The sequence below is a fragment of the Lithobates pipiens genome, unplaced genomic scaffold (assembly GCF_037356315.1).
Source record: "Lithobates pipiens isolate NorthernLeopardFrog02 unplaced genomic scaffold, aLitPip1_a1.2 Scaffold_8, whole genome shotgun sequence".
Classification (NCBI taxonomy): Eukaryota; Metazoa; Chordata; class Amphibia; order Anura; family Ranidae; genus Lithobates; species Lithobates pipiens.
Window position 1 is genome coordinate 364,363,551 of NW_027507903.1, and position 451,081 is coordinate 364,814,631.

Sequence of the window (451,081 nt, forward strand, 5' to 3'; positions counted from 1 at the left end):
CGCATGACTTGACTCATCGCATGACCAGGTAAGACTTGATGTTTGTTTTGACTTTTGTCTCCCCAGTAGGCCGAAGGTACTCGCGAAGAACTGAGGGGCTGAAGGGAGATTGAGGCTTAAATCTGTTATGGAAGGTGGTGTTTCCTAGAAGGGGAGGGGCCAGGATCTCTCTATGGTGACTGTCCTGAAAGACTCCTGGAAAAGGATGTTACCGGTAAGTAACTCAGTTTTTCCCAAGGCCGACATTCAGGACAGCCACCATAGAGAGGATAAGCGAGTACCTTACCTCAGGGTGGGACAATTTTTCTCACACCTGAGGCATTGGCCCTCCTTCATTTGCTGCAATTTAGCAGCTACATAGCAGCCATAGGCCTCTTCAGCATTGGGGGGGGGGGGGGGGGCTTTTCAGGGCCGCATTAGCATCCTTAATGAGGCCCAGTACTGCCTCCTCCCCGTTACTCCCTTTCTTGTCCCTTTTTGTTGGAATGCAGAGGGGAGGCACTTGGTGTTGGAATTGAACAAGAATTAATGTTATATTTCTAAAGTTTCTACACATCTGTTTGTACAGCCAAGCTCAGCCACATTGACACTTGCAGTCCCACACGTTCAAAGGGTATGGAGGAATGTGACACCAAACAGAATCTGCATAGCAAAAGGTGTTATCTTCAGCCCACCTGGTGTGCACGAAGCTTCAAATAGATTGATGATGAAGATGGCCCAGGGCACATAGACTGCAATACTGTCCCCAGAAGCCAAGTATGGCAGGACACTCAGTAATATAAAGAGGGCTGCCATGTGAAAACTGATTGGTCCAAAGCAAATGGGACTGGCAGTAGGATGCGGTTTGGATGGTGTGTGATTGTAAAAAGGGCTGTTACAGGGAGCTCTGTCTCTCTCTCTCTCTCTCTCTGTTCGCTGCACACAGCCTCTCATGAGGCTGTGGTTCTGCTAACCTGATGATTTGGCCATCTTGAGGCCTACTCTGGGTATTGGCTCCGACCTAAACCTCATGGTGAAGGCCCTCTCCTGGTCTGAGCCTAGCTGTTGCAGCAAAGCCTCACGGAGGACCGTATGATAAGTATCTTTCATATTCTTGTATTATATGTTCTGATTGTATGCTTTGTGATAGTGTAATGTCTTTTTAATACTTTATGTTAGCTTTCCTAATTTCTTGGGAAATAAATAAGATAGAGTTTTACTGGCAGCAGTGTGTGTTTTCATAAGTAACTTTATATCAGTGTGCCTAGTAGAGTTTTATAAACTAGATAACTATGGGAAGAGACAAGTATAGAGTACGCAATGTCCTTCAAATGGCACCCCAGATAGCATGTGGCAATCCTAAAAGCCGCATAGAACCTACAGGACATAAGTGCTCAGATACAAGGCAGCTGATAATGCCACAATAAGTGTGGTGAGTCTTTTCTATGGATAGGCAAAAGTTTAATTGTTTTGAATAATATCAGGTAAAAGTGGTAACGAATTAAGAATATTGAATGCTAGAAGAGCGATTTGTTTTATGTTGTAAGAGCTAACAATAATTGAGTTTGGTTTAGTACTCAGTGCAGTGTTGGAACGTTAGTACAAATAGAATTGTGTATTGTGTGGATTGTATGGTTGTGAAATGGAACTTGTGTATAAATATGTTAAAAAGTATGCCTCTGCCAGTTATCATTCATGTGCAGATGAAACTCTTGAAAGTCAGTGTAAGGTGTTATTGTCTCAGTGTCAGCAACATAATAGCAGATTATCGGGCAAACAGCTAAAAAAGTTAAGAAAGAAAAGTTGGCTAATGAAATTGAAGTTTTGCTCAGAATTAAATTTATATCTGAGCAAATGGGGGGGAAGTGGGAAGCAGAGAGGAGACGTCTCGGGGAGGACATAGCAAAAGTCAGTGAAAACCTTCTAAAGATTGCAACAGCCTCCAGTAATGAGATGGATGAATTGCGGGCAAAAGCAGGAGATTTGTCAAAGAGAAACAGTAAGCTACAAGAACAGCTCCACAGGTACATCATGGACTGCGAAATGAAGAGCAAACTTTTAGAGTCATTGCGAATAAAGTTGTCAGAGATGGAAGAGTTGGTTATGTCTTTAGAAAGAGAATTAACAAATGTACGCTCCCAGCTTCTTACTACAGAGAAAGTTATGGTATCGCTCAATGAACACAAAGGAACATGCCAATTGACCGATATCTGCACAATCAATGAGGAGAAGGGGCGTGATGAAACACAGTCTGCTATTGCACCTATAGCTTCAAAGTGGAATGAGAGTTTGATTACAATCCAAGAGAGACTTACTTTGTGTGAGATTTTGGGTGAATTTAATGCCCTGGAATCACCAATGAGTATGGCCAATAAATTTGATGCTCTAGTAGTTAAATTCCATTTGAGTAATGAGGATGTATGCTCTCTTCTGAAAGCATGGCTACCATTGGTAGGCCAGTTATCGGCACAAGTTAATGATGATAACTTAGCAGATGCAGAGGTGCAGGGTATTGTGGACAGTCGTGATAAAGGTATGAGTGATTTACAACAAATTAAATTTAGGAGAGGAGATGATCCAATATTGTTCTGTAGTGAGTATCTTGCATTGTATACGAAAGTGTTCAACTGTCCTGACTTATTGGAGGACGATGCAAGTTTCGTATACTCAATGGCCAATAAGTGTTATGTAAGCTATCCCACTAGAATGGCTCTGAGGAATGCTAGATCCTACCAAAATGTTGTCAATATCCTCTGAGACTTCTGTCAAGACTCCAGGGAAAGGGAGTATGGGTCAAAGGCAGATGTATCCATAATAAGCAGAGGTACAGGAAGGCAGAGAAAGTTCAGACATTGTAAATGGAATAGGCATAGACATAGATTTCATAAAACCTTTAAAATTGCTAGCATGGAACAGGAAACCCCAGAAGTACAGGTATCTACAATGAAAACCCCCACCCAGGACAGGGACAGCATAACTCAAAGGCCTGATATGAAAGATAGCAGCCAGGACAGATTACACAGTTCTGAAGGAGAGATAAGAAATGACAGTCCACACCCTAAGCACAGCCAGCAACAAGACAGGATGAACATTCCAATATTTGCCCCCTGGGCTAATCTACCATTCTGGCTTGTATGTAGTTGGACGCAAATTGCATTGCCATTGTTCCTGAGTAATATGGCAAAGTTTACCAATACTGCTGCTTAGTATAGAAATGTATGGCAACTGCATTGCAATTAATGGGAAAGGCTTGGGGTACTTAAAAAATCAATTGTCATGATAATTGTGTGTAATCACTGTCTTTGTGTTCCTTTTCCAGAGACCAGGGAAGAAGTAAACAGCGTTGGATACTAACATTTGTGTTTTGTTTGTAGGTCCATCAATGTGAGAACAACAGTGGGCAAATATAGCAGAACAGGGATTAGATTATTGTAAATGTATAATCGATTATCACATGGTACCATGAGCTCATTAATTAGTAATTGTTTGCAAACAATGAAAAAAATTTAACAATAGTCAGACATTAATGAAGTTTCAAATGTTGTGATGAGGTACAGATGTTTTGTTTTTGTTTTTCCCGTTAACTAATTGTCTTTTAGATTAAAAGGAGCACTTACTCTTGTCAGGAGGAAAATCCATGGATGTCTTTAATTAAAAGTTGAGTGTTTGTCATAGTTTTATGGTGGTTGTCTTGTCATGTTGTTCTTGGGTGATAATGGGCAGATTTTTTATTTTTATTTTTTTTTTATTTTTTTGGGGTATTTGCTTAGTCATCTATTTTATTTTTATTTTGTTCAGGTGGAAAAATTTGTATGTTTAGTCCACCTGAAAGGAGGGTAATTGATGATGCCCTCAGTTAGCAGCTGGAAACCATTCTAAGCTGCTGGAGTTTGGTGTTTTTTCTTGTTTTTATTTTTACATTCAGGTGGAAAACAGTTCCAAAAGGCTTAGGCTTTGTCCACCTGAAAGGGGGTAGTGCATACAGCGTAATGATACAGAAATGGATTGTCTTTTTAGCATGTTAAATTGAAAAAATTTTGAGAAGCAACATTGATGTTCAGTTTTACAATTTTTTGATCATACCATGGGGATCCATTTTAGAGTGGGTTCAGCCTAAAGAGGTCATGGTTGTTTGGATAGTTTGGTCAGAGTTGCAGAAGCCAGGAATGCTAAGGTCCTGGGTTCCAAGGAGGGAACTATAAGTAAACATGATAAGCGAGCAGATATTGTGGATAAGAATTTGATGCTGCTCTTGTTTTTCACTTCCAGAATCCTGGTGGAGCGAGATTGCAGAGGTTTATGGAACATGGATGACAGATGATCATCTGGTTGGCAGTTTGTCTGTGCCACACCACACCACAAATTTGTTCTGATAAACATCAGGAGAGAAAAAAAAACTGAAAGATTCAGATTAATACTTGTTTTTTCTTATGGACAATTTGGTGCTAATGCTGAATCTGAAAGACTGTGCCTAGCAAGAGAACTTGTGAAATATTTTTGCCGGAGTCTCTCCTGATGAATGCAAACATGTTATTAATACATGTGCAATGGGTTGGAGGTTGTGGGAAGGAATAGGACACATCCAATCCGTCAGAAACTGAAAATGTAAAATATGTGTTTTTTGTTGAAGGGAGGAGTTAAAAGAAGAAAGTTTTTTTTAATGTATGACATGTAGTGACATAACGGAGTTAATATGGTGCAGGTACCCAGGAGGCTGGCACTTATGCATAATAAAGGTATCTGTTGGCCAGACTAAAGGGTGCCATGTGACACATCAATGGGGTGAAAACTTCCTCGTAGGGGTGGTGTCTCAATCCTAGCGGTCCTATAGAGAAGCTTTCGGTTACTGGACATGTGGGACACCAGAACTGGACATGGGGAAGATACGCCTGGTTGGTGTCTCACCTGAGAGGTCGAAACCCTGCACAGATAATGCCAGTGAATACACACAGGAGCATGCTCCGTTAAAATAAAGGGAACAAACGCTGGCTACCAGGGTACCATATGCCTTCACCACATGGCGCTGCAACAGCTCACGGTGGTTGATAAAAAACCTATCACCCTATATGTGCTGAGTATACACTGAATCAAGTGCAGTCATTGTACCAGTGACTTACTCCCAGAGATGTGCGAATACAGAATTAGGTCCATGCAGGAAGCTTATTTCTGAGGAGTAACCCGAAAGAGGAGGGGTGTATTCACCACTATATTGGGGGGGAATAATAGCTGGGATGGGTGTTGTTAATGGAGTGGACATCGGCCTCCTGAGGAACAAACTCACAGCCATAGCTTCAGAGAAGGAGCATGATTTTGTTACCCAGAGAGATTGGTGGCATCCTTGATAACATTCAACAAAGTCACAGAAACACCCAGGTTAGAGTGGCTCCGGATTTTGTCAACCATGTTGAGAGGTTGGTAGAGAGTATGATTGTACAGGACAGAAATCTGTCATTGGCTCTGGTGTGCACGCAGTGGCAGGTGGAAATATCAGCCAACATCAAGCTGATTGGACCGTCTCTGTATGAGGGGCAGTGGCCTGATGAGTTTGCATCACTGCTCAGTAAGATTTTGCCAAAACACGTCGCTTACACTAATCCAAAGTAGTGGTCGAATGCCTGGATGGGCTGTACTAATTTGGATTGTGAAAGGTGTTATGCTGTATGTTCCCATATACAGAAGTGCAGACTCGGTCTGTATATTTGGTGGCATCAATTGGCTTACTGACTGGGGATTCTATCTTGTTGCATTTGAGGCTAAAGCCCCCACATGTGGTCAGAGAAGATGGAAGCTGGAGGCAGGTTGATATTTCCCTCGGTTGGAAGCATGGCCGTGGTGTCCTTTGTATGCCAGGTCAATACATGGGGATGAACGAATAATGTTGGGAGGTTATTTCTCTCTGTGTTCTGGATGGAGAGATCATTGCTGGGAAGGAGGCACCCAGGTATTATTTAGGGCATAGGCGAGTTTGTTTCTTTGTCCTAAAGAATACCAGTGTAGTGTTAGTCATGGAACTAGAGGGTTCCTTGAACCTAACCATAGGTAGAGGTGCATGGTATACCGTGGGCATGATCTCCGAAATCCAGGCACAGGGGTGGAATTGTGTGGGTTTGGTCATTGTTGTAAATGTATATGTGTAGTTAAACTCGATATTTATCTAGAAGGGTCTCCCATTTCTCTATGCAAGTTGAGGGACGATTTGACGGTAAGGTCTCTGTGTACAAGTTAAAGACTTTGCGGCCAAGTCAGAGCCCTGCAATACCGTTGTGAGCAAGCCTGACGAATCCCGACCCATATTTACAGTAAAGGGTTATAGGAGGTTGGGAGCAGGGTGCGTAATACATATATATGTATATATTGTGGTAATAAGTTGATGTATTTTTGTGGTATAGTGTGACCTATGGGTATTGAAGGCTAGTAATATGGGCAAGAAAGGCCCTCCTCAAGACTCTGTATTTGAAAGCTGGTTGATATGTTACTCTGAATGTGTGCTGGTGAATGGTGAATGAATGGACACCACTTGCCTGTACTGCCGTCCTGAAGATACCGAAGGTACAGAAGGGTGACATGGAAGCTGTCGCTGAAGAATGATGGTGGTGTGTCACTCAGTGGCAAAGCGGCACGTGTTGGGAAGCACCATACGGTAAAACAATTATGGACTGCTCCATAGGACCTGTTTCTGCACATGTTAAAAAACACAACACGGCAAGACCATTATGGACTGTTCCATGGGAGCTGTTTCTGAAGCACATGTTGAAAACCACAACACGTTACACAGCTAAGGACTGTTCCATAGGTACTGGTTCCGGAACACATGTTGGGGAGCCACACACGTTAAGACAGTTATGGACTGTTCAATTGGAGCCGTGTCTGAAGAAGGGTGGTATGCGCCTTTTAGGGCACATAGACTGCAATACTGTCCCCAGAAGCCAAGTATGGCAGGACACTCCGTAATATAAGGAGGGCTGTCATGTGAATACTGATTGGTCCAAAGCAAATGGGACTGGCAGTAGGATGCGGTTTGGATGGTGTGTGATTGTAAAAAGGGTTGTTACAGGGAGCTCTGTCTCTCTCTCTCTCTGTTCACGGCACACAGCCTCTCATGAGGCTGTGGTTCTGCTAACCTGATGATTCGGCCATCTTGAGGCCTACTCTGGGTAATGGCTCCGGCGTATAAACCTCATGGTGAAGGCCCTCTCCTGGTCTGAGCCTAGCTGTTGCAGCAAAGTCTCACGGAGGACCGTATGATAAGTATCTTTCATATTCTTGTATTATATGTTCTGATTGTATGCTTTGTGATATTGTAATGTCTTTTTAATACTTTAGGTTAGCTTTCCTAATTTCTTGGAAAATAAATAAGATAGTGTTTTACTAGCAGCAGTGTGTGTTTTCATAAGTAACTTTATATCAGTGTGCCTAGTAGGGTTTTATAAACTAGATAACTATGGGAAGAGACAAGTATAGAGTATGCAATGTCCTTCACCTGGGATTGAGTGAGGCTACAGGGCACTTTTTATTAAATCATTAATTTGTTAGCAAGAATATCATCTAGTTAACAACAATCATTTTCAGACAATAAATATGTTAAAAAAAAACTATACCTGGCTCCAGCTGAGCTCCTCAACTTCTTCCAGGATGGAAGACCCAGGTTGGTTCTCGGAAGCCACAGCTAGGGTTGAGGGAAGGGTGGATGGAAGTGTAGAAAGTGATTCCCTGGCTTCCATCTGATCTTCCAGAAACCGCATCCTGCTGTAGTACCACAGACTGGGTACATACATATCCTCTGCTGCAGCTCCTGATCTCATGAAAGCCTGGACCTTATTAAGCTCCTTCCTATACGTGCTTCTCAAGCTACCAATTTTCTTATCCACAAACACGATGTCTGCGTCGGGGACCTGCGTCTTCACATATTCCAGCAGTTTCTCCAGCGATGCCTTCCTAGCTGGTTTATTTCGATATAAGGGGTTTTTAACCTCCCACAAAATTCACATATCCCTGTATTTGTCTATGAAGTGGCCCATGAATTCAGGGTCCTTGAATTGTTTCATATTTGCTGCAAAACAAAACACAAGACAAAAACACTAAATATCAGGCTAAACTCTACTAATCTAACTCCACCCGCGTCACCCGTCCCTGGCATTCTTTATCGAAGATTCCCCGTCCCATCGCTTTCATTGCAGTGGGAGAGGAACATGGCGGAGACACAGCAGGCGGTCAGTACTATTAGTAGCGAGGAGGAGGAAAGCCCGGAGGCCAAAACGTCCCAATCCAGGAGGAGGTTTAAGGCCTCCAATATGTCCTTTGATGAGATGGTGGAGATGGTCCACGTATTAAAGTGGGCTGACTTTGATGGGAAGAATGGACCATACCCAAACCCCAATCTATGAAAGGCCAAAATCATGACAAAAGTTGTAAAGATTCTGTAAAGATTTTGAACAAGGTTGCTGACGCGTTTCACGCTACAAACAGCGCTTACTCATAGCTATGAGTAAGCGCTGTTTGTAGCGTGAAACGCGTCAGCACCTTGTTCAAAAATTATTTTTGCTTCCCTTTGCTGTGATGTGTTGTTCAATGGAGTTTTGCACTTGCATTTGAAGAAATAAAGGCACCTTATTTTTACTCAACCCGGAGTGCGGCTATCCAGAGTCTTGTTCTTCTTCTATACATTCAAGTTTAGGACATTGTTGTCTAGATGTCTTTGAAACTAGAATAAATTGCAAACTTGATTCAGTGTAATGTAAGGAGAGGACATTCAGCAGCTGTTTACACATCTGGATTCAGGAGCACTAGTATGGGACACCAGACCACATTTTTTAGGGTGACCCACACAGGTGCTCCAATGGATACTTGAGGTGTCTCCATGTGTAAAACTTGTCCAAATAAGTTAAGTATTCCAGCTTGGTTAAGGGAATTAATCATGTCTTCAACTTGAAACTCTGCCCAAACAGACAATTGTATCCCACTTCCAAGCAATGTTTCACATTCATATTTCTGGCCACAAATATCTGTGCTATGTATTTCTTTTGTTTCATTCTCATAGGGGAGAAAAGACTTGGTCTGTCTGAGGACACCAGTAACACCACACCTCAGGAAGATGGGGAGCAGAGGATTGTGGTGCCTCAGGATGTGGAGGAAGGAGAGGTAGAATAAGTGCTTGAAATTGGCACCACAACAGGTCAGTGTCTGACACTACAGATTCAGGTAATAGATGTATGCCTGCATATTTATAATACAAGGTGTGTATTTTTATTTTAGGTGCTGTGCAGGTTGTGGAACCAAAATCGAGTCATTTCACCAGTGACAGTGCACAACGGCTTATCCAGGAAATAATGTCTTGTAGTTGTGATTTGGACCTTATCAAAGAAAAAAACATGGAGATTGAACAAAGACTGAAGAACATGATTGACAGGGGCGGACTGACACTCATGGGGCCCCCGGGCAATAGGAGATCATGGGGCCCCTGGGCAATAGATTATGGGGCCACACAGTATATACGCACACACACACACACACAGGTACTGGAGAGGTGGGGCAGCTATAATCTTGGGATTTAAAAAAAAAAAACCACAGATTTTTTGGTTTTATTGAGGCTGGCAACCCTGGTGGGGCCCCTTAGTAGCATGGGGCCCTCGGGCAGTGCCCGAATGGTCAGTCCGCCCCTGATGATTGATGTACTAGGGAGAATCGAAATCCTAAATAGATTCCATTTTTTTTTTTGTTAATAATTTTATGTAAAGTTTTAATACAGTTTAAAAGCTAAATTTGGAAGATGCACACAGTGTGTCAACATGTGCTATCTGCCATCAGGAGATTTCAATGTACACGTTTTGTAGGTGCAACCCCTTCCTCCCAACTCTAGTAGGTGAGAGGAAGTGGTTGCACCCCCAAAACATGTCCTTTGATCCCCCGTGATGGGAGATAGCACATGTTGACATTAGGTATGGGATCAGAAAGGAAATCCCCATTTCGACTCACAATTTGTGTGCATCTTCTAAATTTGGCTGTTACAGGGGTGATTTCACCCCATCTGATGAAGGCAAGATCAAGACCTTTTTCACACTATAATGCCTGATATTGCCTTCATTTTTGCAATGTTGAACTTTGTAAGTTCCAGAGTTGTGTATGTGTTTTTTTACCCACCAAATGTTTTATAATGCACATGTGAATGTGCACGGAGTAAAAGGCTTTCTACTCAACAATGTGTGGCTTCTTCTTTCAATGCTCAATAACACTTTTTGTATTAAGTTGGTGTTTACAGTGACAATGGGTGTTATTTAAATAATGTTAAAACCACTTGGCACTACAAGTGCACTAGGAGAACCTAGGAGACAGATAAAATAAACACAAACAGTAAATCCAAATCAAGATTTTATCATATCAATTTTTTTTTTTTCGAAAATATTTATAAATTATCTGGCATAGCAATGGCCCCACTACCCGTAAAATATTCCACATATTTTTCACGCACTTCAGAGCGCTTTGGGGGGGAGGGGGCAAGCCAGGACAGACAGCCATCAGTGTTAGTTCACAAAGTGCGGCTTCAGGCACAACTGAGGCTATATAATTTGGAGCATTTCTTTTTAAGAAGTTGTGCAGGATGCAGCAGCATAAAACAATGTGGTTCAGTTGGTACTCCGCCAGGTTTATTGCCATTAGAAATAGACGGAACCAGCTGGCCATTATGCCAAAGGTATTCTCCACAACTCTTCAGGCTCTGGCCAGTCGGTAATTAAAAACCCTCTTCTCCGGGGTGAGGGTCCTCTGGGGGATTGGCCTCATCATGTGATAGGCCAGATCAAATGCTTCATCAGCATTAAAAACAAACGGAAGTCCTTCGACGTTCTCTTCCACAGGTGGCAATCCCAAGCCACCGCTCTGATAACATCCGTAGAACTCGGTCTGGGCAAAGACTCCATCATCTGACATTCGGCCATTTTTCCCCATGTCCACATAGAGAAACTCATATGACCACTGCCATCAACACGATACTATAAAACTCATTATAGTTAAAATAGTATGACCCAGAATGGGGTGGTGGGACGATGTGGACATGCTTCCCATCTATTGCCCCTCCACAGTTGGGAAAGTCCCAATGATGGGCAAAGTGGGATACCACAGCCATTTCTTTGGCATTGAAGGAAACTGTGGAGTCAAAACAGAATTTTTTTTTTAATTTTGCACATAAAAATTGCAAGCAGATTGGATACAAACATTCTTGGCCAACATCAGTATAACATTGATTTTAACCACTTAACGACCATCGCACGCCGATGTACGTCCTATTTTTGAAGAGGGATATCTCGGTAACGGCAGCAGCTGCTGCCACAACCGAGATATCATCTCTTCAGGCGCCGGTCATCTGTACGATAACAGTCTCCGCGGCGGGTTTGCAGTGAGATCACCGCTATTGGCGGCAGGAGAGGTGCCACCCCCCCACCACTTACCGGAGATATTGGTAGCATATCGGGTCCTCTTCCTAGCTGGGTATAGAGACGAGTGAGGCTAAGATGACCCCCACTCGTCTCTATACCATAGGAGGGCGGAAGCGATGTCAAAACGTAATTTCCTCCCATACCTCTTAACCACTTAAGGACCGCCGCATACCAATGTACGTCATCACAATGGCATGTACAGGCACAAGCACGTACATGTACGTGCTTGCCTTCCAACGGGTGGGGGGTCCGATCGGACCCCCTCCCGCTGGATGCGGCGGTCCGGTTCGCTTGAGGAACGATCCGGGATGAGGGGACGGCCGTTGATTTCTGGCCATCCCCTCTCGATCGCTCCTGGCGAATGAGAAGCTTCCTCCCGCTGTGTATAGTAAACACAGGCAGGGAGGAAGTGATGTCATTCTCCTCGGGCGGTCTTTTTGACCGGACTACGAGGAGAAGACTGAAAGTAAGTGTGCACCAACACTACACTGACATGTAGGCACACATAGGCACACAACCCCCCCCCCCCCGATCACCCCCCCTCTCCCTCCCAGTCACAGTGTCACTGATTGCAGTGATCATTTATTTACTGATCACTGCATTCAGTGTCAGTTGTAAAAGAAAAAAGTGTCAGCGCAGTTAGTGTTAGGTCCAGGGTAGCCCCCTACCACCCCCCAATAAAGGTTTAACCCCCTGATTGCCCCTAGAGTTAAACCTTTCACTCCCTTTTGCCAGTGTCACTAAGCGATCGTTTTTCTGATCGCTGCATTAGTGTCACTGGTGCCGCTAAGTAGCTAGTTATTTTTTTAGGTTCACCGCCAGGTTTTTATAGCGCTAGGTACCCCGATATACTACCCAATAATGTTTTTAACCCCTTGATTGCCCCTAATTAACCCTTTCACCCCCTTTTGCCAGTGTCACTAAGCGATCATTTTTCTGATCGCTGCATTAGTGTCGCTTGTGTCGCTAGGTAGCTAGTTATTTTTTTAGGTTCACCGCCAGGTTTTTATAGTGCTAGGTACCCCGATATACTACCCAATAATGGTTTTAACCCCCTGATTGCCCCTAGTTAACACTTTCACCCCCTTTTGCCAGTGTCACTAAGCGATAATTTTTCTGATCGCTGCATTAGTGTCGCTAGTGTCGCTAGGTAGCTAGTTATTTTTGTAGGTTCACCGCCAGGTTTTTATATCGCTAGGTACCCCGATATACTACCCAATAATGGTTTTAACCCTCTGATTGCCCCTAGTTAACCCTTTCACCCCCTTTTGCCAGTATCACTAAGCGATCGTTTTTCTGATCGCTGCATTAGTGTCACTGATGCCGCTAGGTAGCTAGTTATTTTTTTAGGTTAACAGCCAGGTTTTTATAGCGCTAGGTACCCCGATATACTACCCAATAATTGTTTTAACCCCCTGATTGCCCCTAGTTAACCCTTTCACCACCTTTTGCCAGTGTCACTAAGCGATAATTTTTCTGATCGCTGCATTAGTGTCACTAGTGTCGCTAGGTAGCTAGTTATTTTTTTAGGTTCACCTCCAGGTTTTTATAGCGCTAGGTACCCCCATATACTACCCAATAATGGTTTTAACCCCCTGATTGCCCCTAGTTAACCCTTTCACCAGCGATGACCATATAAGTGTCACTGGTGACGCTGGTTAGCCAGTTAATTATTTAGGTTCCCCGTCAGGTTTTTATATAGCGCCAGGGACCCCCATATACTACCTAATAAAAATTTGAACCCCCTGATTGCCCCTAGTTAACCCTTTCACCAGTGATCACCATATAAGTGTTACGGGTGACTCTGGTTAGTTAGTTTGCTTTTTATAGCATCAGGGCACCCACCATTTATTACCCAATAAAGGTTTAACCCCCTGATCACCCGGCGGGTGATATCAATTAGGTTTTAGGTTCAGGGTCTGCGTCGCCCCAGGCAGCGCTAGGTTAGTGCCAGTACCGCTAAAACCCACGCGCAAAGCATAAACCTCCCGTAGTGGTAAAGAATCTGAACAGATCAATATCTGATCTGATCAGATCTATACTAGCGTCCCCAGCAGTTTAGGGTTCCAAAAAAATGCATTGTTAGCGGGATCAGTCCAGATACCTGCTAGCACCTGCGTTTTGCCCCTCCGCCCAGCCCAGCCCAGCCCACCCAAGTGAAGTATCGATCGATCACTGTCACTTACAAAACACTAAACACATAACTGCAGCGATCGCAGAGTCAGGCCTGATCCCTGCGATCGCTAACAGTTTATTTGGTAGCGTTTTATATTTAAATCCGGAAGGCAGTGCTTGGTTTTCGGGGTCTCGTACGTGGCTAGGCTCCCAAAAAGTCCCCCACATGTGGTATCTCCGTACTCGGGAGAAGCAGCAGAATTTATTTTGGGGTGTAATTTGACTTATGCCCATAGCATGTGTGAGCAAAATATCATTTAGTGACAACTTTGTGCAAAAAAAAAAAAAATTGTAATATTCCTGCAACTTGTGGCAAAATATAAAATATTTCATGGACTACTTTCCAAAATGGGGTCATGTGGGGGGGTTTTGTGGTATTTTGGCATTTTATGGCCTTCGAAACTGTGATAGGTATTGAGGAGTGAAATCAAAAATTTGCACCCTAATGCCGCATACACACGATCAAACAATCTGGTGGAAAAGTCCGGCAAACTCAAGTCCGCCAAACAATCCCCCCGTGTGAAGCCTCCGGCATACTTTTTTGACCCGAAAGTACGGCGGACTTAGAATGCCGTGTTGCACTCCAATCTTCCCGCCGGACTCGCATTTCGGCGGACAATCCGGCCGTGTGTATGCCAGTCCGCCGTACTTTTGAAATGAGCGGACTTTTCCCGCCCGGAGAAAAGTCCGCTCATTTTGAGCGGGTCTCCAGGTAGGCGGGGCCCGCGAAGGAGACGTCGCTGGCTCCGCCGCCTGGTATGGACTTAAAAAATCGGCGTGGGGGTCCCCCCAAGTCCACAACAGACCCTTGTCCGAGCACGCTACCCGGCCAGCCAGGAAAGGGGGGGCGAGCGAGCGCCCCCCCTCCTGAGCCGTACCAGGCCGCGTGCCCTCATCATGGGGGGGTGCCTTTTAATAAGGGGGCCCCTGGATACCGGCCCCCCACCCTATGTGAATGAGTATGGGGTACAATGTACCCCTACCCATTCACCTGTGAAATAAAAGTACAAAAAAAACACAACACACGAGATAAAATACTTTATTGCACAGCTCCGGGGGTCTTCCGTCTTCGGGGGTCTTCTCGCCGGACTCCTCCGCTATCTTCTTGTAGCTCTTTTGCTAGCGGAGGAGCCCGGCTTTCTTCCTTGCCGCCAGCCTCTTCTTCCGACTTCGGGGGTCTTGTCCCCCTCTTCGGTTCTTCTGCCGGGCCACCGCGCCTTCTTATAGCTCTTTTATAGGCGGTGGCCCGGTCTTCTGTCGCCGCCGCCGCCGCCTTCCGTTCTTCTTCTTCTTCTTCTTCTCCAGGAGATGTTGACTCGACGATCTCTCCGGCCGCAATGCCAGGGACGCGCTGCGCTGCCGCTTTTATAGGGACAAGGGGCGGTGTCACATGGGTTTATGTCACATGGGTTGATGTCACATGGCGACAGTCCCAGCATCCTCCGGGACTGTGACATCGTAAGGGGGCGGGGTCACCATGACACCAACCCATGTGACATAAACCCATGTGACACCGCCCCTTGTCCCTATATAAGTGGCAGCGCAGCGCGTCCCTGGCATTGCGGCAGGAGAGATCGTCCAGTCAACATCTCCTGGAGAAGAAAAAGAAGAAGAAGAACGGAAGGCGGCGGCGGCGGCGACAGAAGACCGGGCCACCGCCTGTAAAAGAGCTATAAGAAGGAGCGGTGGCCCGGCAGAAGAACCGAAGAGGGGGACAAGACCCCCGAAGTCGGAAGAAGAGGCCGGCGGCAAGGAAGAAAGCCGGACTCCTCCGCTAGCAAAAGAGCTACAAGAAGATAGCGGGGGAGTCCGGCGAGAAGACCCCCGAAGACGGAAAACCCCTGGAGCTGTGCAATAAAGTATTTTATCTCGTGTGTTGTGTTTTTTTTGTACTTTTATTTTACAGGTGAATGGGTAGGGGTACATTGTACCCCATACTCATTCACATAGGGTGGGGGGCCGGTATCCGGGGGCCCCCTTATTAAAGGGGGCTCCCGGATTCCGATAAGCCCCCCGCCTGCAGACCCCGACAACCAACGGCCAGGGTTGTCGGGAAGAGGCCCTTGTCCTCATCAACATGGGGACAAGGTGCTTTGGGGTGGGGGGGCCGCGCGGCCCCCCCTTCCCCAAGGCACCCCCCATGTTGAGGGCACGTGGCCTGGTACGGCTCAGGAGGGGGGGGCGCTCGCTCGCCCCCCTTTCCTGGCCGGCCGGGTAGCGTGCTCGGACAAGGGTCTGTTGTGGACTTGGTGGGGGGACCCCCACGCCGATTTTTTTCGGCGTTGGGGTTCCCCTTTAAGTCCATACCAGGCGGCGGGGCCAGTGACGTCTCCTTCGCGGGCCCCGCCTACCTGGAGACCCACTCGAAATGAGCGGACTTTCCTCTGCGTGTGTGGGCGAGTTCGTTCATTTCAAAAGTAGGGCGGATAGTACGGCGGACTTAGTACGCCGTATTAGTCCGCTCAAAAAGTGCCGTGTGTGGGCAAGTAGCCCGTTCGGAAAGTCCGACGGACAGTCTGGCGGGAAGTCCGCCAGACTAAGTACGTCGGACATACCGCTACGTGTGTACGCGGCTTTAGAAATCCTGAAGGCAGTGATTGGTTTTCGGGGGGCGTACGCGGCTAGACTCCCAAAAAGTCCCACATATGTGGTATCCCCGTACTCAGGAGAAGCAGCAGAATATATTTTGGGGTGCAATTCCACAAATAACTATGGCATGTGTGAGCAATATATCATTTAGTGACAACTTTTTGTAAACTTTTTTTTTTGTGTCATTATTCAATCACTTGGGACAAAAAAAATATTCAGTGGGCTCAACATGCCCCTCAGCAATTTCCTTGGGGTGTCTACTTTCCAAAATGTGGTCATTTTGGGGGGGGGGGGTTGTACTGCCCTGCCATTTTAGCACCTCAAGAAATGAGATAGGCAGTCATAAATTAAAAGCTGTGTAAATTCCAGAAAATGTACTCTAGTTTGTAGACGCTATAACTTTTGCGCAAACCAATAAATATACGCTTATTGACATTTTTTTTACTAAAGACATGTGGCTGAATAAATTTTGCCCTAAATGTATGACTAAAATTGAGTTTATTCGATTTTTCTTATAACAAAAAGTAGAAAATATATTTTTTTCTCGAAAGTTTCAGTCTTTTTCCATTTATATCGCAAAAAATAAAATTGCAGAGGCAATCAAATACCATCAAAAGAAAGCTCTATTTGTGGGAAGAAAAGGACGCAAATTTTGTTTGGGTACAACACTGCATGACCGTGCAATTACCAGTTAAAGCAGTGCAGTGCGAAATTGTAAAAAGACCTCTGGTCCTTAGGTTGAAAATTGTTCCGGGGCTAAAGTGGTTAAAGGTATATTTTTTTTAATGTAATTTTTTCAAATGACTTTTTTTTTATTTTATTTTTTTATTGCATTGTCCAAATATGAGATCTGAGGACTTTTTGACCCCTGATCTCATATTTAAGAGGACCTGTCATGCTTTTTTCTATTACAAGGGATGTTTACATTCAATATGCAATAATTCTAGTCATAGACCTCCTCTGTAACGCAAAAAATGCAACCTGTAGAATTTTTTAAATGTCGCTTATGGAGATTTTTGAGTCTAAAAGTTTGACGCCATTCCACGAGCGGGCACAATTTTGAAGCGTGACATGTTGGGTATCAATTTACTCGACGTAACATTATCTTTCAAAATATAAAAAAAATGGGCTAATTTTACTGTTGTCTTATTTTTGTATTCAAAAAAGTGAATTTTTTCAAAAAAAGTGCGCTTGTAAGACCGCTGCGCAAATACGGTGTGAAAAAAAATTATTGCAATGACCGTCATTTTATTCTCTAGGGTGTTAGAAAAAAAACAATATAAAATGTTTGGGGGTTCTAAGTAATTTTCTAGCAAAAAAAACTGTTTTAAACATGTAAACACCGAGTCTGAAAAAGAGGCCTGGTCCTTAAGTGGTTAATGCGTATTTAAAGACAAAAAATGTAAGGTCCACTTATTAGATTCCTCACCCCCTTTGATGGCCCATTGTCAAAATTTTTGGGACAACAATAACAATTGTACACATTATAGGGAGTGTTTAGGGTAAAGCACAACAATGGAGTTGACAAAATACATTGTTAAGTGACTAGGCTAGGCCCAGGATAGCATGATGGGGAGGTTGTGAAGGCAAATATGCATGTAGGCCAACAAAGGAGCATTGATAAAAGATTCCAGCATGCATGAGGACAAAGGGGACATTCAGAGCATATTAGAATCAGGGTAATTATTGAATGATGAAAGAAATACAAAACATTAGCATACATTAAATACATATAATGTGATGTTAAAGGATAAAACTTACCCTAATATAGTCCTTCTGCAGCACCTGAATAATAGCAGAACTGGTCTCTGGAATAATGATCCCCAGAGCCTGGGGAGAGATGCCTGTAGAGAACTTGAGGTCCTGTAGACTTCTCCCAGTCGCCAAGCAACGCAAGGTGGCGACTAGCCTCTGCTTGGGAGTGATGGCTTGCCACATGCAGGTGTCCTGCCTGCTAATATAATAGGTGAGCAAAGCCAACAAACAGGGGGAAAAATGGGGTCTGTCATTTGGAGAAAATTCCTGAAATCATCCCGTAGCAAAGGCATATGAGAGAATTGGTCCCATTGGAGTAATCAATTCTTGGTCCATGAACTCCTCCCCACCCTGTTCATGGACTAGACTTGGGTCAAAGTAAGAACCCCAACACCAAGCCCCCACAAACAAACTGACTATACGCACTGAAAACCAGATAGAAACCCAGAAGCACAAAATGAACAGCAGTAAAACGATCATAATAAGTACGAGTCTGAAAAGTGCAAATTGTCTGTAACCAAACTTCTACTAACACGAGATAAACACGAGATAAACACGAGATTACGAGATTAGCAGAAGTAGCTGAAAGGGTGGCGCACTGGGTATTGAACTTACGTTTTCTAGTCCTGTCGTATGTGTTGTGCGTCACCACGTTCTTGACGATCAGAATTTGGTGTGACCGTGTGTATGCAAGACAGCTTGAGTGGAATCCCATCGGAAAAACCATCAGAGCTTTTTCCGACCAAAATTCCGATCGTGTGTATGCGGCATATGAAGTGCAAACATGCTATCAGGGCTCAGAAACCCATTGCTGAGGACAGCAAGAAAAACCTAAAAAAAAATGTCACATATAATAATAATAGTAAAAAGGCTAGGTCAAAACATATTGGCCCCATAAAAGATGGTCAGAGGAAGTTGATCACAAGCAAAAAGGAGAAGGCAACTGTATTAAATACATTCCTCTCCTCAGTTTATATGAGTAAAAAGGAGGAGTATAATAAACAACATAGTAATGTTAATAACAGTATATTGAATGTACCCTTGTAGCTGAAAGAGACTAGTGTTCAAAAAAGACTAGTAAAATCTAATGTGAACAAACCACCAGGAACGGATGGCTTAAACCCAAGATTTCTAAAGGAACTGAGCCATGTGATAGCCAGACCATAATTCCTAATTTTTTAGGATAGTTTTCTAATTGGAATGGTACCAGCTGATTGGCGACAAGCAAACGTGGTACCAATATGCAAAAAGGGTCCAAGATATATTCCTGGAAACCAAAAACCAGTCAGCCTAACATATCCATATATATATCCAAGAATTTGCTGATGAAAATAGTATCATTAGTAGTAACCAACATGGAAGAGCCATTCTTGACAGACAAATCTCATATTCTATGAGAAGATGAGCTATATTTTGGATAGAAGGAGGGCAGAAGTTCTGTGGATATTGTGTATCTAGAATTTGCTAAAGCATTTGATACAGTACCCAATACATTCTTAACTACTTGGCGATCGCCGACCGTCAAATGACGGCCAGGCAGCGCAGCTCTTGTGTCGGGAGGGCGTCATATGACGTCCTCCCATTTAAACAGGGAATGCGCGCGATTGTGCACATGCATCCCTGTTCCTTCAGTGGCGGCGTGTCACGGAGACACCGCCACCGAAGGGGGTGAACAGCCATTGGGTATGGCTGTTCACCATGTGATTGACCGTGATGAAGTCACGGCCGCTCACAGATGGTTACACCCCCACTGTGCACGGCGTGTGCATGCGATTGTGAGCGCGCTGCGTGTGCACGTCAGTGGCAGCGTGTTCCTGGGAACACTGCTCGTCACCGACACTGGTAAACAGCCATTGGCTGGCTGTTTACCCATGTGATCGGCTGTGATCGTTTCACATTGTCTTTTTCATTTCTCTTCATTTTTTCACAACTCTTTTATACATACATTCTTTGTTCCCTATATATATATATATATATATATATATAACTCTTCTCTAAAACTTTTCACCTTTTTTAAGTTCACCTTCGTTACCATATATTTTATTCACTTGCCATAGTATTATCATTAGTATAACTCTCTCAACCTGCTTGCATCGATTATAGGGTTAATTGCTATCTTGTCTGTCATTATCTATTCACTCTCCTATTTAAGAGCAGCCCACTGCAAGCTCAGAAACGCGTTGTGCTCTCAGGTACCCCCGGCTGACATCACACGCTGTCTACGAGCCAGTCTGTGTGTCTGTGCATCACAGAACACAGCGGAGCTTCCCCTAGCACGCTGTGGAGGAGGATTCATCGAGTAACAGCACCAGCGAAAGGGAACAGTGATTTGACTATGAAACAGATGATAATAATAATTATGGATGTAAGTGAGACTTTTATTGATTGTATAAAATAAATGCACTTTTTACTGATTTGGCGCTCTTCTATATATTCTTTTATTGGTATCCTATTCATGAGATGACTTCACTCTAAAGAAGCTGCTGCCGCAGGTGATTGTGCACATGCATCCCCTATCCTCTAAGGACAGCAAGCAACCTTTCTGGATTTTCAGCAAATTTCAAGTACTGTTTTCTCAGATAACTTTAAAAAAAAAACATCTTGCTTTGATAAAAACTGTTTGAATTTATTTTAATGAACACTACAGACTGAACTGAAAAGGACACACCAGTATCTTTTAAAGCGCTAGTATCTTGTGTTGTTTTTTAATCACTAAATGTAAACAAACCACAGTAACGAGATGTTACCGGGTTCTCCTCCTCATACACCAATCGTGTGTGAGGAGGAGATTGTGGTAACATCTCGTTACCGCTTACAGTGTACACGCCAATCACACTGATTGCCCCCCCAATAAAGAGGACCTGTCACCACCCATCATAGTAGCTGTCACTCACAGTCCATCAGAGTACCTGTCGCCTAGAGGCGATTCAGTTCGCATTGTGCGCTATACAAGTATTTCATTCATTCATTCACAGTCCATCAGAGTACCCGAGTACCTATCACAGTCCATCCGAGTACCCGAGTACTGGTCACAGCCCATCAGAGAACCCGAGTACCTGTCACAGTCCATCAGAGCAACCGAGTACCTGTCACAGTCCATCTGAGTACCCAAGTACCTGTCACAGCCCATCAGAGTACCCGAGTAGCTGTCACAGCCCATCAGAGTACCCGAGTACCTGTCCCAGTCCATCTGAGTACCGGAGTACCTGTCACAGTTCATCTGAGTACCTGTCCCAGTTCATCTGAGTACTTGAATATCTGTCACAGTTCATCTGAGTACCTGAGTACCTGTCACAGTTCATCTGAGTACCCGAGTACCTGTCACAGTCCATGTGAGTATCTGTTTTCCTATCACCGCCCTTCAGAGTACCCAAATACCAGTCACCAGGCCATCAGAGAACCTGTCATCAGGCCATCAGAGTACCCGAGTACCTGTCACCAGGCCATCAGAGTACCCGAGTACCTGTCACCAGGCCATCAGAGTACCTGAGTACCTGTCACCAGGCCATCAGAGTACTCAAGTACTTGTCACCAGGCCATCAGAGTACTCAAGTACCTGTCACCAGCCCATCAGAGTACCAGAGTACCTATCTGCAGCCCATCAGAGTACCCGAGTACCTATTTGCAGCCCATGCCTCATAGAATATACATTGGGGTGTTTGCTTTCCAAAATGGGGTCATTTTAAGGGTAATTTTCATTGTCCTGGTGCTCCAGGACCTTCAAAAGTGTGATAGGTAGGAATGAAATGAGATGTGTCATTTATGCTCCTAGAACGCCTGAAGTTACTACTTCAATGTTCGGCCTCTCTATGTGACCAGGCTGTGTAAAAGTCCTACACATGTGGTATCGCCATACTCGGGAGGAGTAGCAGAATGTGTTTTGGGGTGTAATTTTTGCTATATACATGCTATGTGTTAGAAATATCTTATAAATTGATAACTTTGTGTAAAAAATTATTTTTTCCACATTTTACAAAAACTTCTGGAAAAAAATGAACCGTTCAAAAGACTCATTATGCCTCACAGATTATACATTGGGGTGTTTGCTTTCCAAAATGGGGTCATTTTATGGGCAATTCCATTGTCCTGGTACTCCAGGGCCTTCAAAAGTGTAATAGGTGGCTGTGAAATGAGATGTGTCATTTTTGCTCGTAGAACGCCTGAAGGTACTACTTCAATGTTGGTGCTCTGTATGTGGCCAGGCTGTGTAAAAGCCTCACACATGTGGTATCGCCATACTCGGGAAAGGTAGCAGAATGTATTTTGGGGTGTAATTTGTTGTGTGCATATGCTGTGTGTGAGAAATAACCTGATAATATGACAATTTTGTAAAAAAAAAAAAATAATTAAAAAAAATCTTCATTTTGCAAAGAATTGTGGGGAAAAATGACAACTTAAAAAAACTCACCGTGCTACTTACTTAATACCTTTGAATGTCTACTTTCTAAAAAGGGGTCATTTAGCAGGTATTTGTACTTTCCTGACTTGTTAGTGTCTCAAGAAATTAGATACACCTGATGTACTGAATTCCTGATCAAATGTGATCAATTTTTAGTGATTGGCACCATAGTTTGTAGACTCTATAACTTTCACAAAGACCAAATAATATACACTAATTTGGGTTATTTTTACTAAAGACATGTAGAAGTATAAATTTTGGCCAAAATTTATGAAGAAAAATTAATAATTAGCAAAATTTTATGACAGAAACAAAGAAAAAGGATTTTTTTTCACAAAATGTAAGTTTTTTTTTTAATTATAGCACAAAAAAATGAAAAAACACACTAGTGATTAAATACCACTAAAAGAAAGCTCTATTTGTGTGGAAAAAGGGACGCAAATTTCATATGAGTACAGTGTTGCATGACTGAGTAATTGTCATTCAAACTGTGAGAGTGCTGAAAGCTGAAAATTGGTCTGGTCAGGAAGGGGGTATAAGTGCACTGTATTGAGGTGGTTAATTTGCAAATTATTGTTGTTTTGGCATTGATGAGATTGTATGTGACTGTATCAAAAACTGGATGCAGGATCGCATCTAGAGAGTGCAGTTAAATGGCGTACTTTCATATTGATTAGATATTATATGTGTTTGATATAGTAGATAGGTTGTTACACCATCTGGGATTGTATGTAGATCTGTTGAATTTATCATTTTAACCACTTTCAGACCGAACCATTTTGCTGGTCAATGACCAGAGGTCTTTTTACAACTTGGCACTGCGCTGCTTTAACTGGTAATTGCGCGGTCATGCAATGTTGTACCCAAACAAAATTTGCGTACTTTTTTTCCCACAAATAGAGCTTTCTTTTAAAGGTATTTGACTGACTCTGCGATTTTTTTTTTTTTGCGATATAAACGTAAAAAGACCGAAGATTTTGAAAAAAAATGATATTTTCTAATTTTTGTTATTAGAAAAATCCAATAAACTCAATTTTAGTCATACATTTAAGGCAAAATGTATTCAGCCTCATGTCTTTGGTAAAAAAAAAAAGTCAATAAGTGTATATTTATTGGTTTGCACAAAAGTTGTCATGTCTACAAACTAAGGTACATTTTCTGGAATTTACGCAGCTTTTAGTTTATGACTGCCTATCTCATTTCTTGAGGTGCTAAAATGGCAGGGCAGTACAAACCCCCCCCCCCTCAAATGACCCCATTTTGGAAAGTAGACACCCTAAGGAAATTGATAAGAGGCATGTTGAGCCCATTGAATATTTTATTTTTTTGCCTCAAGCGATTGAATAATGACAAAAAAAATAATTATTTTTTTTTTTACAAAAAGTTGTCACTAAATGATATATTGCTCACACATGCCATGGTTATATGTGGAATTGTACCCCAAAATACATTCTGCTGCTTCTTCTGAGTACGCCCCAAATTACCCCATTTTAGAAAGTAGACACCCCAAGCTATTTGCTGAGAGGCATTTTGAGTCCATGGAATATTTTATATTTTGCCACAAGTTGCGGGAAAATTACAAACTTTATTTATTTTTATATTTTTTGCACAAAGTTGTCACTAAATGATATATTGCTCACACATGCCATGGGCATATGTAAAATGACACCCCAAAATAAATTCTGCTGCTTCTCCTGAGTACGGGGATACCACATGTGGTCGACTTTTTGGAAGCCTAGCTGCGTACGGGGCCCCGAAAGCCAAGCACCACCTTCAGGATTTCTAAGGGCATACATTTGTAATTTCACTCCTCACTACCTATTACAGTTTTGAAGGCCATAAAATGCCAAGATGACACAAAACCCCCACAAATGACCCCATTTTAGAAACTAGACACCCCAATCTATTTGCTGAGAGGCATTTTGAGTCCATGGAATATTTTATATTTTGCCACAAGTTGCGGGAATATTACAAACTTTATTTATTTTTATATTTTTTCACAAAGTTGTCACTAAATGATATATTGCTCACACATGCCATGGGCATATGTAAAATGACACCCCAAAATAAATTCTGCTGCTTCTCCTGAGTACTGGGATACCACATGTGGTCGACTTTTTGGAAGCCTAGCTGCGTACGGGGCCCCGAAAGCCAAGCACCACCTTCAGGATTTCTAAGCGCATACATTTGTAATTTCACTCCTCACTACCTATCACAGTTTTGAAGGCCATAAAATGCCAAGATGACACAAAACCCCCACAAATGACCCCATTTTAGAAACTAGACACCCCAATCTATTTGCTGAGAGGCATTTTGAGTCCATGGAATATTTTATATTTTGCCACAAGTTGCGGGAAAATTACAAACTTTATTTATTTTTATATTGTTTCACAAAGTTGTCACTAAATGATATATTGCTCACACATGCCATGGGCATATGTAAAATGACACCCCAAAATAAATTCTGCTGCTTCTCCTGAGTACGGGGATACCACATGTGGTCGACTTTTTGGAAGCCTAGCTGCGTACGGGGCCCCGAAAGCCAAGCACCACCTTCAGGATTTCTAAGGGCATACATTTGTAATTTCACTCCTCACTACCTATTACAGTTTTGAAGGCCATAAAATGCCAAGATGACACAAAACCCCCACAAATGACCCCATTTTAGAAACTAGACACCCCAATCTATTTGCTGAGAGGCATTTTGAGTCCATGGAATATTTTATATTTTGCCACAAGTTGCGGGAAAATTACAAACTTTATTTATTTTTATATTTTTTCACAAAGTTGTCACTAAATGATATATTGCTCACACATGCCATGGGCATATGTAAAATGACACCCCAAAATAAATTATGCTGCTTCTCCTGAGTACGGGGATACCACATGTGGTCGACTTTTTGGAAGCCTAGCTGCGTACGGGGCCCCGAAAGCCAAGCACCACCTTCAGGATTTCTAAGGGCATACATTTGTAATTTCACTCCTCACTACCTATCACAGTTTTGAAGGCCATAAAATGCCAAGATGACACAAAACCCCCACAAATGACCCCATTTTAGAAACTAGACACCCCAATCTATTTGCTGAGAGGCATTTTGAGTCCATGGAATATTTTATATTTTGCCACAAGTTGCGGGAAAATTACAAACTTTATTTATTTTTATATTGTTTCACAAAGTTGTCACTAAATGATATATTGCTCACACATGCCATGGGCATATGTAAAATGACACCCCAAAATAAATTCTGCTGCTTCTCCTGAGTATGGGGATACCACATGTGTGGGATTTTTTGGGAGCTTAGCTGCGTACAGGGCCCCCGAAAGCCAAGCACCGCCTTCAGGCTTTCTAAGGGCGTAAATTTTTGATTTCACTCCTCACCACCTATTACAGTTTTGAAGCCCATAAAATACCAAGATGGCACAAAACCCCCACAAATGACCCCATTTTAGAAAGTAGACACCCCAAGCTATTTGCTGAGAGGCATGTTGAGTCCATGGAATATTTTATATTTTGCCACAAGTTGCGGGAATATGACAAACTTTTTTTTTTGCCCAAAATGGTCACTATATGATATATTGCTCACACATTCCATGGGCATATGTGGAATTACACCCCAAAATAAATTCTGATGCTTCTCCTGAGTACGGGGATACCACATGTGTGGGACTTTTTGGGAGCCTAGCCACGTACGGGGCCCCGAAAACCAAGCACCACCTTTAGGATTTCTAAGGGTGTAAATTTTTGATTTCACTCCTCACTACCTATCGCAGTTTTGAAGGCCATAAAATGCCAAGATGGCACAAACCCTCCCAAAATGACCCCATTTTGGAAAGTAGACACCCTAAGCTATTTTCTGAGAGGCAGGTTGAGTCCATGGAATATTTTATATTTTGCCACAAGTTGCGGGAATATGACAAACTTTTTTTTATTTTTTATTTTTTTCCCAAAGTTGTCACTAAAGGATAGATTGCTCAAACATGCCATGGGCATATATGGAATCACACCCCAAAATAAATTCTGCTGCTTCTCCCGAGTACGGAGTTATTTGCCGAGAGGCATGGTGAGTATTTTGCAGCTCTCATTTGTTTTTGAAAATGAAGAAAAAAAAGAAAATTGTATATTTTTTTTCTTTTTTTCAATTTTCAAAACTTTGTGACAAAAATCAAGGTCTGCAAAATACTCACCATACCTCTCGGCAAATAGCTTGGGGTGTCTCCTTTCCAAAATGGGGTCACTTGGGGGGATTTTGTGCTATCTGGGCATTCCATGGCCTCCGAAACTGTAATAGGCAGTGAGGAATTAAATAAAAAATTTACACCCTTAGAAAGCCTGAAGGTGGTGCTTGGATTTTGGGGTACCGTACACGATTAGGCTCCCAAAAGGTCTCACACTTGTGGTATCCCCGTACTCAGGAGAAGCAACAGAATGTATTTTGGGGTGTAATTTCACATATAACCATGGCATGTTTGAGCAATATATCCTTTAATGACAACTTTGTGCAAAAAAAAAAAAAATAATAATAATAATAATGTATTTTTTCCGCAACTTTTGTCAAAATATAAAATATTCCATGGACTCGACATGCCTCTCAGAAAATAGCGTGGGGTGTCTACTTTCTAAAATGGGGTCATTTGGGGGGGTTTTGAACTGTCCTGGCATTTTATGCACAAAATTATAAGCTTATGTCACACATCACCCACTCTTCTAACCATTTGAAGACAAAGACCTTTCTGACACTTTTTGTTTATATGAAAAACATTTTTTTTTTTGCAGGAAAATTACTTTGAACCTCCAAACATTAAGTATTTTTTTTTTTAAAGCAAAGGCCCTACAGATTAAAATGGTGGGTGTTTCATTTTTTTTTTCACACGGTATTTGCACAGCGATTTTTCGAACGTATTTTTTGGGGAAAAAACACACTTTTTTTAATTTTAATGCAATAAAAATCACTATATTGCCCAAATGTTTGATGAAATAAAAAGTATGATCTTAGGCCAAATAAGTGGATACCAAACACGACATGCTTTAAAACGTGCAGCGGCGACAAATTACATACATTTTTAAAAACCTTTAAATGCCTTTACAGTTGACCACTTTAGATTTACGGAGGAGGTGTACTGCTAAAATTAGTACCCTCGATCTGACCTTCGCGGTGATACCTCACATGCATGGTGCAATTGCTGTTTACATATGACGTCAGACCAACGCTTGCGTTCGACGTTGCACCTTAGCAGGGGGGGACAGGGGTGTTTTTGTTTTGTTTTTTGTTTTTGTTTTTATTATTTATTTAGCTTTTTTGCTTTTTTATTTTATTTTTAAACTGTTCCTTTCATTTATATATTTTTTTTATCATTTTTATTGTTATCTCAGGGAATGTAAATAACCCCTATGATTGCAATAGGTAGTGACAGGTACTCTTTTTTGAAAAAATGAGGGTCTATCAGACCCTAGATCAGACCCTACGAGCATTTCTAAGTCATGAAATGCTCGTGGCTTCCGGTTTCTTAGGCCATAGAGATGATTGGAGCCATTCTGGTCTCTGATCAGCTCTATGGTCAGCTGGCGGAACCACCGGCTGCATTCTCAGGTTCCCTGTTGGGACCGGAGAGCCTGAGAAAACCATGGAAGATGGTGGGGGGGGGACATTCCCTCCCACTGCTTGTAAAAGCAGTCTAGAGGCTAATTAGCCGCTAGGATTGCTTTTACATAAAATCCGACCGCTGGCTGAAAAGAATGATACCAAGATGATACCTAAACCTGCAGGCATCATTCTGGTATAAGCACTCAAAGTCCAGCAACATACCAGTACGTTGCTGGAACTGGTTGGGCATATATTGTAATTTTTTTTTCATGCAGCCTGTGGGCTGAATGAAAAAAATATATTGATCGGTGGGTATGCCCACCATTAGAATACCTCCCTTCATCCACCCACTTCTAATGGTGGGCATACATGCACCATTTATATATGCCGAAAGCATGGGGGCATCCTCCCGCAAAAGTTAGGAGCAAATTGCTCCTCCACCCCTTCTGCCCCCATGCTTTGGCATATATGCTCTTTTTTTAACTGTGGTGGTGAAATCACCTCCGACAGTGCTGGAGTCGCGGCTTTATGTATCGTGGGAGCAAACGCTGTTGCTGTCAAGATAAATAAATCCGCGATGCAGCTGAATGGCGTACCTGCTAAGCAAATGATGGTTAACAATAAAACAAAGTAACATTACAGTATAACAGTAGGACTTACCATACCTGCAAAGCAAATACAAAAAAAAATATAGCAAAAAAAAAAAACATTTAACGCAACCTGTGCCTAAAATATATATATGCCGAAGCATGGGGGCATCCACCCGCAAAAGGTAGGAGCAAATCGCTCCTCCACCCCTGCTGCCCCCATGCTTCGGCATATATGCTCTTTTTTTTAACTGTGGTGGTGAAATCACCTCCAACAGCGCTGGAGTCAAGGCTTTATGTATCGTGGGAGCAAACGCTGTTGCTGTCAAGATAAATAAATCCACGCTACAGCTGAATGGCGTACCTGAAAACAAAAAATGGTTATCAATAAAACATTGCAGAATAGAATACATTACAAAGGAGCAGAACAATAGAGAGAGAATAGAGAGAGAGATAACAATAAAACGACAACTTTTATTTATTTATTTATTTATTTTACACTTTTTTATGTAACTTTAACAGTTCTGTTGTAACGGTTCCAGCGGTTTGGGTCTCTCAAAATGCGATGGCATCTTGGGAGACCCTGTGAACATGTGCCTAGCCTGTGCAATGCTGTACCCTACTCTAAAACTCAACTAGTTTATGGTAGCATTCAAAACATTCACCAATGCAAAGACCAGGATTGTCAGGACAGAGGGGACAATAATGACGGGTGTCACGCCTATATCTGCGCTTTCTGCAGACACAACATTTTCTTTGGGGGGCTCGTTGGGTAGGGGTACGCGGGAGGACATAAGGATAATGCCTCTCATGCAGCCGGCTTACTGCATTTGGTTGGGGAAGGTGAGGTAGAGCACCGTCTGGATACAGAAGGGCTCTGACGATATCCTCCTAGAATTTAAGGAAGGATCCAGTCCGTCCTGAAGCTTTGTGTAGCACATAAGCATTCAGCATAGCCAATTGGAATAAATAAACAGACACTTTTTTGCACCAGCGTCTGGCCTTACGGGCAACTAGGTATGGCTCCAACAACTGGTCATTGAGGTCCACCCCTCCCATATTTTGGTTATATTTGTGGACACAGAGGGGTTTCTCCACAACACCAGTCGCCGTATGAATTTGGACCGTCGTGTCTGCATGAAGGGAGGTAAGAACGAAAACATTCTTATTATCCCTCCACTTCATAGCGAGCAAATTATTACACCGCAAGCAGGCTCTCTCCCCCAGCCTAAGACGAGAATCTACAAGCCGCTGGGGAAAGCCCCGGTGATTAGGTCGCACTGTGCCACATGCTCCAATCTGCTGATCAAACAAGTGACTAAACAGTGGCATGCTTGTGTAATAATTGTCCACATATAAATGGTACCCCTTTCCGAATAAGGGTGACACCATGTCCCACACTATCTTGCCAGCGCTTCCTATGTAGTCAGGGCAGTTCTCCGGCTCTACGTGACTATCTTTACCCTCATAAACCATAAAACTATGTGTATAGCCTGTGGCCCTGTCACAGAGCTTATACACCTTGACCCTGTATCTGGAACGCTTGTTGGGAATGTATTGTTTGAATGACAAGCGACCAGAAAACTTAATCAGTGACTCATCAACTTGATGGGGAGTAAACAAGTCTGCAAAACGTTGGTTGAAGTGGTTTATGAGGGGCCAAATTTTGTAGAGCCGATCGTATGCAGGGTCCCCATGAGGACGACAGAGTTCATTGTCGCTGAAGTGCATGAACCGCAAAATCTGTTCGGATCGTGCCATGGACATGGAAGCAGAGAACACGTGCATATGGTGAATTGGGTCAGTGGACCAACATGACCGCAACTCACTCTTTTTGGTTATGCCCATGTTGAGGGAGGCCCAGAAAGATCTTAAATTCGTAAACCGTAATTGGTTTCCAATGTCTGGCAAGGGCGGACCGGGGAATAGTGGCGATGTGTTGACCAGCGTACAAATTGCTTTGGTCCACAATAGATCTATAGAGATCTTCGGTGAAAAACAGTGAGTAAAAATCAAGTGGCGTAAAATCAACTGTTTCCACGTTAATGCCAGGTTGGCCAGTGAATGGGGGAAGTACGGGTTCTGCAGAAGTGGTGGGCACCCAATCAGGATTGGCGAATTCTGCAGGAAGGGCACTATGGGTACGACGGGCCTGTCTTTGTCTTCGTCTTGGTGGCAGCGGGACACTACTTGTGCTTGCCACCTCGCCAGCTTGAACTGCACTTATGGGACTCGCCACGTCACCACGTGCTACTGCAGTGCTGGATGTACGTCCAGGGTGTACTAGGCCGCTGGTGCTTGCCAGTTCACCAGAAGGATGAGCGGCTCTAGTACGTCTCTGCTCCATACGAGGGACCTGCGGTTCCTGCACCTCAACAACAGAAGAAGTTCGGGATCGGGTATGCCTGCCCTTAACAGGGACCTCATCTCCGTCGTCAGAGCTATCTTTCATGGAGCTGCTGTCCTCTACAGGATCGTATTCTGAGCCTGACTCTGACAGATGAGTGACATCCTCTTCACTATCTGTCATGCTCAGAAACGTGTAGGCCTTTTCACTAGTGTACCTTCGCTTTGCCATTTTGGGCTCTAAATTTTGTGGTACACTAGTGAGACTCACAGGTAAAAAAGCACCTAGGCTGTCAGCGACTGTATTAAAACGCTACAAAAAAAACTGTTAGCGATTGCAGGGATCAAGCCTGACTCTGTGTACGCTGCAGTTATGTGTGTTGTGTTTTGTAAGTGACAGTGATCTATCGATCGATACTGCACTTGGGTGGGCTGGGCTGGGCTGGGCTGGGCTTGGCGGAGGGGCTAAATGCAGGTGCTAGCAGGTATCTGGGCTGATCCCGCTAACAATGTGTTTTTGGGAAACCTAAACTGCTAGCAACACTAATATAGATCTGATCAGATCAGATATTGATCTGTTCAGATACTATATTACTAAGGGAGGTGTATGCTTTGCGTGTTAGCGGTATTGGCACTAACCTGACGCTGCCTGGGGCGACGCAGACCCTATCTGACCCTCAAACTTATATCACCCGCCGGGTGATCAGGGGGTTAAACCTTTATTAGGTAATAAATGGCGGGTGCCCTGAAACTATAAATAAAAATAACTAACCAACCAGCGTCACCCGTAACAGTTATATGGTGATCACTGGTGAAAGGGTTAACTAGGGGGCAATCAGGGGGTTAAAACCTTTATGCGGTAGTATATGTTGGTCCCTGACGCTATAAAAAGCTGCGGCGAACTTAAATACCTACCTGCCTAACTAGCGTCACCTGTGACACTAATACAGCGATCGGAAAAATTATCGCTTATTAGTGACACTGGCGACGGGGGTTGATAAGCCTTTATTGGGGGGTTAGGGGGGTACCCTAGACCTAAAGGGGGCTAACCCTAACTGCCCTAACAGTTATTGCAGTCACAAATGACACCAATGCAATAATAAAAAAAGAAAAAATGCAATTGGTGTCACTGTGACTGGGGGGTGCAGGGGTGATTGGGGAGTGATCGGGGGTGAAGAGGGGGTGAAAGTGTGCCTGGCGTGTTCTACTGTGTAGTGTAGTGTTAGGTGCAACTCACTGATCCTCTCTCCTCGGCGCTGGAACGAAAAAGACGACACGAGGAGAGATTACATCACCTCCTCTGCCTGTGTTTACATTACAGGAGAGGAAGTGATGTAGTGCTAGCATTTCATTCGTCAGGAGCGATCGCGAGGGGGTGGCCATGAATGAATGGCCCCCCCCTCATCCCGGATCGCTCCTGCATGGAATCTGACCGCCGCTGGCACTGATCGGGCCCCCCACCCGCGGGAAGGCATGGACATACCTGTACGCCAATATGCCTGCCCGTGCCATTCTGCCGACGTACATCGTGTTAAGAGACAACGCAACACATTTTTTGCAGTTATCTGTTTATTATTTTTATATTCATAAAAATTCATAGAAATTCAAGGTTCAAACCTGCTGAGACTTTAGTTTGCTAAATAAAAATAAAATACATCTCCTTTGCAAAGTGACCAAAAAACATCTCCATCCTTCTTTAACCACTTCAATACAGGGCATTTTCACTCCCTTCCTGCTCAGGCCAATTTTCAGCTTTCAGCGCTGTCAACTTTGAATGACAATTGGGTGGGCATGCAACACTGTACCCTTATGACATTTTGATAATTTTTTCCCCACAAATAGAGCTTTCTTTTGGTGGTATTGTATAACATCTGTGGTTTTTATTTTTTGCGCTATAATCAAAAAAAGAGTGACAATTTTGAAAAAAAAACACAATATTTTTTACTTTTTGCTATAATAAATAGAAGAAGAGAAGAAGGCGGCGGTGACAGAAGACCGGGCCACCGCTAGTAAAAGAGCTATAAGAAGATAGTGGAGGCCCGGCAGAAGAACCGAAGAGCGTGACAAGACCCCAGAAGAGCGGGACAAGACCCAGAAGTTGGAAGAAGACCCCCGGACGGCGGTGGCAACGACGAAGAAGAAAGCCGGGCTCCTCCGCTAGTAAAAGAGCTAGTAAAAGAGCAGAAGATAGCGGAGGAGTCCGGCAAGAAGACCCCCCCAAGACAGAAGAAGAGAAGATCACCGGAGCTGTCTAATAAATTATTTTTAAAACTTGTGTTGTTTTTTTATTTACACTTTTTTACCCCAGGTGAATGGGTAGGGGTACATCGTACATGTAGTGAATATAAACAAAAAATACATTGAAATAGCGCAAGAAAGTCTAATATGAGACCTACTGTAAATGTGTTGCTACCTAAGAAACTGTGTGTTCTCTTCAACCACCCCACATATAATGGCGAGTGGGTAAGAAAATTTGTCCCCCATTGCTGCCTCACATTTCTGGAGCTAGCAGTTACCATCAAAAGAAATTAAATTGTTGGTTGATAAATAACATTTTAATGATAAATATCCTATGTGTCACTGATTAATCATTATAGTGTTGCAAATAAAAAATATATTGCTTCTAAACCCAAATTGTAAGGATCAACCACTATAGCCTTGAAACATCACTGAGTAATCAATGAGTATTTCTCCCATACTAAATTTCTCTAAATAAAATGGATGCTTCATTGTTATACTAGTCAATCCCACACAGCTTGGGTTTGGAAGTGGTGTTTTTTTTAAATTGAAACACTATAGTGATTATTCAGTGACACATAGCATGTATATCTTTGTTTTCCATTATTTATAAACCCACAATTTACTTTCTTTCTGGTATCTGCTACCTCCAGAAATGTGGGGCGGTGAAGCAGTTCAAATTTTGTCCCTCAGTCGCCAATTTATACAGTGGGTGGTGGCAGAAAACTCACTTTTTTTGGTAGCAACATGTTCAAGTCTTACATTAGACTTTTTTGTGCTTTATTGATGACCTTTTGTTTATATGCACCATGGAGAAGGAATATGGACATATTTTTGTTGAATTTGAATTAATAATGAATTGAATTTGTATTTACTGGTCAGCTGAATATGAAAAATATAGTATTTTTGGACTTATGGATGAAATGTGTGTTGGGAGAGGCCTGAGCATATTTGTCTGTTTACCCACATGCTTTGCTGAACTGAACAGTCTATTTGACAGCTTTGTCTTCATAGAGTGGGGAGTTGGTGAGAGTTATTGTTGTTTGGAGTAGCAAGCAGGTGAGAAAAGTTGCTGTATGCCCCATGCCCTCAGTTATTACCACTAAAGTGGACCTGTCTACTTTAAGGAGCTCTATGATTAATTAGGAAAAAATGATAAATTAATTAATTGATTAGGAGCTTTGTGGATTAATGTATAAGATGCTCTGGGCACAATGTCTTTCTATTTTTCATGCTGGTTGAATACTTTTTATTTAGCACTTGGTTTTGTGAGTGTTGTTTTAATGATTTTAATTAAAGTGTTTTACTTACAGTATCAGGCCTCATGCACACGGACGTTTTTACAGCCGCTTTTTTGAGCGTTTTTTTCAGCTTAAAAAGGCCTGTCCATGTTAGTCTATGGCTTCATGCCCACCTAGGCGTTTTTGAGCTGCAAATGGCATAGGCGTTTTTAAGCTGTAAAAAAAACCCAGGACCAGTGCGTTCCCTGGCGCGGAGCTAGAGCTGTAAAAACGCGAATCGCGGAAAAACGCGCACAAACGCGCGCTAACGTGCAACATATTTTCTTTGTTTTCTGAGTGCTATAGCCAAGAGATGTGTTTCTTTAAAAACGCTACTTAACGCTAACGCTAAAAAACGCTAAAAAATGTCAACATTGCTGAAGATTTATGAGCAGAAGAATGACCATGACATCAATTTTCTGAGATCATAATTAATTTAATCAAAAGCTTCTTTCAACCTTTCATACTGAAGGTTAAATATTCCTGGTGGGTGTTGTGTACACACATTGGTGTGGGATCACGGATTGAAGTGGTTGTGTTCATTCACAGTGGTGATAGAATCGGGCCGTGGCAGAGAAAAAAATAAATGCTGATGGACAGTTGTTATATTATTTAATTTAAATCAAAGTGGTTTATGTGTGTTAATACACTTTTGCAAGGATCCCTTTATTTTATATGAACAATACTGAGGACTGATTAGAAAAGGAAGATGATAAAGACAGTTTTCCAGGGAACAAATTTATATTCATTTGAAGTGTCTTAGATCTTTTAGATCGAAGGTCAAATATTCCTAGCGAGTGTTCTGTACAGTGTTCTGTATGGTGCGGTTCATTTACACAATGGTGTTTATATCACAGTGTGGTGCACATAGAATCTGATGCAGTGGTACATAGTAATCTATAAATAATAGGCAGCACTCTAAACAGCTAACATTTATGAAAGAAAGCATCATATAGAGAAATTACCGTACAACAGAGTACATGCACAAGATATCCCTACAGTTCCTCTATCTAGACAAAGACAAACTCTAGGCTACAAGCATCATATACATTTATATTAGAACAAGGAGAAGATCCAGGCTAATAGAACAGCAATTAAAAAACATCGATACACATGGATAGATACTGAAAAAAAATCTTCAGCTGACTCAGGATCAGGAAAATGTGGATCTCACTTGAAAAAGGTTTTTTTACTCTGAAACGTGATTCCTACCTCTGCCTGATCCTGAGTGTCTGCATGTCAGCTGAAGGTTACCGTATATACTCGAGTATAGGCCGACCCGAATATAAGCCGAGGCCCCCAATTTACCCCCAAAAAAACTGGCAAACTTATTGACTCGTGTATAAGCCGAGGGTAAGACATGCCTGTCCATCCCTGTGTGTGTGTCCGTCCATCCCTGTGTGTCCGTCCATCCCTGTGTGTCCGTCCATCCCTGTGTGTCCGTCCATCCATCCCTGTGTGTGTGTGTGTCCATCCATCCATCCATCCCTGTGTGTGTGTGTCTCCATCCATCCATCCATCCCTGTGTGTGTGTGTCTCCATCCATCCATCCATCCCTGTGTGTGTGTGTATCCATCCGTGTGTGTGTGTGTGTGTGTGTGTGTGTGTGTGTGTGTGTGTGTGTGTGTGTGTGTGTGTGTGTGTGTGTGTGTGTGTCCAGCCTACCTGTGTCCCGAGCCTTTGTCCCGAGCCTCCGTCCCGTGCCTTGCCTCCTTGCCTCCGTGCCTTGCCGCCGTGCCTTGCCTCCGTCCCGTCCCGTCCCGTCCCGTGCCGTGCCTTGCCTTGCCTCCGTCCCGTGCCCTCTTCGTCGGCGCCTCGGCGGCCATTGTAAAATTCAAAAGCTGCGCCGCCGCCTTCGCCTGTGATAGGCGGAACACTGAATTTCCCAGCAGCCTGTGTTCCGCCTATCACGTACATCGTATCATCCTCGTCCGTAGTACGAGGATGATACGATGTCCGTGATAGGCGGAACACAGGCTGCTGGGAAATTCAGTGTTCCGCCTATCACAGGCGAAGGCGAAGGCGGAGCCGGAGGCGCGGCTTTTGAATTATAGAATGGCCGCTGTCTGTCTGCTCGACACGCTGATCGAGCGGGCAGACAGCGATGACTCGAGTATAAGCCGAGGGGGGCACTTTCAGCCTCAAAAAAGAGGCTGAAAATCTCGGCTTATACTCGAGTATATACGGTATATATAAAAATCAAAACTTTAGCTGTTTGGAGTGTTGCTTATTATTTATTTATAGAGTATTATTCCTGGGTCTTCCTTGAACAAAACCAATCTATGGTTCCAGCGCCCATATTGCTGCAATTAACCCTTTATGCACCAATGTTGTGATTTGTGTTTGCATTAGTTCATCTTTTGTTTTAATTATTTTTTTGCAGCTGTGCATAGTAAAGCTTCCAAAAAAATGGGTAGTGGCACTGCTAAATAGTATGAGATTTAATGCATTAGTTCACCAGTAAGTCCTTGAAGTGGAATACTCAGTATATGTTGAAGGGGAGAGATGAAGAGGGGGGGCCTGTATAGATTACTTTAGCAGTCCAAAGAACCTTGACAGCCTTTGAGGGGGGGAGTTGAAAGCAGACTCCAGATATGCAAAGAAAAGAGAAACACAGGTGCCTCTAGGTTAGAACTGTAAACATTTTAATGAGATACAGGTGCATATCCACTTACATGGATGTCAGGGAAGCAAGGCACAAGTCCATCCACACTTGAATTGCCTTCACTGCTTCCAAACAGCTGATTTCCGCCTGAAGGGGAGAAATCCTGGCTGGCAGGATCTCTGGGACCATGGCGGTGAAACCGAGGCTTGGATTAGGCCGATGGTGAGGGCTGGAATACGGCGCTGGGCGTGATGACGTCACTAGTGGGTTTTGGTGCATGCGCACTGGCAGATTGTACTCAGAGCGCTCTCCTTCTTCAAGCTAATGGCCACGTCACCTGCCACACATTGCTGATTGTCACTTGCCACGTAGCCTGCCACACATTGCGGATTGTCACTTGCCACGTCGCCTGCCACACATTGTGGATTGTCACTCGCCACATCGCCTGCCACACATTGCGGATTGCCACTTGCACCGTCACCTGCGACACATTGTGGATTGTCACTTGCCATGTCACCTGCCACACATTGCTGATTGTCACTTGCCACGTAGCCTGCCACACATTGCGGATTGTCACTTGCCACGTCGCCTGCCACACATTGCGGATTGCCACGTAGCCTGCCACACATTGCGGATTGCCACTTGCCACGTAGCCTGCCACACATTGCGGATTGTCACCTACTGTGTCACTTTTCTGCTAAGGTGTTCTTTTGTTGAGTCCAAAGTGAAGATAGGCAGCAGTGGGATGATGTAATCTCTCTGCTGCACACAGCTTCCCGCACAGTGAGGGCGGAACTGGAGGGATGCAGGGCAGTGAGAGATGATGTCATCTCCATGCTCCCCTGCCCACTGGCTTCCTGATTGGCCAGCAGCCCTCCTAAGCCGCCCAGCTGCCCCCCCCCCCTCACCCGTCCACTCAGTGCAGTCACCCGCGGAACCGGCCATGCTGGCACCCGCGGAACTGGCCGCGGGTACCCGCGGCCGGTTCCACGGGTGCCAGTGCGCCCGGTTCCGCGGGTGCCAGTGCGCCCGGTTCTGCGGGTGCCAGCACGGCCGGTTCCGCGGGTGACTGCGCTGGTACCCGCGGAACCGGCCGCGCTGGCACCCGCGGAACCGGCCCCGCTGGCCATATTCTCGGAGGGGCAATTGCCCCGTTGCCCCCCCTGGATCCGCCGCTGGTCTGAGCATGTAAAACCATGGACAGAGAATGAGCATCGTTGGAGATAGAAGAAAAAATCACTCACCAATCAAACGGATATTGCACTTTTGGACTGCCAATATTTTTGTGTGTTTATGTGTGTATATATATATATATATATATATATATATATATATATATATATATATATATAATATACACTGATATGTGATACCTATGTATGTGGGTCGGTGGTAGAAGAGCCCACTTAGATACCTAGAGCAGCCAGACCAAAGAGCTTTGTGGGTATGATGTTTGGGTCTGTGAGAAATCCTGGCAAACTGTATCAGAATATCAATGAGTCAAAATTGACGATCAGCTGATGGTGGCCCAGTGTCCTGGAATCAGGACTGTTGGAAAGCTCAAAAGTTCTAAAATAATGAAAACTATATATGCACACATATCAAAAAGCCTTCAATTTAATCTAGCACACCAATTATATTAGAGAAAACTGCAATAACTGTTAGGGCAATGAGTATCTGTCATTAGGGGCAATCCCAATTTATTTATATTATTGGTATATGTGCTAAAGGAAAGCATAGAAGACGGTATGTACATATACCTATAGAGAGTACCACCATGTCAAGTCCAAACATCTGTGCAGGCCAGCCACATACATATGCATCTCCAAGGAAAAAGGAGTCCATTGCATGCACTATATACTAAATTCTCCTGCTGTTATATCAAAAAGGTATGTTCAAAAGTGATGCTTAAGTTTGAACCTCCCAAGATATCTCAGGTTATCAGTTAGATTGTTGAGTATATATTATGGTTAAATGTACTAACTAGTTGCTTCACATGATGACAAAAAGGGGCAAGATAAAAACCAGGCAGAGCAGGGGCGTGGCTTGGAGCCGGTCGAAGATGGATGCCTAATTCTGAGCTCCCATTCCCTGAGGTCAAGCTCTCTGCCTAAAGACACCCTCAACAACGCTCGTTATGGGGAGTACACAGCAGAACACCACCACGACCCGCTCCCGATCACCCAGGAGCCAAGAGACCTAGCTGAGCCAACAGATCCCTGACATATTCAGGGCACAATTGAGAGGCTCCACGCTGGAGCCACAGGCCGCAGCACGCGAGCCCCGTGAGCCCCGCTCCTCGAGTAGGCACACTCCCCGCTCCAGAAGTCGCAGTCCGCAAACTCCTCCTGACACGCAGGCAACACTCGCACTGTGTCTAGTTGACCTTCATGCGGTGGCAGCAGACATCAAGAGCACGCTGTTGGCGGCCATATCGGACCTCCGCTCAGACCTCCAAGCCATCATACTGCGGGTGGAGGAGGTAGAGGAAACACAAGCCTGCCATGACGCTTCCCTCTGTCAAGTGCAACAAATCTCAGAGTCCCACGCCATCCACCTCAAGGAAATCAACAGACACATGGAGGACCTCGACAATCGTGGGAGACGTCGCAAATTGCGGGTAAGAGGCCTCCCTGAGACTATAGAATCTTCCCAGTTTACCCGCTCTGTCACAGCGCTTTTTAATGAGCTACTACAAAGACACCCTGATGCACAGATTGCAATGGAATGCATCCATAGGGCACTACCCCGAGAGGGAGAGATACAGACCCTCCGAGGGATGTAATTTGCTGCCTCAATGATTTTGTACTGAAAGAAGATATACTTCGTAAAGCTATAGGGAGGGGGAGGCTGACATACCAGGGCACAGAAGTTAAGATATTTCAGAATTTGTCCACTATTACCCTGCAAAGAAGAAGAGAATTGAGACCACTACTTGATGTGCTTAGAGCCAGAGCAATAGTATACCGATGGAAATTTCCGTTCTGCTTATCGGCTTCTGCAAATGGCCACATGGCAAACCTGAGAGTGCCTGAGGATTTTGAACACTTCTGCACTGCCCTCAATATCCCACTTGTGGATGTACCAGATTGGTACAGTGACTTTCGCTTGCCCCCTCTACGCAGAGCCCTCTCTATGGAAGGCATCATTGAAGCAGGGAATTTCAGCATGGGATGCCGCCTTAGAGCTCATCCCCCGCCCTCATCCCCACAAGCAACAGGAAACCTGAGAAATGGAAGCCCTACAACCTCTCCAGACCATCGCAGACCGCGGCGATCATGACAAGACCATCTCACCGAAAGCTGCTTAATATGACGGAGCTCCTCTTACCCTGCCTCACTATCCCCCTCTACCTAACCGGAAAGTTTCCTCCACCAAACTTGGACATCATCACCCTTCAAGACTGTTACACTCAGCTTTACAATGATTTGTCGACTCATTCCACCAGAACCAGTGCAAAGTGAGTATGTTCCACACCGGGACATTCTCTAACCAAAACTAGTGTCACTAGCCCGAGCCATTTCAACTACAATCTAAGCCCAGGGAATCAATCCCCATAACACCACTAGCATGTTGATACAGGGACTCAGAGACCATGGACTGGGTTGTCGTTCTAAACTCAGACCAGGTCACGAAACAGGGGTGACAAGAATACTTACCTCCACAATGGCTACTTATTACAGTAGGACCTTTGCCCTCCAAAAAGAGCCATAAGAGACCGAATATGATCCCGAGTAAAGATGGGATACAATACCACACTCCCACATGTATTATAGAGTAGTAGAATGAGAATACATTGTTGACTCATGACTGTTCACTGCTCTACCAAATACTATACCTTGATATCATATCATAATGATTTCATCTGACAACCCTTAAGCTTACAGATCACACGTGAAAGCTCCTCAGGCTATGATTTCTATCACAAACTGAGCGACTGTGCTTCTGAGGAGGGCACTCTTAACACGCACCTTTGAAATAATATGGGGCCATTGGATATAGGATGACTCCCTATAACAACGGCGGTGACACAAGCAAGATACCTCCATAGCTGGGGTAATCCTACGATAAAGGTGTGCTTGCTGTCGCACATGTCAAAATGCATCTGATGTCACGCTATCACATTGTAGCCCTCTTCAGAACAGCACTGACACTCACCCTCTAACATATATAGTCAGCAAGAATTAATGGTGAGGTTTATGTTAATGTTAATGTTCTGGTTCTACCTAAGAGTAATATACTGGTTTAAATATGTTGAACTTGTTGTTTTTCTTGTAAGAGATTACACCACCCCATAACCCAGCTCCCTGTATTGACCACCTCTAGAATAGGGCAATACCATTGCTCCCTTAATTACAAACCCAGTTTAGAAATATATCTAAATCATTACGGATGTCCCACCTCACTGCCCTACTTACTATGTCAACCCCAGAGGCAACCTCGCAACGCAAACCCTGCCTTCTCTCACCCCTATCTTCCTAGAACAGCTCTCCTATATTAATATACAAATCGACAGTAATGCACACATCCCCCTTACCATCCAATGCTCCCGCACTTTCATCAACCTTTTAATCACTTCCAATGTAAGCTACAATGACCTCTTACGAACACGGGACTGCACCCATCTTCGAACCGCAACCAATCACCCTCACACACAGGGATCTCCGTGAGACCCTACAGGACCCTATTTTGTTGGGTGGGATTTGAAGCCAACACCCAAATCCAGTCAATACACACATTCCCTTGCACTCCCCCCTCTTTTTTTTTCTTTTCTTCTTCTCATCCCCCCCCCCAGGGGGCCCTATCTCTCCCAACACCCTTCTTTTCTGACCTCTCCTTCTGACTCAACCCTCCTTCCTCCACCCTCTCCTCGGATCACAGTGTTAGCACCCCCTCCGCTGCCTCTCCCCCGACGACCTCCTCCTCAAAATACCACCAAACCTTCACCATGCCCCCACCGTTGACCAAGACCACGAATCCTATCCTTAAGATTGTATAATTAAATGTTAAAGGATTGAACATTCCAGAGAAGCACTCACTTCTACTTTCCAGTATGAAAAGTATGAGAGCTGATGTGATCTTCCTACAGGAGACCCACTTCAGCGCCCTAGCAACACCAAAGCTATCTAACTACTACTACCCACACGGTTACCACGCCACGACCCCAAACTCCAAAACCAAAGGGGTCTCGATCATCTTCTCCAAACACACTCCCTTCCAGGTAAACGATACACTTGTTGATGAACAAGGAAGATATATCTTCCTCAAAGGCACCTGGTACAATAGAACTATCACATTAGCCAACGTATACAGCCCCAACACATCTCAGGTTCCGTTCTTCCGAGAAGTCACAACGCAACTAGACACGTTCCAATTGGGGATACTACTTCAGGGTGAGGATTTTAACATCCCCTTGGACCCACTTCTCGATACATCTGTGGGTACCTCTCAACCACCATATAGGGCCCTCCGCCAAATAAAAATTACTCTACAAAAACTCCTCCTTCACGACACCTGGCGTACACTCCATCCCAAAGAAAAAGACTTCACTTTCTTTTCAATACCGCACGACAGATATTCGTGACTCGACTATCTATTCCTGACACAACCAGACCCTGTCCATCTAACGAAGGCGACAATTGAACCAATGACCTTATCAGACCACCACCCAGTCACGGTCACATTGACTCTTCCCGACAAATTGGAACGTACCCAGAAATGGAGAATGGACCCGTCCATCTTGACTGACGTAACACATACGACGGAAATACGTAAATGCCTCGAAAACTGCTTTAATGAAAAGAACACACCAGTCACATCAAGCATGACTCAGTGGGCTGAAATGCGTGATCAGAGGAAAAATTATCTTGATTACGGCCAAAATTTAAAAAGAGAAACAAGCTTGGCTTAAAGCACTATTTGACAAACTCCCGAGTCCCTACACAAACGCACCTTAGCCTCCCATGCCCATCAAGAGCTCATGGAAGTACGCACCCTAATACACGAGAAAATAGTAGGCAAAAATATTAGGAAAAGATTTATGCTCTCCCAGAGATACTTCTATAAATTCGGAAACAAGAGCGGCCGCCTACTAGCCCAGGCTCTACAATCCAAGAAGGCCAAAAGCACTGTACATAGTTTACACTCTCCCACAGAAATATATTCAAAGAACATAGACATTGCACAGGAGTTTGAACACTTTTACACCAGGCTCTATAATATAGACAATGCAAACTCTCCTGCCCAATCCACATCGACCAGAACCCAGAAGATCAAAACATTCCTAGACAGATTTTGCCGCAAAATCCCATCTCCGGACACCTCCAAAGCACTTGACAACCCCATCACTCAACTAGAATGGGACACGGCGCTCAAACAGACAAAATCCGGCAAAAGTCCAGGACCTGACGGCCTGTCCGCAGTGTACTAAAAGACTTTTGCGGAAACCCTAAGCACCCTCTTCCGGACTGCATTCAACTCCTTGCCCCACTCTAGCCCCTTTAAACCCGAGATGCTGGAAGCGCATATACTAGTGATACCCAAAGATGATAAAGACACAACGCAAGCCGCAAACTATAGGCCCATATCCCTCCTTAACGCGGATATTAAAATGTTCTCCAAAATCTTGGCTAACAGGCTCTACCACTTATCCCCTCGATTGTCTCCAACGATCAAGTCCGGTTTGTCCCGGGCCGTGAGACAATACCATAAAGGCAATTAATCTACACTATCACACAACAAGATCTAACCAAAAAGGCTTCTTTCTTTCCCTGGAAGCTGAGAAGGCATTTGACAGGGTGGCATGGGACTATATGGAAGCAGTATTACAAACCATGGGCATTGGTCCTCAGCCACTCACCTTCATCCAGTCCCTTTACCAGAACCCTTCTGCGAAAAATCAGAGGGAACAGCACCCTGTCAGATGCCTTCTCCATACGAAATGGGACAAGACAGGGGTGCCCCCTATCCCCTATTCTCTTTATCCTCACCCTCGAACCCTTTTTGTGCTGTTTAAGATAGAACCCTGATATCCAAGGCATTAAAACTACGGGAAAAGAATACAAACTTGCTGCATTCGCAGACAACAATTTATTGTTCCTTACAAACCCACATACCACATTATCTGTATTGTTAAAAGAATTCCATCACTTTAATCAGATTTCCAACCTTAAAATAAATTTTTCTAAATCATACGCCCTGAACGTCTCTTTCCCCCCAAGCACAGTAGAACAATGCACAGCAAATTTTCCATTTCAATGGAAAACGGATGCGATAACATACTTGGGAATACAGCTCACTTCCAAACTGAAAGATTTATACTCTAAAAACTATCCAACCATTCTGAATAAATTGACCACAGATCTAAACAATTGGAAAAAACCATCGTTCTCTTGGTTTGGCAGAGCTGTGATCCTGAAAATGAATGCCCTCCCAAGAGTTCTCTACATTTTACAAACTGTACTGATACATCTTCCTTCGGCTTTCTTTAGATCATACAGGAGCCTGTGCACTAAATTTCTTTAGGGGGCACAACGACCTAGAATCAGCTACACCCAGCTTTCCTTACCCAAACACCTAGGGGGTATAGGTCTCCCAGACCTCCACAACTACTACAAAGTGACCCATTTGACCAGGATTATAGATTGGAATATACACGCCCCCAACAAAGACTGGGTGAGCTTAGAAGCATCCTTTTCGAGCATACTGCTCAAATCTCTACCATGGACACAGATCTCCCACTCCCAACAGGAGGTTAAAACACACCCACTAATTGCACCCACGCTACAATGTTTACGTAGGATCTGTACACAATCCTCTTTATCCTCCAGCCCAGCCTCTTTATCCTCCAGCCCAATGACACCGATAAGACTGAACCCAGACTTTCCGCCAAGAATGCACAAGAACTTTCTTTGGCAATTCTGGTCACAAGAACAAGTCCTCATGCATCACTTCTATGAGCAAAGCAAACTCCAAACAGCTTCCCAACTGACCAAGACAACAAAAAAACCTTCTATTCCGGCCTGGACATATCTACTGATATCGCAATACATAAAATCAATAGGGAAAAAGCACGACTGCGCACGACAACTAACACCCTTTGAAAAACGTTGCAAAGCAACAACACCACAAACCCACCTCATATCTACCACCCACTCTCTTTTATTTCAAGACCTCAAGCCTAACTTATCAAACGCTTGTAAAGCCTGGGAAAAGGACCTAGGTATGACCTTATCCCCAGAAGAATGGGATAGATCTTTCTTAATATACACAAGGTTCCACTAATGTCTTGACCCAAGAGAATGGATATAAAATACAGTCCCGCTGGTACTGCACACCAGCTCTACTCCACAAATTAAAATCCACAATACCAGACACCTGCTGGAGATGCCAAGGGGATCGGGGAACTCTGGTTCACATTTGGTGGTCGTGCCCACATATCCAAACATTCTGGAAAGAAGTGCATCGGTTAACCTCGCACATCACGACACAAGAATTAGCCTTTACCCGAGCCCAGCTCCTTTTACACTATGCACCCACCATGCGAAGTTCATACCATAAATCCCTAACGATACATTTAATTAATGCAGCAAAACAATGTATCCCAATCCATTGGAAGTCCAACATTACCCCCTCTATTAAGGAATGGTTTCACAGGATTAACAGAATAGCTGAAATGGAAGAGCTGATCCACATCACCAGAGATACACCGCACAAATTTGGAACTAAATGGGCATGTTGGAAACACTTCCAGACCAACACAGAGTTCAAATGATTGAATACGTAGCTCAGTGGACCCCAACACACTACCAACCATACTGACCTAGGACCTGACCGAGAAATGTAACCTAACATTCACATAAGAGCTCTTGGCTCGCTCAACCAAGTTACAGTCCATCGGTTTGAAGAGGGTCACCTTCCCTAGACTAATGTGGCCCTCCACCCAGAGATCGCCTGTGAAGGGGGGGGGGGGGGGGGGCGGTGGACGGATACACCCAACACTCCCCCACACCCCCACACCTCTCTCCACTTCTGCCTGCCCCACTCCCCCTACACCCATTTTTACAGGGATACCCTATACCCTGTAAAGGGAGAGATTACCCTCCCTTTCCTTTTTTTTGTATATTATGATTGTCGTAGCCATTCTGTACCTATCCCAGGAGAAAGCCAATGTCACGTCTAGAATGTTGGAGTGTACAGCACACCCTCTAAGAGCGGTGTTAACATATCACCTAATATATGCTCAGAAGGTAACCACAACATCGCCCATACTGTGACGTTCCCACACGGTGATCCGTGCCAAGTTACTGACACTCCTCGTTAGATAGTTAGAAACAAAGGTACAGTAACTTTAGCATATCCATTCGCAAGTGATAGTTTCCGAGGCACAATAACTCTAAGCCCACGTACACACAGTCGGAGATTTTGCCAACCAAATCCGTCGGATTTTGCCCGTCGGATTTAGTCCGACGGATTGTGTCCGAAACTGTTGCATACACACGGTCGGGCCAAGTTGGCCAAAAATCCGATCTTTCAGAACGTGATGACGTCATTTCGTTACGATGGGACTACATTCAGGCTAGTAGCCAATAGCTTTGATGTAGGAATTTGATCTGAGCATGCGTGGCACTTGGTCTGATGAAAATGCTCTACACATGATCGGATTAGGTCCGTCCGGCCCAGTTGGTCGGGAAATATTTCCAACATGTTGGAAAATTGGGTCGGACGGAATCAGTCCGATGCATACCACACACAGTCGGATTATCTGACGACACGGTCCGATAAGACTCATTCCGACAGATTCTCCGACCGTGTGTACAAGGGCTAACACACTCTATCTGCCAATATATCCTTTAGTGGTGGGCTACTCCTGCTTTCAGTCAGAGCCCATATGAGGTGGCAAGGAGGGAATAGACATCGCCACCCGCATTAGGTTGGTGAAAGCAGAATAGAATTGATCTGACAAAGTCTAATATGTTCAGATTATGTGTGCCACTTGTAATGTGTTGTTGTTTGACAATTGTGTCAGTGTCATTTGGGAAAAACAGTTCACATCTCGACTTATTACGGGCTCTCCTGAAAGCCCTTTTGAGACAACAGTGGGAGTATTCCCGATTTAGTAGTCTCTCTCTAAGGAAATCATCCATCAGGCAGTTCCTCCTCAGCCTCAGGTACTAACCATATGGGATGGATTACAATAAGTATTTAGGTACTACTGGTCTCTATTTGATATACATACAGAGTGTAAACATTCTCTTATTATAATTTACAATTTATTTACATATATACACGGTAGTAATAATCCCATGCATCTGCCCATATAAACATTCCCCCCCAACCATTTGGAATCTACACAAACTAAATTAATTACTTAATTATCAATTAATTTAATCTAAAGAAATTGAATGCAATAGTGTTTTCAGACTGATTTTATGTTTTAATGTTTTTTATTGCCTATTCTTATATGGAACTACCCTAAGAACTGAATCCGATATGTGTGATATATGTTATGTAATTTCTGTTGAACTATAGGCAGTTAACAGTCTGTAGATATCTATATTATTGGCTTATTTTTGGCTTATTTTTATGCATGAAAAATACCACCCCTTGAAGCAACTGGCAAACACCTTGATAGTGAATGATTCCCCTTTGTTTTCAGTTCCAGTTTAACCACTTCAGCCCAGAAGGATTTGGCTGCTCAATGACCAGAGCACTTTTTACAATTTGGCACTGCGCTGCTTTAACTGGTAATTGTGCGGTCATCATGCAATGATGTACCCAAACAAGATTTGCTTCCTTTTTTTCTCACAAATAGAGCTTTCTTTTGATGGTATTTGATTGCCTCTGTGATTTTTATTTTTTGCAATATAAATGAAAAAATACCAAAAATTTTAGAATTTTTTTTTTATTTTCTACTTTTTCTTATAAAAAAAATCCAATAAACTCAAATTTAGTCATACATTTAGGCCAAAATGTATTCATCCACATGTCTTTGGTAAAAAAATGTCAATAAACGTATATTTATTGGTTTACACAAAATTTATAGCGTCTACAAACTAGGGTACATTTTCTGGAATTAAAGGAGCTTTTAGTTTATGACTGCCTATCTCATTTCTTTAGGTGCTAAAATGGCAGGGCAGTACAACCCATGACCCCATTTTGCAAAGTAGACACCCCAAGGAAAGTGCTGAGAGGCATGTTGAGCCCACTGAATATTTTATTTTTTTGTCACAAGTGATTGAAAAATTACTAAAAAAAATTACACAAAGTTGTCATTAATGATATATTGCTCACACGTGCCATGTTTATATGTGGAATTACACCCCAAAATGCATTCTGCTGCTACTTCTGAGTATGGAGATACCACATGTGTGGAAAATTTTTGGAAGCCTAGCTGCGTACAGGTCCCCGAAAACCAAACACCACCTTCAGGATTTCTAAGGGTGTAAATTTTGATTTCACTCCTCACTACCTATCACAGTTTCGAAGGCCATAAAATGCCAAGATAGCACAAATCCCCCCCCCCCCCCAAATGACCCCATTTGGAAAGTAGATACCCCAAGCTATTTGATGAGAGGCATGTTGAGTCCATGGAATATTTTTATATTTTGCCACAAGTTGCGGAAAATTAAAAAAAATGTTTTCCCACAAAGTTGCCACTAAATGATATATTGCTCAAACATGCTATGGTCATATGTGAAATGACACCCGAAATTACATTCTTCTGCTTCTCCTGAGTACAAGGATACCACATGTGTGAGACTTTTTGGAGCCTAGCCGTGTACAGGACCACGAAAACGAATCACCGCCTTCAGGCTTTCTAAGGGCGTAAAATGGTGATTTCCCTTCCTCACTACCCAGCACAGTTTTCGGAGGCCCTGAAATCAAATGACAAGATAGCACAACCCCCCCAAATTACCCCATTTTGGAAAGATGACACTTCAAGCTATTTGCTAAAAGAGGCATGTTGAGTCCATGGAATATTTTATATTTTGTCACAAGTTTTCGAGAAAATGTAATATTTTTTTTTTTTTAACAAAGTTGTCACTAAATGATATCTTGTTCAAACATGGCATTGGTGTTTGTGGAATTACACCACAAAATACATTATGTTGCTTCCCCTGAGTATGGGGATCTTCAGGCTTTCTAAGAGCGTACATTTTTGATTTCACTTCTCACTGCCTATCACAGTTTTGGAGGTCATGAAATGCCCAGATAGCACACCCCCCCCCCACACACACACACACACACACACACACACACACACACACACACACACACACACACACACACACACACACACACACACACACACCAGCAAATTACCCATTTTGGAAAGTAGACACCACAAGCTATTTGTTGAGAGGCATGTTGAGTATTTTGTAGATCTCGTTTTTTGTCACAAAGTTTTGAAAATTGAAAAAAGAAAAAGAGAATAAATTTTTCTTTTCTTTCTTCATTTTCAAAAATATATGAGAGCTGCAAAATACTTAGCATGCCTCTTAGCAAATACCTGGGAGTGTCTACTTTCCAAAATGGGGTCTTTTGGGGGGGGGGTTGAGCTATCTTGACACTTCAGGGCCTCCAAAACTGTGCTAGGTAGTGAGGAAGAGAAATCATAATTTTACGCCCTTAGAAAGCCTGAAGGCGGTGATTGGGTTTCAGGGTCCTGTGCACGGCTAGGCTCCCAAAAAGTCTGACACATGTGGGATCCCCGTACTTAGGAGAAGCAGCAGAATGTATTTTAGGGTATAATTCCACATATAACCAAGCCATGTTCGAACAATATATAATTTAGTGACAACGTTGTGCAAAATAAATAAATAATTTTCCCGAAACTTGTGGCAAAATATAAAATATTCCATGGACTCAACATGCCTATCAGCAAATAGCTTGGGGTGTCTACTTTCATAAAATTGGTAATTTGGGGGGGGGGGAGGTTTGAACTGTGCTGGAATTTTATTCACAAAATGTAGACGCGTATATCACACATCACCCACTCTTCTAACCACTTGAAGACAATTTCTGCCAATTTTTGTTTACATGAAAATGTATTTATTTTTTGCAAGAAAACTACTTTGAACCCCCAAAAATTATATATTTTTTTAAAGCAAAGGCCCTACGGATCAAAATGGTGGGTGTTGAATTTTTTTTTTCACACAATATTTGCGCAGCAATTTTTCAAACACAATTTTTTTGGAAAAAACACACTTTTTGTTAATTTTAATGCACTAAAGCACACTATATTGCCCAAATGTTTGATGAAATAAAAAAGATGATCTTATGCCAAGTACATGGATACCAAACACAACATGCTTTAACATTGCGCACAAACGTGCAGCGACAACAAACTACATCCATTTTTAAAAGCTTTTAAAAGCCTTTACAAGTTACCGCTTTAGATTTACAGAGGAGGTCTACTGCTAAAATTACTGCCCCCAATTGACCTTCACAGTGATACCTCACATACATGGTGCAATTGCTGTTAACATTAGACACTAGACACTGACACTAGACTGACACTTGCGTTTGCCTTTGCGCGTGAGCACGGTGGGACAGGGGTGCTTTTCTTCTTTTTTTTTTTTATTCTTTTTTCTTTTTTTTTTTTAAACTGTTCCTTTCATTTTTTTATTTTAATCATTTTTATTGTTATCTCAGGGAATGTAAATAGCCCCTATGATGGCAATAGGTAGTGACAGGCACTCTTTTTTTGAAAAAATTGGAGTCTATTGGACCCTAGATCTTTCCTATGCCCTCAAAGCATCTGACCACACCAAGATCGGCGTAATAAAATGCTTTTCCAATTTCCCAATGGTGCTGTTTCTAAGTCACCTAAGTAACCTAAGTCATGAAACACTCTTAGCTTCCAGTTTCTTAGGCCATAGATTTGATTGGAGCAATTCTGGTCTCTGATCAGCTCTATGGTCAGATGGTGGAACCACCGGCTGCATTCTTGGGTTCCCTGTTGGGACAGCAGAGCCCAAGAAAACCATGGAAGGGTTTTCAAAGCAGTCTAGAGGCTAATTAGCCATTAGGATTGCTTTTTCATGAAAGCTTACTGCTGGCTGAAAATAATGATACCAAGATGATACCTAAACCTGCAGGCATCATTCTGGTATAACCACTCAAACTCCAGCAACATACCAGTACGTTTCTGGTCCTTGTTGGGCATACATTGTAATGTTCTTTTCTTCATGCAGCCTGTGGGCTAAACAAAAAAAAGAGATTGATCGGTGGGTATACCCACCATTAGAATACCACCCTTCATCCACCCACTTCTAATGATGGGCATACATGCAATATTTTTTTTTAACTGGTGGTAACAGGTTTATGTATCGTGGGAGCAAACAATGTTGCTGTCAAGATAAATAAATCAGTGCTGCAGCTGAATGGTGTACCTGCTAAGCAAATGATGGTTAACAATAAAACAAAGTAACATCACAGTATAACAGTAAGGCATACCATACCTGCAAAGCAAATACAATAAAACATAGTAAAAATAAAACTTTTTAAACGGTTCCTGACTGGCGCACGCCGATGTACGTCGGCAGAATGGCACGGCTGGGCAAAAGGTGCGTACCTGTACGTCCCTTTAAATTTGCTGCGGTGCACACGCATGCAGGCCAGGACCTCTGTGAGTGGGGTTGCGGGTCCTTCGGACTTGATCGCCCCGGGGATACCCGCAATCGCCTCACGGAGAGGAAGAACAGGGAGATGCTAATGTAAACAAGCATCTCCCTGTTCTGCCTAGTGACAGTGTCACTGATCTCTGCTCCTTGTGATCGGAAACAGAGATCAGTGACGTGTCACACAGAGCCACACCCCCCACTGTTAGAAACACTCCCCAAGACACACTTAACTCTTACACTGCCCCTAGTGGTCATCCCATTCACTGCCAGTGTAATTTACACAGGAATCAGTGCATTTGTATAGCACTGATTGCTGTATAAATGAAAATGGTCCCAAAAATGGGTCAAAAATGTCCCATGTGTCCGCCATAATGTCGCAATCACAATAAAAATCGCTGATCACCGCCATTACTAGTAAAAAAAAAAAATTATAAAAATGCCATAAAACTATCCCCTATTTTGTAAACGCTATAACTTTTGCGCCAACCAATCTATCGCTTATTGTGTTTTTTTTACCAAAAATATGTAGAAGAATACGTATCAGCCTAAACTGAGGAAAAAAATGTTTTTTATATATTTTTTTGGGGATATTTATTATAGCAAAATGTAAAAAAAATGTGTTTTTTTTCCAAAATTGTTGCTCTTTTTTTGTTTATAGCGCAAAAAAATAAAAACCGCAGAGGTGATCAAATACCACCAAAAGAAAGCTCTATTTGTGGGAAAAAAAGGACGTCAATTTTGTTTTGAGCCATGTTGCACGACCGCGCAATTGTCCGTTAAAGCTTCGCAGTGCCAAATTCCAAAAAGTGCTCAGGTCTTAAGCCAGCAAAATGGTCGGGGCTTAAGTGGATAAATGACTTTTATTCCTTTAGAAATGTCATTTTGTGCAGGGAGTGTTCTAAACATGGGAAACACGTGCCGCTTTACAGGCATACTATAGACACCCCCAGGTACGATATTTAAAGGAATATTTCACTTTTATTTTTTCACTTTAAGCATCATTAAAATCACTGCTCCGTTTTTAAAACTTTCTTTTGCATTGATACATCTCCGCTGGGACAGGACCCAGGTCCCCAAACCCTTTTTAGGACAATAAATTGCACATTAGCCTTTAAAATTTGCACTTTTGATTTCTCATGTTCGAATCCAATAGACTTTAACAGTGTTCGAATGTTTGCACAAACTTTCAGACCGTTCGCATGTTCTGGATGCGAACCGAACCGGGGCCTGTTTAGCTCAACCCTACTGATGGGCACTGATAAGCACTCAGTGGTGACACTGATGGCATTGATAAGCACTCACTGATGGGCACGGTAGGGGCACTGTTGTGGCACTGATGGCACTGATGGCACTGAAGGGCACTGAAGGCACTGATGGCCACTGTAGTTGCACTGTAGGGCACTAATGGCACTGTAATGGCACTGAATGGCACTGTAGTGGCACTGATGTGGCACTTATGTGGCACTGTGATGGCACTGTGGGGACTGATGTGGACCTGTGTTGGCACTGTGGGGACTGATGTGGCACTGTGGGGACTGATGTGGCACTGTGATGTTACTGATGTAACCCTGTGATGGCACTGTGAGGACTCATGTGGCACTGTGATGTCACTGATGTGGCCCTGTGGGCACTGATGTAGCATTGTGATGGCACTGACGCTGTTTCGTGTGAGAAGAGGAGGTGAACCGAACGTAATGCCGGTTTGTTGACAGTGATCACTCCTTCATTGAACAGAGCAATCACGTGATAAAGGAGCACTGTCATTGGCCCTTTCCCCTGATTTGTTATACGCAGGGTCCCAAGGACCCAGTGGTCACTGACACTTTCATGAGCACCCCATGGGGTGAGTGAGAAGCACGTTCACGGGAGGATGTCAATAGGCACTCTCCCAGAACTAGCCGGCCATGCTGTAGCCATCATTCGGCTATGGTGGGGTTGGGAAGTGCCCCCCCTTCTGAACCATAACAGGCCACATGCCCTTAACATGAGGGGGTGCTTTGGGGCATGTTGATGGGGACAATTGCAATCATGAGACTAAGGGGACTCCCCAGGCACTATATTTAAAAGAATTTTTCATTTTTATTGTTGCACTTTAAGCATCAATTAAAATCCCTGCTCCTGAAAAACTGCAAAATACTTACAATGCCTCTTATCAAATACCTTGGAGTGTCTACTTTCCAAAAAGGGTTCATTTGGGGGTTGTTTCTACTATCTTGGCATTGTAGGGCCTCCGAAACTGTGATACTGTAGGTATGCACAAGTTATGCCCTTTGAAAGCCTGAAGGTGATCATTGCTTTTTGCGCCCCTGTACATGACTAAGCTCCCTAAAAATCTCACATGTGGTATCCCCACACTCAGAAGTAGTAGCAGAATGTGTTTTAGGGTGTAATGCTTTATACACCCATGATGTGTGTGAGAAATATCTCACTAAAGTAACAACTGTCTAAAAAAAAATTTGCCATTTTTCAAAAACCTGTGACAAAAATCTGAAGGCATCAGTGCTAGCCAATTTCTGCCATACATATACCTGATGTATTATTAGGTTTTATATGTGCAACTGGAAGGAAAAAAAATATTTTGATCCAAGCCAAAGGCATGGATAACCTCCCATAGATAAGGCCAGTCAACACTATTAAATACTTTAGCAGCATTCATTGACAATATGGCCCTTACCTTCTTTTGTCCACTGAGAATTTGCATACTCAAAAACAGGCATCTAATATCAATAGCTGTAGATCAAGTGGGAATGAAGCCTGTTTGATCTGGGTGAAACAATTTATGTATAACCTTAGTGAAATGATTGCAACAGTCTTTGCTAAACTTTATAAATCACAAGTGAGAAGGGAATAGAGACGGTAGGACGCTGGGAGAAGCTCTTCCTTTCCTGGTTTGGGAATCACTGCAATCACAGGGTATTTCATAGTAGATGGCAAGGTACCCGCTGAACAAAGTAATGTGTAAGTTACCTCTGCGCCAATCAACTAAGTAAAAAGAGTGAAAAATGCTGCATGCACTGAAGGGGGTTACTCCTACCCAATAAAATTATTATCTGTATGTAATAGTGCCGCGCAGTGTATAGATAGAGAAAGTAAGGAGGAGAGATGAAAGTAAAAAGCAGAAGAGGAAGGAGTGAAAGAAAGGGTAGTTCACCAGTAGGATGAAAGAAAGAAAAAATAAATAAATGGAGATATATAAATGAACATATATTGCAAATATGCCAAATTATTGATCACCTCTTCAAACAAGCATTCACTTTAGGTATCACTATATAGCATGCGTCCTCAAACAAAATCGTGCCAAACAATAATCCAAGTAAAGTGGGAGCTAGGTACATGTGTACCATAAAATTATCTTTCCTATATGATATAGGGTTTTTATGATGCTCCAACACTGCAAAGAAAGTGCCAAGTGCCAAAACTTATTAGTGCAAATATTGCAAGGAAACATAAATATAAAATAACCAATGACAGAAAAGTGCCAAGTGCCAAACTTCTCTGTGAAAGTAAAAAATGTATAAATATATATAGCAGCCAATGAACATAAATTAATTAACTGTGCAATTCATATGATACAATAGGGCAAACTCTCCACACAAAAAATATCAAAGAATAAAGTGCCAGTGATCTATATAATCATGAGATTGAGCAGTCCATACAAAGTGGATGTGCAAATGCTGCCAGTGCAACCTTCAGAAAGAAATCATTCCGGGATTTAGTGTTGGTGCTTTATGGATCATGCAAGCAAAGCGGTGCAGCAATCCTTTCTTTCCCTCCGTTCGGTGGGTGGGTGGTTGTCCCCTTACCTTACAGCTGTAAGGTTACAGCATAATCCCAGTAATGATAAGGGTCTCCTCACATCCCCAAACTGAATATCTCACGGCGGGTGTACCTCACAGAGCATAAAAAACGGTACTTGATAGTGTAGTAATTTTGTACTTGAATTAATTTATTTAATAATAACAGGGTACTCACACTTTGGAGCACAAATCAAGCAGCAATGTATACATGAGACGAGCGGTGAGCTCAGGCGTCACTTCCGGTGTCTCTCTCTCTTTCTTACGCGTGTTCGTCACCGTCACATGACTTTATCAGGGGATGAGGTAATTTTGTACTTGAATTAATTTATTTAATAATAACAGGGTACTCACACTTTGATGCACAAATCAAACAGCAATGTATACATGAGACGAGCGGTGAGCTCAGACGTCACTTCCGGTGCCTCTCTCTCTCTCTTTTCGATGCGTGTTCGTCACCATCACGTGACTTCATCCCCTGATGAAGTCATGTGACCCCTTACTTTCTCTATCTATACCCGCTGAACAAAGCTCTGGGAGAAGAAATTGATTGTATTTTTAAAATATATTTCAGATGAAAGGCTGTGTAGCCCTGGTGATTTGCTATTGGGGGTTTCCACTATGGCCGAAGTGAGTTCTGTCCACTTGCAAAGGACACAAAGGGATTGATTTACTAAAGGTAAAATGACTGAAAACTTTGCAAAGGTCAGTTGCACTCTGCAAGTGTAGTTGCTCCAGAGCTTAGTAAATAAGCAGAAGGTCTGCTGACTTCCATCATCCAATCATATGCAAGCAAAAATTCAGTTTGTTTTTTTTTTCCTTGCATGCGATTCAGTAATCTTTACAGAGTGAAGCCTTACCTCAATTACTAAGCTCTGGAGCAACTGCACTTGCAGAAGGCAACTGCACTTTGTAAAGAGGGTCTAAATATGCCAAAAATGCTAGACAATTTCTACCATACACATACCTGATGTCTTTATTTTTAATATTTTGGAGTTGATTATAAGGAAATGAGTGGGAAGTGTCTTGGTGTACTCTGTTTTCACATTTTATTAAGCAGTTATATATATAGTCACAGCATGTACTTTCATTTTAAAACATCAATATTGTGATAGCAATACAAACACTAGTCATATTTGACAATCAAAATGCTTACTTGGAAAATCTGATTTCATTTTGTGAGTGCTCCCTCGATGCTGGTATGGTTTCCAGCTTCTCCTCTGCTGTTTAGTTTTTACATTTTAAGGGCTACATATCCCATGATACCTTGATGTCTGCAAGCAATAATTCCTGTACTGACTCAAGAAACTCCTTCTCTCGGCACCACTGTAGTTCAGAAGGCAGGCTCTGTGAAATGTGTGACATAGCAGTGCCTACTCACAGGACATTGTAAACATGTTACAGAACAAAAAATAGTAAGTGTGTGGGGATCTTTACAAAGGTAAATGTACAAAGATTTAAGATTATTTAAATTAATAGTAGTAGTCCGTCTGTCACCCTGCTCCAGCCAGGCACACACTTTTCACTCGCTCAGAGACATGAAAGCAATCCTTGTGTTACCGGCCTCAAAATGTGAATTAAGAGAGCCGATGATTGTAGACGCGATGAGATAAGGTGATCAGCTTGGCGTGGACTGCAAAGAATCACACAAACAGCATGAGATATGACCACTGACTTTATGGCTGGAAGTAGTTTTATTTTTACATAACAATACATCTTTTACATTTTTATAGTCACGTGTTTATAACCATTAACAATATATATAATACCGATTTTAACTAAAGTATTTTAAAACGTAGTTATAACAATGAACATTACTATATTTTAATAATATATATATCCCTGTTATTCAGTGTTATAGATAATTATCTTTATCTCTCTGGTACACTTTAAAAGTGCAATAATCATACTGGCAATGCATTGCTTTAATACAAACATTATCATGGTAGTACTCTTTTTTAACCACTAGATGGTGCACATTGCATGTCTGTATGATGCAATACATAAGCTTTACATACAATAGGTTTTTTTCTATATTAAATAACAGAAAACATGTGCTTCTATAAATCTATGCAATTTCCAATAAATCAGGTTTAAATATACCTATTTAGAAAGGTTTAGTGTTTATCATAGACATTTGTTCTGACTAATGCAGTATTTTCATGTTCTTATGCACTTTTCACTTGTTTCTGACACATGCTGTTCTAAACTTCTAATTACAGCAAAACTATAGCATAAAATCTGCTGAGGCTTTTTCTGCATCTGCTCAAGATGTTTAGGAATCTTTCTATCACAGGTTAATACAGATTAGGAACAATTTAGAGTACATACCTGCAAAGAATCACACAAACAGCATGAGATATGACCACTGACTTCATGGCTGGAAGTAGTTTAATTTCCAGTCACATGGTGTGTGGCCTTATATAGACTCTGTTTGTGTACCTTCTCTGCCATCTACTGGTTATTAATAGAATAGAAGGGATATGTTTAGAAATATAAAAAAAATGAATATGTACTTTGCTTTGGGGTGTCTGTTTTGTGACCATATAAACCCCAGTCCGTCACACTTGCACTTGTTTTTATGTTTTATTGAAGGGAATTAAACTTGGATGTGGTTAGGGAACTTATGAGATGCCCAGGTGATCAAAAGTTAAAGTTGGGACTACTATATACATCCACCGTATATACAATCTCCTTTCTTTTTCTCCTGCACTACCTTGCTCGCAGATTATCACTCCTCACTCCTCCAGGACATCACTTGCTGCATTTCCTGGACTAGTTAGGACTGTAGGCCTGACAGTGGCTCAGCTAGGCCTAAAGCAGATGCCCTTTACAGGCAGGGACCGTGGGCCCCTATGGTGTAGCAAAATAGGAAGTTCCAGTGCTCGCTGTCCCTGTGGCTACTGCTCCCAGCACCACTTCTTCAGGCAGTGCCAGCCCTCCTGGCTGGAGCTGCCCCTTTCTACTGCCCATGCCACCACAATCCTCCAGACTGGCTCTGCACCCATCTCAGACTGGTGCATCTCAGTCCTTTCAGGTGTACCTCCCAGTCCTCCCAACCGTGTGAACATTCACCAGCCCTCTTGGCTGCCTCTGTGGAACTTCTGGAGACTTGCCTGGCAGTGTCATCCTGCTGTCCTCTCTTGCTCCTTTCGTGCCTCCTGGTCAGGACACTTCTGAGGGTTGTAAGCCCACGTACACACGGTCAGAGATTTTGCCAACCAAATCCATCGGATTTTGCCCGTCGGATTTAGTCCGACGGATTGTGTCCGAAACTGTTGCATACACACGGTCGGGCCAAGTTAGCGAAAAATCAGATCTTTCAGAAAGTGATGACGTAATTTCATTACGATGGGACTACATTCAGGCTAGTAGCCAATAGCTTTGATGTAGGAATTTGATCTGAGCATGCGTGGCACTTGGTCCGGTGAAAATGCTCTACACATGATCGGATTAGGTCCGTCCGGCCCAGTTGGTCGGGAAATATTTCCAACATGTTGGAAAATTGGGTCGGACGGAATCAGTCCGATGCATACCACACACAGTCGGATTATCTGACGACACGGTCCGATAAGACTCATTCCGACAGATTCTCTGACCGTGTGTACAAGGGCTTAGAGGGTCCCGTCTGCACCCAAGCCCAGGCCCAAGGTCACCCCCTCAGACTGGGGAGCTCCTCAAAGGCCCCAACAGCCTAACACTCCATCTCCATCTTCCATCAACTCCTCCCCAGCTGGGCTGACACAGGGTACCCTACTCTCTCAAAAAAAAAAATCTGTTCTATTCCTCTAGCACACTAGAGGCTGCTACACTCACACACATGGGATGGGGAAAAGGGAAAAAATTGGGACAGGACTATTCACAAATAAATACATACAAAAATAGAAGATATTTGTTAAGTAATTACATCATATACAACACAATACACCTGACTACAGTTCCCTGTAGCTATCATTAATACAACATAAAATTACAATTGGAGCCACAGCATCTCTCCCTCAAGAGAGATACTCTGTACACAGAGATCTTGACTCCAGCCGGAGAGGGATGGACAGCCGACCCATTCTAAAGGATCCTGAAAAGACAAAACACAACATTCTGCACTAACAACTATCTACAAGATTTACATAGTTTTCTGTCAGTAGAGAAGTTATGACCTGCTGACAGAAACATCAATAATAAAACCATTTGCATCACTTTAGCATACATTTTTCTCTCTTGTTCTGTCAGGAGGGGTTATGCCCTGCTGACAGAAATAAGTGGGGAAGAAAAATAACATATAGTAATAGCAGTGAACAGTTCTCTTCAGAGTTCCTGGTGGGAGAGGCACCTCCCCAGACTGACAGGCTCCTTAAAGAGTTAATTTAAGAATCAGACCTTAGTGTCCTTCAACAGGAAAGGTCCATCAATTGGGCACAACAAAGGGTGGCAGGCCGGTCTGATCCTGCAAAACTCAGGGAAAAAAAGGAACCCACACACTCTGCAATCTTCACAGCAGTCTATGTGGACATTTCACAGGTGAGCTGTACATGCCAACAGTCCTTCATGTCTAGAAATGTGGGTCAGGCAGTCTCTTCCTACCACCCCCTTCCTCCCTGATGGAGACTGAGGGACTTCTTGCAGGCTGTCCTACCTTCACAATCATCACCCGGTCATTGTGGATTGCTCTCCCCAGCCGCCATTCCCTCTCAATGTCCTCAAAGCTGGCCCTGGTCTCCTCACACTCTGGCACCCACAAAGGCTTGGGGATGTGCAAGCAATGATAGGCTCACCAATGGCATGCAATGCCAAGCTGCTGCTAGCAAAGCAAACAGAATATTAACATGCATTAACCACTTGCTGACCAGATGCCATCATTTTACTGTGGCAGGTCGCACGATCCCACAAAACATCTCAACAATGCGTCGGCTCGCGAGATCTGGGTAGCAGGCATGCGCACGTGCCCACTGCACAGCAGGGGTGGGGATGCTAGTGACCGACGGTCGCTAAGCCCACTGGCCATGAGTGATCACGAGCACGAGAGGCAGAACAGGGAAGTGTGTGTGTAAACACACAAATCCCTGTTATGTTCTGAGAGGAGTGACAGATTGTGTTTTCCTATTAGCTAGGAACCGCGATCCGTCACTTCCTCTAGTCAGTACCCTTCCCCTTCAGTTAGAAACACTTAGCAGGAAACACAGTTAACCCCTTGATTGCCCCTAGTGTTAACCCCTACCCTGCCAGTCACATTTTTGCAGTATCCCCTATTTTGTAGATGCTATAACGTTTGCGCAAACCAATCAATATACGCTTAAAAAAAAAAAATGGGGATATTTATTATAGCAAAAAGTACAAAATATACATTTTTTTTCAAAATCGTCACACTTTTTTTTATAGCGCAAAAAAATACATACCGCAGAGGCGATCAAATACAACCAAAAGAAGGCTCTATTTGTGAGAAAAAAGAAAGTCAATTTTGTTTGGGTGCAGCGTCGCATGACCGCACAATTGTCAGTTAAAGCGACGCAGTTTCGAGTCACAAAAAATGGCCCAGTCATTCAGCAGCCAAATCTTCTGGAGCAGAAAATTTCAAGAAAAGAGGTTTAACCGTAAACGATGTAGAGAGTTCTTTACTGTAATGCCACGTACACACGGTCGGAGAATCCGTCGGAATGCGTCTTATCAGACCGTGTCGTCAGATAATCCGACTGTGTGTGGTATGCATCGGACTGATTCCGTCCGAATCTCCGTCTGACCCAATTTTCCAACATGTTGGAAATATTTCCCGACCAACTGGGCCGGTCGTGTGTAGAGAATTTTGATCGGACCAAGTGCCACGCATGCTCAGATCAAATTCCTACATCAAAGCTATTGGCTACTAGCCTGAATCTAGTCCCATCGTAACGAAATTACGTCATCACGTTCTGAAAGATCGGATTTTTCGACAACTTAGTCCGACCGTGTGTATGCAACAGTTTCGGACACAATCCGTCAGACTAAATCTGACGGACAAAATCCAACGGATTTGGTTGTGGAAATCTCCGACCGTGTGTACAGGGGCTTAGAGTGGCCAGGATGTGGAATTTCCTTCCACAGGCGGTGGTCTCCGTGGGGGGCATCGATAGTTTCCAAAAACGATTAGATAAGCACCTGAATGACCACAACATACAGGGATATACAATGTAATGCTAACTTATAATCACACACATAGGTTGGACTTGATGGACTTCTGTCTTTTTTCAACCTCACCTACTATGTAACTATGTACTCCCGGACCAAGTCATCCTCCCACTATCCCCCGGAGTTCTCCAAGATTTCCATGGTCTCAGGAGGGACATAAGGATAGTCCAGACTCCACTCCAGAGCAACTGTGCGTTAAACCTCCCTCTGGAACTGGCAAAACCTGGGCAGTTCTCTGGACTTTTATATTCCAGGCAGGACACAAGCATCCGGGGACCTCTTGATCCACTGTCTACTCAGCTGCTCTGGTCTGGGTGGTGGCAGGTCTGTTGTGGAAACATTGTCTGCTACTGGTGGGGGCTCCTGCAGCTTCCTCAGTTTGCCCAGCAAAGTCTGGTTCTTCTCCTTCCCCGGAGTGGACCTCCAGGACCTGGGAACCTCCTGTCTCCCATTCCTCTTCTGAGCTGCTGCTAGGAGATGACCACTCTGCTAATCTCTCCAGGGACCTGAACTCCACTAGCCGTCTGGGGGATCCCCAATCTATGGCCCTGCCCTCACATTCCCCTTCTGGCTCACCTGAGAGTGCACTCTCCTCCAGCACTGGCTACTTCCAGATAGGTATAGCAAGGGGCATAGCAGCGACCAGCATTTCGGGGACATTATCTGGCTCCTGCAGGGCAGTACTCCCATTATGTCACTTGTTTTAGGAGGGGAGTAACCATGCTCAGACCCCACACCGTGTTTCAGTGATGATTCCAGGCCCGCTCCAGCCTTCCGTGATATCCGCGGCTGCACGCGACACAGTCCTGAGTGCAGGTCCACATTGTACTATTGTGGCAACTGCTGTCTAGATGCAAGCCGAATGAGCGGTTCGCCACAATGACCGCATCGGATTGAGGCACTGAGCACCGCAGTCGGTAACTAGCATTCTGGACACAGCAGGCACAGTCACTCCATCCCCTCAATCCCCCCGAGGACGAATCCTCCACGATGCTCCAACCAGACACCAGTGTCCACCAGTGTCTGCTCCTGAAGATCAGGCAACCAGGTCAGCGCTGGGAATACACGACCACCCTCTGCCATCTTGCTCCTCTGCCTCTGGTGCCTGATAGCAGTGAACGCTGGGTCTCCTCTAGGGCCCCACAGCTTCCAGACAGGCTGGCATCTGTGAAACTGATAGGCAGGCCCCTCCCCTGGTGTGCATGCTGAAACTAGCAGGACTTGTCCAGGCATGTGACTCGGTTCCGACTGTGCCCGAGCAACTGAGAGCAGATTACCGCTGACTTTTCCAGTGGTTGTCGGTAGCAACAACTAAGTTTGTAGCCCATGCCTCACTGAAAGGGACACGTCTAGCAAAGTCCTGCCCACAGAAACCCGCAGGTTGACCCCAATCACCCTGGGTAACAGTAGACACTTCCAGGCACACTTTACTGTTTAAAGCAGGAGTTTGAAACATAAGTTCAGGATGCATTAGCAACTTGCTGAACATATTTGTAATCCATCCGGAGATGTCCAGCATTAGCAGATCGCTGGGCATATTTTTAATCCATAGGCGCAGTCACCCGCCGTGATTGCCATGGGTGACAGCATATGGTAGAAAGTCGCCGAATTGCTAAGAGGAGCACAAGTGTGCATCCCATCCGTGGTTGGGGCAACTGGGTAATCAGGCAGTAATAATTTAAACTTGAAGGCAGCTCCTGCTGGTTGCTATGGACAACGGCACCAGATGCTGTAGTACAGAATGCAAGCAGAGCACACAAATCATTCCCCTAAGTTCAATTCCTTAGTTGGTGGAACAAAGTGCAGTTCCCCGGCTCGTTCAACTTCGGTTGCTAGCGGCAGTGGCTGGCAGGCTACCTGTGAGCAGATGTCCTGGATTGAGCCCCCAAATGTAGGGGTACCCCCATAGGAGCTGCTGAATGTAGTAGTCTGTCTGTCACCCTGCTCCAGCCAGGCACACACTTTGCACTCGCTCAGAGCGTTGAAAGCACTCCTTGCACTTTTTTTATGTTTTATTGAGGCAAATTAAACTTGGATGGGGTTAGGGATCTTATGAGATGCCCAGGTGATCAAAAGTTAAAGTTAGGACTACTATATACATCCACAGTATATACAATCTCCTCTCGTCTCCTCCTGCACTTCCTCGCTCACAGATTATCACTCCTCACTTGCATATCACTTCACATCACATAACATCACACATCAAGTATTGGGGATACAAATGCACACCACACTTTTCACATATTCATTTGTAAATAATTTGGAAACCATTTATCATTTTCCTTCCATTTCACAATTATGTGCTTTATCTGCATTGTGTTGGTGTATCACATAAAATCCTGATAAAATACATTTATGTTTTTGGTTGTAACATGACAAAATGTGGAAAGTTTCAAAGGGTATGAATATTTTTTCAAGGCATTGTAATTGAACCCAGGCCAGTTTTCTGATTCTTAGCGGTAATGTGCAATTGAACACATCATTGCAACTCACAGCAATGCACTTTACAGTATATGACAGCCAAAACCAGCTTGCTGAAAAGTGTGTGCCCCCCAAATAAGGACTAAGTAATCTCTACTAATTCTGACTACATTATTCGATAGCTTTTAAGCTATTAAAGGGAAAAGTCTTAGTCCCCAAAACACATTGGTTTGAACACTTTTCATATAACTTTATGTTGGAATATATTTGTACATGGACTACAACATATGCACAACACAGTGTGGAGCTTCAGTTTTGGATTCAATCAATTTAGTGTGGCAACATAAGTGTGAGCAGCCTTTTGCATTACAAGCACCCCAAAGCGCAAGCACACATATCTTTCTCTGCAGCCTCAGCTGCATAAGACAGTGAATGAATGAGAAGTGCTCTGTGCTGAGCGGCTTCCTGTTCATTCACAAACTAAAGCATAGTAAACACAGTTATGACTGAACACAGTGAGTGAGTGTGTTCACTGTGTTCATTTAGAAAAGAAAAGTGCTGGTAAATGACATATTTACTGGCCCCTTCCCTCACTCTCCATCCTGAAACATCCCCCCCCGCAACAGCTGAGGGGGAGAGGAGAGGAGGGAAGTCGGAATCATTGCAGGGCTGGGGGGGCAACACAGGGTGAAAACCGGGCAGTAGGGGGAATCAGCATGGCACAAAGTGACTAGGGTGTGCCCAGGCACACCTGGCACATCCCCTGCACACGCTTATGTGTGCCAACCATCAGTTGGGTAGCCCATAGTGCAACATGTGCAAATGTATCAGGCAGCAGTATGCTTGGGAAATCAACATGCAAACACCATTAAAGTAGCAGCAGTTTAACCAGTCAGAGCTAACTTTCTTAGGAAAGAATGTAAATTCTCCTTATTACCCCCACAACTTCACTGCAACATAAATGCAACAGTGAACTTTAAAACAAGATTGAAAATGTTGAGTACTAGTTGGTGTGTAAAAAAATAAAAAAATAAAAAAATAAATAAAAGTACAGTTTTCAAATTCCAATAAACAAAGTTTATGCTGACTGATTGAAGAAAACAAATATTGAATATAACTGAGTGAAAGATTGTTCCTTTTTAGAGCCGATATATTACGCATAGTTATTTGTGAAGTTGTATTGTTAAAAGAAATGTGAGTGTTAGTAGTCTAGAAATATCATTAAAGATGAAAAGTCCACATGATCTCCCCTAACTTGAATCAGTTAAAAAAAAATTATACATTTTTAGAATATATTTTGGCTTCTGGAGCACTACTCCAAAAATTCCACATGATGGCAGGCATGTACAGTAATTTTAGCACTACTATTCTCTATTTGATCAATTAATGGGAATGTATGGTGATTTTTTGTTTTCATATTAGCTTTATTACCTTTGTTTATTGTGGTCAGTACTATAAAATAAAATGTTTCTTTTTTGTCAGGTAAACATGAAATATTTCATATTAATATATTCATATAGTAGAACTATAGGCAACATTTTCTTCATTTTGGATTGAATAATGGAGGGTTATAAGCCCCCTGTTTTCTGTTCTGGGGAGATTTACCTTCACTTTCTGTTCCATATCCGAAACAAGAAATTAAAGGAAATCCCTGCAAATTAAGGGAATCCATGGGGCCCCCCAGGTCACCAGAACTAGTGTCCTCATTGGAAGATTTCCCCTCTATTACTTTTCTGGTGACAAACCAAAATTTGTGATTTTTCCTTTACTTTCACTTTCAATGATATTGGTAAATGGGGCAATTGAATCTCCCTAACGGGGGCACGGAGAACAATAAACACCTAAAAAGATGTTATAATCTTTTTCCACTCCATTTAAGACAAAAAAAAAAGTTTGCCTTAAGTTATAGTTTAATGTAAGTATTGGGAAGTATTGATATCATTCATAATATTATTATTATTATTATTATTATATAATCCTCTATCCAGTCATGCTTTAGTGTCCTTTAGTATTTTTAGCATGATAACTTAGTTAACTGTGCTGAAATAAGCCCAGAAAACAGGTAAATGCATAAGCTGAAATACAGATTACCACAGCGCTGTAAGACAGCTGAGCCAGGCTGGCGACCTGAGAATTCTTGTGCTTGCTGCTAAGCCAAGTCACATCAGATTAGTGGGATCAAACTGACATCCGTTTTCAACCGAAGTGACCAGAAAATTGAAAAGAGCAGGATAGACATTTTTTTCCTGAACAAACAAATTTCTAATAGTAAATGTGGTTTCCTCATTCAGAAAAGACCATTCACTCCAAATTAACTGTAAAAAGTAAACTTTTTAAAGGAATTTTAAATGACATTCATCATGTGATCGAATGTACTGATGAGAATTTTCATAGGACTGTTCATACGAATGATCGTTGGAATAGCTACTAGTTTATGGCCGGATTAAGTGCATTTTTGGCGCTTTCTTTATATCTGCCTGGAGTAATCAGAGCCATGACATATCTCTTATTAGATGGCTGAGTCCCAACAAATCTGTAAAGCAAGCTGCTATGCTGAACAGTCCCTTCCCTCATACTGAGGTGTATCATGCCTAAGCCCTGGTTCACATTACGAATCACCTATGAATCGCACAGTAATCGCAATTCACATATGATTCAATGCATTTTGGGCTCAAATCCCACTACATCGCACTAAAGTCATGCATTTAGGCAGACTAATTTCTGCACTGCAGGTGGCCCTCTTCTGCAGCTGTACCGCAGCTGGAGAGGTAGTCAATAGAAACCCAGTTCCTCTGTAATTTCTTGGGTCACAGGGGGAAGCACCCAATTGGATATTGCCACCCCATGTGACACCAGCATCCATTTTGGCAGAGCCTATTTAAGTAATTACAAAACACAAACAAAAGAGGGTGCACCAGCCTAGTGAATTATCCCACAGCAGTTATTGGAAAGCAAACATATAAAATAATACTCGTAAATAAGTGAATTAAAATCACTCATTAAACTACTAATTTGTAGCCCTGTAGTTAACGTTCACTCCAGTCCAGGGGGACCCCATCACCACCTGATGCGTTTCGAAGGATATACCTTCTTCCTCAGAGCCAAAATAAATAAGTTCCTTCAGCTAAAAATATAATATACTACACACATCATGAGAATAACGAGCACCACCCCCAGGGTTGAAGGAGACCAATCAGTGGCCAAGGGGCAGGGGGAAAAGAAAAAAAAAAATCTACAAGATCTAGAAAGGTCCTATGATAAATAAAAAACAACAAAAGATAAAGTACAGATTATTCACAACTCGATTGCAAAAACACCAGCAATTTACAGTACCTGCAATAGTGCTGATGATTCCATAGTAAGTATAATGCCGCATACACACGACCAAACTAGGTCCGACGGAGTTCCGATGGACTTTCCGAATGAACAGACTTGGCCACACACAAGCACATCAAAGTCTGACGGATTCAAACGTGATGACGTATGACCGGATTTGAATAAGGAAGTTCATAGCCAGTAGCCAATAGCTGCCCTAGAGTCAGTTTTCGCCCGGACTAGTATACAGACGAATGGATTTTTTGACCAAACTGGAGTCCGTCGAAAATATTTGAAACGTTTATTTCTAGGTCTGACTGACTTTTGGGAAAAAAATTGTCTGCTGGAGCCCATACACGATCGTAATATCCGACAGATTCATTCCATCGGACCTAGTCCGTCGAAAAGTCCGGTCGTGTGTACGCGGCATAAGTGGCAGCAATACAGTCTATGTTTAAATGTTTAAAAACCAGTACACGCATACCCTTTTCATATTTTAGGTCCACTAAGGCTCAGTGTGTTACAGTCAGTGGATGGGCTGGAATACCAGTGCTCTGCAAATGAATTGTATTTAATCTGTATGTTGTCTTTTGTTGTTTTTATCCACCATAGGGCCTTTCTGGATCTTGTGGATATTTTCATAAATTTTTTCCCCTACCTCCACCCCCTGACTACTGATTGGTCTCCTCCAACCCCAGGAGTGGTGCTCGTGGTTCTCATGATGGGTGTAGTAGATTATATACAGTATTTATAAAGTCAAAAAACAGAACTATCAGAGAACTATCACATCTAAGATTATAAAGTTATGTGATTTGATAGCGCTTGTTTGACTTTATTTTTCATATCAGGTGTGGTGATAGCACTGTTAGGTGGTAGCTGCTTTCATGATTATATGTTTTATATGTTTTTCATGGTTTGTTGTGTATTAAAGTAGCGCGGGGACATATATCTGTTCAATCAGATTATATATTTAGCTCAATAAACTTGTTTAGTTTGGCTCTGAGGAAGAAGGTGTATCCTTAGAAATACATCAGCCAGTAAGGACCCTGCTGAGGTCCCCCTGGACTTTGGCGTGCGCCCCCTTTTGTTCATCTATTGTAGTGGCTTTTGGACATCCGCCAAACCGAGAGGGCAGCAAGGCTTGTGGCTACAGCCCCCTAACATGGAGCTATTGTGGATCTATTCTTAATAACCTTAATACCCTCAATCCACTACATTTTTGTGCAGGAGGTGTACTTTTGTTGTTAGAGCCTATTTAATGCCCTGGCTCCCAGGCTTGGCGTGCATTTTACAAGTGGGCAAAGTAGGTAACGGTACCCCATCTGTTAAGGACAATACTAGTATTAGGGAAAGATTCCTAATGAGGAAGGAAAGCATAGGGTTGCATCTCTTCTGGACACCTTCCAGTTTGGGCACTAGACATCCAGGCCGCATTCTGTTCCATCTCAACAGACACTGTCAGTCTGGCTGCAATCTTCTTCTTTCACCTTGCTGTAAACTGAGAGTACACCTGGCTGGTTAGCCTTTCAGCCAGGTTTGTTGTAAGCAGTTACTGCATTACTTCAATACCTCAGGTTGTCTATTGTACCAGCCTGTAAGAATTATTGCCTATGCACCATGCTGCACCACACCTACATGTATGCACTACTTTTGGAAACACACTGCAACCGGATTGCATGATAGTTTTGTATCATGTGATCCAGTGCAAGCAAACGCACTGCACCTGTGACCTGCATTTAGGATGTCGTTAACATTGCAATGATACCCACTATGGATCACAAAGGCAGTGCATTTTGAATGTTTTCCTGTGAACCGGGGCTTAGGGCTGGTTCACACCAGGAATCACAGAGGAATGCACATGCAGTTCAGTGCGGTGTGATTTTCACTCATTAAATTTCCATGGGCTAAAATCACACTGCATTACACCAAAAGTAGTGCATGTGTGGAAACACACAGCAATCAGATTGCATGGTACTTCCTTACCACGTGGTCTGGTTCAGGCAAATGCACTGTGTTTGCAACCTGCATTTGAAGTGTCATTAACAATAAAGTGGTAGTGAGCTCTGTACTACCATTAGTACCTACAGGTAAACCTATAATAAGGCTTACTTGCAGGTACTGTGAAAATCTCCTAAACTTGCACAGGATAGGAGATATTCAGAGTGCATGGAGCCAATGACATCATACACAGCTTACAGTGCCGGAACTTCAGAGCCGTGCCAGAAACGGCAGCTCCTGCGCACATGCGTTGACTTTACAGCACTGGAGGGCTTTGTTCCAAGGTGAGTACTTCAGACTGCAATGGGTGGGACCTGTTTTAAAGTGGTTCTAAACCTAGAAAGTGGAGATTTGATATGTTATATGTAGCATTTACAAATATTCGTGCCTAAGCAGTTACCTCATGCAGGGCCGCTGTTAAAAATCATGGGGCCCCGTACAGTCGACCTGGCGGGGCCCCCCACACAGCAGGGAAAAGACTTTCACTCTGGGCACGGTGAATACCCACAATATTTTAGATATGTGGGAGAGCAGTATGCAGTATGGCCAACTTTATGCTCAGAGCCCGGGCCCAGTCTCTACCTCCACCTAACATCCCCCGACTTCACAAGTACCTGGTCCTGCTGGCTTCTTTTATCTGGGGTCCTCGTGCAGTGCTTCTCCTGGGGTGGGGGGATTGGATCCTCTGGATCTGGGAGCGTGGGGACCGGCCAGAAGCTGAGCTCCTCTAAAACCTCTGCTCCTTCCACCTGGGCACGAAGTTGGACAGCCGGAAGCAGAAAGCAAAGTATTTAAACACTTTCGGGAGTAATCTGCAGCCGTATGTCCAGACAATTACATTACACAAGTCCCGGCCGGCGTATTGATATAGAAGAGACTGGGACTTGTGTAATGTACTGTATGTAATAGCCTGGACATACGGCTGCAGATTACTCCCAAAAGTGTTTAAATAATTTGCTTTCTGCTTCCTCCCACGCAAACTACATGGGACCCTAGCTCAGGATTAGTATAGTCCCTATAATGTGGGAGTCCCCCCCTCTGCCTCTGGGCCCCCCTACAGGGCAGGGCCCAGTACAGGAGGGCTGGTGGTCCCCCCCTATCAGCGGCCCTGACCTCATGCATGTACTTTTTGTCTTAAAATCTTCCTGACAAATAGAAATATATTTCCCTGTATGTGACAGTGCACCCCTTTGCCTACAGCCTTATACCTGTATATTGGCTATGTAAAATTGAAGACACTGCTGTATTTGAATGCTAGTCTCAAAAGAACTGAAGTAAAATTTGCTGACATCACTAATGTGCTGCTCACTGTTCTCCTTGAGGCTCTGACATGAGGAAGCAACACTTTTCCTCCAAGATGGATGCCTCCACAAAGAACAACATTATAGAACGAGGGATAGTAAGTCATTATTTGGAAAAGATCAGGAACAGGGGAACCTGTTACAGTTCAGCTCCTTATTAACCACCTCAATACAGAACACTCCCCACCCCCTTCCTGCCCAGGTCCTTGTTCATCTTTCAGCGCTGTCACGCTTTGAAAAACAATTACAGAGTCATGCAACACTGTACCCAAATTAAATTTTTATACATTTTTGAGACAGACAGAACTTTCTTTTGGTGGTATTTAATCACCACTGGGCTTTTTGATTTTTTGCTAAATAAACTAAAAAAAGATTGATGCATTCATATATTTTGGCCAAAATGTATTCTTCTACATTTCTTTGGTAGAAATAATCCATACCAGTGTATATTATTTAGTCTGTAGAAAGTTAGAGAGTCTACAAACTATGCTATACAGTATATATTTGATAATTGATAAAACCAGATGTACTGACTGCCTATCTCATTTCTTGAGGTAGTACAAATACCCAGAGGCGTAACTAGAACCTTCAGGGCCCCGGTGCAAGAAACAATGAAGGGCCCCCCAACTCCTGGATGGGGTCCCATCTCATGAGCCTGGGACCCTTCTCCCGAAGCCCAGTGGCGGAACGCCGGGGCTCGGTCGCAAGTGTAACCTTTGTGACTCTGGTAGTCAGTAGTTTTTTTATTATTATTTTTATTATTATTATTTTTTTACTGTTTATTTTATTTTTTTACAATTTTTTCTTATTTTTTTTACATTTTGTTTAGGAGCCCCATTGAGGGGCTTTGGTAAGATATCAAGGGTCTAAACAGACCTCTGATGTTCCACTGGTGAGCTCCCAATCTCCTTCTCTGCAACCTCAGCTGCACAGAATCTTCCCTTTCATTTACAAACTAAAGCATAGTTAAGATAGTTATGAATGAACAGAGTCAGTGATTGGTACAGATCCCTGCCTCTGTCCATTCAGACAAGGAAGGGGCCGGTAAATGACATATTTACCAAACCTTTCCCTGCTCTCCATCCTGACAAATCCCCCCGGCAATACTGCAGGGCGGCCAGGACAGAGGACAGGGGCACAGGAGCAGCAGAAAGAAGCTGGATAGGAGGAATGGAGGGGGGAGGCATATAGAGGAATCAATCTCTATATCAGTTCCTCTATATATGCCACTCCTCCTATCGAGGTGTACATTGGAGCATGGGCCCCCGTAGAGCATGAGGCCATATCACTGTGACCCCTGTAGTTACGCCCCTGGTGGCAGTGCTGTGTGGGGGATTGGACACAGTGCTGCTAGGGTGGATGGGATCAGTGGCAATGCTGGAGGGAAGGGGAATTGATCAGGGGCAGTGCTAGGAGGGAGGGGGTGGACTAATCACTGGCAGATGCTGGGGGGGGGGAGGGATTGAATCACTGGCAGAGGGTGGGGGGAGGTTGGGATCACTGTCAGATGCTGAAGGGGGGGGGGTGGTTGGGATCACTGTCAGATGCTAGGGGGTGTTGGGATGACAGGCAGATGCTGGGGGGGGGGGGTGTTTGGATCACTGGCTGATGCTGGGGGGGTGGGATCACTGGCAGATGTTCGGGGTGTTGGGATCACTGGCAGATGCTGGGGGGGTGGGATCACTGGCAGATGCTGGGGGGGGGGTGGGATCACTTGCAGATGCTGGGGAGGGGGGGTATTGGGGTCACTGGCAGACGCTGGGGAGGGGGGGTGTTGGGATCACTGGCAGATGCTGGGGAGGGGGGTGGTGGGGTCACTGGCAGATGCTGGGGAGGGGGGTGTTGGGGTCACTGGCAGATTCTGGGGAGGGTGGGTGGGATCAGTGTGACAGTGGTGGTAGGGTAGGATGGGAGTAGTGCCAGTGCTGTATGGGGGAAGTGGTAGTGCTGGAGGGTGATTGGATCAGTAGCAGCATTGGTGTGGGTTGGGATCTGTTACTCACTTTCACTTGCTCTTTCAGTGTCAGCTTAGGACTCTATACTCCATGCTCTGGATCCCTTTTCATGTCTCTAGGACACTGTCCGAAGATGGGGTTTCCTCATTTGTCTGAGACGTCCCCTGGCTCCTCCCCCTTCACTCTACCTGACTGGTCGGCTGACAAAAGTATACAGCTTCTGCCTCCTGATGGCTCCGGGTGAGCGATCCACTGTGCAGTTACTGTGGCTGTGATAATACTGTAAACGGTGCAGCTGCAAACTCCGTGGGCGGAGAGGCTGGGTGAGCGATCAGCTTTGTAGTGATAGTACACTCATCCATCATTGCCTCTGGGTAACTAGCAGAAGAACCTTCTGGCGGTGGGCCCCCTCCATAGTGGTGTGATGACAGGGCCCAGTCGCAAGTGCGACTGGTGCGACCCTGGTAATTCCGCCACTGCAAATACCCCCAAAAGACCCCTTTTGGAAAGTAGACAGTCCAGGATATTTAGCAAGAGGCATGGTGACTTTTTTTTAAACTAATATTTTTCCTTTTTTTTTTAAATTCAGAAATTAAATAAAATGTTTTTTTTTTTTTTTTTTTTTTACATTCTCGGGGTTATTTATGAAAGGCAAATCCACATTGCACTGCAAGTGCAATTGAAAGTGTACTGAAAGTGCACTTAGAAGTGCAGTCACTCTAAATCTAAAGCCCCGTACACACGAGCGGACTTTTCGACATCCAAACTCCGACGGACTGAGTCCGTCAGACTATCCGATCGTGTGTGGGCTGCAACGGACTTTAGCTCCGCTAAAGTCTGACGGACTTTAGAAATGAAGCATGCTTCAAATTTTCCCGACGGAACTCCGCCGGACCCGGTCCCCTTCGAAAAATTCGCTCGTGTGTGTGCTACTCCGACGGACTAAAACCGACGCTAGGGCAGCTATTGGCTACTGTCTATGAACTTCCTACGTCGAATCCAGTCGTACGTCATCACGTTCGACTCCGTCGGAGTTTGGTGTGATGGTGTGTGGTCAAGTCCGTTCGGTCGAAAAGTCCGCCAGAACTCCGTCGGAACTCCGTCTGAACTCCGGCGGAACTCCTTTGGAGGTCTGTCAGACTTAATCCCTCTCGTGTGTACGGGGCTTAAGGGATAGATCTGAAATGAGGGGAAGCTCTGCTGATTTTATCATCCTATCATGTGCAAGCTAAAATGCTGTTTTTTATTTTCCTTGCATGTCCCCCTCGGGTCTACAGCGACTTTACATCCAAGTGCACTTCCAGTGCAAAGTGGATTTTCCTTTAGTAAATAACCCCCCTGTTTCCATAGTGGAACATAATCACCATATAACTGATGTGGCGGTGATCAGGGACTCTGACTGGTGAGAGTATGTAAAACAACAAAAAAAAAAATTATTTTTTTTGTAATTTTTTTTTAAACATTTTTTTGTTTCTTTTTTATGACTTTTTTTTACATACTGGGGGAGATTTACTAAAACTAATGTACCCAGACTTTGATGCAGCTGTGCATAGTAACTGATCAGCTTTAACTTTAGCTTGTTCAACTTGTTGAACTTTGACAATACAACCTGGAAGCTGGTTAATATGCACAGCTGCACCAGATTCTTTGAGGACCAGTTTTAGTAAATCTCCCCCACTGTGTCCAGAGCAATGCAGCGTTACTATATTAACATTGTACAGGCATACCCCATTTTTAAGTACACAACGGGGTTTATTTACTAAAGCCGGAAAGTGTAAAATCAGTCTCACTTCTACATAGAAACCAATGAGCTTCCAGATTTTATTACCAAAGCTTAATTGAACAAGCTGAGGTTAGAAGCTCATTGGTTTCTATGCAGAAGTGAGCCTGATTTTGCACTTTCCAGCTTTAGTAAATAAACCCCATTGTGTACTTAAAAGTGGGGTATGCCTGTACTATGGGGAATTGATCGGAACTGTGATTGGCCATGTCTGTACCGTGTGATCACTGTAACCAATCACATAGATTCTCAGAGCAAGACGGAAAGAGACCTGAGGACTAACTTTACCTAACAATGTACCTTTGATGAGCTAGATATATTTATATATCATTTGATTGCATTTTTTTAAAATGTTTTATCTGTGGCCACTTGTCTCCCACTAACAGTACATATACTGCTAGTGGGCAGAACAGCCAGGCCAGAAGATGTATTGGTACATTGTCCAGGACATGCGCACTGGCGTGCCACTTGAGGAGCTCAGCGGCGCAATCCCCTGACCACTGAGTCTGCTGGACACAGCAGATCATGGTGCTCCGTACTAGGCTGCTCAGGTATCATGAGGTCACTATGATTGTAATCGTGTGATTGCTATGACCAATGTAAACAAACAGTCATAAAAGGTTTCCATTCATGACTGCTTGTTTAGTGTTCTGAACCTGTGATTGGCACATGGTAACTGAGACCCTGTACCATGTGAGTAAACAATTAAAGCATGTCTACAGAAGGCAAGCTGTCATAAATGAAAAGCCATTCCTGACATTTACCTATTAGTTATAACAGTGAACATCAATGTTATAAGCAAAAACAGCGTAATAAAATCCCTGATCATCCCCCAGAGGTGTACAGTGTCACTATGGTAACACTGACCTACTCTGATGAAAATATGTACAAAAACAAATAGTAGAAAAAAAAGTTTAAAAAAAAAAAGTTATATGGTGTACTGTACTGATGACAATTGTGAAAAACAAACAATTTTTATTTAATTTCTTAATTTTCCAAAAAATTGTGACAAAAATTACAACTTCAAAAAACTTTCCATGCCTCTTACTAAATTGAAATCAATAGCAAATAAAATATTGATTAGTGACTACATATACATATAAAGAATAATAAGTACAAAAAAGTATTAATTGAAACGTGAAAGGACCCGCCACATAAAGCGCTCAGCCTCCAGATGGATGACCTCAGCAGTTGTATGGACTTCTTTAGTTTAATAACATCAAAAGAATGGTATAGGTGGATACTCTTACCAGAGTCGGTGGATCTGCGTGTGGTCAACACCAGATCATATAGGCTCATGTAAGGCTCTCAATGAAGAGAAGAAGGTGAACTGGATCCTGGATAGTCCTCCAACTTTTCAGGCCGCACAGTGATGTCCTCAGATGACCTCTGGATGGTGAAACCCAAGGCAGAACGGTGGTATCAACAGGGAATATACCACCCAAAGGTGGTTATCAGTCGCTGGGAGCAGATGCTATGCAAGACAAAAAAAACACACAAGCTCCCAATGGTATAGATCAAATGGAAAAAATGGCTATTTATTTCCATAAAAAGCGATCCAAACCGATACAATAAAAGTGATCACAAATTTGTATAAAAGCAATATGGAGAGCAAAGAGACCAGGCCCTACGTGTTTCGTCCAAATGGACTTCTACCGGGGCATCAAACTGCTCCCCCATATTGCTCATGTATAAATAGATAAATTCTAAAAGAAACACCAATCATCATACATCGTCAATTGACAGTAATACAACGATCTGATAGGAGGATACAAACCACATGTATCCAGTAATGTCCAACCCCCTACTATCAACAACCAATAATGTGTTCCAATATAAACAGATCCTAAAAGTAAACCCACACATTGGCGGCAAAAACCCATGAAAAAATGGGTTATCCCCTGTATAGGGTAAAGAAAATACCCAATAGTAAGTAGCCTTGTAAAGGGCACCAATCACTAGATCACTGTCACGTACCTGGTGGAAGGAGCCCGGAATGCAGGGAGCAGCCTCTCGTAAGCCTCTGGCTCGAGATTCCCTGGAAATGGGGACAGGGATTCTAGAGTTCAGAGGGCACAAGTGCCGAGCAGGTGAAGTAGGACTGGCCCTGGAGCTGACGGCAGACAACGGCAGACACAGGTGGTTAGTCTGGAACAGCTGGCAGAACAAGTGAGGTCAAGTACAAGCCGGGTCGATAACAGGCGGGCAGCAGCGGTACACAGGAGAAGGCAGAAGCGTGGTCAAACAGTCAGAGGGTCAAGGCTGGCAGCAGGCAGGGATAGTCAGCAGCGGGCCGGGTAGAACAGAACAGGAACAATCAGGTAAGCAGGAGGCAGAGTAACCGGAACGCTGTAGACTGGACAGCACCGAGGCACTGAAACGGATTCCTTAAGAAGCCCTCTGGGCGCCAAGAACGGTCGCACGGAGTGCCTGCGCACGCCCGCGTGAAACCGTGCAGCCGTTCGTGACCCCGCGCACCCGCATGCGTCTGTTCGTATCATCGCGCACCCGCGTGCGCTCGTTCGCAACATCGTGCACCCGCGTGCGCCCGTTCGTACCCACTCGCACCCGCGTGCGTCCGTTCGCGCCAACGCGCGCCCATGGAAACCTATTAACACTCAACGAGGGGATTCCGTGGGTAGGCCTTCCAAGAGCCGCTGGATTCCGGAGACGACCATGACATTGCCCCCCCCAAGGGGCAGCCTCCGGATGCCCAACTGTGCCATCTTACCCGGATGGGCCCTCTCAAAGGCAAGTATCAGTCTTCTGGCGTGAATATTGGACTCAGGTTCCCAAGAATTTTCTTCAGGCCCGTACCCCTTCCATTTCACCAGAAATTGGATTTGATTGCGCCTTCGCCTACAGTCCAGGATAGATTCCACCTCATATTCGACTTCACCGTCGATGATCACAGGTTCAGGTGGGGCAACCTTCTGGCTGACAAAGGGATCTGGAACGGCTGGCTTGAGCAAAGCTACATGGAAGACAGGGTGAATCCGGAATGATTCTGGCAATTTTAGCTCATACGCCACATCATTCACCTTTTTCACGACTGGGAAGGGACCCACGAATCTTGGACCCAACTTTTTAGTTGGACAGGCCATCTTCAGGTTCAAAGTAGAGAGCCAAACTTGATCCCCGACCTTGAGATTAAGCTCTCCCCTTCTCTTCTTGTCAAACACCTCTTTATTATACCTCTGGGTTCTTGTCATGGTCTCCTGCAGAAGCCTGTTGTTGGAACTGAAGAAGTCAATACTCTCCTGAACCGCTGGTACCGGGCTTTCTGGAAGATCGTTGGACAGAAATAAGGGATGGAAGCCGTAGTTTGCGAAGAACGGGGACTGTTTTGTGGCAGAATGAATGGAGTTATTGTATGCAAACTCGGCTAGTGGAAGCAAGGGAGCCCAGTCATCCTGAGAGAATGACGAGAAACAGCGCAGGTACTGTTCCAACGTCTGATTCGTTCGTTCAGTTTGCCCATTGGTTTAAGGGTGGTAAGCAGAAGAGAAGCAGAGATCGATTTTCAGGACCCCACAAAGTGCCCTCCAGAACTTGGACGTGAATTGTACTCCCCGATCCGATGTGATATTCGCAGGAATGCCATGCAGTCTCACGATTTCTTTAATGAATATCTTGGCTGTTTCCGCGGCGGAGGGAGTACCCTTCATTGGTAAGAAGTGGGCCATCTTAGATAACCTATCCATTACCATAAAGATCGTGGAGCAGCCTTCTGAAGGTGGGAGCTCGACAATGAAGTCCATTGAGATCATCCGCCAGGGCCTTTCTGGGACAGGTAGTGGTTTCAACAGACCCCAGGCCCTGGACTTGCTGCCTTTGTTCCGGATACAGGTGACACATGCCTCCACATACTTTTTACAGTCCGACTTTAACTGCGGCCACCAGAATGTTCGCTGAACCAGTTCGGAGGTCTTAAGGGCTCCAAAATGGCCAGCCAGCAAATGGTCATGACACGAACTGAGGACTGGAACTCGAATTTCCTGAGGAACAAAAATGTTGTCTTTATACCAGAAGAGTTCGTCCTTGGCCAGAAGAGTGACGTCAGGTGGAAGAACAGCACTAGCGGAAGCCTGCTTGATCTGAGACAGCAGATTTTCTTGGAGCAGGAGGAAATTCCCTGAGGTCAGAATGGTGTCCGGATGAGGGGAGGTTTCGGGTTCATTAAACATTCGGGACAGAGCGTCCGGCTTAGTATTCTTTGACCCAGGACGATAAGTTATGTGGAAGGAGAATCTGGAGAAGAAAAGGGCCCATCTGGCCTGACGTGGTCTCAATCTCTTGGCAGACTTCAAGTACTCCAGATTCTTATGGTCCGTGTAAATGAGGATTGGATGCGCTGCTCCTTCCAGCAGATAGCGCCATTCTTCGAGAGCCACTTTGATGGCTAATAGCTCCCGGTCTCCGACGTCATAATTGCCTTCTGCCTCAGATAGCTTGCGGGAGAAGAACGCAACTGGGTGCAGAAGAGATCTAGGTCCATGTCTTTGCGAAAGTACTGCCCCAACCGCTATCTCGGAGGCATCGACCTCCAAAATATATGGCCGAGTTGGATCAGGGTGCTTAAGGATAGAAGCCGACACGAACAAATCCTTCAGAGTGGTGAAGGCCTTCTGAGCCTCGGGGGACCATTGGAACCTCAGGCCCTGTTTAGTTAATCTCGTGATGGGAGCAATGATGGTAGAAAATCCTCTAATAAATTTTCTATAAAAATTTGCGAATCCGATGAACCGCTGGACCCCTTTCCTGTCCGTGGGAGCGGGCCAATCACGAATGGCAGAAATCTTCTGAGGGTCCATTTCGATGCCATCTACGGAAATAATCAGCCCCAGAAACTGAATACTTCATTGTTCGAAATTACATTTTTCCGGTTTGGCGTATAGTCCGTGAAGTCGGAGTCGGGATAACACGTTCCTGACGTGTTCCCGATGTTCAGCCAGGGAAGAGGAGAAGATCAGGATGTCGTCCAGATAGGTGATAACGAATAGATCTAGATAGTCTCTGAAAATGTCATTGATGAAATGCTGAAACGTGGCAGGGGCGTTACATAAACCAAAGGGCATGACCAAGTACTCAAAATGGCCAAAGCGAGTACGGAAGGCAGTCTTCCATTCGTCACCATTTCGGATGCGAACAAGATTATAGGCACCCCGAAGGTCCAGTTTCGAAAACACTGCTGCGGACCCCAGTCTTTGAAATAGTTCCGGCACAAGTGGCAAAGGATAACGGTTCTTAATAGTTATCTTGTTGAGTGCCCGATAGTCAACGCAGGGGCACAAGGTTTGGTCCTTCTTCTCCACGAAGAAGATTCCCGCGCCTGCCGGTGAAGTAGAGGGACGTATGAATCCCTTTCTTAAATTGTCATCCAGATAGGTTTTCAAGGCTACCAACTCAGTTTCTGATAGTGGGAAGATTCTCCCAAAGGGAATTTCTGCACCTGGAAGCAGTTCTATTGGACAATCGTACGGCCTGTGAGGGGGTAAAGTCTCTGCGCCCTTCTTGCTAAAAACATCCAGGAAGTCGTGGTAGACAGGAGGTACAGCCTGACGGGTTTCTGCGTCAACTTCCAGGCAGAGCAAGGAGGAGGAGGCTTGGTCGGTTCCCGACAAGCAGTGTTGGAGGCAGTAAGGGGAAAGGAATTTCAATCTTCCAGTGGACCAGTCAATCTGGGGGTTGTGTGCCCTCAGCCAGGGCATGCCTAGTATGATAGGGAAAAGAGGGGATGTGATGACATCCAAACACAGCAACTCTTGGTGGATCCCGGCAATGGAAGTCAACAAGGGCTGAGTCTCCTGGGTTACAGGACCAGACTTGAGAGTTGAACCGTCGGCCAGATGTACAGAAAGTCCCTTTGCCCTGGGCCGAAGGGGAATGTTATGTTTTGAGGCGAAAGATAAGTCTATAAAGCCACTGCAAGCTCCTGAGTCAATAATGGCGTTGGTCCGGACGTTCCCTCCTGGGAGCTGAAAGAAAATGGGTACAGTCAGATGGGAAGTAATACTTGGTAAGTCAGAAGTAAGGGCAGGAGACACGGAGAGGCACTTACGGAGCTTGGCAGGGCAAGTGCGCACGAAATGTCCTGGTTCTCCACAGTATAAACAGAGGTTTCCTACCCGACGGCGCTGGCGTTCTTCAGGCGTCAAGGAAGGTCTAAGTATGCCCAGCTGCATGGGTTCGGGAGGATCCTGATTCACCGTGGTGGGAGCAGAAGAGGCTGGATGAGGGGAGTTAGATACCCGAGGTAGCATCCACACTGGACGAGGGGTTGTCGTGGACCGCTCCAAACGACGTTCTCTTAAGCGTCTGTCTATTTGGATAGAGAGATCCACTAGGGCTTCTAAAGTCTCTGGAATGCCTACTCGGGCTAGCTCGTCTTTCAGGGGTTCCGAAAGACCTACAGAACTGGTAACGTAGTGCTGCATTGTTCCAGTCTGTTTCAGAACTCCAGCGTCGGAACTCCGACACATAGTCTTCTACGGGTCGACGGCCTTGCTGTAGTGTGTGCAAAGCCGCTTCAGCGGTGGCAGTCAATTGTGGATCTTCATATAACCGTGACATGGCCTTAAAGAAGATGTCCAGAGTTTCGAGAGAAGGATCCTTCTTTTCCAGTAAGCGATGAGCCCAGGACTGGGGTTCGCCGGTCAATAGGGAGATGACATATCCCACTTTGGTGGCTTCAAGGGAGAAGGTCCTGGGTTGGAGAGCAAAGAAAAGCTCACAGGAGTTGCGAAAAGCCCGGAATCTTCCCCGGTGGCCAGAGAATCTTTCGGGTGTGGGCACCCTAGGTTCAGGGGGCAACATCACCACGGAAGGTGTAACAGAAGTCCCGGAAACAGCTGGAGTGGAAGTAGACAGGGCCTGGACCCGTTCCTCCAACTGGCTATAGCCCTCCTGTAGATTCTTCACCGCTTGAGTGAGTCCTGCAAGATGGCGGCAGAGCTCATCCATAGGAGAGGCTCCCTGCGTGGGCTCGGACATGGCTGTCCAGTACTGTCACGTACCTGGTGGAAAGAGCCCGGAATGCAGGGAGCGGCCTCTCGTAAGCCTCTGGCTCGAGATTCCCTGGAAATGGGGACAGGGATTCTAGAGTTCAGAGGGCACAAGTGCCGAGCAGGTGAAGAGTAGGACTGGCCCTGGAGCTGACGGCAGACAACGGCAGACACAGGTGGTTAGTCTGGAACAGCTGGCAGAACAAGCGAGGTCAAGTACAAGCCGGGTCGATAACAGGCGGGCAGCAGCGGTACACAGGAGAAGGCAGAAGCGTGGTCAAACAGTCCGAGGGTCAAGGCTGGCAGCAGGCAGGGATAGTCAGCAGCGGGCCGGGTAGAACAGAACAGGAACAATCAGGTAAGCAGGAGGCAGAGTAACCGGAACGCTGTAGACTGGACAGCACCGAGGCACTGAAACGGATTCCTTAAGAAGCCCTCTGGGCGCCAAGAACGGTCGCACGGCGTGCCTGCGCGCGCCCGCGTGAAACCGTGCAGCCGTTCGTGACCCCGCGCACCCGCGTGCGTCTGTTCGTATCATCGCGCACCCGCGTGCGCTCGTTCGCAACATCGCGCACCCGCGTGCGCCAGTTCGTACCCACTCGCACCCGCGTGCGTCCGTTCGCGCCAACGCGCGCCCATGGAAACCTATTAACACTCAACGAGGGGATTCCGTGGGTAGGCCTTCCAAGAGCCGCTGGATTCCGGAGACGACCATGACAATCACATACAACCATGAGGGAAACCGTCAACCAATAATAATGGGCCAATCAGTGTCCCGCAATGGAAGGTGGTGACAAAAACTGTCAGCAATGGCGTACATCTCAAAATGAGGCTTGTACCGCAAGCTGATCTGAATGTAAACAATGTCACTTCCGGATGCCGTGGCCATATTCGGTATACATCGGAAGCTGCATCAGAAACCGGAAGTGATATCAAAGCGGAAGCTTGGAAGCTGCTCCGCACACATCACAAAGCGCTTCTTAGCCACAGACAAACGGCCCACCCCGGGATGACATCTGGCCAGACCGCATAACCAGAAATGGGAGGACAGCACGAATGGACATGCGCACAACAACACTCCATTGAAGAGCCAGAAGTGTGGCATCAAACGTCCATCGTAACAATCCTCCATTGGGCTATTCATCAAAGGGGCATCCAGTGTATAAAGAGCTCCCTATCGAGACACATATGGATATGATAGTAGGGAGGACGACATGTTTGCTCGTTCTCCTTATCGATATAATCAAGACCAACCAGGACACTCCTACCAATCGGGTTTTCCCGGGTCTACACAAGATTACCTGGGAAGCCCTCCAAGAAGAGAGGCACCCGAGGTGGGTGGAGGGTCCAAGGCAAAAAGAAAAAGGACTTAACATGCCAAGGTGTTTTTAATTTAAGTTCTATTGTCCTGACCGAAGAAGAAAAATCGGTGTTAGACAAAGGATTAAAATATGTTCCCCCCTAAGACGTTTAATACATTTTCTACATTTATTGGCATCCAGAAGTTCAATAGAAAATGAAGTATTCAGAGACATGAATAGAGACTGGGGGCGTGGCCGGATGGTGATGGCGGCGGTGGTGTTGTGTGAGGAGTGAGAGAGGTGTGTGCTCTCACTGCATGCCGATGTGGAGCTAAACTGAAGGTGGTGTGACCCGTGGCACCCCCCCATTTCCCCGGCGGTGAAGCAGCAGCTGTGGCGGAGTACCTGCGGAACATCTGTAGAGCCCAGCGGAGTCCGGTGCCTGGTGAGAGAGGTGATGTGTACCGGCAGAGCGGAGCGGTGAGGTCCCTGGAAGCCCCTGCTGACAGCGTGTGGAGGGCGAATGAGAAGATTCTCAGCTTGTGGCGGTGAAGTCTCGCGAGATCTGTGCAGAGGGGAGCTACAGTGCTAGAGACTGGAAAGTGTCATAGCCACAGTCAGATACGACATACAGGAAATTAAAGACACAGTTACAGCACTAAGCGAAGGCTGTGGAGAGATATTTTTTTTCCTATGTTAAGCTACCCACCACTGCTCTCTGAATTTTTTTAAAAAAAGAGGAGATATTGAAGATGATGTGGTGAGGTGATGTGGACGCTGCACTATTTGTGTGTAATGTGATATAACAGAAAAACACATACATATTTGGAAATCCTGCTGCTGCTCCCCCTCATAGTTGTTGAAAGAGGGGGTGAAGAGGAGGGAAGGAAGGAACGGGTTCATTATTGAACAGCGGAGTAGCTGGAAATTGTAGAGTTTTGAATGAAAGCCCCGTATTAGTCCCCCCCTATCGCTGAGCCTTGGCCCAGGATAAATTACCCCCCTTCTTTATTTTGTTCTCTCCTCTCACTTCTCCTTTTTTTTTTTGGAAGGGAGTGAGGAGAGAGTGGAATAAAGGGGGAAAGGGAGCTCCTGTGGGATACCTGTGGATTTGAATCATGTCTACAAGGAGGAGAGGGGAGGAACATGTTGGACAGGAAAATGTTGGGATACAATCACTGAGATCAGCCAATGACAAAGATAAGGAAAAGGGTCCCCCGCCCATTGCAACAACTGGAATATTAGCAGCAGCCAAGCTGGAAAAATATGCTCACACTCCCGATAATACGCCAACTAAGGGGGAGCAGGGGAGTCAAGTAAAATCTTCAATGGACAGAAAGAGTCAAGGGCAGTAAACGCAGGCGGGTGCAAAACACATATATATAATAAAAGTATGGGTGCTGCTGCAGGTCCCCATGCAGGTGTCCTTAATAGATAGAGAAGGAGAACCAACGCTGAAGGAGGTCTTGGGGGGAGTTAATATTTGTAAACAGTCACTGATAGAGCTATGCGATCAAACAAGAAGTATTAAAGAAGAGCTGGCTCTGATGCGACAGGAACTTCAGATAACGGTTGATAGAATAACAGCAGCAGAAGGTAGAATCTGTCAGATTGAAGATGAGGTGTACCCACTGAACCAGGAGGTTAAAGATTTAAAAATACAGATGGGTAAATTTGAAGGGAAACTGGACGAAATGGAAAACAGGCTCCGAAGGGACAATATAAGACTGGTAGGCCTCCCGGAGAAGTGTGAAGGCCCTGATCCAATTGAGTTTTTGGAAAGATGGTTTATCGAAGTGTTTGGTAGAGAGACTTTTTCCCAACAATTTGCAATAGAAAGGGCACATAGAGTCCCGCTTAGAATTCTGCATGGGGGGGTCAGCCTAGATCTGTGTTACTGAAATTTTTATATGAATTATTGAGATAAAGTTGTTCTACTTCGCAAGGCCAGGGAACTGGGGAGTATTACTTATAAGGGTGCAAAAATTTCGTTTTATTCTGACTTTTCCCCAGATCTGCAGAAGCACAGAGCGGAATTTATTGAGACCAAGCGCAGACTTCAGAAACTGGACGTTACATACGCTTTGCTCTATCCGTCTCGGCTAGGAGAGACTTTATTTTTTGATACCCCTTTCCTTCCCTTTTTTTTTTTTTTTTTTTTTTTTTTTTTGGGGGGGGGGGGGGTACTTGCATGATATGCCTGAGTTAGGGTGTAGTGAGAGGCACACAGTATAATAGGAATTTATGAATGAGAAGAAGGGAGGGTCAAAATGGGATGCTGTTGAGTATGGGGGGTGAGTGGGGGGGTGAAAGTACGAGAGAAAGAGGGGAGGGGGGGAGCAAGAAGGTCTGGGTGGGAGTGTAGTGGTCACGGAAAAAGCCCCTAGGGGTAACCTAGATTGGTATAAAGGGGGGAGGGTTTAGGGAACACTGAAGTATACAAAGCACAGGAAAAGGATGAAGCCTGCACAGTAATAGATGATAAATTAAAATTAATGAGTAAACAAGGGTCGAGAGTATGTATAGATGTAAAGTTTATATTTTGTATTCACAAGGGAAGATTAGGAAGGGATGACATTATGAAGTATAAAGGGATGTACAAACTTATTAGGTTGTTTATTCAGTGGGGTCTCTTCTTTCTTCCTACGCCCCCTTCCTACGCCCCCTTTTCCGCCATGGTTTGCTGGTGGAGATGTAGGGATCATTTCTACTCAGCCAAGGAACTCTAATTACAACCTTCAATGTTTGGTTTCTTTTTTTTTTTCTCTCTTCCTTTCTTGAATTATGCAGTCTAGAGTGTTGAATATTGGCTCTTGGGGCCCCTGTTAAAAGAGCAGCGGTGTTTGACACCCTTGAAAAATGTGATGCAGGGCTGATCTGCCTACAGGAGACGCATCTAACTGAAGATACCAAATTAAAAAGTCAGAGCAGGAAATTTCAAGCTCAGTTCCACTCAGTTCACACCTCCTATTCAAGGGGGGTGGCTGTGTTGGTAAGGAGAGAGGTGGTGTTTTCCTGTCGGCAGATCAGCATAGATAAAGAGGGGCGATTTGTTTTTTTACACTGTGTAATTGAGAACCAGGAGTATGTTTTTGCAAATATTTATATTCCTCCGCCATTTAAATTGGAAGTTCTATATTGTTTAATGGAATTCATAGCGGATAAATCCAGGATGCCAGTTATAGTAATGGGAGATTTTAATGAGGTCATTAATAAAAGCCAGGATTGGTTTCCATCAGGAATATATATGCAGATGGAGGTTGAGACCCGGTTGTCCCGGTTTCTGCAGAAGGGGGGACTGTTTGATATGTGGAGAATGCGAAATCCGGATCTGTTACAATATTCATGCTTTTCAAGCTCTTACTCCTTACTCTCAAGAATAGACCTAGTTCTTGGGAATGAGGAGGCAAGCCGTATAGTAAGGGAAATAGTCTATCAACCTAGGGGGGTGTCAGATCACTCACTAGTGACAGTATCGGTAAATTTAGGGGGGATAAGACCCCCAAGAGTATGGAAAATGAATCCAGTATAGGTCGAGTTAATTGGAGATTCTGATAAGGTGCTATTTAAATTAGCAGAGTTTATAAAGTTTAATAATGAGTCTGCAGAAAGAGGAGTGATATGGGATGCATTAAAGGCCTACCTCAGGGTTATTCTTATCCAACAAGTAGCGAAAGTTAAGAAGACATCCAGTGAATGGGAGAACAAAGTTAAAAGGGAGTTAGTGGTAGCAGAAAGAGCGTACATAGAAAACCCAACTCCAGAGAAACAAAAAATATGGTTAGAGAAACAACAGTAACATAAGGCAGTGATCATTAGGAAAATAGAGAATAAAAGATTGTTCCAGAAGCAAGTGGAGTATGGGGAAAGGGAAAAAGTAGGAAGGATGCTGGCACAGATAGTAAGAACTAACTCCTCGCCATCCACCGTCCCAGTGATCAGGACAGAGAAGGGAGAAATTTCAGCACAGGGTTCACCGATTACATATACCTTCAGGGCATTTTATGCAAAACTGTACAGATCACAAGGGGTGGTGGGCGATGAGGACATGGATATGTTTTTCGCGAACATCAAAATACCATCCCTCACCGAGGAGGAGAGGGAGACAATGGAAGCCCCATTAACATTAGAGGAAATTCAATTAGCAGTGTCGGAAAGGGCTAATCAGAAATCTCCAGGACCAGATGGTCTCCCTGTGGAAACCTACAAATATTATGGCAAAATATTGCTACCAGAGCTTCTCAAAGCATTGAACTGGGCAAAGGAGGAAGGGAGATTGCCCACCTCAATGACCGAAGCAACGATAATAGTCTTGCACAAAGAAGGGAAGGATCCGTTGAAAACCCAATTTTAACCCATTTCCCTTCTTTGTGCGGATGCTAAAATATTAGCTAAAGTACAAGCAATCAGGTTGAATAAAATTATCTCCAGATTGATACATCCCGATCAAACAGGATTTATACTGGGTAGGTCTACAAGTATGAACATAAGAAGATTATATCTTAATCTGCAGGTACCAACAGAAAATGAAGGCAAAAAGGCAATTATGGCTTTGGATGTGATCAAAGACTTCGATAGTTTAGATGGGAGATATATCTGGCGTGTACTGGGCGAATTTGGATTTGGTCCCACGCTCATTGCGTGGGTAAAAACTCTGTATAATGGCCCTAGTGCCAGAATCAGGGTTAATAATGAGTATTCAGATAAGATCTTTTTAGAGAGGGGGACAAAACAGGGGTGTCCTTTGTCGTCCCTGATCTTCGCCCTGGCGATAGAACCGCTAGCCATTGCAATTAGATCCAATATGAATATGGTTGGCTTCCAAAGGAGGATGAGGGAAGAGAGGATCGCGTTGTATGCGGACGATATTCTCCTCTTCTTGGGGGACACAGAGCAGTCCCTCAGGCAGGGGATGAAAGTCATTATAGATATTGGGAGGTTCTCGGGATTGGTTATAAACTGGGAAAAAATCAGCCCTTATGCCAGTGGATAAATTGAGGAGCCAAAGTCCACCGGCAGTTCCGCAGATGGAAGTGGTGGAACGAATGAAATACCTGGGGATACATATACAAAGAGATCCCAATAAATACATAAGTGATAATGTTGCCCCATTAATAGCTAAATTTAAAAATAAAATTGAAATTTGGAAGAGACTACCATTATCGACTGCAGGGAGATGTAATTTGATTAAAATGTTATGGATGCCGCAGTTCTTGTATGTGCTACATAACTCCCCGATATGGGTAGATATAAAATGGTTTAGGAAAATAGAGGTACTATTTCGAGAACTCATATGGAGAGGGGGCATATCAAGGATTGCCTTACAAACTCTGCAATCACCAACAAGAAAAGGAGGAATGGCAGTACCGCACCCAAGGAGCTACTTCCTAGCTGCCCAATTGCAGCATCTGGAAATGAGTAAGGAGACAGGTGGTGGAACGAACAAGACCCTAATGTTAATGGGGACACCCCATAAGACCATGGTAGAAGCCCTTGAGGCAAACTCATTCCCCCAAAAAACACCTACAATAAAATTAGCAGTAAAAGTGTGGAAGGCAGTCAAGGCGATTAAAGGTCTGGGAGGCTTAACCAAATACGCCTCCTTGTGGAATAATCGGAACCTGCAGGAAATGGAAAAGATAGGAGGATATAAAGATTGGGAAATAAAGGGGATAGACAAGCTGGCCCAGTTATATACAGGAAACATATTAAGAACATTTAGCACATTAAGATCGGAGTTCGATATATCAAAACAATCATTTTATAAATACCTTCAAATTAGACACGTGTTAGGGAAACAATTCAATAAGCAGGGACCAGTTTGGAACAATTCCCCTATTTATAGTAGATTAAACTCCCAAGAAAGGGCAAAAGGATTTATAGCAGATGTTTACCCATTTATATGTGAAGGAAGTATAGGAAGCCCTGAAAGGTTTAAATGTAGAAGGAAATGGGAGGAGGAACTTGGAACATTTACGGATGAACAGTGGATGAAGATATTGGAGGGTGGACATTCAATTTCAATCTCGCCTGCACAGAAGATGTCACATTTAGGCCCCTTTCACACGGGCGGCTGTTCTGCCGCAGTTTATCATGTTTATTTTTTTCTACAAAATTCAAGGCTCCAGGCACAGCGATCAGCTGCGTTTGCACAGTGCGCTTACCAGCGTTTACATGCGTTTACATGCGTTTTTATGCGGTTGCGTTTAACTGCAGTTTTTATTCCCATAGCAACCCTTTTATTTATTTATGTTTTTGTTCCCTGGAATGTACCCATGATGCATTGCGGTCCTCTATATTTAAACCTGTTTCTTTGTTCTCTGGCTGAGTGTGTGTTGGAGTTTTGCAGGAGTGGAGAGGAGTGCTCAGTTTTGTGCCAGAGTTTTTTGAAAAATGAATGCAAATATGGGTAGTTTGCTTGCAATGCTCATTTTGCTGATGATGAGGATGAAGACAAGAAGAGCGATCCAGAGTAGGCGACGTCCTCGTCGTTACTGGGTCCATCCCTTAACGTCTCAGCGCCTATCGATCGGCTACTTTGCCCTCATGTTCGGTGAGCTGAGGACTCATGGGGACAAGTTCCATAATTACACAAGGATGTCGGTGGCGTGCTTCGATGAGCTGTTGGTACTTGTTAGAGGACACCTGACCAGAACCACGACCAATATGCGAAGAAGCATTAGTCCAGAAGAACGGCTGTTACTTACATTAAGGTAGGTTTTCCATATGTTGAACAAATGCTTAAATTCATGTACATGCAGGCTTAGGCAATATTGGCAATAGTGTGTATGTGTGTATGTATGTATGTATATATATATATATATATATATATATATATATAGATGAATCTATGACCTAATCTATATCACAACAGCGATTTTTCGCACATTACTACCATTACCATTATTTTTTATCCTTGAAAACTATCTATCGTGCCTTGCACAGTCAGTTTTATTTTTTGCAAATAGGAAACGTCATCAAATTTCAGTAGTTTCTCATTATGTAGGTGAGCTTTGAACACAAAGGCAGAATTTTGCATTAACAAGCAAGGTACCACCAAATAATATTTTGTACTAGACCAACCCACCACCAGGCTTCCTGTTTGGATGCCAGCACCTACTACCAGAGCCGAGGGATGTTTTATCTTTGGGCTGCAATGTGTTAAAAGTCATCAGCTTATATAGATGCTGATGTTTATTTGTTACCATGTAGAACTCCATATGTATATTGATTTTTTTTTTTGATTTTATTTATTTTACTATATTTTATATTTTCTGAATTGTTATCAATTTTGTATTGCAGATACCTTGCCACTGGTGCCAGTTTCACCTCCCTCCATCATCAATTTCTGATGGGAATTTCCACCGTATCCACCATTGTGCACGATACCTGTCATGTTATCTGGGAAGAACTGAGAACATCAGTCATGCCGGAGCCAACATCCAGTCTGTGGGAGGAAATAGCGGAGGAATTTTGGGAGAAGACCAACTTCCCAAACTGCATTGGGGCATTAGATGGGAAACACATCCGGCTCATCAAGCCTCCAAAATCCGGTTCCCGCTTTTTCAACTATAAGAAATACTTTTCTATTGTGCTTCTGGGACTCAGCGATGCAAATATGAAGTTCATCGCTGTGGATGTTGGAGCGTATGGGAGTTCTGGAGATTCTAGAATTTTCAGAAATTCCCTAATGGGGCGGCGGTTTCAATATGGCGAATTTCAGGTGCCACAGTCAAGGCCTCTCCCTGGTACTACTGGACCAGATCTTCCATTTGTAGTGCTGGGAGATGAGGCATTTGCCTTATCTACTCACCTGCTAAGGCCCTATACCAGGCATGGTCTCACTGCCAGGAGGCGAATTTTTAACTATCGACTCAGCAGAGCTAGAAGAATGGTTGAGTGCGCATTTGGCATTTGCACTGCCAAATGGCGTGTTTTGATGACAGCCATGCATCTAGAAGTTGATCATGCCGTCAATGTGGTTCTAGTATGTTGTGTTCTCCACAATTTTTTGAGGGGTAAGGAGATCGTGGCCACCGAAACCCCTGTTTCTGAGGAACCCATAGGTCATGTTACTGGCACTCGTCCAAGTAATCAGGCCCTACAAGTCCGTGAACATTTCACTGATTACTTTTTGAGTGAAGATGGACAGCTGCCATGGCAATTGGACTATGTGTAAATTTTTAACCGGTGTTGCATGGACCTTACATGTCAAAGTTTTTTCATCACAGTTTTCAAGTTTTTGTGTCAGTTTTCACGTTTGCCTTAAATAAAGTAGTCAACAATTTTCAACAATTTAAATTGTTTTTATTTCTATCTTTTGCAATGCACAGGGTGTATAAAAAATAGAAAAACCTTACAAAAACATTGAATGCTTGCAAGTATAGAAAAATGTTTTTTAATTCCTTTGGAATATATATATATATATATATATATATATATATATAAAATCTCCTTTTAGTTTCAAGTATTGAATTTCAAGTGCAACAGATAACGAGTCCACAAAATATCCCCCACTACCCCCCTAAAAAAAAAAAAAAAAGGTTACAGTATTCCTGCAATGCACAGGGTGTATAAAAAATAGAAAAACCTTACAAAAACATTGAATGCTTGCAAGTATAGAAAAATGTTTTTTAATTCCTTTGGAATATATATATATATATATAAAATCTCCTTTTAGTTTCAAGTATTGAATTTCAAGTGCAACAGATAACGAGTCCACAAAATATCCCCCACTACCCCCCTAAAAAAAAAAAAAAAAAAGGTTACAGTATTCCTGAAGTGCTGTAAGGCCCCTTTCACACAGGGCAGATCAGTAATGATCCGTCCCGTGATGATCCGCTCGGTCGGCAGGGATTGTTCCATTGTCCATTGTCCCCACTGAGCCGGTGGCAGACAGGGCTGTCCCGGCACACTGTGCCCTGTGAGCTCTCTGTTCTCTTCTATGGGGATCGGAAGAGCACGGACCATCTGTCTGTGTTCATCCAATCCGCTCTGCAGACGGCTAGAAAAATTGGATTTCCCTCCGTCTACAGAATCGGACAATTGCGGTGGCACCCGATATCGTCCGTCTCCGCAACAGTCCGATTCTGCAGACGGAGTAAAATCCTATTCTATCCGTCTGCAGAGCGGATCGGATGGACACGGACAGACGGTCCGTGCTCGTCCGATCACCATAGAGGAGAGTGGAGAGCTGACAGGGCGGTCCCTGCACAGTGTGCGGAGACCGCCCTGTCCGCAGCCGGCTCAGCGGGGACAACGGAGCAATCCCGCTGAGCGAGCGGATCATCACGGGGCAGATCATTACTGATCCGCCCCGTGTGAAAGGGGCCAAAGATGGGCACTGAGTGCGGTAAACAGTTCTGAAATATTTGGCTAGATGGAGAAAGTGCAAAAGATGTCTCCATGTACACTCCACTGTGTAGATGGGGTAATCTCCCACTGGGCCAAGTCTCTCAACCTAAACAATGCTAGCACCCAATCAGAAAGTTCAGGTATTGTGAGAGCAAGTGGGGCCAAGTAGCAACATGTATAAGCTTGGGACAGTGGGAGATTCTTCTGTGCGTACAGTTCAGTGTACATGGAGGAATCTGGGGTTGGTTGTAAACATTAGTTCGTGTAGGTAAAACATTAAGTAGTGTAGGTAAAACATTAAGTAGTGTAGGTAAAACATTAAGTAACATTACACAACAAGAAAAATACAACCGTCATATCACTGCCATAGGAATACTATAAGTTTTCATATATTGGATAATTAGGGTTACGCAGGGAAGAATGGCTTGGTTCACTGCCAACATCTACGGGTGATCCTGAATGGGAAGATGAGGGTGAAGACACTGGGTGTGGCTGCACATGCATCCTTTGGTAACCAGGATTAGACGGGTAAGATGTATACAGTGGTGGGGGTCCTGCATAAGGGTTAATGGCAGATGTTGTGTCATGGCACTGCTGACTGGGCATTGGTCTACTGAAAGAGCCACTAGGGGAATTAAAACCCATAGCCCATGGCTGAAATTTAGGATATGGGCGTTGCTCTTTGCAAGCGGACACAATATACGTTAAATAGGCATGTATATCACCCCTGACCTCAGTGCGCTTATCTGCAGGAATCTCCCTGATTACACAAAGCAACATTCTCAAGAACATAACATCTGGGTCTGAGATGTTGAGGAATTCATCATCTTTTGCCTGGTTTTGTGATTGTTTTCTCATTTCTTCAATGATACGGTTGAAATTTTCTTCAAAAGGTGTCTCTTGTTGAGTACGTGTTCGACGGGTGGTAGAAGTAGACCGGACTCTCCTATCTGGATTTGCCTGCAATAGTTATAATATATAGATTATGCATCTGATACTGAGGTCACACTTTAGTGAACAGCATATGATGGCTTGTACAAATATTGCAGCACCTGTTTAGAATAGATCACACATAGGTACTTGTTTTGCTGCAAAAACCTGATCTCACTGAAGACCTCCAAAGCCAGAAGAACAAGTCACACCTTGCCCAAAAATAAGCTGTTGTTGTTTCTCCAACATTTGTGCCAACACCAGCTGCCTTTTCAAAATGTAAGTAATACGTTTTTTGTGGACAGAAATTGTGACATTTTTAAAATACATACCGCAGGTTCTTGAGTGGATGGATGATATTCTTGGGATGACACTGTCTCTGTGGTTTCTTGACTGGTGTCAGCGTCTCCTGATGGTGATGGCGACGAACTTTCGCGCCTTGCGCTTGCTCTCACAGGGACACTTGACACAGTTCTAGGTAACAATAAAGATTATACGTTTAAAAAAAAAGTGAACATGAATATGCCTTTACTGGTCACAAATCGCTAAGTAAAATAAATGGATATACTTACGTGCGCATCTCAGTGGTGCGCCTCAAAAAAGACAAAGCCTCTGCATGGGGGTTAGGCCTGCGACGAGTTGAGGGTGCTCCGCTTCTCTCCGCAGCCTTCTCTTCGTTGACTTCTTTTTTGTAACGGTCGCGCAGGGACCTCCAATGTGTGTAAACCTCCTTTCCTGCAATATATAAAAAACATAGAATGCACTTTTTGGTTAAGTTCTATTGGCAGATAGCATGTCTAATTTTGTGGAATTTGCAGCATTGTCAGTGCTGTATTGCTATAAAATGGCCTGGTCATTAGGGGGTAAAATCTTTACTAGGATGCATGTGTACCCTGCTGCATAGACACAACAAACCTTGCACTCACCTCGGTTATCCTGTTCAGTTGCAGACATCTCGTCCCAGTTCGGTGTGACATATTTGTAGACTTCCTCCCACTTTGCTCTCTTCAGCACTCGGTCTGCATATCCTGGGCCTTCTGAGTCCCATAACTCTGGTCGGGCATGCACCAGTGCGATGATGGCCTCGTGTGAGATGTCTCTTGCCGCCATGCTGTCTTCTCCCCTTTCATCCCTCTCAACTTCCTGTGTCATTTCCCAGGTACACCTGCTGTATAGGATGTGCTTCCGGGTGTTTTTTTTCTTCTTTCACGCTGCTGGCCGCAATTGACACAAAAGACTGCGATTACCTGCGGTTATGTGCTTATAGCTGCGCTACATCGCACCTGGACGCATACAATTCTATTTTTTCTATTCGCACCGAACCGCACGTAACGAAATCGCAGTTAAACGCTGTGTGTGAACAGGGCCATAGGAAAGCATTGTGTGCCTTTGGCTGCGGTGGAAAACTAGAAAATCCGCAGCTAAAAGCACCATTCTATCCGCCCGTGTGAAAGGGGCCTTAATGCTGCTACATAGATCGTATTACACACCAAAGAGACTGTTTAGCTTTGGGCGTAGAGCAGATGATCAATGCCCTAGATGCCAGGAGTCTGGAGACCTGGCACACATGTTCTGGTGATGCCCAAAACAGTTTCGCTACTGGTCAGAGATTGTTACCACTTTGAATGAAATATTCAGAGTGGCGATCAAGGGGGACCCCAGGGTATGTGTGTTGGGCATGGACGAAGGAATAGGAGGATTAGCATGTATAAATAAAGCAATATTGAGGTGTATGTTTCAAGCAAGAAAATTGATAGCGCAGAGATGGCAAGCAAAAAAACCCCCTTCAGTAGCAGACTGGCAGCTGGTAATCACGGAAACAATATGGAAGGAAAGGGTAATATATCTAAGGAGAGGAAACTTTAAAGAATTTAAAAAGATGTGGAAACCCTGGTTGGATAGACTGAGATACCCAGTATGAGAGATTAGGAATATAGGTGAGGGGGAGAAGGGAGGGTGGAAGAAGGGAATGGTAAGGAATGGGAGGGGAGGATAGAGAAAAGGAAGGAAAAAAAAGGAAAAAAAAAGAGGGAAGGAAGAACATCTGAGTAGTGAGAGGAAAAGGGGATCGATAGTAGAAGAATTAACAATACTTAATACAATATGGATAAGAATGTTTTTTAAAGGCCTACCCTGTTATATAGAAATGTTGATAGGGTGAAATAAGTGGATGTATTTTTCATAAAGAATGTTTCTTTTTTTTTTATATTATGTAAAATATTGAAGAAAATAAATAAAGATTATGAAATAAATAAAAAAAAAAAAAAAAAAAATCGCAAAAACAGGTTAAGAGCATCTATAGAAGCCACAGCAAAGGAGCAGGATGACCTGCTAGGGCTTGCTCATAGCAGCCAAGTGGCCATGTGTAGTGCAAAATAGTGGGTCATCTCACTCCTCTGCTGCTTTTTTTTCTGGGTGTTTTTACCCTGTTTGTGATTTTTTTTTAATAAAGATGATTTTTTTTAGTAGTGCGGCCTTCCTTGTGCTTAATATCATCCATTTGGCACATCCACTGCACACTCACAACTGTTGTTCTCAAATAGCACTTGAGCCCTGCCGACCTCTGAGCAGGTAGCTTGAGCGTTGATTGCGGCACAGTAGTTGTGACTTGTAGGGATGTGTCAAACCAAGGGAGATAGACTGCCGCCCTACATCAGACCAAGGGAGAGGCCCTAACATGCCGAGGCCCTGCCAGAACTCATGTTAAAACATGGGTCACCTGCTGGTGGTACTGTTGATCTCAGAGCCGGACGGCGCACTTTCAGCGGCCACCAGCGGGTGTCTCCCAGAAGCCAACTTATCCTAGTAATTAGACTGCACCAGATACTGCCTGCTGGGAAGGTATTTAATCCCTTTCTTGATGAAGGTCAGTGCTTTAGTGCTCTACCTGTGAGCTGTATCCCTGCCTGATCCTGTGTATCCTATGACCTGCTTCCAGTACCCTGTTCCCTGCATCCAGGACCCGGTATCCTGCTCTGCTACCTTTTTTCCTTCCCAGTTCTGATTTTACCCTGTTTATGTGAGCTCCCTCCATCTTGTACATAAGGGGTTGTTTGCGGGAGGCGGATCCACTTTGCGCTGAGGGTGCACTTGGAGGTGCGCTGAAGGTGCAGTCACTCTTGATCTAAGGGGTGGATCTGAAATGAGTGGAGGCTCTGCTGAGTTTATGATCCAATCATGTGCAAGCTAAAATGCTGTTTTTTATTTTCCTTGCATGTCCCCCTCGGATCTACAGCGACTTTACTTCCAAGTGCACTTTCGGTGCGCTTTCGGGTGCACTTGCAGTGCAGAGTGGATTTTCCTTTAGTAGATAACCACCATAGTGTTTGTAGTTAGGTTGTTGTTGGGTTTGTTGAACTATCACATTTATTTTTCACTTTTACATTGTTTATGGTTTGTTGGTGTTGGAAAGGTGTTATTTATAATAATAAACTTTACTTAGAGCCCATTCACACAGGGGAAACACGACTTGTAGGCGACTTGAGTCAGGCAACTTGGACACGACTTGAGTTAAGATCACAGCGCGACTTGGGACGACTTCAAAACGACTTGTGATGACTTCAAGCGCGACTTGGGACGACTTACAAGTCGCTCGAGGCCAGGCGACTTTTGCCGAGGCCAAGCAGAGAATGAGCTCAAGGGGGAACTCCACGGCAAATTTCTGAAAAAAATTTGGCGTGGGTTCCCCCTCCGAGAGCATACCAGGCCCTTAGGTCTGGTATGGATTCCAAGGGGAACCCCCTACGCCGAAAAAACGGCGTGGGGGTCCCCCCCAGATCCACACCAGACCCTTATCCGAGCACGCTACCCGGCCGGCCAGGAAAGGGGGTGGGGACGAGCGGGCGCCCCCCCCTCCTGAGCTGTACCAGGCCGCGTGCCCTCAACATGGGGGGGTGCCTTGGGGGAGGGGGGGCGTGCGGCCCCCCCACCCCAAAGCACCTTGTCCCCATGTCGATGAGGACAAGGGCCTCTTCCCGACAACCCTGGCCGTTGGTTGTCGGGGTCTGCGGGCGGGGGGCTTATCGGAATCCGGGAGCCCCCTTTAATAAGGGGGCCCCCGGATACCGGCCCCCCACCCTATGTGAATGAGTATGGGGTACAATGTACCCCTACCCATTCACCTGTGGAAAAAAAGTACAAAAAAAAAACACAACACAGGGAAAAAATATTTTATTGCACAGCTCCGGGGGTCTTCCGTCTTCGGGGGTCTTCTCGCCGGACTCCTCTGCTATCTTCTTGTAGCTCTTTTGCTAGCGGAGGAGTCCGGCTTTCTTCCTCCCCGCCGCCGGCCTCTTCTCCCGACTTCGGGGGTCTTGTCCCCCTCTTCGGTTCTTCTGCCGGGCCACCGCGCCTTCTTATAGCTCTTTTGCAGGCGGTGGCCCGGTCTTCTGTCGCCGCCGCCGCCGCCGCCGCCGCCTTCCGTTCTTCTTCTTCTTCTTCTTCTTCTTCTTCTTCTCCAGGAGATGTTGACACGACGCTCTCTCCGGCCACAATGCCAGGGACGCGCTCCGCTGCCACTTATATAGGGACAATGGGGCGGTGTCACATGGGTTGATGTCACATGGGTTGGTCACATGGGTTGATGTCACATGGTGACCCCGCCCCCTTACCATGTGACATCAACCCATGTGACCAACCCATGTGACATCAACCCATGTGGCACCGCCCCATTGTCCCTATATAAGTGGCAGCGGAGCGCGTCCCTGGCATTGTGGCCGGAGAGAGTGTCGTGTCAACATCTCCTGGAGAAGAAGAAGAAGAAGAAGAAGAAGAAGAACGGAAGGCGGCGGCGGCGGCGGCGACAGAAGACCGGGCCACCGCCTGCAAAAGAGCTATAGAAGGCGCGGTGGCCCGGCAGAAGAACCGAAGAGGGGGACAAGACCCCCGAAGTCGGGAGAAGAGGCCGGCGGCGGGGAGGAAGAAAGCCGGACTCCTCCGCTAGCAAAAGAGCTACAAGAAGATAGCGGAGGAGTCCGGCGAGAAGACCCCCGAAGACGGAAGACCCCCGGAGCTGTGCAATAAAATATTTTTTCCCTGTGTTGTGTTTTTTTTTTTGTACTTTTTTTCCACAGGTGAATGGGTAGGGGTACATTGTACCCCATACTCATTCACATAGGGTGGGGGGCCGGTATCCGGGGGCCCCCTTATTAAAGGGGGCTCCCGGATTCCGATAAGCCCCCCGCCCGCAGACCCCGACAACCAACGGCCAGGGTTGTCGGGAAGAGGCCCTTGTCCTCATCGACATGGGGACAAGGTGCTTTGGGGTGGGGGGGCCGCACGCCCCCCCTCCCCAAAGGCACCCCCCCATGTTGAGGGCACGCGGCCTGGTACGGCTCAGGAGGGGGGGGCCGCCCGCTCGTCCCCACCCCCTTTCCTGGCCGGCCGGGTAGCGTGCTCGGATAAGGGTCTGGTGTGGATCTGGGGGGGACCCCCACGCCGTTTTTTCGGCGTAGGGGGTTCCCCTTGGAATCCATACCAGACCTAAGGGCCTGGTATGCTCTCGGAGGGGGAACCCACGCCAAATTTTTTTCAGAAATTTGCCGTGGAGTTCCCTCTTGAGAGCTGATAATTCTGTCAAAGTCGCCTCCGTATAGACGGAGATCCGACTTGGAGGCGATCTCCATTGAAATCAATGGGTACCGGTCGCCTACAAGTCGGATAGAAGTAGTACAGGAACCTTTTCTGAAGTCGGAGCGACTTCAGTAGTGTGCATTAAGACGGCTCTCATTCACTTACATTGCTTTTTAAATGTTGTCCGACCTGAGGCGACCTGAGGCGACTAGGGGCGACCTGAAGTCGGATCAGGAGTTGCCCCTGTGTGAATGGGCTCTTATTCATAAAAAAAAGAAAGGAAAAAAAAAGTATTCAGAGACATTTTCTTTCTCTCCCTTCCAATCCTACTCCTAATGTTGATGATGGTTATACACATACGGGACTTTCAAACCCGTCTCTGTTTAACTCCCCGGGAACTATGGCACCGGCCATTAGTGTTTTCCGTAGCCTTGTACTAAAAGACCTAGATGAATTACCTCGGAAAAAAACGTATCTAGACCCCAAGATTGAAAAGGGATTGAAGTCACTGTGTGAACAGAAGAACTTGATTATACGCCCCACTGACAAGGGTGGCGCAATAGTTGTTCTGGATAAGGAGAAGTATATTACTAAGATGGATGAGATTCTGGGGGATTCTAGTACCTATAGTCCCATCCCCTCTGATCCTACTAATAAGTTTAAACGTTCCCTTGTTGAACTTGTAAATGAGGGTCATGCTCTTGGGGTTCTGGACAAGAAGGAACGAAGTTATTTAGTTCTTCTTGTGCCTCGTATCCCGACTATATACTACCTTCCAAAAGGTACATAAGGACCCTATTGATCCCCCTGGGCGTCCCATAGTCAGTGGGATCGACTCGGTGATGTCCAGGATTGGGAAATATGTAGACTTCCATCTTCAGCCGTTGGTTCGCCGCATGCCTTCTTATTTGAAGGATACGGATGATACCATTAGGCTATTACAGTCTATTAAATATGAGGAGGGTATGCTGTTAGTCACTGGAGATGTGGCTGCCTTGTATACCTGTATCCCCCACCATTTGGGGTTTGGGGCTGTTGAGCACTATTTACATAGGGATTCCACCCTTCCTTTACTCCAACGGAATTTTATCCTGGAACTTTTAAGGTTTGCCACACAGCATAATTACTTTTGGTTTCAGGGTAAATTATTTTTACAAAATAGAGGTTTGGCCATGGGGGCTAAATTTGCCCCCAGTTTGGCCAATTTATTCATGGCCCAATGGGAGGAGGATGTCGTCTACGCTCTAGAGAGACTGGAGTTGGTCCTTTGGGCCAGGTATATAGACGACATCCTCCTCCTATGGCATGATCATCGAGTATCACTAGACACATTCATGTCCTCTTTGAATGTGAATGATAGAGGCATTGACCTCAGTTATGAGGCTAGTTACTCGTCTGTCCATTTTCTGGATTTGGAAATTCAATTATTTAGACGTCTTACTTTGTGTGGGCCCAGCATCATCCAAGATCTGCGTGGTGCTCTAGTCTACGCTAGAGCACATCGCGGATCGGTTTGGCATTCCCTTGGCACCGGAGATGACTGAGGCACCAAGCAAGGTCATCACATTTCTGGCCATTGTCCTGGACTCCGATGCCATGGAGTGCCAGTTGCCCGAAGACAAGCTTGAGGCTCTCAAGGCAGAGGTTAAGAATATGTTAGGTTTGCGGAAAGTTCAGCTGCGGGCATTGCAGTCGCTGTTAGGAAAGCTTAACTTTGCGTGTCGCATACTGCCAATGGGGAGGGTATTATACCGGTGGCTGTTGGCAAGTACAGCTGGGATTAGGTCACCCAGGCACTTTGTGCACCTGGTAAAAGCACACAGGGAGGATCTGAAGGTGTGGCACTCCTTTTTGGAGTCATTTAATAGTAGGGCATTGTGGATAGCTGGCCCTGTAAGCAATTTCGATTTGGCGTTATACACTGATGTGGCTGGATCCTCGGGTTTTGGGGCATTCAGGCAAGTGGAGTGCCGGTCCCTGGCCGCAGTTGTGGATTGACGCAAGCTTTACAAGAAACCTGGTGCTGCTGTAACTGTTTCCGGTGGTATTGGCGGTGGAGTTGTGGGGCACATTTTTCAGGAATCTGAAAGTGCGGTTTCATGGGGACAACCTGGGTGTGGTACTTCCCCCCCCCCCCCCCCAGTAGTTCGGCTGCTTCAACACTTGTTGTTAAGATGCTTGCAACATGTCTTTGTTTATGCGGTGCATCTCCCAGGAGTAGAAAACATTATAGCTGGTGAGTTGTCTAGCTTTCAGTGGGACAGGTTCCGGGAGTTGGAGTTGGTAACGGAGCAACAGGGGGTTCCATGTCCCGAATGGCTGTGGAAGATTCCATTTGAGTAGTCTCCGGATTTATCAGGAAGTTGGTGAGTGTGGCTACGTGGGCTGCATATTCAAAAGGTATGGCAGGAGTTGGTGCAGGTGGCCAGAGCTGGTCCAGAGGGCCCGGACGTTAGGTTGCTAGTAATATATTTTCTGTTCAGGAACATGGAAAATGTGGTATCCAGGTCCGCCTTTGGAAAAAAAGCTAGCGGGGTTGGCCTTCCTGTTTAAATGGCAGGGTGTTCCGGATTTTACAAAAGACTTTGGGTATGGCAGGAGTGAAAAAGGATATCAGAGGTCTAGTCAGCCCCGGGACCACAGTCGCCCCGTTTCGTTTGCGAAACTGGAAGGGGTGTTGGCACAGTTGAAGGGTTTGTGTTCCTCAGCCTGTGAGGTTTCATTGTTTAAGGTTGCATTCTCCGCATTTTTTGGGGCCTTTAGGATTAGTGAGCCTGTCAGCCTTTCCAAAAAAGTACACAGGGGGATTTTGGGACAAAAGGTGACATGGACGCAGGAGGGGTTGTCCTTGGTACTGAGGAGATCAAAAACAGATCAGGTGGGTAGGGGCATGATGGTGCAGGTCTTCGCTTTACATGGCTCGTCTCTATGTCCAGTGGGGGCTGTTAAGAGTTTTTTAGAGGTGCGCCCAGCAGCTGTAGGGTCTTTTTTAATGCCTGTGGATGGGTCTTCGTTATCTAGATTTCAATTTGTTTCGGTTTTTAGGAAAGCCTTGAGTCTGGAAGAAAAATAATTTTCTTCACATTCCTCCAGGATGGAGTGGTGACGGAGGCAGCTAGGAGAGGTATGGATGCCGAGGCAGTTAAGCGTATCGGTAGGTGGGAATCTTGCCGGTTCAGGCTATACATTCGTCCCCATTTGCTAGTGGGGTTTGCACTAGCAGATGGTTGGGGGGGTGTGTATGGCTGTGTTGGTTGTTGGGATTGCTGTGGTCATGGTGGTTGTTTGTTTTTCTTTTCTTTCAGGAATGATACAAGGCCTGGTATGGATACTGCGCCTTTGTATTTTGGGGTGCTAAGAGGGCAGATGTTAGGCCGGAAGGTCTGCAACTGGGGTTTCCAAGACAGGAGGCCTGCATTCGCTGGTTGGGAGTTTTGCACGTGGGTGGCAAAGATTTGGAGGTTAGGTCAATGTTGGACATTACGCGGGACATCAAGTTTGATTTCCTTAGTCTACGGATGGCATTCCCGGATACCATAATTGTGTGGTCAGACATGGTAGCACCAATCGCACAGAGAATGGCGAGGTCAGCGGAGAGTGTTAACAGGGCCCGCAGGAAAATTAATCAGAATGTGAGTAGATTTGTGGTGAGGAATGGGGGGTTGGCAGTAAGGCATTTGGAGTTGGAGTTGGATACCTGGAGATAACTGTGGGGTGATGGAGTGCACTTAAATGCTGTCGAGATAGATATGTGGGCATTGGGGTTGCAAGATAGAATAGAGAGAGCCCTGAGGGTATGGAGGTGGGCCCAAGGGTAAGGGGTTTCCCTTGAGTGCTGTGGCGGGTGTTGGTCTTTGCGGGTGAAGGAAGATACCTCGGAAGGAAGAGTTCAGGACCTATCGGTGGTATGGGTCCTAAGGGTGGTATTTCAGCTAACAGAGGTTTAGCTGAAATGTTATGGTAACGGGTGCAATGCGGTCAGTGGTTATCTCTGAGTCAGCCTGTCGGCTTGAGGCCTATGATCAGTTGAGAGGTACCGCAGTGCAGTATTTACAAAATGGTAATCGAGGTTCCTGCAAAGACCAACGCTGGGTGGACTGATGGGTTTTGATAACAGATTTTTATGTTTTGAGTAAATTTTGAAAAGATATGTTTTTTAATAAATAAGGCTGCTACGGGTATGTTTAACCTCCCTGGCGGTATGATTCAGTCTGGAATTAGGTGCTGAAAGCGGTACAATTATTTTGCATGGAAATCTGGCGTTTTATTTTGTAGTCCTGTAATTCTTAGGAATAACTCTCTTAAATCTCTTCAAACCAGAGTCTAGCAGACATCCCGGGTATGATAAAGTTTATAATATAATAAAGAATAATAAAAATTATTCAATAATGTTATCAAATCCTAAAACACTGAAAAAGGGACACTTTTTTGTTCCTATGGACAATCTCCAAATTCCAGGCAGAAAAAACAGTATTTATAATATAAAAGTGCATGCAGGGCACTGCACAGACCACTAGGGACAAAGGGGGTGTGTATTTTTTTAATACAGTACTGTAATCTGTAAGATTACAGTGCTGTGTGTGTTTTGTGTCTTTTTACTTTTTTGAATTTGGCACCGCTCCTGTGCACCGTAACGTCGCAGGGAATGGAGATCGGCGGCATTCAGCACTGTGAATCGAGCGGAGGACAGCTCGATCAGACAGCGTGGGGGACATCGCTGGATCCAGGGGACAAGGTAAGTAACTCTCACTGTGTCCTCCCCTGCATCCAGGGATGCGATCCTGAGTCTGGTTCGGGGTTACCGCTCCTGCTAGTAAATTCCTAACCCGAGCCAGACTCGGGATTAACGCTAGGGAGGTTAACTCCAATTTCAGGGTCTTCTCCGTAATCAAGTATGGTAAGAGGTTGGAGGTAAAAGGCTATAGTTCAAGCAGTAAGGTACATCTGTCATACAATAGTCAAGAAAGGCCCGGAGCAAAAGAAAAAGAAAGAAAGAAGCGGAGGGCAGACATGACAGTGGAAACAGGGACAGAATACAGGATAGTAGAAGGTCTGGAATTGGTGGAGAAGAGGAGTGGGAGGGGGCAGAAGTGGGTAAAAAGAGCTGGCTCCTCCCCCAGGGCAACACAGCATGAGGGAATGTTCCCACCCACCCTCCCCTTTGTTTGTTACTTCTGGTCTGGTTGTGCGTGGTTTGTTTTCTTTTACAGGGACGTTTTGACAAGGATGTCGTGGCAGTGGTGGGTGTTGGTCTTTGCGGGTGAAGGAAGATACCTTGAAAGGAGGAGTTCAAGACCTATCGAGGTATGGGTCCTGAGGGTGGTATTTCAGCTATCGGAGGTTTGGCTGGAATGTTATGATAACAGGTATACTGAAGTCAGTGGATGTCTCTGAGTGAGCCTGTCGGCTTGAGGCCTATGATCAGTTGAGAGGTACTGCAGTGCAGTATTTACAAAATGGTAATTGAGGTTCCTGCAAAGACCGACACTAAGTGGACTGATGAGTTTTGATAATAATGTTTATGTTTTGAGTACATTTTGAAAAGATATGTTTTTTAATAAATAAGGCTGCTACAGCCATGTTTTACTCCAATTTCAGTGTGGTCTCATTAATCAAGTATGATAAGTGGTTTGAGGTAAAGGGGTATGGTTCAAGCAGTAAGGTACATCTGTTATACAATAGTCATGTTTTCCCAAAGCTTCCATACCTGCTCTCTTAAATGCAGCTTCTGCTTTCACCTCTGCTTCCATCCATGCTTTCTTGCATGCAATTTCTGCCTTCATCTCTGCTTTTTCAGCCTCAATTTCTGCTTTGATCTGTGCTTCCTTGAGTGCAGTTTCTGTGACTTCTGTCTCCATCTCTGCTTTCTTTTGGGCAAAGGCTGCCTACATTTTTAGAAGCTTCAGCATTGGCAGGGGCTTTAATAAGTTGTTGGCTGATATGGAAGATCTTGATTGTAGAGACTTGGTGGATCTAGAGGAGTGTCTCATAGATACAGAGTGATAAGATTTAGGTTCATGCAGTTGTGTGATTCTCACTTCTGACTTTGTCTTTGTTAGTAGTACCATCTCTCTATATTAAGCTCATCAAATTCCTTTCATTTTTCCTGTGACTCTTCAGTGTTGTACCGCTTTAAGACATTAGTATATTTAAGGAACAGTCTTTGGTAACTCTCATAGGTAGCAATAGATTTTTTTAGAGTGCCCTCTGTTTGCAGTACCTCATGAGAAGGCTAAGAAAAGTTTGACATGCAATTGACTACTTTGTACCATATGAATCGTGGATCGCAGACTGCTTTCTGTCTCCCTTGTTTGAGAAGGTTTTATAAGCAGAAATCAAAATGGCATATGGCAATGCAAGTGGCTTCCACTGCATACTGTACATGGAAAATGCACAAATGACTCGTATAACAGTTCCATTGGAAAAAACGCTCTCTTGTAGGTAGCTGTGGTTAGCTTGCAGGCAAGTACAGGCTTGTTTGACAGGGGCTGCACTGTCCTAACCTGCTGTATACCCAGGTTCCATATCAAATCTCAAAGGATATTCCAGAGCTATTATAGATTTTATGACTGTTCTGCAGTGTAAGCACTAAAAATGTGATCTCTCTAACTGATCCAGTTGTGGAGAGATAGCTTAACTTATGGTCTCGGTAACTTGGCAGACAATCCAAATAACATCTTGCAGATCATAGAAAGCTTTAACCCAAAAACTTGTACAGATCATAACAGGTAAACATCAAATAGGTAAAAAAAATAAAAATCTGAGTGTGTCAAGCTCCAGAAAAATACATTACATGTGGTAAATGGTGGCTAAAGCATAAAGAAGGGTGGGACTAACTAGAGAGCATCTAGGGAGAAATGTATTCAAGGCAAACAGACAATGCATGTGTAAAATGATAAAAGGCACCAAAAATACAAACATACACTATATTGTCAAAAGTATTGTGATGCCTGCTTTACACGCACATGGACTTTAATGGCATCCCAGTCTTAGTGAGTAGGGTTCAATATTGAGTTTGCCCATCCTTTGAAAATAGCTTCAAATCTTCTGGGAAGACTGTCCACAAGGTTTAGGCTTTGTCTATGGGAATGTTTGACCATTCTTCCAGATGCGCATTGGTGAGGTCAGGCACTGATGTTGGACGAGAAGGCCTGGCTCGCAGTCTCCACTCTTATTCATCCCAAAGGTGTTCTATTGGGTTGAGGTCAGGACTCAAGTTCCTCAAACCCAAACTCGCTCATCAATGTCTTTATGGCCTTTGCTTTGTGCACTGGTCCAAAATCATTTGGTGAATGAGTGATTATGGTGTGTGGTTGTTTTCCAGGGGTAGAGGTTGGGCTTGGCCCCTTAGTTCCAGTGAATGGAACTCTTAAGGCGTCAGCATACCAAGACATTTTGGACATTTTCATGCTCCCAACTTTGTGGGAATAGTTTGGGGATGGCCCTTTCCTATTCCAACATGAACCAGTGCACAAAGCTAGGTATTTTTTTTCTATTTTTGTAGTATTATATATTACCTCTGTTCTAAAAACATCATATATATGCAAATAAAGCTCCTGAAGAAGCGGTGAATTTCCCACAAATCATGGTGAGCATGCCAATATGATTGCTACAGGGTGAACTGGTATTATTACTTTTCTCAGCTGCACCCTTTATGTTTGAACTGACAGACCTTCTTTTTTAAATTTGTATGTTTTAATATGTTGTAAACTCAATAAAATTCAGCTTATTGTATCTATCTTTGTGTAGCGCTGGCTCCTGAAGAGCAGGTGATAGTTTTTTTTTTTTCTAAAGTTAATTTGCCTGGAACCACAGTTGGGTTTCAGGACTATTCTCTAAATTTCTGGTTTCGGTACCAGTCCAGCTGGGTTGCACTGGGTTCTCCTTGGCCTCAGGTGTCACTTTCACCGCCGGCAAGAGTAGGAATTGAGTTTAGCTGGGTGTATTGAATGCCACTGTTCTCTCGGAACCAGCCCAGTGGGAGTGTTCTCCCGATGTGCATTCTGGGAGGTGGTATTTAAGGTACCGATGCCACGTGGTTAGGGGTTCCATCTTTGATTTTCTGTCTGTTTCGGTTCTGGTGGTCCTCCTGACCCAGCCCTATGGCCCTCCTGGCCTGGGGTGCAGAACCATGCATTCCGAGTCTCAGGGCCGGCTGGCCCATGGCAACGCAACTGCAGGGACAGGCCCGAGTGGATTTCGGGGCCGATTGATCCGAGGGTGATCTGGTGCCATCTCATCTGAAGGGAGAGGCCAGCAACTGAAGAACCCCCAGGGAGGACTCTTCAGGGGAAGGCCGTGCGTAAGGCTGGCTTCTCTGAAGGAGCCTGGAGGCTTAGTTGAAGGACGCAACCTGGATCCATACTCATACGATATGGCCGGATTGGCTGAGAGAACCTCGTAGCGTATGATAGCTCTTTAAATTTATCTACATCCCTCGGTAACGCTCAAGTGTATATGACAAGTCTGTGGCAGAGACTTTGTCAAGCACCCTACCAGCTGCTAGGCCTAGTGAGAGGAGGTCTATCCAGGGGTTGTAAAATCCAGCTGTGAAACGGACTTTATTCTCTGGATTTACTATAAGGACTTCCTTTATTTTTTGCAACCTAAGTGCCTGAACTTATTCCTAACCCTCTAACCTTTATTGAAAGACTCTGTTTCTGTTCCAAATAAATAACCCAAAAGAAGATTCAGTGTCAGTTTCCACATTCTTTGGGCCATCTACCACGGGAATCCCTAGACGGAGAAACAATCAAGGAGGTAACTGTACGCCCAATAAAACCAGCAGCTCCTTCGGGGTCAGTGCTACATTTGTATCCCAAGTGTTATGGTACCATTAAAGTCCACTATAGCCTCAATCCAAAACCTTTTCCATATTGATAAAATGAAGGTACCTTTTTCTTCATTATTTCAAAACATTTCTGGCACTCCATTTAATAGTTTCATAAAGACATGGATGAGTGTGTTTGGGGTGAAGGAACTTGACAGGCCTGCACAGAGTCCTGGCCTCAACCAGACAGAACACCTTTGGAAGGAAGGGTGGGACAACTCAATATTGAACCCTACAGACTAAGACTGGGATGCCATTAAAGTTCATGTGTGTGTAAAGGCAGATGTCCCAATACTTTTGACAATATAATGTATATTGACACATTGTAGAATAATGGCATATAACAAACATTATTGTAAATTTGTTTTTTCGTACGGGGCTTAGGCTACTATATGCAAGCAAATAACAGGTAAGAGTTTATTTTTCATTCCTAATAAACAAAGCTTAAGTAACATGGGGTACGCACTTCCAGTTTAAATTACAAAGTAGATATATCTGTCATATCCTTAGTTTGTGAGGTCAGGCACTGATGTTTTTATATATATATATATATATATATATATATATATATATATATAAAACATTACAGGCATTGATGTTGGCTGAGAAGGCCTGGCTGCCAGTCTCCACTCTAATTCATCCCCCAAAGGTGTTCTATCGGGTTGAGTTCAGAACTCTGTGCAGGCCAGTCAAGTTCCTCCACCTCAAACTCGCTCACCCATGTGTTAATGGACCTTGCTTTGTGCACTGGTCCAAATCATTTGGTGTGGGGGGGGGGGGGTTATAGTGTGGAGTTTTTTTTCATGGGTTGGGCTTGGACCCCTAGTACCAGTACCCATTAGTACCAGGCGTCAACATACGAAGACATTTGGACAATTTCATGCTTCTAACTTTGTGGGAACATTTTGGGGCTGGCCCCTTCCTTTTCTAAGATGACTGCTCACCGGTGCACAAAGCAAGGTCCATAAAAGACATGGATGAGTGAGTTTGGGTTGGAGGAACTTGACTGGCCTGCATAGAGTCCTGACCTCAATCCGATAGAACACATTTGGGATAAATTAGAGCAGATACTGAGAGCCAGGCCTTCTCGTTCAATATCAGTGTCGGACATTACAAATGCGCTTCTGCTAAAATTTGTCAAACATTCCTATAGACATACTCCTAAACCATGCGGATATTCTTCCCAGAAGAGTTGAAGCTGTTATAGCTTCAAAGGGTGGGCTAACGCAATATTGAACCATAAGGACAAAGAAATGTCTCTTGTGCTCACTCAGATTTAATTGCAGTATCTTGCTGCACAGGCAGAGCCTAAGGCAGCACAGGCAGCACCCTTAGGGCGCCAGGTTAGGGAGAGTAGAAAAATTCACATGGGTAGACACAAACTGGCACGCCACGTTCTGGACCTGTGTGCCATTAGCCTCATCCATTCCCCCATTCCTCTCCCCCGCAATGTTTTGCTCCCCCCCCCAACTTTGCCTCCTCTCCTCCCTCGGTATGCAGCAATGTCTGAGGCCGCGTACACACGGGCGGACTGTTCGCTCAACTTTGTCCGCTGAACAGTGTTTCAGCGGACAGTCTGCTCGTGTGTGGGGCTTCAGCGGACAGTTTCAGCGGACAGTTTGACGAACAAAGTTTTTCGGAAATTCCGAAAAACTGTCCGCTGAAACTTGGTTTGAGCGGACAGTCCGCCCGTGTGTAGGCCACTTTCGAAATGAGCAAACTGTTCCCGCTCGGAGGAAAGTCTGCTCATTTCGAGCGCGTCTCCAGGTAGGCGGGGCCCGCGAAGGAGACGTCGCGGGCCCCGCCGCCTGGTATGGACTTAAAGGGGAACCCCAACGCCGAAAAAAATCGGCGTGGGGGTCCCCCCAAAGTCCACAACAGACCCTTGTCCGAGCACGCTACCCGGCCGGCCAGGAAAGGGGGGCGAGCGAGCGCGCCCCCCCTCCCGAGCCGTACCAGGCCGCGTGCCCTCAACATGGGGGGTGCCTTGGGGAAGGGGGGCCCCGCGGCCCCCCCACCCCAAAGCACCTTGTCCCCATGTTGATGAGGACAAGGGCCTCTTCCCGACAACCCTGGCCGTTGGTTGTCGGGGTCTGCGGGCGGGGGGCTTATCGGAATCCGGGAGCCCCCTTTAATAAGGGGGCCCCCGGATACCGGCCCCCCACCCTATGTGAATGAGTATGGGGTACAATGTACCCCTACCCATTCACCTGTAAAATAAAAGTACCCAAAAAAAAAAAACAACACACGAGATAAAATATTTTATTGCACAGCTCCGGGGGTCTTCCGTCTTCGGGGGTCTTCTCGCCGGACTCCTCCGCTATCTTCTTGTAGCTCTTTTGCTAGCGGAGGAGTCCGGCTTTCTTTCTCCCCGCCGCCGGCCTCTTCTCCCGACTTCGGGGGTCTTGTCCCCCTCTTCGGTTCTTCTGCCGGGCCACCGCGCCTTCTTATAGCTCTTTTGCAGGCGGTGGCCCGGTCTTCTGTCGCCGCCGCCTTCCGTTCTTCTGCCGGGCCACCGCGCCTTCTTATAGCTCTTTTAGAGGCGGTGGCCCGGTCTTCTGTCGCCGCTGTCGCCTTCCGGTCGCCTTCCGTTCTTCTTCTTGTTCTTCTTCTTCTTCTTCTCCAGGAGATGTTGACACGTCGCTCTCTCCGGCCGGAATGCCAGAGCCGCGCTGTGCGGCCACTTATATAGTGACAATGGGGCGGTGTCACATGGTATATGTCACATGGGTTGGTCACATGGGTTGATGTCACATGGGGACTATGACATCGTAAGGGGGCGGGGTCACCATGTGACCAACCCATGTGACATATACCATGTGACACCGCCCCATTGTCACTATATAAGTGGCCGCACAGCGCGGCTCTGGCATTCCGGCCGGAGAGAGCGACGTGTCAACATCTCCTGGAGAAGAACAAGAACAAGAAGAAGAACGGAAGACGACCGGAAGGCGACAGCGGCGACAGAAGACCGGGCCACCGCCTCTAAAAGAGCTATAAGAAGGCGCGGTGGCCCGGCAGAAGAACGGAAGGCGGCGGCGACAGAAGACCGGGCCACCGCCTGCAAAAGAGCTATAAGAAGGCGCGGTGGCCCGGCAGAAGAACCGAAGAGGGGGACAAGACCCCCGAAGTCGGGAGAAGAGGCCGGCGGCGGGGAGAAAGAAAGCCGGACTCCTCCGCTAGCAAAAGAGCTACAAGAAGATAGCGGAGGAGTCCAGCGAGAAGACCCCCGAAGACGGAAGACCCCCGGAGCTGTGCAATAAAATATTTTATCTCGTGTGTTGTTTTTTTTTTTTGGGTACTTTTATTTTACAGGTGAATGGGTAGGGGTACATTGTACCCCATACTCATCCACATAGGGTGGGGGGCCGGTATCCGGGGGCCCCCTTATTAAAGGGGGCTCCCGGATTCCGATAAGCCCCCTGCCCGCAGACCCCGACAACCAACGGCCAGGGTTGTCGGGAAGAGGCCCTTGTCCTCATCAACATGGGGACAAGGTGCTTTGGGGTGGGGGGGCCGCGCGGCCCCCTCTTCCCCAAGGCACCCCCCATGTTGAGGGCACGCGGCCTGGTACGGCTCGGGAGGGGGGGCGCGCTCGCTCGCCCCCGTTTACTGGCCGGCCGGGTAGCGTGCTCGGACAAGGGTCTGTTGTGGACTTTGGGGGGACCCCCACGCCGATTTTTTTCGGCGTTGGGGTTCCCCTTTAAGTACATTCCAGGCGGCGGAGCCCGCGACGTCTCCGTCGAGGGCCCCGCCTACCTGCACACGCGGTCTAAATGAGCGGACTGTTGCCTCGTGTGTGGGCGAGTCCGTTCATTTCAAAAGTTGCGCGGACTTAGTACGACGAACAAAGTTTGCCGTATTTGTCCGCTCAAAAAGTGCCGTGTGTGGGCGTGTTCATTCATTCAAAAGTTTGAGCAGACTGTTTGACGAACTTAGTTTCGGCAGACAGTCCCCGCGTGTGTACGCGGCCTGAGTCTCATTGAGCTAGTGCTGAAACTAGTGGAGGACATGTGTGGGCCGGCACCATGCACAGGGCACCGCCGTGCCAACCTCCATTTCCTGTTCTCATCTGACAGGCATAATATGATCTCTGTGCTCCTGTTACTGCAGCTACACTTTCTTCCCCCACAATCTCTCCACCATGTACAGTTCCAGCACCGCTGGAGAGCTCTTTCTGTGAGTGGGGGCTTTGATGGTAAAGGGGAGCTCTTTCTGTAAGTGGGGGATGTGATGATAAAAGGGGGCTTATTCTGTGAGTGGGGGCTCTGATGGTAAAGGGGGGCTCATTCTGTGAGTGGGCGCTCTGATGGTAAAGGGGGGCTCTTTCTGTGAGTGGGGGCTTTGATTGTAAGTGGAGACTTTGATTGTAAAGGGGTGCTCTTTCTGTAAGTAGGGGCTTTAATGGTAAAGGGGGGGCTATTTCTCTTAGTAGGGGTTCTGATGGTAAGGGAGGGCTCTCTTTAAATGGGGGCTTTGATTTTAAGGGGGGGCTCTGATGGCGAAGGGGGGACTCTTTCTGTAAGTGGGGGCTCTGATGGTAAAGGGAGTTCTTTCTGTAAGTTGAGGCTTTTTTGTAAGTAGGGGCTTTAATGGTAAAGGAGAGCTCTTTCTGTAAGTAGGGGCTTTAATGGTAAAGGAGGGCTCGGGGGCTTTAATGATAAAGGGGGCTCTGATGGTAAAGGGGTGTTCTTTCTGTAAGTGGGGACTCTGATGGTAAAGGGGGCATTTTCTGTAAGTGGGGGGTTCTGATGGTAAAGAGGGTTCTTTCTGTAAGTGTGGGATCTGATGGTAAAGGGGGCCCTTTATGTAAGTGGGGGCTCTGGTGATAAAGTGGGGGCTTTGATTGTAAGTAGGGGCTCTGATGGTAAAGGAGGGCTCTTTCTGTAAGTGGGGGCTTTTGTTTTAAGTGGGGGCTCTGATGGTAAATGGGAGCTCTTTCTGTAAGTGGGGGATCTGATGGTAAAAGGGGGTTCTTTTTGTAAGTGGGGGCCCTGATGGTAAAGTGGGGATCTGTCTGTAAAGTGAGGGCTTTGACTGTAAGTGTGGGCTCTAATGTTAGGGGGGGGGCTCTAATTGTAAAGAGGGGCAATGATGTTACAGGATGACTCTGATGTTTCAAGACTGTGATGTTAAAGGGGGACTCTGAAGGTAAAGGTGGTTCCGATGGTAAAGGAGGCTCTGATAGTGAAGGGGGCTCCTGATGTAAAGGGGCCCTTGATGTAGGAGGGCTCCTGATTTAAAGGGCTATTGCTGATGTGAAGGTGAACCCTGATGTAAAGGGGGACTTTGATGTTAGAGGAAGACTCCTGATTGTCTTTGCCCTGGGTGCAAGTGGCATGAGAAAGGGAACCAGGACAGCTGCGGCAGGCTTACTGCACCATATGGGGGCAGCTAGCGGCACCAGAAAATGGGACACTGGACACTGAATGTTCACCCAGACTGGGACTAGAGAGCTCTACACCAGGCAGACAGGGCACCATCTAGCATACATGGCATAGGAAGACAGCGGCAGTCACAGACATATCCACCTGCCTTGGGAGGGTGTGGTAAAATGCACATTCGCCTAAGTAGACACAACTCCTTGCACTGGCCCTGTGCACAGGCCCACTCTTATCCCCTAGGTGGAGGTTCTCCTGATGCCCCATGGACCATGCAATTGTCACTGATAGACTGAAAGTATGACAGTGCTGGAAGCTGAAAATTGGCCTGGGCAGGAAGGGGATGAAAGTGCCCTGTAGGAAAGTGATTAAACACAGTATCATGGACACAACATGTTTAAATCTGGTAGTAGCTGTATTTTCAGTGTGCAGGCAGGCAGTTGTTGGTGGGGGGGGGGGGGTAAAACCATGATTTAACCACCCGATTTTACTGCCCCCAGTCCCAAGTGTGAATCAGCCTTAATCATCCTTTTACATGGAATGGAGTCCAATTCAATCAGCAGGGGAATACATGAGCACAGACCTTACTGAATCAAAGCTGAACCGGACGGGTGCCAGGTTTTTATTTTTTTTATTTTTTTTACATATGTGCCATTAAGTTTGTGCGGCAGACACAGGTGGACCCATGAGTGTCACGTTTAGGTCCAGAAAAGTAGAAGAGGGTGCAGTCTTTTTTCCATTTTTTTTTTGTCAAGATCTGGATGGATTCGGAGATAGGCTGGTGTAAAGACACACAAGTCTATAGGCATTCATGGAAAAATTGACAGGCAGACCTTATCTGAAAGGAACCTTAAGCTGGCCATAGAGGAGTCTGTTTTTTGTTCAACCAGTGGGTTGAACATAAAAAAAAACAATTAACTAATCCATACATTTAAAGCCCCATACACACAATACGAAAATTGGAAGTAAAATTTCATATGACAAACGATCTGACGATTTTCGAATCGTTAGTATGGCGCTTGCTCAGAAAACAAAATAATACATACAAAACTATTCAACACATTAGATTACTTCTGAAGTTCAATTCTGTCGTACAAGAATTTTCCTATAATGAATGAATCTCACTTTCGACATGAGACTAGCATGTAATAAAAAATGGACGAATGGTCCTGTGAAAATCTAATTGTGTACACGAGGCTTTAGCCCCATATTTGAGCACCAATGTTAGACCTTTCAGTTTGCTGCAGTGTACCACAAATATTGGTACTATTTAATTGCATGCCACAAACATTACAAACATTTTGGTGCATGCTGATATATTGGTTCCGCCATATTATCCATCCAATAGAGAGCAGGGGGCGCAGTTTCCCATTTTCGCCCTAGATACTGGATGACCTTTTCCCGGCACTGCTGACTAGTATTTCAGTTTTTCTCTCCCACAGCTAATGATACCCCAGTGCTAACAAAAGGGGTGGGGAATCGGGGGGGAGGAGCAAATAAGGATGCTGTGCAGTCGCCCAACATCCTCCTTATCAACCAATGGTGTCATTGGTTGTTAGGATGCTGTTCGATGGAAGGTTGTAAGCCCATGCACAATAAAAACCTGTGGCTTTGAGTAACTAAAAGTCAGGCTTCATTCACCTGCTGGCTTGTACAAAATTTTTGGGCAATTTTTAAGCATTTTTCCAAGGTACCCCTGAAGAAACCTGAAGGCACCCTGGTTGAAAAAAGCTTCGGTAGGCAAAAGTCTAAACAAGATGCATTTTTTGCAACAAAAATTATGATACAGGCAAATGTGTTGCATAATATATAAACACAAGAATGCATGCTAATAACTATAAGTTAGTCTTCTGTTTCAGCAAGGACTAAGCCATGAAGTTAATTACTTTATTAGGTAGGTCTGGTAAATAACCATCTGTTTCTCTATGTCACCTTCCATTATCTAGATACATACCTGACAAATTCCTTTTCTATTACAGACATGTACTTTGACCATTGGAATGCTATTTCCATCATGACTGTTTAACAATAACTGAATTGTATTTCTGTTAGTGAGAGAACACCTAACAAATTAAGCATTTTATACTTACTTAGCTAATGTTAGAAAAAGCCAAGCAGATTCTTAACTAAACAACCATGAACTTTCTCCTTGTTGTCTTGTATGCTACTGTGGTTACCAATATAGTGTTCATGTATATAACAATGCTGTAAATATGCAGTACGTGCCAGTGCCGTATGTATCTAACCCATTATAACAGGTGCAACTATATTGCTTTAAAGTACCTGCAAATACTGCATTACAACCTGGTTGTTTGAGCCACATTGTTGTTCACTATTCTTTAGGAATCAAAGCAAAATTGACTCATGAATACAGTTTTTTTTTTAGCTGAAAATTTTAAGCCGAATTGGGAAAGAATTGAGGCAAATTTAAAAATATATGATGATGTATTGAAAATAGTTTCTGTATTTTTTGATTTCATAAGATAACTGTATATGATTTAATATATAACAGTGTTGATTTTTCTTATGCCGCGTACACACGAGCGGATTGTATGGCGTACTTAGTCCGTCATACAATCCGACGGACAATCCGGCGTACTTTCCACGGAACGGACTTGACCACACACGGATACACAAACAGTCCTTCGAAAGCTTGCGCGATGACGTGTACAGCACGTACGACGGGACTAGAAATAGGAAGTCCAAGACACAGCAAAGCACCCTTCCGCCGTGTAAATCCTTTCTGGGCATGCGCCATTCTTAGTCCGTCGAACTAGCATACTGACGACCGTATTGTCCGCTGAAACCAATGTACGACGGACAGATTTTTGGAAAAACCGAAAATCTTAGTATTCCGAACTGCACGCTGAAAAGGTCAGCTGAAGCCCACACACGAGCGGATTGTCCGCTGAAATGTGTTTCAACGGACTAAGTACGCCAAACAGTTCGACCGTGTGTACGCGGCATAACAAACAATTAAAGCAGAACTTCATTTCACTTGTTAACCTACTTTGACAACTTCATGTAATCCCCCTTGTTTCCTAATGACAAGTACTCTGGTATCTGAGTTTTCTTTAAAAAATGCCTTCTTTACTTCATTTCAGAGCATCTCCCAGGGATCCCGTGACCAGTCGCTTCTCTCCTCTCTCCGTCTGACAGCTGGCCAGTCACGTGAGCGATGGGAGACACTCTGAAATCAGGTAAAGAAGGCTTTTTTTTTTTAAACTCAGAGACTGGAGCACCTGTTGCTAGGAAACAAGGAGGGCAACAAAAGTCATTTTAGAACGGTGGAGGGGCAGGCACTGACACAGAAGAAGACAGGCAGGGAAGGTGGGGGGAGAGAGGACAGAGGAGGACAGGAGAGCGTCGGCTGACGGAGGCGCGTAAACTGACCACAGTGTCCGGGCTCAGCAGTCATGATATACAGTGGTCATTTTACAGAGGGGAAGACATAGCCAGGCAGGATCAGCCAGGTTTTTTAGGCGATACGGGGGGGAAATCACACAGCACAAGCACTGTGCTATGTAACATGCTTTAAAGGAACAGGAGTTAACAAACACTTAAAAGTGAAAGCGCCAATCATCTTCTTTCCCCTTCCTCTACCATTTTTTAATGTTTTATTTATTTTTCCTGGGACTAGGTACCTTTTTCCTGACAGGTACCTGCTTCTGCTTTCTCTCCACCCGCCCACAACCTCCTGGGACACCTCACATGTGGCAGGAGGTTGCAGGACCAGTTTGAAAGCGCAGCACTATCTTGTGCATGCACAGTGGAGAGAGGCTATGAAAAAGCAGGAAGTCACAGCTGGCTCCAACAGCAAAGATGGCAGCACCATGGATCCAAAGAATGGAAAAGAACTGGCCCAGGTGAAGACAATGCTGGACTGTGAGTATTTCTTAAAAGTCAGCAGCTACAGTATTTGGAGCTGCTCATTTTTAATAAAAAAAAAAAAAGTTACCATAGTCCCTTTTTAAATTAAAGTTTGCACAGAAACATGTGAAGATTTTATTAAACATTAAAGAGACCATGTACCGAGCTCTGCCATTAAAAAAATTGGCTTCAAGCGTTATATGTTAATCTACCTTATATAAATATTCCAGGGTGCTTATATAGTCCTCCACTGAGGTATTACAGACTACAAACTGCTACTGTCTACTGACATCTTGGATCTAATGCCAGTCACCCCAGCAGTCACAACCTTGTCACTTTTTTATGCTATTTAACAATTCCCTGGTTACTTTCATCCTCCATTACGGAAATTTCAGTTCCACTGTATGAATACTTGCATAATTATCATCTCCTGATTGGAATATTGACCAGTATTACTCCCATTTCATCTCAGTAAAGTGCTTAAAAAAAAAAAACACACAACAAACTATGTTGTATAATACCAAATAGACCACAGGTCACCCTTATTGCTCTGTCCAGCTCTTTCAGCTCTTCTTTTCTGCTTCCTAATATTTCTACCCTGTAGTATGCTCCCTTTACCTAACTTAAGCCGGCTACAGATGAATCTCTGCTGGTTTAGTAAGGACTGGCAGAGATTCGATCTATAGGTAGGCTGATTCTACCCAAGGTAATCCATCAATCCACTTGGATACAACCAGCATGTTGGATTTTTAGAATGCGATTATTGTCTGTGACTATAGCCGCCGGCAATAATCACTGCTCTTCCGGGAGTGGCAGCTCCCATGCCCCCCTCCCCCCACAGGGAGAACACAAAAGCTCCACAGGAGGGATTTGAGAAATCTTTCATGGTTGCAGGAAAAAAACATGTGCATAATCTATGACCCGCTTAACTTACAAAAGTGTCCTGTTTTCTTAAACTCTTTTTTTTTTTTTTTTATGTTTACTGATTTAACGAGAATACAGAATATAATATAGTTAGTAATAAAATTGAAAAAACAAAACAAAACACAAATCATACCTTATGCTCTCATAGTCAATATCATGCTTAATGTACATACATTATTTGTATTATGGTTATAATACCTATGGCAAACAACTGATAGAAACCAGCGATTATAGTCATATTTCTCAATTGGTGTGATATAGGATTGAAACTGCCCTATGGGATCAAACTGCAAATAAGGCCTATAAAAGTAGAGATCATCTCATTTCTATTTAGGAAGTGAATAACCTGTGTATAGGACGAAGTTAGTTTAATGTAAAATTTTTAGAGAAAGGGAAAGTGAGGATAATGTCAGCACCTAAGAATGTAGATACGTTTATTTCCATGGATTAAAAGTTTTTGGATGGACAATCCAATTATACCAATGTTTCTTAAACCCATTTGTGTTTTATTTTTTCCTGGCTAGCATTAATTTGTAATGATCTTGTATATTCAGTCTCACAATAACTTTGGTGAAATTGGGAGCTTCTATTGATTTCCACAATTTTGTTATTGTAAGTCTTGCGGCTATCAGGATGTTAGCTACTATTATTTTGTATTGTGGTGGAAAGGAGTCTAGATTAATGTTTAGTAGGGCCATTGCTGAATTGAGTTTGAGTAGGTTACTGTCAGGGCTAGGCTCAGCCCTTCCTTCTCTGAGCTGGTCGCTCAGCTGTTGGCTAATTGCCAGCTCCCATCTCTATCCAGTTACCCAGCTATTGATGATCCTGCTCGTCAGTCCTGCCTACTTAAGCCGTCCAGTCCAGAAAATACCTGCCTTCACCTTGGTCACACCACAAGAGACTCCTGCGTTCCTGTTTAAAGCTAGTCTTCTATGTGAGAGAACTATTGCCATCTGTTGTCCAGACATCATAATTTGGTGACACGCATTAATTCATTAAAAGGTAAGTTTTAAATTCCTGCATCTCAAAGCGGTTTTATCTGCCCTCTCCAGTATGCTCTGGTTTTAGCTTTACTTGTAAAGTTAGCCCTTGCCGATATATATAGAGCCAGCAAAGATTTACAGTACCTGTTTGGAACCAAAGTAGCATAATACACATTGTTGATGTCATCTGGCAGTGGCCAATAGGCTATATTAAAGCCGAATGCTGGTATGCATGCAAATGTTATAATAAACATTTACATTTGTACAGCTTTAATGTGGCCCAAAATAAGAAATATGACATGCTCTCTGTCCATTTATTTATTAAATTTTTTTTATTTACACTGCTCAGTGCAATTATGGGAATGGGCACATACATATACATCCTGCTACACTTATGGTGTCCCTACTCCTTGGAGGCTTATCTAAGCGGAAAAAAATTGAGACAAATACAACTGTGCTTCTCTTAGGCTGGGTTCCCACTACTGCAATGTAAAACATCACATGTGATTCTCACAGCACTGCTGTGCAAATCACATGCGATGTCTGTGCAATGTGAATTTAGCCATACAGATTGTATGGCTGAATTTGCATCGCATTCAGACCAAAGTCGTGCAGGACCCTTTTTTTGGTCCGCACCAGAATCTGATCGCATGGGTGTTCACACATATGGGATTGGATTCCTGTCCAAATTGACAGTTCATACTGCGATATGCTAACCGATCTGGGAGTGTCATTACCTTTGTATTGATACCCACAATGGTTTGTATAGGGCAGTGTGAACTGCTTGCAAGTTGTATGGGATGCAACAACCCGTACTGGATTCACATGGGTTCTTGCATCGCAGCAGTGTGAACCGAGCCTTATATGCATATGTACTGTAATCAAAAGTAAACATGTACAAAATATGTGCAATAAATGATCTATTATCACACTTTTTTGTTTACATGTTTTACTTTGATTATAAGAGCACAATTTTTATATACATAAGGGAAGCACAGCACTTTATTATAAAAATGGTAATCATTCAGCTGTGGTTCTGACCCCCTGGCTCTGATGCCTCCTGGGTCACTGACCCAAACTAAGAATGCAAGAAGTAAAGAGACAGAAATCAATAACTGCTAGGGTTGCCAAGTCATAACATCATCAAAATCACAAATCCATAGATTCCCTCCTTCCTTCATTCACGTGAGGATAGAGGAATCTACTCTTGCCATCTAAAAATACTCTGATTGCCAACATCCTCAGCAGCCAGAATACCCAAACAGTGACTGCAGCTGATTGGCAACCCTTGTTGTCCTGCATGCGCACACAAATGCAAACAAGCACACAGAGTTTGCACATTTATCATGTGAGGTATAGCGCCAGAGCTTGCGATTAACTCTTAACTGATAAGTTGTAAAGCCTTTTAAAGCAATGGAGATTTTTGGGTACCGTAATTTTAGGGCTTGATGTGTTTAGTATCTATTTCCTGGAAGCAACCCCATATTTTTTTCTCCAAAATTTGGATATTATAGTGTGTTTATGTGAATTAAAATGTATTTTATTAAATTTTTCCTGAAAATATGTGTTTGATAGACAGCTGCACAAATATTGTGCAGCATACAAAAAATGTAACCGCTATCTTCTTATTTTTCAGGGCCTCTGCTTTCAGAAAAAAATGAAAGGATTGCTATAGAGTACAAGTGGGAAGGAAAGAGAAATTCACTTTGTTCTGTACATGCTATATGTATATAAATAGTGATAGCAGATAAGTGTGTGGCTTATGCCCTTTCGACTCAAAAGACTGACAATTTATGAATGTACTGTAGCTGCAATGGTGCTAACACAAATACAACGTTTCACAATACTTAATTTATGCATCGATGTCTGTCCTTGTTTTGAAAGCCCAGATTAGAGAAGAACATTCATATGTGAGGCTGTTAATGTTTTTATGACTTTGCTCACAAAATGTTTTCATTCTGGTAACACCAGGTGAACTATAGAAGCTTGTAACCCTTAATAAAACAATAGAGAAGAAATACTTTTCAAAGAATCTTTGGAACTTGTTGAAATGCTGCTGTTACCATGACCTTGTTCATCCAGTTTCTCTAGTAACTGACTTACAGTGCTAACACGTGACTGTAATGATGTATCTGCACTGAGAAATCTGATTTGATTTTCACAAGCACAGAAGCCAAAGTAACACTGCCACCGTCCATATATTATATACCAAAGGCTGCTTGTTTGCAAATATTTGGGAAGGGGAAATAATCTGCAAGTTTGCTATTTTTTTGTTTGTTTCTTATTTTCTTGAAATGTTAGAGGTGACAGAGAGAGTCACCAGTTTCGATTTCAAAGATCTCCTGAATATACTGTATATTTGTATATGCATTATAATGCCATTATAAGTAACACTGACATATAGTGCAGACTATACAGTGACCAATCAAGCAAGCGTTATACCATTTCAATCACCGCATCCGGCAGCTCATATTCTGTAGAAACATAGAAAAGTGACCACAGAAAAAGACAAAGTAGTCCATCAAGTCTGCCCTTTTTTTTTTGTTTGCTTGTTTTTTTGCTAACCGACTATATATCTATGTTTATCCCAAGTGTGTTTGAAGCCATTTCCTATTGTCTCACTACCTCTGCTGGCAGTTTATTCCAAGCATTAACTACCCTTTTAGTAAAATAATACTTTCTAACATTAGTTTTAAACATCCCTGCAGTTATTTTGGGGTCATGTCCCCATTAGGGATGGGCCGAACGACCCCGTGTTCAGTTTGCACCAGAACTTTCGAACATCGGGAAAGTTCAGAAATGAATAACAAACCCCATTGTGGTCTATGGGACCAAAACGTGAAGAATCAAAAGTGCTCATTTTAAAGGCTTATATGCAAGTAATTGGGCATGCAGTGGTTATGGGGCTCTGGGTACTGCCCTGGGGGACATGTCTCAATGAAAAAAAGTTTGTAAAAAGTGTAATTTTTAAATGAGCAGTGGTTAAAGTGAAAGTATAAAAATTATTTTCAGTATAGTGCCTGGGGGGATCCCCTTAGTCTGCTTGTAAAGTGGCACATCTGCACTGTGTATAGAAGCTGCTGCCGCAATAACTGCATGTATAAAGCCCAAAAAAATTACATTATTCCTGCAAGCTTTCTTTATTTTGTAAGCAACGGTTTGGGGAGCCAGTCTGTATGATGAAGACACAATGTAGTGCACAGGGAACAAGATTAGAGATTTTTTTGGGATAGATTCTGCTGTCTCTACCACAGACTTTGAACTTTGTGCAGAAAAATTGGTCTTTGGGTGTGTCGGTGGCGCCTTCCCACCGTAACCCTATAGAGCTACTCTTGATGAAAGCAAGAATTGGCCTTGCTGTCAAAAATTGTAATGATATGCACCTGTCAAACAGCTGTGGAAAAATTGTTTAACAGTACATGCCCAGGATCTAAATGTAAGCTTGCCAAAGCTGCTGGTTCTACAACTTCTGCCTTTCCGCCTGGTGGATTCTTTCCCCTTCTGTGTATTTGCAGAATGTGCTGTACCACAATGACAGGTTCCCCTGCCCAATTTCTTTTCATGTAAGTCCATTTCAGCTCTCTACCATCAGGTGGAAGACAATGTTGTGGCATTGTTGGGCAAGGCAGTCAGCTGTAAAGTCCACGTTACTGCTGACATGTGGTCCAGCAAACATGGGCAGCCTCAGTCCATGATCTCTAAGACATTCAATCTTAAATTACTTAATTTTCCAGATCTGATGACCTGTTCTGCTATTTAGGCATTTTTATACCAGTTGATCAAGGGCATAAAACGCCAGCAATGGCAGAAGGTTCCATCCAACTTGACCACTAATCAAACACAAGCATTGAGACATCTGCAGAGTCGGACAGATATTATCATAAAACCGTCCGGGTTAACATCGTTCTTATGTCCCATGCCCTTTATCAATCTATGTGTTTTGATGTACTTAACAATTCTACCTGGTGCGGGCCCTGATAGATGACTTCATCAACCAGTTTTGAGATCTCTGCAAAGGTGCCTTATGGGAGGGCCTAATCGACAGGAATACTTTTGACTATCTTGTCATAAAATTTCAACACACCCCTACCTTTTATACTTTTCCCAAGACCCACAAAAACCTTCATTTGCTTCCTGGGAGATGCCAATGCCAGTAAGTTTGTAGATAGCCCTTATATACGAGACACCATTGACCTACTGAAGCACATTGAGGTGATTCAGATCCGTCCGTGCTCCCTGCTCGTGGCCATTGATATTGAGGCATTATACTCAAGTATCCCCTACGAGCAGAGTGTGTGCATGGTGAAATCCTTCCTGAAGGTGCAGGATCATACAACTAGACCTCTCACCAATTTTATTCTCCAATTGCTTTATTTAGACCAGAAATTATTCTGTATTCAGAGAGCATCATTTCTTATAAACCCAAGGCTTAGCAATGGGTAATCTCATGTATACTGTCCTACGCGAAACTTTATCTTAGGGGTTGGGAGAGGCAGGTGTTCTCTGAGGACAAATTTACAATCTACCTGAAACATGTTCTATTTTGGTACAGGTTTACTGAGAACCTATTACATTGTATGGACAGGCTCTTGCCTTCTTGAAGGCACTACTTACAGGCTACCTAATGGTGAACTTTTTTCACCACGTACTTCAGCTAATTGTGGCACCACAGGGATTATATACTTGATGATGTGTGAATGTAAGGATTTTTATGTGGGGAAAACAATTTGTGAATTGCACCAACATATTGGTGATCACTTGTATTACCCCACGAATGGTAAACTAACCACTATATACTCGTTTAACCCTTTAGTACTTTCTCCTTATAACATGCATTCTCTACCACTCCTTCTGACAGCTCTGTTCTCTATACTAAAATTATCTCAACTCCACCCCACTTCTCCCCCCCACAGCATATATATATATATATATCACCCTCACTTCTGTCCTCTCCTTATTACTGCACCCACCAACTCCTGCTAATTCTAAATCCACACACACTAAAAATCTCCAAGACCCTGGGGCATGTCCCTTCATATAAATCTCACTCCCATATTACCTCCCTCACCCTCCTGCTTCTCCTAACCTCTGGAGATATATCCCCAAACCCTGGACCTCCATCATTAAACTGTACCCATCACCCTGCACCCTCTGGCAGCAGCCGCAATCAACACAATTTAGTTCCCATTTCTATTCTTCCCAAGACCAGACTCCCTTTCTCTTGTGCCCTTTGGAACTCCCGCTCTGTATGCAACAAACTCACCTCTCTACATGACATCTTTATCGCCAACTCATTTAACCTACTCGCCATCACCGAAACCTGGCTCCACGAATCAGACACTGCGTCTTCTGCGGCCCTATCCCATGGTGGTCTTCTTTGGACTCACTCCCCCAGATCCAATGGACATAAGGGAGGAGGTGTTGGAATCCTTCTAGCCCCACATAGCACCTTCCAGGTACTTCAGCCACCTCCCTCTCTGTCACTCTCCTCTTTCGAAGCACACTGCATTCGTCTCTTCACTCCAATTTCTTTAAGAATAGCCGTGATCTACAGGCCCCCTGGACCAGTATCAACATTTCTTGATGACTTCTCTGCCTGGCTACCCTACTTTCTTTCTTCTGAAATCCCCACAATCATTCTCGGGGACTTCAACATCCCTATTAATACTAACACTTCTGCTCCTTCCAAACTTCTCAGCCTAACCTCCTCCTTTGACCTGAAACAGTGGATACATGATCCTACTCACTCCGAAGGCAATATCCTTGACCTCGTTTTCTCTCACCTTTGCACTCCATGCAACCTCTCTAACTATCCATTCCCTCTCTCTGATCACCACCTTATTAGTTTCACTCTCTCCCTCTCCTTCACCTCCTCTCCCTCCAACCGCATTAAAGTTTCCCGCTGAAACCTACATCATCTCAACCCTTCTCTTCTCTACTCTGCTATTGACAACCTCTACGACAAAATCTCACCCCTATCCTGCACCAACCTAGCCACTTCTGTCTACAACACTTCACTTCTGGCCTCTCTGGACTCACTGGCCCCCCTCACTACACACAGAATCAAGCCCCGACCCCTTCAACCTTGGCAAACAGATGTCACTAGAAGTCTGAAAAAACGTAGTCGTGCTCATGAGTGCCTGTAGCGCAAGACCAAGTCTCAGAGAGATTTCAACCAATATAAATCTGCCCTCCAAAATTACAATTCTAGCCTCCTCTCTGCCAAGCAGAACTATTTTATCACTCTCATCAGCAACCTATCATCCCGTCCCCGTCAACTCTTCTCTACTTTCAACTCTCTACTTCGTCCTCCACCACCTTCACCCGCCAACTCACTCACTGCCCAGGAGATTGCTAATCACTTCAAACAGAAGATTGATACAATTCGCGCAGAGATTTCTACTGTTCTGATACCCTCCACGCTTTACACATCATGCCCACAGTCACAATCATTATTTCCCTCTTTCAACCCCACCACTATAGACGAAGTTGCTAAACTACTTGGTAATGTCCACCTTACCACCTGCCCTCTGGATCCTGTTCCCTCGCAAATGCTGTGTTCACCCTCTGACTCTATGCTACACTCTCTAACTCACATCTTCAATTTCTCCCTCTCTTCTGGCATCTTCCCCAACTCTCTAAAACATGCACTTGTCAAACCCATACTTAAAAAACCCTCACTGGGCCCATCCAATCCTAACAACCTACGCCCCATCTCCTTACTCCCCTTTTTATCCAAACTACTCGAACGTCTGGTCTACAACCGACTGAGTGTCCACCTCGCTGATAATAGCCTTCTTGATCCCCTTCAGTCTGGATTTCGTCCTCAACACTCCACAGAAACTGCTCTCCTAAAACTAACAAACGATCTACTAACGGCCAAAACCAATCGACATTATTCTGTACTCCTCCTCCTGGACCTCTCTGCTGCCTTTGATACGGTTGACCACCCCCTCCTTCTCAAAAAACTCCACACCTTTGGTCTCCGTGACCTTACTCTACGATGGTTCTCTTCCTACTTATCCAACCGCACCTTTAGCGTTTCTTACAACTCTACTTCCTCCTCTCCTCTTCCTTTCTCTGTTGGAGTCCCCCAAGGTTCTGTTCTTGGACCACTCCTATTTTCAATCTATACCTCCTCCCTGGGTCAACTGATAGCCTCCCACGGCTTCCAATACCACCTCTATGCTGACGACACCCAAATCATTTCTCTACCCCTCAGCTCACTCCCTCTGTCTCCTCAAGTATCACTAATTTACTATCAGATATATCAGTCTGGATGTCACATCACTTCCTCAAAATCAATCTATCCAAAACCGAACTTATAATTTTTCCTCCCCCATATGCCCCTTCCCCTGATCTCACTGTCAAAATTGATGCCACAACCATAAGCCCATCCCCTCACGCCAAGGTTCTAGGTGTAGTCCTGGACTCTGAACTCTCCTTCAAGCAACACATCCAATCACTGTCCAAATCCTGCCACCTCAACCTCCGCAACATCTCCAAAATACGCCCCTTTCTAACCAATGAGACAACAAAGCTCCTAAATCACTCGCCGGTCATCTCTCGCCTCGACTACTGCAACTCCCTTCTCATTGGCTTACCTCTACATAGTCTATCACCTCTTCAATCCATTATGAATGCCGCTGCCAGACTCATCCACCTTACCAATCGCTCGGTGTCTGCTACTCCTCTCTGTCAATCCCTCCACTGGCTTCCGCTCAGCCAAAGAATTAAATTCAAAATACTAACAACTACATACAAAGCCATCCACAACTCTGCCCCCAGCTACATCACTAGCTTAGTCTCTAAATACCAACCTACTCGTCCTCTTCGTTCCTCTCAAGACCTCCTGCTCTCTAGCTCCCTCATCACCTCCTCCCATACTCGCCTCCAGGACTTTTCCAAAGCCTCCCCAATCCTATGGAATGCCCTACCCCAATCTGTCCGCTTATCTCCTACTTTATTAGCTTTTAGACGATCCCTGAAAACACTTCTCTTCAGAGAAGCCTACCCCACCCACACCTAACTGTATTTTCATTTTCTCCATCAGCTCATCCCCCCACAGTTAATACCTTTTGTTTCAATTTGACCCTCCCTTCTAGATTGTAAGCTCTAACGAGCAGGGCCCTCTGATCCCTCCTGTATTGATTTGTATTGTAAGTGTACTGTCTGCCCTCATATTGTAAAGCGCTGCGCAAACTGTTGGCGCTATATAAATCCTGAATAATAATAATAATATAGGCCATCATATTGAACTGTGCCACAAGATTGATCCTCAGGTGGTGAAGTTTTTTGTTCTGGATGTGATTCCCCAGGATCCTAGGGGAGGGTGACTGGGACAAGGCTATTTTGCAACGTGAGACCCTGTGGATTGAGAGGCCTAGTGACACCACTCCACCAGGCCTCAACAAAGTATTATTATACAAGTCCTTTTTGGAAACGTTATTACAATGTCCATTTACTTGTTGTGCTTGATCATATGCATGAATGTGACATTGCCTTAGCTTGAGCTTTTGCCTGGTATATATGTCCATTTTGGTTGGATACCTGGGTCTATATCTTGATTTATACATACCCTTTTTTTTGCTAATCCTCTTATATAGTTTAATCAATTACAATGATCTGTAATCGATCTATATGTTTCTGTAACATAGTGTTTCAATGTTGAGTATTGCCGCTTTAATGCCCATCTAAACCACAGCTGTGTGTCAGTTGTGCCCCTTCCTTTTCTCCCCAAAAACAAATTTAACTTCATCCAGTGTGAGATGTCACCACTGGAACATGCAGGCTTAGGATGAATTGAGGTTGGCAGCAATAAATTGCTTTGAATACAGATTGGCTTGGTCGACCATATTCTGCAACAAATCTTGTGGGAAAAAAAAATAAAAAAAAAATCTGATTGGGAAAAATGTGTAATGTTGGACTGCACACCTGGCTGTGCGATGAAAGGGGGTGATTATAGCGGATCCTTAGCAGGCAACCATAAGGGGTTTGCCAAGGCATCGGAAAGGTAGGACTGGGCCTGGATTCTTCAGATTGGGTGTGTAATCCCAGTACTGATACTGGGCTCCTCTTTCTGGGGTCTGGCACTGCTGGTGGTAGGCAGGTCTTCTGATCTTGGTCCTGACCTTCTTATTCTTTTAGGAGGAGACACTGACTCGGACTCTAATCCACTATCCTCTACTGGCTTGTATTCTGAACCAGAATTGGATTTAAAAAGAGCTCCCGCTACTCTCATCATGTGACATGGTAAGAATGGCATATGCCTCCTCAGGTGTGTAAACCCTTTGAGACTTGATGCCAGTACTTAAGTGTGATGGTACTGATGGTTGTTGGCCTGTGTGATGGTACCGATGGTGGTGTAAGTGGCGGGCCTGTGTGGCGGTACCAATGGCAGTAATAGTGGTGGACCTGTGTGGCGGTACTGATGGCGGTATTATTGGCAGGCCTGTGTGACGGTACCCATGGCGAGCCTGTGCGAGCCTGTGTAGATATAGCGATGGCGGTATTAGTGGCGGTACTAGTGGTGGGCCTGTGTAGATATACAAATGGCGGTATTAGTGGTGGTACCAATGTTGGTACTGGCGGCTGGCTTGTGTGGCTGTACCGATCGTGGTACTAGTGGTGGCAAGACCTGGCAGTGTGGTGGTATTGATGACGGTACGGGTGGCAAGACCATGGCAGTACTAGTAGCGGGCCTGATGGCGATACCTCAGATTCTGGTGACACATGTGATCAGCTGTGATTGGACACAGCTGATCATGTAGTAAACAGACAATTTCATTGGCTGTTTACCGTGATTGGGGAAGCACTGTGTCCAAAGGCAGGGGGCGGGGGAGCAAGCTAGGGGTTATCCTGAAAGACGTCATATGATGTCCAGTCCGGATAATGCAACCACTGCCCGGCTGTCATTCTGCTATAGGCTAGGCGGGAAGTGGTTAAACAAAAAAAGCTGTAACGAGAAAAACAACGAGGATGCCTTCATTGCCTTCTAATGCAAATGCAAGTTACCTTACTTTTCCCAGGTTCAAAACCAGGTATGCACATTAAAGTTCACCTTAAAAAAAATATATATAATAAATGCACATTTTTTTTCCAGGTATAAAAAAATGACTTTTTTTCTTAAGAACCTGTAAACTATTGCACTTGCGATCATTGAGAATGACAAGCCATCTGCTGCAATGGATGACAGTAGTTGTAATCATGAAATAAAGAAGACTCACTGTCACCATGCATATTAAGTATACAGCAAAAGAAAATAAATCTGCATCAGACTATATTGGTCAGATAAGGAGTTTTTATTACAAAAATATTAAAAGATTGTACAACATGCATGTGTAATTAAACACTTAAAAACAAATGTATGTTTTTTGCTCATTTAAAGAACCATATAGTTGTAAGGTAACTGACATACAATATATTATGTCATGAGTCAACACATTTCATATAAGATAGCTTCATCAGGACACAGGAAAATTGTACAGCAGTTGTCTCAATGCCAGAGCAACAACAGAGCATGGACAATCCTGTAGGCATGCATCGGAGCACAAAGAGAGGCCAAAAGAGGAGAGGACAGGTACTATGCACCAAATATATTAACTTGGTTATAACAGCGAGCCTAAACTGGATATGTCCTACAAAACCCAAACAAAGGCGAATCTTCAACTTCTTCACACGATCCTAATGGGGTTAGTGGACTCTTCCAATAGTGTTCATTCATGAAAACCATATAGAGACCAAAGGGTCAGGGGGATCAGTGGGGCAAATACCTGTATATCTCAGAGCAACGGCACCTCTACAGCCAGTATAAGCTAGCAACATTTAACCCAAAAACTATGTAGGAACACAGATACATGCAAAAGAAGGCCAGCCGGTCATCCCAGTGCTTGCATGTCGCAGGTTTCCTACGGTGTACTACGACAGTAGTTGTAGTTCATTCAATCACTGGAACTATGGAAATGAATGACACACCCATGTGGGCAGAGCCCTGCATGGTGGCTCTGTTTTCAAATTGTGACAGTGGGTGCACGGAGAAGGTCCCCCACACGTTGTTACAGAGAAGGGGGATCAGGAAGTGAGGTGGGTGATACTGAACATGTTAAACCCCAATTGCAGGTATAATAAGTAACATGTTCAGAAAGGTGAACCTATCCTTTAAAAAGACAAAATCAGCTCTCATAATCTGCATGCTTGTTCTGGGTCATTGGCTCAGTAAGTATTGAAGGAATTGGATCAGCATGACAGGCAACTAACATTTTTAGAAGTTTAGAAGAGTCTCATTGTACATCTTGTGGCATGATCCTTGATCATCCAATCGAGGATGAATACTGCTGTGCAAAATGTAAATGCATTGTTTCCCTGGAAGCCCAGGTTCTGAAGCTGGGGAAGCAACTGTCAGCACTGAGAAGTCCCTTCATACTAAAGGAGAGCCAGGAACGTACATGGCAGGTGCCAGCAGGGGCCAGCACAGAGGCGGGTGGAGACAAAGAGGTGCCGGCACTAGGAAAGAGTAGATGGGTGACAGTCAGGAAGGGTAGAGGGGGAAGTGCAAGGGAGGCTGATCCAGGGCTGGAGCTTCCCAATAAATACGCTCCATTGAGTGACATTTGTGAAACCAGTCAGTGACCAGCACTGCTGGATCTGATGGACTCTCCTAGCTGCTGGGGGAAGAACTCCTCCAGTGATAGTGGGGGGGAGTGAAGGGAAAGGAAAGACAGATTCTGATGGTAGGAGACTCAGTTCTTAGAAGGACAGAGAGACCAAGCTGTAACGAAGCCCTGAAGGGCCGAACAGTATGTTGTCTACCGGGCGCTCGGGTTCAGCACATCACAGATCTGGTGGACAGATTACCGGGAGAGGCTGGGGAAGACCCAGCTGTTATGGTGCACGCTGGCACCAATCACAAAGTCAGAGGCAGGTGGAGTGTCCTAAAGAACGATTTTAGGGACTTGGGATCTAAATTGAGGAAATGGACATCCAAGGTAGTATTTTCAGGAATACTACTGATACATCGAGCCACACCAGAAAGGCAGAGGGAGATTAGGGAAGTAAACAAGTGGCTGAAGAGCTGGTGTAGTAAGGAGGGGTTTGAGGGCCCTGGGGGACTGGGCTAACTTCTCTGTTGATAACCAGTACTATAGAAGGGATGGACTGCACCAAAATGAAGAGGGTGCAGATCAGCTGGGAATGAAGATGGCTAAAAAGTTAGAAGGGGTTAGGCAATGGGGGGAGGGTCCAGAGATAGAGATAGTCAGTGCGGAATATATTCCAGAGGGTAGTATAGGGGGTATTAGTGGTAGGTTGACCAAAGCACATAAACCCCCAGTAAGTATAGTAGCAAGTCCTAGTTACAATTTTGGAACTCCCAATAAGAGGATATTATGCGACCAGTCTAAACTACATGGCATGTTCACCAATGCCAGGAGCCTGGCGGACAAGAAAGATTTGGATTTTGTGGGAATTTCAGAGACCTGGTTCCACAGCGCTCATGATTGGGTGGCAACCATTCAAAAGGTATACCCTTTATCGTAAGGATAGAGAGGGTAAAAAAGGGGGAGAGGGTATGCCTATATATCAAGAATAATGTACAAGTGAATGAATCTAAGGGATGAAGCTAAGGGGAAAATAATACTGAGAGTATGCTATAGGACTCCTAACATGAGGGAGGAAGGGAAGACAGATCTCCTATCACAATTTGGATTAGCAGCAAGGATGGGAAGTGTTATACTGGGGGATTTTAACTATCCAGACATAGACTGAGCGGAGGGATCCGCACATTCGTCTAATGCTCGCCAGTTCCTAAATGTCTTGCAGGACCTTGCTAGAAGGCATAAATTGGGATAAAATCTTAGCAACAGAGCATATTAAATAAGGGCATTAGCCAATGCATTGGGTAATACATTTAAAAGAGCGAACAAAAGTACTGGATGGCTTAACTCTAATGTAAAAATGCATATAAAAGCAAAAGAGAAGGCCTTCAAAAATACAAGGTGGAGGGATCATCATCAGCATTCAGACTTTTTAAAGAATGCAACAAGAAATGTAAGGGTGCAATAAGGACAGCTAAGATAGAACATGAAAGACATATAGTGGAGGAGAGCAAAACAAATCCCAAGAAATTCTTTAAGTATGTGAACAGTAAAAAAGGGAGGACAGACCATATTGGCCCCATAAAGAACGAGGAAGGACATCTGGTTACAAAGGATGGGAAGATTGCGAAGGTATTGAATTTATTCTTCTCCTCAGTCTTCACAAGGGAATCTGGGCTTCAGTAACCAAAACTGCAGTGTTTATCCTCATGACGCATTACAGGAAGCATCTCCATGGCTAACAGAGGACAGAATTAAAATTAGACTTGGGAAACTTAACATTAATAAATCACCGGGACCAGATGGCTTGCACTTGAGGGTAATTAGGGAACTCAACTCAAGTAATTGCCAGACCATTGTTCCTAATTTTTACTGACAGTCTACTGACTGGAATGGTACCAGCTAATTGGAGAAAAGCCAATGTAGCACCAATATTTAAAAGGGGCCCAAAATACATCCCTGGAAATTAAAGACCAGTTAGCCTAACATCAATAGTATGCAAGCTCTTGGAGGGGATGATAAGGGACTATATACAAGATTTTAGTAATGAGAACAGTATCATTAGCAGTAATCGGCATGGATTCATGAAGAATAGTTCTTGCCAAACCCATCTATTAACCTTCTATGAGGAGGTGAGTTGCCATCTAGATAAAGGAAGTCCTGTAGACGTGGTGTATCTGGATTTTGCACAAGCATTTGACACAGTTCCTCATAAACGTTTACTGTACAAAAAAAATGGCATGGACCATAGGGTGAGTACATGGATTGAAACTGGCTACATGGGCAAGTTCAGAGGGTGATGATAAATGAGGAGTACTCGGAATCGTGGGTAGTGGGGTCCCCCAGGGTTCTGTACTGGAACCAATCCTGTTTAATTTGTTTACAAACGACCTAGAGGATGGGGTAAACAGATCAATCTCTGTATTTGCGGATGATACTAAGCTAAGCAGGGCAATAACTTCTCTGCAGGATGTGGAAACCTTGCAAAAAGATCTGAACAAGTTAATGGGGTGGGCAACTACATGGAAAATGAGGCTCAGTGTAGAAAAATGTAAAATAATGCATTTGGGTGCCAAAAATATGAATGCAATCTATACACTGGGGGGAGAACCTCTGGGGGTATCTAGGATGGAAAAGGAGGTCCTAGTAGATGATAGGCTCAGCAATGGCATACAATGCCACGCTGCTGCTAACAAAGAAAACAGAATATTGGCATGGGGATGAACTCCAGAGATAAAGCAATAATTCTCCCGCTCTACAAGACTCTGGTCCCGCCGCACCTGGAATATGCTGTCCAGTTCTGGGCACCAGTCCTCAGGAAGGATGTACTGGAAATGGAGAGAGTACAAAGAAGGGCAACAAAGCCAATAAAGGGTCTGGAGGATATTAGTTATGAGGAAAGGTTGCGAGCACTGAACTTATTCTCTCTGGAGAAGAGACGCTTGAGAGGGGATAGGATTTCAATATACAAATACCATACTGGTGACCCCACAATAGGGATAAAAAATTTTGCAGAAGGAAGTTTAACAAGGCTTGTGGCCACTCATTAAAATTAGAAGAAAAGAGCTTCAACCTTAAACTACGTAGAGGGTTCTTTACTGTTAGCCCTTGTACACACGGTCTGAGAATCTGTCGGAATGAGTCTTATCGGACCGTGTCGTCAGATAATCTGACTGTGTGTGGTATGCATCGGACTGATTCCGTCCGAATCTCCGTCCGACCCAATTTCCCAACATGTTGGAAATATTTTCCGACCAACTGGGCCGGACGGACCTAATCCTATCATGTGTAGAGCAATTTGATCGGACCAAGTGCCACGCATGCTCAGATCAAATTCCTACATCAAAGCTATTGGCTACTAGCCTGAATGTAGTCCCATCGTAACGAAATTACGTCATCACGTTCTGAAAGATCGGATTTTTCGCCAACTTGGCCCAACCGTGTGTATGCAACAGTTTCGGACACAATCCGTCGGACTAAATCCGACGGGCAAAATCCGACGGATTTGGTTGGCAAAATCTCCGACCGTGTGTACGTGGGCTAAGAGCGGCAAGGGCATGGAATTCATTTCCACAGGTGGTGGTCTCAGCAGGGGGGGGGGGGGGGGGGGCATTGATACTTTTAAGAAACTATTAGCTAAGCACCTGAACAACTACAACATACCAGGGATACACAATGTAATACTGATATATAATCACACATAGGTTGGACTTGATGGTCTTTTTTCAGCCTCGCCTACTTTGTAACTATGTATGGCAGCTTCCATATTTTTATGTTAAAACAACAATGGGAGTTCTATCTTCCAGCAGGGTTTTCACCCTTTCAAGTTCCAGGATAATCAAAACCTTTATCACCAAACTAAAGGTCGATGTGTTGGTATACATCTGTTTACCCAATAATAACTTTTCAAACACTTTGCATACCAAAATGCTTGGATGGGTACTATATAGCACCAGTATTTGGGTTGTGGTCCCTTTAAGGGAGTCGCAGTAGTGTACAGGGGGTCACCCAGAATGGGTGAGGGATTCCGGGATTAGAATCAATCAGGGGAGAACTGACTCGCAGTCCTCTCTATCTTAATAGAGAGTTATTTGGGACCCAGAATTTGAGAGGCTCTGAAGTGATATTCGGGTGGGAAAGAGCCTCCACCCCTGACCACAGGGATTCAGCACACAGTGGATTAAAGGTCTCCAGGAAACAGCTCACAAAAGACAGGAAGTAGTGAAGAGGTGGTGGTGAGGAGGAGTAGGTGATTTCACCTGTCTGATGAGCTGTGTTTCTGTTTGGAGCTACTAAAGATTCCATAAGGACTCTCAAAACTCAGGGGGCGAAGACCCGTCCACAAAACTGTATGTGTCTTTCCTTTAATTTGCTTTGTGCTGAAAGTAAGCAGACTTTATTTTATGCTGAAGATAAGCAGACTTTGTTTTATATTTTTGACCTGTGTGCTGAAGGAAGCCTTATTTTTGATTTGCTTACAAATAAAAGCACTTTTTGTTTCAAGTTTAAACGGTTTATGCACTTAATCCCGTGGAGCTATTATCCACAAACTTTACAATTGTTATAATAGAAGAGAGAAGGGCCCAGCCCGAGGGTAAAAATGCGGTTTTATTTTCATTTGCAAATTTGTTTGTTTTTCTAACCTCACTATACATTAAAGTCTCATGTTTTTTCACCTTAATGCATTCTATGCGAGGTGAAAAACCTTCTGTGCTGCAGCTGCCATCAGAGCCCCCACCCCCTTTTTCTTACCTGAACCTGATTTTTCCAATGAATTGCACGAGCTCAGTGGCTCCAGCTGCTGTCTCAGTTCCTCATTGGAAAGATTTATAGCAGCGGAGCCATTGGCTCCCGCTGCGGTGAATCAAATCCAGTAACATGGCAGTCAGGGCAGGGGCCAGGCAGAATCATGCTGTCTGTGTCAGTGGACGCAGCAGCGGGACTCGTGAGCGTCCTGCATGGGTGCCCCCCAGAAGTGGAGGATCAGGGCTGCTCTGTGCAAAACACAGAGCAGGTAAGTATGACATGTTTGTTATTTAAAAAAAAAAAAACCCTTTACAATTATTTTAATCCCGTGTGCAGCTTAACATGCAGCTAAACACCCCTATCCTGCACTAAACCAGCCCATGTGAACAAAGTTTTATCGTAAAGAACAAGGGAAGGGGTTCATACACTCTATAGGTCCCTTGCTCATATGGGTGTTCAGCTGCAGTGCCCCTGAGAGCAGGTGCAACAGTCAGCGCTGCTGTGGGCAGCCTGACAAAGTATATGTCTGACTGCAGCTGGATGGGGCTAAACCTGTACTGCCCTGTACATTTAGAGGTTCTGGAAGCCCCTTTGTTTACATTTTCTTTTAGCTGAATGGGGCCCAGAAAAGAGCCTTGTGCTGGAAGGCGAGATTCATGATAGCTTTCCAACTTAGACCTGCACCACTCTGAGCACTGGTATACCTTGGTATATTAACTCAGAGGTAGTCCTAATTACTGCTAGTTTCCCAATCTGAAAAATAGGAATAATTCTTTAAGAATCTATTGACTTTTAATATAGGTTTTTAAAAGTGGCAGTTGCAAGAACTTCCTGAATTTTGTTGGTAATGTTAGCATTGTTAAACTGGTGCAAATGCTTATCTGAAGGTGCAGGCTGATGTAAAGTGAACTACTGCCAGAAAATGGTTGCTAGTGCTTTATTAAATTCCCCAGAGGGTAGGACGGAACTAAGGAAAAGAAGAAATACAATGAAGTAAAAACACATTGTATGTACAAATACACAGGGACTGCTTAGCTGAAAGGGGCCCAGAATAGAGCCCTGTGCAGGAAACTATCATATTCAAGACAGCTTTTTATCTCTGCACTTCTCCACTCTGACCAGTGGTGTACCTCTGTAGGTTAGCTCAGAGCTGGTCTTAAATCGGAACTTCACCCAAAAGGGCACGCGCATGCGCTGAGGGAAGCCGCAAACACTAACATTCGGCTTTCCTAAGCAAACATGCCGATGCCTTGACCTGAAGATCAGCAAAGTGCCTGTGTAGGTGAGGACCACGCTGGATCCCTGGACAGGTAAGTGTCCTTATATTAAAAGTCAGCAGCTACAGTATTTGTTTATTTTTTTAGGATGAAGAACTGCTTTCATTACCACCAGTTTCTGAATTTGAAAACTAGCCATAATTCTTAAACCCCTTCATGACTAGGATCAAACAGATCCACTTGGACACATGAGTAGTTGCGATGATATGTACATTTTTTTTTTTTTTTACTAGCACATGTCAAAGTTGCAAAACTGTTCAGGTGTCCATGTGGATTATACCTTGTTTTTTTTAGGATAATTTTGCCTTTCATTTGGTGATACGTGGATTTCTCCTGGGACAAAATAGTAAAACAATATAATTTTTATAATTTTTAAAATGTAGCTGTATATTACTTTTTTAAAACAGAAAATAAAGAGGCCAGCTTTCATAGGGTAGTGAGCTTTATTAATGTAGCTACCATTTGGTACAGAGCAGGAGAGGAGGCTGTTGTGGAACTGAACATGCTAACAAACATTGGATGTCAGTGAGTGCAAACTTAATACGTTACGATTTTATCTTTCAAATAAACAATAATACACTAGGGTAGGCGTGCGCTTTTTTGCTCTATATACTTTTAGCTAAAATAAAATGTATAGTATTTGGTCAAAGAAAGAGGGGCAGGGTTGGCAATGGAGATCGTCCCAAAGTACAAAGCGTTTGGTTATCTGCTTGGAGTCGCTGTAAAGGGAGCAGCCACCATACTCCACAGGACTTGATGAAGCTTTTGTTGTTGTGGGTCATATTTTTTGGAGTAGCCCCTGACATCCCGTGATCCCTCATCGCGTTAAGCTCAAGGATGATGATACCCATCCCTATTTTTACATACCCCACAGATTGAGGCATTATCCTGAAGCTGTAGCTGGGATGATTGCCTCTGCACTTGTTCCTACTCTTGTCTGGTTCGCAAGGGATCATGGGAAATACATTTCAAGGAGTAGAACTTCCTCTTCATCAGCTGTTTACTTATGAATGCACGCTATTTATTTTATTTTAGCTACACTAATAAAGCTTACTACGCTATAAGGCTGGTCTGTGCCCCTCTTTCCATTCTGGTTTTGCTAGATGCTGGTCCTTCAAGCCAGTACATGGCAGCGCAGCTTTTGATTCTCATTTCAATGGGAAGGGGCGCATTAGGAGTGGTAAATACAGCGCTCCTACAGCGCTCCAAAGATGCGTCTTGCAGAACATTTTTCAGCGTCCTGCAAGCGCACTGCTCCAGAGTGAAAGTCCTCGGGCAGCGGCTGTTTGAGGGAGCTTTGCAGGCGCTATTTTTAGCACTCTAGCGCCTGCAAAGCGCCTCAATGTGAAAGGGGCCTTATACATGGTGACTACTAATCAAAAGTCTTACATGAGAGTGATAAATAGATTTGTAAACACAAAAGAAAATGTAACAGATTTGTTATAATTTAGCAAATGAGTAGACTGATTTCCAGCTGTTTATGCCCCCTGGTGGTCATCCAGGTCACCTCGTATGTTTTTAATGATTCTGCCTCCAGCTCACAGGGCTATTGAGTGCACCATGGGCTATTGAGTTTTGATATTTGATATTGTTTGTTTTTTTATCCTACCTAAAACAAACTGACATTGACACTAACTAGCACTGATACTAATTTTAATCCTAACTAAAAATACACTGACCCTGGACTGAACCTCAATCCTGATACTGACCTAGATCAAGCCCTTGTCTACCTATTATTTTTTATTATTTCTGTTTAAATTGTTTCCCTCAAGCAGAAGAAAAAGATGCAAAGTATCTATCTTTTTCTCCAATCAAGATGATTAAAAAAAAAAACACAGGGGTGGGCTGCACAGTGACTGATCACTGTGATAGCCAATCAGAGGCTATGATAGCAATCAAGTGATTGAGAACTGGCCTTCCCGGTTCCAGGGGCACTCGGCGAGAGTCTGATCAATGTGCACTATGCAATATGTTCCCAGCACAAACAAATGCACACATATATGCAGCCCCACGGAAGAGTTCCCTCTTCTGTGAGGCCACATATATGTGTACATGCGGGAAGGGTTAAGAATGTTGAAGCTACAGGAACAGGTTTTTTAAAGTGGCAGTAGTAAAAATAAAAATTAAAAAAATGTGAATTTGATGCACATGCCGGTAAAGTTACCAAAAGTGGCCTGAATCAGATGCAAGTAGTTTTAAAGGGAGCTACTGCCAGAAAATTGTCATTAATGCTTTATTGAATTCCACCCAAAAGGTGGGATGAAATTAGGGAAAAGCAGACAAAAAACAAAGTAAAAACCCATAGTATGCACAAAACACAGTAAAATCATTACAGAGCGCACATCTCGGATCAACAGGTGTTATTGGAGAGGATGAGATAAGGGCATAATAAATAAGGACACTAATTAGGAAGTGAAAAATAAAAGTTAAATAAAAAGATGTTATACAATCAAATACAGTATGGTACATCGTGTCAAAAAGGCCCACAATTGTGGTTGTATGATGGTCATGGGTGCCCAGGCACTATACAGTCACCGCTGTCCTACACAAAGAGTCCTGTGTTGCTGGGTGGCCAGAGGGGAAGTTCCATAGACATGTGGCAGACGTGAGACATAAACACACAAGAAACCCACGCACAGGCTATAGTGTAGTGCATGTTGTAAAAATGTAGTATTTATTGTGCAATACAAAATGCACTCACTAACAGCTAGGAGGCAGAGCGTAACATGAGCAGGGGAGCAGATCAATGATGTGGATGGAAAGTCGTTCCTTGGAAAGCCACGCTGGGCTATGCAGAGTGGAAGCACAGCAGAAGCAAAGATCACAGAGCTGTGCAGAAGAAAACCCTGCTGCTGTCAGTGGAAGCCCACCCATCTGAATGACATTCTCATGGAATGGGGCTTTAGGTGAAACGCATTTGAAGGATTTCCCCTTTCTTCTTTCAAAAATTTCAGGTTCCATCCAGATTCCTGACCAGCAGCTGGCTCAGATTCTCAGCGCGCTACCAAGAGTCAGAGCCAGCCGCTCATGCCACCTCCCCAGCCTGTTGCTCCAGTGAGCACTGAGGGGGCAGAGCAGAGAGCAGTAACTGACAGTTGCTACTCCGTGCTCAGAGCAGGACCCAAGAACTGAGCAATCTACTCATCTCGTTTAAGGGGTACCTCCACCTTAGAAGCAGCCAGCCAAACAGGCTTCATCAGATTAGCCAGGGGTGCCATTCTGCCAGCAGAAAAGCAATTTCTTATTGTACATCACGGGACACAGAGCCATAGTAGTTACTATGTGTGTTATAGGCCACCTTCAGGTGATGGACACTGGCACGCCCTAAGACACAAAGTGCACACCCTATATAACCCCTCCCACCGCTGGGAGTTCCTCAGTTTTTTTTGCCGATGTCTAAGGTATTGGTCACGAGTGAAGATGTGCTGTGCTGAGCTCCACTGGAGCAATCCTTGCTTGGGCTAGCCATGCAGCTGGATCCAGGCAAAGTGTCTTTTTGGCCAAATTGAATGGTACCCGGGCCTCGTATCCGAGGAAACGAGGTCTCGCCTGTAACGCTTCTCTTTAGAGAGCTGGACCCTGGGATCCAGTACAGTTTTTACTGGTGGTGGTGCTATTCCAGGTTTCCTTGAGGATCCCCAGCTCCTGAATGTTTAACAGAACCCACCATGAAGGGTGAAGATTGGATCTGTTGGTTTACCACAGAAAACTCTTTACCACAGAAAGAAAGGTAAGTGGCATTTTCTAAAAAATTTTTTTACATTTTCTTACGAATGTCTCCTTTAAATTTAGTAAGTGTTGTCGTGCCTATGTGTCACCACTGGGGGATGTATTGAGTACTTACCATCTCATTCTTCTCAGAGAGCCCACATTGTGTCCAGGAAGCAGCAGGTTTCTCTTCCTCCACCCAGCAGAAAGACCACCGGTAAGTCTGGGGGGGTTCCCTCTCCCCACCAGACACCCCCTGTGCTGTTTTTCCTTCCACTCTTCTCAGGGAAAGAGCTCTACAAGAAATAAAAAAAAGGCATGAATGGCACGCCTCTTGGCAGCTTACAGAAACCCCCTCGCCATTCCTTATTCCCTCCCTGTGGATCCCATAGGACCGGGGAAGGGCCGCAGGCGACGGGGGTGGGGCTTAGCGCGGCGTTGGCGTCCTCCAATGCCCAGTGCAGGAAGGAGTGTTTTAGAAAGCACCATTTTTGCTGTTGCAAGCTGCGGAGGGACACAAGAGCAGAGGTGGCATATTAAAGGTTTGGTGACACAGGCATTTACTGCTGCATCAAGCTTGGCATTAATAACAGCAACGGAGCTGGACTATCACTCAAGCAAGTGAATGCATTCCTTCTGGTAGTACCTCTGCTTTGCGCATCGGGCTATGGTCAGAAGGGGGATAAAAACACCTCAAAAGGGTCTCTAGAAAGACTTCTACAGTCACACGGAAGCCTACAATCATCTCAGTAAAGTTGGCATCTTGAGAGTAATATGGCTGGTCAGAGTGAGCCATCATGAGGGGCAAGTGTTGCAACTGCTGTTAACACTGCAGCCCGATGTATATTACTAAGGAGGTTTTTTTTCTTCAACATTTTAGCTTGGAGCAAAAATTGATGCTTAATCGCATCCCAGAGTGGGAATAAGCGTAACAAGTCCCCATCCATTTGCTCAGGTCCCTCATGGGACCAGGAAGAGACTGATGTCTCCTCTTCCGAACAACCTAATATGGAAAATATCAGGTTTGCAGGAAAGGTTGTTGGTACAATTTCTCACTGATGTGGTCTGCTCCACATTTTTACTGCCAGCAGCGCAGTCAGTCGATGAGCCCACTTCTGGTTTGGGTTCATTAAAGCCTCCCCAATCGGTTCATGCTTTTCTTATCCATTTATGGTTTGGCATGGTATGGAGCACCCAGATAAATATGCTAAAGGGTCCAACAGATAAGAGGTTGTAATTCCTTTTAAAAAAAACTATATTTCGCTCACAGGTTCAGCCTGCGCTGGCAGTGATCGGAGTATCTCAGTGCTTAAAGGACCAGTTTATGGAGGTACTCAAGGTTATTCCTGATCAGCAGGCCCAAGATTTGCCCGGGATTAGTGATGGACGAACTTCCGACGGGACGTTTCGCGAAAGCGAAATGCGAACGGACCCAAACGTTCGCGAAACCGAACGTTCGCCGCGGGCCCCATTGACTTCAATGGGAGGCGAACTTTGCAAACCTTCATGTCGAATTTGCGGCCACGTGGTAATTATTAGGGGGTAAAACGTAGTCCCACCATCTGGACAATGACATAATACATGTATGAGGTGAATTTGGGATCGATAACTACAAGCATTTTTATTTTATTTGGGAAATTGTTCTAACAATTCAGGACTATGGAGCTAATGAAGGCAATGGAGGAGAGGGAAGGTCAGGGACCAGGGTAGGCAAAGAAGAGGGTGCAGGAGATGATCACCAGCAGCGTGACATACCGGAATGACACATGCACCGTGATAGAGGCATCTGACAGCAGCACCGTAATACAGAGCACTGACAGCAGCACCGTGACATACAGCGCTGACAGCAGCACCGTGACATACAGCGCTGACAGCAGCACCGTGACATACAGCGCTGACAGCAGCACCGTGACATACAGCGCTGACAGCAGCACCGTGACATACAGCGCTGACAGCAGCACCGTGACATACAGCGCTGACAGCAGCACCGTGACATACAGCGCTGACAGCAGCACCGTGACATACAGCACTGACAGCAGCACCGTAAGCAGCCCCAGGAGGAAGTCAGCACAGCACAGGGATGGTGTGATCCCCTCATAATAAGAACCCCCAGGAGGAAGTCAGCACAGCACAGGGATAGTGTGATCCCTTCATAATAAGAACCCCCAGGAGGAAGTCAGCACAGCACAGGGATATCATAAGCAGCCCCAGTAGAAATATGACACCGCTCAACCTCTTCAAAGAGGAGGGTAGGGGCATATAGTACGGTGTGCTTTTTTGGGTCAAGGAAGTGAGCAGACTGTACGTCAGTCCCTATACCGCTGAAGGACTGCTGCAGTATAGGGCAGCGGTCAGCAGTGGTGCACGTCAACCCTATCTATTGTGGACCGATAGCGGTCCTTACAGAACAGCAGACTGTACCGCACTCAAGCCTATGTACCGTAGCACCCTATACCAAGTTACCAGTCCTTATAAGAACTTTTGTGGAACAAGTGAGTTGTGAATGTTTAGCAGACTGCAGCAGAAGGGCAGCAGTCAAGTATAATATCCTTTCTATATTTGGAAGAAAGAATATTATACATGTACAAGCCTATTACTGTACCACTGATACCAGTCCTGAAAAGAACCTTTGTGGAACTAATAATAACAGCAAGTCTTTAAAATTACCCTCACTGCCTGACAACACTGCTTCCTTCCTGTCCCTATACAAATTGGCAAAAAAAGAGAACGATTAGTGGTTACTGGAACAGCTCTTTTGTGGACCTTGATAGTAACAGCTAATGATGATGATGATGATGATGATGATGAAAGACTAATCTGGCTGTCCCTGTAGCATACACCGTCCTTTCCCTTTCTCTAAACTAACAAAAGACACTCAGGCTGCTGCAAGAATCAGCAGCACAGCAAACCTATCAACACCTAACACCTATACCAGTCCTGAAAAGAACTTTTGTGTACCAAATAGCTAGTGGTTTATCTCTCCCTACTCCACACAGGAACCTGTCCCTATCGTAACAGAAGAAAGAATGTAAAATGGCCACCGGATCGGGTGTATTTATAGGTTAGGGGGAATGTCCAAGTGTCCATGTGCTGTCATGTCTCAATTGGCTGTCCTGTATCACATGATAAACGTGTCACCAAAGGTTAAAGTTCTTGTATACATTAAACACGTAAGTCCGCCGCGGCGAACGACGGAAAAAGGCGTTCGAACGTGCGGACCGCGAATGTCGGAAATTCGCCGCGAAACGACCGCCGGGCGAAACGTTCGTCCATCACTACCCGGGATATCAGAAGCATTGTGTTTTACAGTAGATGCTATTAAAGATTCTATTCTCTAGGCCTCACAGCTCATGCTAGGGATGGTACAAGTGCGTAGAATCCTATGGTTGAAAAATTGGTCAGCCGAAGCGCCATGCAGAAAGCTCTTGGCCAGTTTCCCATTTCATGGTGAACGGTTATTTGGAGACGATCTAGATAAGTATATCCAAAGAATTTCTAATGGGAAAAGTCCCCTTTTTCCATTTAAGAAGAAGTTTAAGCATTTTTCTTTTAGGCGTGCTTCTTCCACAGTGCCAGGGGCATCAGCCTCCGGGCAGTCATGATGGCCTTCTCTGTCAAGTGCAAGAGGTAAACCTCAGGGTCAGTCCCAGGGTCAAAAGAGGACCTGGGGGAGGAAACCCACAAAAAAAATACTAAACCCTCGTTATTAAGGGGCATTCCCCCTCGCTCAAGTGGGGGGGTGGCTTCTACAGTTTTCAACAATCTGGCAGGAACAGTGTCAAGACATGGGTGGCTTCCTCAATATCTCTAGGTTACAAATTAGAGTTCCAAGAGATCCCGTCTCCTCGTTTTCTCAGGTCGAGCGTTCCCAGAGATCCAGTGAAAAAGAAGTCTCTCTTTTTAGCTTTGGATCATCTCTTGTCTCAAAGAGTGATATCAGTGGTCCCCTTGGAAGAGTAAGGAGTAGGGTTTTATTCAAACCTTTTCACAGTTCCAAAACCAAAAACAGGGATATCAGACCCATTTGGGACCTCAAAGATCTAAACCGTTTTTTGAATGTTCGTTCTTTTCGCATGGAGTGAATCTGATCAGCAGTCTCCATCCTACGAGGAGGAAAATTTCTGACATCAAATCGACATCAAGGATTCTTATCGCCATGTGCCAATTTTCCCCGCTCACCAGAATTTTCTACACTTCAAGGTAGAAAATCTTCATTTTCAGTTTGTAGCTCTGCCGTTCGGTCTAGCTACTGCACCTCGAGTGTTTAAAAATGTCCTGGCTCCTTCTTTAGGCAGGCTAAGGGCTCAAGGTATAACAATACTAGCCTACTTAGAAGATCTACTCTTGATAGATTAGTCGGTAGCCCACTTAAACCAAAAAGTCTGATCACCACAGTCAGCTACCTGGAATGCCTAGGTTGGATTCTCAACCTAGAGCAATCCTCCTTAAAACCTTCAAGGAGATTGTAGTACTTTGGGGCTGATCATAGATACAGTTCAGAAGAAGGTGTTTTTGCCCTTGGAAAGGGTCAGTTCCATAAAGGAACTGATTCAATTGGTCAAAATAAAGAAGAATCCTTCTATTCAACTTTGCATGAAGTTATTGGGGAAGATGGTGGCTTCTTTCAAGGCCATTCCTTATGTGCAGTTTCATTCAAGACTGCTGCAAAACAGTATCCTGTCAACTTGGAACAAGAAGGTCCAAGCTCTGGACTTCCCAATGCGTTTATCCCCCGAAGTGCGTCAGAGTCTCAATTGGTTACCAGTTACCTGGAAGGTGGTAACAGATGCCAGCCTTTTGGGCTAGGGAGCAGTCCTGGAAGAAGCATCTCTCCAAGGGAAATGGTCCAAATCAGAGATGACCTTGCCCATCAATATTCTAGAGATTCGGGCCGTATGCCTAGTCCTAGAGGCCTGGATGCTCAGACTATGGAATTATCCTGTCAGGATCTATTCCGACAATGCCACAGCAGTGGCCTATATCAATCACCAAGGGGGCACGAGAAGTCTTGCGGCCTAGAGAGAGGTGAATCATATTCTTTCTCGGGCAGAAAACAACATTCCTTGCTTATCAGCAATTTTCATTCTAGGGATAGAGAATTGGCAAGTGGACTACTTGAGTCACCAACAATTGTTCCCTGGAAAATGGTCTCTTCACCCTGACATCTTTCTGTCAATATGCCAAAAATGCAGAGTCCCAGACATGGATCTGTTTGCGTCCAGATTCAACAACAAGATCTTCAACTTTGTGTCAAGGACAAGGGATCTGATGGCATTCGGAACCGATACCTTGGTTTTCCCCATGGGATCAGTTTTCACTGATCTATGAGTTCCCTCCTGTTTCCGCTGCGTCAGTGCCTTCTTTGCAGTATCAAGAAAGAACGAAAGGAGGTGATTCTTGTGGCCCAGGAGATCTTGGTTTGCCGAGATCATAAAGATGGTGGTAGGGGACCCTTGGACCCTACCACTGTGGCCAGACCTTCTCTTGCAAGGTCTGGTATTCCATCCTACCTTACAAATGCTAAATTTAATGGTTTGGCTATTGAGACCCACATTCTGAAAGACCATGGGTTGTCAGCTTCAGTAGTTTCTACTTTGGTTAATGCAAGGAAGCTGGCCTCCAGAGTCATATACTATAGAGTCTAGAAGACATATGTCTCCTGGTGTGAATCCAGGGGTTGGCACCCCAGGAAATATGTTATAGGTGAATTCCTACAGATGGGATTAGAAATTAAGCTGGCCTTAGATTCTATCAAGGGCCAGGTGTCGGCCTTATCAGTGTTTTTTTTCAACGACCACTTGTTTCACGCTCACTGGTTCATAACTTTATTCAAAGGGTAACATGGATTAATTCTCCAGTTGGGTCACCCCTGAACCCTTGGGACTTCAATTTAGTCCTGTTGGCATTACAGAAACCGCCTTTTGATCCAATACAAGATATTCTCTTGGTCCTCTTGATGAGGAAAATAATTGTCTTGGTTGCCATATCTTCTGCTAGAAGAGTATCTGAGTTGGCTGCTCTTTTTTGTAAAGAGCCAGATTTGATTATTCATTAGGATAAGGTTGTATTGCGGCCTCATCCTAATTTCCTACCGAATGTAGTGTCCAGTTTTCATTTGAAATATGATATTGTTCTGCCTTCATTCCAGAACCTCATTCGGTAAAAGAAAGGTCGCTACATTCTCTTGATGTGGTGAGAGCGTTCAAGGTCTATTTGAAAGTGACCTCTCAGATTTGTAAAACAGATGTTTTGTTTGTGTTGCCAGACGGTCTTAAAAGAGGACAGGCAGCGTCAAAATCGACTATTTTTAAATGGATTCATCAAGCGATTGTTCAAGCTTACGGTTTAAGGAGGAAAAAATCCTCCTTTTCATGTTAAAGTGCACTCCACCAGGGCTAAGTTCTTCATAGGCAGTGCATCACCAAGCCTCCATGGCTCAGATATGCAAGGCCGCAACTTGGTTTTCAGTCCATACATTTACCAGATTCTATCAGGTAGATGTAAAGGTCATGAGGATATCGCCTTCAGGTGATGAGTGCTGCAGTATTAGTCCTCTGGTCTCTTAGTGCCCTACTTTGCTGTGTCTCCCTCCCTTCAGTTGGCATTGCTATGGAACATCCCACATAGTGACTACTATGGCTCTGTGTCCCGTAATGCATGATAAGAAAATAGGATTTTTATAACAGCTTACCTGTAAAATCTGTAGTACATCACGGGACACAGAGGTCCCTCCCTTCTTTGGTATACATGTGTATTGCTTTGCTACAAAACTGAGGAACTCCCAACAGTGGGAGGTGTTATATAAGGAGTGCACTTTTTGTCTTAGGGCGTGCCAGTGTCCATCACCTGAAAGTGGCCTATAAACCACATAGTAACTACTATGGCTTTGTGTCCCGTGATGTACTTCAAAGAAAAGGATTTTACAGGTAAGCTGTTATAAAAATCCTATTATCCTTTGCAGAGACCCTGGGACAGCAAATGGATCTGCTATTAAGTAGTGTTTTGTGACCTTCAGTTGAGCTCACTTCGATAGCCAGACTGTCAGGACCCCAGACAAGATGAAAGCAGAGCTCTGGCCAGTGATAAACTCTCTATGATGGCTGATCTTAGAGTGAAAATTAAGTAGCCAGTGATGCAGTTCAGTCGTTGTGGATACAACACTGTATGCTGTTTCTCTGGTAGTCTGTTGTGGTCAGTTAACCCTTATGGCTCATCCCACAAGTAACACATACCGCTTTTAAGTCAGAGTGGTGACTGTTCAAGTCAGATCCAGTGATATCTAGAAGGGGGATTAATCGCTTATGTTAATCTCCAATGACCAGAGGATAGTCAAAAGGCAAAGTAACAAAGATTGAATGACAGGTTAAAGCTGGAAAAACTATAGAGGAGAATAAAGAATCAATCATCTTTATTTGTCTACCTAAACCCAAGTCCCCAAGTAGGGCAGCTGACAGAATTGTATGTAAAATGTAAGCTTTAGGATCTGTGGGTCCTGTGCATTAAGGAAGCCACTGGAATGTTTCATTCCTCTCCTCCAACTCATTGCATTCCCTCCATGATGCATTAGAGCACAAGGGTTATGACTGCATGTTTAGTCAATAGTAGGATTTGGTCAACAAGGAGAAGGATTAGGATCCAAAACTGCATATGGCATCATTGCAATCAATCTCTCCAGCCATCAGTAAGGTTTGGCTTCCACAAATCGTACCCCATTATTTGAAAGGAGTATCATTCATAGCGGTGCAACTTCAAATAGCAGCGACTTCCAAGTAGTCCCTGCAGTACTTTGATCCCACTTTGATGCGACTTGGGGCCATGGACCTCAAGAATACACAGGCATTGCTTCAAGTCTCATAAAGGTTGCATCAAAATCATACGACTTTTTAGGTTGCAATAGTGAAAACTTAGACTAAAATTGTAGATGGTCTTTAGACCTTGTGTGTGTGTGTGTGTGTGTGTGTGTGTGTGTGTGTGTGTGTGTGTGTGTGTGTGTGTGTATTGTACACGTCAAGACACCCATGTTTCTCTGGTAGTAGTGGCCGTCTTGTGGCAGTGTCTTCCAGGTCCTGTGAAAATAAGTTCTAGTTCAGACTCTGATCAAATTGGGAGGAGCCATCATCGAGAGACCAACTAGTCTCATTACAGCAATGACCTGCCTAGAAGCAGTTCTGAATCTCTGAAGAATACAATAGAATTGCCCTCAGAGAGAGCAACAGTATAAGTATCTCACTTGAACAAATTATAGCTCTTTCCCATTGTTTGCTTCCCACGGGCGCAAAAGGGTAAAGAAGTGGCCTGTAGTAATCTATGTGGTCCGAGCGGCTCAATGGAAGGTTGACAACAGCATTACTTGGTTTTGTAGTAAGGGAAGGCTTGCTTCCTGCACCAGGAACAGTGACTCCACAGAGGAGACAAATCCCTTTTGGGAGGTAGCTAAGCTAGCTAATCTTTCAGCTTATCAGCCTACTAGGCATACCAGTCATTGCAATCTATTACTTGTCGGGTATTCATGCCAATCGAGGACAAGATGTCCAAAGTCAGAGTTGCATTGGTCGCAGACTGAAGTCCTTCCGAAAACTCAACAGAGAGAGCCTCAGCTATGCTGCAAAGACTCAGAAAGATGGGGAAGTCCTATCTTTACTGTCAAAGGATGCAAAACTAGTCAACTTCTGTCAGAGGTATCTCTCAGACAGGTCTGCCAGCCCTTTAGGTTCAGGCTTCCTAGAACGTTCTGCCTGATGGCATAAGGTGCACAGCCGTTGGATGTCAAGGGATGGTCTCCAAACCAACAAGCCTGTTCAAGGATTCAGCAACAAATAAAGCTATCAGGATATTGATCTGATAGTAACCTTTGTGGCATCCCAGAGGTGGAAGCAGTGACATTTCTGACATCCAGCTGTGTCTGCAGATTAGCCAATATGTATATCGAGCAAACCTAACAGTCTCCAGGATCCTTATCAGGATCCACAGTCGTTCAGTGGTGATGAGGACAATAATTGCCTGGTGGCCTGCAGGCCATGATATCCACGGATACAGCCTCAGATCCGAGAACCTCCTATTCACCTCCCTGAGATCCAACAGCTCATACAGTGTGGCCAACAGTATCTTCCAAATTCATACAAGTTATATCTAGATGCTGGAGACAAAGAAGTGAAGGCTCCCATGGAGATCTCACCTTTAGTGTTTGAAATCGCCTACTCCAAATGTCAAGTACATTAGATCATAGGAAACCCTACTGTAAGGATTGAATTGTCTACAAGTAATCCTAGAGACGGCATTAAAAGGATAGATGAGGATTGGTTGTGTCCTCATTCTCTGGGAGCCAGTAACTGTTGCATATCTTAGCAAACCAATTCCGAAAGACCTGGGCAGGTTGTTAGTATCCCCCCTGGGGTCTTCCAAATAGTGTGGGACACATTGGGGGTTATTTATGAAAGGCAAATCCAAAGTGCACTTGGAAGTGCAGTCGCTGAAAATGTGAGGGGAAGCTCTGCTGATTTTATCATCAAGTTATACAAAAGTGCTCATATTTGTAAATAAATCTAAACATTGTCTTTCCTAGTGAATTCAATTAAATTAGGTATGCGATATGAAAAAACAATTAATCAATTTATAGATATCAAAGAATAATCAATATATAATATACACTTAAAAGTGCAAAAATGTAAAAAGTGCTATAGTGTATAAATAATCAAAAGTTCAAAAATAATATAACATTCCAGACTGGTGCTAGTGAAATATTCCAACCACAACTGGTGCTTTCCAAAGTGCTTTACCACCTCCACAAACTCCTTACCAACAGGTAGTTATAAGCCCTTGTACACACGATCGGAGAATCTGTCGGAATGAGTCTTATCGGACCGTGTCGTCAGATAATCCGACTGTGTGTGGTATGCATCGGACGGATTCTGTCCGAATCTCCGTCCGACCCAATTTTCCAACATGTTGGAAATATTTCCCGACCAACTGGTTTGCTCGGACATACTCCGATCATGTGTAGCGAATTTTGATCGGACCAAGTGCCACGCATGCTCAGATCAAATTCCTACATCAAAGCTATTGGCTACTAGCCTGAATGTAGTCCCATCGTAACGAAATTACGTCATCACGTTCTGAAAGATCGAATTTTTCGCCAACTTGGCCCGACCGTGTGTATGCAACAGTTTCGGACACAATCCGTCAGACTAAATCTGATGGGCAAAATCCGATGGATTTGGTTGGCAAAATCTCCGACCGTGTGTATGTGGGCTAGGAGGTCATTGCAGCATGGATGGATAAAACCCATGAGCACAGAAGCCTCTGCTTGGATTACACCTCTGTCTCTCCCCACCCCCAAATGGTTCCAGCTTACTTCCAGTAATGCCTCCACTCCATCAAAATACATGCCACTCAGGGAAAGAAAACTGTAAATTCCATGGCCCAGTATTAAAGAGGAACTACAGTCTGCTCTCACAATTTGAAATAAAAACAATCGCTGACATTCTGAAGCTTCCCTCCAACCACTTTACATATTATTTTATATATACTGGTATTCTGTACTTGCCAAATCTGCTGCAGAAATCTCCCTCCACTGAGTCTGGCTGCATCCATGTTAACTGTGGGCAGCTGAATCTGCTGCCTGTTCACTTCCTGGATTTGCACAGAGCAACCCACAACTAATGATCTCTATTCCCATGAAAGTAATAGCATACTATTCTCCACATTCCTCTGGAAATAAAGGTATCTCCTTATTCTACAATATACTGCAATAAAAAACTTGATTTCAACACTCCCTGGCCTTCAACCAATGGGAGCGTGAGCTAGGTAGACCATATACAGCAGAGCAATGGCAAAGGGCTCTTAAAACCACATATGAGGCTACAAAATGCACGGCAATGTGGGAACTCACACAGAACATTGTTCAAAGATGATACTTAACCCCTGATCGAATAGCCAAATTCGACAAGCATACATTTCCCAACTGTTGGAGGAATTGCGGTTCACCAGGCTCTTTATTACACATCTTCTGAGAATGCCCATACATACAACACTATTGGCATGAAATCTTTTAGATTCTCTCACAAATTACAGGGCTGAACATAATACCATCACCCAACCTGGCCCTACTAAACCTAAATATAGATTCCATACCCATAGCTCACAGAAAAGTTATTACCCTACTTGCAGCCAGACGAAACATAACCAAACTCTGGAAAAACATGAATCCACCAAGTGTTCTAGATGTCATTATGATGGTACAAATCCATCATGATTATGAAATTCTCCTGTCAAAAAACAGTCAGGACTATACCAAGCTGAGACGAAAGTCGAATTCATGGTCTAACTGGTATATTAGGCGCACAAATTAGCAAAATGTGTGCACTTAATATACTATTCTATTTCCGCAGGTCTCTGTCCCCCCCACCTCCCCCCTACCTTAAACAATATTGTTACATTGATTATACTGTTCACCTTTATAAATGAAGAAAACTGTTATAGCACTGTTTAAGATATACCACAGATACTTATATATCTGAGCTTATCCAATTAGATTTGTTTTCCCAGAAAATTTGTATTATCATGCCTGCGTTATATATTTGTTATTTGCTTATACTTCTCCAAAATAAGCAATATGGCATGTTGTCAATGTTTGAAATGCATAATAAAAAAATGCACTGATTACTGTTTAAATTACACTGGCAGGGAAGGGGTTAAACAGTAGGGGGTGATCAAGGGGTTAAGTGTGTCCTAGGGAAGTGTTCTAACTGTGTGGGGGGGGGGGGGGAATGGGCTTCCACTGACATGACAGCAATCACTGCTCTCAATGAAGGGACGAAGATCCCTGTCATGTCACTAGGCATAACGGGGAAATGCCTTGTTTACATAGTAATCTCCCCGTTCCTCCGCTCCATCACATGATCGTGTGCCCCCAGCAGACATCGAGTCCGTGGGCACAGTCACGGAGTATGCGGTGCAATGCGCGGGCTCCCACAATGCTGCGATTTAAAGGGGATGTACCTGTACGCCCATTTGCCCAGCCGTGCCATTGTGCCGACATACATCGTCATGCACTTTTCAACTAGTGGTTAATAGATGGAAAGTAAAAAAATAAATAAAAAATTACTGAAGGACCAGATCTTTTATTGGATCTACTCACACAGCATACAATAGGTTCAGCATTATCCATCCATTAAAATAAAAACACTCCCATTCAGGGACTCTTCTGGGCCCTGGCATGTGTGATGATGTCACAAGTTAGTTTAGCCCAAATGCATTCAAATGAACGGGCCACAAAATCACAAAACACGAGAATGCGGCACATGTTCCTATGTGATCCCAGTGTAAACTGGCCCTAAAGGTATTCACCCTTGAGAAGAGGCACTTGAGGCGGTAAATGACCAGCATGTATAAACAAATAGCTTGTATAGAAAATTTCAGTGGAAAGCTGCAGAATCCAGCACTATGGGGTCAATTCACTAAAGGATTCTTCATTCGATATGAAGGTCATGTGACTCATTTTCAGAAATAATTTTGCATGAGCTATTAAAGTGGATGTAAACCCTTACAAACCACTTTGACCTAGATTAACCACGTAAAAACCAAAAATACCAAGTTGTACCGGCGCTCAACCTTCCCCTTACTGTGCTTGAGGGTCCGCAGCAATCCCAGTCTTAGTCCCCCCTCCCAGAAAAACCAGGGTAAGTGAATGATGTATGTGTATGTGTATATATATATATATATATATATATATATATATATATATATATATATATATATATCTTTAGGGGATTGCGCCTCCCACTCACTATTTATACTAACCCCTTCTTAATATAGAATGCTTAATAATACTTATATTCACTAAATAATCACTGTGCCCCCATATTGTCCAAAATATAAACACCAGACATTAATTTATAATTGCAAAAAATATAGCGTCCTTATTGTGCGATATTTTAATTGGATTGCTCCAACTGTGCCGTCTTAATCACCGATCATCTTCTAATCAAAAGTCCACTTGTGTCAACTAAAATAACCAAAACGGTGCCACCGTCACCAAGCAGAGTGGCCACTCACCAGATGTCCCCAATCAGTAAGCCTTCGGTTCATTCAATGGATAATAATCCACAACGCATTCCTCCCGTTAGAAATTCCTCAACGTCCATATATTCATACAAAATTAAATGGAACCAATATAGTGTAAAATCGTTTTGACTTTAATGGAAAAATCAATAAAAAACGTATTGCACTCACATTTCAATGTGTCTATTGGCCGACACCAAACCTTTCCAGCAATGAAAAAAACGTTCTAAAAATCGGGCAAGCCACTGATGTTCCGCAGGTGGTGTTAGTTTCCCTCCACTGGGCCGACCTGTTCCTGGCTTGTATTCAAGGACCGTATGTCTCCCACAACTCCTACGCGTTTCGCATTTGAGCGTCGTCAGGAAGCTAGATCTATAGTGACTGCACTTCCAGTTGCATTTGTATTGCAAAGTGGAATTGCCTTTAGTAAATAAACCCCATAATGAAATGGATATTCGTTTTTAAGGTAAAAAAAATACTGTTATGGTCATCAATGAAAATCTCTGACGACTTCAGTGTTTTTGGCCTAGAGTAAGGCAAAACTAAATAAAATCCTGTATCCTTATGATTACATTTTGCCTTTTAGACTGGGTTCACACTAGTGTGAAATGGATGCGGGTTTCTCTGCATCCAATTCGCACAGCAGGAGATTGTGACCCGCTCTCTATGGAGCCAGATCACATATCTCCTCTGCAGCTCCGTGCCTCTTTTGGTCCATTTCAGGTCTGAATTCAGCCAAAAATTCAGGCTGAAATCGGACTTAAAGCAGTGAACGAGGACGCACCAGACTCCTGCTGTGAGCTGCTGCGTGCTCATATGTGAACCCAAGGGGCCTCATCAGGAGCACTGAAATGGAGTGCGGGACATTTAGGCTATACCTGATCAGCAATTCCCGCATGCACTACTCATAACCACTTCTGTAATTTTCATTGGAATCAGTGAATACAGAGTTCATGGGGTAACCAAGGCATTGGCTGAGTCACCAAGAGTTACTGGACAGGGAGGCCCGGAAATGCAGGCTAAAGGCCTTAGGTGAAGGGCTGGGCACGATGAATGTTTAGGGGAAAGTTAACTACAGGGAAAGAAAAAGGGGGAGGAGCTACATAAGGAAATGAAGAGGGGGGTGGAGCGAGATAAAAGGAAGGGGAGGAGCTGTGGCAGAAAGCGTGGGGCAGAGCAGGAGGAAGTTTCCCACCCACACGCCCATATGGGTTATAGGGTTTAAGATGTATTTATGTGATGTGTTGTTTTCCTGTTGTTTTGTCTGTGTTTACTTCTCTTACAGAGGTCGGTGATGTGGGTCATCATAGCAGCTGTAACGGCGGTGTCTTTGGTCTTTGATGGGGCAAGAAAATTGATGTGATGGAAGTGTGAGGGGGCTCATAGGTGGTATGTGCCCCCTTTTTGGTGTATCCCAGCGGAACGGTAGGCTGGAATACGGGATTGGTGGCACTGCAGGAAAGGGGGTCATCTCCGGGCTACAGAGGCCTGGTATGGTAAAGTTTGGTCCCGCAGTGTACTGGTGGAGAGTGTCAAGTTAAAGGTGAAAAACTGAGGTACCGTCAAAGACCAAATGACTGGGAGTTCAAAATTAATGCTGCTAAATAGGGTTTTATATATAGTTAATAAAGTTATTTAAGTTTGGTTTGAAGATTTGTTAATAAAGGCTGCTATGGCCATTTACACTCCAGTGTGCCCTTTTTATTGGGAAAAAGGGAAAGGTAATAAGGTAATGGGGGGGGGGGGGGTTCTAAGGGTAAAAGGGGGTGTACGGAGAGTGAGTGATATCCTGAACACATTGGTCATGGGTTCTAATACACAGGACTCCTGTAGATCTGTGAACCAGTTCCATAGAGAGCCGTGTCACAATCTCCTGTCATGCCAATTGGATGTGGGAAACACACTGGATCACTTCCTATGACCCTCAGACTGTGCCCCCCTCCCCTGGCATAACCTGCTTGGTGGGTGTCATCGGGTGAAGTGAAGGGAGACCAGCAAACATCCATTCACCTATCTGCCCTAGCTGGATTATACCCGGAAGTATTGTGTAAAACATCAGGGGCACCTACATACGAAAATGTTGCTTGGATTACACGTTACATAACGCCACTCATGCCAGCATAAGAGCAATAATTCTAGGTCCAATATTCATGGTTAACTGTAAGCTAATGACCTGTAGGGGCTTCCAAAGCATCTCCTATGGAAATGATAGCGTCTCAAAGTTCTTTGTCATTTTACAGGCGCACATAAATGTAAAGATTGAGATGTTGGGTATTTACTCAACACAGCTTCATCTTTTATAATTTATGAACTGGGGAAATATATTGTTTGTGTGTGCTAAAATTAACTTTAGTTTGTTTTTTACTAAAACTTTGCGCTTGATAAACACTTGTTTAAATTTTGGGTGACATAATAAAAACTGCCACTACCACCATTTTATTTTACAGGGTCTCTACTTTCAGAAACTATAGATATTTGGTTTTGACTAATCTTCAGGCTTAAAATTATTTTTTTAAACTTCGGCGCAAAAAAAAAAAAAAAATCCTATTAATCCTTCTCATCTCCCTCTAACTAATCACTATAAAAAAATGTAAAAAAAAGATCTGTGTAAAAGCCTTTTTTCCTTACATGTAGCCAGGACAGGTGCAAGAATTTTTGTCTACACAGGTTAGGTCCACCCCCACTTGTCTACAGCTGTTCTGGTACCTCCTTCACATTGCGCTCATAATGTGATGGGCCGCAGCGTGAAGAACTTCACACAGCATTGAAAATTTGAGCCGTGATGACCTGGCACTAAAGGGTAGTGTGTTATGAGGGGGCAGGTTATGCATTCCCAAATTCCCTCACTGGCTAAGGGGAAGCTAGCAAGTAGGGATGAGCCCGGTGTTCGATTCAAACCCATGTTCGAATCGAACATCGGCCGTTCGTCCGTTCATCAAAAACAGAACTTTGTGGGCCGTTCGCATCAAATTTGTGTGATACGAACAGTCCACAATGCACTGCGCCAGTCGCAGTACATTGCTGGCTGATGATTGGCCAAGCATGCACTGTGACCCCGCATGCTTGGCCAATCACAGCGCCGGCAGCGAGGAGAGCCATAATTGGCCACAGGTTGGATGCCTGTGCCAATTATAGCTCAGGGGGTTTAGTACACGCCCCACACTATATAAGGCCGCCAGCACAGTGGCCTTGTGTAGTGTGTTGCGGCGTTCATAGAGAGGATAGGCAGGGACAGTGTCGGCCGTGCTTTACTTCTTTAGATAGCTCTGTTACAGTGAGTGTAGTGTTCAGGGAGAGAGCAGGATAAGGCAGGGACAGTGTCAGGTTTGCTTTTCTTCCTAACCTAGCGCTGTTACAGTGGATGTAGTGTGCCTCCTGCACAGCATACACCTGAATCTACCCCCCCCCCCCCCATTGCTGGTGTTGTGTAGTTGATTTGTGCAACACAGGCATCTGCCTAATATTCAGTCAGTGTAGTGTGCCTCCTGCACAAGATACACCTGAATCTACCCCCTCGTTGCTGGTGTTGTGTAGTTCATTTGTGCAACACAGGCATCTGCCTAACATTAACATAACATATTTTGGGTGCGGGGTTCCCCTTAATATCCATACAAGACCGAAAGGGGCTGGTAATGGGCTGGGGTAGGGGGGTGATGGGGTAGCCATGCCATTTTTCTCGAAGATTTTCCTCAATATTGCCAGGACAAGACATTATTTAATAATTACTTAATTATGCTTTAATAGCCGCAAGCAGTTTTAAATGGCTTTTTTTCCTTTACAAAATGTCATTTTGTGCAGGGACTGTTCTAAACATGGAAACACATGCCACTTCACAGGCATACTTTAGACACCTCCCAGGTATGATTTTTAAAGGAATATTTCACTTTTTTTTTTCACTTTATGGCATCATTAAATGACTGCTCAGAAAAAACATCAGTTTTTAAAACTTTTTTGCATTGATACATGTCCCCTGGGGGCAGGTCCCTGGGTCCCAAACCCTTTTTAGGACAATAACATGCATATTGGCCGTTAGAATTAGCACCTTGTAGATTTCGAACATTCGCGTCCATTGTAATTAATAGAGTTCTAACGTTTGTGCAAACTTTCGGTCCGTTCGGCGGGTTCTGGTGCGAACCAAACCGGGGGGTGTTCGGCTCATCCCTACTAGCAAGTGAGGCAAACTAAAACTTCCACATTGCGCCCCCTCTCACCTACCGAGAATGCAAACCTTCCAACTTTGAACTTCAAATGAGGACATTCAAGGGAGGAAAATTGTAAGTGTGGCCAAACTCTTAACAGTGAGAGGGCATAAGGGGCACGGTTAAACAAAACCCAGGCTTGATTGTCTTCTCTGCACCCGCATATACAGTGAAGCCACAGCTGACAGTTCAGCGTGGGATCGGGTCGGATTAGCTTCAGAAAAGGTATGTATACTGATTCTTCTTTAGAAGGCTAGATAGGTTAGTGTTAGATTGTAGATGCAGGGATTTTAGTTTTAGGATGGACTTATACTTTAACCGGTTCCCGAATGTAAGCTGGAAGAATGGCATAGACAGTCAAATGGGCGTACAGGTACGTCCCTTTAATTTGCCGCTATGCCATTGTGTGCGCGCCCCCAGCCAGGACCTCTGTGAGTCGAGTGCGGGTCCCGCAGACCCGATCACCGTGGGGATACCCGCGTTCATCTCACGGGGAGGAAGAACGGGGAGATACTAATTTAAACAAGCATCTCCCCGTTCTGCCTAGTGACACTGTTACTGATCTCTGCTCCCTGTGATTGGGAGCAGAGATCAGTGACGTGTCACACATAGCCATGCCCTCCACAGTTAGAAACACGCCCCAGGACACACTTAACCCTACAGCGCCACCTAGTGGCTAACCCCTTCACTGCCAGTGAAATTTTTACAGTGATCAATGCAATTTTTTAGCATTGATCGCTCTATTAATGCCAATGGTCCCAAAAATGTGTCAAAATTGTCCGATGTTTCTGCCATAATGTCCCGATAAAAATCACAGATCGTCACCATTACTAGTAAAAAAAAAAAATATTAATAAAAATGCCATAAAACTATCCCCTATTTTGTAGACGTTATAACTTTTGCGTAAACCAATCAATAAACTATTATTGCGATTTATTTTTATTTTTTTAACAAAACATATGTAGAAGAATACGTATCGGCCTAAACTGAGGGAATTTTTTTTTTAATATTTTTGGGGGATATTTATTATAGCAAAATGGAAAAAATAATGCGTTTTTTTTTTTTTTAATTGTTGCTCTTTTTTTGTTTATAGTGCAAAAAATAAAAAACCGCATGAGTGATCAAATACCACCAAAAGAAAGCTCTATTTGTGGGGGAAAAAAGGACATAAATTTAGTTTGCGAGCCACGTTGCATCGACCGCGCAAATGTCAGTTAAAGTGATGCAGTGTCGAATCGCAAAAAGTCCTCTGGTCAGGAAGTGGGTAAAATCTTCCTTGGCTGAAGTGGTTAACTACTTTAATACATGGCACTTACACCCCCTTCCTGTCCAAGTCAATTTTCAGCTTTCAGTGCGGTCGCTGTTTAAATGACAATTGCGCTACACTGTACCCAAACAGAATTTTTATAATTTTGTTCCCACAGCTTTTTTTGATCACTTCTGCATTTTTATTTTTCACTAAACAAATAAAAAAATACCTAAAAATAAATGGTTTTCTTTTGTTCCAGTTATAACATTTTGTGAATAAGTAAGTTTTCTCCTTCACTGTTGGGCACTGATAAGGCAGTACTGATGGGCACTGATTGGCAGCTGCCTGGGCACGGATTGGCATTTCGCTGGTGCTCTAGGGTGGCATACCTGGTGGTCCCGTGTGGTGGCATCCCTGGTGGTCCTGGCGACATCCTGGTGGTCCTGGGTGGGCATCCGAGGGGGGGCTGCGCTTATAAACAATCAACACAGACCCCTCCTGTCAGGCGAGCAGCCGATCGGCTCTCTTATACCCACGTCTGTCAGACACAAGTGAAGAAAAGCCAATCAACGGCTCTTTCTGTTTACATCGTGATCAGCCGTGGATGATCACGTGGTAAAGACCCTCCGTCAGAGGCTCTTTACTGAGATCGGTGTAGCGGTGTGTTAGACTGACATACCGCACCACCGATCGCCACGATGCGTGCCCCCACGGGCACGTGAGAGCGATCGTTTTTGGAGGGCCGTCATATGACATCCACCCAGAACGAGAGCCGTCCCATCCAGCTGTCATTTGATGGCCGGCAGGCGAGAAGTGGTTAAATAAAAACTTAATTAGAATAATCAGGGACTGCTTAGCAACCAGCAATCATTGAGACAATGAGCACTTTTGTGAGAAGTGTTATGTACAGTATTGTGTATATAGTGCCTCAGAGCATAGGGGATGTGCAATGCACAAGGTGCTGCAGTCAGTGTCTGGTTTAGGATACATAACACAGAGGGGTTGATTTACTACAGACAAATCCACTCTACACTACAATTGCAGTTGCTGTAGATCTGAGGGGGAGCTCTGAAATAAGGCGAAGCTCTGCTGATTTTATCATTCAATCATGTGCAAGCAAAAGTGGATTTGCCTTTAGGGGGGTTATTTACTAAAGGCAAGTCTACACTGCACTGCAAGTGCACTTGGAAGTGCAGTAGCTGTAGATCTGAGGGGGACATGCAAGAAAAAAAAAAAAACAGCATTTTTGCTTGTACATGATTGGATGATAAAATCAGCAGAGCTTTCCCCGATTTCAGGACTTCCCCTCAGATTTACAGCGACTGCACTTCCAAGTGTACTTTCATTTGCAGTGCACTTGTAGTGCAGAGTGGATTTGCATAGTGTAGGGGTAAGGAGAATGCAAAATTCCTGTTCTACCTCCACTTTACCCTTTCAGCAAAAATTTCTGCTCCCTCTCTTCCAAAAAAAAAAAAAAAAAAACCTCCAGCACTTACTTGCACAATCCCCCCCCCCCCCCCCCAGCACAAATTCCCCCTCCCAACACAAATATTTTCCCCCCTTCCAAGTCCTCCTCCACCATAACCACCTTCCTAGTCCCAGCCCAAATTCCCCCTTAGGCCTATGCATTTTTTAGTGTGTTTTCAGTTTTGCAGAAACTCACTACAGTCCATTTAAAATGGTTTCCTATGGGTATAGTTCACATCTGTGCATTTTATGAAAAGAGCCAGGGACTTTTTACTGGTTCTTGGTTCCATAGACTTCAATGGATGAAAAGTGTGTATTGAAAAACACAAAATGCACCTGCAATATGCATCAGGCCTTATTGCACATTTTAGCACACCCCTCAATTCTCCCTCCCAACACAAATCCTCTTCCCCTCCCTGAACAAATCCTCCCCCCTCAGAATAAATAGTCTTCCACCCCCCAAATCCTCCCTTCCAGCATAACTCCCCCCCCCCCCATGTGATTCATGGTGGGAGCCCAGTGCAAAAAAACATTCCAGTGCTTGGCTCCTCTAGCATTAGCATGGGCACCTGGAACAATTGCACTGCATCCCTTGGGGGGTGCTGGGGGTTCCAGACACCATGATTGTCCATTCTTGCAGCCAGCATCTCTTTGAATTGGTGGGGGAAAAGGGGTAAGAGGATACAATATGTGCTGGTGGGTGTGTTGGGAGGGGAGATAACTTGTGTTGGGGGCATCGGATTTAATATCAAACCCCCGAAAGCACCTAGCACATATCCTTTAACCCCCCATCCCAAATCACTGCAGGTATTTATCTTCGTCAATTTGCTCCCCTCACTCCCTTTCCTGTGTCCCCCTCCCCTGCAATTCTGATCTATATTGTGTTTACTACATGCCTTAGATTAGCACAGCACATGCAGAGCAGCATCCCTCTTCCCCGGCCTCACCTCCTGTCTGTGTACAGGAAACTATCAGAGCCGAGGAAGAGGAGGAGGTGGCTTTAGTCCAATCTGCACTGTCTGCAGTGTGCAAGTATGAGAGGCAGCTGGCCGGGGACGATGCTGGCTGCCATACAGAGAGAGCAGCATGTGGGACCCCAAACACCCTGCACTAGCTGCAGGGTGGGTGTCATTACTACAATGCTGCTGGGCATGTCACTGGAGCCAAGTGCAAGAACTTGTGGAAGCACTGGGCTCATCTCCAGGATTCAGACTTGATTTGCCAGGACTCAGGGACATTTTGAAAATCTGAATCCCCAACAAGTGGCTGGGGATTCAAACTTTAAGGCCCTGAATCTTCTTCTTTTCTGTTTACTTCACGGTTTGGGTCCTTCTTTGGATGTCCACGTTAGTGTATTTTTTTTATTTTTTTTATAATATTTCTAATCATATAGTTTTAATGACAAGTGTCCCCCCCCCATACATTAGCCCACAGAGTTCCCCTTTACATCTGAATCCATAGAGTTGAGTTCCCCTTTACATCTGAATCCACAGAGTTTTCCCTTAACATCTGAATCTGGAGAGTTCTAAATGTAAAGAACTAATGCGCCGCTAAAACATGTAAACAAAATATATAGTAAAGTGCTGAAGTGGAAAAGATAACTATAAAGCAGCTGACTTCTGTAGTGTTGCTAGCACCAAATTGTAAAGTGATAAGTGATGAAGCAGCGCTAAATATCTCTTCAAAAATTAAGTTAACCACTTAAGGACCGCCGCATGTAAATCTACGTCGGCACAATGGTACCGACAGGCACAAGCACTTACCGGTACCTGCTTGCCTTCCAGCTGGTGGGGGGTCCGATCAGACCCCCTCCCGCTGGCTGCGGCGGTCCGTTTCGCTTCAGGAGCATCCGGGATGAAGGGATGGCCATTGGTTTCTGGCCATCCCCTCTCGATCGCTCCTGGCGAATGAGAAGCTTCCCCTGCCTGTGTAGTGTAAACACAGGCAGGGAGGAAGTGATGTCACTCTCCTCGGGGCGGTCTTTTTGACCGGACTGCGAGGAGAACACATAGTAAGTGCACCAATCACTACACTGACACGTAGGTACACATAGGCACACAAATCACCCCCTGATCATTTTTCTGATCGCTGCATTAGTGTCACTGGATCCGCTAGGTAGCTAGTTTTTTTTTAGGTTCACCGCCAGTTTTTTATAGAGTTAGGTACCCCCATATACTACCTAATAAAGATTTTAACCCCCTGATTGCCCCTAGAGTTAACCCTTTCACCAGCAATCACCGTATAAGTGTCACTGGTGAAGCTAGTTAGCCAGTTCGTTATTTAGGTTCCCCGTCAGGTTTTTATATAGCATCCGGGACCCCCATATACTACCTAATAAAGATTTTAACCCCCTGATTGTCCCTAGTTAACCCTTTCACCAGTGATCCCCGTATAAGTGTTATGGGTGACTTTGGTTAGTTAGTTTGCTTTTTATAGCATCAGGGCACCCACTATTTATTACCCAATAAAGGTTTAACTCCCTGATCACCCGGCGGGTGATATCAATTCGGTTTTAGGGTCAGGGTCTGCGTCGCCCCAGTCAGCGCTAGGTTAGTGCCAGTACCGCTAACACTCACGTGCAAAGCATACACCTCCCGTAGTGGTATAGAATCTGAACACATCAATATCTGATCAGATCTATACTAGCGTCCCCAGCAGTTTAGGGTTCCAAAAAACGCATTGTTAGTGGGATCAGCCCAGATACCTGCTAGCACCTGTGTTTTGCCCCTCCGCCCAGCCCACCCAAGTGCAGTATCGATCGATCACTGTCACTTACAAAACACTAAACACATAACTGCAGCGTTCGCGGAGTCAGGCCTGATCCCTGCGATCGCTAACAGTTTTTTTTTGGTAGCGTTTTATATTTAAATCCTGAAGGCGGTGCTTGGTTTTCGGGGTCCTGTATGCGGCTAGGCTCCCAAAAAGTCCCCCACGTGTGGTATCCCCGTACTCAGGAGAAGCAGCAGAATTTATTTTGGGGTGTAATTTCACTTATGCCCATAGCATGTGTGAGCAATATATCATTTAGTGACAACTTTGTGCAAAAAAAATAAAATAAAAATTTGTAATATTCCTGCAACTTGTGGCAAAATATAAAATATTTCATGGACTCAACATGCCTCTCAGTAAATAGCTTGGGGTGTCTACTTTCCAAAATGGGGTCATTTGGGGGGGTTTTGTGCTATTTTGGCATTTTATGGCCTTCGAAACTGTGATAGGTAGTGAGGAGTGAAAGCAAAAATTTGCACCCTTAGAAATCCTGAAGGCAGTGATTGGGTTTCGGGGTGCCGTACGCGGCTAGACTCCCAAAAAGTCCCACATATGTGGTATCCCCGTACTCAGGAGAAGCAGCAGAATATATTTTGGGGTGCAATTCCACATATAACTATGGCATGTGTGAGCAATATATCATTTAGTGACAACTTTTTGTAAACTTTTTTTTTTTTTTTTTTGTGTCATTATTCAATCACTTGGGACAAAAAAAAAAATTCAATGGGCTCAACATGACACTCAGCAATTTTCTTGGGGTGTCTACTTTCCAAAATGGGGTCATTTGGGGGGGGGGGGGTTGTACTACCCTGCCATTTTAGCACCTCAAGAAATGAGATAGGCAGTCATAAATTAAAAGCTGTGTAAATTCCAGAAAATGTACTAGTCTACTAGTCTACTAGTCTGTAGACGCTCTAACTTTTGCTCAAACCAATAAATATACGCTTATTGACATTTTTTTTACTAAAGATATGTGGCTGAATACATTTTGGCCTAAATGATTTTTCTTATAACAAAAAGTAGAAAATATCTTTTTTTTTTTTTTTTATTTCAGTCTTTTTCCTTTTATATCGTAAAAAAAAAAAAAATAAAAAAAAAAATTGCAGAGGCAATCAAATACCATCATAAGAAAGCTCTATTTGTGGGAAGAAAAGGACGCAAATTTCGTTTGGGTACAACATTGCATGACCACGCAATTACCAGTTAAAGTAGTGCAGTGCGAAATTGTAAAAAGACCTCTGGTCCTTAGGCTTACAATTGGCCCGGGGCTTAAGTGGTTAATAAAGTGCTGGTACTATTCCTGAGTACCTCTAATGCCGATCCAATCGATCCAATGGTCTGCCTGACGGACTTTCGGCGGGGTTCCAACAGACTTCTGAACGAACGGACTTGCCCACACACGAACGGCAGGAGTCCATTCGAAAAAGTCAGTTAGTTTTTGAACGTGATAATGTAAGATGGGACTAAAAAGAAGTTCAATAGCCAGTAGCCAATAGCTTCCTTTGCATCGTATTTGGTCTGTCGGACCAGCATACAAAGGAACGGTTTTCCCGATCGGAATTGAGTTTGACAGACAGATTTGAAACACGTTCTATTTCTAGGTCTGTTGGATTTTTTTATCGATTGGATTAGCCCACACACGATCGGAATATCTGACGGACTGATTCCATTGGACCTAGTCTGCTGGAAAGTCCGGGCGTGTGTACGCGGCATAAGACAATCTTAACAAATAAAAAGTGCTGAAAATAAAGTGCTAATGACAATATATATGTTATTCACCAAGATGGCTGATGTAACTCCAAAAAGCTAACTTTGCAAAATAATGCAATGATAATGACATCAAAATAGTAAAGTTCGCAAGGTTGACTGATGGATCTTCAATTGCTAAGCAAATAGTCTTTATATGAGTATAGAAGTCAAGAAAAAAAAAAAGAGTTCTAATGCAGATAATGATAGGTACGAGTCCTTTCTCCAATCCCCACCCTGCAAGTGCTAGCCTCTCACCTCAAGGGAAGACCCCAGATGGGCCTTAATTGCGCGACCTAGGGGAGGTTCAGTGAGACAACACAAACAAACCATCAAACACCATCAGCAAACAACATAAGTGACAAACAGTGTCGTTCATCCCCCAAGGGCAGGGGTGCCCAACCAGTGGCCTGGGGGCCACATGTGGCCCGCGGAGCCCTCTGATGTGGCCCGCGACTTCCTGCTCTGGGAAGGCGGGTTGACAAGCCCAGATTGAAGGTTGGCTACCCACCATGCCAGAGCATCAGTGTTGTGAATGAAGCCAACAGTAGAGGGAGTAGGCAGCTGCAGAGCAGAGCCGAATAAGCCCATGCTTACTGTATAGCACCAACTTCTGTCATAGGTGGCACGGGACAGAAAGTTTATTACTAAAATCACAGTGTATATATGGGCATATCTGTTCTGCAGTGGTTACTGGGCTGCTTTTAAATTGATCCGCAGGTGTAGCGCAGTGTACCTGCGGCTTACCTGCACTGAGCCATAGTCTTCTGGTTTTACCTGTGGGTTTGGTGTACTTTCAAAAGGTGCACCACACCTGCAGGATATGATAGAATTCTATGGCATAGTACACCTAACCTGCAGGAAAGCCACAGGTGCTGGTAGATCGCAGACCATCAGTGTAAAAGTAGCCTTAGGCCCCTTTAACATGATCTGTCTGATACAATTGGACCCTCCATCCACCTCCATGGAGTGGCAGATGTAAACAGACTTGTGTCCGTTTACATCTGCCTCCTTCCAATCTGATCTGCTAAAAAAACTAAAAGTGGATCCGTCCCCTTCCATTTGATCAGATGAGAGGACCCATAGAGTAGAGTGGGCTGTGTCTGTTTCCACTTTGCATACGCAGAGTGGACGCAGAACTGTCATCTTCTCATAGTAGCCAGTCGCGGGCCACAAAGTCGTTTAAGTGGCCCTCGCTCTTCAAAAGGTTGGGCACCCCTGCCCAAGGGGAAAACCTTCCCCACATTACCCAATGACTGAATCCATAAACAAACAAACAGTGCAATGTGAACAAACCAAACAAACGTCCACAGCGCACGAACACACAACCACACGAACCACGGCCACAAGCCCACATGCTCTGCAGGGTCAAAGCAAAAAACTTCAAAGAATTCCTTCCCAAATTGTGGAAAATAAGCAAACTTTAACTGAACGGCAACAGTTTTTCTTTGCTCTATTTCCTCTAAGACCCTCCAGAACACACAACCACAGCCACCACTGATTCACACAATCGTGTGCTCACACGCTGCAGACATCTGCCCAATCCATTCACACAATACTGTTTGTCCATCTGCTCATGGACTCAGTCATTGGGCAATCCCAAAAAAAATTTCCCCCTAGGGGATGAACAACACCACCCATCACCCATACTATCCACTGACCAGTCGACAATATTTGATGATCCATCTATCTATATTATCCCACCAAACCTCACCCAGGTGACGCAATTGAAGTTCTTTTTCACTTACACTTAACCCTATATTCAGGTTTTTTTTAGTTGCAGCATCTGCCAATGTTTTATCACCTTTGAGTGTTTTTTCAGGTGAAGTTTATTTAATCCCAAAATATTTTTTTCACATACCTTTGTACATTGTTGCACATTGTGTTTATTTGAGGTCATTTGTACCTCGTTAATCAATTATCACTGGTTAGCACAGATTTTTCCCTTTTAAACAAGACCCCAGATGGGTCTAGTTGTGCATTAACAGATCAAAAGATGTCCTTTTCCTCCTCTTTGGGTGGATCTTTTTTTTTTACTACTTTCTTTTTATTATATTTTTCTTTCTTTCATACATATAATACAAATACAACACCTCTCCAGAGGCTCATACAATTTGATCAAATACATACAGAAAAAGGAACATTTAACCATGCCATTTTTGCCTCCCCTCCCCATCAGTCGACGGAGCCGGGCAGACCCTCTATAGCTTATAGTAGCTCCTCCACTTTTGCCCGTCCTCCCTGACTGAGGCTGAATCACATCTGTTATGAATGTAACCCATTATGAATTAAAGTCATATGATGATGCTGTATTGCACTGGTGGTTGTATGTAAAAAAGAATATTAAAAAAATCTATTTTATTTATTCTCTTATTTTTCCAAAAAATTGTGACACAAAAATGACTTCAAAAAAATTCACTAGGTCTTTTACTAAATACTTCAGACTTTCTACTTTCCAGGAATTGGCCATGGGGGAGGGGGGGGGGATTTGTAATGTACTGGCATTTTAAGGGCCACAAGAAATTAGATAGGCTATTGTTACTTTAAGATTGATCAATCTTCAAAAATACATACCATAGTTTGTAAACGCTATCATTTTCATACAAACCAATTAATACAGTGGAAAAAAAGAAAAAAAAAAGTGGGACTTGAAGCATGCGGCTGCAAGTGGATAAAATGGTCAACATATATTGCCATATTTATTGATTCATATATATCTGTATGTGTCAAGGTACAAAACAGTGATACATAGTAATGGTTAATGGTTAGTAGCCCATTAAAATTCTCATACACACACACACATATATATATATATATATATATATATATATATATATATACACACACACACACACACACATATTGCATTTGCATGATAACACAATACAGTTGTGAATAGTGGTGAATATTTAACCTATAAACTCTGTAATCCAAATCAGTAATAACTTCAGTAAAAATTAACTGGTTACAAAAAATTCATATAGGATCCTGTAAACACATGATTCATGCTGTATGTAGGAAATTGAATACAGAGTCTTGTAAACAGGCGATTGATTTAAGCACAGCATCCAAATAGCTTTACATTGTATTTCCCATATAGTCTGGCATTTGTCAAAGGGGTAAAAGGACGGAACGGAATAAGGAAACATCCCAATATTACTTACAAATAAGCTGTGTACGGAGAGCTGGGAGCCCCTCTGGGGGGCATAATTTCCAGGAACTGTGGCAGTATGGAAATGTGATCCACATGTGACCAGGGGTACTGCTAAAACCCAGTGCCGGCCCAAGACATGGTGCTGCCTGGGACTAAGAATGTAATGTTGCCCCCCCCCCAAAAAAAAAAAAAAGAAGCCCACCAAAAATTATTTTATATCTACTTTTTGCCTCTATTTAAAACAGCAATGCTCCAAGGCAACTTGTTTCACCCCACCAGGTCCTACTCATGATCCATTGTGGTATAGAGCACCACTGTTAAAACGATTAAAAAGATTTATGACAATATGAAGTCTTATTTAAAGTTTAATACTCAAAATTTTTTTTTTTTTTACAGCTTGTAAGAAACAATAGATAGTTTAAATAGTCTGTTCCTTTAAGAAAAGGATGGTGGAAGATATTCTGGATTTGGGCAATACAGATACCCTACACTCCTTACATTAGAAGGGTAATGCTGCTGCTGCTGGTTGTCAATCTGTAACATTTTTAAATAATAGATGTTAAATGAGTCACAATAGAAACAGTGATTTGTTTGAGAATACAGACCTTAAGGCCTCTTTCACACGGGGCGGATCAGTAATGATCTGCCCCGTGAAGATCCGCTCGCTCAGCGGGGATCGCTCCGTTGTCCCCGCTGAGCCGGCTGCGGACAGGGCGGTCTCCGTCTGTCCGTGTTCGTCCGATCCGCTCTGCAGACGGATAGAAAAATAGGATTTTCCTCCGTCTGCAGAATCAGACTGTTGCGGAGGCGGACGAAATCGGGTGCCTGCGGATGCTCATCCGCAGACACCCGCTATCCCATAGGGATGCATGTATGTCCGTATTTCATCCGCAAATGGATGGATGAAATACGGACATATCGTCCGCATGTGTGAAAGGGGCCTAATTTGCTTTCATTTTTGTTGAAAAGATAATATTGTTCTAAGCCCACGTACACACGGTCGGAGATTTTGCCAACCAAATCCGTCGGATTTTGCCCGTCGGATTTAGTCCGATGGATTGTGTCCGAAACTGTTGCATACACAGGGTCGGGCCAAGTTGGCGAAAAATCCGATCTTTCAGAACGTGATGACGTAATTTCGTTACGATGGGACTACATTCAGGCTAGTAGCCAATAGCTTTGATGTAGGAATTTGATCTGAGCATGCGTGGCACTTGGTCCGATGAAAATGCTCTACACATGATCGGATTAGATCCGTCCGGCCCAGTTGGTCGGGAAATCTTTCCAACATGTTCGAAAATTGGGTCGGACGGAGATTTGGACGAAATCAGTCCAATGCATACCACACACAGCCGGATTATCTGACGATACGGTCCGATAAGACTCATTCCGACAGATTCTCCGACCATGTCTACAAGGGCTAAGAATGAGCATACCATTGGTCTTGCGGGCCTCAGAACCAATATGAAAACATCTTGGTTTCAAGATGACACCATGATGACTATGATTATCAGTGCATATGAAGCAGTATTTTAATTTTTTAATTTTCTACTTTTCAAGTACATACAACCCAGAATAGGAAATGACAGGTCACAGGTAGATCATAGATGTTAACTTTTTAACTTACTATTTTGCCAGCCACACAGCAGGCAGCCCGCAGCTCTCCTGAGGCTCAGCCCTTCCTTCCCTCACGCTGGAGATGGAAGATGGTGGCGCGGAGGCCGAGCGCTATGAATGCTGGGGTACTCTCAAGTACTGAGAGTCTCTGAGTCTTGCTAACTGATGATCTGGGATTCTGGCTGCTGCGGCCGCCCCTGTTAAATGCCGCCTGGAGCCATGGTCCCATTGGGTCCCATGGTAGGGCCGGCCCTGCTACAACCATCTCTAGAGGGCTCCTGTAATTAATACAATATACACTTGGGATTTTTTTTTCCAAAGACATGTAGCCGAATACATTTTGGCCAAAATTTATGAAGACTTTATTGGATATGTTTTCTAACAAAGAAGAAAACATATTTTTTTAAATTTTCAGTATTTTTTCTTTTTATACAACAAAAAATAAAAACCAGTAGTTAACAAATACCACCAAAAGAAAGCTCTATTTGTGTGGGAAAAAAAAGTAAATTTCATTTGCATACAGTAGCAAAGTGATGAATAGCAAAGGCATGGTGATGAAGGGGGGTAAAACCATCCAGAGGTCAAGTGGTTAAAGAAAGGCTCTAGTCCACCCAGTTTATGCAATAGTAAAAAAAAAACTCTATATATAGAGGCATACCCCAGTTTTAAGTACACAATGGGGTTTATTTACTAAAGTTGGAAAGTGTAAAATCAGGCTCACTTCTGCATAGAAACCAATGAGCTTCCAGGTTTTATTACCAGATCTTAATGGAACAAGCTGGGGTTAAAAGCTCATTGGTTTCTATGCAGAAGCGAGCCTGATTTTTCACTTTCCAGCTTTAGTAAATAAACCCCATTGTGTACTTACAAGTGGGGTATGCCTGTACACAATGCTATACGTGGGTATAGAATAGTATATATGGAGTTTATTTTTTTTTATTTTTTTATTAGTTGATAAAGAGGAAGGCAAAAAGTAGTATAAACAAGTAGTGGTTTAGTCTGCACACATTTGCAAATGCATGCGTAATGCCCTGTACACACGGTCAGACTTTCCGACGACAAAAATCCGTCTGATTTTTTTCCGACTGATTTTGCCCTAAACTTGTCTTGCATACACACGGTTGCACAAAGTTGACAGAAAATCCGTTCATTCTGAACGCAATAAAGTAGAAGACGTACGATGGTACTATAAAGAGGCCAGTAGCCAATAGCTTTCATCTTGTAATTTATTCTGAGCATGCGTGCCACTTTTTCTGTCGGAATGGTCTACACACGATCGGAATTTAAATGATCAGATTTTGTTGTTGGAAAATTTTAGATCCTGCTCTCAAACATTGTGTGTCAGAAATTCCGATGGAGCCCACACACAATCAGATTTTAGGACAACACAGTCAGATCGCACATTTTCTGTCAAAGTCCAAACGTGTGTACAGGGCATAAGCCACAGAGCCTCGTCAAGGCACCCTGGTATCAGTGGTACCTAACACTAACTTATAAGTGTCCCCACAGTGGAGGCACATGCGTTCTGATGGATAGGTGAGAGCAGGTGGACTGAAGGCAAAAAGAAACCCAATAAGCATGGTAAAAATTCGCTCTAGTGAGGGGTGGGATTCCTTCTTGATTCCGCAAGAGGAAATATGATATTCCCTGGTGACCACTTCCCATTTGATGGACTGCAGCGGGGTCCTCTCAGAATTCTTGGGGGGGGGGTTGCAGCACTGGAAACAGTGATAGTGTTGGACGTGGATGAAGGACTAAAGTTGGACACAGACAAGTCGAGAAACAAACAGAATTTGTGTCAATCATCGAATTGTTTGTTTTTTTGCAACATTAATGAGCCAGCTGTGAAACACGATTTTTGTGCCAAAATCAAAAGTTCCTAATCTAACATGCTGGGTTTTTATTTTTTTATTTTTTAGGAAATCAAAAAAATTGACTATATCTGACTTCACAAGGTAAAAGGGAAGCTTAAAAGCCTAAGGCCAGTTCACATTGGTGCACTGTGGTCTGGCCACAGTGTAGGTGTATTCACAGTTTATACCCGTGGTTTTAGCCACATTTCCATAGACTTCTTTCAAGTCAGACGTTTTTGTCGTGTTTTCTGAGAGTGCACCAAAGATGCAGCATGATGGACTTTTGGTGCGTTTTCAGAAAACATGGCAAAAACACACAACCCATTAGAAATCTATGGAACGGTGGCTAAAACATGCAAAGACCCAGGATACACCTGTGCTGCAGTCAAACTGCGAGTTGGTCCCAATACAGTAAAATGGGTTAGTGGTGGGTGAGATGGAGGGCGGGTAGAAAAAGTAATGTTTTTGCCCTGAGTGAGGTGCCATGGGTGGCCAGGGGGCAGTAAAGCAGGTTGAGCTGTGTTTTTTCTTGCCAGTGCCCTGACAAAGGACATGCAGCATCTAGTGGACAGTGTCAGTAGGGCAGTAAATGGGGTCAGTAGTTTTATCATTTTTATGTATTCATTTTTTTTACAATTTAATTTGTTTTTTATTTTTTTCACAATGCTTTTTGGGGGAAAAGGTTGGGACAGTGGATAGTGTCAGCAGGGCAGGGGGCAAGTGGTGTCAGTTTTTTATTTTATATTATGTTTACAATTTTATTTTGTATAATTTTTTTTACAATTTTATTAATACTTATTGCAATTTTTTTTTTTATCAGCCCTATTGATGGGCTTTGGTGAGATATCAGGGGTCTAAACAGACCCCTGATATCTCCCCTTTTGAGACAGAGAAAGGGACTGAGGACACAGATTCCCCAGTCCCTTTCTCTGCTGTCTCATGATTGAAGATGAATAGACAGGAGACAGTGGTTCCTGTCCATTTATAAATTAAAGCCGAGTTTACTCACTGTGTCTAATTAAGAAAAGGAAGGGGGCGGTAAATGACATATTTACCGGCCCCTTCCTCCACTCTGCATCCTGACAGATCCCCCTCCCCCACAGCCCACGGGAGAGGGGAGGATAGAAGCTGGCTGCCTGGCAGCTGGCAGGAGGGGTGGGGGGGAGCGGAGGAGAAGGAAAAATGGACGTGTGGAGCAGCCAGAGAAGGACAGGGGACCGGAGGAGCGATCTGAGCACACAGGGTCGGAGGACTGGGACCCAAGGCGCACACGGGGGCAGAGGGGGAGGGCTGGGAAAAGGAAGACACAGGGATGATCGGCTGTGAGCACTGATCTCCTTGCATGATTTTTTATCTCACAGTCATGGGAGAGAGAGGAGAAGTGGCTGTCAGCCATGCAGGAAGATCGGTGCTCACAGCTGTTCCCTGCCACACTGATCATCCCTGGCTGTGAACCAGGGGACCATACACCACTGAGGCTGTCACTGAAACCGGCCCACTGAGCCATCAGCCTAGTAGTCCCGATGGCCAGCACATGCCTGGGTCTCCTGCAGATCTGTCAGTGTACCAGCTTGCTCGTACGTCAAAGTCTGACATCACTTCAGGTTCCCGGGCCATAATAAATCTTTTTTTTATTTATTCTTTTTTTTTTTTTTTTTTTTTGCTTTTAAAAGGTAAATGAGAGATTTGGGGACTTTTTGACCCCAGATTTCTCAATAAAGATGACCTGTCATCCTTATTTCTATTACAAGGGATGTTTAGATTCCTTGTAATAAGAATAAAAGTGATAAAAAGGAAAAAAAAAAAAAGAAATATAAAAAAGGGACAGTGTAAAAGTAAAAAGAATAAAAAAATAAAAATAAAAATAAAAGTAAAGCTTACATATACGTAAATCACGCAAGCACATGCATATAGTGTTCAAACCAAACATGTGAGGTATCGCAGCAAAATGTTAGAGCGAGAGCAATAATTCTAGCACAAGACCTCCTCTGTAAAAAAAAAAAAAAAAGGTGTCGCCTATGAACACTTTTAAGTGCCGTAATTTGTCACCATTCCAAGAGTGTGCGCAATTTTAAAGCATGGCATATTAGGTATCTATTTACTCGGTGTAACATCAGCTTTCACATTATACAAACAATTGAGGTAAATATTGTGTTTTGTTTTTAAAAAGACTTCTGTGCAAATACTGTGTGACATAAAATATTGCAACGATCACCATTTTATTCTCTAGGGTCCCTGCTAATATATTTTGTGTGTGTGTGTGTGTGGCGCTGGTATCCTTGTCTACTAAATTATATTAGCATCTATAATGAAAGTCTATGGACGTTTCTATGGCTTAGTGTTTGGCACCATCTAGCGGCCAAACACTGAGAGTAGACTTGAATGATTTTTGCTTTCACAAAGCACTGAGCTAATTACAGGAAGTGACTGTTATTTACTTTTGGAGAGTTGACCTTTTTACCCAGGATGCCGGGTGACCTACTCATGGACACCATCTCTGACAGTGCATGTTGGGTAGGACATAAAAGGAGCCCAAGCAGCCATCTTAGGTCGCTTGGGAATACATGGTCTGCCGGTAAGGGCTGAGGAGGCCTCCCGGAGGAAGCGGCCTACTGCCATTGCGGAGTGCAACCCTGCTCGATTGTGTGAGTGACCTGACGGTGCCAGAGACACAGCGATCGAATCGGGAAGATCCAGAGACACTCATTTGAGCATTCGAATACCGGGTCCACCTATTGAAATGGGACAGTGACGGAGCTGACTGACATAGAAGCATCCAGCTTCCGATCCAGTTGGTGAGCGGTCAATCAAAGTCAGTGAGACAATGATAAGAGAAAGAGGGCGTGACCAGACCACGGCTTTATGTCTGAATGGACACACGGAGCTGCAGCTTGGCTCGGGTGCCCCCATAGCAAGCTGCTTGCTGTGGGGGCACTCAACAGGAGGGAGAGGCCAGGGGCAATGGTGTGACACCAGGCTCAGACTGGCACCACCGCTGTATTGAGAGGGACGCCTCGGCTCCCTCCTTCCCTTCTGGGATCTCCTCTGCTCCACGCAACGTGTGGGGAGAGTGGGGGGGGGGAGAAGGGAGACAGTCCCACACACCCTCACTCCCAATGGCCGCAATCACATCTCTATCCCTGCTGCCTGCACTCACTGCAGACTGGACTATAGCCGCTTCCTCCTCTGCTCTGAAATTTCAAGTACACACAGAGCTGGTGTAAGGAATTTTTGACACCCTAGGGGACACCTAATTTTGCTGCCCCCCTTGGCTCCACCCCTGACTCCACCCCTTTGCCCTGCCCATGTATACCCCACCTTTTTAATGAAGCGCCCATCAAATGCATTCTCAACAGCACCCAACAAATGCATCCTCACTAGCGCCCATCAATGCCAACCTACCAGTAGGGATGAGCACACGGTTCGGCTCGAGCATAAGTTCGGGCCGAACTTATGCTAATCGGATGTTTGACAAACAGCCGAACAAACGGTCGAATGACCCCCGAACCAACCACAATGCATTGCGGCGCTGAACAGTGTATTGCATGCCCTGATTGGCTGAAGCAGTGAAAGCTTCAGCCAATCAGGGCACAGAGCACTGTAAGCCCCTGTACACACGGTCGGAGATTTCGACAACCAAATCCCTCTGATTTTCTCCGTCGGATCTTGTCCGAAACTGTTGCATACACACGGTCGGACTAAGTTGTCGAAAAATCCGATCTTTCAGAACGTGATGATGTAATTTCGTTACGATGGGACTACATTCAGGCTAGTAGCCAATAGCTTTGATGTAGGAATTTGATCTGATTATGCGTGGCACTTGGTCTGATCAAAATTCGCTACACATGATCGGAGTATGTCCGACCGGCCCAATTGGTCGGGAAATATTTCCAACATGTTAGAAAATTGGGTCCGACGGATATTCCGACACGGTCCGATAGGACACATTCCAACGGATTCTCCGACCGTGTGTACAAGGGCTAAGAGTCATGATGACTTTATCCAATTATGGCTCATTCTCGCCCTGCAGTATAAAAGTATTCTTTCAATGGCAGCCATTTTCAGTGTGATTTCGGCATGGAGAGAGATAGAACAGGGCTCTGTTCAGTGCTATTAATTAGTTAGTGTGCTATAATGTGTTATTTTGCTTCAATTGTCAGTGTAGAATATTAGTTTAGTGTCAGTCTAGGGATAGTGTGAGTGTAGGGAGGAGGACCATCATTCAGCTTTGCATAGTGTGCAGCTAGAGTAGGGACAGCTCAGATAGTGTCAGTGTGGTGACTGTTGAGCGCTGTCTATTTGATTGCGTTACTGCCAGTTTAACGCCATTTACGTCTGTGTTCGTTACTGCCAATTTAACGCTATATAATTTTGTGTGTGTTAATGCCAGTTTAACGGCATATAGCTTTGTGTGTTACTGCCAGTTTAACGCCATATAGTTCTGTGCGTCCCTGTAAGTTTGGCGCATGATATTGCAGTATATTGTAGTATATCCATGGAGTGTGTCTGTGTAGTGTGACTACTCAAATGAAAGTGCACCAAACACCTCTTTACATTGATTAAAGTGCATCTACATACAGATTTCAACGTCTTCTTTTCATTTGCTTATAAGCATTGCCCCCTCTCTCCCAATAATGTCTGGGAGGACAACAAGGAGAGGCAGATGTTCCCTTGGCACTGTAAGGGGGCCAGCAACAAATGTGTCCACAGGCAAAGGTGGATGTGGTGGTCGGTCCTCAGGCAGGGCAACATTTCCTCTGTTTAGTGAGTTTGCCCGTGCTATCCAACCACAGCATGCAGAGAAGGTGGTGGACTGGCTTACTAAACCTTCCTCATCTTCCTCATCCTCTGTCACGCAAGCAGAGACAAGTGTGCAGTCCTCTGCAGTTACCAGAGTGGATAAACCTGCCTCCTTGTCCACATATATTCCTGCCATAGCCCCAACATCAGCTATTGAGGAGTCAGCTGAGTTATTTGACCACAGCATCAGACACTTGCACCTTGATGATGCCCAGCCATTACTGGATTCAGATGTTGTTTCTGAGGTTGAGGATGACAGGAACATGAGCCTAGAGAGAGGGAGGAACACTGGTAGACAAATTGATATACAGTGCCTTGTGAAAGTATTCGGCCCCCTTGAACTTTTCAACCTTTTGCCACATTTCAGGCTTCAAACATAAAGATATAAATTTTTTTATTTTTTGTGAAGAATCACCAACAAGTGGGACACAATTGTGAAGTGGAACGAAATCTATTGGATAATTTAAACTTTTTTAGCAAATAAAAAACTGAAAAGTGGTGCGTGCAAAATTATTCGGCCCCTTTACTTTCAGTGCAGCAAACTCACTCCAGAAGTTCAGCGAGGATCTCTGAATGATCCAATGTTGTCCTAAATGACTGATGGTGATACATAGAATCCACCCGTGTGTAAACAAGTCTCTGTATAAATGCACCCGCTCTGTGATAGTCTCAGGGTTCTGTTGAAAGCGCAGAGAGCATCATGAAGACCAAGGAACACACCAGGCAGGTCCGTAATACTGTTGTGGAGAAGTTTAAAGCCGGATTTGGATACAAAAAGATTTCCCAAGCTTTAAACATCCCAAGGAGCACTGTGCAAGCGATCATTTTGAAATGGAAGGAGTATCAGACCACTGCAAATCTACCAAGACCTGGCCGTCCCTCTAAACTTTCAGCTCAGACAAGGAGAAGACCGATCAGAGATGCAGCCAAGAGGCCCATGATCACTCTGGATGAACTGCAGAGAACTACAGCTGAGGTGGGAGAGTCTGTCCATAGGACAACAATCAGTCGTATACTGCACAAATCTGGCCTTTATGGAAGAGTGGCAAGAAGAAAGCCATTTCTCAAAGATATCCATAAAAAGTCTCGTCTAAAGTTTGCCACAAGCCACCTGGGAGACACACCAAACATGTGGAAGAAGGTGCTCTGGTCAGATGAAACCAAAATCGAATTTTTTGCCCACAATGCAAAACGATATGTTTGGTGTAAAAGCAACACAGCTCATCACCCTCAACACACCATCCCCACTGTCAAACATGGTGCTGGCAGCATCATGGTTTGGGCCTGCTTTTCTTCAGCAGGGACAGGGAAGATGGTTAAAATTGAGGGGGAAGATGTATGCAGCCAAATACAGGACCATTCTGGATGAAAACCTGTTGGAGTCTGCAAAAGACCTGAAACTGGGACGGAGATTTATCTTCCAACAAGACAATGATCCCAAACATACAGCAAAATCTACAAAGGAATGGTTCACAAATAAACGTATCCAGGTGTTAGAATGGCCAAGTCAAAGTCCAGACCTGAATCCAATCGAGAATCTGTGGAAAGAGCTGAAAACTGCTGTTCACAAACGCTCTCCATCTAACCTCACTGAGCTTGAGCTGTTTTGCAAGGAAGAATGGGCAAGAATTTCAGTCTCTCGATGTGCAAAACTGATAGAGACATACCCCAAGCGACTTGCAGCTGTAATCGCAGCAAAAGGTGGCTCTACAAAGTATTAACGCAAGGGGGCCGAATAATTTTGCACGCCCCACTTTTCATTTTTTTATTACTTAAAAAAGTTTCAAAAATCCAATAGATTTCGTTCCACTTCACAATTGTGTCCCACTTATTGGTGATTCTTCACAAAAAATAAAAATTTTATATCTTTATGTTTGAAGCCTGAAATGTGGAAAAAGGTTGAAAAGTTCAAGGGGGCCAAATACTTTCGCAAGGCACTGTAGGCGCTAGGGGGTGCTTTGTTTTGGGTTAGAGAGGACCTGTACTAGAAATAAAAGGAGGAGGGCAGATTTGAAGTTTGACCCCCTCCCCCAGCACAATTCCTCTCCCCTAGCACATAGCCTCTAACCCCCCCCCCCCAAATCAAAGATCCCATCCCGGCTCCATCCATTCCCCCATCCCATACTAGCTCCATTAATCCTACCGATCCCATCCCAGCTCCATCCACCCCCGATACTATCCATCCCCCTGATCCCATCCTGGCTCCACCCTGCCAGATCCCGTACTGGCTCCATCCATCCCCCCATCCCATCTCTATCCATCCTCTGGTCATATCCTGGCTCCATCCCCCCCCCGATCCCATCCCGGCTCTATCCACCCCCCAATCCCATCCCGGCTCTATCCACCCCCCAATCCCATCCCGGCTCTATCCACCCCCCAATCCCATCCCGGCTCTATCCACCCCCCAATCCCATCCTGGCTCTATCCATCCCCCCCATCCCACCTTGGCTCTACCCATCCTCTGATCCTATCCTGGCTCTATCCAGCCTCTGATCCTATCCTGGCTCCATCCACCCCCCTCCCCCCGATCCCTTCTCGGCTCTATCCATCCCCTGATTCTATCCTGACTCCATCCACCACTCCGATCCCACCCTGCCTCTATCCATCCCCTGATCCTATCCTGGCTCCATCCATCTTCCCTGATTACACCCTGGCTCCATCCATTCCCCACCCGATCCCATCCCAGCTCTATCCTCCAGGGGGGGTGGGGGGTGTGACACCATGCTTTACCCCACCAGGGAACACCAACCCTAGTGACACCATTGGCCAGGAGCACTGATGAGGGACCTGAGAAGAGGAGGTTTTGCACAGATCAGTTAAGTAGAACATGTTTGTTATTTTATTGAACAAAAAAACAAACAAAAAAAAACAAGACTTTAGTATCTCTTTAGAAATGTAATTTTTAAGTTTTTGTCACTGAAAACATGCAGCTGACAAAAACAGAGGAAAATCTTTTTGTGGAAGAAATGAACACTGGCCTATTGAAGTGAATGGGGCAGTGTGGTGGGTCATGGTTTTCAGGATAAAACAGTTGGTGAGGAGGCTACATATCACCTATTCAGGGGGCGAGTGAGGCCTACATTTCCCCGCCATAGCATAGTGATAGGAATCGAATGTGTTATGGATGTGCTTATCAGCCTCCCATCCTCACAGCAGAGAAGGGGGAGGGGTGAGCACCATCTGTGTCCTAGGCTCCACTATTCGTGTCATTACAGTAGGAGCTCTCCAGTGCCAGTCTATTACCTGCATTACAGTAATCACCTGGATGACGTGTGGCCGGAGTTTCAGCAGCATCAGAGGCGGAAAGCCAACCAGCAGCTGAGAGGCACCGAGGGGAAGAGCAAAGGGCAGAGGCAAGGAGCGTCCCCATTACATCAGCGCCCCGGAAGACCCCTTTAACCAACGAGTCACCCCCCTCCAGGGAAGAGCGGCCACACACGATCCGAAGGAAGAACATGGACGATCCGACACGATCACACTGAGCTTCGTACCGGGGAAGGGGGAGAGCCCGATCATCGCACGTGTACTCCACCAACTCTTCCCCGGCCTGGAGGAGCCCAGCTGGCAGCCATGGAGAGCTCCTCCGACCACCTCGGGAAACTTGGCCCCCTTCCCTCCCAGGGTGGGCGGTGTGTGTAGGGCTGTCCCCTGTCACCTCCGAGCTCCTGGGATTCTTCTCTTATCACTCCTCCGATACAAAGGGTTACTTTATGGGGGACGTCACCCTCTGTGGACATGTTAAGGAAGGAATTACCTCTACCACAGGGCTGGGAGGAAGCCAGAGATGTAGATGGGAAGGTCTACTACATCGATCACACCAATCAAACTACCAGCTGGATAGACCCCAGGGACAGGTAAGTGGGAGCCCTCTCTCATCCTTCTTCCTGCTCATCACAAATATGAACTTCACCCTACCCAACCCCCCAAAATAAAACTTCTCACCGCTTGTCCGTGTCTCCAGACCATGGAGTCCAGGGTTCTCCTACCTAAAGCCAAAGTTCTCCCTTCTCCTGTGCTGCCATCTTTAACTTATTCCCGCATCCCTTTAAAAAGTTCTGAACCCCTTGGAGGGGCGGAAACAATCTGCAATCATGCCACCATTGTGATTGGCGGTCACAGTGGTCACGTGACCAAAAACCATTCCCACCCGCTACTGATAATCCTGTCTTTGACAGCTCGGCCTCTGTGCTGTGAGCGTGTTCTCAGCATAGGAACATTGACCACCCAGCGACGCATGTGCACAGCATGTCGTCGTTAAAGAGTAAGGATGAGCTCCGGCGTGTTTGCACACTCTACGTGCATAGCCCGCCAGGAAGTTGGCGCTGCGCTAATCACAGGCAGTGAGACATTGGCCAATCTCTGCAGCCGCGCATCCGGGCAATGTCTCGCTGCCTGTGATTAGCGCAGCGCCGACTTCCTGGCAGGCTCTGTACGTGGAGTATGCGAACACGCCTGAACTCAACCTTATTAAAAACCGTTTTGCCATCGCACATATGTGATACACGGTCAGTAAGTGGTTGTAAACCTTTAAAAAAAAAATCCAAAATAAAAACCTGCAAGCAAAGGCATAATGAGCTAGTATGCATAGCATACTAGCTCATTATGAATTACTTGCCTGAGATCGAAGCCCCTACAGCCATCCTCATTCACTACTCCGGTGGCCGACATCTCTCCAGGGTGGGGACTTCCGGGTATCATGGCTCTGGCGCTGTAATTGGCCGGAGCCGCAGTGATGTCACTGGAGTTGCTGGTAAGGATGAGCTCAGGCGTGTTCGCATACTCCACGTGCAGAGCCCGCCAGGAAGTTGGCACTGCACAACGCTAATCACAGGCAGTGAGACATTGCCCCGATGCATGGCTGCAGAGATTGGGAAATGTCTCGCTGCCTGTGATTAGCGCAGCGCCGACTTCCTGGCGGGCTCTGCACGTGGAGTATGCGAACATCCCTGAGCTCATCCTTAGTTGCTGGTAATGGCACAGTACAACTAAAGCAACGGCGCGTACGTGCCATTGCTTAAGTGCACATGTGCCGATGACGTCGGCACATGCAAATACAGGGGATATCTCCTAAACCAGTTTAGGAGATAGACCTGTAGCTTCAGATAAGCCTAATTAAAGTCTTGCCTGTAGTATAAAGTGGTTGTAAAGGGTTTACAACCACTTTAATGGCGATCCAGCGCATGCACAGACACGCTGCAAGTTTAAGGCTGGGTTCACACTAGTGCAAATTAGATGCAGATTTCTCTGCATCCAGTTCACATGTCAGGAGACTGTGAGCGGCTCTCAATGGAGCCGGTTCCCACAGCTCCGGGGTGGTTGCAGAAGAGTCCTGTGCGTCTTCTGGTCCATTTCAGGTCCAAATCCAGCCAAAAATGTGTCCCTGAAACAGAGAACAGGGATGCAGCAGACCCAACACTCCACACTGCACTATGAACCCAGCCTAAAAGTTTCAATGTACCATTTAACCCCAATTTGTAAATGTTGAACACAGATCCTAATGGGAGTGCTGATTGCCACATTAAGAAAGCTGCTAGGGTTTTTAAGAAGTGCTGAATCTGGCTGGCAGCTTGGTTTAGGCCTGGTTCTCGCCTCTGTAGGTTACAGTTGATGCACATTCCAGGTGCATTTTTCATTACATGGTTTTTGATCCATTGAAGTCTATGGAACCAAAAACACAACCTGCTGGTCCCTGGCTCGTTCCGTAAAAAACATAGATGTGAATGTGACCTATAGGAAACCATGTTAAATGGACTGTACTGTGTTTCTGCAAATCTGAAAAAGCACTAAAAATTGCATAGGTGTGAACCAGGCCTTAAGTAGGGATGAGCTCAGGTGTATTTGCATGGACCACGCGCTGAGCCCGCCAGGAAGTCGACACAGCGCTGCGCTAATCACAGGCAGTGAGACATTGCTCCGATGTGCGGCTACAGAGATCGGGCAATGTCTCACTGCCTGTGATTAGCGCAGCGCTGTGATGACTTCCTGGCGGGCTTAGCGCGTGGTCCATGCGAACACACCTGAGCTCATCCCTAGCCTTAAGCAGTAATCGGCATTCATATTAGGATCTGCATTCAACATTTACAAACTGGAGCTGAATGGCACTTTAAAAGCTTCAACAAAGCTTGCTGAAAGCTCTAAAAATGCTTTATCAAACCTTGCTGTTCACTCTAAGACCCCTTTCACACTGAGGCAGTTTTCAGGCATTTAACACTAAAAATGGGCTCTAAATAGCGCCTGAAAACCGCCTCCCATTCAGTTTAGTGTGTCTTTTCACACTGGGACGGTGTGCTTGTGGGACATTAGGAAAAGTCCTGCAAGCAGCATCTTTGAGGTGGTTTGGCCGCGATGTATACACCACTCCCAAAACGCCCTGCCCATTGAAATGAATGGGCAGAGCTTCCAAAGCGCTTCAGTAGTGATGCAACACAGGTGTTTTTAACCCCTTCTCTTGGGTTAAAAGTTCCCCCGCTAGCGGACGAAAAGTGGCGCAGAAGTGACGTTAAATGAGCGGCCGGTGCTCCGTGTGAAAAGGGGCTAATACAAATTGAAGCCCGTGTGAAACAGACCTTTGATGGGTCTACATGGCATGTCTGCACAGGTACCAGATCACTTTTCTGATGCGCAGACACACCATAGGCATCTACCAGTTCCTTAGCAGAGACACGCAGCATGTCTGCACATGCATGACATCTCACACCCACCTTGTGGGATGTTTACATTAATCCTCCCAGGAGGCTGTTTGTGAGACCTCATGCATACGCAGACACTCTGCAGGGCTTCTGCACATGCACAAGTCTCTGCAACGTCATCTTCCCTTGGGTGAAAGTTCAGAAAGAAAATCAGTAATGTAAGTTTTTTTATGTATTAAAAAAAATTCTACAAATGTGTAAGAGATGACCTTCATAGAATTGGTGAAGATCTGCTTGAAACTTACCACACACATTTGTAGATGTTTGTATGAAAACTCTGGTCCATACATTTGATAATTCCAGAAGAGATTTGACAGATGTTGTATAAACAAAAAACAAATAAAAATGATTTCTTCAGTGAAAACCACATATAGTGTTAGAAATTAATTTTTGGTAGAAAGGTTTCTCTATCTTGCACCTTGGAAATTGCTGATCACTACAGTTGAAAAAATTGGTCGATTTGATTCCCACTAACGATTAGAAAATCAAACTAATGAGGGGGGAAAAAAAACTTCCCACTGGAATTCCACTAATGTGTGTTAAGCTTTATTGTATTTTGTATAGCAACCCTTTCATGACAATGGCATTAGTGTTTTTCCCATGATCTGTCATGGAGGAGAAGCATTGTTGAAGTGAAAAGGCATTCATTACAGAAAAGACATTCTCAGGGGAATTCAATAAAGCATTAACATTTCTGGTGGTGGTTGCCTTTAGAACTACCTGCGCCTAATTCAGGCAAGCATTTGTACCAGTTTCAGTAACATTACTGATGTGTACAACAAGTTGTTCTTCTTACTACTGCCACCTAAGAACCTGTCCTATGGCAGCTACAAAATCTTAAAGCCTCTCTCTGGGATGAAATTGAATAACTGAAGAAAAGCCCAGCCTATAGGGACTTCTCCATAGAGGCCCATACAGAATAAAGAGCTGTTTACTTGTCTGGAGCAGCCTGGAGGCACAAACGGGCATCCTGTGTTAGGTCTCACATACACTGGGCATTCAGCTCCGCTGCATGGAGCGCTGGCATCTACCTACAGGCAGTAGGGAAAGGTGCTTTATCTAGCCCCACTGCCAGCAGCCTATCAAACTCTGAGAGGCTGATAGCTTCTGCGTCTGGACCGTGCAACAGTAACATTTTTTAGTGCAGTATGAGCTCAGGGACAAATGCCCAAAATGCAAGAAGTCTGTTTCAGGCATTCATCTCTGGGCACATATTGCCCTAAACACGTACTGCTAGCTGCACTGTCCAGCTGTCAGCATCTCCTAGAAATAGTCATGCTTCCAGCAACAGTGCTGGATGGAGAACCTTTACCCTCTGCCCACAGTTTAAGGCCCTATACACACTGGGCATTTAGCTCTTTAGTCATTGGAGACCCAGTGCCTGTATGGACTCACCACACATGCGAGTTTGACAGGCATGTAGGGACAGATGCATGGCCTTGGATAGACGCTGCATTCAGGGCTGTGCATCTGTCCCTACATACCTGTCAAATGTGAACGTGTAGATGAGTTTGAGTCACTGCTACTCCATTGACTATCACATGGAGCTGCACACTGATTTTGGACCCGTGTTAATGACCCCTATAAAGGAACACAGTTTATACTTGCCTGTGCTGCTGATCTTCACTTTCTACCACTTGCAGTGTGATGAGTAAGTCATCATTTTGTTCTTTTATTTATCGTTTATGCTTTGTTTCATTTTTTATTTTTTTTTTGAGCAAAAGAGGGTCACATTAAAACCCCTGTTTAGGGGAATCAGTTTGTATGCAGGCAGTAAACATCTTGACTTTTGGATGATTCTCAGTGAATTGGCATTTATTTGAGCCATGGGTGGCTGTTGGCATCGTTCGTTGCTACAAAGTTTGATCTGAAAGTCTGAGCCGCCTGGTGGAAAATTCTCGCCTGAACAGTGACTGCAGCCCATCAGATGAGTGATCTGACAGCCGCAGTGGCAGTAGCTGTCGGGGAGATTCCTCCATCCACAACGTCACTCACATCTTCATTCTTTTCATTGGTTCCTCTGTTCGGCTATTGTACATGTTTTCAAAGTTTTTTTTTTTCATAGAATTTAAATCATTGGAGAAGTGATGCCGATTATTAGGAGCTGTATGCAGTAGGACTTTTGGGAGTTAGGGTGTTTTGTTTTTGGATGATTCAGGTTTCATTTCAGTAAGATTTGCCTTGGATTTGGGAAACATTCAGTAGTGTACAATAACACTTCATAGGTTGGCTGACTAATACAGGAACTATAAACAAATCGGTTGTTATTGCTATACTATCTATTGTATGTTTATAGCTTTTTGATCTTTGGGCCCTACTAATTGGTAATTAAAAAGTAGTGTATGTGTGATATATATTATACACGTTTTGACTGTGGTTGCAGTCCTTTACTTGTGTGTGGTGTGTGTTTTTTTTTTTTTTTTTTTTTTTTTTTTTTTAATATTAGGTCTGCAATGTTTTTTTTTTTTTCATGAATAGAATAGTAGTGTTAAAGTGGAAGTTCCAGGATCGATCTAACTAGGTTTAGGCTGGATTCACACCTATGTAGTTTTAGTGCATTTTGCAGATTTGCACTACAGTCCATTTAATATGGTTTCCTATGGAACACGTTCTGTAGTGCAAAAAGCATTACAAATGCATAGGTGTGAATCCAGCCTTATACCTGCTTCCACCCACTTATAATTCCTATTATATCTACCCTGTGAAAGGAAGTTGCTTATACTTGCCTATTCTCGGGGTACTCTAGTCTCCAGTCACATGACCAGCTTAAGGGGAAAGGAGGGACAGCCGAAGATAGATGCCCCATAGTAAGCCTATGGGTAAAGTCACAAAGGCATTGGAGTCGTTTTCGGTGCTCTCCTTTCCCCTGAAGCCGGGGAGATTATGTGACCAGAACACCCTCTTTATAGGTGGGGATTCTCATTTTACAGGGTAGTTAGAATAGTATTTAAAGGGGGGTGTGAGCAGTTTTAAGAAGCTTAGTTAGATCGGTCTTGCACTTCCACTCCTTGACACCTTTCCTCCTGACAACAGCGTTTTGGCAGAAAAAAAATGCTTCACGCTTGTAAACAAGTTTAGGCACATCATGTGCTTGGATACTAATTTCTCTGGCCAGAATATTCATTTATTCTGGCCTTTGAAATGCATTACCACATAAGTGCTTGATGCACCTAGCATTACCACGCGTTCAGATGCATTTGCACATGTCAACCAGTTTTTCTGCCAAAACACTACTGCTCTTGGACAATCTGTCAGTGGGTTTTTCCTTTTTGCCTCTAAATGCCTACATATGTATGGACACACGGGGGTTATTTACTAAAGGAAAATCCACTTTGCACTACAAGTGCACTTGGAAGTGCAGTCGCTGTAGATCTGAGGGGGACATGCAAGGAAAATAACAAAGCATTTTAGCTTGAACATGATTGGATGATAAAATCAGCAGAGCTTCCACTCATTTCAGCGCTTCCCCTCATTTCAGCGCTTCCCCTCACATCTAAGGCGACTGCACTTCCAAGTGCACTTGTAGTGCAGAGCAGATTTGCCTTCCGTAAATCAACCCCATAGCTTTACACAGAGGGTTGTTTAGAGGCAGGGGAAACAAAACTACTCAGATTCCCCTAATAGCAGTGTTAAAAATATCCACTTAAGGACCAGGCTTTTTTCTGACACTTGTTGCTTACAAGTAAAAATCTGTATTTTTTGATAGAAAAAAAAAAAAAAAAAAGTGTGTGTGTATGTATATGTATATATGTATATATGTATGTATGTATGTATGTATATATATATATATATATATATATATATATATTTATATTAGAGGTCGACCGATATGGGTTTTTCTCTGGCCGATGCCGATATTTAGAAATCATGGCGGCCGATAGCCGATATATGATGCCGATTTTTTTTTTTTTTTTTTTTGGGCCGATATGTTAGGCCGATTTTATTTTATTTATTTATTTCCTTTTTTATTATTATATATATTTTTTTTAAATCCCCCTTGATCTAACACATCTTTCCCACTGGGGCGTTTTTCAGGCACTTTTGGGCTAAAAATAGCGCCTGTTAAGTGCCTGCAAAATGGCTCCCCTGCAGTCTGTGTGAAAGACAGAGTGCTTTCACACTGAGGCGATGCGCTGGCAGGATCTTAAAAAAAAGTCCTTCAAGCAGCACGTTTGGAGTGGTGTATACCGCTCCTCCACCACTCCTGCCCATTGATATGAATGGGCACCACTGCCGAAGCGCATGCAATTCGATTTGGCAGCGGTGCTTCATGGGCGCATTTAACCTCTTCCTTGGCCGCTAGCTGGGTTATATGTGCCCCACTAGCAGCCAAATAGCACCGCTAAAATGATGGTAAAGAGCCGCTAAAACTTGCGTTTTACCATGAACGCCTGCCCGCTCCAGTGTGAAAGCAGCCTTCATAAGTGATACAGAAAATTTCTTACATTTAAACATTTATTAAACAAAACAAACCTCCTATCAGTTTACTTGTATGTATGAATTAGATAAAAAAAAAAAAAAAAAAAAAAACTATATATTAAATAAAAACAGGTAGTCAAAACTTTTGGACGAAAAAAAATTGGGCTTACTTTACTGTTTTTATTTTATTTTTAATTTTTTAAATAGTGTATTTTTTTCCCCAAAAAATGCATTTGAAAGACCTCTGTGCAAATGCCGTGTGACATAAAATATTGCAACAACCGCTATTTTATTCCCTAGGATCTCTGCTAAAAAAATATATATAATTTTTGGGGGGTCTAAGTGATTTTCTGGCAGAAAATACTGGATTTTTACTTGTAAGCAACAAGTGTCAGAAAAGATTTAGTCTTTTTAAATGGTTAAACTGAGAACTTCTACACACAGAGATGACTTCATTCATTGAAGTGTAAACATTGTATCATTTAGTTCTTTTCTTGGCAGCCTGCCCAGAGAGGAGGAAAGGGTTTCTATGGCAACTTACACTGACTTCTATTAGAGAAGTCATTTCAAAGTCCCGCTGCAGTACTATATCGGCTTTTTACCAGCACAATCGGCCGATGCCGATTAATTAAAAAACGGCAAATATCGGCCGATATATCGGCCGGCCGATATATCGGTCGACCTCTATATATATATATATATATATATATAACACCCCAACAGGTCATGTTTCCAGGCTTTCCATTATTTTGTACAGTTGATTTGATCAGTTTCGCTGCCTTAGTAATTACCACAGCCGTTTCATCTGAGGGAAATCCTGAAAACATGACCTGTTATCTTAGGGCATTGAGATGAGCAGAGGCCATCTTTTTCCTTTGGTAATCTCCATGCCTAGCCGCCGCCAGTGCCAGATCGTTTTCTGGGCTTCCCAAAAAAACCTGAAATGCCCGAAAACCACCGGAAAGTGATGGTAAGGAGCGACCCCTCTGGCCGCTTCTAAAAGTAACCCAGTGGCAAATCTGCTGCTCAGACCACTTTTATTAGAAAGACTGGCACCTGAGGGAAAAAATAATCTTGGGGTTATGGTATCTAGCTGTAGCCATAAACCTGGTACGTAATGTCAAATCATGATGTATTTTCCCAGTTAGGCAGTCAATGGCTATCCAATGTGCATGAGGCCTAATAGGAATGCTGTGCCACTGCAGCTCCTGTAAACAATTGTAACAATTTGTAACTAGACCGTTTAAAGGGGTTGTAAAGGTAAATTTTTTATTTTCTACATAGGTTCTTTTAAGCTAGTGCATTGTTGGTTCACTTACCTTTTCCTTTGATTTCCCTTCTAAATGTTTTTTTTCTTTGAATATCTCACTTCCTGTTTCTCCTCAGTAAACTTCTCACCATCATCCGAGCTGGTGGTTAGTCAGCCAGAACAGCTTACTGAACAGCTTACTGGGGAGGAACAGGAAGTGAGAAATTCAGACAAAGAAAACAAAGAAAAAAAAACATTTAGAAGGGAAATCGAAGGAAAAGGTAAGTGAACCAACAATCCACTAGCTTAAAGGAACCTATTTAGAAAATAAAAAAATTACCTTTACAACCCCTTTAATTGTATCAATGTTAGACGATGAAGGCAGAAATGTAACTACTCACACACTGGCACTGTGATTTTAGAAAATATAAAAATCTGCGCTACTTGTCCTGTATTTTACATGCAAATGTGTGCAAATCACTCCTCCCCCATATATTTAGCATAGTGAGAGGAATTTTAGGCTCACTAGCCCATATATTCTTGTAGATATGAACACTACATGGACCATACTGGTGTTTCTTTGGAAAGGACATTGCACATAATCCTGATGTATGAACACTGCAAAGACACTTTTGTCGTCTGTGGGTAGAATATTTAAGTTCTATTGTGTAATTTCAATTTATTAATATTGCACCATATTGGTTTATACTCACTTTTAAAACTGTTAAAAACGAACAGGATCACCAAACCTGTGTGTTGCGACGGCATGTGCTCCACAGGCCGAATATGACGGCAGCGCGGTAAACTCTGCCTTGAAGCATTTTGCCCAGAAGCTAAAGCTTTTGTTATTGGTCCTCCCTTTTTTTTTTTTTTTTTTTCTGCTCTGCTACACCCAGTTCACCTCTCGGTACTCCCTGACCATTCTATCATTTTGCTTCCTCCCCCAGCCATATTTTACTGACATTAAGGTGTACTTGGCCTCCTGTGCCGCTGAATACCTTGTGGTCGCCATATTTTTACACCAAACTATCCTTGTAGAATATGTTGTTCTATACATTTTATATGTATAACCTCTATTTCCCCCCCCCCCCCCCCAGCCTTACTGAGAGTTACTATTATCTACTATGCATCTCCGTTGGTGTACCTAGACTTCTATTACCTGGAGCTCCATGAGTTCCCCTGCTGGATAGATAATGTATTGGTAGCCATGAGACTAAGGCAGGTCAGCAGGAACCAGCCTAGATCAGGACAGTGTGTGGGCATCCTGAATGTATCAAGTTGATCAATCAACTTGCGATTAACCCCCGGCCCCCTAAAATTTGCACCATTCATGGCCTTCCTTAATTATATATCTTATAAGTGATTACTTTGTTGGCCATAATTTGCATATTTATTGCTGATTATTTGATATTTCTTAGATACATCATGACACTGACCTCCTGCATCTGTAGTATGCTATGTCTGTATGTATTTAAATACACAACATGGAAGCTTGTGCTACTATTGTTTTTGTCTATATTCTTGATCTTTTATTTGATAATAAATATAATAATAATAAAAAAAAAAAGTGTGTGTGTGTGTAAATCAACAGTGCTGCACTAAAAATACAATTGTATATAAAAAAGTTGTGTCCAGTGATATGGTGAAATTTGAAAAACGTATTTTATTTTTTTCACCATATCATTGATCAGAACTAATATAATATTCAGCGTAGCACAGTCGAGACGAGATATATATATATATATATATATATATATATATATATATATATATATATATATATATATATATTTATTTAGCACAGTTGAATTTGTACATCTTTGGGTAATTTATCACTTTGTGTGTGCAATTCGTCTCGACTGTGCTGCGCTGAATATTATTTATTTATATACATGGAATAGATAAATTAGGTACAGGGTCTCTAGTTCCTGATGTTCAACCAGGTATTCACATTGCTGTAAATTACGCCCTTATGTGAAATTTCCTACTTGTGACCCTGTATATAAAATATTTCTATTGGTCTGCTTTGTGGCATATGCTTGTGCATTTTGCAATCTGGTTTGGGCTGTCCTATGCTGTCGCACAACAAACGTGCAAAGAAAGCACGCATTAGCATGGCGCACTGATGGGGGGGAATGGGTGAATGGGGGCACTAGTGGTAAGACCTCTGGTTGCTGAAGACTGACCATTTTCTTACACCTTATATATTAAATTTGCAACCTATTTCTTTGTGTGTATGTATGTAATATTAATTGTACTTTTTGTCTTTTGAAAATAAAAGTCCCTGTTGCAGAAGCTTCTGCATACTTATTATTATTATTATTATTATTAATAATAATAATATTTTTGTATAAATACACCTCAGCACTCTCCTTTATGTATTATACAGGATACCTCCATTTGCATATTTTAGATGCATTATATTGGTATCTGTACATTCTACATGTATCACTTTGATTATGTTTAGAGTCTATTGGTCCATCTATATGTACATAGATGACTCTGAGGCTTCATCCAGCAGAAAATCAAATCCCTCACATTCAGGCATTACCAGATGCAGTCCCTGGGCCTGAAACTGGTAGGACACAGTTCTGGTCATCTACCATTGGAGAAACATTTAAAAAAAGATTAAATTAATAAATAAAAACACCTTTTATCACGGTAAAGGGTCCTTTACAATGTGATCAGCTGTGTCCAATACCCGGCTGCATATGTGTAAACAGGCTTTCAAGTTACTGTCAAGTCTGACAGGGCACAGCGAGTACATTGTTTACACTGATAATTAGGGCACTGATCATCATTGCCCTGGTTATAAGTATATACCCATCAGTCGGATGTGAGCTTTTGGTCAGAAATTTCGACCATGGGTATGCTCCATTGGACTTTTGCTGGCAGAATTCCAGCCAGCAAACGATTGAGAGCAGGTTCTCTATTTTTCAGTCGGAAAAAGTTCCTATCCGAAAATGCGTTTGGATGTATGTAGTTCGGACACGCAAAAATCATGCATGCTCTGAAGCATTGAACTTAATTTTCTCGGCTCATTGTAGTGTTGTACGTCACCGCGTTCTTGACGGTCGAAAGTTCAGAAAACTTTTGTGTGACCGTGTGTATGCAAGGCAAGCTTGAGCGGAATTCTGTCAGAAAAACCATCCAAGTTTTTTCTGATGGAATTTCTGATCATGTGTATGGGACATTAGAAAATAAAATTGCTAAATGTTCTGTTTATTTTAGTTTTGCAAAAAAGAAATAAACCCAGTGGTAATTAAATACCACTGAAAGAAAGCTCTATTTGCGTGGAAAAAGAAAATGTTCATATGAGTACAGTGTCTCATGACCATGCAATTGTCATTCAAAGTGTAAGAGCACTGAAACCTTAAAATTGGTTGGAGGGGGGTGAAAGTGTCCAGTATTGAAGTGGTTAAAGGAATATGATAGAGGTAGGTGTGTGTGTGTGTGTGTGTGTGTGTGTGTGTGTGTGTGTGTGTGTGTGTGTGTGTGTGTGTGTGTGTGTGTGTGTGTGTGTGTGTGTGTGTGTGCTTACCTTGTAATGATGGCAAAAGGAAAGGAATACCCCCAGGACTTTTAAAATAGTTGTCAATTCAGATATAAGGGTAAGAGAGAGGCTACAATAAAATACTTTGATTGTATACTATTAAAAAAGTGACAATGGGGTGGGGCTAATTTTATTTATTTTGATATTTTTTTTTTATGTATTGACATTACTATTGGTATCAAGATGAGCACATATCAAGTAGTGACACGTTAAGAAAATGCCTCTTAAAACCCCTCTTCGGGATACAGTTTAATATAAATACAGTGCCTTGCAAAAGTATTCACCCCCTTTGGCATTTTTCGTGTTTTGTTGCCTCACAACCTGAAATTAACATGGATTGTTTGAGGATTTGCATCATTTATTTACAGAACATGCCTACAACTTTGAAGATGCGTTGTGGGTGTGGTGTGTGTGTGTGTGTGTGTGTGTGTGTGTGTGGTTTTTTTTTTTTTGTTTTTTTTTTATTGTGAAGCAAACGACAAACGGGACAAAATAACAGAAAAAGTCAATGTGCATAACTATTCACCACCCTAAAGTCAATACTTTGTAGTAATGGTTGGATTTTAGGCATACAGTCTGTCATCACACAATTCCTGCACGAAAATCAGATCATGTGTACGAGGCTTTAGGTGTTGCACAGCCTCTCGGACCTTTCAAAAAGGTGGGTGTTTGTAATGACAGATCATGTGACACTTAAGTTGCGCACAGGTGGACATCTTTTCACTAATTATGTGACTTCTGAAGGTAATTGGTTGCACTATCTATCTATCATATTTTTTTTTTTTTTTTTGATTTCCACTATGTGGCCATTGTTGGTGCTTTTCTGACACTACAATAATGCAATTTCCTTAAGGTTTTCCACATCCAATTTGCAAAAGCAGGAGATTGTGACCAGCTCTCTGTGGAGCCGGCATCATAGGAGCCCTGAGAACAATTTGGCCCGTGTGGCTGCTGACTTTGACTTTTTTGGGGGAGACTGGAGCACCTCTTAATTTTAGTTCTTTTGATTTAAAATGTTTAAGAACCCCTATAGTCTGGCCAGATCTTGGTTTTAAAAAATGACAGTCCATGAATACTATGGTCCCATAAATACAGTTTAGGTAGAGTTTATTTTTACATCCCACGTGATAAATCTTTTTTTATTTTTCCAAGTTATTTTGCATTTGCTTATGTTTGCCCAGTAGCTCACACGAGTAGCAAATGATTTGTTTTGTGATACGATGTTTGACTCAGTGTAAAGCTATGTGAAATATTGCATAACTAGGCTGTTCCAGTGATTTGGGTGTGATTGGCCAAACTGCTTTTATTGGGTCACATCACCAGAGGACATTGTGTATATGACAACCAGTGTGTTTATTAAATAACTGATGTTCTAGTTTCTTCCTGCATCAGATGTTATTATATAACAGGTACTATATTTTATTTTAACTATTGATATTTACATGGCAGAACAGGCAACACTGACTGCCATAATAGAAAATACTAAATAACTGTGGGAAGAAAACTCCATATAATGTACTTTCTTCTCTTACACTGCCAGTGGTCTTCCTATTTGACAGAAGGGTCTGTCATTGGTCTTTACTAAGGAAATGTATAACTACATTTAACATTTGATGCATACAGGTACTATGTGCAAAACAGTGTAGATACCTTTTTCAGAAAATATTTATATACTTTTTTTAAACTATTTTTCATAACTCCATATGACAAATATTTAACCACCTCCAATACCGGGCATTTTCATCCCCTTCCTGCCCAGGCCAATTTTCAGCTTTCAGTGCTGTTGCATTTTAAATGATTGTGCTATCATGCAACACTGTACCCAAACTAAATTGTTATCATTTTGTTCACACAAATAGGGCTTTCTTTTGGTGGTATTTAATGATCAGCAGGTTTTTTTTGCTAAATAAATGAAAAAAGACTGGCGTTTTTGAAAAAAACAAAACATATTTTTATTTTGTTTCTGTTATAAAATTTAGCAAAAGAGTAATTGTTCATAAATTTTAGGTGAAAATGTATTCTGCTACATCTCTGGTGAAAATAACCCAAATCAGTATATATTATTTAGTCTGTAGGAAAGTCCACAAACGATGGTGTGCACATATATCTGAAAATGTATTGATCCTGATAACCTCATTTCTTGAGGCCCGAAAATGACAGGACAGTAGAAATACCCCACAAATGACTCCTTTTTGGAAAGTAGACAGTCCAAGGTATTTAGTAATAAGCATTGTGAGTTGGGGTTTTTGTTTTATTTTTTTTATATTTTTGAAGCTGTAGATTGTTTGTTTTTTTTTTTTGCATTGCTTCAAATTTTTACAAAATATTCTGGACAAAAAAAGAAAAAAAAAAAAAAAAAAAAAAAATGTATTATTATAATGTATTTTTTTTTTCATACTGTCACCAGTGCCAATATGTTACCATAGTTACATTGTACTGATCTCGGGAAGTGATCAGGATTTCTACTTATTTTATTTATTTTTTTTTTTTTTTACGTTCACCCGGTTTTACGAAAGTCCTGCCCAGCCATCATTTAGCTATAGATCGGTTGGGAACTGGTTAATAACCTTTTGAAAGGATGGAACCTGTTCACACAGTGTGTTCCTTTTGTGATTCACATGCAGTGCTAGTGACAGTGAGCTGGGGATCTTCTCCCCGAATTCGCTGTCATAATTTAAAAACAAAATGTGGTCATGCAAGGCTCCGCCCACCCTTGCGCATCATTTAATAGTTCTGTTAATTGATGAACAAACTACAAGTACCTTTTATTTTTTTATTTTTTTGGCTGTTAGCTTGTAGTTCTTAATGAACAGCCAGGGCACTGTTGAGCACTCTGGGTAGTTAATTGAGTAATCCAATTCTCTAATCATGTCTTTGATCACCACTTCATCTTGTAGGAGGCTTTCATTTAACCTCCAAGTTCTCGTCTTGGAGGTGAGGCAATCGGTTGCATAGGACAGTAGGATCGGGGCGTGATCTGACCATGTAATAAGACCGATCGATGCATCATGGACAGCCTGTAGCTGGGAGTGGGGGGCGAGAAAGTAGTAAATTCTGGAGTATTGTTTATGTGGCGGGGAGTAGAAAGTGTAATCCTTTTCAGAGGGGTGAAGAAGGCACCAGGCATCTCCTTAATTGTGTTTTGTGTAAGGTTCGAGCGATTTAGTTTCTTGGAGCTAGGGGGTATTGAGGAGTGACCTGAGGAGGTGTCCTCAGACGGGATTAGCGGGGTATTAAAGTCGCCTCAAAGTATCAATTGACCTCTTGAGAACTCGATCAATGAATCTAGGGTTTTGGTGATAGAGGTCTGGGTGAGCATTAGGTGTATATAGGCACGCAAAGGTAATTTCGGTACCACCAGTCGTGCTTCTCAGGAAGAGATACCATCCCCCTGAGTCTGGCTTTACATCCACACAAGTCCATGGGACCTTGCTTGAGATGAGTATGGACACGCCTCGCGATTTGTTGGACTCATTAGTGGAATTGTACACTGCCAGCAAAAAATATTTTTCAGGATAGGCAACTTGCCGTCCTTAAAATGCATTTCCTGAAAAGCGACATCTGTCTTCATGCGGTGCAAATCTTGCAATAGCATGCGTCTCTTTCAGGGATGCCCCACAAGGGGAGAAAGAGGCAAAGCAGCAGCAATTCTCACTCCGCTACAGGAGCTCCCCTCCTCAGATATCAGTTACTGCTCCGCTGGGCACTGTGCACAGAAAATAACATTAAGGAGCAAAGTCCTTTTGAGTGTGAGATTTCCATAAGGGAAGGATCTGACCCAACCCTACCCCCACCCCCCCTGTCGGTGAGTCAGAAATCTACCAGCCCAGCTGAGGTACCCCCGTCAACATTAGGGGTCTAAGACCCTGAGGCTGTGGAGAGGTTTGAGTTGAGTCTAGGCAAGGCATGTCTCACATGAATATTTAACAGTAAGCATATTAGAGAACTACCATAAATGCATAGAAGTGGGGGGAAGCCATATATAATCATATAACCTGAGCATACTTTCACATTTGACCGTGATTGTTGGCAGTTCATCCTGCAAGATAGGTGGCAGATGTGTGGGCCCCTGTCCTCAACACACGTGTGCTGGGAAGGCGTCAGGTGGGGTAGTGTCAGGTATGAGGGGGGCCCCAGGTATCATCCCACGGGTGAGGGGATCCAGAGGGGTTACCAGGTGGCATGGCAAGGAAGTCCTTTTAGCAAGCAGAGGTATATGACAGCTTGTAACTAGAGGGATCAGTAGTCACAGTGGTGTAAATGCTTGGCAACAAGGAAGGGTAATTAAGACTCACTTGTCCGGTCTATGGACCGTGCACTGGACTTCCAGCTGGAACTCTGCCCGGGCAGGCTGGTTGTTACGGTTAACGGAGGGGCCCGAGCAGCCCGATGGTCTAGGGATGATCTGAAGCCAATTTGTGTACCTGCTCCGGCTCCGCATCCAGAAAGGCATAGAAGGCAGGGAGGTGCTCTAGTGAGTGCAGAGTGAAGGACTGGACCTTGCGGAACATGACGGCTAGAGGGTACCCCCACCTGTAAGCGCAATCATGGAGTCTGGCCAAGTCCAGGACCGGTTGCAATAGGGCTCTACTCTGAAGTGTGGCTATTGAGAGGTCTGGGAGGATCTTCAACGCTGCTCCATCAAAGTCTGTCTCTGTGTTCCCAGGCCCTGCAGAGGATGAGTTCCTTCTGTATCGTTGCAGCCTGCAAAGAACTTCTCGGGCCTGTTGGGATCTGAGGACCTAGGTCCAAGGGCTCTATGCACCCGGTCCAGCTCCAGGGAGGGTGGTGGGCCTTCTAGTATTTTGTGAAACATAACTGTCACAGTCGCCGCTAAGTCCTCCATGCCCATGGCCTCCGGGAGGCCCGCAGGTGCAAGTTGCTGCGGTCCACCAGGTCTTCCAGGTGGAGCTACATATCTACTGCTGTGGTGGCCTCGGAGGATTGTGAGCGCTCCAGGGCCAAAACTCTGTTCTCCAGGGGGGATATAGAGGCCTCGCCAAAGTCCAATCGGTCGGAGAGGGAGTGCATTTCCGCCCTCACCTCCTGCATGTCTCTGCTGTGAGCCTCTTCTATGTCGATGATCAGGGCTTCAATGTCGGACTCAATGGGGAGGGCCTGCAGCATGGTCCTGAGGTCTTCTTCCAGGCGGTTCGGGTACTGCGAGGGTCCCGCCACTTTGGCACGGAAGGCAGCGGGAGTCCCCGAAGGCTGATCAGGGTCAGGAGAGGAGGTATGATTCCCAGTCAGAGATGGAGTGGCACTGTCTTCCATGCGGGATCCATGTGGAGCGGGTAGCAATGGTGCTCGGCGAACTGCGCTGCGGGTCACTGAAATATTGTTGGATCCCACTCTGAGGTGTTGTGGGTCAGTTCCCTCAGGGTGCCGATGTGGTCTTGTATCTTTTATGTGATATCATGCAGTGGTCACATTGGTGTAGGTCGGCTGGGAGCTCCTCAGAAGCATGTCTTCACGTGGCCATCACTGAGCCATGCCCATGAATACTGTATGTTTGTATTGCAAATGTACCTACAGCCTCTGTGCTCAAAAGAACTGTGGCCTTTTGTTATACTAATAAAATTTGAAAAGCATGAAAAAGCCCTAGGCCTACAATAACTGAAGTGCTAACAAATCTTGTCGTGTATTGAAACAGTTGGACAGTGCTGGCTTCGTGCTGGATTATTACATGAAAAATGTCACCAAATCGTTATTATTTTTTTTTTTTTTTCCAGGAGTTTTAACTTCGAATTCTTCTTTCCCTAACAGCACACTGCCTGAGGAATTCGATGGGATGATGAATGGTTAACCAAGTTGTTTTCTTTTTTATGGTCCGGATGAATGATTAGTCCAGCTCTCAGCCTTTGCAGAAGGATTTGTGCATTCTTGGCATAGCCTAGTGGTATGTGTACTTGTTGACTACAGGTTTTGTTTGCTGGGGGTAGAAAATTCTGTCCTCTGTTTCTCTCTTAGCAAATGTAAGTAGGCTTTTCAGTTTTGTCGTCCCGTTGCTGCTTGCCATGGAAATGGAAATTCATTTTCATTACTAGGAAAACATACGACAGGAATATAGTAGACAAAGGCATGTATGCTACTTTGGCCTTCATAGGGTGACTGCTATTTACAAAGATTTTCTTGGCATAATAACCTGTGCTGTTTTATTTGTAAAATTGCACTGCGTTATACAGTTCCTTTTTAAATAGACATTCCATTTTGGCAAATGGACGTTTTGTGAAGCACAAGAACATTTATAATAAAGATATAATGGTGCCCGTTCACATCTGAACACTGTTCTACTGTTCTACAAAAAAGTATTTGAGTTTTTGTTTGGGCAGAATTGCATGTTTTTGGCCCCACAGGCAATGGGAAAGCCTGAAAACTTGCGACATAAGCATTTTTCTTTTTTGTGCATTTTGTGCCCAACAGTGGGTCTTTTCCACCTATTTTCGCTTATATTCTTACTTGTATCTTCATACAGTTCCTTGAAAAAGTATTCATACCCCTTGAAATTTTCCACATTTTGTCATGTTACAATCAAAAACTTACATGTATTTTATGTGATAGACCAACACAAAGTGGCACATAATTGTGAAGTGGAAGGAAAATGCTAAATGGGTTTTTGATTAGATTTTTTATTTTTTTTGCAAATATGTGAAAAGTGTGATGTGCATTTGTATTCAGCCCCCTTTACTCTGATACCCCTAACTAAAATCTAGTAAAACCAATTCCCTTCAGAAGTGGGATAATTAATAACTAGAGTCCACCTGTGTGTTATTTAATCTCAGTATAAATACAGTCGTTCAGAGGTTTTTTAGAGAACCTTAGTGAACAAATAGCATCATGAAGGCCAAGGAACACACCAGACAGGTCAGGGATAAAGTTCTGGAGAAGTTTAAAGCAGGGTTAGGTGATAAAGAAAATTTCCCAAGCTTTGAACATCACACAGAGCACTGTTCCATCCATCATCCAAAAATGGAAAGCGTATGGCACAACTGCAAACCTACCAAGACATGGCTGTCAACCTAAACTGACAGGCCGGGCAAGGAGAGCATTAATCAGAGAAGCAGCCAAGAGGCCCATGGTAACTCTGGAGGAGCTGCAGAAATACACAGATAAGGAAGAATCTGTCCACAGGACAACTTTTAGTCGTGCACTCCACAAATCTGGCCTTTATAGAAGAGTGGCAAGAAGAAAGCCATTGTTGAAAGAACCATAAGAAGTTCTGTTTTTGCATTTTGCAAGAAGCCATGTGGGGGACACGGCAAACGTGAAAGAAGGGGCTCTGGTCAGATCAGACCAAAATGTAACTTTTTGGCCTAAAAGCAAAACTATTTGTGTGGCGAAAATCTAACACCGCACATCGCCCTGAAACACACCATCCACACCGTGAAACATGGCGACAGCATCATGTTGTGGGGATGCTTTTCTTCGACATGGGACAGGGAAGCTGGTCAGAGTTGATGGGAAGATGGATGGAGCCAAATACAGGGCAATCTTAGAAGAAAATCTCAGAAGAGAGCCTGCAAAAAAGACTGGGGTGGAGGTTCACCTTCCAGCAGGACAATGACCCTAAACATGCAGCCAGAGCTACAATAGAATGGTTTAGGTCAAAGCATATTCATGCATTAGAATAGCCCAGTCAAAGTCAAGATCTAAATCCAATTGAGAATCTGGCAAGACTTAAATTGCTGTTCAGACGTTCTCCATCCAATGACCGAGCTTGAGCAATTTTGCAAAGAAAAATGGGCAAAAATGTCACTCTCTAGATGTGCAAAGAGACATCCCCAAAAAGACTTGCAGCTGTAATTGCAGCGAAAGGTGGTAATAAAAAGTATTGACTCGGGCACTGAATACAAATGCACGCCACACTTTTTTCACATATTTTATTTGTAAAAAAAAATTGGAAAATCATTTTTAATTTTCCTTTCACTTCACAATTCTGTCCTACTTTGTGTTGGTCTGTCACATAAAATTACAATAAAATACATTTGCTTTTTTGGTTGTAACATGACAAAATGTGGAAAATTTCAAGGCACTGTATCTGTCCATTTGAGGGCATTGTGTTATGTTTATTCAAACATCGTGAGTTTTTTTTTTTTTTTTTTTTTTTTTTTTTTTTTTGAGAAGCTAAGGATGTATGACAAGTCAAACATATATTTATGCGAGAGAATTAAAAAAATATATATATAATAATTTTTATATATATTATATTACACATCTATTCTATGTTAATCCACAATGTTACTACCGTATATACTCGAGTATAAGCCGCGATTTTCAGCCTCTTTTTTGAGGCTGAAAGTGCCCCCCTCGGCTTATACTCGAGTCATCGCTGTCTGCCTGCTCGATCAGCGTGTCGAGCAGACAGACAGCGGCCATTCTATAATTCAAAAGCCGCGCCTCCGGCTCCGCCTTCGCCTGTGATAGGCGGAACACTGAATTTCCCAGCAGCCTGTGTTCCGCCTATCACGGACATCGTCTCATCCTCGTACTACGGACGAGGATGAGACGATGTCCGTGATAGGCGGAACACAGGCTGCTGGGAAATTCAGTGTTCCGCCTATCACAGGCGAAGGCGGAGGCGCGGCTTTTGAATTTTACAATGGCCGCCGAGGCGCCGACGAAGAGCGGCGATCCTGGCAAGGCACGGGACGGAGGCAAGGCAAGGCAAGGCAAGGCACGGCACGGCACGGGACGGGACGGAGGCAAGGCACGACACGGGACGGAGGCAAGGCACGACACGGGACGGAGGCAAGGCACGGCACGGGACGGAGGCAAGGCACGGGACGGAGGCTCGGGACACAGGTAGGCTGGACACACACACACACACACACACACACACACGGACACACACACACAGGGATGGATGGATGGATGGAGACACACACACACAGGGATGGATGGATGGAGACACACACACACAGGGATGGATGGATGGATGGACACACACACACACAGGGATGGATGGATGGATGGACACACACACACACAGGGATGGATGGATGGATGGACACACACACACACAGGGATGGATGGACGGACACACAGGGATGGACGGACACACAGGGATGGACGGACACACAGGGATGGACGGACACACACACAGGGATGGACAGGCATGTCTCACCCTCGGCTTATACACGAGTCAATAAGTTTGCCAGTTATTTTGGGGGTAAATTGGGGGCCTCGGCTTATATTCGGGTCGGCCTATACTCGAGTATATACGTATATTATAAACTAGGTGGTTTTCTGAGCGAATGCGTGGATGTTTGCGCGCGAGTACATATGACGTTGCTGCACACTGCATGCGCATGCTGCGGACCCATTGGCCATTTTAGGTCTGTGTTTAATGCATGCCAAATGATGCCTTACCTCTGATGCAGCCCGGAGCACTGGTGAAAACAGTCAGGATGGCATAGGGTTCCACATGCCCCTTACCTATCTCTGTCTTAAAGCTGACAATGGCGGACCACTGGTGAATAATCCAATCTTTGAGATCTTTTGCTGTTTATGCTTGAAGTGGCTTGTGGTACATTTATACTGGGACACCCTCTCTATCCTTTTTATGAGTGGCTCTGGTACACTATACCTCCTTATGACATGCAGGTCATCTGGAGACTTCTTTAAATGTTGGAGAAGATTGGTTTGCACACTCGCAGCCATAGTTTTGAGCTCTCTTCTAGATCAAGCTATATGTGATAATTTAGTCTCATGGACTGTATTTCCGATGCTTCTAGTTTATAATTACACAGCATGTGAGGGGCATTGGAGCATATCATTTCAGTCTCAAGTTTTGATTCCTCCTCTAAACGCTGTGTAAAAAAGTTCTATGGACTTTTCATTGATTGCTGCCTGTTTCTCCTGCACAGGACTCTGTACCCAGTCATATATATTCTGGTCTCATATCTTGATGCCCAGTAGTTGGAATACACTCTCTTGACTATGCATCAGATATAACTCTTTAATGGAGGGAACTCTTGCATCCATATAATAGTTTCCAGCTACTGATACAAGTGGAACATATATTATCATTCCATTCCATTGTACACCATTTACAAGTTTGAGGTCTAGGATTGATGTTCTAATTATCTATGTGTTACATGTACAATAAAGTCGTGTTTTTTTTTTTTTTTTTTTTTTTTTTTTTTTAATGATGCGTTGGTCTGGATTCTTGGGATAAGTTTTGTGATGGTTTTGGTCTTGAGTTCATAACTAGTTTCTCCATTTATTTTATTTTTATATGACTACTTGCTGGGGGCTCTCAACTGTACTAGACTTGCATGATGGTCCATGTCTTGGAACCAAGTGATTTTGGGACCTGGGGGGAGTTTTTGTATCTCTTCCACTTATAGCAACCTCAGGCTTCTGTATTGTTTACAGACCTTTCGCCCACCTGGTGAGGACTGACGAAAACCTCTATAACCCCAGTGATGCCCATTACAAGAACTGTGGAAAGCGACAGAGGGATTTTGAAGAAATTGACATGCTGGGCATGGCTTGAGCTCTGACAGTACAAGAAGCCACAACACCACACAGTAAAATCAGAGCAAATACAAGGATGACAACCTATTTTATCATAGGTGATCTTGCTTTTGTAAACGCCAAAATTAAAAATGTCTGACGCTTCAAAACACATAGTAAAAGACACGATTGCATGTAAAAAAAAGAAATAACAATAAAGCCTAAAAATTGCTTGAAAATGCTCATGTTCAAGAGTGAAGTTAGGCCTCAGTTAGCCATAGTTTTTTTTTTTTTTTTTTTGTATTGGACGTTGGTGCCCAAATTCATTAGACCCCAATTTTATATTCTACATTAGTTCATCTGTCACCAGAGAACTAGAGGAGGCAGGGACAGCTACACCAGTGACATCACCAAATCATGCCTAGCAGAGTTGTCTTCAGGTGTAAGTTCACCATTATTCCTTCACAGAACAATTCCCAGTAGATTAGAGCTGCACAACTAATCGTAAAGAAACCCTGATCTCGTTTCAACCCCTCCTCATGATCTTAGTCCAGCATTTCCACGATTCATTCATGTAACAATTGCAGAGCAGTTCTTTATATATAAGGTGTGTGTGTGTGTGTGTGTGTGTGTGTGTGTGTATGTATGTATGTATATATGTGTGTGTATATATATAAAAAAAGTAAAAAAAAAATAGGTAAAACATATACCGAGCTAAACAAGAAGATAGATTAAAAACATAGAAGGAGGACTTAAAATGGATGAATTTTACAATAGGGGGAGATAGGCATAATGTTATTACTAATGTAAAATAAATATAATAAAGTGTCCTATTATACGCATAGAGCCAATGACAAATAATTAATAATCAATATATGATAAATACGCATGCCATAAAAATTAATTTTTATTTTTTTTAAATATAAAAAAATAATGAAAGGGCATATATAATATGAGATACTATAACACCCTGAGAAGCAAATTTTAAAAAGGGATATTTAATATAAACGTCTAAAAAAAATTATACCAAATATGAAAAAATTTAAAATCACGAAGAAGGCAATTAAGATTGAAACCGATATTAAGGCCTCGAGGTGAGAGTATTTATAATTGAATAATAAAAATAAATAGTAATTTATAATGTGAAGTTCCATTTTGGCTCTAGCTGACTGAGGGTCCTCCGTTTGTGGCCTCCCTGCCAGTGTTTCATGTATTATGCTTACGTCGGTTCTGGTGTTCATCTCACCCTATTGTAAAATTCATCCAATAGAAGTCCTCCTTTCATATTTTTTATCTATCCTTGTGTGTGTGTTTTTTTTTTTTTTTTTTTTTTTTTGCCAAAACAACTTTATTGTTGTCAGAACGAATAAGACAGAACAGATTAGCTTGAAACAAAACCTTAAAAAAAATGCTTGGATACCATACAGAAGGTAAGGACAGACACAACTGTAATTAGCAGAGTAATACAAAAAGTACATGTTTACAATCAGAGATAAACAGCTTCAGGATTGAACAGGAGAAGAGATTTGTAGCCAGTAAACATATACATACCCCACCCTTCTAGTCTCTACGTGCTCACCCGTGCAACCCACACCTTGTCCTATTTCCATTGGCATCCTCTATTAATGTAGGTTAATCTATACATGGTGGGTAGGGCTGTATCTATCAAAGCTACCCAAGAGGAGAGAGAATGGGAGGGGGGGGTGACGGATATCCACTTTTGCATAAAATAGGAGGTAGGATATCAGCAGTTTCAAGTGGTGGGAACGTTGCACATCCTCATGGACCTCCAGCAGTGCTAACTCAGGTGTAACTGAAAGGGACAACTGTAGCCTAAGATTAATTTCACTAAAGGCCTCTGACCAAAAAGATGTTATAATCGGGCATTCCCAGAACATATGCAGGAAAGACCCCACCTGTGTTCTGCATTTAGGGCATATCTGGTCTCCGTATGGGAAAATACGATGTAGTTTCTGAGGAGTGTAGTATATCCTGTGTAGGAACTTAACCTGAATAAGTTTGTCCCTAGAGGAGATTACCAGTCTGGGTCCCTGTTCCAGGCAGTCATCCTCTATGTCGCCGGGAGAAATCAAGTCTTCAAAGGGGCAAGCCTGGGGGAGCGGCAGCTGGTAAACTGCTCTAGTGGCATGTCGCAGTTGAAGATATCTAAACCGCATCCACTGGGGCAGTTGAAATATGTGAATTACGTCTTCTCTGGGGAGTAAAGCTCCTTGATGCATGACATCACCCAAGGTTACAACACCTCGCTTGGCCCAAGCCTGGGGATCAGGCAGGGTATGGAACTGTTGCAAGCTGGGATTACCCCAAAGCGGTTGGGCCAGCGACAGCTGATTGAGTTGTACAAGTCTATGTCTAGCAGCCACCCACACTCTCCATGTGCCTCTTGTTGGTCCAGGAACCTGCATGTACGCCTTGGGGCCTCTATATGCAAAATTGCATAAATCAGCTAGGGAACCCAGACTAACCGCCCCCAAACAAGTTGCAGCCTTCGATATCTAATTTTTTAGCTCGATTATTTTTTTACCTATCTAGACATGGCCGCTATTATTTTTGCATTGGGCTACAAGAAAATGGCCACCCATTACACCCAATGATGTAGACTATTTAAAGAGGAAGTAAACCCTCCTGCACAAATAAAAACGCACCCTGCAAGATAAAGGCATAATGAGCTACTATGCATAGCATAATAGCTCATTATGAATTACTTACTCAAGAACGAATTCCCCGCAGACATCCTCTTCTCCACCTCAAGCCGCCAACATGTCGCCCGGGGCTTGCTTCTGGGTATCACGGCTCCGGTGCTGTGATTGGCCAGAGCTGAGATGACGTCACTCCCGCGCATGCGCGCGGGAGCCGCCGCGAACGGCACGTACTGCCATTGCTTCAGTTGGCTTAAGTGCGCATGTTCCACATGCCGTCGGCACATGCAAATACAGGGATATCTCCTAAACCATGCAGGTTTAGGAGATATTCAGTGCAGCTACAGGCAAGCCTAATTATAGGCTTGCCTGTAGTTTAAAGTGGTTGTAAAGGGTTTATAACCACTTTTAAGGCGGTTGTATAGTCAAAATTTAAACTTTTTACCTACAAGTAAGGCCGCGTACACACGCGGGGACTGTTCGCTCAACTTTGTCCGTAAAACAGTTTCAGCGAACAGTCCACTCAAAATTAGCATGGACGGACTTGCCCACACACGATGAACGAACAGTTTGCTGAAACCGTGCGCGATGGCGTGAATGGCACGTACGACGGGACGGAAAATACGACGTCCTATACACTGCATTACAACTTTCGGCGTGTAAATCCTTTCTGAGCATGCGCGGAACTTAGTTTGACGAACAAGCCTACACACGAGGGGACTGTTCGCTGAAACCAAGTTTCAGCGGACAGTTTTTCGGAATTTCCGAAAAACTTTGTTCAGCAGACTGTTCGCTGAAACTGTCCGCTGAAAGCCCACACACGGGCGGACTGTCCGCCGAAACACTGTTCAGCGGACAAAGTTGGGCGAACAGTCCCCGTGTGTGTACGCGGCCTAAGACTATAATGAGGCTTACCTGTAGGTAAAAAAAATATCTCCTAAACCTGTATGGGTTTTTTTTTTTTTTTCTTTCTATTTTTTTATCCGTGCATCCACTGAGAGACAAAGACATTGTTTAGATCCATATAACTGGCCCAGGATTATGGTGTAAGGAGGAAACATATGATACAGATATTTATACACATGCTGTTAACCCGTTACCGCAAGGTAAGAGGCCATTCCCACTAAGGTGTGTGTGTTTTGCACGAAGAGGAGACATTTGCTCTCTGGCACCTGTTGCACTTTTTTTTTTTTTTTTTTTTTTTTTGCACAAGAAGACAGGATTGTATTGCTGCTTTGCACAGTTTTTGCATTTTACAACAAATAGACTATATTGCTTGTTTTGTGCAGTTTATTTGTATTTTTGCAGTTTAGTGAACTTGCACATATCTTTATCTACAGAAGATTAATTTCATTGTTCAGCACTTGTTTAACAATATTTTGCACTCTGCACTTTGGAATCAGCCACTTTATAGTGTAATATGGAGAGTTTTTACGCTATTGATTTAGTTTTGTTTATTTGCATTTGTACCACTACCTTTTAGCAACCCATTGCTCCTTGTCAGAATACCTTGACTATTTGGCTTTGTGTCTGAACAGCACAGCACCAACCCCCACCTTTTTAACATCTCTGCTCACTAAGCTGTCAAAAAAAGCTGGCAAATATATTTAAATCAAATCTGTTTATTCAAATCTTTTGGTTCTTTTAGATCAAAAGGATGAACTTCGCTCTGTAAATGAGGTCAGTTTAACCACTTAACCGATTGCTGACCAGCTGCCATCATTGTGCAGTGGCAGGTTGGCACGTTCCCGCGAGCCCTCATAGCTGTATGTCGGCTCCATTAAGCGGGATAGTAGGCATGCTGAACTGCGGGGGTGCTGATGCTCATAGCCGACGGTCGTGATGTCTGCGGGGCATGAGAAACAGAACAGGTACGTGCGTGTAAACACACAAATCCCTGCTCTGTTCTGGGAGGAGAGACAGATTGTGCATTCCTAATATCCTCCCCCTACAGTTAGAATACACAGTCAGGGAACACAGTTAAACCCTTGATCGTCCCCTGGTGTTAATCACTTCCCTGCCAGTGACATATATACAGTAATCGATGCATTTTTATAGTGCTGATTGCTGTATAATTGTCGTCCCAAAAATGTGTCAAGTGTCCGATGTGTCCTCCATAATGTCACAGTCATGATAAAAATTGCAGATCGCCGCCATTACAAGTAAAATTAAAAAAAAAAAAAAAATTCCATAAATCTATCTCCTATTTTTGTAGACGCTATAACTTTTGCGCAAGCCAATCAATATATGCTTATTGCGATTTTTTTTTTTTTTTTTTTTTTATTACCAAAAATAGGTAGAAGAATACATATCGGCCTAAACTGAGGAAAAAATGTGTTTAAAAAAAAAAAAAAAAAAAAAATATATATATATATATATATATATATATATATATATATATATATATATATATATATATATATATATATATATATATATATATATATATATATATATATATATAAGCAAAGTACAAAATATTTTTTTTTTTATAGTTCATAAAATAAAAACCACAGAGATGATCAAATACCACCAAAAGAAAGCTCTATTTGTGGAAAGGAAGGACATAAATTTTGTTTGGGTACAGCATCACACAACCATGCAGTTGTCAGTTAAAGCAACGCAGTGCCGTATCGCAAAAAAATGCTCTGGTCATTGAGCAGCCAAATCTTTAGGGGCTGAGGTGCTTTAAAGACTTAACCTTTTTCTAACACTTATTGCTTACCATTTAAATTGAGTATTTTGTGCTAGAAAATTACTTAGACCCTCCAAACATTCTATATATATTTTTAGCAGAGACCCTAGAGAATAAAATGTTGCTGTTATGGCAATATTTTATATCTCACAGTATTTGTGCATTGGTCTTTCAACCCTAACTTTTTGAAAAAAAAAAAAAAATACACTTCAATGAATAAAAAAAAAACTAAACAGTAAAGTTGGCACATTTATTTTTATTTTTTGTATAATGTGAAATATGTTATGCCACTATAATTGTGATCCTTCTTTCTTTTTCTTTTTTTTTTTTTTTGTTAAGCAAAAAATTATTTGATTCTCATTTAGTCAGAATCATGCAGCTCTACAGTAGATGGTCATTCACTAAATCATACATAACCTAAGCACAAACAGCTGGTCAGATTGTAAGGTGGGCATATAGTGTGCTGAATAGTGACAAGCACAAGCGGGTGAATTACTTACAATAGAATCTGTGCCCACACTCCACAACCATTGGTGGAGTACAAAGGATGACTTCAGCGGCATTCATTTTTCAAATGGAACTGATGAAATCAGGAGCTTGAGGGGGGGGGGGGGGGTTATATTGCATTGAAGGATTGAAAGCCCTTGCAAAACCATATACTAAAAGATTCTTCATTGCAAGAGGATCTTGATCTTTAACCCTTTTTCTGCCAATGCTGTAACTATTTCACCAGCATGTAAACTGCTAAAGCAGCCAGGAGTTGTTTAATTTTGTAGTCCCTCTGATGCTTTTCTAGTAAAAGTGATCCGTGAGTCTGGGGGGACAGTGGTGGGATATCGGCAACCAGTTAACCTGTGTATTTATGAGCACACTTGTGTTCCTAGCTGATTGAATTTGTTCTTTCAGTTGTTTGTGTTCAGATATCCAGACACTAGAGCTGCACGATTCTGGCCAAAATGAGAATCACAATTTTTTTGTTTAGAATAAAGATCACGATTCTCGTGGCGTAACGTCTTTTATCCCAAAAATTTGGCTAAATTTACTGTTTTGTCTCTTTTTAAAATCATTAAAGTCTATTTTTTACCAAAATAAATACATTTTGCATTTGAAAGACAGCTGCGCAAATACAGTGTGACATAAAATATTACAAGAACCACCATTTTATTCTCTACGGTCTCTACTAATATGTGTTAAGTTGTAGATTGTGCCCCCTGTCTTCCTTTTTGTGAAAAATAAAAAAATGTTATGTATCCAAACTTTACCACTGTGCATATAGTACAATGTATAGTGTGTATATATATATATATATATATATATATATATATATATATATATATATATATATATATATATATATATATATAGTACAATCACATAATACCGCCTACTTATTGTTTAGTGTTTCAACAAGTGCCAACTGCTCCTGCACATAAAAATGCATGCATATGCAAACACACAAATATCAAAAAACAAAAAAACGCAAAAGCAAATACCCAAAAGAATTTTATATACCAAAACCACCCCCCTATTTCCAATCCATATACACTCTCAAATTGTGTGTGTGTGTGTATGTATGTGTATGTATATGTATGTATGTATGTGTATATATATATATATATATATATATATATATATATATATATATATATATATATTATGGGATACTATTCCCCAGTCCCAATATTAGTATTGGTCCTTTTTCAATCAATAGTCCTTCAGTATTCATGTGTGCAGATCTTCACCACAAAACACCCTCCGTGCCACCACCACCTTACGAAATGGCCACTCACCAAACTTAGATGTAAATTCGCCTTTGGATCATTCAATGGATAACCACTCCTTTTTATAATCGCTCTTACTCCAGTCAGCAATGCACCGGTTTATACATACTCATAAAAAAATATATGGAACCAACATAGTGTAAAACGTTCCAACTTTTAATGTAAAAAACTTAAAAACAAATTGCACTCACATATTCCTGTGTCATCTAGCCGACACTAAGCTTATCCAGCCATGTATAAACAGTGCGTTTTGGGCATAACAATGTTGTTCCACAGGTAACCTTCCTCCTGGGTTCACCTGTTCCCGACACCTTCACTGCACTGCAAATGATTCCCACAGCCTCTGCGCATTTTGCAGTTCCCTCTGCGTCATCAGGAAGCTCTCTAGCAAAAAATTATTTTAACTTGAAACCAACAAAATGTCAGAAAAAGGTTTGGTCTTTAATTGGTTAAACTTCCCTCATTTACACACCAAAGTTCTTTCCTCTGATCTAAAGGACAAAATGTAGCAATGTTTATAGTTAGTTCCCGGTTGAGGAATGTTCTGATACTTGACAGCTGTCGGCTTCAGCAGATAATTCTCTGCATATAAAGAATTGGGGAAAATGCTTTGTCAAGATCGCAAGGGGATAAAAAATTACGATAACGATTAATCGTGCAGCTCTACCAGACACAGATAGATGAGGTCACAATGGGCATAATGTTGAAAAAGTGAGCTAACTTTGGATCATTAATAAATGAATGCATAAAAGTTGGATGTATGCTTCTTTAAAAAAATGTAGGATTAGGATCCTGTACAAGAGTGCAGGTATATTTATTGTCCCAATTGGCGACATCTCCATTTTGGGGACTATTTGAGTAATTGTACAGTAGGAAGGTAGCGTAGCTCCCAACTGTCCCCGTTTTCTAGAGTCTCTGCTATTGAACAAAGTGCTTCTGTTCCTCTTTCCTCCATTTGGCCTTTATTTATTATTTTTTGTTCTGATCTATATATATCTATATAGTTGTATGTAAAATGCACTTTTTATCTTTCAAAAAGTGTTTCACAGTGTTAAATCTTATATCCAATTTCTAAATTGCTGCATTTGTAAATTTCAAAAGCCAGTATAAAGGAATAGTCAAAACAAGAAGCTCGCACACCAATTCAGGCAGCAATCGGGTGCATCCAGCTCCAGGTGCAAACCCCGGCTCACCGGGGAAGAAGAAATGGTCGCACCAGCATGATACATTTTAGTGTGAAACGTATCAACTGTAACTCTGCGTGATTGGCTTATGACAACAACTTTTTTTTTCAGCAAGTATCCTCTTGGCTCTGGTGTGCGACCATTTCTTCTTCTTATTCATAAAGGAAAAGTAGAGTTAAAAAAGCACTTGTGTGTCCTATGCCTACATACGTTTTGCTAATATGTGTCCCTCTTTCCCATCTGAAAAAGTTGGGAGGTATGAGTTAGGCTGGCCATACACCATTAGATGTTAATTGTTCAGCAGGACTGAATAAAAAAAAATCAAACCAAATTTTCCATCCATTCTCTACAATGCAGCTGATTGACTATCCCGCTGTGGCTACTGTATTCTTACAGCTGTCACCATTGTCTGTCTGTACACTAATGCTGGATACACATTATCCTTTCTCTTTTTTTTTTTTTTTTTTTTTCGGGATAAACAAAAAAAAAAAAAAAAAAAAAAAAGCTTGGGAGGAGCTCCCTGTACGAACTATATGCTAGTACAGCAATCTCTCCACTGAGCTATCGTGTTCTTACCAGGGGACCACCCCCCACCTAAACGCATCAGTCAATGCTCTGCCATTGGCTGCCAGTGCTGATCGGATTCCGATCAGATGTTGGTTTTCTAGCATGCCCATTTGACAGAAGCCAGCTTCTGTCGGACAGGCTGGTGTACACATGGACTGGCATTCGACCCGTGTGTACCAGGCATGGAACAAGAAACCTGATGTCTGGCTTACTGTGTTGTTTACTGCACTTGCCTGATGTCTTTCCAACTAAGTGGAGGTAGTGTTAAGGGATAGGCAGGCCATGCATTAACCAATGGTTCAAGGAATGAAAATTGCTTGATTTCCCCCATCAACACATTCGGACAACGGGAGGTTTCCCAGCCGTCCAGAATACAATGATCATTGCTTGTGACTATAGCTGTCGGCAGTACAACCAGCCTGCCTATACATCAATGGAACAGGCTAGCAGGAGCTGGCTGAATTTCAAACCATATATGGCCAGCTTAACTGATACTTATACATATTGTATCTACTATTAGGAAATTTCAACAGAAATGTTGCGTTTTGAAGCTGAAATGTGCTACTTAACGTGTTTGTTCCCCCCCACCCCCACCCCCCAAAAAAAAATTAATAATTGATCCTATTTCATTAAAGCATGTTTTATAGCACAGTACTTGTGCTGTGTAATTTGGCCCCCTGAATCGCCTGAAATACCTGGCTGGTTCTGCTCTCCCCCCTGTAACCTGACTGCTGAGCCCTGACACCGTGGTCAGTTTACATGCCTCCATCAGCCACAGCTCTCCTCTGTCCCCCTACTTCCTGCCTGTCAACTCTGTGTCAGTGCCCGCCCCATCCCCTCCCACTGCAGCTGTTAGGTCGAGAAAGGAGAGAGGCATGGTCATGTGAGCAGCACTCTAAAAAACAGGTATGTGGCAGCAATAAACACAGAGGATGGTATGACTTGAATATAGTGGCTTAAAAAAACACTTTAAGTTTTTTTTTTTTTTTTTTTCTGCTCAGATTAAAGATTAAAGTGAAAGTAAAGGCAAAACCTAGCTAACTCTAAACCTACTCTCAGCCAAATTCTAAGCCTAATCTATATAGCCCTGTAAAGAAAAAAATCACTATTCGTTGGCTTCAGTGTGTAGGAGAGGCAGCCGACAACAGAAACCCCATAGTGCTGTATTTAAGCTGGCCATATACTGTTTGAATTTCTTCCTGTTCCTGATGAACCATTCTAAAATAGTGGGTGGGCCTTTCAGCCCCATCCCACCTGACATCCTTGAAAAGTCATTGGTCAAACGTTAGCTGCATCCAATCAGTGGCTGTCAGAATACCATGGCTCAGCAGGGGAGTTTGTCCATCCGTGTTGTATAGTGTGGATGGGGGAAGCCTGCAGGCTAAAAAAAATAAAATAAAAAAATGGAATGTTGTTTGACCAACTTTAGTTAAGTCACTGCTATATACTTTATCTGATAAGATAAGATCTTATCTTTTTTATGATTACAACAGTTTATAGGTTTTGGAGACATGATAGTTATATTGAAGAAAATTCTCAAAGTGTTAAAGAGGAAGTAAACCCTGATGAGTTTACTTCCTCTTTCATTCCCTGCAAAGGCAAAGCATAATGGACTACTATGCATCGCATAGTAGTCCATTATGTGTCACTTACCTGACACAGGAGCCAGCGAAGTCACCGCTGTCCCCAGTAGTCTGGTGCATCCATCTTCTTGGTGGGGTCTCGCAGCTCCGCCGCTGTCATTAGGCGAAGCCGCGATGACGCCACTCCCGCGCATGCGCACGGGAGCCAACACGCGCGGCATCTCCGTTGTTGGTGGTGCCACGCTCAGTGCGCCTGCGCGCCGCCTGTCTTCAGGCGAATATCTCCTAAACCGTATAGGTTTAGGAGATATTTCTTGGACCTACAGGTAAGCCTTAATCTAGGCTTACCTGTAGGTCAAAGTGTGTTGTAAGGGTTTACAACCACTTTAAAGGTATCTTACTGTTTTGCAAGTACTAAGGCTACATTTACATGGGTGGCCCGACACGGCTGTTGGTAAAAATGTGTTGATTTTGCTGGCAGATGTAAACATTGCTGGCACACAATGCATGCAAACAGCAGCAGTTGTCAATGGCGGCTGTCTGATTTGTACTACCGCTGTAACATCGCTGCTGTTTTGCATATATCCTCTAAACTGAAAGGTTACATGGAAATAAAGCTTCTTACTCACCTCGGGAGCATGTATATAAAAAAGAGGTCTGGTATCACCAGTGACACAACTCCAACACCTTGGGAGCAGACTGTGTCCATGGAGGTGTTTTCACCAAATCTTTGGCCACAGCTAATCAGCTAGTTTGTATGTGCCTGTAGAACTGAGTGCAGCTGCCTCTGAACACAGCATGTTATCTACCTGTGTGAGTGTAGCTTAAAACTGGTCAAACACAGATCGAATTTTGCCCAATTTCTGCTGAATCGGCCAACATTTGTTCTGTGGGTGGCTCTATTGCTAGCACTCGGCTCAACAAAAGTTGATAGGCTGGAGAAGCCTAGCTTTAATCCATGTACAGTTTAGCATAAATAGGAAAGAACTTGAGAAAACTGGTTAACAAAAAACTAAGAACACCATGCCAAGCAAAACAACATGCTTATACTGTATAGTATTCTGTGTAAATCACTTTTGTAGTATCTACCCCGATTTTCCGTGAGCCTGATGGTGACTACCATAGATAGGGAGGGCTATCATAATTCCCCAGGCTGCAGGTGACTAGGCATGGTGGGTGAAAATTGGGCACCAGTCACTTTTATGCTTAACAAGAGTTTATGTCTCAAACAGGAAAAATGTGGGAGAGATGGGATAAGGCCACAGGACACCCTTAGTAGCGATCAGCAACATGCAGATTGGCAGACTCAGACAAAAATAGGTGAGATAAGGTAGACAGCAGTACAGGAAAAAAGAGCCTTTAAGCTTTACCAGCACATCTGTACTTTTGTAGGACAGGCTGTCTCTTCTAGTAACTGAACTTTACCCACTGTATCATACAGATTCCCTTGGATGAGTTCCCTCTTGAAGTCCTCCCAAACACATCATAGCCTCCAGCTCATGAAGAGTCCCCTCTGGTGCTTCCGGAGAACGCCATCCCTCTCAGAATAGTTCCTGGATCTTTAGCAGGCTTTTCTCTACAGAAACTTGAACACCCAAATAGGCCTAGCAGCCAGGAGACCACTTGGATACACACAATGTCTCCAAACATTTTAAATTGTTTCACGATTGCAACCCTGCCAAATTAAAAATTTGGGGGGTTGAGAAAGTGACTCAACATTGGGGGGGGGGTAATTTCATTTGACAATTGAGCCACCGTGCGTCCTCCTGGGCCTATGTGACCCAAGTGGGGGTACCTGCAGGGCTCAATGTCTAATTTGATTTAAATTGATTAATTTCAGATTTTTTTTCTTAGATTATTTTTGTTTCATTTTAATTTTACTAATTTTACTATTTTTTTTTATATTTTATTTGTTTTTTATTTTCAGTATTTCTTTGATATTTTTCTTCTATATATCTTTATGGGATATACTTGTGTTTTGATCAAATGTTCTGATTGGTATCATATTAATGAGGATCGAATTTGAATTTTTATGAGTGGTGAGGCTATTGTCAAAAGGTGGCTGCGATGATGCCAGTTTTTTTTTTTTCCCTAATTCTTTTATTTTTTTACAATTGAGATTATTAAACGTTTCTTTCTCTGATTTGATATCCGTTTAGTACACATGTGAAAGTCTCCCTGCCTGTGTGCCTGCCTGGGTTGTTTGAACACTGGTTAACTATAGCTGTGGGTGTTATCTGGCTGTGTATGTGGAGTTAGTTCGTTACCTAGACAATGGTTTCACAGGGAGGGTTGGCTCTAAAGGGCGGAGTTTCCTTCCTGTGCGTTCCAGCTAGAAGCTTGAATTATGTGCTTGTGGTCACATGACCGAACGTTATGCTGCTATGGCGATGGTCGAATGTAAACAGGAAGTGATCATAGAACCTCTAGGTGCTCCTAGCTGATTGGGCGGTGTTTGCCAGTGGAGGAGAAATACACAGGTGAATTATATAGGTGGCATGTTATTATATATAGACCAGACGTACGGACCTCCATTATCGCTGAGGAAGTCCCGCATACAGACGAAACGCGTGCGGGAGGACCCCGGGACTTCACTGCAGCCACCTTATCCACCCATGTCTGTTTTGTAAGACTACATACCATTCATCCCAGCACTGGGGTTATAGTGCTATCTGAGTACCTGCTTTTTAGAATAAAAAAAAGATGATTTTAGCCACACAGTGTGCACTATATATTTCTTATTGCTTTTCATGGTACCACGGTTGGAAACTAAGAGTGACAACGTGCGGTTGTTTAAAGTGGTGGGACATCGCATCTCATTCATCTGCCTACTCAAGCCTCCATTTATGACCATTTTTAGCGGCAAATACCTGTTTGACCCATCGGTTAGGTCAGGGGTCCAGTGATTGAGGTGAGCGCTTTGGCTATCTGGTGGAGGAATCACAGATTAAGATACACCATATGAATGTCTGTGAGCACCCTTATCACCGCAGAGAAGATTGTTTGTTTGTTTCTGTCAACTTTTTTGTTTTTCATCTTCTTCAACAAAGGGGACTTTCAATAATTCTATGCTATAAGCAATATGTTAGTCTGCTTTTTGCATTATTAGCGCTGCACTGATATTATTTATTTAGTACATTTTTAAAGGATTTTTCATATATTGACCTTTAGTGTTTAGCTGCTTGTATTTTTGTTTTGTTTGGCTTCATACATTGATTTTGCGCTGACTAAACCCCCACGTTTTATACTGACCACTTGGATAGGCCTCAGGCTTCAGGCCTAGTAGCCAGGAGCTGTTTCACACATACATCCACCCAGGCCGCAGCCCTGGGCAGGAAGACCTCGATCGCCTGACTCCTTCTGAATACCTTTTCCTAGCATGCAATGCTGCAAATATGATTGGCTGAGAATGATGTTTTATTATCCATAACCTGAACTCACTCTGAACTCACTCTAGTGCATAACCATAATGTCAAAGGCAACACTACCACCTACTGACAAAAGGGAGAAACCTAAACAGGATTAGGGCAATAGTAATTTGACCACTAAACGCTACAAATTAGCCGGGCTGGCTACCACCCAGCATAACTAAATTAACCTGTAGCCCTATTCTAGGATGAGGGTGCTACACTTGTAAATCCATATCTGGAACATGGGGTCCAAATTGGGACATCTTATTAGGAAAATGGCATAGTATTTTTAGAGGGGGGTCAGAGTGAGCCAACTAAATTAATAGACAGGATGGCAAATCTTTTTAGCTTGGAGAAAGCCATTTTTAGAGGTGTAATTTTATTGTTCTTGATATCTATTCAAAACCAGTATAAAGATTTGACAAAAGTATGCTTAATACCAAAGACTATACATCGGACTAATGGATGTAATTTACATATGGAAGATTCTTCCATCAACTTAAAGAAACCCTTTACAGTAAGTGTGGTTAAGATATAGAATGATTTACAGCAGTGTCAAACTCCATTTCATTGCGGGCCACATCAGCATTCTGGTTGCCCTCAAAGGGCCAGTTGTATCTATAAGACTAGATGTCCAGAGTAGCCCCCCACCATCAGAAGTCGAGAGTCCCCCACCTTCTTTACATCAAAGTGCACCCCCTTACCTTGTCCTGCTGCCAGAAGAAGAAGCTGGGAGCGGATCTGGGAAGCAGAATTTTCAGGGTCTGGGGGAGGACCAGAATAGGTCTGAAGTCCGCTACTGGAGTATGCTGAATGCTGAGGCCAGGGAGGGAGTGCTGTCACTGCACAAAGAGGTACAGGATCTGTAGGAGGAATTTTGTCCTCTCTGCTGCCAACTGATGGAACAAGGTGGGGGCAGAGATGAGGGTGCTGAAGCTGCAGGAGAGGAGCGAGGGCCACATAAAATGGCCTGGCAAGCTGCACTGCATTTTTTTTTCTGCCAGTAAATACCTTATTCAGCCCACTTCCTGTTTCTTGTCTGGTAAAAAGCCTAGGCTTAGAGAAAATATATTTAGCCAGTGCCGTTACCCAAAAATTGTGCCACATCCAATATTTTAACTTTTAAGGCGCACAGTTTTTACAAAAGAAATTTAGATGGTATATAAACAATTATAAATGATTTAAAAAAGATTGAAACATAAGAGTGTATGCATTAAAAACAAAAGACATGAAGTGCTTGAACATCTCTCAAAGTACAGCATGTAGATATATACTACAATGATATGGTTTCTCACACCCGACGTGTTTCGGAGACTGTAATTCCCTCCTTCAGGGGTGAGAGTAAGAGAGAAACCCTATTTTAGAAAAATAGTGGAACAATATATCAAAATACAGATCATAATGCATAGTAATATGCAATGACATTAAACAGAACTTACAGACGCTCAAATGGTGTGTACAGAAACACTTCAATACTTTGACCCTTTAAAACCATGTGCTAGGACACAGGTGCTCCCAAGTCTTCACTTTAGGGATCCCTCAGATAGCATGCACAGATGGTAGAGAGTCTATACCAGACAACTGGCAGAGGATCCGCCGGGTGTCCAGAGGGCAAGTCCCCCCTCCTCCACTTATGGGAAGGGTTGTACGTACACCGTGGAGAGCCGGGGAAGCCCAAGGACACACTGGGGTCAGAAATAGAGGGGAGAGCCCTATAGGGTAGAATAAATTATAAATAGAGTATACAGGAGGATGGACAGATTTTCACTTTTAAAGTAAAGTTTAGTTTGATTAAATGTAATAATTCCAAGTACCTGTGGAAGTTGGCCTACTACCTGCACTGAGGGCCTGGGACTTTATAGAGTCGCAGCACTAGAGGATATTAAATAAGTAAAATTAGTATATAGGATTACCTCTTGACCTGAGAAATTATTGGATATCATGCATCCATAAAACGTTAATCTACGTGTGGCTGCCACTTTAAGCCCTTGTACACGGTCGGACATTCCGACGGAAAATGTCCAATCGGACTGTGTTGTCGGATAATCCGACCGTGTGTGGGCTTCATCTGACTTTTTCCATCTGAATTTCCGACCAGCAAAGTTTGAGAGCTGGATATAAAAATTTTACGACAGCGCGATCCGCTAATCATCACCGCTAATTTACTGATTTCATGATTTGGGAAAATGAGGCTATTCGGTCAAGTGGCGACACATCAGACACATTTGCCACCCAGTCTGGGTCCCAAACCATAGTTTATGAAACACTGACCTAGAGGAACAGCAGAATTAAATTTTCTTGCAGCCAATAAATTGACAATGGAAAATAGACATGCACATGATTTATACAGACCACGCTGTATATCATCGTGTTTTTTATAATACATTTTTGCGTGCATTCTTTGCTCTTCTTCTTTTTTTTTTTTTTTTTTTTTTTTTTCAATCACACTTTTATCTTCCCCAGACTGATAGTGACATTCGGTGACCAGCGACATTCCACTTTGATGCCCAGTTCTACCCATGGCTAGAGTGGTCTTACTTCCTACACTCGTATAATGGTCACACGTAGAATAACAGATGGCCAATTATTTCTTTATTATTTTGGTTCAATCTTCCTGTGGCCAGCACATTCTTAACTACAGAGAAATGCGTCTTGCGAGAAAGTTGTTTGCGGGGAAGAAAAAAAACGTTTGAATTTGCTATAAATCTTTTATTTGTGTCTATTTTTAAACAATTTTTATGAGAACTTTTTTCATTTTTTTTTTTTGGATACTTTTATTTTTTCGAAGCTCATTAAATTGATGTCGTGCTGTGCAATGTACACTGAGCTTTTGAGTGTGTAATTGATTTCTTTCCTTGGTGTTAGAACCTAATGGTGTGGACTGGTTTAATGCAAGCCAGAGATGTGCGGTATATTCAGTCATGGATCATGTCACTAAAGATATTTTGACAGTATATTACGCTAAAATTGAGAATCCATTCTGCATGAGTTATAACAGTCCCATACACTTTTTTATTTTATTTTTTATTTAAAGATACGTTTGTGTAAAAACAAAAACAAAAAAAGTTCTCTGTTATGCCAAAGTACACGGATTATAACAGATATTGTATTCATTATCCCACAAATTTTCTGTTTTGTTTTGCTACTCTTAAAAACTGGATGTAATCTGCCTTTCCACATGGGGGGGGCAAAGCTGTCTTTACCATGAGGCAATCCATAGATGAATTCCCTCCCCTTAATTTTTTCCAACCACTGGGTTGAAAAAAAAAAAAAAAATACTTGATTACTCCATGCCTCGTACGGCATAAGCGAGATATGCAACAGTGAATAGGAACCACTGTGAAAAGATGCATACATAAAAAAGAACAGAGAGTGAACGATGAAGTTACCTGTTAGTCCCCAAGGGAGATGGTATACAGCCATCGGTGACCCGCCCAGTCTGTCAGGTGAGGAGTAAACCGCCTACAGCATCATGTGTGGAGGGATGATGGGCTGCGTCCGGCATGGCGGACAGGTGGAAGGCACGCATGCATTTGACGCACTGACGTTAGGCGCGAGGGCATCACTATGCAAAACATGGTGCAGAGGTCCCAAAGCTGCCCCAAAATGGCGGACAGCCCTAGAACCACGCACGCACTGTGCATGAGGCATGACAATGTCGCAGCTGTTAACATTAATTTCCCCTCACCTCCTGTTCTGTGACAACTCTAGGATTTGAATTTCAAATCACTTTCTGTACTGGAGACGATGGTCAACAAGACCAACAGTGAGGCTGAATTTCCTCAGCGGGACACATTAAAAAGCTGACAGAATGTGTTTTGGTTTTACATCCCCCCCCCCCCTATGGTTTATTGTTTCAGGGGATTAGGGATATTAATATTATATACTGTGTACACCGCTTGAAGTGTATTTGAAACTAAACTACAGTGCGTTATATACTGTGTACACCGCTTGCACTGTATTAGAAACTGTACACTGCCGAATGCAGTGTGTGTATGTGTGTGAGAGATATCTATCTCTATCTCTATCGATTGGGGTGCCTCACTTCAGACTGGACTCCATATGTTTTATATATGACGTTGCTACACACTGCATGCTGTGTTATACATTGTACACCATTCATTTACATTATGTATGTTGTGCTATGTGTTACATACCTTTCCTCCCCAACTTCACGGTACTACGCATTTTATACGCTATGCCATAGGGGGACTCAAAGCTTTTACCTTGCCTATGACCCTATTTTTTCCTGAGGGTATATTCACACCAGATGTGCTGACACAGCATTTGCTGGCTTTTTCAGCACAGTCCCACCACAAAAGGCAAGGCAAAATGCCTTGTCTCCTTATGTGCCCATTTCAAACCACTGCGTTGTGGTGGTGTGCAGTGAAAAAAGTACTGCATGTAGTTTTTTTCTTTTCCTTTATTATTATTATTTTTTTATGAAAATAAACAATTTCATGTTCCCTCCTCATTTGGTCTCTTGAGTTTGGGAGCAGTGGCCGGGGTGTAATATCTCCCATTCATATGGTACTTTGGACATATCCTTGTGCCTGGCTTTCTTGTTCTTTTCTCGCTCCTGCTCCCTACACGTTTTGTCACTAACAGGGCATCGTAGGGAGGAGGAGCGACGCACTGATGTCACCGCTGTACGCTTAGTCCCAGAAGTATCGGCCGTTTTTTTGAGACCGGCCTGCTCGATTGTTTTATGCCGTTTGTATATCACCTTAAATGTAAGTGCGCATTTGTTTCTTGCTATTCGTAATAAACGCTAAGGTTTTACACTATTACAAGCTTTATCGTTATGTTAATGCCGATGGTGGTGTTGCCTGCTTCGCTTGGCTCGAACATTTGAAGTGACCATTTTTGTGGAGTTTAGGGGGGGGTTCTGTTTACGCCAGCACATCCTTCTAAGACCCCTGGCTGGGGTGATAAGCCACCTGCACATTGTGGTCCCCTATAATAAGGAACCACTACTATCCGGTAAGCGGCAGCGTTTGCTGTGGTGGAGGCGCTTTTCACTTTTGGCACACGTCTGTAGGATTTTCCTACTTTCTCATCACTTAAGAAGACACTCCCTTTTTGGATTCTTCTTTGGACTTTGTGTTTAAACATTATTACTATTCAATGACTTATTCATTTATTTTGGCTTGCGGTTATCACCTTTTTACTTTTATTTAAGGCATTTATATGCTTATATGAACCAATTTCTATGTTATTGCATTGTACGAATTCTTATTAATATTCACAGCATATGAAATTTAAGGTTTTTTGAGTGATGATTGGCACATATATTTTTGTTCATTTATGCCATGTGTTTTTAATTCTCACTATACACATGAATTTATATTATTTATTTCGATGTTAATCAACCACATTTATTTCTTTGTACATATTCTTTATTGAGTTAAGTGGTAAATCTATGCATCATATTTGTTTATTAGGTCTCACTTGTTGCCACATACCGGTACTTTAATAGTGATTATTGTACGTTGGTCAATCTTCAGCGCAGCCCTTCGTTTTTGGTTTGTAATTTGTTAATGTTGTATAACCAGGGCCTGATTAACATAGGGTCTATTGGAGCTGCAGCTCCAGGCCCCTTTCTCAAGATAGGCCCATTTGCCCAAAAAAAAAAAAAAAGATCGACTTCAAGGATTGTAGCTCGGCGATCAGGAGTCACAGAGACCCCGCATTTGGGGGGTAGGTAGCTAAAGACCCACTCCAGCACTGGCTAAAATATGGGGCTGCTATTATCTATGGTTCCAGAGATATGTGGCTCCTTGCGCAGCCTGTCAGAAGCTACATACAGAGTGGCCAGTTTAAATACAAGCTGGAACACTCTGCAGCAGACTGAGAGGATGAACTCGCAGTGCTTATAATAATTATTTGTATATTACTTATGATAATTAACCCCTTGCCACCCAGGCCCATTCTGAGACTTCTCTCCTACATGTAAAAATCCTCATTTTTTTTTATGCTAGAAAATGACTCAAGCATTATATATTGTTTTAGCAGAGACCCTATGGAATAAAATGGTGATCTTTGCAACGTTACACAATATTTGCGCAGCAATTTTTCAAACTTTTTTTGGAAAGAAACTGTTTCATTCATAAAAAAAAACACTAAAGTTAGCATGATTTTTTGTTGTGTACTAAGCGATGCTTTACAGGAGGCCTAGTGCTAGAATTATTGCTCACGTTCTAACGATGGTGGTGTATGTAACCTGTGTGTATCTGGCTCTGATACTAACCAGTGCCTACCCAGGGACTGACTAGTATCTCTCCCCAGCCTGTCCCAACACACCCTCTCACCTGCTGACCTGTGAACGGGGCGATCACTCCCGCAGTGTTATTGTGTTCTGCCAGTCAATACAATGATTAGTGTTGCTAACTATAGCTGGCAGCTCTGATTGTTTTGGGGAAAACCTGACAGACTGGTTGTACTCAAGTCGGTTAATAGGTTGACTTGTGTAAAACCAGCTAGCCCATACATAGATCGACTATGGCTGGTCTCTGCTTAATTGGTGTCATTTCAATCCATGTATGGCCCGCTTAACCAATACGCAGTCCCTAAACATCCTTCCACAAATCCTTCCCAGATTACTTCCTCCTCCTCTCCTATACATAGTGCCCACTGTCATACTCTCCACACTTCTCTCCTATACACAGTGCTCACTGTCATACCCTCCACACTTCTCTCCTATACATAATGCCCGCTATCATATCCTACACACTCCTCCTCTCTTGTACATAGTGCCCACTGTCATACACTTCTCTCCTATACATAGTGCCCACTGTCATACCCTCCACACTCCTCTCCTGTATATACTACTCACTGTCATACCCTCCATACTCCTCTCCTATACATAGTGCCCACCGTCATACCCTCCCTCCACACTCCTCTCCTGTAATTACTGCTTACTGCCCTACTCTCTTCTGTACATAGTGCCCACTGTCATACCCTCCACACTCCTGTACATATTGCTCACTGTCATACCCTCCACACTATTCTCTTATACATAGTGCCCAATGTCATACCCTTTACACTCCTCTGCTGTGCATACTGCCCACTGTTATACTCTTCACACTCCTCTCCTGTACATAGTGCCTTCTGCCATACCCTCTGCACTGCATTTTTATTTATTTATTGTTTATAAAAGGCCCCACCAAAATCCTCAGCACCATGCCCCTAATGTTCTTAATCTGGCCCTGTGTATAACATTTGGAATAATTAATTTTTATACATAGGATATCGCAGTTTTTTCTTTTTTCTATCCTGGTTTCAAAAGAGCTGGGGACCGCCGCTCTACTGGAGATATGGAGACAGCTGTATTTTGTAACACGGGGTGCAATTCACATTTATAGCTAATGAAATAAAAAATACGTTATGCTCTGTCAGCTTTATCATGCAAATCATAGCCTGCCAGATGAGGGATGTAAACTGTTATCTGATGCAGCTGCCATTGCCTCCCTGAAGTGAGTTCTCTATATGCAGGCCCTAGGATATGGAAAAATATAGTAGCTATACAGTAGATCTATATACTGTATATGTACCCCCTTTTAAGTTAAAGGCAGAGGTATTCGTAATAAGCAATTGGATCTGAACACAATTGTCATGCCAAAAAGAGGAGTATTCCTCTAGGGAGTAATAAACATACAAGCATTTATTTTCAACTCCAGTGTCTGTGGAAAACAATTGTAGTGAAAAATTATTGTCCCATTCCAATTTTAACATGTCAGTAATTTTATTTTTTAAGGGTTGTGTTTTTACATTTCCTGCACATAGAATAATAAGAAGAATATGTGGGGTTAGTAGGAAGTGGATAACTATTGGACTTGTTTGTGTAGTGATCAATATCAAATCCACAGCCTAATAGCAGCCCTGTTTACAATCGGTTTGTTCCATTCATATGCTAATTGATTTGACAGAATCTTACCTTTGCTCAGGTCAGACCTTGTATTACCAGTTGCATCAGACACTACTTAACTACTGCCTCAGACGGTCATTATTTTCCACACGCTGTACATTCAGTGCATTGTTGGGTATTATGTACATAAAGGTATTAAAGCAAACAATATCCTTATTGCACACATTCCTGTAGTAGGCTGAGAATTACCTGGGCGCTGAAGTGATTGCCAGCTTGTTGATGGTAACATTCCTGACTAGGCGGTCCTCCTGAAATGTGGCATTCTTCTGCTGTCATGTGATTATCTTGAATAAAACTTTTGGTCGTCATGTGAAGATCCCTGCTGTGCTGGCAAAATGAATGTTGTTCCATGAAGGTATTACAAAGTACTGCCTATGTAATATGTAATATAAATACAAGTAATGCATATTCATTATACCACACTATAGAATCATTTTATAAAGATATTTTTACTATTTTGTATGTGAAGGGGAAAAAAAAATAACATTACACATGTAGGCAGTTACAGTTTAAGAAAACCTGTTCTGAGAGAAAAATGTAGACTGCCATTGTTACCTCTTCTTTTTAAAATGCTGGTTGCCTGCCTGTCAAGGTGATCCATCTGTTTCATTGTATTATGAGCCATTGACCTGGAGCAAGTATGTACAGTAGTTACTGAATTCTCACTTCAGTGTCCAGCCTATTTGTTACAGATCAGTGACATGAAAAGAATGAAAACCAGATGTCCAGTATGAGAGACAGGCAGCTAATGGAAATTCAGCAGTACTCTATTCCAAAGGCCAGTGTCTTTTCATGGAATGCGCCATAAGTTGCCGTTAAGCATCTATGATGACAACACGGGTCTTACATCTGTGGGATCCTGTGTTCAGTTCCAACTAGTGACACTGTCTGCTGGGAGGTTGTTTGATCTCCCTATGTTTGCGTGTGGTTCCTCTCATAGTCCGATTACATACCGGTGTGTGTTAATTTTCTTAAAAAAAAAATTGGCAATATGTATAAATAAAGCTTTGTGACAAGGCTAGGAACATATCTGTGGGATCCTGGAAAAGCATATGAGAATATGCTCCAGAATCGTGCTGATGTGAAAACGATCCACTTTCTTAGGAGGTGGCAGAGAAGCCACGGGGCATGACCCTGGTGTAGGCAAAGTGGTGTCTAGGGTAAGGGCTGGTTCACACCAGATGTGGTGGCACTGTGTTGGGAGGCTATCTCAGCGCAGTCCTACCTCATGGACAAGGCAAAATTTGTGGTCCCTCCGTGTGCCAGGTTCACACCGCTTGTGTGAGGTGTGTGGGCACAGTGCACTGCAGTACTTTTTAGCGCAGCACTTTGAGATGCAATCCCCTGCCTCACACTGCATGGCCAGCAATTAAACATAAAAAAAGAAACCGTATGATTCGCTGAGCTCAGCCAGATCGCACTGCACACCAGCCCCTGCACTACACTTTATTCCACTGAACATCATTCTTGCATTCTCATGCCAGGAATTCAGAGAAAAACTCTCCAAAGACCATTCTCCCCAGAACAGGTACCCCCATTGGGAGGTTTCTAATGGTATTCTGCTGAAAACTGCAACTCCAAATAGTTACAATTGAGCCTGCCCCAATATGAACTAATAATCTTGGCTTGTGAACTCTGAGGTGATCTAGCCACTAACCTCTAATTACTTTGAACAGTGATATGTCCGTCTTTTTATATAAATGGCCATCACATACCTTGAAATTAACCTGTCACAATCGTAGGCAATCCAGACAGAGCATATGATGAAAAACTGCAAGTAAAGCTGACACACACACGGTTAGAATTTTATTTGAGTATTTGTAGAAAAATCATTTGTCAGAACATTCTTAGTCAACAAATTTTCGTTTAAAAGTCCTTAACCACTTGACCTCTGGAAGATGTACCCCCCCCCCCCCCTTCACGATCAGGCCATTTTATGTGGTACGGCACTTGCGTGCTCCTGCGACACTGTACCCAAATAAAATGTTATGTTCTTTTTTTTTTTCTACAAATAGAGCTTTCTTTTGGTGGTATATGATCACCTCTGCGGTTTTTATTTTTTGCGCTATATAAACGAAAAAAGACCAACCATTTTGAAAGAAAACAATATTTTTTACTTTCTGCTATAAAACATATCCAATCAAATCCAATAATTTTTTTTGAAAAAAATCGAATTTCTTCATAAATTTAGGCCAATATGTATTCTGCCACGTATTTTTGGTAAACAAAAAATATCCCAATAAGTGTATATTGATTGGTTTGCCCAAAAGTTATAGCATCTACAAACTATGGGATATATATATATATTTTTTTTACTAGTAATGGAGGCAATCAGGGACTTCTAGCGGGACAGAACAGCGATATTGCGGCAACTAACACTGACACTTTTTGGGGACTATTGGCCCTAATATAGTACAGTGATCAGTACACAAAAAATGCACTGTCACTGTACTAATGACACTGGCAGGGAAGGGGTTAACGGACGATCAAAGGATTAACTGTGTGCCTAGCCTGTGACTCAGTGCAGTGGGGGAGGTGTTTTTACTAGTGGAAGGCATGGATCGGTGTTTCTGCTTTACAGGAACAAAGGACCCATGCCTTCTGTTCTCACAGAACAGCAATCTGCCTTGTTTACATAGGCAGACTGCCGTGTACTGAAGCATTGACGGGTACCGGCAGACATTGTGTCCACCGTACCTGCTAATCGGCTCCCGTTGTGTAGAATCACAGTGGGAGCCGGCCACCGGTGATGCCCATACGCGCCTTAGACCAGGAAGTGTCAGATCACGTACTAGGTACGTGATCTGGCACAGAGTGGCCACCCTGCCACAGGAAATGTACTTCGGGTGGTTCGCAAGTGGTTAAGTTGGCCATACATGATGGAAATTTAGCTGAGTTAGCAAGGAGCCAAATTTTGTTTCATGTATGGGCAAAGAGGTTGTACAGAGGTAGATCTAACGGTCAACTTTTGTACAACTGCCCTGTCAGATTTTCCTCGCTCGATCAGCACCACCAGTTATTTTGATTGGTTGTCACGATCGGAAAGCTCCCAAACGCAAGTTTGCATCGGGAGCTCACCGATCCCTGCCAGCTACCGTGCTGGGAGTGTGCAGGGAGCGACCAATCAGCATTAAAGCTATAGGTATGTTTATCCAGAACTAAAACCACATTCACAGCTAGACTTTTGTCAGAAAGTTTGTTAAAGTAAATGTTCTAGTCTGCGCCTTCAAATTTTCTTGTCACTACAGTTGAAAACAAATGTTGATTTGACCCCACAAATCATTTGAGAATTAAACAAGCACTCTGAAAACAAAATTTTTGTACAAATTTTACTGATGTATGACCAGTTCACGTCTTTCCTTCAGTGAAAAGCACGTTTTAAAATGTTTAGTAGCTAATATGATCTATATATCGACAGTTTGCTGGTGGAAAAAAAAAAAGTTTACATCTACTTGCAGGAAGAAAACAACACTGCAGACCTGACCTAGGTTACAGGTTACAAGGCTATTTTCTTTCAAGCTTGAAACCATTGAATAATTTAGTATACACAGTAGTGGAGTTTTGTTACCTGCTCACTCGCAGAAAGGGGCAGACCAGCAGCTGTGCTGCTTGATGTGTGGTGAACTCTACCTAACATTGATAAAATGAAATTATCTATGAGCATGTACCCTAGTTTTATTTTAAAGCTTGGCTACATCTTCAGAGTTGGCATTCCACGAGCAATCCCACACTCGGAAAACAGGTCCTGACTCCAGTACCACTTTTGCCATTGTTAGGAACCTACCTGTGCTCTGCTCACTGTGACTACCCATTGTACTTCCTGGGGCTTTTTCTGTTTTCCTTGGTCCCGCTACGTGCCTTTTTTCTACTTATTTTATTTTATTATTGTTCCTTTTCCTACAGTGCTGTCTGGATTTCAGTGCTACTGAACCCTTTCAAGTGTTCTGGTGTGAGCAGACTCTGTCTTATTTATCTGTTCAGGTGAGCATGGCATACCTCCTCATTGCTCTATACTCCTTTAAAAGGACCCCAGCATCCATAGCCTAGTTGCCTATTGTAACATTCATTCCTCTTATATTCATCGACTGACACAGCTCCTCTCTTTAGCCATTGGGTTGTTACGCCACCTTTAGGAGAGGACTAGGCATAACATGTTAACATGTAATGAAAAAACTCAGAACTTCTAATTCCACCCAAGGGGTGGTCCCTTAGGTAACAACCCCTCAACCTGCCATGCAGCTTCAGTTTTATTTTGCCTAGTGAAGGAGAAGGACCTAGGAACCCTGCGGGCCCATTGGTCCATGTTTTTATTTTTTTTATTTTTTTTTTTTCCTGCAGAAGCTTTGCTTTTTGCGCAAGATTACTGATCCTGTGATCTGCTATCAACAGCCGGCTGGGTGACAGGCTGGATACCCTTATCCTTGTAGTCTCCCCAGCCTGGCCAGGGAGCGTGTGCAGGCCAGAGCTATCTGCCTCAGCTCCAGAGGTGGTCGTGGGCTTTAATGCTCCGGGGCACACATATGACTGGGCTACTGATGTCTGCGTCACAGTGTGCCGGGCCAACAGCCACCCCGTACTGATCGGCAAGCGTGTCTGTGATGGAATGTCTCCCAGCTCTGCAGGACTGGCAAGTACAGCTCTCCCTGCCTAGGTGGGGCTGAGCAGCTGGGCATTCCCTGGGAGGTTGATTCAGGGGTCCCTCACCTCCCTCTCTTCTCTCCCTGTCCCTATCTTCCCTCCCCCCTCCCTGTGGGGGATGCTGCATGAGGCTGCTGAGTGGTGTGTGTGTGTGTGTGTGTCATATGCAGGGGCTCTCTGGGGGGGCTCTCACCTGGGGGGGGTCTGCGCTGGCTTTGCCCTGATGTGTGTGGTTTTCTCCCTGGGGGGTGTTTGGTGGCTGTGCCTGTCAATCGCTGCAGGGCTGTTCACCGCCATTTCTCTGCCACTGTCCCTCCTGGTAGATAGTGTTTGGCGGCCATCTTAGGTGGGGCAAGGAGCAGCATGCTTTCCTGTAGCTCGGCAGCCATTTTCTCTGTGTTTATGTCCTTTATACTGGACGCTCGGCAGTCATTTTCTTGAAGCCTGAACACTTTGTGGATCAGTTCAGCGCCATAGGCAGCAGCTCTGGACCGCGGGGAAAAAGGCTCTCAGCCAGCAGCAGTTAAGAGGGTTGTTAAGAGGGTGGGACCATCGCTGTCCTAAGTCCCCATCAGGTGGCAGACAGGGTAGGGTCAGCATGGCTTCAGAAACTGGTGTTTCTTCCCCTGAAATCCAGGCAATTGCAACCGGTTCACCTGCAGACTGTGCAGTGCCTCTGGACGCTTTTTCGGCGGTCTTCAATTTGTTCGTTGCCAAGATGGAGGCGGTGTGTGGGCACAAAGGTGGTAAAAAAAGGCCCCTGCCCCCCCCCCCCCCCGTCCTCTGGGGAGAGCTCTGACGCAGACTCTGGCCTGCTGAGGCTGGTGACCCCTATTCTGTCGTTTCAGATGATGCTGACCAGGACCATTTGGACAGTGATGAGTCCCCGTCCGGGTCTGTGCGCGACATAGAGCTTGTTGGAGCACTTATCACAGCTGTGCATGATACCCTGAAGATTCAGGAGCCAGCATATCCCTCTGCTGATGTAGCGGTCCCTTTTGGGTCCCGTAAGCCAGCCCGTTCACCTAAGGTGTTCCCGTATCTGACTTATTTTTCATTTACAAGGAATGGGGTCGAACTCCACGGACCTTTTCGGTCCCGAAATACATGGCGGTGCGTTACCCCTTTGAGGAGAGCCTTCTCAAAAAATGGTCGGCTCCTCCGGTCATGGACCCCCCCAGTATCCAGGTTAAACAAAGTAACCACAATCCCGGTAGAGGGGACTCCTGCATTTAAGGACCCCACGGACAGGAAGGCTGAGCCAGTGGCTCGTTACTTGTTTATGGTTGTGGAGTCAACTATGCGACCAGTACTGGCATCCGCACTTGTGTCGAAGACACTGAGTGGGCAAATCTGTTGCACCGCGAATTGGGAGAACTGGCTTCTCCTGTCTGCGTGGAACTAGCAGACCAACTAGTGCAAGGCTTTAAGTACGTTTGTGACACGGCCCTGTATACCCTCCCTCTGTTAACCAGGGCTTCAGTGTCAGCAGTGGTGCTGAGGCACCTGATTCGGTTAAAATCCTGGTCTGCCGACCAGGCATCCAAAAAAGCCCTGACGGATCTTCCCTTCCTTGGCGACCGGCTCTTTGGAGCCTCTTTGGATGACATTATTAAAAATGCCACAGGTGGTAATAGTACACTACTCCCACCGGCCAGGAAGGCTAAGGAGCCACGCTGTAGGCAAGGGCCCTCTTTTTCCGCTCACAAATGGCCTTTTCATCCACACAGGGCTTCGACCAAGCGTCCCCAGCCCGACAGGACGACTTCTGAAGGACCAAAGTGTCCCTGGAAGCCTAACAAGCCTGCAAGCAAAAGTGCTACTGCATGAAGGTTTGCTGCCACTGATTTCCTCCGGCTACAAGATAGAGTTCCTCTCTTGGCCGTAAAACAGATTCTTCCCCTCCAGCATACCTGTACTCCTGGGAGGCCCTTTTGGGGGCGGTAAGGGACCTGCCGAGTCGTAGGGTGATAGTACCTTTTCCGGACTCGGAAGGTTTCCAGGGGTTCTACTCAAACCTGTTTGGATGTACCCCTTCCTTCTTGGGGACTACAATCTTGGATCTAAAAGCCCTTAATTACTTTATGAAAGTACAGAGGTTCAGAATGGAATCAGTTCGCTCAGTAGTCGCTGCACTCCATCAAAGGGACTCCCTGGCATCCTTAGACATTCAGGATGCGTACCTGCACATACCCATATGCCTTTGGCGTCAGGAGTTTCTGTGATTTGCAGTCGGGGAAGCCCACTACCTGTTTGTGGCTCTCCCTTTTGGTTTGGCATCAACCCCCCGAATCTTTACCAAGGTATTGGCTCTTGTTTTGCCGTTGAGGAACCGGGGTCTTTTGGACTCTGTGATCCCAACTATGCTAAGAGTACAGATATTCTTCTCAAAAGATATCATCGTACCTGGAAGGCCTACCTCTCCATATGTGAGGAGAAAGGATGGCATCCAGGCTCCTTTTCTATATCCAGGGTCCTGCTGTTTCTTCAGCAAGGAGTAGACCAGAAATTGGCTTTGAGCACCATTAAAGGACGAATATCAGCTTTGGCTGTCTTTTTTTTTTAGTGACCCCTGGCGTCTCACTCTCTAGTGAGCGCTTTTGTTCAAGGAGTCCGACATGTAGTTCCTCCGGTGCGTCCACCGTTACCCCCGTGGGATCTGAATCTGGTGTTATCGGTGCTTCAGAAACCACCATTTGAGAATATCAGAGAGATTCCCCTATTGACTCTTTCCCAGAAAGTGGTCTTTCTAGTGGCCATTACATTGGCCAGGAGGGTTTCGGAACTGGCAGCATTGTCCTGCAAGTCTCCTTATCTTGTTATCCACAAGGATAAGGCAGTGTTGCGTCCGCAACCTTCTTTTCTGCCAAAGGTGGTTTTAGTGTTTCACATCAATGAAGACATTGTGTTACCATCTTTGTGTCCGAAGCCGACACATCCTAAGGAGGTGGCCTCCATTCCCTAAAAATGGTTTGGGCTCTGAGGGTGTATTTTGTCTGCCTGGCTCCCTTTCGGAAGTCAGACTCCTTGTTTGTTTTGGTGGCTGGTCTGACAAAAGGCATGGCGGTCTCGTCGGCCACCATTTCCAGGTGGATCAGACAGATTGTAGTACAGGCCTATGCCTTGAAGGGGCAGGTGCCCCCCTTGCCGGTTCCGGCCCACTCCACAAGCGCAATCCGAACATGTTGGGCCTTCGACACCAAGCGTCTGCCTCTCAAGTGTGTAAAGTGGCGACTTGGTTGTCTGTTCACACTTTTAATAAATTCTACAAGGTAGATGTCAGTGCATCGGCTAATGCCTGTTTTGGCCGCAAAATTTTGCAGGCGGCTGTATAGTTGCAATTGCACATACAATTTTTTTCCTGTTTTTTTTTTGGGAAAAAATGCAATACTTTTAAGTTAATGCACTGTTGCATTTGTTACCGCAGTTCTGGTGCGGTTTGAGGGTAGTGTCTCTCTGTTGAGGAGCACCCTGTTTTTTTTGTAGGTACAAAAGTTTGGTTATCCCACACCTCGTTTTGGCACTGCGTGAGGACGTCCCAATGGCTAAAGAGAGGAGCTGTGTCAGTCAGTGAATATAAGAGAAAAGAGGATTTTTTTGTACTCACCGTACCATCCTTTTCTCTGTAATTCACCGACTGACACCACAACCGCCCCTCCTATTTTTCTTTACGTTCTACTGCTTGTTGCCGTACTGAAGCTGCATGGCAGGCTGAGGGGTTGTTACCTAAGGGACGGCTCCTTGGGCAGAACTCGAGGTTCTGAGTTTTTTCATTACATGTTAACATGTTATGCCTAGTCCTCTCCTAAAGGTGGCGTAACAACCCAATGGCTAAAGAGAGGACCTGTGTCAGTCGGTGAATTACAGAGAAAAGGATGTTACGGTGAGTACAAAAATTCCTATTTTTGCCATCGCTAGGGTGTATTCCTGAAAGCTTGTCCTGAAAATGTGAATGTTAGTGCAAATAAAAGGAAAAAATGTAAAAGTTGTATGGCCAACCATGACTAATTACTGTTCTTGAACTCTTGGCTTCTAGTTTTGTTGCACTCCTGGGTCTGCATCTGTATTAACTAGCCCTTTTCAGCCTTTTTAACATGGAAGAACCCTTGAAATAACTTTCGGTCTAAAGAAACCTCTGCTATATATATATATATATATATATATATATATATATATATATATATATATATATATATATATATATATATATATATAATTATACAGCTCACGGTACATTAGTGTGATTGTCCCTGGGAAGAATGCTCCATACAATTATATGGTCATTGGGAAGAATCCCCCTTACAGGTGGCTAAAAAGATCAGCGTGGTCAGTAGATGCATATCTTAGCGGCAAAAATTGTTCTTTGCTCAAGGAACACATGGCATTATGTAGAGGAACCCTGTTTGAGAAAAGCTGGTCTAGGTCCTGTTACTACCCTTTGCCGGATATCCCTCCTGCCTACTTCCTCTGACCTTGGTTTATCAACCCATCAGTTGGATACTTGGCTCTCCTTATTCATGATCTATATCTTGGCTTATCACCAGGACAACTCCACAGTCCTAAGTTCACCATCGCTTTAGAACAGCCTTCTGTTCAGGTCTGATCATCTGGAGCTTAAAACTACTCTCCTAAATGCTGCTTTCATTCACCATTAGTCTATGGTCATGTCGCATGAAATCCTTATTTTTTTAATTGGCGTATCTTTAGTCAAAACCGCTTTTGTCTTGGATAGAATGGAGAGGGTTTAGAACCCCTGTCAGGTATTTCCGCAAACCAGGATTAGATTTTCACTCATTTCCTCATCTGGGACCACATTTTACAAGGCAGGAAGTGGGGAAAAATCTGCAACAGGGACCCACACCACAATAACAATTCTAAGACCTTGAGTAAGGTGAAAGCTATTTAACAGGGCCCCTGACATCATTAAAATCTGGCACGGGTTTTAATCCTTCCCTATTTTGTCCATAACAGAAGGAAAAAAAAGTTGGCTATAGATGCACTTTAAGCTTCTGAACACTGTTAAGAAGCTGGCTGTCAGCCAGGGTGTTTGGCAGGGAGTAGAGGAACATGGCATGCTGTGTCACCCAAGGTACATCCTTCAAGTATGTCCATGGTCCTCAACAGGTTAAAGTGTACCTGTGCTGTGTGTATGTGGTTACATGAGCAAATGAAAATGACTGTTCTTTACATTTCTTTCCATTCTGCTAGGCTTGGCAGGTACTGTCTGAAGTAACTGGATGTGTGTGCAACACTTTCATTTGTTCAGTTGTCTTAGCAACTTTGTTGCTGTCATTTGATACAAAGCATAACCTTGGATATAGACACGCTAAACATTTATTAATACAGTGCCTTACAAAAGTATTCGCCCCCTTTGGCATTTTTTGTGTTTTGTTGCCTCTCAACCTGGAATTAACATGGATTGTTTGAGGATTTGCATCATTTAATTTACAGAACATGCCTACAACTTAGATTTTTTTTTAATTGTGAAGCAAACAGCAAACAGCAAATAGAACAAAATAAAAGAAAGTCAATGTGCATAACTGTTGACCCCCCCCTAAAGTCAATACTTTGTAGAGCCACCTTTTGCGGCTATCACAGCTCCAAGTCCCTTTGGATACGTTTCTATGAGCTTGCCACATCTTACCACTGGGATTTTTGCCTATGCCTCCTTGCAAAACTGCTCCAGCTCCTTCAGGTTGGATGGTTTGCGTTTGCTGTTCACAATCTTTTTAAAGAGGAGGGCCAGTTTAAAAAATAATTTAAAAGTCAGCAGCTGCAAACACTGTAGCTGCTGACTTTTAATAAGCAGACTTACCTGTCCAGGGCACCCGCAATGTCGGCCTCCCGAGGCTGACCCGTCCCTCGGCTCTCGGGTCCCAGCGCGGCCATTTTAGCTAAGGGAAACGGGCAGTGGAGTCTTGCGGCTTCACTGCCCGTTTCCTACTACGCATGCGCTAGTCATGCAGCGCTTTGTGAATGGGGCGCGCTGTGTTCTGGGACACACAGTTGAGCAATCTTGAGCAGCATTGTGAATCTTGAGCAGGTGATAAAAAACGCATCATTTATCATTATCGCAGGATTTCATCTTAATTTCCCATGGGGGTGGCGGGGTTGAAGCCCTTGTGACTATTCATCTTCAGGGCCTGGAGATGACCCATATAGTCATATTCTCCTCCCCCCTCTCCTTCCCCCCTTTCATATATTTATTTTTCACTTGTCTCAGTCTTTTTTTTTTTTTTTTTCTCTTCTTTCTTCTTCTTCCCCAGTCTCCTATAGCTTCCTTTTTACCTCCCTTTCTTACCCTCCCCTGTCCCCCCCCCCCCCCCCCCCATGCATAAATAACTAAGTACCCTTGTTTTTGTCATTTAGAGTTTACATCCTATTTAGGGATTCATCTCATGGTTAATAATATTTCCCATACTATGCTCTGTATTATTAATATACAGGATTTATATAGCGCCAACAGTTTACGTAGCACTTTTTAACTTGAGGGTAGACAGTACAAATACAATACACTTTAATACAGTAGGAATCAGAGGGCCCTGCTCCTATATATACATACATAGATATGCGTGCAACTCAGAGTCCCTGACAATAACCTGATAACATGCTATGCATACATGTGGGTACCTACAATCTTGCGTGTGTGTGTGTGTGTGTATATATAGATTGCTTATAATATAAATATAAATATAATATATATATATATATATATATACACACACACACACACACACACAGCTGTCACAAAAGTACTAAACCTCACAATGTAAATAATTGTACATAAATGGCGCTTATAGGATAATTAGAAAAACAAAGGGGTAAAACATTGTAACCTTGCCACGATAGTTTCAATAGAATGATAAATATCTAAACATATTCAATAATCAAAGTGATAAGTGCTCCAAATAAAGTGCATATGTGCCAATTACCAAAAATCATGGACCCTCAGCTTTGCAGTCTGGGGTTAAAAACGCTGTGATCAATAAGATCTGGTATATGACAAATGGCTATGTCAAGAAACCTCTTCAACAATTGTTCTGGGGCATTCAGGATACGCAACCATGTTCAAAAAGCAGGGAGAAACAGGAAGGACTAATAGTGAAGTACTTTTGGTAATATAAAGAATTGCGCAATCCAATGTGACATTTAAACAATGTCTAGTTTAAACGGGCATCAGTACAAACATCCTAGAACGCTGATGATCAGCATGCGTTCCATGGAGGGCGGTAGTGTCAGTGGTTAGACAAAACTGGAAGTGCATCAAACTGTTTCCCCCCCTCCTCCAGGGTGTCATCAAGGACATATCCTTGTTGATGCACTGGAGGAGGGCCAAATGCATGGTCTTGTATACTGAATGTCCCAGAACAACTGTTGAAGAGGTTTCTGGACATATCCATTCATCATATACCAGATCTTATTGAACACAGCGTCATCACCAGCTATCTCCTTGGAGTACACATGCACTTTATTTGGAGTACTTATCACTTTGATTATTGAATATACATAGTTACATAGTTGGTAAGGTTGAAGAGAGACACCAGTTCAACCTGTCCATCCAGTTCAACCCGAGTGAGTGTCTACAATTGTCCTTATCCCTGTGCATTGCACACTTGCATTGGTCCCTACCCTCAGGGAGCACACAATCCAAGGTCCCCATTCATATACTAGGGCCAATTTTTTTGGACAGAAGCCAATTAACCTACCTGCATGTCTTTGGAGAGTGGGAGGAAACCGGAGTACCCGGAGGAAACCCACCCAGGCACAGGGAGAACATACAAACTCCAGGCAGGTAGTGTCGCCGTTGGGATTCGAGCCAGCGACCCTTTTTACTGCTAGGTGAGAGTGCTAACCACTACACCACTGTGCCACCCTCAAATATATAATATATAAATATGTTAATATATTTACCATTTTATATTGCAAGTATCACGGCAGGGTTACAAAGTTTTACCTCTTTGTCACTTGTTTTTCTAATTCCTTCAGTGTTGCCAAATGAAAAGATATAATAATCCTTGTGTGTGTGTGTGTAATAAAAAAAAATATGTGTGTGTGTGTGTGTGTGTATGTATGTGTGTGTGTGTGTGTGTATGTATATATATATATATATATATATATATATATATATATATATATATATATATATATATATATATATATATATATATAATGTATATGTATATATGTATATGTATATAATTATGTATGTATGTATTTTGTTGAAAAAGTAGAGTGCTGCAGCAGTAACCTAGATACAGTTGCAGTTTATCTTGCTTATATTTCTCTGTGAGTTAATAGTGGGAAAAAAAATAGAGCATTCAGCAGGGGACATACAACATCTCATAACGTTATTCTGTGTAGGAAATGAGAGCTGGCGGTTTCAGAAAATTCAGGTTTATCTACATGAGTTTTATAATGCAAGTCCAATGCAGCATGATTTCAGAGAAAAGGCTTCCATTTGAGCTTTTCCATGTGTTCACTTTGGGGTTGATTTTTTATTTATTTTTTAATATAATGCTTTGTGAATGTCTCAGCATTCATGCAGAAGTGTCAAATACCAGTAATGTTTGTAATCTGTTTGAAATGCCAGTCTTATTTGTTGCGTTTCTCCATGTGAATATAACATTTCCTAACAATCGATCATAAAAGAAAGAAGTCTTAGACCCCTCTGCTAAGCGGAATCCACTTGCTCTGTGGGGGATCTTTCCGCTGATCCCCACTGAGCAGACAGATGACAAGTCTGTGTTTGCACTGCTATGCACAACGTACATGGACACAGTCCTGCTCTCCTCTATGGGGCAATCGGATGGAAAAGAGCCGCCCGTCTGTCTGTTTCCATGTGATCCGCTGGACAGATGGGGAAAAGGACCGTCTGTTTTTGGCAGACAGGATTGGATGGTGGTGGGTGTCAGCAGACATGGGTCCACTGACATCCGCCACTCCATTGGAGGGTCTGATCAGGTCAGCCTGAAAAACTGACAGGCTGACCTGATTGGACAACCTGTGTGAAAGGGGCCTAAGCACAATTGTTGCTTTGTGGGAACAAAAATGTACTGATCTTGTAAAGATGTGCAAAACACCTAAGGCACCCATCTTCCGTAAAAAGTAGTGGCAGTGATTCTCACATCTAGATAATAGAGATGAACTGGACAGAGGGATGTATGTCCTGGTTGAGGTGAAGGGCAAAACTGTCTTGGGCAAGAAGAAAATCCTAGGCTTCAACACTACTTGGTCCCTCAGCAAAACCCAGAAAGGTTACTTGTAGGAGAGGGCTGCCAGTTTAGACACTGGGCATCGAAAGAGGAATGTCTCCAATGGGTTCACATAGTGAAATTTGAAGCACATAAATAACCAGATTCAGATTCCATGGAGTAACAGGGGAATAGACAGGAGAAATTACATGGGAGACTCCACGTACAAAGGTCTACATCAAGAAGTGAAAGAGTCTCTAAACTAAGATAGACCAGGCAGAAACCTGGCCTTTGCTAGTGCTGAAAGCAAAACGCTGATCCAGCTGTAGGAACAATAGGATTTGTCCCATTGAGAAACTCTTGGTTTGAACACCAAGTGAAGTATGTCTGATGGTAGAATTTACGGCAGGGGTCTCCAAACTATGGCCCTCCAGTTGTTAAGGAACTACAATTCCAATTAGAGGTCGACCGATATATCGGCCGATATTTGCCGTTTTTTAAATAATCGGCATCGGCCGATTGTGTTAATAAAAAGCCGATTCTACAGCGGGACTTTGAAATAACTTCTGTAAGAAGTCAGTGTGAGTTGTCTGAGTCGTCATAGCAACACTTTCCTCCTCTCTGGGCAGACTGCCAAGAAAAGAACTAAATGATACAATGTTTACACTTCAATGAATTAAGTCATCTCTGTGTGTAGAAGTTCTCAGTTTAACCATTTAAAGACTAAATCTTTTCTGACACTTGTTGCTTACAAGTAAAAATCCTGTATTTTCTGCCAGAAAATCACTTAGACCCCCAAACAAATATATATATTTTTTTAGCAGAGATCCTAGGGAATAAAATAGCGGTTGTTGCAATATTTTATGTCACACGGCATTTGCACAGAGGTCTTTCAAATGCATTTTTTTGGGAAAAAAATACACCATTTAAAAAATAAAAATAAAATAAAAACAGTAAAGTTAGCCCATTTTTTTTTTTGTCCAAAAGTTTTGACTACCTGTTTTTTATTTAATATATAGGTTTTTTGTTTTTTTTTAATCTAGATCATACATACAAGTAAACTGATTGGAGGTTTGTTTTGTTTAATAAATGTTTAAAGCGGGAGTCCGCCGGGACTCCGCGTTTTTTTTTTTTTTTTTTTTTTAAAGCCAGCAGCTACAAATACTGCAGCTGCTGACTTTTAAAATAATGACACTTACCTGTCCAGCGCGCCCACGATGTCGGCACCCGAAGCCGATCTCTAGGTCGACACTCGAGTGCTGCCGCCGCCGCCATCTTGGGTATGGGAATCAGGAAATGGAGCCTTTCGGCTTAATTTCCCGGTTCCCTACTGCGCATGCGTGAGCCGCGCTGCGCAATGAGGACGGTCCCCGCTGCCTCTGGGATCTGTGCGTTTCCCAGCAGGCAGCGGGGCACTTGCGGAAGGGGGCGGGCACTTGCGGAAAGGGGCGTAATGTACGCCCCTTTCCGCAGAGAGCTAGCCCGGAAGTGGGTGCAGTTACCTGGATTATCCAGGTAACTGCACCCCCCTCCCCCCTGAAAGGTGCCAATTGTGGCGCCGGAGGGGGGGAGGGATCCAATGAGCGGAAGGTCCATTTTAGGGTGGACCTCCGCTTTAAGTGTAAGAAATTTTCTGTATCACTTATGAAGGCTGCTTTCACACTGGAGCGGGCAGACGTTGATGGTAAAACGCAAGTTTTAGCGGCTCTTTACCATCATTTTAGCGGTGCTATTTGGCTGCTAGTGGGGCACATATAACCCAGCTAGCGGCCAAGGAAGAGGTTAAATGCGCCCATGAAGCACCGCTGCCAAATCGCATTGCATGCGCTTCGGCAGTGGTGCCCATTCATATCAATGGGCAGGAGTGGTGGAGGAGCGGTATACACCACTCCAAACGTGCTGCTTGCAGGACTTTTTTTTTTAAGATCCTGCCAGCGCATCGCCTCAGTGTGAAAGCACTCTGTCTTTCACATAGACTGCAGGGGAGCCATTTTGCAGGCACTTTACAGGCGCTATTTTTAGCCCAAAAGCGCCTGAAAAATGCCCCAGTGGGAAAGGTGTGTTAGATCAAGGGGGATTAAAAATAAATAAAATAAAATCGGCCTAACATATCGGCATCATATATCGGCTATCGGCCGCCATGATTTCTAAATATCGGCATCGGCATCGGCCAGAGAAAAACCCATATCGGTCGACCTCTAATTCCAATCCTGCCTAGTCATGTCTGTGAATGTCAATTTTACAATGCCTCACGGGATGTGTAGATCCGTAAACAGCTGGAAGGCCATAGCTTGGAGATTCCTGCTTTTACAGGAAGTAGCCTTTCTTGCTGTTTGTTATATGAAACACAAAGTAGTCCTTAGGACAGAAGATCCTGACAGGACAGAGCTCATAGAGCATCTGCCAGGAGTCTTTACAAAGTCAGCGTTCTCTACTTGCCTAGGCCAATATGGAGCAATGAGGATTACCAGAATGCCCTATATTTCAGTCCTGCAAAGCAGACAAGACAATTTGAGAGAGGAAAAGGATAGATCAAGGTGTACTTATCTTATGAAATCACCAAAACATCTACTATATATGTGAATAGGTGAAAAAAATGAGCTGCGCTAAAAACAAATTAGAGATTAAAAATTAATCAAACACCTAAAACCTAATCAAAACCTATACAAAGTAAGCATAAAAAACAATATTAAATAAAAAAATGTGATTAGTAAATAGTATATATGAGTACTATCATATCATCATAGAGTGAATAAAGTGTGTACTAGATCTGAAATGAAATTAGTATAAATAATATAGAAAGCACCCACAATAATTAATGTAAATTGAAACAAAAATAATAATGTGTGCTAAATCTAAACGAATAATATTAACAAAAATAATATTCAAAAACCATAAAGAGTTCATATGTGATAAAGGAAAAAATGATATTTTTAGTCCAAAAATATTATTATTGATTCTTCAAACTTGATATTAAGGTGAAAAAAATTTATCCACAAATGCGTGTATGTAGAAAATATTCAAAACAATCCTCCACCAGTGAGAAGAGGGGCCGCTTACCAGAGCTTTAGATCCCAGTGTTAGTGAGATCAATAAGGCAACAGCACAGGGGTTTCTGGGTGAACCGTCACAGGCATCCCACCATCTATGTCTCCAATACGAAGGCTCCAATACGAAGGCTCCAATCGAGGAACGAAGGTGTCGTAGATTGCCGACACCACGCTGTCTCTATCTCCAGTACGAAGCCTCCAATCAGGGAACGAGGGTATCGTGGATCATATATAAAAGATCAAAGACACTCGCATAGCGTAAAACCACTTGGTTTAATAAAGTAGAATTTAAAAAAATTACACTCACATACGTAAAGAAAAAACGATCACATAAAAAACGAGCCGGCCGGACTCGTGTGCCGCCCGCACTTCCTGGTTGGGCGTAGAACGCGGAGACGTCAGAACGCCTATCTCCCTACGCGCGTTTCGTCTCAAACGGACGTGTTCACGGGATGCGGGACGGCGTTCTGACGCACCGCCTATATACAAAATCATAAACAAACAGCCTCGGTCTGAGCTCCATGTTGTCCTCTCAATCCACCATATTAGGTGAGGGAAAGAGGACTGGAATGCCCATACTATCACCCAGTCCACCATTTTGCATAAGGAGAAAAGGGTAAAAATTTGCCCTACCATTACGCAGAGGCAAACCCATAATTATAACCCTCCAGAATCTTTTAAGAACTATAAAATAAAAATGCAAAATTATCATAAAAATACATTGAGGGAGAAAAAAAAAAAAAAAAAAAATTCCTTTCAAATACCAATTGAAAAGTATATTTATCAGAAGGTATCCAATGAAATAATAAAATAATAATATAATAATAATAATAATAATAATAAAAGTAGTAAGACTACAAATACAGAAAAATTAATAAAGGCAAAAAACCTCATTGAGGGCTCATGGAACTCACACCAAGTTTACAGTTAAAAAAGCAACAACGACCACAGGAAGCCCAAGCTATATAAACCATTCCAACCAATCATATATTATTCAAGAATTGTCAATAAATGCATTTACGTCTACTTCAATATTAAGACCATGAGGGACGTAACTTTTTAATCTGTGTATCCACATCATTTCAAGCTTGGAAATGCTTCTTACCAAATGGGTTCCCCTCCAATGGGGATTGAACTTGTCAATTCCCATGAAGATTGTGTTGGTAGGGTCTCTGTTGTGTGCCAACAGGTAGTGTTTGGAGACCGAATGCTGGGTATATCCTCTACGGATATTCCCAATATGTTCGTTCAAACGTACATGTAAAGCACGTTTGGTCCGCCCTACATACTGGAGGCCACAAGGGCACTCCAGCATGTAGACCACTGCCTCTGAGCAGCAAGTGATAAAAGGTTCTATGGTATAAGACCTAGATGTGACCGTAGATCTAAAGGTAGTACTTCTCCTAGACCGACAGCCATTTAAGCTACATACCGTGCACTTCCTGCATTGATAGTACCCAGTAAGGTTTGAGAAAAAATGTGGACGATTAGTGGGTGGGTCCAAAACATTAGGGGCCACCCTGTCCCTCAGAGATGTTACGCCTCTATATACTACTTGGGGTCTGTCAGGCAAAATAGTTCCCAATACCGAGTCGTTCCTAAGTACATGCCAATGTTTTTTAAGTATATGTTTGATCCTAGTGTGTTGGCAGGAATAATTGGTGATGAAGGGGTGACGGAAATTGTTTTGACGACCTCCTTCTCGTTCCTTTAGTAAATCGGATCTTTCAACTTGACTAATCTCATCTATCAGACATGTCAAGGGTTCAGATGGATAACCTTTATCAATGAACCTCTGAGTAAGAACACGGGCCTGTTGTATAAAAACATCCTGTTCTGTACAGTTACGTCTCAATCTTAAGAGCTGGCTTCTAGGTACTGATTTGAGCCAAGATGGATGATGGCAACTAGTAGTAGGTATAAAGGAGTTCCTATCGGTGGTTTTAAAGAAAGTTGATGTAATAAAACGTTCTTCTTTAATAGTAATAGTAAGGTCTAAAAAATTTATTTTGGTAAGACTGGCTTCATAAGTGAGGTGTATACCCCTGGTGTTGGCGTTAAGCTCACTCATAAACAGGGAGAGATCCGATTCACTCCCGTCCCATAGGAGGAGGATGTCGTCTATATACCTGGCCCAAAAGGTCAGCTGCGGCCTGACACGGGCATAGACGACATCCTCCTCCCATTTCGCCATAAACAAATTCGCCAGACTAGGGGCATATTTTGCCCCCATTGCGACCCCTTTGATCTGGCGAAGAAAATCCCCTCCAAACCAAAAAAAGTTATGCGTAGCCGCATAGTCTAAAAGCTTCATAATGAAGATTATTTGTTCTGAGGGGAGATCAGAAAACCTCTCTAGGGAATCCGAGACGGCCTCTAGGCCCATATCTTGGGGTATGCTTGTATAAAGTGACGCAACATCTGCAGTCACCAGCAGAGTCCCTTGTTTGGGATGATATCCCTCGAGAAGGTTAATTATATGCCTTGTGTCTTTAATAAATGATGGCATTCGACGCACTAGAGGTTGTAGGAAGAAATCTATATACCTGCCCACCCGGGAAGTGATAGAGTCAATCCCACTAATGATGGGTCGTCCCGGGGGGCAAGTTAGACTCTTATGGACCTTAGGTAGGTAGTAAATTATAGGGATTCTAGGAGTTTTTGGGACAAGAAAGGCCTTTTCTTTCTTATTTAAGATTCCCTGATCGAATCCCTCAGTAACAAGGGACTCCAAAGTTCTTTTGTATTGTACATTTGGATTAGAGGGTAGGGAGATGTAAGTAGCCCTATCTCCCAAAATCCGATTCATCTCGCCTATATAGTCATCCTTATTAAGGATGACTATGCCCCCCCCTTTGTCCGCTGGGCGGATGACCACTTTTTTATTGTTGCAGAGGGATTCAATGCCAGCATCAATCACCTCTTTATTTCTAACTTTTTTTATACGTAAGTCCTCAAGGTCTTTGAGGGCCAGATCACGAAAGACTTTTAAAGAGGGACACAGATGCCCAGGTGGGTTGAAAAGTGATGGATTAGAAAGCCCCGAGTGACAATAGTCACCAGAGGTATTTCTAAGGAAATTGGTAGGGTTTGAAGCTACATATCTTTGGATATTAAGTTTTCTAACATACCTATGAATATCCATGTATGTTTGGAACTTGTTCATGTTTTTGGCTGGAGCAAACTTGAGGCCCTTATCTAGGACACTCAGTTCGCAATCACTAAGGGTGGCCGAGCTAAGGTTAAAGATACCTGCACCAGTTATGTTCTTGGTCTTTTTGGGCTGAGTACGCCTCCCCCCTCTAGTTCCTCTCTTAGCTCGACCACTCTTTTGATGCCTTGGTTTGGCCTGGGAAAACCCCAATTGCTGTGGCTTGGGTTAATACCCAAGTTGCCATTACCAGAGTTTCCCTGAATGTCACTGTAGGGACCCATATTGTTGGGCCTTAGGTTAGTCATACTCTCCATAGGTGGAAACCCCGAATCCTGTAAAGGCAAAAAGCTGTTTTGTGTAGGAATATTATATTGAGATTGGTAGTCCACATCATAATGTACCACTTGGCTGTTATTATAAGCTGTTGGTGGGTTAGGTTTTGGATATTGAGAAGGGAGGGGTAATTGATTATAAGTAGGGGATGGAAAGTAACCCTGCTTAGAAGCAAAGCTTCCCATCCATCCAGGGGGAGGTACAAACGGTCTCTCCTGTCCCCAATTTAGAGGGGGGGCAGCCTGACCATAATAAGGAGAGGGGGCTTGGGCATATGTGTGGGGGAGGGGGGGGGCATTCTGACGTTGCCCACCTCGTCCCCTTCCTCTATTGTCATGCCCCTGAGGGGGTCCTCGTTTACCACCTCTCATTTGGCTGTAATTTCTCTTTCCCTCAACAGGGGAGCGGAAACGAGAATTTACAGAATTTGCAGATGGTGCTGTCTGGTTTCGTGTATTCTGGGGTGGTATCCCACCCTGGGACATAGCCACCGGGGTAGTATCCATAGCTGGACTGGAGACATCAATTTGTTCCATCAATAATCTCTTTTGCCACTCAAAAACGGTCATAGATTGATAGTCCAAGATATCTCGGTTATACTTCTTTTTCTTTTTTAATTTTTGTTCTCTATCCTCTTTCTCCAGCAGTTTAAGAAGGCCTTTGGATCTATCTAAATATTCCTCATTATTTTTAAAGGGCAATATTTTATCTTTTAAGTTTTTGATCTCAATATCTAAACGGTTAAGTTTCAAATTTTTCCTCTCCACCAGGAACCGTAGAAAGGCAACACCAGCTTCATTAAAATATTTATACCATCCCTCCAGATCTACTTCACCTTTCTGGGGGCAAACCTCCCACCTTAAGCTACGTGGGACCATCTGTAATTTTATATACGTTTCCAGAAACGCAATGTCCCATTGGGTGTGGATCTCAGATACTATTAGGTTTTTTAGCCTTGTAAAGAGACCACCCAAATCCCCATCGCCTTCAGCAAAGAGTTCGAAAACCCCTTCTGTGTTTACCACTCTGGAAGCACGAAAATCAAAAATATCCATGAATAGAGTAGCTGCAGTAAATGTATAAGAATCACAAACACGGTACAAAGGGTAAACCGCGCTACTCGAACAACAAAAGAAAGCAACCTAAAAGCAGCAACCCTAATCGTAATACTCCGATATCATGACTATATAGGCGAGATGAATCGGATTTTGGGAGATAGGGCTACTTACATCTCCCTACCCTCTAATCCAAATGTACAATACAAAAGAACTTTGGAGTCCCTTGTTACTGAGGGATTCGATCAGGGAATCTTAAATAAGAAAGAAAAGGCCTTTCTTGTCCCAAAAACTCCTAGAATCCCTATAATTTACTACCTACCTAAGGTCCATAAGAGTCTAACTTGCCCCCCGGGACGACCCATCATTAGTGGGATTGACTCTATCACTTCCCGGGTGGGCAGGTATATAGATTTCTTCCTACAACCTCTAGTGCGTCGAATGCCATCATTTATTAAAGACACAAGGCATATAATTAACCTTCTCGAGGGATATCATCCCAAACAAGGGACTCTGCTGGTGACTGCAGATGTTGCGTCACTTTATACAAGCATACCCCAAGATATGGGCCTAGAGGCCGTCTCGGATTCCCTAGAGAGGTTTTCTGATCTCCCCTCAGAACAAATAATCTTCATTATGAAGCTTTTAGACTATGCGGCTACGCATAACTTTTTTTGGTTTGGAGGGGATTTTTTTCGCCAGATCAAAGGGGTCGCAATGGGGGCAAAATATGCCCCTAGTCTGGCGAATTTGTTTATGGCGAAATGGGAGGAGGATGTCGTCTATGCCCGTGTCAGGCCGCAGCTGACCTTTTGGGCCAGGTATATAGACGACATCCTCCTCCTATGGGACGGGAGTGAATCGGATCTCTCCCTGTTTATGAGTGAGCTTAACGCCAACACCAGGGGTATACACCTCACTTATGAAGCCAGTCTTACCAAAATAAATTTTTTAGACCTTACTATTACTATTAAAGAAGAACGTTTTATTACATCAACTTTCTTTAAAACCACCGATAGGAACTCCTTTATACCTACTACTAGTTGCCATCATCCATCTTGGCTCAAATCAGTACCTAGAAGCCAGCTCTTAAGATTGAGACGTAACTGTACAGAACAGGATGTTTTTATACAACAGGCCCGTGTTCTTACTCAGAGGTTCATTGATAAAGGTTATCCATCTGAACCCTTGACATGTCTGATAGATGACATTAGTCAAGTTGAAAGATCCGATTTACTAAAGGAACGAGAAGGAGGTCGTCAAAACAATTTCCGTCACCCCTTCATCACCAATTATTCCTGCCAACACACTAGGATCAAACATATACTTAAAAAACATTGGCATGTACTTAGGAACGACTCGGTATTGGGAACTATTTTGCCTGACAGACCCCAAGTAGTATATAGAGGCGTAACATCTCTGAGGGACAGGGTGGCCCCTAATGTTTTGGACCCACCCACTAATCGTCCACATTTTTTCTCAAACCTTACTGGGTACTATCAATGCAGGAAGTGCACGGTATGTAGCTTAAATGGCTGTCGGTCTAGGAGAAGTACTACCTTTAGATCTACGGTCACATCTAGGTCTTATACCATAGAACCTTTTATCACTTGCTGCTCAGAGGCAGTGGTCTACATGCTGGAGTACCCTTGTGGCTTCCAGTATGTAGGGCGGACCAAACGTGCTTTACATGTACGTTTGAACGAACATATTGGGAATATCCGTAGAGGATATACCCAGCATTCGGTCTCCAAACACTACCTGTTGGCACACAACAGAGACCCTACCAACACAATCTTCATGGGAATTGACAAGTTCAATCCCCATTGGAGGGGAACCCATTTGGTAAGAAGCATTTCCAAGCTTGAAATGATGTGGATACACAGATTAAAAAGTTACGTCCCTCATGGTCTTAATATTGAAGTAGACGTAAATGCATTTATTGACAATTCTTGAATAATATATGATTGGTTGGAATGGTTTATATAGCTTGGGCTTCCTGTGGTCGTTGTTGCTTTTTTAACTGTAAACTTGGTGTGAGTTCCATGAGCCCTCAATGAGGTTTTTTGCCTTTATTAATTTTTCTGTATTTGTAGTCTTACTACTTTTATTATTATTATTATTATTATTATTATTATTATTATATTATTATTTTATTATTTCATTGGATACCTTCTGATAAATATACTTTTCAATTGGTATTTGAAAGGAATTTTTATTTTTATTTTTTTCTCCCTCAATGTATTTTTATGATAATTTTGCATTTTTATTTTATAGTTCTTAAAAGATTCTGGAGGGTTATAATTATGGGTTTGCCTCTGCGTAATGGTAGGGCAAATTTTTACCCTTTTCTCCTTATGCAAAATGGTGGACTGGGTGATAGTATGGGCATTCCAGTCCTCTTTCCCTCACCTAATATGGTGGATTGAGAGGACAACATGGAGCTCAGACCGAGGCTGTTTGTTTATGATTTTGTATATAGGCGGTGCGTCAGAACGCCGTCCCGCATCCCGTGAACACGTCCGTTTGAGACGAAACGCGCGTAGGGAGATAGGCGTTCTGACGTCTCCGCGTTCTACGCCCAACCAGGAAGTGCGGGCGGCACACGAGTCCGGCCGGCTCGTTTTTTATGTGATCGTTTTTTCTTTACGTATGTGAGTGTAATTTTTTTAAATTCTACTTTATTAAACCAAGTGGTTTTACGCTATGCGAGTGTCTTTGATCTTTTATATATGATCCACGATACCCTCGTTCCCTGATTGGAGGCTTCGTACTGGAGATAGAGACAGCGTGGTGTCGGCAATCTACGACACCTTCGTTCCTCGATTGGAGCCTTCGTATTGGAGCCTTCGTATTGGAGACATAGATGGTGGGATGCCTGTGACGGTTCACCCAGAAACCCCTGTGCTGTTGCCTTATTGATCTCACTAACACTGGGATCTAAAGCTCTGGTAAGCGGCCCCTCTTCTCACTGGTGGAGGATTGTTTTGAATATTTTCTACATACACGCATTTGTGGATACATTTTTTTCACCTTAATATCAAGTTTGAAGAATCAATAATAATATTTTTGGACTAAAAATATCATTTTTTCCTTTATCACATATGAACTCTTTATGGTTTTTGAATATTATTTTTGTTAATATTATTCGTTTAGATTTAGCACACATTATTATTTTTGTTTCAATTTACATTAATTATTGTGGGTGCTTTCTATATTATTTATACTAATTTCATTTCAGATCTAGTACACACTTTATTCACTCTATGATGATATGATAGTACTCATATATACTATTTACTAATCACATTTTTTTATTTAATATTGTTTTTTATGCTTACTTTGTATAGGTTTTGATTAGGTTTTAGGTGTTTGATTAATTTTTAATCTCTAATTTGTTTTTAGCGCAGCTCATTTTTTTCACCTATTTAGTTTGATATCGGAGTATTACGATTAGGGTTGCTGCTTTTAGGTTGCTTTCTTTTGTTGTTCGAGTAGCGCGGTTTACCCTTTGTACCGTGTTTGTGATCTACTATATATGCCTGAGGATCCCTTTACCTGAAGACAATCTTGTCCATACTCTGTGTCCTCAAGCTGAGGCACAGTTTCTGGAACGCCTGCAGTGTGTAGGGACCATTCCACCTATCAATTGTCTACACCAGGGTGTAAAAAAAGCCACACTGCTCAGGACAGAATCTGAATCACTTGTCCTGCCATTGCGAGACTTCTGATACCTTTCTGAAAAGTTTTATGTATGCCATGTTGTGGTGTTGACTGACTAAATCCTGATCAGATGACCTTCCAACAAGTTTGTCAGATGTCCCCGAGACAGACAAATAACTTAAAGGTTTAGGAGGTTGTTAAATGTGGGTGTAAGTCCATGTCTTATAACTGATCCACAGCAGGATTCTGACCCGAACTAGAGCAGTCCAGCGTGTCTGTCAGATTTAACTGAAGAGGAGGGGAAACAGATGGTCATGGGCCAGAGGTGGTCTCCAGTAGACAGCTGAAGCAGACCATAAGGCTCCCCATTCACATAAGAGCCAAATAGGATTAAGTCTTGCAGTGTGCATGCATTCACAGAGCAGACACCACTTTGTTCCCCAGAGATAGAAGTGAAGGCAGTGAAAAATTCTTAAGGTTTAAAATCAAAACTAAATTAAAATCCTCCAACTACCCAGATATACTACACTACTAAATGCAATGAGAAGGCTTCAGTCTGTACCTTGTCCACTATAAAATACATAAAATAGTAATACTAAATAGTATTATACCTAATATATTAATTTTGTCTATCCCTATAGTTAGCTCTATTCTATAAAACTTTGACCACATGTTACTGTTGATATCACAATAATATAAGGTTAGCTACGAAACCAAACACACGGCTTATAAGTAATAAAGTCTTATTTAACACTAACATGAAAGATATTACAATATTAAAAATCATATGATCAGAACATATAATACAAGAATATCAAGGATACTTATCACAAGGCTCTCCGGGAGGCATCATCGGCTAGGCTCAGATGTTAAAGAGTGATAGCCATGTGGCTTAGGCAGCCACCCGGCTTGAACCAACAGCAAAAAAGGGAGGACGGATTGCCTGTGTGTTCCCTTTTTACTAAAAAATCCAATAGATATCCAATAGATATTACCAAGAGGTAGTCCTTCTAATATCTGACTATTCTCAAGGAAGCATGCTGTATTGTCCACTAGGGGGCAGCATTTGTCCATGACTTACCACTGTCCAACCTGGGTCAAATCTTCATAGACATCTTGGCCTTTGATCTTCTGTAGCTCAACCCATCAGTCATCTTGGCAGCAGTGGCTCTTTAAAACTTGTAATCACACCAGGTGGACTTGAGCCCTTGTTGTGATATGCTACAAAGCTTTGCTGTGTAACTGGTTACATTCCAATTTAGGCCAACTGGCTGTATCAACCAGTAAATTAAATACCAGAAATACAAAATTAGACCATGTTGCTATCCAATAAGAGGAATAACCCCGGGAGAGCCATTCACACCAGGCATCCTAGAAATGTATCTAGCAATTAAAAAATTGTTATAGCAACATTTTTTTCCTTTTGGGTTTTACATAAATGGATAAAAGCTGACCGTCATACGCACCCCTGTCAGTGTAGAATGGTTTATTTCATCCCCCTAACTTCCACTTTTGTGTTGGACAGTTTGCACTGTCAAGAATATTGAAAAATAACAGACTTACTGGCCGGATCACCAGGAAAACATAAAGAAAAAAGCCTAAAAAAAAACAATGCAGCCATCACATCTAAAGATTAGTAAGCTGCAATCTGCCATGTTTTTTTTTTTTTTTTTTTTTTTTAAGGTGCGATACTTTTTCCTGTGACACATATAGAATCCTGGAATCTCATTTAGCTCCTGTTTTGATCTTGTATTATCAAGGGAATTGCTGAACTTTCCATTCTGAACATAGCTGATTCATTAGAGGAATGACTTGGCTTTTTTTTTTTCCTCCTCACACTGGGAGTTGTAGCTAAAAATATTTTTATGAATGTGGGTACTTTTTACGGTAGTTAATTAGCTAGTCTAAATCACCATATCATAGACCTGCTAATTTCATCAATATAAGGTTAACAAGACCAGTTTGTGAGAAGAGACAAGCTTATCTGACTGGTGACTATCCAGTCTAAGCCCTTGTACACACGGTCGGAGATTTAAAAGTGGCCGCCCACTTTTTAAAGCAGCCCAATCATTGGCTGGTGTTGGATAGCTGCAGGGCCTGCCCACCCCCGACATCACGCTGAATTCTGACAGCTGGTCTCTGCATTCAGTTACATATAGTGTAACTGAAACTGACAAATCAGCTCAGTGTGAAACCTGCCAGTTCCAACCAGTGACAACTGCCAGTGGCAACTAGTGGCACTTGCCAAAAAAAGAAAAATTGGCTTAAAATATCGACATTGGCCAGAGAAAAACCCATATCGGTCGACCTATAGTTACAACCTTTTCAGTTTAACCCCCGTTTCTCCAAAGAAAAAAAAAATAGCCAGGGATAACAGCCCAACCCTGTGAGCATTTAAGCCAAGATTTTACAATACAAATTACATTTATAGTGTTTGTTATGCATCAGAGCTCCTATATCTGCAATTTTAGTCACTAAACTTCTGCCATTTGTTAACAAACACATTGATAAATACAGTCTTATTTGTCAACAAATAATTATATAGTAATTCAGTATTTATAGCAAAGAACTTTCCTTATCACCTGCCATGACCCTCCCTATCTTGGTAACATAGTTGGTAAGGTTGAATAAAGACATCAGTCCATCCAGTTCAACCTGTGTAGGTGTATCTGTGTAGAAAAATAATTTCCCATATCCCCTTAAATTGTTTACGTGTACGTCCAAGAGTATTTTAAAACTCTTCATACTTCCTGCCGACACCACCGATCGCCACATCCTTACTGCCCTAACAGTGAAAAACCCCCTACCCAGCTTTAAGGTTAAACTGCATCTCATCCAGTCTCATCATGTGGCCCTGTGTCTGCTTACACTCCCTGGGACTGAAAAGTTTCATACTTATGCTGGGATCACCATTGAGATATTTGTACATCGCAATCATATCCCTTCTCAAGCGTCTCTTCTCCATTGAAAATACATTTAGCGCTTTTAGTCATTCCTCATATTTGAGGTCCTCCAGTCCCCATATTATTTTAGTTGCCCTTCTCTGGACTCTCTCCAGCTCAGCACATCCTTTCGGAGGATTGGCAACCAGAGCTGGACAGAATACTCCAAATGCAACTGAATCCGTTTTTTTTCCTTATCTTCTCCCATTTCATCCCATTTGATCTGTTTGACCCATTATAATCAAATGTACTTTTTTTCCAATTTAATTGCACAGAATGGTCTTGTACAGCCATTTTATGTTCTGCTAATTCTTTTATATACTGGGAACAATTGATTGTTTTGGTCTTTGGGAAAAGGGCATTATAAAAGGTGGTGACCTGCATGGATGCCTGCAATGGCTAAACAGATTCTTGCAGCATTCATTAGGGTAAACAACTACCCTGCAGGACAAAAGATTGTCCAACCCAAAAAGAGTATGAGAGAGGGATGAAGTAACAGGAAGAAAGGAAGGTTATATTTACAGTTCGGTCTATATATTTGAACACAGGCACAATGTTAGATTTTTCAGGTATTTACCAAAACATGTTCAAGCTATAGTTATATAATGGATATGGGCTAAAAGTGCACCCTCTCAGGTTTAATTCGAAGGTATGTACATCCAAATCAGAGGAAGGGTTTAGAAATGACAGCTTCTAAGAATATCCCCCCCCCCCTTTTTTTTTTTTTTCATGAGACCAAAAGTAATTGGACTATTGAATCAAAGGCTGTTTCATGGCCACGTGTGGGATACTCCTTCATTATTTATTCATCAATTAAGCAGGTAAATGGTCTAGAGTTGATTTTTAAGTGTGTTTACATTTGGAATCTATTGCTGTGAACCTACATCATGCGTTCAAAGGAGCTGTCCATGCAATTGAAACAGGCCATTGTAAGGCTTCAAAAACATAAGAAATCCATTAGAAAGATGGTAACAACATTAGGAGTGGCCAAATCAACAGTTTGGTACATTCTGAGGAAAGAAGAACACACTGGTGAGCTCGGCAACATAAAAAGGCCTGGACGTCCATGGAAGACAACAGTGGTCCATGATCGCAGGATACTCTTTATGGTATAGAAAAACCCATTCATAATATCCAGACAAGTGAAGGACACTCTACTTCTCCAGGAGGTGGGCGTATTGTTGTCAAAGTCTACAATCAAGAGTAGACTTTACGAGCGCAAAAACAGAGGGTTCGCCACAAGGGGCAAAAACCATTCATAAGCCTGAAGAATCGAAAAGGCAGATTAGACTTTGCCAAAAAAATCTAAAAAAAGCCAGATCAGTTCTGGAAAAGCATTCTTTGGACAGATGAAACTAAGATTAATCTGTACCAGAATTACGGAGAAAAAAAAACTGAGGATAAGGCTTGAAACAGTTCATGCTCCAACTTGCACAACGTTATCTGTAAAACATTGTGGAGGCAGTGTGATGGTATGAGCATGCATTGCTTCCAGTGGCACTTGGTCATTGGTGTTTATTGATGATGTGACAGAAGACAGAAGCAGCCGGATGACTTCTGCAGTGTTTAGCGATGTACTGTCTGCCCAGATTCAGCCAAATGCAGGAAAGTTGATTGGACGGCGCTTCACAGTACAGACACAACCACGCTGCAAAAGCAACCCAGGAGCTTTTGAAGGAAAAGTGGAATATTCTGCAATGCCTGAGTCAATCACCTGATCTCAATCCAATTGAGCATTCATTTTACTTGCTAAAGGCAGAAAGACCCACAAACAAAGAACAACTGAAGACAGCTACAGATAGAGCCTGACAAAGCATTAGAAAGGAGGAAACCCATATACATGGGTTCCAGAATTCTGGCAGTCATTGCCAATAAAGGATTCTCGACAAAATATTAAAAATTAACATTTTAATTTATGATTATATTCGTCCAATTACATTTGAGACCCTGCAAATGGGGGGACTGTATAAAAAAAAATGGTTGCAGTTCCTAAAATTTGTACTTTATATTTATGTTCAACACCCTGAATTAAAGCTGAAAGTCTGCACTTCAAATTCATTTGGACTTTTTCATTTTATTCTGGGGGCATACAGAGCCAAAAGTATGAAAATTGTGCCTGTGTCCAAATATATGTATCTAATTGTATATACTCTTAAACATGGTAAGTGAGGTATCCCAAGGCTCTGTGCTGTGACCAATTCAGTTTCTCGTTCATAAATGATATTGACAGTATAATTGGTTCAATCTCAGTGTTTGCTGATGATACAAAGCTAAGCAGGGTATTAAATTCACAACAAGATATAGCACCTCTACATGAAGACCTCCATAAAATAAAGGGGTGGTTAGCTACTTGACAGATGAGTTTTAATGTTGAAAAATGTTAAGTAATGCACTTGGGAGCTAGAAATATGAATGCAAGTTACTCAATATAAGGGTAGAACATCTTGGAAAATCGAGGATGGAAAAGGATCTGGTGGTCCTAGTAGCTCACAGGCTCAGCAATGGCTGCAGCAAACAAGGCTATCCGACTATTAGCATGCATTAAAAAGTAACTACTCAAGAGATAACGCTATAATTTTACCACTTTACAAAACTCTGGGTCAGCCGAATATACTGTCCAGTTTTGGTCACCAACCCTCAGGAAAGAGGGCAACGGATATAATAGGGGGCTGGAAGACCCCTGGGAGCAATTTATTGTTTTGTTCTGCAGGAAAGGGCATGGCAGATCTTCCATTTGGGACACCCTTCACAGCATTCTTTTCACTTCCTTTTGTATCTACAGGACATAAAATGAAGGGTAATCACCCCAATGGCACACATATGGCAGATCCAAAAAACTAAATGTTGTAACCATTCCGTGCTCTCATTCTATACTTTATACAGCAGTGAATCTGACATTCACCAAATGTTCCAAGCACATATATTTTAAACCATAGTGATTGATTTATCACCAATGAATGTTTGGTGAAAGTCTTATTCGCTACTTTCAAAATATTTCACTGAGTTTTACTGAAGAAGCTCAAAAGTCTGCTAGGTTTTGAGCCATAATTGCAATGTAACATTCAATGTTACATGCACTGTACGGTGTAATGGATGATGTACAGCTAATTGATGCAAAAATCTCACTCCTCAAAAAAATGACATATATATATTTTCTGCCAGACCATCAGGTACCGCTCACACAAACAGATGTCTTGGCAGCCTTCTCGCACATGTCTAGTGTTTGTTTTGGCTCCTGACAGAATTACGGTTTGTTTTTTAGTGTGCAAAAAAACAGTCCCAACTGAATAAGTCACTTTTCTTTTTTCTTCAACTAAAAACATAACTGAATCTAAAGCCAACATTTGTAGTTTAGGATAGGGTAGAGACTAGTAATCAACCCTGTTTTCTTATTGCTGTATGTATTCTGCTGAGAAGATATATATACCCCTTCGATATGCACTAGGCACTGTTATTGTCACCGCCACTGCTAGAGAAAATCCACAAAATTTGTGTGGTCAGTGGAAAATCTTCCAAATGGCACACTTGGCTAAAGAAGCATTTCCCTCTTTTTAGAACGAGTTCCCCGTACTTCCTGATTTTTGTCTACATGCAGAAGGTTAATGGAGATTCCCCCAATAAAACGTAGGGCAAAAAATAGACTGGTTTTAATCCCTCCCCACTTCATACATAACTAACCAAATTTTTTAAAAAAATGAAGTTCTTCTAGAATGTTCTCTCTGTGCTTCCATGGGTTCCTCCCAGTTCTCCGGTTCCCCCCCCCCCCCCCCCATATTCCAAAAACATGCTGGTAGGTCAACTGGCCCCTGTCTGAATTGGCCTTAGAATGTGTATATATGCATGTGAGGTAGGGACCTTTTGATTTTACGTTCCTTGAGAGCAGGTACTAATGTGAATGTACATTATGTAAAGTGTTGTGTATATTGTCGGCATGATATACTGTAAATGCCTGAAATTATTTTGAAACCTTTTTAGGTTTTATTGCTGTGATTGTCCTTGCTGCCTGCTGGTGGCATTCACATGTTGCCAGGACTAAAAGTGGGGGAAAAGTTAAAATTTAGATTTGTCCCCAGAATTTGAATAGAGTAGAAACAGGGGATTGTTTATACAGGACATAAATCTCTCAAATGGGGCACAGGTGGCTAAATAAATAACAGCGATTTTTACCTATCCCATACCTGCTCTATATAAAATGAAATAAAATTATGTTTTGGCTATCAAATTTCCACTCATGTTTTGCGACTTCAGGTTTGTAAATACAACCCAGAGACCAAATAATATGTGCAGTGCTTTTATCTTAGATTGGCATAATAAAATCCATCTTCTGATGTATATTAAAAGAGAAGTTCAGGTTTTTCATACATTTACTCACCTAGGTGGATGCAGCATTTATCCCCCTCTGGCTCTGCACTGAGAACTGAGTGATCAAACATCCCCGATCGCTCCGTTCTATGCATAGAGTCTGTGACTGTTGGTCACCTATTGTCTGCTCTGCCCCTCCAGCACTCACTAAAGTGCTGGGCTTGGCTGTGCAGGAGGCAGGAGCTGATGGCTCATGCTCATTGAGAGGCTAAACCAGGTGCCAATCCAGGCATCAGGGTGCATCCTGACCTATAAATTCAAGATCAATCCAGAGCCTGGACAGGCTAAGTGACGTCAGCTGACAGTGGCATATGGGATGAACTACACCCATGTGATCCAGAAGAAGTAGGACCTTTTAAACATTCTCCTTTTAAATATTAAGCCTTACACCAAACTAGCTCAACCTGTTTACGCTGGAGTTCAAAGCCTCGAACAGTTGTTGTTTTTCATAGAACCCAGCAGAAGGAATGATAAAATTTGTGTTGTCATTGCATTTAGAACAATTTTTTCTAAATGCGTTTTAAACTTTGTCTTTATTGTATGCAGTTCTAGCCATGCCTTTACACTTCCTGTTTGCCAGATTATTGTACTCTCTCCAGCCAGTACCTCGCTCTTGTCACTCCCGCTACCACTTGTATCTTCACTGCCCTACCTTTGGCTTGTTTCCTTGGGTATGCTTCTCCTTGTTACTGACCTTTGGCTTGTTAGGATCCTTAGGATCCACTTGGCTGTTTTACAACAGCCTTGGAAAGAAGGGGGACTGGCAGTACCAAATGTGTTATAAATATGTTTTACCTGGACAAATGGTATTTGCTCACAGATGGTTAAATTCTTTGTTAGATGATGCTCTGATCTCTAGACACTGTGGTAGTTGGATCCTATAAGCCTTTGATCCACTTTGTTTACAGACTAGTTTAAAGTCTCGGCACCCACAAACCTGCTGCTTGAAATCTGGTATTAGTGCTTGTAAAACTATTGATAGGTTAGATCCGAGTGTCCCTACGTCTACATCTTCAAACACGCCAATGAAATCTGTAATCTTGTAATCAGATGGAATCTTGATGTTATTTGATGAGCTGAAAAATTTGTACCAGCTACCTAATTCCCACCTTTTTTTTTTTTTTGCGGTGTACAATTCTGGTATGCCTTTCATGCACAGTTCCAGAAAAGCTAACTGTCTGTTCAGTCAACTAGACCTGAATTCACCTTTTATAAGCAGTTTCCAGAAACCAGCAGGCTCTTACAGACCTGTCAGTCATCGTGGGTAGCTAAAGTGATACTAAACACACGCTGCAATAGCCCCCAGTTGGTAATTAATGAGGAGGGGGGGGGTGTGTTATTTACCACTGTGTATATGCCCACATATGTGACTCTATATAGTCACATGGGCTGCTTAGATGTGATGGAGAGAAAATGCTCAACATAGAAACTCACTGAAACTGAGCATGTGCAGAAACGGCCAACTCTGCTTTGCAAAATCCCCAACTGCATTGGGGATCTGATCAAGAGGGGGAGAAAGATAACAGCAGGATCATTCATGATTTTTGTAGAACACAGAAAACGATTCCCATAGTGACTGAGTGCGTATGAACAGCATTTATTAATAGTTTTTTATGATGTGGATTTAGTGACACTTAATATTTTGAACTTAGATGTTTGGCAGGAACTATGGAACGCTCCTTTTATGAGGCTGGTATAAGACAGTGACCAACTGATTTGCTACAAATTCCTACAGAAAGTGTACCTGATGTTGTATTCAGTCCCTTACCACAGTGACCAACTGTTTTACTACAAAAAGTGTACCTGATGTTGTATTCAGTCCCTTGCCACCATACCTCTCACTTTGTTTGCAGGTGTTTGCCTTTTAAGCTTGGTAAATACTTTAACACCCACTATAGCTATTGTGGCAGAGCGTTGCCCTGCTAGGAGGAGGATGTGACCCAGAATTCTCAACCAGATGGGTTGAGGGGTGCCAGGGAGCATGTAACATGAAGAGGGAAAGTGGACTTTGTTTCCTCAGTGTTTTTGTAAAGTCCACTTTGGGACCTGGAGCTCAGGGATTTCTGAGAGATCTGGGTGGGATAAAATCCCTAGTCATGGGTCTTGATTTTGAGAACAGCCAGCATACTGGTTGGTCAGGTGTATGCTGGGCTTTTAGTAGTAACCTGACCATGGTTCTGGGCTCCACCCAGCAGACAGGAAGTCTGAGTACTAGGAGACAGGAGGGCTCCATGGGGGAGCCAGTGCCGCAAGAGGCTGCTAGCTGTGTGCACCAAGTTGGTTGCTGAAACAGTCTGTAGGAGACAGACAAGGGCCTGTTGTGTAAGGCCAGAGCAGCAGTGCTGCAAGTGAGAGACAACTAGGCTGAATGTAGTTTTGTTAATGAAAAGGAATGCTGAAAACTCCTCCGAGGGAAACCTACATTTGCTGAACTTTCTTTTAATAAAAATGGGCAAACAAAGCCCTTAAAAAGAAGAACCAGCGAGTGGCAGCGTCCTTCAAGTTCTATATTTGATGCTAGTCCTTTACACTATCCATACCCTATGTACCTTGCTGTTTTTTTTTTTTTTTTATGCTAATCCTAAAAAGACCAGAGCACCAACATTTCAGGCCTGGAATGCTCTAGTTATTGCAAGGCTACCCTTCTACAAAGTTACTTATAGCAACTGAGGAGTAGCATTTAAGTTTGATAAGTTCCCCTTGTACTGTGTCTGACTAGCCATGTGAAATGCCTTGGGGTGTATTTGCTATGTATTTAGGGCCATAAGCTGTACATGGGTCCTGGCTTCAACTTTTTTTTTTTTTACTTTTTCTTATTTCTTTTGGGATTTTCTTACCTCAGTTGATGTGACAGTTGAACTCTGGACTTCTAAGGTGGTTCACCATATTTGTGTTCTTAAGGGACTGCTCTGTTGTACTATTGACCATTCTTTTTTTTCAGCTAGGAGCAATTTGTCACAGGTGGCAGTGTTAGTTAAAATGTTAATTGTTTTGTAAATGCATACAAATAATTAAAGCACTTTACCAAAATAAAAAAAATAAAAAACTGATTGTGCCACCATTTTTTGCATTTTAGTGTTATTCCTCATGCTGTTATAATATTGAATTTGTGTGTCACATTTAGAATGCTAGTTATCCCATCTTACACTTTCAAGTCATGATTTTTTTAATGTAATATTTTCATGTCTGTCTATTTTGCAAAGGCAATATTTATAATGCAATAAATCAATTATAACTTGAGAATTCTGCAAGTATACTTTCTCTTTCACTTATGCTAGCTGTCAAAGTATGATCAAATATGTCAAATTATGTCAGATGAATTTCTGCCAGGCTGCCCCAGGTTGCTGAGCCAACACCTTTCCTTGCTGACCCAGCAGATTTTCTGACGGGAGGAAAAATGATATTCGCTTGCTTTCTAGTATTGTTCAAAAAATCCAACATAGAAATTTTACATTTAACGGAAATAAAACAGATGTGGATAGAAAGTAAATATTTGTGCTTTATGATTTTATTTTGTTTTTTTTGTTTTTTTTTTCAATTATAAAAAGAAATTGTAAGCTGTGGTGATGTTGTTTGTCTCAAGAGGTGTGGTATCTCCAATGAGTTTAATAACAGTTTTTTTTTTTATATGTCCTGAAAGCGATAACTACAGCAGTAACCAATATTAATAGACCCCCTCTGGTCTGGGCATCCTAAACAGTAGAGTTGATTTTGCTGCAGTGCCCTCCTCTCCCGTTCCTCCTGCCCAGTCACAGAAGCCTTTGTATGCAGCAAAATACAAAGGCTTCTGTGAATGGGCAATAGGGGGGCGGACATTATTTTTTTTTCCCCCTCACAGCCCTAAACATGTCAAATGTGAATGACAGAGAGAAGTCCTAGAGGTGGCATGTACCTCGTTGGACTTGGGTCCCTTTCACACTTGTGCGACTTGAAAGTCACGTGATTTTTGCAGTCACCTGAAGCAATGCCTGTGTAATCTTGAGATCTGTGGACCACGAGTCGGACCAAAGTAGTGCAGGGACTACTTTGAAGTCGCATAGATATGAACGGTACTCATTGGAAATCATGGGATGCAGGACAAGTCACAGTGTGAAAGGGTCCTTAACTCATACTGGGCCTGCACTTTTTTTAAAGTGGCTTAATTCCTGGAATTCAGTTTAAAGAATTGGAGTTAAACATGAAGCTTTTGAGTTATTCGTAGAATTAAAACCCTCCCATGTGATGAGCCCCTTTTTATTACTTTTTTTGTTACCTTAACCTTCCTTCTTTGGAATTTACCAAAGCAGCAGTGGGTGTTTTACCATTTACTGAGTAAGCAGCTGTACCAGGTGCAGCAGGAGTGCTTATGCTAGGGTGACAATACTCTTCCTGCTTAGGGGGCCGCTTAGAAAGCATTTTCACCATAAGATAGGAAGTTAAGAGGCCATACCAAAGCTTTTTTGACCATGCATCTCATGTAGGTCACATGAGTGCACTTAGTTCTGCTTTCCTGTCAACCAGAGAAGGAAATTGGATAGAAAGGATAACAATGGAAGTAGTGGAGGGTAAGCTGATGGCTGTTCTACCATAAAGTGTGTCTTTCCCTCCCATCTATTCTGTGTATATCATTACAGGCTGATGCCTCATTAGTTGGCATGGCGAGACTCTGATTGATGGGCTTCCCTATTCCTGGTTCAGGATTGGCTACATCTCCAATCCCTATACTTTGCATAAGTCAGCCCCCTTTAATGCAAATCTTTGGCACCGACTATTTTGAGTGGGAGACTTAACTTGTGGGTACATAACCTTCAGGAATGTTAAGTTTTGATGACGGTTGACCCCCAATGCATATCTAAACATGGGATCCTTTGAAGTGAGTATGTGTTGAACAATGAGGTTTGGGTCCCATTGTTTTTATAGACAAGCTTCGGTACCGAATTGTCTGCCTAACACAGTTCTGTGAAGCTATGTTGCACGCCTTCCATAGATGCAAGCTAAATGAAATATAGTCATAATTATAAAATTTACAGTTATTAATGGAGATTTCACATAAACTCATAATGCAACAGATGGCCCCTTGTGGCCAATTGAAAATATGGGACTCGGCTACACCTAAAATAATGTTTTTTGTGTAAACTCCTTTAATATTTTGAACTTTTTGCTTTGCCTTCTGAAACCCAAAAATTTTTTTTTTGAGGAAAGAAAAAAAAAGCTTTTAAACTTTCCATCTCTACAGTCCACATTTCTGGATCCTAATCCTAGTCACCACTTGTTCTAGATGTAATAAGTCCATAATAAAAATCCTAATAGAACACCAAAAACAACAAAAAAAAAAGAAGAAAAAGATGAGGATCCTTTTTCTCAACAATCCAATAATAATAGTATGAAATTCCATAATGCTCATCTGGTCATTTGTTTCCCTTGCTTCTGGCACAGCCTTCCATGTTGATTCCAATTGGATACAGCATACAGTAATGGCCTTTGGACCAGCTTTCCTGGCTTTCTGAGATTATACTTTATTAATGTGGACAAAGGTAGAGAAAGAAGAACACAAGTATTTTTAAGACCTATGCATTCAAATAAATTCTGAGTATTAAGGACCTTTGGTTAGAATTGTTATAGATATACTGCAACATAATAATGAGACCCTTTCCCATTGACACGTTTAACAATTTGGTTACTCCCTTCAGCCAAGTTGTCTGATTTCCATCCCCCATCTTTCTTCCTCCACTGTCATATGCCTGCAAGTAACTCTGCCCCACCTGCTGAATGCCACTGTGTGCGTGTCCAGGGGGATTTTGTTGAAATTGCAACTCACCACTAACTCCTTTTAATGAAACGGTGTTCAGTTATACCAACCCGATGGACTAACCTTGGCTGGTGACAAACTTTTGTGCATATAGCTCTGTCCTTGGCTACCGTGTGTAGTTACTGTATGAGTCCTGCCTTTAGCAGGCTACGGAAGAGGTCATAACTTTAACAGGCCTCAGTGCAGATTAGGTAGTGTCAACTAAGCAGACAAAAATAACTTGATTTCAGAATATGGATAAGTGTGATGTCACCAGTTACTTGTGGCTGCAGGAACAATCAAACTAAATGACTCTTAAGTACTATACTATACTCCCTGCTGTGTGCCAATCACTATGAATCTCACAAGTCCCAGTATTTCTGTATGATATTCAAGTGATGCTCTTTGACCTTAGTTATGGCACAAAAAAGAAAACTAACCAACAAAAAAATTGACCAATGACTATATATGATGCCTGCCATATATTGGGACTGTAGAAAGGATTGTGTGTCACATATACAAAGAAAATAGTCACATGATTGTTACTGTTACTATTTGTCATAGTTGGTAATAGTTACAATGACCTAAATTTATGTAAAACAATTATCTAATGTCGAAAGAGAAAAAAAAAAAAGAAACAGAACTGTTGGAACTTGGTACAATCCCCAACATGCTATAGGGAAGCTTTTAATATTCTATATCAACATTTGTTTAAAGCTGGAGTCTGCCGGGACTCCGCGTTTTTTATTTTTTTATTTTTTTTTTTTTTTTAAAAGCCAGCAGCTACAAATACTGCAGCTGCTGACTTTTAAAATAGTGACACTTACCTGTCCAGCGTGCCCGCGATGTCGGCACCCAAAGCCGATCTCTAGATCGTCTCTCGGGTGCTGCCGCCGCCATCTTGGGTATGGGAATCAGGAAATGGAGCCTTTCGGCTTCATTTCCCGATTCCCTACTGCGCATGCGCGAGTCGCGCTGCGCAATAAGGACGGTCCCCGCTGCCTCTGGGATCTGTGTGTTTCCCAGCAGGCAGCGGGGCACTTGCGGAAAGGGGCGTAATTTCCGCAGAGAGCTATCCCGGAAGTGGGTGCAGATACCTGTACTCTACAGGTATCTGCACCCCCCTCCCCCCTGAAAGGTGCCAATTGTGGCGCCAGAGGGGGGGAGGGTTCCGATGAGCGGAAGGTCCATTTTAGGGTGGACCTCCGCTTTAACTGTTTCAAATGTTCTCCATATAATGTTCCCCATACTCCTTTAAAAATAAAGGTGATATCGGAATGTAAGAAAAATAGTTGTCATTTAAAAATAAACAAAAATGTTTAAAAAAACAAAAACAAAGTACAGATATAATGCTGCCTCAACCTGAGATTTGTGATACCCCTTTCTCTTTAAATTGTTAAGGAGCATTGAATCTGTATTTTGTTAAACAAAAAAACAATTGAAAAAAAAATATTTTAGAATTTAATTAGGCCTGACTGCAATTAATTCTATTCAAGGCTTTTCCTTAAAAAGGTTGTAAACTCATTTTTTTAACTTTTACCTACAGCAAAGCCTATAATAAGGCTTACCTGTAGGTAAAAAAAATACCCCCTCGGGGATATTCCCCTCGGTATGCGCCGCTGACTGCAGCGGCGCATGCGCACAAGGGGATTCTCGGCCTGAAAATCCGGCAGTGGCCGACCGGCCGAAATGAAATCTCCCGCGCGCATTCGCGGGAGTGACGATATCCCGGCTCCGGCCACTCACAGCGCCAGAGCCGCGATACCCGGAAGAAACGCAGAGGGAGCATGTCGGCTCCCTCGGCGTGGATCGGGCCAGATGTCGGGGCCTCGTTCTAAAGTAAGTATTTCATAATGAACTAGTATGCGGTGCATACTAGCTCATTATGCCTTTTGCTTTGCAGGTGTTAAAAAAAAAAAAAAAATAGCAGGTTTACTACCGCTTTAAAACAAAAATAAAAACTATGCTTTAAGGTCCTCTGTGTTTCAAAGTAATTTGCCCGGTCTGGACCCGCTCTGGATTATCTGTCCATGTTTGTGTATTTACCCTAAAATTCAAAACTCAAAAAACATTTAACACCTCACTCTCCCTCTCTGAGAGGTTTCCAATGACTACACTAGTTGTGTATTCTTGGAGCCACGTTCCAGTAGAGATAATGAGTCCATTAACAGTTAGTACAGTCAAAATGCACAGACACACCCACATATCTGTACTCTGACAAACAAAAAGTTATAGGAAATCTTGGTAGGATTGTAAGTACTTTAAAGTCTAAGCCCTTGTACACACGGTCGGACATTCTGACAACCAAATCCGTTGGATTTTGTCCGACGTATTTTGTCTGAAACTGTTGCATACACACGGTCGGACAAAGTTGTCGGAAAATCCGATTGTACATAACGTGATGACATTATTTCATTACGATGGGACTACGTTCAGGCTAGTAGCCAATAGCTTTGGTCTAGGAATTTGATCTGAGCATGCGTAGTACTTTGTCCGTCGGAGTAGGCTACACATGATCGGAGTATGTCCGATCGGAGCATGTTGTCGGAAAATTTTATATACAAGTTGGAAAACTTGGTCCGTCGGATATTCTGACGGAAACAGTCCAATGGAGACCACACACAGTCGGATTATCCGACAATACGGACCGATCGGACACATTGTGTCGGAATCTCTGACCATGTGTACAAGGGCTTAGACACCATGTAGACATAAAACCTTTACACATATTTACAGGAGATGAGTGAATTTGAAAGGAAAAACAAAACGCAACACATACCGAATCCATAAGATTCCATAAGTTGCAAAATAATTTATTATTATTTACTTTCCCAGTGTCAGAGTGAATGAAACGTCACTCCAAGCCCCAGGAGCGGGAAAAAAAAGAAACAGAACAAAATCCCTACAATTTCTCAGAGTTATAGGGATCGAGATCTCATATCTGTGCACAGGTTAATTTATTTGAGAATAAACTTAAACTTGTAAAAAAAAAAAAAAAGGTATAAAAGCTACAAACAGAAACAAAAAAAATACAAAGCATGCACAATTATGTGATCACATTTGTTATTGATGGCCATCCAACAATTGTGTGTGCACACCTCTAAAAAAAAAAACCAAAAAAAAAAATCTATACACATACATTACATCACTCAGATAGACATTCAATTAGATTGCTACCCATACATTCTGGATAGAGAGAGCCTTGGTAATTGCAAATGAATTGCTAGGAGTTTCTGGCCACTGGGAGAATACAAAAGAAAGAAAAAACAAAATAACAATGGAATATTATACTTTACCTTCTGGTAGGCATGTGTATTTACGCATATGTACAGCTATCTACATAAAGTTGCTTTTAAATGTAAATATACTTTCAGGAACTCACTTAACCTGAAAAAAAAGATAACTTTTAGACAACAGATATTACTCTATCCTCTTTTTCTTTTTTTCTTTAACCTATTTAAAGCAAACAATAAAACATTCTTACGTGTACATTGGTAAATGGTCAATGACATTATTATACTAAAATGCCATAGACCTCTAAAACATAACTTTTTTATTTTGTATTTTATCCCCGGTTTTAGTGTACTGGTTTGGTTCCCGATGGACAAGTTACTTCCTCCATTTTTCCAATTCAATGATTCAATAACATTTCTTTTAAAGGATTGGAATTCTTTCACAAACTCATCCCATTCCTGTTTCATTTGCCTAGTCTCATACTGTAAAGCCTCATTCTCGGCCTTCATAGTTGAGAAAGGGCTGTATGATTTAGTATTTTCATATTTAATACTACTAGGCCCTTCACCCCAGTGTGGAGAGTACACTTTCACATCTTGCCTCTTTTGTTGTAAATTGATTCTGTTTTAATATCTTTTCATCAGAAGACAAACAAAACTTTATCTTTTGTAAAGTATTAAAGCATCTCTTAACGACTGGTGTGGTTTTAGGGTGAGAATATTCAATAGCTAAAACCTGATTAACAACTTTTTCGGTCTTCATACGAGATATAGGGCCACTTTCAAAAGAGCTCCCACCTTTCAATGAGTTGTTGAATCTAGCACATACTCCAGATGGAGATAATTTCCTGTTGCATCTAGAAATACTCAAACCAGTTGCATTACAATCTATGATATGTGGAGATTGCACAAGCTGACCTGGGCTGGAAGATTCAGACAATTGTTTAAATTCACATTCTGCCTCCTTTAGCCCCGGTGCCAGCTGATCAACCTCTCGCTTGTTTTGGTTGTCTATTGTTGGTGGCTAGCATTCAAAATTCAAATTTGTAATAGAAACTCTTATGCCATTTACACACGGTCGGAAATTCCGACAGAAAAGGTCAGATCGGATTATATTGTTGAAAAATCCGATCGTGTGTGGGCTTTATTGGACTTTTTCCATCGGAAATTCCAATTGAAAAAATTTGAGAGCGGGATCTCAAATTTTCCGACAAAATCAGATCAGCCTTTTTCCGATTGTTTGTAGAGAATTCCGATCGGACAAAGTGCCACGCATGCGCAGATCAAATTACGAGACCAAATCTATTGGCTACTAGCCTCAATGTAGTCCCGTCGTAATGAATGAACGTCATCACGTTCCGAACGATCGGCTTTTCCGACAGCTTTGTCCGACCGTGTGTATGCAACACCAGTTTAGGACAAAATCCGTTGAAAAAATCAGACGGATTTTGTTGTCGGAATGTCCGACCACGTGTACAAGGCATTAGAGTAGTGATATTGCTTTTGGCTATTTCTAGATCCTCCTTGAGAGATATGTTTTGCAACAATAACTGTCTGTAATTGTTAGCCAATCAGCAAGCTGCAAAAATTAGTGCAGTCTTACCCTCGTGTTTGCTGTATTTTTTTCTATGTAAGCTTTATATTTACATACTCTTGTGCCTGGTGCCATGGGCTTTTAGATTCCTTCATTGCTCTTATTATTTCAGAGCTATTTTTAACTTTAGCAATCCTGGCCATCAATTTCTCCATGATGTACAAGTTCAGTGAAGATACAACAATACACCACAGAACAGACTTCTGACACAGTAGTCTACCACTTAGAATATGCACAAGAGTGGGGACCCAAACATTAAAATACCACTAGTATCTTAACAGAATAGAGTTTATACCCAAGAAACAAAGGATAGAGGAGACTTGCTGAACAATAGAGATGGAGCTACAGTATGTACAGTATATACCCCACAAACAATAGTGCTGAGATAAGCACACAAGGGACAACAGGGTAACCCTCTAGGTCAGTGATGGCGAACCTTGGCACCCCAGATGTTTTGGAACTACATTTCCCATGATGCTCTGGCACTCTGCAGTGTACTGGAGCATCATGGGAAATGTAGTTCCAAAACATCTGGTGTGCCAAGGTTCACCATCACTGCTCTAGGTTGACAATAGAAAGGTAAACAGAGTTGTGTTTACACCAATAGCTGTTACACCCAATTCAGTTTAAAAAAAATAAAACTAAAAAGCATACAAAAAAAACTATACCTCAAATTGAGCTTATCAAATTATTTGGTAGGATTTCTCCTAAAAATAAATAAAATAAAATAAATCAAGGTATAATACAGTATGCTAAATGCACCTTATTTTACACTCTAATTGTTCTCAGTCATTGGCTTCAGTAACCAGACTTCTACAGTTTGGTATTTTAACAGAAAACAATGAGAATATTACTGCTTGTAAATTCCCACAGCAAAAAACAAACAACTCTGTTGTAGCTCAGTTTCAATGTCCTACACACACATATTGTGCCTTTAGAGCTCTTTCACACTGGGGCGGACGTTAGCGGTAAAGCGGCGGTATTTTTACCGCCGTTTTAGCAGCGCTATTCGTTTTAACCCCCACTAGTGGCCAAAAAAGAGGGTTAAAACCGCCCGTAAAGTGCCTATGCAGTGGCGGTGCTGCCCCATTGTTTTCAATGGGCAGGGTTGCTTTAGGAGCAGTGTAAACACCGCTCCTACAGAGATGCAGCTTGCAGGACTTTTTTTTACCATCATGCAAGCTCACCGCTCCAGTGTGAAAGCCCTCAGGCTTTCTCACTGGAGAGGCTCTTTAAAGGCGCTATGCAGGCGCTGTTTTTAGTGATGTAGTGCCTGTAAAGCGGCTCAGGGTGAAAGGGGTCCTAGTGGACACACCATTTAAATAAAAAACAAAAACCTGTTGAACCCTTTCAACATAACAACCAAGACCACACTCTTTCAGTGTCTTTCCAATAAAACACATGTACTCACCATACAGCACACTCAAAGAATGGTTAGTGAGCATAAAAGAAACCAATAAATAAAAACAATTTTTCCCGCTAAGTACTTCCTCCCCATTAGATTGACCGTATATAATGGTATTTCCAATGTACCTTTTCAACCTATAATTATGGTATATTTAAAAAAAAAAAAAAAACATGTGGTGGTGTATCCTCTCTAGTTATTCTGATACCCACTAAAAAAAAAAGTTTACCAATTTTTTTTCCCTATCCCTATAGATAAACTTGCTGTGACCTCCAAACTACTGGAAAAACTGACTGTTTTTAAAATCAGCCCAATAACCTAAATATGCTTTACACAAATATCGTTATTATATTAACCACTTGCTTACTGGGCACTTAAACCCCCCTCCTGCCCAGACCAATTTTCAGCTTTCAGCGCTGATGCCCTTTGAATGACAATTGCGCAGGCATACAACACTGTACCTAAATGAATTTTTTATCATTTTTTTTCCCACAAATAGAGCTTTCTTTTGATGGTATTTAATTACAGCTGGGAGTTTTATTTTTTGCTAAACAAACAAAAAAAGATGCAAAATAAAATAAATCATGTTTAATAGTTTGTTATAAAATTTTGCAAACAGGTCATTTTTCACCTTCATTGAAGTGCGCTGATGAGGCGGCACTGATAGGCTGCACTGGTGGGCACTGATAGGCAAAGATGAGGCGGCACTAATGGGCACAGATGAGGCAGTACTGATGGGCACAGATAAGGCGGCACTGATGGGCAAAGATGGGTACAGATAAGATGGCACGGATGGGTGGCACTAAGGGGCACTGATAGGTACCACTGATGGGACTGATGGGCACTGATAGGTGGCTCTGATGGGTGGCACTGATGGGCACTGGTAGATGACACTGATGGGCACGGATATGTGGCACTGGGGTGCAGCACCGTTGAGGCAGATTGTGGGCACTGGGTGGCACTGATGGGTGGCACTGTGGGCACTGATGGGGGCACTTATTTATTCCTGAGGTGGCACTGGCAGGGGGCACGTGGGCACTGGATTACCGGCTCCGTTGGCTGACAGCTGATCACGTGGTAAGGGGTCGGGATCGACCCCTTGCTTGGATCCGTGATCAGGTGAGACTCATAGACTCGCCGATCACAGAGCGCGCCCTCAGGCCGCTCGTGCACGGGACAACGTCGATAGACGTAGTCCCGGCAAAGGAGGTCCGCGCTGTAGCCGTCATTTGGCTATAGCGCGGATCTCTAGTGGTTAAAGTGGCGTTCCACCCAAAAATGGAACTTCCGATTTAAGGGGAGGTGACCCCCTCTGACAATGCCACATTTGGCATTTGATTTTTTTGGGGGGAGGAGCGGATACCCTCTTTTTAGAGGGTTCCTGCTCCCACTTCCTCCCGGTGCACTGCAGTGCCAGAAGGGAGATCATCACTCCCCCCTCCCTCTTGGCAAACATTTGGGACATGTCACAGGTCCCAGATGATTGCCCGGCCAGCCACGGCTCTCGCATGTGCAGTGCGTGCCCAGCTTGAAGCCACAGCCAGGCGCCCACAGTGACAATGCCGGTGTCGCAGAGAGGAGGGGGGAGACAAGTGGGGCTTCATTCCCCCACATCACTGAACCCTGGGACAGGTAAGTGGGGACCACAACATACATACAGGGATGTACAATGTAGTACCAACATAATCACACACACATAGGTTGGACTTGATGGACTTGGTTCTTTTTTTTCAACCTCGCCTACTATGTAACTCCCTCCTGCCTTTCACTTTTTCATCCCCCCCCCCCCCCCCAACCTGTCTTGCTAGGTTCTCATAAAAGAAACAGAGTTGGCAGCCCAGTGGCTCCAGGACTGTCTTGCAGCAATCCAATGTAAGGGTGTCAGAACCTTGTGTTCCGTGCCAACTATCTTGGTCCTCTTCAGCTAGTTGCCTCTTCCGTGTTCAGGCCCTCTGGCCCCCTATGATGCATGCTGCCTCCTCAACTGCTCCATTAATGGGCTCTCTCAGCTACCCCTGGGATATGTGACAAGGTTATCCAAGGAGGCTGCTGGAGCATGACATGCCATTGGCATACCTGCCAAAAAACAAAAAGACACCCCCCCCAAAATACCTTTTACATTTGCATGATGTAAATATTAAAACTTCAATACTACCTGGGAAATACAAAATAAGAAACGTGGCTGGTCTGTATGTAAATGCCCCACCACCCCATTGGTGCAATACCTCCCCCACTATGTTTGTTTTTTGTTTTTTTTTATTTTTGTTTTGTTTTTATACATTTAATTTATTTATTTTTTGTTGTCTTCAGTCTGTCACATGATATCACAAGTCATCTTCCTTTTCCAGCAGAGTGGTCCTGAATTCAGCAGAAAACTGTAACAGTCTCTTTGGAGTTTAGGGCATTTTGATGATGTGCTCCTAGGGTGAGGGTCTGTGGCACCCTTGATTTACAGAAAGTAGGCTGAATGACATTGTGTTCAGTTTGGATGAGTCCAGGCACTGGATTTCAGAATGCTGAGTAGTAAAACGAGAGTTGCTTTTTATTATTTTCAAATGAAGCTAGAGTTGGGCTTTAGCAGCAGCACATTTATGGTAGTCTTGGACTATATTGGCTATCCTGGCAAAATTTCTGTGTCACTTACAAGACCATAAAACATTTCCTGTAAATTTTTGTTTTTTGCTCTTTAGAGATGTAACCTAGTTTAGAAACGTAAGCGTTTAATAGATCCCAGATGGCAGGAGTCCCTGGAAATTGATTTTTTTTTCTCTGGGCGGAGGTGTTTTCACAAATCTGTACATGTGCATATGCACAGAACAAGTATGTCACTCCGGCTAATTTTATGTCTGAATGCTAAAACATCTCATACGAGAATCTTCCAGTACATCTGTCAAGAAAAGGATTGTGACTTTTCATGAAAAGTATGCATTATTAAAGCGGTTCTGCCCACATATTAATAACATTTTCCCATTCTGTTCCCTCTAGACCGTACATTTGATAATGCCACAGTTTTTTTTTATTTTTTTTATTAACCTACCTTATGTAATTAGTAATATTTGATTTTCATCCCCTGCGGCGATGGGCGGTCTCTTGCGGGGATCAGCATCACTTCCTGCTGAACCCCGCACTGTCTCCTGGGATCTCGTCCAAGTAATCCCAGGAGACATTGCGGCTAATACAGCCGAAATCTCACGAGATTTCGATGACGTGACGTCATCACGCCGGCCACGTTTGGAGGGCAATTTGAATTTCGCCATTGTTCTCCAGGGCAAACAGGTAAACATGACACGGCTCTGCTCTGTAGCTACAGAGCATGTGCGAGAACCGGCAAAGCATGCTGGTTAGAAACCCAGGAAATAAGGAGGAAGTTTTGCTTGTGGGCTTCACTTGCCCACAACAAAAATGACAACGGCCGAACATTGTGAATATAAATGAACATTTTGCACAAAAACGGACATGCAGCAGTCAGAAAACTAAGACAAGTAAGCTTTTTTATATAAAAACATCAATGTTAAAGCAGGGGTTGACAAATTTGCTTGGAATCTAGGAGCCAGCTAAAAAAGTTAGGAGCCGGGTCCGTGACGGCGATCTGGACCTGTCCCTGGCCTGACATGGAGACAAATGAGGGGAAGATAGCCCCAAGCCCCTCACCTGTCTCCAAGTCATTGCCCCCCATAGCTCTTAGAGGGACATTTTATTTATTTTTTTCAAATGACAATTTTTTTTTTAAATTGCATTTTAGTGTAAATTGAGATGTGAGGTCTCTCTGACCCCAGATCTCATATACAAGAGGACCTGTCATGCTTTTTTCTATTACAAGGGATTTTTACATTCCTTGTAATAGGAACAAAAGTGACACATTTTTTTTTTTTTAAAGAACAGTGAAAAAAATAAAAATAAAAGTTAAAATAAAAAAAAAATACAGAGACCTCCTCTGTAACTTAAAAAGTGCAACCTGTAGAATTTTTTAAATGTCGCCTATGGAGATTTTAAAGGGTAAAAGTTTGTCGCCATTCGATGAGCGGGCGCAATTTTGAAGCATGACATGTTTGGTATCGATTTACTCTACGCAACATTATCTTTCACAATATTAAAAAAAAATTGGGCTAACTTTACTGTTGTCTTATTTTATTTTTTTTATTAAATACATTTTCCCCAAAAAAGTGCGCTTGTAAGTCCGCTGTGCAAATACGGTGTGACAGACAGTATTGCAACGACCACCATTTTATTCTCTAGGGTGTTAGAATAAAATATATATATAATTTTTAGGGGTTCTGAGTAAAGGGAAGGAAGATAGGCTGGCAGGCAGGGAAAATTAGCATTGCATCCATTAGCATTGCTGGTTGTAATTCCAACGGCCACCACAAGAGGGCGCCAGATTACAGAAGGAACCATAGGATCGTAGAAGGCCTCAAAGCCGGGGGCTAAATTACCGGCCGGCGACGGCGCGGCCCGACGCGATCGCGCCGGGGGGGGGGGGGCCGCGGAGACAGCATACCCCCAGCCCCCCAGCTGTGCTGCCCCAGGCGCCAGGTCTGGAATTCTAGTCGCAAATGCGACCGGGCGCCCGGGTTTTGTCGAGCCCTGTGTTAAAGCATAACCATAAAAAAAAGATTCTCAGCAGTGCAGAACCGCTTTAATATCTTTTCATGTACATGGACTTCCTTTCTGTTATGGTAATGCTTTATTCAGTACAGCTACGTGTATACAGTTTACTGGATATATAGGGTAATTTGGCAATGTAGCCTATAAAATTTATACAGTTCAACTTTTTTTTAACAAAAAACAGAATGTTCCTTTATTGAAACTAAGGCATGGTACAAAAATTCAAAAAAAAATGGAAATAAAAAAATATGGTATGCACGAACAACAAATGCAGAGCATACTCATCATAACAGAGCACATACAAAAGCATGGTAAAATATGAAAGTCCCGCTACAACATTAAAATTATGAAAATGTGGCACTTTCAAATGTTAATGAACATGTGTAACCAAGTGTGGATGAGTGCAGATGTGAATATACAAAGCAAAAAACATCTATATAAAGTCCAAATAAATGTGTTGAATGTTCTGATCCACAATGGGATAAAAAACTTTTGAAGTGCAATGGACCACAGACTCTACAGGACTTTTCAGGTACAGAAACGTCAACCCCACATGTGTCCCCACTCACCAAATGGTGATGACCCCCAGCTTTGCAGTCTGGGAGTCACTTCAGGCTTATGTGATGGTATCCAGAGAAGCTCAGGAGTCGTGTTGTGCACATCAGATCAAAGGATTTCTTGTTGGAATTTCTTCAGCAGAATCACCAGGCACCAAAAAAGATCGAAAAAATGGAACTAATAGTGAAAAGTACCGTTTGGAAAGGGATTTATTCCATACACAAATGGGTACTTACAAAATGGTTGATAAAATCAGGCATGTAAAGGGATTAGAGATGGATCCGGACGCTACTCACAGAGGGGGCGGGAAGCTGGCTGCTGCGTAAAAAAGAAAAAGTTGCCGGCAAAAAAAAAAATTGGGCGAACCGACGTAACTATATGTAGGCTCGCTTTTTGACCACCAGAAGCGGCGCGCATGCGCTGTTACCTGCGATCGCTCCACACAGAGACAGAGCAGAGGTCTGTCAATGTAAACAGACAGATCTTTGAGCTGTCAGTGCTGGTTCACACTTGTGCGAGTTGATAACGAATGCGATGCGTTAAACAAAAACTAGATTCGCATGTCATCCAAAAAGTAATTGTTTTTCATGACGGTTGTTCACATATATGCGTTGATTCCTCCCCGAATGCGATGCGTTAAAAAAAGGGTCTTGTGCGAGTTTACAGCGTTGCGTTGTGAATTTAGTTTCTATGGATATCAATGTAAAATTGTTCTGGAATCGCATTGTTGGTTCAGATATATGCAAATTCTTCACCTCCAGCTCCTCCTTCCAGTTCCGCCCCTCACTTCCTGTTTCCTGTCTCATGTCCATCTGTAATCGGTCAAGATGGCCCCCAAGCGCTGGAACAGTGTAGACAATGAGGCGCTCATTAGACTAACCATATATATGGGACAGCCGGATAGAAGAATACAAAAATAATGCTAGGAAGAGAAGAGGCTGGGATGAGATTTGCAAGAGTCTGTACTAAGTATGAACAACGATCGCTCTCCTCACCCAGACAGTCCCACCTCCCCGAGTTAGAATCATTCCCTAGGTAACACGGTTAACCCCTTGATTGCTCCCTACTGTAAACGCCTTCCTCACAAGTGACATCTACACAGTGAGCAGTGCATTTTATAGCACTGATCTCTGTATAAATGCCAATGGTCCAATATAGCAAAAAGTACTAAATGTTGTATTTTTTTTTTTATTGAAGCTCTGAAACGCAGAGATGGTCAAATACCACCGAAAGAAAGCTCTATTTGTGGGAAAGAAAGGATGCCGCATTGCAAAAAATGGCCTGGTCATTGAGCAGTCAAATCTTCCGGGGCTGGTTAAAATAAATTGGTTGTTTTTACAAGTTGAGCTGCATGATTCTAGATAAAATGAGAATCAGAACCTTTTTGCTATCTATCTATATCTATATATCATATATATAATAATATTATTGTGTATATATATATATATATATATATATATATATATATATATATGTATATATGTATATGTATGTGTGTGTGTGTGTGTGTGTGTATATATACACACACACACACACACACACACACACACACACACACTATTATATATTATGTGTGGAAGTTCTAACTAATTTAAAAAAAAAAGATTTTAACTTGTAAGCAGCAAGTGTCGGAAAAAAGGCTTGGTCTTTAAGTGGTTAAATTGCCCTCATTTACAGACTGAAGTTCATCCCTTTTGATCTAAAAAAAAAAACCAAATGATACAATGTTTCTTTTTATTTCAGTGAGCAATGTTGTAATAAACTTTGCTGTTTTTTTTTGTTTTTTTTTGACCGCTCTGAGCAGAGAACTGCTCTGCATTTGTTACATGAATCGTGGAAATGCCGGATTAGTATCGTGGAGGGGGGTTGAATCGAGATTGTTTTTTAATGATTAATCATGCAGCACTACTGTATATACAGACTGATTTTAATGTTGTGGGTTTAGTAACGCTTTATTTTTGATAATACAATCTAAGCTTACTTGAAATATCTCCTTTCATGTTGTGATTGCTGCCTGTCTGCAGGTCATCTCTTTCCATCACTTCCTGGATTCCCTGCATGCTTTGCAGATTCTCCTCTGCTAATTCCTTTGTTTTACTTTCTATTTCTAAGGACTCTATATCCCACATTACCTTGCTGCCTGCAAGCTGTGATTCAAGTAAAGATTCTGCTTGCTGAAACTCCTCCGCTCAGCACCTCTGAAGGTTAGAAGGCAGGCACTTTGGAATGTGGGACACAGCAGTGCAAATTTTACAGGGCATTATGAGTGTCACAACATTCAAGGAATTACATTTGTGGGGCTTATTCAAAAAGATAGTTCAAATTAACAGGAGTAGGCTATAAAAGAAATGCAATGTGTAAATTAATATAATTAATTTTTTTTTTACAAAAGATGCGCTTTGAGGGCTGATTCTCACTGGAGAGCGCATTTCTATACGATCCGGTTTTGCAGGCTATTCGTTTGAACACCCTTGGTTTCCGAAGCGTTATTTCCCTCTTTAGCAGAATTTATTACATTTAGGCATTTTGCATAACTGTCCACCAGTTTCTGATATTAGCAATTAGCTGTAGGTTTAGTCAGAACACAGGTTTCCACTGAACTTTGCTTTGTTCTGCATTTGTCCATATGCTGGGCTTTTAGCTCCTTCGGCAGGAGCTGAACTCATATGTAGCATTGGTTGTTTTACAGCAACTATACATAACCACTTCTTCTGTCAATGGTTGGTTAAGGCAGCATTGGCTTTAGGAACCTTCCATGTCCTTGACAATTAGTGATGTCATCCAGCCACTGGCCAGGAAAGCACTGATGTCACTGGCCATATTTGTCAATTACACTTAGGGTGGGCCAGAGCTGTCATGTGTGGTAAAGCATATCAACAGGATTGGATGTGTCTGTCTGCATGTTTTTTCTTTTGCTGGGTCAACGGACATCAATCATCATGATCGATGTGGATCTGCGTTGCTAGATCCTGTGAATGCATAATGATGGATTAACAGTGTGGGACATTTTTATTTATTTTTTAATAAAGGACCTTTTTTTTTCTCCCCCCTTTCCCCATTATGTACTCTTATTCATTCACCACGTGGGGTCAGAGAGCAGTGTCTGGAGTCCCTGTATGTTTGAAGGGCTTCCAGATTACAATAAGCCCTCCCGCCCGTAAACCCCACAGCAACTGGGCCAGGGTTGTGAGAAAGAGGCACTTGCTATAGTAGGCTGTATACATTGTACAAATGCACTACCTCACAGGTAGGTTCATTCCCCGGGTATGTTATTTTAAGAAACGTTGCATTTTAAATGTTGCACTTTAAGCATTTCTAAAATTGCTACGTTCCCAAAAAAGGAATATTTTTTTTTTAAATGTGTTTTTGCTTTGGTACGTTTTCCCCAGGGCAGTGCTCAGTGCCTTTTCCTGCAATTTGTTTGACAATATCATGTCTGTTAGCCTAGAAAATGGCCATACAGTTTTTACATTTGACTCCTATTAACTCGAACTTCAATATTTTGGCCAAACCCACCTCAAGGTCAATCCTGATATATTTGGCTCATCCCTATCTGACACTGGACCTTTAAAATTCTTGACCACTCCTCCATGTAAAATTCCTTCAATTGCATGATGATTGTGGGTTTCCTTTTATTCGTTTTCCTTTTCAAATCCCCACAGCAACATTTCAATAGGATTAAAATCAGGGCTTTGACCAAGCCAACCCGTACATTTTTATTTTTTAAGCTATTCTATTTGATAATGTGCTTTGGTTTATTGGTTGAGAGATTATTTCTGGTTTAACTTCAGTTTGTGAGATGGCCTCATATTTTCATCAAACACACTTTGATATAATGCAGAATTCAAAGTTGACTCTATGACTGCAAGTTGCCCAGGCCCCAAAGCCGCAAAGCACCTATAATACTTCCTCCACCATGCTTCACAGTGTGAAGTCCTTCTGAAATTCTGTCTTGTTTGCCTCAAACATGTCTGCCATTATTATGACCAGTCAACTATATCTTCGATTCATCTGTGCACAGCACGTTGTTACAGAAGACATGGTCTTCGCCTATATGTTCAATAGCAGACTGTAGTCTTGTTGTAAAGTTCTTTTTGACAGCAAGGCTTTTTTTGGCACACATCCTATATGGGCAACATTGGTGCAGTCTTTCTCTTCCTTACAAACTTCTGCAAGAATTACCTGCAGATCCCACAATTCAATTTTTACACAGCAGAAATCAGCAGAGCTTCCCCTCATTTTAGAGCTTTCCCTCAGATCACAGTGCACAGACTATTTGCCTTTAGTAAGCAAACCCCATTAAATTGATTATAGTACACTCAGATTATCACTACACTTTCTGTGGAGTGTGCTCTGTTTGGGGTGCTTTGTTTTTAATGAAGGACAGCTTGATTAAAAAAAAAAAAAAAAAAGTTTTGTTTATTTACAAATAGGGATATACAGAAAAATTTATATACAGGAAAATAAAAAGGTGTAAGGGGAACAAAGCTGATAGGTGGCGGGGGAAGCTTCATACTCACCACAACTCACACTTACAATGCCTCCATCTTTTCTTGGAACACGCCTAGCAGACTTGCAGGATTATGGAAGACTTGCCCAACAGGTCATACAAACGTTCATTCTTCTTCCTTGGCTCGGATTCTGTTTTGCTCTGTGAAGATGATTAGCTAAACAGGTGTGTCCTCCACAGGGCTGGCCAATGTATGGTATTCATCTATCCATGGATTAATCCATTGACACTACTCGCAGCCTTTGATGGCTGGTTTATTACCACTACGTGCCATATCTGTAGTCTGTTCACCCCAAAGGCATATGTCATATAGTTGCATGGGGATCAATTTGACCAGCTCTAACACTTTCTAGACTAAAACATTGCAATTTATACTCTAGTGTAAATATAAGTTGTGTGTTCTCCACCAGAATCAGACAATTTAGACCGTCGTGCTTTATAGGGTTGTTTGCCTTCCTTTAGATAATTTTTTTCTGTTGATTGAACTGGATGGACTTGTGCCTTTTTTAACATAACTATGTATCTATGCTGTATTAATCCTTTTGCTGCCACTGATGTACAGCTTAAAGGATAATTTCCCCTTTGGGAACATGTTACATGTTCCACCTGTTTTTAGGGTGGAACATGTAAAATGTTCCCGAATGCTAGGGAACCATTCTGTGAAATATTACACAGAGTAGGTAAGTATAATCTTGTTTGTTGTTTTTGCTTTGTTGTAATAAAAAAAATAAATAAATAATAATCTTGTCTTTAGAATCACTTAACCATAGCAGTGCAGGCTTTGACAGCATTCTGAATGATATTTTAGGGAACAGGCACACATTTGCTAGTGTAAATTACTGCCTGTGCTTAGTTACTTTCAAAGCCCAATTTGTCAGGCTCGATACAATACTAAATATAAAAACCGCACATTTATGCTCATAGTAGCTAAGGAGTTCATGTTATCTTCCAGACACCATTAAGTGGTATTGGCTACTGTAAACGTGTTATTGTCAAATAGTTGGAGTGTAGTCGGGGTTTAGATGGAATCAGTATCTGGAATGAATGCGCTTGTCACAGTATAGCATTTGTCCTGGAAGCTGCCAATTAATTCCCTTTTTATTCATCCTTCATTAACGCTCAGGCATTTCATTACACACACAGGTTGCTGGGAGACCTCTTAGAGCTGCTACTATGAGATCATGCAAGCTTTCCAGCCTGTGAACAGCTTGACAATAACTTGGTGACTGATGGTGACTATGCTGAGTGATGATTGTAAGAAAAGTATTCATGTTTTCCCGTGTACTGTCATTTCTCTGAAATCATTTTAAATGGGAACATTCTAGAACTCTGTGCTTTGGACTTTAAATAAAACAAGAAGGATGTTTTTATATTTCAATAATGGACAGGGTTTTGTCCACGCTGACAGTGACAATGTCACATGTACAAGCAGTTATTACTACATTACACTTACAAAAGAGCACATATTTATAATTTGGTAGGCAACGATTACCCAATATTCACAGCAGGTGAATCCTCCTCCTCATGTACGTTTGCATGATTAATCACCTGTAATCTCAAAGGATTATGGATTACCTGAAACTGAATACTTTATTTTTATACGTATAAAACATTTCATACCTTCTCACCCTCTCCCCCAATTCACACCGATCTTGCAGTTCTATACCTTATCAATGCAACCTTCTAAAGGCATCTCCCTTTTCCACAACCTCCTCCAAAACAAATCAACTTTCACCTAATTATTCCTTTACTTAAATGGGAGATGAATCTCCAAAAATCCCTTGCTACAGCGTTTCACTATTCCTACAATATCTCTTCTTGTGTTAACCATCGGAACATTACACAGAAGATAGAAACCCAATGGTATCCGACCCCGCTTAGCACAATTTTTTTTTCTCCTCCGACTCTTCCTTATGCTGCCTGAGATGTGGACATTTAATAAACCCTATTTCATATATTTTAGACTTGCAAAAAAAAAAGAGCTTCAGGCAGATCTTCCAGCTCCGGTCTGATGTCTCCATAGCCCGCTTTGGAAATATTAAACTTTGAGATTAAAACTTCCCCTTTATCATGCTGTAGTAGCCCATGTCCCACTAGCAGCAAAACTCAGAATAATGGGACATTGGAGGAGGGAGTTGGCACTCAATCTGTCCGAAGTTTCTGCTAAGGTCTAGGTACATTATAGCTAAACAATTGCTTCCTCTCAGCTTGGATTCATTAAATTCGTTTACCAAAAATGTATTGCAGAATATACTAGGGCTGCAACTAACGATTATTTCCATAATCGATTAGTTGGCCGATTATTGTTTCGATTAATCGGTTAATAGCCATAAAAAAATAAAAAGTGGGTCAGATTGACGTTCATTTTCAACCACAGTGACGGGAACATTTGGAAATAATAGAAAACTTCTTAGTCAAAGGAATTTTCAGACAGTGGATGTGGTTTTCGTTCAGAAATTACATTAATTTTAAAAACAAGTGAAAATGTCAAGCAAAATTCTTTCATTCAGTGAATGTACAAAGATTTTTCATCTGAATATTTTCATCTGAAAATTGATCTGTGTGGCCAGCATAAGGCTCAGTACACACCTATGCAGTTTGCTTTTGATCTATTTCTGCAGAGCTTTTTGCTGTGCGTTTTAGATTTTTGTGATTTTACTGCAATTTGCATTACATGCTTTTCTGCAGCTTCTCCATTCTCCAAGTATATTGAACCAATAAAGCACCATTTTCCGTTTAAAGGTCCCTGGCCCTTTCAGATGTGAACTTGTCCCATAGGAAACCATGTAAATGAACTGTAGTGTATTTCTGTAAAAAGCACCAATAAACACATAGATGTGAACCAGGTCTAAGACCTTTAGTAACATAATGGTGTTAAAAAAATCGAAAATGAGCCCTTTATAGTATAAAAACACAGATAATCACTACTGTAAGGGGTTCATTTTTTTACTGTAGAACAGTGAAAGTAATATTTACAGTAGCGATTTGCTCTTTTTGTACTATAAAGGGCTCATTTTAGTGTTTTTTTTTTTTTTTTTTTTTAACCACATTATGTTGCTGGCCGATTAATCGATTATGAAAATAGTAATTGATTAATTTCATAATCGATTAGTTGTCGATTAATCGATTAGTTGTTTCAGCCCTAGAATATACAGTCTCATGCTGCATAACTAAGCTTCATTTCATGCTGAATAAATTAAATTATTAATGTATCTTAAAATAAATAGCAAACAATCTTTAGAAAAGCATTTTATTAAATAAAATTTGATAAAAATCAATAAAAATCTGATCTGATTTAAACCTACTGATTGGCTGTCTCCAATCACACACAGAATTCTATGTATAGTGAACAGTGATCTGGTGGTTTCTTCTCCCTAAATAACAGGAAGAAAAAACAGCCAGATAAGAAAATTGAAAGCAGCACACATTGCGCCCATTACATTTGTTAGGCACACAGTTAACCCCTTGATCGGATCTAACATCTAGAGGTAATGTTATTAATACAGTGTCAGTGTACAGTATTTTCGCTGTATTAGTGTCCATAGTGACGTCATTGTAACTCCCAGACAGTATCAAATAAATATTTTTTTTTTCTTTATTGGATATGCTTTATAGCAGAAAGTAAACAATTTGTTTCCCGGTCTTTTTGTGTTATTGGAAAAAAAAAAAACACAGTGGTGATCAAATACTACCAAAAGAAAGCTCTATTTGTGTGAAAAAAATAAATAATATAATTTGTTTGGGTACAGTAAAAAAATATTCTTTACTATTCAGTGTATGTATAAGTAGAAAATATTGGGGTTGGGAGGGGGGTTCTAAATTTTTTGTTTATATAAAAAAAAAACAGCAGTGAACAAATAACATCATATAAAAAAAATTGGCACAAAATTACCAAACCGTTCTATTTGTGTGGAAAGATTATCTAAGTTTGTGTACAGTGTTGCATGACCATGCAATAGCCAGTTAAATTAGCACCGTGCTGAATATAAAAAAATGCTCTAGTCATTCTTTGTTTATTGAAAAATGGCAAAATGGTTATTATAACTGCTTTGCAAAAGAGGTCTGTTAAATGAAATTGTGGTAGGACAAGGGGCTGTTCTGAGAACATCAAGCACCTAAGGGCTGTAATTCTACAGTATGTGCATCTTAAACATAACACACTCCGTTTTAGGTGCTCAGCATGAGCAATTTCCAAAATGTGGGAACTGTTTGAAAATTGAAATACTTTTATATTGTATTCATAGATTTAAACAACTTTATAGCACAGACAGGCTTTGATTTCCCTCATAGGGACATTTTAGATGTAGTATCTTTTGGGAAGCAAGGTACTACCCCTTCTTCTATACTTATTTAAAGTAGAAGTATAGGCAAAACCTTGTTTTTTTTAGTTTTGGAGTGGAGACGTTGTCTGTACTTCTGTTGGGAGATTCTCTCTTTATTTGTCCTGTCTACCATTTTCATCATAAGCGAAAGTTAAAAGAAAATCACACATTTTGTGTGGATACCAGAACAGTAATAGAGGGGAAATCGTCCAATGAGAACACGAGTTCTGATGACCGTGGTGACACGCAGGGTTTCCCTCACTTTGGAGGCATTTCCTCTCCCATCCTATTTTGGCTGAGGGACCGGAAGTGGAAATCTCTCCATAAATAAAAGTTACACTTTAAAGGACATTTTTATTTGCCCCTGTGCCCTAACCCCCCGCCAACTGACAATTGACTGTGGCCTTGTTTCCATCCATTGGTGAAAGGCTCCCTGTCCTGGCCCCACCTGTGCAGTTTATCACCATAGACTTCTGTGGCTGGGAGACAGAGGTACATGAGCGCCATTGACGTTTGTGGGCTGTACTGGGCAGGAGAGGAACCTTTTACCAATCTATTCAAACAAAACCGTGAGGTGGTGACTGCCGGATCTCTGTAAACATTCATCTGTGGAATGGGAGTGTGGGAATATTTAAGTCGGGGTACAAGTGGATAAAAGAACAAGTGTCTGTTGTCTAAAAGTGCACTCATTCTTTAACCACTTTCAGACCGGACCATTTTGCTGGTAAATGACCAGAGGTCTTTTTACACTTTGGCACTGCGCTGCTTTAACTGGTAATTGCGCGGTCATGCAATGTTGTACCCAAACAAAATTTGCGTCCTTTTCTTCCCACAAATAGAGCTTTCTTTTGATGGTATTTGATTGCCTCTGCGATTTTTATTTTTTGCGATATAAACGTAAAAAGACCGCAAATTTTGAAAAAAAATGATATTTTCTACTTTTTGTTATTAGAAAAATCCAATAAACTCAATTTTAGTCATACATTTAGGCCAAAATGTATTCAGCCACATGTCTTTGGTAAAAAAAAAGTCAATAATTGTATATTTATTGGTTTGCGCAAAAGTTGTCACATCTACAAACTAAGGTACGTTTTCTGGAATTTACGCAGCTTTTAGTTTACGACTGCCTATCTCATTTCTTGAGGTGCTAAAATGGCAGGGCAGTACAAAACCCCCCCAAATGACCCCATTTTGGAAAGTAGACCCCCTAAGGAAATTGATAAGAGGCATGTTGAGCCCATTGAATATTTTATTTTTTTGCCTCAAGCGATTGAATAATGAAAAAAAAAAAATATTTTTTTTTTTTTACACAAAGTTGTCACTAAATGATATATTGCTCACACATGCTATGGGCGTATGTGAAATGACACCCCAAAATAAATTCTGCTGCTTCTCCTGAGTACGGGGATACCACATATGTGGGACTTTTTGGGAGCCTAGCCGCGTACGGGGCCCCGAAAACCAAGCACCGCCTTCAGGCTTTCTAAGGGCGTAAATTTTTGAGTTCACTTCTCACTACCTATTACAGTTTTGAAGGCCATAAAATATCGCAGTGCGATCTGCAAACTCGGATCGCATGGTGTGAACACCCATGCGATCCGATTCTGCTGCGGGCCAAAAAAAGGGTCCCGTGCGAATTTGCGGCGGGTGCGGCGGGTGTGGCGGGTGCGGCGAATGGCTGAACTCGAATCGCACAGAGATCGGATGTGATTTGCACTGCAGTGCGGTGCGAATCACATTCGTTCTCATAAACCGCTGCAATGTGAACCCAGCCTTAGTGACACTGGTGACGGGGGGTGATCACGGGGTTAAACCTTTATTGGGGGGGGGGTTAGGGGGGCACATTAGAACTAAAGGGGGCTAACTCTAACTGCCCTAACAGTTATTACAGTCACAAATGACACCAATGCAAAAAAAAAAAAAAAAAATGACATTGGTGTCACTGTGACTGGGGGGCAGGGGTAATTGGGGGGGTGATCGGGGGGTAAAGGGGGGGTGTGAGTGTGCCTGGCATGTTCTACTGTGTGTGTAGAGTGTTGGTGCAACTCACCGATCCGCTCTCCTCCGTGTCGGAACGAAAAATACCGACACGGAGGAGAGAATACATCACTTCCTCTCCTGTGTTTACATTACAGGAGAGGAAGTGATGTCACCGGGGATTTCCATTCGTCGAGAGCGATCGCGAGGGGGTGGCCATGAATGAATGGCCGCCCCCTCATCCCGGATCGCTCTCGAAGGAATGCCGACCGCCGCAGGCACCGGGGGGGGGCCCGATCGGGCCCCCCACCCGCGGGCAGGCAGGGACTTATATATACGCCCATATGCCTGCCCGTGCCATTCTGCCGACGTATATCGTCGTGCGGCGGTCGGCAAGTGGTTAAAGGGTAACTCCACTTTCTTGGGGGGAGGAGGCAAATAAAAAAAAAAAAAGTAATATTGTAATTCATTTAAGGTTATTAAAAATGACCTTTTTCCTTTTTTAACTTGCAGCTCTGTCATTTTCTGTGCAATGCAATATGGCTACCTGGAAGTGTTCTGTACACATGTAATACTGTGGACTGACCACCCCCCAGAAACATAATTTCCTGCTTGTGTGATTGGTTCACTGATTATCTCAGAAGTCTATACTAAGATACAAGTCAGATTTTTGGCATCCCTTGCAACAAAAATATATGTTTTGGGGAAATACTTCCAATAGGAAATCGCACCTAAAGGGATGCAGACCCTGCAATTTTCCTAATTTCTGCAGCTATTTGATAATTATGAAACCACTCCCATTACTCGCTGGGCACATGGGCACAGAGAAACACACATTTCTTCAGAATAACAAAAGGTAGATGCCTGCAACAAAGTTTGTTAAAATCCCTGCAGTGTACCTAGATCACCCAGAGGGTTTTTATTTTCAACAAAAGTGTAATTAAACTAGATTTTGCAATGCAAAGTCTGCATACAGTTGCAAAAAAAAGTATGTGAACCCTTTTGGAATGATATGGATTTCTGCACAAATTGGTCATAAAATGGGATCTGATCTTCATCTAAGTCACAACAATAGACAATCACAGTCTGCTTAAACTAATAACACACAAATAATTGTTACCATGTTTTTATTGAACACACCATGTAAACATTCACAGTGCAGGTGGAAAAAGTATGTGTACCCTTGGATTTAATAATTAGTTGAACCTCCTTTGGCAGCAATAACTTCAACCAAACGTTTACTGTAGTTGCAGATCAGACGTGCACAACGGTCAGGAGTAATTCATTCTTTACAGAACTGTTTCAGTGCAGCAATATTCTTGGGATGTCTGGTGTGAATGGCTTTCCTGAGGTCATGCTACAGCATCTCAATCGGATTGAGGTCAGGACTCTTACTGGGCCACTCCAGAAGGCGTATTTACTTCTGTTTAAGCCATTCTGTTGATTTACTTCTATGCAACACCCATCTTCTGTTGAGCTTCAGCTGGTGGACAGATGGCCTTAAGGGCGGCACAGTGGTGTAGTGGTTGGCACTCTCACCTAGCAGTAAAAAGGGTTGCTGGTTCGAATCCCAACCACGGCACTACCTGCCTGGAGTTTGCATGTTCTCCCTGTGCTTGCGTGGGTTTCCTCTGGATACTCCAGTTTCCTCCCACACTCCAAAGACATGCAGGTAGGTTAATTGACTTCTGTCCAAAATTGGCCTTAGTATATAAATGGGGACCTTGGATTGTGGGCTTCTTGGAGGTAGGGACCGATGTGAGTGTGAAATGTACAGGGATAGGGGTAGACACTCACTCAGGTTGAACTGGATGGACTGGTGTCTTTATTGAACCTTACTAACTATGAAACTATAAGTTCTCCTGCAAAATGTCTTGATAAACTTGGGAATAAATATTTCCTTCGATGATAGCAATCCGTCCAGGCCCTGATGCAGCAAAGCAGCTCCAAACCATGATGCCCCCACCACCATACTTCACAGTTGGGATGAGGTTTTGATGTTGGTGTGCTGTGATTCTTTTTCTCCACACAGTGTTTTGTGTTTCTTCCAAACAACTCAATTTTGGTTTCATCTGTCCACAGAATATTTTGCCAGTACTGCTGTGGAACATCCAGGTGGTCGTGTGCAAACTGTAAACGTGCAGCAATGTTTTTTTTTTTGGATAGCATTGGCTTCCTCTGTTTTATCCTGCCATCAAATCCATTCTTGTTTAGTGTTTTATGTATCGTAGATTTGCTAACAGGGATGTTGTCATATGCCAGAGACTTTTGTAAGTCTTTAGCTGACACTCTAGGATTATTCTTCACCTCATTGAGCAGTCTGCACTGTGCTCTTGCAGTCATCTTTACAGGATGCCCACTCCTAAGGAAAGTAGCAGCAGTGCTGGACTTTCTCCATTTATAGACCATTTGTCTTACCGTGGACCGGGGCGGGCTGACCAATTGGGCACTGCCCGAGGGCCCCATGCCACTAAGGGGCCCCATCAGGGTTGCCAGGGAAAGTATGTAAAAATCTGTGTTTTTTTTTTTTTAAATCCCAAGATTATAGCTGCCCCGCCTCTCGAGTACCTTTTCTGTGTGTGTATACTGTATGTGTGTGTGTGTATACTGGGGGCCCCATAATCTCCTATTGCCCAGGGGCACCATGAGCTGTCAATCCACCTCTGCCATGGACTGATAAACAGCAAGGCTTTTGGAGATACTTTTATAACCCTTTGCAGCTTTATGCAAGTCAAAAATTCTTAATCGTAGGTCTTCTGTGAGCTCTTTTGTGCGAGGCATCATTCACATCAGGCAATGCTTCTTGTGAAAAGCAAACTCAGAACTGGTGTGTGTTTTTTATAGGGCAGGGCAGCTGTAACCAACACTTCCAATCTCATTGATTGGACTCCAGTTGGCTGACACCTCACTCCAATTAGCTCTTGGAGAACACATTAGTCTAGGGGTTCACATACTTTTTTCCACCTGCACTGTGAATGTTTACATAGTGTGTTCAATAAAAGCATGGTAACATTTAATTCTTTGTGTGTTATTAGTTTAAGCAGACTGTGATTGTCTATTGTTGTGACTTAGATGAAGATCAGATCACATTTTATGACCAATTTGTGCAGAAATCCATATCATTCCAAAAGGGTTCACATACTTTTTTATTTGCAACTGTATGTACCTATTTGGACTTATTGTTCTTACCATATGAATTTTGTATTTAATAAACCAACCTTATCATTTTTAGACAGTCTACTTGTGTGCCTCTAAAGTCCATTCTTTATTTTTTAGTCTTCATATAGAAAATAAAATAATTTGTGAAGGACAATATCCCCAAAAGAAAGCTTTGCCTCCCAAAAAAAAAGTATGTAGCATGAGGCTGTATATTCTGCAATCTATAGATTGCATAGAAAATAAAATAATTAATGAAAGACAATATCACCAAAAGAAAACTTTGCCTCCCCCCCCCCCCCCCCCAAAAAAAAGGTATTTTTTACTTTATTGTAAGTAATGACAAATGTAGTCAAATATTTCTGTACATACAGTACTGTTTATTAATGGTAGTAAAATACTGATTTTGTTTTCCAGATATACAAAACCATTAACCTTTGCTGACTGTATTGGTGATGAGTTGCCACTTGGATGGGAAGAAGTCTATGACAGTCAAGTTGGTGTATTCTACATTGACCATAACAATCGTAAGTTTTTGTGTACTATTCAGAATACTGTATATTACTGTGCCAATTCCCTAAATGAGTATTGCACAATGTGAATGATAAAGTAAATAAGAGTCAATAAGCAGGGTGGATGTAAATCAATGATTTTTTTTAAAAAATATTAAAGAAATCAGATTTTTTTTTATTTAAATATTTTTTTTTTTTATCTTTATTAAAGTTTTTTTGATAAAATGCTTTTGGAGTAAAAATCTAAAGCTAGTTTTCTATTTAAGATGCATTAATAATTTAATTTATTCAGCATGAAATGGAGCTTAGTTATGTAGCATGAGACTGTATATTCTGCAATATTTACATTTTTGGTAAACCCATTCAATGAATCCAAGCTGCATTGATGTATTCACATAATTTCACAGTAGCCATGAGATAAAACAAGTTCAGGAAGATTCCTTTATCCCATTGTTTTTATATGTACACTGCAAACTGTATGATTGAATTGGTTCTGATATCTCTGTTTTACTAACCTGACGGCTTATTATTCTGAATGGGAAACCTTCATTTTGTTTGCAAATATTAAAGATTCTAACTACCAGGAAGACTAAGCCCTTGCATTTAGAGCACCTGTCATTTCAGATTCATCATGGCAGCTCCTGTTAGTGGGCATCCACTCACCTGCTGCTACCACGTCCCTTACCTTGTATCACTGCCGCATCACCAGCCATCCCATTAAAGTGAATGAGACTGTTGGCCAATGAGACTGCTGAGTCAACAGTGGGTCAGAGAAGGAGCCGCTGTGGGACAGAGATGACAGTTGCTTTTTAAAGATTATGATTTAAATCAAATCCACCCTGTTAACCACTTGAGGACTAGTCTTGTTTTGAGATTTTGGTGTTTACAAGTTTAAAACCATTTAAAAAAAAAAATGTTATATTGTGAAAGATAATGCTACGCCAAGTAAATTGATACCCAACATGTCACGCTTCAAAATTGCGCCCGCTCATGGAATGGCATCAAACTTTTACCCTTAAATCTCCATAGGCGACGTTTAAAAAATTCTACAGGTTGCATGTTTTGAGTTACAGAGGAGGTCTATGGCTAGAATTATTGCTCTCACTCTAGCAATTGCGGCAATACCTCACGTGTGGTTTGACCACCGTTTTCATATGCGGGCACTACTCGCATATGTATTCGCTTGTGCACGTGAGCTCGTCGGGATGGGGCGCTTTAAAAAAGAAATCTTTTTTTTTTTTTATTTTACTTGATTTTATTTATTTTTTCACTGGTTTAAAAAATAAAATAAAAAAAATTGGGTCACTTTTATTCCTATTACAAGGAATGTAAACATCCCTTGTAATAGAAAAAAAGCATGACAGGTCCCCTTAAATATGAAAATATGAAAAAGTCCTCAGATCGCATATTTTGGACTAGAATGCAATAAAAAATAAAAATAAATAAATGACGTTGAAAAAATGGCCATTTAAGACGTATGGGCGGAAGTGACGTCGCTTCTGCCCTGCTATGGTATGGAGACATTTTTCTTTAGAGACATGTGTTCCAACGGTTATAGAAGTTGAAAATTCTACTCCTGTAGGGAATGTTAGGGCCAATTCACAGTGGTCCAGCCGCTCTGCGATTAAGCTCATAAGGCTCTCTTTTTGTTTTTTTGTGCAAGTTTTATTTGGAGTGTATTCACTGTACTGTGCCCGACACTGCAGCGTGGTTTGGCCTGCTGAGATAAAATGCAGAAAGTCTACATTTTACTGCAGCACTGGGCTGCATTATGGTGTGAATGGAACAATTGTTTCCTGTGTTTCCCTGCGGTAACAGATGTGTTAGCATGCAGTATAACATCTGTTACCGCACATGGCGTGAATTTGCCCTTAATATAAGACCTCTAATTAGTAATGTGTCTTTGGAAGTATGTGATTGCTATCTGTTGTTTTCATTTACAAGATGCAGGCAACTTATTGAAATAGGTACATTGTATAGGCCAGTGATGGCGAACCTTGACACCCCAGATGTTTTGGAACTACATTTCCCATGATTCTCAACTACACTGCAGAGTGCATGAGTATCATGGGAAATGTAGTTCCAAAGCATCTGGTGTGCCAAGGTTCATCATCACTGGTATAGGCCAAATAAAATTGCACAGGCACCGATTTTTAACAAAACTGCCTATGCAAGCTATATTTCCCTATGTGCATGTCCACAGAAAAACTGCCTATGTCTGCAGATACAGAGTTTAAGCTAACTAGCAAAGTTACCCAAGTTAATCTTATATGAACTTACAAAGATGGAGTCACTCTGGTTCAGCCATATCACAACAATCCCCTCTAAGTCATGAAATCAAACCATGAACATGACTTACTTCTTCTCACTGTGACATACTCACCCGGTGAGTTAAAGCGGGGTTCCACCCTAAAGTGGAACTTCTACTGATCAGAACCCTCCCCCCCTCCGGTGTCACAATTGGCACCTTACAGGGGGGAGGGGGGTGGAGATACCTGTCAAAGACCGGTATTTACACCCACTTCTGTCCTGCCGCGCTGTCTGCTGGGACACACGGGTCCCAGTGACAGCGCGGACAATTCCTATTGCTCTGCGCGACTCGCGCATGCGCAGTAGGGAACCGGGAAGTGAAGCCGATTCGCTTCACTTCCTGATTCCCTCACCTAGAATGGTGACGGCAACAGCCGAGAACCGAGCGATCGATCGGCCTCGGCTGCCGGCATCGCTGGAACCCGGGACAGGTGAGTGTCCATTTATTAAAAGTCAACAGCTGTAGTATTTATAGCTGCTGGCTTTTAATATTTTTTTTGTAGGTGGAATCCCTCTTTAAATGTGATAAAGATTTTGTGGGCATGTGCCATATTTCTTTCATCCACCAAATTGTATTGCCCTGCTGAGAATGCATTAAGGTAAAACAACCTTTAGGGCCGGTTCACACTGCGACGCGAGGCGAGGCGACACGGCTCGCCTCGCCTCGCTCCCGCAAGTCGCCCCCATTCAGTACTATGGAACCGTTCTGAGAGGAGCGACTCGAGTCGCTCCGACTCAGAAAAAAGGTTCCTGTACTACTTCGGGGCGACTTCGGGGGCGACTTGCATTGACTTCTATGCAGAAGTCCTCTGCAAGTCGCCGCTGAGCTCCCCGCAAGTCGCGGCGAGGTAAGTCGGAGACGCCTCGCCGCGGCTCGCTGTGTGAACCGGCCCTTAGCCTTTGCTACCACTTTAATGTATAGAATGTGTGGTGTCTTTGTAAAACCCAAGTTATAGTACTCTACATCATTGGTAATAATAGGAGGAAAGACAGAAGATGCATGTACGAACAATCAAGAAGTAGCACAGTAAAGTTGTGACCTGTTGCACCAGATGGGATAGTGTAACAGGGATGGGAAATGTACATTAATTTTTAAGGGTCTGTTCATGTCTGTGTGTTTGAAAATGCATATGTGTTTAGTAGAGTTACACGATTAATCGTTAGAAATCGAAATTGCGATCTTTTTCCCTTCCCGATCTTCAAAACGGCATATCACGAAATCTAAAGACCAAATGCACACGAGACGCCAGTGCAAACTCTGCTGGACACATGTTTTTAAAAGCTGAAACCCGGCGTTTAGAAACGCCCGTTTAGCCGCGATTTAGCTGCGTTTTACCGCATTTGCGTCTAGAAGTGTTTAGTTAAGCTAACATCATAGACCCTCCCCAAGCTCAAAAAACAGTATTATTAACTATTTCGGACATTTTGTGAGACCAGAGTGAGTAGCAGCAGCAGTGTACTTGTATTTAGTGTGTCACTTGCCACGTCACCTGCCACAAGTTGTGGATTGTCCACTTGCCACGTGGCAAGTCACGTCACCTGCCATGTCACTTGCCACAAGTTGTGGATTGTCCACTTGCCACGTCACTTGCCACATCACCTGCCACAAGTTGTGGATTGTCCACTTGCCACGTCATTTGCCAGGTCACTTGCCACATCACCTGCCATGTGGATTGTCCACTTGCCACGTCATTTGCCAGGTCACTTGCCACATCACCTGCCATGTGGATTGTCCACTTGCCACATTTGCCACTTCACCTGCCACGTCACTTGCCACAAGTTGTGGATTGTCCACTTGCAATTGCAATTGTTTTAAATGTTTTTTAATGTTTTTTCATCATTTGCCATAATTTTTGAGATTTTTAATGTAAAAAAAAATAGGTCACCTTTAAAAACGCTTATAAACGAAAACGCGGCAAAACGCAGTACCGGCGTTTTGCCTCGTTTTGCGTCTGAAACGTGGATAACTTTTGCGTCTGAACCCATTTTTTTTTTATTCTGGAAAAACGAAGGTTAAACGCAACTGCATAAACGGCAAAAAACGAGACTGTGTACATGGACACATAGGATAACATTGAGGTGTCCGTTTAGTAAACTTTGATAAGCTGAGATCAGGATGATCTCTGCTCATCTCAGAGCATTGCAGGTTTAATATACCGAGATGAGTGCTGGAGAACTATTTTTTCTCTTCTCATCTCAGAACACAGAATGGCTGCATTGACTGCAACAGAAACGGCATGTTTAGTAAACAGAGATGCCACTTTATCTCTGTGCTTCTTTCAAGTTCTCCTTTCTGGCTTCTCCAGCCCAGAGGTGGAGATATCAGGAGATCTCTGTCAGAGAATAGCTTCTTCCTTCTCCTGTGGCCAAAAATGAAAGTAAAAACTTTCTTAAAGAGGAAGTAAACCCTTACAAACGACTTTGACCTACAGGTAAGCCTAGATTAAGGCTTACCTGTAGGTCCAAGAAATATCTCCTAAACCTATATGGTTTAGGAGATATTTGCCCGAAAACGGGCACCGCTGTCTATGGTGCATGCGCCGTAGACAGCGGCGCGCAGGCGCACTAAACGCGCCAGTTCCAAGAATGGAGCTGCCGCATTTGTCGACTCCCGTGCGCATGCGCGGGAGTGACGTCATCGCGGCTTTGCCGAATGACAGCGGCGGAGCTGCGAGACGCCACTCCCGTGCGCATGCGCGGGAGTGATGTCATCGCGGCTTCGCCGCTGTCATTCGGCGGAGCTGCGAGACGCCACAAGCAAGATGGATGCGGCGGACTACAGGGGACAGCGGCGACTTCGCTGGCTCCTGTGTCAGGTAAGTGACACATAATGGGCTACTAATATGTGTGTGTGTGTGTGTGTGTATATATATATATATATATATATATATATATATATATATATATATATATATATATATATATATATATATATACACATACACACACACACACACACACACACACACACACACATATATTTATATGTGTGTGTGTGTGTGTATATATATATATATATATATATATATATATATATATATATATATATATATACATATACATACAGATATATATATATTTATATATATATATATATATATATATATATATATATATATATCTCTGTGTGTGTATATATTTATATTTGTGTGTGTATATATATATTTTCAAAAAACTCACGGAACGGATCGTTCCTGGGATCAGAGTCACGGATTGGATCATTTTTCGGATCAGCAAATAATAATTGGCTGAGCATGACTGGGTATCACTGAGTATGGCTGGGTATTACCGAGTATGGCTGGGTATTGGCAAGTATTGGCTGGGTATGGCAGGGTATGGTAGAGTATTGGCAGGGTATGGAAGAGTATTGCAGAGTATTGGCAGGGTATTGGTACGGTATGGCAGTATTGGCAGGGTATGGCAGTATTGGCAGGGTATGGCAGAGTATTGGCACGGTATTGGCACGGTATTCTATCCGATCTCTCCCCTCCACTTTACAGAAGGGAGAGAGGAACCGACGTTTGTTTACAAGTGATCGCTCCATCATTTGACAGAGTGATCAAATCGTAAACGGCTGATGGGTGCACCAAGATAGCTGCCGCTCCAGAGCTAGGCCGAAGCCGCGACCTTTCCTAAGGCCGAGACCGCGGATCGCTGCGTGTGCCGATCCGAACAGGGTGACCCATTCGAATCACGGATCAGTGACGATCTGTTGCACCCCTAATATATATATATATATATATATATATATATATATATATATATATATATATATATATATATATATATATATACACACACACACACATACACTCACACAGATATACACATATATATATATATATATATATATATATATATATATATATAGGCATATATATAAAGGCAGTGTTGTGGCTACAGAAGTACAACTGATGCTGTAATTTTGACAGCTGCGCAGATGATGCATCGCTGATAATGCAAGGTGGCTGTAAAATTCAGAGCATCAGATGAGTCCAGTACACACTGCGTTTGCATAAGTGTATATGTTAATACGCCTGTGCGAAAAACGCCATATATACTTCACACACACACACACACACACACACACACACACACACACACACACACACACACACACACACATATATATTTTTTTTTTATTATTATGTATTTATTTATTATTTTAATTGTTAATTTAATATTTTTATTGTTATGCTTTTTTAAAATTACTTTGAACTATTTAATATATATATTTATTGTTTTTATATGAATGGTGCATATCTGCATGACAAATAGGGTACTATCATTTCAGAATACACCAAATATCTCTGAGAAGAGCAGAGAACTCCAGAGATGTAAAATATCAAAATATACTAAACGGACACCTGAATGAGTTCAGGGGCAGTTGAAAAAAGTGTCCAACTGCCTCTGAGCACGCGTTTAACAGCGTCTCGTGTGCATGGAGCCTAACAAGTGTAGAGAGTTCTCTTAGCTGGAAAAGCGCCTGCCAAGTTTTATCACAACATGGCTAATAAGTAGCAACAAAGTATTTTTTCGTTCTTTTATTAAAGAAAAGGACTTCAGCATGTAAATGAAGGAATTTTAACAATTTAAAGATGAAACCTTTTCTGACATTTGTTGCTTCTAAGTAAAAATCATTATTTTCTGCTAGAAAATTACTTGAAACACCCAAACATGATTTTATATATATATATATATATATATATATATATATATATATATATATATATATATATATATATATATATATATATATATATTTTTTTTTTTTTTTTGCAGAGACCCTAGAGAATAAAATGGTGGTTATTGCAATATTTTATTGCACACTGTATTTGCGCACAATTAAAAAAAAAAATTACACTTTAATGAATTAAAAAAAATAAAAATAAACAGTAAAGTTAGCCCAATTTTTTTTTTTTTTATAATGTGAAAGAGGATGTTACAATGTTAGAATCGTGATCTTTAATCTAAGCAAAAAAATCATGATTCTCATTTTAGCCAGAATCATGCAGCTCTAGTGTTTAGATTATTTTTCAGCAAAGAAAAACTGTGCTTTTTTTAATTCGATTCAACGAATTGTGATTGTATTTTTTTTTTCTTTAAGAAAAATGGTTGGTCATGTAATAAGGTAGCTTAATGCGCACATGTTGCGGGTTTTCTGAGCTTGATTACCCTCATCTTTGTTATTACGGTTTAAATGTATAGTACATAGAAGATGGCAAAGGAGGTATTGGGTCCATCCTATTCTTATACAGAGGATTTAACCACTTCAGCCCTGGAGGATATGGCTGCTCAACGACCAGAGCACTTTTTACAATTTGGCATTGCGCTGCTTTAACTGGTAATTGTGTGGTCATGCAATGCTGTACCCAAATTAAATTTCCTTTTTTTTTTCCCCGCAAATGGAGCTTTCTATTGATGGTATTTGATTGCCTCTGCAATTTAAATTTTTTGCGATATAAACGGAAAAAGACAGAAAATTTTGGAAAAAATAAATTTTTCCCCAAAAAAATGCGTTTGAAAAATCGCTGTGCAAATACTGTGTGAAAAAAAAAAATTGCAGCACCATTTCAATCTGTAGGGCTTTTGCATTAAAAAATATATATGTTTGGGGGTTTAACGTAATTTTCTTGCAAAAAAATATATATATTTCATGTAAACAAAGTGTCAGAAAGGGCTTTGTCTTCAAGTGGTTAGAAGAGTGGGTGATGTGTGACATAAGCTTCTAAATGTTGTGCATAAAATGCCAGAACAGTTTAACCACCCCCCCCCCCCCCATGACCCCTTTTTGGAAAGTAGACACCCCAAGCTATTTGCTGAGAGGATGTCGCGTCCATGGAATATTTTATATTTTGTTACAAGTTTAGGGAAAATTACACTTACATTTTTTTTTGCACAAAGTTGTCACTAAATGATTAAATTTATATAGTGTTCAAACATGGCATGGTTATATGTGGAATTACACCTCAAAATGCATTCTGCTGCTTCTCCTGAGTACGGGGATACCTCATGTGTGAGACTTTTTGGGAATCTAGCCACGTACAGGACAGAAAACCAATCACCACCTTCAGGATTTCTAAGGGTGTAAATTTTTGATTTCACTTCTCACTACCTATCACAGCTTTGAAGACCATAAAATGCCAAGATATCACAAAACCCCCCCAAATTACCCCATTTTGGAAAGTAGACACCCCAAGATATTTGATGAGAGGCATGTTGATATTTTGCCACAAGTTTCAGGAAAATTACAATACGAGTTTATACATTTATTTTATTTTTTTAATTAGCCAATTAGCTAGCTAATTAGCCGCTAGGATTGGTTTAACATGAAAGCCGACTGCTGGCTGAAAAGAATGATACCAGGTTGATAGCTAAACCTGCAGGCATCATTCTGGTATAACCACTCAAAGTCCTGCAACATACCAGTACGTTGCTGGTCCTTGTTGGGCATACATTGTAATGTTCTTTTTTTTCATGCCGTCTGTGGGCTGAACAAAAAAATGAGATTGATCGGTGGGTATGCCCACCATTAGAATACCTCCCTTCATCCACCCACTGCTAATGATGGGCATACATGCACCATTTAAAAAAAAAATATTTTTTAACTGTGGTGGTGAAATCTACTCCGACAGCGCTGGAGTCACAGCTTTATATATCGTGGGAGCAAACGCTGATGCTGTCAAGATAATTAAACCCACGCTGCGGCTGAATGGTGTACCTGCTAAGCAAATGATGGTTAACATTACAGTATAACAGTAAGACTTACCATACCTGCAAAGCAAATAGAATAAAATATAGTAAAAATAAAACATTGCAATCTGTGTCTAAAAAAAAAAAAAAAAAAAAATATGCTGAAGCATGGGGGCAATCTGCCCCTAATGTTAGGAGCAAATCGCTCCTCAACTCCTGCCCCCATGCTTCGGCATTTATATGCTCTTTTTTTTTTTTTTTTTTTAACTGTGGTGGTGAAATCCCCTCCGACAGAGCTGGAGTCACGGCTTTATGTATTGTGGGAGCAAACTCTGTTGCTGTCATGATAAATAAACCCGTGCTGCAGCTGAATGGCGTACCTGCTAAGCAAATGATGGTTAACAATAAAACAAAAATGACAGTATAACATACCATACCTGCAAAGGAAATACAATAAAACAGAGAGAGAACGATAGATATAAAACAATAGTGAGCGAACAGTAGATCGTACAGTAGAGAGCAAACATAAGAGAGAGAACAATAGATTAAAAAAAATACAACCACAACTATTTTTGGATTTTTTATTTATATATATTTTTTTGTGTGTGTGTTTTTTGTTTTTGTAAAAGTGAAAAAAAAAAAAAAAACTGTAAATTGAACATTGTAGATTAGGGTCTCTCAGAATGTGATGGCCATCACATCTTTCGAGACCCTGTGTACGTGTGTCATCTTCTTTGGGGGTTTCTTTGGGTAGGGGTACCAGAGAGGAAATGCGGAAAATGCCTCTCATGCAGCCGGCTTACTGCATTTGGATTGGGAAGTTCAGCCACAGCACCATCTGGAAACAGAAGGCCTGTGATGATCGCTTCCTGGAATTTATAGAAGGATCCAGTCCGTCCTGAAGCTTTGAATAGCACAAAAGCATTCAGCAGAGGCAATTGGAATAAATATACAGACACACTTTTTTTTTACCAGCATCTGGCCTTACAGGCAATTGGGTATGGTTCCGACAACTGTTCATTGAGGTCCACCCCTCCCACCTCCCATGTTGAGGTTATATTCACGGACACAGAGGGGTTTCTCCACAACACCAGTCGCCGTAGAAATTTGAACAGTCGTGTCTGCGTGAAGGGTTGACAGAACGAAAACATTCTTATTATCCCTCCACTTCACAGCGAGCAAATTATTACATCTCAAGCAGGCTCTCTCCCCAGCCTAAGATGGGAATCTACAAGCTGCTGGGGTAAGCCCCGGCGATTAGATTGCATGTGCCAATTTGGTGATCAAACAAGTGACTAAAAAGTGGCACGCTTGTATAATAATTCTCCACATGCAAGTAGTACCCCTTTCCAAATAAGGGTGACACCAAGTCCCACACAATCTTACCAGCATTCCCTATGTAGTCAGGGCAGTTCTCTGGCTCTACGTAACTATCTCTTCCCTCGTAAACCATAAAACTATGTATATCCTGTGGCCCTGTCAGAGCTTATACATCTTGACCCTGTATCTGGCATGCTTGCTGGTAAGATACTGTTTGTATGACAATGGCCAGAAAATGTAATAAGGGACTCATCAATGCAGACCACTTGATGGGGAGTAAACAAGGCTGCAAAACTTTGAAGTGGTTTATTAGGGGCCGAATTTTGTAGAGCCGATCAAATTCAGGGTCACCCTGAGGATGACAGAGTTCATTATCATTGAAATGCATGAATCGCAAGATCTGCTCGTATCGTGTCCTGGTCACAGAGGCAGAGAACACGTGCATATGGTGAATTGGATCAGTGGACCAATATGATCGCAACTCCTTCTTTTAATTATGCCCATGAGGAGGGATAGGCACAGGAAGGTCTTAAATTCAGAAACCACAATTGGTTTCCAATCTCTGGCAAGGGTCAGCTGGAGATGAGTGGCGATGAATTGGCCAGCATATAAATTGCTTTGGTCCACAAAAGATCTATAGAGATCTTCGGTGAAAAACAGCGAATAAAAATCAAGTGATGTAAAATCAACTGTTTCCACCTGAATTCCGGTTTGGCCAGTAAATGGGGGAAGTATGGATGCTGCAGAAGTGGTGGGTTCCCAATTAGGATTGGCAAATGCAGCAGGAAGGAAACTATGGGCTCGACGGGTCTGTCTTTGTCGTCTTCTTGGTGGCAGCGTGACACAACTCTTGCTGGCCAGCTTGAACTGCACTTATGGGACTTGCCACGTCACCGAGTGTTACTGCAGTGCTGTATGTATGTCCAGGATGTACTAGGCCACTGGTGCATGCCAGCTCACCAGAAGGATGAGCGGCGCTAGTACTGGCTCTCTGCACCATACAAGGGACCTGCGGTTCTTGCACCTCAAGACAGAAGAACAGGCTCTGGTGCACCTGACCTTGGCAGGGACCACAGCTCCGTCGTCAGAGCTATTTGTCAGGGTGCCAGTGCTGTCTATAGGTTCGTATTCTGAGTCTGAATCTGACAGATGAGTGACTGCCTCTTCACTGTCATGTTCAGAACCTTTTTTGAAAGTGACAGTGATCGATTGATACTGCACTCGGGTGGGCTGGGCTGGGCGGAGGGGCTAAACGCAGGTGCTAGCAGGTATCTGGGCTGATCTCACTAACACTGCATTTTTGGGAACCTTAAACTGCTGGGGACACTAATATAGTTCTGATCATATATTGATCTGTTCAGACACGATACTACTAAGGGAGGTGTATGGTGCGTGCGTGGGTGTTAGCGCTACTGGCACTGATCTGACGCTACCTGGGGCGACGCAGACACTATCTGATGCTTAAACCTAACTTTGATCACCCGCCGGGTGATCAGGGGGTTACAACTTTATTTAGATAAAATGCAGCAGATGCCCTGATGCTATAAAAAAAATGGCTAACCTGCGTCACCCGTGACACTTCTACCTCTATTGGGGGGGTTGTGGGGGGTCCCTAGACCTATCTGAGCCTAAGACTAATTACCCGAACACTGATTAATGTCACTAGTTAGTGACACCAGTACAGCAAGAATCTGAATGCTGCACTGGGTGACACAGTGACGGAGGTGAAGGGATTATCTGGGGGGGGGGGGTGATCGGGAGGGTGAATTATGTGCCTACGTGACCTGGTGTCAGTGTAGTGTTAGTGCACTTACTATTCGATGTTATCTCTTCTCAGTCTGGAATGGAAAAGACCGACATGAGGAGAGATGTCATCGCTTCCCCTGTCAGTGTTTACAGTTACACAACAGGGGAAGGATCTCATTTGCCAGGACCGATCACCCGGTCCAGGCCAGATTTCATTGGCCTGGGCCTAGAGATTGATCGAATCCAATCGCGGCCGCCTGACGTAACATAATGGCGATTCGCCTGCCTGTGCTATTCTGCCACAGTACAACTGTGGCGACTGGTCGGGAAGCGGTTAAAGTGATACTAAGCACACACTGTTTAATTTAATTTACATTGCCCTCCCCATTTCTGTATATGGATGATGGTACTGTAATAAAAACATCTAAGTACCTTTTTTTTTCTAATGGATATACAGTTGTCACATGACCCAGCTCTTTCCCAGCCTGTCTGCAGGGAAACCTAAGCAGGAGGATCTTCCAGTCCTCTGCTACTGGTCACACGTTCAAGAAAAAAAAAAAACAGCCTTTGGGATACAGAGTAAAAAATAAAACAAAATGTCATAAACTGTTTTAAATACAATCAAATCTTTATTATTTTTTGCCAATAACCTGGTGTGGGCAGATTTCTGCCAGTCACAAGCTGTTTCATGCCCCTAAAGGCTGTGTCTTAGAATAAGATGGAGGTGAAGCCTCTATTAAAGCGGAGTCCCACCCAAAAATGGAACTTCCGCTTTAAGCACTTCTCGCCCCCTTACATGCTACATTTGGCATGTCATTTTTTTTTGGGGGGGGTGGGGGCTTTGTTAGGAGGGGGACTTCCTGCCCCCCTTCCTCCTTCCGCCCAGGGACCGCCAAGGCGACTTCTCCTTTTGCCTTAGGCGGCCCCTCCCTCTAAGCGATCTCCTGGGACACGTGACTGGTCCCAGGAGATCGCCTGTCCACTCCGGGAGCACAGCCAGGTGCCAAGAGTGGCAATGGAGAGGAGGGGGAGAGGAGCGACGCTCCGTTTGGCCACATCGCTGGACTGTGGAACAGGTAAGTGTCTGTCTATTAACAGTCAGCAACTACACTTTTTGTAGCTGCTGACTTTTGATAAACATAAAAAGCCTGGAACTTTGATCTACATGCAATATTCCATGCCATTGTGTTTAGCTGGTTGGTGGGCATGGAGGAGGAGGGAGGGAGGCTGCCATTTACCACTGTGAATATGCCAGCATGTATGATTCCATAATCACATGAGCATTTCAGATGTGATAAGGAGGAAATACTCAGCATGTGTAGAGTTTCCTGCCACCGCTGCAAAATCCCTAGCTGAATTGGGGACATGGACAGAAGGTGGAGATAAAGAACAAACAGGATCAACCAGTTTTTTCGCAGAATACAGAAAACGATTCTTATAGTGACATAGTTAGTTGTTGATAGTTTTGTTATGATGTGGGTTTAGTGACACCTTAAGGTGACACCATGGTAAACATGGCCCTGTCCCAACTCTTTTGTGCCATCAATTTCAAAATGATGCTTTTTTTTTGGGGGGGGGGGGGGTGTGTTGTTTTTTTTTCCAACTTAAACTGGTACATTTTCCCAGTTTAAATATTTGCTATGTTTTTTATTTTCTATTGTGAACCAAATATGAATTTATGAGATTTGCGAATCATTGCATTCCATTTTTATGTAGATTTTCCACAGCGTCTCAACTTTTTTGAAATTGGGGTTGTTGTGTGTTTAAATGCCCATTTCTACTCTCCTTTTTAAAAGCCAGTGTCGCATGGTGACAATGCAAGAACAAAAGGGGACAGGGCATTCTTGCTCTATCTAGGAACGTGCGGCTATCTACACATATCTGCAGGTTATCGCAGTGTGCTATTTTTCCTGCAGATAGCAGCGGCAACAAGGAAAGAAAAACAGAAAGCACATCAGAAATGGAAAGAATGTTCCAACGCAGCTAAACGCAGCCGCATGTAAACACAGCTAATCGCAATGTACAACTGCTGTGCCAGGATTCTCTGAATTTAAAAATAACAAAACATGCTTTTAACAGCGGCAGAACAGCCGCCCGTGTGAAAGGGGCCATGCATAGCTTCTGAATTACCGTTAGACTAGCATCTATGGGAAATATTGCCTCATTGAGATGTAAAGGAAGTCCAAACAGCAAAATGACTATACTTTCCAGCACTCAATTGTGCCATTATGATGTTTAATGGGGTTAATTCATGAAGATGCCTCTGTTATCACAGTTGTTTGACCATTTTAATGAGAGAATTATCATAAAACAAAGTACATATTGCTTAGCTGTGTGATTAAATTTAACGTATACAGTATGTAAACCCTCACCTTGTAAAAACAACCCCTTCATTTTAAAGTGTTTGTTACCCCAACACTTCATATTCCTGATATATGCCTGTTGTATAAAGAAGAAGATTTGTTGCGCTAGAATAAGAACAAAAAAATAATAAAAGTAGCTGCTAACACAATATTGTTGGATACAATAGTAAAAATGGAGGATAAGAGGTGTAGCGCTAAAAAATGGTGGTAATACCACCATTTTTTAGCGCTACACCTCTTATCTCCCATATGCCTGCTGTGCCATGTACTTTTATGAGAAAGTATCCTGTTCTCTTTGTATTAGAGTTGCATGATTAATCGTTAAAGAATCGAGATCACAATTCAACCCCCTCACAATCTTAACAGCATTTCCTCAGTTCAGTCCAGAGCTGTTCTCTGCTCAAGCTGATAGCTGACAAAAAAAAGTCAGCCTCCCAAGTTCATCACAACATTGCTCAGGCAAGATAAAGAGAAACATTGTAACATTTCCTCTTTTTTTTTTTTTTTAGAGATCAAAGGAATGAACTTCTGTTTCTGAAACTTGTTGCTTACTAGTTAAAATCGGTATTTTGTACTAGAAAATTTCTTAGAACCCCCAAATATATTATATATATATATATATATATATATATATATATATACATACAGTGGTGTGAAAAAGTGTTTGCCCCCTTCCTCATTTCCTGTTCCTTTGCATGTTTGTCACACTTAAGTGTTTCGGAACATCAAACCAATTTAAACAATAGTCAAGGACAACACAAGTAAACACAAAATGCAATTTGTAAATGAAGGTGTTTATTATTAAAGGTGAAAAAAAATCCAAACCATCATGGCCCTGTGTGAAAAAGTGATTGCCCCCTAAACCTAATAACTGGTTGGGCCACCCTTAGCAGCAACAACTGCAACCAAGCGTTTGCGATAACGTGCAATGAGGCTTTTACAGCGTCCTGGAGGAATTTTGGCCCACTCATCTTTGCAGAATTGTCCTAATTCAGTTACATTAGAGGGTTTTCGAGCATGAACGGCCTTTTTAAGGTCATACCACAACATCTCAATAGGATTCAGGTCAGGACTTTGGCTAGGCCACTCCAAAGTCTTCATTTTGTTTTTCTTCAGCCATTCGGTGGTGGACTTGCTGGTGTGTTTAGGATCATTGTCCTGCTGCAGAACCCAAGTTCGTTTCAGCTTGAGTACACGAACAGATGGTCGGACATTCTCCTTCAGGATCTCTTGGTAGACAGCAGAATTCATAGTTCCTTTTATCACGGCAAGTCTTCCAGGTCCTTAAGCAGCAAAACAGCCCCAGACCATCACACTACCACCACCATATTTTACTGTTGGTATAATGTTCTTTTTATGAAATGCAGTGTTCCTTCTACGCCAGATATACTTGGACACACACCTTCCAAAGAGTTCCACTTTTGTCTCATCGGTCCACAGAATGTTGTCCCAAAAGTCTTGGGGATCATCAAGATGTGTTGTGGAGAAATTGAGACGAGCTTTGATGTTCTTTTTGCTCAGCAGTGGTTTTCTCCTTGGAACTCTGCCATGCAGGCCATTTTTGCCCAGTCTTTTCCTGATGGTGGAGGCATGAACGCTGACCTTAACTGAGGCAAGTGAGGCCTGCAGTTCCTTGGACGTTGTTGTGGGGTCTTTTGTGACCTCTTGGATGAGTCGTCGCTGCGCTCTTGGGGTAATTTTGGGCGGCCGGCCACTCCTGGGAAGGTTCACCACTGTTCCATGTCTTCGCCATTTGTGGATAATGGCTCTCACTGTGGTTCGCTGGATTCCCAAAGCTTTGGAAATGGCTTTATAACCCTTTCCAGACTGATAGATCTCAATTACTTTCTTTCTCAATTGTTCCTGAATTTCTTTGGGTCTCGGCATGATGTGTAGCTTTTAAGGATCTTCTGGTGGACCTTACAGTGTCAAGCAGCTCCTATTTAAGTGATGCCTTGACTGTGAACAGGTGTGGCAATAATCAGGCCTGGGTGTGGCTAGAGAAATTGAACTCAGGTGTGGACAACCACAGTTATAGTATGTTTTAACAAGGGGGGCAATCACTTTTTCACACAGGGCCATGATGGTTTGGATTTTTTTTCACCTTTTAATAATAAACACCTTCATTTACAAATTGCATTTTGTGTTTACTTGTGTTGTCCTTGACTATTGTTTAAATTGGTTTGATGTTCCGAAACACTTAAGTGTGACAAACATGCAAAGGAACAGGAAATGAGGAAGGGGCAAACACTGTGTGTGTATATATATATATATATATATATATGTGTGTGTGTGTGTGTGTGTGTGTGTGTGTGTGTGTGTGTGTGTGTGTGTGTGTGTGTATATATATATATATATATATATATATATATATATATATATATATATATATATATATATATATATATATATATATATATATATATATATAAAATATTTTAGCAGAGACCCTAGAGAAAAAACGCAGTTGTTGCATTTTTATATCGCACTGTTTTTGCGCAGAGGTCTTTCAAACATAATACACTTTAACCACTTCCCGCCCGGCCTATAGCAAAATGACAGCCAGGCGGTGGTTCAGTTATCCTGACTGGGCATCATATGACGTCCTTCAGGATAACAGCCTCTGCAAGCCCGTGGTGGCACGCATTGCGGTGATCGGTGGTGCGTGTGTCAGTTTGACACACCGCTACACCGATCCATTGGAGGCTCTTTACCACATGATCAGCCATGTCCCATCACAGCTGATCACGATGTCAACCGTTAAAGCCATTGATTGGCTTTTCCTCACTTGCATCTGACAGATGCGAGTAGAGGAGAGCCGATTGGCGTCTCTTCTGATAAATAATCAGCGCAGCCCCCCCTCGAATGCCCACATTAGACCACCAGGAGAGCCCACCAGGACCACCAGGGAAGGGGGCAACGTGTGGATGGCCAGGTATCTACCCCATGGTCATCCACATGTGCAAATTATGCCCAATCTGTGCCAGTGACTACAAATGGGCACTGACTGGCACCATTATATAACATATGATGGCCAGCAATGCCACCCACCAGTGTCATCAGTGCCACCCATCAGTTCCCACTTATCAGTGCCCATCAGTGCCACCCATAAGTGCCCATCAGTGCCGCAAACCAGTGACACCTATCAGTGCCCGTCGGTGCCACCTCATCAGTGCCCGTCAGTGCAGCCATATCAGAAACAAAGAAAAACTTTTTTTGTTTTTTCAAAATTTTCGGTATTTTTTTTATTTGTTGCGCAAAAACCGCAGAGGTGATCAAATACCACCAAACGAAAGCTCTATTTGTGGGAACAAAATGATAAAATATGTGTTTGGGTACAGTGTTGTATGACCGCGCAATTGTCCTTCAAATTGCGACAGCGCTTAAAACTGAAAATTGGCTTGGGCAGGAAGGTGTCTATGTGCCTGGTATTGAAGTGGTTAATGAATTTTTAAAAAAAACGGTAAAGTTAGCCCATTTTTAATTTTTTTTTGTATAATGTGAAAGATGATGTTACGCCATCAGAATCGTGATCTATATTAAAAGAAAAAAAAGTAAAAAAAAAAATAGTGATTCTCATTTTAGCCAGAATTGTGCAGCTCTGCTTTGTATTACTTAATTTGTGTGAAATCCCTGGTGTTCTTGCCAGTCCCTCTGCTTTCCTATGAAAAACTAACCACACTAAGCAGGACAACAGACTGTGGTCAGTTCTCTAGCTTTGCTGGGAACTCCGTGTACTTTCCTCCAATAAACGTTTAAAATAAAACGTTTTTTGACACGCCTCTGCTGCACAGCTATTCACTGGGAAGCTCAGTGTGCTGCTGCTTCTCATTCCCCTCCGCTCTTATGCAGCTGAGAACAGAGGGAATGCGATCACTTATAGAAAAGGGAAACGGGTATTTATAATCCTTTTTTTTTTTTTTTTTTTTTTTTTTTTTTTAATCTATACACAAATGTTTCATTATAAATCTTTTTAGTTTTATTTTATTTTTTTCCTTTTTTTTTTTGTATAAGAAATCGCATACCCTCTGCCCTGAGGTGCTTACGGAGCTCACTGAACTTCCCAATCAATGTCTGTGCAGGGAGTGTCAGCACATGTCTGATCATTAGAGGAGAGCAGTCCCAGCATTGCCAGAATGCTGACCACTCTGTGCTCTCATGCCTAGTGTGGTCAGATTTTTTATTACAAGTTTGATCATTGGAGGAGAGCAGACTGAGTTCCCAGCACAGCTAGAGATCTGACCATGGTGTGTTCTGCTTAGTGTGGTCAGTTTCTAATAGGAAAGCAGAGGAACTGGCAGGAACACCAGGGATTTCACACAAAGGAAGCAATGCAAAGAGAACAGGATTCTTTTTCATATAAGACACTTTATCAGGAATATAAAATGTCGGGGTAACATAGTCTTTAACCATTGCAAGCATTTATTTCTTCTGAATCATGGATCACAATTATTGCCAGGTGAAAATGTAGCTGTATTCTGTAGGTTGTTTTTGGCTAGAATGAAGGAAAGTTAGAATCTGATTTATTTTACCGCCTCTGTCCTATTTTTTTTTCATGGTTTCCTACCACAAAACTCTTACGGTCCTTAACCACTTAACGACCCCCGCATGCCATTGTACGTCATCATAATGGCATGTACAGGCACAAGCACGTACATGTACGTGCTTGCCTTCCAGCGGGTGGGGAGTCCGATCGGACCCCCTCCCGCTGGATGCGGCGGTCCGGTTCGCTTCAGGAGCGATCCGGGATGAGGTGATGGCCGTTGGTTTCTGGCCATCCCCTCTCGATCGCTCCTGGCGAATGAGAAGCTTCCTCCCACTGTGTATTGTATACACAGGCAGGGAGGAAGTGATGTCATTCTCCTCGGGGCGGTCTTTTTGACCGGACTACGAGGAGAAGACTAAAAGTAAGTGCACCAAACACTACACTGACACTAACTAACACACAGGCACACAACCCCCCCCCCCCCGATCGCCCCCCGATTCCCCTCTGCCCCCCAGTCACAGTGTCACTGATTGCAGTGATCATTTATTTACTGATCACTGCATTCAGTGTCAGTTGTAAAAGTAAAAAGTGTCAGGGCAGTTAGTGTTACGTCCAGGGTAGCCCCCTACCACCCCCCAATAAAGATTTAACCCCCTGATTGCCCTTAGAGTTAACCCTTTCACCCCCTTTTGCCAGTGTCACTAAGCGTTTGCTTTTCTGATCGCTGCATTAGTGTCACTGGTGCCGCTAAGTAGCTAGTTATTTTTTTAGGTTCACCGCCAGGTTTTTATAGCGCTAGGTACCCCGATATACTACCCAATAATGGTTTTAACCCCCTGATTGCCCCTAATTAACCCTTTCACCCCCTTTTGCCAGTGTCACTAAGCGATAATTTTTCTGATCGCTGCATTAGTGTCGCTAAGTAGCTAGTTATTTTTTAAGGTTCACCGCCAGGTTTTTATAGCGCTAGGTACCCCGATATACTACCCAATAACGGTTTTAACCCCCTGATTGCCCCTAGTTAACCCTTTCACCCCCTTTTGCCAGTGTCACTAAGCGATCATTTTTCTGATCGCGTCACTAGTGTCACTAGGTAGCTAGTTATTTTTTAGGTTCCCCGTCAGGTTTTTATATAGCGCCAGGGACCCCCATATACTACCTAATAAAAATTTGAACCCCCTGATTGCCCCTAGTTAACCCTTTCACCAGTGATCACCGTATAAGTGTTACGGGTGACTCTGGTTAGTTAATTTGCTTTTTATAGCATCAGGGCACCCACCATTTATTACCCAATAAAGGTTTAACCCCCTGATCACCTGGCGGGTGATATCAATTAGGTTTTAGGGTCAGGCTCTGCGTCGCCCCAGGCAGCGCTAGGTTAGTGCCAGTACCGCTAACACCCACGCGCAAAGCATAAACCTCCCGTAGTGGTATAGAATCTGAACAGATCAATATCTGATCTGCTCAGATCTATACTAGCTTCCCCAGCAGTTTAAGGTTCCAAAAATAACGCATTATTAGTGGGATCAGCCCAGATACCTGCTAGCACCTGCGTTTTGCCCCTCCGCCCAGCCCACCCAAGTGCAGTATCGATCGATCACTGTCACTTACAAAACACTAAACGCATAACTACAGCGATCACAGAGTCAGGCCTGATCCCTGCGATCGCTAACAGTTTTTTTTTTGGTAGCGTTTTATATTTAAATCCTGAAGGCAGTCCTTGGTTTTCGGGGTCCCGTACGTGGCTAGGCTCCCAAAAAGTCCCCCACATGTGGTATCCCCGTACTCGGGAGTAGCAGAAGAATTTATTTTGGTGTGTAATTTGACTTGTGCCTATAGCATGTGTGAACAATATATCATTTAGTGACAACTTTGTGCAAAAAAAATAAAAATTTTTAATATTCCTGCAACTTGTGGCAACATATAAAATATTTCATGGACTCAACATGCCTCTCAGTAAATGGCTTGGGGTGTCTACTTTCCAAAATGGGGTCATTTGGGGGGGGGGGGGGGGGGGTTGTGCTATTTTGGCATTTTATGTCCTTCAAAACTGTGATAGATAGTGAGGAGTGAAATCAAAAATTTGCGCCCTTAGAAACCCTGAAGGCAGTGATTGATTTTCGGGTTGCCGTACTGAGCTAGACTCCCAAAAAGTCGCACATATGCGGTATCCCTGTACTCAGGAGAAGCAGCAGATTATATTTTGTGGTGCAATTCCACATATAACTATGGCATGTGTGAGCAATATATCATTTAGTGACAACTTTTTGTAAACTTTTTTTTTTTGTGTCATTATTCAATCACTTGGGACAAAAAAAAAATATTTGGTGTGCTCAACATGCCCCTCAGCAATTTCCTTGGGGTGTCTACTTTCCAAAATGGGGTCATTTGGGGGGGTTTGTACTGCCCTGCCATTTTAGCACCTCAAGAAATGAGATGGGCAGTCATAAATTAAAAGCTGTGTAAATTCCAGAAAATGTACTCTAGTTTGTAGACGCTATAACTTTTGCGCAAACCAATAAATATGCGCTTATTGACCTTTTTTTTACTAAAGACATGTGGCTGAATAAATTTTGCCCTAAATGTATGACTAAAATTGAGTTTATTCGATTTTTCTTAGAACAAAAAGTAGAAAATATATTTTTTTCTCAAAATTTTCGGTCTTTTTCCATTTATATTGCAAAAAATAAAAATCGCAGAGGCAATCAAATACCATCAAAAGAAAGCTCTATTTGTGGAGAAGAAAAGGACGCAAATTTCGTTTGGGTACAACATTGCATGACCGCACAATTACCAATTAAAGCAGTGCAGTGCAAAATTGTAAAAAGACCTCTGGTCCTTAGGCTGAAAATTGGTCCGGGCTGAAGTGGTTAAATGGCTGTAGCTAGGAGAGTCTACAGTATATAATATCCAGAATATTTGCTCATTTCTTTGCAGAAACCACACAGATAGAGGATCCTCGGGTGCAATGGAGAGGACAACAGGAGTGCATGTTGAAGGACTATCTAGTGCTTGCTCAGGAAGCTCTGGATGCTCAAAAAGAGATTTACCAAGTCAAACAGCAAAGGCTTGAACTAGCCCAACAGGAATATAGGCAGCTTCACGATGTTTGGAAACATAAGCTTGGATCTCAGCCAAGTTGTAAGTATTGTAGAAAAAATTAAAGTAATTGATCCATTTGACTATTGTGTCTCTGTTAAAAACCTGAGTACTCACCCACTTATGCCCAAATAAAGCCTTGCTATTTATTAGTGTAATGCAATCATGGGACTTTTATTAACCTCCCTGGCGGTACGATTATTTCAGATTTTAGGTGCTGAAAGCGGTACAATTATTTTGCATGAAAATTTGGCGTTTTATATTGTAGTCCTGCAATTCTTAGGAATAACTCTCCTAAATCTGTCCAAACCAGAGTCTAGCAGACATCCCAGGTATAATAAAGTTTGAAAAATGAAATCATAAATTATAATATAATAAATAATTATAAATAATTGTACCAAATAATAATATAACAATAATAAAAATTATTCAATAATGTAATCAAATCAAAAACACTGAAATTTGCTCAGTTGCAGAATTGTCACTGTCATTACTTTTCAGTATTTGATGACGGATCTCCCCACAAATCGATATCGCTCAATTCTGTGAGTGATTCCAATTTATTATTGCTGTTTTCTAGCTGGTATAAAATCATTTTTGATGTAAAGTGACAGTTTTGGTTGCTATGGACAATCTCCAGTTTCCAGGCATAAAGAACAGTTTTTATTATATAAAACTGCATGCAGGACACTGGGCAGACCACTAGGGACAACGGGGATGTGAAATATTTACATACAGCAATGTAATCTGTAAGATTACATTATACTGTATGTTTACTGTTTGTTTCACTTTTTGAATTTGGCGCCGATCTCCGTCCCCGTGCGTCGCAACGCTCGCAGGGAACGGAGATCAGCGATGTGATGAATCGAGCGAGACACGGCTCGCTCGTACAGCGGGGAGACAACGCTGGATCCGAGGGAGAAGGTAAGTAAACCTCCTCCTGGATCCAGAGATGCAGTCCCGAGTCTGGCTCGGGGATACCGCTTTTGGTATGAAAATTCCACCCCGAGCCAGACTCGGGAATACCGTCAGGGGGGTTAAAGCGAACTTCTTGCCTGTTCCAGCCTTTTTTTTTATTTTTTATTTTTTTTTTAATCACCCCCGTGGTAGTTGTCAATTATGTTTTAAAAATCAGCATATGCTACATCTGAAAAAAAATGTTGTTATTAAAAGTATTGGTACTCACTGTACCCTCCTGTGTGTGAGTATCTGAAGCCCACTAGGAGTCTCTTCGGGGATAAGGTGCTGCTGAATACGCAGCAAGCACCTCCTGATCTCGCACATGTGCAGTGGGACTTTCCCACGACCATAATAATGAAGTCTAGCATTGCGTCATTTCAGGTTTAGAAATAACGCAATGCTAGCCGCGGAGGATGCCCATTGACTCGTAGGATTGAATAGACTGGTATCCCAGGAGCCAATAAGGATAAGGGTTTGACAAGGTTAGGATGGAAGTGGACCTTTTTTTATGAAAGAAGCTACTATATATTAAAAAAAAAATGACATTATCCAAAAAGGAATGGCGTAGCGATCAGCAACACATGTTGCATGCAAATTATGGTGGAACTCCACTTCACTTCAATCGTTAAGAATAACCTGTGCTGACCACACATACTCAGACTTACACAATGCAGCAGCTTGCCTGTTCACCCCAGCCCCTCCCCCCTTCTCCAACCACTGCTCCAGTCAATGGTACTCTTCTTCCCTAAGCAGCGTTGTCATTTGGAGCAGTGCTCGGGGAGGTTGCCATGTCTGAAAATACACCAACTTGCAATTTTATAATAGTCTGAATTTTCATCTTCATTTCTGAAACGCGTAGGCACTGAGATCAATCGGAGACAGTTTGAAGGAGCTATGCAGTAAAAACATTTTCTCAAATACTAAAACCCTAATGCTACGCTATACTATTTATCACACAAAAAATGCATGCTTTGAAAATGTTTGAAATATGGATTCATAATCGCCCCCCAAAACATTTATTTCTCATTTTTGTAATTGTGTGGAACTACCCCACAAAGATAATTATTTATATGTACCTGAAATTTTATATTTGTATTTTTTTCCTTTTTATATTAGTGGCTTCAAGTTCCTCTTCTAATTCAAAATATGATCCTGAAATTCTGAAAGCTGAAATTGCTACTGCAAAGTCCAGGGTATGTCCATATCATTTTTTGAAAATCTATGATTTATTTAAAATGACAAAGGAAAAAACATCTGTTTGATGCTGTAGCTGTCTCTGCTGGCTCTATGACCGAGAACTGAGCGATCACATGATAGCTGATCACTCAATTCTCCATCAGTCATCGCTCTCTGCTCTGCCCTTCACTGGAGCATCGGGCTGTGGAGAGGGTGGAAATGGCTGGCTTAGACTCTCAACAGCATGCTGAGATGCTTGCGCCAGCTTTCTGGTCAGGCATCTGGGTGGATTCCAATACTGTCTGGATACATCCAGAGAGTGGAGCAGCTCGGTGAGGAAAGCCGACAAGCTTTATACGCTGTTAGTTGAATCTGAATCACAGAAGTGCAGAAATAAGTGCACTTCTGTGACCCAGAAGAAAAGTATGGCAACACAAGATTTGGCCATACAGTACCTTTGTCGTTTTAAAGAAAGGTATGTTAAAAGTTGGGCTAATTTGCAAAGGAGCATTTGTAAGTATATTTTGGTTCAATTTAATAGGTCAGTCAAGCTTAGGGAAAGATTTGAATTTTAAATTCACTTGAATTGATTACCTGAACTGAGCAATCAACTGTAAAGTTACACTTTTATTAGTGTCACTGTCAATAGGGCTCTCAATGTTTGGCGTTCTTTTGCAGATATAGGATTTGTTTCCAAAATCCTTGATGTAGACTGATTGTAGTTTCATCCCTTTCTTATTTTACTCAGAAGGATGTATTTTGTTGCAGATTGTGTCCCAACTAAAGATTTTTCCTTCCATTTCTTGTCTCAAAAGGAAATGAGAGGAAATCTCTCAAATGGGGTCACTGCAATCTCTTCCCCACTCCAGTCAAAACTAAAAGAAAAACATTGTCTGTCTGGAGTTGGCCTTTAACCAGCTCTGGACCAGGCCCATTTCTGACACTTGTTGCTTACAAGTTAAAATCAGTATTTTTTGTGTGAAAATTACTTGGAACCCCCTAACATTTTAGATATTTTATATACCCTAGAGAAAAACAGGCTGGTCATTGCAATATTTTATGTCACATAATATTTGTGCAACGGTCTTTCAAGCACAATTCTTTTTGGAAAGAAGAAAAAAATTTGCATTAAAAAATAAGAAAACCATAAAGTTAGCCCAATTTTTGCATATTGTGAAGATGATGTTACACCGAGTAAATAGATACCTAACATGTCATGCTTTAACATTGCGTGCACTCGTAGAGAAACATCAAACTAGGGTACTTAAAAATCACCATCGGCGATGTTTAAATTTTTTTAACATTTATTGATTTATAGTTACAGAGGAGGTCTTTTGCTAGAATTATTGCTCTTGCTCCAACGATCACGGCGATTCCTCACATGTGTGATTTGAATACTGTTAACAATTTAGGCATGCGTTTTCTTTGGTGCACCTTAAACATTTTTTTTTCTTATTTTCTTTCTTTTTTTTTTTTTTTTTTTATTCAACACTGTCCCTTTAAAAAATAAATAAAAAATCTGATCACTTTTATTGCTGTCACAAGGAATGTAAACATCACTTTTGACAGTAATAGGATATGACAGGTACTCTTTTTATGGAAGGATTAGGGGTCTAAAAGACCCCAAATAGCTCCTTTACACTTCAAAATATATCCCCTCCCGATCCTTATAATTAGCCGCATCAGTTGTTATCATGAGAGAGCCAACCGCTCTCTCATGAAGAAATGTACCAGGGTGATGCCTGCAGCTGCAGGCATCAGCCCGGTATAACCATTTCAACCAAATGACCTACATGTACGTGATTTGGTGTGAAGTGGTTAAAGTTAACTTTTAAGACATATATGTTAGAAAATCATTATATAATAATTGTATATTATACAATTAAATTGAATTGTTTGCTTTTTCATATTCATCCACTTACAGACTAGAAGATTTTAATGCTTAAAATGCTTAATGACCAGGCGTTTTTTTGCGATACGGCACTGCGTCAATTTAACTGACAATTGCGCAGTTGTACAAAGCTGTACCCAAATAAAATTGATGAAGAATGAACAAAACTCTGGACAGCCGCACTCTGGATCAGATGAAAAGTAAAAAGTGCCTTTTATTTCTTCAAAGTAAAATAACCTCACATCACACAAATAACAACAAAGGGAGAAAAAAACAAAAATTGATGACGCGTTTCACGCTAAGCCTAGCGTTTACTCATAGCTGAGGCACTTTTTACTTTTCATCTGATCCGGAGTGCGGCTGTCCAGAGTTTTGTTCATTCTTCATCTATCTGGTCTGTGCAATCAGTCTGCACCTGGGACCCTTACCTGCTTGGAGAGGTAAGCAGTCTTTTGGTGAACTGACCTGGAGCGGTGGTCTCCTATTACCCAAATAAAATTGTCGTCCTTTATTTTCCACATATAGAGCTTCCTTTTGGTGGTATTTGATCACCTCTGTAGTTTTTATTCTTTGCGCTATAAACATAAGAGCATCAAGTTCGAAAAAATATATATATATATATATTTTTTACTTTTTGCTATATTAAATACCCCCCAAAAATGTTTTGAAAAACCCCACACGTTTTATGTACATTATATATATTTTATGTACTATATATATTTTATATATATTTTATGTACATTATATATATTGGCCTAAACTTTATCAGTTTAGGCCAATATATATTCTTCTACATATTATTGGTAAAAAAAAATCGCAATAAGCGTATTGATTGGTTTGCGCAAAAGTTATAACGTCTACAAACTATGGGAAGGATTTATGGCATTTTTATTATTTTATTTTTTATTTTTTACTAGTATGACCTGTGATTTTTAGTGGTACTGCGATATTGTGGTGGACACATTTGAAACATTTTTGGGACCATTGACATTTATACAGCTATCAGTGCTATAAAAATGCACTGATTACTGTGTAAATGTCACAGGTAGGTAAGGGGTTAACACTAGGGGGCGATCAAGGGGTTAAACGTGTTCCCTATTTAATGTTTCTTAGACACCATACACACTATTAGATTTTCTGCAGATTTTTGTCTTCAGATTTACCAAAACCATGTAGTGCAAGGGCCTGCCCGATTGTATACAAATTGAAACTCTTAAGGTTTGGCCTCATTATATAGTTTTTGTAAATCTGAAGACAAAAATCTAATAGTGTGTATGGGGCCTCATGTTGGGGAGGGGGGGTGGGACTGACTCACTGAGGGAGGAGGCATATCGCTGTTCTTATTTACTTATATAGGTAGCGCCATCCACCCCACTTCACTTACTCACATATTGCTGTTCTTATTTGCTAGGAACAAACTATCTGTTGCCTCTCCTCTGACAGAACACAGATTTGTGTGTTTACACACACAAATCCCTGTTCTGGCTGTCATGCCCGCAATCACGTCTGCCGGCCACACACATTGGGACCCACACTGTGCAGTGGACGCCTCTGGTGGCTCTTAAAGGGGACAACGTACCAATACATTGCTTTTCAAAGTTGTTTTGATATTACATAACATACATACTCAAGCCTGAGGATAGCTCAGAGCTCCCAGTTTGGGAGACAGAGGGTTTCACCCAGGGATCAGAGGGTCAAGAGACAAGAGGTCTCACCTAGGGGTCAGAGGAGATCCAGCCAGCAGCCAGGTACAGGAGGTCTCGTTCCAGGAGTCAGGTGGCCCCTATTGGGGTGTCAGGAAAACCCTATCCAGATGCTAGGATTGGGCTATGCAGCAGGGCACTACAACTAAAGGCTAAGAGAGCCAAGTGAACCAGTAGAGCTGGACAACACAGTAGGAGGGACTGGTAAGAAGAGCAGCATTGCTCCCAGCAATGGAGTCATGTGGCTCAGTATTTTCATTTGACTGTTCATATTGATGTGAAAGAACCCCCACATGGGCAACTAATATCTATGTGAACTTTCCATCTATTTAATAAAAGTGGGCTGCAATGCCCTAAAATACAGTTTGGACTGGCACAACTCATTGGAAAAGCATCTACCACATAAATATAATCTCCCCAATAAAATAACAGTATGTCTTATGTTGGGTTTTACTAATGATTAAGGTAAATTATTGTTGACACTTTCTAAAATTCCCAAATGCAGGTTAACAAACTGAAGAGAGAAGTAGCCTATATGCAGCAAGAACTACAATACAAGGAAAATGGCTACCAAACCCTTCGACAGTAAGTTCTGTCTGCTTTGTTTACATTTCATTTAATGCATAATAAAGTAGTAAAAAAGTTGGTAATGAACAATTGACTACCGTATATACTCGAGTATAGGCCGACCCGAATATAAGCCGAGGCCCCCAATTTACCCCCAAAAAAACTGGCAAACTTACTGACTCGTGTATAAGCCGAGGGTGAGACATGCCTGTCCATCCCTGTGTGTGTGTCCGTCCATCCCTGTGTGTGTGTCCGTCCATCCCTGTGTGTCCGTCCATCCCTGTGTGTCCGTCCATCCCTGTGTGTCCGTCCATCCCTGTGTGTCCGTCCATCCATCCCTGTGTGTGTGTGTGTCCATCCATCCATCCATCCCTGTGTGTGTGTGTCTCCATCCATCCATCCATCCATCCCTGTGTGTGTGTGTCTCCATCCATCCATCCATCCATCCCTGTGTGTGTGTGTCTCCATCCATCCATCCATCCATCCCTGTGTGTGTCTCCATCCATGTGTGTGTGTGTGTGTGTGTGTGTGTGTGTGTGTGTGTCCAGCCTACCTTTGTCCCGAGCCTCCGTCCCGTGCCTTGCCTCCTTGCCTCCGTCCCGTGCCTTGCCTCCTTGCATCCGTCCCGTGTCGTGCCTTGCCTTGCCCCCGTCCCGTCCCGTCCCGTGCCGTGCCGTGCCTTGCCTTGCCTCCGTCCCGTGCCCTCTTCGTCGGCGGCCATTGTAAAATTCAAAAGCTGCGCCGCCGCCTTCGCCTGTGATAGGCGGAACACTGAATTTCCCAGCAGCCTGTGTTCCGCCTATCACAGACGTCGTATCATCCTCGTCCGTAGTACGAGGATGATACGATGTCCGTGATAGGCGGAACACAGGCTGCTGGGAAATTCAGTGTTCCGCCTATCACAGGCGAAGGCGGAGCCGGAGGCGCGGCTTTTGAATAGAATGGCCGCTGTCTGTCTGCTCGACACGCTGATCGAGCGGGCAGACAGCGATGACTCGAGTATAAGCCGAGGGGGGCACTTTCAGCCTCAAAAAAGAGGCTGAAAATCTCGGCTTATACTCGAGTATATACGGTATATCACATGGCTACTTCTATATTTTGCACCTGTATAGTAACTGATTTGTTTGGTACTATGGGAGTATTCTCTTTGTATCTCTATGGCAATGCCACTCAGGTCTGAATTCAAGTGTGTCCCCAGCTGAGAAACTTTTGCCCGGCTAGTTTAATTCATTTCCTTAAATGCTCTCCATTTTATTGTGTATTGTGCAATCGCACACCATTTTTATAAGCAATCTTTTTTCAAAGGGTTATACATCCTGCTTCCTGCTGTGGCAATTATAGCGAGATTGTCATGCAGTGCTATTATTTGCGGAAATCTTCATAAAGGTCTCGCTTTCATTGAACAATATTTCTGTATTTTAACATAATAATGCAACCCTCAACCTGTGACCCTGAAGCGTATGTCTGGGGGGGGGGGAAACAATATCTCTTAGTGCATACACATTTCCTCATGTGTTGTCTCTTTAAAAACATTACATACACAGAAAAAAAAAAACATTTGATCTACCAGTAGCTTCCTTTTCGAGTCGGCAACAGTACCTCTGTTGCACTTAATGGGATATTAAAGTAGAGCAAATTTGGATTGCTAGCACAAAATCAGGGTAGTACTGCATAAACATTAACTAACTGCTACGAATAATGCAGAGAAATTAACACCGATAAGTTTAATTGCATTCCTTTTTACTGAAGCAATCACTCATATACGTTCAACAATTCTGTGAGCAGTTGTTTCTTTTGGTGGCGAGGTTTGAAAACAAAAGAAAATGAATGTGCAACATGCAGATTTACATTAGGAGTTGACATTTCAGTGAAGATCAAATAGAGAAAGCAGATTAGGAAGGCTTCTTTTTGATCTTGCTATGATTGACATGGAATGCTTAGTAAGGCTTTATTGCTCCGAAAAAGCCTTCTTCAATGTGCGCATAAAAGAACTCCTGAAGTAGTTACTAATACCTTTTGAATGATCTGTCATATAGTATTTCTGCATTATTTCCCAAGTACAGACAAAAAAGAACGTTCTCTACTCTTATTGTATCCTTGATAAACCTATTAAACAGCTATACTCCTCTTACTGAAATACCAGTGTGGCTTTAGTAAGCCATGATGAATTCCTCCAATGAACTACAGTACTAAAGGATTTTAGCGAGAGTAGAAAAATCCATTGTTTATTTTACCATTTCATTATTAGCAGTAAATAGTGTTTTTTTACCTTGAAGAGATACTGTCGCTGTGTTCCGTTTTCTAGATGTGCCAGCAAGGTATGCCATGCTCTGTGTGTATACTGGTGTCACAAAACCTGAAACCAATAATTCTCTGCAATTTTTCTTTAATCGATAACTAGCTAGTTTTGTTCTGGCCTTAGTAAGAGCCATATGGATTTCACTGTGTAGTGATGTGAAAGAAACTTCAGTGTTTTCCTTTTTCCTATTTAACCACTTTCAGACCGGACCATTTTGCAGGCCAATGACCAGACCACTTTTTGCGATTCGGCACTGCGTCGGTTTAACTGACAATTGCGCGGTCGTGCGGCGTGGCTCCCAAACAAAATTGACGTCCTTTTTTTCCTACAAATAGAGCTTCCTTTTGGTGGTATTTGATCACCCCTGCGGTTTTTATTTTTTGCGCTATAAACAAAAATAGAGTGACAATTTTGAAAAAAAACGCATATTTTTTACTTTTTGTTATAATAAATATCCCCCAAAAATATATGTAAAAAAAAAAAAATTTCCCTCAGTTTAGGCCGATACGTATTCTTCTACATATTTTAGGTAAAAAAAAATCACAATAAGCGATTGATTGGTTTGCGCAAAAGTTATAGCGTTTACAAAATAGGGGATAGTTTTATGGCATTTTTATTAATAATTTTTTTTTTTACTAGTAATGGTGGCGATCAGCGATTTTTATTGTGACTGCGACATTATGGCGGACACATCGGACATTTTTTACAAATTTTTGGGACCATTGTCATTTATAGAGCAATCAGTGCTATACAAATGCACTGATTACTGTGTAAATGACGCTGACAGTGAAGGGGTTAACCAGGGGGTGGCAGTGTAGTGGTTAAGTGTTCCTAGGGGCGTGTTACTAACTGTGGGGGGCTGGGCTGTGTGTTAGTGAACACTGATCTCTGCTCCAATCACATGGAGCAGAGATCAGCGTCACTTGTTGCTAGGCAGAACGGGGAAATGCTGTTTACAACGGCATCTCCCCGTTCAGCCGCCCCATGAGAAGATCGCGGGTATCCCCGCGGCGATCGAGTCCGCGGGACCCATGACTGGACTCACGGGGTCCTGACCGGCACGCGAGTGCACCGCTGGCGGCGCGCACGCGATGGCAGGGCGGCATATAAAAATGGACGTACCTGTACGCCAATATGCCTGCCCGTGCCATTCTGCCGACGTACATCAGTGTGCGCCAGTCGGGAACTGGTTAAGTGGTTCTTCTCACCTGCCAGCAAAGTTTTTTTTAGTTCTGGCACTTTGTGCAGTGGTTAATGATGTCATGGTCCTGGCTTGGCATTATTGGAAATGCCCTCTCAGATTCTATTTAAGGGGAGTGGGAGACTAGGAAGGTCTCCTTAGGCACATGGACACATTATGTTGTGCATCTGTATTCCTGTGTGTAGTGACAGGCCACTTGTGTATCTGTAGAGCAAAAAACTGAAGCTAAGTGATTGTAAAGGTTTGTGTTTTTATTTTATATATAACAAACATGTTCTTGCCTCCTATGTGCAAGGGTTTTGCACAGAGTGGCTCCGATCCTCCTCTTCTGTGGTGCCCAGCGGCGCTCCTGGGTCCTCTTCCTCATCGAGTGCCCCCGCGGAGAGCCGCATTCAATGGGGGCACTCATGCGGGCTGCTGCGTCCATTGACACAGGCAGCAGGACTCGGCCCGGCACCCATCTCACTGGATTTGATTGACAGCAGCGGTAGCCAATCGTTCCTGCCGATATAAATCTATCCAACGAGGACCCAAAACAGCAGCTGGATATGCTGGGCTCATCATTGATGCTGGAAGAAATGGGTTCAGGTAAGTAAAAGGGGGGCTCTGGGTCGCTGCTGCAGCACAGAAGGTTTTTCACTTTAATGCATAGAATGCATAAAGGGCAAAAACCTTGAGACTTTACAACCCCTTTAGTTAATACAGCATCCTCCCACCAAGATTCGATATGAAGACCATACAGAGGGTATATATACACATATTCCTGACTATATAGTTTTATGAAGAATACTGAAAGTTTTCTTCACACTTTGAAGTTTGAAGAGTTGATTTACTAAAGGCAAATAGGGTGCTTACTTTGCAAGGGAATTTTCACTAAGCTTGGTGAATGTGGTAAATAATCACTTTACAAGGAATACCCAATCATGTGCAAAGAAAATAATAAAAAAAAATATATTTATTTTGCTTGCTCATGATTGGATGATAGAAGTCAAAGCAGAAAGCCAGTGAATTCTACATTAGTTGTTTTCGGTGTTAAGACTGCAATATTAGAGTTTTTATTCTCACGTATATTTATATACTGGAGGCTGTGCTCCATAATAACAGGCGTGGCGGCAAAGTATCCAAGTAGCCTGCAGAGGTTATGAAAGGACAGTTAAAACGACATAATTTAAATACTTTTGAAAACACAATTCAAGAACTTAGCCAACCAACCCTGTTTAAAATAGCAAGTCATAGTCACCCGACCATTTAAAAAAACATGAATTCAGGGCACTAGATAGAAACTTTAAACATAAATAGAAACCTTGAATATTATGTATTTTTTTACCTCTGCAGGCATGATTTTCAATGCCAGACATGTTCTGTGGAATAATCACTGGCTGTACAAGGAAGGTACATGACAGACTTAAAGGAGAAGTACGGCCAAAGCTTTTTTGGCCACACTTCTCCTATGGATCACAGGAGTGCCCCTGAAGCCTGCTGACGTCACAGAGCCAGTTCAGGCTTTGAAAAGGTCCCGACCATAGTGCTGAGAGCCTGAGCAAGCCCCTCCCTCCCACCCACTCCACAGTCCAGTTCTCCAGTGAGCGCTGGAGAAAAAAGCAGAGAGCCATTGACTGACAATCTATGCCCCCAAAACATGCAACAACTTTTTTTTTATCATAGAAAAAACTTTGGCTATGCCTCTTGTACTTGAGGGGAAAACTTTAACGTGGACCTGGATCCAGCTCTCAATACCTCCTGTAAATCTCTACCTTTTTGCAGCCTTGAAAAATTTTTGTGAAACAACCCAGAGAAGCCATCTGGTTGATTGCTTGAGGTTAATGCCGCACAAACTTGAGACTATAGCTACTGTTACACCAGTCCTAAGCTAGACTAGGTCTACCTAGACTTCTTGAATAAGGCTGATATAGTGCAGATCTAATTTTTTTTTTTACCATACTCTTGTTATAATATAAAATTTCTTTACCCGATCCTGTCCCCAAAGATTGGTCATGGTGAATTAACAATACACTTGGATAATATTACATCAGTTGTACCTATTGAGAGTTCTACAAAAAAGTATTTTGAGATCCGTGCCCCTATGGAGTTGTCTGAAAAGTTGGTCTGCGAGGACATAAGACAGTGATACATGGGGAGCTTTTTTAGCCATGATTCTCCCCTTTAGACTTGGTTCACACCTAAACTGGCTGCGGATCGCACAGCAATGCTGTCCGTCCCTGTTCTCCATTTCAGGAACAAATCAGGGCAGAATCTTTGCCTAAGTTTGGCCCTGAAATGGAGGCAAAGACGCACAGTGTTTCTGTGAAGTGCGTCCCACAGCTGCTCCGGAGACACATCAACGGCTCCATAGAGAGCAGGTCATATTCTCCTGCTATGCAAATTGGATGCAGGGAAACCCACATCCAATTCATAAGTGTGAACCCAGCCTCAAGTAAGACAGCTGAATGCCCATCACCCCAAATAGACTTATTTCCCTGATAAACACACACAGTAAATGTTTAGATGTCTATACCTCAAATTCTGTGAGTAGGGAAGTCCAGTTTGAGTGGAAGATAGCGCTGGACTGGTGCCGCCCACAGCTGCCTAGCGGCAAGTTACTGTGTGAAGGAAATTGTTTCCAATGGGTTGGTGACTGATAGACTCTGTTGTGGTTTTGGGCTGCTAACTTTCTGATAACAACAATGGAGGCATTACTTTGGGGAACAATTGGAGAGGAGCGCCCGATGTCCAAAATAATGTAAAAACCCATAGCCAGTCGGTTTATAGTTTATACAAAATGCAGATAGAAAATCTGTGTTGAATATAGTTTCAAGATAATATTGGAATCCTCATTTAGTCTCTAAAATCATATTGCGAATGGTATATAAAATGAAAACCTATCCACATTGGATTTTAAATTATACATATTGTGAATGGATAAAATAATTATTACTACCTTGTGTTTCTTGCTTTCTCTTTACAAATACAGGATTGACCTGAAAATGTCGGGAAACCATGTTGGTTATAAACTTGATGAAGCTCAAGCTATTCTGAATGAAATGAAAGCTATCAAAAAAGCGATCAGTTCAGGAGAAAAAGAGAAACGGGAGCTAATACAGGTAACTTATGCATGAGAACTGCTTTGTTGCAGTCTGTAGAAAACACAATTTCAGTGTTCAAGTGTTGTCATTCTAGCATGGGCTTTGTTTTAGCTCACATAATTTTTCAATTTTACTCTTTAGTAAGCTAGAAGTTTGGGTAACAGGCAGGGATGACACTATATTTCTATACCCGCTTAGGGGTATATTTATAACATATTTTCCCAGTAGGCTTGAGAGAGAGGCATAACTTTGCCCTATGAAAAGTCATTATTAAATCCTCATTTTGAATATGAGCTCAGTTTTGGACACCAGTACACCAAAAAGAAGTTGTGGAACTGAAAAGAGTGCAAAGAAAGGCAACTATTAATAACTGCCATAGATGCTTCCCCTTCGAGGAAAGATTAGCAATGCAGATGGTCCACCAGTAAACTTGGTAGAAAATTCTTCACTTAGCAGTCATCACAAAAGTTAGGAGACACTCTTGCAATGTGAGGAATAGCTATTTGATTTTCTCACTCTAAATTCCTTTTCATAATTAGCAGATCATTGGTGTAGAAGACCTGTCTCTAGAAGAGTGGCAGTGGCAAGAAAAGGAGGGCAAAAAAGTCAACAAGCCTCAGGCAAAGACATTGGTCTCAAGACCAGAACAGAAGAGCAGGGTGTATATTCCCCAGTGATTTCATCTAAAATGGGATTTTGAAAATGTATTGATTCTGCCAGGAACCAGTAAGCTCATACATTTCTGTTGTCAGCTGAAAACTGAGCAATTACATGTGAGTGACCACGATAAGCTGTGGGATCCACCACTGTATTTAGTACCTCTCTGGGTTACTGCCATCTTGTCTACATTGTTTGTGAGACTAAGCCTTCAGTCACACATGTGATTAGCACAAACTGCGAATTCCAACTTTAAGAATCTGTAGATTCCTGCAGCTGGAATGACAGGTGTGTGCGAAAAACTACAGCTGCTCCACCTATTCAAAGCAATGACAGGCTGACAGCAAACACAGCTATACTCGACTCCTCAGTTGTTCGCAAAGACAGCAATTACCAGCTGTTAAGGACAGATTACCATGGCTGACGCAGACAGACTGCATGTGCGGAAGCCTCATTCTTAAAGTATATGTACAGTAAACCCTTACCATTCAGTTTAAAATTGAAATGCAAGACAAAACATTTGTGTATTGATGTATAAAAAAAAAAAAGATAAATTTGTCGCCTCCTTTTTTTTAAATTTGATCATATACACTCTATTCTCAGCTGCATAAGAGACAGGGAGGAGAAACAGCAGCAATAGTGTGAGGGGGGGGTCAGGACAAGTTTGATCATTGGAGGAGAGCAGACTGAGTTCCCAGCACAGCTAGAGATCTGACCATGGTGTGTTCTGCTTAGTATGGTCAGTTTCTAATAGGAAAGCAGAGGAACTGGCTGGAATACCAGTGATTTCACATAAAAGAAGCAAAACAAAGAGAACAGGATACTGTTTTTATACAAGTGCATGGTATCACAGGCACGTATGAGGAATATGAAATGATGGGTTTTCATACTCTTTAAACTGGAGGTAAATCAAAGCCCCAAGCACAAAGTAACTGATTTGAAGACATTATACCATAAACTGCACCCTGGTCCTTAAGCTATATCAGCCCCTAATTACCTAGCATCTAGATCCTGTAAAATTTTAGCAATGTGAAACGTTTGCACTTATTGATTCACTTCATCAGTAATCATAGTTTTTGTGCTTTTGTGGATAGAATAGGTTCATTTAATTAGAACATTAATTGAACATTTATTGCATTATGGAAAAATACCATGCCAGTAACACATACTTGCATAATGCTACTTAAAAGTATGATTTATAGCTAGGGTATTTTTTTATTTACAGAGTCTTGCCAAGTTGAAAAATGGCTTTGTCATTAACAAAGGATCTCAATCGGACCTCTGGACCAGTGAGACTTCTTTGAATAGCTCATCTCTGTCTTTGCACAGAAATGTTAGTTCCCAGACTGATATTTCAGGAAATGTAAGTATATACTATGATAATTGTATGTACTATAATATGTATGAGCCAAGTATATCTGCAGAGTTTTAACACAAAAAGGTGAATGAGGATAGTTGTGTTTGTTCTAGAAAAAGAAAAGGCTGAAAGTGAACCAGTCACTGTCATTTAAATACATGTACCTGGAAGATTGACATGCGGTGAGTGTTTGGTAAATGTCAGATTCACTTCTTTAGAAATACAGGTAGGTCCATATATATTTGGACACAGGCATGATTTATTTTATTTTTTTTCAAGTATTTACCTAAACATATTCAAGCTTTAGTTATATAATGGATATAAACTGAAAGTGCACACACTCAGGTTTAATTTGTGGTTATGTAATTCCAAATCTGAGAAAGGGTTTAGGAATTATAGCTCTTAAGAATAGTCGCCCCCCTTTTTCAAGGGACCAAAAGTAATTGGACAATTTAATCAAAAGCTGTTTCATGGCCAGGTGTGGGCTACTGCTTCTTCATTATTTCTTCATCAATTAAGCAGTTTGGTACATTTGAGGAAAGAAGACCTCACTTGGTGAGGTCAGCAACACGAAAAGGGCTTGACGTCCATGGAAGACAACAGTGGTGGATGATTGCAGGATCCTCTCTATGGTAAAGAAAAACCCATTCACAATATCCATACAAGTGAAGGACACTCTCCAGGAGGTGGGTGTATCATTGCCAAAGTCTAAAATCAAGAGAAAACTGCATGAGATCAAATACAGAGGGTTCACCACAAGGTGCAAACCATTCATAAGCCTGAAGAATAGAAAAGCTAGATTAGACTTTGCCAAAAAAACATATAAAAAAGCCAGACCAGTTCTAGAAAAACATTCTTTGGACAGATGAAAGTAAGATTAATCTGTACCAGGATAATGGGAAGAAAAAAGGCTTGGAACAGCTCACGATCCAAAGCACACAACGCCATCTGTAAAACATGGTGGAGGAGGAAGTGTGATTGCATGGGCATGTATGGCTTCCAGTGGCGCCAGGTCATTGGTGTTTATTGATGATGTGACAGAAGCAGTCGGATGAATTCTGCAGTGTTTAGAGATATACTTTCAGCACAGATTTAGCCAAATGCAGCAAAGTTGACTGAACGATGCTTCACAGTACAGATGGACAATGATCCAAAACACACTGCAAAAGCAACCCAGGAGCATTTGAAGAAAAAGAAGTGGAAAAGTCTGCAAAGGCCGACTCATTACCTGATCTCAACCCAATTGAGCATGCATTTCAATTGCTGAAGGCAAAATTAAAGGCAGAAAGAGCCACAAAGAACAACTGAAAGCAGCTGCAGTTAGAGCCTGGAAAAGCATCAGAAAGGAGGAAATCCAGTCTTTGCTAATGCCCATGGGTTCCAGACTTCCGGCAGTCATTGCCAGCAAAGAATTCTCAACAAAATATTAAAAATTAACATTTCCCTATGAGACATATTTACTATAAGAGTTCAGCTTCATTCAAAATTCCTCCCTTTTCTGTTCTAAAGTAGTATTGCAACAATACAACCTGGCTCGAACAAATTCCTAATTGTACACTAGCAGATTTAAATACACTAACAATTTGAAGCCAAACTCCAGCTAATATTTTAAAAGTGGTTATAGTAAACTGTTTTTTTTTCCTTTTGGGAAAAAGGTTTTACAAACATATAACCTGATCATTGTAAGCACCCCTGCTAGTGTTAAATACGTAGTTTGTCTCATTTCTGTAACTGATGCATTCTGTTGGAGAGTGTGTTACTTACTGGCTGGATCACCAGATGAAAATAGAAGCAAGTTAGAAAGAAAATCCTACTGCTAGCCAGTTCACACATAGATCAAGGATGGTTAACACAGCACTGCCCAGAGCAGACAGGTGCTTTTATTTTTGTTCTCCAAACGGAGGCACAGGTGGTGTTATGGCAAAACCTTTCCTAGATTAAGGGTCCTTTCACACGGGGCGGATCAGTTCTGATCTGCCCCGTGGATGTCCGTTTGCTCAGCGGGGATCACTCCGCCGATCCCCGCTGAGCAGGGAGATGACAGGTCTGTCTCTGCACACTGTGCAGGGACGGACCTGTCACAGCGCCGCTCTCCCCTATGGGAGATCGGATGACGACGGGCCGCAGTGCCCGTCGTCATCCGATCCGATCCGCAGACGGATGGAAAAATAGCTTTTTCCTCCGTCACACTTTTTCGGATCGGAGCGGGTCGGGTGTCAGCGGACATGTCACCGCTGACATCCGACGCTCCATAGAGCTCTATGGAGCACCCGTTCAGGTCCGCCTGAAAAACTGACAGGCGGGCCTGAACGGCACGTCGGTGTGAAAGAGGCCTAAAGCTGAAGTTTAGCAAAATAAAAAAAATCCCTACAGCTTTAGTCATATCACTTATCTGTAATGGAAGATGCAATGATAAACTGCTTTGGGTCACCAGGCAGAAAAGCAGTAAAGATAGTCTGATGGGGACCTCCTCCATTAAGAAAAGTTATTTCATTCTATACTGCTTGTAACACAATCTGTGAATGGGGGAGAGCCTGATCAGTCACAAGATTCTCTCCCACTTTCACAGATTGTGTTTCTGGCTGTGTAATCAATGAAAGAACTTTTTCAATGGAGGAGGAAGGAAGGAGGTGTCCCCATCTGAGAACCTGTACTGCTCTTCTGCCTTAAGACCCGAAGTGGTTTAGCATTGCAGTGTGTTAAGTTCAAAAACAGGAAGAAGACAGGCATCCTTGCACTGAAGATTTCTGCAGAATCCAGCTGCCTGAACAATGCGAGACATCCTTAATTACAGTTTGGTTATATGACTAAAGCTGTAAGGGTTTTTATTTTAGCTAAACTTCAGCTTTATGGAGAACCCAATGTATAGATGGTATAACAATGGTAAATTATATAACAGCTGAGAAATCTCATCATTGTGAACACATAAGCACTTTTAAACACATGCTGAAGTGCTGGCTTGTGTTCTTGAATGTTTTATTGTAATTTATTTGTAGGTGTATAGGAAATTTATACTAAGGTTATCAGATTTTCAAAATGAAATCTGAAAAAAAAAAAAAAAACGATTCATCACACTCACTTTTAGCCACATCTACAAAACCATGCCCCCTTTGTAGCCATACCAACAAAATCAGGAACCCATTTTTAAAACACGTTTAAATATTCGGTCACACTTTTGTAACAAGCTATGAAGACAAAATAAACAGATTTTAAATAAAAGAAAGATATGCATGCAAAGCAAAGACTCCTTGAAGGTAGCCAGAAGTAAAGTTTCTTTCACAGTGTATGGGTCAGGAGTAAAAAAGGCAGACTTCAAAGTTCAGTAATAGGTAATGTAGTAGAGTTCAGACGTCAATAGTATGTACCACAGGGTGTAAGGGCCAGGAGTTATATATATATATATATATACCGCAGAGTTCTGTAGTAATTAACAGTGTTCAGAAGTCTGGAGTATGTGACATATTTCAGAGGTTAGTATTATGTAACAGAGAATTCAGGGATCAGCAGTACGTAACGGAGAGTTCAGAGGTCAGTAGTATATAATGCAGAGTTTATAGGCTATGAGTAAATAATGCAGAATTTAGAAGTCAGGATACTGTAATGCAGAGTGTAGGGGTCAGGATTAAGTAATACAAGGGGAGGTCAATAGTATGTAATGCATAGTTTAGGAGTCAGGAGTAAGTAACACAGATTAGAGGTCAGACGTATGTAACGCATAGTACAGGGGTCAAAAGTAAGTAGCGCAGCACAGTTCAGACGGCAGAAATATTTAGTGCAGAGTTCAGGGGTCAGGAGTAAGTAACAAAGCAGAGTTAAGAGGTCAATAGCATGTAATGCAAAGTTTGCAAGTTAGTAAAGAATATCACAGAATTTAGAGGTCAGTAGCAACAGTGTTCCTGGTACACCAGCACCAGTGTCGCCAGACCGGTGTAAGCCTGCAACAATGTTCCTGCTTGCTAGCCACACTAATCCCGGTGTCACAGACCAATGTAATCCAGCAACAGTGTTTCAGATCGCCACCAAACCAGTACAGTCATCTGCAGTGTTCCTGATGGCTAGCCACACCAATGCCAGTGTTACTAGAGCCAGTGCAGCATGTGTTTCTGCACTGCAGGAAATGACAGACTTACCTGTAAATCGGATCCCTCTAATGGCGCACTTTCACTGCTGCCAGGACTTCCATATTCACCCGGTCTTCCTTCCGGGATCACAGTTTCGGCTATTTTGATGGTCGAGCCACAATGATGTCACTCCTGGGTATGCACGCAAGAGTCACAATCACAGCAACCTGTTTCTGATTTTAGTGTGCCCTCAATTCAGAGAGCAGTATGCATGCATCGTTGATGTGACCAGCTGCAGAACTTGTGAATATTTTCTAAATGGTTCACTTTTAGGAGATATTCATTGTACCTACAAGGTATGCTTATAATAAAGCTTACTGTAGGTACAAGTGGCCAAGCTGGATTTACTACCGCTATAAAGGATTTAAAATCAACTTTCTTGTTGGGTAATGTATAAAAAAAAAAAATGTAAAATTATTTTCAAGATCAGTGTAATAACTTAAACATAATAAATGTATAACCTTGCTTTTTCCAGCTTGCTTTGAAAAGTAATAACCAGTTTGCTGAAAAGGTCAGATTACAACTTCAGTATGAGGAGGCAAAGAGACGGTAATGGCTGTTTTATGGTTTTTTGATGGCTTTTTATATATATTTTTGCTAACCAGGCAGTTTGTAACTTTTTTTTGTACATGTTTGTTGTTACTTTATAGAATGTATATAAAATAAATGCTTATTTGCAACTACATCCTTATACAACTATAATTTAACCAGTTAATATATAAACATTTTCCAAGTTTAAAAAGATTTAACCTCCAGTTGGAGGTCACCCCCATTGTATAGAGACTCTGGGACCCTATTGATCAGATCCAAATATCTTCATATGTCATCCAGATATTCTGTTTGTATGGTGTTAATGCATGCTACAATGACCCATCTAGCTGAACTTCAGCGGGTTTAACAGTTTTGGAACCTCTTACAACTCATCTACAACAGTTCCTGACCACCCTTTATATTAATATGAACATTAGGACAGGTAAAGTATCAAATTTGTATACAGTCAAAATGCTGCAAGTCATATTTTGGTTAAGAAATATTATATTATTGTAAACCCTGTAGCTTTAAAGACAAGTGCTCCATTCCTGTAATGGGAATTTACAGCTGTATCAGATATAATATTGCAGGCTATACCTCCAGCACCTATACATTCGTGAATTCCCTTTCCGAAAGAACAAGTTTTAAAACTGCACAATGGTAAATGTATGTGTGTAGAAAGCTCAAAATTGCTGGTTCTGAGAGACTGTTTAGTTATTGTGAGTTTGTTTTTAGAAATGAAGTCTACTACTGTAGACCTTTTTTGCTTTTAATGGTTTTATGATTACGATTACCCTGTTTTTCCAAGATAGAAGACAATGACTCCTTTTTCAGGTCTGGCTGCATTAGGCCGCGTACACACGGGCGGACTATCCGTCCAACTAAGTCCGTCAGACAATCCGACAGACAGTCCGTCCTACTTTTGAATGAACGGACTTGACCACACACGACGAACAGACAGTCCGCTGAAAGCTTGCGCGATGACGTGTACGGCACGTACGACGGGACTAGAAATACGACGTCCAATACACTGCAATGCAACCTTCGGCCGTGTAAATCCTTTCTGAGCATGCGCCATACTTAGTCCGTCGAACTAGCCTACTCACGAGCGGACTGTCCGCTGAAACCAAGTTTGGACGGACAATATTACGGAAGTTCCGAAAGACTTAGTCCGCCAGACTGTCCGCTGAAAAAGTCCGCTGAAGCCCACACACAAGCGGATTGTCCGCTGAAACACGTTTCAGCGGACCAAGTCCGTCAAACAGTCCGCCCGTGTGTACGCGGCCTAAGATATACATTATGTCAGCTGGATATTCAGCATTGGAAAATTAGAAATAAATTTTATTCAGTATTTCTGCAGCCAGACTCACAGGTTAGAATTTAAAAATTAATGAGAAATCATGCAGTTGACATAAAGAATTGAAATACTCACTCAGGCCAAACTATGCCGTGTCAAAAATGTGTAGTAAAATATTTGCTCATGTCCTAGGATATCCAATGTAAAAATACAGTTGTCAAAACTGGACAGTGAAGCTTGGCCTGGAGTTCTTGATTCTGAACGTGATCGACTGATCTTAATAAATGAGAAAGAGGAGCTCTTAAAAGAAATGCGCTTTATTAGTCCAAGAAAGTGGAGTCAGTCTGATGTGGAACGACTAGAGACTGAAAAGAAACAATTAGAAGAAGATTTGCAAGCTGCCAGAGATACCCAAAGCAAAGCATTGACCGAAAGGTAAGGACATAATGGAATAAACAATTTGTTATCAGATAGCTTTAGGGATGATCCTAATATTGCCTAGTTTTGTACAAACTCAGATTGAGAGAACGTGTTCTTAGAGTTAAATAGACATAATTTATCTTTACAACTTTTAAAGCCCAAATCTGGGTATTTTCAAATTTCTCTCAGCAGTTTTATTTTTTTATTTTTTATTATGTAATCTTTATTTTGGAAAAGTAAAAAAACTAACGTTTTAACACAGACGTAGCAAAGCTGTCAGAGGTCAAAACAAATACAACACAAAGCAGTAATATTGACATTCAAGAAGAGCAGGTAAATGCCACCGGTGTGGAACACAAGTTAACCAATGTAAGCCTATGGGCGGACCTAGGCATTCAAAGAGGAGTAAGCTGGCATTACCATAATTATTATTATTATTGGCCCAGGAGTTGGAGGGGGGAACCAAGAACGAGGGGCCCACTGAAGGGCCATATATGACAATATAAAGTGCAAATAGAGAACTCTATCTCATGTACAGACTGTTGATACCAGCCATTTTAAGTATGAGCAGCCAGTGCCGCAGGGGAGGGAACTTTACGTAGTCTTGCATCCATTTGTATCCAAACAGTATATCATTGTACTGCTAGAAATTGAACATAAAAAAGGAAGAAAAACAGTAGAATTAAAAAGAAAAGGACGTGTACCTGAACTTTCACCGTAACCGCGATTGCCCATACCGGCATATGGTGCTAGGAAAAAAGGAGTGGTGGTTCAAAAGCAGAAAAAAGGTCAAGTCTATGGCTGCTGAGGTTGAGCATGCAATCTGAGCGAGAGATCTACTAACTCTAGCAGAGCGACATCTAAACTAGATGAGATGAGATCAGGGTCCAAGTAATGATCTTGCCTCATCGCCCAGATACTGTTCGAGTGCTCACACGTACCCTGGCATGTCCCTACCCAGTCCTCAGCATCCTTAATTTCCTTCATCTTCCTAATCCTCTCCTTTCAGCTAGGTACATGAACCCACTTCCAGTAAATAGGGAGCAGTCATCTACCTGCATTCTCAGCAGGTATTTAAAATAATAAGCAGCTCTGCAATTCAAAAACTGTTCTTAGCACTGTCCCCCATATCTTTTTCATTCCACCACTGGATGTTCGTAATTTTCCAGGTTAATTTACTTCCAGCATCATTCAAACTGGAAGACTTAAAAACATACTGCATGTGCATAGAGTCATGGACTTATCCCTTTCACTTACAGTATAATGATGCATACTATGCTGTTATGGCTATCAGCATCATTGGGGACCGCTCACTGGTAAAAGAAGAGGAAGATGACCTTGCATGCTATATGGTCAGTCTGAAGACTGTGAATTATTTAAAACAAATGGCTTACAGGGTTTCTGTGAATCCCCTCTCCAGAAGAAAAAAAATATTTTGAAATGCATTTGAAAGCCTGAACTCTACAATGCATTGCTATTTTAAATATGTAGAAAATAGGCACCAAAACTGCATACCTCCAAGATTCAGCTCCATTCAAGTGGGTGGTACTTTTTGAATCTTAGCGTTTTTGTTTTACCAGTAATTAAAATATATATTGTATAATATAATCTCTGAATCATTGTTTTAGAGAGTTCTTTGTTTACTGACTACTTCTAGGAATGCTAACCAATCCCATTTTTTCTGGAGGTGTAAAGACCTGAAATTGATAAGTTAGGGTAGTTTAAATGACTATGTATGTGTGTGTGTGTGTATATGTATATATATATATATATATATATATATATATATATATATATATATAGTATGTATGTATATATTTCTGATTTAGTTCCATGAGAAAAATCGGCACAAGGGACAGTCAGTAGGATGTGTCCCTTGATCCCCCTGCCATTAATAGTAATTTTCCACAGCCTTGCCCACCCCCTCCACCATAATCTTATGGTGCTGCAGGACTTAGTACAACTAAAGGGCTGTCGCAGACTCTCAGCAAGAGAGTCTGACTATGCCCTCCCTTTCCACCATTCATATAAGCCATACTATAGCTTCTATGAATAGAATAGGCTCTTTTAATGATCCTTGAATGGTGGGGTGAAGCTATCAATCACCTGCCTGTCTACCATTCTTGAATCCTGTTACTTTTGTAGAAGATTATGGTGGTGGGGTGGGGCAGGATGGAGGAGAATTATTACTAACATGAGAAGCGTCAGCACAAGGGACACATCCTACAGACTCAATAATATGGTCTTTGCGCTGAGGTTAAGGTTAAGGACAGGCTAGTACAGGGCTCGACAAAACCCGGGCGCCCGGTCGCATTGGCGACTAGAAATAGCGACCTCGCGCCTGGGGCAGCACAGCTGGGGGTATCCTGTCTCTGTGGACCCCCCCAGCGTGATCGCGTCGGGCCGTTCCGCCGGCGGCCGAAAATTTAGGCCGCGGCTTTGAGGCCTTCTGCGGTCCTATGATTCCTTATGGAATCTGGCGCCCTCTTGTGGTCGCTGTTGGTATGACAAACCAGCAATGCTAATGAAGTTTCCTCTGCCTGTTTTATATTACCTGCCTCTTCCCTTTATTTAGAACCCCCTAAACATTTTATATATTTTTTATTCTAACACCCTAGAGAATAAAATGGTGGTTGTTGCAATACTGTCTGTCACACCGTATTTGTGCAGCGGACTTACAAGCGCACTTTTGTTGGGAAAAATAATTTAGTTAATAAAAAAATAAGACAACAGTAAAGTTAGCCCAATTATTTTTTATATTGTGAAAGATAATGTTACGCCGAGTAAATTGATACCCAACATGTCACGCTTCAAAATTGCACCCGCTCATGGAATGGCGACAAACTTTTACCCTTTAAAATCTCCATAGGCGACGTTTAAAAAAATTCTACAGGTTGCACGTTTTGAGTTAGAGAGGAGGTCTGGGGCTAGAATTATTGCTCTCGCTCTACCGATCACGGCGCTACCTCCTATGTGTGGTTCGAACACCGATTTTATATGCGGGCAGGACAGGGCGCGTTTAAAAAAAAAAAAAATTCTGCTTATTTTATTTTAACTTTTTTTTTTTTTTCCACTGTTCTTTTAAAAAAAATGTTGTGTCACTTTTATTCTTATTACAAGGAATGTAAAAATCCCTTGTAATAGAAAAAGCATGACAGGTCCTCTTAAATATGAGATCTGGGGTCAGAGAGACCTCGGATCTCATATTTACACTAAAATGCAATTGAAAAAAAAATTGTCATTTGAAAAAAAATAAATAAAATGTCCCTCTAAGAGCCATGGGCAATGACTTGGAGACGGGGGGGGGGGCCGCGACGGCGCTGCTATCTTCCCCTCACTCGTCTCCATGTCAGGCCAGGGACAGGTGCGGATCGCCGTCACGGACCTGGCTCCTAACTTTTTAAGCTGGCTCCTAGATTCCAAGCAAATTTGTCAACCCCTGGGCTAGTACATAGTCACTTTAATACATATAAAAGCAAGAAAATTGGCTTGTAAACTATCGCAATGGTTGCTTTCTTTTCAAACACATCACACCAATGAAAAAAATTTGTTTTTTTGTTTTGTTTTTTAAATGAAATCATTTACTTAACTTCAGTTTTACATGAATGGTGTATGTAGGGAAATGTTCTAAAAATAAACGATCAAAAAACAGCGCATCAAAGAAACTCATGGTGTAATATGAAAAAAAAACACTTAAAAAGTAATTTATTAAATATAAAACGAAACAAAGACATCTGATCCTCCTAGGATCTGGAAAGCATAAAGTCCATCAATTGTAAAAAATGACAGATGCTTGGTGATAAGCACCCCTCGGGTCTCTCAGTTGTGACTTTGAGATGATAAGAACGAAGACAAGACTGCACTGCTAACAGTTCCCTGCACCTGGTAACTTGGTGACTGTAAACAATCCTCTCTCATAAAGAAGGGGAAACAAAAAATATATATGAGCCAGTGCAAATGGATGGAACTGTGTTCCAAAAGTCACTCACTTTATGGATGATCTGTTGGGCTGGGGCGCCGCCGTGCCGAGCCTGTGGAGTGGAGGGGGAGGTGTTTAGTTCTGCTCCGTATGATGTGTTCGGCTCTAGGGCGGAGGTGCAGTGCACGCTGGATGGTGTGTATCCAAATTGGACACAAGGTGGCGTCCGCCTGGCGTAATGGGAGGCTTGGAGCGCACCGCACTGCGTGTAACGCCGCACTGTCCGAGCGGCTGTTTGTCACGTGGAGGGCTCCGAGATGGGAAGGGTTGCCATGCCGACTCTCCTGCTTACGTGTTTTGCGCGCCTGCGCTTTGTCAAAGCTCTACCTAAATAACGAGTATCCTATTATATAGATAAGCGTTTTTTACAAAGGGACCATTCATTTGTGCACCAATTACCTTTTTTTGATTGAGGGAAATGTTCTAGCCCACTCTTAAGTAAATGAGTAAAAATATCTGCCGGGTATCGAGAAGAGTGTTAGCAACAAAGGTTGCTGCATTCTGAAGAAATATTTTATATGGTTATCATAATTAATTCTAATGAATAATAATAATTTAATTGTATGTATTTTAAATTTACAAAAATGTTAATATATAAGTTGTCAATGATTTTGAAATTTAAAAGGGAACACTTGACCATCTAGTGGCCAAACACCATTTTGACAACTATCTCATTCTTGTGTTCAGTGTAGTACAAAACTTTATAAACCTCCCAGAGGTGCCATCTATATGTGGGATAAGGTAATTACATCACCTCATTAGCATAATCAAAATAAAGTTGGAACAAGTAGTAATGGTTTACATCAGGAGTTTTTGTAGCTTGGGATACAAGCAGAAAAATAATTCTAGAAATTGATTACAGCAGAAAAATAGGCTCTGTTTACAACTGTGTGCTGCAAGAACATGTGTGTGATTGTGTGCATTCCCACAGTACATAAAAACGTGGGGTTTTTTTTGTTTGTGTTTTTTTTTTTTTTTTGTAGGTGCTGTGCTGTTCATTCTTAATGGCACCCCTTGTGCCATTAAGAATGTGGTGCACTGTGTGTTGCAGTGCACCACAGCTTGTGGTTACTTACAGCCCCAATTCTAAGAAAAAAGTTGGGCTGGTGTGTGATATCTACATAATAACAGAATACAATTATTTACAAATTTCATAAACCCCAATTTTATTTAAAATGGACAATATCAATTGTCTAAACTGATAAAATGTACCATTTAAAGGGAAAAAAAAGGTAATTTTGAAATAGATGGCAGCAGGGGAATTAGCGTGGCTGTATTATAGAGGGAAACACACTGCGTGGTATTGTAAATGAAATAAGATTAATTGCTAGATAAGCAGTGGAAATTTCTATTTACAAAAGTGGAGTAAACAGCTTCACAGTCCCTTCACCAAAGATACACCAAAGATACAGAATGCAGCTCAGTAAACAGGCATGGTAATTATTATTCCTCTCTTCAGGCACATCAGTGGTATACAAGGCACATATTGATTACTTACTATAGGCTGGTGTCCATAAGCAGGTTCCACCGATGCAACAGAGATGATATAACAGGAAGATACACTGTCTCAGATGATCTTCTATCACAAGCACAGCAGTAGTGCTAATAGGTGTCAGAAACCACGAATCAGACTGAGACAGAAGTACAGTTAAATCACACTTGTTTAATAATAATAATAATAATAATAATAAGGTAAACCAGAGTAAATGTCAAAACATAGCCAGATTTCAGAAACCAGAACGGATAGTCAGACAAGCCAAAATGTCAGGGAGCCAGTGGTAGAACAGCAAGCAGGTTCTGGAGCCAGAAGGAATGTCAGCCAAGCAAGTCTTTAACGGGAACACAGGCAAGCGTCTCCAGAGATGTGACCAAGATGAAGGCAGAGATCATCTGGGCTGGACGGCTTAAGTAGACAGGACTGACGAGCAGAATATCATCAACAGGTGAGTCACTGTGGAGAGAAAGGAGTTGGCAATTAGCTGACAGCTGAGTGGCCAGCTTTAAGAAGGAAGGTCTGAGCCCAGTCCTGAATAGGCAGGATTCCCGAGGATCCATGTTCTGTCCATGCAGTCTGGAACAATCTCCCTGAGTAAGGCCTAGCTTTCCCTCACACGCAGTGTATCTTTCCCTCACTAATTCCACACAATTGTCTCTCAAAATGGTGGCCGGGCTCTTTTTTTTTTTATATCAACAGAAAATGGTAGACAAAATCTTGAGAGAACTTGGTACCAATCAGAACATGAGGTTTTCCCCAAGATGGCTGCTGGAGACAAGTTCAGAGATTAGTTACAACTTCAACAGGATTTCACAAAACAGCAGGACACAAACACATTCTGAATATAACATGACATTTCTGTGTGAGAAAGTAAGTATGATACAATTGTAGTCCCACTCCTCCTCTCAGCCAGCAAGACTATCCTGTCACAGTTAACTGTATGTGAGGAGGCTACCAACAAGCACATCTCACAAAGTTGGGACAGGGCATCAAAAAGCTGGCAAAGTACGACCCCAGTTTCAAATCAAGTTGGGACAGGGCCATATTTACCATGGTGTAGCCATGCCATCCCCTCTTCTTTTAATAACGCTGTAACAGTCTGGGAACTGAGGATTCCAGTTACTGGAGTTTTGGAAGAGGAATTTTGTTCCATTCTTGCCTGAGCATATGCTCCTCTAAAACCTGGACATATCTTTTAGCATTGATGGTGCCTTTCCAGATGTGCAAGCTGCCCATTCCATATGCGCTAATGCACCCCCATACCATCACAGATGAAGGCTTTTGAACGGAGTTCTGATAAAAAGCTAGGAGGTCCCTCGCCTCTTAAGTTCAGAGGACATGGTTCTTGTGGTTGCCAAAAGAAATTTTAACTTTTAATTTGACTACAGAATAGTTTTCCACTTTGGAACAGACCATATTAAATGAGCTCTGGGTCAGAGAAGACAGCCACGTTTCTGGATCATGTTTATATATGGTTTCTGTTTTGCATTATAAAGCTTTACCTTGCATTTTTGTATGGCACAGAGAACTGTGTTCACAGACAGTGATTTTTGTAAGTATTCCTAAGCCCCTGCAGTGATGCCTGTCACAGAGTCATGCCTGTTTTCCATGCAGTGACGTCTTAGGGCCCCGAAGATCATGGGAGTTCAATATTTCATTTCAGATTTGTCCCTTAGCATAGAGATGTCTCCAGATTCCCAGAATATGTTGATATTATGTACTGTAGATGATACTATATATAAGGTCTTTGCAATTTTACTTTTAGAAGCATTATACTGAAATTGTTTGACAATTTTTAGACACAGTTTTCCATAGATTGGTGAATCTCTGCCCATATTTATTTCAGAGACACTCTTACACTCTGGGTATTTTTTTTTTTTTGATCATGTTACTACAAATTAGTTGCAACATGTTCTTCCTTTCTTCTCTTCCTTGTTATACCACATACTTTGCCAGCTTTCTATTGCCCTGTCACAAATTTTATGAGATGTGTGCCATCAATTTCAAAATTACCTTAATTTTTAGTTAAAATGGTACATTATCTCAGATTAAACGTTTTCTATTTTCTATTGTAAATAAAATATTTGCAAATCGGCGCATTCTGTTTTTATGCAGACCGCAATTTTTTCGCACTTGTGGTTGTATTGCAATGCATTGTGATGTACTACGTTTAAAAAACAAAACAAAAAGGCACATTCAAAGGATTGGGTTGTCTTAACGTGCAGAAAAACATTACTGCAGGACACAGTTGTGAACCTAGGATGAAGACTATGGAAAACATATGAAGATGAAACTGGTTAATGCTAAGCCACCAGAATGCATAACTGAAAAAACAGTAGAGGAATACATTTTGGGTAAAATATAGAGACACGCGTGGATGAGCCCTAAGTCCTACCTAAGTGCTTTCTTTGCATTGGTTTTGGAAAGAGACATGCTGCTGAGACAGAAAGATAAACTGCTAGGGGACAAAGATGCTGCTGGGGTCAACTAACTCCAGCCCTAAAAACTACGTTTACAGCACCTCACCCTCATTGTGACCATCAACAGTGTACATATGATGGTTGGTCCTGTCAGGCGAGTACAAAGCTGTATGTAGAGCCTGAAAGGTCAGTTTCTACTTCTTTTAAAACCACACCTGCAGTTTCCTTATACTCACACCATTTAAAACTGACATTGTACCTCCCAGAGTACCCCCTTACATCAGACCTATAACATTTCAACTGCAGTGCTTTAGTATTGAACTGTAACTATTATATATAATGTCTTGAAAATGTAAGCTTATTATTTGTAGTTTAATTTGCATATGTAATGTTTGTGTATGGTAGCTCAGCTAATATAAATTTATAGCACACACTCCACACACGCTGGCTACTTTTTCAGCCACCTTGAGCTATACAAATCACCCTTCACGTCCCACTAATGCTCTTTTTTTTTTTTTTTTTTTTTTTGTACGGTCACACTACTGCGGCTCCACAAGCCACGTGTAGCATGGACACGCCAGCCCATTCAGTCCCTGCATCAATTTAGAAATGCCAGCCCGCATGGAAACTGCAGGTGAAGTGCGTTCCCAGTGCTGGAAGTTACTGCTGTGATTTCCTGTACGTGCGCCATTAGGATTAATGACATCCGCAGGCATCTCTTGCGTCTTCTGTGCAGGTGATTGCAGCAGGAATCGGGGTGTGAACCAGGCCTTTTTGTCTAGAACAAAATGACTGCTTGTCTTTTTTTGCTTTTATAATAATTAAGACTCCCTCTTTAAAGTATAACTAAAGGAAAAACTTTTTTTTTCTTTTTTGGCTGGAGTGGAGAGTTTTTATTGCTACCTCTGCCCCTGTTAGGCCACTTTCACACTGAGGTGCTGGCCGTGTTGATGGTATAGCTCCGCTAGTTTTAGTGGTGCTTTTAACCCCCTGCTAGTGGCTGAAAAAAGGTTAAAAGGGCCCACAAAGAGCCGCTGCCAAAGCGATTTGCAGGGGCATCGGCAGCGCTGCCCATTGATTTCAATGGCAGAAGCAGTTTAGGAGCAGTCTGTACACTGCTCCTGCAGCACCCCAAAGATGCTCCTTGGACTTTTTTTTCCCATCCTGCAAGCGCACTACCCCAGTGTGAAAGCACTTGGGCTTTCACACTAGGGTGGCTTGAGAGGCGCTTTACAGGTGCTATTTTTAGTGCTAAAACGACTGAAAGTGGCCTTAGGGAGATTCACTGTCTCTGTGTTCTGTTTACCAATATTATTGAAAGAAATAGAAAATCCCAAATTTTGGGTTGTCCTGTCCTCAGAATGGTAAAAGAGGAGAAATCTTTCAAAGGGGGCACTGGTTCTGGTGACCTGGGGGACCCCAAAAGATTCCCACTTTTACAGGGATTTCCTCTCACTTCCTGGTTTGGCTATGGGACAGGAAGTGACCAGAAATATCCCCTATGGGACACAGATGGCAAAAAACATCAGGGTTTTAACCCTCCTTTACTCTATCCAAAATAAAATTAAAGTTTTGCCTATAGTTTTACATTAAATATGTCCAAAACAAGGTACTAGAAATACAGACAGGTTTTGTTTCTTTTTAGTGACTGAAAGTTTTACCATGTATTGACAATTATCTTATTAGCAGAGAGTCTGTCTGTATAAAACAGATAAATACATGAACACAGAACAACAAGGTCAAACTCACCAAAATAATTCCAGGAAGTTTACCCAGCACTTGCATACAAATTATTACCATGCACATGCTAATTTAAATACAAAACACAAGAACAAACATTCTCTTTACACTACAGATAACCAGGGACATCATTAAAGGGATTGCTTAATACCTTGGTCTTAAACCACTGCATTTTACAAATATGTGCTTTGAAAGTTCAGATTTTCCTTTGAGCTGTGGCTCCCTAAGGATGCGCTAGGCAACCCACTATGAATTTGTTAAAGTTGCAAAAAAACAATGGAGGTTGTACAATTTGTAAGGTCGGTCAGGACTGTCCGTATTCATCCTTCCATTTAAACCTGTCTAATGGGCTCCTACAAAGGTGATTTGTACGCTACTTATATTACTTTTTTTACTGTGCAAGAAAAATAATTATCCTTTCATGAAAAAAAACTGTAATCCACTCTGTAATGGCTTGGAAGGTGTTGATAAAGTGTTACCTTTGTACAAGGCTATGTATACCAATAGGGGTGTACCAACCAAATTTGATAAGGTGTGGGGAGGCTGGATAAATGATAAATTGTCAGGGACCATGAAACAGACAGACAGAAGTACAATCAAATCACATTTGTTTATTAATAAAAAGGTAAATAGAAAAAAGTGTAGTCAAGCATAGCCAGAGTCCAGAAGCCAGATCGGGTAGTCAGCCAGTCCAGACGTCAGGGATCCAAGAAGAGCAACTGCAAGCAGGATAGAAGCCAGGAGGGATGTCAGCAAGCCAGTCTTGAAACAAACAGCAGGAGATGGTTCCTAGTGATGTTACCAACACGAAGGCAAAGGAAAGAGTGAGCTGGAAGGCTTTAAATAGGCAGGTCAGATGAGCATCATCAGGAACAGCTGGCAACTGTGGAAAGAGAAGAGAGCTGGCAATTAGCCGACAGCTGAGCGGCCAGCCCAGAGGAGGAAGGGCTAAGCCAGCCCTGACATAAATCCACTGTATCTGATTAAGTATCTGTATGTTGTTTTGATAGTTCTGAGGGGGGGGGGGGCATATTAGCCTCTAAGGGATCATGTGATCATATTGTATATTTGTTCTTTGCCATTGAGGGGGATCATATATTTGAGTTTACAGCTGTCTGTAACATATTGGGGTTACTAAAGTCAAATCTATTCCGCACTACAAATGTACTGGAAGTGCACTTGGAAGTGCAATTGCTGTAAATCTGAGGGAAAGATCTGAAATGAGGGGAAGTTCTACTGATTTTATCATCCAATCATGTGCAAGCTAAAATACTGTTTTTTTTTTTTTTTCCTTGCATGTCCCCCTCAGATCTACAGCGACTGCACTTCCAAGTGCACTTGTAGTGCAAAGTGGATTTGCCTTCCATAAATAACCCCCATTGTCGTGTTGTCTCCTTGAATGTCCATGTACCTAATAGGAGCTGCATTGCTTACCGGTGCTGATATATTGTAGTGTTGAATATTGTGGACTGTTTTTCTGTTCTGTACTTGTATAAAAATAAGTTACAAAAAAAAATTGCAAAAGCAAGTACATAAGGTCATTGGTCTTTAGGTGTTTTAAAGGGTATGTACTAGAGTAAACCATAATATTCCTAAAAATATTTTTATATTGTCTACTGTGAGGTAAACCTATAAACTTTAGCAGTTGTCAGGCTGGTACACTGTTAGATAGATTTGTGTGAAATTAAAGGTTAAGTTCAGCTTTTAAGGGAAAAAAAAATGTTCATATTTTGCAAGAAAAAAGTGTTTTTCTTCTTCTACAGGAGCCTGCAAACCTGTGATCGTTGAATCGCAGGTGCAATGTCAGGCTTCTGCAAACACATCCTCTAGCGTTCTGCCCGTACCTGTAATAGGGGATTTTGATTATTGTACTCGTAGTCCATAGAGAACTACAAGCTGTTTGCTGCAGTGGCAGTTGGACTTGTAGTTCACCCATTCACAGATCCCTGTGACTGAATGGTGCAGCTGTGCTGGTGGAGCCCCGTACAGCTGCACCCCCACCCCCCGCTATTGCAATAGTAAAGGGTCAAGGGGGGCAGGAACAGGCTGCCTGTTACTTCCTAAATGAACTTATGCTTTCATTTTATAGATTTTTCTTGAAAACATAGGGAAAATGGGTTATAGTTTGAATGCATAGTAAACAGCTTGCTTAGTCAATTTATACTGCATCTGCATCAAATTCTGTTACTAAAACAATTTCCCTTTGGGATTAATAAAGTATTCTGTATTCTGTAAAACAAACCTATTACAGATGTGTTAAAATTCTGCACATATTGTCAAAGCAACAGATGCTGTTCTAAAAAGTTGTTATGGTACGTCTGAATAGAATCCCGCTGTGAAATCAGGAGCATGAATATATCATCAGTTTAGTGCGGGAAAATGGTTACCACTCTATTATGATCTGTTCCTGATTTTTCTTTAAAAGAAAGAAATTACCTAAACATTACTATTATGGTCCACTTTTCTCTATTTTTTTTTAAACAAATTGAATATAATTACCTAAACGTTATAATAATGTCTAACATTTACATTTTCCTATATCAGGTTAAAGATGAGCAGTAAAAGGAATCAGTTGGTTAGAGAACTGGAAGACACAACCAGGGTAATGGCAACACTGCACATACAACTGAGAAGGTATTTACAAAATAATAATACAGATCGTAAAGCAGTATTCCGTATTATACAATGCGAAATGTACTGTGCTAGACAGTTTGTAGTACCATTGCACATGGAAAGTAATTGAATCCCTGCGTGCGCGGGATGCACTGCCGTGAAAATGAAAGCATGAATAGTGCATGTTTATTGGTTCAATAATAAAGGAAACATTTACTGAAAGAATGAAGCAGTCTACTGTTACCTGGCTATCATGCTGATCTAAAGGCTTTAATACACTCAGCCACAGACATGAAACAAGTATGGAGTCTAGGAATTCTGACTTCACTCTTGTTCCAAGCCTATTGCTCAGAAATTTTGGAGCCAAAGATCTCAATGAAAAATGACTTTTGAATAAACGTTTAAATAACTAAGAATGTGTATGACAAATAAAATTTCCGTTAAATGGTAGACACTTAGAGGAGCTCCAGTCTCCAGTCTCCCCCCTCCCCCCCAAAAAAAAATACTGTACTGCACTTACCTGCCCCTGGATTCAGTGATGTCCTCACTCCTTCAATTGGCTTTGGGCTTGGGACAGGCATCGGCATCTTGACTACTTCCAAATGCGAGCTGTGCTGTGCTTTGTGATTGGTCTCAGTCTTCAAGGACCAGTGAAGTGTCCCAGAAGACAGGAGAGGGGGGCTTCTGCTTAGATTGCCACAGTGATCTGACCGGAAGTAGGAGAGCAGGTACCTGTCAGGTACTTGCTCCCTCGAAAAGATGAATAATGTGCCAAATTTAAAGGAGGGGGGTGGCGGAGGAAGAGCAGAGCTTCCCCTTTTGGGTGAAGTTCCGCTTTAAGTTTAATATTTAAGTAATATTAAAGTAGTTGTTAAGGTTAAACGTTTTTTACCTTCATGCATTCTATACATGAAGTTAAATTAAACCTTCTGTGTGCAGCTTTCTCCCAGCCCCCCCCCCCCCCCCTTAATACTTACCTGAGCCCCATTACAATCCAGCGATGTGCATGAGGGGGGGCAGGGCTGAGCCCCATTTTGTATGTCTTATGGTCACACAAGCGGCATGCTTTGGGAGCACTCGGGGGGGGGGGGGGGGCGGGGGCAGGGAGCCTCCAGGGGACCAAAGAAGAGGAGGATTGGGGTTGCTCTGTGCAAAACTATTGCACAGAGCTGGTAAGTGTAACATAGTACATAGCAAGGTTGAATAAAGACACCAGTCCATCCAGTTCAACCTGAGTGAGTGTCTACAATTGTCCCTATCCCTGTACATTGCACACTCACATTGGTCCCTACCCTCAAGGAGCCCACAATCCAAGGTCCCCGTTCATATACTAGGGCCAATTTTGGACAGAAGCCAATTAACCTACTTGCATGTCTTTGGAGTGTGGGAGGAAACCAGAATACCCGGAGAAAACCCACGCAGGCACAGGGAGAACATGCAAACTCCAGGCAGGTAGTGTCGTGGTTGGGATTTGAACCAGTGACCCTTCTTACTGCTAGGTGAGACTGCTAACCACTACAACACTGTGTCGCCCTTGTTATTAAAAAAAAAAATTACAAGAGAGCCTTTAGTGTCACTTTAAGGTCCTATACTAATACTTTCTGAGGGAGGGTCTGCTTACTACCAATGCCATTGTTTTATCAAAAAAAATGCTGTGAGAGCAGTAAGTCAGTCACATGAGTAGGAAATACATTTTCTAGAATGCTATATGCAAAATTTACTGATTTTACTTCACCAGAATTTTTTTTCAATATCTTGGTGAATTTTTTAAAGGAAATTTCAACATTTTAGTGCAATAAAGGTTGAATAAAGGTTAAGACTGTTCTTAAGACTACAATGGTCCTTGTGAGTGGCTTCTAAGTGTTTTTTTACATATTTTTTGTGTATTTTATTGGTGTGTGTTGTGTTTTATTTTATTTTTTTAACCTGTAGATATAAAATACACACAAAAAAAATTCTCAAATTTTTTTAAGGTGTCTTTTCCATACCTTTTTGTTTGTTTAAAATTACTCCACTACACCAAAAAAATTATAGTTTCACAAGCAAATGGACGCAGATCTTTTATATGTTTAAGCTATATTTTTTTTTTTTTATCATACCATGTGTAGTCCATTACATACCATTGTGTATGTTGTGTTAAAAAATGGCAAAATAAGATTAAAAAACTGAAAACATTCTGTATCTTATAACTTCTATTTTGTTGTTGAGTGTTTTTAGCCAATATGAAACAAAACCATGTGAAAGTAACAACCTGGACCATTAACACCGGGTAAATCGGGGTTCAGCAACCTTTTTCACAGGGTTATTTACGAAAGTCAAATCCACTTTGCACTACAAGTGCACTTGGAAGTACAGTCGCTGTAGAGCTGAGGGGAAGCTCTGCTGATTTTATTATCCAATCATTTGCAAGCTAAAATGCTGTTTTTTTATTTTCCTTGCATGTCCCCCTCAGATCTGCAGCAACTTTACTTCCAAGTGCACTTGTAGTGCAAAGTGGATTTGCCTTTCGTAAATAACACCCATTGTGTGTTGTGTTTTTTTTTCTTTTTTATTTAATAACCATTAGACAGCTAGCGTGCCAGTAAACGATCGCACACTGCAATCTTAGTTTTCAATTTTTGCACTTGTATTACTGCTAATGGTATGTAAATCATTAATCATTATATAATAACTCCAATTTCTGCACCTTCAGACCTCAAATCAGCCCGAATTTCTACACCTTAAAACTTCAGATTAGCCCCAAACCCTGTAACTTTAGAAATTCAGGGTAGCCCTCTAAGTAAGTGTGCAGGAGGGCTTCTTCCACGCATTGTGTCTCTTTAAATTTTTCAAGTAGCTGTTTTTTTTTTTTTATTGACTAAACAAACTCAAACAGCAACATACACCCCAAAAAAAGGCAAAAATGACGTGCTTTACATTTTTTTTTTTTTTACATAATCTTTTATTGTTTTATATTTTAATTTTAAAGTTTTTTTTTTTTGTTTGTTTTTTTTATCCTAAGTCACCAATGATCACAATGTTCTTACATGACCCAGTGATCATTAGTGGCTTTGGTTTATGAACTTCCATTCTTGATCATTAGGTCAAGCAAGGAAATTATGGTCATAAATGGCTAATGTGATACGCCATTCAATATTACTGCATCCTTGCTTGACCCTGGTGATTCTGAATATATGTTGTATATAAACAAACGTCACATGGCATCTGTTTATACACAACATTAATTTATAATTACCAGGTTTAGCAAAGGTATGGTGATTATGAATGGCTTGTGTATAAATTGTTTATTGTAACTGTCTGTTTATTGAAAAATGGAGTGTCACAATGAGGGGTTTGACATGAGAAATGGCTTTGGGAATGCGTTGATTGGACCAGTGTTTTAGTAAATATACAGTTGGGCATGAAGACTTTCTAAATGAATGGTATAATTAAAAAGTATTAGATACAGCATTAAATCCAAATTGATAGTTCTGCTTATCATTCTAGTATTTATAGTATTTCTCATTTGTCCCACATTGTTGGGTAGTTATATTAAATCAGTTAAGTTTATCTCCTTTGTACTATAAACCGTGCGGTACAAGAACTTTTTCAAAAGACTATTTGAACCTCGTCCAATTTTCTATTTTTGTATAGGAGTTATATTAACTGTGAGATAAACTATAGTGAGCATTACACTGGGATAAAAAAATGAAGCTGGTTTAGTTAGTCTACTCTCTATTAAGAGCAGTGATTTTTTTATTTATTTTTTCTTTAGTCTTTGGCTGTAGTTTGGCAGTCTGAATAGTATGTTACTGCTAAATGTTTATATTAATATGTAGGGCAAGGAAACAAGTAAATACGATATGATTCTAGGTTAGTTTTTAAAGCTTTTTTAACCCTTATAATCATTTCTTGTTTTTAGCCTTTCTACTAGCACTCAGTCACTTTCATCTGGGAGCAGTCCTGGATCTCTTGCTTCAAGTCGGGGATCATTGGTCACCTCCAGCCAGGACTCTTCAACATCAGCAAGCTTTACAGATTTGTACTATGAACCTTTGGATCAGCTAGATACTGAATACCAGAACAAAGTTGAATTTATGCTACAAGAAGGGACATCTGGTTATAGACCATCTGACTCTATCACCACTATTCATGAAAATGAAGTGGTAAAGTCTCAAAAGACAGATTGCACAAACCGTGTCCAGGCCTTGAGGTCTTTGTCTGGTACTCCGAAATCTGTGACATCTTTATCTCCTAGGTCTTCTTTTTCCTCACCATCTCCTCCTTCTTCACCCCTTGTAACTGGGTCTCTTTTCACTGGAGATGATTTCTTGAGCCATATGGACTTTAAAGATTTTGATTTAAGCAGGCAATTTTTAGAACTTGGTCTTGTTACTGAGCCAATAAAGAAGCCACTAGAAGGAAGCTATGAACAAGAAGTAGAAGGAAAACCTATTGGACAAGGTAAAGAAAACAACATAATAAATATATTATACACACAATGGATTTATTTTCTGAACATGAGTTGCAGGCGTTCCTGTTCTTTATCAAGTTCACAGGTTGTGCAGCATCCTTTCCTTGGACACTTAAAGTGGTTGTAAAGCCTTAAGGTTTTCCACTTTAGTGTGTTCCTCTGTGCTGCATTTCCCCCTCAGCCCCCCCCCCCCCCCGCCAATTTTCTTTACCTGAGCCCGAACTGATCCAGCGATGTTCACATGATCAGCGGCTGCAGGGTGCTATACAGGTCCAGAGGAGTGGACCCCACATTAAAGGGGGCCCAGTCTACGAAGGTCTTTTATGATAAAGCTTGCCATGATGGGTGAAGATTGGGCTCTTGCTCTGTTCAGAGTCTGTTGCAGCAGGAATGGTAAGTCTGCATTTGTTTGCAGTTTTTCTTTAAAACAAAGAGAGATCTGACTATCTGTTCTCCAGGTGGCCACTGTGCTGTTTAATCACGCTGTTTACCTCTTAGTCGTGTGGGCTGCGGTTTCTCCTCCAGCCACTAGAGGTAGGAAGTGGAAGGGTGGCCATGTTGCCTTGTGGTCAACAGGTTCAGCACGGCCTCTGGAGACATACCAGCAAAAAACGGGTTTGTAGCGCTGTTGCTGAATGAAATAAAAACTCAGAATGTCAACTTAAAATCAGTCTATGAGCTATTTAAATTAGGCACAATCTTTATAGAATAAAGGTAAGAAAAAAACCTTTTGTGTAATCGAACCGACAGTCCATATTCCAGGGCAAACTTTTCAGGGGAAGCCAGAAGCCAGCTCCAAAGACATGTAAAGAAAAACAGAAAAAAGCGCCACCAGGTCAGGATAGATGAAGTTTTATTAATACACAAAAAGTATATGCTCACTTACATAGTGGTTAAAATGAGTTCAGCACTACAGATCCTCCGGTGATGATATCTCCCAGCATGGTGCTAGCTCAGTGTTGTATACATCCAAAGGCAAACAAAACAAAGTCCCGTCCAGCAAGAAGTGATAATGCAAACCAATAGAGCTGAGAGTGAGGCTTGGCTCTCAGTCAGCGCAGTGAGGTCACTGATGATGCGACAACATTTCAGCGCGTGCGCACTGTAAACCACAGGCGTGCACCTTCCTCAAGCATGGAGAACTGAGGCTACTACAGGCCTTATAAGTGCTGACATTGGGTGCCATCTAGTGGAGGCAGTGTATAACACTATCAAATACATATACACTAGATGGACGCCAATTGGGGATAAAAAATGTAATACATATAAAAACAAATTACACTTGGGATGGCCACAGTTGACTAGCATGGTAGGCGCCAAAGGACAAACCCACCCCACTATTATCAAACTCTCCAAAAGGAACCATAAAATAATGCTCTAATAAAACAAAGTAATGAATATATAAACTGAACAATAAATGGAATGATAAATGGAATCAATTCACCAGCAACCACCCTGCTGGACCCCTGTAGCCACCGCAATACCAAATATATATATATATATATATATATATATATATATATATATATATATATATATATATATATATATATATATATATATATATATATAAAATTTGCACGGTAATGGAAAAAAGCTTAAGTATCTTTTATAGTTTGTGACATGCACAGCTGCATGAGTCCCTCCCTTAGATCAACACATTTCTTCTGGTTGGGACCTATTCTGTAATTCTTGACAATTCAGCACTAGACTACTTTCTAAAGTTAGGCTGAAATCCACTGATTTCATTGGGTCTCCAGAGCAAACACTGTTAATGCCCTGTACACACCACAGGTTATCCCATCGGAATAAACTCTGAAGGTTTTTCCCGACAGAATTCTGCTGAAACTGTCTTGCGTACACACGATCACACCAAAGTCTGATGGTCAAGAACGTGGTGACATACAGCACGTACGACGGGACTAGAAAAAGGAAGTTCAATAGCCAGTAGCCAATAGTTTCCGTCTCGTACTTGCTTCAGAGCATGCGTCATTTTTGGTCCATTGGAACAGCATACACACGAGTGGTTTTCCTGATAGGAATTTTTCGGTCGGAAATATTTAGAACATGTTCTATTTCTAGGTCCGTCAGAATTTTCCAAAAAAATTAGGTTTACACGCGATCAGAATATACGATGAAAAGCTTACGTCTGACTTTTTCTGTTGGACATTCCCCTTGTGTGTATGCGGCATAAGAGTTCAAATCCACATTGTCCTCCTCATTAAAAAATTTATAAAAATCTAAGTAAAAATTTAATTTTAAAATTGGATAAAAATGTAATGTCTGTTTAAATGAGCGAAATAAAAGGGAATTCAGTGTATGTGTGTGTGTGTATAATATATATATAATGCACACATATTAATCATATGTATACACAAGAACAATCATATACAGACCTCTATCGAGACTGTATATAATATATTAATTAATATCAATTTATAGGATCGTAGAAAGCTCCAGAATCTCATTAAAACATAACAGCAGGCCATGGATACTAAGAAAATGTGAGTACTTGCTATTGGAGAACTATGTGGACAAGTCAAGATTATATGCTGCATATTTACTGCTTATTCCGGGGGGACTGTTCAACTGTAAGTCGATACTCCCCTGGACAGATAGCAGTAAAAAACACTTTAAAGTGAACTGCTCGGAAGGCAGGTGCAGTGTAGTATACAAGATTGCAAACTTGTTGCTTAACCACTTTCAGACCGGACCATTTTGCTGGTAAATGACCAGAGGTCTTTTTACACTTTGGCACTGCGCTGCTTTAACTGGTAATTGCGCGGTCATGCAATGTTGTACCCAAACAAAATTTGCGTCCTTTTCTTCCCACAAATAGAGCTTTCTTTTGATGGTATTTGATTGCCTCTGCGATTTTTATTTTTTGCGATATAAACGTAAAAAGACCGCAAATTTTGAAAAAAAATGATATTTTCTACTTTTTGTTATTAGAAAAATCCAATAAACTCAATTTTAGTCATACATTTAGGCCAAAATGTATTCAGCCACATGTCTTTGGTAAAAAAAAAGTCAATAATTGTATATTTATTGGTTTGCGCAAAAGTTGTCACATCTACAAACTAAGGTACGTTTTCTGGAATTTACGCAGCTTTTAGTTTACGACTGCCTATCTCATTTCTTGAGGTGCTAAAATGGCAGGGCAGTACAAAACCCCCCCAAATGACCCCATTTTGGAAAGTAGACCCCCTAAGGAAATTGATAAGAGGCATGTTGAGCCCATTGAATATTTTATTTTTTTGCCTCAAGCGATTGAATAATGACAAAAAAAAAAATTTTTTTTTTTTTTTACACAAAGTTGTCACTAAATGATATATTGCTCACACATGCTATGGGCGTATGTGAAATGACACCCCAAAATAAATTCTGCTGCTTCTCCTGAGTATGGGGATACCACATATGTGGGACTTTTTGGGAGCCTAGCCGCGTACGGGGCCCCGAAAACCAAGCACCGCCTTCAGGCTTTCTAAGGGCGTAAATTTTTGAGTTCACTTCTCACTACCTATTACAGTTTTGAAGGCCATAAAATGCCAAGATGGCACAAAACCCCCACAAATGACCCCATTTTAGAAAGTAGACACCCCAAGCTATTTGCTGAGAGGCATGTTGAGTTCATGGAATATTTTATATTTTGCCACAAGTTGCGGGAAAATTACAAACTTTTTTTTTTTTTTTTTTTTTTTAACAAAGTTGTCACTAAATGATATATTGCTCATGCATGCCATGGGCATATGTGAAATGACACCCCAAAATAAATTCTGCTGCTTCTCCTGAGTACGGGGATACCACATATGTGGGACTTTTTGGGAGCCTAGCCGCGTACGGGGCCCCGAAAACCAAGCACCGCCTTCAGGCTTTCTAAGGGCGTAATTTTTTGATTTCACTCCTCACTACCTATTACAGTTTTGAAGGCCATAAAATGCCAAGATGGCACAAAACCCCCACAAATGACCCCATTTTAGAAAGTAGACACCCCAAGCTATTTGCTGAGAGGCATGTTGAGTCCATGGAATATTTTATATTTTGCCACAAGTTGCGGGAAAATTACAAACTTTTTTTTTTTTTTTTTTTTTTTCACAAAGTTGTCACTAAATGATATATTGCTCACGCATGCCATGGGCATATGTGAAATGACACCCCAAAATAAATTCTGCTGCTTCTCCTGAGTATGGGGATACCACATATGTGGGACTTTTTGGGAGCCTAGCCGCGTACGGGGCCCCGAAAACCAAGCACCGCCTTCAGGCTTTCTAAGGGCGTTACAGTTTTGAAGGCCATAAAATGCCAAGATGGCACAAACCCCCCCCAAATGACCCCATTTTGGAAAGTAGACACCCCTAAATTTAGGGGTACACTAGTGAGACTAGGTAATAAATGGCGGGTGCCCTGAAACTATAAAAAAATAACTAACCAACCAGCGTCACCTGTAACAGTTATATGGTGATCACTGGTGAAAGGGTTAACTAGGGGGCAATCAGGGGGCTTTATGCGGTAGTATATGGGGGTCCCTGGCGCTATAAAAAGCTGCAGCGAACCTAAATACCTACCTGCCTAACTAGCGTCACCTGTGACACTAATACAGCGATCAGAAAAACGATCGCTTATTAGGCTGGGTTCACACTGGAGCGATGCGGGAACGCCACGAATGCGCGGCGGGTTCCCGCATCGCATGCCTCCCGGCGGCAGTTCACACTGCCCTATGCGAACTGCTGGGAGTGTCAGTGAAATGTTACTGACACCCCCAGATCAGTTCGCATATCGCAGTGCGATCTGCAAACTCGGATCGCATGGTGTGAACACCCATGCGATCCGATTCTGCTGCGGGCCAAAAAAAGGGTCCCGTGCGAATTTGCGGCGGGTGCGGCGGGTGCGGCGAATGGCTGAACTCGAATCGCACAGAGATCGGATGTGATTTGCACTGCAGTGCGGTGCGAATCACATCCGTTCTCATAAACCGCTGCAATGTGAACCCAGCCTTAGTGACACTGGCGACGGGGGGTGATCACGGGGTTAAACCTTTATTGGGGGGGTTAGGGGGGTACCTTAGAACTAAAGGGGGCTAACCCTAACTGCCCTAACAGTTATTAGTCACAAATGACACCCGCCGGGTGATCAGGGGGTTAAACCTTTATTAGGTAATAAATGGCGGGTGCCCTGAAACTATAAAAAAATAACTAACCAACCAGCGTCACCTGTAACAGTTATATGGTGATCACTGGTGAAAGGGTTAACTAGGGGGCAATCAGGGGGCTTTATGCGGTAGTATATGGGGGTCCCTGGCGCTATAAAAAGCTGCGGCGAACCTAAATACCTACCTGCCTAACTAGCGTCACCTGTGACACTAATACGGCGATCAGAAAAATGATCGCTTATTAGGCTGGGTTCACACTGGAGCGATGCGGAAACGCCGCGAATCCGCGGCGGGTTCCCGCATCGCATGCCTCCCGGCGGCAGTTCACACTGCCCTATGCGAACTGCTGGGAGTGTCAGTGAAATGTTACTGACACCCCCAGATCAGTTCGCATATCGCAGTGCGATCTGCAAACTCGGATCGCATGGTGTGAACACCCATGCGATCCGATTCTGCTGCGGGCCAAAAAAAGGGTCCCGTGCGAATTTGCGGCGGGTGCGGCGGGTGCGGCGGGTGTGGCGGGTGCGGCGGGTGCGGCGAATGGCTGAACTCGAATCGCACAGAGATCGGATGTGATTTGCACTGCAGTGCGGTGCGAATCACATTCGTTCTCATAAACCGCTGCAATGTGAACCCAGCCTTAGTGACACTGGCGACGGGGGGTGATCACGGGGTTAAACCTTTATTGGGGGGGTTAGGGGGGTACATTAGAACTAAAGGGGGCTAACTCTAACTGCCCTAACAGTTATTACAGTCACAAATGACACCAATGCAAAAAAAAAAAAAAAAAAAAAAAAATGACATTGGTGTCACTGTGACTGGGGGGCAGGGGTAATTGGGGGGGTGATCGGGGGGTAAAGGGGGGGTGTGAGTGTGCCTGGCATGTTCTACTGTGTGTGTGAGTGTTGGTGCAACTTACTGATCCGCTCTCCTCCGTGTCGGAACGAAAAATACCGACACGGAGGAGAGAATACATCACTTCCTCTCCTGTGTTTACATTACAGGAGAGGAAGTGATGTCACCGGGGATTTCTATTCGTCGGGAGCGATCGCGAGGGGGTGGCCATGAATGAATGGCCGTCCCCTCGTCCGGGATCGCTCCCGTACGAATTCCGACCGCCGCAGGCACCGGGCGGGGGCCCGATCGGGCCCCCGACCCGCGGGAGGCAAGGGACGTACATGTATGTCCTTATGCCTGCCCGTGCCATTGTACCGACGTACATCGGCGTGCGGCGGTCGGCAACTGGTTAAAGGCATATTTAAATATATACATTTTAAAAAACATGGGCATGGGAGCATTTTAACAGGTTCCTGACCGCTGCATGTAGATATGTCGACAGAATGGCACGGCTGCGCAAATAGGTGTAGCTGTATGTCCCTTTGAATTTGCCGCCGTGCCATCGATACCCGCGATCGTCTCACAGAGAGGAAGAATGGGGAAATGCTAATGTAAACAAGCATTTCCTCGTTCTGCCTAGTGACCCTGTCACTGATCACAGCTCGATGTAATCGGGAGCGGTGATCAGTGATGTGTCACACGTACCCCCTCCCCCCCACAGAATCACTCCCTAGGACACAACCCCTACAGTGCCACCTAGTGTTATCCCCTTCATTGCCAGTCACATTTACACAGTAATCAGTGCATTTTTAATCGCACTGATCACTGTATAAATGTGAATGGTCCCAAAAATGTGTCAAAATTTATCCGACGTGTCTGCCATAATGTCCCAGTCATGATAAAAACCACTGATCGCCGCCATTAATAGTAAAAAAAAAAATATTAATAAAAATGCCATAAACTATCCCCTATTTTGTAGACGCTATAACTTTTGCGCAAACCAATCGATAATCGCTTATTGCGATATTTTTGTTTATAGCGCAAAAAATAAAAACCGCAGAGGTGATCAAATACCACCAAAAGAAAGCTCTATTTGTGGGGAAAAAAGGACGTCCGTTTTGTTTGGGAGCCATGTCGCATGACCGTGCTATTGTCAGTTAAAGCGACGCAGTGCCGAATCGCAAAAAGTGCTCTGGTCTTTGGCCAGGCAAATGGTCCGGGGCTGAAGTGGTTAAGGAATTGTCTCTCCAGCGTAGTGTGCATTTGGTCTGCAGAAGCTTCTTTTTCTGCTGTTCTGAAACAGCATAGAGGTTGCATTGGGTGCATATGTGCTTGGCTAAATCCTGCAGGACTAGTATGGGGCCAACTGCAGTTAAGCAGGTGCATTCTTGTAAACTATCTAAAATGCACGCTTGCTGGAACGCATGGTTGTTGAAAAGCACGGTTCCTAAAAAAACATGGTTGCATAAAGATACATGTCTGCACAAAGATGCATGTTTATACATGCTTGCATAAATATAGATGGTTATACATGTTCTCATAAAGATACATGGTTGCATAAAGATACATGTCTGCATAAAGATGCAGGTTTATACATGTCTGCATAGATGCGTGCTGCCTAATGTTGCATAAACACTTTAATAAACGCATGCTTGCTTATTGCTTAAATGCATATTTCCATGGGCAGGTATTGTATAAATGCATGTTTAAAGGGATGCACGCTTTCATTTTTTGACTAAATGCATAGTTGCATAAGCACATGCTTCCATAAATGCAGGCTTCCATAAATGCAGGTTGCTTAAACACATGTTGGCATGTTTTCATTTGTACCGCATACGCATATGTTTACATTAAACTGCATACATATGTGCTTATTTACATTAAGCTATATGCATATGTACTTGTTTTCCTGGGACTACATACATATGTGCTTATTTTCCTAGGACTGCATACATATGTGCTTATTTGCCTGGAACTACATGCATATGTGCTTATTTTCCTGGAACTACATACATATGTGCTTATTTTCCTAGGACTACATAAACATGTGCTTATTTGCCTATGACTGCATACACGTGTGCTTGGTTGCCTAGGACCGCATACATATGTGCTTATTTGACTAGGACTACATGCATATGTGCGGATTTGCCTGGAACCACATGCACATGTGCATATTTGCCTGGGGCTACATGCATATGTGCTTATTTGCCTGGGGCTACATGCATATGTGCTTATTTGCCTTGGACTGCATACATATGTGCTTATTTGCCTGCCACTATTATTATTATTATATTATTATACACAATTTATATAGCGCCAACAGTTTACGCAGCGCTTTACAATGTATAGGGGGACAACACAATTGCAGTTCAATACAAAAGGTACAGGAGGGCCCTTCTCATAGAGCTTACATTCTAAAGGGAGGGGGTGGTGGTATAAAAGGTAATAGCTGCAGAGAATGATTTGATGGGGGTGGCTCGGGGACAGTTGTTAGGTGGCTCGGGGACAGTTGTTAGGTGGGTGTGGGATAGGCTTCCCTGAATAAATTAGTTTTCAGGGCTCTCCTAAAGGTGGACAAGGTAGGGGATGATCGGACAGACTGGGGCAGGGAGTTCCAGAGGATGGGAGAGGCTCTGGAGAAGTCTTGAAGGCGAGCATGAGGGGAGGCAACAAGGGAGCTAGAAAGCAGGAGGTCCTGGGAGGAGCGGAGGGGACCATTTGGGCGATATCTGCAGATGAGATTGGTGATGTAGATGGGGGCGATGTTGTGGATGGCTTTGTATGTTATGGTTAGCATTTTCAATTCTACACGGTGGAGTAGGGGAAGCCAGTGAAGGGATTGGCAGAGAGGGGCGGCGGTCACAGATCGATTTAGTGAGGTGTATTAGTCTAGCAGCAGCATTCATAATAGACTAAAGGGGGGATAGCCTGCTTAAGGGTAGGCCATTAAGGAGAGAGTTGCAGTAGTCAAGGCGGGAAATAATCAAGGAGTGAATACGTTTCTCAGTGGTGTCATTAGTCAGGAAGGGTCAAATTCTGGAGATATTGCGGAGGTGAAGGTGGCAGGATTTAGCCAGTGATTGGATGTGGGGGCTGAAGGAGAGGTCAGAGTCAAGGATTACACCCTGGACCCTGGCATGTGTAAAAGGGGCAAATGGTTGTTGATATTAATGGTGAAGTCACAGGGAGGGGATCGTGAAGGAGGAAATATAACAGCCTCGGTTTTAGAAAGATTGAGTTTGAGGAAGTGGTGTGACATCCATACTGATATGTCATTCAGTAAGATAGTGAGTGAGATCTGTGAGGAGATCGAGTTGAGGAGTGGAGAGATAGATCTGGGTGTCGTCGGCATAGAGGTGGTATTGGAAACCATGGGATGTTATCAACTGGCCCAGGGAAGAGGTATAGAGCGAGAATAGGAGGGGCCCAAGGACGGAACCTCGGGGTACCCTAAGAGGAAGGGGAGCGGAGGAGATGGAGTTGTAAGTGACACTGAAAGTGCGCTGAGATGGGTAGGAGGAAAACCAGGATAAAGCAGAATCGCGGAGGCCAAGGGAGTGTAATTTGCTAAGGAGCAGCAGGTGGTCAACTGTGTCAAAGGCAGCAGAGAGGTCTAAAAGTAGTACATACAGATGTGCTTATTTTGACTAGGGATACATGCGTGTGTGCTTATTGGCCTTGAACTGCATACATAAATGCATGAATGACAAGAATACTTGTATATCTGCATGTTTGCGTGCCTAGGTATTTACATATCGGCATAGGTAAGGGGTTGCATAGAGGTAAATCAGAATTGTTTTAGGCCTGCATCCTTAGAGGACTGTATTTTAGGTTGGCTAAGATAGTTCCTGCGTTATTTACCTGTTAAATCAGTTAAATGGTTCCAAAAATTAGAGGCATCCAGGGGAGGCAGGTGCACTGCTGTCAGGTTCAGGGATATGGCTGTTTCCACATCTCCCGATGGGCAGTAGTGTCAGGGGCATCTGAGCCACTGTGGTGTTTGGCATTCAAGTGCTTCCTGACGCATTCATTTTTTCGTCAGACTGCGGCTGCATCACCTTGATCAGGTCTGATCTCAGTTGATCGAAGCCTAAGCAGAATCAAGCCTCGTTAGTATATAGATGGGAGACTGTCCGGGAAAACCAGCTGCTGTAGGCTACCTTATGGGCCGGTTCTCCCTTATTTGACGTTTTTCCTCTGTTTCGGCTTCTGCCACATCTTTTGTGAAGAATCCGTAAGGTGGTAACACTGATATTAGTGTTGGCAGAATTAGCCCAGGATGGCTTGGTACACTGACATAGTGAGTCTTGTGGGGGTCGCTCCAGTCCAGTGGGACCTAATGGTCTTGAGTCCTGTATCTCAGCACTGTTGAGCCTCTGGAAGCCAGCTTCAGGGAACCTCAATTTCAGGATTTTAAAATATTTTTTTGCCTGGGGTAAAGCCAGGAAGTGGCACTCACAGAAATATGTGAGTTGGAGATTTTCTTTTTCTTTCTCCAATCAGTAGGGGAAAGGAGATTGGCCTTAAGTACCATTAAGGGTCAGAGTTCGTCCCTATCCATTCTTTTCCAGAGGCTGTTGTTTCTCACGCCTTGTACATACCTCATATAGCATGCAACTTGGAGAGTCCCACTTGTCAGGCCATTTGTGTGTCCTTGGGACTTGACTTTGATCTTGATAGTCCTTACAGCGGCCACTTTTTTAACCAATTGGGAGATTCTGTTGGTCCTTTGGTTGGTATCACTTCACTGAGTGGAGTGTCAGTTGGTGGCTCTTTCATGCAAGGAGCCTTTCTTGGTCTTGCATCATAAGGTGATGTTGCATCATCCACTTTTTATTACCTAAAGTGGTTTCAAGTTTTCACTTGAATCGGGACAGTGTCTTGCTTTTTATTTTTCTCCTAATCCACAGTCAGCAGGAGAAAGATCGCTACTCTACTCTAGAGGTTGTTCAGGCACTCAGGATCTACTTGAGTTGTCGGCACAGGTCAAGAATCGTGGTTTGTGCTGCCAGAAGAGCCCAGGAAGAACAGGCGGCATACTGGTCAAATATTTAGCAATAGATCTGCCAGTTTATCAATGATGCCTATGGTTTAAATGGCAAAAACTTTTTTTTCTGGGGAGAGATTCTCTACCAGGTATGGAGCGTATCTTGGGCCGTCCATCATCGGGTGCCAGTGGCCAGGTGTGCAAGACCATAATTGGGTATTTGGTTTATACATCTACAGGATTTTTACCAGGTGGATGTCGATAACGTAAAAGATACTGCCTTTGGCCTCAGCATATTACAAATGGCAGAGTAGGTCCTTCTATGATGGTGTCTCCGTCCCCTCAAGGATATTGCTTTGGGACGTCCCAAGTAGTTATTAATATAATAACTCGCTCTGTGTCCTGTAATTTATGATAAAGAAAATAGGATTTTTTTCTACAGCTTACCTGTAAAATACTTTTTTTGGGGTACATCACAGGACACAGAGGTCCCGCCCCTCTTTTGGGAATTTATTGCTTGCTACAAAACTGATGTGCTTCCTGTGTAGGGGGGGGTTATATAGGGGAGGACTTCCTGTTTGATCTACCAGTGTCCATTTACCTATAGGTGGCATATAACCCAAGTAGTTATTAATATAATAACCGGCCCTGTGATGTAATCCAAGAAAAGGATTTTACAGATAAGCTGTCGAAAAATCCTATTTTTTTTTTTTTTAAATTGAATGTTTAATATTACTTCATAACTGTGTTTGAAACCCTTTTACCTTTCCAGCACAGCTCAATCCTATTCTTCTTTCCCTTTCTGTTTCTTTCTCAAATACATAAGGCACTTTCAGGACTTGACGCAAAGTACCAGATAAAAGGTTCAATATTTTGCATGTCTGACTCTCAGGGGGACACAACCCACATTTATTAAGGCATTGATATGCAGCCCGCTGAAACATTAGACGCACAACTCGTTACTTTTTATTTTGTTCCTTCTCCAAGTTCTGAAGCAGCAGATTATGCCATTTTCTTTCTTTCTACCCTAGAAATTGCTTGATTCCCCCCAACATAGTGTTGATGGAAGAATCCCTGCCACAGCGCTATTGTGTTCTGCCTGTGGGGGCCTTCCCTGCTAGCAGAACACAACATTGCTGCTGGCGGCTGTTGTCCATCCCTTGTGATAGCAATAAAATTTATCAAAAAAAAATGACACTGTAAAAAAAAATTTTTTTATTTTTTTACAGAAAATAAATAATATTTTAAAAATGTTAGACCCTCTGCCCCTTGTGTGCATATGCAAATGCACACATAGGTCCTGCACATACTTCCCTCCACCTAAAAGATTTCAGTTTGTTTTTCAATTGAGTTGTATAGTTTATAGGTTACGTTAAAGGAGGAAAAAGTTCTGAAATGATTAATCTTTGTCTTATTTTTATTTTTTTACATCACAGAAACCTGACATTTTAACAAGGGTGTGTAGACTTTTTATATCCACTGTGTATGTAAATGGTGATTGCAACACATGAGGTATCGCCGTGAATGTCAGAGTGAAAGCAATAATTCTAGTAGCAGACCTCCTGTTTTATTTCTTTCTAGACTGGTAACATGTAAAGGCTTTTAAATCATTGCCTGTGGTTAATTTATGGCACCGTAGTTTGACGCTGTTCCACTGGTGTACTTTTTTTTTAACCCCTTGCGGCCGAGCGTACGCAGATGTGCGTACTCGGCTTCCAGGGGTACTGGAATGATACTCGGCTGTTATGCCGGAGGAGCGGGAGGGGACGTCCCCCACCTCCCGCCGCTCTTACCTGGGCTCCCGTTCAATCGGGAGCACCGATGCACAATCCGCTGCTTCTGGCGGCTAGGGAGGGACTGGAATGAAGCCATAAGCGGCTTCATTCCAGTCTTCTAATTGTAAACACAGAAGCGACGCCATGACATCACTTACGGTTTACTCGGCTGCCAATGGCGCGGGATTTAAAAATATATACAATATTCAGAATCGCCGAAAACTGCAATTTGAATTTTTCAATTTTTATTGAAGTTTTAGACCCCGAATCCCTCCATAAAGAGTACCTGTCACCACCTATTACTGTCACAAGGGATGTTTACATTCCTTGTGACACCAATAAAAGTGATCAAAATTTTTATTTTATTTTGTAAAACTATTTATTAATTTTAAAATAAATAAAACTTTTTTTTTTTAAAGCGCCCCCCCCTCCCCGCGAGCTCGTGCAGCAAAGAAAACGCATACAGAAGTCGCGTCTGCATATGTAAACGGTGTTCAAATCACACGTGAGGTATCACCGCGATCAGCAGAGCAAGAGCAATAATTCTAGCACTAGACCTTCTCTGTAACTCTAACCTGGTGACCGGAATTTTTTTTTAAAGCATCACCTATTGAGATTTTTAGGTACCGTAGTTTGTCGTCATTCCACGAGTGCGTAAAATTATAAAGTGTGACATGTTTGGTATCTATTTACTCGGCGTAACATTATCTTTCACATTATGCAAAACAATTGGGCTAATTTTACTGTTTCGTTTTTTTTTTTAATTCATGAAAGTGTCCCTTTTCCCCAAAAGTTGCGTTTAAAACACCGCTGCGCAAATACCGTGTGACATAAAATATTGCGACAATTGCCATTTTATTCTCTAGAGTCTCTGCTAAAAAAAAATATATATATATATATATATATATATATATATATATATATATATATATATATATATATATATATATATATATATATATATAATGTTTGGGGGTTCCACGTCATTTTCTAGCAAAAAATATGGATTTTAACTTGTAAACACCAAATGTCAAAAATAGGCTTAGTCAAGAAAGGGTTAAAGCATGACATATTGGGTATCAATTTACTTGGCGTAACATCATCTTTTACCAAGCAAAATGGGTATTATATTGTGTTTGTGTACACTAAAATTCATAACATTTTTCTTGAAAATCCCCATTTGATAAACCACAGAACAAATATTGTGTGACATAAAAAATTGCAACAGCCACCATTTTATTATCCAAGGCCTGTAATATATAGGGGTACGAAGTAAAAAAAAAAAAAAAAAAAAAAGGCTATGGGATAGTCACCAGGATTGCATGTGGGCTCACTGCTACTGCTCTCTCCCCTTTACTGACTTATCATACCTTGTTGTGTACTGTGTCTCTGTGTGGAGGCGGTCTTCTTAGTAGAAGCAACGTTTTTTGCTTCCTTGTGTTAGAGCCTCTAAAGGAAAACAAAAAGGAAAGGAAAACCGTGAGCAGCACAGTCTATCCTACATTAGATCTCAGACTGCAGATACACAGCTATGAGGCCGCAGACACGGGAGTGCCTAGGCACCTTCACGTAGCAGAAAGTTTACTGCCATTTCAAGAGAATTCAGGACAAAAGGTACATTTTTTTTTATGACCCTGATTAGGCACAATAATCATTATACATATTGCAACAGCAGCAAAATGTCACTTTTGGGGTTTAGGTTGAACAATAAATGTATGAAACCAATGACGTTTTAATGTAGATGTGCATATTTCTGTCTTGCTAATAAGTGATAACCAGTGACCATTTTGAATAAACTAATCCACTGTGGCTTTAATGAATTATGATGATTTGTTCTTAGACAAAATCACAAGATGATATAGTAAATATTGCAATTTAACAAATTACGAGTATATGAGGAGTATGATGAACTAGGCCTGTCCCCGGTGTATGCTGTGAAGGCTGTAAGCTTCAAAGAGAGGACGTGTCCAGCTGCTGGCACATTTTAAAAACACAAACGACTATCTAAAAAAAAAGTCCTCTTTCGTATATTGAAAATGCCCTCCTGACTCGCTGTGGGAAGGTACAGACAGCCACAAGGATAGATGATAAGACATGGCAGAGAGCCCATGAGCAATCTTTAGAAACTAAAAATGATGTAGACTATATATCTGCATTGGATCTGTGGCAATCAGGCAAATGTCAGCTCACACAAATTGGTTTGTTCATCCCCAACTGTCCATCATCAATTTAACCACTATGACAAGCCATGCCCACACCATGAATAAAAAGTGGGATGAGCTTTCCATGGCGGGCATCATTTTTGCATTGCTGACAGATTCAAATCTTGCACCATGGTCTAGCACTGCCCATCAATCTGCATCCATCAGATGCAAGCTGTATCTGTCATTATGTGTAAAAATCTGCCTTCGTATTTGTGAGGTCACCTCTGATTTTCAGTGTCACCGTCTATATCCCTCCATCATAGATTTTTGTCTGTCATACTTTCCATCACTACTTATTTGCTGTATTTACAGGATGTGATGCATTATCCTGTATGTTATTGTTTTTGTTTACAGGTTTGGGTTGCTTTCCATTGCCTGGGTTGGAAGTGTCTGGTGTATCAGCAGCTGTATCGGATGAATCTGTGGCTGGAGACAGTGGTGTATATGAAGCAACCACAGAAAGGTACCTTTAGGCCTCATGAACACAGCAGCTCCCAAAAAATAAACCATTTGACTTTTTTTTTAAACTCCCTTGAATGTTAGCCACTGGGGGAAATTTACTAAAACTGGAGCACAAAGAATCGGTTGCAGCTGTGCATAGTAACCCATCAGCATCCTACTTCAGCTTGTTCAGTTACAGCCGGTTCACACAGGGGCGACTCGTCAGGTGACTTAGCCGCCTGACAAGTCGCGTCCCATTCTGTGCAATGGAACCGTTCTAATCGGAGCGACTCAAGTCGATCCGACTTAGAAATAGGTTCCTGTACGACTTTTGGGGCGACTTGCGTTGACTTCTATACAGAAGTCATTTTTCAAGCCGCTGCTAAAGTCGGATCCAGGTCGCCTGAGGCAGTCGCACTGCAAGTCGTGCTGCCTCAGTGTGAACCGGGTCTTAGGCTTTGATGATGAAACCTAGAAGCTGATTGGTTACTATGCACAGCTGCACCAGACTCTGTGTGCACAACTTTTAGTAAATCTTTCCCTATTTGTCCATGCACACATAGGCCTTTACAGGAGTTTTAAGGCAGAAAAAAACATTAATTGTCTGTTCAAAAAAATTCTTAAACGTGCCTAAGCACTAGGCACATTTAGTGCTTCAGCGTTTTTTTTATTTCAATGGATTAATATTCTGGCCAGTGAAATGAATGGACATCCAAGACCTTGATGCACCTATACACAATTGCAAAAACATGGCTAGACATGTTTTTGAAGCTTTACTGCCAGGAGAAAAGTGTTTTACAAGAGCCCCACTGTGTTTGTACCCTTACAGTCTGACACTTTAATGTATCATAACCACATCCACAGGATACATTTTTTATTTGATTTATAAATCAGGCAGAATGTTTGGTTTGTTAGTTTCCATGTCTTAAAGAAAGAAAAAAATTCATCAAAATTCCTAAAAAATCAATTTAACTCGCCTCTAAATGGCTGTTGCTAGGGGGTCTCTCGTAGTCTGCCTCCTTCAGTGCCTGGGCTCTTGATGTCACTTCCCCTCGTCGCAGGAAGGGCTCAGCTCTGCCCCGTCCCTCCTGCCAGTCATCTGTGACACGTGACTGGTCCCAGATGGCTGTGCGGCCAATCATGGCACGCGGCGCCGCTCGTGAAGCCACAGCCGGGTGCCCACAGTTAGAATGCTGGCGCCGCCGAGAGGAGGGGGGAACGAGCAGGGCTTCTTTCCCCCGCATCACTGGACCCTGAGGCAGGTAAGTATCTGATTATTAAAAGTCAGCAGCTGCAGTATTTGTAGCTGCTGACTTTTATTTTTTATTTTTTTTAGGGGAACTCCTCTTTAATATTGTTCCTTTTTATATATATATATATATATATATATATATATATATATATATATATGAAACCCAACACGCTTGGTTTGCTACCAAGGACTTAAAGCAGAGTTCCACCCTAAAGTGGAACTTCAGCTCATCGGAACCCCCCTCCGGTGTCACAGTTGGCACCTTTCAGGGGGAGGGGGGTGCAAATACCTGTCTAAGACAGGTATTTGCACCCACTTCCGGGCATAGACTCCCACGGGTGTCTATGCCTCTTCCTGTCCCGGCGCGCTGTCTGCTGGGACACACACGGGTCCTAGAGACAGCGCGGACCATTCCCATTGCGCTGCGCGACTCGTGCATGCGCAGTAGGGAACCGGGAAGTAAAGCTGCAACGCTTCACTTCCTGATTCCCTCACCGAGAATGGCGGCGGCAGCAGCCGAGAGCCGAGTGATCATTCGGCCTCGGCTGCCGACTTCTGCCGTTAGATAGGACATAGAGGTGCTGTTAAAAGCCCTCCACGTTCCCAATACTTAACACCCCTCAATTTGTCTGTTGGGAACACTAAAGGATGTGGTGTACTGTACAAAACCAACTACACTGACTGCACTACAGGAAGAAATGGAGCATCATGCAGAGCCATTCCTGCGGACACTGTCAATATTGTCCATGCAGTAGTTTGCCAAAAATCAAAAGTGTCTAGATGCTAATGGTGACCACTTTGAGAACCCAATGTGGTTGCATAATTTAAACCTGACCTAAAGCTACCCTTTAAATCTACCCTATAAATCTAGTTATAAAATGTGTATGCATATATTTTTCATGTTGAAGTGTATATACATTTTTGGGGCCCCTCTGTATACATATACACACACACATATACAGTATATATCAACCACAATTGTATTCAGTGCAAGTCAATGTCATACCTCAAAGAGGATTAAATACGGTCTGACAGCCAGCCAGGAGCATTCTCTGTTCTGAATGCTAGACTGATTATTCATATTTTTCCTGTGTTTTATAAACAAATATCTCCTTATATGATCAGAATGTCCTCTTTTCTTTCTGCTTTGCTGTTATACAGGGACAGGAAGGCACACACTTTACTAAAACTTTGTCAAAAGTCTTAACTTTTCCTATCAGTAAAATTGTGTTTTTGTCTGTGTCCTTGGAGAGATTTCCTATTTTCTTTTCTCTCCTGAGAGGAAGTAAAGGGAAATTTCCCCAGTAGGGTCATAAACGGCATTACAATTCCCCTTCTTGAAATTGATCTTGTATTAGAAAATCAAAGCCTGTGGGCCTGTGTTTACTATTTTTATATAGGTAGTTATTCAGTTTAGTTTTTATCATTTATTTTATTTGTAGTTTCATCTGCATTACTTAGGGACTCTGGAATCATCACTTTCAACTGCTAGAGATCATGTTTTTACAGCAGCAGAATATAAATCTTGTCAAATCATGGAAAATGTATGCAGTTGGTTTTGAAACGTTCAAGAATAGAATTTAAAATGTTTTTTACAGATAATATTTTTAGATTTTTCACAACCTGGAACCCTTGACACGATCACCCAGCAGACTTTGATAGACATCTAATAAGCCTGTGATAATCTTTGGAAAGGCATATTGCTATATCCCCATAACACAATACACCCTTTACACCCCAGCCCAACCCCCCTAATTTTTTTTTCACTCCCTCATCTCTCGGACCACTGCTGCATTCTACTACTTCTCTTTAGATATGTTGTATTGATTGTTGAGATATATATAAATAGAATATCTAAATAACTGATATTGTGTAGAGGTCGAATGTGCTTTGTACTGTATGTGCATCATTTACGGATGAAGAAGTGGAATGAACACTATTGTTAAATTGCTTTAATGTGCACAGTGGAACAGAAGTTAGAGTTGGGCTTTAACTATTTTATTGTATATTCTAAGGCTCGGTTCACACAGGGGCTGGCACGACTTGCAGCACCGCGACCTGCACGCGATCAGCGGCGACTTGCAAAACGACTTCTGTATAGAAGTCAATGCAAGTCGCCCCAAAAATAGTACAGGAACCTTTTTTCTAAGTCGGAGCGACTTGAGTCGCTCCTATTAGAACGGTTCCATAGTACAGAACGGAGCGTGACTTGTCAGGCGGCGATGTCGCCTGGACAAGTCGCCCCTGTGTGAACCGAGCCTTAGTGTGTGTTGATGTGCTGTAAAGTGTCTGACATAATCTAGAATTCATGTAAATACATCCTACAGTACTTTAACACTGTTAGAGATTTGAATAAATCTGAATACAAAGATGTAATATATATATATATATTCTTGTGCATTGTTCAGGCAGGTGTTGGAACTTGTTGATTTTGAAAATGAGGATACAAGGAGTTTGGGTACTGCGAGAATCAAAATTGGAATGAAGTAAGAATAATTTCTTGTTGCCACCAGTTATGCAATATTGGATAAACTTTTTCTGTACTGGCAAAATGCAACACAGATTTTATTAGCATAAATCATATTGTCTGATATATGTAGTGTAATTGATGCTTTTGTTTCCTGTAAAAGATTTTTAATACTGCAACTGTACACATTTCTGAAAAGTGTATGTGAACATGCAATACTAATGCAGATAACAAGAATGCAAGAAATCTTATCAGTCTTAAAGAATAGAATAATTTAATCATACAGCGTACGCTAAATATTCATACCAAAGTAGAAAATATGTGCTAGACTCAACAGATTACAATTCTGTAAGTTGATTAGCACAAGGAAACTATCGTCTTATTCTCCTCGCTTATCCATACCAATTTTAGTAGGATAGTTTTGGGGCAGTTTGATGCTGACCTGATTTGCATATTGCAGTAAAATCCAGTGTTTATTTTATTTATTAATTTTGTGCTACCATTTGCAGGTATGAACAGAAAAAGCAAGTGTTTGCTATATTTATTATTCACCTAGATAACTCACCTGCTCTATTGCTACAACAGGACAAGACATTGTAAGTATGGCAAAGTTCTTAAACATCTCACATTTTTCTTTATGTATTAAAAAGCTTAGCTTGCTAGGATTTAACGCAATGCATTTTGCTTGTATTTTTGATGTTGCCTAAGTTCACCTGCATGGCTCCTCTATCAGTTTACCAGCTGTCCTTGTATCAGGACCCGTTGTCAGTGCTCCCGATGCTCAAAGTGATGGAACCCTGCACACTGCAACACAAAAGAGTCTCTCCTGATGTAATCCGTGGAACTTCACTGTCAATTTAACAGCTAGACAGAATTGCTGAAGGGTTTTTTTTTTCGAAGGGTAGCGCATCACTTTTTAATGACATCCAATGCATTATGTTCACCATTTATTGATTACATTCACCGCTTTTCAAAGACAAATAAAATGTAACTTGACATGTGTATCAAATAGTGGCACATCCAATTATTACACCACTTTTTTTTAAAGATGGTTCACTTGCTGTTGCTATTATTCAGAGCATTTCAAATCAACAGGTTGTGACTATACCATAATGCAAAACAGAACATGACAAATGTGTACATGTTCTTTATAAATTGGCCCCACAGACTTATCACAGTTTTTTCACCAAACGTGATGTGAGTAATGTACACCACCCTAAACCAGAGCAATGTGCTAAAGGGACTAGAAACATACATTGCCCATAAAAGCAAAGATGCAAGTTAATACTTTCAGAGTTACATAGTCAGGTTGGAAAAAGACACAAGTCCATTTAGTTCAACCATAAATAAATAAAATAAAAAATATCATACAATCCCAATCCTATACCCACAGATGATCCAGAGGAAGGTGAAAACCCCCAGAAAAGCATGATCCAATTTGCTACAGCAGGGGAAAAAATTCCTTCCTGATCCCAGAGAGGCAATCGGAATTTCCCTGGATCAACTTTACCTATAAATGTTAGTACCCAGTTCTATTATGTACATTTAGGAAAGAATCCAGGCCTTTCTTTTCTCTGGAAACAGAATTTCACCTCATGCAGAGCAGTTTTGCCTGAAACCCCTGTGGTAGATCTGAAATTTGTTTGACCGGGATCTGTGCAGAGAACCTCCTGCTTATGCAGTGAATTACAATAACATTGGATGCTGTTCTTCTCATGTGATTTCAGGTAAACCTAGAAGTAGATAGTCAGGACTTGTTCTGTTATGTTGAAGATGTTTCTCTATTAGCCAATGTATCTTCTTTAATTCATAGAACTGGTCCAGTTCAAAGAGACTAACTAACTTACTACTATGTATACCATGAACTGAGCAAATAAGAACCTTCATAGACACACTTGCAGAGAAACAACCGTCTTTAACGTTTATGCAGTTACCCTAAAATATGTTTATTATCATTTCCCTGTCAACATTTCTACCAATGAATTAAAATGATTTAGTTGTTCATGATCTTTTTTCCCCACAAATTTAGTTCTGGAGGGTGTGCCTTCGATTTTTTATTTTTTTTGTTCTATGAGCATATGTATTGTAGAAAAAGTGAGAAACGTGTGTTCATTGTGGCAGTCATGTACAGCTTTCCTTTTGGGACCCCTCTGTTGATTGACATTACTCAAAGAGGACAATGTGGATTTGAACTCTTATGCCGCATACACACAAGGGGAATGTCCGACAGAAAAAGTCAGACGTAAGCTTTTCATCGTATATTCTGATCGCGTGTATGCCTAATTTTTTTGAAAAATTCTGACGGACCTAGAAATAGAACATGTTCTAAATATTTCCGACCGAAAAATTCCTATCAGGAAAACCACTCGTGTGTATGCTGTTCCAATGGACCAAAAATGACGCATGCTCTGAAGCAAGTACGAGACGGAAGCTATTGGCTACTGGCTGTTGAACTTCCTTTTTCTAGTCCCGTCATACGTGCTGTATGTCACCACGTTCTTGACCATCAGACTTTGGTGTGATCGTGTGTACGCAAGACAGTTTCAGCAGAATTCCATCGGGAAAAACCTTCAGAGTTTATTCCGATGGGATAACCTGTGGTGTGTACAGGGCATTAACAGTGCTTGCTCTGGAGACCCAATGAAATCAGTGGATTTCAGCCTAAGTGAAAGTAGTCTAGTGCTGAATTGTCAAGAATTACAGAATAGGTCCCAACCAGAAGAAATGTGTTGATCTAAGGGAGGGACTCATGCAGCTGTGCATGTCACAAACTATAAAAGATACTTAAGCTTTTTTCCATTACCGTGCAAAAAAAAATATATATATTAACTTTGTATACCATTTTCATTTTAATAGCCTTTGCTTTTGCTATAAATATTGTTTTATCATTCTAAAATAAAAATGAAAAGATTTAGCAATTTTACTGATTTGAATACCTTTATTTATAGATATGTCCGTGTTGCCATTCTTCCTTGTTCTGAAAACACAAGCTGCTTGTTCCGTACAAGAACTGTGGATGTATCAGACATTGTATTGTTCAATGAAATGTTTTTGGCACCTGTATCCCTTGCGGCGTTGCATCAAAAGACTTTGCAAGTTGACGTGTGCACAATAAAAAAACATCGAGAAGAATGCCTGGTAAATCATTTTGCATCTCAGTCAGCATTAGGAAGTAATTTATGCTTAATCCTAGTTTGCTATATATAGATTTTCAACATTAAAATTGTCTTTTTTTGCATTATTGTATTTTGCATAATTTCCTGCTGTCATAAAAAAAAACTAAAAAAGCAAAAGTTCAAAAAAGCTTCTAGAAGGAGTTTTTTTTTAACACAAAAGGCTTTGGTATATTTAAACAAGATTGCTCTGCTAAATGCATCTTATGTCTTTATACTTTGTACTAAAATGACAGAAGGCGATAGCAGGTAAAAAAATCAACAACAAAAAAACTTTTTGTTTGTAATTTGAGCATACAAGTGACACTCCAAGTTGCTGCTAAACATTAAAATTAACATATATTACCACAATATGTGTATAATATAAATATACTTATGTGTGTATCCACCAATGCGTGATATCTCACACCAATAAAGGTATAATGTGCTCCTATGGTTAAAACATGTGTGCCACCATAGTGCTCACAGAACTCTCACTGTGGTGGCACATGTGTTTTAACCATAGGAGCACGTTGTATCATTTCTGGTGTGGAATATCTAATATCACGGAAGACCAAACAAATTATCACTATTGGATGTTTAAGATGAGACTGATCACTATATATTGCTTATCACTTACCAGTTGACATGTTTTGGACTGCTTTTAGTCTTGGCCTGTATGCTGCAGCAAAGCAATTGGTCTTGCTACTGTTCTGTCACCTCAAACAGCCTGGTCTACTATGCTGTCCTTTTTAACCAGTTCCAGAGCCATTTAACACTTCAGCTATGGACCTTTTTGCATAAGAATAACTTTGCTACTACTTATGATGCATGAGTCAATGGTGTGTTTTTTTTTTTTTGTGTTTTTTTTGAACAATCAAAGCATTTTCGGCAGTAATGTCTGATTTATTTGTTTATTTTTAATTTTCAAGGGCATAAAAGTAAAAATAAATTAGCAATTTCACCAGTGTTTTTTTTTTTTACACTACAAGAAAATATAAGGAACACCAGAAAAAATGTTGTACAAAGAGCACATACTGTATTTATTGGCGTATAACACGCACCTTTTCACCCTGAAAATCAGGTGCAAATAGTGTGTGCGTGTTATATGCTAATACTGCAATTTGGGCTGCAGATGGGCATTGGTCAAGCTGCATTAATGGGCAATTGTGAGGCTGCAGATGGCATTGATCAAGCTGCAGATGGGCAATAGTGAGGCAGCATTGATGGGCACTGACCCTTATTTTGCTTCAAAGTCCTTTATTTAAAATTTTCGTTTTTTTTCCTGAAACCTCACTCCTAAAATGAAGGTGTGTGTTATATGCCTGTGTGTGTGTGTGTGTGTGTGTGTGTGTTATATGTCGATAAATACGGTATATATGAATATAGTTTTTTTTGTTTCGTGTGCTAAAAAGAAAAGCGAAGGAAAACATGGAAAGTAAAGACATTATTATGACTAGCTTTGACTAACTAAAAGTTTAAGGAAGATTTTCGCTCAAAAAAACTCGGTCACCAAGTCTGCAATAAGGATTCTTCAAAAGTAATAGTTTTTTTATATTTGTGGAAACTGAGGTATATTTATGATAAAATAGTAATTTACTTTTATTACTGCAATTTTGAAATAACCTGACATATGTTTAAGATACTCTGCACCATCTGAATTTTTTGTGGATGCCATGTCATAGATCCCGTTGTAGTGTGTAACATTTTTAACATAGCTTTCCATCCCTATTTTTATATTTTTCTGTAGAGTAGTCAGTCATTTTACTTCACAAAAAATGATTCGTTTATCACTGCAATAAAGGTTCCCTTTTTTACTTTAAATAAATATGACATATTGAGAGTGATCACAGTGAACAGGCACACTGCATTCAGTATGGACTTTGTTGGCTTTCAGATAAGAAGTTCAAACATCTACTTTGACATTCATCGCCAGTGCATAATGCATGTCCTGTTAATTGGGTGCCCTTTTATCTTTGGCTTTGAAAAGTACATTTTGGTCCCATTGTTGCTATAGATACAGATTTCTCTTTACACTTTATCTCATTTGTATGTAGCAGCCAGGAAACACAGTACTGCTTTTATCACTTCTTCATGAAAACATGCTATGGTGAGAGTTAGCTAAATGCAATATGTAGGATGCAACACAGAAGTTAGGCAACAGTTGCAATTTTAAACTAGTTAAATATATTCCTTTTTGATCTAATTGTAAATAGGAATAGGGCTCTGAAAATAACTATTGATGGATTTGTGTACTCCAAGAAATCAACCATAAAAAGACAATACAGGCAGTAAGAAAGGCACAGTTTCCAACCACCACAGAAAGAGGTAGACAATCTTATGCTGGGTACACACAGGAAATGATTTTTATTTTATTTTTGCAGATCGCTGTACTAACATATCCAATATTAGCGCGGTCATTTCCATGATGAGTTATTGTGTTCTGACAGGGGAACTGCCCGCTTTCCATTGGCTGAGAGCGCTGATCAGATGCTGGTTTTCCAGCATGCTCATATGACAGAAGCAGGTTGTTAGACTGGTATATTTCAGACAAGAAGCTGTACATATGGGCCGAATGTTGCCCGGGTTCTCAGATTTTCGGCCCATGTGTACTCATGTGATTTCAGCTGATATCTGTTCATGGGAGGGAAATAAATTTAGCCAGAATGCGTTGTTTCCACGGCGCCCTTAGCAAATTCGTGGCAGGTTTGGCAAATAGGGAGACCAACAGGGGTGAGTGGTCCAACACTGCCCTCACCAGATACTGAATATCTTGCAATAAGTGTGACTTTTGGGGAGTACATAGACAGAGGTCAATCCTTGATAGGGAGAGATGTGTTTTAGAAAAACAGGAGAATTGTTTCTGCTGTGGGTTACGGCAGGTAGGTTTGCCACAGGTCAGTCCATCTTACCTCCTCCGTGAATTTCCACAGTGCCGTTTGGGAAATTTTGTGGCCAGTCACCGGAGGTTGATGTTTGTCCAAAACTGGGTCCATATAGCAGTTTAGGTTCCCCACTATAATAAGGGGTATGTCTGGGCTGCCTAGCAGGCACGTCAATAGCTTTCTCAATATCTCAGAGTTAAAAGGGGGTGGTGCATATAAGGCAGCAAGTATACACTTCAATTGATCAATTCTGCACAGTAGAATCACATATCTCCCCTCATTTATCAATTTATCCAACATTTGAAAATCTACAGAGCGATGCACCATTATACTCACCTCCCTGGAGTAAGAGGTATGAGTAGAATGATACACCCATCCAACCCAGGAAAAGTTCACACTCGATAGCCTCCGACACCAGATGAGTCTCCTAAAGAGCATATATGGCAGGAGAATACTTTTTAAGAATAGTGGATACCATGACGCATTTAAGAGGGCTCTGAATGCCCCTAATTCCATGCAAGCAGAGGGACAGAACTTGTTTAACTGCAGTTATACATGCAATGTTGGGTAAGGCATCTTGTGTGCCATGGGCGCCTGGGGCAGTGCACAGTCTCACTCCGCCAAACCACATAGGCAGAAAGTACATGCTATACCTGAGGTACTGTGCAATATTTCGGTATTAGGGCTCTACATCTCAGCCCTTCGTGACTGCGTTCTTGCTCTCCCAGTACTGGAATCATGACAGTAGCATATTGAAACGATATGGGAAAATGTTAAAAAAGGATAAGGGCACCCCCATCTCTGCATGAATACCAGTGAAGCCCCAGACCTGCAAGGACTAACCCCACAGGCCAGTAGGTAGAAGGGGGTGGGGGTTGCAGAAAAAAAAGAAATTAGGTAAAGAAGAGAAAAAACATAGGGTTACTCAACTTGTAATCCACTTAAGAAACTCCAAGTTCTGTTTGGTTGGAACTGGTAGATGGCAAACTAATAACTCGCTAAATGGTTTGCAGTAAACTCGCTTGCTCTAAGCACTTGTGGTGTATCCATAGGTTACGGCTTCCCAGCCAAACATAGAAAAACTTCACTTTTTAGATACGTTGGGATGCTGTGTCAGTCCCCCTCTGCGGCCCCTCTCCTGGCCTGACAAAGGATATTTTCGTTGGCATTCAGCCATGAAGAAGCATCAGCACCCGACTCAGTGAAATGTGACTGACCTCCTGCCGTGATCTGGAGTTTTGCCAGAAACCGCATGGTGTAGGTGGCACAGAGCTGTTGCAGCCTTTTCTTTACATCAGCGAATCTGGCTCTGCGTTTGTATTTCTGTTCAGTAATCAGGCTAAAATCAGGCTAAAGCCGGCTAAAATTAATCCATGAAACTGTATATTGCGCCATTCCCATTCCTGGCAAAGCACAATTTCTTTATGTTTAAATTGAGCAGCCTGGCTAATAGGGTGCATGGTGGGTGGGTGACCCGGTGGAAGGGGTCTGGATTGTACTCTGTGTGCTTGCTCGACTGAGTACAGCAGGGTGAACACCTCCTTCCCAAAGACATCAAGGAGCCAGTTTTCCACAAACTCAGTGGGGTCCCTTCCCTCTGTCTTCTCCAGCAGCCCCACAATGCGGATGTTGTTTCTTCTCAGACAATTCTCAATATCGTCGGATTTAAGTTTGTTCGCCCGTAGCAATTCTGGCTGTTATCTGTGTATCTCTTAGGAGCGGGGTCAGTTTGTGCCGCTAATGCCTGATGAACCCCAGTTCCTCCTTGAGAAGCCAAAAGTGCACTGGAGAGTGTGCACCGATGCTGTGCATTTGTGCACCGCTCTGAAGATTTCGTCCAGGGTAGGTGCATCTGCTTCATCCCCCTCCTCATCTTCCTCCATGTCAGGAAATGGCTGGTCAGTGGTATCAGAGGGGTCTTATGTAGGCCAGCATATCCTCCCCACCACCCTGCCCCGCCACTACCGACAGTTTTTGTGTATAGTATAACATGTCCTGGGGGGGGTCTTTTCTGGTCCCTTTGGGTGTCTTAGGGGGCTTACCTGTTCTTTCTGCTTGTCCGTGCCTCGTGCACGCTGGGAGAGAGGGGCCCGCGGCACCATGTTGGATTTCCGGCTGTCCTACCGTCTGTCTATTTGTGTGTCAGCATGTCTCCCACAGTGCTCGTCTGCAGATCCAGGTGTGTTGGGGAAAGGTGCCACAGGGTTAAAAAAAAAAAAAATCAACAGGGAAGAGGATCAATAAATAGGGAGCTCCGTGAGACACGTCCTCTCACATGCCGCTCTTGGCCATGCCCTAGTTTTAGTCATATTTAGTTGACTGAATCTACAGTACATTTTAGTCGACTAAAATTGAATGAGTTACTTTGTAATACATTATTTAAGCATTTCTCTGCAATTTCTAAACTCATTATATATACTCCTGGAGTGAAAAATCGAATAGGTCATTATAGTATTAAGGTTTGAACGTGACACAGATTTAGTCATTATATAAGGTCTTTAGGGTAAACCAAGTTTCGTTACAAGAATATTGCTTTTTTTACAGAAGTATAACAAACTAAAAAAATAAAAAAAAATAAAAATAAAATAAGGACTCTGTGTGATGATGCCACCATGCAGTGCACATTTACATCATCTTGTATGCTTTAAGAAAAAATATAATGTTTGGGGATGTGGTGTTTATGTAATCTTCAGGCCTAAGTTGATTTGTATGGGTGCAAAATTGGCTCTGGCTCGGAGTTAATCCTGCACAGATCAGTGTGCTGCTCTCCCGTAGTGGACAAGCTGTGAAGCCTATTGACAAGGAGCAGGTCTTCTTCAGGAGTATGAGTATGAAGTGTAAGTGTGTGGCAGACGGCGTATGCGAAGGTTAACTACCCAGTCCCCACCATCCTAATAGAACATCCCCCTGCAGGCTGCAGATAACAGACATTGATATTCCAACCTTCTGCGGATAGCCTCCTATATACAAATGCCAGGAGGAAGCAGGAGCTCAGTGGAAACTGAAAGTTCTGAGGGTAAACATCCCTGCCTGCCATTTTCATTTTGTTTTTGTTTGTTGATGAAAACAGAATTGATTTTCATCATAGTTTTTGTCAGAGGATGAAAATGTGTTGTACGTTTCGTTTTTGTCACTGTAAAATTGCCGCTGACGAAAACGACAAGCGTTTTCATTGACGGAATTAACACTGCTTGCAGATTTAGATACAGTAACAAATTGAAGCTGAACACCAGCTGACATTTTATATACAGCAACAGTTTTTCTTTCCTTTTGGGATAAAGGTTTTACATGGATAAATAAAAGATGATGATTTTAAGCAAAGTTAAATAAGGGAAAAGAGAAAACTAATGCAGCCACCACATCTAAGAATTGGTCAGCTGTAATATAATAAATGTTTGCTTTTGGGTTTAATACCACTTAAAGTACAAAAAACATACTTGGTTCTTCTATCAATATGCTTTTATATATTGAATAAAATTAATCTTGTGTGAATGAAAGCCTGTTTTATAGACCTTGTTTGTTTTATTCTTTCTTACAGGGTGGAGCACAAATAAGCCTGGCTAATGTTTGTAGAGCTGGAGAGAAAGAAGTACATTGCTACAACCTCTTACGCTACCAACACCCTAAGAAACAAAAGCACAGTAATAAGCTAGAAGTAAGAAGTTCTGCAGAAAACCCTGAAGGAAATTCTGTAAGAAATGTTATAGTTATGTTTAATCTGTTTTATTCATTTTGAAACTGTACAGAGCATAAACGTACAGCCAATGTAGATGTATGCATAAAGACAACAGTGATATAAGGCCATGCATCACAGCGTTATGACAAAAGTAAAGGTCACTAAGATTTGTCAAGGTTAACAGAGCATCTGTACATAAAATTATCTAGCCCGCTAGCATTATGTTAGAGATCACAATGAAAATGACATGAACATACTGTATAGCGATGCTACATTTAGTACGAGAAATGTAACTGTACATTCCAGAGCACCATTAGAGAAGCCAGGTAGAAAATGGAGAGAGGCTGAAAACAAAGTAGAAGAGAGAGAGACGAAAAAAATAAATTTAGGAATCACATATAGAGTAGAAATGAGGAGAGAGGCCAGCACAAATCTCAAATAAAGCCTTGCACACACGATCGGATTTTCCACCAACAAAACCGTGGACTTTTGTCTGAAGGGCATAGGCCCAAAGTTGTCTTACATACACATGGCACACAATTGTTGGCCAACAATCACGAACGTAGTGATGTACTACATGGTTTTTCAGCTCTTTAGTATAAAAAATATAAAAACAGTAGTATGTGCCGCTACCTAACCCCAAAAATAATAACCTTCAAAAAATTATTAAATAAATAGGTGCAACATATTCAATGTGCAAACAATAATAACAATGTGCAAATTGCTAGTGCAAAATGACGCATATAGTGCAATAATAAACACACTTTAGCAAACAATGATGGATTAAGTCCATATATCACAAAAATGGTGATCTTAATGACAAGAGTGCTGTTCAGACTCAAATATCAAACAGTGAAAGTCCACAACATCCAACAAAGGTGTAAGCGACTCCAAGCTGTGACAGTCCACCGATAACTCGACACTTCAGTGCTCCACTTGTACACCCCCTGTTTCCCCCAGCCTCTCGCCTCAATATGAGACCACCAAGGGTCATATGACACTGTGTATACACTGTTATTGTTTATTTATTTTTGGGGTTAGGTAGCGCCACATACTACTGTTTTTATATTTCTTTGATGGTGTAGAGATCACTATTTATGTTGGCAGCTTCCCTTAGTAATTTTAAGTATTCGGTATTTATCAGGGTTATTAGCTGGGTTTGTGCGCGCTAGTACCTTTGTTTATATTCAGCTCTTTAGTGCCACCCTTTGGGCTCCTTCTGCTAATTTCGTGTTAGTAGAAGTTAATTCGCACTTTTCTTTTCACACTTTTCATTTAGCCCTTTTCAGTTTGCGTTTTTCATTTCGTGCTTTTCAGTTTGTTTCTGAACGGCCGTTCATCAACCAAACATGTTGCAGAATCGGAGGAGATAACGTGTTCTTTATTATTGGCCTTGAAGTTATTGTTTTGACATTACTTTTTTGGTTGAATAATGATTTGATTTGTTAAATTTTCTATATTTTTGGATGCATAGAATGCACTTTTTGGTTAAGTTCTATTGGCAGATAGCATGTTTAATTTTATTTGTTTTCTTCTTTTTAATGCACAATTAAAACGCATTGTGTAGAATAAAACTTGGCAATGTTTTTACTTCAAATTGCATTTTGGGAGTAGGCAGTTACATTTTAAAAAATACAATGTAAAATGAACAAGGGACACCAACATATCTTGAAAACTAGGGGATAATGGTGTTGTGGTAACATACCCAAATAAAAAAAAAAGCATAATACTATTCTTGCTATCACTAGGAAAAAAAAACTGTTTGCAAAGCAGCTTCATTATTATCCCATTAAAGAAGAAGAGAATGTGCACTGCATTTCGAGATTTCATAATTTGCCAGGTCGCGAATGTTAATTGTCCTTTTACAAACGCTAGTTTACAAGACCGACCACTTCTGGCTCATCCTTGCTTCCGAGCATGTGTGTTTGTACTTTGGACTTTTGTACGACGGACTTGTGTACACAAATCGGACAACACACACATTTGTCCGCAGAAAATTTATAAACCTGCCATCCAACATTTGTTCACAGAAAGTTGGCCAACAATTGTCTGATGGAGCATACACATGCTCGGATTTTCCGCCAACAGCCTGTCATCACATATTTCCCATCAGAAAATCTGATCATGTGTACAAGGCTTAAGGTTGTGAAAACCAAAGTGGTGATTTAGATCACCTAGGTAGATGTCTAAATTATATAGTTTAGATCAGATGTGTTGACGAAGAAAATTTACAGAGTTCCTATTATGGATTAATGGCTGGCATATATACATCTGTCAGCCATTAATACATAAAAGCAAATCAGTATTGATTTGAGCAAGACTTAAACTGGTTGTAAAGGCAGAAGTTTTTTTTTAATCTTAATGATAAAAGGCTTCTGTGTGCAGCAGCCTCTCTAATACTTACCTGAGTCCCATCTAGATCCAGCGATGTTGTGCTAGTGTCTCGGCTGCCGACTCCCCCCCTCATTGCCTGAGACAGCAGCCCTGCGCCATTAGCTCCCGCTCCTGTCAGTCAGCAAATGAGGAGAGAGAGTGCGGGGCTGGCCCCGCCCACGGCTCCATGTCTGAATGGGCACAGGAAGCCACAGCTCAGCTCTGATGAGGGGAAGCTGGGAGACACTCAACAGGAGGGAGGGGCCAGGAGCCCCTGAAAAGGGACCCAAGAAGAGGAGGATCCGGTCTGCTCTGTGCAAAACTACACTATAACCACTACACAGAGCAGGTAAGTATAACATGTTTGTTATTTTTAACTAAAGGTAGTTTGTATTTGCATCACATATACTGATGCAAATAAAACCTCTGTAGTTTTGCTCATACTTTGTAAAAATGGCTGGAAAGCTAAGATGCTTTCATTGTTATCATTGTCAAAATTCCAGATGTGCACCACACTATACCAGGGATATCCAATTAGCGGACCTCCAGCTGTTGCGGAACTACAAGTCCCATGAGGCATAGCAAGACTCTGACAGCCTAAGCATGACACCCAGAGGCAAAGACATGATGGGACTTGTAGTTTTGCAACAGCTGGAGGTCCGCTAATTACATATCCCTGTTCTATACTTTTCCACCAAAATGTATGTGGGAACTGTGAATAATCTGCATTTCTGACATTAGTTTGCATTATGTCAGATATGGCTCTAGTGTGGTAAGACTTCATGTGAAATGTAGCTGATGCTTATGTTGGACAAAAAAAATAAGCCCCTACCATAATGAACTGCAACACAGTCAATATGATATAAATATATTAAATATTTTTTTCTCTGTAGGACTTGGTGTGTTCACTTTTAGAACATACTGCTGCTAGAGTAGACAGTGTAGAGCAGCAGCAGGAAGACACTGGACAAGATGATGACATGGATGCACACTGGTAAGAGAATCAATATGTGTTTTCATGTCAAATTTTTTATATTTTTTCTAATGCATTCATATTAATGTGAAACTCAAATATATTAAAGATGCTGTTTAAAAAGAGCCAAAAATATGAAAAACACTATCAAAATAAGAGTTTGTTAGATTTGTATCTGTGGTTTTATTGTTAATGCTCAAAGTATGGATGGCACAATCCAATCACAGTAATTGCACAGACCTCTCTATATGTTGTTTTGGGATGTCAAATATGAACTATAAGACATTTTTGTCCTATTTTTAATGTTCTCTGTAAAAATAGCAAGAGTTTCTATGTTCTATTTATTTGTTAACACTCTTGATTGTCTAGCAATGCCATTTAAGAATTGCTCCATCAATTTAATCTCACTCTGTTCTGCCTGCTCCATTTGCTGCTTTCATTGCTTTTTGTTCTCGTGTCTGTGAAAATTGGACTGTCTCTATAACCGCTGGAATACAGATTTTCTGTTACATTGATATTTTGCTTGGTGATTTTGCTAAAACTATGGTCAAACTATAAATTCAAATCTATGTTGGAGGCTGGCCAGAACAGTAAGACTGGCTTTTCTGTTTTTTTTTTTCCCTTAAAACATTTTTATTCAATATGAGAAAAGTTAAACCGACAAATCATTACAATTGCCATATGAAGTCACATAACTAGCTTGAAATGGTTGTTACAATAATCGGATACAACATATGAGAACAGCCTGGGATGAAAAGACCAGGAACAAAGTAGGTGGTTAAGGCACAGCATTAGTAGGTGGATGATCTATTTTCCATTTTAACCTCCCCACCCCCTCCCTTCACAGTGTGACCAAGGGTAGGATGTAGATTTGAAGTTTGTTCCAGGTAAATAATTTTGGGTGTAGTGTATGCTAATGGGGCATAATTGGTGACAAAAGAAGGGTGCATTAGTTGAGTACTCGTAGATGGCATTCCATTCCTCCTTGGTTAGAGGTTTTTGTAAATCCCTGTCCCATGATACTTGTGAGGGTGCTGGGGTGTGGGTAGTTGCCTCCGAAAGGAGGGTGTATAAGAGGGAGATAAGATGTCTTTGTGGTATTTTGCAATGACAGAGACTCGACGGGTGTGAGTTGTCTCGTCCAGTTAGTTTGGTGGGTGTAGGTTGCAAGGAAATGTTGGATTTGCCTATAAGTCCAAAAGGAAAAGAAGGTGGTCCTAGTGGTAGTTTTATTTTTTCTAGAGGGATAGGGGTCCTATTGGAGAAGAACTGGAGGGCTAGTATATCCTCAAATGGCCATTCCTGGTGTAAGAAGCGATGTGAATCACACAAAGGAAAGGCAGGGTTTCCTCTCAGTGTGGTTAAGGGTCCCGGAATAGGAGAAAATGTGAGAAAAGCGTAGGGCTTTATACGTTCAGGTAGAGGTGCCCGAGGAAGAGTCCAGTACAGGATTCAAAGGAATGTTAAAATCGCCCCCTAGGAGCACTATTCCTTTCTGAAATGAAGATGAAAGGTTGCAGGTTTTTCTAAAGAAAGTTACATGATGTTCATTGGGGCAGTATATGTTAGCTAACTTTATTGGTTTTGAGGAAAATTAAACCTGCCTTCAGGGTCAATAAGAGAGTCGGATAAGTGAAAGTTTGCGTGTTTGGAGATTAGTATAGAAACTCCTTTGGTCTTGGAATCATTGTTAGTGGCATGTATAGCTGAGCGATATATATGATTGGAGAGTTTATTTATGGAGTTTGAACTGAAATGTGTTTCCTGCAAGAAATTAAAATAGCCTTTTTGTTTAGTGAGGGAGGACATGATTTGAGATCTTTTTTCCGATAAGTTGAGGCCTTTTACATTGAGCGATATGCACTTCAACATCAGGGATGGCATAGGGAGTGGCCTTTTTTGCATGATGTACGAGAGTTTTGTACCAGGATGAATGTTAGGTTTCAAATAAGGGGGTGGCCGGAGAGTGGGAAGGAGGATCAACTGGGGGGGGGGGGGGGGTCGGATCCACATGAGAAGTATGCGACTAATTTAAGAAGAATTAGGGGAAGGAGGGGGAGAGGATGCAAAGGGTAGGACAGAGGGGAATGTGGAACAGCAGGGGATGAGGAAAGAAGAGGGCAGTAAGAAATGGTACAGAGAAGAACAAGGGGAGAGATGGGGGGAAACCAGAGGTGATAGTAGGCTAGCCACTCCACCTATAGAGGGAAATGCTGGGGGTGTCAGCAAAAGTCTAAAAGGACTGCTGTGTAGGGACGAAAGGAGGGACGAAAACAACGTGATGTCTGCAAGCTTGGGATTGAAAATAAGGGAGCTTTTGAAATTTTGTGTGGAGGAGAGTAATGGGGAGACAACTGAACAAGAAGGTATTCAATAACTTAATAACCACAACATGGTAAACGACATTACTTTTGGTTCAATCATAAACCACTTTTGCATTATCTGGCCATTGTATCAATTTGTGAATGGCCCAACAAGGCAAAAGGTTCAGCACCAGTTATCAAAGAGAGGCATAAAAGAGGAAAGAAAATAAAGGGAGGTGAAGGGTAGAGCGGGGGGGGGGGGGGTTTGAGGACGAGGAAAAAGTACAAAACAATAATATCCTCAGCAAACCCCGAATCTCCTAAATTCCGAAGAAGGTCAGGTGTCTAGAGGGTTCTACTCCAAAGCATTAGTCATTGTATTGCTGTTATAGATAATAAGACAGGGGGTAGCATTTACAGTATAATAGTTTGAGAGCCAGGGGTGTTAAGTATGCAAAAGGGATTTGAGTACGTGATTTATCACAAAATCTACAAAGCATCTAGGTAATAGGCTTTGTGTTGTTGTTCAAAGATTGGCAGATGTTTGAGTAAGCCACTGTAGTAGTGAGGTCTTGACGCTACTCAAATTCTACCTAATGATGCCCCCCCCCGACTCTTGAGATATTGCATTCCCCCGTCACCCACAAAAGGTAAATACATTTACGTAGAAAAACGTGGTAGAGTCTATCTGTAATGAAATGAGTTACGTTATAAATGCAGTGATGCAATTTTAGATTACATAGTTCTGCAGTGCTGGCTATAATCCCTAGAAGTAACCTGCTATCAGCTGAATAGTCCATTAAAGCAGATTGGCCACAGAATGTGGGTAAGGCAGGGTTAGTTCCAGCATAGACCCGCGCTCTCTTCTGAATGAGTCTATTGTTTCCCCCAGAGTAACTTGCATGGTATGGAAAATGTCACCTTAGGATCCCTGTTACTCATGGGGGCATATGTTTAACAGTGAGAGTCTGAGACTGTCTCAGAGACTTGAGGCATGAGGAGAGATAAGCTAAATCGGGTGGTAGTCAGGTGTGAGAGCCTATGAAGTGCTCAGCAGGATACTAACATAATCGTGTCAGTTCTCGCTGTCCAGGGTACAGGACTTTCCTGGGTATGTATGGGTAGTGGCATATTTTACCTCTCATAGGTGGATCATCCCACAGTGGGTCCGTTCACTGGTAGTGATCATGGCCACAGGGTAGATTTTGAGAAGAGCTGGGTTGGTGTCCAGGCACACGGTGCAGGTACAGATGCTCCGAAGGAGATTTTCTTCCGTCGCAGCATTGTTGGTGGTTTACTTCACAATCTGTTGCAATCAATGGTTGAGACAGGGAAGGGCAGAAGTCTGGAGGGATAACCGGAAGGAACAAAAAGAAATGGCAAAAATAAAGAAGAGATAGGGAGAGAGCTGGTTGAAGAGGCAATTACGTGCATGTGCTGGTCCATGACTGAATAGAGGGAGAACTCTTTAGGCTGCTAGACGGTCTCTTCTCAGATGGTGAAGATGGAGAGCCCAGACTGCACTGGTAAAGATCTCAGTGTGATGACCGGGCGCTCGGTGAGGGCAGATCTACCCTGTGCCTGCGAGATCTTTGGCGTTGGACCTTTGGCGACATGTTGAGTTGAGTGAGACCGGGAACCATGGTTCCGAAGGGCAAAAGAATGCGTACCATTCTGGAAGCTCTATGTGTGGGAGATCAAGTTGTTCACAGGATGCCTGCATGTCTTCTGGCATACGGAGTAAGGCAGAGCAACCCCTAGCGGTTGCAGATGAGCCAAAGGGGAATTTCCAGCAATATTGTATATTCCGGGTGCAAATTGCTTCCAATAGTGGGGCACATAGCTCTCCTATTCTGTAGAGTGATCTGGGATAAGTCCTGGAGGAGTTTAATCTCTGCACCATTATGGAGACTTTGACCCCTTTCTCTTGCTTTGCTGAGGATTTCCTCCTTAAGTGGAAAGTTTACAGTGCAACATATCACATCTTTGGGTGGCTCATTTTCACAGGGTTGATAGCGTAGGGCTCGGTGGGCTCTTTCCATCTCAATAGGAGAGTAAGCAGGGTGACCAGTCAGATCAATAAAGATTATGCACATTGTCTGTTGGAGGGTTCCCGAGTCAGCGTTCTCAGGTACCCCCGCACTCTGATGTTGTGCCTATGGCCTCGATTATCAAGGTGTTCGACATGTCTGTGGAGGTCAAAGAGTTGGGAGAGCTGGGAGTCATAGGTGTTTTATACCTGACAAATGGCGGTGGCATGGGTGAGTCATCTGCTCTACAAGGCCGCATGCGCAGACATACGTTGAGTCCGGGATAGTTTCTGCTCAGCTGTGTGCCAGAATCAGTGGCAGCACGGTATTTTGAGGAGCTCCGGGCGGATCTGTTCATGGTGGTTCGGTGGTGTAGACTCCCCACTAGGTTAGTTTCAGTCCCCTGGATCACAGGAGCTACCAAGTTAAGCTGCCATCTTGATCTCCGTCCAGGCCACGCCCCATCCCCCCCCCCCCCCCCCCCGGGCTTTTCTGTTTTTACCCTGTGGAATATTTTGTAAATGCCTGTTGATCCCACCAGTAGAGCCATTTGATAGGCAATTCTCTTGATATAGCAACAATGCTCTCCCTTCTGCAGTGAAATAATTGCAACTATAGCTGCTTAGATTTTGGTGTTGTAAGACCTTCACCTCTGGGAAGGTTTGGGAGCTCTCCCCTTGATGCAATAAGTGACCCAGCCCTACGTTGAATAATGCTGAGAGTGCTGCAATCAACTGCATGGTCTGCCTTAGACCTGACATATTTATCTGACTCTCATCAACTGGTAATATCCTCACTGGTAGGAGAGAGGCATTTAGGTAGACACCATTCCTAAAAGACCCTGTGGTCCCCTGGATTGTCAGAAGACAGCACACACTGAGTCCCACTGCAGGTACCCCCTGTTGGGGATATAGTGTAAGTCCAGAGCCCTTTATAGGACCAGATCACCTGGAGTTAGATTGTTCTTCAGATCTGCAGCCTTTTGACAACGTTTCTCCAGGTCCTTTTCTTGGTTCTGTTCTTAGTGGTTTCTCCCCTGCCCCACATTCCATGACTGTGGATACGTCTATGGACCAGGAAGCATTGGATGATGCTATAACCAGTGCCGCCTGTCAAACACTGCAGCACAAGTTAAATGCTTCTAGATTCCCTATCTAACATTTTCATTTTTTTAATGCAAAAATACTTGCTTGAATGTGTGGTTTTCTCCTAAATAACACCATTACCATATTTGTTTAATATGCATTTGAAATCGTTGCTGGATAACAAGTAAATTTCTCTTTATAACTACCACCACTAATTACATGGGGCATGTTGCAGGCTTGAAGAACAGGATGTTGTGCAAGATGAAGAACCTACTACGGATAATGAAGAAGATAATGAATGTGATGAGAATGAACAGAGTGACACAGAAGACCCTGATAACTCTGAACAGCTGAGCATAGAATGTGCTGGCAACAAGGTAAACACATATGCAATGTAACAAGTATTGTCAGTAATATCAAACAGAATTCTCTGGGCCTGGCCAGTACTTCGTACATCACTGGTAAATCATTTTTTCTGCACAATATATGGTAAAGTAGGGAGTCTGCCTTTAGGAGTGAAGCAACAGAGAAGTTCTCATTCTCACTTGTTCTGGTAAAACAGTGGTGTGGCTTCATTTATATCATGTTACATTTCTTACAATGTAGCAGGTAAACAGAGCATCCTAGGTATTGACAAACGTTCAAACATTTGTGAGCTGTCATAGTGTGTGTAAAGGCAAAACTTTTTGTCTTAGTTTAGTCTAGAGCAAGGAAGAGTTGGGTTCTCTGCTAAGTTTTACTGCAGTCTGTATCCCCTCAGGGGAGATTCACCTTCTATTTATTCTAGGGATCATTGTCAACAAGTAGGTGGAAATCTCAGATTTTAGAGTTGCCATACGTGCAAGAAATGAGGGGACATTCCCTGCAGTTTAGAGATCTCTTCTAGCTTCCTGGTATGCTTCCAAGACAGGAAGAAAAGAGAAATCTCACCAGCAGGTCACAGACCAAAAAACATTGTCTGATGGGGGCTACCATACCCTACTCTATCAAAAAGAAAAAATAAAGTTTTGGCTATGCATACACTTTAATCACATTTGAGGAATGTTCTATCTTCTGTGTCAGTCTGGTCATTTTTCTACATGAATGACTTTATTGGGTTATTTCTCTCAAAGGATAAAACATGTCATCTATTCTAAAAATGTTTTAGATGAATGTTGCAGAATTGATTGATACTGAAATTCCTAGGCCTCATTCACACGGAGCGGATCCACTCAGCGGAGTCCGCCAGCTCAGCAGGAGATCTCTCCATTGATCTCTGCTGAGCTGGCGGATGACAGGTCTGTCTCTGCTCACTGAGCAGGGAGGGGCCTGTCAGATAGCCACTGATTCATATGGCGAGATCAAACACAAACTGACAGCATGTCCATTTTTATCAGATCTCAGTCGATCCGATCTGCCAAGATGGATGGTGAACTTATCGCCATACGTCTGTCTTGAGCGGATCGGGTGACAGACGGGTGTCAGTTGACACACCTCCGCTGACATCTGCCTGCCCATAGGAGTCAATGCATGGCAAGCTCAGATCCACCTAAAAAACGAACAGACGGATCCGAGCAGGCTTGCCGTGTGAAAGGGGCCTTATTCACAATGGTTTGCCATGTGCAAATGTAACTTAATATTACAAAAGGACTTGTACTTACTGTATAAACTAACTTTAGGATTTTAAAAGCATTGTAAAATTTAACAATTAAATATAAAAATTATACTTTTAAAAATTGTCTATATGCTATGTATTATAATTTTAACACCCTTGTGCCAACCATAGGTAAATATGCGGCCCCACTGCACTGGTCTTTTTTCTATGGGGCTGCATATTTGCATATCTTTTGTGCTGGGAGCGTGCCCCCAGCACAGAAACCATGGTCTCACCGAAAGCCAATATTCTAACGATCGCTGTGATCAGTCACCGTGAAGCCCGCCCCCGGTTTTTATATCTCTATGAATGGCTGAAAGAGATACGTTGCATCATTCTCGCCCTTGCAGAGATAGAAAAAAAATAAAATTACGTTTTTTTTTTTTTTTTATTAAATTTTAAAAAAATTCATAAAATAAAATCTAGATCACGGTTTGATGTAGGTCAGTGCCAGAGTTAGTGTTTGGGTCTGTCAGGGTCAAAGGTCAACGTCAAACATCAGGGTCGGTATATTTTGGACAGGAGTTTTTTTAATTAGTATTAGTGTCAGTTGGTATCAGTGTTAGTGTTTTGGGTACAGTGCCTTGAAAAAATATTCACACCCCCTTTTTTCCACCCACATTTTGCCATGTTACAACCAAAAACAGAAATGTATTTTATTGGGATTTTATGTGATAGACCAACACAAAGTGGCACATAATTGTAAAATGGAAGGAAAATGATAAATGTTTTTTTGCAAATTAATATCTGAAAAGTGTGGCGTGCAGTTGTATTCAGCCTTCTTTACTCTGATACCCCTAACTAAAATCTGCCAATTGCCCTCAGAAGTCACCTAATTAGTAAATAGAGTCTCCATGTGTTTAATTTAATCTCGGTATAAATATAGCTGTTCTGTCAAGCCCTCAGAGGTTTGTTAGAGAGCCGTTGTGAACAAACCGCATCATGAAGGCCGAGGCACACACCACACAGGTCAAGGATAAAGTTGTGGAAAAGTTTAAAGCGGGTTAAGTTATAAAAAAAAAATTCCCAAGCTTTGAACATCTAACGGAACAATGTTCAATCCATCATCCAAAAATGAAGAAGGTATGGCGCAACTACAAACCTACCAAGACATTGCGTTCACCTAAACTGACAGGCCAGGCAAGGAGAGCATTATTCAGAGAAGCAGCCAAGAGACCCATGGTAACTCTGGAGGAGCTGCAGAGATCCACAACTCGGGTGGGAGAATCTGTCCACAGGACAACTATTAGTCGTGCACTCCACAAATCTGGCCTTTATGGAAGAGTGGCAAGAAGAAAGCCATTGTTGAAAGAAAGCCATAAGAAGTCCCTTTTGCATTTTGCGAGAAGCCAGGTGGGGGACGCAGCAAACATATGGAAGAAGGTGCTCTGGCCAGATGAGACCAAAATTGAACTTTTTGGCCTAAAAGCAAAACACTCTGTGTGGCAGAAAACCAACACTGCACATCACCCTGAACACACCAGTGTCTGCAAAAGACTTGAGACTGAGGCGGAGGTTCACCTTCCAGTAGGACAGCAATGACCCTAAACATACAGCCAGAGCTACAACGGAATGGTTTAGATCAAAGCATATTCGTGTGTTAGCCCTTGTACACACGGTCAGACATTCTGACAACCAAATCCGTTGGATTTTGTCCAAAACTGTTGCATACACACGGGCGGAGAAAGTTGTCGGAAAATCCAATTGTACATAACGTGATGACGTTATTTTGTTACGACGGGACTACGTTCAGGCTAGTAGTCAATAGCTTTGGTCTAGGAATTTGATCTGAGCATGCGTGGCACTTTGTCCGTCGGACTAGGCTACACATGATCGGAGTATGTCCAATCGGAGCATTTTGTCGGAAAATGTTACTGGCAAGTTGGAAAAGTTGGTCCGTCGGATATTCCGATGGAAACAGTCCGATGGAGACCACACACAGTCGGAATATCCGACAAAACGGTCTGATAGGACACATTCCGTCGGAATCTCCGACCGTGTGTACAAGGGCTTAGAATGGCCCAATCAAAGTTCAGCCTTAAATCCAATTGAGAATTTGTGGCAAGACTTGAAAATTGTGGTTCACAGATTTTCTCTATCCAATCTGACAGAGCTTGACATATGTTGCAAAAAAGAATGGGCAAAAATGTCATACTAGATGCCACACTTTTCAAAAAATGTTACCAATAAATATGTGAAAACCATTTATCATTTTCCTTCCACTTCACAATTAGTTTTTGGATGTAACATGACAAAATGTGGAAAATTTCAAGGAGTGTGAATACTTTTTCAAGGCACTGTAGGATTTTGAAAAAACAAAATGCGCGCTATTGTTTCTGGGCTGTACTAACAACTAACATGCACATATGTGGTATCGCTGTGATCGTCAAGAGCAAGACAATTTATTTTGGTTTGTTCTTTGGTGGTAGGTTATGGTAGTAAGAAATATACAGGTACAAAAAATATATATATATTTTATTTACTATTTTGGGCCGGTTTTTCTTTTGATAATAAAACAAAATCGGGAGATATCTATTACATTTACCGTCTAATTCCTGAAAAAAAAAATGGTATAATTCACCTGGATACACACAGTAGTTGTGATGATGTGTGTGGTTTTAATAATGCAGGACAAAAATGTAAAATTGGGCTTGGGCGTTTCGATTTTTTTACCCTTAGGTGCAAAGGTGTTAAAGTACTTTACAATGCATTTTATTCTGTATTTACAAGGCAATAAAAAATAAACACAGTGGCTATGTGCTAAAGGGGTCAATCTGAAGTGCAAAACTTGTAAAGATATACTCCCGCGCTATCACTGGAAGTGGAAAAAACCTATGTATACAACAACTGCTGGAAACACTGATGGGTGAACCAGTGACCAATAAGTGTATGTGTATAATGAGTGATGCTGCGCAGTTGTTGAGCTGAAATGTAACCAATGTGTCACAAAATAATGCAAATAATGATAGAAGCAATAATAAGGATATGCACAAGGTGGCAGTGCGAACCAAACTTGCAAATAAAAAATCTTTAACAAATTTCTTACAATAAGGTGAATAATGAATGATATTCACAACAAACCAAATTACATATAAAACAAAAGTGGGTGATTAATCAATCGGTGCTCAAAAAATGATCGACATGACACTGAATAGTGAAGTGGAAATGTGACAAGTAATATAGTCTCTGGATAAATCTTCTTAGGAATAAGGTGTCAAACAGGGAAGTATAGTGCTACAGCCCTAGCCGTGCAAACTGATCAACATAATTAGGTGTCTCGTCATTCAATGCAATGACACCTCTGTATGACGTGGCCGATCACCTTATTGCTGTAAGGTAACAACAGCATGGTGAAACCAACATTGATAACTGATGGTTTATAAAGATATCGATTTCCTTTAGGGTTCCTCCTCTCGTTGTCGCAAGAATCAATGCTGGGTGGTGGATGGTGATTCCTCTATAATGTAATATCTCTCTCACCCGGGAGGGGGAGGGAGATGCAGAGGGAAGAAGGGGAATGCCCAGATAGTGTAGTATGTAATAAAAATATGTATTGAATAAATACCAACACCAAAAGACTCACAGATGCAAGAGCAAGATGGGACACAGTATATCATTCACGCGCACTAAGCTCATTCCTAAGTTCAGTGATACCTTCTGCACACCCTTATTATTGCTTCTATCATTAATATTTGCATTATTTTGTGACACTTTGGTTACATTTCAGCTCAACAACAGCACAGCATTACTCATTATACACAATCTGAAGTGCAGTTGTTATTTTTTTTTAAAATGGAAACCAGATGAACTATCATTATGTAGCGGTGTCTCCTGAAGAGCATGCGCTATGCGTTTTTCAAAGTTAAACTTTGCCTAAACTGCAGTTTGGTTTGGGTTTATTTGTCTAAATTGGACCTCTGCATCGCTGACTGGACTGTGAGATGTTCAGCCTGGCCACAGGGGGCACTGTCTCTTGTGGCAGGAGTGGAACTATGGTCTGGTTAGGTGCTTAAGTTACTCTCTTTCGGAGCCAGGCCAGTGGGAGTGGCCCTCTCGCTGTGCCCTCTGGGAGAGAGTATTTAAGATGCGCACGTCACGTGGTTCGGGGGTTCCGGTCCAGTATGATGTGCTGACTTCATGGTCCTGGTCCTCCTGACCAGCCCCCAGGAAGGCTATGGCCTGGGGTGTGGATCCACCCGACTTTAATGTCTCGGGACTGGCTAGCTCGAGGCAAGGAGACTAAAGGAGGATTCTGAGGTGTTTGGGTGCCGTCTCTGGTTCAGGAGAGACCCAGTGTACTTCAAGCATTCCAGGGAAGGACTCTTTAGAAGAACACCAAGTACGGGTTGGTTTTCTTAACAAGAGCCTGGAAGGGCTGAAGTAACCCGAGAGAATCCGGTTTTGTGGATATCGCCAAGCAGGCTGAAAGATCCAGGTATCCTACGAGTGTTTCAAGTTTAGTTTCCCTACATGTTATACAACAACGTCTGTGGCAGAGACTTGTTCCTGAGTAAGCACCTTGTTGGCTGCTAGGCCTTGTGAGAGAGGGACTGTCCAACCTGAGTGACCATCCAGCTGCGCATGGCTATTCTCTGGATGCAGTCAAAGTAAGCAAGTTCTTCAACATTTTCGACTTTGACACTAAGACCCCATTCACACCTGAGCGTTTTGTAGCCCTACGCCTGAAGCTACAAAACGCTGGAGCCCTACGCCTGAAGCCCTACGCCTGAAGCTCAAACAAGTTCCGGACCCGCGAATCGGGCTGATTTGGGCGTTTTCATTCCCATAGAAACTAATGGAAACGCTCGATTCGAGCGTTTAGCGCGACAACGAGCGTTTCTATGGGCGTTTTGACGCTGTATCTGCAATGCTGAACATTGGTGACCTTTTGCCCTGCACAAATTTGCGACAAAACGCGTCAAAAAACGCTGCGAATCGCGGTAAAAAACGCCGCAATCGCGGTAAAAAACGCCGCGAATCGCGGTAAAAAACGCCGCAAAAAAAACGCTTGAAAAAGCTACGCTCAGGTGTGAATGCAGCCTAAGGGTACCTGAACTTCCTTTACCAACCCTTTCATCCCAAGTTGAAAGACTGTTCAATTGACTGAGTTTTGCAAATAAAATCCATTCAAGTGGATCTGTTGTCAGTCTCAAGTTACTGGGCTATTTACTACGGGACATCCCCTAGACGTGCCACAAGGAGAACAGAAGGTAACTGTAAGCCCAAAAATAACCAGCAGCTCTTTCGGGGGTTAGTGCTACAATAAAAAAAAAAAATGGAAACCTGATGAACTATCATTAAAAATACTTTAAAAACTAACAAGTGACGGTTTGGCTAGAGTTCCATTGAAATCATGGACATGGTGGGAGAGATTCTTTGCTCATACATTATCAATCTGGAATGGCTTTTCTGTAGTCCAGTTATGTTATATAGGTCCAAAATATATCTAGTGGTTCTGCCTCAGTTTCTGTGTAATGTACTTAATTCTTACAATACTTTTCTCTTGTAGGTGGACAAGGAGACAAATACTGAAGGGATTCTTCAGTCAACCACTGTTGTACGGCCAAAAGAAAAAAAAGCATCAAATACTGTGCAAGCACAATTTATCAGAGGCAGTAACATAATCCGCTCCAAAACCTTTTCTCCTGGACCTCAGAATGAATACATTTGTCGAGTAAGAAGTTAGATTGTTAAAGCATATGTGAACCCTCACCTTGTACAACAACCCATTCCGTTTGAATAAGAACTGCAAGACAAAACCTTTATCTAAATACCTTTTTTTTTTTTTTTTTATTATAATGGAAGGAGTTGTGTCCCATCATTGGTGTCAGTGGGAAGAATTGTGCCCTTGTAATGGTGTTATTGGAAGGAATAGTGCCCCATAGTTGGTGTCAGCGACAGGAATTATGCCCCACTGTTGGTGTCAGTGGATGGAAAAGTGCCCCAAGGGCTGGCTAAAGGCAAGCAAAGGGCCACAGTTTGGAGACCGCAGCTCTAAATGATTGTAAAGTTCAGTGCAGCCAAAATGCCCTATCCACCAATTGCTCTTAGTTTTCATTGAAACCTAGGAGCAGCAGTCCCTCTGTGTCTTTCTCTGTTTTGCTGAGTGCAGTACAAAGCATGTCAGTAGGACTGTTTCTTGAGACATTTTGAAATTCACTTGGCAGAACTGATAAGTGAAATCTAATGCAGACATACTCGGCTCAGAGGGCCTCTAAAGCAGTGGCGTATTCAGGGTATGGCACATATGGCAAATGCCATGGGCGCCATATGAAGGGGGCGCTTGTGAGTGGCTGGGCAGCAATATGCCCTGACTTACCAGGGCTGGATTAACAAAGGGTCTATTGGAGCTGTAGCTTCAGGCCCCTACCATATTATCGGGCCAATACAGAGATTCTACACACAATTACCGACCGGCTGCCATCCACTACATTGCCTTGCAGCCTCACCAGACAGCCGAATTATAGGCCCAAGACAGTGAGCCGGCCCATCTTGGTGGCGGCTATATACATTGCCTTGCAGAGAACGCTGTGCTTCATAGCCTCTGGACTAGTGCGCTGAAGCTGAGCACGCTCCTCCCTTGACGTCCCAGGTGGCTTGATGTCATCCAGAGGCCAGCCCGAGAGACTGGTGGGAAAGGAGTGTGGGCAGCGCCACTGCAGGCAAGGAGGAGGAAGTGCCATAAAAGTACAAGAACAAGTAAGCTCTGCATCTGCATGGGGCTAGGGAAGTCGGGTAGATAAGTGTAGCTCCGTATACTGGCTGAAATGGGTTAACTGTTTGGGAGGGAGGGTGGACGGGGGCTGTCAGTGCCTCCTAGGCCTATCACTACCAGTGCTCATTAGTTCAGCTCATCAGTACCAGTATCACCTATCAGTGCCACCTGTCAGTGCCAGTGTCACCTACTGGTGCCTATCAGTGCAGCTCATCAGTGCCTTTTTTGTTAAGGTTATCTGAAGGATAGGTTTCAAATGTTTTGACGGGGTGCAGTTTCAGTGCTTGCCATAGGTGCCATTTTCACTAGATTCACCTCTGCTCTAAAGCAGCCATCAACACCAGCCCTTGCATAAATTATTTGGCTTTTGATCTCAAGCCCACCTTGATCTACAGTACCAACAACCTTCTATCATTGAGCAGTGTAGTATGACTGCTTTCCAAGAAACTGCCTTAATATGTCAATTCAATATATTGTTTTGAAGAGTCTCCTTAAAAAAAGTGATATTAAAGAACCTCAAATGGGTGAAAGCAGAACTTGGAGAAAAGGTGGGAAATGTGCTACTGGGAGTCCCTAACTGAAATGTCTATTTTGGGTAAAGACGTATAGGAGTATAATTTAGTGGGCAACAGCATGTCCATGGTGATATACTGTAGCTTTAAAATTTCTCATAGTAACATTTTTTGACTTTATTTCTACCTTGTTGCATTGTTTCCTTTTAGCTGAATCGAAGTGACAGTGATAGCTCAACTCTTTCCAAGAAGCCACCTTTTGTGAGGAATGCAATGGAAAGACGCAGTGTGAGAGTTAAAAGGGTATGTACATTTCTTATAACTAATGCGCTTCTTTGATAAAGAACAAAGTCTAATGCCATTTGTATAAAGCAGCAACATGTGGCGAAGGCACAGTCCACCGCCTCTTAGTCAACACAGTCCAGAAAATATAATTCACACTGTGCCACTCGGTATCCATTATATTCACAGCAATCTTTCAAGTTTTGAGCAGTTTCACAACTCTGAATGCAAAATGTACCATTGGCCATACCCCAGCCCCATTAATACTAAACAGTATGGATGGAGGAATCTGCACTACTGGCTGTTGTATTCAGCAACAATGCAGTCACTGTTCAGCCGCTTCTCAAACGTTTTCCATGAAACTGCCTTAATCTGTCAAATCAATATGATGTTTTAAAGAATATCCCTATTAAAAACCTAAAATCTGTGAAAACCTGGAAAAAAGGTGGGGAATTTGCCACTGGGAGCCTCTAAAGACATATAGAAATATATTTTAGTAAGTAACCGCATGTCCATGGGCTTCTCCAATTTTTCAGGAATCAGCTGAAATTCAAGCCATGTATGGCCAGGTTATGTCTGTTTATAAACTAATGCTACTCCCGATGGTCGGCCCGAAAAGTACCGTACATCAGATATAAACCAGAGGTGGAGATAGAATACAATCCCAAAACAATAAACTGTGAACCAAATCGGTAATTGTCATGGCTATTCAAAATGATTTACACATGGACCAGCTAAGTACCCTAAGCTAATTTGGTGGTGTCTTTGTGGTGCCAGATATCGCTTTGAGCTGCAGATAGATCTTTGTTAAAGATCGGCAGACTTGTGATCATTGACATTGCAGTATATTGATTAGCATGATGTACCTTTATTTTTAGTTATATATATTTAGTTAAATATTTAATACATGACCAAGGATACCAAGACTACTTTGGGTTAAGATACAGCAGAGCAGCTCCTTTGGCTGACTGAAACCTGAGGACCAGATGTCTAATAAGGGGCAAGTTGCTATTATGATGTCTGAGTTCTGTAAGAAAGTATACAATGTTATGTTGCAAACTAGAGATTCACCTGCTGGCTTGCTGAATGGGCAATGTCCTGTGTTGCAATTTCAGTGCTAATATTCTATTGCCTTTTGGCAGCCGCTTCCTTTCTACATGCACACTAGCATTACACACCTGGCATTTCTCAGGGTGGGTTTCCTGATGGTACCAGCAGTGGACAATGTCCATTTAATATGTGTTGAAAACACTCTCTTGTATTCTCCATTTGAAGCCTATGTGGCAGGGTGACAAAGCAGGAGCACAACTGGGGACTGTCACCCTTTAACAGGAAGAGCCTGAACAAAGGACCTTGACGGCAGGATCATTGGGTATTATTTTAATAAAAATGCAGATTTAAATTGATTGAAAACTATTTATGAATCTACATTAACATGTAACAAGTTTTATAATGGCATTAACATGATTATATGGGTTTTTAGCAATTGGGTTTACAATTGCTAATTAGAGAGGCTGGGTGTTTGCAGTAATACACACATTGCTCCGTAAAGGGGTTGTAAAGAGAATTTTTAATTTTTTTTTTAAATAACAAACATGTTATACTTACCTCCACTGTGCAGCTCATATTGCACAGAGTGGCCCCGAACCTGGTCTTCTGGGGTCCCTCTGCGGCTGTCTCTGCTTCCCCCCTCAAGTACTTCTCATGTTCATGCGAGCTCCCTCGCATGGTCAGAAGCACTTGCAGGCACGCTCCCGTGATACAGTCGCGGCTATAGCTGCTCACTGTATCACTCGGCCCCGCCCCCCAGCGCTGTGTCATTGGATGTGATAGACAGCAGCGCGAGCCAATGGCTGCGCTGCTTGCAGTCTATCCACTCCAGCCAAACAACGGCCAGGCTTAGCGGCGAAGAGGATGTCGGGGACAAGTGCAGGACATTCGAGGGGTCAGGTAAGTAAAACAAGGGGGCTGGGGGGGCCGGCACTGTCAGATGTTTTTTTCACCTTAATGCATAGAATGCATTGGGACGTACGTTCGACTCAAACATTGGCTGTTCGTCCGTTCGGCGAAATCCGAACTCTTGGTCCGTTCGCGTCAAAATTCGTGTGGCGCGCACGGCCCACAATGCACTGCGATGGCGCAGTGCATTGCTGGCTCGTGATTGGCCAAGCATGCACTGTGACCCCGCATGCTTGGCCAATCGCAGCGCCAGCAGCGAGGAGAGCCATGATTGGCCACAGGCATCCTGCCTGTGGCCAATCATAGCTCAGGCTGTGTAGTGCACGCCCCACACTATATAAGGCCGCCTTTGAGGCGGCCTCGTGTAGTGTGTTGGCATCTGAAGCAGTGGGTGTTCTGTGTACCTTCAACACAGTTACACACCAATCGTTTTTGGCTGATTTCCTATCTTGCTCTTGTGTAGTGGTTATTGTCTGTGCCCTGACCGCAGTATACACCACTATATTCACCTCACCTATATAGCTAGTGATCTAGCTTTAATAATAGAGCTTGCAGTCAGTAGTGTTAGGAGATAGTGCGTGCTGTCTGCGTGCTCTGTACCCAGTACATACCGCTATAATCCACCTACATAGCTGTTCTCTATTTGGGCCCAATTGTCATCTGCAGGAGTTATTGGAAGTTGTGTGTGCTTCCAGCACAGCACAGTATACATCTGTATATACCCCTTTAACTCTGCTGTTTTCTGGTTATTGTCTGCGTGCCCTGACCGCAGTATACACCGTGATATTCACCTCACCTATATAGCTAGTGGTCCATCTTTAATAATAGAGCTTGCAGTCAGTAGTGTCAGGAGATAGTGCGTGCTGTCTGCGTGCTCTGTACCCAGTACATACCGCTATAATCCACCTACATAGCTGTTCTCTATTTGGGCCCAATTGTCATCTGCAGGAGTTATTGGAAGTTGTGTGTGCTTCCAGCACAGCACAGTATACATCTGTATATACCCCTTTAACTCTGCTGTTTTCTGGTTATTGTCTGCGTGCCCTGACCGCAGTATACACCGTGATATTCACCTCACCTATATAGCTAGTGGTCCATCTTTAATAATAATGCTTGAAGTCAGTAGTGTCAGGAGATAGTGCGTGCTGTCTGCGTGCTCTGTACCCAGTACATACCGCTATAATCCACCTACATAGCTGTTCTCTATTTGAGCCCAATTGCCATCTGCAGGAGTTATTGGAAGTTGTGTGTGCTTCCAGCACAGCACAGTATACATCTGTATATACCCGTTTATCTCTGCTGTTCTATAAAAAAGGCATCTGCAGGAGTTAGTGGGTGTTGTGTGCCTCCAGCACAATATAAACTACCCAACTACTGTTTTACCCAACTCCCTTCAGGCCATTACCATGTCTGGAAGGCCAGCAAGGAGAGGCAGACAGGCGCGAGCCGATAAAAGAGGGCAAGCAGGCTCTGTGTCTAGAGACAACAGTGCTGGTCGTGGACGCGGTGCATTGTCATCAGCACGTGGCCATGGGACATGCTTGTCCTTCTTTTCTGCAGCTGGACATGTTGAACTGCAACATGCCAACGACTTGGTAGAGTGGATGACCAAGCCCTCTTCATCCTCCTCATCCTCTCTCACTCAGTCTCAGGGTAGTAGCAAAGCAGCTGCCAACGCATCGTCTTCCCTCCTCTCAATGTCATCATCAGTGACTCCTTCCCTAGACCCACCACGTCCTCCTGAGGAGTCTCCTGAACTCTTTGAGCACAGTGTTTGGTACATGCTCCAGGAGGATGCCCAGTGTTTGGTGGGCTCTGATGATGACACTCAGCTAGAGGAAGGCAGTAGCGTGAGCGCAGAGAGAGGGGATGCTCAAGAAGGACAGCAATCTGGCAGTCATGTTCCACAAGCTGCAGCATACTGCCAGGTTTGCTACAGCGATGAAGAGGGAGGGGATGATGAGGGCACTGACTCCACGTGGGTGCCTGGAAGGAGGGAGGAGGAGGAGGAGGAGGCACATGTCCAACGAGGCAGGATGCCCTCCGGGGGCCAGCTTAGGGGCAGCACACCGACTGAATCACACCGCAGAGCTCCGCCTGCGCAGAGCGCTTTCTCTGCGCGTTATTCTAAAAGTTCTTTGGTGTGGGCCTTTTTTGAGACGAGTGCATCAGATCGCACCGCTGCTATTTGCAACATATGTCTCAAGCGTATCTCACGTGGCCAAAACATCAGCCGCTTGGGCACCACATGCTTGACCAGACATATGTTGACCTGCCATGCAGCTCGTTGGCAAGCGTACCTCAAAGACCCACACCAAAGAACAAAGCTGGCATCTCCAACCCCACTAGACCTTCAGTCCTCTCTGAAACCTGCTCTGAGAGGAATGAAGGTGTAGAATTAGGTGTGTCACAGCCAAGTGCTTCCGGGAACTCTGCTAGTGGTACATCCACATCCGATTATAGCAGGCAAATGTCCCTGCCCCAGCTGCTGGACCGGCGGAAGAAGTTTACTCCCAGCCATCCACATGCCCAGCGGTTGAATGCTAGCTTGGCTAAATTGCTAGCACTTCAACTGCTGCCTTTTCAGTTGGTAGACTCGGCCCCCTTCCGTGAGTTTGTACAATGTGCGGTTCCTCAGTGGCAGGTCCCCAAACGCCACTTTTTCTCATGGAAGGCGATTCCGGCTCTCTACCGGCATGTGGAAGGCAATGTCCTTGCCTCGCTGGACAGGGCGGTCAGCGCTAAGGTTCATATTACCGCTGACTCATGGTCCAGCAGGCATGGACAGGGACGTTGCCTGTCTTTCACGGCCCATTGGGTCACTCTTCTGGCTGCTGGGAAGGATGCAGGACAAGGTGCAGTAGTGTTGGAGGTTGTTCCGCCACCACGCCTCCAAAATGCTACTATTGGTTGTGGCACACCTCTCTCCTCCACCCCCTCCTCTTCTTCTTCCTCCATGGCCTCTTCCAGTGCTCTGTCCTCAGAACCAGCGGTGCTCCGTAGGTGTTCCAGGGGCTACGCAAGTACGCAGGCAAAACAATGCCATGCCGTGCTTGCGCTGGTTTGTTTGGGGGACAGGAGCCACACTGGGGCAGATGTTTTGTCAGCTCTGCAGGGGCAGGCCGAGAGGTGGTTGACGCCACGCCAGCTTAAGCCAGGAATGGTGGTTTGCGACAATGGCACCAACCTCCTCTCCGCCCTCCGACAGGGACAACTGACCCATGTGCCCTGTGTAGCTCACGTCCTTAACCTGGTGGTGCAGCGGTTCTTGGGCAGGTACCCCGGCTTACATGATGTCCTGAAGCAGGCCAGGAAAGTATGTGTGCATTTCCGCCGATCATTTAATGCCTGTGCTCGGCTGGCTGAGCTCCAAAAGGAGTTGAACCTGCCCAAGAACCGCCTTATATGTGACATGCCCACCAGATGGAATTCAACATTGGCCATGCTGCAGCGGCTGCACACGCAGCAGAGGGCCATCAATGAGTACCTGTGCGACTACGGCACCAGGACAGGGTCAGGGGAGCTTGGTTTTTTCTCACCACGCCAGTGGGGCATGATCAGGGATGCATGCACTGTCCTGTCACCGTTTGAGGAGGCCACAAGGATGGTGAGCAGTGACAGTGCATGCATCAGTGACACTGTACCTCTTGTCCACCTCTTGGAGCATACGCTGCGTGGAATAATGGACAGGGCACTTGAGGCAGAACAGAGGCAGGAAGAGGAGGACTTCCTTGCCTCTCAAGGCCCCCTTTATCCAGACAGTGTTCCTGCTGTGCCACCCATCACACAGGAAGAGGGTGAGGAGGAGGAAGAGGAGGAGGAGGATGATTGTGTCAGCATGGAGGTGGAGGCTGGCACTCAGCATCAGCAGCAGCAGTCTTATAGGGATGATTTACAGTCCCAAGAAACACGTGGACTTGTACGTGGCTGGGAGGAGGTAGCTGCGGATCATGTTGTCCTTAGTGACCCAGAGGACTCCGGACCGAATGCCTCAGCTAACCTACGCTGCATGGCCTCCCTGATCCTGCAAAGCCTGCGGAAGGATCCTCGTATTCTTCGGATCAAGGAGAGGGACCATTACTGGCTGGCCACTCTCCTTGATCCACGGTACAAGAGTAAGGTTGCCGACCTTATCTTGCCATCGCAGAGGGAGCAGAGGATGAGACATCTCCGGGAGGCCTTGCAGAAAGCTCTGTGCAACGCGTTCCCAGAGACTGGAAGGTCACAAACTCCTGGTCCTGGACAACGTGTTGCTGAGGCATCAGTCAGAAGGAGCGGTGGAGAAGGTGGCCGTCTGACTGATGCTTTCAGACAATTTTTTAGTCCGCAGCCCCAAGGTATGATTGGTTCCAGCACCCATCGCCAGCGTCTAATTTACATGGTGCAGGAATACCTAGGGGCAAGGTCAGACTTGGACACCTTTCCCACTGAAAATCCTCTGGCTTACTGGGTCTTGAGGATGGATCACTGGCCAGAGCTTGCACAGTATGCAATTGAGCTACTGGCCTGTCCTGCATCCAGCGTTCTTTCGGAACGCACCTTCAGTGCTGCTGGTGGCTTTGTTACCGATCACAGGGTGCGCCTGTCCACCGAATCAGTTGATCGACTGACCTTCATCAAGATGAATCAGTCTTGGATCACCCACAGCTACCAAGCACCTGAAGCTGATGTAACCGAATAATTTTTTTTGAAATACCACATCCCTTCAAGACTGCCTATGCTGATGCTGAGTGACTGTCCTGTTATGTTGATTGTCTATCCTCTTCCTCCTCCGCTGATATGTTGGAAGAACATTTTTGGTTCTGGGTGATGCCAGCAGCCCAATTTTTCTGCCCCTGTTTAACAGGGGCGTTTAATTACAATTTTTGATGCAATGCTTTGCAGCAGGGCTAATTCCTGCAATAAAACTAGAGTATATAGCAGAGGTTGCAGTGTGATGGCACCAGTGCCTAAGGCCCAATTTTTCTGCCCCTGTTTAACAGGGACATGTAATTACAATTCTTGATATAATACTTCACAGGAGGGCCCCTTCCTGTGCCCACCCAGAGTAACGGTGAGGACTTATAGTGTTGTGGCACCAGCACCACAACCACCAAAGGTCAATTTTTCTACCACTGTTCAACAATGGCATGTAATTACAATTCTTGATATAATCGTTCACAGCAGTGCGCTCCTGCGCCCACCAAGAGTCACTTTGAGGGCTTACAATGTTGTGGCAAAACCAACACCTTGTTCCGCCATTTCTGCAGAGCATATAGGGTAGGCCCCTACTTTCAAACATCCAATTTACAAACCTCTCCTACTTGCAAACGGAAGGAGACAACAGCAAGTGAGATGAAAAAAGATGGACGACAAAACAAATTATACAGGGGTGATAACCCTTCCCTATGTTTTCCAAAAAGCTTAAAAATAGTTTTTTTGACTGGAGCTACACTTTAAAAATGTACCAGTTGAAAATTACAAACAGATTCAACTTAACACAACAAACCTACACAGTCCCTGTCTTGTTTGCACCGCCTGTATACTGCTGTTCTGAGTATATAGGGCCTGGGGGCCACACGCATTTCCTTTTTTTTAATATGGGTACGGGGTTCCCCTTAATATGCGTACAAGACCCAAATAGGCTGGTAATGGGCAGGGAGGGCTACCCATGCCATTTTTCTCAATGATTTTCAACCATATTGCAGGAACCAGATATAACATTAAAACCGCAAGCAGTTTTAAATAGTGTTATTTCCGTTTAATGTAATTTTGTGCAGGGACTGTTCTAAACACGGGAAACACGTGGCACTTCACAGGCATACTACAGACACCCCCCAGGCACCATATTTAAAGGAATATTTCACTTTTTTTTTTTCATTTAATCGTCATTAAAATCAGTGCTCCCGCCAAAACGGCCATTTTAGGCATTGACCCATGTCCCCTGGGGCAGGAGCCAGGTCCCCAAACCCTTTTTAGGACAGTATCTTGCATATTAGCCGTTAAAATTAGCACTTTCCATTTCGAACGTTCGAGTCCCATAGACTTCAATGGGGTTCTAACGTTCGTAACGAACGTGGGGTCCGTTCGAAAGTTCTGGTGCGAACCGAACCGGGGGGTGTTCGGCTCATCCCTAATGGGTAATATAAAACTCTAAATATTTAATAGAGTAATTAAAATATGGTATAACAAGAATGTATACAAACGTGAAAGTAACATCAAAATGAACCTCAATGCAAATTACATTAATACCAAAAATATACTCACTGAATAATCCCCCTTTAATACACATTGTGAATATTATCTGAATTCAAGTGTACAGTATCTAGAGCCCCACATTTTTTACGTTGTGGACAGACCATGGAGTTGTTAAAGGAGAAGTATGGCCCAAGGCTTTTTGGCTAATCTTCCTCTATGGACCACAGGAGTTCAGATCATTCTGCACTCCTGTGACCCGGTTTCAACAGACAGTGGGCTAAAGCCTGTCGGCTGATGTCACAGACCCAGTCAAGGCTCTGAAAAGGTCACGACCGTATGGTGGGGACCTGACCAGAAGCGTGGACCGGCAGCTGGCTCAGCGAGCCACTGAGAGCCTTAGCCAGGAGCTCCTGGCCCGCTGCACCACCCAGCACTCCATTGAGCACTGAAGGGGCGGAGCAGAGAGTAGGTGATTGCCATCTCACACTGCAGGCTGAAGACCAAGAGCTAAGTGATCAGCTATGTTTGTTTGCTGTGTTCTTGGTCTAAGGCCCTTTTCACACATATGGATCGTTTAGGTCCGCCTGTCAGTTTTTTAGGCAGACCTGAACAGATGCTCTATGCAGTTTTATGAAGCGACTGATGTCAGCAGTGACATGTCTGCTGACATCTGATCCTCTCTGCTAAATTCAGACAGATGGAAACCCTCTCAGACGGATGGACAGGCGGTTGGTTTTCATCTGATCCCCCATAGAGAGAGTGGGACTCTGACGGGTCCGTCTCTGCACAGTGAGCAGAGACGAACCTTTCATCTGCTGGCTCATCGAGGATCAATAGATCAATCCCTGCTGAGCAAGAGGAGTCCGTGAAATGGACATTAATGTGCTGCAGCCATCTAGGTAAGTATGTTTTTGTTTTTTTCTAAACCCATACTTTTTTTAAAAAAGCCCTGCCAGGTATTCAAAGCTGTCTGTGCTCCCGCTGGGGATAATTTGCCCTTTCTGTTTTGTCCTGGTGACTTTTGTGACCAGGCAGAAGGTGATGGGAAATCCAAAATTTTGTAGATGCCATTGAAACAGTAATAGAGGAAAATGTATCAATGGAGACACCTGTTCCATTGACAGAAAAAAAAAAACAGAACATTGGCCAGGGTTTTAACCATTTATTCAAAAGACAAAGAGTCCTGGCTTAAATACTCTAAGGTGACAACATGCATATATAAATCTTAAATCCTGTAATGTATCCAAGAGTAACATTTACTAGAGAGTTAGATCCTTTTCTATATTCTACCAATTTTTTTTTTCTCACTCTTTGCCCATTTATTCATTTTGAATCCTTTATTTTGCTCTCATTACTTTAAAATGATTTTTCCAAGTCAGACCGAGTGAAAGCCTTTAGCCTTTATAGGAGGCTTTTGCTTGTATCACGCGTTCCTTTACAGTACACCTGGTGGCCAGAAAATTGTCAGAGTAATTAAGGCAATATTACCACTGGAATTATGTGCTTTTTTTCCCCTGTTAGTAATCTGCTTTACCTGTTCTTTACTGTCCATATCCTCTTTATTGGGAATCCTGATCCCAGGGAAATGGATAACTTCCATTTCTATGCCTTATGGAACTATTAGACTTTGCCTCTTGACATGGCTAGATATAGCTTTGAATTAACAAATCAAGGTGTTGTAGATGTTGAAGGGATATTTAAAATGATCTTTATTGTTTCAGCCATCCTTGAAGCTGTCTGGCAGAGAACGTGTAATTCGTACATCTCTGGACCTGGAATTAGATCTTCAGGCTTCAAGGACGTGGCATAATCAGCTTATTGAAGAAATTGCTGTACTAAGAGAGCTGAAAGAACAGTTAGAGCAAGCCAAACGTCAAGGTGAAAATGAGCTGCCTCAGCGGATGAAAGATGATGACAGCTTTAAGCTTCTGTTCAGACAAGTGGAGAAGCAAGTATGTAACATTAACCCTTCTAATTTCTTGTGCATTGAGGTTCTAACAGTCTGCCATAACAGCAACTGGCACTGTTGGGAACGTTAAAGTGGTTTTAAGCCCAAAAGCAAAAAATTGTATATACCGCAGTTTACCAATCATTAGATGTGATGGCTTCATATGTTTTCTTTCTTTAGGCTTTTTCCCTCTGTTTTCACCTGATGGTCTGGCCAGTAGAACACCTCCTGTATTACAGTGCCTACACTCTGGATGAGGGAGCACAGCAGACAGCATTGTCAGTCTGGGGTAGGGGGGGTGGGGGGTAGTGTTAGAGACACTAACAGATTTAAATATGTTAACAGCTACAAACTACAGTATATGTAATACTTTATAAGCAGTTACAGCAAACAGTTTTTTCTCCCTTTTTAGGATAAAGGTGTCATATGAATAAATAAAGCTGACCACTGAGGGCACCCCTGTCAGTGAATAAATGGTTTGTGCAATCCCGGTAAACTGATATATTTGCAGAATAGTTGTAAAAACTGCAAATTTGCTGGTTGGATCACCAGATAAAAATACAAGAAAGCTTACTGCCCACTAGAGGACATGGGGCTCAATTATCATTTGCCATTGAACACCAGAATTGTCATGTCTGCCACTGGTGCCCTGTGCTTTTCACAGATGAGAGCAGGTTAACCCTGAGCACAGATGTGAAAGGATCTGGAGAAGCTGTGGAGAATGTTATGTTGCCTGTAACATCATTCAGCATGACCAGTTTGGTGGTGGGTCAGTGATGGTCTGGAGAGGCATATCAGTGGAGGGATGCACAGACCTCTACAGGCTAGGCAATGGCACCCTGACTGGCAATAGGTATCGAGATGAAATCCTTGGACACATTGTTAGACCCTACATTGGTACAGTGGGTCCTGGGTTCCTCCTGGTGCACAACAATGCCCGGCCTCATGTGGCAAAAGTATGCAGACAGTTCCTGGAGGATGAAGGATACCATTGAACAGCCCCCAAGCTTGCGTGACCTAAATCCAAAATAACACCTCTGGTCCATCTGATGCCACCAGGTTGCATCTCAGTCTGTTCAGGAGCTCAGTGATGCTCTGGTCCAGATCTGGGAGGAAATACCCCAGGACACCAACCTTCATCTCATTAGGAGCATGCCCTGCATTGTCAGGCATGCATACAAGCACGTGGGTACCGTACAAACTGCTGAGTACCATTTTGAGTTTCTGCAACAAAATTTCAGCAAAATTGACTAACCTGCTGCATAATTTTTTCACTTTGATTTCCGGGGTGTCATTGAAGGTTGATAATTTTCATTTCAATGTATAGGAGAAAAAGGAAAGAGTATGGCTGAAGGTGACAGCACCACATACCTGATTATAAAATAGAAACAAAACATCAAATAGAGTGGGACTTTTTAGGTGCTGAAACCCCCTCTCGGAATGACAGTCAAAACATGAAAGATAAAAAAAAAGTATTAAAAAAATATATTAAGACATACTGGGGGTATTTGTTTTGTTTCTAATTCTCATTTCCATCAAACAATGTAACATCCTTTTAGTTACTAACACATTACCCACTCTATATCAATATAGGATATCCAGCATGATATTTTTCCCCATTGAGATCTGATGTGTTTTCAAAGTGTACCTTTAATTTTTTTGAGCAGTTTATATTAACAGTGCCTTGAGGCGATTCAGTTCCAGCGCCTTGAGGCGCTTCAGTTCACATTTGTTAGCGCTTTACAACACACTTGATTCTGGCATATATAGCTTATTTTGGCAATAAATGTGCGGAGACCTGTGTTGATCTTCATATTAGTAATTTGTCACATAAGCATTTATACTTTAGTAACAGTTATGTTTTTTTATAACTACCTAGGTACAAAAAATAGAGCAGAAATATGAAATGCAAGCAGAGAAGATGATGAAAGCAGCCGCTAAGGATGTACGCCGCCTCCGAGGACAAAGCTGTAAGGAGCCACTGGAAGTTCAGTCCTTCAGGTAAAACTCTAATATAAGATTTAGAAATCCAATTACCTTTAAAAAAATGACTGTGTTTATTCACAAAACTGCATATTATAACAATTTCAAGCTGACTTCATTTACTACAGGGGTGTCCAAACTTTTTTCAAAGAGGGCCAGATTTGATGAAGTGAACATGCTCGAGGGCCGACCATTTTGCTTGACATTCTTTAAACCATTAAAATTCAGTCTAAGTGTGTTCATCCGAGCACTAATACACGGCCCAACAAGAATTCTCTTGCCTTTGTGCTGTGTGTGGTGAACAGATGAGCTCGGGTGTGTTATTTGGATATACTGTATTTAATCGGCTTATACCACACACCTTAACTTTAAAAAGGAAGTCTCAGGAAAAAAAATAAAAAATCTTAAATTTTAAATAAAGACATGTGAAGCAAAATAAGGGTCAGTGCCCATCTGCAGCCCCCAGCGTATTGCCATGAATTCAGCCCCCACATTGCCAGGAATGCAGCCCCCACATTGCCAGGAATGCAGCCCCCACATTGCCAGGAATGCAGCCCCCACATTGCCAGGAATGCAGCCCACACATTGCCATGAATGCAGCCCCCATATTGCCATGAATGCAGCCCCCATATTGCCATGAATGCAGCCCCCATATTGCCATGAATGCAGCCCCCACATTGCCATGAATGCAGCCCCCATATTGCCATGAAGGCAGCCCACACATTTCCATGAATGCAGCCCCCATATTGCCATGAATGCAGCCCACATATTTCCATGAATGCAGCCCACACATTTCCATGAATGCAGCCCACACATTGCCATGAATGCAGCCCACACATTTCCATGAATGCAGCCCACACATTTCCATGAATGCAGCCCACACATTGCCATGAATGCAGCCCCCACATTGCCAGGAATGCAGCCCCCACATTGCCAGGAATGCAGCCCCCACATTGCCATGAATGCAGCCCCCATATTGCCATGAATGCAGCCCCCATATTGCCATGAATGCAGCCCCCATATTGCTATGAATGCAGCCCCCATATTGCTATGAATGCAGCCCACACATTTCCATGAATGCAGACTCACCATTGCCATCAGTGCAGCCTGATTCATGTCCCTCTGCAGCGTTGGAGGAGACAGGGAGGGGGGCGGGACAAGCACCGACAGACATACAGGAGAAACTCCTGTTTCTATGACGGCCTCTTTAATTGAAAGTCCCGCCTCCTGTGATGGACAAAACGGTTGTCCAATGGCAGCACAGGACGGGACTTCCTTTTACACAGGACGCTGTCCTGTATCCACGGCACTCGTCCTGCCCCCTCCATGGCAGCCAGCATATCTATCTTTTGTGGCCCCCGGCGATCGGGGATTCGTTGGGGGCCACAAAAGATAGATATGTGAACATGACCAGACGGGCCGTCCGAAACCGGAACGCGGGCCGCGATTGGCCCGCGGGCCGGACTTTGGACATGCCTGATTTACTACATGTGATTTTAAATGAAGGACCAACTAAAATACATGACTTGACTGACAACAGTGGCTTTGCTTATACACTTGCAGTCCTCCTAGATGAATTTAAAGAGTCACTTCAGCCAGTTTATAAAACAAAAAAAGTCAGCAGCTACAAATACTGTAGCGGAAATGACATCAGGGCAGCTGTTGACTGGAGCTGCACTGAGCTGTGATAAAATTCAGACATGCTGCATTTTATTACTGTGCACTGAATGGGATCGCATGTCGCTGTACTGCAGCTCGGCGCTCCATACTGTTGTACAGTGACCTGGATGATATCACTTTGTACACTTCAAATTAAAGATGAGTTGAGACTGCAGCAGCTGTCGGGCAGTATGAACAGGCCTGTAAAGTGATATTAACTACTTCCCACCTGGCCACTGCACATAAACAGCCGTGTGGTCCTTTCCTCATTCTGAGTGGACATTCAGGAAAGTCCCTCAGAACGAGGAGCGCTGTGGCTCGATCCTGTGATCATTCTAATCACAGAATCCAGCTGAGCAGAGATCGGGATATGGGCGCTGTGAATGGCCCTCCCTGATGGCTGTGTCCAATCACAGCCATCGCAATGTAAACAGAGACACGTGTGCCTGTGACAGATCTCCCCGCCGAGCTCAGTGTGGGGGGAGGGGGAATCTGCAGATATGTGACAGCTCTCTGTGTGAGGATGATTTTACACAGAGAGCTGTTACAGATCATGGACATGGCTGGAGAAAGAAGGGTCTCAGGTAAGTAATTAGGGGGTGCTGGAGAGGCTGCTATACACAAAAGGTTTTTTCTTTCTTTTATCTTAATGCGTAGAATGCATTAAGATAAAAAAAAACCTTCTGCCTTTACAACTCCTTTAAAGGTGTTTTTGTTTTTTTTAAATAACAAACGTTATACTTACCTGCTCTGTGCAATGGTTATGCACAGAGCAGCCCCGATCCTCCTCTTCTCGGGTCCCCTGCTGGTGCTCCTGGCTCTTGTTCCTTGACCAGTGCCCCCCAATAGCAAGCCATATGCTATGGGCGCACTGGTGCATGTTTTATGTAAAGTGTTATTGTATTTACACTACAGAGTCTGCGTGACATCACTAATTAAACGCAAATAAACATGTATCACAAGTGATGTGAAGAATATTGTGATAACCAGAATATTATGAAATCATACATATAAACAATGGTTAATGAGTAAAGTCCATTCACCGGCGTAAATCCAACTTGTATATTATGCAATATACCGTAATACTGTTCTTTGCTCCAGCGGCAATACATCACAAATGGTGTTCATTCAAGTGCCGATTTAGTGCATAAAACCAAACGGTGCGCTTTCTCCTCCTTGTGCCACCTCTTTGCATGTAGTATTCACAATGGTATTACATCTGATCTGTCAACCTGTGTGGGGTTCCAGGATCCTCCAGATAGTTCTAGGTAGTGGTCCCTTTAAGATGCAATTTCCCACGATCACTCCATATGTTTAGGGTATAAGAAAATAATAGTCCATAGTGTAGTACTTTAAAATCATTAGTCGTTTATTAAAAAAGCAGCTCTTATAGTTAAAAACACTTTGTTTCAAATCAGTACAGGTCCGGACGGGACATCACTAACACTTTATATATTGCTTTATTTGTGGGAAAACAAAAGGTGTGAGCAGCAACTCATAAGCTATTACTAGCTCATTTATTTCTACATTATACTTGATTGATCCACACTTGGGGTAGTGCAGAGGTATACCCACACCACATTACTGGTGCACGCTTGCTCCCGAGACCTGCTCTATGCGTTCAGAAGACACATAGAACCGCGGCTTAGCCCTGCCCCCTGCTCTCTCCTCAATGACCCACTGGCTGTGATTGACAGCAGTGAAAGCCAATGGCTCCTGCTGCTGTGTCTCAGCCAGTGAGGAGAAAGAGATCGGGGACAGCTGAGGCTGCTGCATACATCGCAGGATCAATAGGAGGCTCAGATAAATATTACGGGGACTGTAAGGGGAGCAGCATACAGAAGGTTTTTTATCTTCATGCATAGAATGCATGAAAGTAAAAAAAAACTTCAGCCTTTACAGCCACTTTAAACTTACAACCTTCAAGGACTAAGTTTGACAGATGTGATATCCGCAACCATTTAGGCATGAAGGATTTTACATCTGATATTTGTTATAAACAGTTGAGACGATAGTGATATATTACTGGAAGAGAGTCTCTTGTGTTTGCAACTAAAGACTAAATAATCCTCTTTGCTGTTTTTTTGTTTTTTTTTTAGAGAGAAAATGGCATTTTTTACTCGGCCAAGAATAAACATTCCCAATCTTGCTGCAGATGATGTTTAATATTGACCATAGAAGTATTTTGTGTTTCTGTTCTGAATGCCACTACAGCAGAAAACACAATCAAATGTGTCTGAAGTAATATGTTGTGGTGTTATGAAGGTACAGAGTTTGTTGATATGTGTTAAATCTTCAAAGTTTTAAGAGAAAACCATTTCCTACACTAATGAAAATAACAAGAATTGACCGTTTATTTTCTGTATTTCCAAGTTTGTACAGTTTGTATAATAAGAATCATATTTTGATGGAAGATAAAAAGCACGCTCCACTGTGCTGTTAAAGAAATATGACTTTTGTATAGAAAAATGCTTGAGAGCTTATATTGCAATAAAATTAATTTAATTAAACCTCAAGTTTTACCCTTCAACCTTAATAAATAAAATGTTGCTGTAGAATATAGATGGAACGTTCTACTGGAATCACTTTTCTCATTAAGTATTTTATACTACATTTTTAGAAAGACTGTAGGACAAGAATACAGGTTTTATTACATGTTAAGCTTTGGGCATTATTTTATGATGCTGTAGTACACTGGGGTTCTGGTGAAAAGAAAAAACATTGTTAATCAAGTGACTTATCACCTACTGACAAAAAACACATTCGGCTGAAGGTCAAAATCATCTTTCTTCTTTTTTTTTTTTTTTTTTAAATAAAAATCATTCTTGATGGTTTTGTAATCTCTTGTCTCATTAATGGCGCTTTATTGTGTTTAAATTATCCATGGATATTCGATTTTCACCACTCAGTAGTATGACTATCAAGTGGAAAGTGTAAAAAAATATAAATATCTGCGACAGGTAACCCAGATATACCAGTGCAAGAATAAAAGATGATTGGTTTGGTTTTATTTTGGTTCCCTGTCCCTCCAAAGTGAAAACTGAAAATGACAGCCCACTTTTCTCCTGCCAGTAAATGCCAGTGACAGGAAGAGGTTGCCAGTGAAAAATATGGCTGTGATGCTCGGAGGCAGATGAGAGCATCCGTGTGCCTGCTACAGTGTATTCAGGTGGCGCCAGGTCTGTCAGCGGCAGTGCCTGAGTGTGTCGTGTGATGTCATGGTTCAAGGAAGTCAAGTGGAGTGATTACAGCCGAGTGTACGATGGGAGCAAGGCAAACCGGAAGTGGGACTGTCAGTGCTGTTTGGACTGGAGTGGACTAAAGGGACCACCTGGTGTAGAGAGAGACTGTCACTGACTCAGGAGGGGACATATCAAGTCAGTGAGGTGTCATCGTCGGTCAATTTCACGTGTGTACGCCTGCCCAATCGCATTTCTTCCCCTCCTTAGTCCTGTCCCTGAGCTTATGCCAAAAATAAATAAAATAAGAAATATGTTTTTTTTCGTTCATTGATGGACACAATACCTTTAATCTTGATCTTAGGGTTATATCGCCACCTTCAGGAGAAGACTAGGCAGAACATGTAAAACGGCAAAACTGCACAGTACCACACAGGGGGCGGTCCTACTAGCTATAACCCCTCACTCTGCTTCCAGAAGCTCAGTTTTTTTTCTGCCTAGTATAGAAGGACCTGGCTCCCTGTGGAGACCAATGGTCCTTGGAATTTTTTTTTTTCTGCTTGTGATCTACAATCAACAGCCGGGCTGGGTGACAGGATATAGATATATAGATTCTGGTAGTCTCCCCAGCCTGGCCATCGAGCGTGTGCAGACCTTAGCTACGCGATGGGTCAGCCACGACATGGCCAGTCTGGTCCAGGGGCGGCCGGTGAGCTATATGCTCCAGGCACACATATGACCGGGCTACTGCTGTCCGTGTCAGTGTGCCGTGGCCGACAGCCACCCCATACTGTTCGGGTGATGGGTCTGTCCGTGGAATGCGTCCAGCAGTCCCTGCAGGGAGGGCAAGTATGGTCCCACCTGTCTCGGCAGGAGGGAGAAGCTGGCCATTCCCTGGGAGGTCAACTAGGGGGTCACTCTATCTCCCTTTTGTCTCTCCCTGTCCCTTTCCCTCCTCCCCATGCTGAGGGGCCGCTGTGTGACTGGGCATAGGGGGTGCTGTGCACATACCTTGCCGGGGGTCCTCTGGGTCCTGGCAGGGGGCTGCACCGGGCAGTTTGTGAGCCGCTCGTTTTCTCCCTGTTTTTGGCCATTTTTGGAGTGTCTGTGTGTGTTGCCATGTGCGGACTGGAAGCCACGGCCATTTTCTTGTAGCCACAACCCGTTTCTTAACCACGGCTATTTTCTTGAAGTCCGGCGGCCATTTTCCCGGCGCTCTGACGTTTTTTGCTGAGGCAGCCATTTTCTAATAGCCTCAGGTTTATTTTACTCTAGCGCTGGGCAGCTAGTTCAGCCTGGAACAGCACGAAACTGGCACAGAACACCTTGTGGCTAGCACAGGGGAGATCGGACGGCGGCAGCACAGTGCAGTACCTGGGTCAGGGTGATGAGTCCTGCGGGGGGCCTCTTGGTCTGTGGCAGCTAGGAGGGTGGGCATTTTTTGTGGCTTGCCTTAGGTCCCTAGTGGTGACAGCCGAGAGTGGGTCAGCATAGCATCAGAAGCTGACGCTTCTTCCCCAGACATCCCTGTTATTGCAACCGTTTCCCCTGCACCTGCGATGCCTATGGACGCTCTGTCAGTGGTCCTGGAGTCCTTTGTTGCCAGGGTGTTAGCGATGTGCAGGCGCAAGAAGGGTAACGCTCCCTCCCCCAACATCTTCTGGGGACAGCTCTAACTCAGACTCGGGTCCCGCTGGGACAGGTGGCCCCTGTTCTGTCATTTCGGAGGATGCAGACCAGGACCGTTCGGACAGTGAGGATGACCCCGTGTCCAGGTCAGCGCAGGAAAAATCGCTAGTAGGAGCACTTATCACAGCGATGCAGGATACCCTAAACATAGAGAATATGGCAGGGACATCTGCAGATGTGTTGGCCCCTTTTGGGTCCCACAAGCCGGCCTGCACTGTTAAGGTGTTTCCCTACCTAACTTATTTTGATACGTTTATTTACAAGTAGTGGGGAAGCCTACAGCGGGCCTTTTCAGTCCCGAGACGGAAGGCAGTACGTTGACCCCTCAGTATCCAGGTTAAATGAGGTAACCACGATTCTGGTGAAAAGGTCCCCTGCTTTCAAAGGACCCTGCCGACAAAAGGGCCGAGGCAGTTGCCCGGTCCATGTTTGCGGTGGTGGGGTCAGCATTGCGGCCAGTGTTAGCCACGGCCCTGGTGTCACAGACACTTACTAAATGGGCTAAGTTATTGCACCGTGAGTTGGAGAAGGAACAGGTTTCCCCTTTCTGCATGCAACTGGCAGACCAGTTGGTGCATGGCCTGAAGTATGTCTGTGATGTGGCCCTGGATACGGCCCCTTTGCTTTCTGGAGCCTCAGTTTCAGCTTTGGTACTGCGTTTCCTGATTTGGCTTAAATGCTGGTCTGTGGACCAGGCTTCTAAGAAAGCACTGGCGGATTTGCCTTTCCAACGGGAGAGGTTATTTGGGGCCTCGCTGGATGACATAATTAAGAATGTTACTGGGGAAAGAGTACTTTGCTCCCACAGTCCAGGAAGTGTAAGGAGCCACACTCAGAAGCTGATTTTTTGTCCGTCCGGGTCGACAGGTAAGCGTTCTCAGTTCGATAAGGTGCCCGCTATATTTATTTAGAAAAATATATAGAAAAGATATAAAAACACATGGACTGTTTTCACACGTCTAAAATTTATACACCATCATACATATTGTAATACAGTACAGTTTGTAACTTCTTCAGGGGTGCTTAGCAAGAAAAAAACATGTTTAGATGTCATGACGGTATAGTTAACATTCCAGTGATTGTATCTTAAAAATATACGAGAGTGCCAATGCTTTCAAGTTCTCCTTGGAGAGACCCCCAGTGGTGAGTATGCCCGCAGATGTCAGACCCAGGAGGGATCCAGCCGTGGACCCAAACCACCCCCTCCTCCACAAAAAGGGAGGGATGACCAAAAAAGGGGGGAGGGGAGGGGAAGGGCCAGAGCAGGGGGAACCTGAAGACCCACTGGGGTCAGGAAGAGAGGAAGCCCTGTTGATGGTGTGGTTATTTCCACGCAGTGAAAGCGGGTAGGGTAGTGTTGCACCACAGCTTGAAAGACAGACGTTTTGTTATGACTGCTCATCTCAACATACAGAAACCAAGTGAGGGGGGTGGTTTCGCAAGCCGAACAAGCCTGCAAGCAAATCTGTTGCCTCATGAAGGTTTGTCCTCGGGTGCGGGGTCGCCTTCGGGAGTTTGCAGTACAGTGGACCTCCCTCCTTTCCGACAAGTGGGTCTGCAAACTGGTTTCGTCAGGCTACAAGATCGTTTCTTTCTTGTCCGCCAAACAGATTTTTTTCCCTCCAATCTTCATCTTCTTCCAGCTCCTCGGGAGGCCCTGTTTGGGGAAGTACAGGACCTACTGCTGTGCCTGTTCCGGCGCCAGAAAGATTTCAGGGATTCTACTCCAATTTGTTTGTAGTCCCAAAGAAGGAAGGGGTCCCTCCAATCCTGGATCTCAAGGCCCTCAACGGCTTTGTGAAAGTGCAAAGGTTTAGGATGGAACCGGTTAGTTCCATGGTCTCTGCACTGCATCAGGGGGATTTATTGGCATCCTTGGACATCAAGGACACATACTTGCATGTCCCCATATGCGTCAGGCATCAGAGGTTTCTATGATTTGCGGTCAGGGATGAGCACTACCAATCGTGGGTTACCTGGACGACCTCCTCCTGAGAGCACCTTTTGTCTCAGAATTAAGGGAGGGTGTGGCGATCACCATACAAACTCTCCGGCAGTTTGGTTGGGTGTTGAACCTCCAGAAGTCAGTGTTGGTGCGACTCAATGCCTGGAGTACATGAGCTTGGTTCTGGACTCCTCAGAGGCGAGAGTCTTTCTTCCTTCAGACAAGCTGCAGACTCTTCAATCTGCGGACTACCTCAGTCGTCAACTGCTGGATCAGGGGGAATAGTCGCTTCATCCGGAAGTATTTTGTCTCATTTGCCAAGGTGGGGCACACCAGATATGGATATTTTGGCCTCTCGGCTCAATTGGAAGGTACAGAGGTTTGTGGCCAGGTCAAGAGACCCCTGGGCGGACGTGTCAGATGCGTTGGTGGCTCCATGAGGGCTGCTTTATGCCTTACCCCCGCTCAGACTCCTACCAGATCTGCTATGCAGAGTGGAGGTCAAGGGGATTCTGGTGATTCAGATTGCACCAGATTGGCCTCGACGTCCTTGGTACGCCGACATAGTCAGAATGGAGGTGGATGTTCCTTGGCGGCTGCCGATGCAAGAGGACCTTCTGTCGCAAGGTCCAATACTTCATCCTGCTTTACTGTCGCTGGTTTTAATGGCATGGCTGTTGAAATCCAGGTGCTAAGGGACCGAGGACTGTCAGATTCGGTAATCTCCACTATGCTGAGGGCACGGAAGTCCTCTTCTCTGAAGATTTATCATCGTACGTGGAAGGCCTACATCTCCATGTGTGAGGAGATGGGGTGGCTTCCCCGTACATATTAAATTTCCAGGATCCTGCTGTTTTTGCAGCGAGGAGTGGATCAGAAACTTGCATTAAGCACTGACAGATATCAGCTTTGGCTGTCTTTTTTTTTTCAGCGACCTTTTGGCGACTCATTCATTTTTGAGTACGTTTGTTCAGGGGCTTCGACATGTGGCCCCTCTGGTTCGATCACCGCTGCCTCCGTGGGATTTTACTTTTATTTTGCTCTCGGTGCTTCAGAGACCGCCGTTGGTAAACAGGGAGATTCCCTTATTGACACACTCTCAGAAAGTAGTCTTTCTAGTGGCTATTACATCTGCAAGGAGGATTTCTGAGTTGGTGGCCTTGTCATGCAAGTCTCCCTACTTGATCCTCCACAAGGATAAGGCGGTGCTGCGCCCACAGCCTTCGTTTCTTCCAAAGGTTGTTTCGGCCTTTCATCTAAATGAGAACATTGTGCGTCCATCCTTATGTCCTTGGCTGTCACATCCCAAAGAGCTTGTTTTGCATTCTTTAGACTTGGTCTGGGCTCTGCGGGTGTATCTGTCTGCTACAGCTCCTTTTCGGAGGTCGGACTCCCTGTTCGTATCGGTGGCTGGTCCAAAGAAGGGCCTGGCGGTCTCATCAGCCACCATTTATAGGTGGATCAGACATATCGTGGTTCAGGCTTATACCATAAGGGGACGGGCGCCCCCTTTTCTGTCACGGCACATTCTACCATGGCGATTTGGTGCTTCTTGGGCTTTCCAACATCAAGCGTCCATATTCCAGGTGTGAAAGGCGGCGATCTGGTCGTCCACTCACACTTTCACTAAATTTTACAAGGTTGATGTGAGCGCATTTTCGGATGCGTGCTTCAGCCGCAAGGTTTTGCAGGTGGCTGTTTAAGATTGCAACTCCTCTGTTGAGGAGTACTTTTTGTTATGGGTGGAGTATATTTTCTCACCCTCGTTTTTGACATTTGACGCTTGGGGATGTCCCTAAGGTCAAGATTAAAGGTGGTGTGCCTGTCAATGAACAAATGAGAAAATAGGATTTTGGTACTACCCGTAAAATCCTTTTTTCTGAAGTTCATTGATGAACATAGCACCCACCCCTCCTATTTATGTTTGTACTGCTTTTTGATGAACTGAGCTGCTGGAAGCAGAGTGAGGGGTTCTAGCCAGTAGGACCACCCCCTGGGCGGTACTGTGCAGTTTTGCTGTTTTTACATGTTCTGCCTAGTCCTCTCCTGAAGGTGGCGTATAACCCTAAGGTCAAGATTAAAGGTGCTGTGTCAGTCAGTGAACTTCAGAGAAAAGTATTTTACGGTGAGTACAAAAATCCTATTTTTGCCTTATTATCTACCCAAAATCACATTGCGTATTGCATATTGTACTTGTTTGTAGCCAATATATTGAAATTTGCACGTAAAACTGTAATTTTATAACTTTTAGAAATGCCAGTACATCTGGTAGTTTGGCAACACTTCTATGTAAGCATTGTGAGATATGTGGATTGTATATGTGTGTAGAGATCACATATGTTCTTTAACTGCTTGCCGACCACCCACCGCAGTTGTACTACGGCAACATGGCTCGGCTACACGAATCTCCGTTATCTTATTTCACTTCCTTTTTTGGCCACTAGGGGCGCCTGCAGCTTGCCCCCAAGCCGATGAAAGTGCCGTCGGGCTCCCGCGATCGTTCGTGACAGGGCATGAACCAGGATCTCTGTATGTAAACACAGAGATCCCAGTTCTATGAGGGGAGAAGAGACTGATCAAAGTATGAACAATGATCTATCTCTTGTCCTAGCAAGTCCCATCCCCCATTCAGTTAGAACACAGAGAGGGAACACAGTTAACCCCTTGATTTTTATTTATTATTTTTTTCATTTTTACAGTAATCAATGCATTTTTATAGCACTGATCGCTGTATAAATGCCAATGGTCCCAAAAATGTGTCAAAATTGTCCAGTGTCCACCATAATGGCGCAGTTACGATAAAAATCACAGATCGCCGCCATTACTAGTAATAAATAATAAAGATGCTATAAATTTGTCCCCTATTTTGTAGACGTTAGAACTTTTGTGCAAACCAATCAATATACCCTTTTTGTGATTTTTATTACCAAAAATATGCAGAAGAATACATATCAGCCTAAACTGAGAGGGGATATTTATTATAGCAAAAAGTATTATGTTTTTTTTTTTTTCAAAATTGTCTTTCTTTTTTTTGTTTATAGCACAAAAAAACTTAAATACCACAAAAAGAGAGCTCTGTGTGGGAAAAAAAGGGCGTCAATTTAGTTTAGGTACAGCGTCGCACGACCACGCAATTGTCAGTTAAAATGACGCAAGGCCGAATCACAAAAAACGGCCCGGTCATTCAACAACCAAATCTTCTGGGGCTGAAGCGGTTAAGACGACAAAACATTTTTGGGTGGTAGGATTTTTTTTTTTTAAAGACTGTTGGGAAAAAAAAGCTTCTGTAATAGATTTTATACTAACCCATCCCTACAAATGTTTTTTGCATCTGCAATTTGTTGCAGAGCAAAGCTGCCCTAAAAACTTTTCCATCTGATACACTTTAGTTTATGCCTACATTTCCCATTGCACTCCTGTTAGCCCTTGTACACACGGTCGGACATTCTGACAACTAAATCCGTTGGATTTTGTCCGAAACTGTTGCATACACACGGTCGGACAAAGGTGTTGGAAAATCTGATTGTACATAACGTAATGACGTTATTTCGCTACGACGGGACTACGTTCAGGCTAGTAGCCAATAGCTTTGGTCTAGGAATTTGATCTGAGCATGCGTGGCACTTTGTCCGTCAGAGTAGGCTACACATGATCGGAGTATGTCCGATCGGAGCATTTTGTCTGAAAATTTTACGGACAAGTTGGAAAACTTGGTCCGTCGCATCCTCCATGGAAACAGTCCAAAGGAGACCACAAACAGTCGGCTTATCCGACAAAACGGTCCGAAAGGACACATTCCATCCGAATCTCTGACCGTGTGTACAAGGGCTTAGACCCCAAGTCTCTACTGCTTCCTATATTGATGTGTAGGACAGTGGGAGAAACCACAGAGTGTAATGGGACAAAGGCTTTTAGTACAGCCAGAAGTGTTTCAGAGGTGCCAAATGTTTGTTTATTTTTTTTCCTAGTTTTGAATAGAGTGGGGAATGTTGACTTTTTACTGCTATCTGAGGCTCCCTTGGAAAGATTTACCTTCACTTTGTGTCCTGCTGCTAATGATTTCCTCATACAGGAAATGATGGGAAAAATATGAAATAAGAATAGTGACAGGACAACCTAACGGGGGGGGGGGGGGTCTAGCTTTCCAATCGAGACAGATAGGTTTTTATCCCACTGGAGATGGATGATAGAAACCTGACAGGGTTTTCCCACTCTATCCAAAGCTAACAAAAAAATTTACTTGACATACACTTTAAGGCTGCGTTGCTCTACAGCGAAGTGAACATCCTATGAAGAGGCACCTACCGATAAGTATAGTGTCTCTTTTCAGGATTTTTTTTTTTTTTTTTTTATCAGTTGATCTGTGTAATGTTTATTTCAGTAACAGATTGCTTTAATAAATGACTGTAATTTTATTTGTATGAGTAAACAAGGTAAAATCAAGCCCAAAACTGTATTCCAAATATTAAGGTGTCTGTAAATGGCCTTGAAATCAGGACCTCGCTCACTACAAGGAAAGATCTCTGAGAAGATGGTCAAACAATTTAAAAAGGAAGACAAAAGCAAAGATAGAAACACATGTGCAACAGTTTTGTACTGTATTCTACCCGAAGGAATAAGGCCACTCAGTCGCAGAATGTGACCTCTTAAAGAGGAAGTAAACCCTGATGGGTTTACTTCCTCTTTCATTCCCTGCAAAGGCAAAGCATAATGGACTACTATGCATCGCATAGTAGCCCATTATGTGTCACTTACCTGACACAGGAGCCAGCGAAGTCGCCGCTGTCCCCTGTAGTCCGCCGCATCCATCTTGCTGGTGGCGTCTCGCAGCTCCGCCGCTGTCATTCGGCGAAGCCGCGATGACGTCACTCCCGCGCATGTGCACGGGAGTCGACACGCATGGCAGCTCCATTCTTGGAAATGCTGCGCTCAGTGCGCCTGCGCGCCGCTGTCTACGGCGCATGCGCCGTAGACAGCGGTGCCCGTTTTCGGGCAAATATCTCCTAAACCATATAGGTTTAGCCCAAGCACTTTAATTAACTCATTTGCTGCCACCTCCAACACTTTACAGTGGCAACCTTACCAGTATGTAAACTAATGCCTGGCCACTAAAGCAACTGAGTGTTTGCATTTTTTTTTCCTCGTGGCTGCGCAGTGGCGTCTCCAGCTTTCATATTTGGGGGGGGGGGGGGTAGAGAGAGAAAGTAGGGGGCCAACTATAAAAAAAATTATATATATATATATATATACACACACACACACACATACAGTGCCTTGAAAAAGTATTCACACCCCTTCATATTTCCCATGTTTTCTCATGTTACAGCCAAAAATGTAAATGTATTTATTATTAGACCAACACAAAGTGGCACATAATTGTGAAGTGGAAGGAAAATGATAAATGGGTTTTCAAAATTGGCACCTGGGGTGGATCCTATATCTGGCATCCCTCCCCTCAGGCGGACAAGTAGTGTGCCATACGTCGACATCAAGTGATGTTGGGGTAGTATACTGGCAGATTGGGGTGATATAGTGCCAGGTTAGGTTTTAGTGGCAGGCTAGGTGGTAGTGCCAGGTTAGGTAATAGTGCCAGGTTATGGTGGCAGTGCTAGAGTAAATACATGACAACATGAATAGATAAGAGTCCTGTTCCCCTCTTCCTCCATCATCTGCACTAAAAGCATTAACCTATGACTGTCCCTGCTGCTGCAGAATCTCCTTCCCCCCCCCCCTGAAGTAAACATAAAGAAAAAAAAAACTCACATGGTTGCTGGCAATCTGAGGATTGATTGATTCTGGCTTCTTCTTCCTGGAACTGTAGTCATAATGTGGCGGGTGGGAGGGGCTGCAGCACGGACAAAGCATTGCATCCTCACTGTGCCCATCATTGCAGCCTCACCTTGCCTATCTCATTGCTACCTTACTGTGCCCTCATTGAAGCCTCACGGTGCCCATCTCATTGCCACTTTACTGTGCCCTCATTGCCGCCTTACCGTGCCCATCATTGCAGCCTCATTGTGCCCATCATTGCCGCCTCACCGTGCCCATCATTGCCGCCGTACTGTGCCCTAATTGCAGCACTACTGTGCCCATCATTGCCACCTTACCGTGCCCTCATTGCAGCCTTACCGTGCCCATCATTGCAGACTTATTGTGCCAATCATTGCAGCCTCACCGTGCCCATATTGCAGCCTCACTGTGCCCTCAATGCAGCCTTACTGTGCCCATCATTGCCGCCTCACCATCATTGCAGCCTTACTGTGTCCATCATTGCTGCCTTACTGTGCCCATCATTGGAGCCTCACCATATCATGCCCTCATAGCATGGCAGAACATTTCAAAGCTCCGTGATACAGCGGTCTCCCGCTGTGCCTGTGTGTGAGGAGGGAGGGGAGCGCTGCAGCCACGCACAGCAGAGCCCCAGGGCAGGCAGCCCCGGTAGGCCAGTCTGGGCCTGTTGGGAGGGCACATGGGGGGCCCAGTATGATGTTGGGGGGGGTTAGTGAACCCAGGCTGGTGACGCTAATGTGGCTGTGGGCTTTCTATTAACAGTGATCACTGGGAAGATGACTTCCTTAATCTGTTATGTTACCCTTGCCCTACCTGTCCCAAGTGAGTGCCCAGGACATCCATGGTGGGTGTCAAACTTCTGTCTACCCTGTTTCCCCTAAAATAAAACCTAGCGTGATTGTCGGTGTTGGCTGAAATATAAGCCCTACCACCCAAATAAGCCCTACTCTGTTTCCTCAAAAATAAGCCCTACCCTAAAAAGAAGACCTACAAGGACTTTAACTAGGGCTTATTTGGGGGGGTAGGGCTTTTATTGCAGCTATCACCGACAATCACACTAGGTCTTATTTTAGGGGAAACAGGGTATGGGTCTCCCTTGTGTAACTGCCCTAAACACTTATGGGTTCAGAACTGTCAAATGGTGGGAAAAATGCAGAAAAAGCGCAGTTTCTGGGAGTGTGTATTAGGAGTCTAAAAGATCACCACTTACTGTTCATATGAAACAAAAAGAGGGGTTTGGGATTTTAACCTCCCTGGGGGTATGATTATTTCAGATTTTTGATGCTCAAAGCACAATGTTTGCATGGAAATTTGGCGTTTTTTATTGTAGGCCTGTAATTCTTAAGTCCCGTACACATGATCGGAATCCCGCCAGCAAAAGTCCAATGAGAGCTTTTGGTCGGATATTCCAAGTGTATGCTCCATCGGACTTTTGCTGGCGGAATTTCCACCAGCAAAAGATTGAGAGCAGGTTCTCTATTTTTCCAACGGTAAAAATAGCAATTCTGACACGAAAAATTCTGCTCGGAAACAATTTGACGCGTGCTTGGAAGCATTGAATTTCATTTTTTCAGCTCGTCGCAGTGCTGTACATCACCGCGTTCTTGGCGGTCGAAAGTTCAGAGAACTTTTGTGTGGCCGTGTTTGTGCAAGCCAAGCTTGAGCGGAATTCCGTCTGAAAAACCATCCAAGATTTTTCAGACGAAAACTCAGATCGTGTGTACACGGGATTAGGAATAGCACACTTAAATCTGTCCAAACAAGAGACATCCCAGGTATGATAAAGTTTAAAACACGAAATCAGAAATTATAATATAATAAATAACTATAAATAATTACAACAAATGATAATATAATAATAATAAAAAATATTCAATAATGTAATCAAATCAAAAACACTGAAATTTGCTCAGTTGCAGAATTGTCGCTGTCATTACTTTGAGTGTTTCATGATGAATTTCCCCACTATTTACTATCGCTCAATTCTGCAAGTGATTGTAATTTATTATCTCTGTTTTCTAGCTGGTCTAAAACCGCTTTTGACGTAAAGGGACACTTTTTGGTTGCTATAGACAATCTCCAGTTTCCAGGCAGAAAGAACAATATTTAAAATATTAAACTGCATGCAGTGCACTGGATAAACCACTAGGGACAAAAGGAATGTGAAATAATTTGATATAGTAAAATAATCTGCAAGATTACAGTGTACGCTGTATTATCTGTTTTTTACTTTTTGAATTTGGGGCCGTGCTCCGTCCCCGTGCATCTCTACGCTCGCAGGGAATGGAGCTTGGCACTGTCATAGAGGACACAGCTTGCACACACAGCAGGGAGACATCGCAGGATCCTGAGGACAAGGTAAGTAACTTTGCCTGGATCCTGCGATGCGATCCCAAGTGTGGCTCGGGGGTTACCACTCCGAGCCACACTCAGGAATACCGCTAAGGAGGTTAAAGCGGTGTTCCGCTTAAAAAAAATAAAAAGTCAGCAGCTACAAATACTGCAGCTGCTGACTTTTAATAATTGAACACCTACCTATTCCAGGGTCCAGTCATGTGGGGGATCAAAGCCCCGCTCGTCCCCCCCTCCTCTCGGCGGTGCCGGCATTTTAACTGTGGACACCCGGCTGTGGCTTCACAGCCAGGCACCCACTGCGCGAGCCATGATGTGTGCCGTGACTGGCTGCGCAATCATCTGGGACCTGTCACGTGTCCCAGATGATTGACAAAAGGGAGGGGAGAGAGGCCATCTCCCTTCCTGCGCTGAGGGAAGTGACGTCAGGAGCCCAGGCGCCGAAGGAGGCAGACTACGAGGGACTCCCTAGCAACAGGCATTTAGAGGTGAGTAAAAAAAAAAAAATTCTCCAAATTTTTTTTTTTTTTTTAAGAAAAGTAATAATTTTTTTTTCCACTTTAAATGAGGTGTGTGGGATCACACATCTCCATCCCTAAATCTATAGGCAAGAAAATTAGGTAGGTCTAGCATGGCTAAAAGACGACATGTTTTATACAATACATTAAAAAAACATGACATAGCAAAATGAGTACATGCATGGTAAACAAGCATAGCAATCACATATTATTACCAGATATTCATGAAAACAATTGTAGCAACTTAGAGATGACATATTGAGGTATAAGACAATTGTCCATCATAAAGAATCACTTGAAAAGAAACATGGTGGGGGGGGGCGTGACATGCACCGGAGCTGAATGGCAGCATAAGACCGGTGCTCCGGTGCTCCGGGGACACGGTGGAAACAGCGGCTTAAATCTACTGACAGACACCCCGTTTTGGCCCCTAAACCTGGCGTTCTACCTCGGGCACCGCTGAGGATCATGCCCAACAAACGAAAAGGCTCGCCCAAGCCACAACGCCTGATGGATGACTTTACCAGGCCGCGGCATGGAGGTAGGCAACATGGCGCTGACGCCACATCCACCCCTTCTCACACTCCTCGGTATAATCAACTGAATGCTGGCACCTCACCCTCCCTAGATGAACTGCAAGACAGCTCACACTCCCCACCTCCACACTCTCCCTCCGGAAGCCCGGTTAAGGCTAAGATGAGGATGGATGGCGCTGGATTTAGCCCAGCCATGAGCCCTGTATCAGATTCAGGAGAGGACACTAGGGAACTCCTGGAATCCATCACTAAATTTCCCACGATGAACCAGCCTGTGCTGGACACGGTCCTCAAAGATATGCTTGTCTCTCTGAGAAGCACTCTGCAATCAGACATGATGAACTGTATGCATAAGCTAAGCGGGGAGGTGAGAGCAGTGGAGCACAGGGTGGATCACATTGAGAGGAAGATGGGGGAGTATGCATCCACCATTATTGATTTGGTGGATGCTAATGAGGAGCGAGAAGGAGGCTCAGCATGGGTGAAAAGTAAATTAGCGGACATTGAAGACAGATCCAGGAGGAACAACCTCCCTCCTACCTGAAGCACCCGATATAGAGTATACTATTGACAGAATACACCGTTTGCCCAAACCTTCTCATCTTTCAGAAAACATCCCCAGGGATGTGATTTTACGCTTGCACTTTTTTCACATAAAAGAGTAATTGATGTCAATAGTGCGCAACCGTGATCAGCTCCTACCCCAATACAAAGACCTACAATTCTATGCTGACTTGTCTCAACATACCCTGCAAAAGCGTAGGAAATTGAACACTATAACGAAAGCACTAAGGGACCACCGTATCCTTTATAGATGGGGCTACCCGACCAAACTCCTTATTACAAAACAAGATAAACTCTTTGTGGTAGATTCCTTGGAAAAAGGGTTGTTACTACTTAAAGAATGGCAAATCATCCCTGAACCGGCCGAAAACACTGTCGCCACCTCCAGCAAACTGGAACATATCCAAGACTGGAAAACTGTTACGCAGAGGAACGCCAGGTCCCACCATTAACTATCAGTTTATCTCCCTTTGGGCCATGGGAGCTTCAACTTGTCCACTTACGGGTCCCCGGACCAAATAATAGGCTTGAACTTACCCCCAGCCTACTTGAGCAGCGTATAGCTGAACCCGGGTATATACCCTTTAGAACCACTTAGGTGTCGTTCTGCTGATGGCTCCTTGCTCTACAGTAACACGGTCACGGTATTATCCATCGGCAAGTACGCCTCTGCTTTTGTTCAACTTTTTCTATTTTTATCTGTTTCGTTTGTCTTTTATTTCCTTCGCCCTCACGCAGTCTGGTGTCACAGTCGGACACGATCTGCCACGAGATCTCTCTCCCTCAAGATCCTATGAAGTTATGGGATGGAATCAACGCCCTGCCTCTCGGACTAGACCTGCAATCACAGTGAGTAAATGTGATTTTCTTGTGGCAGGGGCACATTTACCATTTTTGGAGTGGGTATGTGTTATGCCGCTCACACTGAGACAATTACACCAACGACCTTATAGCACACTATTGCTCCTATGGCTATAAACTTTTTATCGGTTAATGTTAAAGGCCTCAACCACCCGGTGAAACGGAAATCTCTGTGGGCTGAAGCGTTACAGAACAGGAGTGACGTCCTGTGCGCCCAGGAAACCCACTTTTGCGAGGCGTCGGCTCCACCGTGCAGTAATAGGCAATATCCACATGTTTTTACAGCTAACTCCACATCCAAAACTAGAGGGGTGCTGACTGCGATTCGGGACACTGTTGCATTTACTTTGCAAGAGGAACACAAGGACCCCAATGGTCGATTCCACATACTCATTTGCGACATTAACCAAATAACGTATACTATTGTCAACGTGTACGCCCCTAATTCACGACAGCTTTGTTTCTTCCATAAGCTCGTGAAAAGGATCAACAGTATTAGAAGGGGTCTCTTGATAATGTGTTGACGACTTTAATGTGGTGCCTGACCCCACAGTGGATTCCACAGCAAGGACGACCCGCACAAGTTTATCCTTACTTGAAACACTTCATGGGAGGAGTTGTTCGATGTGTGGCGCTGTCTACACCCTGAAGGAAGGGACTACATGTTCTTCTCGGCGACACATCGAACTTACTCCAGGATCGACTTGTTCTTGGTAGACCAAAGGACTCTGTCTAGAATCATCTCTTCTGATATTAATGATGGTCTGACCACGCTTCTATAAAATTTTCGTTGACTGACACCTCCATGGTGGGCTCCACCCCGGTCTGGAGAGCTAATTCTTTTCTTATGCAACAATCGGAGTTTAGGCTGCGCATGGAGAAACTTTTGAAAGAGTTTTTTGCCTTAAATGAACCATCGGTGTGCAATCAATTCACCTTGTGGAACTCCCACAAGGCGTATATGAGGGGAATTCTTATCCAAATGGGGGCGAGGGCGAGAAGGCAGCAGCAAAGAAAGATCCATGACATCACATCTAAAATTAATGACCTAGATTCGAAAAACAAACACCAACCATCCCCCTCCAATTCCAAGATGTTAACCCAACTAAGATGTGATCTCAGAACACTCTTATTGGAGGATTTTGAGAAACATACCAAACGACTTAAAATGAAAAACTACGCACATGGTAATAGAGCAGGGAAACTGTTAGCACACCAAATTAAAGGGCATAGACAGAAAACCAAAATCCCATTCCTCTTGCACCCCACCACTAAACTGAAAATGCAACATCCACAAGACATAGCAGACGCATTTAGCCACTACTACAGCACTCTCTATAACCTTACAGAAGACAGAGATACACCAGAACCCACCACTGACATGATCAATGACTTTTTGCTGAAAATCTCACTACCAACACTAACATCACAACAAATAGCATCCCTGAACGCACCGTTTACTATAGAAGAAATAAGTGAAGCAATTGATACACTTCCAATTAACAAATTGCCAGGTCCGGATGGCTTTGTGGGGGAATATTACCGCATTTTTAAAGACATCTTAGCACCTTATCTGGGCAAAATTTTCAACGATGCCGCTGCCTCTTCGTCCTTCCCCCCGAAATGCTTGAAGCCTTAATTGTGACATTGCCGAAGCCAGGGAAAGACCCAAATACACCTGCAAATTTTAGACCTATTTCCTTGTTAAACACTGATCTGAAATTATACGCTAAACTGATAGCGAACCGCCTGATAGACGTTCTGCCACTTCTAATAGACCCAGACCAGACTGGTTTCACTAGGGGGCGTCAAACTTCAGACACCACCAGGCGACTGACGAACATTGTTCATCTGGCTGGGGCCGGGAGGAGGCCTTCTCTGCTGCTGGCATTGGACGCAGAGAAGGCCTTCGACCGGGTACATTGGGGTTAAATGGAGATGGTCCTGCATCGATATGGTTTTCAGGGATTTATGCTGCAGGCAATATTGGCCCTATACTCTACACCGTCTGCCTGAGTGTACACCTCGGGCATTCTCTCCAAGCCGTTCCAAATCACTAATGGCACCCGTCAGGGGTGCCCGCTTTCCCCTTTAATTTTTAACCTCATATTGGAGCCCTTGGCCACCCTTATTAGAGGGCATCCTGACATTACTGGCTTCCATACCCACAAATCTGCCATGTCATCAGCCTATTTGCAGACGATAGTATTCTAATGCTTACGAACCCTGAAACTTCCCTGGCTTCGGTACATGCAGTCCTACAAATGTTTAATACAATATCTTATTACAAGGTGAATGAAAGCAAATCTTATGTACTGGGAATGGGCATACCACCAGGTTTACAGAGAGAGCTCAGTTCACAGTTTCCATACGCCTGGAGCAAAGACAGGGTCAAATACCTAGGGATCTTCCTGACTGCTTCAACTAGAGAACTCTTCTCGGCCAACTATACACCCTTTCTTAATTCTCTGCCGTAGAAACTTCAAGATCTAGCGAAGGCTGAGCTGCTTTGGTCAGGGCGTTTAGCAGCGTTTAAAATGGTGATCTTACCACAGATCATCTATCTATTCAGAGCATTACCCATCCTGATCCCCAACTCATATTTTATCAAAATGCAATCTATAATCAATAAATTCTTATGGAAAGGAAAGAAAGCAAGGTGGGCCTTTAAGAAATCAATAGCGGTGAGAAGAGCTGGAGGAGTGGGAAATGTACTGATTAAAGATTACTACACAGCCTCGGTTCTTGCGCAACTGAGATCATGGTTTCCAAATTCACCCAGAACGAAATGGCAGGAGCTGGAGGAATTCCAGATTTCAGGCGCCAACACCTATAACTACTTAATGGCTAGCACTATCAAATGGATGCCTGATGTTTCCCTAGCCCCAACAATCCGCGCGTCCTTACAGGCCTGGAAACTCTTAAGCCCCGTACACACGAGAGGACTTATGTCCGACAGACTTCCGAAGGAGTTCTGCCGGAGTTCCAACAGAGTTCTGACTGACTTTTCGGCTGAGCGGACTTGGCCACACACAATCACACTAAACTCCGACGGATTCGAACGTGATGACGTACGACTGGACTCGAATAAGGAAGTTCATAGCCAGTAGCCAATAGCTGCCCTAGCGTCGGTTTTAGTCCATCGGAATAGCATACACACGAGCGAATTTTTCGAAGGGACCGGGTCCGGCGGAGTTCTGTCGGAAAAATTTGAAGCATGTTCCATATTCTAAAGTCCGTCAGACTTTGGTGAATCAAAAGTCTGTTGCAGCCCACACACGATCGAATAGTCTGACGGAATCAGTCCGTCGGACTTTGGATGTTGAAAAGTCCGCTCGTGTGTACGGGGCTTTACTTGATACCCCTCACACCAACACTCCCTTGTCCTCAATTCAGTTACCTCTTGCATGCCTATCGGAGATCATACCTGATCTCCAGGTGACGCATTGGGTCAGGAAGGGGATTAATAGCATCACTGAACTAATCATAGGACCCTCTATGAAAACGTTCAGGTCGCTACAAATCGAATTTGACCTTAAAGACTCTGACCTTTATAGGTATACCCAAATACAACACTTTCTCAAGGATAACTCCCCTATCTCGATTCAGCTACCGTGGAGGATCTTCCTCTACTTAAATAATACAACCACCAACGTTAAAGGAATTTCCCTGTTCTACAACTCATTAAACGATAAATTATCATTCACCAAAAGCTCTAATATTATAGCCTGGGAACGTGATTGGGGATCCCAATACTCATCAGATAAATGGCAAAGGCACTTAAATTTATGTACTCTGCCACCATGTGTATCAACCTATGGGAACTGACACCAAAAATACTCCTGAGGTGGTATTTAACCCCGTACAGAGTGTCCAAGTTCGATAACCAAACATCCCCGCTGTGTTGGAGGCAGTGCGGATGTGTAGGCACGCTCTTTCACATTTTGTGGGAATGCACTAGCATTCAAACACTCTGGGATAAAGTGTTCTATACGATTGAGAACATATTACAGATACAAATACCCAAACACCCTGGTATGGCCATTCTCTCACTTGACTTAGATACACTACCCAAAAGAGCAAGAGTAATAGCTACACACATCTTACTGAGCACTAGGCTGGTGATCATGAGACACTGGAGGGATCACAATCCCCCTGATCTGGGAGAAATATTAGCTACCACTAATATTCATGCTACGTATGAAATCCTGTTTGCCTCATCCCAAGGAAAATATCCGATGGCACAAGCACAATGGAAACCGTGGACTGACTGGTACAGACCAGAGCAACATCCCTAAAAGGGCTTTTGATTACTTGGGTAATAGATGTGAATTAAATACCAACAACGGACACAAAAGACTGTACTTTTATTTTAATTTCTCTTTTCTGCGTTTTTCTTTTATCTCTTGTTTTTGCAAATCTATATTGAATTTGGTTCAAATTATACTGTATTTGCCCCCACATTCAATACAAAGTTGAAGATACTGAAGGTTATCAGTGACAAGGTCTTACACAACCAATAGAACACTAAAGGCAACCGGAGGGGTGGGGGGTCCTCTTGGCCCTACACAGTGTGTTCCCAGTTGGGGTGGGGGGTTGGGGGACACCCAGCTCTTCCATTATATAAGCATTGAAGGTAGGGTTAATATTATTCTACCCTGATTGAAGTTCCACCAAGATTTGAACTGTATCAGATAGATCTAATATGGCCGTCTAGGCCGTTTGAGCGTGAACAAATGCTGTTTATTTGTTAAGATGCACTGTTTATACTCTGTCTATGGAAAAAACTTGTATATCTTTTAAATACTTTAATAAAAAATGTATTGTTAAAAAAAAAAAATAAACATGGTGGGGTACGGTAAGTTGGGAGTGGATGAAATAAAACCATCTAAAAAGAGAATGGTGCAACAAAATTTGCCCGACGCATGTTTTGTGGTTTTCCTACCACATGATCAGGGGCGAGTGCACCAATGTCCGTAAATAAGCATAAATAAAATGATATGGTCCAGTGTTACACTCAAACACGAAGGAGGCTATATATGTAAAGGAGGGTAGAAATTAACTCATCCCACTAAGTACTTACAAGTCAATTAAGTCTAAACCATGTGAACATGAAAAATGGTGTGTGATACTGCGCTACAGAGTTTATAAAGATTGAACGATAAAAATAGATATTCTAGAAAGGAAATGCTGCCTCTACAAATTTCTCCCACCAAAAAGTGAAGCAAAGGAAATTAATAGAATGATGTAGAAATGGCGCTAAAGGTAAAGGTAGGTTGTATACTAGGTGATATACTTAATGTAAATAAATTGAAACCGAGTGATGGGAACTAAAGACTGTAGCAAAATCCCTTGACGGGATCCTAATTTAAAGAAATGAAGAATTATCTGAGGTGGGAAAAATAAATAATAAAGATGAAAATCAAAAGCTACTGTGTTACACCCTCTGTCTGGTGTGTGAAATTGTAGCAAGAAAAAAAGGGGGATGTTGATGTGCTAAAAACTACCACCAAAAACAATTAAAGAGAAAATAAAAAGGAATAATTATTTTTGAGAGAAATGACTGTTTAAAAATGAATGTGAATTACCTATTAAAATGTGTTACACCCTCTGAGTTCAAGAATCAGAGGTGTATCGTAATGTGTTATTGACTAGAAAAAACATGGTGACGCCTGCTATTGACATGTAGTGAAATTATGGTGGCTCGTGTGGTCTTTCAAACAACAAATGTGTTTGACCCTCTGCAGTCAAAACTTACTGCAGCTATGCAATCATTAGCAGGAGGTAAAATCCCCCCCCCCCCCCAAAAAAAAAAAATGTGATAAAAGGTGGAACAATGTGAATATCAGATAAAAAAATTACACCTAACTGGTGTGCTAAAGGTGTGTTAGACCCCCTGTATTATACGAGGTGTCAGGTGTGTGTGATCACAGGACACAGAGCCACATTAATTACTGTATTGGTTATATGGCACCTTCAGCTGATGGACACTGGCACACCCTAGACAGGAAGTTCAACTCCCTATATAACCACTCCCCTTACTGGAAGTGCCTCTGTTTTTTCGCCAGTGTCTAAGGTGTTGGTCATGAGTAAAGATGTGCTGTGCTGAGCTCTGCTGGAGAAATCTTTGCTGGTGCAAGCCATGCAACTGGATCCATTTAAAGTGTCTTTTGAGGCCGACTTGAATGGTACCTTGGCCTTGTGGTGGAAGAAATTAGGTTTTGCCTGTAACACTTCTCTTTTTAGAGAGCTGGACCCTGGGATCCAGTGCTTTCGTTTTTTCAGCCATGTTTCCTGGCGGGGTGCTTTACAGGTTTAGGGGTGTGGAATCCCAGATAAAAAGGGGCCCAGGTCCCTGAAGGTTTTGGTGAATATTTTTCTAATTATTCTGGGTTTTGTCCTTTAAAGTAAATGTTGTCATGCCTAAAGTCACCACCTGGGGGTGTCAAGAGAAAGTACTTGATTCCATGCTTGTCAGTCTCGCTCTGTGTCAATACAAGCTGCACGCTTCCTCCAGCCCAAGCCCAGGTAAGACGTGGGAAGGGTTTTTTTTTTCTTTTAAAACGTCCCCTACCTGGACAGCTTCTCTCCAGTAGGCAGAAGGAGCATGGGCCCTTGGCGTTATGCCACGCCGCTCCCACTGCTGCCGCCATAATGGCGGTTCTCCATCCAGCAGCTCTCCTCCACCCCAGCCCCCCCTCCACATGCGATCCGGTCGAATCAGAGGCTCGTATGGGAAAACAATCTTTTCTTATATCGGAGGACACAGAGCCATAGTAGTTACTATGTGGGTTATAGGGCCACTAATAGGTGATGGACACTGGCACGCCCTAAGGCAAGAAGTGTACTACCTATATAACCCCTCCCTCTACTGGGAGTCCTCAGTTTTGTCACCAGTGTCTAAGGTGTTGGTCACGAGTAAGGATGTGTTGTGCTGAGCTCCACTGGAAGCAATCCTTGCTTGGGCTAGCCATGCTGATCGGATCCATTCTGATGTCTTTTCATGGGCTAAATGAATGATACCCAGGCCTTGTGTCCAAAGAAACAAGGTTTTGTTTGCGAACACTTCTCTTTAGAGAGCTGGACCCTGGGATCCAGTACTTTCTCTTATATTCACCGACCGACATAGCTCCTCTCTTAGCCATTGGGTTGTTATGCCCACCACTAGGAGAATACTAGGCATTACTTGTTATGTAACACTCAGAACTTTTCAGTTCCACCCAGGCAGCGGTCCCTTGGGCAACAACCCTCCAGCCTGCCATGCAGTCAGTTTTATTTTGCCTAGTGAAGGAGAAGGGCCTAGGAACCCTGTGGACCCATCGGTCCGTGCTTTTTTCTGCATAAGCATGACTTTTTGTGCAAGATGATTGATACTGTGATCTGCTATCAACAGTCGGCTGGGTGACAGGCTGGATACCCTTATCCTTGTAGTCTCCACAGTCCGGCCATTGAGCGTGTGCAGGCCACAGCTCCGTGCTAGGCAGGCCATGACAAAACCTCAGCTCCAGAGGTGGTGAGCTTTTATGCTCCGGGGCACACATATGACCGGGCTACTGATGTCTGCGTCACAGTGTGAAGGGCCAACACCCATCCTGTACTGATCTGTGAGTGGGTCTGTGATGGAATGTCTCCCAGCTCTGCAGGACTGGTAAGTACAGCTCTCCCTGCATCGGTGGGGCTGAGCAGCTGGGCATTTCCTGGGAGGTCGATTTGGGGGTTCCTTACCTCCCTCTATTCTCTCCCTGTCCCTTTCCCCCTCCCTGGGAGTATGCTGCTGAGAGGTGTGTGTGTGTGTGTGTCTGTGCAGGGGCTCTCTGGGGAGGTTCTCATGGGGGGGGGGTGGCTCTGGCTGGCTGAGTCCTGGGTCCTGTTTTTCATGTCCCTGGTAGGTGTTTGTGAGGCTATGCTGGTGGCCTGTGCAGCGCTGTACTCACCACCATTGTTTCTCCCTGTCCCTCATGGCTCTGGCGTTCGGCGGCCATCTTATGTGTTGGTAAGGGAAAGCATGCTCTCCTGGGCTTTGGCGGGCATTTTCCTTTTGATTGTCCCTATACAGGACACCGGCGGCCACTTTCTTGAAGCCTGAACACGTTTTTCAGTGTTCTCTAGCGGTGGCATGTGTTTTATGTCCTTGTGCTGGACGCTGGACGGCCATTTTCTTGAAGCCTGAACACACTTCAGAGCAGTTTCAGCGCCATTTGCAGCTGCTTCCACCGACAGAGCACTGTTTCCTCTGCACCTGGGAGCTAACAGAGACTACAGGCACTACCTGCTAGATAACGCAGAACCCCTCAGGGTGGTGAGTCCTGCGGGAAAGAGCCCCTCAGCCAGCAGCAGTAAGGAGGGTGGGACTGTTGCTGTCCTAAGTCCCCTTCAGGTGGCAGACCGGGTAGGGTCAGCATGGCTTCAGAAACTGGTGTTTCTTCCCCCGAAATCCAGGCAATTGCAACCGGGTCGCCTGCGGACTGCGCAGTGCCCCTGGACACCCTGACGGCAGTCTTCAATTCGTTCGTTGCCAAGATGGAGGTGGCACGTGGGCAAAAGGGTGCAAAAAAGCAGCCCCTGCCCCCCCCCCGTCCTCTGGGGAGAGCTCTGACGCAGACTCTGACCCCGCTGAGGCTGGTGACCCCTGCTTTGTCTTGTCAGACGGCGCTGACCAGAACCGCTCGGACAGTGAGGATGAGTCCCTGTCCGGGTCCGTGTGCGACAAAGCGCTTGTTGAAGCAGTTATCACAGCTGTGCGTGATACCCTGAGGATTCAGGAGCCAGCAGATCCCTCTGCTAATGTAGCGGTCCCTTTTGGGTCCCGTAAGCCAGCACGTTCACCTAAGGTGTTCCCGTATCTGACTTATTTTACAAGGAATGGGGTTGTCCGCAGCGGACCTTTTCGGTCCCCAAATCCATGGCGGTGCGTTACCCCTTTGAGGAGAGCCTTCTCAAGAAGTGGTCTGGTCCTCCAGTCGTGGACCCCCCAATATCCAGGTTAAATAAAGTAACTTCGATCCCGGTAGAGGGGACTCCTGCATTTAAGGATCCCACGGACAGGAAGGCCAAGGCAGTGGCTTGTTACTTGTTTATGGTGGTGGGGTCCGCCGTGCTACCAGTACTGGCATCCGCACTTGTGTCGCAGACACTAACTGAGTGGGGAAAACTGTTGCACCGTGAATTGGGAGAGCAACAGGCTTCTCCTGTCTGCGTAGAACTAGCAGACCAACTAGTACAAGGCCTTAAGTACGTTTGTGACGCAGCCCTGGATACCCTTCCTCTGTTATCCAGGGCTTCAGTGTCAGCAGTGGTGCTGAGGTGCCTGATTTGGTTAAAATGCTGGTCTGCCGACCAGGCATCTATGAAAGCCCTGACAGATCTTCCCTTCCTTGGCGACTGGCTTTTCGGAGCCTCATTGGATGACCAATGGGTCTGCGATCTGATTTCCACAGGCTACAAGATAGAGTTTCTCTCTTGGCCACCAAACAGATTCTTCCCCTCCAGCATACCCGTATCCCCGGCTCGCCGGAAGGTCCTCTTGGGGGCAGTAAGGGACCTGCTGAGTCGCGGAGTGGTTGTACCGGTTCTGGAATCAGAAAGTTTCCAGGGATTCTACTCAAATCTGTTTGTAGTTCCCAAGAAGGAAGGGTACGTCCAATCTTGGACCTAAAAGCCCTCAATCACTTTGTGAAAGTGCAGAGGTTCAGAATGGAATCAGTTCACTCAGTACTCGCTGCACTCCATCAAGGGGACTCCCTGGCATCCTTAGACATCCAGGATGTGTACCTACACATACCCATATGCCTTCGGCATCAAAGGTTTCTGTGATTTGCAGTCGGGGAAGCCCACTACCAGTTTGTGGCTCTTCCCTTTGGTCTGACATCAGCCCCCCGAGTCTTTACCAAGGTATTGGCTCCAGTTTTGGCGTTGCTGCGGCAACGTGGGATCGCGATGGTGGGATACTTAGATGATCTCCTCCTGAGGGTATCTTCCACCTCAGAATTAGAGGAGGATGTAGCGATCACCACGCAGACCCTGCAAGAATTTGGGTGGCTGTTGAACCTAAAGAAGTCGGTGATTGTACCGACCCAGTGTCTGGAGTACCTGGGGTTGCTGCTGGACTCCAGGGAAGCGAGAGTTTTTCTCCCTTCAGACAAACTGCAGACTCTCAGATCCGTCTGATGAACCGCAAGTGGTCATCGCTCTGCTTCTGCATGAGAGTCCTGGGACTCATGGTAGCCTCCTTCGAGATAGTACCGTATGCCCGGTTCCACACCAGAAGGAGATTTTGACAAAGTGGGACAAATCTCAGTTGTCCCTGGATCGACAGATCCAGGTGAGCCAGTCAGAGATTCCCTGAACTAGTGGCTGAGGTCCCCGGTTATTCAGTCCGGGATGTCGTTCCTACCTCTCAAGTAGACAGTGATCACAACGGACGCCAGCATATCTGGCTGGGGTGGAGTGATGGGGGTTCAGTCGGCTCAGGGCCTCTGGTCGGCGGAAGAATCCAAGTTGCCAATCAATCTGCTCGAGCTAAGAGTGTTCAGGCTGTGCCTCTCCACATGGTCGATGAGACTACAGGGGTGTCCGATCAGGATCCAGTCAGACAACGCCACGGCTGTGGCATACGTGAATCACCAAGGAGGAACAAGAAGCCCACTCACATACATCGGTGGGCAGAGTGACACGTACTGGCCTTGTCGGCCATTTACATCCCGGGAGTAGAGAACTGGCAGGCGGACTATCTGAGTTGCCAGATGCTGGACCCAGGAGAATGGGGCTTGCATATGGAGGTATTCAGGCTACTGTGCCTGAGGTGGGGCACACCAGACATGGATCTTCTGGCCTCCCGTCTCAATCGGAAGGTGCCGAGATTCGTGTCCAGGACAAGAGATCCGTGGGCAGACCAGTCAGACACGTTGGTGGCTCCGTTGGATCAGTACCAGCTGATCTATGCCTTTCCTCCACTGACGTCTGCTCCACAGAGTGGAAGTCGAGGGGATCCCAGTGATTCCCAGATTGGCCTCAGCGACCTTGGTACACAGACCTAGTATGCCTGGCGGCAGACGCCCCATGGCGACTGCCGTTACGAGAGGACCTTCTGTCTCAAGGTCCGATTCTCCATCCTGCTTTAGCATCGCTGGCTTTAACGGCATGGCTATTGAGAGCCAGGTGTTGAGGAACCGGGGTCTGTCAGACTTGGTAATCCCAACCATGTTGAGGGCACGGAAATCTTCTTCTTGGAAGATATATCATCGTACCTGGAAGGCTTACATCTTCATGTGTGAGGAGAAAGAAGGATGGCATCCGCGCTCCTTTTCTATAACCAGGATCCTGCTGTTTCTTCAGCAAGGAGTAGACAAGAAATTGGCGTTAAGCACCATTAAGGGGCAAATATCATCCCTGGCTGTCTTTTTTCAGCGACCCCTGGCGTCTCACTCATTAGTGAGTACCTTTGTTCAGGGGGTGCGACATGTAGTCCCTCCGGTGCGTCCACCATTATCCCCGTGGGATCTGAACCTGGTGTTATCGGCACTTCAAAAACCGCCATTTGAAAATATCAGGGAGATTCCCCTGTTGATTCTTTCCCAGAAAGTGGTCTTTCTAGTGGCCATCACATCAGCCAGGAGGGTTTTGGAACTGGTGGCCTTGTCCTGCACGTAGCCTTATCTGGTTATCCACAAGGATATGTTGGTGTTGCGTCCACAACCATCTTTTCTGCCGAAAGTGGTCTCGGCTTTTCATATCATTGAGGACATTGTATTACCATCCCTGTGTCCTAAGCAAAAACACCCTAAGCAAGTGGCCCTTCACGCTCTGGACGTGGTTTGGGCTCTAAAGGTGTATTTGTCAGCCACTGCTCCCTTTCAGAAGTCAGACTCACTGTTTGTTTCGGTGGCTGGTCCAAAGAAAGGCATGGAGGTGGATCAGACAGATTGTAGTGCAAGCCTACGCCTTGAAGGGACAGGTGCCCCCCATTTCCGGTCACGGCACACTCCACAAGGGCAATCAGTACGTGAACAAGCAGTATAACATAAAGAGAAAAAGGAGGGGCGGGTGCTGTGTCGGTCGGTGAATTACAGAGAAAAGGATTTTACGGTGAGTACAAAAAATCCTATTTTTTTTTAATTGTATCTGATAAAATCTTGATTTTGATTTACTGCTTGTGTTTCTTTTAGCAGTCTCCTATGTTCTCCTAGAGCACTTGTAGTGCCAAGTGTTTTTTTGCATTATTAACTAGCCCCCATTGAGCACTGAAAGAAGAAGCCACACATTGTTGAGTATAAAACCTTTTTACTCGGTGCACATGTGCGTTAGAAAACTTATTTTGGTAAAAAAAAAACAGCATCTTGTAAAGTTTATCTTATAAAGTTTTACCTTGAAATTGTTTTTTAAGTACATAAACAGGCATGTTTCAAAACATAACAGACACAACTCAGGAACTTACAAAGTTCAACATTGAAAACTGAAGGCAATATCATGCAAGGAAAATAAAAACCAGCATTTTAGCTTGCACATGATTAGATGATAAAATCAGCAGAGCTTCAACTCATTTCAGATCTACCCCTTAGATTTAGAGCGACTGCACTTCCAAGTGCACTTTCAAGTGCAGTGCAAAGTGGATTTGTCTTTCGTAAATAACCCCCCATGTATTATAAATATGCAGGCATACCTCTATTACCTGAATCTGTGGTGTCTGACACTGGCCTGTTGTGTCAATTTCAACCACTTCTTCCACCTCTCCTTCCTCCACATCCTGAGGTTGTGGTGTCCTCTGTTTCACTTCTTTCAGAGATGGGGGATTCCTGTTGTCCTCCAACATCCCAAGTCTTTTCTCTCCCATGAGAATGAAACAAAAGGTATACTTAGCACACACATATTTGAGGTCAGAAATGGGAATATGAAACATTGCTTGGAAGTGGGGTACAAATGTCTGTTTTGGCAGAGTTCCAAGCTGAAGACATGATTTTTTTCCATTAACAAAGCTAGAATACTTACCTTTTTTGGACAATTTTCACACATAAAGACACCCCAAGTATCCACTGGAGCCCCTGTGTGGGTCACCCTCTGGTGTCCCACACTAGTGCTCCTGAGTCCAGATGTGGAAACAGCTGCTGAGTGTCCCCTCCTTACATTACACTGAATCAAGTTTGTAATTCATTATAGTAGCAAAGACAACAATGTCCTAAACTTCTTTTTATAAAAATTAGCATGATCAAATGTAGTTAACCCTGTATCTCCCAAAAATATTGTATTTAGTTGGCAAATGAACAATGTTTACTACGACCGATTACTGTGCCCACGAACAGGAAAGTAGCCATTTAAAACTGTACAACAGTAAAGAAAAGCACATAGAGCAGCATGCAAGTAATAATAATAATAGAAACACAGGACAAATACTTACCTTTTAGAAGCACTTTCTTGATCCTTCTGTACTTATCCTGTTCCCTCAATTTCAGGTCTGACCAACGTTTCCTCAATTGCTCCTTGGATCGTTGTACCCCAAAATTCCGGTGCAGACTCTTCACAACTTGAGTCATGATTTTGGCCTTTCTCACATTTGGATTTGGGTACGGTCCATGCTTCCCTTCATAGTTGGCCCTCTTCAAGATGACCACCATCTCACCAAATTTGACACCTTAAATCTCCTCCTGGATCGGGACCTTTCTTGCTCCAGGCTATCCTCCTCCTCGTTACTGCTATTATGCACCTGCTGTGTCTCCGCCATGTTCCTCTCCCACTGTGACAGTGTATATTAAAGTTAACACGCGTGTGAAGTACGTATGTGAAGAAAGGGGGACGAACCTTCTAACAAAGGTAACATTTTAACTTGGGACATCAGTGGCCTATACTGATTCGAGATTGAGGCCTATATTGGGAAAATTAGGAGAGTTTAGCCTGATATTAGTGTTTTTGTCTTCTGTTTTGTCTTGCAGCAAATATGAAACAATTCAAAGACCCTAAATTCATGGGCCAGTTCATAGACAGATACAGGGATATGAGAAATCTGTGGGAGGTTAAAAACCCCTTATATCGAAATAAACCAGCTAGAAAGGCATCGCTGGAGAAACTGCTGCAATTTGTGAAGAAGCAGGTCCCCGACGCAGACATCGAGTTTGTGGATAAGAAATTGGTAGCTTGAGAAGCACGTATAGGAAGGAGCTTAATAAGGTCCAGGCTTCCATGAAATCAGGAGCAGCAGCAAAGGATGTGTATGTACCAAGTCTGTGGTACTACAACAGGGTGCGGTCCATCCACCCTTCTCTCAACCCCAGCTGAGGACCAACCTGGGCTACCAATTTTTAGTTTCAAAGATGTGTGCCCTGGGGTACAAATACTTGAAAATACTTGACTATGTGTTTTTCTTCAAATAGGACAGTTTGTTTGAAAGTAGGCAGGTACATTTCAAAAATACAATGTTTAATTAACAAGGGACACCAACTGAAATGGATATTTTGATTATAGGCAACTCCTATCCTCATATTCATTAGTGGTTCCAAATTAATAACTACTGCAGTAGGGAACAGACACAAAAGATCCGCTCAGCATCTTTCCAAATAACCGTTCTCCTTTATTATGATGCATTTGAAGGTTTTTATACACATGATTACGTAGGTATCACATTAATATTACAATTGTACGTTTATGGTAACAAGGGACGTTACATAGGCAGGCTAATTCTAATCAGGACTTGAAAGAATGCAAAACATGTACTGAAAACATTGTTAGTGCCGTGTGCACAGTGAGGGCATTGTGCAATACATATAAAATAGAATACAATTATATACAGAACCTACAAATTTCCATTACAGTCTCCTCTCCTTTGATCAATATTTTGATCACTAACCATACCTGCTATCACCTTTAACCTGGAACCTCCACACGCTTAGGTGGAGGTGATCCTGGCCAAAGAGGCAAAAACTCCATTGTGGAGAAAATAATAGCCGAGCAGCTTTTTTCATTACAAAATGACTTTTCATTGTGAAAAACAAATGATTGATAAGACATATTTACAGAGTACTGGCTGTACACTCCTGTGGCCAGAATGGCCTTCTAGCTTAATTGTTGGTATGCTGACTTATCAGCATATGTAAAGACAGACAATTCTACATAAAATGGAAGAGGTACAAAAGACAAATATGACTTCAACATGGCTAAACTACTTTTCAAACGTATATATCCCTTACAATTAAAGTAATTGAATCAAAAATTACCCTAGACTGATATCGCAAGAGGGGAACAAATCACAGAGATTTCTTTTATTTAGACATTTTCGCAGTGTCTGGTGTGGATCCAGGTGACTTTTCTTTCAAGTTTTGCAAAACTGTACATGAAATAGATGCTGTATTGAGTCTCCAAACATTTCCTTATATATAAATGTCTCTTAACAATCCACAAGTCACCTGGCTTTAGTTTTAGATCCTTCAAAACTTTTAGGATCTGTAATTGGAGAGAAAACACATAAATAAGTTTGTCAAAAACCTTAAAAAATCAGCAACATTCTCTGTGAGATCCGAATGGAGGACTTCAGCCGCAGAGACAAAATATAAGCAAGTGAATAACACACTCCCAACCCAAATCCTATAGGGAAAGAGTCCAACATCCCCTTACGGGCTTGATAAAATATAAGAAAACATTCAGGCAAAAGTTTTCTAGTTTCTTACTCTACTTTGTCCGCTACATTGTAGACAGTAGGGGGTGTAAAAATAAAACCTCAAAACTTCTAGTAAGGACTCTCCTATAAAAATGATTTCCTCTGTTACTCTCTGTAGATTCTGCACTCTGTACTTACAAACTACTTCTGATAACACTTTTTTACTGTGGCCTTTGCAGTAGCAATTGCCACTGGACATCCAGAAAACATGTCCATGCAAACAAAATACATACTCGTAAGATCCTGACTTGGGCATCTGGATATATCTTTTTGTTATCTCTGGAAGGGATGTTCAGCTTTTGGTAACACCTTTGGTAACAGGTAAAACAAGAAGTGGTATGTTATAAAAACAAACTGTGGTGAACCCTGGCTCTATCCCATGCTCATTTACTAAGGCAGCCATAACTACTTGTGACTGATGACACGGTCCATGCTGAAGGAAAAAGAGTGTCTGGCAGACATAAATGATCACCTTTTCAAAAAGTCTTGTTTCTTAAGAAGTTGCCCTCCGTGGACCACTTGTGCTTCTCGTTCTGGGGTCCTTAAAGTTGAATTATTAATCCCAGCTATACTGGGCCAGAACTAGGGTGGAATCTGTGAGTTTCACAGACCAAGAAAGTGTCCGGAGCTGTAAATGCAGCATCCTTAGAGTCGCCTGGTCTGCTTCCATATGTGAGTTTTACTGTTAGTATGGCTACCTCAGCAAGAACCTGGAAGGCTGAAAACAGCCGATCAAATTAACTTGGCGTGCTTGATTGATTTACCCGTGGAAGTAAAAACAAACTTCTGGCCCTTCAAATGGAACCAAAAGCTCTCTATATCTTGACTATCTATATAAATATATACCGTATATACTCGAGTATAAGCCGAGATTTTCAGCCTCTTTTTTGAGGCTGAAAGTGCCCCCCTCGGCTTATACTCGAGTCATCGCTGTCTGCCCGCTCGATCAGCGTGTCGAGCAGACAGACAGCGGCCATTCTATTCAAAAGCCGCGCCTCCGGCGCCGCCTTCGCCTGTGATAGGCGGAACACTGAATTTCCCAGCAGCCGCCTTCGTCTGTGATAGGCGGAACACAGGCTGCTGGGAAATTCAGTGTTCCGCCTATCACAGGCGAAGGCGGCGGCGCAGCTTTTGAACTTTACAATGGCCGCCGACGAAGAGGGCACGGGACGGCACGGCACGGGACGGGACGGGACGGGGGCAAGGCAAGGCAAGGCAAGGCAAGGCAAGGCAAGGCACGACACGGGACGGATGCAAGGCGGCAAGGCACGGGACGGAGGCAAGGAGGCAAGGCACGGGACGGAGGCTCGGGACAAAGGTAGGCTGGACACACACACACACACACACACACACACACACACACACACACACATGGATGGAGACACACACAGGGATGGATGGATGGATGGATGGAGACACACACACACAGGGATGGATGGAGACACACACACACAGGGATGGATGGATGGATGGATGGAGACACACACACACAGGGATGGATGGATGGATGGACACACACACACACAGGGATGGATGGACGGACACACAGGGATGGATGGACGGACACACAGGGATGGACGGACACACAGGGATGGACGGACACACAGGGATGGACGGACACACACACAGGGATGGACAGGCATGTCTCACCCTCGGCTTATACACGAGTCAATAAGTTTGCCAGTTTTTTTGGGGGTAAATTGGGGGCCTCAGCTTATATTCGGGTCGGCCTATACTCGAGTATATACGGTACTCTTTTTATAGCTCACAGGCTTTGCTAAAACATGGAGCTTTGCTTCTGGAGCTTGGAAAAAGAATCCAATGACTCTAAATACAGGGAATCCTTCTGGGTGATAAACTTCATCCTCGGTATAAAACCAGGAATAACACTACAAAAAAGTAAATACTCGGGTCTTCAGGGAGTGTGTCCTGCACTGGGCTCACAGCAGCTGATTCCTACCTCATCAATTTAACACATGTGCTTTTTCTTTGTCTCCAGCCTCCTCCAATAGAGGCAATAAGGTGGTTGGATTCAAATGTACACATTTTTCATTGTTAGATTTGTACATAAACACACAAAACAAATTTATATTTTGAACCTTTCATTAGACAAACACTTAGTTAGCTATATATTTGCTGTGCAGAATGTTGGACCATTAAAAATTAAATATTCAACCAAAATAATATCTGTAACTTTGTAGAATAGCAACTTTGCATAAAGTTACAGCTCTGATACATCAGAGTGAACCCTTCATTACTGGGTCCAGCTTTCATAAATATAACAATGACTTGTTTTCTATCTTGCTGTTTGTGTAAGAGCTCCAATTTCATGTTTCAAAAAGACAACTTTTTCCTGGCAGTATTATAATAAATTATAAGAATACCCTGCAGTCATGCAGAGATGTCCATAAACCCAAAATATTCTTCTACTTATACCCACTGCACTTACAAGGAAAAGGGGCACATCATTTCACAATCCACACATTCTGCTTTGGATTTCAAAAATAAAAATACATAAAAACAAAAGGACCAACAATATGTATGATGGACCAGAAAGCACTTGGCCATCAAAAACTATAAATCAACTGGCTGCAGGCAGCAGCTATCCTAACAGGGTGTGTGGACTTGATGTGATGGGTCTGTTATATTTAAATGTTATTATTACTCTCACATCATGGACCGCACATCAAGTTATTATCAGACTTTAAGATTTCATTTTTGTAGGAAAACTTTCTTATGTATCCCATCCATCTTGGCTTTGTTAAACATTATTGCAGCTGTATTAAAATTAACAACCTCATCTTAATCTTTTTTTTCTTTCCACTCAATAAATGTAAAATTACAAAATTGTTATCTTAATCTAAACTAATTCCATTTTTACCAATTTCTCCATTAACCTGGATTTCATTTCCAACCAAAGGTTGTCTAAACCAGTTTCAATATATATATATTTATTTAAAAAATTGTTAAACTCATATTAGAAATTAATACTCATATGATAATTTCAATATCACACACTAATATATATGCACAGATAAATGTCCTTAAAGGGGGACATAATACTATCACAGGATATTCAATTTGTGTAAGACACGATTAAATGTAACTTTCATTTTACCATGTTTGGAAAACAGATTAAAAAATAATTGTGATCACATTGTTTATCATTAGATTCGTTAACCCGGCACATTTTGTTATAAATGTTTTGTCTAAAAAACTGAAATTGGCACGGTGTCCTTCCAGCTTATCACCAACCTCTCATCCCAGCTACATTCTTTCAGGAGAGCACAAAGGAGGGGGTTACATTTGCGTACATGACACACAAGTGATAGAACTAAAGGTTTCAGCATTCACAAACATACTCAAATATATCTCTAAAATTGCTTACATTATTCCCATTTGTACACAATACATGCATATCATTCTCTCACTTTATTTTAACGCTTTTTTTACATCTTCCTTGCCTAAACTTCTGCTTTTTTTATTTTGTTCTGATATCCTTTGCATCCAATGTATTGTAATACCATACTTCACTTACTCTACATTTCTATGATCAGATGGGCAGCTATAGTGCTCATCCCATCTTCCCTCTCTGACAACATATAAAGGACTCTGTTTTAACTCTCATTTCTCTGTTTCTTGACTTTACTAGTTGTAATGCCTGACCCCAAATTCATCCCACAACTTAACATCAAAAAGTCCCTTTCTGTCTAGTGTTAATGTCACTCTTGATCCATCCTGCTCACATAAATAGCTGTTTCTCTAGTTGTATACTCTGCGTGATTCTTTGTCCCTGTGGACTTTGGTGGTAACCCAGTTACCCATTGTGGATCCCTGTCCACTTTAACCATTAATCTAGGGGCTCAGTATAGGCAGAACCGCACCTTCGGTTCATATATAGCGCTCCTCTTGCTCTGGGCATTTTTGAGGGTCTCTTACCCATCATTCCCTTACTTAATTTAACCCTTTCATGACTAAGCCTATTTTTGGAATTTGGTGTTTACAAGTTAAAATCCATATTTTTTGCTAGAAAATTACTTGGAACCCCCAAACATTATATATATTTTTTTTAGCAGAGGCTCTAGAGAATAAAACGGCGATTGTTGCAATATTTTATGTCACACGGTATTTGCGCAGTGGTGTTTTAAACGCAACTTTTTGGGGGGAAAAAACAAAACAGTAAAATTAGCCCAATTTTTTTGCGTAATGTGAAAGATAATGTTACGCCGAGTAAATAGATACCAAACATGTCACACTTTATAATTGCGCGCACTTGTAGATTGACGACAAAGTACGGTACCTAAAAATCTCAATAGGCGACGCTTTAAAAAATTTTTACGGTTACCAGGTTAGCGTTACAGAGGAGGTCTACTGCTAGAATTATTGCTCTCGCTCTGACGATCGCGGCGATACCTCACATGTGTGATTTGAACACCGTTTACATACGCGGGCGCGACTTCCGTATGCGTTTTCTTTGCTTCGCGAGCTCGCGGGGACGGCGGGCGCTTTGAAAATTTATTTTTTATTTTTTTATTTATTTTATTTATTTTAAAATGACTAAATTGTTTTAAAAAATAAAAATAAAATTTGATCACTTTTATTGCTGTCACAAGGAATGTAAACATCCCTTGTGACAGTAATAGGTGGTGACAGGTACTCTTTATGGAGGGATCGGGGGTCTAAAAGATCCCCCACCCCTCCTTTACACTTCAATGTATTCAGATCGCCGAAAACGGCGATTCTGAATACCGGATATTTTTTTAAAACCGGCGCCATTGGCAGCCGAGTAAACGGGAAGTGACGTCATGACGTCGCTTCTGTGTTTACGATGAGGAGACTGGAACGAAGCCGATTACGGCTTCGTTCCAGTTCCTCCCCAGCAGCCAGAGCCGACGGATCGCTAATCGGTGCTCCCGATCGAGCGGGAGCACCGGTAACAGCGGCGAGAGGCGGCGGGAGGGGGGGACGTCCCCTCCCGCTCCTACGGCATAACAGCCGAGCGGCTTTTAGCCGCATCGGTTGTTATGGCTGGAAAGCCAATCGCCCGCTTTAAAAAACGGTACCGGGATGATGCCTGCAGGTGCGGGCATCATCCCGGTATACCCCCCGGAAGCCGAGTACGCAGATCTGCGTACGCTCGGCGGGAAGGGGTTAATGCCCATAATGACTGGCCAGTCTTCTCTACGTGTGCCTATACCCTCTTGCCTCTAAACGACTTTGTCTAGCAGATGTACTACATATACCTGTGAACAGCACTATTCTTCCCTTTCTTCTCTCTAACACTCCGATGGACAGTATACAGTGACAACATAACATATAACCACCAATCAATACAGTTCGATTAAGGGAAGTAAAATAGGTACCCTTTGTCCCGAAAATGCCTTACCGATCAAGGAAGTCTGATAATAAGTCTGGCTAATTCTAATCAGGACTTGAAAGAATGCAAAACATGTACTGAAAACATTGTTAGTGCTGTGTGCACAGTGAGGGCATTGTGCAATACATATAAAATAGAATACAATTATATACAAATTTCCATTACACCAACCAACCTCCTTGAGGTTAAAAATACAAGATAATAATAATGTTGTGGAAACTTGACACACAAAAAAACAAAATAAATTATGGAGATCACTAGAAAATAATTTAAAAATGATAAAAAAGAGGAGTTCTTGATTTAAAAAAAAAGATGACAAAAAAAATTCTAAACATTATTATGGAGATCTGGCTTGAAAAACAAAAAAGATTATTCAGGAGATCGCGAGAAATAATAAAGAAATAAGTTTTGAGAACTCTGTGTGAATATGAGCAGCAAAACAACTTAATTCTTTTAGCATTATAAAAAAGAGAATGCGCTGCATTAAACTGTTTAAAAAATTGCAGCGTGTGCGAATGTCCCATCTCCATTACGAAGGTAGTTTTACCAGACCAATCGCTTCCGCTTCGTACTTGATTCTGAGCACGCGTGAGTTTTTGCGTGTCCGAATTGCATACAGACGTACGCATTTTCGAGTAGGAACTTTTTCCGACCGAAAAATAGAGAACCTGCTCTCAATCTTTTGCTGGCAGGAATTCTGCCAGCAAAAGTCCGATGGAGCATACATACGGTCATATTTTCCAACCAAATGCTCTCATCGGACTTTTGCTGGCAGAATTTCCGATCGAGTGTACAGGGCATAACTGAATTTTCTGCACAAAATGTGCACAGTATATTGCCTGCTTTAGTCACATTCAGCTAGGATGTTATTAACACGCCGATGTACGTCGGCTGAATGGCACGGACAGGCAAATGGGCATACAGGTAAGTCCCTTTAAATTTGCCACTGTGCCATCGTGTACCCGCCGGCCGGGCCCTCCGCGAGTCTGGTCTCGGGTCCCATGGACTCAATCGCTGCGGGGATACCTGCGATCGTCTCACGGGGAGGAAGAACGGGGAGATGCTAATGTAAACAAGCATCTCCCTGTTCTGCCTAGTGACAGTGTCACTGATATCTACTCCCTGTGATTGAGAGCGGAGATCAGTGATGTGCCACATGTAGCCACGCCCCCACCACAGTTAGAAACACGCCCCAGGACACACTTAACCCTTACCCTACCCCCTAGTGGTTAACCCCTTCAATGTCAGTGTCATTTACACAGGAATCAGTGCATTTGTATAGCACTGATTTCTGTATAAATGACAATGGTGTCAAAAATGTCCGACATATCCGCCATAATGTCGCAGTCACGATAAAAATCTCAGATCACCACCATTACGAGTAAAACAAAATTATTAATAAAAATGCCATAAAACTATCCCCTATTTTGTCAACGCTATAACTTTTGCACAAATCAATCAATAAACGCTTATTGTGATTTTTTTTTTTTTTTTAACACAAATATGTAGAAGAACAAAAATATGTATCAGCCTAAATTGAGGAAACAACATTTTTTTTTATATATTTTTAGGGGATATTTATTATAGCAAAATGTAAAAAATAATGCTTTTTTTCAAAATTGTCACTCTTTTTTTGTTTATAGCGCAAAAAATAAAAACCACAGGGGTGATCAAATACCACCAAAAGAAAGCTCTATTTGTGGGGAAAAAAAAGGACATCAATTTTGTTTGGGAGCAATTGTCAGTAAAAATGATGCACTGCCGAATCGCAAAAGTGCTCTTGTCAGGAAGGGGGTAAAATCTTCCGGGGCTGAAGCGGTTAAAGTGGCTGTAAAGGTAAAAGGCTTTTCTTTTCTTTTTTCTTTTTTTAACCTTAAAGCATTTTCTGCATTAAGGTAAAAAACCTTTCCATATCAGCTCCCCCAGTCCCCCTAAATACTTACCTATGCCTGTTTACAGCAGTGCTGCTCTTCTTTCCCCTCTTTTCACAGGAGCTAGGCAGCAGCATGAACCATTGTCTCAAGTCCTGTGAGCAGAGAATGGGGCGGGGCTGAGCTGCACAGTGTGTGTCAATAGAGCTCGCATGAGTGCTTATATATATAAAGTGACTTGCTATGGGGCACTTAGATGGCACTTAGATGGCTGGAGGAGCCAAGAACGCTTACAGGAGACCCCAGAAAGGAGGATTGGGGCCACTCTGTGCAATACCATTACACAGAGCAGGTAAGTATAAGGTGTATTATTTTAGAAAAAACTAAACCCTTACAACACGTATATCGATTTGCTTGCACAAAAGTTACAGCATCTAAAAAATAGGAAATAGATTTATGGCATTTTTATTATTTTTTTTACTAGAAATGGTGGTGATCAGCGATTTTTAGCAGGACTGTGACATTGCAGCGGACAGATTGGACACTTTTGACACTTTTTTGGGACCAGTGACACTTATACAGCGATCGGTGCTATAAAAATGCACTGATTACTGTATAAATGACACAGGCAGGGAAGAGGTTAACACTAGCAGTGATTACGGGGTTAAATGTGTTCCCTGGGAGGTGTTTCTAACTGTGGGGGGAGTGTACTGACTGGAGGAGAGAGATCACTGTTCCTGATCACTAGGAACAGACGATCTCTCTCTACTCCCTTGTCAGAATGGGGATCTGTTTGTTTACATTGACAGATCCCTGTTCTGGATCTCTGTGGAGCAATCGCTGGTGGTCGGCGGACATCGCGGCTGCCGGTCACGCACATTGGCTCCGGCGCCATGCGCGCACCCACTGTGTCTATTACACGATCAGACGTACAGCTATGGCAATTTATGTAATAGGGCCAACCTGCCGTAGTATAATGGCAGCGGCTGGTGGGCAAGTGGTTAAAGTATAACTAAAGGCAAATTTTTTTTCATTTTGGATAGAGTGGAGAAGGATTAGAACGCTTGTCAGATTTTATTGCTTTCTGTGCCTCCATTAACCAGTTCCTGCCTGGCCTTTAGTCAAATGATACCAGGCGGGACCTTCGTCGTCCCAGTTGGATGTAATATGATATCCACAGGCCACCCTGTGGTCACAATCTGACATCGGCTGTGTCCAGAAGACACAGCCAATGACAGATCACTGTACCAAGCCGCTTCTGGTACCATGTGATCGCTGTGACCGATCACATTAGTTAAAATGACAATTGTAAACAATGGTGACTTCCTTTCATGCCATTCATTGTGTACAATTGTGTTGCTAGCTGTGATTTGTCAAAGTGATCACATGGTACAGACAGGGCCAATCACAGCTCATCTGTACCATTTGACTAGCTGTGGCCAATCACAGCTAATCACAACAATATACATTGAATGAATCAATTTCATTCACTACAAATGATTGCTTATACCAGTTAAATTCACTGGTATAAGCAATCATAACGTGTAAAAAAAAATATATATCCTGATCACTTTACCAGAGAAGTACAATATTCTATGGTAACCCTGTAAATGCTCTAGTCACACAGTGTGTTAAAAAAAAATTGTAGAAAAAAAAAAATTAATAAAGAAAGGAAACTTATTTAAAAAATTGAAAAAAATATATTATTATTATTTTTTTTTTTTTTTTTTACATGTTGTCTCCAGTCAAGATCCCTGAAGTCAACTGGCCCCATATCAGTTATATGATGACACGGTACTGCACTAGTGACAGTTTGCAAAAAAAAAAATGTGAAAAAAACAATATTTTTAATTACTTTATTTTCCCCCAAAAAAGTTAAAAAAATGTACAACTTTAAAAAACTTGCAATGCCTCTTACTAAATACCTCAGACTGTCAACTTTCCAAAAAGGGGTCAATTGAGATATGAAATGATATATGCCATCAGTACATCAGGATTGATCAATTTTCATATATATACCATAGTTTGTGGCTTTATAACTTTCCTACAGACTAAATAATAAACACTGATTTGGGTTTTCACTAAAGAAATGTACCAGAATACAGTTTGGTCTAAATCTATGAAGAAAGATTATTTATTTGTAAAAAATGTATAACAGAAACAAAGAAAAACACCAAAAGAAAGCTCTTGCACATACGTGCACCTTCATCAGCGCACATCAGCGAAGAAGAAACATTACATATTTTCTAAATTTTATAACAGAAATTAAGAAAAACTAAGAAAATTATTTTTGTTTTAATTTATGGTCTTTTTACGTATGTTTATCAACAAAAAAAAACAAAAAAAAAAACTTAGTGGTGATTAACCGCTTGCCGACTTGCTGCCACAGTTATAATGCAGCAGGTTGGCTCGGGTGCGCAAA

General features: G+C 42.9%; 1 protein-coding gene and 1 long non-coding RNA gene across 3 annotated transcripts; one reads left to right on the forward strand and one right to left on the reverse strand.

Moving 5' to 3' along the window:
• Window positions 1-92,866: 92,866 nt before the first annotated feature.
• LOC143962665 (uncharacterized) lies at window positions 92,867-93,614 on the reverse strand. The gene is made up of 3 exons (XR_013270755.1): window positions 93,477-93,614; window positions 93,237-93,378; window positions 92,867-92,934 (listed from the first exon to the last, which is right to left on the reverse strand). It is a non-coding gene; the product is annotated as an uncharacterized LOC143962665 (long non-coding RNA).
• Window positions 93,615-178,963: 85,349 nt separating this feature from the next.
• Window positions 178,964-410,853, forward strand: WWC1 (WW and C2 domain containing 1). 2 transcript variants are annotated; one of them, XM_077473485.1, is made up of 23 exons: window positions 178,964-179,552; window positions 287,806-287,915; window positions 309,756-309,959; window positions 311,994-312,070; window positions 316,153-316,232; window positions 322,686-322,815; window positions 324,680-324,817; window positions 329,408-329,481; window positions 330,953-331,195; window positions 343,359-343,448; window positions 347,329-347,870; window positions 363,187-363,295; window positions 366,934-367,011; window positions 367,502-367,588; window positions 369,941-370,130; window positions 376,568-376,684; window positions 379,972-380,072; window positions 385,705-385,846; window positions 392,612-392,776; window positions 394,540-394,632; window positions 404,469-404,699; window positions 406,575-406,696; window positions 410,437-410,853. In XM_077473485.1, exons 1-23 carry the CDS (start codon window positions 179,434-179,436, stop codon window positions 410,501-410,503), a joined length of 3,309 nt encoding a protein of 1,102 aa, XP_077329611.1. In that variant the 5' UTR covers window positions 178,964-179,433; the 3' UTR covers window positions 410,504-410,853. The 2 variants fall into 2 exon arrangements, with proteins under 2 accessions (XP_077329611.1, XP_077329610.1); XM_077473484.1 differs by having other exon boundaries at window positions 178,965-179,552; window positions 376,568-376,720.
• The last annotated feature ends 40,228 nt before the right edge of the window (window positions 410,854-451,081 follow it).

Bases quoted from the DNA above. Each gene is read 5' to 3' on its own strand.
- WWC1 (XM_077473484.1), top strand. From the start codon at position 179,434: ATGTTAAGGAAGGAATTACCTCTACCACAGGGCTGGGAGGAAGCCAGA. The intron at 363,296-366,933 runs GTACCTTTAGGC...TGCATTGTTCAG, and splicing joins TATGAAGCAACCACAGAAAG to GCAGGTGTTGGAACTTGTTG. The intron at 385,847-392,611 runs GTAAACACATAT...TTTCTCTTGTAG, and splicing joins TAGAATGTGCTGGCAACAAG to GTGGACAAGGAGACAAATAC.